Raw genomic sequence first — 517,676 nt, 5'->3', positions numbered from 1 at the left:
GTTAGTGTATCTGGTACCTCACTGTTAGTGTATCTGGTACCTCACTGTTAGTGTATCTGGTACCTCGCTGTTAGTGTATCTGGTACCTCACTGTTAGTGTATCTGGTACCTCACTGTTAGTGTATCTGGTACCTCACTGTTAGTGTATCTGGTACCTCACTGTTAGTGTATCTGGTACCTCACTGTTAGTGTATCTGGTACCTCACTGTTAGTGTATCTGGTACCTCACTGTTAGTGTATCTGGTACCTCACTGTTAGTGTATCTGGTACCTCACTGTTAGTGTATCTGGTACCTCACTGTTAGTGTATCTGGTACCTCACTGTTAGTGTATCTGGTACCTCACTGTTAGTGTATCTGGTACCTCACTGTTAGTGTATCTGGTACCTCACTGTTAGTGTATCTGGTACCTCACTGTTAGTGTATCTGGTACCTCACTGTTAGTGTATCTGGTACCTCACTGTTAGTGTATCTGGTACCTCGCTGTTAGTGTATCTGGTACCTCACTGTTAGTGTATCTGGTACCTCACTGTTAGTGTATCTGGTACCTCACTGTTAGTGTATCTGGTACCTCACTGTTAGTGTATCTGGTACCTCGCTGTTAGTGTATCTGGTACCTCGCTGTTAGTGTATCTGGTACCTCACTGTTAGTGTATCTGGTACCTCACTGTTAGTGTATCTGGTACCTCACTGTTAGTGTATCTGGTACCTCACTGTTAGTGTATCTGGTACCTCGCTGTTAGTGTATCTGGTACCTCGCTGTTAGTGTATCTGGTACCTCACTGTAGTGTATCTGGTACCTCGCTGTTAGTGTATCTGGTACCTCGCTGTTAGTGTATCTGGTACCTCGCTGTTAGTGTATCTGGTACCTCGCTGTTAGTGTAACTGGTACCTCGCTGTTAGTGTACCTGGTACCTCGCTGTTAGTGTATCTGGTACCTCGCTGTTAGTGTATCTGGTACCTCGCTGTTAGTGTATCTGGTACCTCGCTGTTAGTGTATCTGGTACCTCGCTGTTAGTGTATCTGGTACCTCGCTGTTAGTGTATCTGGTACCTCGCTGTTAGTGTATCTGGTACCTCGCTGTTAGTGTATCTGGTACCTCGCTGTTAGTGTACCTGGTACCTCGCTGTTAGTGTATCTGGTACCTCGCTGTTAGTGTATCTGGTACCTCGCTGTTAGTGTATCTGGTACCTCGCTGTTAGTGTACCTGGTACCTCGCTGTTAGTGTATCTGGTACCTCGCTGTTAGTGTATCTGGTACCTCGCTGTTAGTGTATCTGGTACCTCGCTGTTAGTGTATCTGGTACCTCGCTGTTAGTGTATCTGGTACCTCGCTGTTAGTGTATCTGGTACCTCACTGTTAGTGTATCTGGTACCTCGCTGTTAGTGTATCTGGTACCTCGCTGTTAGTGTCCCTGGTACCTCACTGTTAGTGTATCTGGTACCTCACTGTTAGTGTATCTGGTACCTCACTGTTAGTGTATCTGGTACCTCACTGTTAGTGTCTCTGATACCTCACTGTTAGTGTCACTGGTACCTCACTGTTAGTGTATCTGGCACCTCGCTGTTAGTGTATCTGGTACCTCACTGTTAGTGTATCTGGTACCTCGCTGTTAGTGTATCTGGTACCTCGCTGTTAGTGTCCCTGGTACCTCACTGTTAGTGTATCTGGTACCTCACTGTTAGTGTATCTGGTACCTCACTGTTAGTGTATCTGGTACCTCACTGTTAGTGTCTCTGATACCTCACTGTTAGTGTCACTGGTACCTCACTGTTAGTGTATCTGGCACCTCACTGTTAGTGTATCTGGTACCTCACTGTTAGTGTATCTGGTACCTCGCTGTTAGTGTATCTGGTATCTCGCTGTTAGTGTCACTGGTACCTCACTGTTAGTGTATCTGGCACCTCACTGTTAGTGTATCTGGTACCTCACTGTTAGTGTATCTGGTACCTCGCTGTTAGTGTATCTGGTATCTCGCTGTTAGTGTATCTGGTACCTCACTGTCAGTGTATCTGGTACCTCACTGTTAGTGTATCTGGTACCTCACTGTTAGTGTATCTGGTACCTCACTGTTAGTGTATCTGGTACCTCACTGTTAGTGTATCTGGTACCTCACTGTTAGTGTATCTGGGACCTCACTGTTAGTGTATCTGGTACCTCGCTGTGAGTGTCCCTGGTACCTCATTGTTAGTGTATCTGGTACCTCACTGTTAGTGTATCAGGTACCTCGCTGTTAGTGTATCTGGTACCTCACTGTTAGTGTATCTGGTACCTCACTGTTAGTGTATCTGGTACCTCGCTGTTAGTGTCCCTGGTACCTCACTGTTAGTGTATCTGGTACCTCACTGTTAGTGTATCTGGTACCTCGCTGTTAGTGTATCTGGTACCTCACTGTTAGTGTATCTGGTACCTCACTGTTAGTGTATCTGGTACCTCGCTGTTAGTGTCCCTGGTACCTCACTGTTAGTGTATCTGGTACCTCACTGTTAGTGTATCTGGTACCTCGCTGTTAGTGTATCTGGTACCTCGCTGTTAGTGTATCTGGTACCTCACTGTTAGTGTATCTGGTACCTCACTGTTAGTGTATCTGGTACCTCGCTGTTAGTATCCCTGGTACCTCACTGTTAGTGTATCTGGTACCTCACTGTTAGTGTATCTGGTACCTCGCTGTTAGTGTATCTGGTACCTCACTGTTAGTGTATCTGGTACCTCACTGTTAGTGTATCTGGTACCTCATTGTTAGTGTATCTGGTACCTCGCTGTTAGTGTATCTGGTACCTCGCTGTTAGTGTATCTGGTACCTCGCTGTTAGTGTATCTGGTACCTCACTGTTAGTGTATCTGGTACCTCACTGTTAGTGTCCCTGGTACCTCACTGTTAGTGTATCTGGTACCTCACTGTTAGTGTATCTGGTACCTCGCTGTGAGTGTCCCTGGTACCTCACAGTTAGTGTATCAGGTACCTCGCTGTTAGTGTATCTGGTACCTCACTGTTAGTGTATCTGGTACCTCACTGTTAGTGTATCTGGTACCTCGCTGTTAGTGTCCCTGGTACCTCACTGTTAGTGTATCTGGTACCTCACTGTTAGTGTATCTGGTACCTCACTGTTAGTGTATCAGGTACCTCGCTGTTAGTGTATCTGGTACCTCACTGTTAGTGTATCTGGTACCTCGCTGTTAGTGTATCTGGTACCTCACTGTTAGTGTATCTGGTACCTCACTGTTAGTGTATCTGGTACCTCACTGTTAGTGTATCTGGTACCTCACTGTTAGTGTATCTGGTACCTCGCTGTTAGTGTATCTGGTACCTCACTGTTAGTGTATCTGGTACCTCACTGTTAGTGTATCTGGTACCTCACTGTTAGTGTATCTGGTACCTCACTGTTAGTGTATCTAGTACCTCACTGTTAGTGTATCTGGTACCTCACTGTTAGTGTATCTGGTACCTCACTGTTAGTGTATCTGGTACCTCACTGTTAGTGTATCTGGTACCTCACTGTTAGTGTATCTGGTACCTCACTGTTAGTATCCCTGGTACCTCACTGTTAGTGTATCTGGTACCTCACTGTTAGTGTATCTGGTACCTCGCTGTTAGTGTATCTGGTACCTCACTGTTAGTGTATCTAGTACCTCACTGTTAGTGTATCTGGTACCTCACTGTTAGTGTATCTGGTACCTCACTGTTAGTGTATCTGGTACCTCGCTGTTAGTGTATCTGGTACCTCGCTGTTAGTGTATCTGGTACCTCACTGTTAGTGTATCTGGTACCTCACTGTTAGTGTATCTGGTACCTCACTGTTAGTGTATCTGGTACCTCACTGTTAGTGTATCTGGTACCTCGCTGTTAGTGTATCTGGTACCTCGCTGTTAGTGTATCTGGTACCTCACTGTTAGTGTATCTGATACCTCACTGTTAGTGTATCTGGTACCTCACTGTAGTGTATCTGGTACCTCACTGTTAGTGTATCTGGTACCTCGCTGTTAGTGTATCTGGTACCTCGCTGTTAGTGTATCTGGTACCTCACTGTAGTGTATCTGGTACCTCGCTGTTAGTGTATCTGGTACCTCGCTGTTAGTGTATCTGGTACCTCGCTGTTAGTGTATCTGGTACCTCGCTGTTAGTGTAACTGGTACCTCGCTGTTAGTGTACCTGGTACCTCGCTGTTAGTGTATCTGGTACCTCGCTGTTAGTGTATCTGGTACCTCGCTGTTAGTGTATCTGGTACCTCGCTGTTAGTGTATCTGGTACCTCGCTGTTAGTGTATCTGGTACCTCGCTGTTAGTGTATCTGGTACCTCGCTGTTAGTGTATCTGGTACCTCGCTGTTAGTGTATCTGGTACCTCGCTGTTAGTGTATCTGGTACCTCGCTGTTAGTGTATCTGGTACCTCGCTGTTAGTGTATCTGGTACCTCGCTGTTAGTGTACCTGGTACCTCGCTGTTAGTGTATCTGGTACCTCGCTGTTAGTGTATCTGGTACCTCGCTGTTAGTGTATCTGGTACCTCGCTGTTAGTGTATCTGGTACCTCGCTGTTAGTGTATCTGGTACCTCGCTGTTAGTGTATCTGGTACCTCTCTGTTAGTGTATCTGGTACCTCGCTGTTAGTGTATCTGGTACCTCGCTGTTAGTGTCCCTGGTACCTCACTGTTAGTGTATCTGGTACCTCACTGTTAGTGTATCTGGTACCTCACTGTTAGTGTATCTGGTACCTCACTGTTAGTGTCTCTGATACCTCACTGTTAGTGTCACTGGTACCTCACTGTTAGTGTATCTGGCACCTCGCTGTTAGTGTATCTGGTACCTCACTGTTAGTGTATCTGGTACCTCGCTGTTAGTGTATCTGGTACCTCGCTGTTAGTGTCACTGGTACCTCACTGTTAGTGTATCTGGTACCTCACTGTTAGTGTATCTGGTACCTCACTGTTAGTGTATCTGGTACCTCACTGTTAGTGTCTCTGATACCTCACTGTTAGTGTCACTGGTACCTCACTGTTAGTGTATCTGGCACCTCACTGTTAGTGTATCTGGTACCTCACTGTTAGTGTATCTGGTACCTCGCTGTTAGTGTATCTGGTATCTCGCTGTTAGTGTATCTGGTACCTCACTGTCAGTGTATCTGGTACCTCACTGTTAGTGTATCTGGTACCTCGCTGTTAGTGTATCTGGTACCTCACTGTTAGTGTATCTGGTACCTCACTGTTAGTGTATCTGGTACCTCACTGTTAGTGTATCTGGTACCTCGCTGTTAGTGTATCTGGTATCTCGCTGTTAGTGTATCTGGTACCTCACTGTCAGTGTATCTGGTACCTCACTGTTAGTGTATCTGGTACCTCACTGTTAGTGTATCTGGTACCTCACTGTTAGTGTATCTGGTACCTCACTGTTAGTGTATCTGGTACCTCACTGTTAGTGTATCTGGGACCTCACTGTTAGTGTATCTGGTACCTCGCTGTGAGTGTCCCTGGTACCTCATTGTTAGTGTATCTGGTACCTCACTGTTAGTGTATCAGGTACCTCGCTGTTAGTGTATCTGGTACCTCACTGTTAGTGTATCTGGTACCTCACTGTTAGTGTATCTGGTACCTCGCTGTTAGTGTCCCTGGTACCTCACTGTTAGTGTATCTGGTACCTCACTGTTAGTGTATCTGGTACCTCGCTGTTAGTGTATCTGGTACCTCACTGTTAGTGTATCTGGTACCTCACTGTTAGTGTATCTGGTACCTCGCTGTTAGTGTCCCTGGTACCTCACTGTTAGTGTATCTGGTACCTCACTGTTAGTGTATCTGGTACCTCGCTGTTAGTGCATCTGGTACCTCGCTGTTAGTGTATCTGGTACCTCACTGTTAGTGTATCTGGTACCTCACTGTTAGTGTATCTGGTACCTCGCTGTTAGTATCCCTGGTACCTCACTGTTAGTGTATCTGGTACCTCACTGTTAGTGTATCTGGTACCTCGCTGTTAGTTTATCTGGTACCTCACTGTTAGTGTATCTGGTACCTCACTGTTAGTGTATCTGGTACCTCATTGTTAGTGTATCTGGTACCTCGCTGTTATTGTATCTGGTACCTCGCTGTTAGTGTATCTGGTACCTCGCTGTTAGTGTATCTGGTACCTCACTGTTAGTGTATCTGGTACCTCACTGTTAGTGTCCCTGGTACCTCACTGTTAGTGTATCTGGTACCTCACTGTTAGTGTATCTGGTACCTCACTGTTAGTGTCCCTGGTACCTCACTGTTAGTGTATCTGGTACCTCGCTGTTAGTGTATCTGGTACCTCACTGTTAGTGTATCTGGTACCTCACTGTTAGTGTATCTGGTACCTCACTGTTAGTGTATCTGGTACCTCGCTGTTAGTGTATCTGGTACCTCACTGTTAGTGTATCTAGTACCTCACTGTTAGTGTATCTGGTACCTCACTGTTAGTGTATCTGGTACCTCACTGTTAGTGTATCTGGTACCTCGCTGTTAGTGTATCTGGTACCTCGCTGTTAGTGTATCTGGTACCTCGCTGTTAGTGTATCTGGAACCTCGCTGTTAGTGTATCTGGTACCTCGCTGTTAGTGTCCCTGGTACCTCGCTGTTAGTGTATCTGGTACCTCACTGTTAGTGTATCTGGTACCTCGCTGTTAGTGTATCTGGTACCTCACTGTTGGTGTCCCTGGTACCTCACTGTTAGTGTATCTGGTACCTCACTGTTGTGTATCTGGTACCTCGCTGTTAGTGTATCCGGTACCTCACTGTTAGTGTATCTGGTACCTCACTGTTAGTGTATCTGGTACCTCACTGTTAGTGTATCTGGTACCTCGCTGTTAGTGTATCTGGTATCTCGCTGTTAGTGTATCTGGTACCTCACTGTCAGTGTATCTGGTACCTCACTGTTAGTGTATCTGGTACCTCACTGTTACTGTATCTGGTACCTCACTGTTAGTGTATCTGGGACCTCACTGTTAGTGTATCTGGTACCTCGCTGTGAGTGTCCCTGGTACCTCATTGTTAGTGTATCTGGTACTTCACTGTTAGTGTATCAGGTACCTCGCTGTTAGTGTATCTGGTACCTCACTGTTAGTGTATCTGGTACCTCACTGTTAGTGAATCTGGTACCTCGCTGTTAGTGTCCCTGGTACCTCACTGTTGGTGTATCTGGTACCTCACTGTTAGTGTATCTGGTACCTCACTGTTAGTGTATCTGGTACCTCACTGTTAGTGCATCTGGTACCTCGCTGTTAGTGTATCTGGTACCTCGCTGTTAGTGTATCTGGTACCTCGCTGTTAGTGTATCTGGTACCTCACTGTTAGTGTATCTGGTACCTCGCTGTTAGTGTATCTGGTACCTCACTGTTAGTGTATCTAGTACCTCACTGTTAGTGTATCTGGTACCTCACTGTTAGTGTATCTGGTACCTCACTGTTAGTGTATCTGGTACCTCGCTGTTAGTGTATCTGGTACCTCGCTGTTAGTGTATCTGGTACCTCGCTGTTAGTGTATCTGGTACCTCACTGTTAGTGTATCTGGTACCTCACTGTTAGTGTATCTGGTACCTCATTGTTAGTGTATCTGGTACCTCACTGTTAGTGTATCTGGTACCTCGCTGTTAGTGTATCTGGTACCTCGCTGTTAGTGTATCTGGTACCTCGCTGTTAGTGTATCTGGTACCTCGCTGTTAGTGTATCTGGTACCTCGCTGTTAGTGTATCTGGTACCTCGCTGTTAGTGTATCTGGTACCTCGCTGTTAGTGTATCTGGTACCTCGCTGTTAGTGTATCTGGTACCTCACTGTTAGTGTATCTGGTACCTCACTGTTAGTGTATCTGGTACCTCGCTGTTAGTGTATCTGGTACCTCACTGTTAGTGTATCTGGTACCTCACTGTTAGTGTATCTGGTACCTCACTGTTAGTGTATCTGGTACCTCACTGTTAGTGTATCTGGTAACTCACTGTTAATGTATCTGGTACCTCACTGTTAGTGTATCTGGTACCTCACTGTTAGTGTATCTGGTACCTCGCTGTTAGTGTATCTGGTACCTCACTGTTAGTGTATCTGGTACCTCACTGTTAGTGTATCTGTTACCTCACTGTTAGTGTATCTGGTACCTCGCTGTTAGTGTATCTGGTACCTCACTGTTAGTGTATCTGGTACCTCACTGTTAGTGTATCTGGTACCTCACTGTTAGTGTATCTGGTACCTCACTGTTAGTGTCTCTGATACCTCACTGTTAGTGTCACTGGTACCTCACTGTTAGTGTATCTGGTACCTCACTGTTAGTGTATCTGGTACCTCACTGTTAGTGTATCTGGTACCTCACTGTTAGTGTATCTGGTACCTCGCTGTTAGTGTATCTGGTATCTCGCTGTTAGTGTATCTGGTACCTCACTGTCAGTGTATCTGGTACCTCACTGTTAGTGTATCTGGTACCTCACTGTTAGTGTATCTGGTACCTCACTGTTAGTGTATCTGGTACCTCACTGTCAGTGTATCTGGTACCTCACTGTTAGTGTATCTGGGACCTCACTGTTAGTGTATCTGGTACCTCGCTGTGAGTGTCCCTGGTACCTCACTGTTAGTGTATCAGGTACCTCGCTGTTAGTGTATCTGGTACCTGACTGTTAGTGTATCTGGTACCTCACTGTTAGTGTATCTGGTACCTCGCTGTTAGTGTCCCTGGTACCTCACTGTTAGTGTATCTGGTACCTCACTGTTAGTGTATCTGGTACCTCACTGTTAGTGTATCAGGTACCTCGCTGTTAGTGTATCTGGTACCTCACTGTTAGTGTATCTGGTACCTCGCTGTTAGTGTATCTGGTACCTCACTGTTAGTGTATCTGGTACCTCACTGTTAGTGTATCTGGTACCTCACTGTTAGTGTATCTGGTACCTCACTGTTAGTGTATCTGGTACCTCGCTGTTAGTGTATCTGGTACCTCACTGTTAGTGTATCTGGTACCTCACTGTTAGTGTATCTGGTACCTCACTGTTAGTGTATCTGGTACCTCACTGTTAGTGTATCTCGTACCTCACTGTTAGTGTATCTGGTACCTCACTGTTAGTGTATCTGGTACCTCGCTGTTAGTGTATCTGGTACCTCGCTGTTAGTGTATCTGGTACCTCACTGTCAGTGTATCTGGTACCTCTCTGTTAGTGTATCTGGTACCTCACTGTTAGTGTATCTGGTACCTCACTGTTAGTGTATCTGGTACCTCACTGTTAGTGTATCTGGTACCTCACTGTTAGTGTATCTGGTACCTCACTGTTAGTGTATCTGGTACCTCACTGTTAGTGTATCTGGTACCTCGCTGTTAGTGTATCTGGTATCTCGCTGTTAGTGTATCTGGTACCTCACTGTCAGTGTATCTGGTACCTCACTGTTAGTGTATCTGGTACCTCACTGTTAGTGTATCTGGTACCTCACTGTTAGTGTATCTGGTACCTCACTGTTAGTGTATCTGGTACCTCGCTGTTAGTGTATCTGGTATCTCGCTGTTAGTGTATCTGGTACCTCACTGTCAGTGTATCTGGTACCTCACTGTTAGTGTATCTGGTACCTCACTGTTAGTGTATCTGGTACCTCACTGTTAGTGTATCTGGTACCTCACTGTTAGTGTATCTGGTACCTCACTGTTAGTGTATCTGGTACCTCACTGTTAGTGTATCTGGTACCTCGCTGTTAGTGTCCCTGGTACCTCACTGTTAGTGTATCTGGTACCTCACTGTTAGTGTATCTGGTACCTCGCTGTTAGTGTATCTGGTACCTCACTGTTAGTGTATCTGGTACCTCACTGTTAGTGTATCTGGTACCTCGCTGTTAGTGTCCCTGGTACCTCACTGTTAGTGTATCTGGTACCTCACTGTTAGTGTATCTGGTACCTCGCTGTTAGTGCATCTGGTACCTCGCTGTTAGTGTATCTGGTACCTCACTGTTAGTGTATCTGGTACCTCACTGTTAGTGTATCTGGTACCTCGCTGTTAGTATCCCTGGTACCTCACTGTTAGTGTATCTGGTACCTCACTGTTAGTGTATCTGGTACCTCGCTGTTAGTGTATCTGGTACCTCACTGTTAGTGTATCTGGTACCTCACTGTTAGTGTATCTGGTACCTCATTGTTAGTGTATCTGGTACCTCGCTGTTAGTGTATCTGGTACCTCGCTGTTAGTGTATCTGGTACCTCGCTGTTAGTGTATCTGGTACCTCACTGTTAGTGTATCTGGTACCTCACTGTTAGTGTCCCTGGTACCTCACTGTTAGTGTATCTGGTACCTCACTGTTAGTGTATCTGGTACCTCACTGTTAGTGTCCCTGGTACCTCACTGTTAGTGTATCTGGTACCTCGCTGTTAGTGTATCTGGTACCTCACTGTTAGTGTATCTGGTACCTCACTGTTAGAAACATAGAAACATAGAAAATAGGTGCAGGAGCAGGCCATTCAGCCCTTCTAGCCTGCACCGCCATTCAATGAGTTCATGGCTGAACATGAAACTTCAGTACCCCCTTCCTGCTTTCTCGCCATAACCCTTGATCCCCCGAGTAGTAAGGACTTCATCTAACTCCCTTTTGAATATATTTAGTGAATTGGCCTCAACTACTTTCTGTGGTAGAGAATTCCACAGGTTCACCACTCTCTGGGTGAAGAAGTTTCTCCTCATCTCGGTCCTAAATGGCTTACCCCTTATCCTCAGACTGTGACCCCTGGTTCTGGACTTCCCCAACATTGGGAACATTCTTTCTGCATCTAACCTGTCTAAACCCGTCAGAATTTTAAACGTTTCTATGAGGTCCCCTCTCATTCTTCTGAACTCCAGTGAATACAATCCCAATTGATCCAATCTTTCTTGATAGGTCAGTCCCGCCATCCCGGGAATCAGTCTGGTGAACCTTCGCTGCACTCCCTCAATAGCAAGAATGTCCTTCCTCAAGTTAGGAGACCAAAACTGTACACAATACTCCAGGTGTGGCCTCACCAAGGCCCTGTACAACTGTAGCAACACCTCCCTGCCCCTGTATTCAAATCCCCTCGCTATGAAGGCCAACATGCCATTTGCTTTCTTAACCGCCTGCTGTACCTGCATGCCAACCTTCAATGACTGATGTACCATGACACCCAGGTCTCGTTGCACCTTCCCTTTTCCTAATCTGTCACCATTCAGATAATAGTCTGTCTCTCTGTTTTTACCACCAAAGTGGATAACCTCACATTTATCCACATTATACTTCATCTGCCATGCATTTGCCCACTCACCTAACCTATCCAAGTCACTCTGCAGCCTAATAGCATCCTCCTCGCAGCTCACACTGCCACCCAACTTAGTATCATCCGCAAATTTGGAGATACTGCATTTAATCCCCTCGTCTAAATCATTAATGTACAATGTAAACAGCTGGGGCCCCAGCACAGAACCTTGCGGCACTCCACTAGTCACTGCCTGCCATTCTGAAAAGTACCCATTTACTCCTACTCTTTGCTTCCTGTCTGACAACCAGTTCTCAATCCACGTCAGCACACTACCCCCAATCCCATGTGCTTTAACTTTGCACATTAATTTCTTGTGTGGGACCTTGTCGAAAGCCTTCTGAAAGTCCAAATATACCACATCAACTGGTTCTCCCTTGTCCACTTTACTGGAAACATCCTCAAAAAATTCCAGAAGATTTGTCAAGCATGATTTCCCTTTCACAAATCCATGCTGACTTGGACCTATCATGTCACCATTTTCCAGATGCACTGCTATGACATCCTTAATAATTGATTCCATCACTTTACCCACTACTGAGGTCAGGCTGACCGGTCTATAATTCCCTGTTTTCTCTCTCCCTCCTTTTTTAAAAAGTGGGGTTACATTGGCTACCCTCCACTCCATAGGAACTGATCCAGAGTCAATGGAATGTTGGAAAATGACTGTCAATGCATCCGCTATTTCCAGTGTTAGTGTATCTGGTACCTCACTGTTAGTGTATCTGGTACCTCGCTGTTAGTGTATCTGGTACCTCACTGTTAGTGTATCTAGTACCTCACTGTTAGTGTATCTGGTACCTCACTGTTAGTGTATCTGGTACCTCGCTGTTAGTGTATCTGGTACCTCGCTGTTAGTGTATCTGGAACCTCGCTGTTAGTGTATCTGGTACCTCGCTGTTAGTGTAACTGGTACCTCGCTGTTAGTGTACCTGGTACCTCGCTGTTAGTGTATCTGGTACCTCGCTGTTAGTGTCCCTGGTACCTCGCTGTTAGTGTATCTGGTACCTCACTGTTAGTGTATCTGGTACCTCGCTGTTAGTGTATCTGGTACCTCACTGTTGGTGTCCCTGGTACCTCACTGTTAGTGTATCTGGTACCTCACTGTTGTGTATCTGGTACCTCGCTGTTAGTGTATCCGGTACCTCACTGTTAGTGTATCTGGTACCTCACTGTTAGTGTATCTGGTACCTCACTGTTAGTGTATCTGGTACCTCGCTGTTAGTGTATCTGGTATCTCGCTGTTAGTGTATCTGGTACCTCACTGTCAGTGTATCTGGTACCTCACTGTTAGTGTATCTGGTACCTCACTGTTACTGTATCTGGTACCTCACTGTTAGTGTATCTGGGACCTCACTGTTAGTGTATCTGGTACCTCGCTGTGAGTGTCCCTGGTACCTCATTGTTAGTGTATCTGGTACTTCACTGTTAGTGTATCAGGTACCTCGCTGTTAGTGTATCTGGTACCTCACTGTTAGTGTATCTGGTACCTCACTGTTAGTGAATCTGGTACCTCGCTGTTAGTGTCCCTGGTACCTCACTGTTGGTGTATCTGGTACCTCACTGTTAGTGTATCTGGTACCTCACTGTTAGTGTATCTGGTACCTCACTGTTAGTGCATCTGGTACCTCGCTGTTAGTGTATCTGGTACCTCGCTGTTAGTGTATCTGGTACCTCACTGTTAGTGTATCTGGTACCTCACTGTTAGTGTATCTGGTACCTCGCTGTTAGTGTATCTGGTACCTCACTGTTAGTGTATCTAGTACCTCACTGTTAGTGTATCTGGTACCTCACTGTTAGTGTATCTGGTACCTCACTGTTAGTGTATCTGGTACCTCGCTGTTAGTGTATCTGGTACCTCGCTGTTAGTGTATCTGGTACCTCGCTGTTAGTGTATCTGGTACCTCACTGTTAGTGTATCTGGTACATCGCTGTTAGTGTATCTGGTACCTCATTGTTAGTGTATCTGGTACCTCACTGTTAGTGTATCTGGTACCTCGCTGTTAGTGTATCTGGTATCTCGCTGTTAGTGTATCTGGTACCTCGCTGTTAGTGTATCTGGTACCTCGCTGTTAGTGTATCTGGTACCTCGCTGTTAGTGTATCTGGTACCTCGCTGTTAGTGTATCTGGTACCTCGCTGTTAGTGTATCTGGTACCTCACTGTTAGTGTATCTGGTACCTCACTGTTAGTGTATCTGGTACCTCACTGTTAGTGTATCTGGTACCTCACTGTTAGTATATCTGGTACCTCGCTGTTAGTGTATCTGGTACCTCACTGTTAGTGTATCTGGTACCTCACTGTTAGTGTATCTGGTACCTCACTGTTAGTGTATCTGGTACCTCACTGTTAGTGTATCTGGTAACTCACTGTTAATGTATCTGGTACCTCACTGTTAGTGTATCTGGTACCTCACTGTTAGTGTATCTGGTACCTCGCTGTTAGTGTATCTGGTACCTCACTGTTAGTGTATCTGGTACCTCACTGTTAGTGTATCTGTTACCTCACTGTTAGTGTATCTGGTACCTCGCTGTTAGTGTATCTGGTACCTCACTGTTAGTGTATCTGGTACCTCACTGTTAGTGTATCTGGTACCTCACTGTTAGTGTATCTGGTACCTCACTGTTAGTGTCTCTGATACCTCACTGTTAGTGTCACTGGTACCTCACTGTTAGTGTATCTGGTACCTCACTGTTAGTGTATCTGGTACCTCACTGTTAGTGTATCTGGTACCTCACTGTTAGTGTATCTGGTACCTCGCTGTTAGTGTATCTGGTATCTCGCTGTTAGTGTATCTGGTACCTCACTGTCAGTGTATCTGGTACCTCACTGTTAGTGTATCTGGTACCTCACTGTTAGTGTATCTGGTACCTCACTGTTAGTGTATCTGGTACCTCACTGTTAGTGTATCTGGTACCTCACTGTTAGTGTATCTGGGACCTCACTGTTAGTGTATCTGGTACCTCGCTGTGAGTGTCCCTGGTACCTCACTGTTAGTGTATCAGGTACCTCGCTGTTAGTGTATCTGGTACCTGACTGTTAGTGTATCTGGTACCTCACTGTTAGTGTATCTGGTACCTCGCTGTTAGTGTCCCTGGTACCTCACTGTTAGTGTATCTGGTACCTCACTGTTAGTGTATCTGGTACCTCACTGTTAGTGTATCAGGTACCTCGCTGTTAGTGTATCTGGTACCTCACTGTTAGTGTATCTGGTACCTCGCTGTTAGTGTATCTGGTACCTCACTGTTAGTGTATCTGGTACCTCACTGTTAGTGTATCTGGTACCTCACTGTTAGTGTATCTGGTACCTCACTGTTAGTGTATCTGGTACCTCGCTGTTAGTGTATCTGGTACCTCACTGTTAGTGTATCTGGTACCTCACTGTTAGTGTATCTGGTACCTCACTGTTAGTGTATCTGGTACCTCACTGTTAGTGTATCTGGTACCTCACTGTTAGTGTATCTCGTACCTCACTGTTAGTGTATCTGGTACCTCACTGTTAGTGTATCTGGTACCTCACTGTTAGTGTATCTGGTACCTCACTGTTAGTGTATCTGGTACCTCACTGTTAGTATCCCTGGTACCTCACTGTTAGTGTATCTGGTACCTCACTGTTAGTGTATCTGGTACCTCACTGTTAGTGTATCTGGTACCTCGCTGTTAGTGTATCTGGTATCTCGCTGTTAGTGTATCTGGTACCTCACTGTCAGTGTATCTGGTACCTCACTGTTAGTGTATCTGGTACCTCACTGTTACTGTATCTGGTACCTCACTGTTAGTGTATCTGGTACTTCACTGTTAGTGTATCAGGTACCTCGCTGTTAGTGTATCTGGTACCTCACTGTTAGTGTATCTGGTACCTCACTGTTAGTGAATCTGGTACCTCGCTGTTAGTGTCCCTGGTACCTCACTGTTGGTGTATCTGGTACCTCACTGTTAGTGTATCTGGTACCTCACTGTTAGTGTATCTGGTACCTCACTGTTAGTGCATCTGGTACCTCGCTGTTAGTGTATCTGGTACCTCGCTGTTAGTGTATCTGGTACCTCAATGTTAGTGTATCTGGTACCTCACTGTTAGTGTATCTGGTACCTCACTGTTAGTGTATCTGGTACCTCGCTGTTAGTGTATCTGGTACCTCGCTGTTAGTGTATCTGGTACCTCGCTGTTAGTGTATCTGGTACCTCACTGTTAGTGTATCTGGTACCTCGCTGTTAGTGTATCTGGTACCTCATTGTTAGTGTATCTGGTACCTCACTGTTAGTGTATCTGGTACCTCGCTGTTAGTGTATCTGGTATCTCGCTGTTAGTGTATCTGGTACCTCGCTGTTAGTGTATCTGGTACCTCGCTGTTAGTGTATCTGGTACCTCGCTGTTAGTGTATCTGGTACCTCGCTGTTAGTGTATCTGGTACCTCGCTGTTAGTGTATCTGGTACCTCACTGTTAGTGTATCTGGTACCTCACTGTTAGTGTATCTGGTACCTCACTGTTAGTGTATCTGGTACCTCACTGTTAGTGTATCTGGTACCTCGCTGTTAGTGTATCTGGTACCTCACTGTTAGTGTATCTGGTACCTCACTGTTAGTGTATCTGGTACCTCACTGTTAGTGTATCTGGTACCTCACTGTTAGTGTATCTGGTAACTCACTGTTAATGTATCTGGTACCTCACTGTTAGTGTATCTGGTACCTCACTGTTAGTGTATCTGGTACCTCGCTGTTAGTGTATCTGGTACCTCACTGTTAGTGTATCTGGTACCTCACTGTTAGTGTATCTGTTACCTCACTGTTAGTGTATCTGGTACCTCGCTGTTAGTGTATCTGGTACCTCACTGTTAGTGTATCTGGTACCTCACTGTTAGTGTATCTGGTACCTCACTGTTAGTGTATCTGGTACCTCACTGTTAGTGTCTCTGATACCTCACTGTTAGTGTCACTGGTACCTCACTGTTAGTGTATCTGGTACCTCACTGTTAGTGTATCTGGTACCTCACTGTTAGTGTATCTGGTACCTCACTGTTAGTGTATCTGGTACCTCGCTGTTAGTGTATCTGGTATCTCGCTGTTAGTGTATCTGGTACCTCACTGTCAGTGTATCTGGTACCTCACTGTTAGTGTATCTGGTACCTCACTGTTAGTGTATCTGGTACCTCACTGTTAGTGTATCTGGTACCTCACTGTTAGTGTATCTGGTACCTCACTGTTAGTGTATCTGGGACCTCACTGTTAGTGTATCTGGTACCTCGCTGTGAGTGTCCCTGGTACCTCACTGTTAGTGTATCAGGTACCTCGCTGTTAGTGTATCTGGTACCTGACTGTTAGTGTATCTGGTACCTCACTGTTAGTGTATCTGGTACCTCGCTGTTAGTGTCCCTGGTACCTCACTGTTAGTGTATCTGGTACCTCACTGTTAGTGTATCTGGTACCTCACTGTTAGTGTATCAGGTACCTCGCTGTTAGTGTATCTGGTACCTCACTGTTAGTGTATCTGGTACCTCGCTGTTAGTGTATCTGGTACCTCACTGTTAGTGTATCTGGTACCTCACTGTTAGTGTATCTGGTACCTCACTGTTAGTGTATCTGGTACCTCACTGTTAGTGTATCTGGTACCTCGCTGTTAGTGTATCTGGTACCTCACTGTTAGTGTATCTGGTACCTCACTGTTAGTGTATCTGGTACCTCACTGTTAGTGTATCTGGTACCTCACTGTTAGTGTATCTGGTACCTCACTGTTAGTGTATCTCGTACCTCACTGTTAGTGTATCTGGTACCTCACTGTTAGTGTATCTGGTACCTCACTGTTAGTGTATCTGGTACCTCACTGTTAGTGTATCTGGTACCTCACTGTTAGTATCCCTGGTACCTCACTGTTAGTGTATCTGGTACCTCACTGTTAGTGTATCTGGTACCTCGCTGTTAGTGTATCTGGTACCTCACTGTTAGTGTATCTGGTACCTCACTGTTAGTGTATCTGGTACCTCACTGTTAGTGTATCTGGTACCTCACTGTTAGTGTATCTGGTACCTCGCTGTTAGTGTATCTGGTACCTCGCTGTTAGTGTATCTGGTACCTCACTGTTAGTGTATCTGGTACCTCACTGTTAGTGTATCTGGTACCTCACTGTTAGTGTATCTGGTACGTCGCTGTTAGTGTATCTGGTACCTCGCTGTTAGTGTATCTGGTACCTTACTGTTAGTGTATCTGATACCTCACTGTTAGTGTATCTGGTACCTCACTGTAGTGTATCTGGTACCTCACTGTTAGTGTATCTGGTACCTCGCTGTTAGTGTATCTGGTACCTCGCTGTTAGTGTATCTGGTACCTCACTGTAGTGTATCTGGTACCTCGCTGTTAGTGTATCTGGTACCTCGCTGTTAGTGTATCTGGTACCTCACTGTTAGTGTATCTGGTACCTCGCTGTTAGTGTAACTGGTACCTCGCTGTTAGTGTAACTGGTACCTCGCTGTTAGTGTATCTGGTACCTCGCTGTTAGTGTATCTGGTACCTCGCTGTTAGTGTATCTGGTACCTCGCTGTTAGTGTATCTGGTACCTCGCTGTTAGTGTATCTGGTACCTCGCTGTTAGTGTATCTGGTACCTCGCTGTTAGTGTATCTGGTACCTCGCTGTTAGTGTATCTGGTACCTCGCTGTTAGTGTATCTGGTAACTCGCTGTTAGTGTATCTGGTACCTCGCTGTTAGTGTATCTGGTACCTCGCTGTTAGTGTATCTGGTACCTCGCTGTTAGTGTACCTGGTACCTCGCTGTTAGTGTATCTGGTACCTCGCTGTTAGTGTATCTGGTACCTCGCTGTTAGTGTATCTGGTACCTCGCTGTTAGTGTATCTGGTACCTCGCTGTTAGTGTATCTGGTACCTCGCTGTTAGTGTATCTGGTACCTCACTGTTAGTGTATCTGGTACCTCGCTGTTAGTGTATCTGGTACCTCGCTGTTAGTGTCCCTGGTACCTCACTGTTAGTGTATCTGGTACCTCACTGTTAGTGTATCTGGTACCTCACTGTTAGTGTATCTGGTACCTCACTGTTAGTGTCTCTGATACCTCACTGTTAGTGTCACTGGTACCTCACTTTTAGTGTATCTGGCACCTCGCTGTTAGTGTATCTGGTACCTCACTGTTAGTGTATCTGGTACCTCGCTGTTAGTGTATCTGGTACCTCGCTGTTAGTGTCCCTGGTACCTCACTGTTAGTGTATCTGGTACCTCACTGTTAGTGTATCTGGTACCTCACTGTTAGTGTATCTGGTACCTCACTGTTAGTGTCTCTGATACCTCACTGTTAGTGTCACTGGTACCTCACTGTTAGTGTATCTGGCACCTCACTGTTAGTGTATCTGGTACCTCACTGTTAGTGTATCTGGTACCTCGCTGTTAGTGTATCTGGTATCTCGCTGTTAGTGTATCTGGTACCTCACTGTCAGTGTATCTGGTACCTCACTGTTAGTGTATCTGGTACCTCGCTGTTAGTGTATCTGGTACCTCACTGTTAGTGTATCTGGTACCTCACTGTTAGTGTATCTGGTACCTCACTGTTAGTGTCCCTGGTACCTCACTGTTAGTGTATCTGGTACCTCGCTGTTAGTGTCCCTGGTACCTCACTGTTAGTGTATCTGGTACCTCACTGTTAGTGTATCTGGTACCTCGCTGTTAGTGTATCTGGTACCTCACTGTTAGTGTATCTGGTACCTCACTGTTAGTGTATCTGGTACCTCACTGTTAGTGTATCTGGTACCTCACTGTTAGTGTATCTGGTACCTCACTGTTAGTGTATCTGGGACCTCACTGTTAGTGTATCTGGTACCTCGCTGTGAGTGTCCCTGGTACCTCATTGTTAGTGTATCTGGTACCTCACTGTTAGTGTATCAGGTACCTCGCTGTTAGTGTATCTGGTACCTCACTGTTAGTGTATCTGGTACCTCACTGTTAGTGTATCTGGTACCTCGCTGTTAGTGTCCCTGGTACCTCACTGTTAGTGTATCTGGTACCTCACTGTTAGTGTATCTGGTACCTCGCTGTTAGTGTATCTGGTACCTCACTGTTAGTGTATCTGGTACCTCACTGTTAGTGTATCTGGTACCTCGCTGTTAGTGTCCCTGGTACCTCACTGTTAGTGTATCTGGTACCTCACTGTTAGTGTATCTGGTACCTCGCTGTTAGTGTATCTGGTACCTCGCTGTTAGTGTATCTGGTACCTCACTGTTTGTGTATCTGGTACCTCACTGTTAGTGTATCTGGTACCTCGCTGTTAGTATCCCTGGTACCTCACTGTTAGTGTATCTGGTACCTCACTGTTAGTGTATCTGGTACCTCGCTGTTAGTGTATCTGTTACCTCACTGTTAGTGTATCTGGTACCTCACTGTTAGTGTATCTGGTACCTCATTGTTAGTGTATCTGGTACCTCGCTGTTAGTGTATCTGGTACCTCGCTGTTAGTGTATCTGGTACCTCGCTGTTAGTGTATCTGGTACCTCACTGTTAGTGTATCTGGTACCTCACTGTTAGTGTCCCTGGTACCTCACTGTTAGTGTATCTGGTACCTCACTGTTAGTGTATCTGGTACCTCACTGTTAGTGTCCCTGGTACCTCACTGTTAGTGTATCTGGTACCTCGCTGTTAGTGTATCTGGTACCTCACTGTTAGTGTATCTGGTACCTCACTGTTAGTGTATCTGGTACCTCACTGTTAGTGTATCTGGTACCTCGCTGTTAGTGTATCTGGTACCTCACTGTTAGTGTATCTAGTACCTCACTGTTAGTTTATCTGGTACCTCACTGTTAGTGTATCTGGTACCTCACTGTTAGTGTATCTGGTACCTCGCTGTTAGTGTATCTGGTACCTCGCTGTTAGTGTATCTGGTACCTCGCTGTTAGTGTATCTGGTACCTCGCTGTTAGTGTATCTGGTACCTCGCTGTTAGTGTAACTGGTACCTCGCTGTTAGTGTACCTGGTACCTCGCTGTTAGTGTATCTGGTACCTCGCTGTTAGTGTCCCTGGTACCTCGCTGTTAGTGTATCTGGTACCTCACTGTTAGTGTATCTGGTACCTCGCTGTTAGTGTATCTGGTACCTCACTGTTGGTGTCCCTGGTACCTCACTGTTAGTGTATCTGGTACCTCACTGTTGTGTATCTGGTACCTCGCTGTTAGTGTATCCGGTACCTCACTGTTAGTGTATCTGGTACCTCACTGTTAGTGTATCTGGTACCTCACTGTTAGTGTATCTGGTACCTCGCTGTTAGTGTATCTGGTATCTCGCTGTTAGTGTATCTGGTACCTCACTGTCAGTGTATCTGGTACCTCACTGTTAGTGTATCTGGTACCTCACTGTTACTGTATCTGGTACCTCACTGTTAGTGTATCTGGGACCTCACTGTTAGTGTATCTGGTACCTCGCTGTGAGTGTCCCTGGTACCTCATTGTTAGTGTATCTGGTACTTCACTGTTAGTGTATCAGGTACCTCGCTGTTAGTGTATCTGGTACCTCACTGTTAGTGTATCTGGTACCTCACTGTTAGTGAATCTGGTACCTCGCTGTTAGTGTCCCTGGTACCTCACTGTTGGTGTATCTGGTACCTCACTGTTAGTGTATCTGGTACCTCACTGTTAGTGTATCTGGTACCTCACTGTTAGTGTATCTGAAGTACCTCACTGTTAGTGTATCTGGTACCTCACTGTTAGTGTATCTGGTACCTCGCTGTTAGTGTATCTGGTACCTCACTGTTAGTGTATCTAGTACCTCACTGTTAGTGTATCTGGTACCTCACTGTTAGTGTATCTGGTACCTCACTGTTAGTGTATCTGGTACCTCCCTGTTAGTGTATCTGGTACCTCGCTGTTAGTGTATCTGGTACCTCGCTGTTAGTGTATCTGGTACCTCACTGTTAGTGTATCTGGTACCTCGCTGTTAGTGTATCTGGTACCTCATTGTTAGTGTATCTGGTACCTCACTGTTAGTGTATCTGGTACCTCGCTGTTAGTGTATCTGGTATCTCGCTGTTAGTGTATCTGGTACCTCGCTGTTAGTGTATCTGGTACCTCGCTGTTAGTGTATCTGGTACCTCGCTGTTAGTGTATCTGGTACCTCGCTGTTAGTGTATCTGGTACCTCGCTGTTAGTGTATCTGGTACCTCTCTGTTAGTGTATCTGGTACCTCGCTGTTAGTGTATCTGGTACCTCGCTGTTAGTGTATCTGGTACCTCACTGTTAGTGTATCTGGTACCTCGCTGTTAGTGTATCTGGTACCTCACTGTTAGTGTATCTGGTACCTCACTGTTAGTGTATCTGGTGCCTCACTGTTAGTGTATCTGGTACCTCACTGTTAGTGTATCTGGTACCTCACTGTTAGTGTATCTGATACCTCGCTGTTAGTGTATCTGGTACCTCGCTGTTAGTGTATCTGGTACCTCACTGTTAGTGTATCTGGTACCTCACTGTTAGTGTATCTGGTACCTCACTGTTAGTGTATCTGGTACCTCACTGTTAGTGTCTCTGATACCTCACTGTTAGTGTCACTGGTACCTCACTGTTAGTGTATCTGGTACCTCACTGTTAGTGTATCTGGTACCTCACTGTTAGTGTATCTGGTACCTCACTGTTAGTGTATCTGGTACCTCGCTGTTAGTGTATCTGGTATCTCGCTGTTAGTGTATCTGGTACCTCACTGTCAGTGTATCTGGTACCTCACTGTTAGTGTATCTGGTACCTCACTGTTAGTGTATCTGGTACCTCACTGTTAGTGTATCTGGTACCTCACTGTTAGTGTATCTGGTACCTCACTGTTAGTGTATCTGGGACCTCACTGTTAGTGTATCTGGTACCTCGCTGTGAGTGTCCCTGGTACCTCACTGTTAGTGTATCAGGTACCTCGCTGTTAGTGTATCTGGTACCTCACTGTTAGTGTATCTGGTACCTCACTGTTAGTGTATCTGGTACCTCGCTGTTAGTGTCCCTGGTACCTCACTGTTAGTGTATCTGGTACCTCACTGTTAGTGTATCTGGTACCTCACTGTTGGTGTATCAGGTACCTCGCTGTTAGTGTATCTGGTACCTCACTGTTAGTGTATCTGGTACCTCGCTGTTAGTGTATCTGGTACCTCACTGTTAGTGTATCTGGTACCTCACTGTTAGTGTATCTGGTACCTCACTGTTAGTGTATCTGGTACCTCACTGTTAGTGTATCTGGTACCTCACTGTTAGTGTATCTGGTACCTCGCTGTTAGTGTATCTGGTACCTCACTGTTAGTGTATCTGGTACCTCACTGTTAGTGTATCTGGTACCTCACTGTTAGTGTATCTGGTACCTCGCTGTTAGTGTATCTGGTACCTCACTGTTAGTGTATCTAGTACCTCACTGTTAGTGTATCTGGTACCTCACTGTTAGTGTATCTGGTACCTCGCTGTTAGTGTATCTGGTACCTCGCTGTTAGTGTATCTGGTACCTCGCTGTTAGTGTATCTGGTACCTCGCTGTTAGTGTATCTGGTACCTCACTGTTAGTGTATCTGGTACCTCACTGTTAGTGTATCTCGTACCTCACTGTTAGTGTATCTGGTACCTCACTGTTAGTGTATCTGGTACCTCACTGTTAGTGTATCTGGTACCTCACTGTTAGTGTATCTGGTACCTCGCTGTGAGTGTCCCTGGTACCTCACTGTTAGTGTATCTGGTACCTCACTGTTAGTGTCCCTGGTACCTCACTGTTAGTGTATCTGGTACCTCGCTGTTAGTGTATCTGGTACCTCACTGTTAGTGTATCTGGTACCTCACTGTTAGTGTATCTGGTACCTCACTGTTAGTGTATCTGGTACCTCGCTGTTAGTGTATCTGGTACCTCACTGTTAGTGTATCTGGTACCTCACTGTTAGTGTATCTGGTACCTCACTGTTAGTGTATCTGGTACCTCGCTGTTAGTGTATCTGGTACCTCGCTGTTAGTGTATCTGGTACCTCGCTGTTAGTGTATCTGGTACCTCGCTGTTAGTGTATCTGGTACCTCGCTGTTAGTGTAACTGGTACCTCGCTGTTAGTGTACCTGGTACCTCGCTGTTAGTGTATCTGGTACCTCGCTGTTAGTGTCCCTGGTACCTCGCTGTTAGTGTATCTGGTACCTCACTGTTAGTGTATCTGGTACCTCGCTGTTAGTGTATCTGGTACCTCACTGTTGGTGTCCCTGGTACCTCACTGTTAGTGTATCTGGTACCTCACTGTTGTGTATCTGGTACCTCGCTGTTAGTGTATCCGGTACCTCACTGTTAGTGTATCTGGTACCTCACTGTTAGTGTATCTGGTACCTCACTGTTAGTGTATCTGGTACCTCGCTGTTAGTGTATCTGGTATCTCGCTGTTAGTGTATCTGGTACCTCACTGTCAGTGTATCTGGTACCTCACTGTCAGTGTATCTGGTACCTCACTGTTAGTGTATCTGGTACCTCACTGTTACTGTATCTGGTACCTCACTGTTAGTGTATCTGGGACCTCACTGTTAGTGTATCTGGTACCTCGCTGTGAGTGTCCCTGGTACCTCATTGTTAGTGTATCTGGTACTTCACTGTTAGTGTATCAGGTACCTCGCTGTTAGTGTATCTGGTACCTCACTGTTAGTGTATCTGGTACCTCACTGTTAGTGAATCTGGTACCTCGCTGTTAGTGTCCCTGGTACCTCACTGTTGGTGTATCTGGTACCTCACTGTTAGTGTATCTGGTACCTCACTGTTAGTGTATCTGGTACCTCACTGTTAGTGTATCTGGTACCTCACTGTTAGTGTATCTGGTACCTCACTGTTAGTGTATCTGGTACCTCGCTGTTAGTGTATCTGGTACCTCACTGTTAGTGTATCTAGTACCTCACTGTTAGTGTATCTGGTACCTCACTGTTAGTGTATCTGGTACCTCACTGTTAGTGTATCTGGTACCTCCCTGTTAGTGTATCTGGTACCTCGCTGTTAGTGTATCTGGTACCTCGCTGTTAGTGTATCTGGTACCTCACTGTTAGTGTATCTGGTACCTCGCTGTTAGTGTATCTGGTACCTCATTGTTAGTGTATCTGGTACCTCACTGTTAGTGTATCTGGTACCTCGCTGTTAGTGTATCTGGTATCTCGCTGTTAGTGTATCTGGTACCTCGCTGTTAGTGTATCTGGTACCTCGCTGTTAGTGTATCTGGTACCTCGCTGTTAGTGTATCTGGTACCTCGCTGTTAGTGTATCTGGTACCTCGCTGTTAGTGTATCTGGTACCTCTCTGTTAGTGTATCTGGTACCTCGCTGTTAGTGTATCTGGTACCTCGCTGTTAGTGTATCTGGTACCTCACTGTTAGTGTATCTGGTACCTCGCTGTTAGTGTATCTGGTACCTCACTGTTAGTGTATCTGGTACCTCACTGTTAGTGTATCTGGTACCTCACTGTTAGTGTATCTGATACCTCGCTGTTAGTGTATCTGGTACCTCACTGTTAGTGTATCTGTTACCTCACTGTTAGTGTATCTGGTACCTCGCTGTTAGTGTATCTGGTACCTCACTGTTAGTGTATCTGGTACCTCACTGTTAGTGTATCTGGTACCTCACTGTTAGTGTATCTGGTACCTCACTGTTAGTGTCTCTGATACCTCACTGTTAGTGTCACTGGTACCTCACTGTTAGTGTATCTGGTACCTCACTGTTAGTGTCCCTGGTACCTCACTGTTAGTGTATCTGGTACCTCGCTGTTAGTGTATCTGGTACCTCACTGTTAGTGTATCTGGTACCTCACTGTTAGTGTATCTGGTACCTCACTGTTAGTGTATCTGGTACCTCGCTGTTAGTGTATCTGGTACCTCACTGTTAGTGTATCTAGTACCTCACTGTTAGTGTATCTGGTACCTCACTGTTAGTGTATCTGGTACCTCACTGTTAGTGTATCTGGTACCTCGCTGTTAGTGTATCTGGTACCTCGCTGTTAGTGTATCTGGTACCTCGCTGTTAGTGTATCTGGTACCTCGCTGTTAGTGTATCTGGTACCTCGCTGTTAGTGTAACTGGTACCTCGCTGTTAGTGTACCTGGTACCTCGCTGTTAGTGTATCTGGTACCTCGCTGTTAGTGTCCCTGGTACCTCGCTGTTAGTGTATCTGGTACCTCACTGTTAGTGTATCTGGTACCTCGCTGTTAGTGTATCTGGTACCTCACTGTTGGTGTCCCTGGTACCTCACTGTTAGTGTATCTGGTACCTCACTGTTGTGTATCTGGTACCTCGCTGTTAGTGTATCCGGTACCTCACTGTTAGTGTATCTGGTACCTCACTGTTAGTGTATCTGGTACCTCACTGTTAGTGTATCTGGTACCTCGCTGTTAGTGTATCTGGTATCTCGCTGTTAGTGTATCTGGTACCTCACTGTCAGTGTATCTGGTACCTCACTGTTAGTGTATCTGGTACCTCACTGTTACTGTATCTGGTACCTCACTGTTAGTGTATCTGGGACCTCACTGTTAGTGTATCTGGTACCTCGCTGTGAGTGTCCCTGGTACCTCATTGTTAGTGTATCTGGTACTTCACTGTTAGTGTATCAGGTACCTCGCTGTTAGTGTATCTGGTACCTCACTGTTAGTGTATCTGGTACCTCACTGTTAGTGAATCTGGTACCTCGCTGTTAGTGTCCCTGGTACCTCACTGTTGGTGTATCTGGTACCTCACTGTTAGTGTATCTGGTACCTCACTGTTAGTGTATCTGGTACCTCACTGTTAGTGTATCTGGTACCTCACTGTTAGTGTATCTGGTACCTCACTGTTAGTGTATCTGGTACCTCGCTGTTAGTGTATCTGGTACCTCACTGTTAGTGTATCTAGTACCTCACTGTTAGTGTATCTGGTACCTCACTGTTAGTGTATCTGGTACCTCACTGTTAGTGTATCTGGTACCTCCCAGTTAGTGTATCTGGTACCTCGCTGTTAGTGTATCTGGTACCTCGCTGTTAGTGTATCTGGTACCTCACTGTTAGTGTATCTGGTACCTCGCTGTTAGTGTATCTGGTACCTCATTGTTAGTGTATCTGGTACCTCACTGTTAGTGTATCTGGTACCTCGCTGTTAGTGTATCTGGTATCTCGCTGTTAGTGTATCTGGTACCTCGCTGTTAGTGTATCTGGTACCTCGCTGTTAGTGTATCTGGTACCTCGCTGTTAGTGTATCTGGTACCTCGCTGTTAGTGTATCTGGTACCTCTCTGTTAGTGTATCTGGTACCTCGCTGTTAGTGTATCTGGTACCTCGCTGTTAGTGTATCTGGTACCTCACTGTTAGTGTATCTGGTACCTCGCTGTTAGTGTATCTGGTACCTCACTGTTAGTGTATCTGGTACCTCACTGTTAGTGTATCTGGTACCTCACTGTTAGTGTATCTGATACCTCGCTGTTAGTGTATCTGGTACCTCACTGTTAGTGTATCTGGTACCTCACTGTTAGTGTATCTGTTACCTCACTGTTAGTGTATCTGGTACCTCGCTGTTAGTGTATCTGGTACCTCACTGTTAGTGTATCTGGTACCTCACTGTTAGTGTATCTGGTACCTCACTGTTAGTGTATCTGGTACCTCACTGTTAGTGTCTCTGATACCTCACTGTTAGTGTCACTGGTACCTCACTGTTAGTGTATCTGGTACCTCACTGTTAGTGTATCTGGTACCTCACTGTTAGTGTATCTGGTACCTCACTGTTAGTGTATCTGGTACCTCGCTGTTAGTGTATCTGGTATCTCGCTGTTAGTGTATCTGGTACCTCACTGTCAGTGTATCTGGTACCTCACTGTTAGTGTATCTGGTACCTCACTGTTAGTGTATCTGGTACCTCACTGTTAGTGTATCTGGTACCTCACTGTTAGTGTATCTGGTACCTCACTGTTAGTGTATCTGGTACCTCGCTGTGAGTGTCCCTGGTACCTCACTGTTAGTGTATCAGGTACCTCGCTGTTAGTGTATCTGGTACCTCACTGTTAGTGTATCTGGTACCTCACTGTTAGTGTATCTGGTACCTCGCTGTTAGTGTCCCTGGTAACTCACTCTTAGTGTATCTGGTACCTCACTGTTAGTGTATCTGGTACCTCACTGTTAGTGTATCAGGTACCTCGCTGTTAGTGTATCTGGTACCTCACTGTTAGTGTATCTGGTACCTCGCTGTTAGTGTATCTGGTACCTCACTGTTAGTGTATCTGGTACCTCACTGTTAGTGTATCTGGTACCTCACTGTTAGTGTATCTGGTACCTCACTGTTAGTGTATCTGGTACCTCACTGTTAGTGTATCTGGTACCTCGCTGTTAGTGTATCTGGTACCTCACTGTTAGTGTATCTGGTACCTCACTGTTAGTGTATCTGGTACCTCACTGTTAGTGTATCTGGTACCTCACTGTTAGTGTATCTGGTACCTCACTGTTAGTGTATCTAGTACCTCACTGTTAGTGTATCTGGTACCTCACTGTTAGTGTATCTTGTACCTCACTGTTAGTGTATCTGGTACCTCACTGTTAGTGTATCTGGTACCTCACTGTTAGTATCCCTGGTACCTCACTGTTAGTGTATCTGGTACCTCACTGTTAGTGTATCTGGTACCTCGCTGTTAGTGTATCTAGTACCTCACTGTTAGTGTATCTGGTACCTCACTGTTAGTGTATCTGGTACCTCACTGTTAGTATATCTGGTACCTCGCTGTTAGTGTATCTGGTACCTCGCTGTTAGTGTATCTGGTACCTCACTGTTAGTGTATCTGGTACCTCACTGTTAGTGTATCTGGTACCTCGCTGTTAGTGTATCTGGTACCTCGCTGTTAGTGTATCTGGTACCTCGCTGTTAGTGTATCTGGTACCTCACTGTTAGTGTATCTGGTACCTCACTGTTAGTGTATCTCGTACCTCACTGTTAGTGTATCTGGTACCTCACTGTTAGTGTATCTGGTACCTCACTGTTAGTGTATCTGGTACCTCACTGTTAGTGTATCTGGTACCTCGCTGTGAGTGTCCCTGGTACCTCGCTGTTAGTGTATCTGGTACCTCACTGTTAGTGTCCCTGGTACCTCACTGTTAGTGTATCTGGTACCTCGCTGTTAGTGTATCTGGTACCTCGCTGTTAGTGTATCTGGTACCTCACTGTTAGTGTATCTGGTACCTCACTGTTAGTGTATCTGGTACCTCGCTGTTAGTGTATCTGGTACCTCGCTGTTAGTGTATCTAGTACCTCACTGTTAGTGTATCTGGTACCTCACTGTTAGTGTATCTGGTACCTCACTGTTAGTGTATCTGGTACCTCGCTGTTAGTGTATCTGGTACCTCGCTGTTAGTGTATCTGGTACCTCGCTGTTAGTGTATCTGGTACCTCGCTGTTAGTGTATCTGGTACCTCGCTGTTAGTGTAACTGGTACCTCGCTGTTAGTGTACCTGGTACCTCGCTGTTAGTGTATCTGGTACCTCGCTGTTAGTGTCCCTGGTACCTCGCTGTTAGTGTATCTGGTACCTCACTGTTAGTGTATCTGGTACCTCGCTGTTAGTGTATCTGGTACCTCCCTGTTGGTGTCCCTGGTACCTCACTGTTAGTGTATCTGGTACCTCACTGTTGTGTATCTGGTACCTCGCTGTTAGTGTATCCGGTACCTCACTGTTAGTGTATCTGGTACCTCACTGTTAGTGTATCTGGTACCTCACTGTTAGTGTATCTGGTACCTCGCTGTTAGTGTATCTGGTATCTCGCTGTTAGTGTATCTGGTACCTCACTGTCAGTGTATCTGGTACCTCACTGTTAGTGTATCTGGTACCTCACTGTTACTGTATCTGGTACCTCACTGTTAGTGTATCTGGGACCTCACTGTTAGTGTATCTGGTACCTCGCTGTGAGTGTCCCTGGTACCTCATTGTTAGTGTATCTGGTACTTCACTGTTAGTGTATCAGGTACCTCGCTGTTAGTGTATCTGGTACCTCACTGTTAGTGTATCTGGTACCTCACTGTTAGTGAATCTGGTACCTCGCTGTTAGTGTCCCTGGTACCTCACTGTTGGTGTATCTGGTACCTCACTGTTAGTGTATCTGGTACCTCACTGTTAGTGTATCTGGTACCTCACTGTTAGTGTATCTGGTACCTCACTGTTAGTGTATCTGGTACCTCACTGTTAGTGTATCTGGTACCTCGCTGTTAGTGTATCTGGTACCTCACTGTTAGTGTATCTAGTACCTCACTGTTAGTGTATCTGGTACCTCACTGTTAGTGTATCTGGTACCTCACTGTTAGTGTATCTGGTACCTCCCTGTTAGTGTATCTGGTACCTCGCTGTTAGTGTATCTGGTACCTCGCTGTTAGTGTATCTGGTACCTCACTGTTAGTGTATCTGGTACCTCGCTGTTAGTGTATCTGGTACCTCATTGTTAGTGTATCTGGTACCTCACTGTTAGTGTATCTGGTACCTCGCTGTTAGTGTATCTGGTATCTCGCTGTTAGTGTATCTGGTACCTCGCTGTTAGTGTATCTGGTACCTCGCTGTTAGTGTATCTGGTACCTCGCTGTTAGTGTATCTGGTACCTCGCTGTTAGTGTATCTGGTACCTCGCTGTTAGTGTATCTGGTACCTCTCTGTTAGTGTATCTGGTACCTCGCTGTTAGTGTATCTGGTACCTCGCTGTTAGTGTATCTGGTACCTCACTGTTAGTGTATCTGGTACCTCGCTGTTAGTGTATCTGGTACCTCACTGTTAGTGTATCTGGTACCTCACTGTTAGTGTATCTGGTACCTCACTGTTAGTGTATCTGATACCTCGCTGTTAGTGTATCTGGTACCTCACTGTTAGTGTATCTGTTACCTCACTGTTAGTGTATCTGGTACCTCGCTGTTAGTGTATCTGGTACCTCACTGTTAGTGTATCTGGTACCTCACTGTTAGTGTATCTGGTACCTCACTGTTAGTGTATCTGGTACCTCACTGTTAGTGTCTCTGATACCTCACTGTTAGTGTCACTGGTACCTCACTGTTAGTGTATCTGGTACCTCACTGTTAGTGTCCCTGGTACCTCACTGTTAGTGTATCTGGTACCTCGCTGTTAGTGTATCTGGTACCTCACTGTTAGTGTATCTGGTACCTCACTGTTAGTGTATCTGGTACCTCACTGTTAGTGTATCTGGTACCTCGCTGTTAGTGTATCTGGTACCTCACTGTTAGTGTATCTAGTACCTCACTGTTAGTGTATCTGGTACCTCACTGTTAGTGTATCTGGTACCTCACTGTTAGTGTATCTGGTACCTCGCTGTTAGTGTATCTGGTACCTCGCTGTTAGTGTATCTGGTACCTCGCTGTTAGTGTATCTGGTACCTCGCTGTTAGTGTATCTGGTACCTCGCTGTTAGTGTAACTGGTACCTCGCTGTTAGTGTACCTGGTACCTCGCTGTTAGTGTATCTGGTACCTCGCTGTTAGTGTCCCTGGTACCTCGCTGTTAGTGTATCTGGTACCTCACTGTTAGTGTATCTGGTACCTCGCTGTTAGTGTATCTGGTACCTCACTGTTGGTGTCCCTGGTACCTCACTGTTAGTGTATCTGGTACCTCACTGTTGTGTATCTGGTACCTCGCTGTTAGTGTATCCGGTACCTCACTGTTAGTGTATCTGGTACCTCACTGTTAGTGTATCTGGTACCTCACTGTTAGTGTATCTGGTACCTCGCTGTTAGTGTATCTGGTATCTCGCTGTTAGTGTATCTGGTACCTCACTGTCAGTGTATCTGGTACCTCACTGTTAGTGTATCTGGTACCTCACTGTTACTGTATCTGGTACCTCACTGTTAGTGTATCTGGGACCTCACTGTTAGTGTATCTGGTACCTCGCTGTGAGTGTCCCTGGTACCTCATTGTTAGTGTATCTGGTACTTCACTGTTAGTGTATCAGGTACCTCGCTGTTAGTGTATCTGGTACCTCACTGTTAGTGTATCTGGTACCTCACTGTTAGTGAATCTGGTACCTCGCTGTTAGTGTCCCTGGTACCTCACTGTTGGTGTATCTGGTACCTCACTGTTAGTGTATCTGGTACCTCACTGTTAGTGTATCTGGTACCTCACTGTTAGTGTATCTGGTACCTCACTGTTAGTGTATCTGGTACCTCACTGTTAGTGTATCTGGTACCTCGCTGTTAGTGTATCTGGTACCTCACTGTTAGTGTATCTAGTACCTCACTGTTAGTGTATCTGGTACCTCACTGTTAGTGTATCTGGTACCTCACTGTTAGTGTATCTGGTACCTCCCAGTTAGTGTATCTGGTACCTCGCTGTTAGTGTATCTGGTACCTCGCTGTTAGTGTATCTGGTACCTCACTGTTAGTGTATCTGGTACCTCGCTGTTAGTGTATCTGGTACCTCATTGTTAGTGTATCTGGTACCTCACTGTTAGTGTATCTGGTACCTCGCTGTTAGTGTATCTGGTATCTCGCTGTTAGTGTATCTGGTACCTCGCTGTTAGTGTATCTGGTACCTCGCTGTTAGTGTATCTGGTACCTCGCTGTTAGTGTATCTGGTACCTCGCTGTTAGTGTATCTGGTACCTCTCTGTTAGTGTATCTGGTACCTCGCTGTTAGTGTATCTGGTACCTCGCTGTTAGTGTATCTGGTACCTCACTGTTAGTGTATCTGGTACCTCGCTGTTAGTGTATCTGGTACCTCACTGTTAGTGTATCTGGTACCTCACTGTTAGTGTATCTGGTACCTCACTGTTAGTGTATCTGATACCTCGCTGTTAGTGTATCTGGTACCTCACTGTTAGTGTATCTGGTACCTCACTGTTAGTGTATCTGTTACCTCACTGTTAGTGTATCTGGTACCTCGCTGTTAGTGTATCTGGTACCTCACTGTTAGTGTATCTGGTACCTCACTGTTAGTGTATCTGGTACCTCACTGTTAGTGTCTCTGATACCTCACTGTTAGTGTCACTGGTACCTCACTGTTAGTGTATCTGGTACCTCACTGTTAGTGTATCTGGTACCTCACTGTTAGTGTATCTGGTACCTCGCTGTTAGTGTATCTGGTACCTCACTGTTAGTGTATCTGGTACCTCACTGTTAGTGTATCTGGTACCTCACTGTTAGTGTATCTGGTACCTCACTGTTAGTGTATCTGGTACCTCACTGTTAGTGTATCTGGTACCTCACTGTTAGTGTATCTGGTACCTCGCTGTTAGTGTATCTGGTATCTCGCTGTTAGTGTATCTGGTACCTCACTGTCAGTGTATCTGGTACCTCACTGTTAGTGTATCTGGTACCTCACTGTTAGTGTATCTGGTACCTCACTGTTAGTGTATCTGGTACCTCACTGTTAGTGTATCTGGTACCTCACTGTTAGTGTATCTGGTACCTCGCTGTGAGTGTCCCTGGTACCTCACTGTTAGTGTATCAGGTACCTCGCTGTTAGTGTATCTGGTACCTCACTGTTAGTGTATCTGGTACCTCACTGTTAGTGTATCTGGTACCTCGCTGTTAGTGTCCCTGGTACCTCACTCTTAGTGTATCTGGTACCTCACTGTTAGTGTATCTGGTACCTCACTGTTAGTGTATCAGGTACCTCGCTGTTAGTGTATCTGGTACCTCACTGTTAGTGTATCTGGTACCTCGCTGTTAGTGTATCTGGTACCTCACTGTTAGTGTATCTGGTACCTCACTGTTAGTGTATCTGGTACCTCACTGTTAGTGTATCTGGTACCTCACTGTTAGTGTATCTGGTACCTCACTGTTAGTGTATCTGGTACCTCGCTGTTAGTGTATCTGGTACCTCACTGTTAGTGTATCTGGTACCTCACTGTTAGTGTATCTGGTACCTCACTGTTAGTGTATCTGGTACCTCACTGTTAGTGTATCTGGTACCTCACTGTTAGTGTATCTAGTACCTCACTGTTAGTGTATCTGGTACCTCACTGTTAGTGTATCTTGTACCTCACTGTTAGTGTATCTGGTACCTCACTGTTAGTGTATCTGGTACCTCACTGTTAGTATCCCTGGTACCTCACTGTTAGTGTATCTGGTACCTCACTGTTAGTGTATCTGGTACCTCGCTGTTAGTGTATCTAGTACCTCACTGTTAGTGTATCTGGTACCTCACTGTTAGTGTATCTGGTACCTCACTGTTAGTATATCTGGTACCTCGCTGTTAGTGTATCTGGTACCTCGCTGTTAGTGTATCTGGTACCTCACTGTTAGTGTATCTGGTACCTCACTGTTAGTGTATCTGGTACCTCGCTGTTAGTGTATCTGGTACCTCGCTGTTAGTGTATCTGGTACCTCACTGTTAGTGTATCTGATACCTCACTGTTAGTGTATCTGGTACCTCACTGTAGTGTATCTGGTACCTCACTGTTAGTGTATCTGGTACCTCGCTGTTAGTGTATCTGGTACCTCGCTGTTAGTGTATCTGGTACCTCACTGTAGTGTATCTGGTACCTCGCTGTTAGTGTATCTGGTACCTCGCTGTTAGTGTATCTGGTACCTCGCTGTTAGTGTATCTGGTACCTCGCTGTTAGTGTAACTGGTACCTCGCTGTTAGTGTACCTGGTACCTCGCTGTTAGTGTATCTGGTACCTCGCTGTTAGTGTATCTGGTACCTCGCTGTTAGTGTATCTGGTACCTCGCTGTTAGTGTATCTGGTACCTCGCTGTTAGTGTATCTGGTACCTCGCTGTTAGTGTATCTGGTACCTCGCTGTTAGTGTACCTGGTACCTCGCTGTTAGTGTATCTGGTACCTCGCTGTTAGTGTATCTGGTACCTCGCTGTTAGTGTATCTGGTACCTCGCTGTTAGTGTACCTGGTACCTCGCTGTTAGTGTATCTGGTACCTCGCTGTTAGTGTATCTGGTACCTCGCTGTTAGTGTATCTGGTACCTCGCTGTTAGTGTATCTGGTACCTCGCTGTTAGTGTATCTGGTACCTCGCTGTTAGTGTATCTGGTACCTCGCTGTTAGTGTATCTGGTACCTCGCTGTTAGTGTATCTGGTACCTCGCTGTTAGTGTCCCTGGTACCTCACTGTTAGTGTATCTGGTACCTCACTGTTAGTGTATCTGGTACCTCACTGTTAGTGTATCTGGTACCTCACTGTTAGTGTCTCTGATACCTCACTGTTAGTGTCACTGGTACCTCACTGTTAGTGTATCTGGCACCTCACTGTTAGTGTATCTGGTACCTCACTGTTAGTGTATCTGGTACCTCGCTGTTAGTGTATCTGGTATCTCGCTGTTAGTGTATCTGGTACCTCACTGTCAGTGTATCTGGTACCTCACTGTTAGTGTATCTGGTACCTCGCTGTTAGTGTATCTGGTACCTCACTGTTAGTGTATCTGGTACCTCACTGTTAGTGTATCTGGTACCTCACTGTTAGTGTATCTGGTACCTCGCTGTTAGTGTATCTGGTATCTCGCTGTTAGTGTATCTGGTACCTCACTGTCAGTGTATCTGGTACCTCACTGTTAGTGTATCTGGTACCTCACTGTTAGTGTATCTGGTACCTCACTGTTAGTGTATCTGGTACCTCACTGTTAGTGTATCTGGTACCTCACTGTTAGTGTATCTGGGACCTCACTGTTAGTGTATCTGGTACCTCGCTGTGAGTGTCCCTGGTACCTCATTGTTAGTGTATCTGGTACCTCACTGTTAGTGTATCAGGTACCTCGCTGTTAGTGTATCTGGTACCTCACTGTTAGTGTATCTGGTACCTCACTGTTAGTGTATCTGGTACCTCGCTGTTAGTGTCCCTGGTACCTCACTGTTAGTGTATCTGGTACCTCACTGTTAGTGTATCTGGTACCTCGCTGTTAGTGTATCTGGTACCTCACTGTTAGTGTATCTGGTACCTCACTGTTAGTGTATCTGGTACCTCGCTGTTAGTGTCCCTGGTACCTCACTGTTAGTGTATCTGGTACCTCACTGTTAGTGTATCTGGTACCTCGCTGTTAGTGTATCTGGTACCTCGCTGTTAGTGTATCTGGTACCTCACTGTTAGTGTATCTGGTACCTCACTGTTAGTGTATCTGGTACCTCGCTGTTAGTATCCCTGGTACCTCACTGTTAGTGTATCTGGTACCTCACTGTTAGTGTATCTGGTACCTCGCTGTTAGTGTATCTGGTACCTCACTGTTAGTGTATCTGGTACCTCACTGTTAGTGTATCTGGTACCTCGCTGTTAGTGTTTCTGGTACCTCACTGTTAGTGTATCTGGTACCTCACTGTTAGTGTATCTGGTATCTCACTGTTAGTATATCTGGTACCTCGCTGTTAGTGTATCTGGTACCTCGCTGTTAGTGTATCTGGTACCTCGCTGTTAGTGTATCTGGTACCTCACTGTTAGTGTATCTGGTACCTCACTGTTAGTGTCCCTGGTACCTCACTGTTAGTGTATCTGGTACCTCACTGTTAGTGTATCTGGTACCTCACTGTTAGTGTCCCTGGTACCTCACTGTTAGTGTATCTGGTACCTCGCTGTTAGTGTATCTGGTACCTCACTGTTAGTGTATCTGGTACCTCACTGTTAGTGTATCTGGTACCTCACTGTTAGTGTATCTGGTACCTCACTGTTAGTGTATCTAGTACCTCACTGTTAGTGTATCTGGTACCTCGCTGTTAGTGTATCTGGTACCTCGCTGTTAGTGTATCTGGTACCTCGCTGTTAGTGTATCTGGTACCTCACTGTTAGTGTATCTGGTACCTCACTGTTAGTGTATCTGGTACCTCACTGTTAGTGTATCTGGTACCTCACTGTTAATGTATCTGGTCCCTCACTGATGGTGTATCTGGTACCTCACTGTTAGTGTATCTGGTACCTCGCTGTTAGTGTATCTGGTACCTCACTGTTAGTGTATCTGGTACCTCACTGTTAGTGTATCTGGTACCTCGCTGTTAGTGTATCTGGTACCTCACTGTTAGTGTATCTGGTACCTCGCTGTTAGTGTATCTGGTACCTCACTGTTAGTGTATCTGGTACCTCACTGTTAATGTATCTGGTACCTCACTGTTAGTGTATCTGGTACCTCACTGTTAGTGTATCTGGTACCTCGCTGTTAGTATATCTGGTACCTCACTGTTAGTGTATCTGGTACCTCACTGTTAGTGTATCTGGTACCTCACTGTTAGTGTATCTGGTACCTCGCTGTTAGTGTATCTGGTACCTCACTGTTAGTGTATCTGGTACCTCACTGTTAGTGTATCTGGTTCATCTATTTTTATGGCTATTCTTTCTGTGAATTGTTTTAACTGTATTTCTCTCTGGGTCATTCCCAGTCCATCACCGTGCTGTCGGCTATTGATTATGTGAATGATATTGGTCCATCAAGATTCAAATGTTCGATATTGAACTCAAGCAAAGATATTGGAAGAGTCACTTTATTCCTGAATTTCAGAATCCTCGCTACACTGCACATTTGGATCAGATCAGAAGCAGGTTTTCTAAGTTTCGGGAACTTGTCACCAAATGACGACAGGTGATTGACCTGAAACAGTCACTGTGTTTCTCTCTCCTCTGATGCTGCCTGACCTGTTGATTATCTCTCGGATTTTCTAATTTTATTTCAGACGTTCATCATCCACAGTATTTTGCTGTTGTGTTCACCGAATGCTCGCCATGTTTACTTACACACAGTGCGAAGAACAAATCCTGACATATCATACAAACCTACTTAAATCACTGAAATATCTCCTATTTTCTATGTTTCTCCTATTTTCTATATTTCTATAAAGGCCATCCAGGGGTATGAGGGAAAAGCGGGGTATGGTGTTGAGATAGAGGATCAGCCTTGATCATATTGAATGGTGGTGCAGACTCGAAGGGCCGAATGGCCCACTCCTGGTCCTATTTTCTATGTTTCTATGTTTCGAATCATTCAGTTCCAGCCAGTGCCTCATTTTCCACATTCTCCAGTTCTGCATTACTGCCACTGCTTCTGATGGTTGGAACAGATTTATCAGAGTCATTTTCATTCTCACTCAATGCTCATTCGGTCAGATTTCCAGACATTTATTTGCAATCTTTGTTTTGAATTTACAATTGACTCTCATGTATGTTTGCCACAGCTCAGTGGGTCTCTCAGTGAGAATCGGAGTAATTCTCTATTGTACCCTGCTTTCATTCAGCATAAAGAATGTCAGCTGATTGTAACTGAAGTATTAATGAGAAAACAATCCTTTGATATTTTTCCATCTCATATACGATGCACAAGTTGGAAAGCAACATGTGAAAGAAAACAAGAATAACTCTTATCCATTTGTGTTCAGATACTTTACAGAAACATTGGGCAGCACTTTACCTGTGGAATAAGTCGTCCGATTTCAATGCTAAAACAAAGCATTTAGTTGGACATTCCCTGGTCAATGATAATATTTATTTTATTCAGAGTCCATTCTTTGCCATGTTATTTGGAAATTCTTACTTTCAATGAGCGACAATTTTAACAAAAAGGTGTAAAGCTCATTGTTCAATACACTTCCTGCAGCCCAGTTATCTTTCTAACTGCTGTACATTTGTATTTAATAACCTAACATCATCATATTAGCTTCATACATTTTAAGTAGAACCACCTGTAATTATTGCAAGCCAAAATTGCAGTCGATGTTTATTTCTGTTACACTCACTTTCAGTTCTAATTAGAATCCATATCCTCAGCAGGAGCAAGAATACAATGAGGGTCTCCCTCCCTCTCCCCCCATCACCGCCCCCTCCCACCAACACAGCGGCACAGAAGCGAATCCCACCGCTCTCGGTGCTGACTGATCCCGGGACATGAAGGCTTCCTGAGAGGTTCTTGACCCGTGTGTCCCTGTTACCTCGGGCAGTGTTGTTGTCTGCTGAGCTAAAGGTAGATCTATCATTTAATGTCTCATTGATCAAACATCTGTTCATTTCATGTTGTCTTTATCCCCATTTCATTTATTGATTCCTTATTATTTTTGCAATAAACCCTGCATTCATTTCCTCAGGTACGAGAATTAGATTATATCATTTCATGTCACTAATGATTTGCAGATTGCAGACCGAATCCCATCAATCTTCTGCTCTTGCTCCCAGCCTGATGTTTAATTTAACTGGTTATTTCCTTTCCTCACAGTGAACTTAGTGACGATAATGATCCTGTCCCGGGGAAAGTGTGGACTCTCCAAATGTGTCACTCGTTACCTGGTGGCCATGGCAACAGCGGATCTACTGGTGGTGATCCTGGATCTGATACTGAGGCACATTCCGATTCGTTATGAGGAACAGTTTATTTTCGTGTATTCCATCCCCCTGTGTAATATCCACGCCGTCCTGCTCTATGCAGCCACAGACTGTTCTGTCTGGTTCACCATCACTTTCACCTTCGATCGATTTGTGGCCATTTGTTGCCAGAAGCTGAAAACTAAATATAGCACCGAGAGAACGGCGGCTGTGGTTCTGGGAACAGTGACTGTGCTGAGCTGTTTAAAGAACATACCCTGGTATTTTATGTTCACAAGTAGGTATGTGCTTGGTAACAACCCCTGGTTTTGTGATCTGTATTACACTAATTATGCATCACTGGGCTGGGCAGTATTCGAAATACTTCATTATATTCTAACCCCGTGTGTCCCATTTATTCTGATCCTGCTGCTCAATGCTCTCACTGTCAGACACATTTTAATGGCCAGCAGAGCTCGCAGGAGACTCCGGGGTCACAGCAGTGGGGAGAGTCCCAGAGACCCCGAGATGGAGAGTCGCAGGAAATCCATGATTTTATTGTTTGTTATCTCGGGGAATTTCATCCTGTTATGGGCAATGTATATGGTGGTTCTTACGGTCAACCGGATTTTTTGGATTGGACATCTTGTATATATACCTATGTTAGTAACTGAACTGGGATACATGCTGCAACAGCTGAGTTGCTGTACAAACACTGGTATATACGCCGTGACACAGACTAAGTTCCGGGAGCAGTGGAAGAATGTGCTGAAATATCCCTTTGTTGTAATTGTAAAATGCATTAAACGATAAGAAGCAGCAGAGACTTTACAGCCTCAGAACTCAATGCCGCCAGATAATGGGGGGGAAATCCCGGTTGGGGGCTTCCTTCGGACAAATGCCTCCGACCGGAGGATATTTTACGTAAACCTTCGATTCCCATCCGAGACCTTCATTCCATGTGTAGCGTTAGGGAAATGGCCTTCCCCATACGTACAGTAAAGCTGGAGTCACATGGGCCTGAAGCACCAATCACGCTGCAGTATTCTCAGTGATAATAATGGCAACTCGCTTTTTCAGAGTTCCCAATATTATCAATGTGAATAAACACCTCAATATTGAAAAGCAACAGAATAAATTAAAAAACACATCACATATTTAAAATTAATTGAAATTAAAGTTTTGTTTTGTTAATATTTTGGAACATTTTTAACATGTTTCAATAAGGTTTAAAATAAATGATCCTTGGTGGAAAGGGTTTTTACTGTAAAAATATGTATTTAAGTTTATTTTTGATAGGTTTTAGAACTCTTACACTGGTAAAAGTAATGTATCGACCTGCTTTTACCTGGTTTAATAGTTTGAAGGACATTCTTGGGGCATGATTTGGGCAAATGACCCAATCTCACCCACACAAATGGTCTTCTCCCCGGGATATGGAAAATTCATATGGAGAAATCTTTGACAGATCGGAAAAGCCGGTTTCCGGGGCATGTACACTTGGGCCTGACCTGGTGAGGCCGGAATTTAAGGCCCATGTGTCCGAGCCACTCTCCCTCATGGTGAATATTATCACACTCACTCACACACTGTCTACACAGGGCTCCCTGGGCGGGGAGTGACAATCTGTCAGGATCCTCTGCAAGGTCAGCAGTGACCTGCAAAAGGATGGCACCCCCTAAAGTACCACCTAAAGTAGCTGGTCTCCCGCCTGCACTAAGGTGGCGACATCCGTTGCCTAGACAATGGGGTAGTGTTCCTCAGGACCCCTCCCTGCCTCACATATGGATGTTCTCACTCGCGCTCGGCACAGCATATACAGCTCTGGTACCCAGCACAAAGCTGGCGGCAGGATCTATTCCCATTGGCTGGTTGATGTCACTGACCTTCCCCTTCCCAGAAGTGAGGCCAGGTGAGTTACAGCGAGAGTCGAGGGCAGCAGCAGATAGAGGTTTGTTCACCAAAGCAGTGAGTGAGTGGCTAGGGGGAGCCACTCGGCCCGGCCCTGCACCAATCCCCACAACCCAGCATGGTAAGGAGGAGGTCCAACACCAGGTACGATGGCAGCTCCTGTCGGCCAGGCTTTCCATCAGTGCCACTCAACCCGGCACTGGGTAAGCAACCGACTGTACCAGTGACACTCCTCCTAATGTTTAACTGTGCTGTGGAAAATTCTGCCGTTCCTTCTGGTCCTGTAAAGTATGAAGTAGTGTGGAGAGTAGTTCAGTCTGTGGCAAGTATTCTCGAGGTGAGAATAATTTCTGATAGATAATGGATATCCTACAGGAGATATAGTGGGTATACTACAGGAGATATAGTGGGTATACTACAGGAGATATAGTGGGTATACTACAGGAGATATAGTGGGTATACTACAGGGGATATAGTGGGTATACTACAGGAGGTATAGTGGGTATACTACAGGAGATATAGTGGGTATACTACAGGAGATATAGTGGGTATACTACAGGAGATATAGTGGGTATACTACAGGAGATATAGTGGGTATACTACAGGAGATATAGTGGGTATCCTACAGGAGATATAGTGGGTATACTACAGGAGATGTAGTGGGTATACTACAGGAGATATAGTGGGTATACTACAGGAGATATAGTGGGTATACTACAGGAGATATAGTGGGTATACTACAGGAGATATAGTGGGTATACTACAGGAGATATAGTGAGTATCCTACAGGAGATATAGTGGGCATCCTAGAGGAGGTATAGTGTGTATACTACAGGAGATATAGTGAGTATCCTACAGGAGATGTAGTGGGTATCCTACAGGAGATATAGTGGGTATACTACAGGAGATATAGTGAGTATCCTACAGGAGATATAGTGGGCATCCTAGAGGAGGTATAGTGTGTATCCTACAGGAGATATAGTGGGTATCCTACAGGAGATATAGTGGGTATCCTACAGGAGATATAGTGGCTATCCTGCAGAAGATACAGTGTGAATCTGACAGGAGATATAGAGGGTATCCTACAGGAGATATAGTGGGTATACTACAGGAGATATAGTGGGCATCCTAGAGGAGGTATAGTGTGTATCCTACAGGAGATATAGTGGGTATCCTACAGGAGATATAGTGTGTATCCTACAGGAGATATAGAGGGTATCCTACAGGAGATATAGTGAGTATCCTACAGGAGATATAGTGGGTATCCTACAGGAGATATAGTGAGTATCCTACAGGAGATATAGAAGGTATCCTACAGGAGATATAGTGGGTATACTACAGGAGATATAGTGAGTATCCTACAGAAGATATAGTGGGCATCCTAGAGGAGGTATAGTGTGTATCCTACAGGAGATATAGTGGGTATCCTACAGGAGATATAGTGGGTATCCTACAGGAGATATATTGGCTATCCTGCAGAAGATACAGTGTGAATCTGACAGGAGATATAGAGGGTATCCTACAGGAGATATAGTGGGTATACTACAGGAGATATAGTGGGCATTCTAGAGGAGGTATAGTGTGTATCCTACAGGAGATATAGTGAGTATCCTACAGGAGATATAGTGAGTATCCTACAGGAGATATAGTGAGTATACTACAGGAGATATATTAAGTATCCTACAGGAGATATAGTGAGTATCCTACAGGAGATATAGTGGGTATCCTACAGGAGATATAGTGGGTATCCTACAGGAGATATAGTGGGTATCCTACAGGAGATATAGTGGGTATCCTGCAGAAGATATAGTGGGTATACTACAGGAGATATAGAGGGTATCCTGCAGAAGATATAGTGGGTATACTACAGGAGATATAGAGGGTATCCTGCAGAAGATATAGTGGGTATACTACAGGAGATATAGAGGGTATCCTGCAGAAGATACAGTGGGTATACTACAGGAGATATAGTGGCTATCCTGCAGAAGATACAGTGTGAATCTGACAGGAGATATAGAGGGTATCCTACAGGAGATATAGTGGCTATCCTGCAGAAGATACAGTGGGTATACGACAGGAGATATAGTGGGTATACTACAGGAGATATAGAGGGTATCCTACAGGAGATATAGTGGGTATACTACAGGAGATATAGTGGGTATCCTGCAGAAGATACAGTGTGAATCTGACAGGAGATATAGAGTGTATCCTACAGGATATATATTGGGTATACTACAGGAGTTATAATGGGTATCCTACAGGAGATATATTCGGTATCCAGAGGAGATATAGTGGGTATCCTACAGGAGATATAGTGGGTTTCCTACAGGAGGTATAGTGGGTATCCTACAGGAGGTATAGTGAGTATCCTACAGGAGAAATAGTAGGTATACTACAGGAGATATAGTGGGTTTCCTACAGGAGAAATAGTAGGTATACTACAGGAGATATAGTGGGTGTCCTACAGGAGATATATTCGGTATCCAGAGGAGATATAGTGAGTATCCTACAGGAGATATAGTGAGTATCCTACAGGAGATATAGTGGGTATCCTACAGGAGATATAGTAAGTATCCTACAGGAGATATAGTAAGTATCCAACAGGAGATATAGAGGGTATCCTACAGGAGATATAGTAAGTATCCTACAGGAGATATAGTGAGTATCCTACAGGAGATATAGTGAGTATCCTACAGGAGATATAGTGAGTATACTACAGGAGATATAGTAAGTATCCTACAGGAGATATAGTGAGTATCCTACAGGAGATATAGTGGGTATCCTACAGGAGATATAGTGGGTATCCTACAGGAGATATAGTGGGTATCCTACAGGAGATATAGTGGGTATCCTGCAGAAAATATAGTGGGTATACTACAGGAGATATAGAGGGTATCCTGCAGAAGATATAGTGGGTATACTACAGGAGATATAGAGGGTATCCTGCAGAAGATATAGTGGGTATACTACAGGAGATATAGAGGGTATCCTGCAGAAGATATAGTGGGTATACTACAGGAGATATAGTGGCTATCCTGCAGAAGATACAGTGGGTATACTACAGGAGATATAGTGGCTATCCTGCAGAAGATACAGTGTGAATCTGACAGGAGATATAGAGGGTATCCTACAGGAGATATAGTGGCTATCCTACAGAAGATACAGTGGGTATACGACAGGAGATATAGTGGGTATACTACAGGAGATATAGAGGGTATCCTACAGGAGATATAGTGGGTATACTACAGGAGATATAGTGGGTATCCTGCAGAAGATACAGTGTGAATCTGACAGGAGATATAGAGGGTAACCTACAGGAGATATAGTGGGTATACTACAGGAGATATAGTAAGTATCCTACAGGAGATATAGTGGGTATCCTACAGGAGATATAGTGAGTATCCTACAGGAGATATAGTGAGTATCCTACAGGAGATATAATGGGTATACTACAGGAGTTATAATGGGTATCCTACAGGAGATATATTCGGTATCCAGAGGAGATATAGTGGGTATCCTACAGGAGATATAGTGGGTTTCCTACAGGAGGTATAGTAAGTATCCTACAGGAGATATAGTAAGTATCCAACAGGAGATATAGAGGGTATCCGACAGGAGATATAGTAAGTATCCTACAGGAGATATAGTGAGTATCCTACAGGAGATATAGTGAGTATCCTACAGGAGATATAGTGGGTATCCTACAGGAGATATAGTGAGTATCCTACAGGAGATATAGTGAGTATCCAACAGGAGATATAGTGAGTATCCTACAGGAGATATAATGAGTAACTTACACGGGATATACAGGGTATCCTACAGGAGATATAGTGAGTATCCGACAGGAGGTAGAGTGGGTAATCTAAACGAGATACAGTGGGTATCCTACAGGAGGTTTAGTGCATAACCTCCAGGAGATATAGTGGGTATCCTACAGAAGGTATAGAGGGTATCCTACACTAGATGTAGTGGATATCCTACAGGAGATATCGTGCATAACCTCCAGGAGATATAGTGGGTATCCTACAGGAGAAATTGTGGGTATCCTACAGAAGGTATAGAGGGTATCCTGCGGGAGATATAGTGGGTATCCTGCAGGAGGTATAGTGGGTATCCTACAGGTGGTATAGTGGATATCCTACAGGGGATATAGTGGGTATACTACAGAAGATATAGTGGGTATCCTACAGGAGATATAGTGGGTATCCTGCAGGAGGTATAGTGAGTATCTGACAGGAGATATATTGTGTATGCTACAGGAGTTATATTGGGTATCCTACAGGAGAAATAGTAGTTATCCTACAGGAGATATAGTGGGTGTCCTACAGGAGGTATAGTGGGTATCCTACAGGAGATATCGTGGGCATACGACAGGAGATATAGTGGGTATCCTACAGGAGGTATAGTTGGTATCCTACAGGAGGTATAGTGGGAATCCTACAGGAGATATCGTGAGTATCCTACAAGTAGTACATTGCCTATCCTACAGGAGGTATATTGGGTATCCTACAGGAGATATAGTCGGTATCCTGCAGGAGATAAAATGGGTACCTACAGGCAATATAGTGGGTATCCTACAGATGATATAGTGGGTATCCAATAGGAGATAAAATGGGTATCCTACAGGAGGTATAGTGGGCATCCTAGAAGAGGTATATTGGGTATCCCACAGGAGATAAAATGGGTACCTACAGGCAATATAGTGGGTATCCTACAGAATATATAGTGGGTATCCTAGAAGAGCTATTTTGGGTATCCTACAGGAGGTATATTGGATATCCCACAGGAGAAATAGTCGATATCCTACAGGAGATATAGTGGGTATCCTACATGAGATATAGTAGGTATCCTAGAAGAGGTATTTTGATTATCCTACAGGCGAGATAGTGGGTATGTGACAGGAGATATAGTAAGTATATTGCAGGAGATATCGTGGATATCCAACAGGTGATATAGTGGGTATCCTACAGGAGATAAAATGGGTACCTACAGGCAATATAGTGGGTATCCTACAGGAGATATAGTGGGTACTCTACAGGAGATATAGTAGGTATACTACAGGAGATATAGTGGGTATCCGACAGGAGATATAGTAGGTATACTACAGGAGATATAGTGGGTATCCTACAGGTGATATAGTGGGTACCCTACACGAGATATAGTGGGTGTCCTACAGGAGATACAGTGGGTATCCTACAGGAGATACAGTGGGTATCCTAGAGGAGATATAGTGGGCATACTGCCGGAGTTATAGTGGTTATGCTACAGAAGATACAATAGGTACCCTGCAGGAGATATAGTTGGTATCTTACAGGCGATACAGTGGCTATCCTACAGGAGATATAGTGGGTATCCTACAGGAGGTATAGTGGGTATCCTACAGGAGAAATAGTGGGTATCCTACAGGAGATATAGTGGGTATCCTAGAGGAGGTATAGTGGGTATCCTAGAGGAGGTACAGTGGGTATCCTACAGGAGATATGGTGGGTATCTGAAAGAATATATAGTGGGTATCCTACAGGAGATATAGTGGGTATCCTACATTAGGTATAGAGGGTATCCTACAGGAGATATAGTGGGTATCCTACAGGAGATAGAGGGCGTATCCTACAGGAGATATAGTGGGTATCCTACAGGAAATATAGTGGGTATCCTACAGGAGATATAGTGTGCATCGTACAGGAGATATATTGGGTAAACTACAGGAGGTATAGTGGGTATACTACAGGTGATATAGTGGGTATCCTACAGGAGAAATAGTGGGTATCCTACAGGAGATATAGTGGTATCCTACAGAAGGTATAGTGGGTATACTACAGGAGATATAATAGGTATCCTACATGTGATATTGTGGATATACTACAGGAGATGTAGAGGGTATACTACATGAGGAATAGTGTGCATCCTACAGGAGGTACAGATGGTATCCTACAGGAGATATAGTGGGTATCCTACAGGTGATATAGTGGGTACCCTACACGAGATATAGTGGGTATCCTACAGGAGATGTAGTGTGCATCGTACAGGAGATATATTGGGAATACTACAGGAGGTATAGTGGGTATACTACAGGAGATATAGAGGGTATCCTAGAGGAGGTATAGTAGGTATACTACAGGATTTATAGTGGGTATCGGACAAGAGATATAATAGGTACCCTGCAGGAGATATAGTGGGTATCCTACAGGAGGTATAGTGGGTATCCTACAGGAGATGTAGTGGTATCCCAAAGGTGACATCGTGGATATACTGCAGGAGATGTAGAGGGTATACTACATGAGGTATAGTGTGCATCCTACAGGAGGAACAGATGGTACCCTACATGAGATATAGTGGGTATCCTACAGGAGATATAGTGGGTATCCTATAGGAGATATAGTGGGTATCCTACAGGAGATATAGAGGTTATGCTGCAAAAGATATATTTGGTATCCAGAGGAGGTACAGAGGGTATCCTACAGGAGATATAGTGGGTATCTTAGAGGAGATATAGTGGGTATACTACAGGAGTTATAGTGGGTATCCTACAGGAGATATAGTTGGTATCCTGCAGGAGATATAGAGGGTATCCTACAAGAGGTATATTGGGTATCCTACAGGAGGTATATTGGGTATTCTACAGGAGAAATAGTGGGTATCCTACAGGGGATATAGTGGGTAGCCTACAGGTGATATAGTGGGTATCCTAGAGGAGATATAGTGGGTATACTACAGGAGTTATTCGTGGGTTTACTACAGGAGATATTTTGGGTATCCTACAGGAGGGATAGAGGGTATTCTACCAGACACATAGTGCATATCGTACATGAAGTATACAGGGTAGCCTACAGGAGATACAGTGGGTATCCTACAGGAGATATAGTGGGCATCCTACAGGAGATATAGTGGGTATCCTACAGGAGTTATAGTGGGAATCCTACAGTAGATATATTGAGAAACCTGTAAGAGATACAGTGGGAATCCGACAAGAGATATAGTGGTTATACTACAGGAGATATAGTGGGTATCCTACAGGAGGTATAGTGGGTATCCTACATTAGGTATAGAGGGTATCCTACAGGAGATATAGTGGGTATCCTACAGGAGGTATAGTGGGTATCCTACAGCAGATAGAGTGGGTATCCTACAGGAGATATAGTGTGTATCCTACAGGAGATATAGTGGTATCCTACAGGAGATATAGTGGGTATCCTACAGGAGATATAGTGGGTATCCTACAGGAGATATAGTGGATATCCTACAGGAGATATAGTGTGCATCGTACAGGAGATATATTGGGTATACTACAGGAGGTATAGTGGGTATACTACAGGTGATATAGTGGGTATCCTACAGGAGATGTAGTGGTATCCTACAGGAGATATAGTGGGTATCCTACAGGAGGTACAGTTGGTATCCTACAGGAGATATAGTGGGTGTCCTACATGAAATATTGTGGGTATCCTACAGGTGATATAGTGGGTATGCTACAAGAGATATAGGTGGTATCCTACAGGAGCTAGAGAGATTATGCTGCAGGTGATATTTTGTATATCCAGAGGAGGCACAGACGGATCCTACAGGAGATATAGTGGGTATCCTACAGGCAATATAATGGGTATCCAACAGGAGATATAGTGGGTACACTACACGATATATTGTGGGTATCCTACAAGAGATATAGTGGGTACACTACACGATATATTGTGGGTATCCTACAGGAGATATAGTGGGTATCCTACAGGAGATATAGTGGGTATCCTACAGGAGATATAGTGGGTATCCTGCAGGAGATATAGTGGGTATACTACAGGAGATATAGTGGGTACACTACACGATATATTGTGGGTATCCTACAGGAGATATAGTGGGTATCCTGCAGGAGGTATAGAGGATATCTTACCAGAGATATAGTGGGTATCGTACAGGAAGTATACAGGGTAGACTACAGGAGATACAGTGGGTATCCGACAGGAGATATAGTGTGTATCCTACAGCAGATATAGAGGGTATCTTATTGGAGATCTCGTGTGCATCCTACAGGAGATATAGCGGGTATCCTGCAGGTGGTATAGTGCATATCGTACAGGAGATATAGTGTGTATCCTAAAGGAGATATAGTGGGAATCCTGCAGGAGATATAGTGGGTATCCTACAGGAGATATAGTGAGTATCCTACAGGAGATATAGTGGCTATACTACAGGAGATATAGTGGGTACCCTATAAGAAATGTATTGGGTATCCTACAGGAGGTATATTGGGTATCCTGCAGGAATTTCCTGGGTGTCCTACAGGAGGTTTTGTGGCTATACTACAGGGTCTATAGTGGGTATACTACAGGAGGAAAAGTGGGTATCCTACAGGAGATATAGTGGGTATCCTACAGGAGATATAGAGGGTATCCTACAAGAGGTATATTGGGTATCCTACAGGATGTATATAGGGTATCCTACAGGAGAAATAGTGCACATCATACAGGAGATATAGTGGGTATACTACAGGAGGTATAGTGGGTATACCACAGGTGATATAGTGGGTATCCTACAGGAGAAATAGTGGGTATCCTACAGGAGATATAGTGGTATCCTACAGAAGGTATAGTGGGTATACGACAGGAGATATAGTGGGTATCCTGCATGGGATTTGTGGGTATCCTACAGGAGAAATAGTGGGTATCCTACAGGAGATATAGTGGTTTCCTACAGAAGGTATAGTGGGTATACGACAGGAGATATAGTGGATACCCTGCAGGAGATATAGTGGGTATCCTACAGGAGTTATAGTGGGAATCCTACAGTAGATATATTGAGAAACCTATAAGAGATACAGTGGGAATCCGACAAGAGATATAGTGGGTATACTACAGGAGATATAGTGGGTATCCTAGAGGAGGTATAGCAGGTATTCTAGAGGAGGTATAGTGGGTATCCTACAGGAGGTACAGTGGGTATTCTACAGGAGCTATAGTGGGTATCCTACAGGAGATATAGTGGGTATCCTACAGGAGATATAGTGTGTATCCGACAGGAGGTATAGTGTGTATCCTACAGGAGATATAGTGGTATCCTACAGGATATATAGTTGGTATCCTACAGGAGATATAGTGGTATCCTACAGGATATATAGTTGGTATCCTACAGGAGATATAGTGGTATCCTACAGGAGATAGAGGGGGTATCCTACAGGAGATATAGTGTGTATCCTACAGGAGATATAGTGGTATCCTACAGGAGGTATAGTGGGTATACTACAGGTGATATAGTGGGTATCCTACAGGAGATGTAGTGGTATCCTACAGGAGATGTAGTGGTATCCTACAGGAGGTATAGTGGGTATCCTACAGGAGATGTAGTGGTATCCTACAGGAGATATAGTGCTATCCTACAGGAGGTATAGTCGGTATCCTACAGGAGATGTAGTGGTATCCTACAGGAGATATAGTGGATACACTACAGGAGATGTAGAGGGTATCCTACATGAGGTATAGTGTGCATCCTACAGGAGGTACAGAAGGTATCCTACAGGAGATATAGTGGGTATCCTACAGGAGATAGAGTGGGTATCCTATAGGAGATATAGTGGGTATCCTACAGGAGATGTAGTGGTATCCTACAGGAGGTATAGTGGGTATCCTACAGGAGATGTAGTGGTATCCTACAGGAGATATAGTGCTATCCTACAGGAGGTATAGTCGGTATCCTACAGGAGATGTAGTGGTATCCTACAGGAGATATAGTGGATACACTACAGGAGATGTAGAGGGTATCCTACATGAGGTATAGTGTGCATCCTACAGGAGGAACAGATGGTACCCTACATGAGATATAGTGGGTATCCTACAGGAGATATAGTGGGTATCCTATAGGAGATATAGTGGGTATCCTACAGGAGATATAGAGGTTATGCTGCAAAAGATATATTTGGTATCCAGAGGAGGTACAGAGGGTATCCTACAGGAGATATAGTGGGTATCTTAGAGGAGATATAGTGGGTATACTACAGGAGTTATAGTGGGTATCCTACAGGAGATATAGTTGGTATCCTGCAGGAGATATAGAGGGTATCCTACAAGAGGTATATTGGGTATCCTACAGGAGGTATATTGGGTATTCTACAGGAGAAATAGTGGGTATCCTACAGGGGATATAGTGGGTATCCTACAGGTGATATAGTGGGTATCCTAGAGGAGATATAGTGGGTATACTACAGGAGTTATTCGTGGGTTTACTACAGGAGATATTTTGGGTATCCTACAGGAGGGATAGAGGGTATTCTACCAGACACATAGTGCATATCGTACATGAAGTATACAGGGTAGCCTACAGGAGATACAGTGGGTATCCTACAGGAGATATAGTGGGCATCCTACAGGAGATATAGTGGGTATCCTACAGGAGTTATAGTGGGAATCCTACAGTAGATATATTGAGAAACCTGTAAGAGATACAGTGGGAATCCGACAAGAGATATAGTGGTTATACTACAGGAGATATAGTGGGTATCCTACAGGAGGTATAGTGGGTATCCTACATTAGGTATAGAGGGTATCCTACAGGAGATATAGTGGGTATCCTACAGGAGGTATAGTGGGTATCCTACAGCAGATAGAGTGGGTATCCTACAGGAGATATAGTGTGTATCCTACAGGAGATATAGTGGTATCCTACAGGAGATATAGTGGGTATCCTACAGGAGATATAGTGGGTATCCTACAGGAGATATAGTGGATATCCTACAGGAGATATAGTGTGCATCGTACAGGAGATATATTGGGTATACTACAGGAGGTATAGTGGGTATACTACAGGTGATATAGTGGGTATCCTACAGGAGATGTAGTGGTATCCTACAGGAGATATAGTGGGTATCCTACAGGAGGTACAGTTGGTATCCTACAGGAGATATAGTGGGTGTCCTACATGAAATATTGTGGGTATCCTACAGGTGATATAGTGGGTATGCTACAAGAGATATAGGTGGTATCCTACAGGAGCTAGAGAGATTATGCTGCAGGTGATATTTTGTATATCCAGAGGAGGCACAGACGGATCCTACAGGAGATATAGTGGGTATCCTACAGGCAATATAATGGGTATCCAACAGGAGATATAGTGGGTACACTACACGATATATTGTGGGTATCCTACAAGAGATATAGTGGGTACACTACACGATATATTGTGGGTATCCTACAGGAGATATAGTGGGTATCCTGCAGGAGGTATAGAGGATATCTTACCAGAGATATAGTGGGTATCGTACAGGAAGTATACAGGGTAGACTACAGGAGATACAGTGGGTATCCGACAGGAGATATAGTGTGTATCCTACAGCAGATATAGAGGGTATCTTATTGGAGATCTCGTGTGCATCCTACAGGAGATATAGCGGGTATCCTGCAGGTGGTATAGTGCATATCGTACAGGAGATATAGTGTGTATCCTAAAGGAGATATAGTGGGAATCCTGCAGGAGATATAGTGGGTATCCTACAGGAGATATAGTGGGTATCCTGCAGGAGATATAGTGGGTATACTACAGGAGATATAGTGGGTACACTACACGATATATTGTGGGTATCCTACAGGAGATATAGTGGGTATCCTGCAGGAGGTATAGAGGATATCTTACCAGAGATATAGTGGGTATCGTACAGGAAGTATACAGGGTAGACTACAGGAGATACAGTGGGTATCCGACAGGAGATATAGTGTGTATCCTACAGCAGATATAGAGGGTATCTTATTGGAGATCTCGTGTGCATCCTACAGGAGATATAGCGGGTATCCTGCAGGTGGTATAGTGCATATCGTACAGGAGATATAGTGTGTATCCTAAAGGAGATATAGTGGGAATCCTGCAGGAGATATAGTGGGTATCCTACAGGAGATATAGTGAGTATCCTACAGGAGATATAGTGGCTATACTACAGGAGATATAGTGGGTACCCTATAAGAAATGTATTGGGTATCCTACAGGAGGTATATTGGGTATCCTGCAGGAATTTCCTGGGTGTCCTACAGGAGGTTTTGTGGCTATACTACAGGATCTATAGTGGGTATACTACAGGAGGAAAAGTGGGTATCCTACAGGAGATATAGTGGGTATCCTACAGGAGATATAGAGGGTATCCTACAAGAGGTATATTGGGTATCCTACAGGATGTATATAGGGTATCCTACAGGAGAAATAGTGCACATCATACAGGAGATATAGTGGGTATACTACAGGAGGTATAGTGGGTATACTACAGGTGATATAGTGGGTATCCTACAGGAGAAATAGTGGGTATCCTACAGGAGATATAGTGGTATCCTACAGAAGGTATAGTGGGTATACGACAGGAGATATAGTGGGTATCCTGCAGGGGATTTGTGGGTATCCTACAGGAGAAATAGTGGGTATCCTACAGGAGATATAGTGGTTTCCTACAGAAGGTATAGTGGGTATACGACAGGAGATATAGTGGATACCCTGCAGGAGATATAGTGGGTATCCTACAGGAGTTATAGTGGGAATCCTACAGTAGATATATTGAGAAACCTATAAGAGATACAGTGGGAATCCGACAAGAGATATAGTGGGTATACTACAGGAGATATAGTGGGTATCCTAGAGGAGGTATAGCAGGTATTCTAGAGGAGGTATAGTGGGTATCCTACAGGAGGTACAGTGGGTATTCTACAGGAGCTATAGTGGGTATCCTACAGGAGATATAGTGGGTATCCTACAGGAGATATAGTGTGTATCCGACAGGAGGTATAGTGTGTATCCTACAGGAGATATAGTGGTATCCTACAGGATATATAGTTGGTATCCTACAGGAGATATAGTGGTATCCTACAGGATATATAGTTGGTATCCTACAGGAGATATAGTGGTATCCTACAGGAGATAGAGGGGGTATCCTACAGGAGATATAGTGTGTATCCTACAGGAGATATAGTGCTTTCCTACAGGAGGTATAGTGGGTATACTACAGGTGATATAGTGGGTATCCTACAGGAGATGTAGTGGTATCCTACAGGAGATGTAGTGGTATCCTACAGGAGGTATAGTGGGTATCCTACAGGAGATGTAGTGGTATCCTACAGGAGATATAGTGCTATCCTACAGGAGGTATAGTCGGTATCCTACAGGAGATGTAGTGGTATCCTACAGGAGATATAGTGGATACACTACAGGAGATGTAGAGGGTATCCTACATGAGGTATAGTGTGCATCCTACAGGAGGTACAGATGGTATCCTACAGGAGATATAGTGGGTATCCTACAGGAGATAGAGTGGGTATCCTACAGGAGATATAGTGGGTATCCTACAGGAGATATAGTGTGTATCCTACAGGAGATATAGAGGGTATCCTACAGGAGATATAGTGCGTATCCTACAGGAGATATAGTGGGTATCCTACAGGAGATATAGTGTGTATCCTACAGGAGATATAGAGGTTATGCTTCAGGAGATATTTTTGATATCCAGAGGAGGTACAGAGGGTATCCTACAGCAGATATAGTGGGTATCCTACAGGAGCTATAATGGGTATCCTACAAAAGATAGTGTGGTATACTAGAGGAGATATAGTGGGTGTCCTACATGAAATATTGTGGGTATCCTGCAGGAGATATATTGGGTAACATACAGGAGATATATGGGTATCCTACAGGTGATATAGTGGGTATGCTACAAGAGATGTAGGCGGTATCCTACAGGAGTTAGAGAGATTATGCTGCAGGTGATATTTTGTATATTCAGAGGAGGCACAGACGGATCCTACAGGAGATTTCCTGGATGTCCTACAGGAGATTTTGTGGCTATACTACAGGAGATATAGTGGGTATCCTACAGGAGGTATAGAGATTATGCTACAGTAGATATTTTGTGTATCCTACAGGAGGTATAGAGGTTATCCTACCAGAGATATAGTGGGTATCGTACAGGAAGTATACAGGGTAGCCTCCAGGAGATACAGTGAGTATCCGACAGGAGGTATCGTGTGCATCCTACAGGAGATCTAGAGGGTATCCTACAGGAGATCTAGTGTGCATCCTACAGGAGATATAGAGGATATCCTACAGGAGGTATAGTGGGTATCGTAAATGAGATATAGTGGGTATCCTACAGGAGCTATAGTGGCTATCCTACAGGAGGTATAGTGGATATCCTACAGGAGATGTAGAGGGTATCCTACAGGAGGTATAGTGGGTATCCTACAGATGATATAGAGGGTATCCTACAGGAGGTATAGTGGGTATCCTACAGGAGGTATAGTGCGTATCCTACATGTGAAATATTGAGAATCCTATAAGAGATACAGTGGGAATCCGACAAAAGATATGGTAGGTATACCACAGGAGATATAGTGGGTATCCTGCAGGATATATTGTGGGTATCCTACAGGAGATATAGTGGGTATCCTACATGAGGTATATTGGGTACCCTACAGGAGATATAGTGGGTATCCTACAGGAGATATAGTGGGTATCCTACAGGAGATATAGTGGGTATCCTACAGCAGATAGAGTCGGTATCCTACAGGAGATATGGTGTGTAACCGACAGGAGGTATAGTGTGTATCCTACAGGTGATATAGAGGGTATCCTACAGGAGGTACAGTGGGTATCCTGCAGGAGATATAGTGGATACCCTACAGGAGTGATAGTGGGTATCCTACAGGCAGAATTGTGGGTATCCTACAGGAGATATAGTGGATATCCTACAGAATATATAGTGGGTATCCGACAGGAGATATAGTAGGTATACCACAGGAGATATAGTAGGTATACCACAGGAGATATAGTGGGTATCCTACAGGATATATAGTGAGTATCGGAAAGGAGATATAGTGGGTATCCTACATGAGGTATAGAGGGTATCCTACAGGAGATATCGTGGATATCCGACAGGAGATATAGTGGGTATCCTGCAGGGGATATAGTGGGTATACTACAGGAGATATAGTGTGTATCCTACAGGAGATATAGTGGGTACCCTGCAGGAGATATAGTGGGTATCCTACAGGAGTTATAGTGGGAATCCTACAGTAGATATATTGAGAATCCTATAAGAGATACAGTGGCAATTCGACAAGAGATATAGTGGGTATACTACAGGAGATATAGTGGGTATCCTAGAGGAGGTATAGTGGGTATCCTGCAGGAGGTACAGTGGGTATTCTACAGGAGCTATAGTGGGTATCCAACAGGAGATATAGACGGTATCCTACATAAGGTATAGAGGGTATCCTACAGGAGATATAGTGGGTATCCTACAGCAGATAGAGTGGGTATCCTACAGTTGATATAGTGTGTATCCGACAGGAAGTATAGTGTGTATTCTACAGGAGATATAGAGGGTATCCTACAGGAGGAATAGTGTGCATTCTGCAGGAGTTACAGAGGGTATCCTACAAGAGGTATAGTGGGTATCCTACAGGAGGTATAGTGGGTATCCTACAGGAGATATAATAGGTACGCTGCAGGAAGTATAGTGGGTATCCTACAGGAGGTATAGTGGGTATCCTACAGGAGGTATAGTGGATATCCCAAAGGAGATATAGTGGGTATCCTACATGAGGTATATTGGGTATCCTACAGGACGTATATCGGGTATCCTACTGGAGAAATAGTGGGTATCCTACAGGAGATAAAGTGGATATCCGACAGGAGAAATAGTGGGTATACTACAGGAGATAAAGTGGATATCCGACAGGAGAAATAGTGGGTATACTACAGGAGATAAAGTGGATATCCGACAGGAGAAATAGTGGGTATACTACAGGAGTTATAGTGGGTATCCTACAGGAGATATAGTGGGTATCCTACAGGAGATAAAGTGGATATCCGACAGGAGAAATAGTGGGTATCCTACAGGCGATAAAGTGGATATCCGACAGGAGAAATAGTGGGTATCCTACAGGAGATATTGTGGGTATCCTATAGGAGGTATAGAAGTTATTCAACAGGAGATACCGTGGGTATCCGATAGGAGATATAGTGGTATCTGACAGGAGTTTTAGTGGGTATCCTACAGGAGATATAGTGGGTATCCTACAGGCAATATAGTGGGTATCCTACAGGAGATATAGTGGGTATACTACAGGAGATATAGTGGGTATACTACAGGAGATATAGTGGGTATCCTACAAGAGATATAGTGGGTATCGTACAGGAGTTATAGTGGGTATCCTACAGGAGGTATATTGGGTATACTACAGTGGAAATAGTGGCTATTCTACAGGAGATATAGTGGGTATCCTACAGGAGATATAGTGGCTATCCTACAGGAGGTATAGTGGGTGTCCAAGGAGAGATATAGTGGGTATCTTACACGAGATATAGTGTGTATACTACAGGAGTTATACTCGGTATCCTACAAGAAATATAATGGGTATCCTACAGGAGGAATAGTGGGTATCCTACAGGAGATAATTTGGGATTCTTATGAGATATACAGTGGGAATCCGACAAGAGATATAGTGGGTATACTACAGGAGAAATAGTGCGTATCCTACAGGAGATATAGTGGGTATCCGACAGGAGGTATAGTGAGTACTCGACAGGAGATATTGTGGGTATTTTACAGGAGATATAGTGGGTATCCTTCAGGAGATTTTGTGGCTATACTACAGGAGATATAGTGGGTACCCTATAAGAGATGTATTGGGTATCCTACAGGAGGTATATTGGGTATCCTGCAGGAGATTTCCTGGGTGTCCTACAGGAGATTTTGTGGCTATACTACAGGAGATATAGTGGGTACGCTACAGGATATATAGTGGGTATCCATCAGGAGATATAATGGGTATCTTAAAGGTGATATAGTGGCAATCCTACAGGAGTTATATAGCGGGTATCATGCAAGAGATGTAGTGGGTATCAAACAGGAGATATAGTGGGTAACCTACAGGAGATATAGGGGTTAACCTACAGGAGATATAGTGGGTATCATACAGGAGATATAGGGGGTATCCTACAGGAGGTATAGAGATTATGCTACAGTAGATATTTTGTGTATCCTACAGGAGGTATAGAGATTATCCCACCAGAGATATAGTGGGTATCGTACAGGAAGTATACAGGGTAGCCTCCAGGAGGTACAGTGAGTATCCGACAGGAGGTATCGTGTGCATCCTACAGGAGATCTAGAGGGTATCCTACAGGAGATCTAGTGTGCATCCTACAGGAGATATAGAGGATATCATACAGGAGGTATAGTGGGTATTGTAAAGGAGATATAGTGGGTATCCTACAGGAGATATAGTGTGTATCGTACAGGATATATAGTGTGTATCCTTTAGGAGATATAGTGGGTATCCTACAGGAGCTATAGTGGCTATCCTACAGGAGGTATAGTGGATATCCTACAGGAGATGTAGAGGGTATCCTACAGGAGGTATAGTGGGTATCCTACAGATGATATAGAGGGTATCCTACAGGAGGTATAGTGGGTATACTGCAGGAGATATAGTGGGTATCCTACAGGAGATATAGTGGGTATCCTACAGGAGATATAGTGGGTATCCTACAGGCAATATAGTGGGTATCCTACAGGAGATATAGTGGGTAAACTACAGGAGATATAGTGGGTATCCTACAAGAGATATAGTGGGTATCGTACAGGAGGTATAGTGGGTACCCTACAGGAGGTATATTGGGTATTCTACAGGGGAAATAGTGGCTATTCTACAGGAGATATAGTGCGTATTCTACAGGAGATATAGTGGCTATCCTACAGGAGATATAGTGTGTATCCTACAGGAGATATAGTGGGTATCGTACAGGAGGTATAGTGGGTATCCTACAGGAGATAATTTGGGATTCTTATGAGATATACAGTGGGAATCCGACAAGAGATATAGTGGATATACTACAGGAGATATAGTGGGTATTCTACAGGAGATATAGTGGGTATCCGACAGGAGGTATAGTGAGTACTCGACAGGAGATATTGTGGGTATTTTACAGGAGATATAGTGGGTATCCTTCAGGAGATTTTGTGGCTATACTACAGGAGATATAGTGGGTACCCTATAAGAGGTGTATTGGGTATCCTACAGGAGGTATATTGGGTATCCTGCAGGAGATTTCCTGGGTGTCCTACAGGAGATTTTGTGGCTATACTACAGGAGATATAGTGGGTACGCTACAGGATATATAGTGGGTATCCATCAGGAGATATAATGGGTATCTTAAAGGAGATATAGTGGCAATCCTACAGGAGTTATATAGCGGGTATCATGCAAGAGATATAGTGGGTATCGAACAGGAGATATAGTGGGTAACCTACAGGAGATATAGGGGTTAACCTACAGGAGATATAGTGGGTATCATACAGGAGATATAGGGGGTATCCTACAGGAGGTATAGAGATTATGCTACAGTAGATATTTTGTGTATCCTACAGGAGGTATAGTGGTTATCCTACCAGAGATATAGTGGGTATCGTACAGGAAGTATACAGGGTAGCCTCCAGGAGGTACAGTGAGTATCCGACAGGAGGTACCGTGTGCATCCTACAGGAGATCTAGAGGGTATCCTACAGGAGATCTAGTGTGCATCCTACAGGAGATATAGAGGATATCATACAGGAGGTATAGTGGGTATTGTAAAGGAGATATAGTGGGTATCCTACAGGAGCTATAGTGGCTATCCTACAGGAGGTATAGTGGATATCCTACAGGAGATGTAGAGGGTATCCTACAGGAGGTATAGTGGGTATCCTACAGATGATATAGAGGGTATCCTACAGGAGGTATATTGGGTATCCTACAGGAGATATAGTGGGTATCCTACAGGAGATATAGTGGGTATCCTACAGGCAATATAGTGGGTATCCTACAGGAGATATAGTGGGTAAACTACAGGAGATATAGTGGGTATCCTACAAGAGATATAGTGGGTATCGTACAGGAGGTATAGTGGGTATCCTACAGGAGGTATATTGGGTATTCTACAGGAGATATAGTGGCTATCCTACAGGAGATATAGTGTGTATCCTACAGGAGATATAGTGGGTGTCCAAGAAGAGATATGGTGGTTATCCTGCAGGAGATATAGTGGGTATCCTACAGGAGATATAGTGGGTATCCTACAAGAGATATAGTGGCTATCCTACAGGAGATATAGTGTGTATCGTACAGGAGGTATAGTGGGTATACTGCTGGAGATATAGTGGGTATCCTACAGGAGGTATAGTGGGTATTCGACAGGAGGTATAGTGGGTATCCTACAGGAGATATAGTGGGTATCGTACGGGAGGTATAGTGGCTATCCTACAGGAGAAATAGTGGGCATCCTACAGGAGATTTCCTGGGTGTACGATAGGAGATATAGTGGGTTTCCTACAGGAGATATAGTGGGTATCGTACAGGAGGTATAGTGGGTATCCTACAGGAGAAATAGTGGGCATCCTACAGGAGATTTCCTGGGTGTACGATAGGAGATATAGTGGGTTTCCTACAGGAGATATAGTGGGTATCCTACAGGCAATATAGTGGCTATCCTACAGGAGATATAGTTGGTATTCTACAGGAGATATAGTGGGTATCCTGCAAGAGATATAGTGGGTATCCTGCAAGAGATATAGTGGGTAACCTACAGGAGATATAGGGGGTAAACTACAGGAGATATAGGGGGTAACCTACAGGAGATATAATGGGTATCCTACAGGAGATATAGGGGGAATCCGACAGGAGCTATAGAGATTATGCTACAGTAGATATTTTGTGTATCCTACAGGAGGTATACAGGGTATCCTACAGGAGGTATAGTGTGTATCCAACAGGATGTATCATGTGTATCCTACAGGAGATATAGTGGGTATCCTACAGGAGATATAGTGTGAATCCAACAGGAGCTATCGTGGGTATCCTACAGGAGATATACTGGGTATCCTATAGGACAAAGGGTGGGTGTACTACAGAAGGTATAATGGGTATCCGACAGGACATATAATGGGTATCCTGCAGACATATAATGGGTATCCTACAGGAGATATAGTGAGTATCCTACAGGAAATATAGTGGGTGTCCAACAAGTGATATAGTAGTTATCCTGCAGGAGATATAATGTTTATGCTACAGGAGATATAGTGGGTATCCTACAGGAGTTATAGTGGGTATCCTACAGGAGATATAGTGGGTATCCTACAGGAGATATAGTGGGTATCCTACAGGAGATATAGTGAGTATCCTACAGGAAATATTGTGGGTATCCTACAGGTGGTATAGAAGTTATTCAACAGGAGGTATAGAGGGTATCCTACAGGAGATACCGTGGGTATCCGATAGGAGATATAGTGGTATCTGACAGGAGTTTTAGTGGGTATCCTACAGGAGATATAGTGGGTATCCTACAGGAGATATAGTGGGTATCCGACAGGAGGTATCGTGAGTACTCGACAGGAGATATTGTGGGTATTTTACAGGAGATATAGTGGGTATCCTTCAGGAGATTTTGTGGCTATACTACAGGAGATATAGTGGGTACCCTATAAGAGGTGTATTGGGTATCCTACAGGAGGTATATTGGGTATCCTGCAGGAGATTTCCTGGGCGTCCTACAGGAGATTTTGTGGCGATACTACAGGAGTTATAGTGGGTACGCTACAGGATATATAGTGGGTATCCATCAGGAGATATAATGGGTATCTTAAAGGAGATATAGTGGCAATCCTACAGGAGTTATATAGCGGGTATCATGCAAGAGATGTAGTGGGTATCAAACAGGAGATATAGTGGGTAACCTACAGGAGATATAGGGGTTAACCTACAGGAGATATAGTGGGTATCATACAGGAGATATAGGGGGTATCCTACAGGAGGTATAGAGATTATGCTACAGTAGATATTTTGTGTATCCTACAGGAGGTATAGAGGTTATCCTACAAGAGATGTAGTGGGTATCGTACAGGAAGTATACAGGGTAGCCTCCAGGAGGTACAGTGAGTATCCGACAGGAGGTATCGTGTGCATCCTACAGGAGATCTAGAGGGTATCCTACAGGAGATCTAGTGTGCATCCTACAGGAGATATAGAGGATATCATACAGGAGGTATAGTGGGTATTGTAAAGGAGATATAGTGGGTATCCTACAGGAGATATAGTGTGTATCGTACAGGATATATCGTGTGTATCCTTTAGGAGATATAGTGGGTATCCTACAGAAGCTATAGTGGCTATCCTACAGGAGGTATAGTGGATATCCTACAGGAGATGTAGAGGGTATCCTGTATCCTACAGGAGGTATAGTGGGTATCCTACAGATGATATAGAGGGTATCCTACAGGAGGTATAGTGGGTATACTGCAGGAGATATAGTGGGTATCCTACAGGCAATATAGTGGGTATACTACAGGAGATATAGTGGGTAAACTACAGGAGATATAGTGGGTATCCTACAAGAGATATAGTGGGTATCGTACAGGAGGTATAGTGGGTATCCTACAGGAGGTATATTGGGTATTCTACAGGGGAAATAGTGGCTATTCTACAGGAGATATAGTGGGTATTCTACAGGAGATATAGTGGCTATCCTACAGGAGATATAGTGTGTATCCTACAGGAGATATAGTGGGTGTCCAAGAAGAGATATGGTGGTTATCCTGCAGGAGATATAGTGGGTATCCTACAGGAGATATAGTGGGTATCCTACAAGAGATATAGTGGCTATCCTACAGGAGATATAGTGTGTATCGTACAGGAGGTATAGTGGGTATACTGCAGGAGATATAGTGGGTATCCTACAGGAGGTATAGTGGGTATTCGACAGGAGGTATAGTGGGTATCCTACAGGAGATATAGTGGGTATCGTACAGGAGGTATAGTGGGTATCCTACAGGAGATAATTTGGGATTCTTATGAGATAGAAACATAGAAACATAGAAAATAGCTGCAGGAGTAGGCCATTCGGCCCTTCTAGCCTGCACCGCCATTCAATGAGTTCATGGCTGAACATTCAACTTCAGTACCCCATTCCTGCTTTCTCGCCATACCCCTTGATCCCCCTAGCAGTAAGGACCTCATCTAACTCCTTTTTGAATATATTTAGTGAATTGGCCTCAACAACTTTCTGTGGTAGAGAATTCCACAGGTTCACCACTCTCTGGGTGAAGAAGTTCCTCCGCATCTCGGTCCTAAATGGCTTACCCCTTATCCTTAGACTGTGACCCCTGGTTCTGGACTTCCCCAACATTGGGAACATTCTTCCTGCATCTAACCTGTCTAACCCCGTCAGAATTTTATATGTTTCTATGAGGTCCCCTCTCATTCTTCTGAACTCCAGTGAATACAAGCCCAGTTGATCCAGTCTTTCTTGATAGGTCAGTCCCTCCATCCCGGGAATCAGTCTGGTGAACCTTCGCTGCACTCCCTCAATAGCAAGAATGTCCTTCCTCAGGTTAGGAGACCAAAACTGTACACAATACTCCAGGTGTGGCCTCACCAATGCCCTGTACAACTGTAGCAACACCTCCCTGCCCCTGTACTCAAATCCCCTTGCTATGAAGGCCAACATGCCATTTGCTTTCTTAACCGCCTGCTGCACCTGCATGCCAACCTTCAATGACTGATGTACCATGACACCCAGGTCTCTTTGCACCTCCCCTTTTCCTAATCTGTCACCATTCAGATAATAGTCTGTCTCTCTGTTTTTACCACCAAAGTGGATAACCTCACATTTATCCACATTATACTTCATCTGCCATGCATTTGCCCACTCACCTAACCTATCCAAGTCGCTCTGCAGCCTCACAGCATCCTCCTCGCAGCTCACACTGCCACCCAACTTAGTGTCATCCGCAAATTTGGAGATACTACATTTAATCCCCTCATCTAAATCATTAATGTACAGTGTAAACAGCTGGGGCCCCAGCACAGAACCTTGCGGTACCCCACTAGTCACTGCCTGCCATTCTGAAAAGTACCCATTTACTCCTACTCTTTGCTTCCTGTCTGACAACCAGTTCTCAATCCATGTCAGTACACTACCCCCAATCCCATGTGCTCTAACTTTGCACATCAATCTCTTGTGTGGGACCTTGTCGAACGCCTTCTGAAAGTCCAAATATACCACATCAACTGGTTCTCCCTTATCCACTCTACTGGAAACATCCTCAAAAAATTCCAGAAGATTTGTCAAGCATGATTTCCCTTTCACAAATCCATGCTGACTTGGACCTATCATGTCACCTCTTTCCAAATGCACTGCTATGACATCCTTAATAATTGATTCCATCATTTTACCCACTACTGAGGTCAGGCTGACCGGTCTATAATTCCCTGTTTTCTCTCTCCCTCCTTTTTTAAAAAGTGGGGTTACATTGGCTACCCTCCACTCCATAGAAACTGATCCAGAGTCAATGGAATGTTGGAAAATGACTGTCAATGCATCCGCTATTTCCAAGGCCACCTCCTTAAGTACTCTAGGATGCAATCCATCAGGCCCTGGGGATTTATCGGCCTTCAATCCCATCAATTTCCCCAACACAATTTCCCGACTAATAAAGATTTCCCTCAGTTCCCCCTCCTTACTAGACCCTCTGACCCCTTTTATATCCGGAAGGTTGTTTGTATCCTCCTTAGTGAATACCGAACCAAAGTACTTGTTCAATTGGTCCGCCATTTCTTTGTTCCCCGTTATGACTTCCCCTGATTCTGACTGCAGTGGACCTACGTTTGTCTTCACCAACCTTTTTCTCTTTACATACCTATAGAAACTTTTGCAATCCGCCTTAATGTTCCCTGCAAGCTTTTTCTCGTACTCCATTTTCCCTGTCCTAATCAAACCCTTTGTCCTCCTCTGCTGAGTTCTAAATTTCTCCCAGTCCCCAGGTTCGCTGCTATTTCTGGCCAATTTGTATGCCACTTCCTTGGCTTTAATACTATCCCTGATTTCCCTAGATAGCCACGGTTGAGCCACCTTCCCCTTTTTATTTTTACGCCAGACAGGAATGTACAATTGTTGTACTTCATCCATGCGGTCTCTAAATGTCTGCCATTGCCCATCCACAGTCAACCCCCTAAGTATCATTCGCCAATCTATCCTAGCCAATTCACGCCTCATACCTTCAAAGTTACCCTTCTTTAAGTTCTGGACCATGGTCTCTGAAATTACTGTTTCATTCTCCATCCTAATGCAGAATTCCACCATATTATGGTCACTCTTCCCCAAGGGGCCTCGCACAATGAGATTGCTAATTAATCCTCTCTCATTACACAACACCCAGTCTAAGATGGCCTCCCCCCTAGTTGGTTCCTCAACATATTGGTCTAGAAAACCATCCCTTATGCACTCCAGGAAATCCTCCTCCACCGTATTGCTTCCAGTTTGGCTAGCCCAATCTATGTGCATATTAAAGTCACCCATTATAACTGCTACACCTTTATTGCATGCACCCCTAATTTCCTGTTTAATGCCCTCCCCAACATCCCTATTACTGTTTGGAGGTCTGTACACAACTCCTACTAACGTTTTTTGCCCTTTGGTGTTCTGCAGCTCTACCCATATAGATTCCACATCATCCAAGCTAATGTCTTTCCTAACTATTGCATTAATCTCCTCTTTAACCAGCAATGCTACCCCACCTCCTTTTCCTTTTATTCTATCCTTCCTGAATGTTGAATACCCCTGAATGTTGAGTTCCCAGCCCTGATCATCCTGGAGCCACGTCTCCGTAATCCCAATCACATCATATTTGTTAACATCTATTTGCACAATTAATTCATCCACCTTATTGCGGATACTCCTTGCATTAAGACACAAAGCCTTCAGGCTTGTTTTATTAACACCCTTTGTCCTTTTAGAATTTTGCTGTACAGTGGCCCTTTTTGTTTTTTGCCTTGGGTTTCTCTGCCCTCCACTTTTCCTCATCTCCTTTCTGTCTTTTGCTTTTGTCTCCTTTTTGTTTCCCTCTGTCTCCCTGCATCGGTTCCCATCCCCCTGCCATATTAGTTTAAATCCTCCCCAACAGCACTAGCAAACACTCCCCCTAGGACATTGGTTCCAGTCCTGCCCAGGTGCAGACCGTCCGGTTTGTACTGGAGATATAGTAGGTATACCACAGGAGATATAGTGGGTATCCTACAGGATATATAGTGGATATCCGAAAGGAGATATAGTGGGTATCCTACATGAGGTATAGAGGGCATCCTACAGGAGATATAGTGGGTATCCTACAGCAGATAGAGTAGGTATCCTACAGGAGATATGGTGTGTAACCGACAGGAGGTATAGTGTGTATCCTACAGGTGATATAGAGGGTATTCTACAGGAGGTACAGTGGGTATTCTACAGGAGCTATACTGGGTAAACTACAGGAGATATTGTGGGTACCCTACAGGAGTGATAGTGGCTATCCTACAGGCAGAATTGTGGGTATCCTACAGGAGATATAGTACATATCCTACAGAATTTATAGTGGGTATCCGATAGGAGATATAGTAGGTATACCACAGGAGATATAGTAGGTATACCACAGGAGATATAGTGGGTATTCTACAGGATATATAGTGGGTATTGGAAAGGAGATATAGTGGGCATCCTACATGAGGTATAGAGGGTATCCTACAGTAGATATAGTGGGTATCCTACAGGAGATATAGTGTGTATCCTACAGGAGATATAGTGGGTATCCTACAGCAGATAGAGTCGGTACCCTACAGGAGATATGGTGTGTATCCGACAGGAGGTATAGTGGGTATCCTACAGGAGGTACAGTGGGTATTCTACAGGAGGTATAGTGGGTATCTCACAGGTTATATAGTGGGTATCTTACAGGAGAAATAGTGCGTATTCTACAGGAGATATCGTGGATATCCGACAGGAGATATAGTGGGTATCCTGCAGGGGATATAGTGGGTATACTACAGGAGATATAGTGTGTATCCTACAGGAGATATAGTGGGTATCCTACAGGAGATATAGTGGGTATCCGACAGGAGGTATAGTGAGTACTCGACAGGAGATATTGTGGGTATTTTACAGGAGATATAGTGGGTATCCTTCAGGAGATTTTGTGGCTATACTACAGGAGATATAGTGGGTACCCTATAAGAGGTGTATTGGGTATCCTACAGGAGGTATATTGGGTATCCTGCAGGAGATTTCCTGGGTGTCCTGCAGGAGATTTTGTGGCTATACTACAGGAGATATAGTGGAGACGCTACAGGATATATAGTGGGTATCCATCAGGAGATATAATGGGTATCTTAAAGGAGATATAGTGGCAATCCTACAGGAGTTATATAGCGGGTATCATGCAAGAGATGTAGTGGGTATCGAACAGGAGATATAGTGGGTAACCTACAGGAGATATAGGGGTTAACCTACAGGAGATATAGTGGGTATCATACAGGAGATATAGGGGGTATCCTACAGGAGGTATAGAGATTATGCTACAGTAGATAATTTGTGTATCCTACAGGAGGTATAGAGGTTATGCTACCAGAGATATAGTGGGTATCGTACAGGAAGTATACAGGGTAGCCTCCAGGAGGTACAGTGAGTATCCGACAGGAGGTATCGTGTGCATCCTACAGGAGATCTAGAGGGTATCCTACAGGAGATCTAGTGTGCATCCTACAGGAGATATAGAGGATATCCTACAGGAGATGTAGAGGGTATCCTACCGGAGGTATAGTGGGTATCCTACAGATGATATAGAGGGTATCCTACAGGAGGTATATTGGGTATCCTACAGGAGATATAGTGGGTATCCTACAGGCAATATAGTGGGTATCCTACAGGAGATATAGTGGGTAAACTACAGGAGATATAGTGGGTATCCTACAAGAGATATAGTGGGTATCGTACAGGAGGTATAGTGGGTATCCTACAGGAGGTATATTGGGTATTCTACAGGGGAAATAGTGGCTATTCTACAGGAGATATAGTGGGTATTCTACAGGAGATATAGTGGCTATCCTACAGGATATATAGTGTGTATCCTACAGGAGATATAGTGGGTGTCCAAGAAGAGATATGGTGGTTATCCTGCAGGAGATATAGTGGGTATCCTACAGGAGATATAGTGGGTATCCTACAAGAGATATAGTGGCTATCCTACAGGAGATATAGTGTGTATCGGACAGGAGGTATAGTGGGTATACTGCTGGAGATATAGTGGGTATCCTACAGGAGGTATAGTGGGTATTCGACAGGAGGTATAGTGGGTATCCTACAGGAGATATAGTGGGTATCGTACGGGAGGTATAGTGGGTATCCTACAGGAGGTATAGTGGGTATCCTACAGGAGAAATAGTGGTCATCCTACAGGAGATTTCCTGGGTGTACGATAGGAGATATAGTGGGTTTCCTACAGGAGATATAGTGGGTATCCTACAGGCAATATAGTGGCTATCCTACAGGAGATATAGTTGGTATTCTACAGGAGATATTGTCGGTATCCTATAGGAGGAATAGTGGGTTTCCTACAGGAGGTATAGTGGGTATCCTACAGGAGGTACAGTGCGTATCCTACATGTGAAATATTGAGAATCCTATCAGAGGTACAGTGGGAATCCGACAAAAGATATAGTGGGTATACTACAGGAGATATAGTGGGTATCCTAGAGGAGGTATAGTGGGTATCCTAGAGGAGGTATAGTGGGTATCCTACAGGAAGTACAGTGGGTATTCTACAGGAGCTATACTGGGTATCCTACAGGAGTGGTAGTGGGTACACTACAGGAGCGATAGTGGGTATCCTACAGGCAGAATTGTGGGTATCCTACAGGAGATATAGTGGATATCCTGCAGAATATATAGTGGGTATCCGACAGGAGATATAGTAGGTATACCACAGGAGATATAGTAGGTATACCACAGGAGATATAGTGGGTATCCTACAGGATATATAGTGGATATCCGAAAGGAGATATAGTGGGTATCCTACATGAGGTATAGAGGGCATCCTACAGGAGATATAGTGGGTATCCTACAGCAGATAGAGTAGGTATCCTACAGGAGATATGGTGTGTAACCGACAGGAGGTATAGTGTGTATCCTACAGGTGATATAGAGGGTATCCTACAGGAGGTACAGTGGGTATTCTACAGGAGCTATACTGGGTAAACTACAGGAGATATTGTGGGTACACTACAGGAGTGATAGTGGCTATCCTACAGGCAGAATTGTGGGTATCCTACAGGAGATATAGTACATATCCTACAGAATATATAGTGGGTATCCGAAAGGAGATATAGTAGGTATACCACAGGAGATATAGTAGGTATACCACAGGAGATATAGTGGGTATTCTACAGGATATATAGTGGGTATTGGAAAGGAGATATAGTGGGCATCCTACATGAGGTATAGAGGGTATCCTACAGTAGATATAGTGGGTATCCTACAGGAGATATAGTGTGTATCCTACAGGAGATATAGTGGGTATCCTACAGCAGATAGAGTCGGTACCCTACAGGAGATATGGTGTGTATCCGACAGGAGGTATAGTGGGTATCCTACAGGAGGTACAGTGGGTATTCTACAGGAGGTATAGTGGGTATCTCACAGGTTATATAGTGGGTATCTTACAGGAGAAATAGTGCGTATCCTACAGGAGATATCGTGGATATCCGACAGGAGATATAGTGGGTATCCTGCAGGGGATATAGTGGGTATACTACAGGAGATATAGTGTGTATCCTACAGGAGATATAGTGGGTATCCGACAGGAGGTATAGTGAGTACTCGACAGGAGATATTGTGGGTATTTTACAGGAGATATAGTGGGTATCCTTCAGGAGATTTTGTGGCTATACTACAGGAGATATAGTGGGTACCCTATAAGAGGTGTATTGGGTATCCTACAGGAGGTATATTGGGTATCCTGCAGGACATTTCCTGGGTGTCCTGCAGGAGATTTTGTGGCTATACTACAGGAGATATAGTGGGTACGCTACAGGATATATAGTGGGTATCCATCAGGAGATATAATGGGTATCTTAAAGGAGATATAGTGGCAATCCTACAGGAGTTATATAGCGGGTATCATGCAAGAGATGTAGTGGGTATCGAACAGGAGATATAGTGGGTAACCTACAGGAGATATAGGGGTTAACCTACAGGAGATATAGTGGGTATCATACAGGAGATATAGGGGGTATCCTACAGGAGGTATAGAGATTATGCTACAGTAGATATTTTGTGTATCCTACAGGAGGTATAGTGGGTATCCTACAGATGATATAGAGGGTATCCTACAGGAGGTATATTGGGTATCCTACAGGAGATATAGTGGGTATCCTACAGGCAATATATTAGGTATCCTACAGGAGATATAGTGGGTAAACTACAGGAGATATAGTGGGTATCCTACAAGAGATATAGTGGGTATCCTACAGGAGGTATATTGGGTATTCTACAGGGGAAATAGTGGCTATTCTACAGGAGATATAGTGGGTATTCTACAGGAGATATAGTGGCTATCCTACAGGAGATATAGTGTGTATCCTACAGGAGATATAGTGGGTGTCCAAGAAGAGATATGGTGGTTATCCTGCAGGAGATATAGTGGGTATCCTACAGGAGATATAGTGGGTATCCTACAAGAGATATAGTGGCTATCCTACAGGAGATATAGTGTGTATCGTACAGGAGGTATAGTGGGTATACTGCTGGAGATATAGTGGGTATCCTACAGGAGGTATAGTGGGTATTCGACAGGAGGTATAGTGGGTATCCTACAGGAGATATAGTGGGTATCGTACAGGAGGTATAGTGGGTATCCTACAGGAGAAATAGTGGGCATCCTACAGGAGATTTCCTGGGTGTACGATAGGAGATATAGTGGGTATCCTACAGGAGATATAGTGGGTATCGTACAGGAGGTATAGTGGGTATCCTACAGGAGAAATAGTGGGCATCCTACAGGAGATTTCCTGGGTGTACGATAGGAGATATAGTGGGTTTCCTACAGGAGATATAGTGGGTATCCTACAGGCAATATAGTGGTTATCCTACAGGAGATATAGTTGGTATTCTACAGGAGATATAGTGGGTATCCTGCAAGAGATATAGTGGGTATCCTGCAAGAGATATAGTGGGTAACCTACAGGAGATATAGGGGGTAACCTACAGGAGATATAGGGGGTAACCTACAGGAGATATAATGGGTATCCTACAGGAGATATAGGGGGAATCCGACAGGAGCTATAGAGATTATGCTACAGTAGATATTTTGTGTATCCTACAGGAGGTATACAGGGTATCCTACAGGAGGTATAGTGTGTATCCAACAGGATGTATCATGTGTATCCTACAGGAGATATAGTGGGTATCCTACAGGAGATATATTGTGAATCCAACAGGAGATATCGTGGGTATCCTACAGGAGATATACTGGGTATCCTATAGGACAAAGGGTGGGTGTACTACAGAAGGTATAATGGGTATCCGACAGGACATATAATGGGTATCCTGCAGACATATAATGGGTATCCTACAGGAGATATAGTGAGTATCCTACAGGAAATATAGTGGGTGTCCAACAAGTGATATAGTAGTTATCCTGCAGGAGATATAATGTTTATGCTACAGGAGATATAATGTATATCCTACAGGAGATATAGTGGTATCCTACAGGAGATAGAGAGGATATCCTACAGGAGATATAGTGGGTATCCTACAGGAGTTATAGTGGGTATCCTACAGGAGATATAGTGGGTATCCTACAGGAGATATAGTGGGTATCCTACAGGAGATATAGTGAGTATCCTACAGGAAATATTGTGGGTATCCTACAGGAGGTATAGAAGTTATTCAGCAGGAGGTATAGTGGGTATCCAACAGGAGATACCGTGGGTATCCGATAGGAGATATAGTGGTATCTGACAGGAGTTTTAGTGGGTATCCTACAGGAGATATAGTGGGTATCCTACAGGAGATATAGTGGGTATTCGACAGGAGGTATAGTGAGTACTCGACAGGAGATATTGTGGGTATTTTACAGGCGATATAGTGGGTATCCTTCAGGAGATTTTGTGGCTATACTACAGGAGATATAGTGGGTACCCTATAAGAGGTGTATTGGGTATCCTACAGGAGGTATATTGGGTATCCTGCAGGAGATTTCCTGGGTGTCCTACAGGAGATTTTGTGGCTATACTACAGGAGATATAGTGGGTACGCTACAGGATATATAGTGGGTATCCATCAGGAGATATAATGGGTATCTTAAAGGAGATATAGTGGCAATCCTACAGGAGTTATATAGCGGGTATCATGCAAGAGATGTAGTGGGTATCAAACAGGAGATATAGTGGGTAACCTACAGGAGATATAGGGGTTAACCTACAGGAGATATAGTGGGTATCATACAGGAGATATAGGGGGTATCCTACAGGAGGTATAGAGATTATGCTACAGTAGATATTTTGTGTATCCTACAGGAGGTATAGAGGTTATCCTACCAGAGATGTAATGGGTATCGTACAGGAAGTATACAGGGTAGCCTCCAGGAGGTACAGTGAGTATCCGACAGGAGGTATCGTGTGCATCCTACAGGAGATCTAGAGGGTATCCTACAGGAGATCTAGTGTGCATCCTACAGGAGATATAGAGGATATCATACAGGAGGTATAGTGGGTATTGTAAAGGAGATATAGTGGGTATCCTACAGGAGATATAGTGTGTATCGTACAGGATATATCGTGTGTATCCTTTAGGAGATATAGTGGGTATCCTACAGAAGCTATAGTGGCTATCCTACAGGAGGTATAGTGGATATCCTACAGGAGATGTAGAGGGTATCCTACAGGAAGTATAGTGGGTATCCTACAGATGATATAGAGGGTATCCTACAGAAGGTATAGTGGGTAAACTAAAGGAGATATAGTGGGTATCCTACAAGAGATATAGTGGGTATCGTACAGGAGGTATAGTGGGTATCCTACAGGAGGTATATTGGGTATTCTACAGGGGAAATAGTGGCTATTCTACAGGAGATATAGTGGGTATTCTACAGGAGATATTGTGGCTATCCTACAGGAGATATAGTGTGTATCCTACAGGAGATATAGTGGGTGTCCAAGAAGAGATATGGTGGTTATCCTGCAGGAGATATAGTGGGTATCCTACAGGAGATATAGTGGGTATCCTACAAGAGATATAGTGGCTATCCTACAGGAGATATAGTGTGTATCGTACAGGAGGTATAGTGGGTATACTGCAGGAGATATAGTGGGTATCCTACAGGAGGTATAGTGGGTATTCGACAGGAGGTATAGTGGGTATCCTACAGGAGATATAGTGGGTATCGTACAGGAGGTATAGTGGGTATCCTACAGGAGATAATTTGGGATTCTTATGAGATATACAGTGGGAATCCGACAAGAGATATAGTGGGTATACTACAGGAGATATAGTGGGTATCCTACAGGAGATATAGTGGGTATCCGACAGGAGGTATAGTGAGTACTCGACAGGAGATATTGTGGGTATTTTACAGGAGATATAGTGGGTATCCTTCAGGAGATTTTGTGGCTATACTACAGGAGATATAGTGGGTACCCTATAAGAGGTGTATTGGGTATCCTACAGGAGGTATATTGGGTATCCTGCAAGAGATTTCCTGGGTTTCCTACAGGAGATTTTGTGGCTATTCTACAGGAGATATAGTGGGTACGCTACAGGATATATAGTGGGTATCCATCAGCAGATATAATGGGTATCTTAAAGGAGATATAGTGGCAATCCTACAGGAGTTATATAGCGGGTTAAATGCAAGAGATGTAGTGGGTATCGAACAGGAGATATAGTGGGTATCATACAGGAGATATAGGGGGTATCCTACAGGAGGTATAGAGATTATGCTATAGTAGATATTTTGTGTATCCTACAGGAGGTATAGAGGTTATCCTACCAGAGATATAGTGGGTATCGTACAGGAAGTATACAGGGTAGCCTCCAGGAGGTACGGTGAGTATCCGACAGGAGGTATCGTGTGCATCCTACAGGAGATCTAGAGGGTATCCTACAGGAGATCTGGTGTGCATCCTACAGGAGATATAGAGGATATCATACAGGAGGTATAGTGGGTATTGTAAAGGAGATATAGTGGGTATCCTACAGGAGATATAGTGTGTATCGTACAGGATATATAGTGTGTATCCTTTAGGAGATATAGTGGGTATCCTACAGGAGCTATAGTGGCTATCCTACAGGAGGTATAGTGGATATCCTACAGGAGATGTAGAGGGTATCCTACAGTAGGTATAGTGGGTATCCTACAGATGATATAGAGGGTATCCTACAGGAGGTATAGTGGGTATACTGCAGGAGATATAGTGGGTATCCTACAGGAGATATAGTGGGTATCCTACAGGCAATATAGTGGGTATCCTGCAGGAGATATAGTGGGTAAACTACAGGAGATATAGTGGATATCCTACAAGAGATATAGTGTGTATCGTACAGGAGGTATTGTGGGTATACTACAGGAGGTATATTGGGTATTCTACAGGGGAAATAGTGGCTATTCTACAGGAGATATAGTGGGTATTCTACAGGAGATATAGTGGCTATCCTACAGGAGATATAGTGTGTATCCTACAGGAGGTATAGTGGGTATACTGCAGGAGATATAGTGGGTGTCCTACAGGAGGTATAGTGGGTATTCGACAGGAGGTATAGTGGGTATCCTACAGGAGATATAGTGGGTATCGTACAGGAGGTATAGTGGGTATCCTACAGGAGATATAGTGGGTGTCCAAGAAGAGATATGGTGGTTATACTGCAGGAGATATAGTGGGTATCCTACAGGAGATATAGTGGGTATCCTACAAGAGATATAGTGGCTATCCTACAGGAGATATAGTGTGTATCGTACAGGAGGTATAGTGGGTATACTGCAGGAGATATAGTGGGTATCCTACAGGAGATATAGTGGGTATCCTACAGGCAATATAGTGGCTATCCTACAGGAGATATAGTTGGTATTCTACAGGAGATATAGTGGGTATCCTGCAAGAGATATAGTGGGTATCCTGCAAGAGATATAGTGGGTAACCTACAGGAGATATAGTGTGTATCGTACAGGAGGTATAGTGGGTATACTGCAGGAGATATAGTGGGTATCCTACAGGAGGTATAGTGGGTATCCTACAGGAGATATAGTGGGTATCGTACAGGAGGTATAGTGGGTATCCTACAGGAGAAATAGTGGGCATCCTACAGGAGATTTCCTGGGTGTACGATAGGAGATATAGTGGGTTTCCTACAGGAGATATAGTGGGTATCCTACAGGCAATATAGTGGCTATCCTACAGGAGATATAGTTGGTATTCTACAGGAGATATAGTGGGTATCCTGCAAGAGATATAGTGGGTATCCTGCAAGAGATATCGTGGGTAACCTACAGGAGATATAGTGTGTATTGTACAGGAGGTATAGTGGGTATACTGCAAGAGATATAGTGGGTATCCTACTGGAGGTATAGTGGGTATTCGACAGGAGGTATAGTGGGTATCCTACAGGAGATATAGTGGGTATCGTACAGGAGGTATAGTGGGTATCCTACAGGAGAAATAATGGGCATCCTACAGGAGATTTCCTGGGTGTACGATAGGAGATATAGTGGGTTTCCTACAGGAGATATAGTGGGTATCCTACAGGCAATATAGTGGCTATCCTACAGGAGATATAGTTGGTATTCTACAGGAGATATAGTTGGTATCCTGCAAGAGATATAGTGGGTATCCTGCAAGAGATATAGTGGGTAACCTACAGGAGATATAGGGGGTAACCTACAGGAGATATAGCGGGTAACCTACAGGAGATATAATGGGTATCCTACAGGAGATATAGGGGGAATCCGACAGGAGCTATAGAGATTATGCTGCAGTAGATATTTTGTGTATCCTACAGGGGGTATACAGGGTATCCTACAGGAGGTATAGTGTGTATCCAACAGGATGTATCATGTGTATCCTACAGGAGATATAGTGGGTATCCTACAGGAGATATAGTGTGTATCCAACAGGAGATATCGTGGGTATCCTACAGGAGATATATTGGGTATCCTATAGGACAAAGGGTGGGTGTACTACAGAAGGTATAATGGGTATCCGACAGGACATATAATGGGTATCCTGCAGACATATAATGGGTATCCTACAGGAGATATAGTGAGTATCCTACAGGAAATATAGTGGGTGTCCAACAAGTGATATAGTAGTTATCCTGCAGGAGATATAATGTTTATGCTACAGGAGATATAGTGGGTATTCTACAGGAGATAAAGTCGGTATCCTGCAGCAGATATCGTGGATATTCTACAGGAGATATTGTCGGTATCCTACAGGAGGAATAGTGGGTTTCCTACAGGAGGTATAGTGCGTATCCTACATGTGAAATATTGAGAATCCTATCAGAGATACAGTGGGAATCCGACAAAAGATATAGTGGGTATACTACAGGAGATATAGTGGGTATCCTAGAGGAGGTATAGTGGGTATCCTACAGGAAGTACAGTGGGTATTCTACAGGAGCTATACTGGGTATCCTACAGGAGTGATAGTGGGTACACTACAGGAGTGATAGTGGGTATCCTACAGGCAGAATTGTGGGTATCCTACAGGAGATATAGTGGATATCCTGCAGAATATATAGTGGGTATCCGACAGGAGATATAGTAGGTATACCACAGGAGATATAGTAGGTATACCACAGGAGATATAGTGGGTATCCTACAGGATATATAGTGGATATCCGAAAGGAGATATAGTGGGTATCCTACATGAGGTATAGAGGGCATCCTACAGGAGATATAGTGGGTATCCTACAGCAGATAGAGTAGGTATCCTACAGGAGATATGGTGTGTAACCGACAGGAGGTATAGTGTGTATCCTACAGGTGATATAGAGGGTATTCTACAGGAGGTACAGTGGGTATTCTACAGGAGCTATACTGGGTAAACTACAGGAGATATTGTGGGTACCCTACAGGAGTGATAGTGGCTATCCTACAGGCAGAATTGTGGGTATCCTACAGGAGATATAGTACATATCCTACAGAATATATAGTGGGTATCCGATAGGAGATATAGTAGGTATACCACAGGAGATATAGTAGGTATACCACAGGAGATATAGTGGGTATTCTACAGGATATATAGTGGGTATTGGAAAGGAGATATAGTGGGCATCCTACATGAGGTATAGAGGGTATCCTACAGTAGATATAGTGGGTATCCTACAGGAGATATAGTGTGTATCCTACAGGAGATATAGTGGGTATCCTACAGCAGATAGAGTCGGTACCCTACAGGAGATATGGTGTGTATCCGACAGGAGGTATAGTGGGTATCCTACAGGAGGTACAGTGGGTATTCTACAGGAGGTATAGTGGGTATCTCACAGGTTATATAGTGGGTATCTTACAGGAGAAATAGTGCGTATTCTACAGGAGATATCGTGGATATCCGACAGGAGATATAGTGGGTATCCTGCAGGGGATATAGTGGGTATACTACAGGAGATATAGTGTGTATCCTACAGGAGATATAGTGGGTATCCTACAGGAGATATAGTGGGTATCCGACAGGAGGTATAGTGAGTACTCGACAGGAGATATTGTGGGTATTTTACAGGAGATATAGTGGGTATCCTTCAGGAGATTTTGTGGCTATACTACAGGAGATATAGTGGGTACCCTATAAGAGGTGTATTGGGTATCCTACAGGAGGTATATTGGGTATCCTGCAGGAGATTTCCTGGGTGTCCTGCAGGAGATTTTGTGGCTATACTACAGGAGATATAGTGGAGACGCTACAGGATATATAGTGGGTATCCATCAGGAGATATAATGGGTATCTTAAAGGAGATATAGTGGCAATCCTACAGGAGTTATATAGCGGGTATCATGCAAGAGATGTAGTGGGTATCGAACAGGAGATATAGTGGGTAACCTACAGGAGATATAGGGGTTAACCTACAGGAGATATAGTGGGTATCATACAGGAGATATAGGGGGTATCCTACAGGAGGTATAGAGATTATGCTACAGTAGATAATTTGTGTATCCTACAGGAGGTATAGAGGTTATCCTACCAGAGATATAGTGGGTATCGTACAGGAAGTATACAGGGTAGCCTCCAGGAGGTACAGTGAGTATCCGACAGGAGGTATCGTGTGCATCCTACAGGAGATCTAGAGGGTATCCTACAGGAGATCTAGTGTGCATCCTACAGGAGATATAGAGGATATCCTACAGGAGATGTAGAGGGTATCCTACCGGAGGTATAGTGGGTATCCTACAGATGATATAGAGGGTATCCTACAGGAGGTATATTGGGTATCCTACAGGAGATATAGTGGGTATCCTACAGGCAATATAGTGGGTATCCTACAGGAGATATAGTGGGTAAACTACAGGAGATATAGTGGGTATCCTACAAGAGATATAGTGGGTATCGTACAGGAGGTATAGTGGGTATCCTACAGGAGGTATATTGGGTATTCTACAGGGGAAATAGTGGCTATTCTACAGGAGATATAGTGGGTATTCTACAGGAGATATAGTGGCTATCCTACAGGATATATAGTGTGTATCCTACAGGAGATATAGTGGGTGTCCAAGAAGAGATATGGTGGTTATCCTGCAGGAGATATAGTGGGTATCCTACAGGAGATATAGTGGGTATCCTACAAGAGATATAGTGGCTATCCTACAGGAGATATAGTGTGTATCGGACAGGAGGTATAGTGGGTATACTGCTGGAGATATAGTGGGTATCCTACAGGAGGTATAGTGGGTATTCGACAGGAGGTATAGTGGGTATCCTACAGGAGATATAGTGGGTATCGTACGGGAGGTATAGTGGGTATCCTACAGGAGGTATAGTGGGTATCCTACAGGAGATATAGTAGGTATCCTACAGGAGATAAAGTGGATATCCGACAGGAGAAATAGTGGGTATACTACAGGAGTTATAGTGGGTATCTCACAGGAGATATAGTGGGTATCCTACAAGAGGTATAGTGGGTATCCTACAGGAGATACCGTGGGTATCCGATAGGAGATATAGTGGTATCTGACAGGAGTTTTAGTGGATATACTACAGGAGATGTAGAAGGTATAATACAGGAGATATAGTGGCAATCCTACAGGAGTTATATAGCGGGTATCATGCAAGAGATGTAGTGGGTATCGAACAGGAGATATAGTGGGTAACCTACAGGAGATATAGGGGTTAACCTACAGGAGATATAGTGGGTATCATACAGGAGATATAGGGGGTATCCTACAGGAGGTATAGAGATTATGCTACAGTAGATAATTTGTGTATCCTACAGGAGGTATAGAGGTTATCCTACCAGAGATATAGTGGGTATCGTACAGGAAGTATACAGGGTAGCCTCCAGGAGGTACAGTGAGTATCCGACAGGAGGTATCGTGTGCATCCTACAGGAGATCTAGAGGGTATCCTACAGGAGATCTAGTGTGCATCCTACAGGAGATATAGAGGATATCCTACAGGAGATGTAGAGGGTATCCTACCGGAGGTATAGTGGGTATCCTACAGATGATATAGAGGGTATCCTACAGGAGGTATATTGGGTATCCTACAGGAGATATAGTGGGTATCCTACAGGCAATATAGTGGGTATCCTACAGGAGATATAGTGGGTAAACTACAGGAGATATAGTGGGTATCCTACAAGAGATATAGTGGGTATCGTACAGGAGGTATAGTGGGTATCCTACAGGAGGTATATTGGGTATTCTACAGGGGAAATAGTGGCTATTCTACAGGAGATATAGTGGGTATTCTACAGGAGATATAGTGGCTATCCTACAGGATATATAGTGTGTATCCTACAGGAGATATAGTGGGTGTCCAAGAAGAGATATGGTGGTTATCCTGCAGGAGATATAGTGGGTATCCTACAGGAGATATAGTGGGTATCCTACAAGAGATATAGTGGCTATCCTACAGGAGATATAGTGTGTATCGGACAGGAGGTATAGTGGGTATACTGCTGGAGATATAGTGGGTATCCTACAGGAGGTATAGTGGGTATTCGACAGGAGGTATAGTGGGTATCCTACAGGAGATATAGTGGGTATCGTACGGGAGGTATAGTGGGTATCCTACAGGAGGTATAGTGGGTATCCTACAGGAGATATAGTAGGTATCCTACAGGAGATAAAGTGGATATCCGACAGGAGAAATAGTGGGTATACTACAGGAGTTATAGTGGGTATCTCACAGGAGATATAGTGGGTATCCTACAAGAGGTATAGTGGGTATCCTACAGGAGATACCGTGGGTATCCGATAGGAGATATAGTGGTATCTGACAGGAGTTTTAGTGGATATACTACAGGAGATGTAGAAGGTATAATACAGGAGATATAGTGGGTATCCTACAGGAGATATAGTGGGTATCGTACAAGAGGTATATTGGGTATCCTACAGGAGGTATATCGGGTATCCTACAGGAGATATAGTAGGTATCCTACAGGAGATATAGTGGGTATCCTACAGGAGATAAAGTGGATATCCGACAGGAGAAATAGTGGGTATACTACAGGAGTTATAGTGGGTATCTCACAGGAGATATAGTGGGTTTACAACAGGAGTTATAGTGGGAATTCTTCAGGAGATATAGTGTTTATCCTACAGGAGATATAGTGGGTATCCTACAGGAGATATAGTGGGTATCCTACAGGCAATATAGTGGGTAGTCTACAGGAGATATAGTGGGTATACTACAGGAGATATAGTGGGTATCCTACAGGAGATAGAGTGGGTATCCTACAGGAGATATAGTGGGTATCCTACAGGAGATATAGTGGGTATCCTGCAGGAGATATAATGGGTATACTACAGGAGATATAGTGGGTATCTTACACGAGATATAGTGTGTATACTACAGGAGTTATACGCGGTATCCTACAGGAGATATAGTGGGTATCGTACAGGAGATATAGGAGGTATCCTACAAGAAATATAATGGGTATCCTACAGGAGAGGTAGTGGGTATCCTACAGGCAATATTGTGGGTATCCTACAGGAGGAATAGTGGGTATCCTACAGGAGATATATTGGGATTCTAATGAGAGATACAGTGGGAATCCGACAAGAGATATAGTGGGTATACTACAGGAGATATAGTGGGTATGCTAGAGGAGGTATAGTGGGTATCCTAGAGGAGGTATAGTGGGTATCCTACTGGTGATATAGTGGGTATCCTACATAATATATAGTGGGTATCCGACAGGAGATATAGTGGGTATCCTACCGGCAAAATTGTGGGTATCCTCCAGGAGATATAGTGGGTATACCACAGGAGATATAGTGGTTAGCCTACAGGAGATATAGTGGGTATCCTAGAGGATATATTGTGGGTATCCAACAGGAGATATAGTGGGTATCCTACAGGCAATATAGTGGGTATTCTACAGGAGATATAGTGTGTATTGCACAGGAGATATAGTGGGCATTGTCCAGGAGATATAGAGATTATGCTACAGGAGATATATTGTGTATCCTACAGGAGGGATAGAGGGTATCCTACCAGAGATATAGTGGGTATCGTATGGGAAGTATACAGGGTAAACTACAGGAGATACAGTGGGTATCCGACAGGAGAACTAGTGTGCATCTTACAGGAGATATAGAGGGTATCCTACAGGAGCTATAGTGGGTATTGTGAAGGAGATATAGTGGGTATCCTACATGAGATATAGTGCCTATCGTACAGGAGATATAGTGTGCATCCTACAGGAGATATATTGGGTATTCTACAGGAGATATAGAGGCTATCCTACAGGTGATATAGTGGGTATGCTACAGGAGAAATAGTGGGTATCCTACAGGAGATGTAGAGGGTATCCTACAGGAGGTATAGCATGCATCCTACAGGTGATATAGAGGGTATCCTACAGGTGATATAGAGGGTATCCTACAGGAGATATAGTAGGTATCCTACAGGAGATATAGTGGGTATCCTACAGGAGATGTAGAGGGTATCCTACAGGAGGAATAGCATGCATCCTACAGGTGATATAGAGGGTATCCTACAGGTGATATAGAGGGTATCCTACAGGAGATATAGTAGGTATCCTATTGGAGATATAGTGGGTATCCGACAGGAGGTATAGTGGGTACCCTACAGGAGATATAGTGGGTATCCTACAGGAGATATAGTGGGTATCCTACAAGAGGTGTATTGGGTATCCTACAGGAGGTATATTGGGTATCCTATAGCAGATATAGTGGGTATCCTACAGGCAATATAGTGGGTAACCAACAGGCGATATAGTGGGTATCCTACAGGAGATATAGTGGGCATCCTACAGGAGATATAATGGGTATCTTACAGGAGATATAGTGGAAATCCTACAGGAGTTATATAGTGGGTATCCTGCAAGAGATGTAGTGGGTATCCTACAGGAGATACAGAGGGTAACCTACAGGAGATATAGGAGGTAAACTACAGGAGATATGGTGGGTAACCAACAGGAGATATAGTGTGCATCCTACAGGAGCTATAGAGATTATACTACAGTAGACATTTTGTGTATCCTCCAGGAGGTATAGAGGATATCCGACCAGAGATATAGTGGGTATCGTACTGGAAGTATACAGGGTAGCCTACAGGAGATACAGTGGGTATCCGACAGGAGATATAGAGGGTATTCTACAGGGGGTATAGCGGATATCATAAAGGAGATATAGTGGGTATTCTACACGAGATATAGTGCGTATTGGACAGGAGATATAGTGTGTATCCTACAGGAGATATAGTGGGTATCCTAAAGAGGTATAGTGGCTATCCTACAGGAGGTATACTGGGTATCCTACAGGAGATGTAGAGGGTATCCTACAGGAGGTGTAGTGGGTATACTACAGGAGATATAGTGAGTAGCTTACAGGAGATATAGTGGGTATCCGACAGGATGTATAGTGAGTATTCGACAGGAGATATAGTGCAGGAGATATAGTGGGTATCCTACAGGAGGTATAGTGGGTATCCTACAGGAGATATTGTGGGTATCCTACAAGAGGTGTATTGGGTATCCTACAGGAGGTATATTGGGTATCCTACAGGAGAAATAGTGGGTATCCTACAGGTGAGTTCCTGGGTGTCCTACAGGAGACATAGTGGGTATCCTACTGGAGATATAGTGGGAATCGTACAGGCAGTATAGTTGCTATCCTACATGAGATATAGTGGGTACACTACAGGATATATAGTGGGTATCCTACAGGAGATATAGAGGTACCATCCATCAGGAGATATAGTGGGTATCCTACAGGAGATATAGTGGGTATCCTACAGGAGATAGAGTGGGTATCCTACAGTTGATATAGTGGGTATCCTACAGGAGCTATAGTGGGTATCCTACAGGAGGTATAGTGGGTATCCTACAGGAGGTATAGTGGGTATCCTACAGGAGCTATAGTGGGTATCCTACAGGAGGTATAGTGGGTATCCTACAGGAGATATAATAGGTACCATGCAGGAAGTATAGTGGGTATCCTACAGGAGGTATAGTGGGTACCCTACAGTAGGTATAGTGGGTATCCCAAAGGAGATATAGTGGGTATCCTACAGGTGATATACTGGATATACTACAGGAGATGTAGAAGGTATAATACAGGAGATATAGTGGGTATCCTACAGGAGATTTAGTGGGTATCGGAGAGGAGATATAGTGGGTATCCTACAGGTGATATAGTGGATATACTACAGGAGATGTATAAGGTATAATACAGGAGATATAGTGGGTATCCTACAGGAGATATAGTGGGTATCGTACAAGAGGTATATTGGGTATCCTACAGGAGGTATATCGGATATCCTACAGGAGATATAGTAGGTATCCTACAGGAGATATAGTGGGTATCCTACAGGAGATATAGTGGGTATCCTACAGGAGATAAAGTGGATATCCGACAGGAGAAATAGTGGGTATACTACAGCAGTTATAGTGGGTATCTCACAGGAGATATAGTGGGTATCTCACAGGAGATATAGTGGGTATCCTGCAGGAGATATAGTGGGTATCCTACACGAAATATTGTGGGTAACCTACAGGAGGTATAGAAGTTATTCAACAGGAGGTATAGTGGGTATCCTACAGGAGATACCGTGGGTATCCGATAGGAGATCTAGTGGTATCTGACAGGAGATATAGTGGGTATCCTACAGGAGATATAGTGGGTATCCTACAGGAGATAGAGTGGGTATCCTACAGGAGATATAGTGGGTATCCTACAGGAGATATAGTGGGTATCTTACACGAGATATAGTGTGTATACTACAGGAGTTATACTCGGTATCCTACAGGAGATATAGTGGGTATCGTACAGGAGATATAGGAGGTATCCTACAAGAAATATAATGGGTATCCTACAGGAGAGGTAGTGCGTATCCTACAGGCAATATTGTGGGTATCCTACAGGAGGAATAGTGGGTATCCTACAGGAGATATATTGGGAATCTTATGAGAGAAACAGTGGGAATCCGACAAGAGATATAGTGGGTATACTACAGGAGATATAGTGGGTATGCTAGAGGAGGTATAGTGGGTATTCGACAGGAGATATAGTGGGTATCCTACAGGAGATATAGTGGGTATCCTACAGGAGATATAGTGGGTATCCTACATAATATATAGTGGGTATCCGACAGGTGATATAGTGGGTATCCGACAGGAGATATAGTGGGTATCCTACAGGAGATATAGTGGGTATCCTACAGGAGATATAGTGGGTATCCTACAGGAGATATAGTGGGTATCCTACAGGAGTGATAGTGGGTATCCTACAGGAGATATAGTGGGTATCCTACAGGAGTGATAGTGGGTATCCTACAGGAGATATAGTGGGTATCCTACATAATATATAGTGGGTATCCGACAGGTGATATAGTGGGTATCCGACAGGAGATATAGTGGGTATGCTACAGGCAATATAGTGGGTATCCTACAGGAGATATAGTGGGTATCCTACAGGCAATATAGTGGGTATCCTACAGGAGATATAGTGTGCATCGCACAGGAGATATAGTGGGCATTGTCCAGGAGATATAGAGATTATGCTACAGGAGATATATTGTGTATCCTACAGGAGGGATAGAGGGTATCCTACCAGAGATATATTGGGTATCGTATGGGAAGTATACAGGGTAAACTACAGGAGATACAGTGGGTATCCGACAGGAGAACTAGTGTGCATCTTACAGGAGATATAGAGGGTATCCTACAGGAGCTATAGTGGGTATTGTGAAGGAGATATAGTGGGTATCCTACATGAGATATAGTGCCTATCGTACAGGAGATATAGTGTGCATCCTACAGGAGATATATTGGGTATTCTACAGGAGATATAGAGGCTATCCTACAGGTGATATAGTGGGTATGCTACAGGAGAAATAGTGGGTATCCTACAGGAGATGTAGAGGGTATCCTACAGGAGGTATAGCATGCATCCTACAGGTGATATAGAGGGTATCCTACAGGTGATATAGAGGGTATCCTACAGGAGATATAGTAGGTATCCTACAGGAGATATAGTGGGTATCCTACAGGAGATGTAGAGGATATCCTACAGGAGGAATAGCATGCATCCTACAGGTGATATAGAGGGTATCCTACAGGTGATATAGAGGGTATCCTACAGGAGATATAGTAGGTATCCTACTGGAGATATAGTGGGTATCCGACAGGAGGTATAGTGGGTACCCTACAGGAGATATAGTGGGTATCCTACAGGAGATATAGTGGGTATCCTACAAGAGGTGTATTGGGTATCCTACAGGAGGTATATTGGGTATCCTATAGCAGATATAGTGGGTATCCTACAGGCAATATAGTGGGTAACCAACAGGCGATATAGTGGGTATCCTACAGGAGATATAGTGGGCATCCTACAGGAGATATAATGGGTATCTTACAGGAGATATAGTGGAAATCCTACAGGAGTTATATAGTGGGTATCCTGCAAGAGATGTAGTGGGTATCCTACAGGAGATACAGAGGGTAACCTACAGGAGATATAGGAGGTAAACTACAGGAGATATGGTGGGTAACCAACAGGAGATATAGTGTGCATCCTACAGGAGCTATAGAGATTATACTACAGTAGACATTTTGTGTATCCTCCAGGAGGTATAGAGGATATCCGACCAGAGATATAGTGGGTATCGTACTGGAAGTATACAGGGTAGCCTACAGGAGATACAGTGGGTATCCGACAGGAGATATAGAGGGTATTCTACAGGGGGTATAGTGGATATCATAAAGGAGATATAGTGGGTATTCTACACGAGATATAGTGCGTATTGGACAGGAGATATAGTGTGTATCCTACAGGAGATATAGTGGGTATCCTAAAGAGGTATAGTGGCTATCCTACAGGAGGTATACTGGGTATCCTACAGGAGATGTAGAGGGTATCCTACAGGAGGTGTAGTGGGTATACTACAGGAGATATAGTGAGTAGCTTACAGGAGATATAGTGGGTATCCGACAGGATGTATAGTGAGTATTCGACAGGAGATATAGTGCAGGAGATATAGTGGGTATCCTACAGGAGGTATAGTGGGTATCCTACAGGAGATATTGTGGGTATCCTACAAGAGGTGTATTGGGTATCCTACAGGAGGTATATTGGGTATCCTACAGGAGAAATAGTGGGTATCCTACAGGTGAGTTCCTGGGTGTCCTACAGGAGACATAGTGGGTATCCTACTGGAGATATATTGGGAATCGTACAGGCAGTATAGTTGCTATCCTACATGAGATATAGTGGGTACACTACAGGATATATAGTGGGTATCCTACAGGAGATATAGAGGTACCATCCATCAGTTGATATAGTGGGTATCCTACAGGAGCTATAGTGGGTATCCTACAGGAGGTATAGTGGGTATCCTACAGGAGGTATAGTGGGTATCCTACAGGAGATATAATAGGTACCATGCAGCAAGTATAGTGGGTATCCTACAGGAGGTATAGTGGGTACCCTACAGTAGGTATAGTGGGTATCCCAAAGGAGATATAGTGGGTATCCTACAGGTGATATACTGGATATACTACAGGAGATGTAGAAGGTATAATACAGGAGATATAGTGGGTATCCTACAGGAGATTTAGTGGGTATCGGAGAGGAGATATAGTGGGTATCCTACAGGTGATATAGTGGATATACTACAGGAGATGTATAAGGTATAATACAGGAGATATAGTGGGTATCCTACAGGAGATATAGTGGGTATCGTACAAGAGGTATATTGGGTATCCTACAGGAGGTATATCGGATATCCTACAGGAGATATAGTAGGTATCCTACAGGAGATATAGTGGGTATCCTACAGGAGATATAGTGGGTATCCTACAGGAGATAAAGTGGATATCCGACAGGAGAAATAGTGGGTATACTACAGGAGTTATAGTGGGTATCTCACAGGAGATATAGTGGGTATCTCACAGGAGATATAGTGGGTATCCTGCAGGAGATATAGTGGGTATACTACAGGAATTATAGTGGATATCTCACAGGAGATATAGTGGGTATCCTGCAGGAGGTATAGTGGGTATACTACAGGAGTTATAGTGGGTATCTCACAGGAGATATAGTAGGTATCCTGCAGGAGATATAGTGGGTATACTACAGGAGTTATAGTGGGTATCTCACAGGAGATATAGTGGGTATCCTGCAGGAGATATAGTGGGTATACTACAGGAGTTATAGTGGGTATCTCACAGGAGATATAGTGGGTATCCTACACGAAATATTGCGGGTAACCTACAGGAGGTATAGAAGTTATTCAACAGGAGGTATAGTGGGTATCCTACAGGAGATACCGTGGGTATCCGATAGGAGATCTAGTGGTATCTGACAGGAGATATAGTGGGTATCCTACAGGAGATATAGTGGGTATCCTACAGGAGATAGAGTGGGTATCCTACAGGAGATATAGTGGGTATCCTACAGGAGATATAGTGGGTATCTTACACGAGATATAGTGTGTATACTACAGGAGTTATACTCGGTATCCTACAGGAGATATAGTGGGTATCGTACAGGAGATATAGGAGGTATCCTACAAGAAATATAATGGGTATCCTACAGGAGAGGTAGTGAGTATCCTACAGGCAATATTGTGGGTATCCTACAGGAGGAATAGTGGGTATCCTACAGGAGATATATTGGGATTCTTATGAGAGATACAGTGGGAATCCGACAAGAGATATATTAGGTATACTACAGGAGATATAGTGGGTATGCTAGAGGAGGTATATTACGTATACTACAGGAGGTACAGTGGGTATCCTACAGGAGCTATAGTGGGTATCCTACTGGTGATATAGTGGGTATCCTACAGGAGATATAGTGGGTATCCTACAGGAGTGATAGTGGGTATCCTACCGGCAAAATTGTGGGTATCCTCCAGGAGATATAGTGGGTATCCTACATAAAATATGGTGGGTATCCGACAGGAGATATAGTGGGTATACCACAGGAGATATAGTGGTTAGCGTACAGGAGATATAGTGGGTATCCTAGAGGATATATTGTGGGTATCCGACAGGAGATATAGTGTATATCGCACAGGAGATATAGTGGGCATTGTCCAGGAGATATAGAGATTATGCTACAGGAGATATATTGTGTATCCTACAGGAGGGATAGAGGGTATCCTACCAGAGATATAGTGGGTATCGTATGGGAAGTATACAGGGTAAACTACAGGAGATACAGTGGGTATCCGACAGGAGAACTAGTGTGCATCTTACAGGAGATATAGAGGGTATCCTACAGGAGCTATAGTGGGTATCGTAAAGGAGATATAGTGGGTATCCTACAGGAGATATAGTGCCTATCGTACAGGAGATATAGTGTGCATCCTAAAGGAGATATATTGGGTATCCTACAGGAGATATAGAGGCTATCCTACAGGTGATATAGTGGGTATGCTACAGGAGAAATAGTGGGTATCCTACAGGAGATGTAGAGGGTATCCTACAGGAGGTATAGCATGCATCCTGCAGGTGATATAGAGGGTATCCTACAGGTGATATAGAGGGTATCCTACAGGAGATATAGTAGGTATCCTACTGGAGATATAGTGGGTATCCTACAGGAGATGTAGAGGGTATCCTACAGGAGGAATAGCATGCATCCTACAGGTGATATAGAGGGTATCCTACAGGTGATATAGAGGGTATCCTACAGGAGATATAGTAGGTATCCTACTGGAGATATAGTGGGTATCCGACAGGAGGTATAGTGGGTACCCTACAGGAGATATAGTGGGTATCCTACAGGAGATATAGTGGGTATCCTACAAGAGGTGTATTGGGTATCCTACAGGAGGGGTATCCTATAGGAGATATAGTGGGTATCCTACAGGCAATATAGTGGGTAACCAACAGGCGATATAGTGGGTATCCTACAGGAGATATAGTGGGCATCCTACAGGAGATATAATGGGTATCTTACAGGAGATATAGTGGAAATTCTACAGGAGTTATATAGTGGGTATCCTGCAAGAGATGTAGTGGGTATCCTACAGGAGATACAGAGGGTAACCTACAGGAGATATAGGAGGTAAACTACAGGAGATATGGTGGGTAACCAACAGGAGATATAGTGTGCATCCTACAGGAGCTATAGAGATTATGCTACAGTAGACATTTTGTGTATCCTCAAGGAGGTATAGAGGATATCCGACCAGAGATATAGTGGGTATCGTACTGGAAGTATACAGGGTAGCCTACAGGAGATACAGTGGGTATCCGACAGGAGGTATCGTGTGTTTCCGACAGGAGATATAGAGGGTATCCTACAGGGGGTATAGTGGATATCATAAAGGAGATATAGTGGGTATTCTACACGAGATATAGTGCGCATCGGACAGGAGATATAGTGTGTATCCTACAGGAGATATAGTGGGTATCCTAAAGAGGTATAGTGGCTATCCTACAGGGGGTATGCTGGGTATCCTACAGGAGATGTAGAGGATATCCTACAGGAGGTGTAGTGGGTATACTACAGGAGATATAGTGGGTATCCTACAAGAGGTGTATTGGGTATCCTACAGGAGGTATATTGGGTATCCTACAGGAGAAATATTGGGTATCCTACAGGATGTATAGTGAGTATTCGACAGGAGATATAGTGGGTATCCTGCAGGAGATATAGTGGGTATACTACAGGAGGTATAGTGGGTATCCTACAGGAGATATTGTGGGTATCCTACAAGAGGTGTATTGGGTATCCTACAGGAGGTATATTGGGTATCCTACAGGAGAAATAGTGGGTATCCTACAGGTGAGTTCCTGGGTGTCCTACAGGAGATATAGTGGGTATCCTACTGGAGATATAGTGGGAATCGTACAGGCAGTATAGTGGCTATCCTACATGAGATATAGTGGGTACACTACAGGATATATAGTGGGTATCCTACAGGAGATATAGAGGTACCATCCATCAGGAGATATAGTGGGTATCCTACAGGAGATATAGTGGGTAACCTACAGGAGATAGAGTGGGTATCCTACAGGAGATATAGTGGGTATCCTACAGGAGATAGAGTGCGTAACCTACAGGAGGTATCATGGGTATCCTACAGGAGATATAGTGTGTATCCGACAGGAGATATAGTGTGTATCCTACAGGAGATATCGAGGGAAGCCTACAGGAGGTATAGTGTGCATACTACAGGAGATGTAGAGGGTATCCTAAAGGAGGTATAGTGTTCATCCTACAGGAGATATAGAGGGTATCCTACAGGAGATATAGAGAGTATCCTACAGGAAATATACTGGGTATCCTACAGGACATAGGGTGGGTGTACTACAGAAGGTATAATGGGTATCCGACTGGACATATAATGCGTATCCTGCAGAGATATAGTGGGTATTCGACAGGAGATATAGTGGGTATCCTACAGGAGATATAGTGAGTATTCGACAGGAGATATAGTGGGTATCCTACAGGAGGTATAGTGGGTATCCTACAGGAGATATAGTGGGTATCCTACAAGAGGTGTATTGGGTATCCTACAGGAGGTATATTGGGTATCCTACAGGAGAAATAGTGGGTATCCTACAGGAGATTTCCTGGGTGTCCTACAGGAGATATAGTGGGTATCCTACAGGAGATACAGTGGGAATCCTACAGGCGGTATAGTGGATATCCTACATGAGGTATAGTGGGTACGCTACAGGATATATAATTGGTATCCTATAGGAGATATAGTAGTACCATCCATCAGGAGATATAGTGGGTATCCTACAGGAGATATAGAGCGTAACCTACAGGAGGTATCGTGGGTATCCTACAGGCCATATAATGGGTATCCTACAAGAGGTGTATTGGGTAGCCTACAGGAGGTATACAGGGTATCCTACAGGAGATATAGTGTGTATCCAACTGGAGATATAGTGTGTATCCTACAGGAGATATAGAGGGAAGCCTACAGGAGGTATAGTGTGCATACTACAGGAGATGTAGAGGGTATCCTAAAGGAGGTATAGTGTGCATCCTACAGGAGATATAGAGGGTATCCTACAGGAGATATAGAGAGTCTCCTACAGGAAATATACTGGGTATCCTACAGGACATAGGGTGGGTGTACTACTGAAGGTATAATGGGTATCCGACTGGACATATAGTTGGTATCCTACAGGAGATATCGTGTGTATTCTACAGGGGGTATAGTGGGTTTCCGACAGGAGTTATAGTGGGTATCCTACAGGAGATAAAGTCGGTGTCCTACAGCAGATATAGTGGATATCCGTCAGGAGATATAGTGGGTATCCTACAGGCAATATTGTGGGTATCCTACAGGAGATATAGTGGGTATCCTACAGGAGGTATAGTGGGTATCCTACAGGCAATATTGTGGGTATCCTACAGGAGATATAGTGGGTATCCTACAGGAGATATAGTGGGTATCCTACAGGCAATATTGTGGGTATCCTACAGGAGGTATAGTGGGTATCCTACAGGAGGTATAGTGGGTATTCTACAGGAGATATATTGAGAGTCCTATAAGAGATACAGTGGGAATCCGACAAGAGATATAATGGGTATACTACAGGAGATATAGTGGGTATCCTAGAGGAGGTATAGTGGGTATTCTCGAGGAGGTATAGTGGGTATCCTACAGGAGGTACAGTGGGTATTCTACAGGAGCTATAGTGGGTATCCTACAGGAGATATAGTGGGTACCCTACAGGGGTGATAGTGGGTATACTACAGGCAGAATTGCGGGTATCTTACAGGAGATATAGTGGGTATCTTACAGAATATATAGTGGGCATCCGACCGGAGATATAGAATGTTTACGACAGGAGATATAATAGGTATACCACAGGAGATACAGAGGGTATTCTGCAGGATATATAGTGGTTATCCTGCAGGAGATATAGTGGGTATCTTACAGGAGATATAGTGGGTATCCTACAGGAGGTATAGAGTGTATCCTACAGGAGACATAGTGGGTATCCTACAGGAGATATAAAGGGTTGCCTTCAGCAGATAAAGTGGGTATCCGACAGGAGGTATATGTGTATCCTACTGGAAATATAGAGGGTATTCTACAGGAGGTCTAGTGTGCATTCTACAGGAGATATAGAGGGTATTCTACAGGAGGTTTAGTGGGTATCGTAAAGGATTTATAGTGGGTATCCTACAGGAGATATTTGGGTATCCTATAGGAGGTATAGTGGGTGTCCTACAGGAGAAATAGTGTGTATCCTACAAGAGGTGTATTGGGTATCCTACAGGAGATATAGTGGGTATCCTACAGGAGATATAGAGGTTATGCTATAGGAGATATTTTGGGTATCCTTAGAAGGCACAGAGGGTATCCTACAGGAGGTATAGTGGGTATCCTACAGGAGATATAGTGGGTATCCTACAAGAGGTATGTTGGGTATCCTGCAGGAGGTATATTGGGTATCCTACAGGAGGTATATTGGGTATCCTACAGGAGATATAGTGGGTATCCTACAGGAGATAGAGTTGGGTAACCTACAGGAGATATAGTGGGTATCCTACAAGAGATTTAGTGGTATCCTACAGGAGATATAGTGGGTATACGACAGGAATTATAGTGGGTATCCTACAGGAGATATTGTGCATATCCTACAGGAGATACAATGGGTATCCTACAGGCAATATAGTGGGTATCTTACAGGAGATATAGTGGGTAACCTACAGGATATATTGTGAGTATCCTACAAGAGATGTATTGGGTATCCTACAGGAGATACAGAGGATAACCTACAGGAGGTCTAGTGAGCATCCTACAGGTGATATAGAGGGTAACCTACAGGAGGTATAGTGGGTATCCTACAGGAGATTTTGTGGGTATCCTACAGCTGATATAGTGGGTATCCTACAGGAAAAATAGTGGGTATCCTACAGGAGAAATAGTGGGTATCCTACAGGAGATCAAATGGGTATCCTACAGGTAATATAGTGGATATACTACAGGAGATGTAGAGGGTATCCTGCAGGAGGTATAGTGTGCATCCTACAGCAGATATAGAGGGTATCCTACAGGAGGTATAGTGGGTATAGTACAGGAGATATAGTGGGTATACTGCAGGAGATATAGTGGGTATACTACAGAGATATAGTGGGTATCCTACAGGAGGTTTTGTGGGTATCCTACAGGAGATATAGCGGGTATCCTACAGGAGATATAGTGGGTATCCTACAGGAGATATATTGGGTATCCTACAGGCAATATAGTGGGTACCCTGCAGGAGATATAGTGGGTATCCTACAGGAGATATAGAGGGTATCCTACAGGAGGTATAGTGGGTATACTGCAGGAGATATAATGGGTATACTACAGGATGTATAGTGGATATCCTACAGGAGGTATATTGGGTATCCTACAGGAGATATAGTGGTTATCCTACAGGAGATATAGTGATATCCTAGAGGAGATAAAGTAAGTATACTACAGGAGTTCTAGTGGATATCTTTCAGGAGATATAGTGGGTATCCTACAGGAGATATAGTGGGTGTCCTACAGGAGATATAGTGGGTATCCTACATGAGATATAGTGGGTGTCCTACAGGAGATATAGTGGGTGTCCTACAGGGGATATAGTGGGTACCCTACAGGAGATATAGTGGGTATCCTACAGGAGATATAATGGGTATCCTACAGGAGATATAGTGGGTATCCTACAGGAGATATAGTGGGTACCCTACAGGAGATATAGTGGACATACTACAGGAGATGCAAAGGGTATCCTACTGGAGGTATAATGTGCATCCTACAGGAGATATAGAGGGTAACCTACAGGAGGTATAGTGCGTATCTTACAGGAGATATAGTGTGTACCCTAAAGGAGATATAGTGGGTACCCTACAGGGGATATAGTGGGTATCCTGCAGGAGATATAGTGGGTATCCTACAGGAGATATAGTGGATATACTACAGGAGGTACAGCGTGTATCGTAAAGGAGATATAGTGGGTATCCTACAGGAGATATAGTGCGTATCATACAGGAGATATAGTGTGTATCCTTAAGGAGATATAGTGGGTATACTACAGGAGATATAGAGGGTATACTACAGGAGGTATAATGGGCATCATACAGCAGATATACTGCGTATCGTACAGGAGATATACTGTGTCCCCTAAAGGAGATATAGTGGGTACCCTACAGGAGATATAGTGGGTATCCTACAGGAGATATAGTGGGTATACTACAGGAGATATAGAGGGTATCCTACAGGAGATATAGAGGGTATCCTACACGTGATATAGTGGGTATCCTATTGGAGATATAGTGGGTATACTACAGGAGATATAGAGGGTATCCTACAGGTGATATAGTTGGTAGCCTACAGGAGATATAGTGGGTATACTACAGGAGATATAGTGGGTATCCTACAAGAGATATAGTGGGTATCCTACAAGAGATATAGTGGGTATCCTACAGGAGATATAGAGGGTATCCTACTGGCAATATAGTGGGTATCCTACAGGAGATATAGTGGGTATCCTACAGGAGATATAGTGGGTATCCTACAGGAGATATAGTGGGTATCCTACAAGAGATATAGTGGGTATCCTACAGGAGATATAGTTGATATCCTACAGGAGATATAGTGGGTATCCTACAGGAGATATAGAGGGTATCCTACTGGCAATATAGTGGCTATCCTACAGGAGATATAGTGGGTCTCCTACAGGAGATATAGTGGGTATCTTACAGGAGATATAGTTGATATCCTACAGGAGATATAGTGGGTAGCCTACAGGAGATAAAGTGGGTATCCTACTGGCAATATAGTGGGTATCCTACAAGAGATATAGAGGGTATCCTACTGGCAATGTGGTGGGTATCCTACAGGAAATATAGTGGGTATCCTACAGGAGATATAGCGGGTATCCTACAGGAGATATAATGGGTATCCTACAAGAGATATAGTGGGTATCCTACAGGAGATATAGTGGGTATCCTACAGGAGATATAGTGGGTATGCTACAGGAGATATAGTGGGTATCCTACTGGCAATATAGTGGGTATCCTACAGGAGATATAGTGGGTACCCCACAGGATATATAGTGGGTATCCCACAAAAGATATATTGGGTATCCTACTGGAGATATTGTGGGTATCCTACAGGAGATATAGAGGGTATCCTACAGGAGGTATAGTGGGTATACTGCAGGAGATATAGTGGGTATCCTACAGGATGTATAGTGGATATCCTACAGGAGGTATATTGGGTATCCTACAGGAGATATAGTGGTTATCCTAGAGGAGATAAAGTGAGTATACTACAGGAGTTCTAGTGGGTATCTTTCAGGAGATATAGTGGGTATCCTACATGAGATATAGTGGGTGTCCTACAGGAGATATAGTGGGTGTCCTACAGGGGATATAGTGGGTACCCTACATGAGATATAGTGGGTATCCTACATGAGATATAGTGGGTATCATACAGGAGATATAATGGGTATCCTACAGGAGATATAGTGGGTATCCTACAGGAGATATAGTGGGTATCCTACAGGAGATATAGTGGTCATACTACAGGAGATGCAAAGCGTATCCTCCTGGAGGTATAATGTGCATCCTACAGGAGATATAGAGGGTAACCTACAGGAGGTATAGTGCGTATCGTACAGGAGATATAGTGTGTACCCTAAAGGAGATATAGTGCGTACCCTACAGGAGATATAGTGGGTATCTTACAGTAGGTATAGTGGGTATCCTACTGGAGATATATTGAGTATCCTACAAGAGGTATATTCGGTATCCTACAGGGGAAATAGTGGGTATCCTACAGGAGAATTAGTGGGTATACTACAGGAGATATAGTGGATTCCTACAGGAGGTATAGTGGGTATCCTAGAGGAGATATAGTGAGTATACTACAGCAGATATAGTAGGCATCCTACCGGAGATATAGTGGGTATACTACAGGAGATATAGTGGGTATCCTACAGGAGATATAGTGGGTATCCTACAGGAGGTATAGTGGATATCCTACAGGAGGTATATTGGGTATTCTACAGGGGAAATAGTGGCTATCCTACAGGAGATATAGTGGGTATCCTACAGGAGATATAGTGGGTATCCTACAGGAGGTATAGTGGGTATCCTACATGTGATATAGTGGGTATCCTAGAGGAGATATAGTGAGTATACTACAGGAGTTATAGTGGGTATCTTACAGGAGATATAGTGGGTGTCCTTCAGGAGATATAGTGGGTATCCTACAGGAGTTATACTGGGTATCCTACAGGCAATATAGTGGGTGTCCTTCAGGAGATATAGTGGGTATCCTACAGGAGTTATACTGGGTATCCTACAGGCAATATAGTGGGTATCCTACAGGAGATATAGCGGGTACCCTACATAAGATATAATGATTATCCTACAAGTGATACAGTGGGTATCCTACAGGAAATATAGTGGGTATCCTACAATAGGTATATTGGCTATCCTACAGTAGAAATAGTGGGTGTCCTACAGGAGATATAATGGTATCCTACAAGAGATATATTGGTACCCTCGAGGAGATATAGTGGGTATACAACAGGAGTAATAGTGGGTATCTTACAGGAGATATAGTGGGTATCCTACAGGAGAGAAATTGGGTATCCTACCGGCAATATAGTGGGTATCCTACAGGAGAAATAATGGGTATACTACAGGAGATATAGTTAGTATCCTACAGCAGATGTAGTGCGTATCCTACAGGAGATATAGAGGTTATTCTCCAGAGATATCTTTGGTATCCAGAGGAGGTACAGAGGTTATCCTACAGGTGATATAGTGGGTATCCAAGAGGAGATATAGTGGGTATACTACAGGAGTTCTCGTTGGTATCTGACAGGAGATATATTGGCATTCCTACAGGAGTTATTATGGGTATGCTACAGGCAATAAAGTGGGTATCCTACAGGAGATATAGTGGGTATCCTACAGGAGGTATAGTGTGCATCCTACAGGAGATACAGAGGGTATCCTACAGGAGGTATAGTGGGTATCCTACAAGAGATATAGTGGGTATCCTACAGGAGGTATAGTGGGTATCGTAAAGGTGATATAGTGGGTATCCTGCAGGAGATATAGTGGGTATCCTACAGGAGAAATAGTGGGTAGCCTACAGGAGAAATAGTGGGTAGCCTACAGGAGATATAGTGCTATCCTACAGGAGGTATAGTGGCTATCCTACAGGAGATCTAGTGGGTATCCTACAGGAGATATAGTCGGTATCCTACAAGAGAAATAGTGGTATCCAAGAGGACATATAGTGGGTATACTATATGAGTTGTAGTGTGTATCTTACAGGAGATATAGTGGGTAACCTACAGGAGAGAAAGTGGGTATCCTACAGGCAATATCGTGGGTATCCCACAGGAGATATAAGTGGGTACCCTACTGGAGATATATTGGGTATACTACAGGAGAAATAGTGGGTATTCAGCAGGAGATATCGTGGGTATCCTACAGGAGATATAGAAGTTTTGCTACAGGCGATATCTTTGGCATCCAGAGGAGGTACAGAGGTTATCCTACAGGAGACATAGTGGGTATACTACAGGAGATGTAGAGGGTATCATACAGGAGATATATAGGGTATACTACAGGAGATATAGTAGGTATACTACAGGAGATATCGTGGCTATACCACAGGAGATATAATGGGTATCCTACAGGAGATATAGTGGGTATCCTACAGGAGATATAGTGAGTATCATACAGGAGATAAAAAGGTTATCCTACAGGAGATATAGTGGGTATCCTACAGCAGATATAGTGGGTATCCTACAGCAGATATAGTGGGTATCCTACAGGAGATATAGAGATTATGCCTTAGGAGGTATATTGGGTATGCTACAGTGGAAATAATGAGTATCCTACAGGAGATATAGTGGTTATTCTACAGGAGATATAGTAGGTATACTACAGGAGAAATATTGGGTATCCTACAGTAGATATTAAGATTATGCTACAGGAGATATTTTGGGTATCCTACAGGAGGGATAGAGGGTATTCCACCAGAGATATACTGAGTATCGTACAGGAAGTATACAGGGTACCCAACAGCAGGTATAATGTGCTTCCTAAAGGAGATACAGAGGGTATCCTACAGGAGGTCTAGTGGTCATCCTAAAGGATATAGAGAGGGTATCATACAGGAGGTGCAGCGTGTATCGTAAAGTAGATATAGTGGGTGTCCTACAGGAGATATAGTGGGTATCCTACAGGAGATATAGTGTGTATCGTACAGGAGATATAGTGTGTACCCTAAAGGAAATATAGTGGGTATCCTACAGGTGATATAGTGGGTATCCTACAGGAGATATAGTGGGTATTCTACAGGAGATATAGATGGTATCCTACAGGAGATATAGAGGGTATCCTACAGGTGATATAATGGGTATCCTACAGGAGATATAGTCGGTATCCTACAGGAGATATAGTGGGTATCCTACAGGAGATATAGTGGGTATACTACAGGAGATATAGTAGGTATACTACAGGAGAAATATTGGGTATCCTACAGGATATATAGTGGGAATACTACTGGAGATATAGAGGGTATCCTACAGGTGATATAGTGGGTATCCTACAGGAGATATAGTGGGTATACTACAGGAGATCTAGAGGGTATCCTACAGGAGATATAGAAGGTATCCTAAAGGTGATATAATGGGTATCCTACAGGAGATATAGTCGGTATCCTACAGGAGATATAGTAGGTATACTACAGGAGAAATATTAGGTATCCTACAGTTGTTATTGAGATTATGCTACAGGATATATTTTGGGTATCGTACAGGAGGGATCGATGGTATTCCACCAGAGATATCGTGAGTATCGTACTGGAAGTATACAGGGTAGCCTACAGGAGATACACTGCATACCCAACAGCAGGTATAGTGTGCTTCCTACAGGAGATACAGAGGTTATCCTACAGGAGGTCTAGTGTGCATCCTACAGAATATATAGAGGGTATCATACAGGAGGTACAGCGTGTATCGTAAAGGAGATATAGTGGGTATCCTACAGGAGATATAGTGGATATACTACAGGAGATATAGTGCGTATCATACAGGAGATATAGTGTGTATCCTAAAGGAAATATAGTGGGTATACTACAGGGGATATAGAGGGTATCCTACAGGTGATATAGTGGGTATCCTACAGGAGATGTAATGGTTATCCTACAGGAGGTATAATGGGCATCCTACAGGAGATATACTGCGTATCGTACAGGAGATATAGTGTGTACCCTAAAGGAGATATAGTGGTTACCCTACAGGAGATATAGTGGGTATCCTACAGGAGGTATAGTGGGTATACTACAGGAGATATAGAGGGTATCCTACAGGAGCTATAGAGGGTATCCTACAGGTGATATAGTGGGTATCCTATAGGAGATATAGTGGGTATACTACAGGAGATATAGAGGGTATCCTACAGGTGATATAATGGGTAGCCTACAGGAGATATAGTGGGTATCCTACAGGAGATATAGTGGATATACTACAGGAGATATAGTGCGTATCATACAGGAGATATAGTGTGTATCCTAAAGGAAATATAGTGGGTATACTACAGGGGATATAGAGGGTATCCTACAGGTGATATAGTGGGTATCCTACAGGAGATGTAATGGTTATCCTACAGGAGGTATAATGGGCATCCTACAGGAGTAATACTGCGTATCGTACAGGAGATATAGTGTGTACCCTAAAGGAGATATAGTGGTTACCCTACAGGAGATATAGTGGGTATCCTACAGGAGGTATAGTGGGTATACTACAGGAGATATAGAGGGTATCTTACAGGAGCTGTAGAGGGTATCCTACAGGTGATATAGTGGGTATCCTATAGGAGATATAGTGGGTATACTACAGGAGATATAGAGGGTATCCTACAGGAGATATTGTGCGTATCCTACAGGCAATATAGTGGTTATCCTCAAGGAGATATAGTGGGTACCCTACAGGATATACAGTGGGTATCCCACAAAAGATATATTGGTTATCCTACTGGAGATATAGTGGGTATCCTACAGGAGATATAGAGGGTATCCTACAGGAGGTATAGTGGGTATACTACAGGAGGTATAGTGGGTATACTGCAGGAGATATAGTGGGTATCCTGCAACAGATATAGTGGTATCCTAGAGGAGATATAGTGAGTATACTACAGGAGATATAGTGGGTATCTTTCAGGAGATATAGTGGGTATCCTACAGGGGATATGGTGGGTACCCTACAGGAGATATAGTGGGTGTCCTACATGAGATATAATGGGTATCCTACAGGAGATATAGTGGGTATCCTACAGGAGATATAGTGAGTATACTACAGGAGATAGAAGATATCCTACAGCAGGTCTAGAGTGCATCCTACAGGAGATATAGAGGGTATCCTACAGGAGGTATCCTGGGTATCGTAAAGGAGATGTCGTGGGTATCCTACAGGAGATATAGTGCGTATCGTACAGGATATATCGTGTGTATCCTAAAGGAGATATAGTGGGTATCCTACAGAAGAAATAGTGGGTAGCCTTCAGGAGATATAATGCTATCCTTCAGGAGGTATAGTGGCTATCCTACAGGAGATCTAGTGGGTATCCTACAGGAGGTATAGTGGGTATCCTACAGGAGATATAGTGGGTATCCTACAGGACGTATCGTGGATATCCTACAGGAGAAATTGTGGGTATCCTACAGGAGATTTTGTGGCTATACCACAGGATATATAATGGGTAACCTACAGGAGACATAGTGGGTTTCCTTCAAGAGGTATAGTGCTATCGTAGAGGAGCTATAGTGGGTATACTACTGAAGTTATAGTGGGTATCTTACAGGAGATATAGTGGGTATCCTACAGGAGAGTAAGTGGGTATCCTACAGGCAATATAGTGGGAATCTTACAGGCGATATAGTAGGTACGCTACAGGAGATATAGTGAGTATCCTACAGGTGATACAGTGGGTATCCTACAGCAGATATAGTGGGCATCCTACAGGAGATATAGTGAGTATCATACAGGAGATAAAATGGTTATCCTACAGGAGATATAGTGGGTATTCTACAGCAGATATAGTGGGTATCCTACAGGAGATATAGAGATTATGCCACACGAGGTATATTGGGTATTCTACGGCGGAAATAGTGGGTATCCTACAGGAGATATAGTGGGTATCCTACAGGCAATATAGTGGGTATCCTACAGGAGATATAGTGGGTACGCTGCAGGAGATATAGTGAGTATGCTACAGGTGATACAGTGGGTATCCTACAGGAGATATAGTGGGCATCCTACAGGAGATATAGTGAGTATCATACAGGGGATAACATGGTTATTCTACAGGTGATATAGTGGGTATCCTACTGGAGATATAGTGGGTATCCTACAGGAGATATATTGAGTATCCTACAGGAGATATAGTGGGTATCCTACAGGAGATATAGTCGGTATACTACAGGAGATATAGTAGGTATACTACAGGAGAAATAGTTGGTATCCTACAGGAGATATAGAGATTATGCTACAGGTGATATAGTGGGTATCCTACAGGAGATATAGTGGGTATCCTACAGGAGATACAGTAGGTATCCTACAGGAGATATAGTGGGTGTCCTACAGGAGATATAGTGGGTATCCTACAGGAGATATAGTGAGTATCCTACAGGAGATATAGTGGGTATCCTACAGGAGATATAGTACGTATACTACAGGAGAAATATTGGGTATCCTGCAGTAGATATTGAGATTATGCTACAGGAGATATTTTGGGTATCCTACAGGAGGGATAGAGGGTATTCCACCAGAGATTTAATGAGTATCGTACAGGAAGTATACAGGGTAGCCTACAGGAGATACACTGGGTACCCAACAGCAGGTATAGTGTGCTTCCTACAGGAGCTCTAGTGGGCATCCTACAGGCAATATAGAGGGTATCATACAGGAGGTACAGCGTGTATCGTAAAGGAGATATAGTGGGTATCCTACAGGAGATATAGTGGGTATCCTACAGGAGATATAGTGCGTATCGTACAGGAGATATAGTGTGTATCCTAAAGGAGATATAGTGGGTATACTACAGGAGATATAGAGGGTATCCTACAGGTGATATCGTGGGTATACTACAGGTGATATTGTGGATATACTACAGGAGATGTAATGGTTATCCTACAGGAGGTATAATGGGCATCCTACAGGAGATAGAGTGCGTATCGTACAGGAGATATAGTGTGTACCCTAAAGGAGATATAGTGGGTACCCTACAGGAGATATAGTGGGTATCCTGCAGGAGATATAGTGCGTATACTACTGGAGATATAGAGGGTATCCTACAGGTGATATAGTGGGTATCCTACAGGATATATAGTGGGAATACTACAGGAGATATAGAGGGTATCCTACACGAGATATAGAGGGTATCTACAGGTGATATAATGGGTATCCTACAGGAGATATAGTCAGTATCCTACAGGAGATATAGTTGGTATCCTACAGGAGATATAGTGAGTATACTACAGGAGATATAGTAGGTATACTACAGGAGAAATATTGGGTATCCTACAGTTGTTATTGAGATTATGCTACAGGATATATTTTGGGTATCCTACAGAAGGGATCGATGGTATTCCACCAGAGATATCGTGAGTATCATACAGGAAGTATACAGGGTAGCCTACAGGATATACACTGGGCACCCAACAGCAGGTATAATGTGCTTCCTACAGGAGATACAGAGGGTATCCTATAGGAGGTCTAATGTGCATTCTACAGAATATATAGATGGTATCATACAGGAGGTACAGCGTGTATCGTAAAGGAGATATAGTGGGTATCCTACAGGAGATATAGTGGATATCCTACAGGAGATATAGTGCGCATCATACAGGAGGTATAGTGGGTATCCTACAGGAGATATAGAGGGTATCCTACAGGTGATATAGTAGGTATACTACAGGTGATATTGTGGATATACTACGGGAGATGTAATGGTTATCCTACAGGAGGTATAATGGGCATCCTACAGGAGATATACTGCGTATCGTACAGGAGATATAGTGCGTATCCTAAAGGAGATATAGTGGCTACCCTACAGGAGATATAGTGGGTATCCTACAGGAGATATAGTGGGTATACTACAGGAGATATAGAGGGTATCCTACAGGAGATATAGTGGGTATACTACAGGAGATATAGTGTGTATCCTGCAGGTGATATAGTTGGTAGCCTACAGGAGATTTAGTGGGTATACTACAGGAGATATAGAGGGTATCCTACAGGAGATATAGAGGGTATCCTACAGGTGATATAGTGGATATACTACAAGAGTTATTTTGGGAAACCTACAGGAGATATAATGGGTATCCTACAGGAGATATAGTGGGTATCCCACAAAAGATACATTCGGTATCCTACTGGATATATAGTTGGTATCCTACAGGCAATATATTGGTATCCTACAGGAGATATAGTGGGTACCCACAAAAGATACATTGGGTATCCTACTGGAGATATAGTGGGTATCCTACAGGAGATATAGTGGATATCCTACAGGAGATATAGTGGGTACCCTACAGGAGATATAGTGTGTGTCCTACAGGGGATATAGTGGGTACACTACAGGAGATATAGTGGGTATCCTACAGGAGATATAGTGGGTACACTACAGGAGATATAGTGAGTGTCCTACAGGAGATATAGTGGATATCCTACAGGAGATATAGTTGGTATCCTACAGGAGATATAGTGGACAGACTACAGGAGATGCAAAGATTATCCTACTGGAGGTATAATGTGCATCCTACGGGAGATATAGAGGGTATCCTACAGGAGGTAATGTGGGTATCCTACAGGAGATATAGTGGGTATCCTACAGGTGATATAGTGGGCATCCTACAGGCAATATAATGGGTATCCTACAGGAGATATAGTGCGTATCCTAAAGGAGATATAGTGGTTACCCTCCAGGAGATATAGTGGGTATCCTACAGGAGATATAGTGGGTATACTACAGGAGATATAGAGGGTATCCTACAGGAGATATAGTGGGTATACTACAGGAGATATAGTGGGTATCCTACAGGTGATATAGTTGGTAGCCTACAGGAGATTTAGTGGGTATACTACAGGAGATATAGAGGGTATCCTACAGGAGATATAGAGGGTATCCTACAGGTGATATAGTGGATATACTACAAGAGTTATTTTGGGAAACCTACAGGAGATATAATGGGTATCCTACAGCAGATATATTGGGTATCCTACAGGCAATATATTGGTATCCTACAGGAGATATAGTGGGTATCCCACAAAAGATATATTGTGTATCCTACTGGAGATATAGTGGGTATCCTACAGGAGATATAGTGGATATCCTACAGGAGATATAGTGGGTGTCCTACAGGAGATATAGTGGGTATCCTACAGGAGATATAGTGGGTATTCTACAGGAGGTATAGTGGGTATCCTACAGGAGGTATATTGGGTATCCTACAGAAGATATAGTGGGTATCCTACAGGAGATATAGTGGTATACTAGAGGAGATATAGTGAGTATACTACAGGAGGTATAGTGGGTATCCTACAGGAGGTATATTGGGTATCCTACAGAAGATATAGTGGGTATCCTACAGGAGATATAGTGGATATCCTACAGGAGATATAGTGGGTGTCCTACAGGAGATATAGTGGTTATCCTACAGGTGATATAGTGGGTATCCTACAGGAGGTATAGTGTGCATCCTACAGGAGATAGAAGATATCCTACAGCAGGTCTAGAGTGCATCCTACAGGATATATAGAGGGTATCATACAGGATGTATAGTGGGTATCCTACAGGAGATATAGTGGGTATCCTACAGGAGATATAGTGGACATATTACAGGAGATGCAAAGGTTATCCTACTGGAGGTATAATGTGCATCCTACAGGAGATATAGTGGGTATCCTACAAGAGATATATTGGGTATCCTACAGGAGATATAGTGTGTATCCTACAGGAGGTATATTGGGTATACTACAGGAGATATAATGGGTATCCTACAGGAGATATAATGGGTATACTACAGGAGTCATTGTGGGATCCTACAGGAGGTATAGTGGGTATCCTACAGGAGGTATAGTGTGCATCCTACAGGAGATAGAAGATATCCTACAGCAGGTCTAGAGTGCATCCTACAGGATATATAGCGGGTATAATACAGGAGGTATAGAGGGTATCATACAGGAGGTATAGTGGGTATCCGACAGGAGATATAGTGCGTATCGTACAGGACATATAGTGTGTACTCTAAAGGAGATATAGTGGGTACCCTACAGGAGATATAGTGGGTATCCTACAGGAGATATAGTGGGTACCCTACAGGAGATATAGTGGGTATCCTACAGGAGATATAGTGGGTATCCTACAGGAGATATAGTGGGTATCCGACAGGAGATATACTGGACATACAACAGGAGTTGCAAAGGTTATCCTGCAGGAGGTATAATGTGCATCCTACAGGAGATATAGAGGGTATCCTACAGGAGGTATACTGGGTATCGTAAAGGAGATGTCGTGGATATCCTACAGGAGATATAGTGGGTACCCTACAGGAGATATAGTGCGTATCGTACAGGAGATATAGTGGGTACACTAAAGGAGATATAGTGGGTATCCTGCAGGTGATATAGTGGGTATCCTACAGGAGATATAATGGTTACCCTACAGGTGATATAGTGGATAAACTACAAGAGATATAGTGGGCCTCCGACAGGAGATATAGTGGGTATACTACAGGCGATATAGTGGGTATCCTACTGGCAATATAGTGGGTACCTACAGGAGATATAGTGAGTACCCTACTGGATATATAGTGGGTATCCCACAAAAGATATATTGGGTATCCTACTGGAGATATAGTGGGTATCCTACAGGAGGTATAGTGTGTATCCTACAGGAGGTATATTGGGTATCCTACAGGAGGTATAGTGGCTATCTTACAGGAGATATAGTGGGTATCCTACAAGAGATATAGTGGGTATCCTACAGGAGGTTTAGTGTCTATCCTACAGGAGGTATATTGGGTATCCTACAAGGGAAATATTGGCTATCTTACAGGAGATATAGTGGGTATCCTACAGGAGGTATAGTGGGTATCCTACAAGTGATATAGTGGATATACTACAAGAGTTATTTTGGGAAACCTACAGGAGATATAGTGGGTATCCAACAGGAGATATAGTGGGTATCCTACTGGCAATATAGTGGGTACCTACAGGAGATATAGTGAGTACCCTACTGGATATATAGTGGGTATCCCACAAAAGATATATTGGGTATCCTACTGGAGATATAGTGGGTATCCTACAGGAGAAATAGTGGGTATCCTACTGGAGATATAGTGGGTATCCTACAAGAGGTATATTTGGTATCTTACATGAGGTATGTTGGGTATCCGACAGGAGAAATAGTGGGTATACTACAGGAGATAGAGAGGGTATCCTACAGGTGATATAGTAGGTATCCTACAGGAGAAATTGTGGGTATCCTACAGGAGATATAATGGTTACCCTACAGGTGATATAGTGGATATACTACAAGAGATATAGTGGCTATCCTACAAGAGATATAGTGGATATCCTACAGGAGGTATATTGGGTATCCTACAGGGGAAATAGTGGCTATCCTACAGGAGATATAGTGGGTATCCTACAAGAGGTATATTGGGTATCCTACAGGAGATATAGTGGGTATCCTACAAGAGATATAGTGGGTATCCTACAGGAGGTATAGTGGATATCCTGCAGGAGATATAGTGGGTATCCTACAGGAGATATAGTGGGCATCCTACAGGTGATATAGTGGGTATCCTATAGGAGGTATAGTGGGCATCCTACAGGTGATATAGTGGGTATCCTAGAGGAGATATAGTGAGTATACTACAGGAGTTATAGTGGGTATCTTACAGGAGATATAGTGGGTGTCCTTCAGGAGATATAGTGGGTATCCTACAGGACTTATACGGGGTATACTACAGGCAATATAGTGGGTATCCTACAGGAGATATAGTGGGTACCCTACATGAGATATAATGATTATCCTACAGGTGATACAGTGGGTATCCTGCAGGAGATATCGTGGGTATCCTACAAGAGGTATATTGGGTATCCTACAGGAGGTATATTGGCTATCCTACAGGAGAAATAGTGGGTATCCTACAGGAGATTTAGTGGGTACTCTCCAGGAGATATAGTGAGTATTCTAAAGGTGATACAGTGGGTATTCTACAGGAGGTATAGTGGGTATCCTACAGGAGATATAGTGGGTATCCTACAGGAGATGTAGTGGGTATCCTACAGGAGATATCGAGGTTATGCTCCAGAGATATCTTTGGTATCCAGAGGAGGTACAGAGGTTAGCCTACAGGAGATATAGTGGGTATCCAAGAGGAGATATAGTGGGTATACTCCAGGAGATACAGAGGGTATCCTACAGGAGGTATAGTGTGCATCCTACAGGAGATACAGAGGGTATCCTACAGGAGGTATAGTGGGTATCCTACAGGAGATATAGTGGGTATACTGCAGGAGGTATAGTGGGTATCGTAAAGGAGATATAGTGGGTATCCTGCGGGAGATATAGTGAGTATCGTACAGGAGATATCATGTGTATCCTAAAGGAGATATAGTGGGTATCCTACAGGAGAAATAGTGGGTAGCCTACAGGAGATATAGTGCTATCCTACAGGAGGTATAGTGGCTATCCTACAGGAGATCTACTGGGTATCCTACAGGAGGTACCGTGGATATCCTACAGGAGAAATAGTGGGTATCCTACAGGAGGTATAGTGGGTATCCTACAGGAGATATAGTGGGTATACTGCAGGAGGTATAGTGGGTATCGTAAAGGAGATATAGTGGGTATCCTGCGGGAGATATAGTGAGTACCGTACAGGAGATATCATGTGTATCCTAAAGGAGATATAGTGGGTATCCTACAGGAGAAATAGTGGGTAGCCTACAGGAGATATAGTGCTATCCTACAGGAGGTATAGTGGCTATCCTACAGGAGATCTACTGGGTATCCTACAGGAGGTACCGTGGATATCCTACAGGAGAAATAGTGGGTATCCTACAGGAGATTTCGTGGCTATACAACAGGAGATATAATGGGTAACCTACAGGAGACATAGTGGGTTTCCTTCAAGAGGTATAGTGGTATCGTAGAGGAGCTATAGTGGGTATACTACTAAAGTTATAGTGGGTATCTTACAGGAGATATTGTGGGTATCCTACAGGAGAGTAAGTGGGTATCCTACAGGCAATATAGTGGGTATCCTACAGGAGATATAGTGGGTACGCTACAGGAGATATAGTGAGTATCCTACAGGTGATACAGTGGGTATCCTACAGGAGATATAGTGGGCATCCTACAGGAGATATAGTGAGTATCATACAGGAGATAAAATGGTTATCCTACAGGAGATATAGTGGGTATCCTACAGCAGATATAGTGGGTATTCTACAGGAGATATAGAGATTATGCCACAGGAGGTATATTGGGTATTCTACAGGGGAAATAGTGGGTATCCTACAGGAGATATAGTGGTTATTCTACAGGAGATATAGTGGGTATCCTACAGGAGATATAGTGGGTATCCTACAGGAGATATAGTGAGTATCCAACAGGAGATATAGTGGGTATCCTACAGGAGATATAGTGGGTTCCTACAGGAGATATAGTGGGTATCCTACAGGAGATATAGTGAGTATCCTACAGGAGATATAGTGGGTATCCTACAGGAGATATAGTAGGCATACTACAGGAGAAATATTGGGTATCCTCCAGTAGATATTGAGATTATGCTACAGGAGATATTTTGGGTATCCTACAGGAGGGATAGAGGGTATTCCACCAGAGATATAGTGAGTATCGTACAGGAAGTATACAGGGTAGCCTACAGGAGATACACTGGGTACCCAACAGCAGGTATAGTGTGCTTCCTACAGGAGATACAGAGGGTATCCTACAGGAGGTCTAGTGGGCATCCTACAGGATATATAGAGGATATCATACAGGAGGTACAGCATGTATCGTAAAGGAGATATAGTGGGTATCCTACAGGAGATATAGTGGGTATACTACAGGAGATATAGAGGGTATCCTACAGGTGATATAGTGGGTATACTACAGGTGATATTGTGGATATACTACAGGAGATGTAATGGTTATCCTACAGGAGGTATAATGGGCATCCTACAGGAGATAGAGTGCGTATCGTACAGGAGATATAGTGTGTACCCTAAAGGAGATATAGTGGGTACCCTACAGGGGATATAGTGGGTATCCTGCAGGAGATATAGTGGGTATACTACTGGAGATATAGAGGGTATCCTACAATTGATATAATGAGTATCCTACAGGAGATATAGTCAGTATCCTACAGGAGATATAGTTGGTATCCTACAGGAGATATAGTGAGTATACTACAGGAGATATAGGAGGTATACTACAGGAGAAATATTGGGTATCCTACAGTTGTTATTGAGATTATGCTACAGGATATATTTTGGGTATCCTACAGGAGGGATCAATGGTATTCCACCAGAGATATCGTGAGTATCGTACAGGAAGTATACAGGGTAGCCTACAGGAGATAAACTGGGCACACAACAGCAGGTATAGTGTGCTTCCTACAGGAGATACAGAGGGTATCCTACAGGAGGTCTAATATGCAACCTACAGAATATATAGAGGGCATCATACAGGAGGTACAGCGTGTATCGTAAAGGAGATATAGTGGGTATCCTACAGGAGATATAGTGGATATCCTACAGGAGATATAGTGGGTATCCTACAGGAGATATAGTGGGTATCCTACAGGAGATATAGTCAGTATCCCACAAAAGATATATTGGGTATCCTACAGGAGATATATTGGGTATCCTACAGGCAATATGGGTATCCTACAGGAGATATAGTGTGTACCCTACAGGATATATACTGGGTATTCCACAAAATATATTTTGGGTATCCTACTGGAGATATAGTGGGTATCCTACAGGAGATATAGAGGGTATCCTACAGGAGGTATAGTGGGTATACTACAGGAGGTATATTGGGTATCCTACAGAAGATATAGTGGTATCCTAGAGGAGATATATTGAGTATACTACAGGAGTTATAGTGGGTACCCTACAGGAGATATAGTGGGTGTCCTACAGGAGATATAGTGGGTATCCTACAGGAGTCATTGTGGGATCGTACAGGTGATATAGTGGGTATCCTACAGGAGGTATAGTGTGCATCCTACAGGAGATAGAAGATATCCTACAGCAGGTCTAGAGTGCATCCTACAGGATATATAGAGGGTATCATACAGGAGGTATAGTGGGCATCCTACAGGAGATATAGTGGACATACTACAGGAGATGCAAAGGTTATCCTACTGGAGGTATAATGTGCATCCTACAGGAGATATAGAGGGTATCCTACAGGAGGTATAGTGGGTATCACAAAGGAGATGTCATGGGTATCCTACAGGAGATATAGTGGGTATCCTACAGGAGATATAGTGAGTATACTACAGGAGTTATAGTGGGTATCTTTCAGGAGATATAGTGGGTATCCTACAGGAGATATAGTGGGTATCCTACAGGAGGTATAGTGTGCATCCTACAGGAGGTATAGTGTGCATCCTACAGGAGATAGAAGATATCCTACAGCAGGTCTAGAGAGCATCCTACAGGATATATAGAGGGTATCCTACAGGATGTATAGTGGGTATCATACAGGAGATATAGTGGGTATCCTACAGGAGATATAGTGGGTATCCGACAGGAGATATACTGGACATACTACAGGAGATGCAAAGGTCACCCTGCAGGAGGTATAAAGTGCATCCTACAGGATGTATAGTGGGTATCATACAGGAGATATAGTGGGTATCCTACAGGAGATATAGAGGGTATCCTACAGTAGATATACTGGGTATCGTAAAGGAGATGTCGTGGGCATCCTACAGCAGATATAGTGGGTATCCTACAGGAGATATAGTGCGTATCGTACAGGAGATATAGTGTGTACCCTAAAGGAGATATAGTGGGTACCCTACAGGAGATATAGTGGGTATCCTACAGTAGGTATAGTGGGTATGCTGCTGGAGATATAGTGAGTATCCTACAAGAGGTATATTGGGTATCCTACAGGAGGTTTGTTCGGTAACCTACAGGGGAAATAGTGGGTATCCTACAGGAGAAATAGTGGGTAAACTCCAGGAGATATAGTGGATTCCTACAGGAGGTATAGTGGGCATCCTACCGGAGATATAGTGAGTATACTACAGGAGACATAGTGGATTTCCTATAAGAGATATAGTGGGTATCGTACAGGAGGTATAGTGGGTATCCTACAGGAGGTATATTGGGTATCCTACTGGGGAAATAGTGGGTAGCCTACAGGAGATATAGTGGGTATCCTACAGGAGATATAGTGGGTATCCTACTGGAGGTATATTGGGTATCTTACATGAGGTATGTTGGGTATCCTACAGGAGAAATAGTGGGTATCCTACAGGAGATATATTGGGTATACTACAGGAGATAGAGAGGATATCCTGCAGGTGATATAGTGGGTATCCTACAGGAGAAATCGTGGGCATCCGATAGGAGATATAATGGTTAAGCTACAGGTGATATAGTGGGTATCCTACAGGAGGTATAGTGTGTATCCTACAGGAGGTATATTGGGTATCCTACAAGGGAAATATTGGCTATCTTACAGGAGATATAGTGGGTATCCTACAGGAGATATAATGGGTATCCTACAGGAGGTATAGTGGGTATCCTAAAGGTGATATAGTGGATATACTACAAGAGTTATTGTGGGAAACCTACAGGAGATATAGTGGGTATCCTACAGGAGATATAGTGGGTATCCTACTGGCAATATAGTGGGTACCTACAGGAGATATAGTGAGTACCCTACAGGATATATAATGGGTATCCCACAAAAGATATATTGGGTATCCTACTAGAGATATAGTGGGTATCCTACAGGAGGTATAGTGGGTATACTACAGGAGGTATAGTGGGTATACTGCAGGAGATATAGTGGGTATACTGCAGGAGGTATAGTGGTATCCTAGAGGAGATATAGTGAGTATACTACAGGAGTTATAGTGGGTATCTTTCAGGAGATATAGTGGGTGTCCTACAGGGCATATAGTGGGTATCCAACATGAGATATAGTAGGTGTCCTACAGGAGATATAGTGGGTGTCCTACAGGAGAGATAATGGGTATACTTCAGGAGGCATTGTGGGATCCTACAGGTGATATAGTGGGTATCCTACAGGAGGTATAGTGTGCATCCTACAGGAGATATAGTGGGTATCCTACAGGAGATATAGTGAGTATCCTACAGGAGATATAGTGGGTATCCTACAGGAGATATAGTAGGTATACTACAGGAGAAATATTGGTTATCCTGCAGTAGATATTGAGATTATGCTACAGGAGATATTTTGGGTATCCTACAGGAGGGATAGAGGGTATTCCACCAGAGATTTAGTGAGTATCGTACAGGAAGTATACAGGGTAACCTACAGGAGATACACTGGGTACCCAACAGCAGGTATAGTGTGCTTCCTACAGGAGATACAGAGGGTATCCTACAGGAGGTCTAGTGGGCATCCCACAGGATATATAGAGGGTATCATACAGGAGGTACAGCGTGTATCGTAAAGGAGATATAGTGGGTATCCTACAGGAGATATAGTGGGTATACTACAGGAGATATAGAGGGTATCCTACAGGTGATATAGTGGGTATACTACAGGTGATATTGTGGATATACTACAGGAGATGTAATGGTTATCCTACAGGAGGTATAATGAGCATCCTACAGGAGATAGAGTGCGTATCGTACAGGAGATATAGTGTGTACCCTAAAGGAGATATAGTGGGTACCCTACAGGGGATATAGTGGGTATCCTGCAGGAGATATAGTGGGTATACTACTGGAGATATAGAGGGTATCCTACAGGTGATATAATGGGTATCCTACAGGAGATATAGTCAGTATCCTACAGGAGATATAGTGGGTATCCTACAGGAGATATAGTGAGTATACTACAGGAGATATAGGTGGTATACTACAGGAGAAATATTGGGTATCCTACAGTTGTTATTGAGATTATGCTACAGGATATATTTTGGGTATCCTACAGGAGGGATCAATGGTATTCCACCAGAGATATCGTGAGTATCGTACTGGAAGTATACAGGGTAGCCTACAGGAGATAAACTGGGCACCCAACAGCAGGTATAGTGTGCTTCCTACAGGAGATACAGAGGGTATCCTACAGGAGGTCTAATATGCAACCTACAGAATATATAGAGGGCATCATACAGGAGGTACAGCGTGTATCGTAAAGGAGATATAGTGGGTATCCTACAGGAGATATAGTGGATATCCTACAGGAGATATAGTGGGTATCCTACAGGAGATATAGTGGGTATCCTACAGGAGATATAGTCAGTATCCCACAAAAGATATATTGGGTATCCTACTGGAGATATAGTGGGTATCCTACAGGAGATATAGTGGGTATCCCACAAAAGATATATTGGGTATCCTACAGGAGATATATTGGGTATCCTACAGGCAATATAGTGGGTATCCTACAGGAGATATAGTGGGTACCCTACAGGATATATACTGGGTATTCCACAAAAGATATATTGGGTATCCTACTGGAGATATAGTGGGTATTCTACAGGAGGTATAGTGGGTATCCTACAGGAGGTATATTGGGTATCCTACAGGAGGTATAGTGGTATCCTAGAGGAGATATATGGAGTATACTACAGGAGTTATAGTGGGTACCCTACAGGAGATATAGTGGGTGTCCTACAGGAGATATAGTGGGTATCCTACATGAGATATAGTGGGTATCCTACAGGAGATATAGTGGGTGTCCTACAGGAGTCATTGTGGGATCCTACAGGTGATATAGTGGGTATCCTACAGGAGGTATAGTGTGCATCCTACAGGAGATAGAAGATATCCTACAGCAGGTCTAGAGTGCATCCTACAGGATATATAGAGGGTATCATACAGGAGGTATAGTGGGTATCACAAAGGAGATGTCATGGGTATCCTGCAGGAGATATAGTGGGTATCCTACAGGAGATATAGTGGACATACTACAGGAGATGCAAAGGTTATCCTACTGGAGGTATAATGTGCATCCTACAGGAGATATAGAGGGTATCCTACAGGAGGTATAGTGGGTATCACAAAGGAGATGTCATGGGTATCCTACAGGAGATATAGTGGGTATCCTACAGGAGATATAGTGAGTATACTACAGGAGTTGTAGTGGGTATCTTTCAGGAGATATAGTGGGTATTCTACAGGAGATATAGTGGGTATCCTACAGGAGGTATAGTGTGCATCCTACAGGAGATAGAAGATATCCTACAGCAGGTCTAGAGTGCATCATACAGGATATATAGAGGGTATCCTACAGGATGTATAGTGGGTATCATACAGGAGGTATAGTGGGTATCCTACAGGAGATATAGTGGGTATCCGACAGGAGATATACTGGACATACTACAGGAGATGCAAAGGTCATCCTGCAGGAGGTATAATGTGCATCCTACAGGAGATATAGAGGGTATCCTACAGGAGATATACTGGGTAACGTAAAGGAGATATCGTGGGCATCCTACAGCAGATATAGTGGGTATCCTACAGGAGGTATAGTGCGTATCGTACAGGAGATATAGTGTGTACCCTAAAGGAGATATAGTGGGTACCCTACAGGAGATATAGTGGGTATCCTACAGTAGGTATATTGGGTATGCTACTGGAGATATAGTGAGTATCCTACAAGAGGTATATTGGGTATCCTACAGGAGGTTTGTTCGGTAACCTACAGGGGAAATAGTGGGTATCCTACAGGAGAAATAGTGGGTATACTACAGGAGATATAGTGGATTCCTACAGGAGGTATAGTGGGCATCCTACCGGAGATATAGTGAGTATACTACAGGAGATATAGTGGATTTCCTACAAGAGATATAGTGGGTATCGTACAGGAGGTATAGTGGGTATCCTACAGGAGGTATATTGGGTATCCTACTGGGGAAATAGTGGGTATCCTACAGGAGATATAGTGGGTATCCTACAGGAGATATAGTGGGTATCCTACTGGAGGTATATTGGGTATCTTACATGAGGTATGTTGGGTATCCTACAGGAGAAATAGTGGGTATCCTACAGGAGATATAGTGGGTATACTACAGGAGATAGAGAGGATATCCTGCAGGTGATATAGTGGGTATCCTACAGGAGAAATCGTGGGCATCCGATAGTAGATATAATGGTTACGCTACAGGTGATATAGTGGGTATCCTACAGGAGGTATAGTGTGTATCCTATAGGAGGTATATTGGGTATCCTACAAGGGAAATATTGGCTATCTTACAGGAGATATAGTGGGTATCCTACAGGAGATATAGTGGGTATCCTACAGGAGGTATAGTGGGTATCCTACAGGTGATATAGTGGATATACTACAAGAGTTATTTTGGGAAACCTACAGGAGATATAGTGGGTATCCTACAGGAGATATAGTGGGTATCCTACTGGCAATATAGTGGGTACCTACAGGAGATATAGTGAGTATCCTACAGGATATATAATGGGTATCCCACAAAAGATATATTGGGTATCCTACTAGAGATATAGTGGGTATCCTACAGGAGGTATAGTGGGTATACTACAGGAGGTATAGTGGGTATACTGCAGGAGATATAGTGGGTATACTGCAGGAGGTATAGTGGGTATCCTACAGGAGGTACATTGGGTATCCTACAGGAGATATAGTGGTATCCTAGAGGAGATATAGTGAGTATACTACAGGAGTTATAGTGGGTATCTTTCAGGAGATATAGTGGGTGTCCTACAGGGCATATAGTGGGTATCCAACATGAGATATAGTGGGTGGCCTACAGGAGATATAGTGGGTGTCCTACAGGAGAGATAATGGGTATACTTCAGGAGGCATTGTGGGATCCTACAGGTGATATAGTGGGTATCCTACAGGAGGTATAGTGTGCATCCTACAGGAGATATAGAGGGTGTCCTACAGGAGGTATAGTGGGTATTGTAAAGGAGATGTCATGGGTATCCTACAGGAGATATAGTAGGTATCCTACAGGAGATATAGTGAGTATACTACAGGAGTTATAGTGGGTATCCTTCAGGAGATATAGTGGGTATACTACAGGAGGTATAGTGGGTATCCTACAGGAGGTATATTGGGTATCCTACAGGAGGTATAGTGGGTATCCTACAGGTGGTATAGTGGGTATCCTACAGGAGGTATATTGGGTATACTACAGGAGATATTGTGGGTATCCTACAGGAGGTATAGTGTGCATCCTGCAGGAGATAGAAGATATCCTACAGACGGTCTAGAGTGCATCCTACAGGATATATAGAGGGTATCATACAGGAGGTATAGTGTGTATCCTACAGGAGATATAGTGGGTATCCTACAGGAGATATAGTGGGTATCCTACTGGAGATATAGTGAGTATCCTACAAGAGGTATATTGGGTATCCTACAGAAGATATAGTGGGTATCCTACAGGAGATATATTGCGTATCGTACAGGAGATATAGTGTGTACCCTAAAGGAGATATAGTGGGTACCCTACAGGGGATATAGTGGGTATCCTACAGGAGATATAGTGGATTCCTACAGGAGATATAGTGGGTATCCTACAGGAGATATAATGGTTACCACACGGGTGACATAGTGGATATACTACAAGAGATATAGTGGGCATCCGACAGGAGATATAGTGGGTATACTACAGGAGATATAGTGGGTATCCTACAAGAGATATAGTGGGTATCCTACAGGAGGTATAGTGGGTATCCTACAGGGGAAATAGTGGGTATCCTACAGGAGATATAGTGGGTATCCTAGAGGAGATATAGTGAGTATACTACAGGAGTTATAGTGGGTATCTTACAGGAGATATAGTGGGTGTCCTTCAGGAGATATAGTGGGTATCCTACATGAGCTATACTGGGTATCCTGCTGGCAATATAGTGGGTATCCTACAGGAGATATAGTGGGTACCCTACATGAGATAAAATGATTATGGATACAGTGGGCATCCTACAGGAGAAATAGTGGGTATCCTACAGGAGATATAGTGGGTATCCTACAGGAGATATAGTGTGTTTCCTATAGGAGATATAGTGGGTATCCTACAGGAGATATAGAGGTTATGCTACAGGAGATATTTTTGGTATCCAGAGGAGGTACAGAGTGTATCCTACAGGAGATATAGTGGGTTTACTACAGGAGTTATAGTGGTATCTTAGAGGAGATATTGTGAGTATACTACAGGAGTTGTAATGGCTATCTTACAGGAGATATAGTGGGTGTCCTACAGGAGAGATAGTGGGTATCCTACAGGAGATATAGTGGGTGTCCTACAGGAGATATAGTGGGTGTCTTACAGGAGATATAGTGGGTATCCTACAGGAGATAAAGTGGGTATCCTACAGGAAATATGGTGGGTATACTAAAGGAGATATAGTGGGTATTGCACAAGAGATATCGTGGGTATCCTACAGGAGATATAATGTGTGTCCTACAGGAGATATAGTGGATGTCCTACAGGAGGTATATTGGGTATCCTACAGGGGAATTAGTGGCTATCCTACAGGAGATATAGTGGGTAACCTACAGGAGATATAGTGGGTGTCCTTCAGGAGATATAGTGGGTATCCTACAGGATATATAGTGGGTAACCTACAGGGGATATAGTGGGTGTCCTTCAGGAGATATTGTGGGTATCCTACAGGAGATATACTGGGTATCCTACAGGCAATATAGTGGGTATCCTACAGGAGATATAGTGGGTATCCTACAAGAGATATAGTGGTATCCTAGAGGAGATATAGTGAGTATACTACAGCAATTATAGTGGGTATCTTACAGGAGATATAGTGGGTGTCCTTCAGGAGATATAGTGGGTATCCTACAGGAGATATACTGGGTATCCTACAGGCAATATAGTAGGTATCCTACAGGAGATATAGTGGGTACCCTACATGAGATATAGTGATTATCCTACAGGTGAAATAGTGGGTATCCTACAGGAGATATTGTGGGTATCCTACAGGAGATAAAGTGGGTATCCTACAGGAGATATAGTGGGTGTCCTACAAGAGATATAGTGGTATCCTAGAGGAGATATAGTTTGTATACTACATGAGTTATAGTGGGTATCTTACAGGAGATATAGTGGGTGTCCTACAGGAGATATAGTGGGTATCCTACAGGAGATATAGTGGGTGTCCTACAGGAGATATAGTGGGTATCCTACAGGAGATAAAGTGGGTATCCTACAGGAGATATAGTGGGTATACTAAAGGAGATATAGTGGGTATCCTACAGTAGGTATAGTGGGTATCATACAGGAGGTATAGTGTGCATCCTGCAGGAGATAGAAGATATCCTACAGACGGTCTAGAGTGCATCCTACAGGATATATAGAGGGTATCATACAGGAGGTATAGTGTGTATCCTACAGGAGATATAGTGGGTATCCTACAGGAGATATAGTGGGTATCCTACTGGAGATATAGTGAGTATCCTACAAGAGGTATATTGGGTATCCTACAGAAGATATAGTGGGTATCCTACAGGAGATATATTGCGTATCGTACAGGAGATATAGTGTGTACCCTAAAGGAGATATAGTGGGTACCCTACAGGGGATATAGTGGGTATCCTACAGGAGATATAGTGGATTCCTACAGGAGATATAGTGGGTATCCTACAGGAGATATAATGGTTACCACACGGGTGACATAGTGGATATACTACAAGAGATATAGTGGGCATCCGACAGGAGATATAGTGGGTATACTACAGGAGATATAGTGGGTATCCTACAAGAGATATAGTGGGTATCCTACAGGAGGTATAGTGGGTATCCTACAGGGGAAATAGTGGGTATCCTACAGGAGATATAGTGGGTATCCTAGAGGAGATATAGTGAGTATACTACAGGAGTTATAGTGGGTATCTTACAGGAGATATAGTGGGTGTCCTTCAGGAGATATAGTGGGTATCCTACATGAGCTATACTGGGTATCCTGCTGGCAATATAGTGGGTATCCTACAGGAGATATAGTGGGTACCCTACATGAGATAAAATGATTATGGATACAGTGGGCATCCTACAGGAGAAATAGTGGGTATCCTACAGGAGATATAGTGGGTATCCTACAGGAGATATAGTGTGTTTCCTATAGGAGATATAGTGGGTATCCTACAGGAGATATAGAGGTTATGCTACAGGAGATATTTTTGGTATCCAGAGGAGGTACAGAGTGTATCCTACAGGAGATATAGTGGGTTTACTACAGGAGTTATAGTGGTATCTTAGAGGAGATATCGTGAGTATACTACAGGAGTTGTAATGGCTATCTTACAGGAGATATAGTGGGTGTCCTACAGGAGAGATAGTGGGTATCCTACAGGAGATATAGTGGGTGTCCTACAGGAGATATAGTGGGTGTCTTACAGGAGATATAGTGGGTATCCTACAGGAGATAAAGTGGGTATCCTACAGGAAATATGGTGGGTATACTAAAGGAGATATAGTGGGTATTGCACAAGAGATATCGTGGGTATCCTACAGGAGATATAATGTGTGTCCTACAGGAGATATAGTGGATGTCCTACAGGAGGTATATTGGGTATCCTACAGGGGAATTAGTGGCTATCCTACAGGAGATATAGTGGGTAACCTACAGGAGATATAGTGGGTGTCCTTCAGGAGATATAGTGGGTATCCTACAGGATATATAGTGGGTAACCTACAGGGGATATAGTGGGTGTCCTTCAGGAGATATTGTGGGTATCCTACAGGAGATATACTGGGTATCCTACAGGCAATATAGTGGGTATCCTACAGGAGATATAGTGGGTATCCTACAAGAGATATAGTGGTATCCTAGAGGAGATATAGTGAGTATACTACAGCAATTATAGTGGGTATCTTACAGGAGATATAGTGGGTGTCCTTCAGGAGATATAGTGGGTATCCTACAGGAGATATACTGGGTATCCTACAGGCAATATAGTAGGTATCCTACAGGAGATATAGTGGGTACCCTACATGAGATATAGTGATTATCCTACAGGTGAAACAGTGGGTATCCTACAGGAGATATTGTGGGTATCCTACAGGAGATAAAGTGGGTATCCTACAGGAGATATAGTGGGTGTCCTACAAGAGATATAGTGGTATCCTAGAGGAGATATAGTTTGTATACTACATGAGTTATAGTGGGTATCTTACAGGAGATATAGTGGGTGTCCTACAGGAGATATAGTGGGTATCCATTAGGAGATATAGTGGGTGTCCTACAGGAGATATAGTGGGTATCCTACAGGAGATAAAGTGGGTATCCTACAGGAGATATAGTGGGTATACTAAAGGAGATATAGTGGGTATCCTACAGTAGGTATAGTGGGTATCATACAGGAGGTATATTGGGTATCCTACAGGGTAAATAGAGGCTATCCTACAGGAGATATAGTGGGTATCCTACAAGAGATATAGTGGTATCCTAGAGGAGATATAGTGAGTATACTACAGGAGTTATAGTGGGTATCATACAGGGGATATAGTGGGTGTCCTTCAGAAGGTATAGTGGGTATCCTACAGGAGATATACTGGGTATCCTACAGGCAATATAGTGACTATACTACAGGAGATATAGTGGGTACCCTACATGAGATATAGTGATTATTCTACAGGTGAAACAGTGGGTATCCTACAGGAGAAATAGTGGGTATCCTACATGTGATATAGTGGGTATCCTACAGGAGATAAAGTGGGTATCCTACAGGAGATATAGTGGGTATCCTACAGGAGATATAGTGGGTGTCCTACAAGAGATATAGTGGTATCTTAGAGTAGATATAGTGAGTATACTACAGCAATTATAGTGGGTATCTTACAGGAGATATAGTGGGTGTCCTTCAGGAGATATAGTGGGTATCCTACAGGAGATATACTGGGTATCCTACAGGCAATATAGTAGGTATCCTACAGGAGATATAGTGGGTACCCTACATGAGATATAGTGATTATCCTACAGGTGAAACAGTGGGTATCCTACAGGAGATATTGTGGGTATCCTACAGGAGATAAAGTGGGTATCCTACAGGAGATATAGTGGGTGTCCTACAAGAGATATAGTGGTATCCTAGAGGAGATATAGTTTGTATACTACATGAGTTATAGTGGGTATCTTACAGGAGATATAGTGGGTGTCCTACAGGAGATATAGTGGGTATCCTACAGGAGATATAGTGGGTGTCCTACAGGAGATATAGTGGGTATCCTACAGGAGATAAAGTGGGTATCCTACAGGAGATATAGTGGGTATACTAAAGGAGATATAGTGGGTATCCTACAGTAGGTATAGTGGGTATCATACAGGAGGTATATTGGGTATCCTATAGGGTAAATAGAGGCTATCCTACAGGAGATATAGTGGGTATCCTACAAGAGATATAGTGGTATCCTAGAGGAGATATAGTGAGTATACTACAGGAGTTATAGTGGGTATCATACAGGGGATATAGTGGGTGTCCTTCAGAAGGTATAGTGGGTATCCTACAGGAGATATACTGGGTATCCTACAGGCAATATAGTGACTATACTACAGGAGATATAGTGGGTACCCTACATGAGATATAGTGATTATTCTACAGGTGAAACAGTGGGTATCCTACAGGAGAAATAGTGGGTATCCTACATGTGATATAGTGGGTATCCTACAGGAGATAAAGTGGGTATCCTACAGGAGATATAGTGGGTATCCTACAGGAGATATAGTGGGTGTCCTACAAGAGATATAGTGGTATCTTAGAGTAGATATAGTGAGTATACTACAAAAGTTATAGTGGGTATCCTACAGGAGATATAGTGGGTACCTTACAGGAGATATAATGGGTATACTACAGGAGATGTAGAGGGTTTCCTACAGGAGATATAGTGGGTATACTACAGGAGATATAGTGGGTATCCTACAGGTGATATAGTGGGTATCCTAGAGGAGATATAATGGGTGTCCTTCAGGAGATATAGTGGGTATACTACAGGAGATGTAGAGGGTTTCCTACAGGAGATATAGTGGGTATCTTACAGGAGATATAATGGGTGTCCTTCAGGAGATATAATGGGTATACTACAGGAGATGTAGAGGGTTTCCTACAGGAGATATAGTGGGTATACTACAGGAGATATAGTGGGTATCCTACAGGAGATATACTGGGTATCCTACAGGCAATATAGTGGGTATCCTACAGGAGATATAGTGGGTACCCTACATGAGATATAATGATTATCCTACAGGTGATACAGTGGGCATCCTACAGGTGAAACAGTGGGTATCCTACAGGAGATATAGTGAGTGTCCTACAAGAGATATAGTGGTATCCTAGAGGAGATATAGTGAGTATACTACAGGAGGTATAGTGGGTATCTTACAGGAGTTATAGTGGGTGTCCTACAGGAGATATAGTGGGTATCCTACAGGAGATATAGTGGGTATCCTACAGGAGGTATATTGGGTAACTTACAGGAGATATAGTGAGTGTCCTACAGGGGAAATAGTGGCTATCCTACAGGAGATATAGTAGGTATCCTACAGGAGATATGGTGGGTGTCCTTCAGAAGATATGGTGGTTATCCTACAGGAGATATACTGGGTATCCTATAGGCAATATAGTGGGTATCCTACAGGAGATATAGTGGGTATCTTACAAGAGATATAATGGTATCCTAGAGGAGATATAGTGAGTATACTACAGGAGTTATAGTGGTTATCTTACAGGAGATATAGTGGGTGTCCTTCTGAAGATCTAGTGGGTATCCTGCAGCAGATATACAGGGTATCCTACAGGCAATATAGTGGGTATCCTACAGGAGAAATAGTGGGTATCCTACAGGAGATATAATGGGTATCCTACAGGAGATAAAGTTGGTATCCTACAGGAGATATAGTGGGTGTCCTACAAGATATATAGTGGTATCCTAGAGGAGATATAGTGAGTATACTACAGGAGTTATAATGGGTATCTTACAGGAGATATAATGGGTATACTACAGGAGATATAATGGGTATCCTACAGGAGATATAGTGGGTACACTACAGGAGATATAACGGGTATACTACAGGAGATGTAGTGGTATCCTAGAGGAGATATAGTGAGTATACTACAAAAGTTATAGTGGGTATCCTACAGGAGATAAAGTGGGTAACCTACAGGAGAAATAGTGGGTATCCTACAGGAGATATAGTGGGTATCCTACAGGAGCTATAGTGTGTTTCCTATAGGAGATATAGTGGGTATCCTACAGGAGATATAGAGGTTATGCTACAGGAGATATTTTTGGTATCCAGAGGAGGTACAGAGTGTATCCTACAGGAGGTATAGTGGGTATACTACAAGAGATATAGTGGTATCCTAGAGGATATATAGTGAGTATACTACAGGAGTTATAGTGGGTATCTTACAGGAGATATAGTGGGTATCCTACAAGAGATATAATGGTATCCTAGAGGAGATATAGTGAGTATACTACAGGAGTTATAGTGGTTATCTTACAGGAGATATAGTGGGTGTCCTTCTGAAGATCTAGTGGGTATCCTACAGCAGATATACAGGGTATCCTACAGGCAATATAGTGGGTATCCTACAGGAGAAATAGTGGGTATCCTACAGGAGATATACTGGGTATCCTATAGGCAATATAGTGGGTATCCTACAGGAGATATAGTGGGTATCCTACAAGAGATATAATGGTATCCTAGAGGAGATATAGTGAGTATACTACAGGAGTTATAGTGGTTATCTTACAGGAGATATAGTGGGTGTCCTTCTGAAGATCTAGTGGGTATCCTACAGCAGATATACAGGGTATCCTACAGGCAATATAGTGGGTATCCTACAGGAGAAATAGTGGGTATCCTACAGGAGATATAATGGGTATCCTACAGGAGATATAGTGGGTACACTACAGGAGATATAACGGGTATACTACAGGAGACGTAGTGGTATCCTAGAGGTGATATAGTGAGTATACTACAAAAGTTATAGTGGGTATCCTACAGGAGATAAAGTGGGTAACCTACAGGAGATATATTGGATGTCCTACAAGATATATAGTGGTCTCCTAGAGGAGATATAGTGAGTATACTACAGGAGTTATAATGGGTATCTTACAGGAGATATAATGGTTATACTACAGGAGATATAATGGGTATCCTACAGGAGATATAGTGGGTACACTACAGGAGATATAACGGGTATACTACAGGAGATGTAGTGGTATCCTAGAGGAGATATAGTGAGTATACTACAAAAGTTATAGTGGGTATCCAACGGGAGATATAGTGGGTATCCTACAGGAGATATAGTGGGTATCCTACAGGAGATATAGTGGGTACACTACAGGAGATATAATGGGTATACTACAGGAGATATAGTGGGTATCCTACAGGTGATATAGTGGGTATCCTAGAGGAGATATAGTGAGTATACTACAGGAGTTATAGTGGGTATCTTGCAGGAGATATAGTGGGTGTCCTTCAGGAGATATAGTGGGTATCCTACAGGGGATATAGTGAGTGTCCTACAAGAGATATAGTGGTATCCTAGAGGAGATATAGTGAGTATACTACAGGAGTTATAGTGGGTATATTACAGGAGATATAGTGGGTGTCCTACAGGAGATATAGTGGGTATCCTACAGGAGATATAGTGGGTATCCTACAGGAGATAAAGTGGGTATCCTACAGGAGATATAGTGGGTATACTAAAGGAGATATAGTGGGTATCCTACAGGAGGTATAGTGGGTATCCTACAGGAGGTATATTGGGTATCTTACAGGAGATATAGTGGGTGTCCTACAGGGGAAATAGTGGCTATCCTACAGGAGATATAGTAGGTATCCTACAGGAGATATGGTGGGTGTCCTTCAGAAGATATGGTGGGTATCCTACAGGAGATATACTGGGTATCCTATAGGCAATATAGTGGGTATCCTACAGGAGATATAGTGGGTATCCTACAAGAGATATAATGGTATCCTAGAGAAGATATAGTGAGTATACTACAGGAGTTATAGTGGTTATCTTACAGGAGATATAGTGGGTGTCCTTCTGAAGATCTAGTGGGTATCCTACAGCAGATATACAGGGTATCCTACAGTCAATATAGTGGGTATCCTACAGGAGAAATAGTGGGTATCCTACAGGAGATATAGTGGGCATCCTACAGGAGATAAAGTGGGTATCCTACAGGAGATATAGTGGGTGTCCTACAAGATATATAGTGGTATCCTAGAGGAGATATAGTGAGTATACTACAGGAGTTATAATGGGTATCGTACAGGAGATATAATGGGTATACTACAGGAGATATAATGGGTATCCTACAGGAGATATAGTGGGTACACTACAGGAGATATAACGGGTATACTACAGGAGATGTAGTGGTAACCTAGAGGAGATATAGTGAGTATACTACAAAAGTTATAGTGGGTATCCTACAGGAGATAAAGTGGGTATCCTACAGGAGATATATTGGGTGTCCTACAAGATATATAGTGGTATCCTAGAGGAGATATAGTGAGTATACTACAGGAGTTATAATGGGTATCTTACAGGAGTTATAATGGTTATACTACAGGAGATATAATGGGTATCCTACAGGAGATATAGTGGGTACACTTAAGGAGATATAACGGGTATACTACAGGAGATGTAGTGGTATCCTAGAGGAGATATAGTGAGTATACTACAAAAGTTATAGTGGGTATCCAACTGGAGATATAGTGGGTATCCTACAGGAGATATAGTGGGTATCCTACAGGAGATATAGTGGGTACACTACAGGAGATATAATGGGTATACTACAGGAGATATAGTGGGTATCCTACAGGTGATATAGTGGGTATCCTAGAGGAGATATAGTGAGTATACTACAGGAGTTATAGTGGGTATCTTGCAGGAGATATAGTGGGTGTCCTTCAGGAGATATAGTGGGTATCCTACAGGAGTTATGCTGGGTATCCAACAGGCAATATATTGGGTATCCTACAGGAGATAAAGTGGGTATCCTACAGGAGATATAGTGGGTATACTAAAGGAGATAAAGTGGTATCCCGCAAGAGATATAGTGGGTATCCTACAGGGGAAATAGTGGCTATCCTACAGGAGATATAGTGGGTATCCTACAGGAGATATAGTGTTATCTTAGAGGAGATATAGAGATTTTGCTTCAGGAGTTATAATGGGTATCGTACAGGAGATATAGTGGGTGTCCTTCAGGAGATATAGTGGGTATCCTACAGGAGATATAGTGGGTATCCTACAGGAGATATAGTGGGTATCCTACTGGAGATATAGTGGGTATTCTACAGGAGAAAAAGTGGGTATCCTACAGGAGATATAGTGGGTATCCTACAGGAGATATAGTGGGTATCCTACAGGAGATATATTTGGTATACTACAGGAGATATAGTAGGTAAACTACAGGAGAAATATTGGGTATCCTACAGTAGATATTGAGATTATGCTACAGGAGATATCTTGGGTATCCTACAGGAGGGATAGAGGGTATTCCACCAGAGGTATAGTGAGTATAGTACAGGAAGTATACAGGGTAGCCTACAGGAGATACACTGGGTATCGAACAGCAGGTATAGTGTGCTTCCTACAGGAGATACAGAGGGTATCCTACAGGAGGTCTCGTGTGCATCATACAGGATATATAGAGGGTAACATGCAGGAGGTACAGCGTGTACCGTAAAGGAGATATAGTGGGTATCCTACAGGAGATATAGTGCGTACCGTACAGGAGATATAGTCTGTATCCTAAAGGAGATATAATGGTTATACTACCGGAGATATAGAGGGTATCCTACAGATGATATAGTGGGTATCCTACATGTGATAGAGTGGGTATCCTACAGGAGATATAGTGGGTATCCTACAGGAGATATAGAGGGTATCCTACAGATGATATAGTGGGCATCCTACAGGAGATATAGAGGGTATCCTACAGGTGATATAGTGGGTATCCTACAGGAGATATAGTGGGTATCCTACAGGAGATATAGAGGGTATCCTACAGGAGATATAGAGGGTATCCTACAGGTGGTATAGTGGGTATCCTATAGGAGATATAGTGGGTATACTACAGGAGATATAATGGGTATACTACAGGAGATATAATGGGTATACTACAGGAGTTATTGTGGGATTCCTACAGGAGATATAGTGGGTATCCTACAAGAGATATAGTGGTATCGTAGAGGAGATATAGTGAGTATACTACAAAAGTTATAGTGGGTATCCTACAGGAGATATAGTGGGTATTCTACAGGAGATATAGTGGGTACCCAACAGGAGATATAATGGGTATACTACAGGAGATGTAGAGGGTTTCCTACAGGAGATATAGTGGGTATACTACAGGAGATATAGTGTGCATTGTACAGGAGATATAGAGGGTATACTACAGGAGATATAGTGGGTATCCTACAGGAGATATAGTGGGTATCCTACAGGAGATATAGTGGGTATACTACAGGAGATATAGTGTGTTTCCTATAGGAGATATAGTGGGTATCCTACAGGTGATATAGTGGGTATACTACAGGAGTTATAGTGGTATCTTAGAGGAGATATTGTGAGTATACTACAGGAGTTGTAGTGGGTATCTTACAGGAGATATAGTGGGTGTCCTACAGGAGATATAGTGGGTATCTTACAGGAGATATAGTGGGTATCCTACAGGAGATATAATGGGTGTCCTACAGGAGATATAGTGGGTATACTACAGGAGATATAGAGGGTATGCTGCAGAGGATATAGTGGGTATCCTACAGGAGATAAAGTGGGTATCCTACAGGAAGTATGGTGGGTATCCTACAGGAGATATAGTGGGTACCCTACATGAGATATAGTGATTATCCTACAGGTGAAACAGTGGATATCCTACAGGAGAAATAGTGGGTATCCTACAGGAGATAAAGTGGGTATCCTACAGGAGATATAGTGGGTGTCCTACAAGAGATATAGTGGTATCCTAGAGGAGATATAGTGAGTATACTACAGGAGGTATAGTGGGTATCTTACAGGAGGTATATTGGGTATCCTACAGGGGAAATAGAGGCTATCCTACAGGAGATATAGTGGGTATCCTACAGGAGATATAGTGGGTGTCCTTCAGGTGATATAGTGGGTATCCTACAGGAGATATTGTGGGTATCCTACAGGAGATAAAGTGAGTGTCCCACAAGAGATATAGTGGTATCCTACAGGAGATATAGTGAGTATACTACAGGAGTTATAGTGGGTATCTTACAGGAGATATAGTGGGTGTCCTTCAGAAGATATAGTGGGCATCCTACAGGAGATATACTGGGTATTCTACAGGCAATATAGTGGGTATCCTACAAGAGATATAGTGGGTATCCTACAGGAGATATAATGGGTGTCCTTCAGGAGATATAGTGGGTATCCTACAGGAGATATAGTGGGTATATTAAAGGAGAAATAGTTGGTATCCTACAGGAGATATAGTGGGTGTCCTACTGGAGATATAGTGGGTATCCTACAGGAGATATAATGGGTGTCCTTCAGGATATATAGTGGGTATCCTACAGGAGATATAGTGGGTATATTAAAGGAGAAATAGTTGGTATCCTACAGGAGGTACAGTGGGTATCCTACAGGAGATATTGTGGGTATCCTACAGGGGAAATAGTGGCTATCCTACAGGAGATATAGTGGGTATCCTACAGGAGGTACAGTGGGTATCCTACAGGAGATATTGTGGGTATCCTACAGGGGAAATAGTGGCTATCCTACAGGAGATATAGTTGGTATCCTACAGGAGATATAGTGGGTGTCCTACTGGAGATATAGTGGGTATCCTACAGGAGGTACAGTGGGTATCCTACAGGAGATATTGTGGGTATCCTACAGGGGAAATAGTGGCTATCCTACAGGAGATATAGTGGGTATCCTACAGGAGGTATAGTGAGTGTCCTACAAGAGATATAGTGGTATCCTAGAGGAGATATAGAGATTATGCTTCAGGAGTTATAGTGGGTATCTTACAGGAGATATAGTGGGTGTCCTTCAGGAGATATAGTGGGTATCCTACAGCAGGTTTAGTGGGTATCCTAGAGGAGATATAGTGAGTATACTACAGGAGTTATAGTGGGTATCCTACAGGAGGTATAGTGGGTATCCTACAGGAGGTGTATTTGGTATCCTACAGGGGAAATAGTGGCTATCCTACAGGAGATATAGTGGGTATCCTACAAGAGATATAGTGGTATCCTAGAGGAGATATAGAGATTATGCTTCAGGAGTTATAGTGGGTATCTTACAGGAGATATAGTGGGTGTCCTTCAGGAGATATAGTGGGTATCCTACAGGAGATATAGTGGGTATCCTACTGGAGATATAATGGGTATCCTGCAGGAGATATAGTGGGTATCCTATAGGAGATATAGTGGGTATCCTACGGGAGATATAGTGGGTATCCAACAGGAGATATAGTTGGTATACTACAGGAGATATAGTAGGAAAACTACAGGAGAAATATTGGGTATGCTACAGTAGATATTGAGATTATGCTACAGGAGATATCTTGGGTATCCTACAGGAGGGATAGAGGGTATTCCACCAGAGGTATAGTGAGTATCGTACAGGAAGTATACAGGGTAGCCTACAGGAAATACACTGGGTATCGAACAGCAGGTGTAGTGTGCTTCCTACAGGAGATACAGAGGGTATCCTACAGGAGGTCTAGTGTGCATCCTACAGGATATATAGAGGGTAACATGCAGGAGGTACAGCATGTACCGTAAAGGAGATATAGTGGGTATCCTACAGGAGATATAGTGCATACCGTACAGGAGATATAGTCAGTATCCTAAAGGAGATATAATGGGTATACTACAGGAGATATAGAGGGTATGCTACAGGTGATATAGTGGGTATCCTACAGGTGATATAGTGGATATACTACAGGAGATGTAATGGTTATCCTACAGGAGGTATAATGGGCATCCTACAGGAGATATAGTGCGTATCGTACAGGAGATATAGTGTGTACCCTAAAGGAGATATAGTGGGTACCCTACAGGAGATATAGTGGGTATCCTACAGGAGATATAGAGGGTATCCTACATGAGATATAGAGGGTATCCTACAGGTGATATAGTGGGTATTCTATAGGAGATATAGTGGCTATACTACAGGAGATATAGAGGGTATCCAACAGGTGATATATTTGGTAGCCTACAGGAGATATAGTGGGTAGCCTACAGGAGTTCTAGTGGGTATCTTACAGGAGATATAATGGGTATACTAGAGGAGTTATAATGGGTATACTACAGGAGTTATTGTGGGATTCCTACAGGAGATATAGTGGGTATCCTACAAGAGATATAGTGGTATCCTAGAGGAGATATAGTGAGTATACTACAAAAGTTATAGTGGGTATCCTACAGGAGATATAGTGGGTATCCTACAGGAGATATAATGGGTATACTACAGGAGATGTAGAGGGTTTCCTACAGGAGATATAGTGGTTATACTACAGGAGGTATTGTGGGATTCCTACAGGAGATATAGTGGGTATCCTACAAGAGATATAGTGGTATCCTAGAGGAGATATAGTGAGTATACTACAAAAGTTATAGTGGGTATCCTACAGGAGATATAGTGGGTATCCTACATGAGATATAATGGGTATACTACAGGAGATGTAGAGGGTTTCCTACAGGAGATATAGTGGTTATACTACAGGAGATATCGTGGGTATCCTACAGGAGATATAGTGGGTATACTACACCAGATATAATGGGTATACTACAGGGGTTAATGTGGGAATCCTACAGGAGATATAGTGGGTATCCTACAGGAGATGTAGTGGGTATCCTACAGGAGATATAGTGGGTATACTACACCAGATATAATGGGTAAAATACAGGGGTTATTGTGGGAATCCTACAGGAGATATAGTGTGCATCCGAAAGGAGATATAGTGGGTACCCTACAGGAGATATATTGGGTATACTACAGGAGATGTAGAGGGTTTCCTACAGGAGATATAGTGGGAATACTACAGGAGATATAGTGTGCATTGTACAGGAGATATAGAGGGTATACTACAGGAGATATAGTGGGTATCCTACAGGAGATATAGTGGGTATCCTACAGGAGATATAATGGGTATACTACAGGAGATGTAGAGGGTTTCCTACAGGAGATATAGTGGTTATACTACAGGAGATATCGTGGGTATCCTACAGGAGATATAGTGGGTATACTACACCAGATATAATGGGTATACTACAGGGGTTAATGTGGGAATCCTACAGGAGATATAGTGGGTATCCTACAGGAGATGTAGTGGGTATCCTACAGGAGATATAGTGGGTATACTACACCAGATATAATGGGTAAAATACAGGGGTTATTGTGGGAATCCTACAGGAGATATAGTGTGCATCCGAAAGGAGATATAGTGGGTACCCTACAGGAGATATATTGGGTATACTACAGGAGATGTAGAGGGTTTCCTACAGGAGATATAGTTGGAATACTACAGGAGATATAGTGTGCATTGTACAGGAGATATAGAGGGTATACTACAGGAGATATAGTGGGTATCCTACAGGAGATATAGTGGGTATCCTACAGGAGATATAGTGGGTATCCTACAGGAGATATAGTGAGTATCCTACAAGAGGTATATAGGTACCCTCGAGTTGATATAGGGGGTATACAACAGGAATAATAGTGGGTATCTTACCGGAGATATCGTGGGTATCGTACAGCAGAGAAATTGGGTATCCTACAGGCAATATAGTGGGTACCCTACAGGAGATATAGTGGGTATCCTACAGGAGATATAGTGGGTATCCTACAGGAGATGTAGTGGGTATCCTACAGGAGATATAGTGGGTATACTACACCAGATATAATGGGTATACTACAGGGGTTATTGTGGGAATCCTACAGGAGATATAGTGTGTACCCTAAAGGAGATATAGTGGGTACCCTACAGGAGATATAATGGGTATACTACAGGAGATGTAGAGGGTTTCCTACAGGAGATAAAGTGGTTATCCTACAGGAGATAAAGTGGTTATCCTACAGGAGATATAGTGGGTATCCTACAGGCAATATAGTCGGTATCATACAGGAGATATAGTGGGTATATTGGGTATCCGACAGGAGATATAGTGGGTATCCTACAGGAGATATAATGGGTATACTACAGGAGATGTAGAGGGTTTCCTACAGGAGATATAGTGGTTATACTACAGGAGATATTGTGGGTATCCTACAGGAGATGTAGTGGGTATACTACACCAGATATAATGGGTATACTACAGGGGTTAATGTGGGAATCCTACAGGAGATATAGTGGGTATCCTACAGGAGATGTAGTGGGTATCCTACAGGAGATATAGTGGGTATACTACACCAGATATAATGGGTATACTGCAGGGGTTATTGTGGGAATCCTACAGGAGACATAGTGTGCACCCGAAAGGAGATAAAGTGGGTACCCTACAGGAGATATATTGGGTATACTACAGGAGATGTAGAGGGTTTCCTACAGGAGATATAGTGGGAATACTACAGGAGGTATATTGGGTATTCTACAGGGGAAATAGTGTGTATTCTACAGGAGATCTAGTGGGTATCCTGCAGGAGATATAGTGGGTATCCTACAGGAGATATAGTGGGTATCCTACAGGAGATATAGTGGGTATACTACAGGAGATATAGTAGGTAAACTACAGGAGAAATATTGGGTATCCTACAGTAGATATTGAAATTATGCTACAGGTGATATCTTGGGTATCCTACTGGAGGGATAGAGGGTATTCCACCAGAGGTATAGTGAGTATCGTACTGGAAGTATACAGGGTAGCCTACAGGAGTTACACTGGGTATCCAACAGCAGGTATAGTGTGCTTCCTACAGGAGATACAGAGGGTATCCTACAGGAGATATAGTGGGTATCCTAAAGGAGATATAGTGGGTATACTACAGGTGATATAGTGTGTATCCTACAGGTGATATAGTGGATATCCGAAGGTGATATAGTGGATATACTACAGGAGATGTAATGGTTATCCTACAGGAGATATAGTGCGTATCGTACAGGAGATATAGTGTGTACCCTAAAGTAGATATAGTGGGAACCCTACAGGAGATATAGTGGGTATCCTACTGGAGATATAGTGGGTATACTACAGGAGATATAGAGGGTATCCTACTGGAGGTATAGTGGGTATCCTACAGGTAATATAGTGTGTATCTTGAGGAGATATAGTGAGTATACTACAGGAGTTATAGTGGGTATCTTACAGGAGATGTAGTGGGTGTCCTTCAGGAGATATAGTGTGTATCCTACAGGAGATATACTGGGTATCCTACAGGCAATATAGTGGGTATCCTACAGGAGATATAGTGGGTACCCTACATGAGATATAATGATTATCCTACAGGTGATACAGTGGGTATCCTACAGGAGAAATAGTGGGTATCCTACAAGAGATATAGTGGGTATCCTACAGGAGATAGAGAGGTTATGCTACAGGAGATATTTTTGGTATCCAGAGGAGGTACAGAGGGTATCGTACAGGAGATACAGTGGGTATACTACAGGAGTTATAGTGGTATCTTAGAGGAGATATAGTGAGTATACTACAGGAGTTTTAGTGGGTATCTTACAGGAGATATAGTGGGTGTCCTACAGGAGATATAGTTAGTGGGTATCCTACAGGAGATATAGTGGGTATACTAAAGGAGATATAGTGGGTATCCCACAAGAGATATAGTGGGTATCCTACAGGAGATATAGTGGGTATCCTACAGGAGGTATATTGATATCCTACAGGGGAAATAGTGGCTATCCTACATGAGATATAGTGGTTATCCTGCAGGAGATATAGTGGGTGTCCTTCAGGAGAAATAGTGGGTATCCTACAGGAGATATAGTGGGTATCCTACCGGAGATAAAGTGGGTATCCTACAGGAGATATAATGGGTGTCCTACAAGAGATATAGTGGTATCCTAGAGGAGATATAGTGAGTATACTACAGGAGTTATAGTGGGTATCTTACAGGAGATATAATGGGTATCCTACAGGAGATATAGTGGGTATCCTACAGGAGATATTGCGGGATTCCTACAGGAGATATAGTGAGTATACTACAGGAGTTATAGTGGGTATCTTACAGGAGATGTAGTGGGTGTCCTTCAGGAGATATAGTGTGTATCCTACAGGAGATATACTGGGTATCCTACAGGCAATATAGTGGGTATCCTACAGGAGATATAGTGGGTACCCTACATGAGATATAATGATTATCCTACAGTTGATACAGTGGGTATCCTACAGGAGAAATAGTGGGTATCCTACAGGAGATATAGTGGGTATACTACAGGAGTTATAGTGGATAACCTACAGGAGATATAATGGGTATACTACAGGATATATAGTGGGAATCCTACAGGAGATATAGTGTGTACCCTAAAGGAGATATAGAGGGTACACTACAGGAGATATAATGGGTATACTACAGGAGATATAATGGGTATACTACAGGAGATATAGTGCGTATCCTACAGGAGATATCGTGGGTATCCTATAGTAGGTATAGTGGGTATCTTACCGGAGATATAGTGGGTATCCTACAGCAGAGATATTGGGTATCCTACAGGCAATATAGTGGATATCCTACAGGAGATATAGTGGACATCCTACACGAGATATAGTGGGTATCTTACAGGATATATAGTGGGTACCCTACAGGAGATATAGTGGATACCCTACAGGATATATAGTGAGTATCCTACAAGAAATATATTGGTTATCCTACAGGAGATATAGAGATTATGCTACAGGAGGTATATTGGGTATTCTACAGGGGAAATAGTGTGTATCCTACAGGAGATATAGTGGGTATTCTACTGGAGATATAGTGGGTATCCTGCAGGAGATATAGCGGGTATCCTACAGGAGATATAGTGGGTATCCTACAGGAGATATAGTGGGTATACTACAGGAGATATAGTGGGTATACTACAGGAGATATAGTAGGTAAACTACAGGAGAAATATTGGGTATCCTATAGTAGGTATTGAGATTATGCTACAGGAGATATCTTGGGTATCCTACAGGAGGGATAGAGGGTATTCCACCAGAGGTATAGTGAGTGTCGTACAGGAGGTATAGAGGGTAGCCTACAGGAGATACACTGGGTATCCAACAGCAGGTCTAGTGTGCTTCCTACAGGTGATATAGTGGGTATCCTACAGGTGATATAGTGGATATACTACAGGAGATGTAATGGTTATCCTACAGGAGGTATAATGGGCATCCTACAGGAGATATAGTGCGTATCGTACAGAAGATATAGTGTGTACCCTAAAGGAGATATAGTGGGTATCCTACAGGTGATATAGTTGGTAGCCTACAGGAGATATAATGGATATCCTACAGGTGATATATTGGATATACTACAATAGTTATTTTGGGAAACCTACAGTAGATATAGTGGGTATCCTACAGGAGTCATTGTGGGATCCTACAGAAGATATAGTGGGTATCCTACAGGAGGTATAGTGTGCATCCAATAGGAGATAGAAGATATCCTACAGGAGGTCTAGTGTGCATTCTACAGGATGTATAGAGGGTATATAACAGGAGATATAATGGATATCCTACAGGTGATATAGTGGATATACTACAGGAGATGCAAAGGTTATCCTACAGGAGGTATAATGTGCATCCTACAGGAGATATAGAGGGTATCCGACAGGAGATATAGTGAGTATACTACAGGAGATATAGTGGGTATCCTACAGGAGATATAATGGGTATACTACAGGAGATATAGTGGGTATCCTACAGGAGATATAATGGGTATACTACAGGAGATATAGAGGGTATCCTACCGGAGATATAATGGGTATACTACAGGAGATATAGTGGGTATCCTACAGGAGATATAATGGGTATACTACAGGAGATATAGTGGCTATCCTACAGGAGATATAGTGGGTATCCTACAGGAGATTTTGTCGGTATACTACAGGATATATACTGGGTATCCTACAGGCAATATAGTGGGTATCCTACAGGAGATATAGTGGGTATCCTACAGGCGATATAGTGGGTACCCTACATGAGATATAATGATTATCCTACATGTGATACAGTGGGTATCCTACAGGAGATATAGTGGGTATCCTACAGGAGATAAATTGGGTATCCTACAGGAGATATAGTGGGTGTCCTACAAGAGATATAGTGGTATCCTAGAGGAGATATAGTGAGTATACTACAGGAGTTATAGTGGGTATCTTACAGATGATATAATGGGTATCCTACAGGAGATATAATGAGTATACTACAGGAGTTATTGTGGGAATCCTACAGGAGATATAATGTGTACCCTAAAGGATATATAATGGGTACCCTACAGGAGATATAGTGGGTATCCTACAGGAGATATAGTGGGTATCCTACAGGAGATATAGTGGTATCTTAGAGGATATACAGTGAGTATACTAAAGGATATATAGTGGGTACCCTACAGGAGATATAGTGGGTATCCTACAAGAGATATAGTGGTATCCTAGAGGAGATATAGTGAGTATACTACAGAAGTTATAGTGGGTATCCTACAGGAGATATAGTGGGTATCCTACAGGAGATAATGTGGGTATCCTACAGGAGATATAGTGGGTGTCCTACAAGAGATATAGTGGTATCCTAGTGGAGATATAGTGAGTATACTACAGGAGTTATAGTGGGTATCTTACAGGAGATATCGTGGGTATCCTACGTGAGATATAAAGGGTATCCTACAGGAGGTATAGTGGGTATCCTACAGGAGATATAGTGGGTATCCTACAGGAGGTATATTGGGTATCCTACAGGAAAAATAGTGGGTATCCTACAGGAGATATAGTGGGGATCCTACAGGAGATATAGTGGGTACACAACAGGAGATGAAGTGGGTATCCTACAAGAGATATAGTGGTATACTAGAGGAGAGTATAGTGGGTATACTACAGGAGTTATAGTGGGCATCTTACAGGAGATATAGTGGGTGTCCTACAGAAGATATAGTGGGTATCGTACAGTAGGTATAGTGGGTATTCTACAGGAGGTGTACCGGGTATCCTACAGGAGAAATAGTGGGTATCCTACAGGAGATATTGTGGGGATCCTACAGGAGGTATAGTGGCTATCCTACAGGAGATATAGTGGGTATCGTACATGAGGTGTATCGGGTATCCTACAGGAGAAATAGTGGGTATCCTACAGGAGATATTGTGGGGATCCTACAGGAGGTATAGTGGGTATCCGACAGGAGATATAGTGGGTATCCTACAGGAGAAATAGTGGGTATCCTACAGGAGATATAGTGTGTAACATACAGGAGATATAGTGGGTATTCTACAGGAGATATAGTGGGTGTCCTACAGGAGAAATAGTGGGTATCCTACAGGAGATATAGTGGGGATCCTACAGGAGATATAGTGGGTATACTACAGGAGATGTAGTGGGTATACTACAGGAGATGTAGTGGTATCCTACAGGAGATATAATGGGTACACAACAGGAGATGTAGTGGGTAACCTACAAGAGATATAGTTGTATCTTAGAGGAGGTATAGTGGGTATTCTACAGGAGTTATAGTGGGCATCTTACAGGAGATATAGTGGGTGTCCTACAGGAGATATAGTGAGCATCCTACAGGAGATATACTGGGTATCCTACAGGAGATATAGTGGGTATCGTACAGAAGATATAGTGGGTATCCTACAGGAGGTATAATGGGTATCCTACAGGAGATATAGTGGGTATCGTACATGAGGTATATTGGGTATCCTACAGGAGGTGTATCGGGTATCCTACAGGAGATATAGAGGTTATCCTACAGGAGATATAGTGGGTATCCTTCAGGAGGTATAATGGGTATCCTACAGGAGATATAGTGGGTATCGTACATGAGGTATATTGGGTATCCTACAGGAGGTGTATCGGGTATCCTACAGAAGATATAGAGGTTATCCTACAGGAGATATAGTGGGTATCCTACAGGAGGTATATTGGGTATCCTACAGGAGGTGTATCGGGTATCCTACAGGAGACATAGAGGTTATCCTACAGGAGATATAGTGGGTATCCTACAGGAGATATAGAGGTTATCCTACAGGAGATATAGTGGGTATCCTACAGGAGTTATAGTTGGTATCTTGCAGGAGATATAGTGGCATTCCTGCAGGAGATATAGTGGGTATTCTTCAGGAGATATAGTGGGTACCCTACAGGAGATATAGTGGGTATCCTACAGGAGATATAGTGGGTATCCTACAGGAGATATAGTGGGTATCCGACAGGAGATATAGTGGATATCCTACAGGAGATATAGTGGGTATCCTACAGGAGATATAGTGGGTATCCGACAGGAGATATCGTGGGTATCCTACAGGAGGTATAGTGGATATCCTACAGGCAATATAGTGGGTATCCTACAGGAGATATAGTGGGTAACCTACAGGAGATATAGTGGGTATCCTACAGGAGGTATAGTGGGTATCCTACAGGAGATATAATGTGTAACCTACAGGAGATATAGTGGGTATTCTACAGGAGATATAGTGGGTATCCTACAGGAGGTATAGTGGGTATCCTACAGGCAATATAGTGGGTATCCTACAGGAGATATAGTGGGTACCCTACAGGATATATAGTGGGTATCCTACAAGAGATATAGTGGGTATCCTATAAGAGATATAGTAGGTATCCTACAGGAGGTATATTGGGTATTCTACAGGAGGTATATTGGGTATCGTACAGGGGAAATAGTGGTTACCCTACAGGAGATATAGTGGGTATCCTACAGGAGGTATAGTGGGTATCCTACAGGCAATATAGTGGGTATCCTACAGGAGGTATAGTGGGTATCCTACAGGCAATATAGTGGGTATCCTACAGGAGATATAGTGGGTACCCTACAAGATATATAGTGGGTATCCTACAAGAGATATAGTGGGTATCCTACAAGAGATATAGTAGGTATCCTACAGGAGGTATATTGGGTATTCTACAGGAGGTATATTGGGTATCGTACAGGGGAAATAGTGGTTACCCTACAGGAGATATAGTGGGTATCCTACAGGAGATATTGTGGGTATCCTACAGGTGATATAGTGGGTATCCTATAGGAGATATAGAGGGTATCCTACAGGAGATATAGTGGGTATCCTACAGGAGATATAATGGGTATACTACAGGAGTTATTGTGCCATCGTACAGGAGGTATAGTATGCATCCTACAGAATATATATAGGGTATCATACACGTGTCAAAATGGGTATCCTACAGGTGATATAGTGGGTATCCTACAGGAGATATAGTGGGTATCCTGTAGGAGATATATTAGGCATCCTACAGGAGATATAGTGGGTATCCTACAGGAGATATAGTGGGTATCCTACAGGAGTTAATTTTGGAATCCTACAGGAGATATTGTGGGTATCCTACAGGAACTATAGTGGGTATCCTACAGGAGATATAGTGGGTATCCTACAGGAGTTAATTTTGGAATTCTACAGGAGATATAGTGGCTATCCTACAGGAGATATAGTGGGTATCCTATAGGCAATATAGTGGGTATCCTACAGGAGATATAGTGGGTACCCTACAGGATATATATTGGGGAGCCAACAAGAGATATAGTGGTTATCCTACAGGAGGTATGTTGTGTATCCTACAGGAGATATAGTGTGTATCCTACAGGAGGTATATTGGGTATCCTACAGGAGATATAGTGGGTATCCTACAGGAGGTATATTGGGTATCCTACAGGAGATATAGTGGGTATTCGACAGGAGATATATTGGGTATCCTACAGGTGATATAGTGGGTATCCTACATGAGATATAGTGGGTATCCTACAGGAGATATAGTGGGTATCCTACAGAAGGTATAGTGGGTGTCCTACAGGAGATAGAGTGGCTATCCTGCAGGAGATACTGTGGGTATCCTACTGGCGTTACAGTGGATATGCTACAGGATGTATAGTGGGTATCCTACATGAGATATAGTGAGTATCCTACAGGAGATATAGTGTGTATCCGACAGGAGATATAGTGGGTATCCTACAGGAGATATAGTATGTATCCTACAGGTGATATAATGAGTATCCTACAGGAGATATAGTGGGTATCTTACAGGAGATTTAGTGGGTATAATACAGGAGGTATAGTGGGTATCCTACAGGAGATATAGTGGGTAGTACAGGAGGTATAGTGGGTATCCTACAGGAGGTATAGTGGGTTTCATACAACAGATCTAGAGGGTATCCTACATGAGATAAAGTGGGTATGCTACAGAAGATATAGTGGGCATCCTATAGGAGATATAGTGGGTATTCTGCAGGAGATATAATGGGTATACTACAGGAGGTATAGTGGGCATCTTACAGGAAATATATTGGGTATACTACAGGAGATACAGAGGGTATCCCACAGGAGATATAGTGGGTATCCTACAGGAGATATAGTGGGTATCCTGCAGGAGATATAGTGGGTATATTACAGGAGATATTGTGCATATCCTACAGGAGGTATAGTGTGAATCCTACAGGAGATATAGTGGGTATCCTACACGAGATATATTGGGTCTCCTACACGAGGTATAGTGGGTATACTACAGGAGGTATAATGCGTATACTACAGGAGATATAGTGTGTATCCTACAGGAGATATAGTGGGTATCCTACAGGAGATATAGTGGGTATCCTACAGGAGATATAGTGAGTGTCCTACAGGAGATATAGTGGGTATCCTACAGGAGGTATAGTGGGTATCCTACAGGAGATATAGTGGGTATCCTACAGGAGAGATCGTGGATATCCTACAGGAGATAAAGTGGGTATCCAACAGGAGATTTATTGGGTCTCATACATGAGGTATAGTGGGTATACTACAGGAGGTATAATGCGTATCCTACAGGAGATATAGTGTGTATCCTACAGGAGATATAGTGGGTATCCTACAGGAGATATAGTTGGTATCCTACAGGAGATATAGTGAGTGTCCTACAGGAGATATAGTGGGTATCCTACTGGAGGTATAGTGGGTATCCTACCGGATATATAGTGGGTACCCTGCAGGAGATATAATGGGTATACTACAGAAGATATAATGGGTATACTACAGGAATTATTGTGGGATCCTACAGGAGTTCTAGTGTGCATCCTACAGGATATATAGAGGGTATAATACAGGAGGTACAGCGTGTTTCGTAAAGGAGATATAGTGGGTATCCTACAGGAGATATAGTGGGCATCCTATAGGAGATATAGTGGGTATCCTACAGGAGATATAGTGGGCATCCTATAGGAGGTATAGTGGGTATCCTTCAGGAGATATAGTGGGTATCCTATAGTCGATATAGTGGATATCCTACAGGAGATATAGTGGGTATCCTACAGGAGATATAGTGGGTACAATACAGGAGATATAGTGGGTATCCTACAGGAGAGATCGTGGATATCCTACTGGAGATATAGTGGGTCTCCTACATGAGGTAAAATGCATATCCTACAGGAGATATAGTGGGTATCCTACAGGAGATATAGTGGGTATCCTACAGGAGATATAATGGGTATCCTACAGGAGATATAGTGAGTGTCCTACAGGAGATATAGTGGGTATCCTACAGGAGGTATAGTGGGTATCCTACAGGAGATATAGTGGGTATCCTACAGGAGAGATCGTGGATATCCTACAGGAGATAAAGTGGGTATCCAACAGGAGATATATTGGGTCTCATACATGAGGTATAGTGGGTATACTACAGGAGGTATAATGCGTATCCTACAGGAGATATAGTGTGTATCCTACAGGAGATATAGTGGGTATCCTACAGGAGATATAGTGAGTGTCCTACAGGAGATATAGTGGGTATCCTACAGGAGGTATAGTGGGTATCCTACAGGAGATATAGTGGGTATCCTACAGGAGAGATCGTGGATATCCTACAGGAGATAAAGTGGGTATCCAACAGGAGATATATTGGGTCTCATACATGAGGTATAGTGGGTATACTACAGGAGGTATAATGCGTATCCTACAGGAGATATAGTGTGTATCCTACAGGAGATATAGTGGGTATCCTACAGGAGATATAGTTGGTATCCTACAAGAGATATAGTGGGTATCCTACAGGAGATATAGTGGGTATCTTACAGGAGATATAGTGTGTATCCTACAGGAGATATAGTGGGTATCCTACAGGAGATATGATGGGTATCCTTCAGGACATATAGTGTCTATACTACAGGAGTTATTGTGGGATCCTACAGGAGGTATAGTGTGCATCCTACAGGTGATAGAGGATATCCTACAGGAGGTCTAGTTTGCATCCTACAGGATATATAGAGGGTATCATACAGGAGGTATAGTGGGTATCCTACAGGAGATATAGTGGGTATACGACAGGAGATAGAGAGTGTATCCTACAGGTGATATAGTGGGTATCCTACAGGTGATATTGTGGGTATCCTACAGGTGATATAGTGGGTATCCTACAGGTGATATAGTGGATATACTACAGGAGATGTAAAGGTTATCCTACAGGAGGTATAATGTGCATCCTACAGGAGATATAGAGGGTATCGTAAAGAAGATATAGTGAGTATACTACAGGAGATATAGTATGTATGCTACAGGAGGTATAGTCTGTTTCCTACAGGTGATATAATGAGTATCCTACAGGAGATATAGTGGGTATCCTACAGGAGATATAGAGGATAGTACAGGAGGTATAGTGGGTATCCTACAGGAGGTATTGTGGGTATCCTACAGGAGATATAGTGGGTATCCTACTTGAGATATAGTGGGTATACTACAGGAGATATAGTGGGTATACTACAGGAGGTATAGTGGGTATCCTACAGCAGATATAGTGGGTATCCTACAGAAGATATAGTGGGTATCCTACAGGAGATATAGAGGGTATCCTACAGGAGATAAAGTGGGTATCCTACAGAAGATATAGTGGGTATCCTACAGGAGATATAGTGGGCATCCTAGAGGAGGTATAGTGGGTATCCTAGAAACATAGAAAATAGGTGCAGGAGTAGGCCATTCGGCCCTTCTAGCCTGCACCGCCATTCAATGAGTTCATGGCTGAACATTCAACTTCAGTACCCCATTCCTGCTTTCTCGCCATACCCCTTGATCCCCCTAGCAGTAAGGACCTCATCTAACTCCTTTTTGAATATATTTAGTGAATTGGCCTCAACAACTTTCTGTGGTAGAGAATTCCACAGGTTCACCACTCTCTGGGTGAAGAAGTTCCTCCGCATCTCGGTCCTAAATGGCTTACCCCTTATCCTTAGACTGTGACCCCTGGTTCTGGACTTCCCCAACATTGGGAACATTCTTCCTGCATCTAACCTGTCTAACCCCGTCAGAAATAGTGGGTATCCTACATGTGATATACCAGTTATCCAACAGGATATATCGTGGGTATCCTACAGGACATATAGTGTGTATCCGACAGGAGATATCGTGCGTATCCTACAGTACGTATAGTGGGTATCCTTCAGGAGATATAGTGGGTATCCTACGGCAGATATAGTGGGTATCCTACAGTAGATATAGAGAGTATCCTACAGGAGATATAGTGGGTATACTACAGGAGAAATAGTGGGTATCCTACAGTGGATATAGTGGGTATCCTACAGGAGATATAGTGGGTATCCTACAGTAGATATAGTGGGTATACTACAGGAGAAATATTTGGTATCCTTCAGGAGATATAGTGGGTATCCTACAGGAGAGATCGTCGATATCCTACAGGAGATAAAGTGGGTATCCAACAGGAGATATATTGGGTCTCCTACATGAGGTACAGTGGGTCTCCTACATGAGGTATAGTGGGTATACTACAGGAGATATAATGGGCGTCGTACAGCAGATATAGTGGGTCTCCTACATGAGGTATAGTGCGTATCCTATAGATGATATAGTGGGTATCCTACAGGAGATATAGTGTGTATCCTGCAGGTGATATAGAGGGTATCCTACAGGAGGTATAGTGGGTATCCTACAGGAGATATAGAGGGTATTCTACTGGAGATATAGAGGGTATCCTACAGAAGATATCGTGGGTATCCTGCAGGAGATATAGTGGGTATTCTGCAGGAGATATATTGGGTATACTACAGGAGGTATAGTGGGCATCCTACAGGAAATATATTGGGTATAATACAGGAGGTATAGTGAGTATCCTACAGGAGATATACTGGGTATCCTACAGGAGATATATTGGGTATCCTCGAGTAGGTATAGTGGGTATCCTTCCGGAGATATAATAGGTATCCTACAGGAGATATAGTGGTTATCCCACAGGTGATATACCAGTTATCCTGCAGGACAAATAGTGGGTATCCTACAGGAGATATCGTGCGTATCCTACAGTACGTTTAGTGGGTATCCTTCAGGAGATATAGTGGATATCCTACAGGAGACATAGTGGATATCCTACAGGAGATATAGTGGGTATACTACAGGAGATATAGCGGTTATCCTACAGGAGATATAGTGGGTATCCTACAGTAGATATAGTGGGTACCCTACAAGAGGTATAGTGTGAATCCTACAGGAGATATAGTGGGTATCCTACAGGGGAGATCGTGAATATCCTACAGGAGATAAAGTGGGTATCCAACAGTAGATATATTGGGCATCCTATAGGAGATATAGTGGGTATTCTACAGGAGATATAGTGGGCATCCTATCGGAGGTATAGTGGGTATCCTTCAGGAGATATAGTGGGTATCCTACAGTCGATATAGTGGATATCCTACAGGAGATATAGTGGGTATCCTACAGGAGATATAGTGGGTACACTACAGGAGATATAGTGGGTATCCTACAGGAGAGATCGTGGATATCCTACTGGAGTTATAGTGGGTCTCCTACATGAGGTATAGTGGGTATCCTACAGGAGATATAGTGGGTATCCTACAGGAGATATAGTGGGTATCCTACAGGAGATATAGTGGGTATCGTACAGGAGGTAAAATGCATATCCTACAGGAGGTATAGTGGGTATCCTACAGGAGATATAGTGGGTATCCTACAGGAGATATAGTGGGTATCTTACAGGAGATATAGTGTGTATCCTACAGGAGATATAGTGGGTATCTTACAGGAGATATAATGGGTATCCTTCAGGACATATAGTGTCTATCCTACAGGAGTTATTGTGGGATCCTACAGGAGGTATAATGTGCATCCTACAGGTGATAGAGGATATCCTACAGGAGGTCTAGTTTGCATCCTACAGGATATATAGAGGGTATCATACAGGAGGTATAGTGGGTATCCTACAGGAGATATAGTGGGTATACGACAGGTGGTATAGTGGGTATCCTACAGGTAATATAGTGGATATACTACAGGAGATGTAAAGGTTATCCTACAGGAGGTATAATGTGCATCCTACAGGAGATATAGAGGGTATCGTAAAGGAGATATAGTGAGTATACTACAGGAGATATAGTATGTATGCTACAGGAGGTATAGTGTGTTTCCTACAGGTGATATAACGAGTATCCTACAGGAGATATAGTGGGTATCCTACAGGGGATATAGAGGGTAGTACAGGAGGTATAGTGGGTATCCTACAGGAGGTATAGTGGGTATCCTACAGGAGATATAGTGGGTATTCTACTGGAGATATAGAGGGTATCCTACAGAAGATATCGTGGGTATCCTGCAGGAGATATAGTGGGTATTCTGCAGGAGATATATTGGGTATACTACAGGAGGCATAGTGGGCATCCTACAGGAAATATATTGGGTATAATACAGGAGGTATAGTGAGTATCCTACAGGAGATATACTGGGTATCCTACAGGAGATATATTGGGTATCCTCGAGTAGGTATAGTGGGTATCCTTCCGGAGATATAATAGGTATCCTACAGGAGATATAGTGGTTATCCCACAGGTGATATACCAGTTATCCTGCAGGACAAATAGTGGGTATCCTACAGGAGATATCGTGCATATCCTACAGTACGTTTAGTGGGTATCCTTCAGGAGATATAGTGGATATCCTACAGGAGATATAGTGGATATCCTACAGGAGATATAGTGGGTATACTACAGGAGATATATCGGTTATCCTACAGGAGATATAGTGGGTATCCTACAGTAGATATAGTGGGTATCCTACAAGAGGTATAGTGTGAATCCTACAGGAGATATAGTGGGTATCCTACAGGGGAGATCGTGAATATCCTACAGGAGATAAAGTGGGTATCCAACAGTAGATATATTGGGCATCCTATAGGAGATATAGTGGGTATTCTACAGGAGATATAGTGGGCATCCTATAGGAGGTATAGTGGGTATCCTTCAGCAGATATAGTGGGTATCCTACAGTCGATATAGTGGATATCCTACAGGAGATATAGTGGGTATCCTACAGGAGATATAGTGGGTACACTACAGGAGATATAGTGGGTATCCTACAGGAGAGATCGTGGATATCCTACTGGAGTTATAGTGGGTCTCCTACATGAGGTATAGTGGGTATCCTACAGGAGATATAGTGGGTATCCTACAGGAGATATAGTGGGTATCCTACAGGAGATATAGTGGGTATCGTACAGGAGGTAAAATGCATATCCTACAGGAGGTATAGTGGGTATCCTACAGGAGATATAGTGGGTATCCTACAGGAGATATAGTGGGTATCTTACAGGAGATATAGTGTGTATCCTACAGGAGATATAGTGGGTATCTTACAGGAGATATAATGGGTATCCTTCAGGACATATAGTGTCTATCCTACAGGAGTTATTGTGGGATCCTACAGGAGGTATAGTGTGCATCCTACAGGTGATAGAGGATATCCTACAGGAGGTCTAGTTTGCATCCTACAGGATATATAGAGGGTATCATACAGGAGGTATAGTGGGTATCCTACAGGAGATATAGTGGGTATACGACAGGTGGTATAGTGGGTATCCTACAGGTAATATAGTGGATATACTACAGGAGATGTAAAGGTTATCCTACAGGAGGTATAATGTGCATCCTACAGGAGATATAGAGGGTATCGTAAAGGAGATATAGTGGGTATACTACAGGAGATATAGTATGTATGCTACAGGAGGTATAGTGTGTTTCCTACAGGTGATATAATGAGTATCCTACAGGAGATATAGTGGGTATCCTACAGGAGATATGGTGGGTATACTACAGGACGTATAGTGGGTATCCTACAGGAGATATAGTGGGTATACTACAGGAGATATAGTGGGTAGTACAGGAGGTATAGTGGGTTTCCTACAGGAGGTATAGTGGGTATCCTACAGGAGATATAGAGGGTATCCTACAGCAGATATAGAGGGTATCCTACAGGAGATAAAGTGGGTATCCTACAGAAGATATAGTGGGTATCCTACAGGAGATATAGTGGGCATCCTAGAGGAGGTATAGTGGGTATCCTACAGGAGATATAGTGGATATCCTACATGTGATATACCAGTTATCCTACAGGATATATCGTGGGTATCCTACAGGACATATAGTGGGTATCCGACAGGAGATATCGTGCGTATCCTACAGTACGTATAGTGGGTATCCTTCAGGAGATATAGTGGGTATCCTACAGGAGATATAGAGATTATCCTACAGGAGATATAGTGGATATACTACAGGAGAAATAGTGGGTATCCTACAGTAGATATAGTGGGTATCCTACAGGAGAGATTGTCGATATCCTACAGGAGATAAAGTGGGTATCCAACAGGAGATATATTGGGTCTCCTACATGAGGTACAGTGGGTCTCCTACATGAGGTATAGTGGGTATACTACAGGAGATATAATGGGCATCGTACAGCTGATATAGTGGGTCTCCTACATGAGGTATAGTGCGTATCCTATAGGAGATATAGTGGGTATCCTACAGGAGATATAGTGTGTATCCTGCAGGTGATATAGAGGGTATCCTACAGGAGGTATAGTGGGTATCCTACAGGAGATATAGAGGGTATTCTACTGGAGATATAGAGGGTATCCTACAGAAAATATCGTGGGTATCCTACAGGAGATATAGTGGGTATTCTGCAGGAGATATATTGAGTATACTACAGGAGGCATAGTGGGCATCCTCCAGGAAATATATTGGGTATACTACAGGAGGTATAGTGAGTATCCTACAGGAGATATACTGGGTATCCTACAGGAGATATATTGGGTATCCTCGAGTAGGTATAGTGGGTATCCTTCCGGAGATATAATAGGTATCCTACAGGAGATATAGTGGTTATCCCACAGGTGATATACCAGTTATCCTGCAGGACAAATAGTGGGTATCCTACAGGAGATATCATGCGTATCCTACAGTACGTTTAGTGGGTATCCTACAGGAGATATAGTGGATATCCTACAGGAGATATAGTGGGTATACTACAGGAGATATAGTGGTTATCCTGCAGGAGATATAGTGGGTATCCTACAGTAGATATAGTGGGTATCCTACAAGAGGTATAGTGTGAATCCTACAGGAGATATAGTGGGTATCCTACAGGGGAGATCGTGAATATCCTACAGGAGATAAAGTGGGTATCCAACAGGAGATATATTGGGTATCCTACAGCAGATATAGTGGGTCTCCTACATGAGGTATAGTGGGTATCGTACAGGAGATATAGTGGGTATCCTACAGGTGATATAGAGGATATGCTGCAGGTGATATAGAGGGTATCCTACAGGAGGTATAGTGGGTATCCTACAGGAGATATAGAGGGTATCCTACAGGAGGTATAGTGGGTATGCTACAGGAGATATAGTGGGTATCGTACACGAGATATAGTGGGTATCCTACAGGAGATATAGTGGGTATCCTACATGTGATATAGTGGGTATCCTACAGGTGATATAGACGATATCCTGCAGGTGATATAGAGGGTATCCTACAGGAGTTATAGTGGGTATGCTACAGGAGATATAGTGGGTATCCTACAGGAGATATAGTGAGTATCCTACAGGAGATGTAGTGAGTATCCTACAGGAGATATAGTGGGTATCCTGCAGGAGATATGGAGGATATCCTGCAGGATATGTATAGGATAACCTGCAACATACATTGTCGATATCGCCTGGCGATATAATGGAAACCTAAACATTAACACCTGCATCATCTTCATTGACGCTGTGTTGTGCTGCACCTACAGGCCCGGTCCAGGACGATCAGGGCCCTGGGGCTGAGGGGAAAGCTCTGGGCAGTGGATGAGAGCTGGAATATATTTATTATTTGGTTAATTATTCCGATCTCTGGACAGTCAATGCCTTGTTGAACCTATTCAGGTGAAGCGTTGCTCATGTTTCACGTTATTGTCAGTAATGGTGACCAGGGTGGGCTGTGGAGCTTTAACCCCAGAAGCCGGGCATGAACTGGAAATGTTGATGTGAATGAGTGTCTGTCTGATTAAAGCTGAACAAGACCAGGGCGGGATGGAAGCAGGTTTTAATATTCAATTAGGCTCCAGTTCTACAAGCGCATTTGTTCCCATGGAACGTTGTTGTGGGGGCTCTTCAATGAAAAAATGGTGTTAAACCTAAGTATAACTGAGGGCACTCAAGGCTTGAGACTTGTGTGGGTTGATGTTTATACTGAGTGCATGTTAGTCCAGCTTTACTTTCTCAACACGTCCCTGCAGTTATTGGAAACAATGTTAATTCTAGTGTCTGGTTTAATACTAAGAACATTTTACAGAACTAGTCATTTGGATAATCATGTCTTTTACTTCCAAAGACAATATCCAGTCTATGTCTTTTTGAGATGAGAATTTAAATCTGCACCTGTGGTTCAGAAGGATTAGTAAGAGACGACCAGGATCGATAGGTTGAAGGTAAAGCGTGTCATTCTAACATGATGAGGAAACATGCGATGTGTGAAATCTTGCCCAGTATCTCGACACAAGTGAAGTCCCTTCTCTCCAAAACTCCCCTCCTTGACATAAATCTTGAACGCTTAACTGCGAATCAATTTAGTCTGAAGTTTACTGTTAACAAGGAACAGCAGGTGACCTGTACAATCTGAGAGAGTTACCGTGACCTTGTTAATAGTTGCTAATATATTAGTTTTGTTGCCGCCACTGCCCTGGACAATCGGCTATTAACACCGCACATGGAATGTTGCTGAACGTTTCACCCTCCATTATTGCCCCGACGAATCTCCAACAGTAGAATAGCCTGATCATGCAATGAACCCGATATTTCATAGAAACATAGAAACATAGAAAATAGGTGCAGGAGCAGGCCATTCGGCCCTTCGAGCCTGCACCACCATTCAATAAGATCATGGCTGATCATTCCCTCAGTACCCCTTTCCTGCTTTCTCTCCATACCCCCTGATCCCTTTAGCCGTAAGGGCCACATCTAACTCCCTCTTGAATATATCCAATGAACTGGCATCAACAACTCACTGCAGCAGGGAATTCCACAGGTTAACAACTCTCTGAGTGAAGAAGTTTCTCCTCATCTCAGTCCTACATGGCTTACCCCTGATCCTGAGACACAAATAACCTTCCCGATGTACAAGGGGATCGAAGGTCGGGTGAGAAGGAGGAACTGAAGGATATCCTTATCAGGCGGGAAATTGTGTTAGGGAAATTGATGGGATTTAAGGCCGATACATCCCCAGAGGATGATTTGCTTGTGGCTTCTAGCCACGGATACAGGTGCATGCAAGATTCCCTGAAACTGTTACAGCACCTATGTGAGAGAGGGCACAGAGTGTCGTTACCAAAGTTACAATTTTGTCAGACTCAAGTCCAGTACCTGGGTTTTCACATATCTCAAGGGCAGAGGCAGCTAGGACCAGAAAGAATTCAGACAATTCAAAGGGCCACTATACCAAAGACAAAGAAGGATATCTTGTCATTTTTGGGGATGGTTGGGTACTGTAGACAATGGATCCCCGATTATCGAGAATGGGATGCGGTCCTAAGATCAGCTGCCCTAAATGATGCCCCACCCAAGGTGGAGTGGACCCCAGAGAGAGAGGAGGCATTTAAACAGTTAAAGAAAGCCATTACTAATGCTCCGGCGTTGGGACTTCCGAATTATGGTAAACCTTTTCAGATGTCTGTGAATGAGAAAGAAGGATTTGCAACAGCAGTACTAACCCAAGAACATGGTGGGGGAAATAGACCAGTTGCTTATTATTCGGTTTTGCTGCCTCCAGTAGTAAGGGGAATGCCAGCATGTCTACGTGTTGTAGCTGCTACTGCGGTCATGGTGGAGAAGTCGGTATCTATTGTTTTGGACTATCCATGTACTGTCATTACAGCCCATGCTGTGTTACTTTTGAATTCAGCTGCCACACAACACTTTACAGCGTCTCGAAGAGCAGGTTATGAAGTATTACTACTGTCACACCCTAACTATACCTTTCGACGTACACCGGTAGTGAACCCAGCCACCTTTCTCCCTACTAAAGAAGTAGAGGATCCAGACCAGCATGATTGTCTGTTAACGGTGGAAATAGCCACCTTACCAAGACCAGATTTGCTCACAGAGCCCATGGACAATCCTGATCTTATTCTCTATACGGGTGGATCATCGTACAGGCCGTCGGATGATTTGTTTTTGGCAGGCTATGCTATTGTAAACCCCCACGAAACTGTTGAAGCATTTGCCCTGCCTCCCGGAACCTCGGCTCAGGCTGCTGAATTGTTTGCCCTCACTAGAGCTTGTATAATAGCTAAAGATCAAACTGCTAATATCTATACTGATTCTAGATATGCATTCGGTGTAGTCCATGATTTTGGACAACTGTGGAAAAACAGAGGCTTTATCACCTCTGGTGGAAAGCATATTAAGCACTCTCAACTGGTGCTTAATCTATTAGATGCCATTCAGTTGCCAAGTAAGGTAGCCGTTATCAAATGTGCAGCTCACACAACCGGTGAGGATGGAGTATCAGTAGGAAATAGGAGGGCTGACGAGGCAGCCAAACAGGCCGCTTCGGCACAGGCAGACTGCCTTCAAGCAGTCTCAGTCTCCCCTCCACAGGTACTTGACATCCAACAACTTAAAACAGCCCAACAACAAGTTACCATGCAGGAAGGAAGAACTTGGGAAAACCAGGGTTGTTTTCTCAAAAACGACATTTGGTATCACCCTGATGGGCGAACTGTTTGCCCTAGATCTCTATTTTTGTCCCTGTCTCACCTAGCACACGGTCAGGCTCACATGGACAAAGGAGGGATGATACATGCTATTAATGCACAGTGGTATGCACCAGGAATAACAGTAGTAATTGAGAAAGTTGCTAGAACATGCCAAATTTGTCAACAAAATAACAGAGGTAAAACACCTGCTGGATATGATCATCTACCCTAGCCAAGTATGCCCTTTGAGAATTTGTAAATTGATTTTGTCCACATGCCTCCAGTATCAGGTCTCAAGTATCTATTAGTCATAGTAGATATGTTCACAAGATGGGTAGAAGTGTACACCACTAGGAGAGACGATGCCCGAACAGTAGTAAAAATTCTATTTAAAGAAATAGTACCAAGATATGGGATACCTATGGGAATCAACAGTGACAGGGGAACACACTTCACAGGAAAAATAGTGAAAAATCTTGCAGAAGCGTTAGGGTTCCAGTGGAAGTTACATATACCATATCAACCACAGTCCTCGGGAATTGTAGAGAGAGTAAATGGGATAATAAAATCTACCCTTACCAAGGTATGTCAGGAGACTGGACTGAAGTGGCCAGATGCCTTACCATTGGTATTGTATACAATGAGAAACCAGAAAAACCGAAACACTGGTTTAACACCACATGAAGCTTTATTGGGAAGACCAATGCCTACTGGTGTAAAACCACCATTGGTGGCTGAAGAAATAGCATTAATTTGGAATGATGAAAAATCACTAAAGTATGCTCAGGCCATGTGTGAAATAGCGAGGAGTCTGCATGAACAAATAAAGCAGACACAGGTGCCCCGTCGGAAGGAAATATGCACCTTTCAGGCCTGGAGATCAAGTGTTAGTAAAAACATTAAATAAAGAATCCTTTTCCCCTAGGTGGAAAGGACCGTATCAGATAATTCTCACAACACGAACCACGCTGAAGTTGGAAAAACACCCGAACTGGGTGCATGCGACCCGCTGTAAATATTATTTCCCCGACGAAATACAGCCGAAGGAAAAGGCATTGAACCAGGACGTACTACGGTCGCCCGACTAAGGAAACAGCCATCTTCTCGCTGAAGAACTGTACCTGCTCTTGTATTAAATTAAATATTTGGATTGAAAGTACTGCCCAAAAATTCACGGACGGATGTCAGAGCTCATTTGTGTGCCAGTTTGGGCCTTTATTATTTGGGTCACTGTTACGATCGTGTGGACGTGTTGTTATTGTAACGACTTAATTCAAGAGTGGTATAGAAACAAACAAGAAAGGGAAGATGGGAAGGGACTCTTGGAAAAATTATAAATGGACGTTAGGTATACTGATCATTTTAGCGACAGGGAACTCCCGGCAGGAGGAAGAAGTCCTAAAAGAAGGAAGAGTATGGAAGGGAAATATGGTATGGGAAAGAAGTAATAGTATAAGGCAGCAAGGCAATTTTATATGCCCAGTAGGCCAAAGTTGTAAGGTAGGGAATTTTACGGCACGATGTGAAGCATGTAGAATGAAGGAAGAAAGAGGGGAGTTCCAGTTTATATTGGGGAAAGGGTATCAGTTGTTCATAGAATACCAGCCTGATGTGTGGATGAAGTGTACCGGGAGCACAGGGAAAAACAAGAGATGGGGTACATAGGAGGGCCGGACGAGAGAAAAGACTTCCTCCGTTACTCATTTACAAGTATGGTAGAAGGGCAGCGGATGTTGTGCATGAATAACACCCCGGTGAATGGAGGAGACCCATTCGTGGTAAAATGGTCAGTAAAAGAATCCGGCCACCCAGAAGACCGGGACCCGGGACATCTAAAAAGGATACTGACCACTTGCATCCCAGTGGTAAGATCCCCAGGTGTATTAAATCTAACAATACGAATTAAATATCCCCCAAAGAAAGAAGATGGTTGCCACACAACCAGTGTTAAGGTATCTTTTGAAAAAGAAAGAAACGGGATGTGTTAGAGACTTTGTTAGGTGGAGTGGGAGCAGGAATAGGAGCATTGAACTCCATGGATATCGAGACCCTACAAAATAAAATCCAGGCCGTCAGGGGACTGGTCGGGGAAGATATAAAGATCAGAAATGCCTGGGATGAAGGATTACAACAATTACAGATATCAGGTTACGTCATAAACGAAATGACCTGGGAACAGAATGAAGGGATAGAGAAGGAAATAGAGAACACCTAATGAAGGAACAACAGGGAGTAAACAAGTACACCCATTGCCTGTTTAAAGAAATGATCAGACAGCTATTAAGAGCCGAGTTAGAAAGGACAATATTATCCTTCCATGCTAACACATGGGAAAGGTTGCTGGAAATTAACAAAAGGGATAAGCTTCTTAATTTAACCATTAGCCCTCAAAAAAGATATACCAGTTGTAATTCAAAAGGATGTAACGTTACTATGGAGATAGTAAATAAGACACGAAAAGAAATTTGGTGCCAGTTCCAAGTAATGCCCCAGCTGTTTGGACAGAACTTCTGGGACCCAGAATTTAAAGGAGATTGGGTGGATGAGAAGAATATGACACATCACCAGCGGGGATGTGCGAGGTGGCCATTCGGAATGGTATGTCCCTATCAGACCACCATATACGAACCATGCTCACTGCAGCACTCCATTGGAGTATGTAAATGGGAATTAAAGCCAACAAATGACACTGATAACGGAAATAGGACAGAATGAGATCTGTGGGACAGGAAATAAACCTGTCTATCTGGATGGAATTTTGTATAAACCCCCCATTAATAAATGCGTGAGAAGAGTCTACACCCTGTATGACCCTGAAGTAAAAAGAACTTATACCTTTGGGCAATGGCAAAATGTAGAAAAATATCTGTCTATGCACAAGATTGAACCCTTACCCCCCGTAATTAATCTGACCAGACTGCACAATTTGATACGGAATGAAAAGAAAATTGAGGAAGCTCTATCAAAGCAAGGCAGAGACATCCACCAATGTAGAGTCGAAATGAGTTACAAGAAGGGGACTAGTGAGAATCGCAGATGAAGTTACCTCTTTGACAGTACACCACGGGTGGGATGTGTTTACCGGATGGTCCCCAAAAGCTACAGCAGTACTGAAGCTTGCTATACACCCCATAGTAATCGTAGGTGTGGTTATGCTTGTATTATTAATAATCCTTTGCGGAATGTGGATAAAATTAAAAAATTTAATTCGTCAAGTAATAGGCCTGCTCTCCGAAATAGAAAGAAAAGGTGTGTGCATGAAAGGAAGGTTAAGTCGCTTAGAGGAAAAGGTTGATGAAGACGATTATCTCCAAATGCGACCCTATCCTGAAGGGTATAAACCCCCTTTTGCTCAAGAAGAGAACACAGGAAATTGTGTTGATCTAAAAAATAAAAAGATCAACAAGGAGGGAATTGTGGAAGAAAGAATCTATGAATCTATGGCTTATGGAAAAGGGAAGGGTTAAATTCTGTTTTTGCTATATTTGAAGAAATAATAGGACTAGAACAACACCCACACTTTTCAGCCTTGAAACTTAGAGATGCAATTAAATGACCATCTGGTATTAAAAGGGAGTCTCCTGATATTCTGCTTATCAGACTGTGAACAGGGAGAAACTATGCAAGGACAGATAGAGTGTGTACCTCCCGAGTCGACCTTTGTACTCGCGGGACTAATGAATAAGATTCCTTTTCTATTTCTGTATTCAATTTCTGTATAAAGATAGGGACAATTTGCTTGTACAGGAGAGTTTTCTGCCTTGGTTCGGTCCAAGCAGGCTCTCCGAGATATCTCGCTTTTTTAAATAAAATTCTCTCAAAGCACGATTCTGAAAGCCTCCGCCTGAGTTAATTAACTTAGAAATTTCCTCGACAGAGGGACTGAATGGGCCCCCTCCTGTTCCTGTGTAACAGGCTCAAGGAGCTGAATGGCCCCTTCCTGTTCCTGTGTAACACACTCGAGGGGCTGATTGGGCCTCCTCCTGTTCCTGTGTAACAGGCTCGAGGAGCTGAATGGCTCCTTCCTGTTCCTGTGTAACAGGCTCGAGGGGCTGAATGGGCCTCCTCCTGTTCCTGTGTAACAGGCTCGAGGGGCTGAATGGGCCTCCTCCTGTTCCTGTGTAACAGGCTCGAGGGGCTGAATGGGCCTCCTCCTGTTCCTGTGTAACAGGCTCAAGGAGCTGAATGGCCCCTTCCTGTTCCTGTGTAACAGGCTCGAGGGGCTGAATGGGCCTCCTCCTGTTCCTGTGTAACAGGCTCGAGGAGCTGAATGGGCCTCCTCCTGTTCCTGTGTAACAGGCTCGAGGGGCTGAATGGGCCCCTTCCTGTTCCTGTGTAACAGGCTCGAGGGGCTGAATGGGCCTCCTGTTCCTGTGCGGCAGGTTAGAGGGGCTGAATGGGCCTCCTTCTGTTCCTGTGTAACAGGCTCGAGGGGTGAATGGCCTCCTCCTGTTCCTGTGTAACAGGATCGAGGGGCTGAATGGGCCCCCTCCTGTTCCTGTGTAACAGGCTCGAGGGGCTGAATGGGCCTCCTCCTGTTCCTGTGTAACAGGCTCAAGGAGCTGAATGGCCCCTTCCTGTTCCTGTGTAACAGGCTCGAGGGGCTGAATGGGCCTCCTCCTGTTCCTGTGTAACAGGCTCGAGGAGCTGAATGGGCCCCTTCCTGTTCCTGTGTAACAGGCTCGAGGGGCTGAATGGGCCTCCTGTTCCTGTGCGGCAGGTTAGAGGGGCTGAATGGGCCTCCTTCTGTTCCTGTGTAACAGGCTCGAGGGGTGAATGGCCTCCTCCTGTTCCTGTGTAACAGGATCGAGGGGCTGAATGGGCCCCCTCCTGTTCCTGTGTAACAGGCTCGAGGGGCTGAATGGGCCCCTTCCTGTTCCTGTGCGGCAGGTTAGAGGGGCTGAATGGGCCTCCTTCTGTTCCTGTGTAACAGGCTCGAGGGGATGAATGGTCTCCTCCTGTTCCTGTTTAATAGGCTCGAGGGGCTGTATGGTCTCCTCCTGTTCCTGTGTAACAGGCTCGAGGGGCTGAATGGTCTCCTCCTGTTCCTGTGTAACAGGCTCGAGGGGCTGAATGGGCCTCCTGTTCCTGTGTAACAGGCTCGAGGGGCTGAATGGGCCTCCTCCTGTTCCTGTGTAAAAGGCTCGAGAGGCTGAATGGGCCTCCTCCTGTTCCTGTGTAACAGACTCGAGGGGCTGAAGGGCCTCCTCCTGTTCCTGTGTAACAAGCTCGAGGGGCTGAATGGGCCTCCTGCTGTTCCTGTGTAACAGGCTCGAGGGGCTGAATGGCCTCCTCCTGTTCCTGTGTAACAGGCTAGAGGGGCTGAATGGGCCTCCTCCTGTTCCGGTGAAACAGGCTCGAGGGGCTGAATGGGCCTCCTCCTGTTCCTGTGTAACAGGCTCGAGGGGCTGAATGGGCCTCCTCCTGTTCCTGTGTAACAGGCTCGAGGGGCTGAATGGCCTCCTCCTGTTCCTGTGTAACACACTCGAGGGGCTGATTGGGCCTCCTCCTGTTCCTGTGCAACAGGCTCGAGGGGCTGAATGGGCCTCCTCCTGTACCTGCGGGGCAGGTTAGAGGGGCTGAATGGGCCTCCTTCTGTTCCTGGGTAACAAGCTCGAGGGGCTGAATGGTCTCCTCCTGTTCCTGTGTAACAGGCTCGAGGGGCTGAATGGCCTCCTCCTGTTCCTGTGTAAGGCTCGAGGGGCTGAATGGGCCTCCTCCTGTTCCTGTGTAACAGGCTCGAGGGGCTGAATGGGCCTCCTGTTCCTGTGCGGCAGGTTAGAGGGGCTGAATGGGCCTCCTTCTGTTCCTGTGTAACAGGCTCGAGGGGCTGAATGGCCTCCTCCTGTTTCTGTGTAACAGGCTCGAGGGGCTGAATGGGCCTCCTGTTCCTGTGTAACAGGCTCGAGGGGCTGAATGGGCCTCCTCCTGTTCCTGTGTAACAGGCTCGAGGGGCTGAATGGCCTCCTCCTGTTCCTGTGTAACAGGCTCAAGGGGCTGAATGGGCCTCCTCCTGTTCCTGTGTAACAGGCTCGAGGGGCTGAATGGCCTCCTCCTGTTCCTGTGTAACAAGCTCGAGGGGCTGAATGGGCCTCCTCCTGTTCCTGTGTAACAGGCTCGAGGAGCTGAATGGGCCCCTTCCTGTTCCTGTGTAACAGGCTCGAGGGGCTGAATGGGCCTCCTGTTCCTGTGCGGCAGGTTAGAGGGGCTGAATGGGCCTCCTTCTGTTCCTGTGTAACAGGCTCGAGGGGTGAATGGCCTCCTCCTGTTCCTGTGTAACAGGATCGAGGGGCTGAATGGGCCCCCTCCTGTTCCTGTGTAACAGGCTCGAGGGGCTGAATGGGCCCCTTCCTGTTCCTGTGCGGCAGGTTAGAGGGGCTGAATGGGCCTCCTTCTGTTCCTGTGTAACAGGCTCGAGGGGATGAATGGTCTCCTCCTGTTCCTGTTTAATAGGCTCGAGGGGCTGTATGGTCTCCTCCTGTTCCTGTGTAACAGGCTCAAGGGGCTGAATGGTCTCCTCCTGTTCCTGTGTAACAGGCTCGAGGGGCTGAATGGGCCTCCTGTTCCTGTGTAACAGGCTCGAGGGGCTGAATGGGCCTCCTCCTGTTCCTGTGTAAAAGGCTCGAGAGGCTGAATGGGCCTCCTCCTGTTCCTGTGTAACAGACTCGAGGGGCTGAAGGGCCTCCTCCTGTTCCTGTGTAACAAGCTCGAGGGGCTGAATGGGCCTCCTGCTGTTCCTGTGTAACAGGCTCGAGGGGCTGAATGGCCTCCTCCTGTTCCTGTGTAACAGGCTAGAGGGGCTGAATGGGCCTCCTCCTGTTCCGGTGAAACAGGCTCGAGGGGCTGAATGGGCCTCCTCCTGTTCCTGTGTAACAGGCTCGAGGGGCTGAATGGGCCTCCTCCTGTTCCTGTGTAACAGGCTCGAGGGGCTGAATGGCCTCCTCCTGTTCCTGTGTAACACACTCGAGGGGCTGATTGGGCCTCCTCCTGTTCCTGTGCAACAGGCTCGAGGGGCTGAATGGGCCTCCTCCTGTACCTGCGGGGCAGGTTAGAGGGGCTGAATGGGCCTCCTTCTGTTCCTGGGTAACAAGCTCGAGGGGCTGAATGGTCTCCTCCTGTTCCTGTGTAACAGGCTCGAGGGGCTGAATGGCCTCCTCCTGTTCCTGTGTAAGGCTCGAGGGGCTGAATGGGCCTCCTCCTGTTCCTGTGTAACAGGCTCGAGGGGCTGAATGGGCCTCCTGTTCCTGTGCGGCAGGTTAGAGGGGCTGAATGGGCCTCCTTCTGTTCCTGTGTAACAGGCTCGAGGGGCTGAATGGCCTCCTCCTGTTTCTGTGTAACAGGCTCGAGGGGCTGAATGGGCCTCCTGTTCCTGTGTAACAGGCTCGAGGGGCTGAATGGGCCTCCTCCTGTTCCTGTGTAACAGGCTCGAGGGGCTGAATGGCCTCCTCCTGTTCCTGTGTAACAGGCTCAAGGGGCTGAATGGGCCTCCTCCTGTTCCTGTGTAACAGGCTCGAGGGGCTGAATGGCCTCCTCCTGTTCCTGTGTAACAAGCTCGAGGGGCTGAATGGGCCTCCTCCTGTTCCTGTGTAACAGGCTCGAGGGGTGAATGGCCTCCTCCTGTTCCTGTGTAACAGGATCGAGGGGCTGAATGGGCCCCCTCCTGTTCCTGTGTAACAGGCTCGAGGGGCTGAATGGGCCCCTTCCTGTTCCTGTGCGGCAGGTTAGAGGGGCTGAATGGGCCTCCTTCTGTTCCTGTGTAACAGGCTCGAGGGTATGAATGGTCTCCTCCTGTTCCTGTTTAATAGGCTCGAGGGGCTGTATGGTCTCCTCCTGTTCCTGTGTAACAGGCTCGAGGGGCTGAATGGTCTCCTCCTGTTCCTGTGTAACAGGCTCGAGGGGCTGAATGGGCCTCCTGTTCCTGTGTAACAGGCTCGAGGGGCTGAATGGGCCTCCTCCTGTTCCTGTGTAAAAGGCTCGAGAGGCTGAATGGGCCTCCTCCTGTTCCTGGGTAACAAGCTCGAGGGGCTGAATGGGCCTCCTCCTGTTCCTGTGTAACAGGCTCGAGGGGCTGAATGGCCTCCTCCTGTTCCTGTGTAACAGGCTCGAGGGGCTGATTGGGCCTCCTCCTGTTCCTGTGCAACAGGCTCGAGGGGCTGAATGGGCCTCCTCCTGTTCCTGTGTAACAGGCTCGAGGGGCTGAATGGGCCTCCTCCTGTTCCTGTGTAACAGGCTCGAGGGGCTGAATGGCCTCCTCCTGTTCCTGTGTAACACACTCGAGGGGCTGATTGGGCCTCCTCCTGTTCCTGTGCAACAGGCTCGAGGGGCTGAATGGGCCTCCTCCTGTACCTGCGGGGCAGGTTAGAGGGGCTGAATGGGCCTCCTTCTGTTCCTGGGTAACAAGCTCGAGGGGCTGAATGGTCTCCTCCTGTTCCTGTGTAACAGGCTCGAGGGGCTGAATGGCCTCCTCCTGTTCCTGTGTAAGGCTCGAGGGGCTGAATGGGCCTCCTCCTGTTCCTGTGTAACAGGCACGAGGGGCTGAATGGGCCTCCTTCTGTTCCTGGGTAACAAGCTCGAGGGGCTGAATGGGCCTACTCCTGTTCCCAGTTCCTGTGTAACAGGCTCGAGGGGCTGAATGGCCTCCTCCTGTTCCTAATGTAAGAGGCTCGAGGGGCTGAATGGGCCTCCTCCTGTTCCTAATGTAACAGGCTCGAGGGGCTGAATGGGCCTTCTGTTTCTGTGAGTTCCCACACGTGTGGTTTTTGGCACCTACTGATCTTACAGTTGTGGAGAATAGGAATAAAAGGGTTTATCAGATGTTTCCATGTTTTCTGGTTCTTGAGTTGGTTTAATGGGGATTGGATCAGGATGATCCTGTGAAAACCCAATGTGTATTTACCTATTAGGGCCCGATAAGCTAACACGAACCTGTTGGTCAGTCACAGCTTGGTGAATGTGAAAGGGCCACACACTGCAGGTTACCGCACACTGGTGATCCAACTGTGGTCTTGGTTTCCGTTTGATTGCTGTAAGTGTATCAGGAAAGTGCAGCAATAATCAATGCGTCTGTAACTGGAGTTAATCACTGCTCCCTGAAACCATTGCAACAAACAGCGCTCTGTGAAACCAGAGTCAGCATTTGACAGAATAAACTCCCTTGGTGATTGTCGTGTATTTGCCTCATGGGATCTTTGCTGAAGAATCCATCACAACACATTGGTGTGAAGAACCAGTTGGTTTATTGAGAAAGGTTTTACAATCACACTCCACATTTGCCGGTTCACCCACCAGGCTCACAACTTTATACCTCATTGCCGATGACCCAGACCCAACTGGCTGGGGTTTTATTGAGTCTTGTGAACATCATATGATTGGCTCAGCCACTCCCAATACAACAGCTCTACAATCCCTCACAGCTACACACATTACAGTGATGGGAGACATGGGCTTCAGACAATAATAGTTTTATTTGTGTGAGAGAGAACCAACAGAGCAGAGTTTAACTCACTCCGGTGTGCGTTTGCTGACACTGCTCCACATATAATCGGCAGACATCAGCTCACCTTCTTGCTCACACCGAGGGTGGGATTTCCGTGAGTGTTCCCCCGATCTCCCACTGTTCCTCCTGTGGGCGATCGGAGTGATGAGTGATCACTGCTGGCCCTCAAGTTACCATCGAACCTTCACTGAAGTGACAGCAGGAGGTCGGGAGATCCCTGGTTATATCGGTTGTGTTATAAAGCAGGGTTTTCTGTTTATTTGTTCCTGGGATGTGGGTATCGCTGGCAAGGCCGGTATTTATTGCCCATCCCTAATTGCCCCTTGAGAAGGTGGTGGTGAGCCGCCTTCTTGAACCGCTGCAGTCCGTGTGGTGAAGGTGCTCCCACAGTGCTGTTAGGGAGGGAGTTCCAGGATTGTCACCCAGCGACGATGAAGGAACGGCCGATATATTTCCCAGTCGGGATGGTGTGTGACTGGGAGGGGAACGTGGAGGGGGTGGTGTTCCCATGGACCTGCTGCCCTTGTCCTTCTAGGTAGTAAAGGTCGCGGGTTTGGGAGGTGCTGTTGAAGAAGCCTTGGCGAGTTGCTGCAGTGCATCTTGTAGATGGTGCACACTGCAGCCAGGGGGCGCCGGTGGTGGAGGGAGTGTGAGTGTTGGAGGTGGTGGAGGGAGTGTGAGTGTTGGAGGTGGGGGAGGGAGTGTGAGTGTTGGAGGTGGGGGAGGGAGTGTGAGTGTTGGAGGTGGGGGAGGGAGTGTGAGTGTTGGAGGTGGGGGAGGGAGTGTGAGTGTTGGAGGTGGGGGAGGGAGTGTGAGTGTTGGAGGTGGGGGAGGGAGTGAGTATTGAAGGTGGTGGAGGGAGTGAGTGTTGGAGGTGGTGGAGGGAGTGAGTGTTGGAGGTGGTGGAGGGAGTGAGTGTTGGAGGTGGTGGAGGGAGTGAGTGTTGGAAGTGGTGGAGGGAGTGAGTGTTGGAGGTGGTGGAGGGAGTGAGTGTTGGAGGTGGTGGAGGGAGTGAGTGTTGGAGGTGGTGGAGGGAGTGAGTGTTGGAGGTGGTGGAGGGAGTGAGTGTTGGAGGTGGGGGAGGGAGTGAGTGTTGGAGGTGGTGGAGGGAGTGAGTGTTGGAGGTGGTAGAGGGAGTGAGTGTTGGAGGTGGGGGAGGGAGTGAGTGGTGGAGGTGGTGGAGGGAGTGAGTGTTGGAGGTGGTGGAGGGAGTGAGTGTTGGAGGTGGGGGAGGGGGTGTGGATCAAGCGACTGCTTTGTCCTGGATGGTGTTGAGCCTCGAGTGTTGGAGCTGCACCATCCAGGCAAGTGGGGAGTGTCCCATCACACTCCTGACTTGTGTCCTGTCGATGAGGAACTCCTGCTGTGATGTCCTGGAGCTGAGATGATTGGCCTCCAACAACATAAGAACATAAGAAATAGGAGCAGGAGTCGGCCATACAGCCCCCTGAGCCTGCTCCACCATTCAGTAAGATCATGGCTGACCTGATCTTGGCCTCAACTCCACTTCCCTGCCTGTTTCCCCTTTACTCCCCTATAGTTCAATAATCTGTCTATCTCCACCTTGAATAGATTCAGTGACCCAGCCTCCACAGCTCTCTGGGGCAGAGAATTCCACAGATTCGCGACCCTCTGAGTGAAGAAATTCCTCCTCATCTCCATCTTAAATGGGCGACTCTTTATTCTGAACTGTGCCCCCTAGTTCTAGATTCCCCCACGAGCGGAAACATTCTCTCTGCATCCACCTTGTCGAGCCCCCTCAGAATCTGATACGTTTCGATAAGATCACCTCTCATTCTTCTGAACTCCAATGAGTAGAGGCCCAACCTACTCAACCTTTCCTCATAAGTCAAACCCCCTCATCCCCGGAATCAACCGAGTGAACCTTCTCTGAACTGCCTCCAAACAAGTATATCCTTTCATAAAAATGGAAACCAAAACTGCACGCAGTACTCCAGGTGTGGCCTCACCAATACCCTGTATAACTGGAGCAAGACTTCCCTGCTTTTATACTCCATCCCCTTTGCAATAAAGGCCAAGATTCCATTGGCCATCCTGATCACTTGCTGTACCTGCATACTAACCTTTTGTGTTTCATGTACAAGTAACCCCCAGGTCCCGCTGTACTGCAGCATTCTGTAGTCTCTCTCTATTTAATATATTTAGCTTGTCTATTCTTCCTCCCAAAGTGGATAACCTCACATTTTCCCACATTATACTGCAACTGCCAAATGTTTGCCCACTCACTTAACCTGTCTATATCCCGTTGCAGATTCTTTATGTCCTCCTCACAACTTGCTTTTCCACCTATCTTTGTATCGTCAGCAAACATAATTACAATACATTTCATGCAAGTCATTAATATAGATGGTAAATAGTTGAGGCCCCAGCACTGATCCCTGGGGCACCCCACTAGTTACTGATTGCCAACCGGAAAATGACCCATTTATCCCGACTCTCTGTTTTCTGTTAGTTTGCCGATCCTCTATCCATGCTAATATATTACCCCCAACCCCGTGAGCTCTTGTGCAGTAACCTTTTATGTGGCACCTGAACAAATGTCTTTTGGAAATCCAAATGTACTACATTCAGGTTCCCTTTATCCACCCTGCTCATTACATCCTCAAAGAACTCGAATACATTTGTCAAACATGATTTCCCTTTTATAAGACCATGTTGACCCTGCTTGATTGTATTCTGATTTTGTAACCAGAACCACCTTCCTCTGTTCTGGGTCTGATTCCAGCCAATAGAGAACCGTTCCCTGATCCCCACTGACCAGTATTACTGGGGCTCCTTGAGGGCTCACTCGGTCAAATGCTGCCTTGATGTCAAGGGCAGTCACTCTCACCTCACCTCTGGAATTTAGCTCTTTTGTCCATGTTTGGACCGAGGCTGTAATGTTGTGTGTAAGGTTGTGTTATATAGCAGGCCACATACGAGATTATGTTGTGTAGCAAGGAATGGAGGAGAAGTGAGGGGAACAGGGGAGAGTGTTGGGGCCTCACTATTCACAGTATTTACTAACCAGTCAGATGGTGGGATACAAAGCCACATATCCAAATTTACCGGCAGTGTAGGTGGATGCATAAAATTAAACCGGGATATCGACAGATTCAGTGAATGGGCACAACTGTGGCAAATGGGGTTCAGTGTAGGCAAGTGTGAGCTCATCCACTTTGGACCTAAAAAGGATACAACAGGGTATTTCTAAATGGTGACAGGCTAAACACAGTGGGTCCAAAGAGACTTGGTCCAGGTACATGGATCATTCAAATGTCATCAACAGCTACAGAAAATACTGACACAGGCGAATGGGATGCTGGCCTTTCTATCTCGAGGACAAGAATACAGGGGTAGAGGTTATACTGCAGCTGTACAAACCCTGGTTAGACCACCCCTGGAGTACTGTGAGCAGTTCTGGGCCCACACCTGGAGCACTGTGAGCAGTTCTGGGCCCACACCTGGAGCACTGGGAGCAGTTCTGGGCCCCACACCTGGAGCACTGTGAGCAGTTCTGGGTCCCACACCTGGAGCACTGTGAGCAGTTCTGGGTCCCACACCTGGAGTACTGTGAGCAGTTCTGGGCCCCACACCTGGAGCACTGTGAGCAGTTCTGGGCCCACACCTGGAGTACTGTGAACAGTTCTGGGTCCACACCTGGAGCACTGTGAGCAGTTCTGGGCCCACACCTGGAGCACTGTGAGCAGTTCTGGGCCCACACCTGGAGTACTGTGTGCAGTTCTGGGCCCACACCTGGAGCACTGTGAGCAGTTCTGGGCCCACACCTGGAGCACTGTGAGCAGTTCTGGGCCCCACACCTGGAGCACTGTGAGCAGTTCTGGGCCCACACCTGGAGCACTGTGAGCAGTTCTGGGCCCACACCTGGAGCACTGTGAGCAGTTCTGGGCCTACACCTGGAGCACTGTGAGCAGTTCTGGGCCCACACCTGGAGCACTGTGGGCAGTTCTGGGCCCTACACCTGGAGCACTGTGAGCAGTTCTGGGCCCACACCTGGAGTACTGTGAGCAGTTCTGGGCCCACACCTGGAGCACTGTGGGCAGTTCTGGGCCCACACCTGGAGCACTGTGGGCAGTTCTGGGCCCACACCTGGAGCACTGTGGGCAGTTCTGGGCCCACACCTGGAGTACTGTGAGCAGTTCTGGGCCCACACCTGGAGCACTGTGAGCAGTTCTGGGCCCACACCTGGAGTACTGTGAGCAGTTCTGGGCCCTACACCTGGAGCACTGTGAGCAGTTCTGGGTCCACACCTGGAGCACTGTGAGCAGTTCTGGGCCCCACACCTGGAGTACTGTGAGCAGTTCTGGGCCCCACACCTGGAGCACTGTGAGCAGTTCCCGGCCCCACACCTGGAGCACTGTGAGCAGTTCTGGGCCCACACCTGGAGTACTGTGGGCAGTTCTCGGCCCACACCTGGAGCACTGTGAGCAGTTCTGGGCCCACACCTGGAGTACTGTGAGCAGTTCTGGGCCCACACCTGGAGCACTGTGAGCAGTTCTGGGACCACACCTGGAGTACTGTGAGCAGTTCTGGGCCCACACCTGGAGCACTGTGAGCAGTTCTGGGCCCACACCTGGAGTACTGTGAGCAGTTCTGGGTCCACACCTGGAGCACTGTGAGCAGTTCTGGGCCCACACCTGGAGTACTGTGAGCAGTTCTGGGCCCACACCTGGAGCACTGTGAGCAGTTCTGGGCCCACACCTGGAGTACTGTGAGCAGTTCTGGGCCCACACCTGGAGCACTGTGAGCAGTTCTGGGCCCACACCTGGAGCACTGTGAGCAGTTCTGGGCCCACACCTGGAGTACTGTGAGCAGTTCTGGGCCCACACCTGGAGCACTGTGAGCAGTTCTGGGCCCACACCTGGAGCACTGTGAGCAGTTCTGGGCCCCACACCTGGAGCACTGTGAGCAGTTCTGGCCCCACACCTGGAGCACTGTGGGCAGTTCTGGGCCCACACCTGGAGTACTGTGAGCAGTTCTGGGCCCACACCTGGAGTACTGTGAGCAGTTCTGGGCCCTACACCTGGAGCACTGTGAGCAGTTCTGGGTCCACACCTGGAGTACTGTGAGCAGTTCTGGGCCCACACCTGGAGCACTGTGAGCAGTTCTGGGCCCCACACCTGGAGCACTGTGAGCAGTTCTGGCCCCACACCTGGAGCACTGTGGGCAGTTCTGGGCCCACACCTGGAGCACTGTGGGCAGTTCTGGGTCCACACCTGGAGTACTGTGAGCAGTTCTGGGCCCACACCTGGAGCACTGTGAGCAGTTCTGGGCCCCACACCTGGAGCACTGTGAGCAGTTCTGGCCCCACACCTGGAGCACTGTGGGCAGTTCTGGGCCCACACCTGGAGCACTGTGAGCAGTTCTGGCCCCACACCTGGAGCACTGTGAGCAGTTCTGGGTCCACACCTGGAGCACTGTGAGCAGTTCTGGGTCCACACCTGGAGCACTGTGAGCAGTTCTGGGCCCACACCTGGAACACTGTGGGCAGTTCTGGGCCCCACACCTGGAGCACTGTGAGCAGTTCTGGGTCCACACCTGGAGCACTGTGGGCAGTTCTGGGCCCACACCTTAGGGAGGATATATTGGTTTTGGAGGGAGTACAGCGTAGGTTTACCAGAATGATACCTGGACACCAAGGGTTAAGTCACGAGGAGAGATTACACACACTAGGGATGTATTCCCTGGGATTTAGATGGTTCAGGGGTGATCTGATGGAAGTTTTCAGGATATTTAGGGCAACAGATCGGGTCGATGGAGAGACTGTATCTGCTGGTTGGGGATTCTTGGTCCAGGGGACACGGTCTAAACATTAGGCCCAGATCTTCCAGGAGTGAAGTTAGGAAACAGTCCGACACACAGGGTGGGAGAGGTTTGGGACTCTCCTCCACAAAACGGCAATTGATGTGAGATCCATCCATGTTAACCGGAGATTGGTCGCTCGAAGGGATATGGGGCAAAGGCCGTTATTTGGAGTTAGTTCACAGATTATCCGATCTCAGTGAACAGGCTCGAGGGGCTTCTATGTGAGGAGAGGGGAGGGGAGGGGGTTTGGAGCAGAGAATGGGAACAAGGAGAAGACGGGAACAAGGAGGGGATGAGGACAATGAGGGAGAGGGAGGGGACAGGAGATGAGTAGAGGGGAGGAGGACGGGAGAAAAGGAGAGTGGAGGGAGGGGAAGGGATTCGGAGGGGAGGGGAGATAAAGAGGGTGTTGGGAGAAGGAGAGAGAGGGGAGGTATTTGAGGTTGATGTCCATGTTGAAGACTTACTCTATTGCCCCAAGGACAGCCTGGAAGGAATGTTTCACACGGCATTAAATTCTCTCTCCAGTTGTCCACTTGTCGAGGCCAGTGAGTGTCTCACTGACGTCCCAAAGCTTTTGAGCTAAGGCTTGGTCTTGTGCTGTTGGACAGGGCAGAGCGAGGGAGCAGTCACTGTCAATGTACTTCCCACTGATACCTTCCATTTCCTTGGACACTGCACAGTAGATGGGGCTCACCGCTCCTTCCGCTGCAGACTGCAACACAGACAATTACACAACATCAAACCAAACATCCAGGATCAACTTGCTCAAACATTCTCCTCAATTCAGAATAACGCAGCGAACGGAGAGGGGTACGGGGAACGGAGAGGGGTACGGGGAACGGAGAGGGGTCAGGGAACGGAGAGGGGTACGGGGAACGGAGAGGGGTCAGGGAACGGAGAGGGGTACGGGGAACGGAGAGGGGTCAGGGAACGGAGAGGGGTACGGGGAACGGAGAGGGGTCAGGGAACGGAGAGGGGTACGGGGAACGGAGAGGGGTACGGGGAACGGAGAGGGGTCAGGGAACGGAGAGGGGTCAGGGAACGGAGAGGGGTACGGGGAACGGAGAGGGGTACGGGGAACGGAGAGGGGTACGGGGAACGGAGAGGGGTCAGGGAACGGAGAGGGGTCAGGGAACGGAGAGGGGTCAGGGAACGGAGAGGGGTACGGGGAACGGAGAGGGGTACGGGGAACGGAGAGGGGTCAGGGAACGGAGAGGGGTACGGGGAACGGAGAGGGGTCAGGGAACGGAGAGGGGTACGGGGAACGGAGAGGGGTACGGGGAACGGAGAGGGGTCAGGGAACGGAGAGGGGTCAGGGAACGGAGAGGTCAGGGAACGGAGAGGGGTACGGGGAACGGAGAGGGGTACGGGGAACGGAGAGGGGTACGGGGAACGGAGAGGTCAGGGAACGGAGAGGGGTACGGGGAACGGAGAGGGGTACGGGGAACGGAGAGGGGTACGGGGAACGGAGAGGGGTCAGGGAACGGAGAGGGGTCAGGGAACGGAGAGGTCAGGGAACGGAGAGGGGTACGGGGAACGGAGAGGGGTACGGGGAACGGAGAGGGGTACGGGGAACGGAGAGGTCAGGGAACGGAGAGGGGTACGGGGAACGGAGAGGGGTACGGGGAACGGAGAGGGGTACGGGGAACGGAGAGGGGTACGGGGAACGGAGAGGGGTCAGGGAACGGAGAGGGGTACGGGGAACGGAGAGGGGTCAGGGAACGGAGAGGGGTACGGGGAACGGAGAGGGGTACGGGGAACGGAGAGGGGTCAGGGAACGGAGAGGGGTCAGGGAACGGAGAGGTCAGGGAACGGAGAGGGGTACGGGGAACGGAGAGGGGTACGGGGAACGGAGAGGGGTACGGGGAACGGAGAGGTCAGGGAACGGAGAGGGGTACGGGGAACGGAGAGGGGTACGGGGAACGGAGAGGGGTACGGGGAACGGAGAGGGGTCAGGGAACGGAGAGGGGTCAGGGAACGGAGAGGTCAGGGAACGGAGAGGGGTACGGGGAACGGAGAGGGGTACGGGGAACGGAGAGGGGTACGGGGAACGGAGAGGTCAGGGAACGGAGAGGGGTACGGGGAACGGAGAGGGGTACGGGGAACGGAGAGGGGTACGGGGAACGGAGAGGTCAGGGAACGGAGAGGGGTACGGGGAACGGAGAGGGGTACGGGGAACGGAGAGGGGTCAGGGAACGGAGAGGGGTCAGGGAACGGAGAGGGGTACGGGGAACGGAGAGGGGTCAGGGAACGGAGAGGGGTCAGTGAACGGAGAGGGGTACGGGGAACGGAGAGGGGTACGGGGAACGGAGAGGGGTACGGGGAACGGAGAGGGGTACGGGGAACGGAGAGGGGTACGGGGAACGGAGAGGGGTCAGGGAACGGAGAGGGGTCAGTGAACGGAGAGGGGTACGGGGAACGGAGAGGGGTACGGGGAACGGAGAGGGGTACGGGAACGGAGAGGGGTACGGGGAACGGAGAGGGGTACGGGAACGGAGAGGGGTACGGGGAACGGAGAGGGGTACGGGGAACGGAGAGGGGTACGGGGAACGGAGAGGGGTACGGGGAACGGAGAGGGGTACGGGGAACGGAGAGGGGTACGGGGAACGGAGAGGGGTACGGGGAACGGAGAGGGGTACGGGAACGGAGAGGTGTACGGGGAACGGAGAGGGGTCAGGGAACGGAGAGGGGTACGGGGAACGGAGAGGGGTACGGGGAACGGAGAGGTCATGGAACGGAGAGGGGTACGGGGAACGGAGAGGGGTACGGGGAACGGAGAGGGGTACGGGGAACGGAGAGGGGTCGGGGAACGGAGAGGGGTACGGGGAACGGAGAGGGGTACGGGGAACGGAGAGGGGTACGGGGAACGGAGAGGGGTACGGGGAACGGAGAGGGGTACGGGGAACGGAGAGGGGTACGGGGAACGGAGAGGGGTACGGGGAACGGAGAGGGGTCAGGGAACGGAGAGGGGTACGGGGAACGGAGAGGGGTACGGGGAACGGAGAGGGGTACGGGGAACGGAGAGGGGTACGGGGAACGGAGAGGGGTACGGGGAACGGAGAGGGGTACGGGGAACGGAGAGGGGTACGGGGAACGGAGAGGGGTACGGGGAACGGAGAGGGGTACGGGGAACGGAGAGGGGTCAGGGAACGGAGAGGGGTACGGGGAACGGAGAGGGGTACGGGGAACGGAGAGGGGTACGGGGAACGGAGAGGGGTACGGGGAACGGAGAGGGGTACGGGGAACGGAGAGGGGTCAGGGAACGGAGAGGGGTACGGGGAACGGAGAGGGGTACGGGGAACGGAGAGGGGTACGGGGAACGGAGAGGGGTACGGGGAACGGAGAGGGGTACGGGGAACGGAGAGGGGTACGGGGAACGGAGAGGGGTCAGGGAACGGAGAGGGGTACGGGGAACGGAGAGGGGTCAGGGAACGGAGAGGGGTACGGGGAACGGAGAGGGGTACGGGGAACGGAGAGGGGTACGGGGAACGGAGAGGGGTACGGGGAACGGAGAGGGGTACGGGGAACGGAGAGGGGTACGGGGAACGGAGAGGGGTACGGGGAACGGAGAGGGGTCAGGGAACGGAGAGGGGTACGGGGAACGGAGAGGGGTACGGGGAACGGAGAGGGGTACGGGGAACGGAGAGGGGTACGGGGAACGGAGAGGGGTACGGGGAACGGAGAGGGGTACGGGGAACGGAGAGGGGTACGGGGAACGGAGAGGGGTACGGGGAACGGAGAGGGGTACGGGGAACGGAGAGGGGTACGGGGAACGGAGAGGGGTCAGGGAACGGAGAGGGGTACGGGGAACGGAGAGGGGTACGGGGAACGGAGAGGGGTACGGGGAACGGAGAGGGGTACGGGGAACGGAGAGGGGTACGGGGAACGGAGAGGGGTCAGGGAACGGAGAGGGGTACGGGGAACGGAGAGGGGTACGGGGAACGGAGAGGGGTACGGGGAACGGAGAGGGGTACGGGGAACGGAGAGGGGTACGGGGAACGGAGAGGGGTCAGGGAACGGAGAGGGGTACGGGGAACGGAGAGGGGTCAGGGAACGGAGAGGGGTACGGGGAACGGAGAGGGGTACGGGGAACGGAGAGGGGTACGGGGAACGGAGAGGGGTACGGGGAACGGAGAGGGGTACGGGGAACGGAGAGGGGTCAGGGAACGGAGAGGGGTACGGGGAGTGGAGAGGGCTACGGGGAACGGAGAGGGGTACGGGGAACGGAGAGGGGTACGGGGAACGGAGAGGGGTACGGGGAACGGAGAGGGGTACGGGGAACGGAGAGGGGTACGGGGAACGGAGAGGGGTACGGGGAACGGAGAGGGGTACGGGGAACGGAGAGGGGTACGGGGAGCGGAGAGGTCAGGGAACGGAGAGGGGTACGGGGAACGGAGAGGGGTCAGTGAACGGAGAGGGGTACGGGGAGTGGAGAGGGCTACGGGGAACGGAGAGGGGTACGGGGAACGGAGAGGGGTACGGGGAAAGGAGAGGGGTCAGGGAACGGAGAGGGGTACGGGGAACGGAGAGGGGTACGGGGAACGGAGAGGGGTACAGGGAACGGAGAGGGGTACGGGGAACGGAGAGGGGTCAGGGAACGGAGAGGGGTACGGGGAACGGAGAGGGGTACGGGGAACGGAGAGGGGTACGGGGAACGGAGAGGGGTACGGGGAACGGAGAGGGGTACGGGGAACGGAGAGGGGTCAGGGAACGGAGAGGGGTACGGGGAACGGAGAGGGGTACGGGGAACGGAGAGGGGTACGGGGAACGGAGAGGGGTACGGGGAACGGAGAGGGGTCAGGGAACGGAGAGGGGTACGGGGAACGGAGAGGGGTACGGGGAACGGAGAGGGGTACGGGGAACGGAGAGGGGTACGGGGAACGGAGAGGGGTACGGGGAACGGAGAGGGGTACGGGGAACGGAGAGGGGTCAGGGAACGGAGAGGGGTACGGGGAACGGAGAGGGGTCAGGGAACGGAGAGGGGTACGGGGAACGGAGAGGGGTACGGGGAACGGAGAGGGGTACGGGGAACGGAGAGGGGTACGGGGAACGGAGAGGGGTACGGGGAACGGAGAGGGGTCAGGGAACGGAGAGGGGTACGGGGAGTGGAGAGGGCTACGGGGAACGGAGAGGGGTACGGGGAACGGAGAGGGGTACGGGGAACGGAGAGGGGTACGGGGAACGGAGAGGGGTACGGGGAACGGAGAGGGGTACGGGGAACGGAGAGGGGTACGGGGAACGGAGAGGGGTACGGGGAACGGAGAGGGGTACGGGGAACGGAGAGGGGTACGGGGAGCGGAGAGGTCAGGGAACGGAGAGGGGTACGGGGAACGGAGAGGGGTCAGTGAACGGAGAGGGGTACGGGGAGTGGAGAGGGCTACGGGGAACGGAGAGGGGTACGGGGAACGGAGAGGGGTACGGGGAAAGGAGAGGGGTCAGGGAACGGAGAGGGGTACGGGGAACGGAGAGGGGTACGGGGAACGGAGAGGGGTACAGGGAACGGAGAGGGGTACGGGGAACGGAGAGGGGTCAGGGAACGGAGAGGGGTACGGGGAACGGAGAGGGGTACGGGGAACGGAGAGGGGTCAGGGAACGGAGAGGGGTACGGGGAACGGAGAGGGGTACGGGGAACGGAGAGGGGTACGGGGAACGGAGAGGGGTACGGGGAACGGAGAGGGGTACGGGGAACGGAGAGGGGTCAGGGAACGGAGAGGGGTACGGGGAACGGAGAGGGGTACAGGGAACGGAGAGGGGTACGGGGAACGGAGAGGGGTACGGGGAACGGAGAGGGGTCAGGGAACGGAGAGGGGTACGGGGAACGGAGAGGGGTACGGGGAACGGAGAGGGGTACGGGGAACGGAGAGGGGTACAGGGAACGGAGAGGGGTACGGGAACGGAGAGGGGTACGGGGAACGGAGAGGGGTACGGGGAACGGAGAGGGGTACGGGGAACGGAGAGGGGTACGGGGAACGGAGAGGGGTCAGGGAACGGAGAGGGGTCAGGGAACGGAGAGGGGTACGGGGAACGGAGAGGGGTACGGGGAACGGAGAGGGGTACGGGGAACGGAGAGGGGTACGGGGAACGGAGAGGGGTACGGGGAACGGAGAGGGGTACGGGGAACGGAGAGGGGTACGGGGAACGGAGAGGGGTCAGGGAACGGAGAGGGGTACGGGGAACGGAGAGGGGTCAGGGAACGGAGAGGGGTACGGGGAACGGAGAGGGGTCAGGGAACGGAGAGGGGTATGGGGAACGGAGAGGGGTACGGGGAACGGAGAGGGGTACGGGGAACGGAGAGGGGTACGGGGAACGGAGAGGGGTACGGGAACGGAGAGGGGTCAGGGAACGGAGAGGGGTACGGGGAACGGAGAGGGGTACGGGGAACGGAGAGGGGTTCGGGGTACGGAGAGGTGTACGGGGAACGGAGAGGGGTACGGGGAACGGAGAGGGGTTCGGGGAACGGAGAGGGGTACGGGGAACGGAGAGGGGTACGGGGAACGGAGAGGGGTACGGGGAACGGAGAGGGGTACGGGGAACGGAGAGGGGTACGGGGAACGGAGAGGGGTACGGGGAACGGAGAGGGGTACGGGGAACGGAGAGGGGTACGGGTAAAATGAAAGAGATTTAAGACCATGAATAGAATCTCGGAGCAAAGTTCTGTTCATCCTCCGAATTGGTCAGGAATGCAAACCAGGGATTTTGGGGTATGGAACAACAGGAGGAAGAGATGGCATTGCCTGCTGCAGAGAGTACTGAGCAACACTATAAAAGACCAAAGACAGAGTCAATGTGGTTTGAGATCTAAGATGAAAAGGGGTTTGTTAAATTGGTTCGGGGTTATATTACACACGGCTCACTCCGGGAGGGAAATGGAAAAGGAATTCTGTAAACAGAACAGGGAGAGGAGTAGGTCTATGGTAGATGCAGATTTAATACAGACTCATTGATTGGACAGGGTTTAATTACAGTCAGTGAATCATCAGACACGGAGTGAGTCATCAGACACGGAGTGAGTCATCAGACACGGAGTGAGTCATCAGACACGGAGTGAGTCATCAGACACAGAGTGAGTCATCAGACACGGAGTGAATCATCAGACACGGAGTGAGTCATCAGACACGGAGTGAATCATCAGACACGGAGTGAGTCATCAGACACGGAGTGAATCATCAGACACGGAGTGAATCATCAGACACGGAGTGAATCATCAGACACAGAGTGAGTCATCAGACATGGAGTGAGTCATCAGACACGGAGTGAGTCATCAGACACGGAGTGAATCATCAGACACGGAGTGAATCATCAGACACGGAGTGAGTCATCAGACACGGAGTGAGTCATCAGACACGGAGTGAGTCATCAGACACGGAGTGAATCATCAGACACGGAGTGAATCATCAGACACAGAGTGAGTCATCAGACACGGAGTGAGTCATCAGACACGGAGTGAGTCATCAGACACGGAGTGAATCATCAGACACGGAGTGAATCATCAGACACAGAGTGAGTCATCAGACACAGAGTAAGTCATCAGACACAGAGTGAGTCATCAGACACAGAGTGAGTCATCAGACACGGAGTGAGTCATCAGACACAGAGTGAATCATCAGACACAGAGTGAGTCATCAGACACAGAGTGAGTCATCAGACACAGAGTGAGTCATCAGACACAGAGTGAGTCATCAGACACGGAGTGAATCATCAGACACGGAGTGAGTCATCAGACACGGAGTGAGTCATCAGACACGGAGTGAATCATCAGACACGGAGTGAATCATCAGACACGGAGTGAGTCATCAGACACGGAGTGAATCATCAGACACGGAGTGAGTCATCAGACACGGAGTGCGTCATCGGACACGGCGTGAATCATCAGACACGGAGTGAGTCATCAGACACGGAGTGAGTCATCAGACACGGAGTGAGTCATCAGACACAGAGTGAATCATCAGACACAGAGTGAGTCATCAGACACGGAGTGAGTCATCAGACACGGAGTGAATCATCAGACACGGAGTGAGTCATCAGACACGGAGTGAATCATCAGACACGGAGTGAGTCATCAGACACGGAGTGAATCATCAGACACGGAGTGAATCATCAGACACAGAGTGAGTCATCAGACACGGAGTGAATCATCAGACACAGAGTGAATCATCAGACACAGAGTGAATCATCAGACACGGAGTGAATCATCAGACACAGAGTGAATCATCAGACACGGAGTGAATCATCAGACACGGAGTGAATCATCAGACACGGAGTGAATCATCAGACACAGAGTGAGTCATCAGACACAGAGTGAGTCATCAGACACAGAGTGAGTCATCAGACACAGAGTGAGTTATCAGACACGGAGTGAATCATCAGACACAGAGTGAGTCATCAGACACGGAGTGAGTCATCAGAACTCAGTGAATCAGCGGGCACTGGGTGAATGAGCGGGCACTGGGTGAATGAGCGGGCACTGGGTGAATGAGCGGGCACTGGGTGAATCAGCGGGCACTGGGTGAATGAGCGGGCACTCGGTGAATGAGCGGGCACTGGGTGAATGAGCGGGCACTGGGTGAATGAGCGGGCACTCGGTGAATGAGCGGGCACTGGGTGAATGAGCGGGCACTGGGTGAATGAGCGGGCACTGGGTGAATCAGCGGGCACTGGGTGAATGAGCGGGCACTGGGTGAATGAGCGGGCACTGGGTGAATGAGCGGGCACTGGGTGAATGAGCGGGCACTGGGTGAATGAGCGGGCACTCGATGAATGAGCGGGCACTGGGTGAATCAGCGGGCACTCGGTGAATGAGCGGGCACTGGGTGAATGAGCGGGCACTCGGTGAATGAGCGGGCACTGGGTGAATCAGCGGGCACTCGATGAATGAGCGGGCACTGGGTGAATCAGCGGGCACTCGGTGAATGAGCGGGCACTCGATGAATGAGCGGGCACTCGGTGAATGAGCGGGCACTGGGTGAATGAGCGGGCACTGGGTGAATGAGCGGGCACTGGGTGAATGAGCGGGCACTGGGTGAATGAGCGGGCACTCGGTGAATGAGCGGGCACTGGGTGAATGAGCGGGCACTCGATGAATGAGCGGGCACTGGGTGAATGAGCGGGCACTGGGTGAATGAGCGGGCACTCGATGAATGAGCGGGCACTCGATGAATGAGCGGGCACTCGGTGAATGAGCGGGCACTCGGTGAATGAGCGGGCACTGGGTGAATGAGCGGGCACTGGGTGAATGAGCGGGCACTGGGTGAATGAGCGGGCACTCGGTGAATGAGCGGGCACTGGGTGAATGAGCGGGCACTGGGTGAATGAGCGGGCACTCGATGAATGAGCGGGCACTCGGTGAATGAGCGGGCACTCGATGAATGAGCGGGCACTCGGTGAATGAGCGGGCACTGGGTGAATGAGCGGGCACTGGGTGAATGAGCGGGCACTCGGTGAATGAGCGGGCACTGGGTGAATGAGCGGGCACTGGGTGTTGCCCTGGGCATGGAGTGCCAGAGTAGGTGGGTGTGTGACTGGTGCGTGACGTGGGCACTGACCTTTAAGAAGAAGATGCCAATCAGGTTGAAGATGACTCGGAAGCAGAGGTTGTAGTTCCTCAACACATCGGTGATCACCACTCCTGGGTGAACAGCATTCACCGTCACTCCTGCCCCTGCACACAAAACATTTTGGACACAATTTCAGCAGGAGGCTGAATTCCAAACACAACTCCCTATTTCTAAACAACCCCTCCCCGTGGATTGTAATCCTGCTGTTCAGGAAAGAATGGAGAGAGAAAACAGGGAACTGCAGGCCAGTTAGCCTGATATCAGTGCTGGGGAAATGTGGGAATCTATTATTAGGATGTGGTCACGGCACTTGGAAAATCACAGAGTCCATGCAGTGTTATGAAAGGAACATTGTGTTTCTATTAGTTTTATATAAATACAAGTTGTACAATATAGTTTTGAGGATGTAACTGACAGTGGATGTAGTAAATTTGAATTTTGAAAAAGTATTCGATAAGGAGCCACATACGAGGTTGAGACACAAGATTAGGGCTCAGTGTTGGGGTAATATATTCGCATGGACAGAGGATTGGTTAACGGACAGAAAACATGAGAGTTTGAATAAATGGTTATCCAAAATCGTCTGTCAAAATCGCTCGCTATTCCAGAATCATTCTGAAATGGAAAGCTGACTGTGACAAAGGTAAACTACCCATCCTCGTCCTCCTGGACCTGTCTGCAGCCTTTGACACAGTGACCTCTCCATCCTCCTCCAACACCTCTCCACCATGGTCCAGCTGGGTGGGACTGCACTCGCCTGGTTCCATCCTCCAACACCTCTCCACCATGGTCCAGCTGGGTGGGACTGCACTCGCCTGGTTCCATCCTCCTCCAACACCTCTCCACCATGGTCCAGCTGGGTGGGACTGCACTCGCCTGGTTCCATCCTCCTCCAACACCTCTCCACCATGGTCCAGCTCGGTGAGACTGCACTCGCCTGGTTCCATCCTCCTCCAACACCTCTCCACCATGGTCCAGCTGGGTGGGACTGCACTCGCCTGGTTCCATCCTCCAACACCTCTCCACCATGGTCCAGCTGGGTGAGACTGCACTCCCCTGGTTCCATCCTCCTCCAACACCTCTCCACCATGGTCCAGCTGGGTGGGACTGCACTCCCCTGGTTCCATTCTTATCCATCTAATCGTAGCCCGAGAATCTCCAGCAACAGCTTCTCTTCCCGCCCCCCCATCGTTACCTCTGGTGTCCCCCCAGGATCTATCCATGGCCCCTCCTATTCCTCATCGACATGTTGCCCCTCGGTGACATCATCCGGAAACACAGCCTCAGTTTCCACATGTACTCTGAGACACCCAGCTCTACCTCTCCCCCACTTCTCTCAACCCCTCCTCGCTCTCGAACTTGTCACACGGCTTGTCCCACATCCAGTACTGGAGGGTCGTCACTCTCTCAATTGTCGCACTGTCCCACATCCAGTACTGGAGGGTCGTCGCTCTCTCAATTGTCGCACTGTCCCACATCCAGTACTGGAGGGTCGTCGCTCTCTCAATTGTCGCACTGTCCCACATCCAGTACTGGAGGGTCGTCGCTCTCTCAATTGTCGCACTGTCTGTCCCACATCCAGTACTGGAGGAGTGGAAATAAATGTCGATTCTTCGGTTTTTGCTGAGTTAGGTTCGGTTGGTCGTTTCGCTGGTTGTGGTGGCCCAGGTTGTCAATTTGGTTGCTGACAACCTTCCATTTCATGGGCCTCGTGCTCGGTCGGTCCTTGATGATTTCTTGTAGTTTCCTTCACTGCTCCATTTCTTCACTCCCCAGCTCTGGCTGCTTGTGTCTGTCTGTGTTCCAGTCTGTGTCCTGCTGTTCGAGTCTGTGTCCTGCTTTCTGTGTTCTGTTCCTTGGTAAAACTGGGAATAGATATACCCACCAAAGGCTTCCTTATCTCCCACCAAATCTCGCCCAGCTAACTGAAACTTGATTAAATGGTTTTAATCTGGCGTTAATAGGCTTTTCGAAGTTGATGAGCTCTCCATTGTGCTCGTCTGGCCTGAGCCAGGTATTTCTATGCCTGTTGAAAAAGTGTTGGAATATGTATGTGGCATTGTTTAAATGCTAATGTTTGCAAGGGGCAAGTTTCGAGGGTATACAGTTCCCAGACAATTTGATTAGTTCCAATGTCCAAACTGGCCCTTTAGATATTGACCCCACCCCTTTTCTTGCAGACCCAACATACACCTTTTAAAAATCCCAAATTCGATTAAAGTTCGTAGTTTCTTCCATGTGCACTTTAGGATTTCAAACTTTCTGGTAGATAGTTCCAAATTAAATTCCCTTTCCTATGAGTCCAAACACTGGGAGGGGGGTCTCCATGAATGCACCCCCTTTTATTCCCTGCAGGCCTCGTCTGCCCCTTTAAAATTCATTTGTGTCCCAAAGTTTTCCTTCCATTTTAAAAGTCCAGAAAGGGATTCTTCTCCTCTGCAGGGGAAAGGTACCTGGAATGTTTGTGGGATAGTGGTAAATTCTACATCCCCCCAACAGTACCCAAAGCAGTGTATCTGTTTTGCAGGGGGATGACCACAGGGGACCCCTGCACTACCTTCCTTGCACTACTCTTCCTGCTGGTCTTCCATTCCCTATCTGGCTGTGGACCCTTCACCTGCGGTAAGACCAACTCGCTACACGTGCTACTCACGTCATTCTCAGCATCTCCAGAGTGAATCCACCCTCAGCTCCAACTCCACAACGTGGTCTGTCAGGAGCTGGAGGCGGATACACTTCCCGCACACGTAGTCGACAGACACACCAGAAGTGTCCCTGAGTTCCCACATGGTACAGGAGGAGCATATCACGTGACCGAGCTCTCCTGCCATGACTTAACCCTTAGATACACTTAAATTGGCAACAACACTGTTAGAGGTTACTTGCTGTTATAGAAGAGAAAAAAGAAAAGCAACTCACCAATCACCAGCCAATCACTTGCCCCCTTGGCTGTGATGTCACCTTTCTGTTTCTTTATACTTCCTTTTTGCCTTCTCCCTGTAGCTGCACAAGTCACGCCTCTCACTGACACTGGGCCATTTATAGGCCGATCCGACACCACGCACTCCCGCCTCTCAGACTCATTGACAGGTGTTGATGGCCCCATTACTGGCTGCATTGTCCCTTGCGATGGCATGAATCGCTGTTCAGCTTGCCATTGTCTCTGTTGAATTCTCCCTTTGGGTTCGACTACATGCTCGGGCATGTCCGATTGCCCCTGTCTGCCTGGAGAACTGTGTGCCGCGTTAACAATGTTGACTCCCTGTCCATTTGCTGCATTTAAACCAAGATTTTTGTCATACATCATTCTGGTCTCTTCCTCCCCTGAGATAAATGTCTGGGCCATCAAAGCCGTCGTTTCCAGGGTCAAGTCTTTGGTCTCAATCAGTTTCCTGAAAACCCCAGCGTGCCTGATGCCCTCAATAAAAAAGTCTGGCAGCATCTCCGCTCTGCAGCATCTGTGAACTTACATAGGCTCACCAGTCGCCGGAGGTCTGCCACGAAGTCTGGAACACTTTGCCCTTCTCACCGCCGGTGTGTGTAAAACCGGTGTCTCACCATGTGCATGCTGCTCGCCGGTTTAAAGTGTTCCCCGATCAACTTACTGAGCTCTTCGAACGTCTTGTCCACCGGCTTCTCTGGCGCTAGAAGGTCCTTCATCAGGGAGTACGTTCTGGATCCACAAACCGTCAGGAGATGAGCCCTGCGTTTGTCGGCCGAATCCTGTCCCAACCATTCCTTAGTGACTAAACTTTGCTGTAGTCTCTCAATAAAGTCTCCCAATTATCACCAACACAGTACCTCTCGTCTGTGCTTCTAGTGGCCATGCTCATGTGGTTTAAATCCCAGTTTCTCATCACCAATGATACGTCCTTACTATACAGTATAAATGCACACGAGGCCCATACTTGAGAGAAGGTCACTCTGTGACCAGTTACTTTTATTAGCCAGCACTGAAGTGATGAAGGTGGGTGGAGCTTCCCTTTTTATACTGGAAAGTCCAGGTTAGGAGTGTCTCCCACAAGTTCACCACCTAGTGGTCAGTGTTCTCACGGTGTACAACTTAGGTCAGTTTATACATGGGTTACAATGACAGTTGAATACATGACAGTAACAGAGACTGAAATTCCCGTATTGGACTGTTCAGCCACCAAAGAAGTAATTCTAAGAGTGGAAGCAAGTCTTCCTCGATTCCGAGGGACTGCCCATGATGATGATGATGATGGTGCTCGCTGACCTACATTGGCTCCCGGTTAAGCAATGCCTCGATTTCAAAATTCTCATCCTTGTTTTCAAATCCCTCCATGGCCTCACCCCTCCCTATCTCTGTAATCTCCTCCAGCCCCACAACCCCCTGCCCCCCCTCCCCGCCTGAGATGTCTGCACTCCTCTGATTCTGCCCCCTTGACCATCCCTGATTATAATCGCTCCACCATCGGTGGCCGTGCCTTCTGTTTCCTGGGCCCCAAGATCTGGAACTCCCTCCCTAAACCTCTCCGCCTCTCTACCTCTCTCTCCTCCTTTAAGATGCTCCTTAAAACCTCCCTCCGACCAAGCATTTGGTCATCTGTCGTAATTTCGCCTTATGTGGCTCGGTGTCAAATCCTTTGTCTCATAACACTCTTGTGAAGCGCCTTCCAACGTTTTACTATGTTAAAGGCGCTGTATAATTACAAGGTGTTGTTGTTGGTTCTTTTTGGGGTGACAGATTGTAACTAGTGAGGTTCCACAGGGATCAGTGCTGGGGCCTCAACTATTTACAATCTATATCAGTGCCTTCGATGAAGGGACCGACTGTAATGTATCCAAGTTTGCCGACGATACAAAGCTCGGTGGGACAGTGAGCGACACCCGTATCCCAGGAACAAATTGTTTTTAAAGCTTTGTGGAGGACACAAAGAGGCTGCAAAGGGATTTAGACAGGTTAAGTAAGTGGGCAGTCAGGGGGCAGATAGAGAATAATGTGGGGAAATGTGAGGTGATTCACTTTGGAGAGAGTTAGGTACCCGCCTACAGGAAACACAGAGTTAGGTATCCTCGTACAGGAAACACAGAGTTCTGTATCCTCGTACAGGTAACACAGAGAGTTAGTTATCCTCGTACAGGAAACACAGAGTTAGGTATCCTCGTACAGGAAACACAGAGTTCTGTATCCTCGTACAGGTAACACAGAGAGTTAGTTATCCTCGTACAGGAAACACAGAGTTAGGTATCCTCGTACAGGAAACACAGAGTTAGGTATCCTCGTACAGTAACCACAGAGTTAGGTATCCTCGCACAGGAAACACAGAGTTAGGTATCCTCGTACAGGAAACACAGAGTTAGGTATCCTCGTACAGGAAACACAGAGTTAGGTATCCTCGTACAGGAAACACAGAGTTAGGTATCCTCGTACAGGAAACACAGAGAGTTAGATATCCTCGTACAGGAAACACAGAGTTAGGTATCCTCGTACAGGAAACACAGAGTTAGGTATCCTCGTACAGGAATCACAGAGTTAGGTATCCTCGTACAGTAACCACAGAGTTAGGTATCCTCGTACAGGAAACACAGAGAGTTAGGTATCCTTGTACAGGAAACACGGAGTTAGGTATCCTCGTACAGGAAACACAGAGAGTTAGGTATCCGCGTACAGGAAACACAGAGAGTTAGGGATCCGCGTACAGGAAACACAGAGTTAAGTATCCGCGTACAGGTAACACAGAGAGTTAGGTATCCTCGTACAGGAAACACAGAGAGTTAGGGATCCTCATACAGGAAACACAGAGTTAGATATCCTCGTACAGGAAACACAGAGTTAGGTATACTCGGACAGAAAACATAGAGTTAGGTATCCTCATACAGGAAAAACAGAGAGTTAGGTATCCTTATACAGTAAACACAGAGTTAGGTATCCTCGTACAGGAAACACAGAGTTAGTTATCCTCGTACAGGAAGCGCAGAGTTAGGTATCCTCGTAAGTGATACACAGAGTTAGGTATCCTCGTACAGGAAACACAGAGTTAGGTATCTCGTACAGGAAAAACAGAGTTAGGTATCCTCACACAGGAACACATAGAGTTAGGTATCCTCGTACAGGAAACACAGAGTTAGGTATCTCGGACAGTAAACACAGAGTTCGGTATCCTCGTACAGGAAACACAGAGAGTTAGGTATCCTCGTACAGGAAACACAGAGTTAGTTATCCTCGTACAGGAAACACAGAGTTAGGCATCCTCGTACAGGAAACACTGAGTTAGGTATCCTCATACAGGAAGCACAGAGTTAGGTATCCTCATACAGGAAACACAGAGTAAGGTATCCTCGTAATGGAAACACAGAGTTAGGTATCCTCGTACAGGAAACACAGAGAGTTAGGTATCCGCGTACAGGAAACATAGAGTTAAGTATCCGCGTACAGGAAACACAGAGTTAGGTATCCGCGTACAGGTAACACAGAGTTAGGTATCCTCATACAGGAAACACAGAGAGTTAGGTATCCTCGTACAGGAAACACAGAGTTAGGTATCCTCGTACAGGAAACACAGAGTTAGGTATCCGCGTACAGGTAACACAGAGTTAGGTATCCTCATACAGGAAACACAGAGAGTTAGGTATCCTCGTACAGGAAACACAGAGAGTTAAGTATCCTCATACAGGAAACACAGAGTTAGATATCCTCGTACAGGAAACATAGAGTTAGGTATCGTCGTACAGGAAACACAGAGAGTTAGGTATCCTCGTACAGGAAACACAGAGTTAGGTATCCTCGTACAGGAAACACAGAGTTAGGTATCCTCGTACAGGAAACACAGAGATTTAGGTATCCTCAGACAGGAAACACAGAGAGTTAGGTATCCTCATACAGTAAACACAGAGTTAGGTATCCTAGTACATGAAACACAGAGTTAGGTATCCTCGTACAGGAAACACAGAGTTAGGTATCCTCGTAATGGAATCACAGAGTTAGGTATCCTCGTACAGGAAACACAGAGTTAGGTATCCTCGTACCGGAAAAATAGAGTTAGGTATCCTCGTACAGGAAACACAGTGAGGTATCCTCAAACAGATAACACAGAGTTAGGTATCCTCATATAGGAAACACCGAGTTAGGTATCCTCGTACAGGAAACACAGAGTTAGGTATCCTCGTACAGGAAACACAGAGTTAGGTATCCTCGTACAGGAAACACAGAGATAAGTATCCGCGTACAGGAAACACCGAGTTCGTTATCCTCGTACAGGAAACACAGAGTTAGGATCCTCGTACAGGAAACACAGAGTTAGGTATCCTCGTACAGGAAACACAGAGTTATGTATCCTCGTACAGGTAACACAGAGAGTTAGGTATCCTCGTACAGGAAACACAGAGTTAGGTATCCTCGTACAGGAAACACAGAGTTAGGTATCCTCATACAGGAAACATAGAGTTAGTTATCCTCGTACAGGAAACACAGAGTTAGTTATCATCGTACAGGAAACACAGAGTTAGGTATCGTCGTACAGGAAACACAGAGTTCTGTATCCTCGTACAGGAAACACAGAGTTAGGTATCCTCGTACAGGAAACACAGGGTTAGGTATCCTCGTACAGGAAACACAGAGTTAGGTATCCTCGTACAGGAAACACAGAGTTAGGTATCCTCGTACAGGAAACACAAAGTTAGGTATCCTCGTACAGGAAACACAGAGTTCTGTATCCTCGTACAGGTAACACAGAGAGTTAGTTATCCTCGTACAGGAAACACAGAGTTCGGTATCCTCGTACAGGAAACACAGAGTTAGGTATCCTCGTACAGAATCCACAGAGATAGGCATCCTCGCACAGGAAACACAGAGTTAGGTATCCTCGTACAGGAAACACAGAGTTAGGTATCCTCGTACAGGAAACACAGAGTTAGGTATCCTCATACAGGAAACATAGAGTTAGGTATCCTCGTACAGGAAACACAGAGTTCTGTGTCCTCGTACAGGTAACACAGAGAGTTAGTTATCCTCGTACAGGAAACACAGAGTTCGGTATCCTCGTACAGGAAACACAGAGTTAGGTATCCTCGTACAGGAAACACAGAGTTAGATATCCTCATACAGAATCCACAGAGTTAGGTATCCTCGCACAGGAAACACAGAGTTAGGTATCCTCGTACAGTAACCACAGATTTAGGTATCCTCGAACTGGAAACACAGAGAGTTACGTATCCTCGTACAGAAAACACAGAGTTAGGTATCCTCGTACAGGAAACACAGAGTTAGGTATCCTCGTAATGGAAACACAGAGTTAGTTATCCTCGTACAGGAAACACAGAGAGTTAGGTATCCTCGTACAGGAAACACAGAGTTAGGTATCCTCATACATGAAACACAGAGTTAGGTATCCTCGTACAGGAAACACAGAGTTAGGTACCCTCGTACAGGAAACATAGAGTTAGTTATCCTCGCACAGGAAACACAGAGTTAGTTATCCTCGTACAGGAAACACAGAGTTAGGTATTGTCGTACAGGAAACACAGAGTTCTGCATCCTCGTACAGGTAACACAGAGAGTTAGGTATCCTCGTACAGGAAACACAGAGTTAGGTATCCTCGTACAGGAAACACAGAGTTAGGTATCCTCGTACAGGAAACACAGAGTTAGGTATCCTCGTACAGTAAGCACAGAGTTAGGTATCCTCGTACAGGAAACACAGAGAGTTAGGTATCCTCGTACAGGAAAGACAGAGTTAGGTATCCTCGTACAGTAACCACAGAGTTAGGTATCCTCGTACAGGAAACACAGAGTTCTGTATCCTCGTACAGGAAACACAGAGAGTTAGGTATCCTCGTACAGGAAACACAGAGTTAGGTATCCTCGTACAGGAAACACAGAGTTAGGTATCCTTGTACAGGAAAGACAGAGTTAGGTATCCTCGTACAGTAACCACAGAGTTAGGTATCCTCGTACAGGAAACACAGAGAGTTAGGTATCCTCGTACAGTAAAAACAGAGTTAGGTATCCTCGTACAGGAAACACAGAGTTAGGTATCCTCGTACAGTAACCACAGATTTAGGTATCCTCATACAGGAAACACAGAGTTAGGTATCCACGTAATGGAAACACAGAGTTAGTTATCCTCGTATAGGAAACACAGAGTTAGGTATCCTCGTACAGGAAACACAGAGTTAGGTAACCTCGTACAGGAAAAACAGAGTTAGGTATCCTCGTACAGAATCCACAGAGTTAGGTATCCTCATACAGGAAACATAGAGTTAGTTATCCTCGTACAGGAAACACAGAGTTATTTATCCTCGTACAGGAAACACAGAGTTAGGTATCCTCGTACAGGAAAAACAGAGTTAGGTATCCTCGTACAGAATCCACAGAGTTAGGTATCCTCGCACAGGAAACACAGAGTTAGGTATCCTCGTACAGTAACCACTGAGTTAGGTATCCTCGTACAGGAAACACAGAGAGTTAGGTATCCTCGTACAGAAAACACAGAGTTAGGTATCCTCGTACAGGAAACACATAGTTAGGTATCCTCGTACAGGAAACACAGAGTTAGGTACCCTCGTACAGGAAACATAGAGTTAGTTATCCTCGCACAGGAAACACAGAGTTAGTTATCCTCGTACAGGAAACACAGAGTTAGGTATTGTCGTACAGGAAACACAGAGTTCTGCATCCTCGTACAGGTAACACAGAGAGTTAGGTATCCTCGTACAGGAAACACAGAGTTAGGTATCCTCGTACAGGAAACACAGAGTTAGGTATCCTCGTACAGGAAACACAGAGTTAGGTATCCTCGCACAGTAACCACAGAGTTAGGTATCCTCGTACAGGAAACACAGAGAGTTAGGTATCCTCGTACAGAAAACACAGAGTTAGGTATCCTCGTACAAGAAACACAGAGTTAGGTATCCTCGTACAGGAAACACAGAGTTCTGTATCCTCGTACAGGTAACACAGAGAGTTAGGTATCCTCGTACAGGAAACACAGAGTTAGGTATCCTCGTACAGGAAACACAGAGTTAGGTATCCTCGTACAGGAAAGACAGAGTTAGGTATCCTCGTACAGTAACCACAGAGTTAGGTATCCTCGTACAGGAAACACAGAGAGTTAGGTATCCTCGTACAGTAAAAACAGAGTTAGGTATCCTCGTACAGGAAACACAGAGTTAGGTATCCTCGTACAGTAACCACAGATTTAGGTATCCTCGTACAGGAAACACAGAGTTAGGTATCCACGTAATGGAAACACAGAGTTAGTTATCCTCGTACAGGAAACACAGAGAGTTAGGTATCCTCGTACAGGAAACACAGAGTTAGGAACCTCGTACAGGAAACACAGAGTTAGGTATCCACGTAATGGAAACACAGAGTGTTAGGTATCCTCGTACAGGAAAAACAGAGTTAGGTATCCTCGTACAGAATCCACAGAGTTAGGTATCCTCGCACAGGAAACACAGAGTTAGGTATCCTCGTACAGGAAACACAGAGTTAGGTACCCTCGTACAGGAAACACAGAGTTAGTTATCCTCGTACAGGAAACACAGAGTTAGGTATCCTCGTACAGGAAACACAGAGTTAGTTATCCTCGTACAGGAAACACAGAGTTATTTATCCTCGTACAGGTAACACAGAGTGTTAGGTATCCTCGTACAGGAAACACAGAGTTAGGTATCCTCGTACAGGAAAAACAGAGTTAGGTATCCTCGTACAGAATCCACAGAGTTAGGTATCCTCGCACAGGAAACACAGAGTTAGGTATCCTCGTACAGGAAACACAGAGTTAGGTATCCTCGTACAGGAAACACAGAGTTAGGTACCCTCGTACAGGAAACATAGAGTTAGTTATCCTCGCACAGGAAACACAGAGTTAGTTATCCTCGTACAGGAAACACAGAGTTAGGTATTGTCGTACAGGAAACACAGAGTTCTGCATCCTCGTACAGGTAACACAGAGAGTTAGGTATCCTCGTACAGGAAACACAGAGTTAGGTATCCTCGTACAGGAAACACAGAGTTAGGTATCCTCGTACAGGAAACACAGAGTTAGGTATCCTCGTACAGTAACCACAGAGTAAGGTATCCTCGTACAGGAAACACAGAGAGTTAGGTATCCTCGTACAGAAAACACAGAGTTCGGTATCCTCGTACAAGAAACACAGAGTTAGGTATCCTCGTACAGGAAACACAGAGTTAGGTATCCTCGTACAGGTAACACAGAGAGTTAGGTATCCTCGTACAGGAAACACAGAGTTAGGTATCCTCGTACAGGAAACACAGAGTTAGGTATCCTCGTACAGGAAAGACAGAGTTAGGTATCCTCGTACAGTAACCACAGAGTTAGGTATCCTCGTACAGGAAACACAGAGTTAGGTATCCTCGTACAGTAACCACAGATTTAGGTATCCTCGTACAGGAAACACAGAGAGTTAGGAACCTCGTACAGGAAACACAGAGTTAGGTATCCTCGTACAGGAAACACAGAGTTAGGTATCCTCGTACAGAATCCACAGAGTTAGGTATCCTCGCACAGGAAACACAGAGTTAGGTATCCTCGTACAGGAAACACAGAGTTAGGTACCCTCGTACAGGAAGCACAGAGTTAGTTATCCACGTAATGGAAACACAGAGTTAGTTATCCTTGTACAGGAAACACAGAGAGTTAGGTATCCTCGTACAGGAAACACAGAGTTAGTTATACTCGTACAGGAAACACAGAGTTAGGTATCGTCGTACAGGAAACACAGAGTTAGGTATCCTCGTACAGGAAACACAGAGTTAGGTATCCTCGTACAGGAAAAACAGAGTTAGGTATCCTCGTACAGGAAACACAGATTTAGGTATCCTCATACAGGAAATACAGAGTTAGGTATCCTCGTACAGAATCCACAGAGTTAGGTATCCTCGCACGGGAAACACAGAGTTAGGTATCCTCGTACAGTAAACACAGAGTTAGTTATCCTCGTACAGGAAACACAGAGAGTTAGGTATCCTCGTACAGTAACCACAGAGTTAGGTATCCTCGTACAGGAAACACAGAGTTAGTTATCCTCGTACAGGAAACACAGAGTTAGGTACCCTCGTACAGGAAACACAGAGTTAGGTATCCTCGTACAGGAAACACAGAGTTAGGTATCCGCGTACAGGAAATACAGAGTTAGGTATCCTCGTGCAGGAAACACAGAGTTAGGTATCCTCGTACAGGTAACACAGAGAGTTAGGTATCCTCGTACAGAATCCACAGAGTTAGGTATCCTCGCACAGGAAGCACAGAGTTAGGTATCCTCGTACAGGAAACACAGAGTTAGGTATCCTCGTACAGTAACCACAGAGTTAGGTATCATCGTACAGAAAACACAGAGAGTTAGGTATCCTCGTACAGTAAAAACAGAGTTAGGTATCCTCGTACAGGAAACACAGAGTTAGGTATCCTCGTACAGTAACCACAGAGTTAGGTATCCTCGTACAGGAAACACAGAGAGTTAGGTATCCTCGTACAGTAAAAACAGAGTTAGGTATCCTCGTACAGGAAACACAGAGTTAGGTATCCTCGTACAGTAACCACAGATTTAGGTATCCTCGTACAGCAAAAACAGAGTTAGGTATCCTCGTACAGGAAACACAGAGTTAGTTATCCTCGTACATGAAACACAGAGAGTTAGGTATCCTCGTACAGAAAACACAGAGTTAGGTATCATCATACAGGAAACATAGAGTTAGTTATCCTCGTACAGGAAACACAGAGTTAGTTATCATCGTACAGGAAACACAGAGTTAGGTATCGTCGTACAGGAAACACAGAGTTAGGTATCGTCGTACAGGAAACACAGAGTTATGTATCCTCGTACAGGTAACACAGAGAGTTAGGTATCCTCGTACAGGAAACACAGAGTTAGGTATCCTCGTACAGGAAACACAGAGTTAGGTATCCTCGTACAGGAAACACAGATTTAGGTATCCTCGTACAGGAAACACAGAGTTAGGTATCCTCGTACAGAATCCACAGAGTTAGGTATCCTCGTACAGGAAACACAGAGTTAGGTATCCTCGTACAGGAAACACAGAGTTAGGTATCCTCGCACGGGAAACACAGAGTTAGGTATCCTCGTACAGTAACCACAGAGTTAGGTATCCTCGTACAGGAAACACAGAGTTAGGTATCCTCGTACAGGAAACATAGAGTTAGGTACCCTCGTACAGGAAACACAGAGGTAGGTATCCTCGTACAGGAAACACAGAGTTAGGTATCCGCGTACAGGAAACACAGAGTTAGGTATCCTCGTACAGGAAACACAGAGTTAGGTATCCTCGTACAGGAAACACAGAGTTAGGTATCCTCGTACAGGAAACACAGAGTTAGGTATCCTCGTACAGGAAACGCAGAGTTAGGTATCCTCGTACAGGAAAGACAGAGTTAGGTATCCTCGTACAGTAACCACAGAGTTAGGTATCATCGTACAGGAAACACAGAGAGTTAGGTATTCTCGTACAGTAAAAACAGAGTTAGGTATCCTCGTACAGGAAACACAGAGTTAGGTATCCTCGTACAGTAACCACAGAGTTAGGTATCCTCGTACAGGAAACACAGAGAGTTAGGTATCCTCGTACAGTAAAAACAGAGTTAGGTATCCTCGTACAGGAAACACAGAGTTAGGTATCCTCGTACAGTAACCACAGATTTAGGTATCCTCGTACAGCAAAAACAGAGTTAGGTATCCTCGTACAGGAAACACAGAGTTAGTTATCCACGTAATGGAAACACAGAGTTAGTTATCCTTGTACAGGAAACACAGAGAGTTAGGTATCCTCGTACAGGAAACACAGAGTTAGTTATCCTCGTACAGGAAACACAGAGAGTTAGGTATCCTCGTACAGGAAACACAGAGAGTTAGGTATCCTCATACAGGAAACATAGAGTTAGTTATCCTCGTACAGGAAACACAGAGTTAGTTATCCTCGTACAGGAAACACAGAGTTAGGTATCGTCGTACAGGAAACACAGAGTTATGTATCCTCGTACAGGTAACACAGAGAGTTAGGTATCCTCGTTCAGGAAACACAGAGTTAGGTATCCTCGCACGGGAAACACAGAGTTAGGTATCCTCGTACAGTAAACACAGAGTTAGGTATCCACGTACAGTAACCACAGAGTTAGGTATCCTCGTACAGGAAACACAGAGAGTTAGGTATCCTCATACAGGAAACACAGAGTTAGGTATCCTCGTACAGGAAACACAGAGTTAGTTATCCTCGTACAGGAAACACAGAGTTAGGTATCCTCGTACAGGAAACACAGTGTTAGGTATCCGCGTACAGGAAATACAGAGTTAGGTATCCTCGTACAGGAAACACAGAGTTAGGTATCCTCGTACAGAAAACACAGAGTTAGGTATCCTCGTACAATAACCACAGAGTTAGGTATCCTCAGACAGGAAACACAAAGTTAGGTATTCTCGTACAGAATCCACAGAGTTAGGTATCCTCGCACAGGAACCACAGAGTTAGGTATCCTCGTACAGTAAGCACAGAGTTAGGTATCCTCGTACAGGAAACACAGAGAGTTAGGTATCCTCGTACAGAAAACACAGAGTTAGGTATCCTCGTACAGGAAACACAGAGTTAGGTATCCTCGTACAGGAAACACAGAGAGTTAGGTATCCTCGTACAGTAAAAACAGAGTTAGGTATCCTCGTACAGGAAACACAGAGTTAGGTATCCTCGTACAGTAACCACAGATTTAGGTATCCTCGTACAGGAAACACAGAGTTAGGTATCCTCGTACAGGAAACACCGAGTTAGGTATCCTCGTTCAGGAAACACAGAGTTAGGTATCCTCGTACAGGAAACACAGAGTTAGGTATCCTCGTACAGGAAAAACAGAGTTAGGTATCCTCGTACAGAATCCACAGAGTTAGGTATCCTCGCACAGGAAACACAGAGTTAGGTATCCTCGTACAGGAAACACAGAGTTAGGTATCCTCGTACAGGAAACACAGAGTTAGGTACCCTCGTACAGGAAACACAGAGTTAGTTATCCTCGTACAGGAAACACAGAGTTAGTTATCCACGTAATGGAAACACAGAGTTAGTTATCCTTGTACAGGAAACACAGAGAGTTAGGTATCCTCGTACAGGAAACACAGAGTTAGTTATACTCGTACAGGAAACACAGAGTTAGGTATCGTCGTACAGGAAATACAGAGTTAGGTATCCTCGTACAGAATCCACAGAGTTAGGTATCCTCGCACAGGAAACACAGAGTTAGGTATCCTCGTACAGAATCCACAGAGTTAGGTATCCTCGCACAGGAAACACAGAGTTAGGTATCCTCGTACAGTAACCACAGAGTTTGGTATCCTCATACAGGAAACACAGAGAGTTAGGTATCCTCGTACAGGAAACACAGAGTTAGGTATCCTCGTACAGGAAACACAGAGTTAGGTATCCTCGTACAGGAAACACAGAGTTAGGTACCCTCGTACAGGAAACATAGAGTTAGTTATCCTCGTACAGGAAACACAGAGTTAGGTATTGTCGTACAGGAAACACAGAGTTCTGTATCCTCGTACAGGTAACACAGAGAGTTAGGTATCCTCGTACAGGAAACACAGAGTTAGGTATCCTCGTACAGGAAACACAGAGTTAGGTATCCTCGTACAGGAAAGACAGAGTTAGGTATCCTCGTACAGTAACCACAGAGTTAGGTATCATCGTACAGGAAACACAGAGAGTTAGGTATCCTCGTACAGGAAACACAGAGTTAGGTATCCTCGTACAGGAAACACAGAGTTAGGTATCCTCGTACAGTAAAAACAGAGTTAGGTATCCTCGTACAGGAAACACAGAGTTAGGTATCCTCGTACAGTAACCACAGATTTAGGTATCCTCGTACAGCAAAAACAGAGTTAGGTATCCTCGTACAGGAAACACAGAGTTAGTTATCCTCGTACAGGAAACACAGAGAGTTAGGTATCCTCGTACAGGAAACACAGAGTTAGGTATCCTCATACAGGAAACATAGAGTTAGTTATCCTCGTACAGGAAACACAGAGTTAGGTATCCTCATACAGGAAACATAGAGTTAGTTATCCTCGTACAGGAAACACAGAGTTAGGTATCGTCGTACAGGAAACACAGAGTTATGTATCCACGTACAGGTAACACAGAGTTAGGTATCCTCGTACAGGAAACACAGAGTTAGGTATCCTCGTACAGGAAACACAGATTTAGGTATCCTCGTACAGGAAACACAGAGTTAGGTATCCTCGTACAGGAAACACAGAGTTAGGTATCCTCGTACAGGAAACACAGAGTTAGGTATCCTCGTACAGGAAACACAGATTTAGGTATCCTCGTACAGGAAACACAGAGTTAGGTATCCTCGTACAGAATCCACAGAGTTAGGTATCCTCGCACGGGAAACACAGAGTTAGGTATCCTCGTACAGTAACCACAGAGTTAGGTATCCTCGTACAGGAAACACAGAGTTAGGTACCCTCGTACAGGAAACACAGAGGTAGGTATCCTCGTACAGGAAACACAGAGTTAGGTATCCGCGTACAGGAAATACAGAGTTAGGTATCCTCGTACAGGAAACACAGAGTTAGGTATCCTCGTACAGAATCCACAGAGTTAGGTATCCTCGCACAGGAAACACAGAGTTAGGTATCCTCGTACAGGAAACACAGAGTTAGGTATCCTCGTACAGGAAACACAGAGTTAGGTACCCTCGTACAGGAAACATAGAGTTAGTTCTCCTCGCACAGGAAACACAGAGTTAGTTATCCTCGTACAGGAAACAGAGTTAGGTATTGTCGTACAGGAAACACAGAGTTCTGTATCCTCGTACAGGTAACACAGAGAGTTAGGTATCCTCGTACAGGAAACACAGAGTTAGGTATCCTCGTACAGGAAACGCAGAGTTAGGTATCCTCGTACAGGAAAGACAGAGTTAGGTATCCTCGTACAGTAACCACAGAGTTAGGTATCATCGTACAGGAAACACAGAGAGTTAGGTATCCTCGTACAGTAAAAACAGAGTTAGGTATCCTCGCACAGGAACCACAGAGTTAGGTATCCTCGTACAGTAACCACAGAGTTAGGTATCCTCGTACAGGAAACACAGAGAGTTAGGTATCCTCGTACAGTAAAAACAGAGTTAGGTATCCTCGTACAGGAAACACAGAGTTAGGTATCCTCGTACAGTAACCACAGATTTAGGTATCCTCGTACAGGAAACACAGAGAGTTAGGTATCCTCGTACAGGAAACACAGAGTTAGGTATCCTCATACAGGAAACATAGAGTTAGTTATCCTCGTACAGGAAACACAGAGTTAGGTATCCTCGTACAGGAAACACAGAGTTAGTTATCCTCGTACAGGAAACACAGAGTTAGGTATCGTCGTACAGGAAACACAGAGAGTTAGGTATCCTCGTACAGGAAACACAGAGTTAGTTATCCTCGTACAGGAAACACAGAGTTAGGTATCCTCGTACAGGAAACACAGAGAGTTAGGTATCCTCGTACAGGAAACACAGAGTTAGGTATCCTCATACAGGAAACATAGAGTTAGTTATCCTCGTACAGGAAACACAGAGTTAGTTATCCTCGTACAGGTAACACAGAGAGTTAGGTATCCTCGTACAGGAAACACAGAGTTAGGTATCCTCGTACAGGAAACACAGAGTTAGTTATCCTCGTACAGGAAACACAGAGTTAGGTATCGTCGTACAGGAAACACAGAGTTATGTATCCTCGTACAGGTAACACAGAGAGTTAGGTATCCTCGTACAGGAAACACAGAGTTAGGTATCCTCGTACAGGAAACACAGAGTTAGGTATCCTCGTACAGTAAACACAGAGTTAGGTATCCTCGTACAGTAACCACAGAGAGTTAGGTATCCTCGTTCAGGAAACACAGAGTTAGGTATCCTCGTACAGTAAACACAGAGTTAGGTATCCACGTACAGTAACCACAGAGTTAGGTATCCTCGTACAGGAAACACAGAGAGTTAGGTATCCTCGTACAGGAAACACAGAGTTAGGTATCCTCGTACAGGAAACATAGAGTTAGTTATCCTCGTACAGGAAACACAGAGTTAGGTATCCACGTACAGTAACCACAGAGTTAGGTATCCTCGTACAGGAAACACAGAGAGTTAGGTATCCTCGTACAGGAAACACAGAGTTAGGTATCCTCGTACAGGAAACACAGAGTTAGGTATCCTCGTACAGGAACCACAGAGTTAGGTATCCTCGTACAGTAACCACAGAGTTAGGTATCCTCGTACAGGAAACACAAAGTTAGGTATTCTCGTACAGAATCCACAGAGTTAGGTATCCTCGTACAGTAACCACAGAGTTAGGTATCCTCGTACAGGAAACACAGAGAGTTAGGTATCCTCGTACAGAAAACAGAGTTAGGTATCCTCGTACAGGAAACACAGAGTTAGGTATCCTCGTACAGGAAACACAGAGTTTGTTATCATCGTACAGGAAACACAGAGTTAGGTATCCTCGTACAGTAACCACAGAGTTAGGTATCCTCGTACAGGAAACACAGAGAGTTAGGTATCCTCGTACAGGAAACACAGAGTTAGGTATCCTCGTACAGGAAACACAGAGTTAGTTATCCTCGCATAGGAAACACAGAGTTAGGTATCCTCGTACAGGAAACACAGAGTTAGGTATCCTCGTACAGGAAACACAGAGTTAGGTATCCTCGTACAGGAAACACAGAGTTAGGTATCCTCGTACAGGAAACACAGAGTTAGGTATCCTCGTACAGAAAACACAGAGTTAGGTATCCTCGTACAGTAACCACAGAGTTAGGTATCCTCGCACAGGAACCACAGAGTTAGGTATCCTCGTACAGTAACCACAGAGTTAGGTATCCTCGTACAGGAAACACAGAGTTAGGTATCCTCGTACAGTAACCACAGAGTTAGGTATCCTCGCACAGGAACCACAGAGTTAGGTATCCTCGTACAGTAACCACAGAGATTTAGGTATCCTCGTACAGGAAACACAGAGTTTGTTATCATCGTACAGGAAACACAGAGTTAGGTATCGTCGTACAGGAAAGACAGAGTTCTGTATCCTCGTACAGTAACCACAGAGTTAGGTATCCTCGCACAGGAACCACAGAGTTAGGTATCCTCGTACAGTAACCACAGAGTTAGGTATCCTCGTACAGGAAACACAGAGTTAGGTATCCTCGTACAGGAAATACAGAGTTAGGTATCCTCGTACAGGAAACACAGAGTTAGGTATCCTCGGACAGTAACCACAGAGTTAGGTATCCTCGCACAGGAAACACAGAGTTAGGTATCCTCGTACAGGAAACACAGAGTTAGGTATCCTCGTACAGGAAACACAGAGTTAGGTATCCTCGTACAGGAAACACAGAGTTAGGTATCCTCGTACAGGAAACACAGAGAGTTAGGTATCCTCGTACAGAAAACACAGAGTTAGGTATCCTCGTAGAGGAAACACAGAGTTAGGTATCCTCATACAGGAAACACAGAGTTAGGTATCCTCGTACAGGAAACACAGAGTTAGGTATCCTCGTACAGGAATCACAGAGTTAGGTATCCTCGTACAGGAAACACAGAGTTAGGTATCCTCGTACAGTAACCACAGAGTTAGGTATCCTCGTACAGGAAACACAGAGAGTTAGATATCCTCGTACAGGAAACACAGAGTTAGGTATCCTCGTACAGGAAACACAGAGTTAGGTATCCTCGTACAGTAACCACAGAGTTAGGTATCCTCGTACAGGAAACACAGAGAGTTAGATATCCTCGTACAGGAAACACAGAGTTAGGTATCCTCGTACAGGAAACACAGAGTTAGGTATCCTTGTACAGGAAAGACAGAGTTAGGTATCCTCGTACAGGAAACACAGAGTTAGGTATCCTCGTACAGGAATCACAGAGTTAGGTATCCTCGTACAGTAACCACAGAGTTAGGTATCCTCGTACAGGAAACACAGAGAGTTAGGTATCCTTGTACAGGAAACACGGAGTTAGGTATCCTCGTACAGGAAACACAGAGAGTTAGGTATCCGCGTACAGGAAACACAGAGAGTTAGGTATCCGCGTACAGGAAACACAGAGTTAAGTGTCCGCGTACAGGTAACACAGAGAGTTAGGGATCCTCGTACAGGAAACACAGAGTTAGATATCCTCGTACAGGAAACACAGAGTTAGGTATACTCGTACAGGAAACATAGAGTTAGGTATCCTCATACAGGAAAAACAGAGAGTTAGATATCCTCATACAGTAAACACAGAGTTAGGTATCCTCGTACAGGAAACAGAGAGTTAGTTATCCTCGTACAGGAAACACAGAGTTAGGTATCCTCGTACAGGAAGCGCAGAGTTAGGTATCCTCGTAAGTGATACACAGAGTTAGGTATCCTCGTACAGGAAACACAGAGTTAGGTATCCTCATACAGGAAACACATAGAGTTAGGTATCCTCGTACAGGAAACACAGAGTTAGGTATCTCGGACAGTAAACACAGAGTTCGGTATCCTCGTACAGGAAACACAGAGAGTTAGGTATCCTCGTACAGGAAACACAGAGTTAGGTATCCTCATACAGGAAACACAGAGTTAGTTATCCTCGTACAGGAAACACAGAGTTAGTTATCCTCGTACAGGAAACACAGAGTTAGGCATCCTCGTACAGGAAACACTGAGTTAGGTATCCTCATACAGGAAGCACAGAGTTAGGTATCCTCATACAGGAAACACAGAGTAAGGTATCCTCGTAATGGAAACACAGAGTTAGGTATCCTCGTACAGGAAACACAGAGAGTTAGGTATCCGCGTACAGGAAACACAGAGTTAAGTATCCGCGTACAGGAAACACAGATTTAGGTATCCGCGTACAGGTAACACAGAGTTAGGTATCCTCATACAGGAAACACAGAGAGTTAGGTATCCTCGTACAGGAAACACAGAGAGTTAAGTATCCTCATACAGGAAACACAGAGTTAGATATCCTCGTACAGGAAACACAGAGTTAGGTATCCTCGTACAGGAAACATAGAGTTAGGTATCCTCATACAGGAAACACAGAGAGTTAGGTATCCTCATACAGTAAACACAGAGTAGGTATCCTCGTACAGGAAACACAGAGTTAGGTATCCTCGTACAGGAAACACAGAGTTAGGTATCCTCGTACAGGAAACACAGAGTTAGGTATCCTCGTACAGGAAACACAGAGTTAGGTATCCTCATATAGGAAACACCGAGTTAGGTATCCTCGTACAGGAAACACAGAGTTAGGTATCCTCGTACAGGAAACACAGAGTTAGGTATCCTCGTACAGGAAACACAGAGATAAGTATCCGCGTACAGGAAACACCGAGTTAGTTATCCTCGTACAGGAAACACAGAGTTAGGATCCTCGTACAGGAAACACAGAGTAAGGTATCCTCGTACAGGAAACACAGAGATTTAGGTATCCTCGTACAGGAAACACAGAGTTAGGTATCCTCGTACAGGAAACACAGAGTTAGGTATCATCGTACAGGAAACACAGAGTGAGGTATCATCAAACAGGAAACACAGATTTAGGTATCCTCGTAAGTGATACACAGAGTTAGGTATCCTCGTACAGGAAACACAGAGTTAGGTATCTCGTACAGGAAAAACAGAGTTAGATATCCTCATACAGGAAACACATAGAGTTAGGTATCCTCGTACAGGAAACACAGAGTTAGGTATCTCGGACAGTAAACACAGAGTTCGGTATCCTCGTACAGGAAACACAGAGAGTTAGGTATCCGCGTACAGGAAACACAGAGTTAGTTATCCTCGTACAGGAAACACAGAGTTAGGATCCTCGTACAGGAAACACAGAGTTAGGTATCCTCGTACAGGAAACACAGAGATTTAGGTATCCTCGTACAGGAAACACAGAGTTAGGTATCCTCGTACAGGAAACACAGAGTTAGGTATCATCATACAGGAAACACAGAGTGAGGTATCATCAAACAGGAAACACAGAGTTAGGTATCCTCATAGGAAACACCGAGTTAGGTATCCTCGTACAGGAAACACAGAGTTAGGTATCCTCGTACAGGAAACACAGAGAGTTAGGTATCCTCGTACAGGAAACACAGAGAGTTAGGTATCCTCGTTGAGGAAACAGAGAGTTCGGTATCCTCGTACAGGAAATACAGAGTTAGGTATCCACGTACAGGAAACACAGAGTTAGGTATCCTCGTACAGGAAACACAGAGTTAGGTATCCTCGTACAGGAAACACAGAGTTAGGTATCCCCGTACAGGAAACACAGAGAGTTAGGTATCCTCGTACAGGAAACACAGAGTTAGGTATCCTCGTACAGGAAACACAGAGTTAGGTATCCTCATACAGGAAACATGGAGTTAGGTATCGTCGTACAGGAAACACAGAGTTCTGTATCCTCGTACAGGTAACACAGAGAGTTAGGTGTCCTCATACAGGAAACACAGGGTTAGGAACCTCGTACAGGAAACACAGAGTTAGGTATCCACGTAATGGAAACACAGAGTGTTAGGTATCCTCGTTCAGGAAACACAGAGTTAGGTATCCTCGTACAGGAAACACAGAGTTAGGTATCCTCGTACAGGAAAAACAGAGTTAGGTATCCTCGTACAGAATCCACAGAGTTAGGTATCCTCGCACAGGAAACACAGAGTTAGGTATCCTCGTACAGGAAACACAGAGTTAGGTATCCTCGTACAGGAAACACAGGGTTAGGTATCCTCGTACAGGAAACACAGAGAGTTAGGTATCCTCGTACAGGAAACACAGAGTTAGTTATCCTCGTACAGGAAACACAGAGTTAGTTATCCTCGTACAGGAAACACAGAGTTAGGTACCCTCGTACAGGAAACACAGAGTTAGTTATCCTCGTACAGGAAACACAGAGTTAGTTATCCACGTAATGGAAACACAGAGTTAGTTATCCTTGTACAGGAAACACAGAGAGTTAGGTATCCTCGTACAGGAAACACAGAGAGTTAGGTATCCTCGTTCAGGAAACACAGAGTTAGGTATCCTCGTACAGGAAACACAGAGTTAGGTATCCTCGTACAGGAAAAACAGAGTTAGGTATCCTCGTACAGGAAACACAGATTTAGGTATCCTCGTACAGGAAATACAGAGTTAGGTATCCTCGTACAGAATCCACAGAGTTAGGTATCCTCGTACAGGAAACACAGAGTTAGGTATCCTCGTACAGGAAACACAGAGTTAGGTACCCTCGTACAGGAAACACAGAGTTAGTTATCCTCGTACAGGAAACACAGAGTTAGTTATCCTTGTACAGGAAACACAGAGAGTTAGGTATCCTCGTACAGGAAACACAGAGTTAGTTATACTCGTACAGGAAACACAGAGTTAGGTATCGTCGTACAGGAAACACAGAGTTAGGTATCCTCGTACAGGAAACACAGAGAGTTAGGTATCCTCGTTCAGGAAACACAGAGTTAGTTATCCTCGTACAGGAAACACAGAGTTAGGTATCCTCATACAGGAAACATAGAGTTAGTTATCCTCGTACAGGAAACACAGAGTTAGTTATCCTCGTACAGGAAACACAGAGTTAGGTATCGTCGTACAGGAAACACAGAGTTATGTATCCTCGCACGGGAAACACAGAGTTAGGTATCCTCGTACAGTAAACACAGAGTTAGGTATCCGCGTACAGGTAACACAGAGTTAGGTATCCTCGTACAGGAAACACAGAGAGTTAGGTATCCTCGTACAGGAAACACAGAGTTAGGTATCCTCGTACAGGAAACACAGAGTTAGTTATCCTCGTACAGGAAACACAGAGTTAGGTACCCTCGTACAGGAAACACAGAGTTAGGTATCCTCGTACAGTAACCACAGAGTTAGGTATCCTCGTACAGGAAACACAAAGTTAGGTATTCTCGTACAGAATCCACAGAGTTAGGTATCCTCGCACAGGAACCACAGAGTTAGGTATCCTCGTACAGTAACCACAGAGTTAGGTATCCTCGTACAGGAAACACAGAGAGTTAGGTATCCTCGTACAGAAAACACAGAGTTAGGTATCCTCGTACAGGAAACACAGAGTTAGGTATCCTCGTACAGGAAACACAGAGTTAGGTATCCTCGTACAGGAAACACAGAGTTAGGTATCGTCGTACAGGAAACACAGAGTTAGGTATCCTCGTACAGGAAACACAGAGTTAGGTATACTCGCACAGGAACCACAGAGTTAGGTAGCCTCGTACAGTAACCACAGAGTTAGGTATCCTCGTACAGGAAACACAAAGTTAGGTATTCTCGTACAGAATCCACAGAGTTAGGTATCCTCGTACAGTAACCACAGAGTTAGGTATCCTCGTACAGGAAACACAGAGAGTTAGGTATCCTCGTACAGAAAACAGAGTTAGGTATCCTCGTACAGGAAACACAGAGTTAGGTATCCTCGTACAGGAAACACAGAGTTTGTTATCATCGTACAGGAAACACAGAGTTAGGTATCCTCGTACAGTAACCACAGAGTTAGGTATCCTCGTACAGGAAACACAGAGAGTTAGGTATCCTCGTACAGGAAACACAGAGTTAGGTATCCTCGTACAGGAAACACAGAGTTAGTTATCCTCGCATAGGAAACACAGAGTTAGGTATCCTCGTACAGGAAACACAGAGTTAGGTATCCTCGTACAGGAAACACAGAGTTAGGTATCCTCGTACAGGAAACACAGAGTTAGGTATCCTCGTACAGGAAACACAGAGTTAGGTATCCTCGTACAGAAAACACAGAGTTAGGTATCCTCGTACAGTAACCACAGAGTTAGGTATCCTCGCACAGGAACCACAGAGTTAGGTATCCTCGTACAGTAACCACAGAGTTAGGTATCCTCGTACAGGAAACACAGAGTTAGGTATCCTCGTACAGTAACCACAGAGTTAGGTATCCTCGCACAGGAACCACAGAGTTAGGTATCCTCGTACAGTAACCACAGAGATTTAGGTATCCTCGTACAGGAAACACAGAGTTTGTTATCATCGTACAGGAAACACAGAGTTAGGTATCGTCGTACAGGAAAGACAGAGTTCTGTATCCTCGTACAGTAACCACAGAGTTAGGTATCCTCGCACAGGAACCACAGAGTTAGGTATCCTCGTACAGTAACCACAGAGTTAGGTATCCTCGTACAGGAAACACAGAGTTAGGTATCCTCGTACAGGAAACACAGAGTTAGGTATCCTCGTACAGGAAACACAGAGTTAGGTATCCTCGGACAGTAACCACAGAGTTAGGTATCCTCGCACAGGAAACACAGAGTTAGGTATCCTCGTACAGGAAACACAGAGTTAGGTATCCTCGTACAGGAAACACAGAGAGTTAGGTATCCTCGTACAGAAAACACAGAGTTAGGTATCCTCGTAGAGGAAACACAGAGTTAGGTATCCTCATACAGGAAACACAGAGTTAGGTATCCTCGTACAGGAAACACAGAGTTAGGTATCCTCGTACAGGAATCACAGAGTTAGGTATCCTCGTACAGGAAACACAGAGTTAGGTATCCTCGTACAGTAACCACAGAGTTAGGTATCCTCGTACAGGAAACACAGAGAGTTAGATATCCTCGTACAGGAAACACAGAGTTAGGTATCCTCGTACAGGAAACACAGAGTTAGGTATCCTCGTACAGTAACCACAGAGTTAGGTATCCTCGTACAGGAAACACAGAGAGTTAGATATCCTCGTACAGGAAACACAGAGTTAGGTATCCTCGTACAGGAAACACAGAGTTAGGTATCCTTGTACAGGAAAGACAGAGTTAGGTATCCTCGTACAGGAAACACAGAGTTAGGTATCCTCGTACAGGAATCACAGAGTTAGGTATCCTCGTACAGTAACCACAGAGTTAGGTATCCTCGTACAGGAAACACAGAGAGTTAGGTATCCTTGTACAGGAAACACGGAGTTAGGTATCCTCGTACAGGAAACACAGAGAGTTAGGTATCCGCGTACAGGAAACACAGAGAGTTAGGTATCCGCGTACAGGAAACACAGAGTTAAGTATCCGCGTACAGGTAACACAGAGAGTTAGGGATCCTCGTACAGGAAACACAGAGTTAGATATCCTCGTACAGGAAACACAGAGTTAGGTATACTCGTACAGGAAACATAGAGTTAGGTATCCTCATACAGGAAAAACAGAGTTAGATATCCTCATACAGGAAACACATAGAGTTAGGTATCCTCGTACAGGAAACACAGAGTTAGGTATCTCGGACAGTAAACACAGAGTTCGGTATCCTCGTACAGGAAACACAGAGAGTTAGGTATCCTCGTACAGGAAACACAGAGTTAGGTATCCTCATACAGGAAACACAGAGTTAGTTATCCTCGTACAGGAAACACAGAGTTAGTTATCCTCGTACAGGAAACACAGAGTTAGGCATCCTCGTACAGGAAACACTGAGTTAGGTATCCTCATACAGGAAGCACAGAGTTAGGTATCCTCATACAGGAAACACAGAGTAAGGTATCCTCGTAATGGAAACACAGAGTTAGGTATCCTCGTACAGGAAACACAGAGAGTTAGGTATCCGCGTACAGGAAACACAGAGTTAAGTATCCGCGTACAGGAAACACAGAGTTAGGTATCCGCGTACAGGTAACACAGAGTTAGGTATCCTCATACAGGAAACACAGAGAGTTAGGTATCCTCGTACAGGAAACACAGAGAGTTAAGTATCCTCATACAGGAAACACAGAGTTAGATATCCTCGTACAGGAAACACAGAGTTAGGTATCCTCGTACAGGAAACATAGAGTTAGGTATCCTCATACAGGAAACACAGAGAGTTAGGTATCCTCATACAGTAAACACAGAGTTAGGTATCCTCGTACAGGAAACACAGAGTTAGGTATCCTCGTACAGGAAACACAGAGTTAGGTATCCTCGTACAGGAAACACAGAGTTAGGTATCCTCGTACAGGAAACACAGAGTTAGGTATCCTCATATAGGAAACACCGAGTTAGGTATCCTCGTACAGGAAACACAGAGTTAGGTATCCTCGTACAGGAAACACAGAGTTAGGTATCCTCGTACAGGAAACACAGAGATAAGTATCCGCGTACAGGAAACACCGAGTTAGTTATCCTCGTACAGGAAACACAGAGTTAGGATCCTCGTACAGGAAACACAGAGTTAGGTATCCTCGTACAGGAAACACAGAGATTTAGGTATCCTCGTACAGGAAACACAGAGTTAGGTATCATCGTACAGGAAACACAGAGTGAGGTATCATCAAACAGGAAACACAGATTTAGGTATCCTCGTAAGTGATACACAGAGTTAGGTATCCTCGTACAGGAAACACAGAGTTAGGTATCTCGGACAGTAAACACAGAGTTCGGTATCCTCGTACAGGAAACACAGAGAGTTAGTTATCCTCGTACAGGAAACACAGAGTTAGGTATCCTCATACAGGAAACACCGAGTTAGTTATCCTCGTACAGGAAACACAGAGTTAGGATCCTCGTACAGGAAACACAGAGTTAGGTATCCTCGTACAGGAAACACAGAGATTTAGGTATCCTCGTACAGGAAACACAGAGTTAGGTATCCTCGTACAGGAAACACAGAGTTAGGTATCATCGTACAGGAAACACAGAGTGAGGTATCATCAAACAGGAAACACAGAGTTAGGTATCCTCATAGGAAACACCGAGTTAGGTATCCTCGTACAGGAAACACAGAGTTAGGTATCCTCGTACAGGAAACACAGAGAGTTAGGTATCCTCGTACAGGAAACACAGAGAGTTAGGTATCCTCGTTGAGGAAACAGAGAGTTCGGTGTCCTCGTACAGGAAATACAGAGTTAGGTATCCGCGTACAGGAAACACAGAGTTAGGTATCCTCGTACAGGAAACACAGAGTTAGGTATCCTCGTACAGGAAACACAGAGTTAGGTATCCTCGTACAGGAAACACAGAGAGTTAGGTATCCTCGTACAGGAAACACAGAGTTAGGTATCCTCGTAATGGAAACACAGAGTTAGTTATCCTTGTACAGGAAACACAGAGAGTTAGGTATCCTCGTACAGGAAACACAGAGTTAGGTATCCTCATACAGGAAACATGGAGTTAGGTATCGTCGTACAGGAAACACAGAGTTCTGTATCCTCGTACAGGTAACACAGAGAGTTAGGTGTCCTCATACAGGAAACACAGAGTTAGGTATCCTCGTACAGGAAACACAGAGTTAGGTATCCTCGTACAGGAAACACAGAGTTTGGTATCCTCGTACAGGAAACACAGGGTTAGGTATCCTCGGACAGGAAACACAGAGTTAGGTATCCTCGTACAGGAAACACAGAGTTAGGCATCCTCGTACAGGAAACACAGAGTTAGGTATCCTCGTACAGAATCCACAGAGTTAGGTATCCTCGTACAGGAAACACAGAGTTAGGTATCCTCGTACAGGAATCACAGAGTTAGGTATCCTCGTACAGTAACCACAGAGTTAGGTATCCTCGTACAGGAAACACAGAGTTAGATATCCTCCTACAGGAATCACAGAGTTAGGCAGCCTCGTACAGGAAACACTGAGTTGGGTATCCTCATACAGGAAGCACAGAGTTAGGTATCCTCATACAGGAAACACAGAGTAAGGTATCCTCGTAATGGAAACACAGAGTTAGGTATCCTCGTACAGGAAACACAGAGTTAAGTATCCGCGTACAGGAAATACAGAGTTAGGTATCCGCGTACAGGTAACACAGAGTTAGGTATCCTCGTACAGGAAACACAGAGTTAGGTATCCTCGTACAGGAAACACAGAGTTAGGTATCCTCGTACAGGAAACACAGAGAGTTAGGTATCCTCGTACAGGAAACACAGAGAGTTAAGTATCCTCATACAGGAAACACAGAGTTAGATATCCTCGTACAGGAAACACAGAGTTAGGTATCCTCGTACAGGAAACACAGAGTTAGGTATCCTCGTACAGGAAACACAGAGTTAGGTATCCTCGTACAGGAAACACAGAGTTAGGTATCCTCGTACAGGAAACACAGAGATTTAGGTATCCTCAGACAGGAAACACAGAGAGTTAGGTATCCTCATACAGTAAACACAGAGTTAGGTATCCTCGTACAGGAAACACAGAGTTAGGTATCCTCGTACAGGAAACACAGAGTTAGGTATCCTCGTAATGGAAACACAGAGTTAGGTATCCTCGTACAGGAAACACAGAGTTAGGTATCCTCGTACCGGAAAAATAGAGTTAGGTATCCTCGTACAGGAAACACAGTGAGGTATCCTCAAACAGATAACACAGAGTTAGGTATCCTCATATAGGAAACACCGAGTTAGGTATCCTCGTACAGGAAACACAGAGTTAGGTATCCTCGTACAGGAAACACAGAGTTAGGTATCCTCGTACAGGAAACACAGAGATAAGTATCCGCGTACAGGAAACACCGAGTTAGTTATCCTCGTACAGGAAACACAGAATTAGGATCCTCGTACAGGAAACACCGAGTTAGGTATCATCGTACAGGAAACACAGAGTTAGGTATCCTCGTACAGGAAACACAGAGAGTTAGGTATCCTCGTACAGGAAACACAGAGAGTTAGGTATCGTCGTAGAGGAAACAGAGAGTTAGGTATCCTCGTACAGGAAATACAGAGTTAGGTATCCGCGTACAGGAAACACAGAGTTAGGTATCCTCGTACAGGAATCACAGAGTTAGGTATCCTCGTACAGGAAACACAGAGTTAGGTATCCTCGTACAGGAAACACAGAGAGTTAGGTATCCTCGTACAGGAAACACAGAGTTAGGTATCCTCGTAATGGAAACACAGAGTTAGTTATCCTTGTACAGGAAACACAGAGAGTTAGGTATCCTCGTACAGGAAACACAGAGTTAGGTATCCTCATACAGGAAACATAGAGTTAGTTATCCTCGTACAGGAAACACAGAGTTAGTTATCCTCGTACAGGAAACACAGAGTTAGGTATCGTCGTACAGGAAACACAGAGTTAGGTATCCTCGCACAGGAAACACAGAGTTAGTTATCCTCGTACAGGAAACACAGAGTTAGGTATCCTCATACAGGAAACACAGAGTTAGGTATCCTCATACAGGAAACATAGAGTTAGGTATCCTGGTACAGGAAACACAGAGTTCTGTATCCTCGTACAGCTAACACAGAGAGTTAGTTATCCTCGTACAGGAAACACAGAGAGTTAGGTATCCTTGTACAGAAAACACAGAGTTAGGTATCCTCGTAGAGGAAACACAGAGTTAGGTATCCTCGTACAGGAAACACAGAGTTAGGTATCCTCATACAGGAAACACAGAGTTAGGTATCCTCGTACAGGAAACACAGAGTTAGGTATCCTCGTACAGGAATCACAGAGTTCTGTATCCTCGTACAGGAAACACAGAGTTAGGTATCCTCGTACAGTAACCACAGAGTTAGGTATCCTCGTACAGGAAACACAGAGAGTTAGATATCCTCGTACAGGAAACACAGAGTTAGGTATCCTCGTACAGGAAACACAGAGTTAGGTATCCTCGTACAGGAATCACAGAGTTAGGTATCCTCGTGCAGGAAACACAGAGTTAGGTATCCTCGTACAGGAAACACAGAGTTAGGTATCCTTGTACAGGAAAGACAGAGTTAGGTATCCTCGTACAGGAAACACAGAGTTAGGTATCCTTGTACAGGAATCACAGAGTTAGGTATCCTCGTACAGTAACCACAGAGTTAGGTATCCTCGTACAGGAAACACAGAGAGTTAGGTATCCTTGTACAGGAAACACGGAGTTAGGTATCCTCGTACAGGAAACACAGAGTTAGGTATCCTCGTACAGGAAACACAGAGTTAGGTATCCTCGTACAGAATCCACAGAGTTAGGTATCCTCGTACAGAAAACACAGAGTTAGGTATCCTCGTACAGGAAACACAGAGTTAGATATCCTCCTACAGGAATCACAGAGTTAGGTATCCTCGTACCGGAATCACAGAGTTAGGTATCCTCGTACAGTAACCACAGAGTTAGGTATCCTCATACAGGAAACACAGAGTTAGGTATCCTCGTACAGGAAACACAGAGTGAGGTATCATCAAACAGGAAACACAGAGTTAGGTATCCTCATAGGAAACACCGAGTTAGGTATCCTCGTACAGGAAACACAGAGTTAGGTATCCTCGTACAGGAAACACAGAGAGTTAGGTATCCTCGTACAGGAAACACAGAGAGTTAGGTATCCTCGTAGAGGAAACAGAGAGTTAGATATCCTCGTACAGGAAATACAGAGTTAGGTATCCGCGTACAGGAAACACAGAGTTAGGTATCCTCGTACAGGAAACACAGAGTTAGGTATCCTCGTACAGGAAACACAGAGTTAGGTATCCTCGTACAGGAAACACAGAGAGTTAGGTATCCTCGTACAGGAAACACAGAGTTAGGTATCCTCGTAATGGAAACACAGAGTTAGTTATCCTTGTACAGGAAACACAGAGAGTTAGGTATCCTCGTACAGGAAACACAGAGTTAGGTATCCTCATACAGGAAACATAGAGTTAGTTATCCTCGTACAGGAAACACAGAGTTAGTTATCCTCGTACAGGAAACACAGAGTTAGTTATCCTCGTACAGGAAACACAGAGTTAGGTATCCTCGTACAGGTAACACAGAGAGTTAGGTATCCTCGTACAGGAAACACAGAGTTAGGTATCCTCGTACAGGAAACACAGAGTTAGGTATCCTCATATAGGAAACATAGAGCTAGTTATCCTCGTACAGGAAACACAGAGAGAGTTAGGTATCCTCGTACCGGAAAAATAGAGTTAGGTATCCTCGTACAGGAAACACAGTGAGGTATCCTCAAACAGATAACACAGAGTTAGGTATCCTCATATAGGAAACACCGAGTTAGGTATCCTCGTACAGGAAACACAGAGTTAGGTATCCTCGTACAGGAAACACAGAGATAAGTATCCGCGTACAGGAAACACCGAGTTAGTTATCCTCGTACAGGAAACACAGAGTTAGGATCCTCGTACAGGAAACACAGAGTTAGGTATCCTCGTACAGGAAACACAGAGAGTTAGGTATCATCGTACAGGAAACACAGAGTGAGGTATCATCAAACAGGAAACACAGAGTTAGGTATCCTCATAGGAAACACAGAGTTAGGTATCCTAGTACAGGAAACACAGAGTTAGGTATCCTCGTACAGGAAACACAGAGTTAGGTATCCTCGTACAGGAAACACAGAGATAAGTATCCGCGTACAGGAAACACCGAGTTAGTTATCCTCGTACAGGAAACACAGAGTTAGGATCCTCGTACAGGAAACACAGAGTTAGGTATCCTCGTACAGGAAACACAGAGATTTAGGTATCCTCGTACAGGAAACACAGAGTTAGGTACCCTCGTACAGGAAACACAGAGTTAGTTATCCTTGTACAGGAAACACAGAGAGTTAGGTATCCTCGTACAGGAAACACAGAGTTAGGTATCCTCATGCAGGAAACATAGAGTTAGTTATCCTCGTACAGGAAACACAGAGTTAGTTATCCTCGTACAGGAAACACAGAGTTAGGTATCGTCGTACAGGAAACACAGAGTTATGTATCCTCGTACAGGTAACACAGAGAGTTAGGTATCCTCGTACAGGAAACAGAGTTAGGTATCCTCGTACAGGAAACACAGAGTTAGGTATCCTCATACAGGAAACATAGAGTTAGTTATCCTCGTACAGGAAACACAGAGTTAGTTATCATCGTACAGGAAACACAGAGTTAGGTATCGTCGTACAGGAAACACAGAGTTCTGTATCCTCGTACAGGTAACACAGAGAGTTAGGTATCCTCATACAGGAAACACAGAGTTAGGTATCCTCGTACAGGAAACACAGGGTTAGGTATCCTTGTACAGGAAACACAGAGTTAGGTATCCTCGTACAGGAAACACAGAGTTAGGTATCCTCGTACAGAATCCACAGAGTTAGGTATCCTCGTACAGGAAACACAGAGTTAGGTATCCTCATACAGGAAACATAGAGTTAGGTATCCTCGTACAGGAAACACAGAGTTAGGTATCCTCGTACAGAATCCACAGAGTTAGGTATCCTCATACAGGAAACATAGAGTTAGGTATCCTCGTACAGGAAACACAGAGTTCTGTATCCTCGTACAGGTAACACAGAGAGTTAGTTATCCTCGTACAGAAAACACAGAGTTAGGTATCCTCGTAGAGGAAACACAGAGTTAGGTATCCTCGTACAGGAAACACAGAGTTAGGTATCCTCATACAGGAAACACAGAGTTAGGTATCCTCGTACAGGAAACACAGAGTTAGGTATCCTCGTACAGGAATCACAGAGTTAGGTATCCTCGTACAGGAAACACAGAGTTAGGTATCCTCGTACAGTAACCACAGATTTAGGTATCCTCGTACAGGAAACACAGAGAGTTAGATATCCTCGTACAGGAAACACAGAGTTAGGTATCCTCGTACAGGAAACACAGAGTTAGGTATCCTCGTACAGGAATCACAGAGTTAGGTATCCTCGTACAGGAAACACAGAGTTAGGTATCCTCGTACAGGAAACACAGAGTTAGGTATCCTTGTACAGGAAAGACAGAGTTAGGTATCCTCGTACAGGAAACACAGAGTTAGGTATCCTCGTACAGGAATCACAGAGTTAGGTATCCTCGTACAGTAACCACAGAGTTAGGTATCCTCGTACAGGAAACACAGAGAGTTAGGTATCCTTGTACAGGAAACACGGAGTTAGGTATCCTCGTACAGGAAAAACAGAGTTAGGTATCCTCGTACAGAAAACACAGAATTAGGTATCCTCGTACAGGAAACACAGAGTTAGATATCCTCCTACAGGAATCACAGAGTTAGGTATCCTCGTACCGGAATCACAGAGTTAGGTATCCTCGTACAGTAACCACAGAGTTAGGTATCCTCGTACAGGAAACACAGAGAGTTAGGTATCCTCGTACAGGAAACACAGAGTTAGGTATCCTCGTACAGGAAACACAGAGTTAGGTATCCTCGTACAGTAAACACAGAGTTAGGTATCCTCGTACAGGAAACACAGAGTTAGGTATCCTTGTACAGGAAAGACAGAGTTAGGTATCCTCGTACAGGAAACACAGAGTTAGGTATCCTCGTACAGGAATCACAGAGTTAGGTATCCTCGTACAGTAACCACAGAGTTAGGTATCCTCGTACAGGAAACACAGAGAGTTAGGTATCCTTGTACAGGAAACACGGAGTTAGGTATCCTCGTACAGGAAACACAGAGAGTTAGGTATCCGCGTACAGGAAACACAGAGAGTTAGGTATCCGCGTACAGGAAACACAGAGTTAAGTATCCGCGTACAGGAAACACAGAGAGTTAGGTATCCTCGTACAGGAAACACAGAGAGTTAGGGATCCTCATACAGGAAACACAGAGTTAAGTATCCGCGTACAGGAAACACAGAGAGTTAGATATCCTCATACAGGAAACACAGAGTTAGGTATACTCGTACAGGAAACATAGAGTTAGGTATCCTCATACAGGAAAAACAGAGAGTTAGGTATCCTCATACAGTAAACACAGAGTTAGGTATCCTCGTACAGGAAGACAGAGTTAGGTATCCTCGTACAGGAAACACAGAGATTTAGGTATCGTCAGACAGGAAACACAGAGATTTAGGTATCCTCATACAGTAAACACAGAGTTAGGTATCCTCGTACAGGAAACACAGAGTTAGGTATCCTCGTACAGGAAGACAGAGTTAGGTATCCTCAAACAGATAACACAGAGTTAGGTATCCTTATATAGGAAACACCGAGTTAGGTATCCTCGTAAGTGATACACAGAGTTAGGTATCCTCGTACAGGAAACACAGAGTTAGGTATCCTCGCACAGGAAACACAGAGAGTTAGGTATCCTCGTAGAGGAAACAGAGAGTTAGGTATCCTCGTACAGGAAACACAGAGTTAGGTATCCTCGTACAGGAAACACAGAGTTAGGTATCATCGTACAGGAAACACAGAGTGAGCTATCATCAAACAGGAAACACAGAGTTAGGTATCCTCATAGGAAACACAGAGATTTAGGTATCGTCAGACAGGAAACACAGAGATTTAGGTATCCTCATACAGTAAACACAGAGTTAGGTATCCTCGTACAGGAAACACAGAGTTAGGTATCCTCGTACAGGAAGACAGAGTTAGGTATCCTCGTACAGGAAACACAGAGTTAGGTATCCTCGTACAGGAAGCGCAGAGTTAGGTATCCTCGTAAGTGATACACAGAGTTAGGTATCCTCGTACAGGAAACACAGAGTTAGGTATCTCGTACAGGAAAAACAGAGTTAGGTATCCTCGTACAGGAAACACAGAGTTAGGTATCCTCATACAGGAAACACAGAGTTAGGTATCCTCGTACAGGAAACACAGAGTTAGGTATCCTCGTACAGGAATCACAGAGTTCTGTATCCTCGTACAGGAAACACAGAGTTAGGTATCCTCGTACAGTAACCACAGAGTTAGGTATCCTCGTACAGGAAACACAGAGAGTTAGATATCCTCGTACAGGAAACACAGAGTTAGGTATCCTCGTACAGGAAACACAGAGTTAGGTATCCTCGTACAGGAATCACAGAGTTAGGTATCCTCGTGCAGGAAACACAGAGTTAGGTATCCTCGTACAGGAAACACAGAGTTAGGTATCCTTGTACAGGAAAGACAGAGTTAGGTATCCTCGTACAGGAAACACAGAGTTAGGTATCCTTGTACAGGAATCACAGAGTTAGGTATCCTCGTACAGTAACCACAGAGTTAGGTATCCTCGTACAGGAAACACAGAGAGTTAGGTATCCTTGTACAGGAAACACGGAGTTAGGTATCCTCGTACAGGAAACACAGAGTTAGGTATCCTCGTACAGGAAACACAGAGTTAGGTATCCTCGTACAGAATCCACAGAGTTAGGTATCCTCGTACAGAAAACACAGAGTTAGGTATCCTCGTACAGGAAACACAGAGTTAGATATCCTCCTACAGGAATCACAGAGTTAGGTATCCTCGTACAGTAACCACAGAGTTAGGTATCCTCGTACAGGAAACACAGAGTTAGGTATCCTCATAGGAAACACCGAGTTAGGTATCCTCGTACAGGAAACACAGAGTTAGGTATCCTCGTACAGGAAACACAGAGAGTTAGGTATCCTCGTACAGGAAACACAGAGAGTTAGGTATCCTCGTAGAGGAAACAGAGAGTTAGGTATCCTCGTACAGGAAATACAGAGTTAGGTATCCGCGTACAGGAAACACAGAGTTAGGTATCCTCGTACAGGAAACACAGAGTTAGGTATCCTCGTACAGGAAACACAGAGTTAGGTATCCTCGTACAGGAAACACAGAGAGTTAGGTATCCTCGTACAGGAAACACAGAGTTAGGTATCCTCGTAATGGAAACACAGAGTTAGTTATCCTTGTACAGGAAACACAGAGAGTTAGGTATCCTCGTACAGGAAACACAGAGTTAGGTATCCTCATACAGGAAACATAGAGTTAGTTATCCTCGTACAGGAAACACAGAGTTAGTTATCCTCGTACAGGAAACACAGAGTTAGGTATCGTCGTACAGGAAACACAGAGTTAGGTATCCTCGCACAGGAAACACAGAGTTAGGTATCCTCGTACAGGAAACACAGAGAGTTAGGTATCCTCGTACAGGAAACACAGAGTTAGGTATCCTCATACAGGAAACACAGAGTTAGGTATCCTCATACAGGAAACATAGAGTTAGGTATCCTGGTACAGGAAACACAGAGAGTTAGGTATCCGCGTACAGGAAACACAGAGTTAGGTATCCTCATATAGGAAACATAGAGTTAGTTATCCTCGTACAGGAAACACAGAGAGAGTTAGGTATCCTCGTACCGGAAAAATAGAGTTAGGTATCCTCGTACAGGAAACACAGTGAGGTATCCTCAAACAGATAACACAGAGTTAGGTATCCTCATATAGGAAACACCGAGTTAGGTATCCTCGTACAGGAAACACAGAGTTAGGTATCCTCGTACAGGAAACACAGAGTTAGGTATCCTCGTACAGGAAACACAGAGATAAGTATCCGCGTACAGGAAACACCGAGTTAGTTATCCTCGTACAGGAAACACAGAGTTAGGATCCTCGTACAGGAAACACAGAGTTAGGTATCCTCGTACAGGAAACACAGAGATTTAGGTATCCTCGTACAGGAAACACAGAGTTAGGTATCCTCGTACAGGAAACACAGAGTTAGGTATCATCGTACAGGAAACACAGAGTGAGGTATCATCAAACAGGAAACACAGAGTTAGGTATCCTCATAGGAAACACAGAGTTAGGTATCCTAGTACAGGAAACACAGAGTTAGGTATCCTCGTACAGGAAACACAGAGTTAGGTATCCTCGTACAGGAAACACAGAGATAAGTATCCGCGTACAGGAAACACCGAGTTAGTTATCCTCGTACAGGAAACACAGAGTTAGGATCCTCGTACAGGAAACACAGAGTTAGGTATCCTCGTACAGGAAACACAGAGATTTAGGTATCCTCGTACAGGAAACACAGAGTTAGGTATCCTCGTACAGGAAACACCGAGTTAGTTATCCTTGTACAGGAAACACAGAGAGTTAGGTATCCTCGTACAGGAAACACAGAGTTAGGTATCCTCATGCAGGAAACATAGAGTTAGTTATCCTCGTACAGGAAACACAGAGTTAGTTATCCTCGTACAGGAAACACAGAGTTAGGTATCGTCGTACAGGAAACACAGAGTTATGTATCCTCGTACAGGTAACACAGAGAGTTAGGTATCCTCGTACAGGAAACAGAGTTAGGTATCCTCGTACAGGAAACACAGAGTTAGGTATCCTCATACAGGAAACATAGAGTTAGTTATCCTCGTACAGGAAACACAGAGTTAGTTATCATCGTACAGGAAACACAGAGTTAGGTATCGTCGTACAGGAAACACAGAGTTCTGTATCCTCGTACAGGTAACACAGAGAGTTAGGTATCCTCATACAGGAAACACAGAGTTAGGTATCCTCGTACAGGAAACACAGGGTTAGGTATCCTTGTACAGGAAACACAGAGTTAGGTATCCTCGTACAGGAAACACAGAGTTAGGTATCCTCGTACAGAATCCACAGAGTTAGGTATCCTCGTACAGGAAACACAGAGTTAGGTATCCTCATACAGGAAACATAGAGTTAGGTATCCTCGTACAGGAAACACAGAGTTAGGTATCCTCGTACAGAATCCACAGAGTTAGGTATCCTCATACAGGAAACATAGAGTTAGGTATCCTCGTACAGGAAACACAGAGTTCTGTATCCTCGTACAGGTAACACAGAGAGTTAGTTATCCTCGTACAGAAAACACAGAGTTAGGTATCCTCGTAGAGGAAACACAGAGTTAGGTATCCTCGTACAGGAAACACAGAGTTAGGTATCCTCATACAGGAAACACAGAGTTAGGTATCCTCGTACAGGAAACACAGAGTTAGGTATCCTCGTACAGGAATCACAGAGTTAGGTATCCTCGTACAGGAAACACAGAGTTAGGTATCCTCGTACAGTAACCACAGATTTAGGTATCCTCGTACAGGAAACACAGAGAGTTAGATATCCTCGTACAGGAAACACAGAGTTAGGTATCCTCGTACAGGAAACACAGAGTTAGGTATCCTCGTACAGGAATCACAGAGTTAGGTATCCTCGTACAGGAAACACAGAGTTAGGTATCCTCGTACAGGAAACACAGAGTTAGGTATCCTTGTACAGGAAAGACAGAGTTAGGTATCCTCGTACAGGAAACACAGAGTTAGGTATCCTCGTACAGGAATCACAGAGTTAGGTATCCTCGTACAGTAACCACAGAGTTAGGTATCCTCGTACAGGAAACACAGAGAGTTAGGTATCCTTGTACAGGAAACACGGAGTTAGGTATCCTCGTACAGGAAACACAGAGTTAGGTATCCTCGTACAGAAAACACAGAATTAGGTATCCTCGTACAGGAAACACAGAGTTAGATATCCTCCTACAGGAATCACAGAGTTAGGTATCCTCGTACCGGAATCACAGAGTTAGGTATCCTCGTACAGTAACCACAGAGTTAGGTATCCTCGTACAGGAAACACAGAGAGTTAGGTATCCTCGTACAGGAAACACAGAGTTAGGTATCCTCGTACAGGAAACACAGAGTTAGGTATCCTCGTACAGTAAACACAGAGTTAGGTATCCTCGTACAGGAAACACAGAGTTAGGTATCCTTGTACAGGAAAGACAGAGTTAGGTATCCTCGTACAGGAAACACAGAGTTAGGTATCCTCGTACAGGAATCACAGAGTTAGGTATCCTCGTACAGTAACCACAGAGTTAGGTATCCTCGTACAGGAAACACAGAGAGTTAGGTATCCTTGTACAGGAAACACGGAGTTAGGTATCCTCGTACAGGAAACACAGAGAGTTAGGTATCCGCGTACAGGAAACACAGAGAGTTAGGTATCCGCGTACAGGAAACACAGAGTTAAGTATCCGCGTACAGGAAACACAGAGAGTTAGGTATCCTCGTACAGGAAACACAGAGAGTTAGGGATCCTCATACAGGAAACACAGAGTTAAGTATCCGCGTACAGGAAACACAGAGAGTTAGATATCCTCATACAGGAAACACAGAGTTAGGTATACTCGTACAGGAAACATAGAGTTAGGTATCCTCATACAGGAAAAACAGAGAGTTAGGTATCCTCATACAGTAAACACAGAGTTAGGTATCCTCGTACAGGAAGACAGAGTTAGGTATCCTCGTACAGGAAACACAGAGATTTAGGTATCGTCAGACAGGAAACACAGAGATTTAGGTATCCTCATACAGTAAACACAGAGTTAGGTATCCTCGTACAGGAAACACAGAGTTAGGTATCCTCGTACAGGAAGACAGAGTTAGGTATCCTCAAACAGATAACACAGAGTTAGGTATCCTTATATAGGAAACACCGAGTTAGGTATCCTCGTAAGTGATACACAGAGTTAGGTATCCTCGTACAGGAAACACAGAGTTAGGTATCCTCGCACAGGAAACACAGAGAGTTAGGTATCCTCGTAGAGGAAACAGAGAGTTAGGTATCCTCGTACAGGAAACACAGAGTTAGGTATCCTCGTACAGGAAACACAGAGTTAGGTATCATCGTACAGGAAACACAGAGTGAGCTATCATCAAAGAGGAAACACAGAGTTAGGTATCCTCATAGGAAACACAGAGATTTAGGTATCGTCAGACAGGAAACACAGAGATTTAGGTATCCTCATACAGTAAACACAGAGTTAGGTATCCTCGTACAGGAAACACAGAGTTAGGTATCCTCGTACAGGAAGACAGAGTTAGGTATCCTCATACAGGAAGCGCAGAGTTAGGTATCCTCGTAAGTGATACACAGAGTTAGGTATCCTCGTACAGGAAACACAGAGTTAGGTATCTCGTACAGGAAAAACAGAGTTAGGTATCCTCATACAGGAAACACATAGAGTTAGGTATCCTCGTACAGGAAACACAGAGTTAGGTATCTCGGACAGTAAACACAGAGTTAGGTATCCTCGTACCGGAATCACAGAGTTAGGTATCCTCGTACAGTAACCACAGAGTTAGGTATCCTCGTACAGGAAACACAGAGAGTTAGGTATCCTTGTACAGGAAACACGGAGTTAGGTATCCTCGTACAGGAAACACAGAGTTAGGTATCCTCGTACAGAAAACACAGAATTAGGTATCCTCGTACAGGAAACACAGAGTTAGATATCCTCCTACAGGAATCACAGAGTTAGGTATCCTCGTACCGGAATCACAGAGTTAGGTATCCTCGTACAGTAACCACAGAGTTAGGTATCCTCGTACAGGAAACACAGAGAGTTAGGTATCCTCGTACAGGAAACACAGAGTTAGGTATCCTCGTACAGGAAACACAGAGTTAGGTATCCTCGTACAGTAAACACAGAGTTAGGTATCCTCGTACAGGAAACACAGAGTTAGGTATCCTTGTACAGGAAAGACAGAGTTAGGTATCCTCGTACAGGAAACACAGAGTTAGGTATCCTCGTACAGGAATCACAGAGTTAGGTATCCTCGTACAGTAACCACAGAGTTAGGTATCCTCGTACAGGAAACACAGAGAGTTAGGTATCCTTGTACAGGAAACACGGAGTTAGGTATCCTCGTACAGGAAACACAGAGAGTTAGGTATCCGCGTACAGGAAACACAGAGAGTTAGGTATCCGCGTACAGGAAACACAGAGTTAAGTATCCGCGTACAGGAAACACAGAGAGTTAGGTATCCTCGTACAGGAAACACAGAGAGTTAGGGATCCTCATACAGGAAACACAGAGTTAAGTATCCGCGTACAGGAAACACAGAGAGTTAGATATCCTCATACAGGAAACACAGAGTTAGGTATACTCGTACAGGAAACATAGAGTTAGGTATCCTCATACAGGAAAAACAGAGAGTTAGGTATCCTCATACAGTAAACACAGAGTTAGGTATCCTCGTACAGGAAGACAGAGTTAGGTATCCTCGTACAGGAAACACAGAGATTTAGGTATCGTCAGACAGGAAACACAGAGATTTAGGTATCCTCATACAGTAAACACAGAGTTAGGTATCCTCGTACAGGAAACACAGAGTTAGGTATCCTCGTACAGGAAGACAGAGTTAGGTATCCTCAAACAGATAACACAGAGTTAGGTATCCTTATATAGGAAACACCGAGTTAGGTATCCTCGTAAGTGATACACAGAGTTAGGTATCCTCGTACAGGAAACACAGAGTTAGGTATCCTCGCACAGGAAACACAGAGAGTTAGGTATCCTCGTAGAGGAAACAGAGAGTTAGGTATCCTCGTACAGGAAACACAGAGTTAGGTATCCTCGTACAGGAAACACAGAGTTAGGTATCATCGTACAGGAAACACAGAGTGAGCTATCATCAAACAGGAAACACAGAGTTAGGTATCCTCATAGGAAACACAGAGATTTAGGTATCGTCAGACAGGAAACACAGAGATTTAGGTATCCTCATACAGTAAACACAGAGTTAGGTATCCTCGTACAGGAAACACAGAGTTAGGTATCCTCGTACAGGAAGACAGAGTTAGGTATCCTCGTACAGGAAACACAGAGTTAGGTATCCTCGTACAGGAAGCGCAGAGTTAGGTATCCTCGTAAGTGATACACAGAGTTAGGTATCCTCGTACAGGAAACACAGAGTTAGGTATCTCGTACAGGAAAAACAGAGTTAGGTATCCTCATACAGGAAACACATAGAGTTAGGTATCCTCGTACAGGAAACACAGAGTTAGGTATCTCGGACAGTAAACACAGAGTTCGGTATCCTCGTACAGGAAACACAGAGAGTTAGGTATCCTCGTACAGGAAACACAGAGTTAGTTATCCTCGTACAGGAAACACAGAGTTAGGCATCCTCGTACAGGAAACACTGAGTTAGGTATCCTCATACAGGAAGCACAGAGTTAGGTATCCTCGTAATGGAAACACAGAGTTAGGTATCCTCGTACAGGAAACACAGAGAGTTAGGTATCCGCGTACAGGAAACACAGAGTTAAGTATCCGCGTACAGGAAACACAGAGTTAGGTATCCGCGTACAGGTAACACAGAGTTAGATATCCTCGTACAGGAAACACAGAGTTAGGTATCCTCGTACAGGAAAAATAGAGTTAGGTATCCTCATACAGGAAACACAGAGAGTTAGGTATCCTCATACAGTAAACACAGAGTTAGGTATCCTCGTACAGGAAACACAGAGTTAGGTATCCTCGTACAGGAAACACAGAGTTAGGTATCCTCGTACAGGAATCACAGAGTTAGGTATCCTCGTACAGTAACCACAGAGTTAGGTATCCTCGTACAGGAAACACAGAGAGTTAGGTATCCTTGTACAGGAAACACAGAGTTAGGTATCCTCGTACAGGAATCACAGAGTTAGGTATCCTCGTGCAGAATCCACAGAGTTAGGTATCCTCGTACAGGAAACACAGAGAGTTAGGTATCCTCGTACAGAAAACACAGAGTTAGGTATCCTCGTACAGGAAACACAGAGTTAGATATCCTCCTACAGGAATCACAGAGTCAGGTATCCTCGTACAGGAAACACGGAGAGTTAGGTATCCTCGTACAGGAAACACAGAGTTAGATATCCTCGTACAGTAAACACAGAGTTAGGTATCCTCGTACAGGAAACACAGAGTTAGGTATCCTCGTACAGGAAACACAGAGTTAGGTATCCTCGTACAGGAAACACAGAGTTAGGTATCCTCGTAAAGGAAACACAGAGATTTAGGTATCCTCAGACAGGAAACACAGAGTTAGGTATCCTCGTACCGGAAAAATAGAGTTAGGTATCCTCGTACAGGAAACACAGAGTTAGGTATCCTCGTACAGGAAACACAGAGTTAGGTATCCTCGCACAGGAAACACAGAGAGTTAGGTATCCTCGTAGAGGAAACAGAGAGTTAGGTATCCTCGTACAGGAAACACAGAGTTAGGTATCCTCGTACAGGAAACACAGAGTTAGGTATCATCGTACAGGAAACACAGAGTGAGGTATCATCAAACAGGAAACACAGAGTTAGGTATCCTCATAGGAAACACCGAGTTAGGTATCCTCGTACAGGAAACACAGAGTTAGGTATCCTCGTAGAGGAAACAGAGAGTTAGGTATCCTCGTACAGGAAATACAGAGTTAGGTATCCGCGTACAGGAAACACAGAGTTAGGTATCCTCGTACAGGAAACACAGAGTTAGGTATCCTCGTACAGGAAACACAGAGTTAGGTATCCTCGTACAGGAAACACAGAGATTTAGGTATCCTCATACAGGAAACACAGAGTTAGGTATCCTCGTAATGGAAACACAGAGTTAGTTATCCTTGTACAGGAAACACAGAGAGTTAGGTATCCTCGTACAGGAAACACAGAGTTAGTTATCCTCGTACAGGAAACACAGAGTTAGTTATCCTCGTACAGGAAACACAGAGTTAGGTATCGTCGTACAGGAAACACAGAGTTATGTATCCTCGTACAGGTAACACAGAGAGTTAGGTATCCTCGTACAGAAACACAGAGTTAGGTATCCTCGTACAGGTAACACAGAGAGTTAGGTATCCTCGTACAGAAACACAGAGTTAGGTATCCTCGTACAGGAAACACAGAGTTAGGTATCCTCATACAGGAAACATAGAGTTAGTTATCCTCGTACAGGAAACACAGAGTTAGTTATCATCGTACAGGAAACACAGAGTTAGGTATCGTCGTACAGGAAACACAGAGTTCTGTATCCTCGTACAGGTAACACAGAGAGTTAGGTATCCTCATACAGGAAACACAGAGTTAGGTATCCTCGTACAGGAAACACAGAGAGTTAGGTATCCTCGTACAGAAAACACAGAGTTAGGTATCCTCGTACAGGAAACACAGAGTTAGATATCCTCCTACAGGAATCACAGAGTTAGGCAGCCTCGTACAGGAAACACGGAGAGTTAGGTATCCTCGTACAGGAAACACAGAGAGTTAAGTATCCTCATACAGGAAACACAGAGTTAGATATCCTCGTACAGGAAACACAGAGTTAGGTATCCTCGTACAGGAAAAATAGAGTTAGGTATCCTCATACAGGAAACACAGAGAGTTAGGTATCCTCATACAGTAAACACAGAGTTAGGTATCCTCGTACAGGAAACACAGTGTTAGGTATCCTCGTACAGGAAACACAGAGTTAGGTATCCTCGTACAGGAAACACAGAGTTAGGTATCCTCGTAAAGGAAACACAGAGATTTAGGTATCCTCAGACAGGAAACACAGAGTTAGGTATCCTCGTACCGGAAAAATAGAGTTAGGTATCCTCGTACAGGAAACACAGTGAGGTATCCTCAAACAGATAACACAGAGTTAGGTATCCTTATATAGGAAACACCGAGTTAGGTATCCTCGTACAGGAAACACAGAGTTAGGTATCCTCGTACAGGAAACACAGAGTTAGGTATCCTCGCACAGGAAACACAGAGAGTTAGGTATCCTCGTAGAGGAAACAGAGAGTTAGGTATCCTCGTACAGGAAACACAGAGTTAGGTATCCTCGTACAGGAAACACAGAGTTAGGTATCATCGTACAGGAAACACAGAGTGAGGTATCATCAAACAGGAAACACAGAGTTAGGTATCCTCATAGGAAACACCGAGTTAGGTATCCTCGTACAGGAAACACAGAGTTAGGTATCCTCGTACAGGAAACACAGAGTTAGGTATCCTCGTACAGGAAACACAGAGAGTTAGGTATCCTCGTAGAGGAAACAGAGAGTTAGGTATCCTCGTACAGGAAATACAGAGTTAGGTATCCGCGTACAGGAAACACAGAGTTAGGTATCCTCGTACAGGAAACACAGAGTTAGGTATCCTCGTACAGGAAACACAGAGTTAGGTATCCTCGTACAGGAAACACAGAGATTTAGGTATCCTCATACAGGAAACACAGAGTTAGGTATCCTCGTAATGGAAACACAGAGTTAGTTATCCTTGTACAGGAAACACAGAGAGTTAGGTATCCTCGTACAGGAAACACAGAGTTAGGTATCCTCATACAGGAAACATAGAGTTAGTTATCCTCGTACAGGAAACACAGAGTTAGGTATCCTCGTACAGGAAACACAGAGTTAGGTATCCTCATACAGGAAACATAGAGTTAGTTATCCTCGTACAGGAAACACAGAGTTAGTTATCATCGTACAGGAAACACAGAGTTAGGTATCGTCGTACAGGAAACACAGAGTTCTGTATCCTCGTACAGGTAACACAGAGAGTTAGGTATCCTCATACAGGAAACACAGAGTTAGGTATCCTCGTACAGGAAACACAGAGTTAGGTATCCTCGTACAGGAAACACAGAGTTAGGTATCCTCGTACAGGAAACACAGGGTTAGGTATCCTCGTACAGGAAACACAGAGTTAGGTATCCTCGTACAGGAAACACAGAGTTAGGTATCCTCGTACAGGAAACACAGAGTTAGGTATCCTCGTACAGAATCCACAGAGTTAGGAATCCTCGTACAGGAAACACAGAGTTAGGTATCCTCGTACAGGAATCACAGAGTTAGGTATCCTCGTACAGTAACCACAGAGTTAGGTATCCTCGTACAGGAAACACAGAGAGTTAGGTATCCTTGTACAGGAAACACGGAGTTAGGTATCCTCGTACAGGAAACACAGAGTTAGGTATCCTCGTACAGGAAACACAGAGTTAGGTATCCTCGTACAGAATCCACAGAGTTAGGTATCCTCGTACAGGAAACACAGAGTTAGGTATCCTCGTACAGGAAACACAGAGTTAGGTATCCTCGTACAGGAAACACAGAGAGTTAGGTATCCTCGTACAGAAAACACAGAGTTAGGTATCCTCGTACAGGAAACACAGAGTTAGATATCCTCCTACAGGAATCACAGAGTTAGGCAGCCTCGTACAGGAAACACTGAGTTGGGTATCCTCATACAGGAAGCACAGAGTTAGGTATCCTCATACAGGAAACACAGAGTAAGGTATCCTCGTAATGGAAACACAGAGTTAGGTATCCTCGTACAGGAAACACAGAGTTAGGTATCCTCGTACAGGAAACACAGAGAGTTAAGTATCCTCATACAGGAAACACAGAGTTAGGTATCCTCATACAGTAAACACAGAGTTAGGTATCCTCGTACAGGAAACACAGAGTTAGGTATCCTCGTACCGGAAAAATAGAGTTAGGTATCCTCGTACAGGAAACACAGTGAGGTATCCTCAAACAGATAACACAGAGTTAGGTATCCTCATATAGGAAACACCGAGTTAAGTATCCTCGTACAGGAAACACAGAGTTAGGTATCCTCGTACAGGAAACAGAGAGTTAGGTATCCTCGTACAGGAAACACAGAGATAAGTATCCGCGTACAGGAAACACCGAGTTAGTTATCCTCGTACAGGAAACACAGAGTTAGGATCCTCGTACAGGAAACACAGAGTTAGGTATCCTCGTACAGGAAACACAGAGATTTAGGTATCCTCGTACAGGAAACACAGAGTTAGGTATCCTCGTACAGGAAACACAGAGTTAGGTATCATCGTACAGGAAACACAGAGTGAGGTATCATCAAACAGGAAACACAGAGTTAGGTATCCTCATAGGAAACACCGAGTTAGATATCCGCGTACAGGAAACACAGAGTTAGGTATCCTCATACAGTAAACACAGAGTTAGGTATCCTCGTACAGGAAACACAGAGTTAGGTATCCTCGTACAGGAAACACAGAGTTAGGTATCCTCGTACAGGAAACACAGAGTTAGGTATCCTCGTACAGGAAACACAGAGTTAGGTATCCTCGTACAGGAAACACAGAGTTAGGTATCCTCGTACAGGAAACACAGAGTTAGGTATCCTCGTACAGAATCCACAGAGTTAGGAATCCTCGTACAGGAAACACAGAGTTAGGTATCCTCGTACAGGAATCACAGAGTTAGGTATCCTCGTACAGTAACCACAGAGTTAGGTATCCTCGTACAGGAAACACAGAGAGTTAGGTATCCTTGTACAGGAAACACAGAGTTAGGTATCCTCGTACAGGAATCACAGAGTTAGGTATCCTCGTGCAGAATCCACAGAGTTAGGTATCCTCGTACAGGAAACACAGAGAGTTAGGTATCCTCGTACAGAAAACACAGAGTTAGGTATCCTCGTACAGGAAACACAGAGTTAGATATCCTCCTACAGGAATCACAGAGTCAGGTATCCTCGTACAGGAAACACGGAGAGTTAGGTATCCTCGTACAGGAAACACAGAGTTAGATATCCTCGTACAGTAAACACAGAGTTAGGTATCCTCGTACAGGAAACACAGAGTTAGGTATCCTCGTACAGGAAACACAGAGTTAGGTATCCTCGTACAGGAAACACAGAGTTAGGTATCCTCGTAAAGGAAACACAGAGATTTAGGTATCCTCAGACAGGAAACACAGAGTTAGGTATCCTCGTACCGGAAAAATAGAGTTAGGTATCCTCGTACAGGAAACACAGTGAGGTATCCTCAAACAGATAACACAGAGTTAGGTATCCTTATATAGGAAACACCGAGTTAGGTATCCTCGTACAGGAAACACAGAGTTAGGTATCCTCGTACAGGAAACACAGAGTTAGGTATCCTCGCACAGGAAACACAGAGAGTTAGGTATCCTCGTAGAGGAAACAGAGAGTTAGGTATCCTCGTACAGGAAACACAGAGTTAGGTATCCTCGTACAGGAAACACAGAGTTAGGTATCATCGTACAGGAAACACAGAGTGAGGTATCATCAAACAGGAAACACAGAGTTAGGTATCCTCATAGGAAACACCGAGTTAGGTATCCTCGTACAGGAAACACAGAGTTAGGTATCCTCGTAGAGGAAACAGAGAGTTAGGTATCCTCGTACAGGAAATACAGAGTTAGGTATCCGCGTACAGGAAACACAGAGTTAGGTATCCTCGTACAGGAAACACAGAGTTAGGTATCCTCGTACAGGAAACACAGAGTTAGGTATCCTCGTACAGGAAACACAGAGATTTAGGTATCCTCATACAGGAAACACAGAGTTAGGTATCCTCGTAATGGAAACACAGAGTTAGTTATCCTTGTACAGGAAACACAGAGAGTTAGGTATCCTCGTACAGGAAACACAGAGTTAGTTATCCTCGTACAGGAAACACAGAGTTAGTTATCCTCGTACAGGAAACACAGAGTTAGGTATCGTCGTACAGGAAACACAGAGTTATGTATCCTCGTACAGGAAACACAGAGTTAGGTATCCTCGTACAGGTAACACAGAGAGTTAGGTATCCTCAGACAGGAAACACAGAGTTAGGTATCCTCGTACAGGAAACACAGAGAGTTAGGTATCCTCGTACAGAAAACACAGAGTTAGGTATCCTCGTACAGGAAACACAGAGTTAGATATCCTCCTACAGGAATCACAGAGTTAGGCAGCCTCGTACAGGAAACACGGAGAGTTAGGTATCCTCGTACAGGAAACACAGAGAGTTAAGTATCCTCATACAGGAAACACAGAGTTAGATATCCTCGTACAGGAAACACAGAGTTAGGTATCCTCGTACAGGAAAAATAGAGTTAGGTATCCTCATACAGGAAACACAGAGAGTTAGGTATCCTCATACAGTAAACACAGAGTTAGGTATCCTCGTACAGGAAACACAGTGTTAGGTATCCTCGTACAGGAAACACAGAGTTAGGTATCCTCGTACAGGAAACACAGAGTTAGGTATCCTCGTAAAGGAAACACAGAGATTTAGGTATCCTCAGACAGGAAACACAGAGTTAGGTATCCTCGTACCGGAAAAATAGAGTTAGGTATCCTCGTACAGGAAACACAATGAGGTATCCTCAAACAGATAACACAGAGTTAGGTATCCTTATATAGGAAACACCGAGTTAGGTATCCTCGTACAGGAAACACAGAGTTAGGTATCCTCGTACAGGAAACACAGAGTTAGGTATCCTCGCACAGGAAACACAGAGAGTTAGGTATCCTCGTAGAGGAAACAGAGAGTTAGGTATCCTCGTACAGGAAACACAGAGTTAGGTATCCTCGTACAGGAAACACAGAGTTAGGTATCATCGTACAGGAAACACAGAGTGAGGTATCATCAAACAGGAAACACAGAGTTAGGTATCCTCATAGGAAACACCGAGTTAGGTATCCTCGTACAGGAAACACAGAGTTAGGTATCCTCGTACAGGAAACACAGAGTTAGGTATCCTCGTACAGGAAACACAGAGAGTTAGGTATCCTCGTAGAGGAAACAGAGAGTTAGGTATCCTCGTACAGGAAATACAGAGTTAGGTATCCGCGTACAGGAAACACAGAGTTAGGTATCCTCGTACAGGAAACACAGAGTTAGGTATCCTCGTACAGGAAACACAGAGTTAGGTATCCTCGTACAGGAAACACAGAGATTTAGGTATCCTCATACAGGAAACACAGAGTTAGGTATCCTCGTAATGGAAACACAGAGTTAGTTATCCTTGTACAGGAAACACAGAGAGTTAGGTATCCTCGTACAGGAAACACAGAGTTAGTTATCCTCGTACAGGAAACACAGAGTTAGTTATCCTCGTACAGGAAACACAGAGTTAGGTATCGTCGTACAGGAAACACAGAGTTATGTATCCTCGTACAGGAAACACAGAGTTAGGTATCCTCGTACAGGAAACACAGAGTTAGGTATCCTCATACAGGAAACATAGAGTTAGTTATCCTCGTACAGGAAACACAGAGTTAGTTATCATCGTACAGGAAACACAGAGTTAGGTATCGTCGTACAGGAAACACAGAGTTCTGTATCCTCGTACAGGTAACACAGAGAGTTAGGTATCCTCATACAGGAAACACAGAGTTAGGTATCCTCGTACAGGAAACACAGAGTTAGGTATCCTCGTACAGGAAACACAGAGAGTTAAGTATCCTCATACAGGAAACACAGAGTTAGGTATCCTCGTACAGGAAACACAGAGTTAGGTATCCTCATACAGTAAACACAGAGTTAGGTATCCTCGTACAGGAAACACAGAGTTAGGTATCCTCGTACCGGAAAAATAGAGTTAGGTATCCTCGTACAGGAAACACAGTGAGGTATCCTCAAACAGATAACACAGAGTTAGGTATCCTCATATAGGAAACACCGAGTTAAGTATCCTCGTACAGGAAACACAGAGTTAGGTATCCTCGTACAGGAAACAGAGAGTTAGGTATCCTCGTACAGGAAACACAGAGATAAGTATCCGCGTACAGGAAACACCGAGTTAGTTATCCTCGTACAGGAAACACAGAGTTAGGATCCTCGTACAGGAAACACAGAGTTAGGTATCCTCGTACAGGAAACACAGAGATTTAGGTATCCTCGTACAGGAAACACAGAGTTAGGTATCCTCGTACAGGAAACACAGAGTTAGGTATCATCGTACAGGAAACACAGAGTGAGGTATCATCAAACAGGAAACACAGAGTTAGGTATCCTCATTGGAAACACCGAGTTAGATATCCGCGTACAGGAGACACAGAGTTAGGTATCCTCATACAGTAAACACAGAGTTAGGTATCCTCGTACAGGAAACACAGAGTTAGGTATCCTCGTACAGGAAACACAGAGTTAGGTATCCTCGTACAGGAAACACAGAGTTAGGTATCCTCGTACAGGAAACACAGAGTTAGGTATCCTCGTACAGGAAACACAGAGTTAGGTATCCTCGTACAGGAAACACAGAGTTAGGTATCCTCGTACAGAATCCACAGAGTTAGGAATCCTCGTACAGGAAACACAGAGTTAGGTATCCTCGTACAGGAATCACAGAGTTAGGTATCCTCGTACAGTAACCACAGAGTTAGGTATCCTCGTACAGGAAAAACAGAGAGTTAGGTATCCTTGTACAGGAAACACAGAGTTAGGTATCCTCGTACAGGAATCACAGAGTTAGGTATCCTCGTGCAGAATCCACAGAGTTAGGTATCCTCGTACAGGAAACACAGAGAGTTAGGTATCCTCGTACAGAAAACACAGAGTTAGGTATCCTCGTACAGGAAACACAGAGTTAGATATCCTCCTACAGGAATCACAGAGTCAGGTATCCTCGTACAGGAAACACGGAGAGTTAGGTATCCTCGTACAGGAAACACAGAGTTAGATATCCTCGTACAGTAAACACAGAGTTAGGTATCCTCGTACAGGAAACACAGAGTTAGGTATCCTCGTACAGGAAACACAGAGTTAGGTATCCTCGTACAGGAAACACAGAGTTAGGTATCCTCGTAAAGGAAACACAGAGATTTAGGTATCCTCAGACAGGAAACACAGAGTTAGGTATCCTCGTACCGGAAAAATAGAGTTAGGTATCCTCGTACAGGAAACACAGTGAGGTATCCTCAAACAGATAACACAGAGTTAGGTATCCTTATATAGGAAACACCGAGTTAGGTATCCTCGTACAGGAAACACAGAGTTAGGTATCCTCGTACAGGAAACACAGAGTTAGGTATCCTCGCACAGGAAACACAGAGAGTTAGGTATCCTCGTAGAGGAAACAGAGAGTTAGGTATCCTCGTACAGGAAACACAGAGTTAGGTATCCTCGTACAGGAAACACAGAGTTAGGTATCATCGTACAGGAAACACAGAGTGAGGTATCATCAAACAGGAAACACAGAGTTAGGTATCCTCATAGGAAACACCGAGTTAGGTATCCTCGTACAGGAAACACAGAGTTAGGTATCCTCGTAGAGGAAACAGAGAGTTAGGTATCCTCGTACAGGAAATACAGAGTTAGGTATCCGCGTACAGGAAACACAGAGTTAGGTATCCTCGTACAGGAAACACAGAGTTAGGTATCCTCGTACAGGAAACACAGAGTTAGGTATCCTCGTACAGGAAACACAGAGATTTAGGTATCCTCATACAGGAAACACAGAGTTAGGTATCCTCGTAATGGAAACACAGAGTTAGTTATCCTTGTACAGGAAACACAGAGAGTTAGGTATCCTCGTACAGGAAACACAGAGTTAGTTATCCTCGTACAGGAAACACAGAGTTAGTTATCCTCGTACAGGAAACACAGAGTTAGGTATCGTCGTACAGGAAACACAGAGTTATGTATCCTCGTACAGGAAACACAGAGTTAGGTATCCTCGTACAGGTAACACAGAGAGTTAGGTATCCTCGTACAGAAACACAGAGTTAGGTATCCTCGTACAGGAAACACAGAGTTAGGTATCCTCATACAGGAAACATAGAGTTAGTTATCCTCGTACAGGAAACACAGAGTTAGTTATCATCGTACAGGAAACACAGAGTTAGGTATCGTCGTACAGGAAACACAGAGTTCTGTATCCTCGTACAGGTAACACAGAGAGTTAGGTATCCTCAGACAGGAAACACAGAGTTAGGTATCCTCGTACAGGAAACACAGAGAGTTAGGTATCCTCGTACAGAAAACACAGAGTTAGGTATCCTCGTACAGGAAACACAGAGTTAGATATCCTCCTACAGGAATCACAGAGTTAGGCAGCCTCGTACAGGAAACACGGAGAGTTAGGTATCCTCGTACAGGAAACACAGAGAGTTAAGTATCCTCATACAGGAAACACAGAGTTAGATATCCTCGTACAGGAAACACAGAGTTAGGTATCCTCGTACAGGAAAAATAGAGTTAGGTATCCTCATACAGGAAACACAGAGAGTTAGGTATCCTCATACAGTAAACACAGAGTTAGGTATCCTCGTACAGGAAACACAGTGTTAGGTATCCTCGTACAGGAAACACAGAGTTAGGTATCCTCGTACAGGAAACACAGAGTTAGGTATCCTCGTAAAGGAAACACAGAGATTTAGGTATCCTCAGACAGGAAACACAGAGTTAGGTATCCTCGTACCGGAAAAATAGAGTTAGGTATCCTCGTACAGGAAACACAGTGAGGTATCCTCAAACAGATAACACAGAGTTAGGTATCCTTATATAGGAAACACCGAGTTAGGTATCCTCGTACAGGAAACACAGAGTTAGGTATCCTCGTACAGGAAACACAGAGTTAGGTATCCTCGCACAGGAAACACAGAGAGTTAGGTATCCTCGTAGAGGAAACAGAGAGTTAGGTATCCTCGTACAGGAAACACAGAGTTAGGTATCCTCGTACAGGAAACACAGAGTTAGGTATCATCGTACAGGAAACACAGAGTGAGGTATCATCAAACAGGAAACACAGAGTTAGGTATCCTCATAGGAAACACCGAGTTAGGTATCCTCGTACAGGAAACACAGAGTTAGGTATCCTCGTACAGGAAACACAGAGTTAGGTATCCTCGTACAGGAAACACAGAGAGTTAGGTATCCTCGTAGAGGAAACAGAGAGTTAGGTATCCTCGTACAGGAAATACAGAGTTAGGTATCCGCGTACAGGAAACACAGAGTTAGGTATCCTCGTACAGGAAACACAGAGTTAGGTATCCTCGTACAGGAAACACAGAGTTAGGTATCCTCGTACAGGAAACACAGAGATTTAGGTATCCTCATACAGGAAACACAGAGTTAGGTATCCTCGTAATGGAAACACAGAGTTAGTTATCCTTGTACAGGAAACACAGAGAGTTAGGTATCCTCGTACAGGAAACACAGAGTTAGTTATCCTCGTACAGGAAACACAGAGTTAGTTATCCTCGTACAGGAAACACAGAGTTAGGTATCGTCGTACAGGAAACACAGAGTTATGTATCCTCGTACAGGAAACACAGAGTTAGGTATCCTCATACAGGAAACATAGAGTTAGTTATCCTCGTACAGGAAACACAGAGTTAGTTATCATCGTACAGGAAACACAGAGTTAGGTATCGTCGTACAGGAAACACAGAGTTCTGTATCCTCGTACAGGTAACACAGAGAGTTAGGTATCCTCATACAGGAAACACAGAGTTAGGTATCCTCGTACAGGAAACACAGAGTTAGGTATCCTCGTACAGGAAACACAGAGTTAGGTATCCTCGTACAGGAAACACAGGGTTAGGTATCCTCGTACAGGAAACACAGAGTTAGGTATCCTCGTACAGGAAACACAGAGTTAGGTATCCTCGTACAGGAAACACAGAGTTAGGTATCCTCGTACAGAATCCACAGAGTTAGGAATCCTCGTACAGGAAACACAGAGTTAGGTATCCTCGTACAGGAATCACAGAGTTAGGTATCCTCGTACAGTAACCACAGAGTTAGGTATCCTCGTACAGGAAACACAGAGAGTTAGGTATCCTTGTACAGGAAACACGGAGTTAGGTACCCTCGTACAGGAAACACAGAGTTAGGTATCCTCGTACAGGAAACACAGAGTTAGGTATCCTCGTACAGAATCCACAGAGTTAGGTATCCTCGTACAGGAAACACAGAGAGTTAGGTATCCTCGTACAGAAAACACAGAGTTAGGTATCCTCGTACAGGAAACACAGAGTTAGATATCCTCCTACAGGAATCACAGAGTTAGGCAGCCTCGTACAGGAAACACAGAGTTAGGTATCCTCATACAGTAAACACAGAGTTAGGTATCCTCGTACAGGAAACACAGAGTTAGGTATCCTCGTACCGGAAAAATAGAGTTAGGTATCCTCGTACAGGAAACACAGTGAGGTATCCTCAAACAGATAACACAGAGTTAGGTATCCTCATATAGGAAACACCGAGTTAAGTATCCTCGTACAGGAAACACAGAGTTAGGTATCCTCGTACAGGAAACAGAGAGTTAGGTATCCTCGTACAGGAAACACAGAGATAAGTATCCGCGTACAGGAAACACCGAGTTAGTTATCCTCGTACAGGAAACACAGAGTTAGGATCCTCGTACAGGAAACACAGAGTTAGGTATCCTCGTACAGGAAACACAGAGATTTAGGTATCCTCGTACAGGAAACACAGAGTTAGGTATCCTCGTACAGGAAACACAGAGTTAGGTATCATCGTACAGGAAACACAGAGTGAGGTATCATCAAACAGGAAACACAGAGTTAGGTATCCTCATAGGAAACACCGAGTTAGATATCCTCGTACAGGAAACACAGAGTTAGGTATCCTCGTACAGGAAACACAGAGTTAGGTATCCTCGTACAGGAAACACAGAGTTAGGTATCCTCGTACAGGAAACACAGAGATAAGTATCCGCGTACAGGAAACACCGAGTTAGTTATCCTCGTACAGGAAACACAGAGTTAGGATCCTCGTACAGGAAACACAGAGTTAGGTATCCTCGTACAGGAAACACAGAGATTTAGGTATCCTCGTACAGGAAACACAGAGTTAGGTATCCTCGTACAGGAAACACCGAGTTAGGTATCATCGTACAGGAAACACAGAGTTAGGTATCCTCGTACAGGAAACACAGAGAGTTAGGTATCCTCGTACAGGAAACACAGAGAGTTAGGTATCCGCGTACAGGAAACACAGAGTTAAGTATCCGCGTACAGGTAACACAGAGTTAGGTATCCTCGTACAGGAAACACAGAGAGTTAGGTATCGTCGTAGAGGAAACACAGAGAGTTAGGTATCCGCGTACAGGAAACACAGAGAGTTAGGTATCCGCGTACAGGAAACACAGAGTTAAGTATCCGCGTACAGGTAACACAGAGTTAGGTATCCTCGTACAGGAAACACAGAGTTAGGTATCCTCGTACAGGAAACACAGAGAGTTAGGTATCCGCGTACAGGAAACACAGAGAGTTAGGTATCCGCGTACAGGAAACACAGAGTTAAGTATCCGCGTACAGGTAACACAGAGAGTTAGGTATCCTCGTACAGGAAACACAGAGAGTTAGGTATCCTCATACAGGAAACACAGAGAGTTAGGGATCCTCATACAGGAAACACAGAGTTAGATATCCTCGTACAGGAAACACAGAGTTAGGTATACTCGTACAGGAAACATAGAGTTAGGTATCCTCATACAGGAAAAACAGAGAGTTAGGTATCCTCATACAGTAAACACAGAGTTAGGTATCCTCGTACAGGAAGACAGAGTTAGGTATCCTCGTACAGGAAACACAGAGATTTAGGTATCCTCAGACAGGAAACACAGAGAGTTAGGTATCCTCATACAGTAAACACAGAGTTAGGTATCCTCGTACAGGAAACACAGAGTTAGTTATCCTCGTACAGGAAACACAGAGTTAGGTATCCTCGTACAGGAAGCGCAGAGTTAGGTATCCTCGTAAGTGATACACAGAGTTAGGTATCCTCGTACAGGTAACACAGAGTTAGGTATCTCGTACAGGAAAAACAGAGCTAGGTATCTCGTACAGGAAACACAGAGTTAGGTATCTCGGACAGTAAACACAGAGTTCGGCATCCTCGTACAGGAAACACAGAGAGTTAGGTATCCTCGTACAGGAAACACAGAGTTAGGTATCTCGGACAGTAAACACAGAGTTCGGCATCCTCGTACAGGAAACACAGAGTTCGGCATCCTCGTACAGGAAACACAGAGAGTTAGGTATCCTCGTACAGGAAACACTGAGTTAGGTATCCTCATACAGGAAGCACAGAGTTAGGTATCCTCATACAGGAAACACAGAGTAAGGTATCCTCGTAATGGAAACACAGAGTTAGGTATCCTTGTACAGGAAACACAGAGAGTTAGGTATCCGCGTACAGGAAACACAGAGTTAAGTAACCGCGTACAGGAAACACAGAGTTAGGTATCCGCGTGCAGGTAACACAGAGTTAGGTATCCTCATACAGGAAACACAGAGAGTTAGGTATCCTCGTACAGGAAACACAGAGAGTTAAGTATCCTCATACAGGAAACACAGAGTTAGATATCCTCGTACAGGAAACACAAAGTTAGATATCCTCGTACAGGAAGACAGAGTTAGGTATCCTCGTACAGGAAACACAGAGATTTAGGTATCCTCAGACAGGAAACACAGAGAGTTAGGTATCCTCATACAGTAAACACAGAGTTAGGTATCCTCGTACAGGAAACACAGAGTTAGGTATCCTCGTACAGGAAACACAGAGTTATGTATCCTCGTAATGGAAACACAGAGTTAGGTATCCTCGTACAGGAAACACAGAGTTAGGTATCCTCGTACCGGAAAAAGAGAGTTAGGTATCCTCGTACAGGAAACACAGTGAGGTATCCTCAAACAGATAACACAGAGTTAGGTATCCTCATATAGGAAACACCGAGTTAGGTATCCGCGTACAGGAAACACCGAGTTAGTTATCCTCGTACAGGAAACACAGAGTTAGGATCCTCGTACAGGAAACACAGAGTTAGTTATCCTCGTACAGGAAACACAGAGTTAGGTATCGTCGTACAGGAAACACAGAGTTATGTATCCTCGTACAGGTAACACAGAGAGTTAGGTATCCTCGTACAGGAAACACAGAGTTAGGTATCCTCGTACAGGAAACACAGAGTTAGGTATCCTCATACAGGAAACATAGAGTTAGTTATCCTCGTACAGGAAACACAGAGTTAGTTATCATCGTACAGGAAACACAGAGTTAGGTATCGTCGTACAGAATCCACAGAGTTAGGTATCCTCGTACAGGAAACACAGAGTTAGGTATCCTCGCACAGGAAACACAGAGTTAGGTATCCTCGTACAGGAAACACAGAGAGTTAGGTATCCTCGTACAGGAAACACAGAGTTAGGTATCCTCATACAGGAAACACAGAGTTAGGTATCCTCATACAGGAAACATAGTGTTCGGTATCCTCGTACAGTAAACACAGAGTTCTGTATCCTCGTACAGGCAACACAGAGAGTTAGTTATCCTCATACAGGAAACACAGAGAGTTAGGTAGCCTTGTACAGAAAACACAGAGTTAGGTATCCTCGTAGAGGAAACACAGAGTTAGGTATCCTCGTACAGGAAACACAGAGTTAGGTATCCTCATACAGGAAACACAGAGTTAGGTATCCTCGTACAGGAATCACAGAGTTAGGTATCCTCGTACAGGAAACACAGAGTTAGGTATCCTCGTACAGTAACCACAGAGTTAGGTATCCTCGTACAGGAAACACAGAGTTAGGTATCCTCGTACAGGAAACACAGAGTTAGGTATCCTTGTACAGGAAAGACAGAGTTAGGTATCCTCGTACAGGAAACACAGAGTTAGGTATCCTCGTACAGGAATCACAGAGTTAGGTATCCTCGTACAGTAACCACAGAGTTAGGTATCCTCGTACAGGAAACACAGAGAGTTAGGTATCCTTGTACAGGAAACACGGAGTTAGGTATCCTCGTACAGGAAACACAGAGTTAGGTATCCTCGTACAGGAAACACAGAGTTAGGTATCCTCGTACAGAATCCACAGAGTTAGGTATCCTCGTACAGGAAACACAGAGAGTTAGGTATCCTCGTACAGAAAACACAGAGTTAGGTATCCTCGTACAGGAAACACAGAGTTAGATATCCTCCTACAGGAATCACAGAGTTAGGTATCCTCGTACCGGAATCACAGAGTTAGGTATCCTCGTACAGTAACCACAGAGTTAGGTATCCTCGTACAGGAAACACAGAGAGTTAGGTATCCTCGTACAGGAAACACAGAGTTCGGTATCCTCGTACAGGAAACACAGAGTTAGGTATCCTCGTACAGGAAACACAGAGTTAGGTATCCTCGTACAGAATCCACAGAGTTAGGTATCCTCGCACAGGAAACACAGAGTTAGGTATCCTCGTACAGTAACCACAGAGTTTGGTATCCTCATACAGGAAACACAGAGAGTTAGGTATCCTCGTACAGGAAACACAGAGTTAGGTATCCTCGTACAGGAAACACAGAGTTAGGTATCCTCGTACAGGAAACACAGAGTTAGGTATACTCGTACAGTACACACAGAGAGTTAGGTATCCTCGTACACGAAACACTGAGTTAGGTATCTCGGACAGTAAACACAGAGTTAGGCATCCTCGTACAGGAAACACTGAGTTAGGTATCCTCATACAGGAAACACAGAGTTAGGTATCCTCGTACAGGAAACACAGAGTAAGGTATCCTCGTAATGGAAACACAGAGTTAAGTATTCTCGAACAGGAAACACAGAGAGTTAGGTATCCGCGTACAGGAAACACAGAGTTAGGTATCCTCGTACAGGAAACACAGAGTTAGGTATCCTCGTACAGGAAACACAGAGTTAGGTATCCTCGTACAGGAAACACAGAGAGTTAGGTATCCTCGTACACGAAACACTGAGTTAAGTATCCGCGTACAGGAAACACAGAGAGTTAGGTATCCGCGTACAGGAAACACAGAGTTAAGTATCCGCGTACAGGTAACACAGAGTTAGGTATCCTCGTACAGGAAACACAGAGAGTTAGGTATCCTCGTACAGGAAACACAGAGAGTTAGGGATCCTCATACAGGAAACACAGAGTTAGATATCCTCGTACAGGAAACACAGAGAGTTAGGTATCCGCGTACAGGAAACACAGAGTTAAGTATCCGCGTACAGGAAACACAGAGTTAGGTATACTCGTACAGGAAACATAGAGTTAGGTATCCTCATACAGGAAAAACAGAGAGTTAGGTATCCTCATACAGTAAACACAGTGTTAGGTATCCTCGTACAGGAAGACAGAGTTAGGTATCCTCGTACAGGAAACACAGAGATTTAGGTATCCTCAGACAGGAAACACAGAGAGTTAGGTATCCTCATACAGTAAACACAGTGTCAGGTATCCTCGTACAGGAAACACAGATTTAGGTATCCTCGTACAGGAAACACAGAGTTAGGTATCCTCGTACAGAATCCACAGAGATAGGCATCCTCGCAAAGGAAACACAGAGTTAGGTATCCTCGTACAGGAAACACAGAGTTAGGTATCCTCGTACAGGAAACACAGAGTTAGGTATCCTCATACAGGAAACATAGAGTTAGGTATCCTCGTACAGGAAACACAGAGTTAGGTATCCTCATACAGGAAACATAGAGTTAGGTATCCTCGTACAGGAAACACAGAGTTCTGTGTCCTCGTACAGGTAACACAGAGAGTTAGTTATCCTCGTACAGGAAACACAGAGTTCGGTATCCTCGTACAGGAAACACAGAGTTAGGTATCCTCGTACAGGAAACACAGAGTTAGGTATCCTCGTACAGAATCCACAGAGTTAGGTATCCTCGCACAGGAAACACAGAGTTAGGTATCCTCGTACAGTAACCACAGATTTAGGTATCCTCGAACTGGAAACACAGAGAGTTACGTATCCTCGTACAGAAAACACAGAGTTAGGTATCCTCGTACAGGAAACACAGAGTTAGGTATCCTCGTACAGGAAACACAGAGAGTTAGGTATCCTCGTACAGGAAACACAGAGTGTTAGGTATCCTCGTTCAGGAAACACAGAGTTAGGTATCCTCGTACAGGAAACACAGAGTTCTGTATCCTCGTACAGGTAACACAGAGAGTTAGGTATCCTCGTACAGGAAACACAGAGTTAGGTATCCTCGTAATGGAAACACAGAGTTAGGTATCCTCGTACAGGAAACACAGAGTTAGGTATCCTCGTACCGGAAAAAGAGAGTTAGGTATCCTCGTACAGGAAACACAGTGAGGTATCCTCAAACAGATAACACAGAGTTAGGTATCCTCATATAGGAAACACCGAGTTAGGTATCCGCGTACAGGAAACACCGAGTTAGTTATCCTCGTACAGGAAACACAGAGTTAGGATCCTCGTACAGGAAACACAGAGTTAGTTATCCTCGTACAGGAAACACAGAGTTAGGTATCGTCGTACAGGAAACACAGAGTTATGTATCCTCGTACAGGTAACACAGAGAGTTAGGTATCCTCATACAGGAAACATAGAGTTCGGTATCCTCGTACAGGAAACACAGAGTTCTGTATCCTCGTACAGGCAACACAGAGAGTTAGTTATCCTCGTACAGGAAACACAGAGAGTTAGGTAGCCTTGTACAGAAAACACAGAGTTAGGTATCCTCGTACAGGAAACACAGAGTTAGGTATCCTCATACAGGAAACACAGAGTTAGGTATCCTCGTACAGGAAACACAGAGTTAGGTATCCTCGTACAGGAATCACAGAGTTAGGTATCCTCGTACAGGAAACACAGAGTTAGGTATCCTCGTACAGTAACCACAGAGTTAGGTATCCTCGTACAGGAAACACAGAGTTAGGTATCCTCGTACAGGAAACACAGAGTTAGGTATCCTTGTACAGGAAAGACAGAGTTAGGTATCCTCGTACAGGAAACACAGAGTTAGGTATCCTCGTACAGGAATCACAGAGTTAGGTATCCTCGTACAGTAACCACAGAGTTAGGTATCCTCGTACAGGAAACACAGAGAGTTAGGTATCCTTGTACAGGAAACACGGAGTTAGGTATCCTCGTACAGGAAACACAGAGTTAGGTATCCTCGTACAGGAAACACAGAGGTAGGTATCCTCGTACAGAATCCACAGAGTTAGGTATCCTCGTACAGGAAACACAGAGAGTTAGGTATCCTCGTACAGAAAACACAGAGTTAGGTATCCTCGTACAGGAAACACAGAGTTAGATATCCTCCTACAGGAATCACAGAGTTAGGTATCCTCGTACCGGAATCACAGAGTTAGGTATCCTCGTACAGTAACCACAGAGTTAGGTATCCTCGTACAGGAAACACAGAGAGTTAGGTATCCTCGTACAGGAAACACAGAGTTCGGTATCCTCGTACAGGAAACACAGAGTTAGGTATCCTCGTACAGGAAACACAGAGTTAGGTATCCTCGTACAGAATCCACAGAGTTAGGTATCCTCGCACAGGAAACACAGAGTTAGGTATCCTCGTACAGTAACCACAGAGTTTGGTATCCTCATACAGGAAACACAGAGAGTTAGGTATCCTCGTACAGGAAACACAGAGTTAGGTATCCTCGTACAGGAAACACAGAGTTAGGTATCCTCGTACAGGAAACACAGAGTTAGGTATACTCGTACAGTACACACAGAGAGTTAGGTATCCTCGTACACGAAACACTGAGTTAGGTATCTCGGACAGTAAACACAGAGTTAGGCATCCTCGTACAGGAAACACTGAGTTAGGTATCCTCATACAGGAAACACAGAGTTAGGTATCCTCGTACAGGAAACACAGAGTTAGGTATCCTCGTACAGGAAACACAGAGTTAGGTATCCTCGTACAGAATCCACAGAGTTAGGTATCCTCGCACAGGAAACACAGAGTTAGGTATCCTCGTACAGTAACCACAGATTTAGGTATCCTCGAACTGGAAACACAGAGAGTTACGTATCCTCGTACAGAAAACACAGAGTTAGGTATCCTCGTACAGGAAACACAGAGTTAGGTATCCTCGTACAGGAAACACAGAGAGTTAGGTATCCTCGTACAGGAAACACAGAGTGTTAGGTATCCTCGTTCAGGAAACACAGAGTTAGGTATCCTCGTACAGGAAACACAGAGTTAGGTACCCTCGTACAGGAAACATAGAGTTAGTTATCCTCGCACAGGAAACACAGAGTTAGTTATCCTCGTACAGGAAACACAGAGTTAGGTATTGTCGTACAGGAAACACAGAGTTCTGTATCCTCGTACAGGTAACACAGAGAGTTAGGTATCCTCGTACAGGAAACACAGAGTTAGGTATCCTCGTACAGGAAACACAGAGTTAGGTATCCTCGTACAGGAAACACAGAGTTATGTATCCTCGTAATGGAAACACAGAGTTAGGTATCCTCGTACAGGAAACACAGAGTTAGGTATCCTCGTACCGGAAAAAGAGAGTTAGGTATCCTCGTACAGGAAACACAGTGAGGTATCCTCAAACAGATAACACAGAGTTAGGTATCCTCATATAGGAAACACCGAGTTAGGTATCCGCGTACAGGAAACACCGAGTTAGTTATCCTCGTACAGGAAACACAGAGTTAGGATCCTCGTACAGGAAACACAGAGTTAGTTATCCTCGTACAGGAAACACAGAGTTAGGTATCGTCGTACAGGAAACACAGAGTTATGTATCCTCGTACAGGTAACACAGAGAGTTAGGTATCCTCATACAGGAAACATAGAGTTCGGTATCCTCGTACAGGAAACACAGAGTTCTGTATCCTCGTACAGGCAACACAGAGAGTTAGTTATCCTCGTACAGGAAACACAGAGAGTTAGGTAGCCTTGTACAGAAAACACAGAGTTAGGTATCCTCGTACAGGAAACACAGAGTTAGGTATCCTCATACAGGAAACACAGAGTTAGGTATCCTCGTACAGGAAACACAGAGTTAGGTATCCTCGTACAGGAAACACAGAGAGTTAGGTATCCTCGTTCAGGAAACACAGAGTTAGGTATCCTCGTACAGGAAACACAGAGTTAGGTACCCTCGTACAGGAAACATAGAGTTAGTTATCCTCGCACAGGAAACACAGAGTTAGTTATCCTCGTACAGGAAACACAGAGTTAGGTATTGTCGTACAGGAAACACAGAGTTCTGTATCCTCGTACAGGTAACACAGAGAGTTAGGTATCCTCATACAGGAAACACAGAGTTAGGTATCCTCGTACAGGAAACACAGAGTTAGGTATCCTCGTACAGGAAACACAGAGTTAGGTATCCTCGTACAGGAAACACAGAGAGTTAGGTATCCTCGTACACGAAACACTGAGTTAAGTATCCGCGTACAGGAAACACAGAGAGTTAGGTATCCGCGTACAGGAAACACAGAGTTAAGTATCCGCGTACAGGAAACACAGAGTTAGGTATCCTCGTACAGGAAACACAGAGAGTTAGGTATCCTCGTACAGGAAACACAGAGAGTTAGGGATCCTCATACAGGAAACACAGAGTTAGATATCCTCGTACAGGAAACACAGAGTTAGGTATACTCGTACAGGAAACATAGAGTTAGGTATCCTCGTACAGGAAACACAGAGAGTTAGGGATCCTCATACAGTAAACACAGTGTTAGGTATCCTCGTACAGGAAGACAGAGTTAGGTATCCTCGTACAGGAAACACAGAGATTTAGGTATCCTCAGACAGGAAACACAGAGAGTTAGGTATCCTCATACAGTAAACACAGTGTTAGGTATCCTCGTACAGGAAACACAGATTTAGGTATCCTCGTACAGGAAACACAGAGTTAGGTATCCTCGTACAGAATCCACAGAGATAGGCATCCTCGCAAAGGAAACACAGAGTTAGGTATCCTCGTACAGGAAACACAGAGTTAGGTATCCTCGTACAGGAAACACAGAGTTAGGTATCCTCATACAGGAAACATAGAGTTAGGTATCCTCGTACAGGAAACACAGAGTTCTGTGTCCTCGTACAGGTAACACAGAGAGTTAGTTATCCTCGTACAGGAAACACAGAGTTCGGTATCCTCGTACAGGAAACACAGAGTTAGGTATCCTCGTACAGAATCCACAGAGTTAGGTATCCTCGCACAGGAAACACAGAGTTAGGTATCCTCGTACAGGAAACACAGAGTTAGGTATCCTCGTACAGGAAACACAGAGTTAGGTATCCTCGTACAGAATCCACAGAGTTAGGTATCCTCGCACAGGAAACACAGAGTTAGTTATCCTCGTACAGTAACCACAGATTTAGGTATCCTCGAACTGGAAACACAGAGAGTTACGTATCCTCGTACAGAAAACACAGAGTTAGGTATCCTCGTACAGGAAACACAGAGTTAGGTATCCTCGTAATGGAAACACAGAGTTAGTTATCCTCGTACAGGAAACACAGAGAGTTAGGTATCCTCGTACAGGAAACACAGAGTTAGGTATCCTCATACAGGAAACATAGAGTTAGTTATCCTCGTACAGGAAACACAGAGTTAGTTATCCTCGTACAGGAAACACAGAGTTATTTATCCTCGTACAGGTAACACAGAGTGTTAGGTATCCTCGTTGAGGAAACACAGAGTTAGGTATCCTCGTACAGGAAACACAGAGTTAGGTATCCTCGTACAGGAAAAACAGAGTTAGGTATCCTCGTACAGAATCCACAGAGTTAGGTATCCTCGTACAGGAAACACAGAGAGTTAGGTATCCTCGTACAGAAAACACAGAGTTAGGTATCCTCGTACAGGAAACACAGAGTTAGGTACCCTCGTACAGGAAACATAGAGTTAGTTATCCTCGTACAGGAAACACAGAGTTCGGTATTGTCGTACAGGAAACACAGAGTTCTGCATCCTCGTACAGGTAACACAGAGAGTTAGGTATCCTCGTACAGGAAACACAGAGTTAGGTATCCTCGTACAGGAAACACAGAGTTAGGTATCCTCGTACAGGAAACACAGAGTTAGGTATCCTCGTACAGTAACCACAGAGATAGGTATCCTCGTACAGGAAACACAGAGAGATAGGTATCCTCGTACAGAAAACACAGAGTTAGGTATCCTCGTACAAGAAACACAGAGTTAGGTATCCTCGTACAGGAAACACAGAGTTAGGTATCCTCGTACAGGAAACACAGAGTTAGTTATCCTCGTACAGGAAACACAGGGTTAGGTATCCTCGTACAGGAAACACAGAGTTAGGTATCGTCGTACAGGAAACACAGAGTTATGTATTCTCGTACAGGTAACACAGAGTGTTAGGTATCCTCGTTCAGGAAACACAGAGTTAGGTATCCTCGTACAGGAAACACAGAGTTAGGTACCCTCGTACAGGAAACATAGAGTTAGTTATCCTCGCACAGGAAACACAGAGTTAGTTATCCTCGTACAGGAAACACAGAGTTAGGTATTGTCGTACAGGAAACACAGAGTTCTGTATCCTCGTACAGGTAACACAGAGAGTTAGGTATCCTCATACAGGAAACACAGAGTTAGGTATCCTCGTACAGTAACCACAGATTTAGGTATCCTCGTACAGGAAACACAGAGTTAGGTATCCTCGTACAGGAAACACAGAGTTAGGTATCCTCATACAGGAAACACAGAGTTAGGTATCCTCGTACAGGAAACACAGAGTTCGGTATCCTCGTACAGGAAACACAGAGTTAGGTACCCTCGTACAGGAAACACAGAGTTAGTTATCCTCGTACAGGAAACACAGAGTTAGTTATCCACGTAATGGAAACACAGAGTTAGTTATACTTGTACAGGAAACACAGAGAGTTAGGTATCCTCGTACAGGAAGCACAGAGTTAGGTATGCTCGTACAGGAAACACAGACTGTTAGGTATCCTCGTACAGGAATCACAGAGTTAGGTATCCTCGTACAGAAAACACAGAGTTAGGTATCCTCGTACAGGAAACACAGAGTTAGATATCCTCCTACAGGAATCACAGAGTTAGGTATCCTCGTACCGGAATCACAGAGTTAGGTATCCTCGTACAGTAACCACAGAGTTTGGTATCCTCATACAGGAAACACAGAGAGTTAGGTATCCTCGTACAGGAAACACAGAGTTAGGTATCCTCGTACAGGAAACACAGAGTTAGGTATCCTCGTACAGTACACACAGAGAGTTAGGTATCCTCGTACACGAAACACTGAGTTAGGTATCTCGGACAGTAAACACAGAGTTAGGCATCCTCGTACAGGAAACACTGAGTTAGGTATACTCATACAGGAAACACAGAGTTAGGTATCCTCGTACAGGAAACACAGAGTAAGGTATCCTCGTAATGGAAACACAGAGTTAAGTATCCTCGAACAGGAAACACAGAGAGTTAGGTATCCGCGTACAGGAAACACAGAGTTAGGTATCCTCGTACAGGAAACACAGAGTTAGGTATCCTCGTACAGGAAACACAGAGAGTTAGGTATCCGCGTACAGGAAACACAGAGAGTTAGGTATCCGCGTACAGGAAACACAGAGTTAAGTATCCGCGTACAGGTAACACAGAGTTAGGTATCCTCGTACAGGAAACACAGAGAGTTAGGTATCCTCGTACAGGAAACACAGAGAGTTAGGGATCCTCATACAGGAAACACAGAGTTAGATATCCTCGTACAGGAAACACAGAGTTAGGTATACTCGTACAGGAAACATAGAGTTAGGTATCCTCATACAGGAAAAACAGAGAGTTAGGTATCCTCATACAGTAAACACAGAGTTAGGTATCCTCGTACAGGAAGACAGAGTTAGGTATCCTCGTACAGGAAACACAGAGATTTAGGTATCCTCAGACAGGAAACACAGAGAGTTAGGTATCCTCATACAGTAAACACAGAGTTAGGTATCCTCGTACAGGAAACACAGAGTTAGTTATCCTCGTACAGGAAACACAGAGTTAGGTATCCTCGTACAGGAAGCGCAGAGTTAGGTATCCTCGTAAGTGATACACAGAGTTAGGTATCCTCGTACAGGTAACACAGAGTTAGGTATCTCGTACAGGAAAAACAGAGCTAGGTATCCTCGTACAGGAAACACAGAGTTAGGTATCTCGGACAGTAAACACAGAGTTCGGCATCCTCGTACAGGAAACACAGAGAGTTAGGTATCCTCGTACAGGAAACACAGAGTTAGGTATCTCGGACAGTAAACACAGAGTTCGGCATCCTCGTACAGGAAACACAGAGAGTTAGGTATCCTCGTACAGGAAACACAGAGTTAGGTATCCTCATACAGGAAACACAGAGTTAGTTATCCTCGTACAGGAAACACAGAGTTAGTTATCATCGTGCAGGAAACACAGAGTTAGGCATCCTCGTACAGGAAACACTGAGTTAGGTATCCTCATACAGGAAGCACAGAGTTAGGTATCCTCATACAGGAAACACAGAGTAAGGTATCCTCGTAATGGAAACACAGAGTTAGGTATCCTTGTACAGGAAACACAGAGAGTTAGGTATCCGCGTACAGGAAACACAGAGTTAAGTAACCGCGTACAGGAAACACAGAGTTAGGTATCCGCGTACAGGTAACACAGAGTTAGGTATCCTCATACAGGAAACACAGAGAGTTAGGTATCCTCGTACAGGAAACACAGAGAGTTAAGTATCCTCATACAGGAAACACAGAGTTAGATATCCTCGTACAGGAAACACAAAGTTAGGTATCCTCGTACAGGAAACACAGAGTTAGGTATCCTCGTACAGGAAACACAGAGATTTAGGTATCCTCAGACAGGAAACACAGAGAGTTAGGTATCCTCATACAGTAAACACAGAGTTAGGTATCCTCGTACAGGAAACACAGAGTTAGGTATCCTCGTACAGGAAACACAGAGTTATGTATCCTCGTAATGGAAACACAGAGTTAGGTATCCTCGTACAGGAAACACAGAGTTAGGTATCCTCGTACCGGAAAAAGAGAGTTAGGTATCCTCGTACAGGAAACACAGTGAGGTATCCTCAAACAGATAACACAGAGTTAGGTATCCTCATATAGGAAACACCGAGTTAGGTATCCGCGTACAGGAAACACCGAGTTAGTTATCCTCGTACAGGAAACACAGAGTTAGGATCCTCGTACAGGAAACACAGAGTTAGGTATCGTCGTACAGGAAACACAGAGTTATGTATCCTCGTACAGGTAACACAGAGAGTTAGGTATCCTCGTACAGGAAACACAGAGTTAGGTATCCTCATACAGGAAACATAGAGTTAGTTATCCTCGTACAGGAAACACAGAGTTAGTTATCATCGTACAGGAAACACAGAGTTAGGTATCCTCGTACAGGAAACACAGAGTTAGGTATCCTCGTACAGAATCCACAGAGTTAGGTATCCTCGTACAGGAAACACAGAGAGTTAGGTATCCTCGCACAGGAAACACAGAGTTAGGTATCCTCGTACAGGAAACACAGAGAGTTAGGTATCCTCGTACAGGAAACACAGAGTTAGGTATCCTCATACAGGAAACACAGAGTTAGGTATCCTCATACAGGAAACATAGAGTTCGGTATCCTCGTACAGGAAACACAGAGTTCTGTATCCTCGTACAGGCAACACAGAGAGTTAGTTATCCTCGTACAGGAAACACAGAGAGTTAGGTAGCCTTGTACAGAAAACACAGAGTTAGGTATCCTCGTAGAGGAAACACAGAGTTAGGTATCCTCGTACAGGAAACACAGAGTTAGGTATCCTCATACAGGAAACACAGAGTTAGGTATCCTCGTACAGGAAACACAGAGTTAGGTATCCTCGTACAGGAATCACAGAGTTAGGTATCCTCGTACAGGAAACACAGAGTTAGGTATCCGCGTACAGTAACCACAGAGTTAGGTATCCTCGTACAGGAAACACAGAGTTAGTTATCCTCGTACAGCAAACACAGAGTTAGGTATCCTTGTACAGGAAAGACAGAGTTAGGTATCCTCGTACAGGAAACACAGAGTTAGGTATCCTCGTACAGGAATCACAGAGTTAGGTATCCTCGTACAGTAACCACAGAGTTAGGTATCCTCGTACAGGAAACACAGAGAGTTAGGTATCCTTGTACAGGAAACACGGAGTTAGGTATCCTCGTACAGGAAACACAGAGTTAGGTATCCTCGTACAGGAAACACAGAGTTAGGTATCCTCGTACAGAATCCACAGAGTTAGGTATCCTCGTACAGGAAACACAGAGAGTTAGGTATCCTCGTACAGGAAACACAGAGTTAGATATCCTCCTACAGGAATCACAGAGTTAGGTATCCTCGTACCGGAATCACAGAGTTAGGTATCCTCGTACAGTAACCACAGAGTTAGGTATCCTCGTACAGGAAACACAGAGAGTTAGGTATCCTCGTACAGGAAACACAGAGTTAGGTATCCTCGTACAGGAAACACAGAGTTAGGTATCCTCGTACAGGAAACACAGAGTTAGGTATCCTCGTACAGAATCCACAGAGTTAGGTATCCTCGCACAGGAAACACAGAGTTAGGTATCCTCGTACAGTAACCACAGAGTTAGGTATCCTCGTACAGGAAACACAGAGAGTTAGGTATCCTCGTACAGGAAACACAGAGTTAGGTATCTCGGACAGTAAACACAGAGTTAGGCATCCTCGTACAGGAAACACTGAGTTAGGTATCCTCATACAGGAAACACAGAGTTAGGTATCCTCGTACAGGAAACACAGAGTAAGGTATCCTCGTAATGGAAACACAGAGTTAAGTATTCTCGAACAGGAAACACAGAGAGTTAGGTATCCGCGTACAGGAAACACAGAGTTAGGTATCCTCGTACAGGAAACACAGAGTTAGGTATCCTCGTACAGGAAACACAGAGAGTTAGGTATCCTCGTACACGAAACACTGAGTTAAGTATCCGCGTACAGGAAACACAGAGAGTTAGGTATCCGCGTACAGGAAACACAGAGTTAAGTATCCGCGTACAGGTAACACAGAGTTAGGTATCCTCGTACAGGAAACACAGAGAGTTAGGTATCCTCGTACAGGAAACACAGAGAGTTAGGGATCCTCATACAGGAAACACAGAGTTAGATATCCTCGTACAGGAAACACAGAGTTAGGTATACTCGTACAGGAAACACAGAGATTTAGGTATCCTCGTACAGGAAACACAGAGTTAGGTATCCTCGTACAGAATCCACAGAGATAGGCATCCTCGCAAAGGAAACACAGAGTTAGGTATCCTCGTACAGGAAACACAGAGTTAGGTATCCTCGTACAGGAAACACAGAGTTAGGTATCCTCATACAGGAAACATAGAGTTAGGTATCCTCGTACAGGAAACACAGAGTTCTGTGTCCTCGTACAGGTAACACAGAGAGTTAGTTATCCTCGTACAGGAAACACAGAGTTCGGTATCCTCGTACAGGAAACACAGAGTTAGGTATCCTCGTACAGGAAACACAGAGTTAGGTATCCTCGTACAGAATCCACAGAGTTAGGTATCCTCGCACAGGAAACACAGAGTTAGGTATCCTCGTACAGTAACCACAGATTTAGGTATCCTCGAACTGGAAACACAGAGAGTTACGTATCCTCGTACAGAAAACACAGAGTTAGGTATCCTCGTACAGGAAACACAGAGTTAGGTATCCTCGTAATGGAAACACAGAGTTAGTTATCCTCGTACAGGAAACACAGAGAGTTAGGTATCCTCGTACAGGAAACACAGAGTTAGGTATCCTCATACAGGAAACATAGAGTTAGGTATCCTCGTACAGGAAACACAGAGTTAGGTATCCTCGTACAGGAAAAACAGAGTTAGGTATCCTCGTACAGAATCCACAGAGTTAGGTATCCTCGCACAGGAAACACAGAGTTAGGTATCCTCTTACAGTAACCACAGAGTTAGGTATCCTCGTACAGGAAACACAGAGAGTTAGGTATCCTCGTACAGAAAACACAGAGTTAGGTATCCTCGTACAGGAAACACAGAGTTAGGTACCCTCGTACAGGAAACATAGAGTTAGTTATCCTCGCACAGGAAACACAGAGTTAGTTATCCTCGTACAGGAAACACAGAGTTCGGTATTGTCGTACAGGAAACACAGAGTTCTGCATCCTCGTACAGGTAACACAGAGAGTTAGGTATCCTCGTACAGGAAACACAGAGTTAGGTATCCTCGTACAGGAAACACAGAGTTAGGTATCCTCGTACAGGAAACACAGAGTTAGGTATCCTCGTACAGTAACCACAGAGTTAGGTATCCTCGTACAGGAAACACAGAGAGTTAGGTATCCTCGTACAGAAAACACAGAGTTAGGTATCCTCGTACAAGAAACACAGAGTTAGGTATCCTCGTACAGGAAACACAGAGTTAGGAACCTCGTACAGTAACCACAGATTTAGGTATCCTCGTACAGGAAACACAGAGAGTTAGGTATCCTCGTACAGGAAACACAGAGTTAGGTATCCACGTAATGGAAACACAGAGTTAGTTATCCTCGTACAGGAAACACAGAGAGTTAGGTATCCTCGTACAGGAAACACAGAGTTAGGTATCGTCGTACAGGAAACACAGAGTTCTGTATCCTCGTACAGGTAACACAGAGTGTTAGGTATCCTCGTACAGGAAACATAGAGTTAGTTATCCTCGCACAGGAAACACAGAGTTAGTTATCCTCGTACAGGAAACACAGAGTTAGGTATTGTCGTACAGGAAACACAGAGTTCTGTATCCTCGTACAGGTAACACAGAGAGTTAGGTATCCTCGTACAGGAAACACAGAGTTAGGTATCCTCGTACAGGAAACACAGAGTTAGGTATCCTCGTACAGGAAAGACAGAGTTAGGTATCCTCGTATAGTAACCAAAGAGTTAGGTATCCTCGTACAGGAAACACAGAGAGTTAGGTATCCTCGTACAGTAAAAACAGAGTTAGGTATCCTCGTACAGGAAACACAGAGTTAGGTATCCTCGTACAGTAACCACAGATTTAGGTATCCTCGTACAGGAAACACAGAGTTAGGTATCCTCGTACAGGAAACACAGAGTTAGGTATCCACGTAATGGAAACACAGAGTGTTAGGTATCCTCGTTCAGGAAACACAGAGTTAGGTATCCTCGTACAGGAAACACAGAGTTAGGTATCCTCGTACAGGAAAAACAGAGTTAGGTATCCTCGTACAGAATCCACAGAGTTAGGTATTCTCGCACAGGAAACACAGAGTTAGGTATCCTCGTACAGGAAACACAGAGTTAGGTATCCTCGTACAGTAACCACAGAGTTAGGTATCCTCGTACAGGAAACACAGAGTTAGGTATCCTCATACAGGAAACACAGAGTTAGGTATCCTCGTACAGGAAACACAGAGTTCGGTATCCTCGTACAGGAAACACAGAGTTAGGTATCCTCGTACAGGAAACACAGAGTTAGGTATCCTCGTACAGGAAACACAGAGTTAGTTATCCACGTAATGGAAACACAGAGTTAGTTATACTTGTACAGGAAACACAGAGAGTTAGGTATCCTCGTACAGGAAGCACAGAGTTAGGTATGCTCGTACAGGAAACACAGACTGTTAGGTATCCTCGTACAGAAAACACAGAGTTAGGTATCCTCGTACAGGAAACACAGAGTTAGGTATCCTCGTAATGGAAACACAGAGTTAGTTATCCTCGTACAGGAAACACAGAGAGTTAGGTATCGTCGTACAGGAAACATAGAGTTAGTTATCCTCCTACAGGAAACACAGAGTTAGTTATCCTCGTACAGGAAACATAGAGTTAGTTATCCTCGTACAGGAAACACAGAGTTAGGTATCCTCGTACAGGAAAAACAGAGTTAGGTATCCTCGTACAGGAAACACAGAGTTAGGTATCCTCGTACAGGAAACACAGAGTTAGGTATCCTCGCACAGGAAACACAGAGTTAGGTATCCTCGTACAGGAAACACAGAGTTAGGTATCCTCGTACAGGAAACACAGAGTTCGGTATCCTCGTACAGAATCCACAGAGTTAGGTATCCTCGCACAGGAAACACAGAGTTAGGTATCCTCGTACAGGAAACACAGAGTTAGGTATCCTCGTACAGGAAACACAGAGTTAGGTATCCTCGTACAGGAAACACAGAGTTAGGTATCCTCGTACAGGAAACACAGAGTTAGGTATCCTCGTACAGGAAACACAGAGTTAGGTACCCTCGTACAGGAAACATAGAGTTAGTTATCCTCGCACAGGAAACACAGAGTTAGTTATCCTCGTACAGGAAACACAGAGTTAGGTATTGTCGTACAGGAAACACAGAGTTCTGTATCCTCGTACAGGTAACACAGAGAGTTAGGTATCCTCGTACAGGAAACACAGAGTTAGGTATCCTCGTACAGGAAACACAGAGTTAGGTATCCTCGTACAGGAAAGACAGAGTTAGGTATCCTCGTACAGGAAACACAGAGTTAGGTATCCTCGTACAGGAAAGACAGAGTTAGGTATCCTCGTACAGTAACCACAGAGTTAGGTATCATCGTACAGGAAACACAGAGAGTTAGGTATCCTCGTACAGTAAAAACAGAGTTAGGTATCCTCGTACAGGAAACACAGAGTTAGGTATCCTCGTACAGTAACCACAGAGTTAGGTATCCTCTTACAGGAAACACAGAGAGTTAGGTATCCTCGTACAGTAACCACAGAGTTAGGTATCCTCTTACAGGAAACACAGAGAGTTAGGTATCCTCGTACAGGAAACACTGATTTAGGTATCCTCGTACAGCAAAAACAGAGTTAGGTATCCTCGTACAGGAAACACAGAGTTAGTTATCCACGTAATGGAAACACAGAGTTAGTTATCCTCGTACAGGAAACACAGAGTTAGGTATCCTCGTACAGGAAACACAGAGTTAGGTATCCTCGTACAGGAAAAACAGAGTTAGGTATCCTCGTACAGGAAACACAGATTTAGGTATCCTCGTACAGGAAACACAGAGTTAGGTATCCTCGTACAGAATCCACAGAGTTAGGTATCCTCGCACGGGAAACACAGAGTTAGGTATCCTCGTACAGTAAACACGGAGTTAGGTATCCTCGTACAGTAACCACAGAGTTAGGTATCCTCGTACAGGAAACACAGAGTTAGGTATCCTCGTACAGGAAACACAGATTTAGGTACCCTCGTACAGGAAACACAGAGTTAGGTATCCTCGTACAGGAAACACAGAGTTAGGTATCCTCGTACAGGAAACACAGAGTTAGGTATCCGCGTACAGGAAATACAGAGTTAGGTATCCTCGTACAGGAAACACAGAGTTAGGTATCCTCGTACAGAATCCACAGAGTTAGGTATTGTCGTACAGGAAACACAGAGTTCTGTATCCTCGTACAGGTAACACAGAGAGTTAGGTATCCTCGTACAGGAAACACAGAGTTAGGTATACTCGTACAGGAAACATAGAGTTAGGTATCCTCATACAGGAAAAACAGAGAGTTAGGTATCCTCATACAGTAAACACAGAGTTAGGTATCCTCGTACAGGAAGACAGAGTTAGGTATCCTCGTACAGGAAACACAGAGATTTAGGTATCCTCAGACAGGAAACACAGAGAGTTAGGTATCCTCATACAGTAAACACAGAGTTAGGTATCCTCGTACAGGAAACACAGAGTTAGTTATCCTCGTACAGGAAACACAGAGTTAGGTATCCTCGTACAGGAAGCGCAGAGTTAGGTATCCTCGTAAGTGATACACAGAGTTAGGTATCCTCGTACAGGTAACACAGAGTTAGGTATCTCGTACAGGAAAAACAGAGCTAGGTATCCTCGTACAGGAAACACAGAGTTAGGTATCTCGGACAGTAAACACAGAGTTCGGCATCCTCGTACAGGAAACACAGAGAGTTAGGTATCCTCGTACAGGAAACACAGAGTTAGGTATCTCGGACAGTAAACACAGAGTTCGGCATCCTCGTACAGGAAACACAGAGAGTTAGGTATCCTCGTACAGGAAACACAGAGTTAGGTATCCTCATACAGGAAACACAGAGTTAGTTATCCTCGTACAGGAAACACAGAGTTAGGTATCCTCGTAATGGAAACACAGAGTTAGGTATCCTCGTACAGGAAGCACAGAGTTAGGTATCCTCATACAGGAAACACAGAGTAAGGTATCCTCGTAATGGAAACACAGAGTTAGGTATCCTTGTACAGGAAACACAGAGAGTTAGGTATCCGCGTACAGGAAACACAGAGTTAAGTAACCGCGTACAGGAAACACAGAGTTAGGTATCCGCGTACAGGTAACACAGAGTTAGGTATCCTCATACAGGAAACACAGAGAGTTAGGTATCCTCGTACAGGAAACACAGAGAGTTAAGTATCCTCATACAGGAAACACAGAGTTAGATATCCTCGTACAGGAAACACAAAGTTAGGTATCCTCGTACAGGAAACACAGAGTTAGGTATCCTCGTACAGGAAACACAGAGATTTAGGTATCCTCAGACAGGAAACACAGAGAGTTAGGTATCCTCATACAGTAAACACAGAGTTAGGTATCCTCGTACAGGAAACACAGAGTTAGGTATCCTCGTACAGGAAACACAGAGTTATGTATCCTCGTAATGGAAACACAGAGTTAGGTATCCTCGTACAGGAAACACAGAGTTAGGTATCCTCGTACCGGAAAAAGAGAGTTAGGTATCCTCGTACAGGAAACACAGTGAGGTATCCTCAAACAGATAACACAGAGTTAGGTATCCTTGTACAGGAAACACAGAGAGTTAGGTATCCGCGTACAGGAAACACAGAGTTAAGTAACCGCGTACAGGAAACACAGAGTTAGGTATCCGCGTACAGGTAACACAGAGTTAGGTATCCTCATACAGGAAACACAGAGAGTTAGGTATCCTCGTACAGGAAACACAGAGAGTTAAGTATCCTCATACAGGAAACACAGAGTTAGATATCCTCGTACAGGAAACACAAAGTTAGGTATCCTCGTACAGGAAACACAGAGTTAGGTATCCTCGTACAGGAAACACAGAGATTTAGGTATCCTCAGACAGGAAACACAGAGAGTTAGGTATCCTCATACAGTAAACACAGAGTTAGGTATCCTCGTACAGGAAACACAGAGTTAGGTATCCTCGTACAGGAAACACAGAGTTATGTATCCTCGTAATGGAAACACAGAGTTAGGTATCCTCGTACAGGAAACACAGAGTTAGGTATCCTCGTACCGGAAAAAGAGAGTTAGGTATCCTCGTACAGGAAACACAGTGAGGTATCCTCAAACAGATAACACAGAGTTAGGTATCCTCATATAGGAAACACCGAGTTAGGTATCCGCGTACAGGAAACACCGACTTAGTTATCCTCGTACAGGAAACACAGAGTTAGGATCCTCGTACAGGAAACACAGAGTTAGTTATCCTCGTACAGGAAACACAGAGTTAGGTATCGTCGTACAGGAAACACAGAGTTATGTATCCTCGTACAGGTAACACAGAGAGTTAGGTATCCTCGTACAGGAAACACAGAGTTAGGTATCCTCATACAGGAAACATAGAGTTAGTTATCCTCGTACAGGAAACACAGAGTTAGTTATCATCGTACAGGAAACACAGAGTTAGGTATCCTCGTACAGGAAACACAGAGTTAGGTATCCTCATACAGGAAACACAGAGTTAGGTATCCTCATACAGGAAACACAGAGTTAGGTATCCTCGTACAGGAAACACAGAGTTAGGTATCCTCGTACAGGAATCACAGAGTTAGGTATCCTCGTACAGGAAACACAGAGTTAGGTATCCTCGTACAGTAACCACAGAGTTAGGTATCCTCGTACAGGAAACACAGAGTTAGGTATCCTCGTACAGGAATCACAGAGTTAGGTATCCTCGTACAGTAACCACAGAGTTAGGTATCCTCGTACAGGAAACACAGAGAGTTAGGTATCCTTGTACAGGAAACACGGAGTTAGGTATCCTCGTACAGGAAACACAGAGTTAGGTATCCTCGTACAGGAAACACAGAGTTAGGTATCCTCGTACAGAATCCACAGAGTTAGGTATCCTCGTACAGGAAACACAGAGAGTTAGGTATCCTCGTACAGAAAACACAGAGTTAGGTATCCTCGTACAGGAAACACAGAGTTAGATATCCTCCTACAGGAATCACAGAGTTAGGTATCCTCGTACCGGAATCACAGAGTTAGGTATCCTCGTACAGTAACCACAGAGTTAGGTATCCTCGTACAGGAAACACAGAGAGTTAGGTATCCTCGTACAGGAAACACAGAGTTAGGTATCCTCGTACAGGAAACACAGAGTTAGGTATCCTCGTACAGGAAACACAGAGTTAGGTATCCTCGTACAGAATCCACAGAGTTAGGTATCCTCGCACAGGAAACACAGAGTTAGGTATCCTCGTACAGTAACCACAGAGTTTGGTATCCTCATACAGGAAACACAGAGAGTTAGGTATCCTCGTACAGGAAACACAGAGTTAGGTATCCTCGTACAGGAAACACAGAGTTAGGTATCCTCGTACAGGAAACACAGAGTTAGGTATACTCGTACAGTACACACAGAGAGTTAGGTATCCTCGTACACGAAACACTGAGTTAGGTATCTCGGACAGTAAACACAGAGTTAGGCATCCTCGTACAGGAAACACTGAGTTAGGTATCCTCGTACAGGAAACACAGAGTAAGGTATCCTCGTAATGGAAACACAGAGTTAAGTATTCTCGAACAGGAAACACAGAGAGTTAGGTATCCGCGTACAGGAAACACAGAGTTAGGTATCCTCGTACAGGAAACACAGAGTAAGGTATCCTCGTAATGGAAACACAGAGTTAAGTATTCTCGAACAGGAAACACAGAGAGTTAGGTATCCGCGTACAGGAAACACAGAGTTAGGTATCCTCGTACAGGAAACACAGAGTTAGGTATCCTCGTACAGGAAACACAGAGTTAGGTATCCTCGTACAGGAAACACAGAGAGTTAGGTATCCTCGTACACGAAACACTGAGTTAAGTATCCGCGTACAGGAAACACAGAGAGTTAGGTATCCGCGTACAGGAAACACAGAGTTAAGTATCCGCGTACAGGTAACACAGAGTTAGGTATCCTCGTACAGGAAACACAGAGAGTTAGGTATCCTCGTACAGGAAACACAGAGAGTTAGGGATCCTCATACAGGAAACACAGAGTTAGATATCCTCGTACAGGAAACACAGAGTTAGGTATACTCGTACAGGAAACATAGAGTTAGGTATCCTCATACAGGAAAAACAGAGAGTTAGGTATCCTCATACAGTAAACACAGTGTTAGGTATCCTCGTACAGGAAGACAGAGTTAGGTATCCTCGTACAGGAAACACAGAGATTTAGGTATCCTCAGACAGGAAACACAGAGAGTTAGGTATCCTCATACAGTAAACACAGTGTTAGCTATCCTCGTACAGGAAACACAGATTTAGGTATCCTCGTACAGTAAACACAGAGTTAGGTATCCTCGTACAGAATCCACAGAGATAGGCATCCTCGCAAAGGAAACACAGAGTTAGGTATCCTCGTACAGGAAACACAGAGTTAGGTATCCTCGTACAGGAAACACAGAGTTAGGTATCCTCATACAGGAAACATAGAGTTAGGTATCCTCGTACAGGAAACACAGAGTTCTGTGTCCTCGTACAGGTAACACAGAGAGTTAGTTATCCTCGTACAGGAAACACAGAGTTCGGTATCCTCGTACAGGAAACACAGAGTTAGGTATCCTCGTACAGGAAACACAGAGTTAGGTATCCTCGTAATGGAAACACAGAGTTAGTTATCCTCGTACAGGAAACACAGAGAGTTAGGTATCCTCGTACAGGAAACACAGAGTTAGGTATCCTTGTAATGGAAACACAGAGTTAGTTATCCTCGTACAGGAAACACAGAGTTAGGTATCCTCGTACAGAATCCACAGAGTTAGGTATCCTCGCACAGGAAACACAGAGTTAGGTATCCTCTTACAGTAACCACAGAGTTAGGTATCCTCGTACAGGAAACACAGAGAGTTTGGTATCCTCGTACAGAAAACACAGAGTTAGGTATCCTCGTACAGGAAACACAGAGTTAGGTACCCTCGTACAGGAAACATAGAGTTAGTTATCCTCGCACAGGAAACACAGAGTTAGTTATCCTCGTACAGGAAACACAGAGTTCGGTATTGTCGTACAGGAAACACAGAGTTCTGCATCCTCGTACAGGTAACACAGAGAGTTAGGTATCCTCGTACAGGAAACACAGAGTTAGGTATCCTCGTACAGGAAACACAGAGTTAGGTATCCTCGTACAGGAAACACAGAGTTAGTTATCCTCGTACAGTAACCACAGAGATAGGTATCCTCGTACAGGAAACACAGAGAGTTAGGTATCCTCGTACAGAAAACACAGAGTTAGGTATCCTCGTACAAGAAACACAGAGTTAGGTATCCTCGTACAGGAAACACAGAGTTAGGTATCCTCGTACAGGAAACACAGAGTTAGGTATCCTCGTACAGGAAACACAGAGTTAGGTATCCTCGTACAGGAAACACAGAGAGTTAGGTATCCTCGTACAGGAAACACAGAGAGTTAGGTATCCTCGTACAGAAAACACAGAGTTAGGTATCCTCGTACAAGAAACACAGAGTTAGGTATCCTCGTACATGAAACACAGAGTTAGGTATCCACGTAATGGAAACACAGAGTTAGTTATCCTCGTACAGGAAACACAGAGAGTTAGGTATCCTCGTACAGGAAACACAGAGTTAGGTATCGTCGTACAGGAAACACAGAGTTATGTATTCTCGTACAGGTAACACAGAGTGTTAGGTATCCTCGTACAGGAAACACAGAGTTAGGTACCCTCGTACAGGAAACACAGAGTTAGTTATCCTCGTACAGGAAACACAGAGTTAGGTATTGTCGTACAGGAAACACAGAGTTCTGTATCCTCGTACAGGTAACACAGAGAGTTAGGTATCCTCGTACAGGAAACACAGAGTTAGGTATCCTCGTACAGGAAACACAGAGTTAGGTATCCTCGTACAGGAAAGACAGAGTTAGGTATCCTCGTATAGTAACCAAAGAGTTAGGTATCCTCGTACAGGAAACACAGAGAGTTAGGTATCCTCGTACAGTAAAAACAGAGTTAGGTATCCTCGTACAGGAAACACAGAGTTAGGTATCCTCGTACAGTAACCACAGATTTAGGTATCCTCGTACAGGAAACACAGAGTTAGGTATCCTCGTACAGGAAACACAGAGTTAGGTATCCTCGTACAGGAAAAACAGAGTTAGGTATCCTCGTACAGAATCCACAGAGTTAGGTATTCTCGCACAGGAAACACAGAGTTAGGTATCCTCGTACAGGAAACACAGAGTTAGGTATCCTCGTACAGGAAACACAGAGTTAGGTATCCTCGTACAGGAAACACAGAGTTCGGTATCCTCGTACAGGAAACACAGAGTTAGGTATCCTCGTACAGGAAACACAGAGTTAGTTATCCTCGTACAGGAAACACAGACTGTTAGGTATCCTCGTACAGAAAACACAGAGTTAGGTATCCTCGTACAGAAAACACAGAGTTAGGTATCCTCGTACAGGAAACACAGAGTTAGGTATCCACGTAATGGAAACACAGAGTTAGGTATCCTCGTACAGGAAACACAGAGAGTTAGGTATCCTCGTACAGGAAACACAGAGTTAGTTATCCTCGTACAGGAAACACAGAGTTAGGTATCGTCGTACAGGAAACACAGAGTTATGTATCCTCGTAAAGGTAACACAGAGAGTTAGGTATCCTCGTTCAGGAAACACAGAGTTAGGTATCCTCGTACAGGAAACACAGAGTTAGTTATCCTCGTACAGGAAAAACAGAGTTAGGTATCCTCGTACAGGAAACACAGATTTAGGTATCCTCGTACAGGAAACACAGAGTTAGGTATCCTCGTACAGGAAAAACAGAGTTAGGTATCCTCGTACAGGAAACACAGATTTAGGTATCCTCGTACAGGAAATACAGAGTTAGGTATCCTCGTACAGGAAAAACAGAGTTAGGTATCCTCGTACAGGAAACACAGATTTAGGTATCCTCGTACAGGAAATACAGAGTTAGGTATCCTCGTACAGGAAAAACAGAGTTAGGTATCCTCGTACAGGAAACACAGATTTAGGTATCCTCGTACAGGAAATACAGAGTTAGGTATCCTCGTACAGAATCCACAGAGTTAGGTATCCTCGCACAGTAAACACAGAGTTAGGTATCCTCGTACAGTAACCACAGAGTTAGGTATCCTCATACAGGAAACACAGAGTTAGTTATCCTCGTACAGGAAACACAGAGTTAGGTACCCTCGTACAGGAAACACAGAGTTCGGTATCCTCGTACAGAATCCACAGAGTTAGGTATCCTCGCACAGGAAACACAGAGTTAGGTATCCTCGTACAGGAAACACAGAGTTAGGTATCCTCGTACAGGAAACACAGAGTTAGGTATCCTCGTACAGGAAACACAGAGTTAGGTATCCTCGTACAGGAAACACAGAGTTAGGTATCCTCGTACAGGAAACACAGAGTTAGGTACCCTCGTACAGGAAACATAGAGTTAGTTATCCTCGCACAGGAAACACAGAGTTAGTTATCCTCGTACAGGAAACACAGAGTTAGGTATTGTCGTACAGGAAACACAGAGTTCTGTATCCTCGTACAGGTAACACAGAGAGTTAGGTATCCTCGTACAGGAAACACAGAGTTAGGTATCCTCGTACAGGAAACACAGAGTTAGGTATCCTCGTACAGGAAAGACAGAGTTAGGTATCCTCGTACAGTAACCACAGAGTTAGGTATCATCGTACAGGAAACACAGAGAGTTAGGTATCCTCGTACAGTAAAAACAGAGTTAGGTATCCTCGTACAGGAAACACAGAGTTAGGTATCCTCGTACAGGAAACACAGAGAGTTAGGTATCCTCGTACAGTAAAAACAGAGTTAGGTATCCTCGTACAGGAAACACAGAGTTAGGTATCCTCGTACAGGAAACACAGAGTTAGTTATCCACGTAATGGAAACACAGAGTTAGTTATCCTTGTACAGGAAACACAGAGTTAGTTATCCTCGTACAGGAAACACAGAGTTAGGTATCCACGTAATGGAAACACAGAGTTAGTTATCCTCGTACAGGAAACACAGAGAGTTAGGTATCCTCATACAGGAAACATAGAGTTAGTTATCCTCGTACAGGAAACACAGAGTTAGGTATCCACGTAATGGAAACACAGAGTTAGTTATCCTCGTACAGGAAACACAGAGTTAGGTATCGTCGTACAGGAAACACAGAGTTATGTATCCTCGTACAGGTAACACAGAGAGTTAGGTATCCTCGTTCAGGAAACACAGAGTTAGGTATCCTCGTACAGGAAACACAGAGTTAGTTATCCTCGTACAGGAAACACAGAGTTAGGTATCCTCGTACAGGAAAAACAGAGTTAGGTATCCTCGTACAGGAAACACAGATTTAGGTATCCTCGTACAGGAAACACAGAGTTAGGTATCCTCGTACAGAATCCACAGAGTTAGGTATCCTCGCACGGGAAACACAGAGTTAGGTATCCTCGTACAGTAAACACAGAGTTAGGTATCCTCGTACAGTAACCACAGAGTTAGGTATCCTCGTACAGGAAACACAGAGTTAGGTATCCTCGTACAGGAAACACAGATTTAGGTACCCTCGTACAGGAAACACAGAGTTAGGTATCCTCGTACAGGAAACACAGAGTTAGGTATCCGCGTACAGGAAATACAGAGTTAGGTATCCTCGTACAGGAAACACAGAGTTAGGTATCCTCGTACAGAATCCACAGAGTTAGGTATTGTCGTACAGGAAACACAGAGTTCTGTATCCTCGTACAGGTAACACAGAGAGTTAGGTATCCTCGTACAGGAAACACAGAGTTAGGTATCCTCGTACAGGAAACACAGAGAGTTAGGTATCCTCGTACAGTAAAAACAGAGTTAGGTATCCTCGTACAGGAAACACAGAGTTAGGTATCCTCGTACAGTAAACACAGAGTTAGGTATCCTCGTACAGGAAACACAGAGAGTTAGGTATCCTCGTACAGTAAAAACAGAGTTCGGTATCCTCGTACAGGAAACACAGAGTTAGTTATCCACGTAATGGAAACACAGAGTTAGTTATCCTTGTACAGGAAACACAGAGAGTTAGGTATCCTCGTACAGGAAACACAGAGTTAGGTATGCTCGTACAGGAAACACAGAGTGTTAGGTATCCTCGTACAGAAAACACAGAGTTAGGTATCCTCGTACAGGAAACACAGAGTTAGGTATCCACGTAATGGAAACACAGAGTTAGTTATCCTCGTACAGGAAACACAGAGAGTTAGGTATCCTCGTACAGGAAACACAGAGTGAGGTATCCTCGTACAGGAAAAACAGAGTTAGGTATCCTCGTACAGGAAACACAGATTTAGGTATCCTCGTACAGGAAACACAGAGTTAGGTATCCTCGTACAGAATCCACAGAGTTAGGTATCCTCGCACGGGAAACACAGAGTTAGGTATCCTCGTACAGGAAACACAGAGTTAGGTATCCTCGTACAGGAAACACAGAGAGTTAGGTATCCTCGTACAGGAAACACAGAGAGTTAGGTATCCTCGTACAGAAAACACAGAGTTAGGTATCCTCGTACAGGAAACACAGAGTTAGGTATCCTCGTACAGGAAACACAGAGAGTTAGGTATCCTCGTACAGGAAACACAGAGAGTTAGGTATCCTCGTACAGGAAACACAGAGAGTTAGGTATCCTCGTACAGGAAACACAGAGAGTTAGGTATCCTCGTACAGGAAACACAGAGTTAGGTATCGTCGTACAGGAAACACAGAGTTATGTATTCTCGTACAGGTAACACAGAGTGTTAGGTATCCTCGTTCAGGAAACACAGAGTTAGGTATCCTCGTACAGGAAACATAGAGTTAGTTATCCTCGCACAGGAAACACAGAGTTAGGTATCCTCGTACAGGAAACACAGAGTTAGGTATCCTCGTACAGGAAAGACAGAGTTAGGTATCCTCGTATAGTAACCAAAGAGTTAGGTATCCTCGTACAGGAAACACAGAGAGTTAGGTATCCTCGTACAGTAAAAACAGAGTTAGGTATCCTCGTACAGGAAACACAGAGTTAGGTATCCTCGTACAGTAACCACAGGTTTAGGTATCCTCGTACAGGAAACACAGAGTTAGGTATCCTCGTACAGGAAACACAGAGTTAGGTATCCACGTAATGGAAACACAGAGTTAGTTATCCTCGTACAGGAAACACAGAGAGTTAGGTATCCTCGTACAGGAAACACAGAGTTAGGTATCCACGTAATGGAAACACAGAGTGTTAGGTATCCTCGTTCAGGAAACACAGAGTTAGGTATCCTCGTACAGGAAACACAGAGTTAGGTATCCTCGTACAGGAAACACAGAGTTAGGTATCCTCGTACAGAATCCACAGAGTTAGGTATCCTCGTACAGGAAACACAGAGTTAGGTATCCTCGCACAGGAAACACAGAGTTAGGTATCCTCGTACAGGAAACACAGAGTTAGGTATCCTCGTACAGGAAACACAGAGTTAGGTATCCTCGTACAGGAAACACAGAGTTAGGTATCCGCGTACAGGAAACACAGAGTTAGGTATCCTCGTACAGGAAACACAGAGTTAGGTATCCTCGTACAGGAAACACAGAGTTAGGTATCCTCGTACAGGAAACACAGAGTTAGGTATCCTCGTAGAGGAAACACAGAGTTAGGTATCCTCGTACAGGAAACACAGAGTTAGGTATCCTCATACAGGAAACACAGAGTTAGGTATTCTCGTACAGGAAACACAGAGTTAGGTATCCTCGTACAGGAATCACAGAGTTAGGTATCCTTGTACAGGAAACACAGAGTTAGGTATCCTCGTACAGTAACCACAGAGTTAGGTATCCTCGTACAGTAAACACAGAGTTAGGATCCTCGTACAGGAAACACAGAGTTAGGTATCCTCGTACAGGAAACACAGAGTTAGGTATCCTCGTACAGGAAACACAGAGTTAGGTACCCTCGTACAGGAAACACAGAGTTAGTTATCCTCGTACAGGAAACACAGAGTTAGTTATCCACGTAATGGAAACACAGAGTTAGGTATGCTCGTACAGGAAACACAGACTGTTAGGTATCCTCGTACAGGAAACACAGAGTTAGGTATCCTCGTACAGGAAACACAGAGTTAGGTATCCTCGTACAGGAAACACAGAGTTAGGTATCCGCGTACAGGAAACACAGAGTTAGGTATCCTCGTACAGGAAACACAGAGTTAGGTATCCTCGTACAGGAAACACAGAGTTAGGTATCCTCGTACAGTAAACACAGAGTTAGGTATCCTCGTACAGTAACCACAGAGTTAGGTATCCTCATACAGGAAACACAGAGTTAGTTATCCTCGTACAGGAAACACAGAGTTAGGTATCCTCGTACAGGAAACACAGAGTTAGGTATTGTCGTACAGGAAACACAGAGTTAGGTATCCTCGTACAGGAAACACAGAGTTAGGTATTGTCGTACAGGAAACACAGAGTTAGGTATCCTCGTACAGTAAACACAGAGTTAGGTATCCTCGTACAGTAACCACAGAGTTAGGTATCCTCATACAGGAAACACAGAGTTAGTTATCCTCGTACAGGAAACACAGAGTTAGGTATCCTCGTACAGGAAACACAGAGTTAGGTATTGTCGTACAGGAAACACAGAGTTAGGTATCCTCGTACAGTAAACACAGAGTTAGGTATCCTCGTACAGTAACCACAGAGTTAGGTATCCTCATACAGGAAACACAGAGTTAGTTATCCTCGTACAGGAAACACAGAGTTAGGTATCCTCGTACAGGAAACACAGAGTTAGGTATTGTCGTACAGGAAAAACAGAGTTAGGTATCCTCGTACAGGAAACACAGAGTTCGGTATCCTCGTACAGAATCCACAGAGTTAGGTATCCTCGCACAGGAAACAGAGTTAGGTATCCTCGTACAGGAAACACAGAGTTAGGTATCCTCGTACAGGAAACACAGAGTTAGGTACCCTCGTACAGGAAACATAGAGTTAGTTATCCTCGCACAGGAAACACAGAGTTAGGTATCCTCGTACAGGAAACACAGAGAGTTAGGTATCCTCGTACAGGAAACACAGAGTTAGGTATTGTCGTACAGGAAACACAGAGTTCTGTATCCTCGTACAGGTAACACAGAGAGTTAGGTATTCTCGTACAGGAAACACAGAGTTAGGTATCCTCGTACAGGAAACACAGAGTTAGGTATCCTCGTACAGGAAAGACAGAGTTAGGTATCCTCGTACAGTAACCACAGAGTTAGGTATCATCGTACAGGAAACACAGAGAGTTAGGTATCCTCGTACAGTAAAAACAGAGTTAGGTATCCTCGTACAGGAAACACAGAGTTAGGTATCCTCGTACAGTAACCACAGAGTTAGGTATCCTCGTACAGGAAACACAGAGTTAGGTATCCTCGTACAGTAACCACTGATTTAGGTATCCTCGTACAGCAAAAACAGAGTTAGGTATCCTCGTACAGGAAACACAGAGTTAGTTATCCACGTAATGGAAACACAGAGTTCGTTATCCTTGTACAGGAAACACAGAGAGTTAGGTATCCTCGTACAGGAAACACAGAGTTAGGTATGCTCGTACAGGAAACACAGAGTGTTAGGTATCCTCGTACAGAAAACACAGAGTTAGGTATCCTCGTACAGGAAACACAGAGTTATGTATCCACGTAATGGAAACACAGAGTTAGTTATCCTCGTACAGGAAACACAGAGAGTTAGGTATCCTCGTACAGGAAACACAGAGTTAGGTATCCTCATACAGGAAACATAGAGTTAGTTATCCTCGTACAGGAAACACAGAGTTAGGTATCCTCGTACAGGAAACACAGATTTAGGTATCCTCGTACAGGAAACACAGAGTTAGGTATCCTCGTACAGAATCCACAGAGTTAGGTATCCTCGCACGGGAAACACAGAGTTAGGTATCCTCGTACAGTAAACACAGAGTTAGGTATCCTCGTACAGTAACCACAGAGTTAGGTATCCTCGTACAGGAAACACAGAGTTAGGTATCCTCGTACAGGAAACACAGAGTTAGGTACCCTCGTACAGGAAACACAGAGTTAGGTATCCTCGTACAGGAAACACAGAGTTAGGTATCCGCGTACAGGAAATACAGAGTTAGGTATCCTCGTACAGGAAACACAGAGTTAGGTATCCTCGTACAGAATCCACAGAGTTAGGTATTGTCGTACAGGAAACACAGAGTTCTGTATCCTCGTACAGGTAACACAGAGAGTTAGGTATCCTCGTACAGGAAACACAGAGTTAGGTATCCTCGTACAGGAAACACAGAGAGTTAGGTATCCTCGTACAGTAAAAACAGAGTTAGGTATCCTCGTACAGGAAACACAGAGTTAGGTATCCTCGTACAGTAAACACAGAGTTAGGTATCCTCGTACAGGAAACACAGAGAGTTAGGTATCCTCGTACAGGAAACACAGAGTTAGGTATCCTCGTACAGGAAACACAGAGTTAGTTATCCACGTAATGGAAACACAGAGTTAGTTATCCTTGTACAGGAAACACAGAGAGTTAGGTATCCTCGTACAGGAAACACAGAGTTAGGTATGCTCGTACAGGAAACACAGAGTGTTAGGTATCCTCGTACAGAAAACACAGAGTTAGGTATCCTCGTACAGGAAACACAGAGTTAGGTATCCACGTAATGGAAACACAGAGTTAGTTATCCTCGTACAGGAAACACAGAGAGTTAGGTATCCTCGTACAGGAAACACAGAGTGAGGTATCCTCGTACAGGAAAAACAGAGTTAGGTATCCTCGTACAGGAAACACAGATTTAGGTATCCTCGTACAGGAAACACAGAGTTAGGTATCCTCGTACAGAATCCACAGAGTTAGGTATCCTCGCACGGGAAACACAGAGTTAGGTATCCTCGTACAGTAAACACAGAGTTAGGTATCCTCGTACAGTAACCACAGAGTTAGGTATCCTCGTACAGGAAACACAGAGAGTTAGGTATCCTCGTACAGAAAACACAGAGTTAGGTATCCTCGTACAGGAAACACAGAGTTAGGTATCCTCGTATAGGAAACACAGAGTTAGTTATCCTCGTAGAGGAAACACAGAGTTAGGTACCCTCGTACAGGAAACACAGAGTTAGGTATCCTCGTACAGGAAACACAGAGTTAGGTATCCGCGTACAGGAAATACAGAGTTAGGTATCCTCGTACAGGAAACACAGAGTTAGGTATCCTCGTACAGTAACCACAGAGTTAGGTATCCTCGTACAGGAAACACAAAGTTCGGTATTCTCGTACAGAATCCACGGAGTTAGGTATCCTCGCACAGGAACCACAGAGTTAGGTATCCTCGTACAGTAACCACAGAGTTAGGTATCCTCGAACAGGAAACACAGAGAGTTAGGTATCCTCGTACAGAAAACACAGAGTTAGGTATCCTCGTACAGGAAACACAGAGTTAGGTATCCTCGTACAGGAAACACAGAGTTAGGTATCCTCGTACAAGAAACACAGAGTTAGGTATCCTCGTACAGGAAACACAGAGTTAGTTATCCTCGTAATGGAAACACAGAGTTAGGTATCGTCGTACAGGAAACACAGAGTTAGGTATCCTCGTACAGGAAACACAGAGTTAGGTATCGTCGTACAGGAAACACAGAGTTAGGTATCCTCGTACAGAAAACACAGAGTTAGGTATCCTCGTACAGGAAACACAGAGTTAGGTACACTCGCACAGGAACCACAGAGTTAGGTATCCTCGTACAGGAAACACAGAGTTAGGTATCGTCGTACAGGAAACACAGAGTTAGGTATCCTCGTACAGTAACCACAGAGTTAGGTATCTTCGTACAGGAAACACAAAGTTAGGTATTCTCGTACAGAATGCACAGAGTTAGGTATCCTCGCACAGGAACCACAGAGTTAGGTATCCTCGTACAGTAACCACAGAGTTAGGTATCCTCGTACAGGAAACACGGAGTTTGGTATCCTCGTACAGGAAACACAGAGAGTTAGGTATCCTCGTACAGAAAACACAGAGTTAGGTATCCTCGTACAGGAAACACAGAGTTAGGTATCCTCGTACAGGAAAGACAGAGTTAGGTATCCTCGTACAGTAACCACATAGTTTGTTATCATCGTACAGGAAACACAGAGTTAGGTATCGTCGTACAGGAAACACAGAGTTCTGTATCCTCGTACAGGTAACACAGAGAGTTAGGTATCCTCATGCAGGAAACACAGAGTTAGGTATCCTCGTACAGGAAACACAGAGTTAGGTATCCTCGTACAGGAAACACAGGGTTAGGTATCCTCGTACAGGAAACACAGAGTTAGGTATCCTCGTAAAGGAAACACAGAGTTAGGTATCCTCGTACAGAATCCACAGAGTTAGGTATCGTCGTACAGGAAACACAGAGTTAGGTATCCTCGTACAGGTAACACAGAGAGTTAGGTATCCTCGTACAGGAAACACAGAGTTAGGTATCCTCGTACAGGAAACACAGAGTTAGTTATCCTCGTACAGGAAACACAGAGTTAGTTATCCTCGTACAGGAAACACAGAGTTGGTATCCTCGTACAGGAAATACAGAGTTAGATATCCTCGTACAGAATCCACAGAGTTAGGTATCCTCGTACAGGAAACAAAGAGTTAGGTATCCTCGCACAGGAAACAGAGAGTTCGGTATCCTCGCACAGGAAACACAGAGTTAGTTATCCTCGTACAGGAAACACAGAGAGTTAGGTATCCTCGTACAGAAAACACAGAGTTAGTTATCCTCGTACAGGAAACACAGAGTTAGTTATCCTCGTACAGGAAACACAGAGTTAGGTATCCTCGTACAGAAATAGAGAGTTAGGTATCCTCGTACAGAATCCACAGAGTTAGGTATCCTCGTACAGAAAACACAGAGTTTGGTATCCTCGTACAGGAAACACAGAGTTAGGTATCCTCATACAGGAAACACAGAGTTAGGTATCCACATACAGGAAATACAGAGTTAGGTATCCTCGTACAGGAAACACAGAGTTAGGTATCCTCGTACAGAATCCAGAGAGTTAGGTATACTCGCACAGGAACCACAAAGTTAGGTATTCTCGTACAGAATCCACAGAGTTAGGTATCCTCGCACAGGAACCACAGAGTTAGGTATCCTCGTACAGTAACCACAGAGTTAGGTATCCTCGTACAGGAAACACAGAGAGTTAGGTATCCTCGTACAGGTAACACAGAGAGTTAGGTATCCTCGTACAGGAAACACAGAGTTAGGTATCCTCGTACAGGAAACACAGAGTTAGTTATCCTCGTACAGGAAACACAGAGTTGGTATCCTCGTACAGGAAATACAGAGTTAGATATCCTCGTACAGAATCCACAGAGTTAGGTATCCTCGTACAGGAAACAAAGAGTTAGGTATCCTCGCACAGGAAACAGAGAGTTCGGTATCCTCGCACAGGAAACACAGAGTTAGTTATCCTCGTACAGGAAACACAGAGTTAGTTATCCTCGTACAGGAAACACAGAGAGTTAGGTATCCTCGTACAGAAAACACAGAGTTAGTTATCCTCGTACAGGAAACACAGAGTTAGTTATCCTCGTACAGGAAACACAGAGTTAGGTATCCTCGTACAGAAATAGAGAGTTAGGTATCCTCGTACAGAATCCACAGAGTTAGGTATCCTCGTACAGAAAACACAGAGTTTGGTATCCTCGTACAGGAAACACAGAGTTAGGTATCCTCATACAGGAAACACAGAGTTAGGTATCCACATACAGGAAATACAGAGTTAGGTATCCTCGTACAGGAAACACAGAGTTAGGTATCCTCGTACAGAATCCAGAGAGTTAGGTATACTCGCACAGGAACCACAAAGTTAGGTATTCTCGTACAGAATCCACAGAGTTAGGTATCCTCGCACAGGAACCACAGAGTTAGGTATCCTCGTACAGTAACCACAGAGTTAGGTATCCTCGTACAGGAAACACAGAGAGTTAGGTATCCTCGTACAGAAAACACAGTTAGGTATCCTCGTACAGGAAACACAGAGTTAGGTATCCTCGTACAGGAAAGACAGAGTTAGGTATCCTCGTACAGTAACCACAGAGTTAGGTATCCTCATACAGGAAACATAGAGTTAGTTATCCTCGTACAAAACACAGAGTTAGTTATCATCATACAGGTAACACAGAGAGTTAGGTATCCTCATACAGGAAACACAGAGTTAGGTATCCTCGTACAGGAAACACAGAGTTAGGTATCCTCGTACAGGAAACACAGGGTTAGGTATCCTCGTACAGGAAACACAGAGTTAGGTATCCTCGTAAAGGAAACACAGAGTTAGGTATCCTCGTACAGAATCCACGGAGTTAGGTATCCTCGTACAGGAAACACAGAGAGTTAGGTATCCTCGTACAGGAAACACAGAGTTAGGTATCCTCGTACAGGAAACACAGAGTTAGGTATCCTCGTACAGAAAACACAGAGTTAGGTATCCTCGTAATAGAAACACAGAGTTAGTTATCCTCGTACAGGAAATACAGAGTTAGGTATCCTCGTACAGAATCCACAGAGTTAGGTATCCTCGCACAGGAAACACAGAGTTAGGTATCCTCGTACAGTAACCACAGATTTAGGTATCCTCGTACAGGAAACACAGAGAGTTAGGTATCCTCGTACAGAAAACACAGAGTTAGTTATCCTCGTACAGGAAACACAGAGTTAGTTATCCTCGTACAGGAAACACAGAGTTGGTATCCTCGTACAGGAAATACAGAGTTAGATATCCTCGTACAGAATCCACAGAGTTAGGTATCCTCGCACAGGAAACAGAGAGTTCGGTATCCTCGTACAGGAAACACAGAGAGTTAGGTATCCTCGTACAGAAAACACAGAGTTAGTTATCCTCGTACAGGAAACACAGAGTTAGTTATCCTCGTACAGGAAACACAGAGTTAGGTATCCTCGTACAGAAATAGAGAGTTAGGTATCCTCGTACAGAAAACACAGAGTTTGGTATCCTCGTACAGGAAACACAGAGTTAGGTATCCTCGTACAGGAAACACAGAGTTAGGTATCCGCGTACAGGAAATACAGAGTTAGGTATCCTCGTACAGGAAACACAGAGTTAGGTATCCACATACAGGAAATACAGAGTTAGGTATCCTCGTACAGGAAACACAGAGTTAGGTATCCTCGTACAGAATCCAGAGAGTTAGGTATACTCGCACAGGAACCACAAAGTTAGGTATTCTCGTACAGAATCCACAGAGTTAGGTATCCTCGCACAGGAACCACAGAGTTAGGTATCCTCGTACAGTAACCACAGAGTTAGGTATCCTCGTACAGGAAACACAGAGAGTTAGGTATCCTCGTACAGAAAACACAGAGTTAGGTATCCTCGTACAGGAAACACAGAGTTAGGTATCCTCGTACAGGAAAGACAGAGTTAGGTATCCTCGTACAGTAACCACAGAGTTAGGTATCCTCATACAGGAAACATAGAGTTAGTTATCCTCGTACAAAACACAGAGTTAGTTATCATCATACAGGTAACACAGAGAGTTAGGTATCCTCATACAGGAAACACAGAGTTAGGTATCCTCGTACAGGAAACACAGAGTTAGGTATCCTCGTACAGGAAACACAGAGTTAGGTATCCTCGTAAAGGAAACACAGAGTTAGGTATCCTCGTACAGAATCCACGGAGTTAGGTATCCTCGTACAGGAAACACAGAGAGTTAGGTATCCTCGTACAGGAAACACAGAGTTAGGTATCCTCGCACAGGAAACACAGAGTTAGGTATCCTCGTACAGAAAACACAGAGTTAGGTATCCTCGTACAGAAAACACAGAGTTAGGTATCCTCGTAATAGAAACACAGAGTTAGTTATCCTCGTACAGGAAATACAGAGTTAGGTATCCTCGTACAGAATCCACAGAGTTAGGTATCCTCGCACAGGAAACACAGAGTTAGGTATCCTCGTACAGTAACCACAGATTTAGGTATCCGCGTACAGGAAACACAGAGAGTTAGGTATCCTCGTACAGGAAACACAGAGTTAGGAATCCTCGTAATGGAAACACAGAGTTAGTTATCCTCGTACAGGAAACACAGAGAGTTAGGTATCCTCGTACAGGAAACACAGAGTTAGGTATCCTCATACAGGAAACATAGAGTTAGTTATCCTCGTACAGGAAACACAGAGTTAGGTATCGTCGTACAGGAAACACAGAGTTATGTATCCTCGTACAGGTAACACAGAGAGTTAGGTATCCTCGTACAGGAAACACAGAGTTAGTTATCCTCGTACAGGAAACACAGAGTTAGGTATCCTCGTACAGGAAACACAGAGTTAGGTATCCGCGTACAGGAAACACAGAGTTAGGTACCCTCGTACAGGAAACATAGAGTTAGTTATCCTCGTACAGGAAACACAGAGTTAGTTATACTCGTACAGGAAACACAGAGTTAGATATCGTCGTAGAGGAAACACAGAGTTCTGTATCCTCGTACAGGTAACACAGAGAGTTAGGTATCCTCGTACAGAAAAGACAGAGTTAATATCCTCGTACAGTAACCACAGAGTTAGGTATCCTCGTACAGGAAACACAGAGAGTTAGGTATCCTTGTACAGGAAACACAGAGTTAGCTATCCTCATACAGGAAACACAGAGTTTGTTATCCTCGTACAGGAAACACAGAGTTAGTTATCCTCGTACAGGAAACACAGAGTTAGGTATCGTCGTACAGGAAACACAGAGTTATGTATCCTCGTACAGGTAACACAGAGAGTTAGGTATCCTCGTTCAGGAAACACAGAGTTAGGTATCCTCGTACAGGAAACACAGAGTTAGGTATCCTCGTACAGGAAAAACAGAGTTAGGTATCCTCGTACAGGAAACTCAGAGTTAGGTATCCTCGTACATGAAACACAGAGTTAGGTATCCTCGTACAGAATCCACAGAGTTAGGTATCCTCGCACAGGAAACACAGAGTTTGGTATCCTCGTACAGTAACCACAGAGTTAGGTATCCTCGTACAGGAAACACAGAGAGTTAGGTACCCTCGTACAGAAAACACAGAGTTAGGTATCCTCGTACAGGAAACACAGAATTAGGTATCCTCGTACAGGAAACACAGAGTTAGGTATCCTCGTACAGGAAACACGGAGTTAGGTATCCTCGTACAGGAAACACAGAGTTAGGTACCCTCGTACAGGAAACACAGAGTTAGGAATCCTCGTACAGGAAACACACAGTTAGGTATCCGCGTACAGGAAATACAGAGTTAGGTATCCTCGTACAGGAAACACAGAGTTAGGTATCCTCGTACAGAAAACACAGAGTTAGGTATCCTCGTACAGGAAACACAGAGTTAGGTATCCTCGTACAGGAAACACGGAGTTAGGTATCCTCGTACAGGAAACACAGAGTTAGGTACCCTCGTACAGGAAACACAGAGTTAGGTATCCTCGTACAGGAAACACAGAGTTAGGTATCCTCGTACAGGAGAGACAGAGTTAGGTATCCTCGTACAGGAAACACAGAGTTAGGTATCCTCGTACAGGAAACACAGAGTTAGGTATCCTCGTACAGGAGAGACAGAGTTAGGTATCCTCGTACAGGAAACACAGAGTTAGGTATCCTCGTACAGGAAACACAGAGTTAGGCATCCTTGTACAGGAAACACAGAATTAGGTATCCTCGTACAGGAAACACAGAGTTAGGTATCCTCGTACAGGAAACACGGAGTTAGGTACCCTCGTACAGGAAACACAGAGAGTTAGGTATCCTCGTACAGGAAACACAGAGTTGGTATCCTCGTACAGGAAACATAGAGAGTTAGGTATCCTCGTACAGAAAACACAGAGTTAGGTATCCTCGTACAGGAAACACAGAGTTAGGTATCCTCGTACAGGAAACACAGAGTTAGGTATCCTCGTACAGGAAACACAGAGTTAGGTGTCCTCGTACAGGAAACACAGAGTTAGGTATCCTCGTACAGAAAACACAGAGTTAGGTATCCTTGTACAGGAAACACAGAGTTAGGTATCCTCGTACAGGAAACACAGAGAGTTAGGTAGCCTCGTACAGAATCCACAGAGTTAGGTATCCTCGTACAGGAAACACAGAGTTAGGTATCCTCGTACAGGAAACACAGAGTTAGGTATCCTCGTACAGGAATCACAGAGTTAGGTATCCTCGTACAGGAAACACAGAGTTAGGTATCCTCGTACAGGAAACACAGAGTTAGGTATCCTTGTACAGGAAAGACAGAGTTAGGTATCCTCGTACAGGAAACACAGAGTTAGGTATCCTCGTACAGGAAACACAGAGTTAGGTATCCTCGTACAGAATCCACAGAGTTAGGTATCCTCGCACAGGAAACACAGAGTTAGGTATCCTCGTACAGTAACCACAGAGTTTGGTATCCTCATACAGGAAACACAGAGAGTGAGGTATCCTCGTACAAGAAACACAGAGTTAGGTATCCTCGTACAGGAAATACAGAGTTAGGTATCCTCGTACAGGAAACACAGAGTTAGGTATCCTCGTACAGTACACACAGAGAGTTAGGTATCCTCGTACACGAAACACTGAGTTAGGTATCTCGGACAGTAAACACAGAGTCAGGCATCCTCGTACAGGAAACACTGAGTTAGGTATCCTCATACAGGAAACACAGAGTTAGGTATCCTCGTACAGGAAACACAGAGTAAGGTATCCTCGTACAGGAAACACAGAGTTAGGTATCCTCGTACAGGAAACACAGAGAGTTAGGTATCCGCGTACAGGAAACACAGAGAGTTAGATATCCTCGTACAGGAAACACAGAGTTAGGTATACTCGTACAGGAAACATAGAGTTAGGTATCCTCATACAGGAAACACAGAGAGTTAGGTATCCTGATACAGTAAACACAGAGTTAGGTATCCTCGTACAGGAAAGACAGAGTTAGGTATCCTCGTACAGGAAACACAGAGATTTAGGTATCCTCGTACAGGAAACACAGAGTTAGTTATCCTCGTACAGGAAACATAGAGTTAGTTATCCTCGTACAGGAAACACAGAGTTAGTTATCCTCGTAGAGGAAACACAGAGTTAGGTATCCTCGTACAGGAAGCGCAGAGTTAGGTATCCTCGTACAGGAAACACAGAGTTAGGTATCTCGTACAGGAAACACAGAGTTAGGTATCCTCATACAGGAAACACATAGAGTTAGGTATCCTCGTACAGGAAACAAATAGTTAGGTATCTCGGACAGTAAACACAGAGTTCGGTATCTCGTACAGGAAACACAGAGTTAGGTATCCTCATACAGGAAACACAGAGAGTTAGGTATCCTCGTACAGGAAACACAGAGTTAGGTATCTCGTACAGGAAACACAGAGTTAGGTATCCTCATACAGGAAACACAGAGAGTTAGGTATCCTCGTACAGGAAACAAATAGTTAGGTATCCTCGTACAGGAAACACAGAGTTAGGTATCTCGTACAGGAAACACAGAGTTAGGTATCCTCATACAGGAAACACAGAGAGTTAGGTATCCTCGTACAGGAAACACAGAGAGTTAGGTATCCTCGTACAGGAAACACAGAGTTAGGTATCCTCATACAGGAAACACAGAGTTAGTTATCCTCGTACAGGAAACACAGAGTTAGTTATCCTCGTACAGGAAACACAGAGTTAGGCATCCTCGTACAGGAAACACTGAGTTAGGTATCCTCATACAGGAAGCACAGAGTTAGGTATCCTCATACAGGAAACACAGAGTAAGGTATCCTCGTAATGGAAACACAGAGTTAGGTATCCTCGTACAGGAAACACAGAGAGTTAGGTATCCGCGTACAGGAAACACAGAGTTAAGTATCCGCGTACAGGAAACACAGAGTTAGGTATCCGCGTACAGGTAACACAGAGTTAGGTATCCTCGTACAGGAAACACAGAGAGTTAGGTATCCTCGTACAGGAAACACAGAGAGTTAGGTATCCTCATACAGGAAACACAGAGTTAGGTATCCTCATACAGTAAACACAGAGTTAGGTATCCTCGTACAGGAAACACAGAGTTAGGTATCCTCGTACAGGAAACACAGAGTTAGGTATCCTCGTAATGGAAACACAGAGTTAGGTATCCTCGTACAGGAAACACAGAGTTAGGTATCCTCGTACCGGAAAAATAGAGTTAGGTATCCTCGTACAGGAAACACAGAGTGAGGTATCCTCAAACAGATAACACAGAGTTAGGTATCCTCATATAGGAAACACCGAGTTAGGTATCCGCGTACAGGAAACACCGAGTTAGTTATCCTCGTACAGGAAACACAGAGTTTGGATCCTCGTACAGGAAACACAGAGTTAGGTATCCTCGTACAGGGAACACAGAGATTTAGGTATCCTCGTACAGGAAACACAGAGTTAGGTATCCTCGTACAGGAAACACAGAGTTAGGTATCCTCGTACAGGAAACACAGAGTGAGGTATCATCAAACAGGAAACACAGAGTTAGGTATCCTCATAGGAAACACCGAGTTAGGTATCCTCGTACAGGAAACACAGAGAGTTAGGTATCCTCGTAGAGGAAACAGAGAGTGAGGTATCCTCGTACAGGAAATACAGAGTTAGGTATCCGCGTACAGGAAACACAGAGTTAGGTATCCTCGTACAGGAAACACAGAGTTAGGTATCCTCGTACAGGAAACACAGAGTTAGGTATCCTCGTAGAGGAAACAGAGAGTTAGGTATCCTCGTACAGGAAATACAGAGTTAGGTATCCTCATACAGGAAACATAGAGTTAGTTATCCTCGTACAGGAAACACAGAGTTAGTTATCCTCGTACAGGAAACACAGAGTTAGGTATCGTCGTAAAGGAAACACAGAGTTTGGTATCCTCGTACAGAATCCACAGAGTTAGGTATCCTCGTACAGGATTCACAGAGTTAGGTATCCTCGTACAGTAACCACAGAGTTAGGTATCCTCGTACAGGAAACACAAGAGAGTTAGGTATCCTCGTACAGGAAACACAGAGTTAGGTATCCTCGTACAGGAATCACAGAGTTAGGTATCCTCGTACAGGAAACACAGAGTTAGGTATCCTCGTACAGGAAACACAGAGTTAGGTATCCTTGTACAGGAAAGACAGAGTTAGGTATCCTCGTACAGGAAACACAGAGTTAGGTATCCTCGTACAGGAAACACAGAGTTAGGTATCCTCGTACAGAATCCACAGAGTTAGGTATCCTCGTACAGGAAACACAGAGTTAGGTATCCTCGTACAGGAAACACAGAGTTAGGTATCCTCGTACAGGAAACATAGAGTTAGGTATCCTCATAGAGGAAACACAGAGAGTTAGGTATCCTCATACAGTAAACACAGAGTTAGGTATCCTCGTACAGGAAAGACAGAGTTAGGTATCCTCGTACAGGAAACACAGAGAGTTAGGTATCCTCGTACAGGAAACACAGAGTTAGTTATCCTCGTACAGGAAACACAGAGTTAGGTATCCTCGTACAGGAAACACAGAGTTAGTTATCCTCGTACAGGAAACACAGAGTTAGGTATCCTCGTACAGGAAACACAGAGTTAGGTATCCTTGTAAGTGATACACAGAGTTAGGTATCCTCGTACAGGAAACACAGAGTTAGGTATCTCGTACAGGAAACACAGAGTTAGGTATCCTGATACAGGAAACACATAGAGTTAGGTATCCTCGTACAGGAAACACAGAGAGTTAGGTATCCTCGTACAGGAAACACAGAGTTAGGTATCCTCATACAGGAAACACAGAGTTAGTTATCCTCGTACAGGAAACACAGAGTTAGTTATCCTCGTACAGGAAACACAGAGTTAGGCATCCTCGTACAGGAAACACTGAGTTAGGTATCCTCATACAGGAAGCACAGAGTTAGGTATCCTCATACAGGAAGCACAGAGTTAGGTATCCTCATACAGGAAACACAGAGTAAGGTATCCTCGTAATGGAAACACAGAGTTAGGTATCCTCGTACAGGAAACACAGAGAGTTAGGTATCCTCATACAGGAAACACAGAGTTAGATATCCTCGTACAGGAAACACAGAGTTAGGTATCCTCGTACAGGAAACACAGAGTTAGGTATCCTCGTACAGTAACCACAGAGTTAGGTATCCTCGTACAGGAAACACAGAGAGTTAGGTATCCTCGTACAGGAAACACAGAGTTAGGTATCCTCATACAGGAAACACAGAGAGTTAGGTATCCTCGTACAGGAAACACAGAGAGTTAGGTATCCTCATACAGGAAACACAGAGTTAGATATCCTCATACAGGAAACACAGAGTTAGGTATCCTCGTACAGGAAATACAGAGTTATGTATCCTCGTACAGGTAACACAGAGAGTTAGGTATCCTCGTACAGGAAACACAGAGTTAGGTATCCTTGTACAGGAATGACAGAGTTCGGTATCCTCGTACAGGAAACACAGAGAGTTAGGGATCCTCATACAGGAAACACAGAGTTAGATATCCTCGTACAGGAAACACAGAGTTAGGTATACTCGTACAGGAAACATAGAGTTAGGTATCCTCATACAGGAAACACAGAGAGTTAGGTATCCTCATACAGTAAACACAGAGTTAGGTATCCTCGTACAGGAAAGACAGAGTTAGGTATCCTCGTACAGTAACCACAGAGTTCGGTATCCTCGTACAGGAAACACAGAGAGTTAGGTATCCTCGTACAGGAAACACAGAGAGTTAGGTATCCTCGTACAGGAAACACAGAGTTAGGTATCCTCATACAGGAAACACAGAGTTAGTTATCCTCGTACAGGAAACACAGAGTTAGTTATCCTCGTACAGGAAACACAGAGTTAGGCATCCTCGTACAGGAAACACTGAGTTAGGTATCCTCATACAGGAAGCACAGAGTTAGGTATCCTCATACAGGAAACACAGAGTAAGGTATCCTCGTAATGGAAACACAGAGTTAGGTATCCTCGTACAGGAAACACAGAGAGTTAGGTATCCGCGTACAGGAAACACAGAGTTAAGTATCCGCGTACAGGAAACACAGAGTTAGGTATCCGCGTACAGGTAACACAGAGTTAGGTATCCTCGTACAGGAAACACAGAGTTAGGTATCCTCGCACAGGAAACACAGAGTTAGGTATCCTCATACAGGAAACACAGAGAGTTAGGTATCCTCGTACAGGAAACACAGAGAGTTAGGTATCCTCATACAGGAAACACAGAGTTAGATATCCTCGTACAGGAAACACAGAGTTTGGTATCCTCGTACAGGAAACATAGAGTTAGGTATCCTCGTACAGGAAAAATAGAGTTAGGTATTGTGGAAATGTATTTTTATCTAAGCTGATACCATACGGTATTTGTGTGCCTTTTGATTAAAATGGAGTCCTGGCCCTTCCAGAACTTTCTGCATTTTAGCAGCCAGCTTATTTTAAACAGCTAAACCTGCTGTTAGATGACTGATGGTTATCAGACAGCTAGGAGACAAGTCATGCTGAGACAAGTAACCCCCATGGTGCTCTCCTATTGTCTACACTACAGGAGTTCCATGTCACCCCACCCTTATCTTCCAGCTATTATCTCTTTCCTTTACCTCATCCATTTGAAGCAAACAGATAAACTGACCAGGAAATTGGATAATCCTGATACAATACAAGACAGGTGATAGCCCATTACCTATGACTCATGGAGTAATGGCCGTTTGGCTTTCTGATAACCATAACAAAGTGAAATATCTTGACACCATGTCAGGACCAGGATATAGTAATTAACTCTTTATCTGTATTCACTGACTGTGAGACAGAGCAATACACAGGGAGAGGCCAGAACTTGGGTTTTACTGTATAAATATCTTGTGAAGCTGTACCATTTCGGAGGTGTTCACTTAGCCCTTGACTGAGTGTGACCTACCCCTTGCGAGCAAGTAAATTAAAACGGAAACTTCCATCGGAGCTGTAAGTGTCGGAGTCATTCTTTTCTGAGGTCGCGATTTCGACAGTATCCGCGTACAGGACACACCGAGTTAATTATCCTCATACAGGAAACACAGAGTTTGGATCCTCGTACAGGAAACACAGAGTTAGGTATCCTCGTACAGGAAACACAGAGTTAGTTATCCTCGTACAGGAAACACAGAGATAAGTATCCGCGTACAGGAAACACAGAGTTAGTTATCCTCGTACAGGAAACACAGAGTTAGGATCCTCGTACAGGAAACACAGAGTTAGGTATCCTCGTACAGGAAACACAGAGATTTAGGTATCCTCGTACAGGAAACACAGAGTTAGTTATCCTCGTACAGGAAACACAGAGTTAGGTATCCTCGTACAGGAAACACAGAGTGAGGTATCATCAAACAGGAAACACAGAGTTAGGTATCCTCATAGGAAACACCGAGTTAGGTATCCTCGTACAGGAAACACAGAGTTAGGTATCCTTGTACAGGAAACACAGAGAGTTAGGTATCCTCGTACAGGAAACACAGAGAGTTAGGTATCCTCGTAGAGGAAACACAGAGTTAGGTATCCTCGTACAGGAAACACAGAGTTAGGTATCCTCGTACAGGAAACACAGAGTTCTGTATCCTCGTACAGGTAACACAGAGAGTTAGGTATCCTCATACAGGAAACAGAGAGTTAGGTATCCTCGTACAGGAAACACAGAGTTAGGTATCCTCGTACAGGAAACACAGAGTTAGGTATCCTCGTACAGGAAACACAGGGTTAGGTATCCTCGTACAGGAAACACAGAGTTAGGTATCCTCGTACAGGAAACACAGAGTTAGGTATCCTCGTACAGGAAACACAGAGTTAGGTATCCTCGTACAGGAAACACAGAGTTAGGTATCCTCGTACAGGAAACACAGAGTTAGGTATCCTCGTACAGAATCCACAGAGTTAGGTATCCTCGTACAGGAAACACAGAGAGTTAGGTATCCTCGTACAGGAAACACAGAGTTAGGTATCCTCGTACAGGAAACACAGAGTTAGGTATCCTCATACAGGAAACATAGAGTTAGGTATCCTCGTACAGGAAACACAGAGTTCTGTATCCTCGTACAGGTAACACAGAGAGTTAGTTATCCTCGTACAGGAAATACAGAGTTCGGTATCCTCGTACAGGAAACACAGAGTTAGGTATCCTCGTACAGGAAACACAGAATTAGGTATCCTCGTACAGGAAACTCACAGAGTTAGGTATCCTCGTACAGGAAACACAGAGGTAGGTATCCTCGTACAGGAAACACAGAGTTAGGTATCCTCGTACAGGAAACACAGAGTTAGGTATCCTCATACAGGAAACATAGAGTTAGGTATACTCGTACAGGAAACACAGAGTTCTGTATCCTCGTACAGGTAACACAGAGAGTTAGTTATCCTCGTACAGGAAACACAGAGTTAGGTATCCTCGTACAGGAAACATAGAGTTAGGTATCCTCATACAGGAAACACAGAGTTAGGTATCGTCGTACAGGAAACACAGAGTTCTGTATCCTCGTACAGGTAACACAGAGAGTTAGGTATCCTCGTACAGGAAACACAGAGTTAGGTATCCTCGTACAGGAAACACAGAGATTTAGGTATCCTCAGACAGGAAACACAGAGAGTTAGGTATCCTCATACAGTAAACACAGAGTTAGGTATCCTCGTACAGGAAACACAGAGTTAGGTATCCTCGTACAGGAAACACAGAGTTAGGTATCCTCGTAATGGAAACACAGAGTTAGGTATCCTCGTACAGGAAACACAGAGTTAGGTATCCTCGTACCGGAAAAATAGAGTTAGGTATCCTCGTACAGGAAACACAGAGTGAGGTATCCTCAAATAGATAACACAGAGTTAGCTATCCTCATATAGGAAACACCGAGTTAGGTATCCTCGTACAGGAAACACCGAGTTCGGTATCCTCGTACAGGAAACACAGAGATTTAGGTATCCTCGTACAGGAAACACAGAGTTAGGTATCATCGTACAGGAAACACAGAGTGAGGTATCATCAAACAGGAAACACAGAGTTAGGTATCCTCATAGGAAACACCGAGTTAGGTATCCTCGTACAGGAAACACAGAGTTAGGTATCCTCATACAGGAAACACAGAGTTAGGTATCCTCGTACAGGAAACACAGAGATAAGTATCCGCGTACAGGAAACACAGAGTTAGTTATCCTCGTACAGGAAACACAGAGTTAGGATCCTCGTACAGGAAACACAGAGTTAGGTATCCTCGTACAGGAAACACAGAGATTTAGGTATCCTCGTACAGGAAACACAGAGTTAGGTATCCTCGTAAGGAAACACAGAGTTAGGTATCATCGTACAGGAAACACAGAGTGAGGTATCATCAAACAGGAAACACAGAGTTAGGTATCCTCATAGGAAACACCGAGTTAGGTATCCTCGTACAGGAAACACAGAGTTAGGTATCCTCGTACAGGAAACACAGAGAGTTAGGTATCCTCGTACAGGAAACACAGAGAGTTAGGTATCCTCGTAGAGGAAACAGAGAGTTAGGTATCCTCGTACAGGAAATACAGAGTTAGGTATCCGCCTACAGGAAACACAGAGTTAGGTATCCTCGTACAGGAAACACAGAGTTAGGTATCCTCGTACAGGAAACACAGAGTTAGGTATCCTCGTACAGGAAACACAGAGTTAGGTATCCTCGTACAGGAAACACAGAGTTAGGTATCCTCGTAATGGAAACACAGAGTTAGTTATCCTTGTACAGGAAACACAGAGAGTTAGGTATCCTCGTACAGGAAACACAGAGTTAGGTATCCTCATACAGGAAACATAGAGTTAGTTATCCTCGTACAGGAAACACAGAGTTAGTTATCCTCGTACAGGAAACACAGAGTTAGGTATCCTCGTACAGGAAACACAGAGTTAGGTATCCTCGTACAGGAAACACAGAGTTCGGTATCCTCGTACAGGAAACACAGAGTTAGGTATCCTCGTACAGGAAACACAGAATTAGGTATCCTCGTACAGGAAACTCAGAGTTAGGTATCCTCGTACAGGAAACACAGAGGTAGGTATCCTCGTACAGGAAACACAGAGGTAGGTATCCTCGTACAGGAAACTCACAGAGTTAGGTATCCTCGTACAGGAAACACAGAGTTAGGTATCCTCGTACAGGAAACACAGAGATTTAGGAATCCTCGTACAGGAAACACAGAGTTAGGTATCCTCGTACAGGAAACACAGAGTTAGGTATCATCGTACAGGAAACACAGAGTGAGGTATCATCAAACAGGAAACACAGAGTTAGGTATCCTCATAGGAAACACCGAGTTAGGTATCCTCGTACAGGAAACACAGAGTTAGGTATCCTCGTACAGGAAACACAGAGAGTTAGGTATCCTCGTAGAGGAAACAGAGAGTTAGGTATCCTCGTACAGGAAATACAGAGTTAGGTATCCGCGTACAGGAAACACAGAGTTAGGTATCCTCGTACAGGAAACACAGAGTTAGGTATCCTCGTACAGGAAACACAGAGTTAGGTATCCTCGTACAGGAAACACAGAGTTAGGTATCCTCGTAATGGAAACACAGAGTTAGTTATCCGCGTACAGGAAACACAGAGTTAGGTATCGTCGTACAGGAAACACAGAGTTAGTTATCCTCGTACAGGTAACACAGAGAGTTAGGTATCCTCGTACAGGAAACACAGAGTTAGGTATCCTCGTACAGGAAACACAGAGTTAGGTATCCTCGTACAGGAAACACAGAGTTCTGTATCCTCGTACAGGTAACACAGAGAGTTAGGTATCCTCATACAGGAAACACAGAGTTAGGTATCCTCGTACAGGAAACACAGAGTTAGGTATCCTCGTACAGGAAACACAGAGTTAGGTATCCTCGTACAGGAAACACAGAGTTCTGTATCCTCGTACAGGTAACACAGAGAGTTAGGTATCCTCATACAGGAAACACAGAGTTAGGTATCCTCGTACAGGAAACACAGAGTTAGGTATCCTCGTACAGGAAACACAGAGTTAGGTATCCTCGTACAGGAAACACAGAGTTAGGTATCCTCGTACAGGAAACACAGAGTTAGGTATCCTCGTACAGGAAACACAGAGTTAGGTATCCTCGTACAGGAAACACAGAGTTAGGTATCCTCGTACAGAATCCACAGAGTTAGGTATCATCGTACAGGAAACACAGAGAGTTAGGTATCCTCGTACAGGAAACACAGAGTTAGGTATCCTCGTACAGGAAACACAGAGTTAGGTATCCTCGTACAGGAAACACAGAGTTAGGTATCCTCGTACAGGAAACACAGAGTTAGGTATCCTCGTACAGAATCCACAGAGTTAGGTATCATCGTACAGGAAACACAGAGTTAGATATCCTCGCACAGGAAACACAGAGTTAGGTATCCTCGTACAGGAAACACAGAGAGTTAGGTATCCTCGTACTGGAAGCACAGAGTTAGGTATCCTTGTAATGGAAACACAGAGAGTTAGGTATCCTCGTACAGGAAACACAGAGTTAGGTATCCTCGTACAGGAAACACAAAGTAAGGTATCCTCATACAGGAAACATAGAGTTAGTTATCCTCGTACAGAAAACAGAGTTAGTTATCATCGTACAGGAAACACAGAGTTAGGTATCGTCGTACAGGAAACACAGAGTTCTGTATCCTCGTACAGGTAACACAGAGAGTTAGGTATCCTCATACAGGAAACACAGAGTTAGGTATCCTCGTACAGGAAACACAGAGTTAGGTATCCTCGTACAGGAAACACAGGGTTAGGTATCCTCGTACAGGAAACACAGAGTTAGGTATCCTCGTACAGGAAACACAGAGTTAGGTATCCTCGTACAGGAAACACAAAGTTAGGTATCCTCGTACAGGAAACACAGAGTTAGGTATCCTCGTACAGGAAACACAGAGTTAGGTATCCTCGTACAGAATCCACAGAGTTAGGTATCCTCGTACAGGAAACACAGAGAGTTAGGTATCCTCGCACAGGAAACACAGAGTTAGGTATCCTCGTACAGGAAACACAGCAGTTAGGTATCCTCGTACAGGAAACATAGAGTTAGGTATCCTCGTACAGGAAACACAGAGTTCGGTATCCTCGTACAGGAAACACAGAGTTAGGTATCCTCGTACAGGAAACACAGAATTAGGTATCCTCGTACAGGAAACTCAGAGTTAGGTATCCTCGTACAGGAAACACAGAGGTAGGTATCCTCGTACAGGAAACACAGAGGTAGGTATCCTCGTACAGGAAACTCACAGAGTTAGGTATCCTCGTACAGGAAACACAGAGTTAGGTATCCTCGTACAGGAAACACAGAGATTTAGGAATCCTCGTACAGGAAACACAGAGTTAGGTATCCTCGTACAGGAAACACAGAGTTAGGTATCATCGTACAGGAAACACAGAGTGAGGTATCATCAAACAGGAAACACAGAGTTAGGTATCCTCATAGGAAACACCGAGTTAGGTATCCTCGTACAGGAAACACAGAGTTAGGTATCCTCGTACAGGAAACACAGAGAGTTAGGTATCCTCGTACAGGAAACACAGAGAGTTAGGTATCCTCGTAGAGGAAACAGAGAGTTAGGTATCCTCGTACAGGAAATACAGAGTTAGGTATCCGCGTACAGGAAACACAGAGTTAGGTATCCTCGTACAGGAAACACAGAGTTAGTTATCCTCGTACAGGAAACACAGAGTTAGGTATCCTCGTACAGGAAACACAGAGTTAGGTATCCTCGTACAGGAAACACAGAGTTAGGTATCCTCGTAATGGAAACACAGAGTTAGTTATCCGCGTACAGGAAACACAGAGTTAGGTATCCTCATACAGGAAACACAGAGTTAGGTATCGTCGTACAGGAAACACAGAGTTAGTTATCCTCGTACAGGTAACACAGAGAGTTAGGTATCCTCGTACAGGAAACACAGAGTTAGGTATCCTCGTACAGGAAACACAGAGTTAGGTATCCTCATACAGGAAACATAGAGTTAGTTATCCTCGTACAGGAAACACAGAGTTAGTTATCATCATACAGGAAACACAGAGTTAGGTATCGTCGTACAGGAAACACAGAGTTCTGTATCCTCGTACAGGTAACACAGAGAGTTAGGTATCCTCATACAGGAAACACAGAGTTAGGTATCCTCGTACAGGAAACACAGAGTTAGGTATCCTCGTACAGGAAACACAGAGTTAGGTATCCTCGTACAGGAAACACAGAGTTAGGTATCCTCGTACAGGAAACACAGAGTTAGGTATCCTCGTACAGAATCCACAGAGTTAGGTATCATCGTACAGGAAACACAGAGAGTTAGGTATCCTCGCACAGGAAACACAGAGTTAGGTATCCTCGTACAGGAAAGACAGAGTTAGGTATCCTCGTACAGGAAACACAGAGTTAGGTATCCTCGTACAGGAAACACAGAGTTAGGTATCCTCGTACAGGAAACACAGAGTTAGGTATCCTCGTACAGGAAACACAGAGTTAGGTATCCTCGTACAGAATCCACAGAGTTAGGTATCATCGTACAGGAAACACAGAGTTAGATATCCTCGCACAGGAAACACAGAGTTAGGTATCCTCGTACAGGAAACACAGAGAGTTAGGTATCCTCGTACTGGAAGCACAGAGTTAGGTATCCTTGTAATGGAAACACAGAGAGTTAGGTATCCTCGTACAGGAAACACAGAGTTAGGTATCCTCGTACAGGAAACACAAAGTAAGGTATCCTCATACAGGAAACATAGAGTTAGTTATCCTCGTACAGAAAACAGAGTTAGTTATCATCGTACAGGAAACACAGAGTTAGGTATCGTCGTACAGGAAACACAGAGTTCTGTATCCTCGTACAGGTAACACAGAGAGTTAGGTATCCTCATACAGGAAACACAGAGTTAGGTATCCTCGTACAGGAAACACAGAGTTAGGTATCCTCGTACAGGAAACACAGGGTTAGGTATCCTCGTACAGGAAACACAGAGTTAGGTATCCTCGTACAGGAAACACAGAGTTAGGTATCCTCGTACAGGAAACACAAAGTTAGGTATCCTCGTACAGGAAACACAGAGTTAGGTATCCTCGTACAGGAAACACAGAGTTAGGTATCCTCGTACAGAATCCACAGAGTTAGGTATCCTCGTACAGGAAACACAGAGAGTTAGGTATCCTCGCACAGGAAACACAGAGTTCTGTATCCTCGTACAGGTAACACAGAGAGTTAGTTATCCTCGTACAGGAAACACAGAGTTCGGTATCCTCGTAGAGGAAACACAGAATTAGGTATCCTCGTACAGGAAACTCACAGAGTTAGGTATCCTCGTACAGGAAACACAGAGGTAGGTATCCTCGTACAGGAAACACAGAATTAGGTATCCTCATACAGGAAACACAGAGTTAGGTATCCTCGTACAGGAAACACAGAGTTAGGTATCCTCGTACAGGAAACACAGAGTTAGTTATCCTCGTACAGGAAACACAGGGTTAGGTATCCTCGTACAGGAAACACAGAGTTAGGTATCCTCGTACAGGAAACACAGAGTTAGGTATCCTCGTACAGGAAACACAGAGTTAGGTATCCTCGTACAGGAAACACAGAGTTAGGTATCCTCGTACAGGAAACACAGAATTAGGTATCCTCGTACAGGAAACTCACAGAGTTAGGTATCCTCGTACAGGAAACACAGAGGTAGGTATCCTCGTACAGGAAACACAGAATTAGGTATCCTCGTACAGGAAACTCACAGAGTTAGGTATCCTCGTACAGGAAACACAGAGTTAGGTATCCTCGTACAGTAACCACAGATTTAGGTATCCTCGTACAGGAAACACAGAGAGTTAGGTATCCTCGTACAGAAAACACAGAGTTAGGTATGCTCGTACAGGAAACACAGAGTTAGGTATCCTCGTACAGAATCCACAGTTAGGTATCCTCGTACAGGAAACACAGAGAGTTAGGTATCCTCGCACAGGAAACACAGAGTTAGGTATCCTCGTACAGGAAACACAGAGAGTTAGGTATCCTCGTACAGGAAACACAGAGTTAGGTATCCTCGTACAGGAAACACAGAGTTAGGTATCCTCATACAGGAAACATAGAGTTAGGTGTCCTCGTACAGGAAACACAGAGTTCTGTATCCTCGTACAGGTAACACAGAGAGTTAGTTATCCTCGTACAGGAAACACAGAATTAGGTATCCTCGTACAGGAAACTCACAGAGTTAGGTATCCTCGTACAGGAAACACAGAGGTAGGTATCCTCGTACAGGAAACACAGAATTAGGTATCCTCGTACAGGAAACTCACAGAGTTAGGTATCCTCGTACAGGAAACACAGAGTTAGGTATCCTCGTACAGGAAACACAGAGATTTAGGTATCCTCGTACAGGAAACACAGAGTTAGGTATCCTCGTACAGGAAACACAGAGTTAGGTATCCTCGTACAGGAACACAGAGTTAGGTATCATCGTACAGGAAACACAGAGTGAGGTATCATCAAACAGGAAAAACAGAGTTAGGTATCCTCATAGGAAACACCGAGTTAGGTATCCTCGTACAGGAAACACAGAGTTAGATATCCTCGTAATGGAAACACAGAGAGTTAGTTATCATCGTACAGGAAACACAGAGTTAGGTATCTTCATACAGGAAACATAGAGTTAGGTATCCTCGTACAGGAAACACAGAGTTCTGTATCCTCGTACAGGTAACACAGAGAGTTAGTTATCCTCGTACAGGAAACACAGAGTTCGGTATCCTCGTACAGGAAACACAGAGTTAGGTATCCTCGTAGAGGAAACACAGAGTTAGGTATCCTCGTACAGGAAACTCACAGAGTTAGGTATCCTCGTACAGGAAACACAGAGGTAGGTATCCTCATACAGGAAACACAGAGTTAGGTATCCTCGTACAGGAAACACAGAGTTAGGTATCCTCGTACTGGAAACTCACAGAGTTAGGTATCCTCGTACAGGAAACACAGAATTAGGTATCCTCATACAGGAAACACAGAGTTAGGTATCCTCGTACAGGAAACACAGAGTTAGGTATCCTCGTACAGGAAACACAGAGTTAGTTATCCTCGTACAGGAAACACAGAGTTAGGTATCCTCGTACAGGAAACACAGAATTAGGTATCCTCGTACAGGAAACTCACAGAGTTAGGTATCCTCGTACAGGAAACACAGAGGTAGGTATCCTCGTACAGGAAACACAGAATTAGGTATCCTCGTACAGGAAACTCACAGAGTTAGGTATCCTCGTACAGGAAACACAGAGTTAGGTATCCTCGTACAGTAACCACAGATTTAGGTATCCTCGTACAGGAAACACAGAGAGTTAGGTATCCTCGTACAGAAAACACAGAGTTAGGTATGCTCGTACAGGAAACACAGAGTTAGGTATCCTCGTACAGAATCCACAGTTAGGTATCCTCGTACAGGTAACACAGAGTTAGGTATCCTCGTACAGGAAACACAGAGAGTTAGGTATCCTCGCACAGGAAACACAGAGTTAGGTATCCTCGTACAGGAAACACAGAGAGTTAGGTATCCTCGCACAGGAAACACAGAGTTAGGTATCCTCGTACAGGAAACACAGAGAGTTAGGTATCCTCGTACAGGAAACACAGAGTTAGGTATCCTCGTACAGGAAACACAGAGTTAGGTATCCTCATACAGGAAACATAGAGTTAGGTGTCCTCGTACAGGAAACACAGAGTTCTGTATCCTCGTACAGGTAACACAGAGAGTTAGTTATCCTCGTACAGGAAACACAGAATTAGGTATCCTCGTACAGGAAACTCACAGAGTTAGGTATCCTCGTACAGGAAACACAGAGGTAGGTATCCTCGTACAGGAAACACAGAATTAGGTATCCTCGTACAGGAAACTCACAGAGTTAGGTATCCTCGTACAGGAAACACAGAGTTAGGTATCCTCGTACAGGAAACACAGAGATTTAGGTATCCTCGTACAGGAAACACAGAGTTAGGTACCCTCGTACAGGAACACAGAGTTAGGTATCATCGTACAGGAAACACAGAGTGAGGTATCATCAAACAGGAAAAACAGAGTTAGGTATCCTCATAGGAAACACCGAGTTAGGTATCCTCGTACAGGAAACACAGAGTTAGATATCCTCGTAATGGAAACACAGAGAGTTAGGTATCCTCGTACAGGAAACATAGAGTTAGTTATCCTCGTACAGAAAACACAGAGTTAGTTATCATCGTACAGGAAACACAGAGTTAGGTATCTTCATACAGGAAACACAGAGTTAGGTATCCTCATACAGGAAACATAGAGTTAGGTATCCTCGTACAGGAAACACAGAGTTCTGTATCCTCGTACAGGTAACACAGAGAGTTAGTTATCCTCGTACAGGAAACACAGAGTTCGGTATCCTCGTACAGGAAACACAGAGTTAGGTATCCTCGTAGAGGAAACACAGAATTAGGTATCCTCGTACAGGAAACTCACAGAGTTAGGTATCCTCGTACAGGAAACACAGAGGTAGGTATCCTCATACAGGAAACACAGAATTAGGTATCCTCATACAGGAAACACAGAGTTAGGTATCCTCGTACAGGAAACACAGAGTTAGGTATCCTCGTACAGGAAACACAGAGTTAGTTATCCTCGTACAGGAAACACAGGGTTAGGTATCCTCGTACAGGAAACACAGAGTTAGGTATCCTCGTACAGGAAACTCACAGAGTTAGGTATCCTCGTACAGGAAACACAGAGGTAGGTATCCTCGTACAGGAAACTCACAGAGTTAGGTATCCTCGTACAGGAAACACAGAGTTAGGTATCCTCGTACAGAAAACACAGAGTTAGGTATGCTCGTACAGGAAACACAGAGTTAGGTATCCTCGTACAGAATCCACAGTTAGGTATCCTCGTACAGGAAACACAGAGAGTTAGGTATCCTCGCACAGGAAACACAGAGTTAGGTATCCTCGTACAGGAAACACAGAGAGTTAGGTATCCTCGTACAGGAAACACAGAGTTAGGTATCCTCGTACAGGAAACACAGAGTTAGGTATCCTCATACAGGAAACATAGAGTTAGGTGTCCTCGTACAGGAAACACAGAGTTCTGTATCCTCGTACAGGTAACACAGAGAGTTAGTTATCCTCGTACAGGAAACACAGAATTAGGTATCCTCGTACAGGAAACACAGAGTTAGGTATCCTCGTACAGGAAACACAGAGATTTCGGTATCCTCGTACAGGAAACACAGAATTAGGTATCCTCGTACAGGAACACAGAGTTAGGTATCATCGTACAGGAAACACAGAGTGAGGTATCATCAAACAGGAAAAACAGAGTTAGGTATCCTCATAGGAAACACCGAGTTAGGTATCCTCGTACAGGAAACACAGAGTTAGATATCCTCGTAATGGAAACACAGAGAGTTAGGTATCCTCGTACAGGAAACATAGAGTTAGTTATCCTCGTACAGAAAACACAGAGTTAGTTATCATCGTACAGGAAACACAGAGTTAGGTATCTTCATACAGGAAACACAGAGTTAGGTATCCTCGTACAGGAAACACAGAGTTAGGTATCCTCGTACAGGAAACACAGAGTTAGGTATCCTCGTACAGGAAACACAGGGTTAGGTATCCTCGTACAGGAAACACAGAGTTAGGTATCCTCGTACAGGAAACACAGAGTTAGGTATCCTCGTACAGGAAACACAGAGTTAGGTATCCTCGTACAGGAAACACAGAGTTAGGTATCCTCGTACAGGAAACACAGAGTTAGGTATCCTCGTACAGAATCCACAGAGTTAGGTATCCTCGTACAGGAAACACAGAGAGTTAGGTATCCTCGCACAGGAAACACAGAGTTAGGTATCCTCGTACAGGAAACACAGAGAGTTAGGTATCCTCGTACAGGAAACACAGAGTTAGGTATCCTCGTACAGGAAACACAGAGTTAGTTATCCTCGTACAGGAAACACAGAGTTCGGTATCCTCGTACAGGAAACACAGAGTTAGGTATCCTCGTAGAGGAAACACAGAATTAGGTATCCTCGTACAGGAAACTCACAGAGTTAGGTATCCTCGTACAGGAAACACAGAGGTAGGTATCCTCGTACAGGAAACACAGAATTAGGTATCCTCGTACAGGAAACTCACAGAGTTAGGTATCCTCGTACAGGAAACACAGAGTTAGGTATCCTCGTAATGGAAACACAGAGTTAGGTATCCTCGTACAGTAACCACAGATTTAGGTATCCTCGTACAGGAAACACAGAGAGTTAGGTATCCTCGTACAGAAAACACAGAGTTAGGTATCCTCGTACAGGAAACACAGAGTTAGGTATCCTCGTAATGGAAACACAGAGTTAGTTATCCTCGTACAGGAAACACAGAGAGTTAGGTATCCTCGTACAGGAAACACAGAGTTAGGTATCCTCGTACAGGAAACACAGAGTTAGGTATCCTCGTAATGGAAACACAGAGTTAGTTATCCTCGTACAGGAAACACAGAGAGTTAGGTATCCTCGTACAGGAAACATAGAGTTAGTTATCCTCGTACAGGAAAAACAGAGTTAGGTATCCTCGTACAGGAAACACAGAGTTAGGTATCCTCGTACAGGAAAAACAGAGTTAGGTATCCTCGTACAGAATCCACAGAGTTAGGTATCCTCGCACAGGAAGCACAGAGTTAGGTATCCTCATACAGGAAACACAGAGTAAGGTATCCTCGTAATGGAAACACAGAGTTAGGTATCCTCGTACAGGAAACACAGAGTTAGGTATCCTCGTAATGGAAACACAGAGTTAGGTATCCTCGTACAGGAAACACAGAGAGTTAGGTATCCGCGTACAGGAAACACAGAGTTAGGTATCCGCGTACAGGTAACACAGCGTTAGGTATCCTCCAACAGATAACACAGAGTTAGGTATCCTCATATAGGAAACACCGAGTTAGGTATCCTCGTACAGGAAACACAGAGTTCTGTATCCGCGTACAGGAAACACCGAGTTAGTTATCCTCGTACAGGAAACACAGAGATAGGATCCTCGTACAGGAAACACAGAGTTAGGTATCCTCGTACAGGAAACACAGAGAGTTAGGTATCCTCGTACAGGAAACACAGAGTTAGGTATCCTCGTAATGGAAACAGAGAGTTAGGTATCCTCGTACAGGAGACACAGAGTTAGGTATCCTCGTAATGGAAACACAGAGTTAGTTATCCTTGTACAGGAAACACAGAGAGTTAGGTATCCTCGTACAGGAAACACAGAATTAGGTATCCTCATACAGGAAACATAGAGTTAGTTATCCTCGTACAGGAAACACAGAGTTAGTTATCCTCGTACAGGAAACACAGAGTTAGGTATCGTCGTACAGGAAACACAGAGTTATGCATCCTCGTACAGGTAACACAGAGAGTTAGGTATCCTCGTACAGGAAACACAGAATTAGGTATCCTCATACAGGAAACATAGAGTTAGGTATCCTCGTACAGAATCCACAGAGTTAGGTATCATCGTACAGGAAACACAGAGAGTTAGGTATCCTCGTACAGGAAACACAGAGTTAGGTATCCTCGTACAGGAAACACAGGGTTAGGTATCCTCGTACAGGAAACCACAGAGTTAGGTATCCTTGTACAGGAAACACAGAGTTAGGTATCCTCGTACAGGAAACACAGAGTTAGGTATCCTCGTACAGGAAACACAGAGTTAGGTATCCTCGTACAGGAAACATAGAGTTAGGTATCCTCGTACAGAATCCACAGAGTTAGGTATCCTCGTACAGGAAACACAGAGAGTTAGGTATCCTCGCACAGGAAACACAGAGTTAGGTATCCTCGTACAGGAAACACAGAGAGTTAGGTATCCTCGTACAGGAAACACAGAGTTAGGTATCCTCGTACAGGAAACACAGAGTTAGGTATCCTCATACAGGAAACATAGAGTTAGGTATCCTCGTACAGGAAACACAGAGTTCTGTATCCTCGTACAGGTAACACAGAGAGTTAGTTATCCTCGTACAGGAAACACAGAGTTCGGTATCCTCGTACAGGAAACACAGAGTTAGGTATCCTCATACAGGAAACACAGAGTTAGGTATCCTCGTACAGGAAACACAGAGATAAGTATCCGCGTACAGGAAACACCGAGTTAGTTATCCTCGTACAGGAAACACAGAGTTTGGATCCTCGTACAGGAAACACAGAGTTAGGTATCCTCGTACAGGGAACACAGAGATTTAGGTATCCTCGTACAGGAAACACAGAGTTAGGTATCCTCGTACAGGAAACACAGAGTTAGGTATCCTCGTACAGGAAACACAGAGTGAGGTATCATCAAACAGGAAACACAGAGTTAGGTATCCTCATAGGAAACACCGAGTTAGGTATCCTCGTACAGGAAACACAGAGAGTTAGGTATCCTCGTACAGGAAACACAGAGTTAGGTATCCTCGTAGAAGAAACACAGAGTTAGGTATCCTCGTAGAGGAAACAGAGAGTGAGGTATCCTCGTACAGGAAATACAGAGTTAGGTATCCGCGTACAGGAAACACAGAGTTAGGTATCCTCGTAGAAGAAACACAGAATTAGGTATCCTCGTACAGGAAACTCACAGAGTTAGGTATCCTCGTACAGGAAACACAGAGGTAGGTATCCTCGTACAGGAAACACAGAATTAGGTATCCTCATACAGGAAACACAGAGTTAGGTATCCTCGTACAGGAAACACAGAGTTAGGTATCCTCGTACAGGAAACACAGAGTTAGTTATCCTCGTACAGGAAACACAGGGTTAGGTATCCTCGTACAGGAAACACAGAGTTAGGTATCCTCGTACAGGAAACACAGAGTTAGGTATCCTCGTACAGGAAACACAGAGTTAGGTATCCTCGTACAGGAAACAGAGAGTTAGGTATCCTCGTACAGGAAACACAGAATTAGGTATCCTCGTACAGGAAACTCACAGAGTTAGGTATCCTCGTACAGGAAACACAGAGGTAGGTATCCTCGTACAGGAAACACAGAATTAGGTATCCTCGTACAGGAAACTCACAGAGTTAGGTATCCTCGTACAGGAAACACAGAGTTAGGTATCCTCGTACAGTAACCACAGATTTAGGTATCCTCGTACAGGAAACACAGAGAGTTAGGTATCCTCGTACAGAAAACACAGAGTTAGGTATGCTCGTACAGGAAACACAGAGTTAGGTATCCTCGTACAGAATCCACAGTTAGGTATCCTCGTACAGGAAACACAGAGAGTTAGGTATCCTCGCACAGGAAACACAGAGTTAGGTATCCTCGTACAGGAAACACAGAGAGTTAGGTATCCTCGTACAGGAAACACAGAGTTAGGTATCCTCGTACAGGAAACACAGAGTTAGGTATCCTCATACAGGAAACATAGAGTTAGGTGTCCTCGTACAGGAAACACAGAGTTCTGTATCCTCGTACAGGTAACACAGAGAGTTAGTTATCCTCGTACAGGAAACACAGAATTAGGTATCCTCGTACAGGAAACTCACAGAGTTAGGTATCCTCGTACAGGAAACACAGAGGTAGGTATCCTCGTACAGGAAACACAGAGATTTAGGTATCCTCGTACAGGAAACACAGAGTTAGGTACCCTCGTACAGGAACACAGAGTTAGGTATCATCGTACAGGAAACACAGAGTGAGGTATCATCAAACAGGAAAAACAGAGTTAGGTATCCTCATAGGAAACACCGAGTTAGGTATCCTCGTACAGGAAACACAGAGTTAGATATCCTCGTAATGGAAACACAGAGAGTTAGGTATCCTCGTACAGGAAACACAGAGTTAGGTATCTTCATACAGGAAACACAGAGTTAGGTATCCTCGTACAGGAAACACAGAGTTAGGTATCCTCGTACAGGAAACACAGAGTTAGGTATCCTCGTACAGGAAACACAGGGTTAGGTATCCTCGTACAGGAAACACAGAGTTAGGTATCCTCGTACAGGAAACACAGAGTTAGGTATCCTCGTACAGGAAACACAGAGTTAGGTATCCTCGTACAGGAAACACAGAGTTAGGTATCCTCGTACAGGAAACACAGAGTTAGGTATCCTCGTACAGAATCCACAGAGTTAGGTATCCTCGTACAGGAAACACAGAGAGTTAGGTATCCTCGCACAGGAAACACAGAGTTAGGTATCCTCGTACAGGAAACACAGAGAGTTAGGTATCCTCATACAGGAAACACAGAGTTAGGTATCCTCGTACAGGAAACACAGAGTTAGTTATCCTCGTACAGGAAACACAGAGTTAGGTATCCTCGTACAGGAAACACAGAGTTAGGTATCCTCGTAGAGGAAACACAGAATTAGGTATCCTCGTACATGAAACTCACAGAGTTAGGTATCCTCGTACAGGAAACACAGAGTTAGGTATCCTCGTAATGGAAACACAGAGTTAGGTATCCTCGTACAGAAAACACAGAGTTAGGTATCCTCGTACAGGAAACACAGAGTTAGGTATCCTCGTACAGGAAAAACAGAGTTAGGTATCCTCGTACAGGAAAAACAGAGTTAGGTATCCTCGTACAGGAAACATAGAGTTAGTTATCCTCGTACAGGAAACACAGAGTTAGTTAACCTCGTACAGGAAACACAGAGTTAGGTATCGTCGTACAGGAAACACAGAGAGTTAGGTATCCTCGTACAGGAAACACAGTTAGGTATCCTCGTACAGGAAACATAGAGTTAGTTATCCTCGTACAGGAAACACAGAGTTAGGTATCGTCGTACAGGAAACACAGAGTTAGGTATCCTCGTACAGGAAAAACAGAGTTAGGTATCCTCGTACAGAATCCACAGAGTTAGGTATCCTCGCACAGGAAGCACAGAGTTAGGTATCCTCATACAGGAAACACAGAGTAAGGTATCCTCGTAATGGAAACACAGAGAGTTAGGTATCCTCGTACAGGAAACACAGAGAGTTAGGTATCCTCATACAGGAAAGACAGAGTAAGGTATCCTCGTAATGGAAACACAGAGTTAGGTAACCTCGTACAGGAAACACAGAGTTAGGTATCCTCGTAATGGAAACACAGAGTTAGGTATCCTCGGACAGGAAACACAGAGTTAGGTATCCTCGTACCGGAAAAATAGAGTTAGGTATCCTCGTACAGGAAACACAGAGTGAGGTATCCTCAAACAGATAACACAGAGTTAGGTATCCTCATATAGGAAACACCGAGTTAGGTATCCTCGTACAGGAAACACAGAGATAAGTATCCGCGTACAGGAAACACCGAGTTAGTTATCCTCGTACAGGAAACACAGAGATAGGATCCTCGTACAGGAAACACAGAGTTAGGTATCCTCGTAATGGAAACACAGAGTTAGTTATCCTTGTACAGGAAACACAGAGAGTTAGGTATCCTCGTACAGGAAACACAGAGTTAGGTATCCTCATACAGGAAACATAGAGTTAGTTATCCTCGTACAGGAAACACAGAGTTAGTTATCCTCGTACAGGAAACACAGAGTTAGGTATCGTCGTACAGGAAACACAGAGTTCTGTATCCTCATACAGGTAACACAGAGAGTTAGGTATCCTCATACAGGAAACACAGAGTTAGGTATCCTCGTACAGGAAACACAGAGTTAGGTATCCTCGTACAGGAAACACAGGGTTAGGTATCCTCGTACAGGAAACACAGAGTTAGGTATCCTCATACAGGAAACACAGGGTTAGTTATCCTCGTACAGGAAACACAGAGTTAGGTATCCTCGTACAGGAAACACAGGGTTAGTTATCCTCGTACAGGAAACACAGAGTTAGGTATCGTCGTACAGGAAACACAGAGTTCTGTATCCTCATACAGGTAACACAGAGAGTTAGGTATCCTCATACAGGAAACACAGAGTTAGGTATCCTCGTACAGGAAACACAGAGTTAGGTATCCTCGTAGAGGAAACACAGAATTAGGTATCCTCGTACAGGAAACTCACAGAGTTAGGTATCCTCGTACAGGAAACACAGAGGTAGGTATCCTCGTACAGGAAACACAGAATTAGGTATCCTCGTACAGGAAACTCACAGAGTTAGGTATCCTCGTACAGGAAACACAGAGTTAGGTATCCTCGTAATGGAAACACAGAGTTAGGTATCCTCGTACAGTAACCACAGATTTAGGTATCCTCGTACAGGAAACACAGAGAGTTAGGTATCCTCGTACAGAAAACACAGAGTTAGGTATCCTCGTACAGGAAACACAGAGTTAGGTATCCTCGTAATGGAAACACACAGTTAGGTATCCTCGTACAGGAAAAACAGAGTTAGGTATCCTCGTACAGGAAAAACAGAGTTAGGTATCCTCGTACAGGAAACATAGAGTTAGTTATCCTCGTACAGGAAACACAGAGTTAGTTAACCTCGTACAGGAAACACAGAGTGAGGTATCCTCGTACAGGAAACACAGAGTTAGGTATCCTCGTACAGGAAACACAGAGTTAGTTATCCTTGTACAGGAAACACAGAGAGTTAGGTATCCTCGTACAGGAAACACAGAGTTAGGTATCCTCATACAGGAAACATAGAGTTAGTTATCCTCGTACAGGAAACACAGAGTTAGTTATCCTCGTACAGGAAACACAGAGTTAGGTATCGTCGTACAGGAAACACAGAGTTCTGTATCCTCGTACAGGTAACACAGAGAGTTAGGTATCCTCATACAGGAAACACAGAGTTAGGTATCCTCGTACAGGAAACACAGAGTTAGGTATCCTCGTACAGGAAACACAGGGTTAGGTATCCTCGTACAGGAAACACAGAGTTAGGTATCCTCGTACAGGAAACACAGAGTTAGGTATCCTCGTACAGGAAACACAGAGTTAGGTATCCTCGTACAGGAAACACAGAGTTAGTTATCCTCGTACAGGAAACACAGAGTTAGATATCCTCATGCAGAATCCACAGAGTTAGGTATCCTCGTACAGGAAACACAGAGAGTTAGGTATCCTCGCACAGGAAACACAGAGTTAGGTATCCTCGTACAGAAAACACATGGAATTAGGTATCCTCGTACAGGAAACACAGAGTTAGGTATCCTCGTACAGGAAACACAGAGTTAGGTATCCTCGTAATGGAAACACAGAGTTCGTTATCCTCGTACAGGAAATACAGAGTTAGGTATCCTCGTACAGAATCCACAGAGTTAGGTATCCTCACACAGGAAACACAGAGTTAGGTATCCTCGTAATGGAAACACAGAGTTAGTTATCCTCGTACAGGAAACACAGAGAGTTAGGTATCTCGTACAGGAAACACAGAGTTAGGTATCCTCGTAATGGAAACACAGAGTTAGTTATCCTCGTACAGGAAACACAGAGAGTTAGGTATCCTCGTACAGGAAACACAGAGTTAGGTATCGTCGTACAGGAAACACAGAGTTAGGTATCGTCGTACAGGAAACACAGAGTTAGGTATCGTCGTACAGGAAACACAGAGTTAGGTATCGTCGTACAGGAAACACAGAGTTAGGTATCGTCGTACAGGAAACACAGAGTTAGGTATCCTCGTACAGGAAACACAGAGTTAGGTATCCTCGTACAGGAAACACAGAATTAGGTATCCTCGTACAGAATCCACAGAGTTAGGTATCCTCGTACAGGAAACACAGAGTTAGGTATCCTCGTACAGTAACCACAGATTTAGGTATCCTCGTACAGGAAACACAGAGAGTTAGGTATCCTCGTGCAGAAAACACAGAGTTAGGTATCCTCGTACAGGAAACACAGAGTTAGTTATCCTCGTACAGGAAACACAGAGAGTTAGGTATCCTCGTACAGGAAACACAGAGTTAGGTATCCTCATAAAGGAAACATAGAGTTAGGTATCCTCGTACAGAAAACACAGAGTTAGGTATCCTCGTACAGGAAACACAGAGTTAGGTATCCTCGTAATGGAAACACAGAGTTAGTTATCCTCGTACAGGAAACACAGAGAGTTAGGTATCCTCGTACAGGAAACACAGAGTTAGGTATCCTCATACAGGAAACACAGAGTTAGGTATCCTCGTACAGGAAACACAGAGTTAGGTATCCTCGTACAGGAAACACAGAGTGTTCGGTATCCTCGTTCAGGAAACACAGAGTTAGGTATCCTCATACAGGAAACACAGAGTTAGGTATCCTCGTAATGGAAACACAGAGTTAGGTATCCTCGTACAGGAAACACAGAGTTAGGTATCCTCGTTCAGGAAACACAGAGTTAGGTATCCTCGTACAGGAAACACAGAGTTAGGTATCCTCGTACAGGAAACACAGAGTTAGGTATCCTCGTAATGGAAACACAGAGTTAGGTATCCTCGTACAGGAAACACAGAGTTAGGTATCCTCGTACCGGAAAAATAGAGTTAGGTATCCTCGTACAGGAAACACAGAGTTAGGTATCCTCGTACAGGAAACACAGAGTTAGGTATCCTCGTACAGGAAACACAGAGTTAGGTATCCTCGTACAGGAAACACAGAGAGTTAGGTATCCTCGTACAGGAAACACAGAGTTAGGTATCCTCGTAATGGAAACACAGAGTTAGTTATCCTTGTACAGGAAACACAGAGAGTTAGGTATCCTCGTACAGGAAACATAGAGTTAGTTATCCTCGTACAGGAAACACAGAGTTAGGTATCCTCATACAGGAAACATAGAGTTAGTTATCCTCGTACAGGAAACACAGAGTTAGTTATCCTCGTACAGGAAACACAGAGTTAGGTATCGTCGTACAGGAAACACAGAGTTATGTATCCTCGTACAGGTAACACAGAGAGTTAGCTATCCTCATACAGGAAACACAGAGTTAGGTATCCTCGTACAGGAAACACAGAGTTAGGTATCCTCGTACAGGAAATACAGAGTTAGGTATCCTCGTACAGGAAACACAGAGTTAGGTATCCTCGTACAGGAAACACAGAGTTAGGTATCCTCGTACAGAAACACAGAGTTAGGTATCCTCGTCGAGAATCCAGAGAGTTAGGTATCCTCGTACAGGAAACACAGAGAGTTAGGTATCCTCGTACAGGAAACACAGAGTTAGGTATCCTCGTACAGGAAACACAGAGTTAGGTATCCTCGTACAGGAAACACAGAGTTAGGTATCCTCGTACAGGAAAAACAGAGTTAGGTATCCTCGTACAGGAAACACAGAGTTAGGTATCCTCGTACAGGAAAAACAGAGTTAGGTATCCTCGTACAGAATCCACAGAGTTAGGTATCCTCGCACAGGAAGCACAGAGTTAGGTATCCTCATACAGGAAACACAGAGTAAGGTATCCTCGTAATGGAAACACAGAGTTAGGTATCCTCGTACAGGAAACACAGAGAGTTAGGTATCCGCGTACAGGAAACACAGAGTTAAGTATCCGCGTACAGGAAACACAGAGTTAGGTATCCGCGTACAGGTAACACAGAGTTAGGTATCCTCATACAGGAAACACAGAGAGTTAGGTATCCTCGTACAGGAAACACAGAGAGTTAGGTATCCTCATACAGGAAACACAGAGTTAGGTATCCTCGTACAGGAAACACAGAGTTAGGTATCCTCGTACAGGAAACACAGAGTTAGGTATCCTCGTAATGGAAACACAGAGTTAGATATCCTCGTACAGGAAACACAGAGTTAGGTATCCTCGTACCGGAAAAATAGAGTTAGGTATCCTCGTACAGGAAACACAGAGTGAGGTATCCTCAAACAGATAACACAGAGTTAGGTATCCTCATATAGGAAACACCGAGTTAGGTATCCTCGTACAGGAAACACAGAGTTAGGTATCCTCGTACAGGAAACACAGAGATAAGTATCCGCGTACAGGAAACACCGAGTTAGTTATCCTCGTACAGGAAACACAGAGTTAGGTATCGTCGTACAGGAAACACAGAGTTATGTATCCTCGTACAGGTCACACAGAGAGTTAGGTATCCTCGTACAGGAAACACAGAGTTAGGTATCCTCGTACAGGAAACACAGAGTTAGGTATCCTCGTAAAGGAAACACAGAGTTAGGTATCCTCGTACAGGAAACACAGGGTTAGGTATCCTCGTACAGGAAACACAGAGTTAGGTATCCTCGTACAGGAAACACAGAGTTAGGTATCCTCGTACAGGAAATACAGAGTTAGGTATCCTCGTACAGAATCCACAGAGTTAGGTATCCTCGCACAGGAAACACAGAGTTAGGTATCCTCGTAATGGAAACACAGAATTCGTTATCCTCGTACAGGAAATACAGAGTTAGGTATCCTCGTACAGAATCCACAGAGTTAGGTATCCTCGCACAGGAAACACAGAGTTAGGTATCCTCGTACAGTAACCACAGATTTAGGTATCCTCGTACAGGAAACACAGAGAGTTAGGTATCCTCGTACAGAAAACACAGAGTTAGGTATCCTCGTACAGGAAACACAGAGTTAGGTATCCTCGTAATGGAAACACAGAGTTAGTTATCCTCGTACAGGAAACACAGAGAGTTAGGTATCCTCGTACAGGAAACACAGAGTTAGGTATCCTCGTAATGGAAACACAGAGTTAGTTATCCTCGTACAGGAAACACAGAGAGTTAGGTATCCTCGTACAGGAAACACAGAGAGTTAGGTATCCTCGTACAGGAAACACAGAGTTAGGTATCCTCGTACAGGAAACACAGAGTTAGGTATCGTCGTACAGGAAACACAGAGTTAGGTATCCTCGTACAGGAAACACAGAGTTAGGTATCTTCGTACAGGAAACACAGAGTTAGGTATCCTCGTACAGGAAACACAGAGTTAGTTATCCTCGTACAGGTAACACGGAGTGTTCGGTATCCTCGTACAGGAAACAGAGAGTTAGGTATCCTCGTACAGGAAACACAGAGTTAGGTATCCTCGTACAGGAAAAACAGAGTGAGGTATCCTCGTACAGAATCCACAGAGTTAGGTATCCTCGCACAGGAAGCACAGAGTTCGGTATCCTCATACAGGAAACACAGAGTAAGGTATCCTCGTAATGGAAACACAGAGAGTTAGGTATCCGCGTACAGGAAACACAGAGAGTTAGGTATCCTCGTACAGAATCCACAGAGTTAGGTATCCTCGCACAGGAAGCACAGAGTTCGGTATCCTCATACAGGAAACACAGAGAGTTAGGTATCCTCATACAGTAAACACAGAGTTAGGTATCCTCGTACAGGAAACACAGAGTTAGGTATCCTCGTAATGGAAACACAGAGTTACGTATCCTCGTACAGGAAACACAGAGTTAGGTATCCTCGTACCGGAAACACAGAGTTAGGTATCCTCGTACAGGAAACACAGAGTTAGGTATCCTCGTACAGGAAACACAGAGTTAGGTATCCTCGTACAGGAAACACAGAGTTAGGTATCCTCGTAATGGAAACACAGAGAGTTAAGTATCCGCGTGCAGGAAACACAGAGTTAGGTATCCGCGTAAAGGTAACACAGAGTTAGGTATCCTCATACAGGAAACACAGAGTTAGATATCCTCGTACAGGAAACACAGAGTTAGGTATCCTCGTACAGGAAACATAGAGTTAGGTATCCTCATACAGGAAACACAGAGAGTTAGGTATCCTCGTACAGGAAACACAGAGTTAGATATCCTCATACAGTAAACACAGAGTTAGGTATCCTCGTACAGGAAACACAGAGTTAGGTATCCTCGTAATGGAAACACAGAGTTAGGTATCCTCGTACAGGAAACACAGAGTTAGGTATCCTCGTACCGGAAAAATAGAGTTAGGTATCCTCGTACAGGAAACACAGAGTGAGGTATCCTCAAACAGATAACACAGAGTTAGGTATCCTCATACAGGAACCACGGGGTTAGGTATCCTCGTACAGGAAACACAGAGTTAGGTATCCTCGTACAGGAAACACAGAGATAAGTATCCGCGTACAGGAAACACCGAGTTAGTTATCCTCGTACAGGAAACACAGAGTTAGGATCCTCGTACAGGAAACACAGAGTTAGGTATCCTCGTACAGGAAACACAGAGAGTTAGGTCTCCTCGTACAGGAAACACAGAGTTACGTATCCTCGTAATGGAAACACAGAGTTAGTTATCCTCGTACAGGAAACACAGAGTTAGTTATCATCGTACAGGAAACACAGAGTTAGGTATCGTCGTACAGGAAACACAAAGTTCTGTATCCTCGTACAGGTAACACAGAGAGTTAGGTATCCTCATACAGGAAACACAGAGTTAGGTATCCTCGTACAGGAAACACAGAGTTAGGTATCCTCGTACAGGAAACACAGAGTTAGGTATCCTCGTACAGGAAACACAGGGTTAGGTATCCTCGTACAGGAAACACAGGGTTAGGTATCCTCGTACAGGAAACACAGAGTTAGGTATCCTCGTACAGGAAACACAGAGTTAGGTATCCTCGTACAGGAAACACAGATGTAGGTATCCTCGTCCAGAATCCACAGAGTTAGGTATCCTCGTACAGGAAACACAGAGAGTTAGGTATCCTCGCACAGGAAACACAGAGTTAGGTATCCTCGTACAGGAAACACAGAGAGTTAGGTATCCTCGTACAGGAAACACAGAGTTAGGTATCCTCGTACAGGAAACACAGAGTTAGGTATCCTCATACAGGAAACATAGAGATAGGTATCCTCGTACAGGAAACACAGAGTTCTGTATCCTCATACAGGTAACACAGAGAGTTAGTTATCCTCGTACAGGAAACACAGAGTTCGGTATCCTCGTACAGGAAACACAGAGTTAGGTATCCTCGTACAGGAAACACAGAGTTAGGTATCCTCGTACAGGAAACACAGAATTAGGTATCCTCGTACAGGAAACTCACAGAGTTAGGTATCCTCGTACAGGAAACACAGAGTTAGGTATCCTCGTAATGGAAACACAGAGTTAGTTATCCTCGTACAGGAAATACAGAGTTAGGTATCCTCGTACAGAATCCACAGAGTTAGGTATCCTCGCACAGGAAACACAAAATTAGGTATCCTCGTACAGGAAACACAGATTTAGGTATCCTCGTACAGGAAACACAGAGAGTTAGGTATCCTCGTACAGGAAACACAGAGTTAGGTATCCTCGTACAGGAAACACAGAGTTAGGTATCCTCGTACAGGAAACACAGAGTTAGGTATCCTCGTACAGTAACCACAGATTTAGGTATCCTCGTACAGGAAACACAGAGAGTTAGGTATCCTCGTACAGAAAACACTGAGTTAGGTATCCTCGTACAGGAAACACAGAGTTAGTTATCCTCTTACAGGAAACACAGAGAGTTAGGTATCCTCGTACAGGAAACACAGAGTTAGGTATCCTCATACAGGAAACACAGAGTTAGGTATCCTCGTTCAGGAAACACAGAGTTAGGTATCCTCGTACAGGAAACACAGAGTGAGGTATCGTCAAACAGATAACACAGAGTTAGGTATCCTCATATAGGAAACACCAAGTTACGTATCCTCGTACAGGAAACACAGAGTTAGGTATCCTCGTACAGGAAACACAGAGTTAGGTATCCTCGTACAGGAAACACAGAGATAAGTATCCGCGTACAGGAAACACCGAGTTAGTTATCCTCGTACAGGAAACACAGAGTTAGGATCCTCGTACAGGAAACACAGAGAGTTAGGTATCCTCGCACAGGAAACACAGAATTAGGTATCCTCGTACAGGAAACACAGAGAGTTAGGTATCCTCGTACAGGAAACACAGAGAGTTAGGTATCCTCGTACAGGAAACACAGAGTTAGGTAACCTCATACAGTAAACACAGAGTTAGGTATCCTCGTACAGGAAACACAGAGTTACGTATCCTCGTACAGGAAACACAGAGTTAGGTATCCTCGTACAGGAAACACAGAGTTAGGTATCCTCATACAGGAAACACAGAGAGTTAGGTATCCTCGTACAGGAAACACAGAGAGTTAGGTATCCTCATACAGGAAACACAGAGTTAGATATCCTCGTACAGATAACACAGAGTTAGGTATCCTCGTACAGGAAACATAGAGTTAGGTATCCTCATACAGGAAACACAGAGAGTTAGGTATCCTCATACAGTAAACACAGAGTTAGGTATCCTCATACAGGAAACACAGAGAGTTAGGTATCCTCATACAGTAAACATAGAGTTAGGTATCCTCATACAGGAAACACAGAGAGTTAGATATCCTCGTACAGGAAACACAGAGTTAGGTATCCTCGTACCGGAAAAATAGAGTTAGGTATCCTCGTACAGGAAACACAGAGTGAGGTATCCTCAAACAGATAACACAGAGTTAGGTATCCTCATATAGGAAACAGAGTTAGGTATCCTCGTACAGGAAACACAGAGATAAGTATCCGCGTACAGGAAACACCGAGTTAGTTATCCTCGTACAGGAAACACAGAGTTAGGATCCTCGTACAGGAAACACAGAGTTAGGTATCCTCGTACAGGAAACACAGAGAGTTAGGTATCCTCGTACAGGAAACACAGAGTTAGGTATCCTCGTAATGGAAACACAGAGTTAGTTATCCTTGTGCAGGAAACACAGAGAGTTAGGTATCCTCGTACACGAAACACAGAGTTAGGTATCCTCATACAGGAAACATAGAGTTAGTTATCCTCGTACAGGAAACACAGAGTTAGTTATCCTTGTACAGGAAACACAGAGTTAGGTATCGTCGTACAGGAAACACAGAGTTATGTATCCTCGTACAGGAAACATAGAGTTAGGTATCCTCGTACAGGAAACACAGAGTTAGGTATCCTCGTACAGGAAACACAGAGTTAGGTATCCTCGTACAGGAAACACAGAGTTAGGTATCCTCGTACAGGAAACACAGGGTTAGGTATCCTCGTACAGGAAACACAGAGTTAGGTATCCTCGTACAGGAAACACAGAGTTAGGTATCCTCGTACAGGAAACACAGAGTTAGGTATCCTCGTACAGGAAACACAGAGTTAGGTATCCTCGTACAGAATCCACAGAGTTAGGTATCCTCGTACAGGAAACACAGAGAGTTAGGTATCCTCGCACAGGAAACACAGAATTAGGTATCCTCGTACAGGAAACACAGAGAGTTAGGTATCCTCGTACAGGAAACACAGAGTTAGGTATCCTCGTACAGGAAACACAGAGTTAGGTAACCTCATACAGTAAACACAGAGTTAGGTATCCTCGTACAGGAAACACAGAGTTACGTATCCTCGTACAGGAAACACAGAGTTAGGTATCCTCGTACAGGAAACACAGAGTTAGGTATCCTCGTACAGGAAACACAGAGATTTAGGTATCCTCAGACAGGAAACACAGAGAGTTAGGTATCCTCATACAGTAAACACAGAGTTAGGTATACTCGTACAGGAAACAGAGTTAGGTATCCTCGTACAGGAAACACAGAGTTAGGTATCCTCGTAATGGAAACACAGAGTTAGGTATCCTCGTACAGGAAACACAGAGTTAGGTATCCTCGTACAGGAAACACAGAGTTAGGTATCCTCGTACAGGAAACACAGAGTTAGGTATCCTCATACAGGAAACATAGAGTTAGGTATCCTCGTACAGGAAACACAGAGTTCTGTATCCTCGTACAGGTAACACAGAGAGTTAGTTATCCTCGTACAGGAAACACAGAGTTCGGTATCCTCGTACAGGAAACACAGAGTTAGGTATCCTCGTACAGGAAACACAGAGTTAGGTATCCTCGTACAGGAAACACAGAACTAGGTATCCTCGTACAGGAAACTCACAGAGTTAGGTATCCTCGTACAGGAAACACAGAGTTAGGTATCCTCGTAATGGAAACACAGAGTTAGGTATCCTCGTACAGGAAATACAGAGTTATGTATCCTCGTACAGAATCCACAGAGTTAGGTATCCTCGCACAGGAAACACAGAGTTAGGTATCCTCGTACAGTAACCACAGATTTAGGTATCCTCGTACAGGAAACACAGAGAGTTAGGTATCCTCGTACAGAAAACACAGAGTTAGGTATCCTCGTACAGGAAACACAGAGTTAGGTATCCTCGTACAGGAAAAACAGAGTTAGGTATCCTCGTACAGAATCCACAGAGTTAGGTATCCTCATACAGGAAAAACAGAGTTAGGTATCCTCGTACAGAATCCACAGAGTTAGGTATCCTCGTAATGGAAACACAGAGTTAGGTATCCTCGTACAGGAAACACAGAGTAAGGTATCCTCGTAATGGAAACACAGAGTTAGGTATCCTCGTACAGAATCCACAGAGTTAGGTATCCTCGTAATGGAAACATAGAGTTAGGTATCCTCGTACAGGAAACACAGAGTAAGGTATCCTCACACCGGAAAAATAGAGTTAGGTATCCTCGTACAGGAAACACAGAGTGAGGTATCCTCAAACAGATAACACAGAGTTAGGTATCCTCATATAGGAAACACCGAGTTAGGTATCCTCGTACAGGAAACACAGAGTTAGGTATCCTCGTACAGGAAACACCGAGTTAGTTATCCTCGTACAGGAAACACAGAGTTAGGATCATCGTACAGGAAACACAGAGTTAGGTATCCTCGTACAGGAAACACCGAGTTAGTTATCCTCGTACAGGAAACACAGAGTTAGGATCATCGTACAGGAAACACCGAGTTAGTTATCCTCGTACAGGAAACACAGAGTTAGGATCATCGTACAGGAAACACAGAGTTAGTTATCCTCGTACAGGAAACACAGAGTTAGGTATCCTCGTAATGGAAACACAGAGTTAGTTATCCTTGTACAGGAAACACAGAGAGTTAGGTATCCTCGTACAGGAAACACAGAGTTAGGTATCCTCATACAGGAAACATAGAGTTAGTTATCCTCGTACAGGAAACACAGAGTTAGTTATCCTCGTACAGGAAACACAGAGTTAGGTATCGTCGTACAGGAAACACAGAGTTAGGTATCCTCGTACAGGTAACACAGAGAGTTAGGTATCCTCGTACAGGAAACACAGAGTTAGGTATCCTCGTACAGGAAACACAGAGTTAGGTATCCTCATACAGGAAACATAGAGTTAGTTATCCTCGTACAGGAAACACAGAGTTAGGTATCGTCGTACAGGAAACACAGAGTTCTGTATCCTCGTACAGATAACACAGAGAGTTCGGTATCCTCATACAGGAAACACAGAGTTAGGTATCCTCGTACAGGAAACACAGAGTTAGGTATCCTCGTACAGGAAACACAGAGTTAGGTATCCTCGTACAGGAAACACAGGGTTAGGTATCCTCGTACAGGAAACACAGAGTTAGGTATCCGCGTACAGGTAACACAGAGTTCGGTATCCTCATACAGGAAACACAGAGAGTTAGGTATCCTCGTACAGGAAACACAGAGATTTAGGTATCCTCATACAGGAAACACAGAGTTAGATATCCTCGTACAGGAAACATAGAGTTAGGTATCCTCATACAGGAAACACAGAGAGTTAGGTATCCTCATACAGTAAACACAGAGTTAGGTATCCTCGTACAGGAAACACAGAGTTAGGTATCCTCGTACAGGAAACACAGAGTTAGGTATCCTCGTACAGGAAACACAGAGTTAGGTATCCTCGTACAGGAAACACAGAGATTTAGGTATCCTCAGACAGGAAACACAGAGAGTTAGGTATCCTCATATAATAAACACAGAGTTAGGTATCCTCGTACAGGAAACACAGAGTTAGGTATCCTCGTACAGGAAACACAGAGTTAGGTATCCTCGTAATGGAAACACAGAGTTAGGTATCCTCGTACAGGAAACACAGAGTTAGGTATCCTCGTACCGGAAAAATAGAGTTAGGTATCCTCGTACAGGAAACACAGAGTGAGGTATCCTCAAACAGATAACACCGAGTTAGGTATCCTCCTACAGGAAACACAGAGTTAGGTATCCTCGTACAGGAAACACAGAGTTAGGTATCCTCGTACAGGAAACACAGAGATAAGTATCCGCGTACAGGAAACACAGAGTGAGGTATCCTCAAACAGATAACACCGAGTTAGGTATCCTCGTACAGGAAACACAGAGTTAGGTATCCTCGTACAGGAAACACAGAGTTAGGTATCCTCGTACAGGAAACACAGAGATAAGTATCCGCGTACAGGAAACACAGAGTTAGTTATCCTCGTACAGGAAACACAGAGTTAGGATCCTCGTACAGGAAACACAGAGAGTTAGGTATCCTCGTACAGGAAACACAGAGTTAGGTATCCTCGTACAGGAAACACAGATTTAGGTATCCTCATACAGGAAACATAGAGTTAGTTATCCTCGTACAGGAAACACAGAGTTAGGTATCCTCGTACAGGAAACACAGAGTTAGTTATCCTCGTACAGGAAACACAGAGATAAGTATCCGCGTACAGGAAACACAGAGTTAGTTATCCTCGTACAGGAAACACAGAGTTAGAATCCTCGTACAGGAAACACAGAGAGTTAGGTATCCTCGTACAGGAAACACAGAGTTAGGTATCCTCGTACAGGAAACACAGATTTAGGTATCCTCATACAGGAAACATAGAGTTAGTTATCCTCGTACAGGAAACACAGAGTTAGGTATCGTCGTACAGGAAACACAGAGTTATGTATCCTCGTACAGGTAACACAGAGAGTTAGGTATCCTCGTACAGGAAACATAGAGTTAGTTATCCTCGTACAGGAAACACAGAGTTAGTTATCATCGTACAGGAAACACAGAGTTAGGTATCCTCATACAGGAAACACAGAGTTAGGTATCCTCGTACAGGAAACACAGGGTTAGGTATCCTCGTACAGGAAACACAGAGTTAGGTATCCTCGTACAGGAAAAACAGAGTTAGGTATCCTCGTACAGAATCCACAGAGTTAGGTATCCTCGTAATGGAAACACAGAGTTAGGTATCCTCGTACAGGAAACACAGAGTAAGGTATCCTCGTAATGGAAACACAGAGTTAGGTATCCTCGTACAGAATCCACAGAGTTAGGTATCCTCGTAATGGAAACATAGAGTTAGGTATCCTCGTACAGGAAACACAGAGTAAGGTATCCTCACACCGGAAAAATAGAGTTAGGTATCCTCGTACAGGAAACACAGAGTGAGGTATCCTCAAACAGATAACACAGAGTTAGGTATCCTCATATAGGAAACACCGAGTTAGGTATCCTCGTACAGGAAACACAGAGTTAGGTATCCTCGTACAGGAAACACCGAGTTAGTTATCCTCGTACAGGAAACACAGAGTTAGGATCATCGTACAGGAAACACAGAGTTAGGTATCCTCGTACAGGAAACACAGAGAGTTAGGTATCCTCGTACAGGAAACACAGAGTTAGGTATCCTCATACAGGAAACATAGAGTTAGTTATCCTCGTACAGGAAACACAGAGTTAGGTATCCTCGTAATGGAAACACAGAGTTAGTTATCCTTGTACAGGAAACACAGAGAGTTAGGTATCCTCGTACAGGAAACACAGAGTTAGGTATCCTCATACAGGAAACATAGAGTTAGTTATCCTCGTACAGGAAACACAGAGTTAGTTATCCTCGTACAGGAAACACAGAGTTAGGTATCGTCGTACAGGAAACACAGAGTTAGGTATCCTCGTACAGGAAACACAGAGTTAGGTATCCTCATACAGGAAACATAGAGTTAGTTATCCTCGTACAGGAAACACAGAGTTAGGTATCGTCGTACAGGAAACACAGAGTTCTGTATCCTCGTACAGATAACACAGAGAGTTCGGTATCCTCATACAGGAAACACAGAGTTAGGTATCCTCGTACAGGAAACACAGAGTTAGGTATCCTCATACAGGAAACACAGAGAGTTAGGTATCCTCGTACAGGAAACACAGAGATTTAGGTATCCTCATACAGGAAACACAGAGTTAGATATCCTCGTACAGGAAACATAGAGTTAGGTATCCTCATACAGGAAACACAGAGAGTTAGGTATCCTCATACAGTAAACACAGAGTTAGGTATCCTCGTACAGGAAACACAGAGTTAGGTATCCTCGTACAGGAAACACAGAGTTAGGTATCCTCGTACAGGAAACACAGAGATTTAGGTATCCTCAGACAGGAAACACAGAGAGTTAGGTATCCTCATATAATAAACACAGAGTTAGGTATCCTCGTACAGGAAACACAGAGTTAGGTATCCTCGTACAGGAAACACAGAGTTAGGTATCCTCGTAATGGAAACACAGAGTTAGGTATCCTCGTACAGGAAACACAGAGTTAGGTATCCTCGTACCGGAAAAATAGAGTTAGGTATCCTCGTACAGGAAACACAGAGTGAGGTATCCTCAAACAGATAACACCGAGTTAGGTATCCTCCTACAGGAAACACAGAGTTAGGTATCCTCGTACAGGAAACACAGAGTTAGGTATCCTCGTACAAATAACACAGAGAGTTCGGTATCCTCATACAGGAAACACAGAGTTAGGTATCCTCGTACAGGAAACACAGGGTTAGGTATCCTCGTACAGGAAACACAGAGTTAGGTATCCGCGTACAGGTAACACAGAGTTCGGTATCCTCATACAGGAAACACAGAGAGTTAGGTATCCTCGTACAGGAAACACAGAGATTTAGGTATCCTCATACAGGAAACACAGAGTTAGATATCCTCGTACAGGAAACATAGAGTTAGGTATCCTCATACAGGAAACACAGAGAGTTAGGTATCCTCATACAGTAAACACAGAGTTAGGTATCCTCGTACAGGAAACACAGAGTTAGGTATCCTCGTACAGGAAACACAGAGTTAGGTATCCTCGTACAGGAAACACAGAGATTTAGGTATCCTCAGACAGGAAACACAGAGAGTTAGGTATCCTCATATAATAAACACAGAGTTAGGTATCCTCGTACAGGAAACACAGAGTTAGGTATCCTCGTACAGGAAACACAGAGTTAGGTATCCTCGTAATGGAAACACAGAGTTAGGTATCCTCGTACAGGAAACACAGAGTTAGGTATCCTCGTACCGGAAAAATAGAGTTAGGTATCCTCGTACAGGAAACACAGAGTGAGGTATCCTCAAACAGATAACACCGAGTTAGGTATCCTCCTACAGGAAACACAGAGTTAGGTATCCTCGTACAGGAAACACAGAGTTAGGTATCCTCGTACAGGAAACACAGAGATAAGTATCCGCGTACAGGAAACACAGAGTGAGGTATCCTCAAACAGATAACACCGAGTTAGGTATCCTCGTACAGGAAACACAGAGTTAGGTATCCTCGTACAGGAAACACAGAGTTAGGTATCCTCGTACAGGAAACACAGAGATAAGTATCCGCGTACAGGAAACACAGAGTTAGGTATCCTCGTACAGGAAACACAGAGTTAGGTATCCTCATACAGGAAACACAGAGAGTTAGGTATCCTCATACAGTAAACACAGAGTTAGGTATCCTCGTACAGGAAACACAGAGTTAGGTATCCTCGTACAGGAAACACAGAGTTAGGTATCCTCGTACAGGAAACACAGAGATTTAGGTATCCTCAGACAGGAAACACAGAGAGTTAGGTATCCTCATATAATAAACACAGAGTTAGGTATCCTCGTACAGGAAACACAGAGTTAGGTATCCTCGTACAGGAAACACAGAGTTAGGTATCCTCGTAATGGAAACACAGAGTTAGGTATCTTCGTACAGGAAACACAGAGTGAGGTATCCTCAAACAGATAACACCGAGTTAGGTATCCTCCTACAGGAAACACAGAGTTAGGTATCCTCGTACAGGAAACACAGAGTTAGGTATCCTCGTACAGGAAACACAGAGTTAGGATCCTCGTACAGGAAACACAGAGAGTTAGGTATCCTCGTACAGGAAACACAGAGTTAGGTATCCTCGTACAGGAAACACAGATTTAGGTATCCTCATACAGGAAACATAGAGTTAGTTATCCTCGTACAGGAAACACAGAGTTAGGTATCCTCGTACAGGAAACACAGAGTTAGGTATCCTCGTACAGGAAACACAGAGATAAGTATCCGCGTACAGGAAACACAGAGTTAGTTATCCTCGTACAGGAAACACAGAGTTAGAATCCTCGTACAGGAAACACAGAGAGTTAGGTATCCTCGTACAGGAAACACAGAGTTAGGTATCCTCGTACAGGAAACACAGATTTAGGTATCCTCATACAGGAAACATAGAGTTAGTTATCCTCGTACAGGAAACACAGAGTTAGGTATCGTCGTACAGGAAACACAGAGTTATGTATCCTCGTACAGGTAACACAGAGAGTTAGGTATCCTCGTACAGGAAACATAGAGTTAGTTATCCTCGTACAGGAAACACAGAGTTAGTTATCATCGTACAGGAAACACAGAGTTAGGTATCCTCATACAGGAAACACAGAGTTAGGTATCCTCGTACAGGAAACACAGGGTTAGGTATCCTCGTACAGGAAACACAGAGTTAGGTATCCTCGTACAGGAAACACAGAGTTAGGTATCCTCGTACATGAAACACAGAGATAGGTATCCTCGTACAGGAAACACAGAGTTAGGTATCCTCGTACAGAATCCACAGAGTTAGGTATCCTCGTACAGGAAACACAGAGAGTTAGGTATCCTCGCACAGGAAACACAGAGTTAGGTATCCTCGTACACGAAACACAGAGAGTTAGGTATCCTCGTACAGGAAACACAGAGTTAGGTATCCTCGTACAGGAAACACAGAGTTAGGTATCCTCATACAGGAAACATAGAGTTAGGTATCCTCGTACAGGAAAAACAGAGTTCTGTATCCTCGTACAGGTAACACAGAGAGTTAGTTATCCTCGTACAGGAAACACAGAGTTAGTTATCATCGTACAGGAAACACAGAGTTAGGTATCCTCGTACAGGAAACACAGAGTTAGTTATCCTCGTACAGGAAACACAGAGTTAGGTATCCTCGTACAGGAAACACAGAGTTAGGTATCCTCGTACAGGAAACACAGAGTTAGGTATCCTCGTACAGGAAACACAGAGTTAGGTATCCTCGTACAGGAAACACAGAGTTAGGTATCCTCGTGCAGGAAAAACAGAGTTAGGTATCCTCGTACAGAATCCACAGAGTTAGGTATCCTCGCACAGGAAGCACAGAGTTAGGTATCCTCGTGCAGGAAAAACAGAGTTAGGTATCCTCGTACAGAATCCACAGAGTTAGGTATCCTCGTACAGGAAACACAGAGTTAGGTATCCTCGTACAGGAAACATAGAGTTAGGTATCCTCATACAGGAAACACAGAGAGTTAGGTATCCTCATACAGTAAACACAGAGTTAGGTATCCTCGTACAGGAAACACAGAGTTAGGTATCCTCGTACAGGAAACACAGAGTTAGGTATCCTCGTACAGGAAACACAGAGTTAGGTATCCTCGTACAGGAAACACAGAGATTTAGGTATCCTCAGACAGGAAACACAGAGAGTTAGGTATCCTCATACAGTAAACACAGAGTTAGGTATCCTCGTACAGGAAACACAGAGTTAGGTATCCTCGTACAGGAAACACAGAGTTAGGTATCCTCGTAATGGAAACACAGAGTTAGGTATCCTCGTACAGGAAACACAGAGTTAGGTATCCTCGTACCGGAAAAATAGAGTTAGGTATCCTCGTACAGGAAACACAGAGTGAGGTATCCTCAAACAGATAACACCGAGTTAGGTATCCTCCTACAGGAAACACAGAGTTAGGTATCCTCGTACAGGAAACACAGAGTTAGGTATCCTCGTACAGGAAACACAGAGATAAGTATCCGCGTACAGGAAACACAGAGTGAGGTATCCTCAAACAGATAACACCGAGTTAGGTATCCTCGTACAGGAAACACAGAGTTAGGTATCCTCGTACAGGAAACACAGAGTTAGGTATCCTCGTACAGGAAACACAGAGATAAGTATCCGCGTACAGGAAACACAGAGTTAGTTATCCTCGTACAGGAAACACAGAGTTAGGATCCTCGTACAGGAAACACAGAGAGTTAGGTATCCTCGTACAGGAAACACAGAGTTAGGTATCCTCGTACAGGAAACACAGATTTAGGTATCCTCATACAGGAAACATAGAGTTAGTTATCCTCGTACAGGAAACACAGAGTTAGGTATCCTCGTACAGGAAACAGAGAGTTAGGTATCCTCGTACAGGAAACACAGAGATAAGTATCCGCGTACAGGAAACACAGAGTTAGTTATCCTCGTACAGGAAACACAGAGTTAGAATCCTCGTACAGGAAACACAGAGAGTTAGGTATCCTCGTACAGGAAACACAGAGTTAGGTATCCTCGTACAGGAAACACAGAGTTATGTATCCTCGTACAGGTAACACAGAGAGTTAGGTATCCTCGTACAGGAAACATAGAGTTAGTTATCCTCGTACAGGAAACACAGAGTTAGTTATCATCGTACAGGAAACACAGAGTTAGGTATCCTCATACAGGAAACACAGAGTTAGGTATCCTCGTACAGGAAACACAGGGTTAGGTATCCTCGTACAGGAAACACAGAGTTAGGTATCCTCGTACAGGAAACACAGAGTTAGGTATCCTCGTACAGGAAACACAGAGATAGGTATCCTCGTACAGGAAACACAGAGTTAGGTATCCTCGTACAGAATCCACAGAGTTAGGTATCCTCGTACAGGAAACACAGAGAGTTAGGTATCCTCGCACAGGAAACACAGAGTTAGGTATCCTCGTACACGAAACACAGAGAGTTAGGTATCCTCGTACAGGAAACACAGAGTTAGGTATCCTCGTACAGGAAACACAGAGTTAGGTATCCTCATACAGGAAACATAGCGTTAGGTATCCTCGTACAGGAAACACAGAGTTATGTATCCTCGTACAGGTAACACAGAGAGTTAGCTATCCTCATACAGGAAACACAGAGTTAGGTATCCTCGTACAGGAAACACAGAGAGTTAGGTATCCTCGTACAGGAAACACAGAGAGTTAGGTATCCTCGTACAGGAAACACAGAGTTAGGTATCCTCGTACAGGAAACACAGAGTTAGGTATCCTCGTACAGGAAACACAGAGTTAGGTATCCTCGTACAGGAAAAACAGAGTTAGGTATCCTCGTACAGGAAACACAGAGTTAGGTATCCTCGTACAGGAAAAACAGAGTTAGGTATCCTCGTACAGAATCCACAGAGTTAGGTATCCTCGCACAGGAAGCACAGAGTTAGGTATCCTCATACAGGAAACACAGAGTAAGGTATCCTCGTAATGGAAACACAGAGTTAGGTATCCTCGTACAGGAAACACAGAGAGTTAGGTATCCGCGTACAGGAAACACAGAGTTAAGTATCCGCGTACAGGAAACACAGAGTTAGGTATCCGCGTACAGGTAACACAGAGTTAGGTATCCTCATACAGGAAACACAGAGAGTTAGGTATCCTCGTACAGGAAACACAGAGAGTTAGGTATCCTCATACAGGAAACACAGAGTTAGGTATCCTCGTACAGGAAACACAGAGTTAGGTATCCTCGTACAGGAAACACAGAGTTAGGTATCCTCGTAATGGAAACACAGAGTTAGATATCCTCGTACAGGAAACACAGAGTTAGGTATCCTCGTACCGGAAAAATAGAGTTAGGTATCCTCGTACAGGAAACACAGAGTGAGGTATCCTCAAACAGATAACACAGAGTTAGGTATCCTCATATAGGAAACACCGAGTTAGGTATCCTCGTACAGGAAACACAGAGTTAGGTATCCTCGTACAGGAAACACAGAGATAAGTATCCGCGTACAGGAAACACCGAGTTAGTTATCCTCGTACAGGAAACACAGAGTTAGGTATCGTCGTACAGGAAACACAGAGTTATGTATCCTCGTACAGGTCACACAGAGAGTTAGGTATCCTCGTACAGGAAACACAGAGTTAGGTATCCTCGTACAGGAAACACAGAGTTAGGTATCCTCGTAAAGGAAACACAGAGTTAGGTATCCTCGTACAGGAAACACAGGGTTAGGTATCCTCGTACAGGAAACACAGAGTTAGGTATCCTCGTACAGGAAACACAGAGTTAGGTATCCTCGTACAGGAAACACAGAGTTAGGTATCCTCGTACAGGAAACACAGAGTTAGGTATCCTCGTACAGGAAACACAGAGTTAGGTATCCTCGTAATGGAAACACAGAGTTAGGTATCCTCGTAATGGAAACACAGAATTCGTTATCCTCGTACAGGAAATACAGAGTTAGGTATCCTCGTACAGAATCCACAGAGTTAGGTATCCTCGCACAGGAAACACAGAGTTAGGTATCCTCGTACAGTAACCACAGATTTAGGTATCCTCGTACAGGAAACACAGAGAGTTAGGTATCCTCGTACAGAAAACACAGAGTTAGGTATCCTCGTACAGGAAACACAGAGTTAGGTATCCTCGTAATGGAAACACAGAGTTAGTTATCCTCGTACAGGAAACACAGAGAGTTAGGTATCCTCGTACAGGAAACACAGAGTTAGGTATCCTCGTAATGGAAACACAGAGTTAGTTATCCTCGTACAGGAAACACAGAGAGTTAGGTATCCTCGTACAGGAAACACAGAGAGTTAGGTATCCTCGTACAGGAAACACAGAGTTAGGTATCCTCGTACAGGAAACACAGAGTTAGGTATCGTCGTACAGGAAACACAGAGTTAGGTATCCTCGTACAGGAAACACAGAGTTAGGTATCCTCGTACAGGAAACACAGAGTTAGGTATCCTCGTACAGGTAACACGGAGTGTTCGGTATCCTCGTACAGGAAACAGAGAGTTAGGTATCCTCGTACAGGAAACACAGAGTTAGGTATCCTCGTACAGGAAAAACAGAGTGAGGTATCCTCGTACAGAATCCACAGAGTTAGGTATCCTCGCACAGGAAGCACAGAGTTCGGTATCCTCATACAGGAAACACAGAGTAAGGTATCCTCGTAATGGAAACACAGAGAGTTAGGTATCCGCGTACAGGAAACACAGAGAGTTAGGTATCCTCGTACAGAATCCACAGAGTTAGGTATCCTCGCACAGGAAGCACAGAGTTCGGTATCCTCATACAGGAAACACAGAGAGTTAGGTATCCTCATACAGTAAACACAGAGTTAGGTATCCTCGTACAGGAAACACAGAGTTAGGTATCCTCGTAATGGAAACACAGAGTTACGTATCCTCGTACAGGAAACACAGAGTTAGGTATCCTCGTACCGGAAACACAGAGTTAGGTATCCTCGTACAGGAAACACAGAGTTAGGTATCCTCGTACAGGAAACACAGAGTTAGGTATCCTCGTACAGGAAACACAGAGTTAGGTATCCTCGTAATGGAAACACAGAGAGTTAAGTATCCGCGTGCAGGAAACACAGAGTTAGGTATCCGCGTAAAGGTAACACAGAGTTAGGTATCCTCATACAGGAAACACAGAGTTAGATATCCTCGTACAGGAAACACAGAGTTAGGTATCCTCGTACAGGAAACATAGAGTTAGGTATCCTCATACAGGAAACACAGAGAGTTAGGTATCCTCGTACAGGAAACACAGAGTTAGATATCCTCATACAGTAAACACAGAGTTAGGTATCCTCGTACAGGAAACACAGAGTTAGGTATCCTCGTAATGGAAACACAGAGTTAGGTATCCTCGTACAGGAAACACAGAGTTAGGTATCCTCGTACCGGAAAAATAGAGTTAGGTATCCTCGTACAGGAAACACAGAGTGAGGTATCCTCAAACAGATAACACAGAGTTAGGTATCCTCATACAGGAACCACGGGGTTAGGTATCCTCGTACAGGAAACACAGAGTTAGGTATCCTCGTACAGGAAACACAGAGATAAGTATCCGCGTACAGGAAACACCGAGTTAGTTATCCTCGTACAGGAAACACAGAGTTAGGATCCTCGTACAGGAAACACAGAGTTAGGTATCCTCGTACAGGAAACACAGAGAGTTAGGTATCCTCGTACAGGAAACACAGAGTTACGTATCCTCGTAATGGAAACACAGAGTTAGTTATCCTCGTACAGGAAACACAGAGTTAGGATCCTCGTACAGGAAACACAGAGTTAGGTATCCTCGTACAGGAAACACAGAGAGTTAGGTATCCTCGTACAGGAAACACAGAGTTACGTATCCTCGTAATGGAAACACAGAGTTAGTTATCCTCGTACAGGAAACACAGAGTTAGTTATCATCGTACAGGAAACACAGAGTTAGGTATCGTCGTACAGGAAACACAAAGTTCTGTATCCTCGTACAGGTAACACAGAGAGTTAGGTATCCTCATACAGGAAACACAGAGTTAGGTATCCTCGTACAGGAAACACAGAGTTAGGTATCCTCGTACAGGAAACACAGAGTTAGGTATCCTCGTACAGGAAACACAGGGTTAGGTATCCTCGTACAGGAAACACAGAGTTAGGTATCCTCGTACAGGAAACACAGAGTTAGGTATCCTCGTACAGGAAACACAGAGTTAGGTATCCTCGTACAGGAAACACAGATGTAGGTATCCTCGTCCAGAATCCACAGAGTTAGGTATCCTCGTACAGGAAACACAGAGAGTTAGGTATCCTCGCACAGGAAACACAGAGTTAGGTATCCTCGTACAGGAAACACAGAGAGTTAGGTATCCTCGTACAGGAAACACAGAGTTAGGTATCCTCGTACAGGAAACACAGAGTTAGGTATCCTCATACAGGAAACATAGAGATAGGTATCCTCGTACAGGAAACACAGAGTTCTGTATCCTCATACAGGTAACACAGAGAGTTAGTTATCCTCGTACAGGAAACACAGAGTTCGGTATCCTCGTACAGGAAACACAGAGTTAGGTATCCTCGTACAGGAAACACAGAGTTAGGTATCCTCGTACAGGAAACACAGAATTAGGTATCCTCGTACAGGAAACACAGAGTTAGGTATCCTCGTACAGGAAACACAGAGTTAGGTATCCTCCTACAGGAAACACAGAATTAGGTATCCTCGTACAGGAAACTCACAGAGTTAGGTATCCTCGTACAGGAAACAAAGAGTTAGGTATCCTCGTAATGGAAACACAGAGTTAGTTATCCTCGTACAGGAAATACAGAGTTAGGTATCCTCGTACAGAATCCACAGAGTTAGGTATCCTCGCACAGGAAACACAGAATTAGGTATCCTCGTACAGGAAACACAGATTTAGGTATCCTCGTACAGGAAACACAGAGAGTTAGGTATCCTCGTACAGGAAACACAGAGTTAGGTATCCTCGTACAGGAAACACAGAGTTAGGTATCCTCGTACAGGAAACACAGAGTTAGGTATCCTCGTACAGTAACCACAGATTTAGGTATCCTCGTACAGGAAACACAGAGAGTTAGGTATCCTCGTACAGAAAACACTGAGTTAGGTATCCTCGTACAGGAAACACAGAGTTAGTTATCCTCTTACAGGAAACACAGAGAGTTAGGTATCCTCGTACAGGAAACACAGAGTTAGGTATCCTCATACAGGAAACACAGAGTTAGGTATCCTCGTACAGGAAACATAGAGTTAGGTATCCTCGTACAGGAAACACAGAGTTAGGTATCCTCGTTCAGGAAACACAGAGTTAGGTATCCTCGTACAGGAAACACAGAGTGAGGTATCGTCAAACAGATAACACAGAGTTAGGTATCCTCATATAGGAAACACCAAGTTACGTATCCTCGTACAGGAAACACAGAGTTAGGTATCCTCGTACAGGAAACACAGAGTTAGGTATCCTCGTACAGGAAACACAGAGATAAGTATCCGCGTACAGGAAACACCGAGTTAGTTATCCTCGTACAGGAAACACAGAGTTAGGATCCTCGTACAGGAAACACAGAGAGTTAGGTATCCTCGCACAGGAAACACAGAATTAGGTATCCTCGTACAGGAAACACAGAGAGTTAGGTATCCTCGTACAGGAAACACAGAGAGTTAGGTATCCTCGTACAGGAAACACAGAGTTAGGTAACCTCATACAGTAAACACAGAGTTAGGTATCCTCGTACAGGAAACACAGAGTTACGTATCCTCGTACAGGAAACACAGAGTTAGGTATCCTCGTACAGGAAACACAGAGTTAGGTATCCTCATACAGGAAACACAGAGAGTTAGGTATCCTCGTACAGGAAACACAGAGAGTTAGGTATCCTCATACAGGAAACACAGAGTTAGATATCCTCGTACAGATAACACAGAGTTAGGTATCCTCGTACAGGAAACATAGAGTTAGGTATCCTCATACAGGAAACACAGAGAGTTAGGTATCCTCATACAGTAAACACAGAGTTAGGTATCCTCATACAGGAAACACAGAGAGTTAGGTATCCTCATACAGTAAACATAGAGTTAGGTATCCTCATACAGGAAACACAGAGAGTTAGATATCCTCGTACAGGAAACACAGAGTTAGGTATCCTCGTACCGGAAAAATAGAGTTAGGTATCCTCGTACAGGAAACACAGAGTGAGGTATCCTCAAACAGATAACACAGAGTTAGGTATCCTCATATAGGAAACAGAGTTAGGTATCCTCGTACAGGAAACACAGAGATAAGTATCCGCGTACAGGAAACACCGAGTTAGTTATCCTCGTACAGGAAACACAGAGTTAGGATCCTCGTACAGGAAACACAGAGTTAGGTATCCTCGTACAGGAAACACAGAGAGTTAGGTATCCTCGTACAGGAAACACAGAGTTAGGTATCCTCGTAATGGAAACACAGAGTTAGTTATCCTTGTGCAGGAAACACAGAGAGTTAGGTATCCTCGTACACGAAACACAGAGTTAGGTATCCTCATACAGGAAACATAGAGTTAGTTATCCTCGTACAGGAAACACAGAGTTAGTTATCCTCGTACAGGAAACACAGAGTTATGTATCCTCGTACAGGAAACATAGAGTTAGGTATCCTCGTACAGGAAACACAGAGTTAGGTATCCTCGTACAGGAAACACAGAGTTAGGTATCCTCGTACAGGAAACACAGAGTTAGGTATCCTCGTACAGGAAACACAGGGTTAGGTATCCTCGTACAGGAAACACAGAGTTAGGTATCCTCGTACAGGAAACACAGAGTTAGGTATCCTCGTACAGGAAACACAGAGTTAGGTATCCTCGTACAGGAAACACAGAGTTAGGTATCCTCGTACAGAATCCACAGAGTTAGGTATCCTCGTACAGGAAACACAGAGAGTTAGGTATCCTCGCACAGGAAACACAGAATTAGGTATCCTCGTACAGGAAACACAGAGAGTTAGGTATCCTCGTACAGGAAACACAGAGTTAGGTATCCTCGTACAGGAAACACAGAGTTAGGTAACCTCATACAGTAAACACAGAGTTAGGTATCCTCGTACAGGAAACACAGAGTTACGTATCCTCGTACAGGAAACACAGAGTTAGGTATCCTCGTACAGGAAACACAGAGTTAGGTATCCTCGTACAGGAAACACAGAGATTTAGGTATCCTCAGACAGGAAACACAGAGAGTTAGGTATCCTCATACAGTAAACACAGAGTTAGGTATACTCGTACAGGAAACAGAGTTAGGTATCCTCGTACAGGAAACACAGAGTTAGGTATCCTCGTAATGGAAACACAGAGTTAGGTATCCTCGTACAGGAAACACAGAGTTAGGTATCCTCGTACAGGAAACACAGAGTTAGGTATCCTCGTACAGGAAACACAGAGTTAGGTATCCTCATACAGGAAACATAGAGTTAGGTATCCTCGTACAGGAAACACAGAGTTCTGTATCCTCGTACAGGTAACACAGAGAGTTAGTTATCCTCGTACAGGAAACACAGAGTTCGGTATCCTCGTACAGGAAACACAGAGTTAGGTATCCTCGTACAGGAAACACAGAGTTAGGTATCCTCGTACAGGAAACACAGAACTAGGTATCCTCGTACAGGAAACTCACAGAGTTAGGTATCCTCGTACAGGAAACACAGAGTTAGGTATCCTCGTAATGGAAACACAGAGTTAGGTATCCTCGTACAGGAAATACAGAGTTATGTATCCTCGTACAGAATCCACAGAGTTAGGTATCCTCGCACAGGAAACACAGAGTTAGGTATCCTCGTACAGTAACCACAGATTTAGGTATCCTCGTACAGGAAACACAGAGAGTTAGGTATCCTCGTACAGAAAACACAGAGTTAGGTATCCTCGTACAGGAAACACAGAGTTAGGTATCCTCGTACAGGAAAAACAGAGTTAGGTATCCTCGTACAGAATCCACAGAGTTAGGTATCCTCATACAGGAAAAACAGAGTTAGGTATCCTCGTACAGAATCCACAGAGTTAGGTATCCTCGTAATGGAAACACAGAGTTAGGTATCCTCGTACAGGAAACACAGAGTAAGGTATCCTCGTAATGGAAACACAGAGTTAGGTATCCTCGTACAGAATCCACAGAGTTAGGTATCCTCGTAATGGAAACATAGAGTTAGGTATCCTCGTACAGGAAACACAGAGTAAGGTATCCTCACACCGGAAAAATAGAGTTAGGTATCCTCGTACAGGAAACACAGAGTGAGGTATCCTCAAACAGATAACACAGAGTTAGGTATCCTCATATAGGAAACACCGAGTTAGGTATCCTCGTACAGGAAACACAGAGTTAGGTATCCTCGTACAGGAAACACCGAGTTAGTTATCCTCGTACAGGAAACACAGAGTTAGGATCATCGTACAGGAAACACAGAGTTAGGTATCCTCGTACAGGAAACACCGAGTTAGTTATCCTCGTACAGGAAACACAGAGTTAGGATCATCGTACAGGAAACACCGAGTTAGTTATCCTCGTACAGGAAACACAGAGTTAGGATCATCGTACAGGAAACACAGAGTTAGTTATCCTCGTAATGGAAACACAGAGTTAGTTATCCTTGTACAGGAAACACAGAGAGTTAGGTATCCTCGTACAGGAAACACAGAGTTAGGTATCCTCGTACAGGAAACACAGAGTTAGGTATCCTCATACAGGAAACATAGAGTTAGTTATCCTCGTACAGGAAACACAGAGTTAGTTATCCTCGTACAGGAAACACAGAGTTAGGTATCGTCGTACAGGAAACACAGAGTTCTGTATCCTCGTACAGATAACACAGAGAGTTCGGTATCCTCATACAGGAAACACAGAGTTAGGTATCCTCGTACAGGAAACACAGAGTTAGGTATCCTCGTACAGGAAACACAGAGTTAGGTATCCTCGTACAGGAAACACAGGGTTAGGTATCCTCGTACAGGAAACACAGAGTTAGGTATCCGCGTACAGGTAACACAGAGTTCGGTATCCTCATACAGGAAACACAGAAAGTTAGGTATCCTCGTACAGGAAACACAGAGATTTAGGTATCCTCATACAGGAAACACAGAGTTAGATATCCTCGTACAGGAAACATAGAGTTAGGTATCCTCATACAGGAAACACAGAGAGTTAGGTATCCTCATACAGTAAACACAGAGTTAGGTATCCTCGTACAGGAAACACAGAGTTAGGTATCCTCGTACAGGAAACACAGAGTTAGGTATCCTCGTACAGGAAACACAGAGTTAGGTATCCTCGTACAGGAAACACAGAGATTTAGGTATCCTCAGACAGGAAACACAGAGAGTTAGGTATCCTCATATAATAAACACAGAGTTAGGTATCCTCGTACAGGAAACACAGAGTTAGGTATCCTCGTACAGGAAACACAGAGTTAGGTATCCTCGTAATGGAAACACAGAGTTAGGTATCCTCGTACAGGAAACACAGAGTTAGGTATCCTCGTACCGGAAAAATAGAGTTAGGTATCCTCGTACAGGAAACACAGAGTGAGGTATCCTCAAACAGATAACACCGAGTTAGGTATCCTCCTACAGGAAACACAGAGTTAGGTATCCTCGTACAGGAAACACAGAGTTAGGTATCCTCGTACAGGAAACACAGAGATAAGTATCCGCGTACAGGAAACACAGAGTGAGGTATCCTCAAACAGATAACACCGAGTTAGGTATCCTCGTACAGGAAACACAGAGTTAGGTATCCTCGTACAGGAAACACAGAGTTAGGTATCCTCGTACAGGAAACACAGAGATAAGTATCCGCGTACAGGAAACACAGAGTTAGTTATCCTCGTACAGGAAACACAGAGTTAGGATCCTCGTACAGGAAACACAGAGAGTTAGGTATCCTCGTACAGGAAACACAGAGTTAGGTATCCTCGTACAGGAAACACAGATTTAGGTATCCTCATACAGGAAACATAGAGTTAGTTATCCTCGTACAGGAAACACAGAGTTAGGTATCCTCGTACAGGAAACACAGAGTTAGTTATCCTCGTACAGGAAACACAGAGATAAGTATCCGCGTACAGGAAACACAGAGTTAGTTATCCTCGTACAGGAAACACAGAGTTAGAATCCTCGTACAGGAAACACAGAGAGTTAGGTATCCTCGTACAGGAAACACAGAGTTAGGTATCCTCGTACAGGAAACACAGATTTAGGTATCCTCATACAGGAAACATAGAGTTAGTTATCCTCGTACAGGAAACACAGAGTTAGGTATCGTCGTACAGGAAACACAGAGTTATGTATCCTCGTACAGGTAACACAGAGAGTTAGGTATCCTCGTACAGGAAACATAGAGTTAGTTATCCTCGTACAGGAAACACAGAGTTAGTTATCATCGTACAGGAAACACAGAGTTAGGTATCCTCATACAGGAAACACAGAGTTAGGTATCCTCGTACAGGAAACACAGGGTTAGGTATCCTCGTACAGGAAACACAGAGTTAGGTATCCTCGTACAGGAAAAACAGAGTTAGGTATCCTCGTACAGAATCCACAGAGTTAGGTATCCTCGTAATTGAAACACAGAGTTAGGTATCCTCGTACAGGAAACACAGAGTAAGGTATCCTCGTAATGGAAACATAGAGTTAGGTATCCTCGTACAGGAAACACAGAGTAAGGTATCCTCACACCGGAAAAATAGAGTTAGGTATCCTCGTACAGGAAACACAGAGTGAGGTATCCTCAAACAGATAACACAGAGTTAGGTATCCTCATACAGGAAACACCGAGTTAGTTATCCTCGTACAGGAAACACAGAGTTAGGTATCCTCGTACAGGAAACACCGAGTTAGGTATCCTCATATAGGAAACACCGAGTTAGGTATCCTCGTACAGGAAACACAGAGTTAGGTATCCTCGTACAGGAAACACCGAGTTAGTTATCCTCGTACAGGAAACACAGAGTTAGGATCATCGTACAGGAAACACAGAGTTAGGTATCCTCGTACAGGAAACACAGAGAGTTAGGTATCCTCGTACAGGAAACACAGAGTTAGGTATCCTCATACAGGAAACATAGAGTTAGTTATCCTCGTACAGGAAACACAGAGTTAGGTATCCTCGTAATGGAAACACAGAGTTAGTTATCCTTGTACAGGAAACACAGAGAGTTAGGTATCCTCGTACAGGAAACACAGAGTTAGGTATCCTCATACAGGAAACATAGAGTTAGTTATCCTCGTACAGGAAACACAGAGTTAGTTATCCTCGTACAGGAAACACAGAGTTAGGTATCGTCGTACAGGAAACACAGAGTTAGGTATCCTCGTACAGGAAACACAGAGTTAGGTATCCTCATACAGGAAACATAGAGTTAGTTATCCTCGTACAGGAAACACAGAGTTAGGTATCGTCGTACAGGAAACACAGAGTTCTGTATCCTCGTACAGATAACACAGAGAGTTCGGTATCCTCATACAGGAAACACAGAGTTAGGTATCCTCGTACAGGAAACACAGAGTTAGGTATCCTCATACAGGAAACACAGAGAGTTAGGTATCCTCGTACAGGAAACACAGAGATTTAGGTATCCTCATACAGGAAACACAGAGTTAGATATCCTCGTACAGGAAACATAGAGTTAGGTATCCTCATACAGGAAACACAGAGAGTTAGGTATCCTCATACAGTAAACACAGAGTTAGGTATCCTCGTACAGGAAACACAGAGTTAGGTATCCTCGTACAGGAAACACAGAGTTAGGTATCCTCGTACAGGAAACACAGAGATTTAGGTATCCTCAGACAGGAAACACAGAGAGTTAGGTATCCTCATATAATAAACACAGAGTTAGGTATCCTCGTACAGGAAACACAGAGTTAGGTATCCTCGTACAGGAAACACAGAGTTAGGTATCCTCGTAATGGAAACACAGAGTTAGGTATCCTCGTACAGGAAACACAGAGTTAGGTATCCTCGTACCGGAAAAATAGAGTTAGGTATCCTCGTACAGGAAACACAGAGTGAGGTATCCTCAAACAGATAACACCGAGTTAGGTATCCTCCTACAGGAAACACAGAGTTAGGTATCCTCGTACAGGAAACACAGAGTTAGGTATCCTCGTACAAATAACACAGAGAGTTCGGTATCCTCATACAGGAAACACAGAGTTAGGTATCCTCGTACAGGAAACACAGGGTTAGGTATCCTCGTACAGGAAACACAGAGTTAGGTATCCGCGTACAGGTAACACAGAGTTCGGTATCCTCATACAGGAAACACAGAGAGTTAGGTATCCTCGTACAGGAAACACAGAGATTTAGGTATCCTCATACAGGAAACACAGAGTTAGATATCCTCGTACAGGAAACATAGAGTTAGGTATCCTCATACAGGAAACACAGAGAGTTAGGTATCCTCATACAGTAAACACAGAGTTAGGTATCCTCGTACAGGAAACACAGAGTTAGGTATCCTCGTACAGGAAACACAGAGTTAGGTATCCTCGTACAGGAAACACAGAGATTTAGGTATCCTCAGACAGGAAACACAGAGAGTTAGGTATCCTCATATAATAAACACAGAGTTAGGTATCCTCGTACAGGAAACACAGAGTTAGGTATCCTCGTACAGGAAACACAGAGTTAGGTATCCTCGTAATGGAAACACAGAGTTAGGTATCCTCGTACAGGAAACACAGAGTTAGGTATCCTCGTACCGGAAAAATAGAGTTAGGTATCCTCGTACAGGAAACACAGAGTGAGGTATCCTCAAACAGATAACACCGAGTTAGGTATCCTCCTACAGGAAACACAGAGTTAGGTATCCTCGTACAGGAAACACAGAGTTAGGTATCCTCGTACAGGAAACACAGAGATAAGTATCCGCGTACAGGAAACACAGAGTGAGGTATCCTCAAACAGATAACACCGAGTTAGGTATCCTCGTACAGGAAACACAGAGTTAGGTATCCTCGTACAGGAAACACAGAGTTAGGTATCCTCGTACAGGAAACACAGAGATAAGTATCCGCGTACAGGAAACACAGAGTTAGGTATCCTCGTACAGGAAACACAGAGTTAGGTATCCTCATACAGGAAACACAGAGAGTTAGGTATCCTCATACAGTAAACACAGAGTTAGGTATCCTCGTACAGGAAACACAGAGTTAGGTATCCTCGTACAGGAAACACAGAGTTAGGTATCCTCGTACAGGAAACACAGAGATTTAGGTATCCTCAGACAGGAAACACAGAGAGTTAGGTATCCTCATATAATAAACACAGAGTTAGGTATCCTCGTACAGGAAACACAGAGTTAGGTATCCTCGTACAGGAAACACAGAGTTAGGTATCCTCGTAATGGAAACACAGAGTTAGGTATCCTCGTACAGGAAACACAGAGTGAGGTATCCTCAAACAGATAACACCGAGTTAGGTATCCTCCTACAGGAAACACAGAGTTAGGTATCCTCGTACAGGAAACACAGAGTTAGGTATCCTCGTACAGGAAACACAGAGATAAGTATCCGCGTACAGGAAACACAGAGTGAGGTATCCTCAAACAGATAACACCGAGTTAGGTATCCTCGTACAGGAAACACAGAGTTAGGTATCCTCGTACAGGAAACACAGAGTTAGGTATCCTCGTACAGGAAACACAGAGATAAGTATCCGCGTACAGGAAACACAGAGTTAGGTATCCTCGTACAGGAAACACAGAGTTAGGTATCCTCGTACAGGAAACACAGAGTTAGGATCCTCGTACAGGAAACACAGAGAGTTAGGTATCCTCGTACAGGAAACACAGAGTTAGGTATCCTCGTACAGGAAACACAGATTTAGGTATCCTCATACAGGAAACATAGAGTTAGTTATCCTCGTACAGGAAACACAGAGTTAGGTATCCTCGTACAGGAAACACAGAGTTAGGTATCCTCGTACAGGAAACACAGAGATAAGTATCCGCGTACAGGAAACACAGAGTTAGTTATCCTCGTACAGGAAACATAGAGTTAGGTATCCTCGTACAGGAAACACAGAGTTAGAATCCTCGTACAGGAAACACAGAGAGTTAGGTATCCTCGTACAGGAAACACAGAGTTAGGTATCCTCGTACAGGAAACACAGATTTAGGTATCCTCATACAGGAAACATAGAGTTAGTTATCCTCGTACAGGAAACACAGAGTTAGGTATCGTCGTACAGGAAACACAGAGTTATGTATCCTCGTACAGGTAACACAGAGAGTTAGGTATCCTCGTACAGGAAACATAGAGTTAGTTATCCTCGTACAGGAAACACAGAGTTAGTTATCATCGTACAGGAAACACAGAGTTAGGTATCCTCATACAGGAAACACAGAGTTAGGTATCCTCGTACAGGAAACACAGGGTTAGGTATCCTCGTACAGGAAACACAGAGTTAGGTATCCTCGTACAGGAAACACAGAGTTAGGTATCCTCGTACATGAAACACAGAGATAGGTATCCTCGTACAGGAAACACAGAGTTAGGTATCCTCGTACAGAATCCACAGAGTTAGGTATCCTCGTACAGGAAACACAGAGAGTTAGGTATCCTCGCACAGGAAACACAGAGTTAGGTATCCTCGTACACGAAACACAGAGAGTTAGGTATCCTCGTACAGGAAACACAGAGTTAGGTATCCTCGTACAGGAAACACAGAGTTAGGTATCCTCATACAGGAAACATAGAGTTAGGTATCCTCGTACAGGAAACACAGAGTTCTGTATCCTCGTACAGGTAACACAGAGAGTTAGTTATCCTCGTACAGGAAACACAGAGTTAGTTATCATCGTACAGGAAACACAGAGTTAGGTATCCTCGTACAGGAAACACAGAGTTAGTTATCCTCGTACAGGAAACACAGAGTTAGGTATCCTCGTACAGGAAACACAGAGTTAGGTATCCTCGTACAGGAAACACAGAGTTAGGTATCCTCGTACAGGAAACACAGAGTTAGGTATCCTCGTACAGGAAACACAGAGTTAGGTATCCTCGTGCAGGAAAAACAGAGTTAGGTATCCTCGTACAGAATCCACAGAGTTAGGTATCCTCGCACAGGAAGCACAGAGTTAGGTATCCTCATACAGGAAACACAGAGTAAGGTATCCTCGTAATGGAAACACAGAGTTAGGTATCCTCGTACAGGAAACACAGAGAGTTAGGTATCCGCGTACAGGAAACACAGAGTTAAGTATCCGCGTACAGGAAACACAGAGTTAGGTATCCTCGTACAGGAAACACAGAGTTAGGTATCCTCGTACAGGAAACATAGAGTTAGGTATCCTCATACAGGAAACACAGAGAGTTAGGTATCCTCATACAGTAAACACAGAGTTAGGTATCCTCGTACAGGAAACACAGAGTTAGGTATCCTCGTACAGGAAACACAGAGTTAGGTATCCTCGTACAGGAAACACAGAGTTAGGTATCCTCGTACAGGAAACACAGAGATTTAGGTATCCTCAGACAGGAAACACAGAGAGTTAGGTATCCTCATACAGTAAACACAGAGTTAGGTATCCTCGTACAGGAAACACAGAGTTAGGTATCCTCGTACAGGAAACACAGAGTTAGGTATCCTCGTAATGGAAACACAGAGTTAGGTATCCTCGTACAGGAAACACAGAGTTAGGTATCCTCGTACCGGAAAAATAGAGTTAGGTATCCTCGTACAGGAAACACAGAGTGAGGTATCCTCAAACAGATAACACCGAGTTAGGTATCCTCCTACAGGAAACACAGAGTTAGGTATCCTCGTACAGGAAACACAGAGTTAGGTATCCTCGTACAGGAAACACAGAGATAAGTATCCGCGTACAGGAAACACAGAGTGAGGTATCCTCAAACAGATAACACCGAGTTAGGTATCCTCGTACAGGAAACACAGAGTTAGGTATCCTCGTACAGGAAACACAGAGTTAGGTATCCTCGTACAGGAAACACAGAGATAAGTATCCGCGTACAGGAAACACAGAGTTAGTTATCCTCGTACAGGAAACACAGAGTTAGGATCCTCGTACAGGAAACACAGAGAGTTAGGTATCCTCGTACAGGAAACACAGAGTTAGGTATCCTCGTACAGGAAACACAGATTTAGGTATCCTCATACAGGAAACATAGAGTTAGTTATCCTCGTACAGGAAACACAGAGTTAGGTATCCTCGTACAGGAAACAGAGAGTTAGGTATCCTCGTACAGGAAACACAGAGATAAGTATCCGCGTACAGGAAACACAGAGTTAGTTATCCTCGTACAGGAAACACAGAGTTAGAATCCTCGTACAGGAAACACAGAGAGTTAGGTATCCTCGTACAGGAAACACAGAGTTAGGTATCCTCGTACAGGAAACACAGAGTTAGGTATCCTCGTACAGGAAACACAGAGTTATGTATCCTCGTACAGGTAACACAGAGAGTTAGGTATCCTCGTACAGGAAACATAGAGTTAGTTATCCTCGTACAGGAAACACAGAGTTAGTTATCATCGTACAGGAAACACAGAGTTAGGTATCCTCATACAGGAAACACAGAGTTAGGTATCCTCGTACAGGAAACACAGGGTTAGGTATCCTCGTACAGGAAACACAGAGTTAGGTATCCTCGTACAGGAAACACAGAGTTAGGTATCCTCGTACAGGAAACACAGAGATAGGTATCCTCGTACAGGAAACACAGAGTTAGGTATCCTCGTACAGAATCCACAGAGTTAGGTATCCTCGTACAGGAAACACAGAGAGTTAGGTATCCTCGTACAGGAAACACAGAGTTAGGTATCCTCGTACAGGAAACACAGAGTTAGGTATCCTCATACAGGAAACATAGAGTTAGGTATCCTCGTACAGGAAACACAGAGTTCTGTATCCTCGTACAGGTAACACAGAGAGTTAGTTATCCTCGTACAGGAAACACAGAGTTAGTTATCATCGTACAGGAAACACAGAGTTAGGTATCCTCGTACAGGAAACACAGAGTTAGTTATCCTCGTACAGGAAACACAGAGTTAGGTATCCTCGTACAGGAAACACAGAGTTAGGTATCCTCGTACAGGAAACACAGAGTTAGGTATCCTCGTACAGGAAACACAGAGTTAGGTATCCTCGTGCAGGAAAAACAGAGTTAGGTATCCTCGTACAGAATCCACAGAGTTAGGTATCCTCGCACAGGAAGCACAGAGTTAGGTATCCTCGTACAGGAAACACAGAGTAAGGTATCCTCGTAATGGAAACACAGAGTTAGGTATCCTCGTACAGGAAACACAGAGAGTTAGGTATCCGCGTACAGGAAACACAGAGTTAAGTATCCGCGTACAGGAAACACAGAGTTAGGTATCCGCGTACAGGTAACACAGAGTTAGGTATCCTCATACAGGAAACACAGAGAGTTAGGTATCCTCGTACAGGAAACACAGAGAGTTAGGTATCCTCATACAGGAAACACAGAGTTAGATATCCTCGTACAGGAAACACAGAGTTAGGTATCCTCGTACAGGAAACATAGAGTTAGGTATCCTCATACAGGAAACACAGAGAGTTAGGTATCCTCATACAGTAAACACAGAGTTAGGTATCCTCGTACAGGAAACACAGAGTTAGGTATCCTCGTACAGGAAACACAGAGTTAGGTATCCTCGTACAGGAAACACAGAGTTAGGTATCCTCGTACAGGAAACACAGAGATTTAGGTATCCTCAGACAGGAAACACAGAGAGTTAGGTATCCTCATACAGTAAACACAGAGTTAGGTATCCTCGTACAGGAAACACAGAGTTAGGTATCCTCGTACAGGAAACACAGAGTTAGGTATCCTCGTAATGGAAACACAGAGTTAGGTATCCTCGTACAGGAAACACAGAGTTAGGTATCCTCGTACCGGAAAAATAGAGTTAGGTATCCTCGTACAGGAAACACAGAGTGAGGTATCCTCAAACAGATAACACCGAGTTAGGTATCCTCCTACAGGAAACACAGAGTTAGGTATCCTCGTACAGGAAACACAGAGTTAGGTATCCTCGTACAGGAAACACAGAGATAAGTATCCGCGTACAGGAAACACAGAGTGAGGTATCCTCAAACAGATAACACCGAGTTAGGTATCCTCGTACAGGAAACACAGAGTTAGGTATCCTCGTACAGGAAACACAGAGTTAGGTATCCTCGTACAGGAAACACAGAGATAAGTCTCCGCGTACAGGAAACACAGAGTTAGTTATCCTCGTACAGGAAACACAGAGTTAGGATCCTCGTACAGGAAACACAGAGAGTTAGGTATCCTCGTACAGGAAACACAGAGTTAGGTATCCTCGTACAGGAAACACAGATTTAGGTATCCTCATACAGGAAACATAGAGTTAGTTATCCTCGTACAGGAAACACAGAGTTAGGTATCCTCGTACAGGAAACAGAGAGTTAGGTATCCTCGTACAGGAAACACAGAGATAAGTATCCGCGTACAGGAAACACAGAGTTAGTTATCCTCGTACAGGAAACACAGAGTTAGGATCCTCGTACAGGAAACACAGAGAGTTAGGTATCCTCGTACAGGAAACACAGAGTTAGGTATCCTCGTACAGGAAACACAGATTTAGGTATCCTCATACAGGAAACATAGAGTTAGTTATCCTCGTACAGGAAACACAGAGTTATGTATCCTCGTACAGGTAACACAGAGAGTTAGGTATCCTCATACAGGAAACACAGAGGTAGGTATCCTCGTACAGGAAACACAGAGTTAGTTATCATCGTACAGGAAACACAGAGTTAGTTATCATCGTACAGGAAACACAGAGTTAGGTATCCTCGTACAGGAAACACAGGGTTAGGTATCCTCATACAGGAAACACAGAGTTAGGTATCCTCGTACAGGAAACACAGGGTTAGGTATCCTCGTACAGGAAACACAGAGTTAGTTATCATCGTACAGGAAACACAGAGTTAGGTATCCTCATACAGGAAACATAGAGTTAGTTATCCTCGTACAGGAAACACAGAGTTAGTTATCATCGTACAGGAAACACAGAGTTCGGTATCCTCATACAGGAAACACAGAGTTAGGTATCCTCGTACAGGAAACACAGGGTTAGGTATCCTCGTACAGGAAACACAGAGTTAGGTATCCTCGTACAGGAAACACAGAGATAGGTATCCTCGTACAGGAAACACAGAGTTAGGTATCCTCCTACAGATTCCACAGAGTTAGGTATCCTCGTACAGGAAACACAGAGAGTTAGGTATCCTCGCACAGGAAACACAGAGTTAGGTATCCTCGTACACGAAACACAGAGAGTTAGGTATCCTCGTACAGGAAACACAGAGTTCTGTATCCTCGTACAGGTAACACAGAGAGTTAGTTATCCTCGTACAGGAAACACAGAGTTCGGTATCCTCGTACAGGAAACACAGAGTTAGGTATCCTCGTACAGGAAACACAGAGTTAGTTATCCTCGTACAGGAAACACAGAGTTCTGTATCCTCGTATAGGTAACACAGAGAGTTAGTTATCCTCGTACAGGAAACACAGAGTTCGGTATCCTCGTACAGGAAACACAGAGTTAGTTATCCTTGTACAGGAAACACAGAGTTAGTTATCCTCGTACAGGAAACACAGAGTTAGGTATCGTCGTACAGGAAACACAGAGTTAGTTATCCTCGTACAGGAAACACAGAGATTTAGGTATCCTCGTACAGGAAACACAGAGTTAGGTATCGTCGTACAGGAAACACAGAGTTAGGTATCCTCGTACAGGAAACACAGAGTTAGGTATCCTCGCACAGGAAACACAGAGTTAGTTATCCTCGTACAGGAAACACAGAGTTAGGTATCCTCGTACAGGAAACACAGAGTTAGGTATCCTCGTACAGGAAACATAGAGTTAGGTATCCTCGTACAGGAAACACAGAGTTAGGTATCCTCGTACAGGAAACATAGAGTTAGGTATCCTCGTACAGGAAACACAGAGTTAGGTATCCTCGTACAGGAAACATAGAGTTAGGTATCCTCGTAATGGAAACACAGAGTTAGTTATCCTCGTACAGGAAATACAGAGAGTTAGGTATCCTCGTACAGGAAATACAGAGTTAGGTATCCTCATACAGGAAACACAGAGAGTTAGGTATCCTCGTACAGGAAACACAGAGTTAGGTATCCTCATACAGGAAACATAGAGTTAGTTATCCTCGTACAGGAAACACAGAGTTAGGTATCCTCGTACAGGAAACACAGAGTTAGGTATCCTCATACAGGAAACATAGAGTTAGTTATCCTCGTACAGGAAACACAGAGTTCGGTATCCTCGTACAGGAAACACAGAGAGTTAGGTATCCTCGTACAGGAAACACAGAGTTAGGTATCCTCATACAGGAAACATAGAGTTAGTTATCCTCGTACAGGAAACACAGAGTTAGGTATCCTCATACAGGAAACATAGAGTTAGTTATCCTCGTACAGGAAACACAGAGTTAGTTATCCTCGTACAGGAAACACAGAGTTAGGTATCGTCGTACAGGAAACACAGAGTTAGGTATCCTCGTACAGGAAACATAGAGTTAGTTATCCTCGTACACGAAACACTGAGTTTGGTATCCTCGTACAGAATCCACAGAGAGTTAGTTGTCCTCGTACACGAAACACTGAGTTAGGTATCCTCGTACAGGAAACACAGAGTTAGGTAGCCTCGTGCAGGAAACACAGAGTTAGGTATCCTCGTACACGAAACACTGAGTTTGGTATCCTCGTACAGGAAACACAGAGTTAGTTATCCTCGTACAGGAAACACAGAGTTAGGTATCCTCGTACAGGAAACACAAAGTTAGGTATCCTCGTACAGGAAACACAAAGTTAGGTATCCTCGTACAGGAAACACAGAGTTAGGTATCCTCGTACAGGAAACACAGATTTAGGTATCCTCGTAATGGAAACACAGAGTTAGGTATCCTCGTACACGGAACACAGAGAGTTAGGTATCCTCGTACAGGAAACACAGAGTTAGGTATCCTCATACAGGAAACACAGAGTTAGGTATCATCGTACAGGAAACGCAGAGTTAGTTATCCTCGTACACGGAACACAGAGAGTTAGGTATCCTCGTACAGGAAACACAGAGTTAGGTATCATCGTACAGGAAACACAGAGTTAGGTATCCTCGTACACGGAACACAGAGAGTTAGGTATCCTCGTACAGGAAACACAGAGTTAGGTATCCTCGTACACGGAACACAGAGAGTTAGGTATCCTCGTACAGGAAACACAGAGTTAGGTATCCTTGTAATGGAAACACAGAGTAAGCTATCCTCGGAATGGAAACACAGAGTTAGGTATCCTCGTACAGGAAACACAGAGTTAGGTATCCTCATATACGAAACACAGAGTTAGGCATCCTCGTACAGGAAACACTGAGTTAGGTATCCTCATACAGGAAACACAGAGTTAGGTATCCTCGTACAGGAAACACAGTGTTAGGTATCCTCGTACAGGAAACACAGAGTTAGGTATCCTCGTACAGGAAACACAGAGTTAGTTATCCTCGTACAGGAAACACAGAGTTAGTTATCCTCGTACAGGAAACACAGAGTTAGGTATCATCGTACAGGAAACACAGAGTTAGGTATCCTCGTACAGGAAACACAGAGTTAGGTATCCTCGTACAGGAAACACAGAGTTAGGTATCCTCGTACAGGAAACACAGAGTTAGGTATCCGCGTACAGGAAACACAGAGTTAGGTATCCTCGTACAGGAAACACAGAGCGTTAGGTATCCTCTTACAGGAAACACAGAGAGTTAGGTATCCTCATACAGGAAACACAGAGTTAGGTATCCTCATATACGAAACACAGAGTTAGGTATCCTCGTACAGGAAACACAGAGTTAGGTATCCTCGTACAGGAAACACAGAGTTAGTTATCCTCGTACAGGAAGCACAGAGTTAGGTATCCTCGTACAGGAAACACAGAGTTAGGTATCCTCGTACAGAAAAACAGAGTTAGGTATCCTCGTACAGAAAAACAGAGTTAGGTATCCTCATACAGGAAACACAGAGTTAGGTATCCTCGTACAGGAAACACAGAGTTAGGTATCCTCGTACAGGAAACACAGAGTTAGGTATCCTCGTAATGGAAACACAGAGTTAGGTATCCTCGTACAGGAAACACAGAGTTAGTTATCCTCGTACAGGAAACACAGAGTTATGTATCATCGTACAGGAAACACAGAGTTAGGTATCCTCGTACAGGAAACACAGAGTTAGTTATCCTCGTACAGGAAACACAGAGTTAGGTATCCTCGTACAGAAAAACAGAGTTAGTTATCCTCGTACAGGAAACACAGAGTTAGTTATCCTCGTACAGGAAACACAGAGTTAGGTATCCTCGTACAGGAAACACAGAGTTAGTTATCCTCGTACAGGAAACACAGAGTTAGGTATCCTCGTACAGGAAACACAGAGTTAGTTATCCTCGTACAGGAAACACAGAGTTAGGTATCCTCGTACAGAAAAACAGAGTTAGGTATCCTCGTACAGAAAAACAGAGTTAGGTATCCTCGTACAGTAAACACAGAGTTAGGTATCCTCGTACAGGAAACACAGAGTTAGTTATCCTCGTACAGGAAACACAGAGTTAGGTATCCTCGTACAGTAAACACAGAGTTAGGTATCCTCGTACAGGAAACACAGAGGTAGGTATCCTCGTTCAGGAAACACAGAGTTCGGTATCCTCATACAGGAAACACAGAGTTAGGTATCCTCGTACAGGAAACACAGAGTTAGGTATCCTCGTTCAGGAAACACAGAGTTCGGTATCCTCATACAGGAAACACAGAGTTAGGCATCCTCGTAATGGAAACACAGAGTTAGTTATCCTCGTACAGGGAACACAGAGAGTTAGGTATCCTCGTACAGGAAACACAGAGTTAGGTATCCTCGTACAGGAAACACAGAGTTAGGTATCCTCGTACAGGAAACACAGAGAGTTTGGTATCCTCGTACGGAAACACAGAGTTAAGTATCCGCGTACAGGAAACACAGAGTTAGGTATCCGCGTACAGGTAACACAGAGTTATGTATCCTCGTACAGGAAACACAGAGTTAGGTATCCTCGCAATGGAAACACAGAGTTAGGTATCCTCGTACAGGAAACACAGAGATAAGTATCCTCGTACAGGAAACACAGAGATAAGTATCCGCGTACAGGAAACACAGAGTTAGGATCCTCGTACAGGAAACACAGAGAGTTAGGTATCCTCGTACAGGAAACACAGAGTTAGGTATCCTCGTACAGGAAACACAGATTTAGGTATCCTCATACAGGAAACATAGAGTTAGTTATCCTCGTACAGGAAACACAGAGTTATGTATCCTCGTACAGGTAACACAGAGAGTTAGGTATCCTCGTACAGGAAACACAGAGTTAGGTATCCTCGTACAGGAAACACAGAGTTAGGTATCCTCATACAGGAAACACAGAGGTAGGTATCCTCGTACAGGAAACACAGAGTTAGTTATCATCGTACAGGAAACACAGAGTTAGTTATCATCGTACAGGAAACACAGAGTTAGGTATCCTCGTACAGGAAACACAGGGTTAGGTATCCTCATACAGGAAACACAGAGTTAGGTATCCTCGTACAGGAAACACAGGGTTAGGTATCCTCGTACAGGAAACACAGAGTTAGTTATCATCGTACAGGAAACACAGAGTTAGGTATCCTCATACAGGAAACATAGAGTTAGTTATCCTCGTACAGGAAACACAGAGTTAGTTATCATCGTACAGGAAACACAGAGTTCGGTATCCTCATACAGGAAACACAGAGTTAGGTATCCTCGTACAGGAAACACAGGGTTAGGTATCCTCGTACAGGAAACACAGAGTTAGGTATCCTCGTACAGGAAACACAGAGATAGGTATCCTCGTACAGGAAACACAGAGTTAGGTATCCTCCTACAGATTCCACAGAGTTAGGTATCCTCGTACAGGAAACACAGAGAGTTAGGTATCCTCGCACAGGAAACACAGAGTTAGGTATCCTCGTACACGAAACACAGAGAGTTAGGTATCCTCGTACAGGAAACACAGAGTTCTGTATCCTCGTACAGGTAACACAGAGAGTTAGTTATCCTCGTACAGGAAACACAGAGTTCGGTATCCTCGTACAGGAAACACAGAGTTAGGTATCCTCGTACAGGAAACACAGAGTTAGTTATCCTCGTACAGGAAACACAGAGTTCTGTATCCTCGTATAGGTAACACAGAGAGTTAGTTATCCTCGTACAGGAAACACAGAGTTCGGTATCCTCGTACAGGAAACACAGAGTTAGTTATCCTTGTACAGGAAACACAGAGTTAGTTATCCTCGTACAGGAAACACAGAGTTAGGTATCGTCGTACAGGAAACACAGAGTTAGTTATCCTCGTACAGGAAACACAGAGTTAGGTATCGTCGTACAGGAAACACAGAGTTAGGTATCCTCGTACAGGAAACACAGAGTTAGGTATCCTCGCACAGGAAACACAGAGTTAGTTATCCTCGTACAGGAAACACAGAGTTAGGTATCCTCGTACAGGAAACACAGAGTTAGGTATCCTCGTACAGGAAACATAGAGTTAGGTATCCTCGTACAGGAAACACAGAGTTAGGTATCCTCGTACAGGAAACATAGAGTTAGGTATCCTCGTACAGGAAACACAGAGTTAGGTATCCTCGTACAGGAAACACAGAGTTAGTTATCCTCGTACAGGAAACACAGAGTTAGTTATCCTCGTACAGGAAACACAGAGTTAGGTATCATCGTACAGGAAACACAGAGTTAGGTATCCTCGTACAGGAAACACAGAGTTAGGTATCCTCGTACAGGAAACACAGAGTTAGGTATCCTCGTACAGGAAACACAGAGTTAGGTATCCGCGTACAGGAAACACAGAGTTAGGTATCCGCGTACAGGAAACACAGAGTTAGGTATCCGCGTACAGGAAACACAGAGCGTTAGGTATCCTCTTACAGGAAACACAGAGAGTTAGGTATCCTCATACAGGAAACACAGAGTTAGGTATCCTCGTACAGGAAACACAGAGTTAGGTATCCTCGTACAGGAAACACAGAGTTAGGTATCCTCGTACAGGAAACACAGAGTTAGGTATCCGCGTACAGGAAACACAGAGTTAGGTATCCGCGTACAGGAAACACAGAGCGTTAGGTATCCTCTTACAGGAAACACAGAGAGTTAGGTATCCTCATACAGGAAACACAGAGTTAGGTATCCTCGTACAGGAAACACAGAGTTAGGTATCCTCATACAGGAAACATAGAGTTAGTTATCCTCGTACAGGAAACACAGAGTTCGGTATCCTAGTACAGGAAACACAGAGTTAGGTATCCTCATACAGGAAACATAGAGTTAGTTATCCTCGTACAGGAAACACAGAGTTAGTTATCCTCGTACAGGAAACACAGAGTTAGGTATCGTCGTACAGGAAACACAGAGTTAGGTATCCTCGTACAGGAAACATAGAGTTAGGTATCCTCGTACAGAATCCACAGAGAGTTAGTTGTCCTCGTACACGAAACACTGAGTTAGGTATCCTCGTACAGGAAACACAGAGTTAGGTATCCTCATACAGGAAGCGCAGAGTTAGGTAGCCTCGTGCAGGAAACACAGAGTTAGGTATCCTCGTACACGAAACACTGAGTTTGGTATCCTCGTACAGGAAACACAGAGTTAGGTATCCTCGTACAGGAAACACAAAGTTAGGTATCCTCGTACAGGAAACACAAAGTTAGGTATCCTCGTACAGGAAACACAGAGTTAGGTATCCTCGTACAGGAAACACAGATTTAGGTATCCTCGTAATGGAAACACAGAGTTAGGTATCCTCGTACACGGAACACAGAGAGTTAGGTATCCTCGTACAGGAAACACAGAGTTAGGTATCCTCATACAGGAAACACAGAGTTACTTATCCTCGTACAGGAAACGCAGAGTTAGTTATCCTCGTACAGGAAACACAGAGTTAGGTATCATCGTACAGGAAACACAGAGTTAGGTATCCTCGTACAGGAAACACAGAGTTAGGTATCCTCGCACAGGAAACACAGAGTTAGGTATCCTTGTAATGGAAACACAGAGTAAGCTATCCTCGTAATGGAAACACAGAGTTAGGTATCCTCGTACAGGAAACACAGAGTTAGGTATCCTCATACAGGAAACACAGAGTTAGGTATCCTCATATACGAAACACAGAGTTAGGCATCCTCGTACAGGAAACACTGAGTTAGGTATCCTCATACAGGAAACACAGAGTTAGGTATCCTCATATACGAAACACAGAGTTAGGCATCCTCGTACAGGAAACACTGAGTTAGGTATCCTCATACAGGAAACACAGAGTTAGGTATCCTCGTACAGGAAACACAGAGTTAGGTATCCTCATACAGGAAACACAGAGTTAGGTATCCTCATATACGAAACACAGAGTTAGGCATCCTCGTACAGGAAACACAGAGTTAGGTATCCTCGTACAGGAAACACAGTGTTAGGTATCCTCGTACAGGAAACACAGAGTTAGGTATCCTCGTACAGGAAACACAGAGTTAGTTATCCTCGTACAGGAAACACAGAGTTAGTTATCCTCGTACAGGAAACACAGAGTTAGGTATCATCGTACAGGAAACACAGAGTTAGGTATCCTCGTACAGGAAACACAGAGTTAGGTATCCTCGTACAGGAAACACAGAGTTAGGTATCCTCGTACAGGAAACACAGAGTTAGGTATCCGCGTACAGGAAACACAGAGTTAGGTATCCTCGTACAGGAAACACAGAGCGTTAGGTATCCTCTTACAGGAAACACAGAGAGTTAGGTATCCTCATACAGGAAACACAGAGTTAGGTATCCTCATATACGAAACACAGAGTTAGGTATCCTCGTACAGGAAACACAGAGTTAGGTATCCTCGTACAGGAAACACAGAGTTAGGTATCCTCGTACAGGAAACACAGAGTTAGTTATCCTCGTACAGGAAACACAGAGTTAGGTATCCTCGTACAGGAAACACAGAGTTAGGTATCCTCGTACAGGAAACACAGAGTTAGTTATCCTCGTACAGGAAACACAGAGTTAGGTATCCTCGTACAGAAAAACAGAGTTAGGTATCCTCGTACAGAAAAACAGAGTTAGGTATCCTCATACAGTAAACACAGAGTTAGGTATCCTCGTACAGGAAACACAGAGTTAGGTATCCTCGTACAGGAAACACAGAGTTAGTTATCCTCGTACAGGAAACACAGAGTTAGGTATCCTCGTAATGGAAACACAGAGTTAGGTATCCTCGTACAGGAAACACAGAGTTAGGTATCCTCGTACAGGAAACACAGAGTTAGTTATCCTCGTACAGGAAACACAGAGTTATGTATCATCGTACAGGAAACACAGAGTTAGGTATCCTCGTACAGGAAACACAGAGTTAGTTATCCTCGTACAGGAAACACAGAGTTAGTTATCCTCGTACAGGAAACACAGAGTTAGGTATCCTCGTACAGGAAACACAGAGTTAGTTATCCTCGTACAGGAAACACAGAGTTATGTATCATCGTACAGGAAACACAGAGTTAGGTATCCTCGTACAGGAAACACAGAGTTAGTTATCCTCGTACAGGAAACACAGAGTTAGTTATCCTCGTACAGGAAACACAGAGAGTTAGTTATCCTCGTACAGGAAACACAGAGTTAGGTATCCTCGTACAGGAAACACAGGGTTAGGTATCCTCGTACAGGAAACACAGAGTTAGTTATCCTCGTACAGGAAACACAGAGTTAGGTATCCTCGTACAGGAAACACAGAGTTAGGTATCCTCGTACAGGAAACACAGAGTTAGGTATCCTCGCACAGGAAACACAGAGTTAGGTATCCTCGTACAGAAAAACAGAGTTAGGTATCCTCATACAGTAAACACAGAGTTAGGTATCCTCGTACAGGAAACACAGAGTTAGGTATCCTCGTACAGGAAACACAGAGTTAGTTATCCTCGTACAGGAAACACAGAGTTAGGTATCGTCGTACAGGAAACACAGAGTTAGTTATCCTCGTAATGGAAACACAGAGTTAGGTATCATCGTACAGGAAACACAGAGTTCGGTATCCTCATACAGGAAACACCGAGTTAGGTATCCTCGTAATGGAAACACAGAGTTAGGTATCCTCGTACAGGGAACACAGAGAGTTAGGTATCCTCGTACAGGAAACACAGAGTTAGGTATCCTCGTACAGGAAACACAGAGAGTTTGGTATCCTCGTACGGAAACACAGAGTTAAGTATCCGCGTACAGGAAACACAGAGTTAGGTATCCGCGTACAGGTAACACAGAGTTATGTATCCTCGTACAGGAAACACAGAGTTAGGTATCCTCGTACAGGAAACACAGAGTTAGGTATCCTCGTACAGGAAACACAGAGTTAGTTATCCTCGTACAGGAAACACAGAGTTAGGTATCCTCGTAATGGAAACACAGAGTTAGGTATCCTCGTACAGGGAACACAGAGAGTTAGGTATCCTCGCAATGGAAACACAGAGTTAGGTATCCTCGTACAGGAAACCCAGAGTTCGGTATCCTCGTAATGGAAACACAGAGTTAGGTATCCTCGTACAGGGAACACAGAGAGTTAGGTATCCTCGTACAGGAAACACAGAGTTAGTTATCCTCGTACAGGAAACACAGAGTTATGTATCATCGTACAGGAAACACAGAGTTAGGTATCCTCGTACGGAAACACAGAGTTAAGTATCCGCGTACAGGAAACACAGAGTTAGGTATCCGCGTACAGGTAACACAGAGTTATGTATCATCGTACAGGAAACACAGAGTTAGGTATCCTCGTACAGGAAACACAGAGTTAGGTATCCTCGTACAGGAAACACAGAGTTAGGTATCCTCGTACAGGAAACACAGAGTTAGTTATCCTCGTACGGGAAACACAGAGTTAGGCATCCTCGTACAGGAATCACTGAGTTAGGTATCCTCATACAGGAAGCACAGAGTTAGGTATCCTCGTACAGGAAACACAGAGAGTTAGGTATCCTCTTACAGGAAACACAGAGTTAAGTATCCGCGTACAGGAAACACAGAGTTAGGTATCCTCGTACAGGAAACATAGAGTTAGGTATCCGCGTACAGGAAACACAGAGTTAGGTATCCTCGTACAGGAAACACAGAGAGTTAGGGATCCTCGTACAGGAAACACAGAGTTAGGTATCCTCGTACAGGAAACACAGAGTTAGATATCCTCGTACAGGAAACACAGAGTTAGGTATCCTCGTACAGGAAAAACAGAGTTAGGTATCCTCGTACAGGTAACACAGAGTTAGGTATCCTCATACAGGAAAAACAGAGTTAGGTATCCTCATACAGGAAACACAGAGTTTGGTATCCTCGTAATGGAAAGACAGAGTTAGGTATCCTCGTACAGGAAACACAGAGAGTTAGGTATCCTCGTACAGGAAACACAGAGTTTGGTATCCTCATAGAGGAAATACAGAGTTAGGTATCCTCGTACAGGAAACACAGAGTTTGATATCCTCATACAGGAAACACAGAGTTAGGTATCCTCGTACAGGAAACACAGAGTTAGGTATCCTCGTACAGGAAACACAGAGTTAGGTATCCTCGTACAGGAAACACAGAGAGTTAGTTGTCCTCGTACACGAAACACTGAGTTAGGTATCCTCGTACAGGAAACACAGAGTTAGGTATCCTCATACAGGAAGCGCAGAGTTAGGTAGCCTCGTGCAGGAAACACAGAGTTAGGTATCCTCGTACACGAAACACAGAGTTTGGTATCCTCGTACAGGAAACACAGAGTTAGGTATCCTCGTACAGGAAACACAAAGTTAGGTATCCTCGTACAGGAAACACAAAGTTAGGTATCCTCGTACAGGAAACACAGAGTTAGGTATCCTCGTACAGGAAACACAGAGTTAGGTATCCTCGTAATGGAAACACAGAGTTAGGTATCCTCGTACACGGAACACAGAGAGTTAGGTATCATCGTACAGGAAACACAGAGTTAGGTATCCTCGTACAGGAAACACAGAGTTAGGTATCCTCGTACAGGAAACACAGAGTTAGGTATGCTTGTAATGGAAACACAGAGTTAGGTATCCTCGTACAGGAAACACAGAGTTAGGTATCCTCGTACAGGAAACACAGATTTAGGTATCCTCATACAGGAAACATAGAGTTAGTTATCCTCGTACAGGAAACACAGAGTTATGTATCCTCGTACAGGTAACACAGAGAGTTAGTTATCCGCGTACAGGAAACACAGAGAGTTAGGTATCCTCGTACAGGAAACACAGAGTTAGGTATCCTCGTACAGGAAACACAGAGTTAGGTATCCTCATACAGGAAACACAGAGGTAGGTATCCTCGTACAGGAAACACAGAGTTAGTTATCATCGTACAGGAAACACAGAGTTAGTTATCATCGTACAGGAAACACAGAGTTAGGTATCCTCGTACAGGAAACACAGGGTTAGGTATCCTCATACAGGAAACACAGAGTTAGGTATCCTCGTACAGGAAACACAGGGTTAGGTATCCTCGTACAGGAAACACAGAGTTAGTTATCATCGTACAGGAAACACAGAGTTCGGTATCCTCATACAGGAAACACAGAGTTAGGTATCCTCGTACAGGAAACACAGGGTTAGGTATCCTCGTACAGGAAACACAGAGTTAGGTATCCTCGTACAGGAAACACAGAGATAGGTATCCTCGTACAGGAAACACAGAGTTAGGTATCCTCCTACAGATTCCACAGAGTTAGGTATCCTCGTACAGGAAACACAGAGAGTTAGGTATCCTCGCACAGGAAACACAGAGTTAGGTATCCTCGTACACGAAACACAGAGAGTTAGGTATCCTCGTACAGGAAACACAGAGTTCTGTATCCTCGTACAGGTAACACAGAGAGTTAGTTATCCTCGTACAGGAAACACAGAGTTCGGTATCCTCGTACAGGAAACACAGAGTTAGGTATCCTCGTACAGGAAACACAGAGTTAGTTATCCTCGTACAGGAAACACAGAGTTCTGTATCCTCGTATAGGTAACACAGAGAGTTAGTTATCCTCGTACAGGAAACACAGAGTTCGGTATCCTCGTACAGGAAACACAGAGTTAGTTATCCTTGTACAGGAAACACAGAGTTAGTTATCCTCGTACAGGAAACACAGAGTTAGGTATCGTCGTACAGGAAACACAGAGTTAGTTATCCTCGTACAGGAAACACAGAGTTAGGTATCGTCGTACAGGAAACACAGAGTTAGGTATCCTCGCACAGGAAACACAGAGTTAGTTATCCTCGTACAGGAAACACAGAGTTAGGTATCCTCGTACAGGAAACACAGAGTTAGGTATCCTCGTACAGGAAACATAGAGTTAGGTATCCTCGTACAGGAAACACAGAGTTAGGTATCCTCGTACAGGAAACATAGAGTTAGGTATCCTCGTACAGGAAACACAGAGTTAGGTATCCTCGTACAGGAAACATAGAGTTAGGTATCCTCGTAATGGAAACACAGAGTTAGTTATCCTCGTACAGGAAATACAGAGAGTTAGGTATCCTCGTACAGGAAATACAGAGTTAGGTATCCTCATACAGGAAACACAGAGAGTTAGGTATCCTCGTACAGGAAACACAGAGTTAGGTATCCTCATACAGGAAACATAGAGTTAGTTATCCTCGTACAGGAAACACAGAGTTAGGTATCCTCGTACAGGAAACACAGAGTTAGGTATCCTCATACAGGAAACATAGAGTTAGTTATCCTCGTACAGGAAACACAGAGTTCGGTATCCTAGTACAGGAAACACAGAGTTAGGTATCCTCATACAGGAAACATAGAGTTAGTTATCCTCGTACAGGAAACACAGAGTTAGTTATCCTCGTACAGGAAACACAGAGTTAGGTATCCTCGTACAGGAAACACAGAGTTAGGTATCCTCGTACAGGAAACACAGAGTTAGTTATCCTCGTACAGGAAACACAGAGTTAGGTATCCTCGTACAGGAAACACAGAGTTAGGTATCCTCGTACAGAATCCACAGAGAGTTAGTTGTCCTCGTACACGAAACACTGAGTTAGGTATCCTCGTACAGGAAACACAGAGTTAGGTATCCTCATACAGGAAACATAGAGTTAGTTATCCTCGTTCAGGAAACACAGAGTTAGGTATCCTCGTACAGAATCCACAGAGAGTTAGTTGTCCTCGTACACGAAACACTGAGTTAGGTATCCTCATACAGGAAGCGCAGAGTTAGGTAGCCTCGTGCAGGAAACACAGAGTTAGGTATCCTCGTACACGAAACACTGAGTTTGGTATCCTCGTACAGGAAACACAGAGTTAGGTATCCTCGTACAGGAAACACAAAGTTAGGTATCCTCGTACAGGAAACACAAAGTTAGGTATCCTCGTACAGGAAACACAGAGTTAGGTATCCTCGTACAGGAAACACAGAGTTAGGTATCCTCGTAATGGAAACACAGAGTTAGGTATCCTCGTACACGGAACACAGAGAGTTAGGTATCCTCGTACAGGAAACACAGAGTTAGGTATCCTCATACAGGAAACACAGAGTTACTTATCCTCGTACAGGAAACGCAGAGTTAGTTATCCTCGTACAGGAAACACAGAGTTAGGTATCATCGTACAGGAAACACAGAGTTAGGTATCCTCGTACAGGAAACACAGAGTTAGGTATCCTCGCACAGGAAACACAGAGTTAGGTATCCTTGTAATGGAAACACAGAGTAAGCTATCCTCGTAATGGAAACACAGAGTTAGGTATCCTCGTACAGGAAACACAGAGTTAGGTATCCTCATACAGGAAACACAGAGTTAGGTATCCTCATATACGAAACACAGAGTTAGGCATCCTCGTACAGGAAACACTGAGTTAGGTATCCTCGTACAGGAAACACAGAGTTAGGTATCCTCGTACAGGAAACACAGTGTTAGGTATCCTCGTACAGGAAACACAGAGTTAGGTATCCTCGTACAGGAAACACAGAGTTAGTTATCCTCGTACAGGAAACACAGAGTTAGTTATCCTCGTACAGGAAACACAGAGTTAGGTATCCTCATACAGGAAACACAGAGTTAGGTATCCTCATATACGAAACACAGAGTTAGGTATCCTCGTACAGGAAACACAGAGTTAGGTATCCTCGTACAGGAAACACAGAGTTAGGTATCCTCGTACAGGAAACACAGAGTTAGTTATCCTCGTACAGGAAACACAGAGTTAGGTATCCTCGTACAGGAAACACAGAGTTAGGTATCCTCGTACAGGAAACACAGAGTTAGTTATCCTCGTACAGGAAACACAGAGTTAGGTATCCTCGTACAGAAAAACAGAGTTAGGTATCCTCGTACAGAAAAACAGAGTTAGGTATCCTCATACAGTAAACACAGAGTTAGGTATCCTCGTACAGGAAACACAGAGTTAGGTATCCTCGTAATGGAAACACAGAGTTAGGTATCCTCGTACAGGAAACACAGAGTTAGGTATCCTCGTACAGGAAACACAGAGTTAGTTATCCTCGTACAGGAAACACAGAGTTATGTATCATCGTACAGGAAACACAGAGAGTTAGGTATCCTCGTACAGGAAACACAGAGTTAGGTATCCTCGTACAGGAAACACAGAGTTAGTTATCCTCGTACAGGAAACACAGAGTTAGGTATCCTCGTACAGGAAACACAGAGTTAGTTATCCTCGTACAGGAAACACAGAGTTAGGTATCCTCGTACAGGAAACACAGAGTTAGGTATCCTCGTACAGGAAACACAGAGTTAGTTATCCTCGTACAGGAAACACAGAGTTAGGTATCCTCGTACAGAAAAACAGAGTTAGGTATCCTCGTACAGAAAAACAGAGTTAGGTATCCTCGTACAGAAAAACAGAGTTAGGTATCCTCATACAGTAAACACAGAGTTAGGTATCCTCGTACAGGAAACACAGAGTTAGGTATCCTCGTACAGGAAACACAGAGTTAGTTATCCTCGTACAGGAAACACAGAGTTAGGTATCCTCGTACAGGGAACACAGAGAGTTAGGTATCCTCGTAATGGAAACACAGAGTTAGGTATCCTCGTACAGGAAACACAGAGTTAGGTATCCTCGTACAGGAAACACAGAGTTAGGTATCCTCGTACAGGAAACACAGAGTTAGGTATCCTCGTACAGGAAACACAGAGTTAGTTATCCTCGTACAGGAAACACAGAGTTAGGTATCCTCGTACAGGAAACACAGAGTTAGGTATCCTCGTACAGGAAACACAGAGTTAGTTATCCTCGTACAGGAAACACAGAGTTAGGTATCCTCGTACAGGAAACACAGAGTTAGTTATCCTCGTACAGGAAGCACAGAGTTAGGTATCCTCATACAGGAAACACAGAGTTAGGCATCCTCGTAATGGAAACACAGAGTTAGGTATCCTCATACAGGAAACACAGAGAGTTTGGTATCCTCGTACGGAAACACAGAGTTAAGTATCCGCGTACAGGAAACACAGAGTTAGGTATCCGCGTACAGGTAACACAGAGTTATGTATCCTCGTACAGGAAACACAGAGTTAGGTATCCTCGCAATGGAAACACAGAGTTAGGTATCCTCGTACAGGAAACCCAGAGTTCGGTATCCTCGTAATGGAAACACAGAGTTAGGTATCCTCGTACAGGGAACACAGAGAGTTAGGTATCCTCGTACAGGAAACACAGAGTTAGTTATCCTCGTACAGGAAACACAGAGTTATGTATCATCGTACAGGAAACACAGAGTTAGGTATCCTCGTACGGAAACACAGAGTTAAGTATCCGCGTACAGGAAACACAGAGTTAGGTATCCGCGTACAGGTAACACAGAGTTATGTATCATCGTACAGGAAACACAGAGTTCGGTATCCTCGTACAGGAAACACAGAGTTAGGTATCCTCGTACAGGAAACACAGAGTTAGGTATCCTCGTACAGGAAACACAGAGTTAGTTATCCTCGTACGGGAAACACAGAGTTAGGCATCCTCGTACAGGAATCACTGAGTTAGGTATCCTCATACAGGAAGCACAGAGTTAGGTATCCTCGTACAGGAAACACAGAGAGTTAGGTATCCTCTTACAGGAAACACAGAGTTAAGTATCCGCGTACAGGAAACACAGAGTTAGGTATCCTCGTACAGGAAACATAGAGTTAGGTATCCGCGTACAGGAAACACAGAGTTAGGTATCCTCGTACAGGAAACACAGAGAGTTAGGGATCCTCGTACAGGAAACACAGAGTTAGGTATCCTCGTACAGGAAACACAGAGTTAGATATCCTCGTACAGGAAACACAGAGTTAGGTATCCTCGTACAGGAAAAACAGAGTTAGGTATCCTCGTACAGGTAACACAGAGTTAGGTATCCTCATACAGGAAAAACAGAGTTAGGTATCCTCATACAGGAAACACAGAGTTTGGTATCCTCGTAATGGAAAGACAGAGTTAGGTATCCTCGTACAGGAAACACAGAGAGTTAGGTATCCTCGTACAGGAAACACAGAGTTTGGTATCCTCATAGAGGAAATACAGAGTTAGGTATCCTCGTACAGGAAACACAGAGTTTGATATCCTCATAGAGGAAATACAGAGTTAGGTATCCTCGTACAGGAAACACAGAGTTTGATATCCTCATACAGGAAACACAGAGTTAGGTATCCTCGTACAGGAAACACAGAGTTAGGTATCCTCGTACAGGAAACACAGAGTTAGGCATCCTCGTACAGGAATCACTGAGTTAGGTATCCTCATACAGGAAACACAGAGTTAGGTATCCTCGTACAGGAAACACAGAGAGTTTGGTATCCTCGTACAGGGAACACAGAGAGTTAGGTATCCTCGTACAGGAAACACAGAGTTAGTTATCCTCGTACAGGAAACACAGAGTTAGTTATCCTCGTACAGGAAACACAGAGTTATGTATCATCGTACAGGAAACACAGAGTTAGGTATCCTCGTACGGAAACACAGAGTTAAGTATCCGCGTACAGGAAACACAGAGTTAGGTATCCGCGTACAGGTAACACAGAGTTATGTATCATCGTACAGGAAACACAGAGTTAGGTATCCTCGTACAGGAAACACAGAGTTAGGTATCCTCGTACAGGAAACACAGAGTTAGGTATCCTCGTACAGGAAACACAGAGTTAGTTATCCTCGTACGGGAAACACAGAGTTAGGCATCCTCGTACAGGAATCACTGAGTTAGGTATCCTCATACAGGAAGCACAGAGTTAGGTATCCTCGTACAGGAAACACAGAGAGTTAGGTATCCTCTTACAGGAAACACAGAGTTAAGTATCCGCGTACAGGAAACACAGAGTTAGGTATCCTCGTACAGGAAACATAGAGTTAGGTATCCGCGTACAGGAAACACAGAGTTAGGTATCCTCGTACAGGAAACACAGAGAGTTAGGGATCCTCGTACAGGAAACACAGAGTTAGGTATCCTCGTACAGGAAACACAGAGTTAGATATCCTCGTACAGGAAACACAGAGTTAGGTATCCTCGTACAGGAAAAACAGAGTTAGGTATCCTCGTACAGGTAACACAGAGTTAGGTATCCTCATACAGGAAAAACAGAGTTAGGTATCCTCATACAGGAAACACAGAGTTTGGTATCCTCGTAATGGAAAGACAGAGTTAGGTATCCTCGTACAGGAAACACAGAGAGTTAGGTATCCTCGTACAGGAAACACAGAGTTTGGTATCCTCATAGAGGAAATACAGAGTTAGGTATCCTCGTACAGGAAACACAGAGTTTGATATCCTCATAGAGGAAATACAGAGTTAGGTATCCTCGTACAGGAAACACAGAGTTTGATATCCTCATACAGGAAACACAGAGTTAGGTATCCTCGTACAGGAAACACAGAGTTAGGTATCCTCGTACAGGAAACACAGAGTTAGGTATCCTCGTACAGGAAACACAGAGAGTTAGTTGTCCTCGTACACGAAACACTGAGTTAGGTATCCTCGTACAGGAAACACAGAGTTAGGTATCCTCATACAGGAAGCGCAGAGTTAGGTAGCCTCGTGCAGGAAACACAGAGTTAGGTATCCTCGTACACGAAACACAGAGTTTGGTATCCTCGTACAGGAAACACAGAGTTAGGTATCCTCGTACAGGAAACACAAAGTTAGGTATCCTCGTACAGGAAACACAAAGTTAGGTATCCTCGTACAGGAAACACAGAGTTAGGTATCCTCGTACAGGAAACACAGAGTTAGGTATCCTCGTAATGGAAACACAGAGTTAGGTATCCTCGAACACGGAACACAGAGAGTTAGGTATCATCGTACAGGAAACACAGAGTTAGGTATCCTCGTACAGGAAACACAGAGTTAGGTATCCTCGTACAGGAAACACAGAGTTAGGTATCCTCGTACAGGAAACACAGAGTTAGGTATCCTCGTAATGCAAACACAGAGTTAGGTATCCTCGTACACGGAACACAGAGAGTTAGGTATCATCGTACAGGAAACACAGAGTTAGGTATCCTCGTACAGGAAACACAGAGTTAGGTATGCTTGTAATGGAAACACAGAGTTAGGTATCCTCGTACAGGAAACACAGAGTTAGGTATCCGCGTACAGGAAACACAGAGTTAGGTATCCTCATATACGAAACACAGAGTTAGGCATCCTCGTACAGGAAACACTGAGTTAGGTATCCTCATAAAGGAAGCGCAGAGTTAGGTATCCTCGTACAGGAAACACAGAGTTAGTTATCCTCGTACAGGAAACACAGAGTTAGGTATCCTCGTACAGAAAAACAGAGTTAGGTATCCTCGTACAGGAAACACAGAGTTAGGTATCCTCATACAGGAAAAACAGAGTTAGGTATCCTCGTACAGGAAACACAGAGTTAGGTATCCTCATACAGGAAACACAGAGTTAGGTATCCTCATACAGGAAACACAGAGTTAGGTATCCTCGTACACGAAACACAGAGTTAGGTATCCTCGTACAGGAAACACAGAGTTAGGTATCCTCGTAATGGAAACACAGAGTTAGGTATCCTCGTACAGGGAACACAGAGAGTTAGGTATCCTCGTACAGGAAACACAGAGTTAGTTATCCTCGTACAGGAAACACAGAGTTAGTTATCCTCGTACAGGAAACACAGAGTTATGTATCATCGTACAGGAAACACAGAGTTAGGTATCCTCGTACACGAAACACAGAGTTAGGTATCCTCGTACAGGAAACACAGAGTTAGGTATCCTCGTACACGAAACACAGAGTTAGGTATCCTCGTACAGGAAACACAGAGTTAGGTATCCTCGTAATGGAAACACAGAGTTAGGTATCCTCGTACAGGGAACACAGAGAGTTAGGTATCCTCGTACAGGAAACACAGAGTTAGTTATCCTCGTACAGGAAACACAGAGTTAGTTATCCTCGTACAGGAAACACAGAGTTATGTATCATCGTACAGGAAACACAGAGTTAGGCATCCTCGTAATGGAAACACAGAGTTAGGTATCCTCGTACAGTAACCACAGAGTTAGGTATCCTCGTACTAGGAAACACAGAGAGTTAGGTATCCTCGTACAGGAAACACAGAGTTAGTTATCCTCGTACAGGAAACACAGAGTTAGGTATCCTCGTACAGGAAACACAGAGTTAGTTATCCTCGTACAGGAAACACAGAGTTAGGCATCCTCGTACAGGAATCACTGAGTTAGGTATCCTCATACAGGAAACACAGAGTTAGGTATCCTCGTACAGGAAACACAGAGAGTTAGGTATCCTCGTACGGAAACACAGAGTTAAGTATCCGCGTACAGGAAACACAGAGTTAGGTATCCGCGTACAGGTAACACAGAGTTATGTATCCTCGTACAGGAAACATAGAGTTAGGTATCCGCGTACAGGAAACACAGAGTTAGGTATCCTCGCAATGGAAACACAGAGTTAGGTATCCTCGTACAGGAAACACAGAGTTAGGTATCCTCGTACAGGAAACACAGAGTTAAGTATCCTCGTACAGGAAACACAGAGTTAGGTATCCTCGTACAGGAAACACAGAGTTAGGTATCCTCGTACAGGAAACACAGAGTTAGTTATCCTCGTACAGGAAACACAGAGTTTTGTATCATCGTACAGGAAACACAGAGTGAGGTATCCTCAAACAGGAAACACAGAGTTAGTTATCCTCGTACAGGAAACACAGAGTTAGGTATCCTCGTACAGAAAACACAGAGTTAGGTATCCTCGTACAGGAAACACAGAGTTAGCTATCCTCGTACAGGAAACAGAGAGTTAGGTATCCTCGTACAGGAAAGAAAGAGTTAGGTATCCTCATACAGGAAACACAGAGTTAGGTATCCTCGTACAGGAAACACAGAGTTGGGTATCCTCGTACAGGAAACACAGAGTTAGGTATCCTCGTACAGGAAACAGAGTTAGGTATCCGCGTACAGGAAACACAGAATTAGGTATCCGCGTACAGGAAACACAGAGTTAGGTATCCGCGTACAGGAAACATAGAGTTAGGTATCCGCGTACAGGAAACACAGAGTTAGGTATCCTCGTACAGTAAACACAGAGAGTTAGCACGCAGTTACAGCAAGCAATAGGGAAGGCAAATGGCATATTAGAAACATAGAAACATAGAAAATAGGAGCAGGAGTAGGCCATTCGGCCCTTCGAGCCTGCACCACCATTCAATATGATCATGGCTGATCATTCCCTCAGTACCCCTTTCCTGCTTTCTCTCCATACCCCTTGATCCCTTTTGCCGTATGGACCATATCTAACTCCCTCTTGAATATATCCAATGAACTGATATCAACAACTCTCTGCAGCAGGGAATTCCACAGGTTAACAACTCTCTGACTGAAGAAGTTTCTCCTCATCTCAGTCCTAAATGGCCTACCTCTTATCCTTAGACTGTGTCCCCTGGTTCTGGACTTCCCCAACATCGGGAACATTCTTCCTGCATTTAACCTGTCCCGTCCCGTCAGAATCTTATATGTTTCTATGAGATCTCCTCTCATCCTTCTAAACTGCAGTGTATAAAGGCCCAGTTGATCTAGTCTCTCCTTATATGTCAGTCCTGCCACCCCGGGAATCAGTCTGGTGAACCTTCGCTGCACTCCCTCAATAGCAAGAATGTCCTTCCTCAGATTAGGAGACCAAAACTGAACACAATATTCCAGGTGAGGCCTCACCAAGGCCCTGTACAACTGCAGTAAGACCTCCCTGCTCCTGTACTCAAATGCCCTCGCTATGAAGACCAACATACCATTTGCCTTCTTCACCACCTGCTGTATCTGCATGCCAACTTTCAATGACTGATGTACCATGACACCCAGGTCTCGTTGCACCTCCCCTTTTCCTAATCTGTCACCATTCAGATAATATTCTGTCTTCTTGTTTTTGCTCCCAAAGTGGATAACCTCACATTTATCCACATTATACTGCATCTGCCACACATTTGCCCACTCACCTAACCTGTCCAAGTCACCCTGCAGCCTCTTAGCATCCTCCTCACAGCTCACACCGCCACCCAACTTAGTGTCATCTGCAAACTTGGAGATATTGCACTCAATTCCCTCATCCAAATCATTAATGTATATTGTAAATAGCTGGGGTCCCAGCACTGAGCCCTGCGGCACTCCACTAGTCACTGCCTGCCATTCTGAAAAGAACCTGTTTATCCCAACTCTCTGCTTCCTGTCTGCCAACCAGTTCTCTATCCACGTCAGTATATTACCCCCAATACCATGTACTTTGATTTTGCACACCAATCTCTTGTGTGGGACCTTGTCAAAAGCCTTTTGAAAGTCCAAATACACCACATCCACTGGTTCTCCCTTGTCCACTCTACTAGTTACATCCTCATAAAATTCCAGAAGATTTGTCAAGCATGATTTCCCTTTCATAAATCCATGCTGACTTGGTCTGATCCTGTCACTGCTTTCCAAATGCGTTGCTATTTCATCTTTAGTGATTGATTCCAACATTTTCCCCATTATTGATGTCAGGCTAACCGGTCTATAATCACCCACTTTCTCTCTCCGTCCTTTTTTAAAAAGTGGTTTTACATTAGCTACCCTCCAGTCCATAGGAACTGATCCAGAGTCGATAGACTGTTGGAAAATGATCACCAATGCATCCACTATTTCTAGGGCCACTTCCTTAAGTACTCTGGGATGCAGACTATCAGGCCCCGGGGATTTATCAGCCTTCAGTCTCATCAATTTCCCTAACATAATTTCCTGCCTAATAAGAATATCTTTCAGTTCCTCCTTCTCACTCGACCCACTGTCCCCTAGTACATCCGGAAGGTTATTTGTGTCTTCCTTCGTGAAGACAGAACCAAAGTATGTGTTCAATATGTCTGCCATTTCCTTGTTCCCCATTATAAATTCACCTGAATCTGACTGCAAGGGACCTACATTTGTCTTCACTAATCTTTTTCTCTTCACATATCTATAGAAGCTTTTGCAGTCAGTTTTTATGTTCCCGGCAAGCTTCCTCTTATACTCTATTTTCCCCCTCTTAATGAAACCCTTTGTCCTCCTCTGCGGAATTCTACATTTCTCCCAGTCCTCAGGTTTGCTGCTTTTTCTGGCCAATTTATATGCCTCTTCCTTGGATTTAACACTATCTTTAATTTCCCTTGTTAGCCACGGTTGAGCCACCTTCCCCGTTTTATTTTTACTCCAGACAGGGATGTACAATTGCTGAAGTTCATCTCTGTGATTTTTAATTGCAAAGGGGGCTGGAGTATAAGAGTAAGGTGTCTTGCTGCAATTATATCGGACATTGGTGAGAGCATACCTGGCTTACCGCGTACAGTTTTGGTCTCCTTACCTAAGGAAGGATATACTTGCCTTAGAGGCGGCGCAATGAGGGTTAACCAGACTGATTCCTGGGGTGAGAGGGTTGTCCTATAAGGAGAGATTGTGTAGATTTGGCCTATATTCTTTGGAGTTTAGAAGAATCAGAGGTGATCACAATGAAACGTATCAAATTCTTAGAGGGCTTGACACAATAGATGCAGGGAGGATGTTTCCCCGGGCTGGAGAGTCTAGAACCAGGGCTCACAGTCTCAGGATAAGGGCTCGCCCATTTAGGACTGAGATGAGGAGAAATGTCTTCACTCAGAGGGTGGTGAATCTTTGGAATTCTCTGCCCCAGAGGGCTGTGGAAGCTCAGTCTTTGAGTACATTCAATACTAAAGGAATCAAGGGATCATCATCATCACAGGCAGTCCCTCGGGATCGAGGAGGACTTGCTTCCACTCCCAAAGTGAGTTCTCCGGTGGCTGAACAGTCCGATACGAGAGCCACAGACCCTGTTACAGGTGGGACAGACATTGGTCGAGGGAAGGGGTGGGCGGGGCTGGTTTGCCGCGCGCTCCTTCCGCTGCCTGCGCCTGACCCCTTCATGCTCTTTGCGTTGAGACTCGAAGAACTCAGCGCCCTCCCGGATGGACTTTCTCCACCTCGGGCGGTCTGCGGCCAGGGTCTCCCAGGTGTCAGTGGTGATGTCACACTTTAGCAGGGAGGCTTTGAGGGTGTCCTTATAACGTTTCCAGTGTCCTCCTTTGGCTCGTTTACCATGACGGAGCTCCACATAAAGCATTTGCTTTGGGAGTCTCGTATCTGGCCTGCGAACTATGTGGCCTGCCCAGCGAAGCTGATCGAGTGTGGTCAGTGCTTCAATGCTGGGGATGTTGGCCTGGTCGAGGACACTGATGTTGGTGCACCTGTCCTCCCAGGGGATTTGCAGGATCTTGCGGAGATATCGTTGGTGATATATCTCCAGCGACTTGAGGTGCCTTCTATACATCGTCCATGTCTCTGGGCCATACAGGAGGGTGGGTATTACTACAGCCCTGTAGACCATGAGCTGGGGGTGAGGTACCTACTGTACATGGTCCATGCCTCAGATCCATACAGGAGGGTGGGTATTACTACAGCCCTGTAGACCATGAGCTGGGGGTGAGGTGTCTACTGTACATGGTCCATGTCTCTGGGCCATACAGGAGGGTGGGTATTACTACAGCCCTGTAGACCATGAGCTGGGGGTGAGGTACCTTCTGTACATGGTCCATGCCTCAGATCCATACAGGAGGGTGGGTATTACTACAGCCCTGTAGACCATGAGCTGGGGGTGAGGTACCTACTGTACATGGTCCATGTCTCTGGGCCATACAGGAGGGTGGGTATTACTACAGCCCTGTAGACCATGAGCTGGGGGTGAGGTGTCTACTGTACATGGTCCATGTCTCTGGGTCATACAGGAGGGTGGGTATTACTACAGCCCTGTAGGCCATGAGCTGGGGGTGAGGTACCTTCTGTACATGGTCCATGCCTCAGATCCATACAGGAGGGTGGGTATTACTACAGCCCTGTAGACCATGAGCTTGGTGGTAGATTTGGGGGCCTGGTCTTCAAACACTCTTTTCCTCAGACGGCCGAAGGCTGCACTGGCGCACTAGAGGCGATGCTGAATCTCATCGTCAATGTCTGCCTTTGTTGATATGGGGACAGGACAGGAAAGTGGAGTTGAGGTCAAAGATCAGCCATGATCTTATTGAATGGCGGAGCAGGCTCGAGGGGCCGAATGACTCCTGATCCTACTTCTTATGCACTTAACCAGATTTTGCAAATCATTATACCCCTCGTACATGCACAGTATTGAGTGTCAGAGTGAACACTGAGCCCACTCCCCGGTCCCTACCTGTGCGGCACAGTTGATTGGACAGCTCCAGTGTGAACAGGACATTCATTAGTTTGGTGTTGTTGTACATCACTTCTCCCCTGGAGCTCGGCAGATTCTGGCCTCTCATCTGCCTGAAGTCTATCTTCCCCTTTCTGTGATTCATCGAAGACACATTCACAATCCGTGCATTCTGTGACCTCTTCAGCAAATCTGGAAATGACACGACATTGTGACGGAACAACATGGAATGACACAGAATCAGTGTTCCCGCTGATTATTTCTGTGGCCACACAGCCCCTTTAACAGACAGTGCAGCCATTTCAACGTGTCGTGCATGAGCAGAAGGTCCCATGGCGGGAACCCCAGACACCTGCACAGCACAGCGTGAATGTGTCATAGTGTCCTGCCCAGAGAGAGACCATTTGGCCCATTCTATACCTCATGCTCCACCCCAGCCTTCCCCACTGTACTTTATCTCACCCCATCAACATGCAACCAGAGAAATTTACAGCACGGAAGGAGGCCATTCGGCCCATCGTGTCCGTGCCGGCCAACCAAGAGCTACCCAGCCTAATCCCACTTCCCAGCTCTCGGTCCGTAGCCCTGTGGGTTACAGCACTTCAGGAGCACATCCAGGTACTGTTTAAATGTGGTGAGGGTTTCTGCCTCTACCACCCTTTCAGGCCGTGAGTTCCAGACCCCCACCACCCTCTGGGTGAAGACATTGCCCCTCAAATCCCCTCTAAACCTCCCACCAGTTACTGTGATTCATCGAAGACACATTCACAATCCGTGCATTCTGTGAGCTCTTCAGCAAATCTGGACAAATCGGGTGCAGGACATTCTGAAAAGGGAGGGTGGAACAGCCAGTTGTCGTGGTGCACATTGGTACCAACGATATAAGTAAAAAAAGGGATGAGGTCCTACGAGACGAATTTAAGGAGCTAGGAGCTAAATTAAAAAGTAGGACCTCAAAAGTAGTAATCTCGGGATTGCTACCAGTGCCACGTGCTAGTCAGAGTAGGAATCACAGGATAGCTCAGATGAATACGTGGCTTGAGCAGTGGTGCAGCAGGGAGGGATTCAAATTCCTGGGACATTGGAACCGGTTCTGGGGGAGGTGGGACCAGTACAAACCGGACGGTCTGCACCTGGGCAGGACCGGAACCAATGTCCTAGGGGGAGTGTTTGCTAGTGCTGTTGGGGAGGAGTTAAACTAATATGGCAGGGGGATGGGAACCAATGCAGGGAGACAGAGGGAAACAAAATGGAGACAGAAGCAAAAGACAGAAAGGAGATGAGGAAAAGTGGAGGGCAGAGAAACCCAAGGCAAAAAACAAAAAGGGCCACTGTACAGCAAAATTCTAAAGGGTCAAAGTGTAATAAAAAGGCAAGCATGAAAGCTCGGTGCCTCAATGCGAGGAGTATTCGGAACCCAGGAGAGGGCTCTGAGCTAGTTAGAATGGGTGAGAGCTCAGATGAACAGGACCCCAAGAAAGAATGCAAAAGGCAGGAGGCAACAGAGCAGAGTAGCACTGGGGTAAGTGTAAACCACAAGGTGACAGGAAGGGACAATATGTATAAATATAAAGGGGCTGCAGGAGGGGTCAAAACTAAAAATCATGGTTTAAAAACTCGGATTAAAATACTCTACCTAAACACACGCAGCATTCGAAATAAAGTAAATGAGTTGACGGCACAAATCATTACAAATGGGTATGATTTGGTGGCCATTACAGAAACGTGGTTGCAGGGTGGCTAAGACTGGGAATTAAACATACAGGGATATCTGACGATTCGGAAAGATAGACAAGAAGGGAAAGGAGGTGGGGTAGCTCTGTTAATAAAGGATGATATCAGGGCAGTTGTGAGAGATGATATTGGCTCTAATGAACAAAATGTTGAATCATTGTGGGTGGAGATTAGAGATAGTAAGGGGAAAAAGTCACTGGTGGGCGTAGTTTATAGGCCCCAAATAATAACTTCACGGTGGGGCGGGCAATAATCAAGGGAATAATGGAGGCATGTGAAAAAGGAATGGCAGTAATCATGGGGGATTTTAACCTACATATCGATTGGTCAAATCAAATCGCACGGAGTAGCCTTGAGGAGGAATTCATAGAATGCATACGGGATTGTTTCTTAGAACAGTATGTTACAGAACCTACAAGGGAGCAAGCTATCTTAGATCTGGTCCTGTGTAATGAGACAGGAAAAATAAACAATCTCCTCGTAAAAGATCCTTTCGGAATGAGTGATCACAGTATGGTTGAATTTGTAATACAGATTGAGGGTGAGGAAGTAGTGTCTCAAATGAGCGTACTATGCTTAAACAAAGGGGACTACAGTGGGATGAGGGCAGAGTTGGCTAAGTCGACTGGAAACACAGACTAAACGGTGGCACAATTGAGGAACAGTGGAGGACTTTTAAGGAGCTCTTTCATAGTGCTCAACAAAAATATATTCCAGTGAAAAAGAAGGGCAGTAAGAGAAGGGATAACCAGCCGTGGATAACCAAGGAAATAAAGGAGAGTATCAAATTAAAAACCAATGCGTATAAGGTGGCCAAGATTAGTGGGAAACTGGAAGATTGGGAAAATTTTAAACGACAGCAAAGAATGACTAAGAAAGCAATAAAAAAAGGAAAGATAAATTACGAAAGTAAACTTGCGCAAAACATAAAAACAGATAGCAAAAGCCATTACAGATATATAAAACGGAAGAGAGTGACTAAAGTAAATGTTGGTCCCTTAGAAGATGAGAAGGGGGATCTAATAATGGGAAATGTGGAAATGGCTGAGACCTTAAACAATTATTTTGCTTCGGTCTTCACAGTGGAAGACACACAAACCATGCCAAAATTTGCAGGCCACAGGAATGTGGGAAGGGAGGACCTTGAGACAATCACTATCTCTAGGGGGGTAGTGCTGGATAGGCTAATGGGACTGAAGGTAGACAAGTCCCCTGGTCCGGATGAAATGCATCCCAGGGTATTAAAAGAGATGGCGGAAGTTATAGCAGATGCATTCGTTATAATCTACCAAAATTCTGAACTCTGGGGAGGTACCAGCGGATTAGAAAGCAGCTAATGTAACGCCTCTGTTTAAAAAAGGGGGCAGACAAAAGGCAGGTAACTATAGGCCGATTAGTTTAACATCTGTAGTGGGGAAAATGCTTGAAACTATCATTATGGAAGAAATAGCGGGACATCTAGATAGGAATAGTGCAATCAAGCAGACGCAACATGGATTCATGAAGGGGAAATCATGTTTAACTAATTTACTGGAATTCTTTGAGGATATAACGAGCATGGTGGATAGAGGTGTACCGATGGATGTGGTGTATTTAGATTTCCAAAAGGCATTCGATAAGGTGCCACACAAAAGGTTACTGCAGAAGATAAAGGTACGCGGAGTCAGAGGAAATGTATTAGCATGGATCGAGAATTGGCTGGCTAACAGAAAGCAGAGAGTCGGGATAAATGGGTCCTTTTCGGGTTGGAAATCGGTGGTTAGTGGTGTGCCACAGGGATCGGTGCTGGGACCACAACTGTTTACAATATACATAGATGACCTGGAAGAGGGGACAGAGTGTAGTGTAACAAAATTTGCAGATGACACTAAGATTAGAGGGAAAGCGGGTTGTGTAGAGGACACAGAGAGGCTGCAAAGAGATTTGGATAGGTTAAGTGAATGGGCTAAGGTTTGGCAGATGGAATACAATGTCGGAAAGTGTGAGGTCATCCACCTTGGGGAAAAAACAGTAAAAGGGAATATTATTTGAATGGGGATAAATTACAACATGCTGCGGTGCAGAGGGACCTGGGGTCCTTGTGCATGAATCCCAAAAAGTTAGTTTGCAGGTTCAGCAGGTAATCAGGAAGGCGAATGGAATGTTGGCCTTCATTGCGAGAGGGATGGAGTACAAAAGCAGGGAGGTCCTGCTGCAACTGTATAGGGTATTGGTGAGGCCGCACCTGGAGTACTGCGTGCAGTTTTGGTCACCTTACTTAAGGAAGGATATACTAGCTTTGGAGGGGGTACAGAGACGATTCACTAGGCTGATTCCGGAGATGAGGGGGTTACCTTATGATGATAGATTGAGTAGACTGGGTCTTTACTCGTTGGAGTTCAGAAGGATGAGGGGTGATCTTATAGAAACATTTAAAATAATGAAAGGGATAGACAAGATAGAGGCAGAGAGGTTGTTTCCACTGGTCGGGGAGACTAGAACTAAGGGGCACAGCCTCAAAATACGGAGGAGCCAATTTAAAACCGATTTGAGAAGGAATTTCTTCTCCCAGAGGGTTGTGAATCTGTGGAATTCTCTGCCCAAGGAAGCAGTTGAGGCTAGCTCATTGAATGTATTCAAGTCACAGATAGATAGATTTTTAACCAATGAGGGAATTAAGGGTTATGGGGAGCAGGCGGGTAAGTGGAGCTGAGTCCACGGCCAGATCAGCCATGATCTTGTTGAATGGCGGAGCAGGCTCGAGGGGCTAGATGGCCTACTCCTGTTCCTAATTCTTATGTTCTTATGTTCTTAAATCTATGTCCCTATCCAATCTTTCCTCATAGCTAAAATTCTCCAGTCCAGGCAACATCTTCATAAATCTCCTCTGTACCCTCTCCAGTACAATCACATCTTTCCTGTAATGTGGTGACCAGAACCACACACAGTACTCCAGCTGTGGCCTAACTAGTGTTATTATACAGTTCACGCATAACCTCCCAGCTCTTGTATTCCATGCCTCGGCTAATAAAGGCAAGTATTCCGTACGCCTTTTTAACCACTTTATCTCCCTGGCCTGCTACCTCCAGGGATCTGTGGACCTGCACTCCAAGGTCCCTCTGGTCCTCTACACTTCTCAGTGTCCTACTATTTATTGTGTATTCCCTTGCCTTGTTATCCCTCCCCAAATGCATTACCTCACACTTCTCCAGATTGAATTCCATTTACCGCTGTTCTGCCCACCTGACCAGTTCATCGATATCTTCCTGCAGTCTACAGCTTTCTTCATCATTATCAACCACACGGCCAATTTTAGTATCATCTGCAAACGTCTTAATCATACCCCCAACATACAAGTCTAAATCATTGATATATACCACAAAAAGCAAGAGATCCAGCACTGAGCCCTGCGGAACCCCACTGGATACATCCTTCCAGTCACAAAAACACTCATCGACCATTACCCTTTGCTTCCTGCCTCTGAGACAATTTTGGATCCAACTTGTCACTTTGCCCTGGATCCCATGGGCTTTAAGTTTTGTGACCAGTCGGCCATGTGGGACCTTATCAAAAGCCTTGTTAAAGTCTATATACACTACATCATACACACTGCCATCATCGACCCTCCTGGTTACCTCCTCAAAAAATTCCATCAAGTTAGTCAGACACGACCTTCCCTTAACAAATCCGTGCTGACTGTCCTTGATTACTCTTTCTAAATGTAGATTTATCCTGTCCCTCAGGAATTTTTCCAACAATTTTCCCACCACCGAGTTTAGGCTGACTGGCCTGTAATTACTCAGACTATCCCTTTCTCCCTTCTTAAACCAAGGTACTACATTAGCAGTCCTCACCACACCTGTAACCAGAGAGGATTGGAAAATGATGGTCAGAGCCTCTGCTATTTCCTCTCTAGCTTCTCCAAACAGCTTGGGATACATTTCATCTGGGCCTGGGGATTTATCCACTTTCAAAGCTGCTAAACCCTTCCTCTCTCACTATGCTTATTTCATCTAATATTTCACACTCCTCCTCCCTGATTGCAATGTCTGCATCAACCCTCTCTTTTGTGAAAACAGATACAAACTATTCATTATGAATCATTCCCATGTTTTCCCCCTCCACACATATGTTACCCTCATGGTCTCCAATAGGCCCTACACTTTCTCTAGTTATCCTCTTGCTCTTAATGTATTTATAAAACATCTTTGGCAAGTAAAATCAAGGAAAACCCAAAGTGTTTTCATACCCTCGCCTTGCTTTGCTCATTTCCTTTTTAATTACAGCTCCGGACTTCCCACACTCCTCTCGGGTTTGTGCTGTATTGAGTTCTCAGTATCTGTCATAAACCTCCCTTTTTTTCTTTAACCCACTCTGTATGTCTCTAGATTTGTAACATACCCCTCTATTGCTTTCTCCCTCGTAGATTCCCCTTAAATGCATGTAATTAATTTGCCACAACCCCTCCACGTGGAACTCGATCGGAACTGTAGCAGAGTGTTTCTGTAAGTGGCCTAGTGATCCCGAGGTCGGCATTAATGATGCGAGGAACATGAGCTCAAATCCCATCACGGCAACTGAGCAATTTCAACTCACCTAATTAAATAAATCTCAATTAAATAGCTAATATCAGTAACGGTGACCATGGAACTATCGGGTGGTTCACTGATGTTCTTCAGGGAGGGAAATCTGCCACCCTTACCCAGTCTGGCCGATACGTGACTCCAGACCCACAGCAATGGCCCAGCGAGACACTCTGTTGTCTCAAGGGCAACAAATGCTGGCCTTGCAAGAAGGAATAATAAACAAAAGAGTTCCACCTTCGCAGTACCCTCTGGGTAAAGAGATTTCTCCTGAATTCCCCATTTGACTTTTTAGTGACTGTCTTATGTTTATGGCCACTTGTTCTGGTCTCTCCCACAACTGGGACACGCTCTGTCTGTCTACTCCATCAAAGCCTTTTATAATCTGGTCAACTCTCAGATTTCTCTTTCCTGGAGAAAAGTGCCCCAGCCTATTCAATCTGTCCTGATTGATAGAGCTTCTCACTTCTGGTATGGTCCTTATAAATGGTGTCTGCATCCTCCCAGTGCCTCCACACCTTGTTATAAAATGGAGACCAGAACTGGTGACAGCAATCTGAGGGGGGTCTAACCGAGGTTGGTTACACGTTGAACAGAATGTCTCTGCTTTCCAGTTATGCCCCTGTGGACCAGGGCCCAGTCTGGGCCTGCTCTGTGTGTCCTGATGGAGCTGTATTGTCAGCAATGCTGAGCCAATCACTCACCCAGCAGCAGCATTGTCAGGAGGAATGGCCCCAGGTGGTTGGTGGCAAGGGTCAGTTCCAAACCCTCCGAGGTGATCATGGGCTTCAAACCTGAGAGAGAAGACATGGCTGTATTCAATCCAGATCCCCGACAATTGTCCATCACACAGTCCCCAACATCCCGCCCTGCTGTAAACACACTGCCGATATTTTCATCCCCGCTTTCAGGCTGGGAACAGGGCAGGATCAGACCGGGAGTGGGACTGAGTCTGGGATCAGACCGGGAGTGGGACTGAGTCTGGGATCAGACCGGGAGTGGGACTGACTCCGGGATCAGACCGGGAGTGGGACTGAGTCTGGGATCAGACCGGGAGTGGGACTGACTCCGGGATCAGACCGGGAGTGGGACTGAGTCTGGGATCAGACCGGGAGTGGGACTGAGTCCGGGATCAGACCGGGAGTGGGACTGAGTCTGGGATCAGACCGGGAGTAGGACTGAGTCTGGGATCAGACCGGGAGTGGAACTGAGTCCAAGATCAGACCGGGAGTGGGACTGACTCCGGGATCAGACCAGGAGTGAGACTGAGTCTGGGATCAGACCGGGAGTGGGACTGACTCCGGGATCAGACCGGGAGTGAGACTGAGTCTGGGATCAGACCGGGAGTGGGACTGAGTCTGGGATCAGACCGGGAGTAGGACTGAGTCCGGGATCAGACCAGGAGTGAGATTGACTCCGGGATCAGACCGGGAGTGGGACTGACTCCGGGATCAGACTGGGAATGGGACTGAGTCTGAGATCAGACCGGGAGTGGGACTGAGTGTCCAGGATGAGACCGGGAGTGGGACTGAATCCGGGATCAGACTGGGAGTGGGACTGAGTGTTCAGGATCAGACTGGGAGTGGGACTGACTCCGGGATCAGACCGGGAGTGGGACTGAGTCCGGGATCAGACCGGGAGTGGGACTGACACCGGGATCAGAATGGGAGTGGGACTGAGTCCGGGATCAGACTGGGAGTGGGACTGACTCTGGGATCAGACCGGGAGTGGGACTGAGTCTGGGATCAGACCAGGAGTGGGACTGAGTCTGGGATCAGACTGAGAGTTAGGATTAGACTTGGATCAGACGGGGTTCAGACTGACTCCAGGATCAGACCGGGAGTGGGACTGACACCGGGATCAGACTGGGAGTGGGACTGAGTCCGGGATCAGACTGCGAGTGAAACTGACTCCGAGATCAGTTAGAGTCCGGGATCAGACTAGGATCAGACCGAGATTCCGGAATCAGACTAAGATCAGACTGAGAGTCTGGGATCAGACTGGGAGTGGGCCTGAGATTACACAATCAGATTGGGATCAGACTGAGAGTCCAGGATCAGACTGGGAGTGGGACTGAGAGTCCGGGATCAGACTGGGAGTGGGACTGAGAGTCCGGGATCGGACTGGGAGTGGGACTGAGATTACACGATCAGATTGGGACAGACTGAGAGTCCGGGATCAGACTGGGATCAGACTGAGAGTCCGGGATCAGACTGGGACCAGACTGAGAATCCGGGATCAGACTGAGAGTCCGGGATCAGACTGGGTGTGGGACTGAGTGTCCGGGATTGGACTGCGATCAGACTGAAGGTCTGGGATCAGACTGGGACAGGGACTGAGAGTCCGGGATCAGACTGGGAGTGGGACTCAGTTTCCGGGAGCAACCTGGGATCAGACTGAGAGTCCAGGATCAGACTTGGATCAGACTGAGAGTTCGGGATCAGACTGAGAGTCCGGAATCTCACTGGGATCAGACTGAGAATCCAGGATCAGACTGGGATCAGACTGATAGTCCGGGATCAGCCTCAGAGTCTGGGATCAGACAGGGATCAGACTGTGAGACCGGGATCAGACTGGGATCAGACTGAGAGTGCGGGATCAGACTGGGATCAGACTGAGGGACCGGGATCAGACTGGGATCAGACTGAGAGTCCGGGATCAAACTAGGATCAGACTGAGAGTCCGATGATCAGACTCGAAGGGGATCTGGGAGTCCGGGATCAGATTGGGATCAGACTGAGAGATCGGGATCAAACTGGGATCAGACTGAGAGTCCGGGATCAGACTGGGATCAGACGGAGGGACCGGTATCAGACTGGGAGTCCGGGATCAGACTGAGAGTCCGGGATCAGACTGGGATCAGACTGAGGGATCGGTATCAGACTTGGATCAGACTGAGAGTCCGATGATCAGACTCGGAGGGGATCTGAGAGTCCGGGATCAGATTGGGATCAGACTGAGAGATCGGGATCAAACTGGGATCAGACTGAGAGTCCGGGATCAGACAGGGATCAGACTGAGAGTCCGCGATCAGACTAGGATCAGACTGAGAGTCCGGGATCAGACTGGGATCAGACTGAGGGACCGTTATCAGACTGGGATCAGACTGAGAGTCCGGGATCAGACTGGGATCAGACTGAGGGATCGGTATCAGATTTGTATCTGACTGAGGGACTGGGATCAGTCTGAGAGTCCGGGATCAGACTGGGATCAGGGTGGGAGGGGGTCTGAGAGTCCAGGATCAGACTGTGATCAGACTGAGAGTCCGCGATCAAACTAGGATCAGACTGAGAGTCTGGGATGAAACTGGGACCAGACTGAGAATCCGGGATCAGACTGGGACCAGACTGAGAGTCCGGGATCAGACTGGGATCAGACTGAGAGTCCGGGATCAGACTGGGATCAGACTGAGAGTCCGGGATCAAACTGGGATCAGACTGAGTGTCTGGGATCAGACTGGGATCAGACCGAGAGTCCGGGATCAGACTGGGAGTGGAACTGAGAGTCCAGGATCAGTCAGGGATTAGACTGAGTGTCCGGGATCAGACTGGGATCAGACTGAGAGTCTGGGATCTGACTAGGATCAGACTGAGATTTCTTTGATCAGACTGAGAGTCCGGGATCAGATTGGGATCGGACTGGGGACTGATAGTCCGGGATCAGGCTGGGATCAGATTGAGAGATCGGGGTCAGACTGGGATCAGACTGAGAGATCGGGATCAGATTGGGATCGGGGCTGAGAGTCCGGGATCAGACTGGGAGTGGGACTGAGAGTCCGGGATCAGTGTGGGAGTGCGACTGAGTATCCTTGGTCAGATTGGGATCAGACTGAAAGTCCGGGATCAGACTGGGATCGGGACTGAGAGAACGGGATCAGACTGGGATCAGATTGAGAGATCGGGGTCAGACTGGGATCAGACTGAGAGATCGGGATCAGATTGGGATCGGGACTGAGAGTCCGGGATCAGACTGGGAGTGGGACTGAGAGTCCGGGATCAGTGTGGGAGTGGGACTGAGTATCCTTGGTCAGATTGGGATCAGACTGAGAGTCCGGGATCAGACTGGGATCGGGACTGAGAGAACGGGATCAGACTGGGATCAGACTGAGAGTCCGGGATCAGACTGGGAACAGACTGAAGGACCGGTATCAGACTGAGAGTCCGGGATCAGACTTGGATCAGACTGAGGGACCGGGATCAGACTGGGATCAGACTGAGAGTCCGGGATCAGACTGAGATCAAATTGAGAGTCCGGGATCAAACTGGGATCGGGACTGATAGTCTGGGATCAGACTGGGAGTGGGGCTGAGATTCCGGGATCAGAGTGGCAGTGGGACTGAGAGTTCGGTTTCAGACTGGGAGTGAGAGAGTCCGGGATCGGACTGGGATCAGACTGAAGGTCTGGGATTAGACTGGGAGTGGGATCAGACTGGGACAGGGACTGAGAGTCTGGGCTCAGACTGGGAGTGGGACTCAGTTTCCGGGAGCAACCTGGGATCAGACTGAGAGTCCAGGATTAGACTGAGTGTCCAGTATCAGAGTGGGAGTGGGACTGAGAGTCCGGGATCAGATTGGGATCGGGACTGAGAGTCCTGGATCAAACTGGAATCAGACTGAGAGTCCGGGATCAGACTGGGATCAGACTGAGGGACCGGGATCAGACTGGGAGTCAGGGATCAGACTGGGATCAGGGTGGGAGGGGGTCTGAGAGTCCGGGATCAGACTGGGATCAGACTGAGAGTCCGCGATGAGACTAGGATCAGACTGAGAGTCCGGGATCAGACTGGGATCAGACTGAAGGAGCGGTATCAGACTGGGATCAGACTGAGGGATCGGTATCAGACTTGGATCAGACTGAGAGTCCGATGATCAGACTCGGAGGGGATCTGAGAGTCCGGGATCAGATTGGGATCAGACTGAGAGATCGGGATCAAACTGGGATCAGACTGAGAGTCCGGGATCAGACTGGGATCAGACTGAGAGTCCGGGATCAGACTGGGATCAGACTGAGGGATCGGTATCAGATTTGTATCTGACTGAGGGACTGGGATCAGTCTGAGAGTCCGGGATCAGACTGGGATCAGGGTGGGAGGGGGTCTGAGAGTCCGGGATCAGACTGGGATCAGACTGAGAGTCCGCGATCAAACTAGGATCAGACTGAGAGTCCGGGATGAAACTGGGACCAGACTGAGAATCCGGGATCAGACTGGGACCAGACTGAGAGTCCGGGATCAGACTGGGATCAGACTGAGAGTCCGCGATCAAACTAGGATCAGACTGAGAGTCCAGGATGAAACTGGGACCAGACTGAGAATCCGGGATCAGACTGGGACCAGACTGAGAGTCCGGGATCAGACTGGGATCAGACTGAGAGTCCGGGATCAGACTGGGATCAGACTGAGAGTCCGGGATCAGACTGGGATCAGACTGAGAGTCCGGGATCAAACTGGGATCAGACTGAGTGTCTGGGATCAGACTGGGATCAGACAGAGAGTCCGGGATCAGACTGGGAGTGGAACTGAGAGTCCAGGATCAGTCAGGGATTAGACTAAGTGTCCGGGATCAGACTGGGATCAGACTGAGAGTCTGGGATCTGACTGGGATCAGACTGAGATTTCTTTGATCAGACTGAGAGTCCGGGATCAGATTGGGATCGGACTGGGGACTGATAGTCCGGGATCAGGCTGGGAGTGGGACTGAGAGTCCTGGATCAGTGTGGGAGTGGGACTGAGTATCCTTGGTCAGATTGGGATCAGACTGAAAGTCCGGGATCAGATTGGGATCGGGACTGAGAGAACGGGTTCAGACTGGGATCAGATTGAGAGATCGGGGTCAGACTGGGATCAGACTGAGAGATCGGGATCAGATTGGGATCGGGACTGAGAGTCCGGGATCAGACTGGGAGTGGGACTGAGAGTCCGGGATCAGTGTGGGAGTGGGACTGAGTATCCTTGGTCAGATTGGGATCAGACTGAAAGTCCGGGATCAGACTGGGATCGGGACTGAGAGAACGGGATCAGACTGGGATCAGACTGAAGGTCTGGGATTAGACTGGGAGTGGGATGAGACTGGGACAGGGACTGAGAGTCTGGGCTCAGACTGGGAGTGGGACTCAGTTTCCGGGAGCAACCTGGGATCAGACTGAGAGTCCAGGATTAGACTGAGTGTCCAGTATCAGAGTGGGAGTGGGACTGAGAGTCCGGGATCAGATTGGGATCGGGACTGAGAGTCCTGGATCAAACTGGAATCAGACTGAGAGTCCGGGATCAGACTGGGATCAGACTGAGGGACCGGGATCAGACTGGGCGTCCGGGATCAGACTGGGATCAGGGTGGGAGGGGGTCTGAGAGTCCGGGATCAGACTGGGATCAGACTGAGAGATCGGGGTCAGACTGGGATCAGACTGAGAGATCGGGATCAGATTGGGATCGGGACTGAGAGTCCGGGATCAGACTGGGAGTGGGACTGAGAGTCCGGGATCAGTGTGGGAGTGGGACTGAGTATCCTTGGTCAGATTGGGATCAGACTGAGAGTCCGGGATCAGACTGGGATCGGGACTGAGAGAACGGGATCAGACTGGGATCAGACTGAGAGTCCGGGATCAGACTGGGAACAGACTGAGAGTCCGGGATCAGACTTGGATCAGACTGAGGGACCGGGATCAGACTGGGATCAGACTGAGAGTCCGGGATCAGACTGAGATCAAATTGAGAGTCCGGGATCAAACTGGGATCGGGACTGATAGTCTGGGATCAGACTGGGAGTGGGTCTGAGATTCCGGGATCAGAGTGGCAGTGGGACTGAGAGTTCGGTTTCAGACTGGGAGTGAGAGAGTCCGGGATCGGACTGGGATCAGACTGAAGGTCTGGGATTAGACTGGGAGTGGGATCAGACTGGGACAGGGACTGAGAGTCTGGGCTCAGACTGGGAGTGGGACTCAGTTTCCGGGAGCAACCTGGGATCAGACTGAGAGTCCAGGATTAGACTGAGTGTCCAGTATCAGAGTGGGAGTGGGACTGAGAGTCCGGGATCAGATTGGGATCGGGACTGAGAGTCCTGGATCAAACTGGAATCAGACTGAGAGTCCGGGATCAGACTGGGATCAGACTGAGGGACCGGGATCAGACTGGGAGTCCGGGATCAGACTGGGATCAGGGTAGGAGGGGGTCTGAGAGTCCGGGATCAGACTGGGATCAGACTGAGAGTCCGCGATGAGACTAGGATCAGACTGAGAGTCCGGGATCAGACTGGGATCAGACTGAAGGAGCGGTATCAGACTGGGATCAGACTGAGGGATCGGTATCAGATTTGGATCAGACTGAGAGTCCGATGATCAGACTCGGAGGGGATCTGAGTGTCCGGGATCAGATTGGGATCAGACTGAGAGATCGGGATCAAACTGGGATCAGACTGAGAGTCCGGGATCAGACTGGGATCAGACTGAGAGTCCGCGATCAGACTAGGATCAGACTGAGAGTCCGGGATCAGACTGGGATCAGACTGAGGGACCGTTATCAGAGTGGGATCAGACTGAGAGTCCGGGATCAGACTGGGATCAGACTGAGGGATCGGTATCAGATTTGTATCTGACTGAGGAACTGGGATCAGTCTGAGAGTCCGGGATCAGATTGGGATCATGGTGGGAGGGGGTCTGAGAGTCCGGGATCAGACTGGGATCAGACTGAGAGACCGTGATCAAACTAGGATCAGACTGAGAGTCCGGGATGAAACTGGGACCAGACTGAGAATCCAGGATCAGACTGGGACCAGACTGAGAGTCCGGGATCAGACTGGGATCAGACTGAGAGTCCGCGATCAAACTAGGATCAGACTGAGAGTCCAGGATGAAACTGGGACCAGACTGAGAATCCGGGATCAGACTGGGATCAGACTGAGAGTCCGGGATCAGACTGGGATCAGACTGAGAGTCCGGGATCAAACTGGGATCAGACTGAGAGTCCGGGATCAAACTGGGATCAGACTGAGTGTCTGGGATCAGACTGGGATCAGACCGAGAGTCCGGGATCAGACTGGGAGTGGAACTGAGAGTCCAGGATCAGTCAGGGATTAGACTGAGTGTCCGGGATCAGACTGGGATCAGACTGAGAGTCTGGGATCTGACTGGGATCAGACTGAGATTTCTTTGATCAGACTGAGAGTCCGGGATCAGATTGGGATCGGACTGGGGACTGATAGTCCGGGATCAGGCTGGGATCAGATTGAGAGATCGGGGTCAGACTGGGATCAGACTGAGAGTCCGGGATCAGACTGGGAGTGGGACTGAGAGTCCGGGATCAGTGTGGGAGTGGGACTGAGTATCCTTGGTCAGATTGGGATCAGACTGAAAGTCCGGGATCAGACTGAGATCGGGACTGAGAGAACGGGATCAGACTGGGATCAGATTGAGAGATCGGGGTCAGACTGGGATCAGACTGAGAGATCGGGATAAGATTGGGATCGGGACTGAGAGTCCGGGATCAGACTGGGAGTGGGACTGAGAGTCCGGGATCAGTGTGGAAGTGGGACTGAGTATCCTTGGTCAGATTGGGATCAGACTGAGAGTCCGGGATCAGACTGGGATCGGGACTGAGAGAACGGGATCAGACTGGGATCAGACTGAGAGTCCGGGATCAGACTGGGAACAGACTGAAGGACCGGTATCAGACTGAGAGTCCGGGATCAGACTTGGATCAGACTGAGGGACCGGGATCAGACTGGGATCAGACTGAGAGTCCGGGATCAGACTGAGATCAAATTGAGAGTCCGGGATCAAACTGGGATCGGGACTGATAGTCTGGGATCAGACTGGGAGTGGGGCTGAGATTCCGGGATCAGAGTGGCAGTGGGACTGAGAGTTCGGTTTCAGACTGGGAGTGAGAGAGTCCAGAATCGGACTGGGATCAGACTGAAGGTCTGGGATTAGACTGGGAGTGGGATCAGACTGGGACAGGGACTGAGAGTCTGGGCTCAGACTGGGAGTGGGACTCAGTTTCCGGGAGCAACCTGGGATCAGACTGAGAGTCCAGGATTAGACTGAGTGTCCAGTATCAGAGTGGGAGTGGGACTGAGAGTCCGGGATCAGATTGGGATCGGGACTGAGAGTCCTGGATCAAACTGGAATCAGACTGAGAGTCCGGGATCAGACTGGGATCAGACTGAGGGACCGGGATCAGACTGGGTGTCCGGGATCAGACTGGGATCAGGGTGGGAGGGGGTCTGAGAGTCCGGGATCAGACTGGGATCAGACTGAGAGTCCGCGATGAGACTAGGATCAGACTGAGAGTCCGGGATCAGACTGGGATCAGACTGAAGGAGCGGTATCAGACTGGGATCAGACTGAGGGATCGGTATCAGACTTGGATCAGACTGAGAGTCCGATGATCAGACTCGGAGGGGATCTGAGAGTCCGGGATCAGATTGGGATCAGACTGAGAGATCGGGATCAAACTGGGAACAGACTGAGAGTCCGGGATCAGACTGGGATCAGACTGAGAGTCCGCGATCAGACTAGGATCAGACTGAGAGTCCGGGATCAGACTGGGATCAGACTGAGGGACCGTTATCAGACTGGGATCAGACTGAGAGTCCGGGATCAGACTGGGATCGGGACTGAGAGAACGGGATCAGACTGGGATCAGACTGAGAGTCCGGGATCAGACTGGGAACAGACTGAAGGACCGGTATCAGACTGAGAGTCCGGGATCAGACTTGGATCAGACTGAGGGACCGGGATCAGACTGGGATCAGACTGAGAGTCCGGGATCAGACTGAGATCAAATTGAGAGTCCGGGATCAAACTGGGATCGGGACTGATAGTCTGGGATCAGACTGGGAGTGGGGCTGAGATTCCGGGATCAGAGTGGCAGTGGGACTGAGAGTTCGGTTTCAGACTGGGAGTGAGAGAGTCCAGAATCGGACTGGGGATCAGACTGAAGGTCTGGGATTAGACTGGGAGTGGGATCAGACTGGGACAGGGACTGAGAGTCTGGGCTCAGACTGGGAGTGGGACTCAGTTTCCGGGAGCAACCTGGGATCAGACTGAGAGTCCAGGATTAGACTGAGTGTCCAGTATCAGAGTGGGAGTGGGACTGAGAGTCTGGGATCAGATTGGGATCGGGACTGAGAGTCCTGGATCAAACTGGAATCAGACTGAGAGTCCGGGATCAGACTGGGATCAGACTGAGGGACCGGGATCAGACTGGGTGTCCGGGATCAGACTGGGATCAGGGTGGGAGGGGGTCTGAGAGTCCGGGATCAGACTGGGATCAGACTGAGAGTCCGCGATGAGACTAGGATCAGACTGAGAGTCCGGGATCAGACTGGGATCAGACTGAAGGAGCGGTATCAGACTGGGATCAGACTGAGGGATCGGTATCAGACTTGGATCAGACTGAGAGTCCGATGATCAGACTCGGAGGGGATCTGAGAGTCCGGGATCAGATTGGGATCAGACTGAGAGATCGGGATCAAACTGGGAACAGACTGAGAGTCCGGGATCAGACTGGGATCAGACTGAGAGTCCGCGATCAGACTAGGATCAGACTGAGAGTCCGGGATCAGACTGGGATCAGACTGAGGGACCGTTATCAGACTGGGATCAGACTGAGAGTCCGGGATCAGACTGGGATCAGACTGAGGGATCGGTATCAGATTTGTATCTGACTGAGGGACTGGGATCAGTCTGAGAGTCCGGGATCAGACTGGGATCAGGGTGGGAGGGGGTCTGAGAGTCCGGGATCAGACTGGGATCAGACTGAGAGTCCGCGATCAAACTAGGATCAGACTGAGAGTCCGGGATGAAACTGGGACCAGACTGAGAATCCGGGATCAGACTGGGACCAGACTGAGAGTCCGGGATCAGACTGGGATCAGACTGAGAGTCCGCGATCAAACTAGGATCAGACTGAGAGTCCAGGATGAAACTGGGACCAGACTGAGAATCCGGGATCAGACTGGGACCAGACTGAGAGTCCGGGATCAGACTGGGATCAGACTGAGAGTCCGGGATCAGACTGGGATCAGACTGAGAGTCCGGGATCAGACTGGGATCAGACTGAGAGTCCGGGATCAGACTGGGATCAGACCGAGAGTCCGGGATCAGACTGGGAGTGGAACTGAGAGTCCAGGATCAGTCAGGGATTAGACTGAGTGTCCGGGATCAGACTGGGATCAGACTGAGAGTCTGGGATCTGACTGGGATCAGACTGAGATTTCTTTGATCAGACTGAGAGTCCGGGATCAGATTGGGATCGGACTGGGGACTGATAGTCCGGGATCAGGCTGGGATCAGATTGAGAGATCGGGGTCAGACTGGGATCAGACTGAGAGATCGGGATCAGATTGGGATCGGGGCTGAGAGTCCGGGATCAGACTGGGAGTGGGACTGAGAGTCCGGGATCAGTGTGGGCGTGGGACTGAGTATCCTTGGTCAGATTGGGATCAGACTGAAAGTCCGGGATCAGACTGGGATCGGGACTGAGAGAACGGGATCAGACTGGGATCAGATTGAGAGATCGGGGTCAGACTGGGATCAGACTGAGAGATCGGGATCAGATTGGGATCGGGACTGAGAGTCCGGGATCAGACTGGGAGTGGGACTGAGAGTCCGGGATCAGTGTGGGAGTGGGACTGAGTATCCTTGGTCAGATTGGGATCAGACTGAGAGTCCGGGATCAGACTGGGATCGGGACTGAGAGAACGGGATCAGACTGGGTTCAGACTGAGAGTCCGGGATCAGACTGGGAACAGACTGAAGGACCGGTATCAGACTGAGAGTCCGGGATCAGACTTGGATCAGACTGAGGGACCGGGATCAGACTGAGAGTCCGGGATCAGACTGAGATCAAATTGAGAGTCCGGGATCAAACTGGGATCGGGACTGATAGTCTGGGATCAGACTGGGAGTGGGGCTGAGACTCCGGGATCAGAGTGGCAGTGGGACTGAGAGTTCGGTTTCAGACTGGGAGTGAGAGAGTCCGGGATCGGACTGGGATCAGACTGAAGGTCTGGGATTAGACTGGGAGTGGGATCAGACTGGGACAGGGACTGAGAGTCTGGGCTCAGACTGGGAGTGGGACTCAGTTTCCGGGAGCAACCTGGGATCAGACTGAGAGTCCAGGATTAGACTGAGTGTCCAGTATCAGAGTGGGAGTGGGACTGAGAGTCCGGGATCAGACTGGGATCAGACTGAGAGTCCGCGATGAGACTAGGATCAGACTGAGAGTCCGGGATCAGACTGGGATCAGACTGAAGGACCGGTATCAGACTGGGATCAGACTGAGAATCTGGGATCAGACTGAGAGTCCGGGATCAGACTGGGATCAGACTGAAGGATCGGTTTCAGACTGGCATCTGACTGAGGGACTGGGATCAGACTGAGTTACCGGGATCAGACTTGGATCAGGGTGGGAGGGGATCTGAGAGTCTGGGATCAGACTGGGATCAGACTGAGAGTCCACGATCAGACTAGGATGAGACTGAGAGTCCGGGATCAAACTAGAATCAGACTGAGGGACCGGGATCAGACTGGGATCAGACTGAGTGTCCAATATCAGACTGGGAGTGGGACTGAGTGTCTGGGATCAGACTGGGATCAAATTGAGAGTCCGGGATCAAACTGGGATCGGGACTGAGAGTCCAGGATCAAACTGGGATCGGGACTGAGAGTCCAGGATCAGACTGGGAGTGGGGCTGAGATTCCGGGATCAGACTGGGAGTGGGACTGAGAGTCCGGGATCAGAATGGGATCGGGACTGAGAGACCGGGATCAGACTGAGAGTCCGGCATCAGACTGGGATCGGGACTGAGAATCTTGGGTCAGATTGGGATCAAACTGAGAGTCCGGGATCGGACTGGGAGTGGGACTGAGAGTCCAAGATCAGACTGGGAGTGGGACTGAGAGTCCGGGATCAGACTGGGAGTGGGACTGAGAGTCCGGGATCAGACTGGGATCAGACTGAGAGTCCGCGATCAAACTAGGATCAGACTGAGAGTCCGGGATGAAACTGGGACCAGACTGAGAGTCCGGGATCAGACTGGGATCAGACAGAGTCCGGGATCAGACTGGGATCAGACTGAGAATCCTGGATCAGACTGGGACCAGACTGAGAGTCCGGGATCAGACTGGGATCAGACTGAGAGTCCGGGATCAGTCTGGGATCAGACTGAGTGTCTGGAATCAGACTGGGATCAGACCGAGATTCTGGGATCAGACTGGGAGTGGAACTGAGAGTCCAGGATCAGTCAGGGATCAGACTGAGACCAGACTGAGAATCCGGGATCAGACTGGGACCAGACTGAGAATCCGGGATCAGACTGGAACCAGACTGAGAGTCCGGGATCAGACTGAGAGTCCGCGATGAGACAAGGATCAGACTGAGAATCCGGGATCAGACAGGGACCAGACTGAAGGACCGGTATCAGACTGGGATCAGACTGAGAATCTGGGATCAGACTGAGAGTCCGGGATCAGACTGGGATCAGACTGAGGGATCGGTTTCAGACTGGCATCTGACTGAGGGACTGGGATCAGACTGAGAGTCCGGGATCAGACTGGGATCAGACTGAGGGACCGGGATCAGACTGAGAGTCCAGGATCAGACTGGGATCAGGGTGGGAGGGGGTCTGAGAGTCCGGGATCAGACTGGGATCAGACTGAGAGTCCGGGATCAGACTGGGATCAGACTGAAGGACCGGTATCAGACTGGGATCAGACCGAGAGTCCGGGATCAGACTGGGAGTGGAACTGAGAGTCCAGGATCAGTCAGGGATCAGACTGAGTGTCCGGGATCAGACTGGGATCAGACTGAGAGTCTGTGATCAGATTGGGAGTGGGACTTAGTGTCCAGTATCAGACTGGGAGTGGGACTGAGTGTCCGGGATCAGACTGGGATCAAATTGAGAGTCTGGGATCAGACTGGGATCGGGACTGAGAGTTCGGGATCAGACTGGGATCAAACTGAGTGTCCAGTATCAGACTGGGATCAGATTGCGAGTCCGCGATCAGACTGGGATCGGGACTGAGAGTCCGGGATCAGACTGGGAGTGGGACTGAGAGTCCGGGCTCAGACTGGGAGTGGGACTGAGTATCCTTGGTCAGATTGGGATCAGACTGAGAGTCCGGGATCAGACTGGGATCTGGACTGAGAGAACGGGATCAGACTGGGATCAGACTGAGAGTCCGGGATCAGACTGGGAACAGATTGAGAGTCCTGGATCAGACTGGGATTGGACTGAGAGTTCGGGATCAGACTGGGATCAGACTGAGAGTTCAGTATCAGACTGAGAGTTGAGGATCAGACTGGGATCAGACTGAGTGTCTGTGATCAGACTGGGAGTGGGACTGAGTGTCCAGTATCAGACTGGGAGTGGAACTGAGTGTCCGGGATCAGACTGGGATCAAATTGAGAGTCTGGGATCAGACTGGGATCGGGACTGAGAGTTCGGGATCAGACTGGGATCAAACTGAGTGTCCAGTATCAGACTGGGATCAGATTGAGAGTCCGCGATCAGACTGGGATCGGGACTGAGAGTCCGGGATCAGACTGGGAGTGGGACTGAGAGTCCGGGATCAGACTGGGAGTGGGACTGAGAGTCCGGGATCGGACTGGGATTGGGACTGAGATTACACGATCAGGTTGGGATCAGACTGAGAGTCCGCGATGAGACTAGGATCAGACTGAGAGTCCGGGATCAGACTGGGATCAGACTGAAGGACCAGTATCAGACTGGGATCAGATTGAGAATCTGGGATCAGACTGAGAGTCTGGGATCAGACTGGGAGTGGGACTGAGGGATCGGTTTCAGACTGGCATCTGACTGAGGGACTGGGATCAGACTGAGAGTCCGGGATCAGACTGGGATCAGACTGAGAATCCGGGATCGGACTGGGAGTGGGACTGAGATTACACGATCAGATTGGGATCAGTCTGAGAGTCCGGGATCAGACTGGGATCAGGGTGGGAGGGGGTCTGAGAGTCCGGGATCAGACTGGGATCAGACTGAGAGTCCGCGATCAAACTAGGATCAGACTGAGAGTCCGGGATGAAACTGGGACCAGACTGAGAATCCGGGATCAGACTGGGACCAGACTGAGAGTCCGGGATCAGACTGGGATCAGACTGAGAGTCCGCGATCAAACTAGGATCAGACTGAGAGTCCGGGATGAAACTGGGACCAGACTGAGAATCCGGGATCAGACTGGGACCAGACTGAGAGTCCGGGATCAGACTGGGATCAGACTGAGAGTCCGGGATCAAACTGGGATCAGACTGAGTGTCTGGGATCAGACTGGGATCAGACCGAGAGTCCGGGATCAGACTGGGAGTGGAACTGAGAGTCCAGGATCAGTCAGGGATCAGACTGAGAGTCCGGGATCAGACTGAGAGTCTGGGTTCAGACTGGGATCAGACTGAGAGTCTGGGTTCTGACTGGGATCAGACTGAGATTTCTTTGATCAGACTGAGAGTCCGGGATCAGATTGGGATCGGACTGGGGACTGATAGTCCGGGATCAGGCTGGGATCAGATTGAGAGATCGGGGTCAGACTGGGATCAGACTGAGAGATCGGGATCAGATTGGGATCGGGACTGAGAGTCCGGGATCAGACTGGGAGTGGGACTGAGAGTCCGGGATCAGTGTGGGAGTGGAACTGAGTATCCTTGGTCAGATTGGGATCAGACTGAAAGTACGGGGTCAGACTGGGATCGGGACTGAGAGAACGGGATCAGATTGAGAGATCGGGGTCAGACTGGGATCAGACTGAGAGATCGGGATCAGATTGGGATCGGGACTGAGAGTCCGGGATCAGACTGGGAGTGGGACTGAGAGTCCGGGATCAGTGTGGGAGTGGGACTGAGTATCCTTGGTCAGATTGGGATCAGACTGAGAGTCCGGGATCAGACTGGCATCGGGACTGAGAGAACGGGATCAGACTGGGATCAGACTGAGAGTCCGGGATCAGACTGGGATCAGACTGAGAGTCCGCGATCAGACTAGGATCAGACTGAGAGTCCGGGATCAAACTGGAATCAGACTGAGGGACCGGGATCAGACTGGGATCAGATTGAGAGTACGGGATCAGACTGAGATCAAATTGAGAGTCCGGGATCAAACTGGGATCGGGACTGAGAGTCCAGGATCAGACTGGGAGTGGGGCTGAGATTCCGGGATCAGACTGGGAGTGGGACTGAGAGTCCGGCATCAGACTGGGATCGGGACTGAGGGATCGGTTTCAGACTGGCATCTGACTGAGGGACTGGGATCAGACTGAGAGTCCGGGATCAGACTGGGATCAGACTGAGGGACCGGGATCAGACTGAGAGTCCGGGATCAGACTGGGATCAGGGTGGGAGGGGGTCTGAGAGTCCGGGATCAGACTGGGATCAGACTGAGAGTCCGCGATGAGACTAGGATCAGATTGAGAGTCCGGGATCAGACTGGGATCATACTGAAGGACCAGTATCAGACTGAGAATCTGGGATCAGACTGAGAGTCCGGGATCAGACTGGGATCAGGGTGGGAGGGGGTCTGAGAGTCCGGGATCAGACTGGGATCAGACTGAGAGTCCGCGATGAGACTAGGATCAGACTGAGAGTCCGGGATCAGACTGGGATCAGACTGAAGGACCAGTATCAGACTGAGAATCTGGGATCAGACTGAGAGTCCGGGATCAGACTGGGATCAGACTGAGGGACCGGGATCAGACTGAGAGTCCGGGATCAGACTGGGATCAGGGTGGGAGGGGGTCTGAGAGTCCGGGATCAGACTGGGATCAGACTGAGAGTCCGCGATGAGACTAGGATCAGACTGAGGGATCGGTTTCAGACTGGCATCTGACTGAGGGACTGGGATCAGACTGAGAGTCCGGGATCAGACTGGGATCAGACTGAGGGACCGGGATCAGACTGAGAGTCCGGGATCAGACTGGGATCAGGGTGGGAGGGGGTCTGAGAGTCCGGGATCAGACTGGGATCAGACTGAGAGTCCGCGATGAGACTAGGATCAGACTGAGAGTCCGGGATCAGACTGGGATCAGACTGAGAATCTGGGATCAGACTGAGAGTCCGGGATCAGACTGGGATCAGACTGAGGGATCGGTTTCAGACTGGCATCTGACTGAGGGACTGGGATCAGACTGAGAGTCCGGGATCAGACTTGGATCAGGGTGGGAGGGGATCTGAGAGTCTGGGATCAGACTGGGATCAGACTGAGAGTCCGCGATCAGACTAGGATCAGACTGAGAGTCCAGGATCAAACTAGAATCAGACTGAGGGACCGGGATCAGACTGGGATCAGACTGAGTGTCCAGTATCAGACTGGGAGTGGGACTGAGTGTCTGGGATCAGACTGGGATCAAATTGAGAGTCCGGGATCAAACTGGGATCGGGACTGAGAGTCCAGGATCAGACTGGGAGTGGGGCTGAGATTCCGGGATCAGACTGGGAGTGGGACTGAGAGCCCGGGATCAGAATGGGATCGGGACTGAGAGACCGGGATCAGATTTGGATCAAACTGAGAGTCCGGGATCGGACTGGGAGTGGGACTGAGAGTCCAGGATCAGACTGGGAGTGGGACTGAGAGTCCGGGATCAGACTGGGAGTGGAACTGAGAGTCCAGGATCAGTCAGGGATCAGACTGAGAGTCCGGGATCAGACTGAGAGTCTGGGTTCAGACTGGGATCAGACTGAGAGTCTGGGTTCTGACTGGGATCAGACTGAGATTTCTTTGATCAGACTGAGAGTCCGGGATCAGATTGGGATCGGACTGGGGACTGATAGTCCGGGATCAGGCTGGGATCAGATTGAGAGATCGGGGTCAGACTGGGATCAGACTGAGAGATCGGGATCAGATTGGGATCGGGACTGAGAGTCCGGGATCAGACTGGGAGTGGGACTGAGAGTCCGGGATCAGTGTGGGAGTGGAACTGAGTATCCTTGGTCAGATTGGGATCAGACTGAAAGTACGGGGTCAGACTGGGATCGGGACTGAGAGAACGGGATCAGATTGAGAGATCGGGGTCAGACTGGGATCAGACTGAGAGATCGGGATCAGATTGGGATCGGGACTGAGAGTCCGGGATCAGACTGGGAGTGGGACTGAGAGTCCGGGATCAGTGTGGGAGTGGGACTGAGTATCCTTGGTCAGATTGGGATCAGACTGAGAGTCCGGGATCAGACTGGCATCGGGACTGAGAGAACGGGATCAGACTGGGATCAGACTGAGAGTCCGGGATCAGACTGGGATCAGACTGAGAGTCCGCGATCAGACTAGGATCAGACTGAGAGTCCGGGATCAAACTGGAATCAGACTGAGGGACCGGGATCAGACTGGGATCAGATTGAGAGTACGGGATCAGACTGAGATCAAATTGAGAGTCCGGGATCAAACTGGGATCGGGACTGAGAGTCCAGGATCAGACTGGGAGTGGGGCTGAGATTCCGGGATCAGACTGGGAGTGGGACTGAGAGTCCGGCATCAGACTGGGATCGGGACTGAGGGATCGGTTTCAGACTGGCATCTGACTGAGGGACTGGGATCAGACTGAGAGTCCGGGATCAGACTGGGATCAGACTGAGGGACCGGGATCAGACTGAGAGTCCGGGATCAGACTGGGATCAGGGTGGGAGGGGGTCTGAGAGTCCGGGATCAGACTGGGATCAGACTGAGAGTCCGCGATGAGACTAGGATCAGATTGAGAGTCCGGGATCAGACTGGGATCATACTGAAGGACCAGTATCAGACTGAGAATCTGGGATCAGACTGAGAGTCCGGGATCAGACTGGGATCAGGGTGGGAGGGGGTCTGAGAGTCCGGGATCAGACTGGGATCAGACTGAGAGTCCGCGATGAGACTAGGATCAGACTGAGAGTCCGGGATCAGACTGGGATCAGACTGAAGGACCAGTATCAGACTGAGAATCTGGGATCAGACTGAGAGTCCGGGATCAGACTGGGATCAGACTGAGGGACCGGGATCAGACTGAGAGTCCGGGATCAGACTGGGATCAGGGTGGGAGGGGGTCTGAGAGTCCGGGATCAGACTGGGATCAGACTGAGAGTCCGCGATGAGACTAGGATCAGACTGAGGGATCGGTTTCAGACTGGCATCTGACTGAGGGACTGGGATCAGACTGAGAGTCCGGGATCAGACTGGGATCAGACTGAGGGACCGGGATCAGACTGAGAGTCCGGGATCAGACTGGGATCAGGGTGGGAGGGGGTCTGAGAGTCCGGGATCAGACTGGGATCAGACTGAGAGTCCGCGATGAGACTAGGATCAGACTGAGAGTCCGGGATCAGACTGGGATCAGACTGAGAATCTGGGATCAGACTGAGAGTCCGGGATCAGACTGGGATCAGACTGAGGGATCGGTTTCAGACTGGCATCTGACTGAGGGACTGGGATCAGACTGAGAGTCCGGGATCAGACTTGGATCAGGGTGGGAGGGGATCTGAGAGTCTGGGATCAGACTGGGATCAGACTGAGAGTCCGCGATCAGACTAGGATCAGACTGAGAGTCCAGGATCAAACTAGAATCAGACTGAGGGACCGGGATCAGACTGGGATCAGACTGAGTGTCCAGTATCAGACTGGGAGTGGGACTGAGTGTCTGGGATCAGACTGGGATCAAATTGAGAGTCCGGGATCAAACTGGGATCGGGACTGAGAGTCCAGGATCAGACTGGGAGTGGGGCTGAGATTCCGGGATCAGACTGGGAGTGGGACTGAGAGCCCGGGATCAGAATGGGATCGGGACTGAGAGACCGGGATCAGATTTGGATCAAACTGAGAGTCCGGGATCGGACTGGGAGTGGGACTGAGAGTCCAGGATCAGACTGGGAGTGGGACTGAGAGTCCGGGATCAGACTGGGAGTGGGACTGAGAGTCCGGGATCAGACTGGGATCAGACTGAGAGTCCGCGATCAAACTAGGATCAGACTGAGAGTCCGGGATGAAACTGGGACCAGACTGAGAGTCCGGGATCAGACTGGGATCAGAAAGAGTCCGGGATCAGACTGGGACCAGACTGAGAGTCCGGGATCAGACTGGGACCAGACTGAGAGTCCGGGATCAGACTGGGATCAGACTGAGAGTCCGGGATCAGGCTGGGATCAGACTGAGAGTCCGGGATCTAACTGGGATCAGACTGAGAGTCCGCGATGAGACTAGTATCAGACTGAGAGTCCGGGATCAGACTGGGATCAGACTGAAGGACCGGTATCAGACTGAGAATCTGGGATCAGACTGAGAGTCCGGGATCAGACTGGGATCAGACTGAGGGATCGGTTTCAGACTGGCATCTGACTGAGGGACTGGGATCAGACTGAGAGTCCGGGATCAGACTTGGATCAGGGTGGGAGGGGATCTGAGAGTCTGGGATCAGACTGGGATCAGACTGAGAGTCCAGGATCAAACTAGAATCAGACTGAGGGACCGGGATCAGACTGAGTGTCCAGTATCAGACTGGGAGTGGGACTGAGTGTCTGGGATCAGACTGGGATCAAATTGAGAGTCCGGGATCAAACTGGGATCTGGACTGAGAGTCCAGGATCAGACTGGGAGTGGGGCTGAGATTCCGGGATCAGACTGGGAGTGGGACTGAGAGTCCGGGATCAGAATGGGATCGGGACTGAGAGACCGGGATCAGACTTAGAGTCCGGCATCAGACTGGGATCGGGACTGAGAATCTTGGGTCAGATTGGGATCAAACTGAGAGTCCGGGATCGGACTGGGAGTGGGACTGAGAGTCCAGGATCAGACTGGGAGTGGGACTGAGAGTCCGGGATCAGACTGGGAGTGGGACTGAGAGTCCGGGATCAGACTGGGATCAGACTGAGAGTCCGCGATCAAACTAGGATCAGACTGAGAGTCCGGGATGAAACTGGGACCAGACTGAGAGTCCGGGATCAGACTGGGATCAGGGTGGGAGGGGGTCTGAGAGTCCGGGATCAGACTGGGATCAGACTGAGAGTCCGCGATCAAACTAGGATCAGACTGAGAGTCCGGGATGAAACTGGGACCAGACTGAGAATCCGGGATCAGACTGGGACCAGACTGAGAGTCCGGGATCAGACTGGGATCAGACTGAGAGTCCGCGATCAAACTAGGATCAGACTGAGAGTCCGGGATGAAACTGGGACCAGACTGAGAATCCGGGATCAGACTGGGACCAGACTGAGAGTCCGGGATCAGACTGGGATCAGACTGAGAGTCCGGGATCAAACTGGGATCAGACTGAGTGTCTGGGATCAGACTGGGATCAGACCGAGAGTCCGGGATCAGACTGGGAGTGGAACTGAGAGTCCAGGATCAGTCAGGGATCAGACTGAGAGTCTGGGTTCTGACTGGGATCAGACTGAGATTTCTTTGATCAGACTGAGAGTCCGGGATCAGATTGGGATCGGACTGGGGACTGATAGTCCGGGATCAGGCTGGGATCAGATTGAGAGATCGGGGTCAGACTGGGATCAGACTGAGAGATCGGGATCAGATTGGGATCGGGACTGAGAGTCCGGGATCAGACTGGGAGTGGGACTGAGAGTCCGGGATCAGTGTGGGAGTGGAACTGAGTATCCTTGGTCAGATTGGGATCAGACTGAAAGTACGGGGTCAGACTGGGATCGGGACTGAGAGAACGGGATCAGATTGAGAGATCGGGGTCAGACTGGGATCAGACTGAGAGATCGGGATCAGATTGGGATCGGGACTGAGAGTCCGGGATCAGACTGGGAGTGGGACTGAGAGTCCGGGATCAGTGTGGGAGTGGGACTGAGTATCCTTGGTCAGATTGGGATCAGACTGAGAGTCCGGGATCAGACTGGCATCGGGACTGAGAGAACGGGATCAGACTGGGATCAGACTGAGAGTCCGGGATCAGACTGGGATCAGACTGAGAGTCCGCGATCAGACTAGGATCAGACTGAGAGTCCGGGATCAAACTGGAATCAGACTGAGGGACCGGGATCAGACTGGGATCAGATTGAGAGTACGGGATCAGACTGAGATCAAATTGAGAGTCCGGGATCAAACTGGGATCGGGACTGAGAGTCCAGGATCAGACTGGGAGTGGGGCTGAGATTCCGGGATCAGACTGGGAGTGGGACTGAGAGTCCGGCATCAGACTGGGATCGGGACTGAGGGATCGGTTTCAGACTGGCATCTGACTGAGGGACTGGGATCAGACTGAGAGTCCGGGATCAGACTGGGATCAGACTGAGGGACCGGGATCAGACTGAGAGTCCGGGATCAGACTGGGATCAGGGTGGGAGGGGGTCTGAGAGTCCGGGATCAGACTGGGATCAGACTGAGAGTCCGCGATGAGACTAGGATCAGATTGAGAGTCCGGGATCAGACTGGGATCATACTGAAGGACCAGTATCAGACTGAGAATCTGGGATCAGACTGAGAGTCCGGGATCAGACTGGGATCAGGGTGGGAGGGGGTCTGAGAGTCCGGGATCAGACTGGGATCAGACTGAGAGTCCGCGATGAGACTAGGATCAGACTGAGAGTCCGGGATCAGACTGGGATCAGACTGAAGGACCAGTATCAGACTGAGAATCTGGGATCAGACTAAGAGTCCGGGATCAGACTGGGATCAGACTGAGGGACCGGGATCAGACTGAGAGTCCGGGATCAGACTGGGATCAGGGTGGGAGGGGGTCTGAGAGTCCGGGATCAGACTGGGATCAGACTGAGAGTCCGCGATGAGACTAGGATCAGACTGAGGGATCGGTTTCAGACTGGCATCTGACTGAGGGACTGGGATCAGACTGAGAGTCCGGGATCAGACTGGGATCAGACTGAGGGACCGGGATCAGACTGAGAGTCCGGGATCAGACTGGGATCAGGGTGGGAGGGGGTCTGAGAGTCCGGGATCAGACTGGGATCAGACTGAGAGTCCGCGATGAGACTAGGACGAGACTGAGATTCCGGGATCAGACTGGGATCAGACTGAGAATCTGGGATCAGACTGAGAGTCCGGGATCAGACTGGGATCAGACTGAGGGATCGGTTTCAGACTGGCATCTGACTGAGGGACTGGGATCAGACTGAGAGTCCGGGATCAGACTTGGATCAGGGTGGGAGGGGATCTGAGAGTCTGGGATCAGACTGGGATCAGACTGAGAGTCCAGGATCAAACTAGAATCAGACTGAGGGACCGGGATCAGACTGAGTGTCCAGTATCAGACTGGGAGTGGGACTGAGTGTCTGGGATCAGACTGGGATCAAATTGAGAGTCCGGGATCAAACTGGGATCTGGACTGAGAGTCCAGGATCAGACTGGGAGTGGGGCTGAGATTCCGGGATCAGACTGGGAGTGGGACTGAGAGTCCGGGATCAGAATGGGATCGGGACTGAGAGACCGGGATCAGACTTAGAGTCCGGCATCAGACTGGGATCGGGACTGAGAATCTTGGGTCAGATTGGGATCAAACTGAGAGTCCGGGATCGGACTGGGAGTGGGACTGAGAGTCCAGGATCAGACTGGGAGTGGGACTGAGAGTCCGGGATCAGACTGGGAGTGGGACTGAGAGTCCGGGATCAGACTGGGATCAGACTGAGAGTCCGCGATCAAACTAGGATCAGACTGAGAGTCCGGGATGAAACTGGGACCAGACTGAGAGTCCGGGATCAGACTGGGATCAGGGTGGGAGGGGGTCAGACTGGGATCAGACTGAGAATCCTGGATCAGACTGGGACCAGACTGAGAGTCCGGGATCAGACTGGGATCAGACTGAGAGTCCGGGATCAGACTGGGATCAGACTGAGAGTCTGGGATCAGACTGGGAGTGGAACTGAGAGTCCAGGATCAGTCAGGGATCAGACTGAGACGAGACTGAGAATCCGGGATCAGACTGGGACCAGACTGAGAATCCGGGATCAGACTGGAACCAGACTGAGAGTCCGGGATCAGACTGAGAGTCCGCGATGAGACTAGGATCAGACTGAAGGACCGGTATCAGACTGGGATCAGACTGAGAATCTGGGATCAGACTGAGAGTCCGGGATCAGACTGGGATCAGACTGAAGGACCGGTATCAGACTGGGATCAGACTGAGAATCTGGGATCAGACTGAGAGTCCGGGATCAGACTGGGATCAGACTGAGGAATCGATTTCAGACTGGCATCTGACTGAGGGACTGGGATCAGACTGAGAGTCCGGGATCAGACTGGGATCACTCTGAGGGACCGGGATCAGACTGAGAGTCCAGGATCAGACTGGGAGTGGAACTGAGAGTCCAGGATCAGTCAGGGATCAGACTGAGTGTCCGGGATCAGACTGGGATCAGACTGAGAGTCTGTGATCAGATTGGGAGTGGGACTTAGTGTCCAGTATCAGACTGGGAGTGGGACTGAGTGTCCAGGATCAGACTGGGATCAAATTGAGAGTCTGGGATCAGACTGGGATCGGGACTGAGAGTTCGGGATCAGACTGTGATCAAACTGAGTGTCCAGTATCAGACTGGGATCAGATTGCGAGTCCGCGATCAGACTGGGATCGGGACTGAGAGTCCGGGATCAGTCTGGGAGTGGGACTGAGAGTCCGGGCTCAGACTGGGAGTGGGACTGAGTATCCTTGGTCAGATTGGGATCAGACTGAGAGTCCGGGATCAGACTGGGATCTGGACTGAGAGAACGGGATCAGACTGGGATCAGACTGAGAGTCCGGGATCAGACTGGGAACAGACTGAGAGTCCTGGATCAGACTGGGATTGGACTGAGAGTTCAGGATCAGACTGAGAGTTCAGGATCAGACTGGGATCAGACTGAGTGTCTGTGATCAGATTGGGAGTGGGACTTAGTGTCCAGTATCAGACTGGGAGTGGAACTGAGTGTCCGGGATCAGACTGGGATCAAATTGAGAGTCTGGGATCAGACTGGGATCGGGACTGAGAGTCCGGGATCGGACTGGGAGTGGGACTGAGATTACACGATCAGGTTGGGATCAGACTGAGATTCCGCGATGAGACTAGGATCAGACTGAGAGTCCGGGATCAGACTGGGATCAGACTGAAGGACCGGTATCAGACTGGGATCAGATTGAGAATGTGGGATCAGACTGAGAGTCCGGGATCAGACTGGGAGTGGGACTGAGGGATCGGTTTCAGACTGGCATCTGACTGAGGGACTGGGATCAGACTGAGGGACCGGGATCAGACTGAGAGTCCGGGATCAGACTGGGAACAGACTGAGAGTCCTGGATCAGACTGGGATTGGACTGAGAGTTCAGGATCAGACTGAGAGTTCAGGATCAGACTGGGATCAGACTGAGTGTCTGTGATCAGATTGGGAGTGGGACTTAGTGTCCAGTATCAGACTGGGAGTGGAACTGAGTGTCCGGGATCAGACTGGGATCAAATTGAGAGTCTGGGATCAGACTGGGATCGGAACTGAGAGTCCGGGATCGGACTGGGAGTGGGACTGAGATTACACGATCAGGTTGGGATCAGACTGAGATTCCGCGATGAGACTAGGATCAGACTGAGAGTCCGGGATCAGACTGGGATCAGACTGAAGGACCGGTATCAGACTGGGATCAGATTGAGAATGTGGGATCAGACTGAGAGTCCGGGATCAGACTGGGAGTGGGACTGAGGGATCGGTTTCAGACTGGCATCTGACTGAGGGACTGGGATCAGACTGAGAGTCCGGGATCAGATTGGGATCAGACTGAGGGAACGCGATCAGACTGAGAGTCCGGGATCAGACTGGGAACAGACTGAGAGTCCTGGATCAGACTGGGATTGGACTGAGAGTTCGGGATCAGACTGGGATCAGACTGAGAGTTCAGTATCAGACTGGGATCAGACTGAGAGTCTGTGATCAGACTGGGAGTGGGACTGAGTGTCCGGGATCAGACTGGAATCAAATTGAGAGTCTGGGATCAGACTGGGATCGGGACTGAGAGTTCGGGATCAGACTGGGATCAAACCGAGCGTCCAGTATCAGACTGGGATCAGATTGAGAGTCCGCGATCAGACTGGGATCGGGACTGAGAGTCCGGGATCAGACTGGGAGTGGGACTGAGAGTCCGGGATCAGACTGCGAGTGGGACTGAGATTACACGATCAGATTGGGATCAGTCTGAGAGTCCGGGATCAGACTGGGATCAGACTGAGGAACCGGGATCAGACTGGGAGTCCAGGATCAGACTGGGATCAGGGTGGGAGGGGGTCTGAGAGTCCGGTATCAGACTGGGATCAGACTGAGAGTCCGCGATCAAACTAGGATCAGACTGAGAGTCCGGGATGAAACTGGGACCAGACTGAGAATCCGGGATCAGACTGGGACCAGACTGAGAGTCCGGGATCAGACTGGGATCAGACTGAGAGTTCGCGATCAAACTAGGATCAGACTGAGAGTCCGGGATGAAACTGGGACCAGACTGAGAATCCGGGATCAGACTGGGACCAAACTGAGAGTCCGGGATCAGACTGGGATCAGACTGAGAGTCCGGGATCAAACTGGGATCAGACTGAGTGTCTGGGATCAGACTGGGATCAGACCGAGAGTCCGGGATCAGACTGGGAGTGGAACTGAGAGTCCAGGATCAGTCAGGGATCAGACTGAGAGTCCGGGATCAGACTGGGATCAGACTGAGAGTCTGGGATCTGACTGGGATCAGACTGAGATTTCTTTGATCAGACTGAGAGTCCGGGATCAGATTGGGATCGGACTGGGGACTGATAGTCCGGGATCAGGCTGGGATCAGATTGAGAGATCGGGGTCAGACTGGGATCAGACTGAGAGATCGGGATCAGATTGGGATCGGGACTGAGAGTCCGGGATCAGACTGGGAGTGGGACTGAGAGTCCGGGATCAGTGTGGGAGTGGGACTGAGTATCCTTGGTCAGATTGGGATCAGACTGAAAGTCCGGGATCAGACTGGGATCGGGACTGAGAGAACGGGATCAGACTGGGATCAGATTGAGAGATCAGGGTCAGACTGGGATCAGACTGAGAGATCGGGATCAGATTGGGATCGGGACTGAGAGTCCGGGATCAGACTGGGAGTGGGACTGAGAGTCCTGGATCAGTGTAGGAGTGGGACTGAGTATCCTTGGTCAGATTGGGATCAGACTGAGAGTCCGGGATCAGACTGGAATCGGGACTGAGAGAACGGGATCAGACTGGGATCAGACTGAGAGTCCGGGATCAGACTGGGATCAGACTGAGAGTCCGGGATCAGACTGGGAACAGACTGAAGGACCGGTATCAGACTGAGAGTCCGCGATCAGACTAGGATCAGACTGAGAGTCCGGGATCAAACTGGAATCAGACTGAGGGACCGTGATCAGACTGGGATCAGACTGAGAGTCCGGGATCAGACTTGGATCAGACTGAGGGACCGGGATCAGACTGGGATCAGACTGAGAGTCCGGGATCAGACTTGGATCAGACTGAGGGACCGGGATCAGACTGGGATCAGACTGAGAGTCCGGGATCAGACTGAGATCAAATTGAGAGTCCGGGATCAAACTGGGATCGGGACTGAGAGTCCAGGATCAGACTGGGAGTGGGGCTGAGATTCCGGGATCAGAGTGGCAGTGGGACTGAGAGTCCGGGATCAGACTGGGACCAGACTGAGAATCCGGGATCAGACTGGAACCAGACTGAGAGTCCGGGATCAGACTGAGAGTCCGCGATGAGACTAGGATCAGACTGAAGGACCGGTATCAGACTGGGATCAGACTGAGAATCTGGGATCAGACTGAGAGTCCGGGATCAGACTGGGATCAGACTGAAGGACCGGTATCAGACTGGGATCAGACTGAGAATCTGGGATCAGACTGAGAGTCCGGGATCAGACTGGGATCAGACTGAGGAATCGATTTCAGACTGGCATCTGACTGAGGGACTGGGATCAGACTGAGAGTCCGGGATCAGACTGGGATCACTCTGAGGGACCGGGATCAGACTGAGAGTCCAGGATCAGACTGGGAGTGGAACTGAGAGTCCAGGATCAGTCAGGGATCAGACTGAGTGTCCGGGATCAGACTGAGAGTCTGTGATCAGATTGGGAGTGGGACTTAGTGTCCAGTATCAGACTGGGAGTGGGACTGAGTGTCCAGGATCAGACTGGGATCAAATTGAGAGTCTGGGATCAGACTGGGATCGGGACTGAGAGTTCGGGATCAGACTGTGATCAAACTGAGTGTCCAGTATCAGACTGGGATCAGATTGCGAGTCCGCGATCAGACTGGGATCGGGACTGAGAGTCCGGGATCAGTCTGGGAGTGGGACTGAGAGTCCGGGCTCAGACTGGGAGTGGGACTGAGTATCCTTGGTCAGATTGGGATCAGACTGAGAGTCCGGGATCAGACTGGGATCTGGACTGAGAGAACGGGATCAGACTGGGATCAGACTGAGAGTCCGGGATCAGACTGGGAACAGACTGAGAGTCCTGGATCAGACTGGGATTGGACTGAGAGTTCAGGATCAGACTGAGAGTTCAGGATCAGACTGGGATCAGACTGAGTGTCTGTGATCAGATTGGGAGTGGGACTTAGTGTCCAGTATCAGACTGGGAGTGGAACTGAGTGTCCGGGATCAGACTGGGATCAAATTGAGAGTCTGGGATCAGACTGGGATCGGGACTGAGAGTCCGGGATCGGACTGGGAGTGGGACTGAGATTACACGATCAGGTTGGGATCAGACTGAGATTCCGCGATGAGACTAGGATCAGACTGAGAGTCCGGGATCAGACTGGGATCAGACTGAAGGACCGGTATCAGACTGGGATCAGATTGAGAATGTGGGATCAGACTGAGAGTCCGGGATCAGACTGGGAGTGGGACTGAGGGATCGGTTTCAGACTGGCATCTGACTGAGGGACTGGGATCAGACTGAGGGACCGGGATCAGACTGAGAGTCCGGGATCAGACTGGGAACAGACTGAGAGTCCTGGATCAGACTGGGATTGGACTGAGAGTTCAGGATCAGACTGAGAGTTCAGGATCAGACTGGGATCAGACTGAGTGTCTGTGATCAGATTGGGAGTGGGACTTAGTGTCCAGTATCAGACTGGGAGTGGAACTGAGTGTCCGGGATCAGACTGGGATCAAATTGAGAGTCTGGGATCAGACTGGGATCGGAACTGAGAGTCCGGGATCGGACTGGGAGTGGGACTGAGATTACACGATCAGGTTGGGATCAGACTGAGATTCCGCGATGAGACTAGGATCAGACTGAGAGTCCGGGATCAGACTGGGATCAGACTGAAGGACCGGTATCAGACTGGGATCAGATTGAGAATGTGGGATCAGACTGAGAGTCCGGGATCAGACTGGGAGTGGGACTGAGGGATCGGTTTCAGACTGGCATCTGACTGAGGGACTGGGATCAGACTGAGAGTCCGGGATCAGATTGGGATCAGACTGAGGGAACGCGATCAGACTGAGAGTCCGGGATCAGACTGGGAACAGACTGAGAGTCCTGGATCAGACTGGGATTGGACTGAGAGTTCGGGATCAGACTGGGATCAGACTGAGAGTTCAGTATCAGACTGGGATCAGACTGAGAGTCTGTGATCAGACTGGGAGTGGGACTGAGTGTCCGGGATCAGACTGGAATCAAATTGAGAGTCTGGGATCAGACTGGGATCGGGACTGAGAGTTCGGGATCAGACTGGGATCAAACCGAGCGTCCAGTATCAGACTGGGATCAGATTGAGAGTCCGCGATCAGACTGGGATCGGGACTGAGAGTCCGGGATCAGACTGGGAGTGGGACTGAGAGTCCGGGATCAGACTGCGAGTGGGACTGAGATTACACGATCAGATTGGGATCAGTCTGAGAGTCCGGGATCAGACTGGGATCAGACTGAGGAACCGGGATCAGACTGGGAGTCCAGGATCAGACTGGGATCAGGGTGGGAGGGGGTCTGAGAGTCCGGTATCAGACTGGGATCAGACTGAGAGTCCGCGATCAAACTAGGATCAGACTGAGAGTCCGGGATGAAACTGGGACCAGACTGAGAATCCGGGATCAGACTGGGACCAGACTGAGAGTCCGGGATCAGACTGGGATCAGACTGAGAGTTCGCGATCAAACTAGGATCAGACTGAGAGTCCGGGATGAAACTGGGACCAGACTGAGAATCCGGGATCAGACTGGGACCAAACTGAGAGTCCGGGATCAGACTGGGATCAGACTGAGAGTCCGGGATCAAACTGGGATCAGACTGAGTGTCTGGGATCAGACTGGGATCAGACCGAGAGTCCGGGATCAGACTGGGAGTGGAACTGAGAGTCCAGGATCAGTCAGGGATCAGACTGAGAGTCCGGGATCAGACTGGGATCAGACTGAGAGTCTGGGATCTGACTGGGATCAGACTGAGATTTCTTTGATCAGACTGAGAGTCCGGGATCAGATTGGGATCGGACTGGGGACTGATAGTCCGGGATCAGGCTGGGATCAGATTGAGAGATCGGGGTCAGACTGGGATCAGACTGAGAGATCGGGATCAGATTGGGATCGGGACTGAGAGTCCGGGATCAGACTGGGAGTGGGACTGAGAGTCCGGGATCAGTGTGGGAGTGGGACTGAGTATCCTTGGTCAGATTGGGATCAGACTGAAAGTCCGGGATCAGACTGGGATCGGGACTGAGAGAACGGGATCAGACTGGGATCAGATTGAGAGATCAGGGTCAGACTGGGATCAGACTGAGAGATCGGGATCAGATTGGGATCGGGACTGAGAGTCCGGGATCAGACTGGGAGTGGGACTGAGAGTCCTGGATCAGTGTAGGAGTGGGACTGAGTATCCTTGGTCAGATTGGGATCAGACTGAGAGTCCGGGATCAGACTGGAATCGGGACTGAGAGAACGGGATCAGACTGGGATCAGACTGAGAGTCCGGGATCAGACTGGGATCAGACTGAGAGTCCGGGATCAGACTGGGAACAGACTGAAGGACCGGTATCAGACTGAGAGTCCGCGATCAGACTAGGATCAGACTGAGAGTCCGGGATCAAACTGGAATCAGACTGAGGGACCGTGATCAGACTGGGATCAGACTGAGAGTCCGGGATCAGACTTGGATCAGACTGAGGGACCGGGATCAGACTGGGATCAGACTGAGAGTCCGGGATCAGACTTGGATCAGACTGAGGGACCGGGATCAGACTGGGATCAGACTGAGAGTCCGGGATCAGACTGAGATCAAGTTGAGAGTCCGGGATCAAACTGGGATCGGGACTGAGAGTCCAGCATCAGACTGGGAGTGGGGCTGAGATTCCGGGATCAGAGTGGCAGTGGGACTGAGAGTCCGGGATCAGACTGGGAGTGAGAGAGTCCGGGATCGGACTGGGATCAGACTGAAGGTCTGGGATTAGACTGGGAGTGGGATCAGACTGGGACAGGGACTGAGAGTCTGGGCTCAGACTGGGAGTGGGACTCAGTTTCCGGGAGCAACCTGGGATCAGACTGAGAGTCCAGGATTAGACTGAGTGTCCAGTATCAGAGTGGGAGTGGGACTGAGAGTCCGGGATCAGACTGGGATCGGGACTGAGAGTCCTGGATCAAACTGGAATCAGACTGAGAGTCCGGGATTTGACTGGGATCAGACTGAGGGACCGGGATCAGACTGGGATCAGACTGAGAGTCCGGGATCAGACTGGGATCAGACTGAGAGTCCGGGATCAAACTGGGATCAGACTGAGTGTCTGGGATCAGACTGGGATCAGACCGAGAGTCCGGGATCAGACTGGGAGTGGAACTGAGAGTCCAGGATCAGTCAGGGATCAGACTGAGAGTCCGGGATCAGACTGGGATCAGACTGAGAGTCTGGGATCTGACTGGGATCAGACTGAGATTTCTTTGATCAGACTGAGAGTCCGGGATCAGATTGGGATCGGACTGGGGACTGATAGTCCGGGATCAGGCTGGGATCAGATTGAGAGATCGGGATCAGACTGGGATCAGACTGAGAGATCGGGATCAGATTGGGATCGGGACTGAGAGTCCGGGATCAGACTGGGAGTGGGACTGAGAGTCCGGGATCAGTGTGGGAGTGGGACTGAGTATCCTTGGTCAGATTGGTATCAGACTGAAAGTCCGGGATCAGACTGGGATCGGGACTGAGAGAACGGGATCAGACTGGGATCAGATTGAGAGATCAGGGTCAGACTGGGATCAGACTGAGAGATCGGGATCAGATTGGGATCGGGACTGAGAGTCCGGGATCAGACTGGGAGTGGGACTGAGTCCTGGATCAGTGTAGGAGTGGGACTGAGTATCCTTGGTCAGATTGGGATCAGACTGAGAGTCCGGGATCAGACTGGAATCGGGACTGAGAGAACGGGATCAGACTGGGATCAGACTGAGAGTCCGGGATCAGACTGGGATCAGACTGAGAGTCCGGGATCAGACTGGGAACAGACTGAAGGACCGGTATCAGACTGAGAGTCCGCGATCAGACTAGGATCAGACTGAGAGTCCGGGATCAAACTGGAATCAGACTGAGGGACCGTGATCAGACTGGGATCAGACTGAGAGTCCGGGATCAGACTTGGATCAGACTGAGGGACCGGGATCAGACTGGGATCAGACTGAGAGTCCGGGATCAGACTTGGATCAGACTGAGGGACCGGGATCAGACTGGGATCAGACTGAGAGTCCGGGATCAGACTGAGATCAAATTGAGAGTCCGGGATCAAACTGGGATCGGGACTGAGAGTCCAGGATCAGACTGGGAGTGGGGCTGAGATTCCGGGATCAGAGTGGCAGTGGGACTGAGAGTCCGGGATCAGACTGGGAGTGAGAGAGTCCGGGATCGGACTGGGATCAGACTGAAGGTCTGGGATTAGACTGGGAGTGGGATCAGACTGGGACAGGGACTGAGAGTCTGGGCTCAGACTGGGAGTGGGACTCAGTTTCCGGGAGCAACCTGGGATCAGACTGAGAGTCCAGGATTAGACTGAGTGTCCAGTATCAGAGTGGGAGTGGGACTGAGAGTCCGGGATCAGACTGGGATCGGGACTGAGAGTCCTGGATCAAACTGGAATCAGACTGAGAGTCCGGGATCAGACTGGGATCAGACTGAGAGTCCGGGATCAGACTGGGATCAGACTGAGAGTCCACGATGAGACTAGGATCAGACTGAGAGTCCGGGATCAGACTGGGATCAGACTGAGAGTCCGGGATCAGACTGGGATCAGACTGAGAGTCCGCGATGAGACTAGGATCAGACTGAGAGTCCGGGATCAGACTGGGATCAGACTGAGAGTCCGGGATCAGACTTGGATCAGGGTGGGAGGGGATCTGAGAGTCTGGGATCAGACTGGGATCAGACTGAGAGTCCGGGAGCAACCTGGGATCAGATTGAGAGTCCGGGACCAGACTGGGATCAGACTGAGAGTCCGGGATCAGACTGGGATCAGACCGAGAGTCCGGGATCAGACTGGGATCAGACTGAGAGACCGGGATTAGACTGCGATCAGACTGAGAGTCCGGGATCAGACTGGGATCAGAGTGAGAGACCGGGATCAGACTGCGATCAGACCGAGAGTCCGGGATCAGACTGGGATCAGACTGAGAGACCAGGATCAGACTGGGATCAGAGTTAGCGACCGGGATCAGACTGCGATCAGACTGAGAGTCCGGGATCAGACTGGGATCAGACTGAGAGTCCGGGATCAGACTGGGATCAGACTGAGAGTCCGGGATCAGACTGGGATCAGACTGAGAGTCCGGGATCAGACTGAGATCAGACAGAGCCCGATGATCAGACACAGAGAGGGTCTGAGAGTCCGGGATCAGAGTGGGATCAGACTGAGAGTCCGGGATCAGACTGGGATCAGGGTGGGATGGGGTCTGAGAGTCCGGGATCAGACTGGGATCAGACTGAGAGAACGCGATCAGACTAGGATCAGACTGAGAGTCCGGGATGAGACTGGGACCAGCCAGAGTCCGGGATGAGACTGGGACCGGACTGAGTATCTGGGATCAGACTGGGAGGGGGTCTGAGAGTCCGGGATCAGACTGGGAGGGGGTCTGAGAGTCGGGATCAGACTGGGAGGAGGAGTGAGAGTCTGGGATAAGGCTGGGATCAGACTGAGAGTTCAGGATCAGACTGGGCTCAGTCTGAGAGTTCGGGATCAGATTGGGATCGGACTGAGAGTCGGGGAATAGATTGGGTTCTGACTGGGGACTGATAGTCCGGGATCAGACTGGTATCAGCCTGAGAGTCCAGGAACAGATTGGGATCAGACTGAGAGTCGGAGATCAGATTGGGATCAGACTGAGAGTCCGGGTTCAGACTGGGATCAGACTGAGAGGCCGAGATCAGACTGGGATCAGACTGAGGGTCCAGGATCAGGCTGGGATCAGACTGAGAGTCCGGGATCAGACTGGGATCACACTGAGAGTCCGGGTTCAGACTGGGATCAGACTGAGAGTCCGCGATCAAACTAGGATCAGACTGAGAGTCCGGGATGAAACTGGGACCAGACTGAGAATCCGGGATCAGACTGGGACCAGACTGAGAGTCCGGGATCAGACTGGGATCAGACTGAGAGTTCGCGATCAAACTAGGATCAGACTGAGAGTCCGGGATGAAACTGGGACCAGACTGAGAATCCGGGATCAGACTGGGACCAAACTGAGAGTCCGGGATCAGACTGGGATCAGACTGAGAGTCCGGGATCAAACTGGGATCAGACTGAGTGTCTGGGATCAGACTGGGATCAGACCGAGAGTCCGGGATCAGACTGGGAGTGGAACTGAGAGTCCAGGATCAGTCAGGGATCAGACTGAGAGTCCGGGATCAGACTGGGATCAGACTGAGAGTCTGGGATCTGACTGGGATCAGACTGAGATTTCTTTGATCAGACTGAGAGTCCGGGATCAGATTGGGATCGGACTGGGGACTGATAGTCCGGGATCAGGCTGGGATCAGATTGAGAGATCGGGGTCAGACTGGGATCAGACTGAGAGATCGGGATCAGATTGGGATCGGGACTGAGAGTCCGGGATCAGACTGGGAGTGGGACTGAGAGTCCGGGATCAGTGTGGGAGTGGGACTGAGTATCCTTGGTCAGATTGGGATCAGACTGAAAGTCCGGGATCAGACTGGGATCGGGACTGAGAGAACGGGATCAGACTGGGATCAGATTGAGAGATCAGGGTCAGACTGGGATCAGACTGAGAGATCGGGATCAGATTGGGATCGGGACTGAGAGTCCGGGATCAGACTGGGAGTGGGACTGAGAGTCCTGGATCAGTGTAGGAGTGGGACTGAGTATCCTTGGTCAGATTGGGATCAGACTGAGAGTCCGGGATCAGACTGGAATCGGGACTGAGAGAACGGGATCAGACTGGGATCAGACTGAGAGTCCGGGATCAGACTGGGATCAGACTGAGAGTCCGGGATCAGACTGGGAACAGACTGAAGGACCGGTATCAGACTGAGAGTCCGCGATCAGACTAGGATCAGACTGAGAGTCCGGGATCAAACTGGAATCAGACTGAGGGACCGTGATCAGACTGGGATCAGACTGAGAGTCCGGGATCAGACTTGGATCAGACTGAGGGACCGGGATCAGACTGGGATCAGACTGAGAGTCCGGGATCAGACTTGGATCAGACTGAGGGACCGGGATCAGACTGGGATCAGACTGAGAGTCCGGGATCAGACTGAGATCAAGTTGAGAGTCCGGGATCAAACTGGGATCGGGACTGAGAGTCCAGCATCAGACTGGGAGTGGGGCTGAGATTCCGGGATCAGAGTGGCAGTGGGACTGAGAGTCCGGGATCAGACTGGGAGTGAGAGAGTCCGGGATCGGACTGGGATCAGACTGAAGGTCTGGGATTAGACTGGGAGTGGGATCAGACTGGGACAGGGACTGAGAGTCTGGGCTCAGACTGGGAGTGGGACTCAGTTTCCGGGAGCAACCTGGGATCAGACTGAGAGTCCAGGATTAGACTGAGTGTCCAGTATCAGAGTGGGAGTGGGACTGAGAGTCCGGGATCAGACTGGGATCGGGACTGAGAGTCCTGGATCAAACTGGAATCAGACTGAGAGTCCGGGATTTGACTGGGATCAGACTGAGGGACCGGGATCAGACTGGGATCAGACTGAGAGTCCGGGATCAGACTGGGATCAGACTGAGAGTCCGGGATCAAACTGGGATCAGACTGAGTGTCTGGGATCAGACTGGGATCAGACCGAGAGTCCGGGATCAGACTGGGAGTGGAACTGAGAGTCCAGGATCAGTCAGGGATCAGACTGAGAGTCCGGGATCAGACTGGGATCAGACTGAGAGTCTGGGATCTGACTGGGATCAGACTGAGATTTCTTTGATCAGACTGAGAGTCCGGGATCAGATTGGGATCGGACTGGGGACTGATAGTCCGGGATCAGGCTGGGATCAGATTGAGAGATCGGGATCAGACTGGGATCAGACTGAGAGATCGGGATCAGATTGGGATCGGGACTGAGAGTCCGGGATCAGACTGGGAGTGGGACTGAGAGTCCGGGATCAGTGTGGGAGTGGGACTGAGTATCCTTGGTCAGATTGGTATCAGACTGAAAGTCCGGGATCAGACTGGGATCGGGACTGAGAGAACGGGATCAGACTGGGATCAGATTGAGAGATCAGGGTCAGACTGGGATCAGACTGAGAGATCGGGATCAGATTGGGATCGGGACTGAGAGTCCGGGATCAGACTGGGAGTGGGACTGAGTCCTGGATCAGTGTAGGAGTGGGACTGAGTATCCTTGGTCAGATTGGGATCAGACTGAGAGTCCGGGATCAGACTGGAATCGGGACTGAGAGAACGGGATCAGACTGGGATCAGACTGAGAGTCCGGGATCAGACTGGGATCAGACTGAGAGTCCGGGATCAGACTGGGAACAGACTGAAGGACCGGTATCAGACTGAGAGTCCGCGATCAGACTAGGATCAGACTGAGAGTCCGGGATCAAACTGGAATCAGACTGAGGGACCGTGATCAGACTGGGATCAGACTGAGAGTCCGGGATCAGACTTGGATCAGACTGAGGGACCGGGATCAGACTGGGATCAGACTGAGAGTCCGGGATCAGACTTGGATCAGACTGAGGGACCGGGATCAGACTGGGATCAGACTGAGAGTCCGGGATCAGACTGAGATCAAATTGAGAGTCCGGGATCAAACTGGGATCGGGACTGAGAGTCCAGGATCAGACTGGGAGTGGGGCTGAGATTCCGGGATCAGAGTGGCAGTGGGACTGAGAGTCCGGGATCAGACTGGGAGTGAGAGAGTCCGGGATCGGACTGGGATCAGACTGAAGGTCTGGGATTAGACTGGGAGTGGGATCAGACTGGGACAGGGACTGAGAGTCTGGGCTCAGACTGGGAGTGGGACTCAGTTTCCGGGAGCAACCTGGGATCAGACTGAGAGTCCAGGATTAGACTGAGTGTCCAGTATCAGAGTGGGAGTGGGACTGAGAGTCCGGGATCAGACTGGGATCGGGACTGAGAGTCCTGGATCAAACTGGAATCAGACTGAGAGTCCGGGATCAGACTGGGATCAGACTGAGAGTCCGGGATCAGACTGGGATCAGACTGAGAGTCCACGATGAGACTAGGATCAGACTGAGAGTCCGGGATCAGACTGGGATCAGACTGAGAGTCCGGGATCAGACTGGGATCAGACTGAGAGTCCGCGATGAGACTAGGATCAGACTGAGAGTCCGGGATCAGACTGGGATCAGACTGAGAGTCCGGGATCAGACTTGGATCAGGGTGGGAGGGGATCTGAGAGTCTGGGATCAGACTGGGATCAGACTGAGAGTCCGGGAGCAACCTGGGATCAGATTGAGAGTCCGGGACCAGACTGGGATCAGACTGAGAGTCCGGGATCAGACTGGGATCAGACCGAGAGTCCGGGATCAGACTGGGATCAGACTGAGAGACCGGGATTAGACTGCGATCAGACTGAGAGTCCGGGATCAGACTGGGATCAGAGTGAGAGACCGGGATCAGACTGCGATCAGACCGAGAGTCCGGGATCAGACTGGGATCAGACTGAGAGACCAGGATCAGACTGGGATCAGAGTTAGCGACCGGGATCAGACTGCGATCAGACTGAGAGTCCGGGATCAGACTGGGATCAGACTGAGAGTCCGGGATCAGACTGGGATCAGACTGAGAGTCCGGGATCAGACTGGGATCAGACTGAGAGTCCGGGATCAGACTGAGATCAGACAGAGCCCGATGATCAGACACAGAGAGGGTCTGAGAGTCCGGGATCAGAGTGGGATCAGACTGAGAGTCCGGGATCAGACTGGGATCAGGGTGGGATGGGGTCTGAGAGTCCGGGATCAGACTGGGATCAGACTGAGAGAACGCGATCAGACTAGGATCAGACTGAGAGTCCGGGATGAGACTGGGACCAGCCAGAGTCCGGGATGAGACTGGGACCGGACTGAGTATCTGGGATCAGACTGGGAGGGGGTCTGAGAGTCCGGGATCAGACTGGGAGGGGGTCTGAGAGTCGGGATCAGACTGGGAGGAGGAGTGAGAGTCTGGGATAAGGCTGGGATCAGACTGAGAGTTCAGGATCAGACTGGGCTCAGTCTGAGAGTTCGGGATCAGATTGGGATCGGACTGAGAGTCGGGGAATAGATTGGGTTCTGACTGGGGACTGATAGTCCGGGATCAGACTGGTATCAGCCTGAGAGTCCAGGAACAGATTGGGATCAGACTGAGAGTCGGAGATCAGATTGGGATCAGACTGAGAGTCCGGGTTCAGACTGGGATCAGACTGAGAGGCCGAGATCAGACTGGGATCAGACTGAGGGTCCAGGATCAGGCTGGGATCAGACTGAGAGTCCGGGATCAGACTGGGATCACACTGAGAGTCCGGGTTCAGACTGGGATCAGACTGAGAGGCCGGGATCAGACTGGCATCGGACTGATATTACGGGATCAGGTTCGGATAAGACTGAGAGTCCGGGATCAGATTGGGATCAGACCGAGAGTCCGGGATCAGACTGGGAGTGGGACTGAGCGTCCGGGATCAGACTGGGATCAAACTGAGAGTCAGGGATCAGACTGAGAGTCTGGGATCAGATTGGGATCGGACTGAGAGTCGGGGAATAGATTGGGTTCTGACTGGGGACTGATAGTCCAGGATCAGAATGGGATCAGCCTGAGAGTCCAGGAACAGATTGGGATCAGACTGTGAGTCCGGGATCAGAGCCGGATCAGACTGAGAGACTGGGATCAGCCTGGGATCAGACTGAGAGTCGGATCAGATTGGGAGTGGGACTGAGATTACATGATCAGATTGGGATCAGACTGAGAGTCTGCGATCAGACTGAGAGTCCAGGATAGACTGGGATCAGACTGAGAGTCCGGGATCGGACTGGGAGTGGGACTGAGATTACACAATCAGATTGGGATCAGACTGAGAGTCTGGGATCAGACTGAGAGTCCAGGATAGACTGGGATCAGACTGAGAGTCCGGGATCAGACTGGGATCAGACTGAGAGTCTGGGATCAGACTGGGATCAGACTGAGAGTCTGGGATCAGACTGGGATCAGACTAAGAGTCCGGGATAAGACTGGGTGTGGGACTGAGTGTCCGGGATCAGACTGGGACCAGACTGAGAGTCCGGGATCAGACGGATCATCCAGGATCAGACCAGGAGTGGGACTGAGAGTTCGGGTTCAGACTGGGAGTGAGAGAGTCCGGGATTGGACTGGGATCAGACTGAGAGTCCGGGATCAAATGGGATCAGACTGAGAGTCCGGGATCAGACTGGGTGTGGGACTGAGAGTCCGGGATCAGACTGAGAGTCCGGGATCAGACTGGGACCGGACTAAGAGTCGGGATCAAACTGGGATCAGACTGAGAGTCCGCGATCAGACTAGGATCAGACTGAGAGTCCGGGATCAAACTGGGATCAGACTGAGAGTCCGCGATCAGACTAGGATCAGACTGAGAGTCCGGGATGAGACTTGGGACCAGACTGAGAATCCGAGATCAGACTGGGACCAGACTGAGAGTCTGGGATCAGACTGGGAGGGGGTCTGAGTGTCCAGGTTCAGACTGGGATCAGACCGAGAGTCCGGGATCAGACTGGGAGTGGAACAGAGAGTCCAGGATAATCTGGGATCAGACTGAGTGTCCGGGATCAGTCTGGGATCAGACTGAGTGTCCTTGGTCAGATTGGGATCAGACTGAGAGTGCGGGATCAGACTGGGATCGGGACTGAGAGTACGGGATCAGACTGGGATCAGACTGAGAGTCCTGGATCAGACTGGGATCAGACTGAGTGTCTGGGATCAAACTGGGATCAGACTGAGAGTCCGGGATCAGACTGGGATCAAACTGAGTGTCTGGGATCAGATTGGGAGTGGGACTTAGTGTCGAGTATCAGACTGGGATCAGATTGAGAGTCCGCGATCAGACTGGGATCGGGACTGTGAGTCCGGGATCAGACTGGGATCTCACTGAGAATCTGGGATCAGAGTTGGATCTCACTGAGAATCTGTGGTCAGACTGGGATCAAACTGAGAGTCCGGGATCGGTCTGGCATCGGGACTGAGAGTCTAGGATCAGACTGGGAATGGGAGGGAGTCCGGGATCAGACCGAGAGTCCGGGATCAGACTGGGAGTGGGACTGAGAGTCCGGGATCAGACTGGGATCATACTAAGGGCCCGGGATCAGACTGGGATCACACTGAGAGTCCAGGTTCATACTGGGATCAGACCGAGAGTCCGGGATCAAACTGGGATCAGACTGAGAGTCCGGGATCAGACTGGGATCAGTTTGGGAGGGGTCTGACAGTCCGGGATCAGACTGGGATCAGACTGAGAGTCCGCGATCAGACTAGGATCAGACTGAGAGTCCGGGATGAGACTTGGGACCAGACTGAGAGTCTGGGATCAGACTGCGAGGGGGTCTGAGAGTCCGGGATCAGACTGGGATCAGACTGAGAGTCCGGGATCAAACTGGGATCAGACTGAGTGTCCAGGTTCAGACTGGGATCAGACCGAGAGTCCGGGATCAGACTGGGAGTGGAACTGAGAGTCCAGGATAAGTCTGGGATCAGACTGAGTGTCCTTGGTCGGATTGGGATCAGACTGAGAGTCCGGGATCAGACTGGGATCAGACTGAGTGTCGAGTATCAGACTGGGATCAGATTGTGAGTCCGGGATCAGACTGGGATCGGGACTGAGAGTCTGGGATCAGACTGTGATTGAGACGGAGTCCGGGATCAGACCGAGAGTCCTGGATCAAACTGGGATAAGACTGAGAGTCCAGGATCAGACTGGGATCAGTTTGGGAGGGGTCTGACAGTCCGGGATCAGACTGGGATCAGACTGAGAGTCCGCGATCAGACTAGGATCAGACTGAGAGTCCGGGATGAGACTTGGGACCAGACTGAGAGTCTGGGATCAGACTGGGAGGGGGTCTGAGAGTCTGGGATCAGAGTTGGATCTCACTGAGAATCTGGGGTCAGACTGGGATCAAACTGAGAGTCCGGGATCGGTCTGGCATCGGGACTGAGACTCTAGGATCAGACTGGGAGTGGGACTGAGTCCGGGATCAGACCGAGAGTCCGGGATCAGACTGTGATTGGGACTGAGTCCGGGATCAGACCGAGAGTCCGGGATCAGACTGGGAGTGGGAGGGAGTCCGGGATCAGACCGAGAGTCCGGGATCAGACTGTGATTGGGACTGAGTCCGGGATCAGACCGAGAGTCCGGGATCAGACTGGGAGTGGGACTGAGAGTCCGGGATCAGACTGGGATCATACTAAGGGCCCGGGATCAGACTGGGATCACACTGAGAGTCCAGGTTCATACTGGGATCAGACCGAGAGTCCAGGTTCATACTGGGATCAGACCGAGAGTCCGGGATCAAACTGGGATCAGACTGAGAGTCCAGGATCAGACTTGGGACCAGACTGAGCGTCTGGGATCAGACTGGGAGGGGGTCTGAGAGTCCGGGATCAGACTGGGATCAGACTGAGAGTCCGGGATCAAACTGGGATCAGACTGAGTGTCCAGGTTCAGACTGGGATCAGACCGAGAGTCCGGGATCAGACTGGGAGTGGAACTGAGAGTCCAGGATAAGTCTGGGATCAGACTGAGTGTCCGGGATCAGTCCGGGATCAGACTGAGTGTCCGGGATCAGTCTGGGATCGGGACTGAGAGTACGGGATCAGACTGGGATCAGACTGAGAGTCCGGGATCAGACTGGGATCAGACTGAGTGTCGAATATCAGACTGGGATCAGACTGAGAGTCCGCGATCAGACTGGGATCGGGACTGTGAGTCCGGGATCAGACTGGGATCGGGGCTGAGAGTCTGGGATCAGACTGGGATCTCACTGAGAATCTGGGGTCAGACTGGGATCAAACTGAGAGTCCGGGATCGGTCTGGCATCGGGACTAAGAGTCTAGGATCAGACTGGGAGTGGGACTGAGTCCGGGATCAGACCGAGAGTCCGGGATCAGACTGTGATTGGGACTGAGAGTCCGGGATCAGACTGGGATTGAGACTGAGTCCGGGATCAGACCGAGAGTCCGGGATCAGACTGTGATTGAGACTGAGTCCGGGATCAGACCGAGAGTCCTGGATCAGACTGGGAGTGGGACTGAGAGTCCGCGATCAGACTGGGATCGGGACTGTGAGTCCGGGATCAGACTGGGATCTCACTGAAAATCTGGGATCAGAGTTGGATCTCACTGAGAATCTGTGGTCAGACTGGGATCGGGACTGTGAGTCCGGGATCGGTCTGGCATCGGGACTGAGAGTCTAGGATCAGACTGGGAGTGGGAGGGAGTCCGGGATCAGACCGAGAGTCCGGGATCAGACTGGGAGTGGGACTGAGAGTCCGGGATCAGACTGGGATCATACTAAGGGCCCGGGATCAGACTGGGATCACACTGAGAGTCCAGGTTCATACTGGGATCAGACCGAGAGTCCGGGATCAAACTGGGATCAGACTGAGAGTCCAGGATCAGACTGGGATCAGTTTGGGAGGGGTCTGACAGGCCGGGATCAGACTGGGATCAGACTGAGAGTCAGCGATCAGACTAGGATCAGACTGAGAGTCCGGGATGAGACTTGGGACCAGACTGAGAGTCTGGGATCAGACTGGGAGGGGGTCTGAGAGTCCGGGATCAGACTGGGATCGGGACTGAGAGTCTGGGATCAGAGTTGGATCTCACTGAGAATCTGGGGTCAGACTGGGATCAAACTGAGAGTCCGGGATCGGTCTGGCATCGGGACTGAGAGTCTAGGATCAGACTGGGAGTGGGACTGAGTCCGGGATCAGACCGAGAGTCCGGGATCAGACTGTGATTGGGACTGAGTCCGGGATCAGACCGAGAGTCCGGGATCAGACTGGGAGTGGGAGGGAGTCCGGGATTAGACCGAGAGTCCGGGATCAGACTGTGATTGGGACTGAGTCCGGGATCAGACCGAGAGTCCGGGATCAGACTGGGAGTGGGACTGAGAGTCCGGGATCAGACTGGGATCATACTAAGGGCCCGGGATCAGACTGGGATCACACTGAGAGTCCAGGTTCATACTGGGATCAGACCGAGAGTCCAGGTTCATGCTGGGATCAGACCGAGAGTCCGGGATCAAACTGGGATCAGACTGAGAGTCCAGGATCAGACTGGGATCAGTTTGGGAGGGGTCTGACAGTCCGGGATCAGACTGGGATCAGACTGAGAGTCCGCGATCAGACTAGGATCAGACTGAGAGTCCGGGATGAGACTTGGGACCAGACTGAGAGTCTGGGATCAGACTGGGAGGGGGTCTGAGAGTCCGGGATCAGACTGGGATCAGACTGAGAGTCCGGGATCAAACTGGGATCACACTGAGAGTCCAGGTTCATACTGGGATCAGACCGAGTGTCCAGGTTCAGACTGGGATCAGACCGAGAGTCCGGGATCAGGCTGGGAGTGGAACTGAGAGTCCACGATAAGTCTGGGATCAGACTGAGTGTCCAGGATCAGTCTGGGATCAGACTGAGTGTCCGGGATCAGTCTGGGATCAGACTGAGTGTCCGGGATCAGTCTGAGTGTCCTTGGTCGGATTGGGATCAGACTGAGAGTGCGGGATCAGACTGGGATCGGGACTGAGAGTACGGGATCAGACTGGGATCAGACTGAGAGTCCAGGATCAGACTGGGATCAGACTGAGTGTCGAGTATCAGACTGGGATCAGACTGAGAGTCCGCGATCAGACTGGGATCGGGACTGTGAGTCCGGGATCAGACTGGGATCGGGACTGAGAGTCTGGGATCAGAGTTGGATCTCACTGAGAATCTGGGGTCAGACTGGGATCAAACTGAGAGTCCGGGATCGGTCTTGCATCGGGACTGAGAGTCTAGGATCAGACTGGGAGTGGGACTGAGTCCGGGATCAGACCGAGAGTCCGGGATCAGACTGTGATTGGGACTGAGAGTCCGGGATCAGACTGGGATTGAGACTGAGTCCGGGATCAGACCGAGAGTCCGGGATCAGACTGTGATTGAGACTGAGTCCGGGATCAGACCGAGAGTCCTGGATCAGACTGGGAGTGGGACTGAGAGTCCGGGATCAGACTGGTATCAGACTGAGAGTCCGGGATCAGACTGGGATCAGACTAAGGGCCCGGGATCAGACTGGGATCACACTGAGAGTCCAGGTTCATACTGGGATCAGACCGAGAGTCCGGGATCAGTCTGGGAGTGGAACTGAGAGTCCGGGATCAGACTGAGTGTCCGGGATGAGTCTGGCATCAGACTGAGAGTCTGGGATCTGACTGGGATCAGACTGAGATTTCTTTGATCAGACTGAGAGTCCGGGATCAGATTGGGATTTGACTGGGGACTGATAGTCCGGGATCAGGCTGGGATCAGATTGAGAGATCGGGATCAGACTGGGATCAGACTGAGAGATCGGGATCAGATTGGGATCGGACTGAGAGTCCAGAATCAAACTACGTTCACTGTGAGAGTCTGGGATCAGAGTGGGAGTGGGACTGAGTGTCCTTGGTCAGACTGGGATCGGGACTGAGAGTCCGGGATCAGACTGGGATCAGACTGAGTGTCTGGGATCGGTATGGCATAGGGACTGAGAGTCCGGGATCGGACTGGGAGTGGGACTTAGATTACACGATCAGACTGGGATCAGACTGAGAGTCCAGGATCAGACTGGGATCAGACTGAGAGTCCGGGATGAGACTGGGACCAGACTGAGAATCTGGGATCAGACTGGGAAGGGGTCTGAGAGTCCGGGATCAGACTGGGAGGAGGACTGAGAGTCTGGGATCAGACTAAGAGTTCAGGATCAGACTGGGCTCAGTCTGAGAGTCCAGGAACAGATTGGGATCAGACTGAGAGTTGGAGATCAGATTGGGATCAGACTGAGAGTCCGGGAACAGACTGGGATCAGACTGAGAGGCCGGGATCAGACTGGGATCAGACTGAGAGGCCGGGATCAGACTGGGATCACACTGAGAGTCCGGGTTCAGACTGGGATCAGACTGAGAGTCGGGAGCAAACTGGGTTCAGACTGAGAATCTGGGATCAGACTGGGAGTGGGACTGAGAGTCTGGAATCAGACTGGGATCAGACTGAGAGTTGGAGATCAGATTGGGATCAGACTGAGAGTCCGGGAACAGACTGGGATCAGACTGAGAGGCCGGGATCAGACTGGGATCAGACTGAGGGTCCAGGATCAGACTGGGATCACACTGAGAGTCCGGGTTCAGACTGGGATCAGACTGAGAGTCGGGAGCAAACTGGGTTCAGACTGAGAGTCTGGGATCAGACTGGGAGTGGGACTGAGAGTCTGGAATCAGACTGGGATCAGACTGAGAGTCCGCGATTAGACTGGGATCAGACTGAGAGTCCGGGTCAGATTGGGATCAGGGCTGATAATCTGGGATCAGACTGGTATCAGACTGAGAGTGCGAGATCAGACTCAGAGTCCGGGATCAGACTGGGATCAGACTGAGAGTCCGGGCTCAGGCTGGCATCGGACTGATATTACGGGATCAGGTTCGGATAAGACTGAGAGTCCGGGATCAGATTGGGATCAGACCGAGAGTCCGGGATCAGACTGGGAGTGGGACTGAGCGTCCGGGATCAGACTGGGAGTGGGACTGAGCGTCCGGGATCAGACTGGGAGTGGGACTGAGAATCTGGAATCAGACTGAGAGTCTGGGATCGGACTGAGAGTCCGGGCTCAGACTGGGATCAGACTGAGAGTCCGGGCTCAAACTGGGATCAGACTGAGTGTGCAGAATCAGACTGGGATCAGACTGAGAGTCCGGGCTCAGACTGGGATCAGACTGAGTGTGCAGAATCAGACTGGGATCAGACTGAGTGTACAGAATCAGACTGGGATTAGACTGAATGTGCAGAATCAGACTGGGATTAGACTGAGTGTCCGGGCTCAGACTGGGATCAAACTGAGTGTACAGAATCAGACTGGGATCAGACTGAGAGTCCGGGATCAGACTGGGATCAGACTGAGAGTCCGGGATCAGACTGGGATCAGACTGAGAATCCGGGATCAGACTGGATCAGACTGAGAGAAGGGATCAGACTGAGAATCCGGGATCAGACTGGATCAGACTGAGAGTCCGGGTTCAGACTGGGAACAGACTCTGAGGGGTGACTGAGAGTCCGGGATCAAAATGGGTTCAGACTGAGAGTCCGGGATCAAACTGGGTTCAGACTGAGAGTCCGGGATCAAACTGGGTTCAGACTGAGAGTCCGGGATCAAGCTAGGATCAGACTCAGAGTCTGGGATCAGACTGGGAGTGGGACTGAGTGTCTGGAATCAGACTGGGATCAAACTGAGAGTCCGGGATCAGACTGGGATCAGACTGAGAGGTCGGGTTCAGACTGAGAGTCCGCGATCAGACTGGGAGTGAGACTGAGAGTCCGGGATCAGACTGGGATCAGACTGAGAGGTCGGGTTCAGACTGGGATCAGGGCTGATAATATGGGATCAGACTGAGAGTCCGCGATCAGACTGGGAGTGAGACTGAGAGTCCGGGATCAGACTGCGAGACCGAGATCGGGCTGGGATCAGACAGAGAGTCCCGGATCAGGTTGGGATCAGACTGAGAGTCCGGGATCAGACTGGGAGTGAGACTGAGAGGCCGGGATCAGACTGAGAGTCCGGGATCAGACTGGGATCAGACTGAGTGTACAGAATCAGACTGGGATCAGACTGAGAGTCCGGTCTCAGACTGGCATCGGACTGATATTCCGGGATCAGGTTCGGATAAGACTGAAAGTCCGGGATCAGACTGGGATTGGGACTGAGAGTCTGGGATCAGATTGGGATCAGACTGAGAGTCTGGGATCAGACTGGGAGTGGGCCTGAGAATCTGGAATCAGACTGGGATCAGACTGAGATTCTGGGAAAAGACTGGGATCAGACTGAGATTCTGGGAAAAGACTGGGATCAGACTGAGATTCTGGGAAAAGACTGGGATCAGGCTGGCATTCTGGGATCAGACTGAGAGTCTGGTGTAGGGGAGGATGAAAACCCCCTCATTTTACCCAGAAGGAAAGGGGCTGTGGGATCGGTCTGTGCTGTGAATTGAAACCGATGGAAGGGAAACTTTGGGACACAAATGGAGACCCCTCCCCCCCAGTGTTTGGACTCATAGGAAAGGGAATTTAATTTGGAACTATCTACCAGAAAGTTTGAAATCCTAAAGTGCACATGGAAGAAACTACGAACTTTAATCGAATTTGGGATTTTTTTTAAAGGTCTGCAAGAAAAGGGGTGGAGTCAATATCAAAAGGGCCAGTTTGGACATTGGAACTAATCAAATTGTCTGGGAACTGTATACCCTCGAAACTTGCCCCTTGAAAACATTAGCATTTAAACAATGCCACATACATATTCCAACACCTTTTTCATCAGGCATAGAAATATCTGGCTCAGGCCAGACTAGCACAATGGCTACAGGAGGCCAATGCAATCAACACCCACTCAAACCTTGAGTAGGTTAAGATCAGTGGGAAAAAAACCTAAAAACCTCAAACTGCTGCATTTTTCAAAATCAAAAGTCCACCAATGAGAAGAATTGACTTCAGCAGGAGAGGCGGACTGGATAATCTGGCTATAAAAAAGGGGTTTCTGACGTAGTGGTATAGAGGAGTGATGATTTTTCCTGCCCTCGTGATCCAACAACTACAACCACAGGCCTCTCGACACTGAAGGAAAACCAGTGTCCGAAGACACCGAAGATAGAAGAAACAAACCACCAGACTGCGGAAGGCACAGTAGTGAGTATAACCTCTGGTCCCCAGAACTCCCAACTCAGTTAGGCCAGGAAAGGTGGGAGGTTGGGCATTGTACTGCTAAACTGGTGTAAAGATATTCGTTGTGTCCGTTTAGTGGGATTTAGGGGGATTGTTTGTTGGTGTATTGCTGTTTGTTGAGTTACACCTTGCCAAATAAATTGGAAGCATAAAGTTCCTCTTGGAATCACCTTGTCTCAGTTCTATTGTATTACATCTCCTGATCGTGAGTCTTATGTCAGAACCGTGTAAGGGAAGCTAGGAGCACCTCGAAAACGCTCAACTGTGTGTCACAGGCTCGGGAAGAAGGGGTTAGGAGTGTTTGACACTCACAGGTGCCTCACAGGCCAGGCATAAGCTGTGGACACAGTCTCTCCAGGGGTGCTCTTGCAGCACTCAGCGTACCTCACAGGCCAGGCATAAGCTGTGAGGACAGAAGGCCAGAGAGAGACACCCAAGGCACAACAACCCTGTGAAAACCCCTGACACCGGGATCAGACTGAGAGTCCGGGATCAGACTGGGATCAGACTGAGAGTGCGGGATCTGACTGGGATCAGACTGAGAGTCCGGGCTCAGACTGGGATCAGACTGAGTGTGCAGAATCAGACTGGGATCAGACTGAGAGTCCGGGCTCAGACTGGGATCAGACTGAGTGTACAGAATCAGACTGGGATTAGACTGAGAGTCCGGGATCAGACTGAGATCAGACTGAGAGTCCGGGATCAGACTGGGATCAGACTGAGAGTCCGGGCTCAGACTGGGATCAGACTTAGTGTACAGAATCAGACTGGGATTAGACTGAGAGTCCGGGCTCAGACTGAGATCAGACTGAGAGTCCGGGATCAGACTGGGATCAGACTGAGAGTCCGGGCTCAGACTGAGATCAGACTGAGAGTCCGCGATTAGACTGGGATCAGACTTAGTGTACAGAATCAGACTGGGATTAGACTGAGAGTCCGGGATCAGACTGGGATCAGACTTAGTGTACAGAATCAGACTGGGATTAGACTGAGAGTCCGGGCTCAGACTGGGATCAGACTGAGTGTACAGAATCAGACTGGGATTAGACTGAGAGTCCGGGATCAGACTGGGATCAGACTTAGTGTACAGAATCAGACTGGGATCAGACTGAGAGTCCGGGCTCAGACTGAGATCAGACTGAGAGTCCGGGCTCAGACTGGGATCAGGCTGAGTGTACATAATCAGACTGGGATCAGACTGAGTGTCCGGGATCAGACTGAGAATCCGGGATCAGACTGGATCAGACTGAGAGTCCGGGATCAGACTGAGAATCCGGGATCAGACTGGATCAGACTGAGAGTCCGGGTTCAGACTGGGAACAGACTCTGAGGGGTGACTGAGAGTCCGGGATCAAACTGGGTTCAGACTGAGAGTCCGGGATCAAACTGGGTTCAGACTGAGAGTCCGGGATCAAACTGGGTTCAGACTGAGAGTCCGGGATCAAGCTAGGATCAGACTGAGAGTCTGGGATCAGACTCGGAGTGGGACTGAGTGTCTGGAATCAGACTGGGATCAAACTGAGAGTCCGGGTTCAGACTGGGATCAGGGCTGATAATATGGGATCAGACTGAGAGTCCGGGATCAGACTGGGAGTGGGACTGAGAGTCCGGAATCAGACTGGGATCAGACTGAGAGTCCGCGATTAGACTGGGATCAGACTGAGAGGCCGGGATCAGACTGGCATCGGACTGATATTACGGGATCAGGTTCGGATAAGACTGAGAGTCCGGGATCAGATTGGGATCAGACCGAGAGTCCGGGATCAGACTGGGAGTGGGACTGAGCGTCCGGGATCAGACTGGGATCAAACTGAGAGTCAGGGATCAGACTGAGAGTCTGGGATCAGATTGGGATCGGACTGAGAGTCGGGGAATAGATTGGGTTCTGACTGGGGACTGATAGTCCAGGATCAGAATGGGATCAGCCTGAGAGTCCAGGAACAGATTGGGATCAGACTGTGAGTCCGGGATCAGAGTCGGATCAGACTGAGAGACTGGGATCAGCCTGGGATCAGACTGAGATTCGGATCAGATTGGGAGTGGGACTGAGATTACATGATCAGATTGGGATCAGACTGAGAGTCTGGGATCAGACTGAGAGTCCAGGATAGACTGGGATCAGACTGAGAGTCCGGGATCAGACTGGGATCAGACTGAGAGTCCGGGATCAGACTGGGATCAGACTGAGAGTCCGGGATCAGACTGGGATCAGACTAAGAGTCCGGGATAAGACTGGGTGTGGGACTGAGTGTCCGGGATCAGACTGGGACCAGACTGAGAGTCCGGGATCAGACGGATCGTCCAGGATCAGACCAGGAGTGGGACTGAGAGTTCGGGTTCAGACTGGGAGTGAGAGAGTCCGGGATTGGACTGGGATCAGACTGAGTGTCCGGGATCAAATGGGATCAGACTGAGAGTCCGGGATCAGACTGGGTGTGGGGCTGAGAGTCCGGGATCAGACTGAGAGTCCGGGATCAGACTGGGACCGGACTAAGAGTCGGGATCAGACTGGGATCAGACTGAGAGTCCGCGATCAGTCTAGGATTAGACTCAGAGTCCGGGATCAAACTGGGATCAGACTGAGAGTCCGCGATCAGACTAGGATCAGACTGAGAGTCCGGGATGAGACTTGGGACCAGACTGAGAATCCGGGATCAGACTGGGACCAGACTGAGAGTCTGGGATCAGACTGGGAGGGGGTCTGAGAGTCCGGGATCAGACTGGGATCAGACTGAGAGTCCGGGATCAAACTGGGATCAGACTGAGTGTCCAGGTTCAGACTGGGATCAGACCGAGAGTCCGGGATCAGACTGGGAGTGGAACTGAGAGTCCAGGATAATCTGGGATCAGACTGAGTGTCCGGGATCAGTCTGGGATCAGACTGAGTGTCCTTGGTCAGATTGGGATCAGACTGAGAGTGTGGGATCAGACTGGGATCAGACTGAGTGTCTGGGATCAAACTGGGATCAGACTGAGAGTCCGGGATCAGACTGGGATCAAACTGAGTGTCTGGGATCAGATTGGGAGTGGGACTTAGTGTCGAGTATCAGACTGGGATCAGATTGAGAGTCCGCGATCAGACTGGGATCGGGACTGTGAGTCCGGGATCAGACTGGGATCTCACTGAGAATCTGGGATCAGAGTTGGATCTCACTGAGAATCTGTGGTCAGACTGGGATCAAACTGAGAGTCCGGGATCGGTCTGGCATCGGGACTGAGAGTCTAGGATCAGACTGGGAGTGGGAGGGAGTCCGGAATCAGACCGAGAGTCCGGGATCAGACTGGGAGTGGGACTGAGAGTCCGGGATCAGACTGGGATCATACTAAGGGCCCGGGATCAGACTGGGATCACACTGAGAATCCAGGTTCATACTGGGATCAGACCGAGAGTCCGGGATCAAACTGGGATCAGACTGAGAGTCCAGGATCAGATTGGGATCAGTTTGGGAGGGGTCTGACAGTCCGGGATCAGACTGGGATCAGACTGAGAGTCCGCGATCAGACTAGGATCAGACTGAGAGTCCGGGATGAGACTTGGGACCAGACTGAGAGTCAGGGATCAGACTGGGAGAGGGTCTGAGAGTCCGGGATCAGACTGGGATCAGACTGAGAGTCCGGGATCAAACTGGGATCAGACTGAGTGTCCAGGTTCAGACTGGGATCAGACCGAGAGTCCGGGATCAGACTGGGAGTGGAACTGAGAGTCCAGGATAAGTCTGGGATCAGACTGAGTGTCCTTGGTCGGATTGGGATCAGACTGAGAGTGCGGGATCAGACTGGGATCGGGACTGAGAGTACGGGATCAGACTGGGATCAGACTGAGAGTCCGGGATCAGACTGGGATCAGACTGAGTGTCGAGTATCAGACTGGGATCTCACTGAGAATCTGGGGTCAGACTGGGATCAAACTGAGAGTCCGGGATCGGTCTGGCATCGGGACTGAGAGTCTAGGATCAGACTGGGAGTGGGACTGAGTCCGGGATCAGACCGAGAGTCCGGGATCAGACTGTGATTGAGACTGAATCCGGGATCAGACCGAGAGTCCTGGATCAGACTGGGAGTGGGACTGAGAGTCCGGGATCAGACTGGAATCAGACTGAGAGTCCGGGATCAGACTGGGATCAGACTAAGGGCCCGGGATCAGACTGGGATCACACTGAGAGTCCAGATTCATACTGGGATCAGACCGAGAGTCCGGGATCAGTCTGGGAGTGGAACTGAGAGTCCGGGATCAGACTGAGTGTCCGGGATGAGTCTGGCATCAGACTGAGAGTCTGGGATCTGACTGGGATCAGACTGAGATTTCTTTGATCAGACTGAGAGTCCGGGATCAGATTGGGATTTGACTGGGGACTGATAGTCCGGGATCAGGCTGGGATCAGATTGAGAGATCGGGATCAGACTGAGAGATCGGGATCAGATTGGGATCGGACTGAGAGTCCAGAATCAAACTACGTTCACTGTGAGAGTCTGGGATCAGAGTGGGAGTGGGACTGAGTGTCCTTGGTCAGACTGGGATCGGGACTGAGAGTCCGGGATCAGACTGGGATCAGACTGAGTGTCTGGGATCGGTATGGCATAGGGACTGATAGTCCGGGATCGGACTGGGAGTGGGACTGAGATTACACGATCAGACTGGGATCAGACTGAGAGTCCAGGATCAGACTGGGATCAGACTGAGAGTCCGGGATGAGACTGGGACCAGACTGAGAATCTGGGATCAGACTGGGAGGGGGTCTGAGAGTCCGGGATCAGACTGGGAGGAGGACTGAGAGTCTGGGATCAGACTAAGAGTTCAGGATCAGACTGGGCTCAGTCTGAGAGTCCAGGAACAGATTGGGATCAGACTGAGAGTTGGAGATCAGATTGGGATCAGACTGAGAGTCCGGGAACAGACTGGGATCAGACTGAGAGGCCGGGATCAGACTGGGATCAGACTGAGGGTCCAGGATCAGACTGGGATCACACTGAGAGTCCGGGTTCAGACTGGGATCAGACTGAGAGTCGGGAGCAAACTGGGTTCAGACTGAGAGTCTGGGATCAGACTGGGAGTGGGACTGAGAGTCTGGAATCAGACTGGGATCAGACTGAGAGTTGGAGATCAGATTGGGATCAGACTGAGAGTCCGGGAACAGACTGGGATCAGACTGAGAGGCCGGGATCAGACTGAGGGTCCAGGATCAGACTGGGATCACACTGAGAGTCCGGGTTCAGACTGGGATCAGACTGAGAGTCGGGAGCAAACTGGGTTCAGACTGAGAGTCTGGGATCAGACTGGGAGTGGGACTGAGAGTCTGGAATCAGACTGGGATCAGACTGAGAGTCCGCGATTAGACTGGGATCAGACTGAGAGTCCGGGTCAGATTGGGATCAGGGCTGATAATCTGGGATCAGACTGGTATCAGACTGAGAGTGCGAGATCAGACTCAGAGTCCGGGATCAGACTGGGATCAGACTGAGAGTCCGGGCTCAGGCTGGCATCGGACTGATATTACGGGATCAGGTTCGGATAAGACTGAGAGTCCGGGATCAGATTGGGATCAGACCGAGAGTCCGGGATCAGACTGGGAGTGGGACTGAGCGTCCCTGATCAGACTGGGAGTGGGACTGAGCGTCCGGGATCAGACTGGGAGTGGGACTGAGAATCTGGAATCAGACTGAGAGTCTGGGATCAGACTGAGAGTCCGGGCTCAGACTGGGATCAGACTGAGAGTCCGGGCTCAGACTGGGATCAGACTGAGTGTGCAGAATCAGACTGGGATCAGACTGAGAGTCCGGGCTCAGACTGGGATCAGACTGAGTGTGCAGAATCAGACTGGGATCAGACTGAGTGTACAGAATCAGACTGGGATTAGACTGAGAGTCCGGGCTCAGACTGGGATCAGACTGAGTGTACAGAATCAGACTGGGATCAGACTGAGAGTCCGGGATCAGACTGGGATCAGACTGAGTGTACATAATCAGACTGGGATCAGACTGAGAGTCCGGGATCAGACTGGGATCAGACTGAGAATCCGGGATCAGACTGGATCAGACTGAGAGTCCGGGATCAGACTGAGAATCCGGGATCAGACTGGATCAGACTGAGAGTCCGGGTTCAGATTGGGAACAGACTCTGAGGAGTGACTGAGAGTCCGGGATCAAACTGGGTTCAGACTGAGAGTCCGGGATCAAACTGGGTTCAGACTGAGAGTCCGGGATCAAACTGGGTTCAGACTGAGAGTCCGGGATCAAGCCAGGATCAGACTCAGAGTCTGGGATCAGAATGGGAGTGGGACTGAGTGTCTGGAATCAGACTGGGATCAAACTGAGAGTCCGGGATCAGACTGGGATCAGACTGAGAGGTCGGGTTCAGACTGGGATCAGGGCTGATAATATGGGATCAGACTGAGAGTCCGCGATCAGACTGGGAGTGAGACTGAGAGTCCGGGATCAGACTGCGAGACCGAGATCGGGCTGGGATCAGACTGAGAGTCCCGGATCAGGCTGGGATCAGACTGAGAGTCCGGGATCAGACTGGGAGTGAGACTGAGAGTCCCGGATCAGGCTGGGATCAGACTGAGAGTCCGGGATCAGACTGGGATCAGACTGAGTGTACAGAATCAGACTGGGATCAGACTGAGAGTCCGGGATCAGACTGGGATCAGACTGAGTGTACAGAATCAGACTGGGATCAGACTGAGAGTCCGGTCTCAGACTGGCATCGGACTGATATTCCGGGATCAGGTTCGGATAAGACTGAAAGTCCGGGATCAGACTGGGATTGGGACTGAGACTCTGGGATCAGATTGGGATCAGACTGAGAGTCCGGGATCAGACTGGGATCAGACTGAGAATCCGAGATCAGACTGGATCAGACTGAGAGTCCGGGATCAGACTGAGAATCCGGGATCAGACTGGATCAGACTGAGAGTCCGGGTTCAGACTGGGAACAGACTCTGAGGGGTGACTGATAGTCCGGGATCAAACTGGGTTCAGACTGAGAGTCCGGGATCAAACTGGGTTCAGACTGAGAGTCCGGGATCAAACTGGGTTCAGACTGAGAGTCCGGGATCTGACTGGGATCAGACTGAGAGTCCGGGCTCAGACTGGGATCAGACTGAGAGTCCGGGCTCAGACTGGGATCAGGCTGAGTGTACAGAATCAGACTGAGATCAGACTGAGAGTCCGGGCTCAGACTGGGATCAGACTGAGAGTCCGGGCTCAGACTGGGATCAAACTGAGTGTACAGAATCAGACTGGGATCAGACTGAGAGTGCAGAATCAGACTGGGATCAGACTGAGAGTCCGGGCTCAGACTGGGATCAGACTGAGTGTACAGAATCAGACTGGGATTAGACTGAGAGTCCGGGATCAGACTGAGATCAGACTTAGTGTACAGAATCAGACTGAGATCAGACTGAGAGTCCGCGATTAGACTGGGATCAGACTTAGTGTACAGAATCAGACTGGGATTAGACTGAGAGTCCGGGATCAGACTGGGATCAGACTTAGTGTACAGAATCAGACTGGGATCAGACTGAGAGTCCGGGCTCAGACTGAGATCAGACTGAGAGTCCGGGCTCAGACTGGGATCAGACTGAGTGTACATAATCAGACTGGGATCAGACTGAGTGTCCGGGATCAGACTGAGAATCCGGGATCAGACTGGATCAGACTGAGAGTCCGGGTTCAGACTGGGAACAGACTCTGAGGGGTGACTGAGAGTCCGGGATCAAACTGGGTTCAGACTGAGAGTCCGGGATCAAACTGGGTTCAGACTGAGAGTCCGGGATCAAGCTAGGATCAGACTGGGAGTGGGACTGAGTGTCTGGAATCAGACTGGGATCAAACTGAGAGTCCGGGATCAGACTGGGATCAGACTGAGAGGTCGGGTTCAGATTGGGATCAGGGCTGATAATATGGGATCAGACTGAGAGTCCGCGATCAGACTGGGAGTGAGACTGAGAGGCCGGGATCAGACTGGGAGTGAGACTGAGAGTCCGGGATCAGACTGCGAGACCGAGATCGGGCTGGGATCAGACAGAGAGTCCGGGATCAGGCTGGGATCAGACTGAGAGTCCGGGATCAGACTGGGAGTGAGACTGAGAGTCCGGGTTCAGACTGGGATCAGACTGAGAGCTGGGAGCAAACTGGGAGTGGGACTGAGAGTCTGGAATCAGACTGGGATCAGACTGAGAGTCCGCGATTAGACTGGGATCAGACTGAGAGGCCGGGATCAGACTGGCATCGGACTGATATTACGGGATCAGGTTTGGATAAGACTGAGAGTCCGGGATCAGATTGGGATCAGACCGAGAGTCCGGGATCAGACTGGGAGTGGGACTGAGCGTCCGGGATCAGACTGGGATCAAACTGAGAGTCAGGTATCAGACTGAGAGTCTGGGATCAGATTGGGATCGGACTGAGAGTCGGGGAATAGATTGGGTTCTGACTGGGGACTGATAGTCCAGGATCAGAATGGGATCAGCCTGAGAGTCCAGGAACAGATTGGGATCAGACTGTGAGTCCGGGATCAGAGTCGGATCAGACTGAGAGACTGTGATCAGCCTGGGATCAGACTGAGAGTCGGATCAGATTGGGAGTGGGACTGAGATTACATGATCAGATTGGGATCAGACTGAGATTCTGGGATCAGACTGAGAGTCCAGGATAGACTGGGATCAGACTGAGAGTCCGGGATCGGACTGGGAGTGGGACTGAGATTACACGATCAGATTGGGATCAGACTGAGAGTCTGGGATCAGACTGAGAGTCCAGGATAGACTGGGATCAGACTGAGAGTCCGGGATCAGACTGGGATCAGACTGAGAGTCCGGGATCAAACTGGGATCAGACTGAGTGTCCAGGTTCAGACTGGGATCAGACCGAGAGTCCGGGATCAGACTGGGAGTGGAACTGAGAGTCCAGGATAATCTGGGATCAGACTGAGTGTCCGGGATCAGTCTGGGATCAGACTGAGTGTCCTTGGTCAGATTGGGATCAGACTGAGAGTGTGGGATCAGACTGGGATCAGACTGAGTGTCTGGGATCAAACTGGGATCAGACTGAGAGTCCGGGATCAGACTGGGATCAAACTGAGTGTCTGGGATCAGATTGGGAGTGGGACTTAGTGTCGAGTATCAGACTGGGATCAGATTGAGAGTCCGCGATCAGACTGGGATCGGGACTGTGAGTCCGGGATCAGACTGGGATCTCACTGAGAATCTGGGATCAGAGTTGGATCTCACTGAGAATCTGTGGTCAGACTGGGATCAAACTGAGAGTCCGGGATCGGTCTGGCATCGGGACTGAGAGTCTAGGATCAGACTGGGAGTGGGACGGAGTCCGGGATCAGACCGAGAGTCCGGGATCAGACTGGGAGTGGGACTGAGAGTCCGGGATCAGACTGGGATCATACTAAGGGCCCGGGATCAGACTGGGATCACACTGAGAGTCCAGGTTCATACTGGGATCAGACCGAGAGTCCGGGATCAAACTGGGATCAGACTGAGAGTCCAGGATCAGACTGGGATCAGTTTGGGAGGGGTCTGACAGTCCGGGATCAGACTGGGATCAGACTGAGAGTCCGCGATCAGACTAGGATCAGACTGAGAGTCCGGGATGAGACTTGGGACCAGACTGAGAGTCTGGGATCAGACTGGGAGGGGGTCTGAGAGTCCGGGATCAGACTGGGATCAGACTGAGAGTCCGGGATCAAACTGGGATCAGACTGAGTGTCCAGGTTCAGACTGGGATCAGACCGAGAGTCCGGGATCAGACTGGGAGTGGAACTGAGAGTCCAGGATAAGTCTGGGATCAGACTGAGTGTCCTTGGTCGGATTAGGATCAGACTGAGAGTCCGGGATCAGACTGGGATCAGACTGAGTGTCGAGTATCAGACTGGAATCAGATTGTGAGTCCGGGATCAGACTGGGATCGGGACTGAGAGTCTGGGATCAGAGTTGGATCTCACTGAGAATCTGGGGTCAGACTGGGATCAAACTGAGAGTCCGGGATCGGTCTGGCATCGGGACTGAGAGTCTAGGATCAGACTGGGAGTGGGACTGAGTCCGGGATCAGACCGAGAGTCCGGGATCAGACTGTGATTGAGACTGAGTCCGGGATCAGACCGAGAGTCCTGGATCAGACTGGGAGTGGGACTGAGAGTCCGGGATCAGACTGGAATCAGACTGAGAGTCCGGGATCAGACTGGGATCAGACTAAGGGCCCGGGATCAGACTGGGATCACACTGAGAGTCCAGATTCATACTGGGATCAGACCGAGAGTCCGGGATCAGTCTGGGAGTGGAACTGAGAGTCCGGGATCAGACTGAGTGTCCGGGATGAGTCTGGCATCAGACTGAGAGTCTGGGATCTGACTGGGATCAGACTGAGATTTCTTTGATCAGACTGAGAGTCCGGGATCAGATTGGGATTTGACTGGGGACTGATAGTCCGGGATCAGGCTGGGATCAGATTGAGAGATCGGGATCAGACTGAGAGATCGGGATCAGATTGGGATCGGACTGAGAGTCCAGAATCAAACTACGTTCACTGTGAGAGTCTGGGATCAGAGTGGGAGTGGGACTGAGTGTCCTTGGTCAGACTGGGATCGGGACTGAGAGTCCGGGATCAGACTGGGATCAGACTGAGTGTCTGGGATCGGTATGGCATAGGGACTGAGAGTCCGGGATCGGACTGGGATTGGGACTGAGATTACACGATCAGACTGGGATCAGACTGAGAGTCCAGGATCAGACTGGGATCAGACTGAGAGTCCGGGATGAGACTGGGACCAGACTGAGAATCTGGGATCAGACTGGGAGGGGGTCTGAGAGTCCGGGATCAGACTGGGAGGAGGACTGAGAGTCTGGGATCAGACTAAGAGTTCAGGATCAGACTGGGCTCAGTCTGAGAGTCCAGGAACAGATTGGGATCAGACTGAGAGTTGGAGATCAGATTGGGATCAGACTGAGAGTCCGGGAACAGACTGGGATCAGACTGAGAGGCCGGGATCAGACTGGGATCAGACTGAGGGTCCAGGATCAGACTGGGATCACACTGAGAGTCCGGGTTCAGACTGGGATCAGACTGAGAGTCGGGAGCAAACTGGGTTCAGACTGAGAGTCTGGGATCAGACTGGGAGTGGGACTGAGAGTCTGGAATCAGACTGGGATCAGACTGAGAGTTGGAGATCAGATTGGGATCAGACTGAGAGTCCGGGAACAGACTGGGATCAGACTGAGAGGCCGGGATCAGACTGGGATCAGACTGAGGGTCCAGGATCAGACTGGGATCACACTGAGAGTCCGGGTTCAGACTGGGATCAGACTGAGAGTCGGGAGCAAACTGGGTTCAGACTGAGAGTCTGGGATCAGACTGGGAGTGGGACTGAGAGTCTGGAATCAGACTGGGATCAGACTGAGAGTCCGCGATTAGACTGGGATCAGACTGAGAGTCCGGGTCAGATTGGGATCAGGGCTGATAATCTGGGATCAGACTGGTATCAGACTGAGAGTGCGAGATCAGACTCAGAGTCCGGGATCAGACTGGGATCAGACTGAGAGTCCGGGCTCAGGCTGGCATCGGACTGATATTACGGGATCAGGTTCGGATAAGACTGAGAGTCCGGGATCAGATTGGGATCAGACCGAGAGTCCGGGATCAGACTGGGAGTGGGACTGAGCGTCCGGGATCAGACTGGCAGTGGGACTGAGCGTCCGGGATCAGACTGGGAGTGGGACTGAGAATCTGGAATCAGACTGAGAGTCTGGGATCAGACTGAGAGTCCGGGCTCAGACTGGGATCAGACTGAGAGTCCGGGCTCAGACTGGGATCAGACTGAGTGTGCAGAATCAGACTGGGATCAGACTGAGAGTCCGGGCTCAGACTGGGATCAGACTGAGTGTGCAGAATCAGACTGGGATCAGACTGAAAGTCCGGGCTCAGACTGGGATCAGACTGAGTGTGCAGAATCAGACTGGGATCAGACTGAGTGTACAGAATCAGACTGGGATTAGACTGAATGTGCAGAATCAGACTGGGATTAGACTGAGAGTCCGGGCTCAGACTGGGATCAGACTGAGTGTACAGAATCAGACTGGGATCAGACTGAGAGTCCGGAATCAGACTGGGATTAGACTGAGAGTCCGGGCTCAGACTGGGATCAGACTGAGTGTACAGAATCAGACTGGGATCAGACTGAGAGTCCGGGATCAGACTGGGATCAGACTGAGTGTACATAATCAGACTGGGATCAGACTGAGAGTCCGGGATCAGACTGGGATCAGACTGAGAATCCGGGATCAGACTGGATCAGACTGAGAGTCCGGGATCAGACTGAGAATCCGGGATCAGACTGGATCAGACTGAGTGTACAGAATCAGACTGGGATCAGACTGAGAGTCCGGAATCAGACTGGGATTAGACTGAGAGTCCGGGCTCAGACTGGGATCAGACTGAGTGTACAGAATCAGACTGGGATCAGACTGAGAGTCCGGGATCAGACTGGGATCAGACTGAGTGTACATAATCAGACTGGGATCAGACTGAGAGTCCGGGATCAGACTGGGATCAGACTGAGAATCCGGGATCAGACTGGATCAGACTGAGAGTCCGGGATCAGACTGAGAATCCGGGATCAGACTGGATCAGACTGAGAGTCCGGGCTCAGGCTGGCATCGGACTGATATTACGGGATCAGGTTCGGATAAGACTGAGAGTCCGGGATCAGATTGGGATCAGACCGAGAGTCCGGGATCAGACTGGGAGTGGGACTGAGCGTCCGGGATCAGACTGGCAGTGGGACTGAGCGTCCGGGATCAGACTGGGAGTGGGACTGAGAATCTGGAATCAGACTGAGAGTCTGGGATCAGACTGAGAGTCCGGGCTCAGACTGGGATCAGACTGAGAGTCCGGGCTCAGACTGGGATCAGACTGAGTGTGCAGAATCAGACTGGGATCAGACTGAGAGTCCGGGCTCAGACTGGGATCAGACTGAGTGTGCAGAATCAGACTGGGATCAGACTGAAAGTCCGGGCTCAGACTGGGATCAGACTGAGTGTGCAGAATCAGACTGGGATCAGACTGAGTGTACAGAATCAGACTGGGATTAGACTGAATGTGCAGAATCAGACTGGGATTAGACTGAGAGTCCGGGCTCAGACTGGGATCAGACTGAGTGTACAGAATCAGACTGGGATCAGACTGAGAGTCCGGAATCAGACTGGGATTAGACTGAGAGTCCGGGCTCAGACTGGGATCAGACTGAGTGTACAGAATCAGACTGGGATCAGACTGAGAGTCCGGGATCAGACTGGGATCAGACTGAGTGTACATAATCAGACTGGGATCAGACTGAGAGTCCGGGATCAGACTGGGATCAGACTGAGAATCCGGGATCAGACTGGATCAGACTGAGAGTCCGGGATCAGACTGAGAATCCGGGATCAGACTGGATCAGACTGAGAGTCCGGGTTCAGACTGGGAACAGACTCTGAGGAGTGACTGAGAGTCCGGGATCAAACTGGGTTCAGACTGAGAGTCCGGGATCAAACTGGGTTCAGACTGAGAGTCCGGGATCAAACTGGGTTCAGACTGAGAGTCCGGGATCTGACTGGGATCAGACTGAGAGGCCGGGATCAGACTGAGAGTCCGGGATCAGACTGGGATCAGACTGAGTGTACAGAATCAGACTGGGATCAGACTGAGAGTCCGGTCTCAGACTGGCATCGGACTGATATTCCGGGATCAGGTTCGGATAAGACTGAAAGTCCGGGATCAGACTGGGATTGGGACTGAGAGTCTGGGATCAGATTGGGATCAGACTGAGAGTCCGGGATTAGACTGGGATCAGACTGAGAATCCGGATCAGACTGGATCAGACTGAGAGTCCGGGATCAGACTGAGAATCCGGGATCAGACTGGATCAGACTGAGAGTCCGGGTTCAGACTGGGAACAGACTCTGAGGGGTGACTGAGAGTCCGGGATCAAACTGGGTTCAGACTGAGAGTCCGGGATCAAACTGGGTTCAGACTGAGAGTCCGGGATCAAACTGGGTTCAGACTGAGAGTCCGGGATCTGACTGGGATCAGACTGAGAGTCCGGGCTCAGACTGGGATCAGACTGAGAGTCCGGGCTCAGACTGGGATCAGGCTGAGTGTACAGAATCAGACTGAGATCAGACTGAGAGTCCGGGCTCAGACTGGGATCAGACTGAGAGTCCGGGCTCAGACTGGGATCAAACTGAGTGTACAGAATCAGACTGGGATCAGACTGAGTGTACAGAATCAGACTGGGATCAGACTGAGAGTCCGGGCTCAGACTGGGATCAGACTGAGTGTACAGAATCAGACTGGGATCAGACTGAGAGTCCGGGCTCAGACTGGGAGCAGACTGAGTGTACAGAATCAGACTGGGATTAGACTGAGAGTCCGGGATCAGACTGGGATCAGACTGAGTGTACAGAATCAGACTGGGATCAGACTGAGAGTCCGGGCTCAGACTGGGATCAGACTGAGTGTACAGAATCAGACTGGGATCAGACTGAGTGTCCGGGCTCAGACTGGGATCAGACTGAGTGTACAGAATCAGACTGGGATTAGACTGAGAGTCCGGGATCAGACTGAGATCAGACTTAGTGTACAGAATCAGACTGAGATCAGACTGAGAGTCCGCGATTAGACTGGGATCAGACTTAGTGTACAGAATCAGACTGGGATTAGACTGAGAGTCCGGGATCAGACTGGGATCAGACTTAGTGTACAGAATCAGACTGGGATCAGACTGAGAGTCCGGGCTCAGACTGAGATCAGACTGAGAGTCCGGGCTCAGACTGGGATCAGACTGAGTGTACATAATCAGACTGGGATCAGACTGAGAGTCCGGGCTCAGACTGAGATCAGACTGAGTGTACATAATCAGACTGGGATCAGACTGAGTGTCCGGGATCAGACTGAGAATCCGGGATCAGACTGGATCAGACTGAGAGTCCGGGATCAGACTGAGAATCCGGGATCAGACTGGATCAGACTGAGAGTCCGGGTTCAGACTGGGAACAGACTCTGAGGGGTGACTGAGAGTCCGGGATCAAACTGGGTTCAGACTGAGAGTCCGGGATCAAACTGGGAGTGAGACTGAGAGTCCGGGATCAAGCTAGGATCAGACTGAGAGTCTGGGATCAGACTGGGAGTGGGACTGAGTGTCTGGAATCAGACTGAGAGTCCGCGATCAGACTGGGAGTGAGACTGAGAGTCCGGGATCAGACTGCGAGACCGAGATCGGGCTGGGATCAGACAGAGAGTCCCGGATCAGGCTGGGATCAGACTGAGAGTCCGGGATCAGACTGGGAGTGAGACTGAGAGTCCAGGTTCAGACTGGGATCAGACTGAGAGCTGGGAGCAAACTGGGAGTGGGACTGAGAGTCTGGAATCAGACTGGGATCAGACTGAGAGTCCGCGATTAGACTGGGATCAGACTGGCATCGGACTGATATTACGGGATCAGGTTCGGATAAGACTGAGAGTCCGGGATCAGATTGGGATCAGACCGAGAGTCCGGGATCAGACTGGGAGCGGGACTGAGCGTCCGGGATCAGACTGGGATCAAACTGAGAGTCAGGGATCAGACTGAGAGTCTGGGATCAGATTGGGATCGGACTGAGAGTCGGGGAATAGATTGGGTTCTGACTGGGGACTGATAGTCCAGGATCAGAATGGGATCAGCCTGAGAGTCCAGGAACAGATTGGGATCAGACTGTGAGTCCGGGATCAGAGTCGGATCAGACTGAGAGACTGGGATCAGCCTGGGATCAGACTGAGAGTCGGATCAGATTGGGAGTGGGACTGAGATTACATGATCAGATTGGGATCAGACTGAGATTCTGGGATCAGACTGAGAGTCCAGGATAGACTGGGATCAGACTGAGAGTCCGGGATCGGACTGGGAGTGGGACTGAGATTACACGATCAGATTGGGATCAGACTGAGAGTCTGGGATCAGACTGAGAGTCCAGGATAGACTGGGATCAGACTGAGAGTCCGGGATCAGACTGGGATCAGACTGAGAGTCCGGGATCAAACTGGGATCAGACTGAGTGTCCAGGTTCAGACTGGGATCAGACCGAGAGTCCGGGATCAGACTGGGAGTGGAACTGAGAGTCCAGGATAATCTGGGATCAGACTGAGTGTCCGGGATCAGTCTGGGATCAGACTGAGTGTCCTTGGTCAGATTGGGATCAGACTGAGAGTGTGGGATCAGACTGGGATCAGACTGAGTGTCTGGGATCAAACTGGGATCAGACTGAGAGTCCGGGATCAGACTGGGATCAAACTGAGTGTCTGGGATCAGATTGGGAGTGGGACTTAGTGTCGAGTATCAGACTGGGATCAGATTGAGAGTCCGCGATCAGACTGGGATCGGGACTGTGAGTCCGGGATCAGACTGGGATCTCACTGAGAATCTGGGATCAGAGTTGGATCTCACTGAGAATCTGTGGTCAGACTGGGATCAAACTGAGAGTCCGGGATCGGTCTGGCATCGGGACTGAGAGTCTAGGATCAGACTGGGAGTGGGAGGGAGTCCGGGATCAGACCGAGAGTCCGGGATCAGACTGGGAGTGGGACTGAGAGTCCGGGATCAGACTGGGATCATACTAAGGGCCCGGGATCAGACTGGGATCACACTGAGAGTCCAGGTTCATACTGGGATCAGACCGAGAGTCCGGGATCAAACTGGGATCAGACTGAGAGTCCAGGATCAGACTGGGATCAGTTTGGGAGGGGTCTGACAGTCCGGGATCAGACTGGGATCAGACTGAGAGTCCGCGATCAGACTAGGATCAGACTGAGAGTCCTAGATGAGACTTGGGACCAGACTGAGAGTCTGGGATCAGACTGGGAGGGGGTCTGAGAGTCCTGGATCAGACTGGGATCAGACTGAATGTCCAGGTTCAGACTGGGATCAGACCGAGAGTCCGGGATCAGACTGGGAGTGGAACTGAGAGTCCAGGATAAGTCTGGGATCAGACTGAGTGTCCTTGGTCGGATTAGGATCAGACTGAGAGTGCGGGATCAGACTGGGATCGGGACTGAGAGTCCGGGATCAGACTGGGATCAGACTGAGTGTCAAGTATCAGACTGGGATCAGATTGTGAGTCCGGGATCAGACTGGGATCGGGACTGAGAGTCTGGGATCAGAGTTGGATCTCACTGAGAATCTGGGGTCAGACTGGGATCAAACTGAGAGTCCGGGATCGGTCTGGCATCGGGACTGAGAGTCTAGGATCAGACTGGGAGTGGGACTGAGTCCGGGATCAGACCGAGAGTCCGGGATCAGACTGTGATTGAGACTGAGTCCGGGATCAGACCGAGAGTCCTGGATCAGACTGGGAGTGGGACTGAGAGTCCGGGATCAGACTGGAATCAGACTGAGAGTCCGGGATCAGACTGGGATCAGACTAAGGGCCCGGGATCAGACTGGGATCACACTGAGAGTCCAGATTCATACTGGGATCAGACCGAGAGTCCGGGATCAGTCTGGGAGTGGAACTGAGAGTCCGGGATCAGACTGAGTGTCCGGGATGAGTCTGGCATCAGACTGAGAGTCTGGGATCTGACTGGGATCAGACTGAGATTTCTTTGATCAGACTGAGAGTCCGGGATCAGATTGGGATTTGACTGGGGACTGATAGTCCGGGATCAGGCTGGGATCAGATTGAGAGATCAGGATCAGACTGAGAGATCGGGATCAGATTGGGATCGGACTGAGAGTCCAGAATCAAACTACGTTCACTGTGAGAGTCTGGGATCAGAGTGGGAGTGGGACTGAGTGTCCTTGGTCAGACTGGGATCGGGACTGAGAGTCCGGGATCAGACTGGGATCAGACTGAGTGTCTGGGATCGGTATGGCATAGGGACTGAGAGTCCGGGATCGGACTGGGATTGGGACTGAGATTACACGATCAGACTGGGATCAGACTGAGAGTCCAGGATCAGACTGGGATCAGACTGAGAGTCCGGGATGAGACTGGGACCAGACTGAGAATCTGGGATCAGACTGGGAGGGGGTCTGAGAGTCCGGGATCAGACTGGGAGGAGGACTGAGAGTCTGGGATCAGACTAAGAGTTCAGGATCAGACTGGGCTCAGTCTGAGAGTCCAGGAACAGATTGGGATCAGACTGAGAGTTGGAGATCAGATTGGGATCAGACTGAGAGTCCGGGAACAGACTGGGATCAGACTGAGAGGCCGGGATCAGACTGGGATCAGACTGAGGGTCCAGGATCAGACTGGGATCACACTGAGAGTCCGGGTTCAGACTGGGATCAGACTGAGAGTCGGGAGCAAACTGGGTTCAGACTGAGAGTCTGGGATCAGACTGGGAGTGGGACTGAGAGTCTGGAATCAGACTGGGATCAGACTGAGAGTTGGAGATCAGATTGGGATCAGACTGAGAGTCCGGGAACAGACTGGGATCAGACTGAGAGGCCGGGATCAGACTGGGATCAGACTGAGGGTCCAGGATCAGACTGGGATCACACTGAGAGTCCGGGTTCAGACTGGGATCAGACTGAGAGTCGGGAGCAAACTGGGTTCAGACTGAGAGTCTGGGATCAGACTGGGAGTGGGACTGAGAGTCTGGAATCAGACTGGGATCAGACTGAGAGTCCGCGATTAGACTGGGATCAGACTGAGAGTCCGGGTCGGATTGGGATCAGGGCTGATAATCTGGGATCAGACTGAGAGTGCGAGATCAGACTCAGAGTCCGGGATCAGACTGGGATCAGACTGAGAGTCCGGGCTCAGGCTGGCATCGGACTGATATTACGGGATCAGGTTCGGATAAGACTGAGAGTCCGGGATCAGATTGGGATCAGACCGAGAGTCCGGGATCAGACTGGGAGTGGGACTGAGCGTCCGGGATCAGACTGGGAGTGGGACTGAGAATCTGGAATCAGACTGAGAGTCTGGGATCAGACTGAGAGTCCGGGCTCAGACTGGGATCAGACTGAGAGTCCGGGCTCAGACTGGGATTAGACTGAATGTGCAGAATCAGACTGGGATTAGACTGAGAGTCCGGGCTCAGACTGGGATCAGACTGAGTGTACAGAATCAGACTGGGATCAGACTGAGAGTCCGGGATCAGACTGGGATCAGACTGAGTGTACATAATCAGACTGGGATCAGACTGAGAGTCCGGGATCAGACTGGGATCAGACTGAGAATCCGGGATCAGACTGGATCAGACTGAGAGTCCGGGATCAGACTGAGAATCCGGGATCAGACTGGATCAGACTGAGAGTCCGGGTTCAGATTGGGAACAGACTCTGAGGAGTGACTGAGAGTCCGGGATCAAACTGGGTTCAGACTGAGAGTCCGGGATCAAACTGGGTTCAGACTGAGAGTCCGGGATCAAACTGGGTTCAGACTGAGAGTCCGGGATCAAGCTAGGATCAGACTCAGAGTCTGGGATCAGACTGGGAGTGGGACTGAGTGTCTGGAATCAGACTGGGATCAAACTGAGAGTCCGGGATCAGACTGGGATCAGACTGAGAGGTCGGGTTCAGACTGGGATCAGGGCTGATAATATGGGATCAGACTGAGAGTCCGCGATCAGACTGGGAGTGAGACTGAGAGTCCGGGATCAGACTGCGAGACCGAGATCGGGCTGGGATCAGACTGAGAGTCCCGGATCAGGCTGGGATCAGACTGAGAGTCCGGGATCAGACTGGGAGTGAGACTGAGAGGCCGGGATCAGACTGAGAGTCCGGGATCAGACTGGGATCAGACTGAGTGTACAGAATCAGACTGGGATCAGACTGAGAGTCCGGTCTCAGACTGGCATCGGACTGATATTCCGGGATCAGGTTCGGATAAGACTGAAAGTCCGGGATCAGACTGGGATTGGGACTGAGAGTCTGGGATCAGATTGGGATCAGACTGAGAGTCCGGGATCAGACTGGGATCAGACTGAGAATCCGGGATCAGACTGGATCAGACTGAGAGTCCGGGATCAGACTGAGAATCCGGGATCAGACTGGATCAGACTGAGAGTCCGGGTTCAGACTGGGAACAGACTCTGAGGGGTGACTGAGAATCCGGGATCAAACTGGGTTCAGACTGAGAGTCCGGGATCAAACTGGGTTCAGACTGAGAGTCCGGGATCAAACTGGGTTCAGACTGAGAGTCCGGGATCTGACTGGGATCAGACTGAGAGTCCGGGCTCAGACTGGGATCAGACTGAGAGTCCGGGCTCAGACTGGGATCAGACTGAGTGTACAGAATCAGACTGAGATCAGACTGAGAGTCCGGGCTCAGACTGGGTTCAGACTGAGAGTCCGGGCTCAGACTGGGATCAAACTGAGTGTACAGAATCAAACTGGGTTCAGACTGAGAGTCCCGGCTCAGACTGGGATCAGACTGAGAATCCGGGATCAGACTGGGTTCAGACTGAGAGTCCGGGATCAAGCTAGGATCAGACTCAGAGTCTGGGATCAGACTGGGAGTGGGACTGAGTGTCTGGAATCAGACTGGGATCAAACTGAGAGTCCGGGATCAGACTGGGATCAGACTGAGAGGTCGGGTTCAGACTGGGATCAGGGCTGATAATATGGGATCAGACTGAGAGTCTGCGATCAGACTGGGAGTGAGACTGAGAGTCCGGGATCAGACTGGGAGTGAGACTGAGAGGCCGGGATCAGACTGAGAGTCCGGGATCAGACTGGGATCAGACTGAGTGTACAGAATCAGACTGGGATCAGACTGAGAGTCCGGTCTCAGACTGGCATCGGACTGATATTCCGGGATCAGGTTCGGATAAGACTGAAAGTCCGTGATCAGACTGGGATTGGGACTGAGAGTCTGGGATCAGATTGGGATCAGACTGAGAGTACGGGATCAGACTGGGATCAGACTGAGAATCCGGGATCAGACTGGATCAGACTGAGAGTCCGGGATCAGACTGAGAATCCGGGATCAGACTGGATCAGACTGAGAGTCCGGGTTCAGACTGGGAACAGACTCTGAGGGGTGACTGAGAGTCCGGGATCAAACTGGGTTCAGACTGAGAGTCCGGGATCAAACTGGGTTCAGACTGAGAGTCCGGGATCAAACTGGGTTCAGACTGAGAGTCCGGGATCAAACTGGGTTCAGACTGAGAGTCCGGGATCTGACTGGGATCAGACTGAGAGTCCGGGCTCAGACTGGGATCAGACTGAGAGTCCGGGCTCAGACTGGGATCAGACTGAGTGTACAGAATCAGACTGAGATCAGACTGAGAGTCCGGGCTCAGACTGGGATCAGACTGAGTGTACAGAATCAGACTGGGATCAGACTGAGAGTCCGGGCTCAGACTGGGATCAAACTGAGTGTACAGAATCAGACTGGGATCAGACTGAGAGTCCGGGCTCAGACTGGGATCAGACTGAGTGTACAGAATCAGACTGAGATCAGACTGAGAGTCCGGGCTCAGACTGGGATCAGACTGAGTGGACAGAATCAGACTGGGATCAGACTGAGAGTCCGGGCTCAGACTGGGATCAGACTGAGTGTACAGAATCAGACTGAGATCAGACTGAGAGTCCGGGCTCAGACTGGGATCAGACTGAGTGTACAGAATCAGACTGGGATCAGACTGAGAGTCTGGGCTCAGACTGGGATCAAACTGAGTGTACAGAATCAGACTGGGATCAGACTGAGTGTGCAGAATCAGACTGGGATCAGACTGAGAGTCCGGGCTCAGACTGGGATCAGTCTGAGTGTACAGAATCAGACTGGGATTAGACTTAGTGTACAGAATCAGACTGGGATCAGACTGAGTGTCCGGGATCAGACTGAGAATCCGGGATCAGACTGGATCAGACTGAGAGTCCGGGATCAGACTGAGAATCCGGGATCAGACTGGATCAGACTGAGAGTCCGGGCTCAGACTGGGATCAGACTGAGAGTCCGGGCTCAGACTGAGATCAGACTGAGAGTCCGGGCTCAGACTGGGATCAGACTGAGTGTACATAATCAGACTGGGATCAGACTGAGTGTCCGGGATCAGACTGAGAATCCGGGATCAGACTGGATCAGACTGAGAGTCCGGGATCAGACTGAGAATCCGGGATCAGACTGGATCAGACTGAGAGTCTGGGTTCAGACTGGGAACAGACTCTGAGGGGTGACTGAGAGTCCGGGATCAAACTGGGTTCAGACTGAGAGTCCGGGATCAAACTGGGTTCAGACTGAGATTCCGGGATCAAGCTAGGATCATACTGAGAGTCTGGGATCAGACTGGGAGTGGGACTGAGTGTCTGGAATCAGACTGGGAACAAACTGAGAGTCCGGGTTCAGACTGGGATCAGGGCTGATAATATGGGATCAGACTGAGAGTCCGCGATCAGACTGGGAGTGAGACTGAGAGTCCGGGATCAGACTGCGAGACCGAGATCAGGCTGGGATCAGACTGAGAGTCCCGGATCAGGCTGGGATCAGACTGAGAGTCCGGGATCAGACTGGGAGTGAGACTGAGAGTCCGGGTTCAGACTGGGATCAGACTGAGAGCTGGGAGCAAACTGGGAGTGGGACTGAGAGTCTGGAATCAGACTGGGATCAGACTGAGAGTCCGCGATTAGACTGGGATCAGACTGAGAGGCCGGGATCAGACTGGCATCGGACTGATATTACGGGATCAGGTTCGGATAAGACTGAGAGTCCGGGATCAGATTGGGATCAGACCGAGAGTCCGGGATCAGACTGGGAGTGGGACTGAGCGTCCGGGATCAGACTGGGATCAAACTGAGAGTCAGGGATCAGACTGAGAGTCTGGGATCAGATTGGGATCGGACTGAGAGTCGGGGAATAGATTGGGTTCTGACTGGGGACTGATAGTCCAGGATCAGAATGGGATCAGCCTGAGAGTCCAGGAACAGATTGGGATCAGACTGTGAGTCCGGGATCAGAGTCGGATCAGACTGAGAGACTGGGATCAGCCTGGGATCAGACTGAGAGTCGGATCAGATTGGGAGTGGGACTGAGATTACATGATCAGATTGGGATCAGACTGAGATTCTGGGATCAGACTGAGAGTCCAGGATAGACTGGGATCAGACTGAGAGTCCGGGATCGGACTGGGAGTGGAACTGAGATTACACGATCAGATTGGGATCAGACTGAGAGTCTGGGATCAGACTGAGAGTCCAGGATAGACTGGGATCAGACTGAGAGTCCGGGATCAGACTGGGATCAGACTGAGAGTCCGGGATCAAACTGGGATCAGACTGAGTGTCCAGGATAGACTGGGATCAGACTGAGAGTCCGGGATCAGACTGGGATCAGACTGAGAGTCCGGGATCAGACTGGGATCAGACTGAGAGTCCGGGATAAGACTGGGTGTGGGACTGAGTGTCCGGGATCAGACTGGGACCAGACTGAGAGTCCAGGATCAGATGGATCGTCCAGGATCAGATCAGGAGTGGGACTGAGAGTTCGGGTTCAGACTGGGAGTGAGAGAGTCCGGGATTGGACTGGGATCAGACTGAGTGTCCGGGATCAAATGGGATCAGACTGAGAGTCCGGGATCAGACTGGGTGTGGGACTGAGAGTCCGGGATCAGACTGAGAGTCCGGGATCAGACTGGACCGGACTAAGAGTCGGGATCAGACTGGGATCAGACTGAGAGTCCGCGATCAGACTAGGATCAGACTGAGAGTCCGGGATGAGACTTGGGACCAGACTGAGAATCCGGGATCAGACTGGGACCAGACTGAGAGTCTGGGATCAGACTGGGAGGGGGTCTGAGAGTCCGGGATCAGACTGAGAGTCCGGGATCAAACTGGGATCAGACTAAGTGTCCAGGTTCAGACTGGGATCAGACCGAGAGTCCGGGATCAGACTGGGAGTGGAACTGAGAGTCCAGGATAATCTGGGATTAGACTGAGAGTCTGGGATCAGACTGAGAGTCCAGGATAGACTGGGATCAGACTGAGAGTCCGGGATCAGACTGGGAGTGGAACTGAGAGTCCAGGATAATCTGGGATCAGACTGAGTGTCCGGGATCAGTCTGGGATCAGACTGAGTGTCCTTGGTCAGATTGGGATCAGACTGAGAGTGTGGGATCAGACTGGGATCAGACTGAGTGTCTGGGATCAAACTGGGATCAGACTGAGAGTCCGGGATCAGACTGGGATCAAACTGAGTGTCTGGGATCAGATTGGGAGTGGGACTTAGTGTCGAGTATCAGACTGGGATCAGATTGAGAGTCCGCGATCAGACTGGGATCGGGACTGTGAGTCCGGGATCAGACTGGGATCTCACTGAGAATCTGGGATCAGAGTTGGATCTCACTGAGAATCTGTGGTCAGACTGGGATCAAACTGAGAGTCCGGGATCGGTCTGGCATCGGGACTGAGAGTCTAGGATCAGACTGGGAGTGGGAGGGAGTCCGGGATCAGACCGAGAGTCCGGGATCAGACTGGGAGTGGGACTGAGAATCCGGGATCAGACTGGGATCATACTAAGGGCCCGGGATCAGACTGGGATCACACTGAGAGTCCAGGTTCATACTGGGATCAGACCGAGAGTCCGGGATCAAACTGGGATCAGACTGAGAGTCCAGGATCAGACTGGGATCAGTTTGGGAGGGGTCTGACAGTCCGGGATCAGACTGGGATCAGACTGAGAGTCCGCGATCAGACTAGGATCAGACTAAGAGTCCGGGATGAGAATTGGGACCAGACTGAGAGTCTGGGATCAGACTGGGAGGGGGTCTGAGAGTCCGGGATCAGACTGGGATCAGACTAAGAGTCCGGGATAAGACTGGGTGTGGGACTGAGTGTCCGGGATCAGACTGGGACCAGACTGAGAGTCCGGGATCAGACGGATCGTCCAGGATCAGACCAGGAGTGGGACTGAGAGTTCGGGTTCAGACTGGGAGTGAGAGAGTCCGGGATTGGACTGGGATCAGACTGAGTGTCCGGGATCAAATGGGATCAGACTGAGAGTCCGGGATCAGACTGGGTGTGGGACTGAGAGTCCGGGATCAGACTGAGAGTCCGGGATCAGACTGGGACCGGACTAAGAGTCGGGATCAGACTGGGATCAGACTGAGAGTCCGCGATCAGACTAGGATCAGACAGAGAGTCCGGGATGAGACTTGGGACCAGACTGAGAATCCGGGATCAGACTGGGACCAGACTGAGAGTCTGGGATCAGACTGGGATCAGACTGAGAGTCCGCGATTAGACTAGGATCAGACTGAGAGTCCGGGATGAGACTTGGGACCAGACTGAGAATCCGGGATCAGACTGGGACCAGACTGAGAGTCTGGGATCAGACTGGGAGGGGGTCTGAGAGTCCGGGATCAGATTGAGAGTCCGGGATCAAACTGGGATCAGACTAAGTGTCCAGGTTCAGACTGGGATCAGACCGAGAGTCCGGGATCAGACTGGGAGTGGAACTGAGAGTCCAGGATAATCTGGGATTAGACTGAGAGTCTGGGATCAGACTGAGAGTCCAGGATAGACTGGGATCAGACTGAGAGTCCGGGATCAGACTGGGATCAGACTGAGAGTCTGGGATCAAACTGGGATCAGACTGAGTGTCCAGGTTCAGACTGGGATCAGACCGAGAGTCCGGGATCAGACTGGGAGTGGAACTGAGAGTCCAGGATAATCTGGGATCAGACTGAGTGTCCGGGATCAGTCTGGGATCAGACTGAGTGTCCTTGGTCAGATTGGGATCTGACTGAGAGTGTGGGATCAGACTGGGATCAGACTGAGTGTCTGGGATCAAACTGGGATCAGACTCAGAGTGCGGGATCAGACTGGGATCAGACTGAGAGTCCGGGCTCAGGCTGGCATCGGACTGATATTACGGGATCAGGTTCGGATAAGACTGAGAGTCCGGGATCAGATTGGCATCAGACCGAGAGTCCGGGATCAGACTGGGAGTGGGACTGAGCGTCCGGGATCAGACTGGGAGTGGGACTGAGCGTCCGGGATCAGACTGGGAGTGGGACTGAGAATCTGGAATCAGACTGAGAGTCTGGGATCAGACTGAGAGTCCGGGCTCAGACTGGGATCAGACTGAGAGTCCGGGCTCAGACTGGGATCAGACTGAGTGTGCAGAATCAGACTGGGATCAGACTGAGAGTCCGGGCTCAGACTGGGATCAGACTGAGTGTGCAGAATCAGACTGGGATCAGACTGAGTGTACAGAATCAGACTGGGATTAGACTGAATGTGCAGAATCAGACTGGGATTAGACTGAGAGTCCGGGCTCAGACTGGGATCAGACTGAGTGTACAGAATCAGACTGGGATCAGACTGAGAGTCCGGGATCAGACTGGGATCAGACTGAGTGTACATAATCAGACTGGGATCAGACTGAGAGTCCGGGATCAGACTGGGATCAGACTGAGAATCCGGGATCAGACTGGATCAGACTGAGAGTCCGGGATCAGACTGAGAATCCGGGATCAGACTGGATCAGACTGAGAGTCCGGGTTCAGATTGGGAACAGACTCTGAGGAGTGACTGAGAGTCCGGGATCAAACTGGGTTCAGACTGAGAGTCCGGGATCAAACTGGGTTCAGACTGAGAGTCCGGGATCAAACTGGGTTCAGACTGAGAGTCCGGGATCAAGCTAGGATCAGACTCAGAGTCTGGGATCAGACTGGAAGTGGGACTGAGTGTCTGGAATCAGACTGGGATCAAACTGAGAGTCCGGGATCAGACTGGGATCAGACTGAGAGGTCGGGTTCAGACTGGGATCAGGGCTGATAATATGGGATCAGACTGAGAGTCCGCGATCAGACTGGGAGTGAGACTGAGAGTCCGGGATCAGACTGCGAGACCGAGATCGGGCTGGGATCAGACTGAGAGTCCCGGATCAGGCTGGGATCAGACTGAGAGTCCGGGATCAGACTGGGAGTGAGACTGAGAGGCCGGGATCAGACTGAGAGTCCGGGATCAGACTGGGATCAGACTGAGTGTACAGAATCAGACTGGGATCAGACTGAGAGTCCGGTCTCAGACTGGCATCGGACTGATATTCCGGGATCAGGTTCGGATAAGACTGAAAGTCCGGGATCAGACTGGGATTGGGACTGAGAGTCTGGGATCAGATTGGGATCAGACTGAGAGTCCGGGATCAGACTGGGATCAGACTGAGAATCCGGGATCAGACTGGATCAGACTGAGAGTCCGGGATCAGACTGAGAATCCGGGATCAGACTGGATCAGACTGAGAGTCCGGGTTCAGACTGGGAACAGACTCTGAGGGGTGACTGAGAGTCCGGGATCAAACTGGGTTCAGACTGAGAGTCCGGGATCAAACTGGGTTCAGACTGAGAGTCCGGGATCAAACTGGGTTCAGACTGAGAGTCCGGGATCTGACTGGGATCAGACTGAGAGTCCGGGCTCAGACTGGGATCAGACTGAGAGTCCGGGCTCAGACTGGGATCAGACTGAGTGTACAGAATCAGACTGAGATCAGACTGAGAGTCCGGGCTCAGACTGGGATCAAACTGAGTGTACAGAATCAAACTGGGTTCAGACTGAGAGTCCGGGCTCAGACTGGGATCAGACTGAGAATCCGGGATCAGACTGGGTTCAGACTGAGAGTCCGGGATCAAGCTAGGATCAGACTCAGAGTCTGGGATCAGACTGGGAGTGGGACTGAGTGTCTGGAATCAGGCTGGGATCAAACTGAGAGTCCGGGATCAGACTGGGATCAGACTGAGAGGTCGGGTTCAGACTGGGATCAGGGCTGATAATATGGGATCAGACTGAGAGTCCGCGATCAGACTGGGAGTGAGACTGAGAGTCCGGGATCAGACTGGGAGTGAGACTGAGAGGCCGGGATCAGACTGAGAGTCCGGGATCAGACTGGGATCAGACTGAGTGTACAGAATCAGACTGGGATCAGACTGAGAGTCCGGTCTCAGACTGGCATCGGACTGATATTCCGGGATCAGGTTCTGATAAGACTGAAAGTCCGTGATCAGACTGGGATTGGGACTGAGAGTCTGGGATCAGATTGGGATCAGACTGAGTGTACATAATCAGACTGGGATCAGACTGAGTGTCCGGGATCAGACTGAGAATCCGGGATCAGACTGGATCAGACTGAGAGTCCGGGATCAGACTGAGAATCCGGGATCAGACTGGATCAGACTGAGAGTCTGGGTTCAGACTGGGAACAGACTCTGAGGGGTGACTGAGAGTCCGGGATCAAACTGGGTTCAGACTGAGAGTCCGGGATCAAACTGGGTTCAGACTGAGAGTCCGGGATCAAGCTAGGATCAGACTGAGAGTCTGGGATCAGACTGGGAGTGGGACTGAGTGTCTGGAATCAGACTGGGATCAAACTTAGAGTCCGGGTTCAGACTGGGATCAGGGCTGATAATATGGGATCAGACTGAGAGTCCGCGATCAGACTGGGAGTGAGACTGAGAGTCCGGGATCAGACTGCGAGACCGAGATCAGGCTGGGATCAGACTGAGAGTCCCGGATCAGGCTGGGATCAGACTGAGAGTCCGGGATCAGACTGGGAGTGAGACTGAGAGTCCGGGTTCAGACTGGGATCAGACTGAGAGCTGGGAGCAAACTGGGAGTGGGACTGAGAGTCTGGAATCAGACTGGGATCAGACTGAGAGTCCGCGATTAGACTGGGATCAGACTGAGAGGCCGGGATCAGTCTGGCATCGGACTGATATTACGGGATCAGGTTCGGATAAGACTGAGAGTCCGGGATCAGATTGGGATCAGACCGAGAGTCCGGGATCAGACTGGGAGTGGGACTGAGCGTCCGGGATCAGACTGGGATCAAACTGAGAGTCAGGGATCAGACTGAGAGTCTGGGATCAGATTGGGATCGGACTGAGAGTCGGGGAATAGATTGGGTTCTGACTGGGGACTGATAGTCCAGGATCAGAATGGGATCAGCCTGAGAGTCCAGGAACAGATTGGGATCAGACTGTGAGTCCGGGATCAGAGTCGGATCAGACTGAGAGACTGGGATCAGCCTGGGATCAGACTGAGAGTCGGATCAGATTGGGAGTGGGACTGAGATTACATGATCAGATTGGGATCAGACTGAGATTCTGGGATCAGACTGAGAGTCCAGGATAGACTGGGATCAGACTGAGAGTCCGGGATCGGACTGGGAGTGGAACTGAGATTACACGATCAGATTGGGATCAGACTGAGAGTCTGGGATCAGACTGAGAGTCCAGGATAGACTGGGATCAGACTGAGAGTCCGGGATCAGACTGGGATCAGACTGAGAGTCCGGGATCAAACTGGGATCAGACTGAGTGTCCAGGATAGACTGGGATCAGACTGAGAGTCCGGGATCAGACTGGGATCAGACTGAGAGTCCGGGATCAGACTGGGATCAGACTGAGAGTCCGGGATCAGACTGGGATCAGACTAAGAGTCCGGGATAAGACTGGGTGTGGGACTGAGTGTCCGGGATCAGACTGGGACCAGACTGAGAGTCCGGGATCAGACGGATCGTCCAGGATCAGATCAGGAGTGGGACTGAGAGTTCGGGTTCAGACTGGGAGTGAGAGAGTCCGGGATTGGACTGGGATCAGACTGAGTGTCCGGGATCAAATGGGATCAGACTGAGAGTCCGGGATCAGACTGGGTGTGGGACTGAGAGTCCGGGATCAGACTGAGAGTCCGGGATCAGACTGGGACCGGACTAAGAGTCGGGATCAGACTGGGATCAGACTGAGAGTCCGCGATCAGACTAGGATCAGACTGAGAGTCCGGGATGAGACTTGGGACCAGACTGAGAATCCGGGATCAGACTGGGACCAGACTGAGAGTCTGGGATCAGACTGGGAGGGGGTCTGAGAGTCCGGGATCAGACTGAGAGTCCGGGATCAAACTGGGATCAGACTAAGTGTCCAGGTTCAGACTGGGATCAGACCGAGAGTCCGGGATCAGACTGGGAGTGGAACTGAGAGTCCAGGATAATCTGGGATTAGACTGAGAGTCTGGGATCAGACTGAGAGTCCAGGATAGACTGGGATCAGACTGAGAGTCCGGGATCAGACTGGGAGTGGAACTGAGAGTCCAGGATAATCTGGGATCAGACTGAGTGTCCGGGATCAGTCTGGGATCAGACTGAGTGTCCTTGGTCAGATTGGGATCAGACTGAGAGTGTGGGATCAGACTGGGATCAGACTGAGTGTCTGGGATCAAACTGGGATCAGACTGAGAGTCCGGGATCAGACTGGGATCAAACTGAGTGTCTGGGATCAGATTGGGAGTGGGACTTAGTGTCGAGTATCAGACTGGGATCAGATTGAGAGTCCGCGATCAGACTGGGATCGGGACTGTGAGTCCGGGATCAGACTGGGATCTCACTGAGAATCTGGGATCAGAGTTGGATCTCACTGAGAATCTGTGGTCAGACTGGGATCAAACTGAGAGTCCGGGATCGGTCTGGCATCGGGACTGAGAGTCTAGGATCAGACTGGGAGTGGGAGGGAGTCCGGGATCAGACCGAGAGTCCGGGATCAGACTGGGAGTGGGACTGAGAGTCCGGGATCAGACTGGGATCATACTAAGGGCCCGGGATCAGACTGGGATCACACTGAGAGTCCAGGTTCATACTGGGATCAGACCGAGAGTCCGGGATCAAACTGGGATCAGACTGAGAGTCCAGGATCAGACTGGGATCAGTTTGGGAGGGGTCTGACAGTCCGGGATCAGACTGGGATCAGACTGAGAGTCCGCGATCAGACTAGGATCAGACTGAGAGTCCGGGATGAGACTTGGGACCAGACTGAGAGTCTGGGATCAGACTGGGAGGGGGTCTGAGAGTCCAGGATCAGACTGGGATCAGTTTGGGAGGGGTCTGACAGTCCGGGATCAGACTGGGATCAGACTGAGAGTCCGCGATCAGACTAGGATCAGACTGAGAGTCCGGGATGAGACTTGGGACCAGACTGAGAGTCTGGGATCAGACTGGGAGGGGGTCTGAGAGTCCGGGATCAGACTGGGATCAGACTAAGAGTCCGGGATAAGACTGGGTGTGGAACTGAGTGTCCGGGATCAGACTGGGACCAGACTGAGAGTCCGGGATCAGACGGATCGTCCAGGATCAGACCAGGAGTGGGACTGAGAGTTCGGGTTCAGACTGGGAGTGAGAGAGTCCGGGATTGGACTGGGATCAGACTGAGTGTCCGGGATCAAATGGGATCAGACTGAGAGTCCGGGATCAGACTGGGTGTGGGACTGAGAGTCCGGGATCAGACTGAGAGTCCGGGATCAGACTGGGACCGGACTAAGAGTCGGGATCAGACTGGGATCAGACTGAGAGTCCGCGATTAGACTAGGATCAGACTGAGAGTCCGGGATGAGACTTGGGACCAGACTGAGAATCCGGGATCAGACTGGGACCAGACTGAGAGTCTGGGATCAGACTGGGAGGGGGTCTGAGAGTCCGGGATCAGATTGAGAGTCCGGGATCAAACTGGGATCAGACTAAGTGTCCAGGTTCAGACTGGGATCAGACCGAGAGTCCGGGATCAGACTGGGAGTGGAACTGAGAGTCCAGGATAATCTGGGATTAGACTGAGAGTCTGGGATCAGACTGAGAGTCCAGGATAGACTGGGATCAGACTGAGAGTCCGGGATCAGACTGGGATCAGACTGAGAGTCTGGGATCAAACTGGGAACAGACTGAGTGTCCAGGTTCAGACTGGGATCAGACCGAGAGTCCGGGATCAGACTGGGAGTGGAACTGAGAGTCCAGGATAATCTGGGATCAGACTGAGTGTCCGGGATCAGTCTGGGATCAGACTGAGTGTCCTTGGTCAGATTGGGATCAGACTGAGAGTGTGGGATCAGACTGGGATCAGACTGAGTGTCTGGGATCAAACTGGGATCAGACTGAGAGTCCGGGATCAGACTGGGATCAAACTGAGTGTCTGGGATCAGATTGGGAGTGGGACTTAGTGTCGAGTATCAGACTGGGATCAGATTGAGAGTCCGCGATCAGACTGGGATCGGGACTGTGAGTCCGGGATCAGACTGGGATCTCACTGAGAATCTGGGATCAGAGTTGGATCTCACTGAGAATCTGTGGTCAGACTGGGATCAAACTGAGAGTCCGGGATCGGTCTGGCATCGGGACTGAGAGTCTAGGATCAGACTGGGAGTGGGAGGGAGTCCGGGATCAGACCGAGAGTCCGGGATCAGACTGGGAGTGGGACTGAGAGTCCGGGATCAGACTGGGATCATACTAAGGGCCCGGGATCAGACTGGGATCACACTGAGAGTCCAGGTTCATACTGGGATCAGACCGAGAGTCCGGGATCAAACTGGGATCAGACTGAGAGTCCAGGATCAGACTGGGATCAGTTTGGGAGGGGTCTGACAGTCCGGGATCAGACTGGGATCAGACTGAGAGTCCGCGATCAGACTAGGATCAGACTGAGAGTCCGGGATGAGACTTGGGACCAGACTGAGAGTCTGGGATCAGACTGGGAGGGGGTCTGAGAGTCCGGGATCAGACTGGGATCAGACTGAGAGTCCGGGATCAAACTGGGATCAGACTGAGTGTCCAGGTTCAGACTGGGATCAGACCGAGAGTCCGGGATCAGACTGGGAGTGGAACTGAGAGTCCAGGATAAGTCTGGGATCAGACTGAGTGTCCTTGGTCGGATTGGGATCAGACTGAGAGTGCGGGATCAGACTGGGATCGGGACTGAGAGACCAGGATCAGACTGGGATCAGACTGAGAGTCCGGGATCAGACTGGGATCAGACTGAGTGTCGAGTATCAGACTGGGATCAGATTGTGAGTCCGGGATCAGACTGGGATCGGGACTGAGAGTCTGGGATCAGAGTTGGATCTCACTGAGAATCTGGGGTCAGACTGGGATCAAACTGAGAGTCCGGGATCGGTCTGGCATCGGGACTGAGAGTCTAGGATCAGACTGGGAGTGGGACTGAGTCCGGGATCAGACCGAGAGTCCGGGATCAGACTGTGATTGAGACTGAGTCCGGGATCAGACCGAGAGTCCTGGATCAGACTGGGAGTGGGACTGAGAGTCCGGGATCAGACTGGAATCAGACTGAGAGTCCGGGATCAGACTGGGATCAGACTAAGGGCCCGGGATCAGACTGGGATCACACTGAGAGTCCAGATTCATACTGGGATCAGACCGAGAGTCCGGGATCAGTCTGGGAGTGGAACTGAGAGTCCGGGATCAGACTGAGTGTCCGGGATGAGTCTGGCATCAGACTGAGAGTCTGGGATCTGACTGGGATCAGACTGAGATTTCTTTGATCAGACTGAGAGTCCGGGATCAGATTGGGATTTGACTGGGGACTGATAGTCCGGGATCAGGCTGGGATCAGATTGAGAGATCGGGATCAGACTGAGAGATCGGGATCAGATTGGGATCGGACTGAGAGTCCAGAATCAAACTACGTTCACTGTGAGAGTCTGGGATCAGAGTGGGAGTGGGACTGAGTGTCCTTGGTCAGACTGGGATCGGGACTGAGAGTCCGGGATCAGACTGGGATCAGACTGAGTGTCTGGGATCGGTATGGCATAGGGACTGAGAGTCCGGGATCGGACTGGGATTGGGACTGAGATTACACGATCAGACTGGGATCAGACTGAGAGTCCAGGATCAGACTGGGATCAGACTGAGAGTCCGGGATGAGACTGGGACCAGACTGAGAATCTGGGATCAGACTGGGAGGGGGTCTGAGAGTCCGGGATCAGACTGGGAGGAGGACTGAGAGTCTGGGATCAGACTAAGAGTTCAGGATCAGACTGGGCTCAGTCTGAGAGTCCAGGAACAGATTGGGATCAGACTGAGAGTTGGAGATCAGATTGGGATCAGACTGAGAGTCCGGGAACAGACTGGGATCAGACTGAGAGGCCGGGATCAGACTGGGATCAGACTGAGAGTCCGGGATCAAACTGGGATCAGACTGAGTGTCCAGGATAGACTGGGATCAGACTGAGAGTCCGGGATCAGACTGGGATCAGACTGAGAGTCCGGGATCAGACTGGGATCAGACTGAGAGTCCGGGATCAGACTGGGATCAGACTAAGAGTCCGGGATAAGACTGGGTGTGGGACTGAGTGTCCGGGATCAGACTGGGACCAGACTGAGAGTCCGGGATCAGACGGATCGTCCAGGATCAGATCAGGAGTGGGACTGAGAGTTCGGGTTCAGACTGGGAGTGAGAGAGTCCGGGATTGGACTGGGATCAGACTGAGTGTCCGGGATCAAATGGGATCAGACTGAGAGTCCGGGATCAGACTGGGACCGGACTAAGAGTCGGGATCAGACTGGGATCAGACTGAGAGTCCGCGATCAGACTAGGATCAGACTGAGAGTCCGGGATGAGACTTGGGACCAGACTGAGAATCCGGGATCAGACTGGGACCAGACTGAGAGTCTGGGATCAGACTGGGAGGGGGTCTGAGAGTCTGGGATCAGACTGGGAGGGGGTCTGAGAGTCCGGGATCAGACTGAGAGTCCGGGATCAAACTGGGATCAGACTAAGTGTCCAGGTTCAGACTGGGATCAGACCGAGAGTCCGGGATCAGACTGGGAGTGGAACTGAGAGTCCAGGATAATCTGGGATTAGACTGAGAGTCTGGGATCAGACTGAGAGTCCAGGATAGACTGGGATCAGACTGAGAGTCCGGGATCAGACTGGGACCGGACTAAGAGTCGGGATCAGACTGGGATCAGACTGAGAGTCCGCGATCAGACTAGGATCAGACTGAGAGTCCGGGATGAGACTTGGGACCAGACTGAGAATCCGGGATCAGACTGGGACCAGACTGAGAGTCTGGGATCAGACTGGGAGGGGGTCTGAGAGTCTGGGATCAGACTGGGAGGGGGTCTGAGAGTCCGGGATCAGACTGAGAGTCCGGGATCAAACTGGGATCAGACTAAGTGTCCAGGTTCAGACTGGGATCAGACCGAGAGTCCGGGATCAGACTGGGAGTGGAACTGAGAGTCCAGGATAATCTGGGATTAGACTGAGAGTCTGGGATCAGACTGAGAGTCCAGGATAGACTGGGATCAGACTGAGAGTCCGGGATCAGACTGGGAGTGGAACTGAGAGTCCAGGATAATCTGGGATCAGACTGAGTGTCCGGGATCAGTCTGGGATCAGACTGAGTGTCCTTGGTCAGATTGGGATCAGACTGAGAGTGTGGGATCAGACTGGGATCAGACTGAGTGTCTGGGATCAAACTGGGATCAGACTGAGAGTCCGGGATCAGACTGGGATCAAACTGAGTGTCTGGGATCAGATTGGGAGTGGGACTTAGTGTCGAGTATCAGACTGGGATCAGATTGAGAGTCCGCGATCAGACTGGGATCGGGACTGTGAGTCCGGGATCAGACTGGGATCTCACTGAGAATCTGGGATCAGAGTTGGATCTCACTGAGAATCTGTGGTCAGACTGGGATCAAACTGAGAGTCCGGGATCGGTCTGGCATCGGGACTGAGAGTCTAGGATCAGACTGGGAGTGGGAGGGAGTCCGGGATCAGACCGAGAGTCCGGGATCAGACTGGGAGTGGGACTGAGAGTCCGGGATCAGACTGGGATCATACTAAGGGCCCGGGATCAGACTGGGATCACACTGAGAGTCCAGGTTCATACTGGGATCAGGCCGAGAGTCCGGGATCAAACTGGGATCAGACTGAGAGTCCAGGATCAGACTGGGATCAGTTTGGGAGGGGTCTGACAGTCCGGGATCAGACTGGGATCAGACTGAGAGTCCGCGATCAGACTAGGATCAGACTGAGAGTCCGGGATGAGACTTGGGACCAGACTGAGAGTCTGGGATCAGACTGGGAGGGGGTCTGAGAGTCCAGGATCAGACTGGGATCAGTTTGGGAGGGGTCTGACAGTCCGGGATCAGACTGGGATCAGACTGAGAGTCCGCGATCAGACTAGGATCAGACTGAGAGTCCGGGATGAGACTTGGGACCAGACTGAGAGTCTGGGATCAGACTGGGAGGGGGTCTGAGAGTCCGGGATCAGACTGGGATCAGACTAAGAGTCCGGGATAAGACTGGGTGTGGAACTGAGTGTCCGGGATCAGACTGGGACCAGACTGAGAGTCCGGGATCAGACGGATCGTCCAGGATCAGACCAGGAGTGGGACTGAGAGTTCGGGTTCAGACTGGGAGTGAGAGAGTCCGGGATTGGACTGGGATCAGACTGAGTGTCCGGGATCAAATGGGATCAGACTGAGAGTCCGGGATCAGACTGGGTGTGGGACTGAGAGTCCGGGATCAGACTGAGAGTCCGGGATCAGACTGGGACCGGACTAAGAGTCGGGATCAGACTGGGATCAGACTGAGAGTCCGCGATTAGACTAGGATCAGACTGAGAGTCCGGGATGAGACTTGGGACCAGACTGAGAATCCGGGATCAGACTGGGACCAGACTGAGAGTCTGGGATCAGACTGGGAGGGGGTCTGAGAGTCCGGGATCAGATTGAGAGTCCGGGATCAAACTGGGATCAGACTAAGTGTCCAGGTTCAGACTGGGATCAGACCGAGAGTCCGGGATCAGACTGGGAGTGGAACTGAGAGTCCAGGATAATCTGGGATTAGACTGAGAGTCTGGGATCAGACTGAGAGTCCAGGATAGACTGGGATCAGACTGAGAGTCCGGGATCAGACTGGGATCAGACTGAGAGTCTGGGATCAAACTGGGAACAGACTGAGTGTCCAGGTTCAGACTGGGATCAGACCGAGAGTCCGGGATCAGACTGGGAGTGGAACTGAGAGTCCAGGATAATCTGGGATCAGACTGAGTGTCCGGGATCAGTCTGGGATCAGACTGAGTGTCCTTGGTCAGATTGGGATCAGACTGAGAGTGTGGGATCAGACTGGGATCAGACTGAGTGTCTGGGATCAAACTGGGATCAGACTGAGAGTCCGGGATCAGACTGGGATCAAACTGAGTGTCTGGGATCAGATTGGGAGTGGGACTTAGTGTCGAGTATCAGACTGGGATCAGATTGAGAGTCCGCGATCAGACTGGGATCGGGACTGTGAGTCCGGGATCAGACTGGGATCTCACTGAGAATCTGGGATCAGAGTTGGATCTCACTGAGAATCTGTGGTCAGACTGGGATCAAACTGAGAGTCCGGGATCGGTCTGGCATCGGGACTGAGAGTCTAGGATCAGACTGGGAGTGGGAGGGAGTCCGGGATCAGACCGAGAGTCCGGGATCAGACTGGGAGTGGGACTGAGAGTCCGGGATCAGACTGGGATCATACTAAGGGCCCGGGATCAGACTGGGATCACACTGAGAGTCCAGGTTCATACTGGGATCAGACCGAGAGTCCGGGATCAAACTGGGATCAGACTGAGAGTCCAGGATCAGACTGGGATCAGTTTGGGAGGGGTCTGACAGTCCGGGATCAGACTGGGATCAGACTGAGAGTCCGCGATCAGACTAGGATCAGACTGAGAGTCCGGGATGAGACTTGGGACCAGACTGAGAGTCTGGGATCAGACTGGGAGGGGGTCTGAGAGTCCGGGATCAGACTGGGATCAGACTGAGAGTCCGGGATCAAACTGGGATCAGACTGAGTGTCCAGGTTCAGACTGGGATCAGACCGAGAGTCCGGGATCAGACTGGGAGTGGAACTGAGAGTCCAGGATAAGTCTGGGATCAGACTTAGTGTCCTTGGTCGGATTGGGATCAGACTGAGAGTGCGAGATCAGACTGGGATCGGGACTGAGAGACCAGGATCAGACTGGGATCAGACTGAGAGTCCGGGATCAGACTGGGATCAGACTGAGTGTCGAGTATCAGACTGGGATCAGATTGTGAGTCCGGGATCAGACTGGGATCGGGACTGAGAGTCTGGGATCAGAGTTGGATCTCACTGAGAATCTGGGGTCAGACTGGGATCAAACTGAGAGTCCGGGATCGGTCTGGCATCGGGACTGAGAGTCTAGGATCAGACTGGGAGTGGGACTGAGTCCGGGATCAGACCGAGAGTCCGGGATCAGACTGTGATTGAGACTGAGTCCGGGATCAGACCGAGAGTCCTGGATCAGACTGGGAGTGGGACTGAGAGTCCGGGATCAGACTGGAATCAGACTGAGAGTCCGGGATCAGACTGGGATCAGACTAAGGGCCCGGAATCAGACTGGGATCACACTGAGAGTCCAGATTCATACTGGGATCAGACCGAGAGTCCGGGATCAGTCTGGGAGTGGAACTGAGAGTCCGGGATCAGACTGAGTGTCCGGGATGAGTCTGGCATCAGACTGAGAGTCTGGGATCTGACTGGGATCAGACTGAGATTTCTTTGATCAGACTGAGAGTCCGGGATCAGATTGGGATTTGACTGGGGACTGATAGTCCGGGATCAGGCTGGGATCAGATTGAGAGATCGGGATCAGACTGGGATCAGACTGAGAGATCGGGATCAGATTGGAATCGGACTGAGAGTCCAGAATCAAACTACGTTCACTGTGAGAGTCTGGGATCAGAGTGGGAGTGGGACTGAGTGTCCTTGGTCAGACTGGGATCGGGACTGAGAGTCCGGGATCAGACTGGGATCAGACTGAGTGTCTGGGATCGGTATGGCATAGGGACTGAGAGTCCGGGATCGGACTGGGAGTGGGACTGAGATTACACGATCAGACTGGGATCAGACTGAGAGTCCAGGATCAGACTGGGATCAGACTGAGAGTCCGGGATGAGACTGGGACCAGACTGAGAATCTGGGATCAGACTGGGAGGGGGTCTGAGAGTCCGGGATCAGACTGGGAGGAGGACTGAGAGTCTGGGATCAGACTAAGAGTTCAGGATCAGACTGGGCTCAGTCTGAGAGTCCAGGAACAGATTGGGCTCAGACTGAGAGTTGGAGATCAGATTGGGATCAGACTGAGAGTCCGGGAACAGACTGGGATCAGACTGAGAGGCCGGGATCAGACTGGGATCAGACTGAGGGTCCAGGATCAGACTGGGATCACACTGAGAGTCCGGGTTCAGACTGGGATCAGACTGAGAGTCGGGAGCAAACTGGGTTCAGACTGAGAGTCTGGGATCAGACTGGGAGTGGGACTGAGAGTCTGGAATCAGACTGGGATCAGACTGAGAGTTGGAGATCAGATTGGGATCAGACTGAGAGTCCGGGAACAGACTGGGATCAGACTGAGAGGCCGGGATCAGACTGGGATCAGACTGAGGGTCCAGGATCAGACTGGGATCACACTGAGAGTCCGGGTTCAGACTGGGATCAGACTGAGAGTCGGGAGCAAACTGGGTTCAGACTGAGAGTCTGGGATCAGACTGGGAGTGGGACTGAGAGTCTGGAATCAGACTGGGATCAGACTGAGAGTCTGCGATTAGACTGGGATCAGACTGAGAGTCAGGGTCAGATTGGGATCAGGGCTGATAATCTGGGATCAGACTGGTATCAGACTGAGAGTGCGAGATCAGACTCAGAGTCCGGGATCAGACTGGGATCAGACTGAGAGTCCGGGCTCAGGCTGGCATCGGACTGATATTACGGGATCAGGTTCAGATAAGACTGAGAGTCCGGGATCAGATTGGGATCAGACTGAGAGTCCGGGATCAGACTGGGAGTGGGACTGAGCGTCTGGGATCAGACTGGGAGTGGGACTGAGCGTCCGGGATCAGACTGGGAGTGGGACTGAGAATCTGGAATCAGACTAAGAGTCTGGGATCAGACTGAGAGTCCGGGCTCAGACTGGGATCAGACTGAGAGTCCGGGCTCAGACTGGGATCAGACTGAGTGTGCAGAATCAGACTGGGATCAGACTGAGAGTCCGGGCTCAGACTGGGATCAGACTGAGTGTGCAGAATCAGACTGGGATCAGACTGAGTGTACAGAATCAGACTGGGATTAGACTGAATGTGCAGAATCAGACTGGGATTAGACTGAGAGTCCGGGCTCAGACTGGGATCAGACTGATTGTACAGAATCAGACTGGGATCAGACTGAGAGTCCGGGATCAGACTGAGTGTACATAATCAGACTGGGATCAGACTGAGAGTCCGGGATCAGACTGGGATCAGACTGAGAATCCGGGATCAGACTGGATCAGACTGAGAGTCCGGGATCAGACTGAGAATCCGGGATCAGACTGGATCAGACTGAGAGTCCGGGTTCAGACTGGGAACAGACTCTGAGGAGTGACTGAGAGTCCGGGATCAAACTGGGTTCAGACTGAGAGTCCGGGATCAAACTGGGTTCAGACTGAGAGTCCGGGATCAAACTGGGTTCAGACTGAGAGTCCGGGATCAAACTGGGTTCAGACTGAGAGTCCGGGATCAAACTGGGTTCAGACTGAGAGTCCGGGATCAGACTGGGAGTGGGACTGAGTGTCTGGAATCAGACTGGGATCAAACTGAGTGTCTGGAATCAGACTGGGATCAAACTGAGAGTCCGGGATCAGACTGGGATCAGACTGAGAGTCCGCGATCAGACTGGGAGTGAGACTGAGAGGCCGGGATCAGACTGAGAGTCCGGGATCAGACTGGGATCAGACTGAGTGTACAGAATCAGACTGGGATCAGACTGAGAGTCCGGGATCAGACTGAGAGTCCCGGATCAGGCTGGGATCAGACTGAGAGTCCGGGATCAGACTGGGAGTGAGACTGAGAGTCCGGGTTCAGACTGGGATCAGACTGAGAGCTGGGAGCAAACTGGGAGTGGGACTGAGAGTCTGGAATCAGACTGGAATCAGACTGTGAGTCCGCGATTAGACTGGGATCAGACTGAGAGGCCGGGATCAGACTGGCATCGGACTGATATTACGGGATCAGGTTCGGATAAGACTGAGAGTCCGGGATCAGATTGGGATCAGACCGAGAGTCCGGGATCAGACTGGGAGCGGGACTGAGCGTCCGGGATCAGACTGGGATCAAACTGAGAGTCAGGGATCAGACTGAGAGTCTGGGATCAGATTGGGATCGGACTGAGAGTCGGGGAATAGATTGGGTTCTGACTGGGAACTGATAGTCCAGGATCAGAATGGGATCAGCCTGAGAGTCCAGGAACAGATTGGGATCAGACTGTGAGTCCGGGATCAGAGTCGGATCAGACTGAGAGACTGGGATCAGCCTGGGATCAGACTGAGAGTCGGATCAGATTGGGAGTGGGACTGAGATTACATGATCAGATTGGGATCAGACTGAGATTCTGGGATCAGACTGAGAGTCCAGGATAGACTGGGATCAGACTGAGAGTCCGGGATCGGACTGGGAGTGGGACTGAGATTACACGATCAGATTGGGATCAGACTGAGAGTCTGGGATCAGACTGAGAGTCCAGGATAGACTGGGATCAGACTGAGAGTCCGGGATCAGACTGGGATCAGACTGAGAGTCCGGGATCAAACTGGGATCAGACTGAGTGTCCAGGTTCAGACTGGGATCAGACCGAGAGTCCGGGATCAGACTGGGAGTGGAACTGAGAGTCCAGGATAATCTGGGATCAGACTGAGTGTCCGGGATCAGTCTGGGATCAGACTGAGTGTCCTTGGTCAGATTGGGATCAGACTGAGAGTGTGGGATCAGACTGGGATCAGACTGAGTGTCTGGGATCAAACTGGGATCAGACTGAGAGTCCGGGATCAGACTGGGATCAAACTGAGTGTCTGGGATCAGATTGGGAGTGGGACTTAGTGTCGAGTATCAGACTGGGATCAGATTGAGAGTCCGCGATCAGACTGGGATCGGGACTGTGAGTCCGGGATCAGACTGGGATCTCACTGAGAATCTGGGATCAGAGTTGGATCTCACTGAGAATCTGTGGTCAGACTGGGATCAAACTGAGAGTCCGGGATCGGTCTGGCATCGGGACTGAGAGTCTAGGATCAGACTGGGAGTGGGAGGGAGTCCGGGATCAGACCGAGAGTCCGGGATCAGACTGGGAGTGGGACTGAGAGTCCGGGATCAGACTGGGATCATACTAAGGGCCCGGGATCAGACTGGGATCACACTGAGAGTCCAGGTTCATACTGGGATCAGACCGAGAGTCCGGGATCAAACTGGGATCAGACTGAGAGTCCAGGATCAGACTGGGATCAGTTTGGGAGGGGTCTGACAGTCCGGGATCAGACTGGGATCAGACTGAGAGTCCGCGATCAGACTAGGTTCAGACTGAGAGTCCGGGATGAGACTTGGGACCAGACTGAGAGTCTGGGATCAGACTGGGAGGGGGTCTGAGAGTCCGGGATCAGACTGGGATCAGACTGAGAGTCCGGGATCAGACTGGGATCAGACTGAGAGTCCGGGATCAAACTGGGATCAGACTGAGTGTCCGGGTTCAGACTGGGATCAGACCGAGAGTCCGGGATCAGACTGGGAGTGGAACTGAGAGTCCAGGATAAGTCTGGGATCAGACTGTGTCCTTGGTCGGATTGGGATCAGACTGAGAGTGCGGGATCAGACTGGGATCGGGACTGAGAGTACGGGATCAGACTGGGATCAGACTGAGAGTCCGGGATCAGACTGGGATCAGACTGAGTGTCTGGGATCGGTATGGCATAGGGACTGAGAGTCCGGGATCGGACTGGGAGTGGGACTGAGATTACACGATCAGACTGGGATCAGACTGAGAGTCCAGGATCAGACTGGGATCAGACTGAGAGTCCGGGATGAGACTGGGACCAGACTGAGAATCTGGGATCAGACTGGGAGGGGGTCTGAGAGTCCGGGATCAGACTGGGAGGAGGACTGAGAGTCTGGGATCAGACTAAGAGTTCAGGATCAGACTGGGCTCAGTCTGAGAGTCCAGGAACAGATTGGGATCAGACTGAGAGTTGGAGATCAGATTGGGATCAGACTGAGAGTCCGGGAACAGACTGGGATCAGACTGAGAGGCCGGGATCAGACTGGGATCAGACTGAGGGTCCAGGATCAGACTGGGATCACACTGAGAGTCCGGGTTCAGACTGGGATCAGACTGAGAGTCGGGAGCAAACTGGGTTCAGACTGAGAGTCTGGGATCAGACTGGGAGTGGGACTGAGAGTCTGGAATCAGACTGGGATCAGACTGAGAGTCCGCGATTAGACTGGGATCAGACTGAGAGTCAGGGTCAGATTGGGATCAGGGCTGATAATCTGGGATCAGACTGGTATCAGACTGAGAGTGCGAGATCAGACTCAGAGTCCGGGATCAGACTGGGATCAGACTGAGAGTCCGGGCTCAGGCTGGCATCGGACTGATATTACGGGATCAAGTTCGGATAAGACTGAGAGTCCGGGATCAGATTGGGATCAGACCGAGAGTCCGGGATCAGACTGGGAGTGGGACTGAGCGTCCGGGATCAGACTGGCAGTGGGACTGAGCGTCCGGGATCAGACTGGGAGTGGGACTGAGAATCTGGAATCAGACTGAGAGTCTGGGATCAGACTGAGAGTCCGGGCTCAGACTGGGATCAGACTGAGAGTCCGGGCTCAGACTGGGATCAGACTGAGTGTGCAGAATCAGACTGGGATCAGACTGAGAGTCCGGGCTCAGACTGGGATCAGACTGAGTGTGCAGAATCAGACTGGGATCAGACTGAGTGTACAGAATCAGACTGGGATCAGACTGAGAGTCCGGGATCAGACTGGGATCAGACTGAGTGTACAGAATCAGACTGGGATCAGACTGAGAGTCCGGGATCAGACTGGGATCAGACTGAGTGTACATAATCAGACTGGGATCAGACTGAGAGTCCGGGATCAGACTGGGATCAGACTGAGAATCCGGGATCAGACTGGATCAGACTGAGAGTCCGGGATCAGACTGAGAATCCGGGATCAGACTGGATCAGACTGAGAGTCCGGGTTCAGACTGGGAACAGACTCTGAGGAGTGACTGAGAGTCCGGGATCAAACTGGGTTCAGACTGAGAGTCCGGGATCAAACTGGGTTCAGACTGAGAGTCCGGGATCAAACTGGGTTCAGACTGAGAGTCCGGGATCAAGCTAGGATCAGACTCAGAGTCTGGGATCAGACTGGGAGTGGGACTGAGTGTCTGGAATCAGACTGGGATCAAACTGAGAGTCCGGGATCAGACTGGGAGTGGGACTGAGAGTCCGGGATCAGACTGCGAGACCGAGATCAGACTGAGAGTCCCGGATCAGGCTGGGATCAGACTGAGAGTCCGGGATCAGACTGAGAGTCCCGGATCAGGCTGGGATCAGACTGAGAGTCCGGGATCAGACTGGGAGTGAGACTGAGAGGCCGGGATCAGACTGAGAGTCCGGGATCAGACTGGGATCAGACTGAGTGTACAGAATCAGACTGGGATCAGACTGAGAGTCCGGGATCAGACTGGGATCAGACTGAGTGTACAGAATCAGACTGGGATCAGACTGAGAGTCCGGTCTCAGACTGGCATCGGACTGATATTCCGGGATCAGGTTCGGATAAGACTGAGAGGCCGGGATCAGACTGAGAGTCCGGGATCAGACTGGGATCAGACTGAGTGTACAGAATCAGACTGGGATCAGACTGAGAGTCCGGTCTCAGACTGGCATCGGACTGATATTCCGGGATCAGGTTCGGATAAGACTGAAAGTCCGGGATCAGACTGGGATTGGGACTGAGAGTCTGGGATCAGATTGGGATCAGACTGAGAGTCTGGGATCAGACTGGGAGTGGGACTGAGAGTCTGGAATCAGACTGGGATCAGACTGAGAGTCCGCGATTAGACTGGGATCAGACTGAGAGTCCGGGTCAGATTGGGATCAGGGCTGATAATCTGGGATCAGACTGGTATCAGACTGAGAGTGCGAGATCAGACTCAGAGTCCGGGATCAGACTGGGATCAGACTGAGAGTCCGGGCTCAGGCTGGCATCGGACTGATATTACGGGATCAGGTTCAGATAAGACTGAGAGTCCGGGATCAGATTGGGATCAGACTGAGAGTCCGGGATCAGACTGGGAGTGGGACTGAGCGTCCGGGATCAGACTGGGAGTGGGACTGAGCGTCCGGGATCAGACTGGGAGTGGGACTGAGAATCTGGAATCAGACTAAGAGTCTGGGATCAGACTGAGAGTCCGGGCTCAGACTGGGATCAGACTGAGAGTCCGGGCTCAGACTGGGATCAGACTGAGTGTGCAGAATCAGACTGGGATCAGACTGAGAGTACAGAATCAGACTGGGATTAGACTGAATGTGCAGAATCAGACTGGGATTAGACTGAGAGTCCGGGCTCAGACTGGGATCAGACTGATTGTACAGAATCAGACTGGGATCAGACTGAGAGTCCGGGATCAGACTGGGATCAGACTGAGTGTACATAATCAGACTGGGATCAGACTGAGAGTCCGGGATCAGACTGGGATCAGACTGAGAATCCGGGATCAGACTGGATCAGACTGAGAGTCCGGGATCAGACTGAGAATCCGGGATCAGACTGGATCAGACTGAGAGTCCGGGTTCAGACTGCGAACAGACTCTGAGGAGTGACTGAGAGTCCGGGATCAAACTGGGTTCAGACTGAGAGTCCGGGATCAAACTGGGTTCAGACTGAGAGTCCGGGATCAAACTGGGTTCAGACTGAGAGTCCGGGATCAAACTGGGTTCAGACTGAGAGTCCGGGATCAGACTGGGAGTGGGACTGAGTGTCTGGAATCAGACTGGGATCAAACTGAGAGTCCGGGATCAGACTGGGATCAGACTGAGAGGTCGGGTTCAGACTGGGATCGGGGCTGATAATATGGGATCAGACTGAGAGTCCGCGATCAGACTGGGAGTGAGACTGAGAGGCCGGGATCAGACTGAGAGTCCGGGATCAGACTGGGATCAGACTGAGTGTACAGAATCAGACTGGGATCAGACTGAGAGTCCGGGATCAGACTGAGAGTCCCGGATCAGGCTGGGATCAGACAGAGTCCGGGATCAGACTGGGAGTGAGACTGAGAGTCCGGGATCAGACTGGGATCAGACTTAGAGCTGGGAGCAAACTGGGAGTGGGACTGAGAGTCTGGAATCAGACTGGAATCAGACTGAGAGTCCGCGATTAGACTGGGATCAGACTGAGAGGCCGGGATCAGACTGGCATCGGACTGATATTACGGGATCAGGTTCGGATAAGACTGAGAGTCCGGGATCAGATTGGGATCAGACCGAGAGTCCGGGATCAGACTGGGAGCGGGACTGAGCGTCCGGGATCAGACTGGGATCAAACTGAGAGTCAGGGATCAGACTGAGAGTCTGGGATCAGATTGGGATCGGACTGAGAGTCGGGGAATAGATTGGGTTCTGACTGGGAACTGATAGTCCAGGATCAGAATGGGATCAGCCTGAGAGTCCAGGAACAGATTGGGATCAGACTGTGAGTCCGGGATCAGAGTCGGATCAGACTGAGAGACTGGGATCAGCCTGGGATCAGACTGAGAGTCGGATCAGATTGGGAGTGGGACTGAGATTACATGATCAGATTGGGATCAGACTGAGATTCTGGGATCAGACTGAGAGTCCAGGATAGACTGGGATCAGACTGAGAGTCCGGGATCGGACTGGGAGTGGGACTGAGATTACACGATCAGATTGGGATCAGACTGAGAGTCTGGGATCAGACTGAGAGTCCAGGATAGACTGGGATCAGACTGAGAGTCCGGGATCAGACTGGGATCAGACTGAGAGTCCGGGATCAAACTGGGATCAGACTGAGTGTCCAGGTTCAGACTGGGATCAGACCGAGAGTCCGGGATCAGACTGGGAGTGGAACTGAGAGTCCAGGATAATCTGGGATCAGACTGAGTGTCCGGGATCAGTCTGGGATCAGACTGAGTGTCCTTGGTCAGATTGGCATCAGACTGAGAGTGTGGGATCAGACTGGGATCAGACTGAGTGTCTGGGATCAAACTGGGATCAGACTGAGAGTCCGGGATCAGACTGGGATCAAACTGAGTGTCTGGGATCAGATTGGGAGTGGGACTTAGTGTCGAGTATCAGACTGGGATCAGATTGAGAGTCCGCGATCAGACTGGGATCGGGACTGTGAGTCCGGGATCAGACTGGGATCTCACTGAGAATCTGGGATCAGAGTTGGATCTCACTGAGAATCTGTGGTCAGACTGGGATCAAACTGAGAGTCCGGGATCGGTCTGGCATCGGGACTGAGAGTCTAGGATCAGACTGGGAGTGGGAGGGAGTCCGGGATCAGACCGAGAGTCCGGGATCAGACTGGGAGTGGGACTGAGAGTCCGGGATCAGACTGGGATCATACTAAGGGCCCGGGATCAGACTGGGATCACACTGAGAGTCCAGGTTCATACTGGGATCAGACCGAGAGTCCGGGATCAAACTGGGATCAGACTGAGAGTCCAGGATCAGACTGGGATCAGTTTGGGAGGGGTCTGACAGTCCGGGATCAGACTGGGATCAGACTGAGAGTCCGCGATCAGACTAGGATCAGACTGAGAGTCCGGGATGAGACTTGGGACCAGACTGAGAGTCTGGGATCAGACTGGGAGGGGGTCTGAGAGTCCGGGATCAGACTGGGATCAGACTGAGAGTCCGGGATCAAACTGGGATCAGACTGAGTGTCCGGGTTCAGACTGGGATCAGACCGAGAGTCCGGGATCAGACTGGGAGTGGAACTGAGAGTCCAGGATAAGTCTGGGATCAGACTGTGTCCTTGGTCGGATTGGGATCAGACTGAGAGTGCGGGATCAGACTGGGATCGGGACTGAGAGTACGGGATCAGACTGGGATCAGACTGAGAGTCCGGGATCAGACTGGGATCAGACTGAGTGTCTGGGATCGGTATGGCATAGGGACTGAGAGTCCGGGATCGGACTGGGAGTGGGACTGAGATTACACGATCAGACTGGGATCAGACTGAGAGTCCAGGATCAGACTGGGATCAGACTGAGAGTCCGGGATGAGACTGGGACCAGACTGAGAATCTGGGATCAGACTGGGAGGGGGTCTGAGAGTCCGGGATCAGACTGGGAGGAGGACTGAGAGTCTGGGATCAGACTAAGAGTTCAGGATCAGACTGGGCTCAGTCTGAGAGTCCAGGAACAGATTGGGATCAGACTGAGAGTTGGAGATCAGATTGGGATCAGACTGAGAGTCCGGGAACAGACTGGGATCAGACTGAGAGGCCGGGATCAGACTGGGATCAGACTGAGGGTCCAGGATCAGACTGGGATCACACTGAGAGTCCGGGTTCAGACTGGGATCAGACTGAGAGTCGGGAGCAAACTGGGTTCAGACTGAGAGTCTGGGATCAGACTGGGAGTGGGACTGAGAGTCTGGAATCAGACTGGGATCAGACTGAGAGTTGGAGATCAGATTGGGATCAGACTGAGAGTCCGGGAACAGACTGGGATCAGACTGAGAGGCCGGGATCAGACTGGGATCAGACTGAGGGTCCAGGATCAGACTGGAATCACACTGAGAGTCCGGGTTCAGACTGGGATCAGACTGAGAGTCGGGAGCAAACTGGGTTCAGACTGAGAGTCTGGGATCAGACTGGGAGTGGGACTGAGAGTCTGGAATCAGACTGGGATCAGACTGAGAGTCCGTGATTAGACTGGGATCAGACTGAGAGTCAGGGTCAGATTGGGATCAGGGCTGATAATCTGGGATCAGACTGGTATCAGACTGAGAGTGCGAGATCAGACTCAGAGTCCGGGATCAGACTGGGATCAGACTGAGAGTCCGGGCTCAGGCTGGCATCGGACTGATATTACGGGATCAGGTTCGGATAAGACTGAGAGTCCGGGATCAGATTGGGATCAGACCGAGAGTCCGGGATCAGACTGGGAGTGGGACTGAGCGTCCGGGATCAGACTGGCAGTGGGACTGAGCGTCCGGGATCAGACTGGGAGTGGGACTGAGAATCTGGAATCAGACTGAGAGTCTGGGATCAGACTGAGAGTCCGGGCTCAGACTGGGATCAGACTGAGAGTCCGGGCTCAGACTGGGATCAGACTGAGTGTGCAGAATCAGACTGGGATCAGACTGAGAGTCCGGGCTCAGACTGGGATCAGACTGAGTGTGCAGAATCAGACTGGGATCAGACTGAGTGTACAGAATCAGACTGGGATCAGACTGAGTGTACAGAATCAGACTGGGATTAGACTGAATGTGCAGAATCAGACTGGGATTAGACTGAGAGTCCGGGCTCAGACTGGGATCAGACTGAGAGTCCGGGCTCAGACTGGGATCAGACTGAGAGTCCGGGCTCAGACTGGGATCAGACTGAGTGTACAGAATCAGACTGGGATCAGACTGAGAGTCCGGGATCAGACTGGGATCAGACTGAGTGTACATAATCAGACTGGGATCAGACTGAGAGTCCGGGATCAGACTGGGATCAGACTGAGAATCCGGGATCAGACTGGATCAGACTGAGAGTCCGGGATCAGACTGAGAATCCGGGATCAGACTGGATCAGACTGAGAGTCCGGGTTCAGACTGGGAACAGACTCTGAGGAGTGACTGAGAGTCCGGGATCAAACTGGGTTCAGACTGAGAGTCCGGGATCAAACTGGGTTCAGACTGAGAGTCCGGGATCAAACTGGGTTCAGACTGAGAGTCCGGGATCAAGCTAGGATCAGACTCAGAGTCTGGGATCAGACTGGGAGTGGGACTGAGTGTCTGGAATCAGACTGGGATCAAACTGAGAGTCCGGGATCAGACTGGGAGTGGGACTGAGAGTCCGGGATCAGACTGCGAGACCGAGATCGGGCTGGGATCAGACTGAGAGTCCGGGATCAGACTGAGAGTCCCGGATCAGGCTGGGATCAGACTGAGAGTCCGGGATCAGACTGAGAGTCCCGGATCAGGCTGGGATCAGACTGAGAGTCCGGGATCAGACTGGGAGTGAGACTGAGAGGCCGGGATCAGACTGAGAGTCCGGGATCAGACTGGGATCAGACTGAGTGTACAGAATCAGACTGGGATCAGACTGAGAGTCCGGGATCAGACTGGGATCAGACTGAGTGTACAGAATCAGACTGGGATCAGACTGAGAGTCCGGTCTCAGACTGGCATCGGACTGATATTCCGGGATCAGGTTCGGATAAGACTGAGAGGCCGGGATCAGACTGAGAGTCCGGGATCAGACTGGGATCAGACTGAGTGTACAGAATCAGACTGGGATCAGACTGAGAGTCCGGTCTCAGACTGGCATCGGACTGATATTCCGGGATCAGGTTCGGATAAGACTGAAAGTCCGGGATCAGACTGGGATTGGGACTGAGAGTCTGGGATCAGATTGGGATCAGACTGAGAGTCTGGGATCAGACTGGGAGTGGGCCTGAGAATCTGGAATCAGACTGGGATCAGACTGAGATTCTGGGAAAAGACTGGGATCAGACTGAGATTCTTTGAAAAGACTGGGATCAGACTGAGATTCTGGGAAAAGACTGGGATCAGGCTGGGATTCTGGGATCAGACTGAGAGTCTGGTGTAGGGGAGGATGAAAACCCCCTCATTTTACCCAGAAGGAAAGGGGCTGTGGGATCGGTCTGTGCTGTGAATTGAAACCGATGGAAGGGAAACTTTGGGACACAAATGGAGACCCATCCCCCCCAGTGTTTGGACTCATAGGAAAGGGAATTTAATTTGGAACTATCTACCAGAAAGTTTGAAATCCTAAAGTGCACATGGAAGAAACTACGAACTTTAATCGAATTTGGGATTTTTTAAAAGGTCTGCAAGAAAAGGGGTGGGGTCAATATCAAAAGGGCCAGTTTGGACATTGGAACTAATCAAATTGTCTGGGAACTGTATACCCTCGAAACTTGCCCCTTGAAAACATTAGCATTTAAACAATGCCACATACATATTCCAACACCTTTTTCATCAGGCATAGAAATATCTGGCTCAGGCCAGACTAGCACAATGGCTACAGGAGGCCAATGCAATCAACACCCACTCAAACCTTGAGTAGGTTAAGATCAGTGGGAAAAAAACTAAAAACCTCAAACTGCTGCATTTTTCAAAATCAAAAGTCCACCAATGAGAAGAATTGACTTCAGCAGGAGAGGCGGACTGGATAATCTGGCTATAAAAAAGGGGTTTCTGACGTAGTGGTATAGAGGAGTGATGATTTTCCCTGTCCTGGTGATTCAACAACCACAACCACAGGCCTCTCGACACTGAAGGAAAACCAGTGTCCGAAGACACCGAAGATAGAAGAAACAAACCGCCAGACTGCGGAAGGCACAGTAGTGAGTATAACCTCTGGTCCCCAGATCTCCCAACTCAGTTAGGCCAGGAAAGGTGGGAGGTTGGGCATTGTACTGCTAAACTGGTGTAAAGATATTCGTTGTGTCCGTTTAGTGGGATTTAGGGGGATTGTTTTGTTGGTGTATTGCTGTTTGTTGAGTTACACCTTGCCAAATAAATTGGAAGCATAAAGTTCCTCTTGGAATCACCTTGTCTCAGTTCTATTGTATTACATCTCCTGATCGTGAGTCTTATGTCAGAACCGTGTAAGGGAAGCTAGGAGCGCCTCGAAAACGCTCAACTGTGTGTCACAGGCTCGGGAAGAAGGGGTTAGGAGTGTTTGACACTCACAGGTGCCTCACAGGCCAGGCATAAGCTGTGGGGACAGTCTCTCCAGGGGTGCTCTTGCAGCACTCAGCGTACCTCACAGGCCAGGCATAAGCTGTGAGGACAGAAGCCCAGAGAGAGACACCCAAGGCACAACAACCCTGTGAAAACCCCTGACACCGGGATCAGACTGAGAGTCCGGGATCAGACTGGGATCAGACTGAGAGTGCGGGATCTGACTGGGATCAGACTGAGAGTCCGGGCTCAGACTGGGATCAGACTGAGAGTCCGGGCTCAGACTGGGATCAAACTGAGTTTACAGAATCAGACTGGGATCAGACTGAGTGTGCAGAATCAGACTGGGATCAGACTGAGAGTCCGCGATTAGACTGGGATCAGACTTAGTGTACAGAATCAGACTGGGATTAGACTGAGAGTCCGGGATCAGACTGAGATCAGACTGAGAGTCCGGGCTCAGACTGGTATCAGACTGAGTGTACATAATCAGACTGAGTGTCCGGGATCAGACTGAGAATCCGGGATCAGACTGGATCAGACTGAGAGTCCGGGATCAGACTGAGAATCCGGGATCAGACTGAGAGTCCGGGTTCAGACTGGGAACAGACTCTGAGGGGTGACTGAGAGTCCGGGATCAAACTGGGTTCAGACTGAGAGTCCGGGATCAAACTGGGTTCAGACTGAGAGTCCGGGATCAAACTGGGTTCAGACTGAGAGTCCAGGATCAAACTGGGTTCAGACTGAGAGTCCGGGATCAAGCTAGGATCAGACTCAGAGTCTGGGATCAGACTGGGAGTGGGACTGAGTGTCTGGAATCAGACTGGGATCAATCTGAGAGTCCGGGATCAGACTGGGATCAGACTGAGAGGTCGGGTTCAGACTGGGATCAGGGCTGATAATATGGGATCAGACTGAGAGTCCGGGATCAGACTGGGAGTGAGACTGAGAGGCCAGGATCAGACTGAGAGTCTGGGATCAGGCTGGGATCAGACTGAGAGTCCGGGATCAGACTGGGAGTGAGACTGAGAGGCCAGGATCAGACTGAGAGTCCGGGATCAGACTGGGATCAGACTGATATTCCGGGATCAGACTGAGATCAGACTGAGTGTACAGAATCAGACTGGGATCAGACTGAGAGTCCGGGATCAGACTGGCATCGGACTGATATTCCGGGATCAGGTTCGGATAAGACTGAAAGTCCGGGATCAGACTGGGATTGGGACTGAGAGTCTGGGATCAGATTGGGATCAGACCGAGAGTCCAGGATCAGACTGGGAGTGGGACTGAGAATCTGGAATCAGACTGGGATCAGACTGAGATTCTGGGAAAAGACTGGGATCAGACTGAGATTCTGGGAAAAGACTGGGATCAGGCTGGGATTCTGGGATCAGACTGAGAGTCTGGTGTAGGGGAGGATGAAAACCCCCTCATTTTACCCAGAAGGAAAGGGGCTGTGGGATCGGTCTGTGCTGTGAATTGAAACCGATGGAAGGGAAACTTTGGGACACAAATGGAGACCCCTCCCCCCCAGTGTTTGGACTCATAGGAAAGGGAATTTAATTTGGAACTATCTACCAGAAAGTTTGAAATCCTAAAGTGCACATGGAAGAAACTACGAACTTTAATCGAATTTGGGATTTTTTAAAGGTCTGCAAGAAAAGGGGTGGGGTCAATATCAAAAGGGCCAGTTTGGACATTGGAACTAATCAAATTGTCTGGGAACTGTATACCCTCGAAACTTGCCCCTTGAAAACATTAGCATTTAAACAATGCCACATACATATTCCAACACCTTTTTCATCAGGCATAGAAATATCTGGCTCAGGCCAGACTAGCACAATGGCTACAGGAGGCCAATGCAATCAACACCCACTCAAACCTTGAGTAGGTTAAGATCAGTGGGAAAAAAACCTAAAAACCTCAAACTGCTGCATTTTTCAAAATCAAAAGTCCACCAATGAGAAGAATTGACTTCAGCAGGAGAGGCGGACTGGATAATCTGGCTATAAAAAAGGGGTTTCTGACGTAGTGGTATAGAGGAGTGATGATTTTTCCTGCCCTCGTGATCCAACAACTACAACCACAGGCCTCTCGACACTGAAGGAAAACCAGTGTCCGAAGACACCGAAGATAGATGAAACAAACCGCCAGACTGCGGAAGGCACAGTAGTGAGTATAAACTCTGGTCCCCAGAACTCCCAACTCAGTTAGGCCAGGAAAGGTGGGAGGTTGGGCATTGTACTGCTAAACTGGTGTAAAGATATTCGTTGTGTCCGTTTAGTGGGATTTAGGGGGATTGTTTGTTGGTGTATTGCTGTTTGTTGAGTTACACCTTGCCAAATAAATTGGAAGCATAAAGTTCCTCGGAATCACCTTGTCTCAGTTCTATTGTATTACATCTCCTGATCGTGAGTCTTATGTCAGAACCGTGTAAGGGAAGCTAGGAGCGCCTCGAAAACGCTCAACTGTGTGTCACAGGCTCGGGAAGAAGGGGTTAGGAGTGTTTGACACTCACAGGTGCCTCACAGGCCAGGCATAAGCTGTGGACACAGTCTCTCCAGGGGTGCTCTTGCAGCACTCAGCGTACCTCACAGGCCAGGCATAAGCTGTGAGGACAGAAGCCCAGAGAGAGACACCCAAGGCACAACAACCCTGTGAAAACCCCTGACACCGGGATCAGACTGAGAGTGCAGGATCTGACTGGGATCAGACTGAGAGTCCGGGCTCAGACTGGGATCAGACTGAGAGTCCGGGCTCAGACTGGGATCAGACTGAGAGTGCGGGATCTTCCTGGGATCAGACTGAGAGTCCGGGATCAGACTGGGATCAGACTGAGAGTGCGTGATCAGACTGAGAGTCCGGGCTCAGACTGGGATCAGACTGAGAGTCCGGGCTCAGACTGGGATCAGACTGAGAGTCCGGGCTCAGACTGGGATCAGACTGAGTGTCCGGGCTCAGACTGGGATCAGACTGAGAGTCCGGGCTCAGACTGGGATCAGACTGAGAGTGCGGGATCTTACTGGGATCAGACTGAGAGTCCGGGCTCAGACTGGTATCAGACTGAGAGTCCGGGCTCAGACTGGGATCAGACTGAGTGTACAGAATCAGACTGGGATCAGACTGAGAGTCCGGGCTCAGACTGGGATCAGACTGAGTGTGCAGAATCAGACTGGGATCAGACTGAGTGTACAGAATCAGACTGGGATCAGACTGAGTGTACAGAATCAGACTGGGATTAGACTGAATGTGCAGAATCAGACTGGGATTAGACTGAGAGTCCGGGCTCAGACTGGGATCAGACTGAGAGTCCGGGCTCAGACTGGGATCAGACTGAGAGTCCGGGCTCAGACTGGGATCAGACTGAGTGTACAGAATCAGACTGGGATCAGACTGAGAGTCCGGGATCAGACTGGGATCAGACTGAGTGTACATAATCAGACTGGGATCAGACTGAGAGTCCGGGATCAGACTGGGATCAGACTGAGAATCCGGGATCAGACTGGATCAGACTGAGAGTCCGGGATCAGACTGAGAATCCGGGATCAGACTGGATCAGACTGAGAGTCCGGGTTCAGACTGGGAACAGACTCTGAGGAGTGACTGAGAGTCCGGGATCAAACTGGGTTCAGACTGAGAGTCCGGGATCAAACTGGGTTCAGACTGAGAGTCCGGGATCAAACTGGGTTCAGACTGAGAGTCCGGGATCAAGCTAGGATCAGACTCAGAGTCTGGGATCAGACTGGGAGTGGGACTGAGTGTCTGGAATCAGACTGGGATCAAACTGAGAGTCCGGGATCAGACTGGGAGTGGGACTGAGAGTCCGGGATCAGACTGCGAGACCGAGATCGGGCTGGGATCAGACTGAGAGTCCGGGATCAGACTGAGAGTCCCGGATCAGGCTGGGATCAGACTGAGAGTCCGGGATCAGACTGAGAGTCCCGGATCAGGCTGGGATCAGACTGAGAGTCCGGGATCAGACTGGGAGTGAGACTGAGAGGCCGGGATCAGACTGAGAGTCCGGGATCAGACTGGGATCAGACTGAGTGTACAGAATCAGACTGGGATCAGACTGAGAGTCCGGGATCAGACTGGGATCAGACTGAGTGTACAGAATCAGACTGGGATCAGACTGAGAGTCCGGTCTCAGACTGGCATCGGACTGATATTCCGGGATCAGGTTCGGATAAGACTGAGAGGCCGGGATCAGACTGAGAGTCCGGGATCAGACTGGGATCAGACTGAGTGTACAGAATCAGACTGGGATCAGACTGAGAGTCCGGTCTCAGACTGGCATCGGACTGATATTCCGGGATCAGGTTCGGATAAGACTGAAAGTCCGGGATCAGACTGGGATTGGGACTGAGAGTCTGGGATCAGATTGGGATCAGACTGAGAGTCTGGGATCAGACTGGGAGTGGGCCTGAGAATCTGGAATCAGACTGGGATCAGACTGAGATTCTGGGAAAAGACTGGGATCAGACTGAGATTCTTTGAAAAGACTGGGATCAGACTGAGATTCTGGGAAAAGACTGGGATCAGGCTGGGATTCTGGGATCAGACTGAGAGTCTGGTGTAGGGGAGGATGAAAACCCCCTCATTTTACCCAGAAGGAAAGGGGCTGTGGGATCGGTCTGTGCTGTGAATTGAAACCGATGGAAGGGAAACTTTGGGACACAAATGGAGACCCCTCCCCCCCAGTGTTTGGACTCATAGGAAAGGGAATTTAATTTGGAACTATCTACCAGAAAGTTTGAAATCCTAAAGTGCACATGGAAGAAACTACGAACTTTAATCGAATTTGGGATTTTTTAAAAGGTCTGCAAGAAAAGGGGTGGAGTCAATATCAAAAGGGCCAGTTTGGACATTGGAACTAATCAAATTGTCTGGGAACTGTATACCCTCGAAACTTGCCCCTTGAAAACATTAGCATTTAAACAATGCCACATACATATTCCAACACCTTTTTCATCAGGCATAGAAATATCTGGCTCAGGCCAGACTAGCACAATGGCTACAGGAGGCCAATGCAATCAACACCCACTCAAACCTTGAGTAGGTTAACATCAGTGGGGAAAAAACTAAAAACCTCAAACTGCTGCATTTTTCAAAATCAAAAGTCCACCAATGAGAAGAATTGACTTCAGCAGGAGAGGCGGACTGGATAATCTGGCTATAAAAAAGGGGTTTCTGACGTAGTGGTATAGAGGAGTGATGATTTTTCCTGCCCTCGTGATCCAACAACTACAACCACAGGCCTCTCGACACTGAAGGAAAACCAGTGTCCGAAGACACCGAAGATAGAAGAAACAAACCACCAGACTGCGGAAGGCACAGTAGTGAGTATAACCTCTGGTCCCCAGATCTCCCAACTCAGTTAGGCCAGGAAAGGTGGGAGGTTGGGCATTGTACTGCTAAACTGGTGTAAAGATATTCGTTGTGTCCGTTTAGTGGGATTTAGGGGGATTGTTTGTTGGTGTATTGCTGTTTGTTGAGTTACACCTTGCCAAATAAATTGGAAGCATAAAGTTCCTCTTGGAATCACCTTGTCTCAGTTCTATTGTATTACATCTCCTGATCGTGAGTCTTATGTCAGAACCGTGTAAGGGAAGCTAGGAGCGCCTCGAAAATGCTCAACTGTGTGTCACAGGCTCGGGAAGAAGGGGTTAGGAGTGTTTGACACTCACAGGTGCCTCACAGGCCAGGCATAAGCTGTGGACACAGTCTCTCCAGGGGTGCTCTTGCAGCACTCAGCGTACCTCACAGGCCAGGCATAAGCTGTGAGGACAGAAGCCCAGAGAGAGACACCCAAGGCACAACAACCCTGTGAAAACCCCTGACACCGGGATCAGACTGAGAGTGCAGGATCTGACTGGGATCAGACTGAGAGTCCGGGCTCAGACTGGGATCAGACTGAGAGTCCGGGCTCAGACTGGGATCAGACTGAGAGTGCGGGATCTTCCTGGGATCAGACTGAGAGTCCGGGATCAGACTGGGATCAGACTGAGAGTGCGTGATCAGACTGAGAGTCCGGGCTCAGACTGGGATCAGACTGAGAGTCCGGGCTCAGACTGGGATCAGACTGAGAGTCCGGGCTCAGACTGGGATCAGACTGAGAGTCCGGGCTCAGACTGAGTGTACAGAATCAGACTGAGATCAGACTGAGAGTCCGGGCTCAGACTGGGATCAGACTGAGAGTCCGGGCTCAGACTGGGATCAGACTGAGTGTCCGGGCTCAGACTGGGATCAGACTGAGAGTCCGGGCTCAGACTGGGATCAGACTGAGAGTGCGGGATCTTACTGGGATCAGACTGAGAGTCCGGGCTCAGACTGGTATCAGACTGAGTGTACAGAATCAGACTGGGATCAGACTGAGTGTGCAGAATCAGACTGGGATCAGACTGAGAGTCCGTGCTCAGACTGAGATCAGACTGAGTGTACAGAATCAGACTGGGATCAGACTGAGAGTCCGGGCTCAGACTGAGATCAGACTGAGAGTGCAGAATCAGACTGGGATCAGACTGAGAGTCCGGGCTGAGACTGAGATCAGACTGAGTGTACAGAATCAGACTGGGATCAGACTGAGAGTCCGGGCTCAGACTTGGATCAGACTGAGTGTACATAATCAGACTGGGATCAGACTGAGAGTCCGGGCTCAGACTTGGATCAGACTGAGAGTCCGGGCTCAGACTGGGATCAGACTGAGTGTACATAATCAGACTGGGATCAGACTGAGAGTCCGGGCTCAGACTTGGATCAGACTGAGTGTACATAATCAGACTGGGATCAGACTGAGAGTCCGGGATCAGACTGCGATCAGACTGATCCACAGCCAGCTGGGGAATGAAAGACCAGCAGGAAGAGAAGTGCAAGGAAGGTAGTGCAGGGGTCCCCTGCGGTCAACCCCTTGCAAAACAGATACACTGCTTTGAGTACTGTTGAGGGGGATGACTCATCAGGGGAGGGCAGCAGCAGCCAAGTTCATGGCACCGTGGCTGGCTCTGCTGAACAGGAGGGCAGGAAAAAGAGTGGGAGAGTGTTGGAGCGGATTTTTGGACATATACTTGATTGTATACGGGACCAAACATTTGTTTTATTTTCCCCTTTAATGAATTTTGTAAGGAACAATACCGATGCATTAGCTTTTTTGAAAAAAACAGTTGAACTTCAAGGTATGCTGGCCTTGAGTTGTGGAGATAGGAAAGTGAGATAATGAACACTGGAGAGTTAAGTGCTGGGTATGTTTGTTTATACCGGTGCCAAAAGCCTGCACTTGTTTATACTGCCCTGTCACAATGCAGGATGGGTTATATCAAAAGCCTAGCCTTCGATATTAAAAGCTTTGTAGTGCTAAAGCATGTGTTGTAAAGTGCCGTAATTTGTAAGATAAAAGAACTTCACTGCAGATACCAATTTGAGAAGATGGTTCAAAGACAGGGGTCTTTAACACTTCTCCCAAAGCTTTGTCTCCGATTTAATAAACCTCTCTTTATATATTATACAGTCTCGGAAATATTTTTCCACAACAAAATAGCGTCACGACAGGATACTGTCCGATCAGACGTGATCACTTAAGACAGTGTCTGGAATCTGGTGTTAGAGACTGAAAAGAGAGGTGTCCGGGCACGACGGGATAGTGTATAAGATATGAGTAAGTAGATAGCGGGAAGAGGCTGACTAACCATTTTGAGTTGTGCCTTTAGTAAATAAGGTTGGTGCGGAAAGGAACTGATCACTCCAACCTAGAGCCGAAAACTCCGGTGGTCAGGAAACACGCTAGCTTTGTTGCGAAGACAAAGGGTCTCCACAGAGTAGTCGTGGCCGTGAGTATTCCAGAAACAAAGGGAAACGTCCGAGACTGGCGAACATGGAAGGTAAGGAAGGGAATGTAAAACGCGGGCTGCCCGGGTCATTAATTAATTCCTATCATTAATTGTAACTTGTGTAATTACGTAATGCCATAAAAAAGCTGATAGTGACTATCTTAAGTGACATATGGATCCAGACATAAGCTTTGTTGAATGAAGAGAGACTTTTGTGAGTGTCTATTTTGAATGAAGAGAGTACTCGAGTGATTTTGACTGTGGAATGAATGAAAGCCTGTTTGGGAAGGTGTGGAGTTGCCTTCCTGTTTTAGCTCCACCCACTCTTTCCAAACAGAGTGAAATGTTTTTTTTTAACCCTTCATCGTGTTGTCCTGTATGTGGGAAGTTTAAGAAACTGTGAACCTTATGGTATTACATTTTAAGTTAGAAACGAAGGTGTGGATATATTCGGATGATAAGTTACGGAGCTAGGAAATGCACAAAGGATAGGTTTGTTGAGTAAAAGATAAAAATACATGGTCCCGGTAGTAAAAAAAAAAAAGAATTTGACACGCTCACTTACTTGTCGAAAGAAAACATGCAATTGGGTTGAAAGACATAAATTTAGTCCAGGAATGAGATGAAGAATGCCTTTTAAAACACTCCCATTTTCTTTTATGTAAAACCTTGACACGAAAGCTTCTAGCTCAGTAAAAAAAAAGAGTTTTAAATTTAGAAATACCTTCAGGGATCAGGTCAAACTCCTGGGCGAGTGGTGAGCTATCTGTGAAGGTGTAAAAGGGACTTTTGAAAAAGGCTAAAACAGTAAGCTTTAGCAGTTTAGAAAATTGTAAAAACAATATGCCAGCTGATGGGCATAAAACAAAAATTCCACATCCCCTAGCACCCGCAGAGTTCTGGGATGGGAGAGCGCATGAACCGTATCCTGAAGAACGCCCTGGCAAAGGCCATGCACATGTCAGGAAAAACGTGGACCGAAGTATTACCCATTATATTGATGAAGATAAGAGCCGCGACAAACTGGACAACCGGATTAACTCCTTATGAACTAATGACAGGAAGGGCGATGCAATTACCAGAGAACATCATAACAGGGGGGGCGATGTAGGCCCATTAAAAGACAAAATAAAACGGTATGTTTTGGAACTAAGTACTCAATTAAAAGGGATGCGTAAATTAGTTAGGGACAATCAGGAAGAAAGAGACGCAGAAACAGAGCTTACAAAGCTCCCTGAAGTCCCGTTGGCGGGAAGTCGCGTTATGGTAAGGGTCCTCCCGGGAAAACCGGGGTTTGCCCCAAAAATGGACAGGACCGTATGAGGTTATAATCAGCAGGGACACTTGTGCCTGCATCGATGTTAAAGGGAACAGACAATGGAAGCATCGGACCCAGCTTAAGGTTTTTGAACCAGCCGTTTAGCACACGTATTAGTTGTTGTTGTTTGTCTATTTACAGATTGACAGCGAGAGATTCTTCAAGCAAGCCATACGGCCATTTTGCCTTTGACTATTTGTTAATTATAGAGGAATAAGATGAAACTATACATTGCGATTGGTGCGATTATCATAGTTCATGTTAGGTCCGGCCTGCTAGCTAGACCGAAACGAGAGTTACACGTGAATACCTTTTTGTACATGTCTTGTGTTTATGCGCAAAATGAGAACTTTTCCAGTTGCTGGGTATGTTCGCACATCCCATACATAGCAAAGGAGACATCCCTTTGAGGTCAATCTCCCTTAACATCTCGGAAGTAGCGGAGTGGGTAATGCGACAAAACGGTACAGGGAAAGTAAATGATACTTGGAACCAGAGTGGGGATAAAGAAACGTGGAGATCGTGGGGGGGTTACCTTTTGGATGCATTTGACGGATGGTACCAGCCAGAATACAACAGGTCGGTACGACCCCGTTCCTGGTTTTGACCAACACCTCAGGAGTTGGAAGGCCCACCGCTGACATTTGTTTCACTAGAGACCTGACTGGTGAGGAAACAGGTTTTGTAGCAGGATATAGCAATTGTACGCAGTACTTTAACCTCACCAGGTGGAACATAATAGCCAGCGAAACAACAAACCAGGGGTTCTTTGAAATCGAGGGTTTGAAGAATCAGACAAGTAGCCAGGACTGGGACCCTGAGATTAGGTGGCGACGGGGGCTGAGAGAGAGATTGGGATCGAATCTAACAGCATACAGTGGCACTTATTTTGTGTGCGGGCACAAGGCCTACCCCTGGTTGCCTCAGAACTGGAGGGGATCCTGTTATTTGGGATATGTGGTCCCTTTTGTCAGGTGGGTACGTACTCTAGCAGAAGTACAGACACCAGGTCGACTAAGACGAGCTCTTACCCCGGTAGAGAGGCTATTTGGGGTCATGATGCTCCCATTAGGGATAGGACGCACCATGGATGAATTACGTAACCTAGAGAGGGTACTGGAACAGATAGTTAATGACACTGCTGAAGCAATAGAGGGTATAACGGCTGAAATGGTAGCCATACGCACAATGGTACTCCAGAACCGAATGGGCCGAGATTATATACTAGCACAAAGTGGGGGCACATGTGCCTTAATTGGAGCTGAATGTTGCACTTACATTCCCGATAATTCAGAAAACAACCAACCTCGCTGATCACATAAGAAGGGAGGTAAAGAGGTTATCCACGCCAGTAGGAGGATCTGGCTGGTTTGACTGGCTGTTAGGGGAATCCTGGGGTCCTATCTAATGCATGGAGTAATTATTCTGGTTGTAATAATAATTACTTGCTGTCTGATTATCGGGTGTTTAATATCTGCTGTAAAGTTATGATGGCCCGACTGATGCCAGTAGCCAGTGTAATCACCGAAGAAGAAGCACACCTGATGGAAATACCTGAAGACACCAAGGATGAAGAAACAGACGACAATGACACCGACCACTATCTTTGAAGGGTAGCCTAGAGCTACAGGCAAGGTGGACATACGGAACATCAGGGAAGTAACATACCCCAAAGGACGAATATATGCTACTATCATTGTGGTCATCGGGATTTCGTGAACATCCTCCAGGACCAAAAGGAGGAATATTGTTGGAGCGGATTTTTGGACATATACTTGACTAGTATGGGACCAAACATTTGTTTTATTTTCCCCTTTAATGAATTTTGTAAGGAACAATACTGATGCATTATGCTTTATATAAAAAAACAGTTAAACTTCAAGGTATGCTGGCCTTGAGTTTTGGAGATAGGAAAGTGAGATAATGAACACTGGAGAGTTATGTGCTGGGTATGTTTGTTTATACCGGTGCCAAAAGCCTGCACTTATTTATACTGCCCTGTCACAATGCAGGATGGTTAATATCAAAAGCTTAGCCTTCAATAGTAAAAGCTTTGTAGTGCTAAAGCATGTGTTGTAAACATAGAAACATAGAAACATAGAAAATAGGTGCAGGAGTAGGCCATTCGGCCCTTCTAGCCTGCACCGCCATTCAATGAGTTCATGGCTGAACATTCAACTTCAGTACCCCATTCCTGCTTTCTCGCCATACCCCTTGATCCCCCTAGTAGTAAGGACCTCATCTAACTCCTTTTTGAATATATTTAGTGAATTGGCCTCAACAACTTTCTGTGGTAGAGAATTCCACAGGTTCACCACTCTCTGGGTGAAGAAGTTCCTCCGCATCTCGGTCCTAAATGGCTTACCCCTTATCCTTAGACTGTGACCTCTGGTTCTGGACTTCCCCAACATTGGGAACATTCTTCCTGCATCTAACCTGTCTAACCCCGTCAGAATTTTAAATGTTTCTATGAGGTGATGTAATTTGTAAGATAAAAGAACTTCACTGCAGATACCAATTTGAGAAGATGGTTCAAAGGCAGGAGTCTTTAACACTTCTCCCAAAGCTTTGTCTCCGATTTAATAAACCTCTCTTTATATATATTATACAGTCTCGGAAATATTTTTCCACAACGGAGAGCGATAGTGATAGGGGATTCGATTGTAAGGGGAATAGATAGGCGTTTCTGCGGCTGCAACCGAGACTCCAGGATGGTATGTTGCCTCCCTGGTGCAAGGGTCAAGGATGTCTCAGAGCAGGTGCAGGACATTCTGAAAAGGGAGGGTGAACAGCCAGTTGTCGTGGTGCACATTGGTACCAACGATATAGGTAAAAAAAAGGGATGAGGTCCTACGAGACGAATTTAAGGAGCTAGGAGCTAAATTAAAAAGTAGGACTTCAAAAGTAGTAATCTCGGGATTGCTACCAGTGCCACGTGCTAGTCAGAGTAGGAATCGCAGGATAGCTCAGATGAATACGTGGCTTGAGCAGTGGTGCAGCAGGGAGGGATTCAAATTCCTGGGGCATTGGAACTGGTTCTGGGGAAGGTGGGACCAGTACAAACCAGACAGTCTGCACCTGGGCAGGACCAGAACCAATGTCCGAGGGGGAGTGTTTGCTAGTGCTGTTGGGGAGGAGTTAAACTAATATGGCAGGGGGATGGGAACCAATGCAGGGAAACAGAGGGAAACAAAAAGGAGACAAAAGCAAAAGACAGAAAGGAGATGAGTAAAAGTGGAGGGCAGAGAAACCCAAGGCAAAAAACAAAAAGGGCCACTGAATATAAAGGGGCTGCAGGAGGGATCAAAACTAAAAATCATAGTTTAAAAACTAGGATTAAAACACTCTACCTAAACACACGCAGCATTCGAAATAAAGTAAATGAGTTGACGGCACAAATTATTACAAATGGGTATGATTTGGTGGCCATTACAGAAACGTGGTTGCAGGGTAGCCAAGACTGGGAATTAAACATACAGGGGTATCTGACGATTCAGAAAGATAGACAAGAAGGGAAAGGAGGTGGGGTAGCTCTGTTAATAAAGGATGATATCAGGGCAGTTGTGAGAGACGATATTGGCTCTAAGGAACAAAATGTTGAATCATTGTGGGTGGAGATTAGAGATAGTAAGGGGAAAAAGTCACTGGGCGTAGTTTATAGGCCCCAATAATAACTTCACGGTGGGGCGGGCAATAATCAAGGGAATAATGGAGGCATGTGAAAAAGGAATAGCAGTAATCATGGGGGATTTTAACCTACATATCGATTGGTCAAATCAAATCGCACGGAGCCTGGAGAAGGAATTCATAGAATGCATACGGGATTGTTTCTTAGAACAGTATGTTACAGAACCTACAAGGGAGCAAGCTATCTTAGATCTGGTCCTGTGTAATGAAGCAGGAATAATAAACGATCTCCTAGTAAAAGATCCTTTCGGAATGAGTGATCACAGTATGGTTGAATTTGTAATACAGATTGAGGGTGAGGAAGTAGTGTCTCAAACTAGCGTACTATGCTTAAACAAAGGGGACTACAGTGGGATGAGGGGAGAGTTGGCTAAAGTAGACTGGAAACACAGACTAAACGGTGGCACAATTGAGGAACAGTGGAGGACTTTTAAGGAGCTCTTTCATAGTGCTCAACAAAAATATATTCCAGTGAAAAAGAAGGGCGGTAAGAGAAGGGATAACCAGCCGTGGATAACCAAGGAAATAAAGGAGAGTATCAAATTAAAAACCAATGCGTATAAGGTGGCCAAGGTTAGTGGGAAACTAGAAGATTGGGAACATTTTAAACAACAGCAAAGAATGACTAAGAAAGCAATAAAGAAAGGAAAGATAGATTACGAAGGTAAACATGCACAAAACATAAAAACAAATAGTAAAAGCTTTTACCGATATATAAAATGGAAAAGAGTGACTAAAGTAAATGTTGGTCCCTTAGAAGATGAGAAGGGGGATTTAATAATGGGAAATGTGGAAATGGCTGAGACCTTAAACAATTATTTTGCTTCGGTCTTCACAGTGGAAGACACACAAACCATGCCAAAAATTGCTGGTCACAGGAATGTGGGAAGGGAGGACCTTGAGACAATCACTATCACTAGGGAGGTAGTGCTGGACAGGCTAATGGGTCTCAAGGTAGACAAGTCCCCTGGTCCTGATGAAATGCATCCCAGGGTATTAAAAGAGATGGCAGAAGTTATAGCAGATGCATTCGTTATAATCTACCAAAATTCTCTGGACTCTGGGGAGGTACCAGCGGATTGGAAAGCAGCTAATGTAACGCCTCTGTTTAAAAAAGGGGGCAGGCAAAAGACAGGTAACTATAGGCCAGTTAGTTTAACATTTGTAGTGGGGAAAATGCTTGAAACTATCATTAAGGAAGAAATAGTGGGACATCTAGATAGGAATAGTGCAATCAAGCAGACGCAACATGGATTCATGAAAGGGAAATTATGTTTAACTAATTTACTGGAATTCTTTGAGGATATACCGAGCATGGTGGATAGAGGTGTACCGATGGATGTGGTGTATTTAGATTTCCAAAAGGCATTCGATAAGGTGCCACACAAAAGGTTACTGCAGAAGATAAAGGTACGCGGAGTCAGAGGAAATGTATTAGCATGGATAGAGAATTGGCTGGCGAACAGAAAGCAGAGAGTCGGGATAAATGGGTCCTTTTCGGGTTGGAAATCGGTGGTTAGTGGTGTGCCACAGGGATCGGTGCTGGGACCACAACTGTTTACAATATACACAGATGACCTGGAGGAGGGGACAGAGTGTAGTGTAACAAAATTTGCAGATGACACAAAGATTAGTGGGAAAGCGGGTTGTGTAGAGGACACAGAGAGGCTGCAAAGAGATTTGGATAGGTTAATCGAATGGGCTAAGGTTTGGCAGATGGAATACAATGTCGGAAAGTGTGAGGTCATCCACCTTGGGAAAATAAACAGTAAAAGGGAATATTATTTGAATGGGGAGAAATTACAACATGCTGCGGTGCAGAGGGACCTGGGGGTCCTTGTGCAGGAATCCCAAAAAGTTAGTTTGCAGGTGCAGCAGGTAATCAGGAAGGCGAATGGAATGTTGGCCTTCATTGCGAGAGGGATGGAGTACAAAAGCAGGGAGGTCCTGCTGCAACTGTACAGGGTATTGGTGAGGCCGCACCTGGAGTACTGCGTGCAGTTTTGGTCACCTTACTTAAGGAAGGATATACTAGCTTTGGAGGGGGTACAGAGACGATTCACTAGGCTGATTCCGGAGATGAGGGGGTTACCTTATGATGATAGATTGAGTAGACTGGGTCTTTACTCGTTGGAGTTCAGAAGGATGAGGGGTGATCTTATACAAACATTTAAAATAATGAAAGGGATAGACAAGATAGAGGCGGAGAGGTTGTTTCCACTGGTCGGGGAGACTAGAACTAGGGGGCACAGCCTCAAAATACGGAGGAGCCAATTTAAAACCGAGTTGAGAAGGAATTTCTTCTCCCAGAGGGTTGTGAATCTGTGGAATTCTCTGCCCAAGGAAGCAGTTGAGGCTAGCTCATTGAATGTATTCAAGTCACAGATAGATAGATTTTTAAGCAATAAGGGAATTAAGGGTTACGGGGAGAGGGCGGGTAAGTGGAGCTGAGTCCACGGCCAGATCAGCCATGATCTTGTTGAATGGCGGAGCAGGCTCGAGGGGCTAGATGGCCTACTCCTGTTCCTAATTCTTATGTTCTTATGTTCTATGTTCTGAGAGTCCGGGATCAGACTGGGATCAGACTGGGATCAGACTGAGAATGCGGGATCAGACTGGGATCAGACTGATAGTCCGGGATCAGATTGGGATCAGACTGAGAGTCCGGGATCAGACTGGGATCAGACTGAGAGTCCGGGATCAGACTGGGATCAGACTGAGAGTCCGGGATCAGGCTGGGATCAGACTGAGAGTCCGGGATCAGACTGGGATCAGACTGGGATAAGACTGAGAGTCCGGGATCAGACTGGGATCAGCGCGGAGACACCTTACAATATGATAGCTTGATGCGGGTTTTTGACCATGAGTGGTCCCTGGGCAATGTGACACACTCAGTTCGAGGCCAGTGTCAGGGCTGTCCTGGGACAGCTTGGCCCGTGGACCGGTGAGCTGGGGTACACAGGTCTCCAACACTGCAGCCCAGATGTTCTCAGGGCCCTGAGCCATCGCCATGTCCAGTGCACTCAGCCACCTCTCAACATCACCTTGAGTGAATCGAATTGGATGGACGCTGACATCTGGGATGGAGGGGACCTGGGAAGGTGAGCAGTAGGTTCACCCACTCAGCCTGGTCTCCGGTGCCCATGTGCCGGGTTCCGACGTGTTTGAGTTATTGATAGAATCATACAATGATACAGCACCAAAGGAGGCCATTCTGCCCGTCCTGTCTGTGCCAGCTCTTTGAAAGAATGATCCAATTAGTCCCACTCCCTCTGCCATTTCCCCATCAAAGTTATTTTCAGCAACATAGCCCATTCCCTTTTCAAAGTTTTTGTTGAAGCTCCCCTTCCCGGCCACATTCCAGAGATTATTGCAGCAATTTCCAGGAGAATGCTTTCCAACCTGTTCACCTGTTCTGTTACTGAGAATAGACAGTAAAAACATTGAAATGTTGATTTGATGAGCTGGTGACACGCGATATTAACTGATGATTCTCCTGAATATATAGTGCACGGATCTCCCTGCAGGAAGACAGGTGATACTGCTCTTTACATTCACTTATTTTGCATTGAAAATGTTCGGTAATTAATTTCTATTTTCTCAGTATTATTATAAGCAATGCTATTAAATCGCTTTTGATGAACGTTCCCTCAGTTCGCTAAGTCCCCTGCATGAATGTCGGAATCATGTCTTACACTCAGCTTCTCCTCCTGCAAGGAGCACATCAATTGTCAACTGTTTTATTTATTAAATATATTTCTATCCAAACACTGCTGTCTCATTTGTCTGGGCTCCAAATGTTGAACCACAGAACATTGCCAAAGGCTGGGAAATGAAGTAAACTTGTCACAAAGCAATCCCTCCTGGAGTGCCAGGGGTCCCAGACCCTTCCCCACTTTCCCTTTGTCCCCGGGTTCGACATTATTCTACCCTCAGGACCATCACATTACCGAAAGTGGCTGCATTATTTACAAGGATATCCAGCCGTTTCTCCTCCGCCTTAATCCGCTTGCTGAACTCCCGCACCGATTCCATGGAGCTGGTGTCCAGAAGACGCAGGTGAACCTTACTGTTCCCTGACTTGAGCCGGATCTCTCGCTCCGCTCTCTGGCCTCGCTCCAAATTCCGGCAGGCCAAGATCACACGGGCATTTCTCTGGGCAAAGTCCAGGGCAATGGACCTCCCGATCCCTGGACACAGAAACAAGGTTCATCACAATGAAGCTTCACAATACAGCGGGACGTGAACCCACCGCCTTCTGACTCAGGACTGGTGCAAACATTAGTAAAGTGACGACACTTCAATAAGTACTTCATTGACTGTAAAGTGCTTCGGGAGGATGTGATAGGCGCGATATAAAGGAAATCTTTCTTTAGTATGAAATCTGACAGCTCAGAAAGTCAATCCGTCCAACCTGTCTGTGCTGGCTATTTAAACAGCAGTCGTGATCAGTACAGACCCGCCTTTCTCTCCTGACTGTCCCCGTCCTCCAGTACCTGTACATTCCCCGTCCTCCAGTACCTGTACATTCCCCGTCCTCCAGTACCTGTACATTCCCCACCCTCCAGTACCTGTACATTCCCCACCCTCCAGTACCTGTACATTCCCCACCCTCCAGTACCTGTACATTCCCCACCCTCCAGTACCTGTACATTCCCCACCCTCCAGTACCTGTACATTCCCCACCCTCCAGTACCTGTACATTCCCCACCCTCCAGTACCTGTACATTCCCCGTCCTCCAGTACCTGTACATTCCCCACCCTCCAGTACCTGTACATTCCCCACCCTCCAGTACCTGTACATTCCCCACCCTCCAGTACCTGTACATTCCCCACCCTCCAGTACCTGTACATTCCCGGTTCTCCAGTACCTGTACATTCCCCGTCCTCCAGTACCTGTACATTCCCCGTCCTCCAGTACCTGTACATTCCCCGCCCTCCAGTACCTGTACATTCCCCACCCTCCAGTATCTGTACATTCCCCGCCCTCCAGTACCTGTACATTCCCCACCCTCCAGTACCTGTACATTCCCCGCCCTCCAGTACCTGTACATTCCCCACCCTCCAGTATCTGTACATTCCCCGTCCTCCAGTACCTGTACATTCCCCGTCCTCCAGTACCTGTACATTCCCCGTCCTCCAGTACCTGTACATTCCCCGTCCTCCAGTACCTGTACATTCCCCACCCTCCAGTACCTGTACATTCCCCGCCCTCCAGTACCTGTACATTCCCCACCCTCCAGTATCTGTACATTCCCCGTCCTCCAGTACCTGTACATTCCCCGTCCTCCAGTACCTGTACATTCCCCGTCCTCCAGTACCTGTACATTCCCCGTCCTCCAGTACCTGTACATTCCCCACCCTCCAGTACCTGGACATTCCCCACCCTCCAGTACCTGTACATTCCTCACCCTCCAGTACCTGTACATTCCTCACCCTCCAGTACCTGTACATTCCCCATCCTCCAGTACCTGTACATTCCTCACCCTCCAGTACCTGTACATTCCCCACCCTCCAGTACCTGTACATTCCCCGTCCTCCAGTACGTGTACATTCCCCATCCTCCAGTACCTGTACATTCCTCACCCTCCAGTACCTGTACATTCCTCACCCTCCAGTACCTGTACATTCCCCGTCCTCCAGTACCTGTACATTCCCCGTCCTCCAGTACCTGTACATTCCCCACCCTCCAGTACCTGTACATTCCCCACCCTCCAGTACCTGTACATTCCTCACCCTCCAGTACCTGTACATTCCCCACTATCCAGTACCTGTACATTCCCCGTCCTCCAGTACCTGTACATTCCCCACCCTCCAGTACCTGGACATTCCCCACCCTCCAGTACCTGTACATTCCCCACCCTCCAGTACCTGTACATTCCTCACCCTCCAGTACCTGTACATTCCTCACCCTCCAGTACCTGTACATTCCCCGTCCTCCAGTACCTGTACATTCCCCGTCCTCCAGTATCTGTACATTCCTCACCCTCCAGTACCTGTACATTCCCCGTCCTCCAGTACCTGTACATTCCTCACCCTCCAGTACCTGTACATTCCCCACCCTCCAGTACCTGTACATTCCCCGTCCTCCAGTACCTGTACATTCCCCACCCTCCAGTACCTGTACATTCCCCACCCTCCAGTACCTGTACATTCCCCGTCCTCCAGTATCTGTACATTCCCCACCCTCCAGTACCTGTACATTCCCCACCCTCCAGTACCTGTACATTCCCCACCCTCCAGTACCTGTACATTCCCCACCCTCCAGTACCTGTACATTCCCCGTCCTCCAGTACCTGTACATTCCTCACCCTCCAGTACCTGTACATTACCCGCCCTCCTGTACCTGTACATTCCCCGTCCTCCAGTACCTGTACATTCCCCACCCTCCAGTACCTGTACATTCCCCGTCCTCCAGTACCTGTACATTCCCCGCCCTCCAGTACCTGTACATTCCCCACCCTCCAGTACCTGTACATTCCCCGTCCTCCAGTATCTGTACATTCCCCACCCTCCAGTACCTGTACATTCCCCACCCTCCAGTACCTGTACATTCCCCACCCTCCAGTACCTGTACATTCCCCGTCCTCCAGTACCTGTACATTCCCCACCCTCCAGTACCTGGACATTCCCCACCCTCCAGTACCTGTACATTCCTCACCCTCCAGTACCTGTACATTCCCCGTCCTCCAGTACCTGTACATTCCCCACCCTCCAGTACCTGTACATTCCCCACCCTCCAGTACCTGTACATTCCCCACCCTCCAGTACCTGTACATTCCCCACCCTCCAGTACCTGTACATTCCCCACCCTCCAGTACCTGTACATTCCCCACCCTCCAGTACCTGTACATTCCCCACTCTCCAGTACCTGTACATTCCCCACCCTCCAATACCTGTACATTCCCCATCCTCCAGTACCTGTACATTCCCCGTCCTCCAGTACCTGTACATTACCCGCCCTCCAGTACCTGTACATTCCTCACCCTCCAGTACCTGTACATTCCCCACCCTCCAGTACCTGTACATTCCCAACTCTCCAGTACCTGTACATTCCTCACCCTCCAGTACCTGTACATTCCCCACCCTCCAGTACCTGTACATTCCCCGCCCTCCAGTACCTGTACATTCCTCACCCTCCAGTACCTGTACATTCCCCGCCCTCCAGTACCTGTACATTCCTCACCCTCCAGTACCTGTACATTCCCCGCCCTCCAGTACCTGTACATTCCTCACCCTCCAGTACCTGTACATTCCCCACCCTCCAGTACCTGTACATTCCCCACCCTCCAGTACCTGTACATTCCCCGTCCTCCAGTACCTGTACATTCCTCACCCTCCAGTACCTGTACATTCCTCACCCTCCAGTACCTGTATATTCCCCACCCTCCAGTACCTGTACATTCACCACCCTCCAGTACCTGTACATTCCCCACCCTCCAGTACCTGTACATTCCTCACCCTCCAGTACATGTACATTCCCCACCCTCCAGTACCTGTACATTCCCGGTTCTCCAGTACCTGTACATTCCCCACCCTCCAGTACCTGTACATTCCCGGTTCTCCAGTACCTGTACATTCCCCACCCTCCAGTACCTGTACATTCCCCAGCCTCCAGTACCTGTACATTCCTCACCCTCCAGTACCTGTACATTCCCCGTCCTCCAGTACCTGTACATTCCTCACCCTCCAGTACCTGTACATTCCCCACCCTCCAGTACCTGTACATTCCCCACCCTCCAGTACCTGTACATTCCTCACCCTCCAGTACCTGTACATTCCCCACCCTCCAGTACCTGTACATTCCCCATCCTCCAGTACCTGTACATTCCCCACCCTCCAGTACCTGTACATTCCCCGTCCTCCAGTACCTGTACATTCCTCACCCTCCAGTACCTGTACATTCCTCACCCTCCAGTACCTGTATATTCCCCACCCTCCAGTACCTGTACATTCACCACCCTCCAGTACCTGTACATTCCCCACCCTCCAGTACCTGTACATTCCTCACCCTCCAGTACCTGTACATTCCCCACCCTCCAGTACCTGTACATTCCCCACCCTCCAGTACCTGTACATTCCCGGTTCTCCAGTACCTGTACATTCCCCATCCTCCAGTACCTGTACATTCCCCACCCTCCAGTACCTGTACATTCCCCACCCTCCAGTACCTGTACATTCCCCACCCTCCAGTACCTGTACATTCCCCACCCTCCAGTACCTGTACATTCCCCACCCTCCAGTACCTGTACATTCCCCACTCTCCAGTACCTGTACATTCCCCACCCTCCAGTACCTGTACATTCCCCACCCTCCAGTACCTGTACATTCCCCACCCTCCAGTACCTGTACATTCCCCACCCTCCAGTACCTGTACATTCCCCGTCCTCCAGTACCTGTACATTCCCCACCCTCCAGTACCTGTACATTCCCCACCCTCCAGTACCTGTACATTCCCCACCCTCCAGTACCTGTACATTCCCGGTTCTCCAGTACCTGTACATTCCCCATCCTCCAGTACCTGTACATTCCCGGTTCTCCAGTACCTGTACATTCCCCATCCTCCAGTACTTGTACATTCCCCACCCTCCAGTACCTGTACATTCCTCACCCTCCAGTACCTGTACATTCCCCGTCCTCCAGTACCTGTACATTCCTCACCCTCCAGTACCTGTACATTCCCCACCCTCCAGTACCTGTACATTCCCCACCCTCCAGTACCTGTACATTCCCCACCCTCCAGTACCTGTACATTCCCCACTCTCCAGTACCTGTACATTCCCCACCCTCCAGTACCTGTACATTCCCCACCCTCCAGTACCTGTACATTCCCCACTCTCCAGTACCTGTACATTCCCCACCCTCCAGTACCTGTACATTCCCCACTCTCCAGTACCTGTACATTCCCCACCCTCCAGTACCTGTACATTCCCCGCCCTCCAGTACCTGTACATTCCCCACTCTCCAGTACCTGTACATTCCCCACCCTCCAGTACCTGTACATTCCCCACTCTCCAGTACCTGTACATTCCCCACCCTCCAGTACCTGTACATTCCCCACCCTCCAGTACCTGTACATTCCCCACCCTCCAGTACCTGTACATTCCTCACCCTCCAGTACCTGTACATTCCCCACCCTCCAGTACCTGTACATTCCTCACCCTCCAGTACCTGTACATTCCTCACCCTCCAGTACCTGTATATTCCCCACCCTCCAGTACCTGTACATTCACCACCCTCCAGTACCTGTACATTCCCCACCCTCCAGTACCTGTACATTCCTCACCCTCCAGTACATGTACATTCCCCACCCTCCAGTACCTGTACATTCCCGGTTCTCCAGTACCTGTACATTCCCCACCCTCCAGTACCTGTACATTCCCGGTTCTCCAGTACCTGTACATTCCCCACCCTCCAGTACCTGTACATTCCCCACCCTCCAGTACCTGTACATTCCTCACCCTCCAGTACCTGTACATTCCCCGTCCTCCAGTACCTGTACATTCCTCACCCTCCAGTACCTGTACATTCCTCACCCTCCAGTACCTGTACATTCCCCACCCTCCTGTACCTGTACATTCCCCATCCTCCAGTACCTGTACATTCCCCACCCTCCAGTACCTGTACATTCCTCACCCTCCAGTACCTGTACATTCCCCACCCTCCTGTACCTGTACATTCCCCATCCTCCAGTACCTGTACATTCCTCACCCTCCAGTACCTGTACATTCCTCACCCTCCAGTACCTGTATATTCCCCACCCTCCAGTACCTGTACATTCACCACCCTCCAGTACCTGTACATTCCCCACCCTCCAGTACCTGTACATTCCTCACCCTCCAGTACCTGTACATTCCTCACCCTCCAGTACCTGTACATTCCCCACCCTCCAGTACATGTACATTCCCCACCCTCCAGTACCTGTACATTCCCCACCCTCCAGTACCTGTACATTCCCCGTCCTCCAGTACCTGTACATTCCCCACCCTCCAGTACCTGTACATTCCCGGTTCTCCAGTACCTGTACATTCCCCATCCTCCAGTACCTGTACATTCCCCACCCTCCAGTACTTGTACATTCCCCACCCTCCAGTACCTGTACATTCCTCACCCTCCAGTACCTGTACATTCCCCGTCCTCCAGTACCTGTACATTCCTCACCCTCCAGTACCTGTACATTCCCCACCCTCCAGTACCTGTACATTCCTCACCCTCCAGTACCTGTACATTCCCCACCCTCCAGTACCTGTACATTCCTCACCCTCCAGTACCTGTACATTCCCCACCCTCCAGTACCTGTACATTCCCCACCCTCCAGTACCTGTACATTCCTCACCCTCCAGTACCTGTACATTCCCCATCCTCCAGTACCTGTACATTCCCCACCCTCCAGTACCTGTACATTCCTCACCCTCCAGTACCTGTACATTCCCCACCCTCCAGTACCTGTACATTCCCCGCCCTCCAGTACCTGTACATTCCTCACCCTCCAGTACCTGTACATTCCCCATCCTCCAGTACCTGTACATTCCCCACCCTCCAGTACCTGTACATTCCCCATCCTCCAGTACCTGTACATTCCCCACCCTCCAGTACGTGTACATTCCCCACCCTCCAGTACCTGTACATTCCTCACCCTCCAGTACCTGTACATTCCCCATCCTCCAGTACCTGTACATTCCCCACCCTCCAGTACCTGTACATTCCCCACCCTCCAGTACCTGTACATTCCTCACCCTCCAGTACCTGTACATTCCCCACCCTCCAGTACCTGTACATTCCCCACCCTCCAGTACCTGTACATTCCTCACCCTCCAGTACCTGTACATTCCCCACCCTCCAGTACCTGTACATTCCCCGTCCTCCAGTACCTGTACATTCCCCGCCCTCCAGTACCTGTACATTCCTCACCCTCCAGTACCTGTACATTCCTCACCCTCCAGTACCTGTACATTCCCCACCCTCCAGTACCTGTACATTCCCCACCCTCCAGTACCTGTACATTCCCCACCCTCCAGTACCTGTACATTCCCCACCCTCCAGTACCTGTACATTCCCCACCCTCCAGTACCTGTACATTCCCCTCCCTCCAGTACCTGTACATTCCCCACCCTCCAGTACCTGTACATTCCCCGCCCTCCAGTACATGTACATTCCCCATCCTCCAGTACATGTACATTCCTCACCCTCCAGTACCTGTACATTCCCCGCCCTCCAGTACCTGTACATTCCCCACCCTCCAGTACCTGTACATTCCCCACCCTCCAGTACCTGTACATTCCTCACCCTCCAGTACCTGTACATTCTCCACCCTCCAGTACCTGTACATTCCCCACCCTCCAGTACCTGTACATTCCTCACCCTCCAGTATCTGTACATTCCCCGTCCTCCAGTACCTGTACATTCCCCACCCTCCAGTACCTGTACATTCTCCACCCTCCAGTACCTGTACATTCCCCACCCTCCTGTACCTGTACATTCCCCACTCTCCAGTACCTGTACATTCCTCACCCTCCAGTACCTGCACATTCCCCACCCTCCAGTAGTTGTACATTCCCCACCCTCCAGTACCTGTACATTCCTCACCCTCCAGTACCTGTACATTCCCCACCCTCCAGTACCTGTACATTCCCCACCCTCCAGTACCTGTACATTCCCCACCCTCCAGTACCTGTACATTCACCACCCTCCAGTACCTGTACATTCCCCACCCTCCAGTACCTGTACATTCCCCACCCTCCAGTACCTGTGCATTCCCCGTCCTCCAGTACCTGTACATTCCCCGCCCTCCAGTACCTGTACATTCCTCACCCTCCAGTACCTGTACATTCCCCACCCTCCAGTACCTGTACATTCCCCACCCTCCAGTACCTGTACATTCCCCACCCTCCAGTACCTGTACATTCCCCGCCCTCCAGTACCTGTACATTCCTCATCCTCCAGTACCTGTACATTCCCCACCCTCCAGTACCTGTACATTCACCACCCTCCAGTACCTGTACATTCCCGGTTCTCCAGTACCTGTACATTCCCCACCCTCCAGTACCTGTACATTCCCGGTTCTCCAGTACCTGTACATTCCCCACCCTCCAGTACCTGTACATTCCCCACCCTCCAGTACCTGTACATTCCCGGTTCTCCAGTACCTGTACATTCCCCACCCTCCAGTACCTGTACATTCCTCACCCTCCAGTACCTGTACATTCCCCACCCTCCAGTACCTGTACATTCCTCACCCTCCAGTATCTGTACATTCCCCACCCTCCAGTACCTGTACATTCCCCACCCTCCAGTACCTGTACATTCCCCACCCTCCAGTATCTGTACATTCCCCACCCTCCAGTACCTGTACATTCCTCACCCTCCAGTATCTGTACATTCCCCACCCTCCATGACCTGGACATTCCCCACCCTCCAGTACCTGTACATTCCCCGTCCTCCAGTACCTGTACATTCCCCGCCCTCCTGTACCTGTACATTCCCCACCCTCCAGTACCTGGACATTCCTCACCCTCCAGTACCTGTACATTCCCCACCCTCCAGTACCTGTACATTCCCGGTTCTCCAGTACCTGTACATTCAGCACCCTCCAGTACCTGTACATTCCCCGCCCTCCAGTACCTGTACATTCAGCACCCTCCAGTACCTGTACATTCCCCGCCCTCCAGTACCTGTACATTCAGCACCCTCCTGTACCTGTACATTCCCCGCCCTCCAGTACCTGTACATTCAGCACCCTCCAGTACCTGTACATTCCCGGTTCTCCAGTACCTGTACATTCCTCACCCTCCAGTACCTGTACATTCCTCACCCTCCATTATCTGTGCATTCCTCACCCTCCATTATCTGTACATTCCTCACCCTCCATTATCTGTACATTCACCACCCTCCAGTACCTGTACATTCCCGGTTCTCCAGTCCCTGTACATTCCTCACCCTCCAGTCCCTGTACATTCCTCACCCTCCAGTACCTGTACATTCCCCACCCTCCAGTACCTGTACATTCCTCACCCTCCAGTACCTGTACATTCCTCACCCTCCAGTACCTGTACATTCTCCACCCTCCAGTACCTGTACATTCCCGGTTCTCCAGTACCTGTACATTCCCCACCCTCCAGTACCTGTACATTCCCCGCCCTCCTGTACCTGTACATTCCCCACCCTCGAGTACCTGTACATTCCCCACCCTCCAGTACCTGTACATTCCCCACCCTCCAGTACCTGTGCATTCCCCACCCTCCAGTATCTGTACATTCCCCACCCTCCAGTACCTGGACATTCCCCACCCTTCAGTACCTGTACATTCCCCACCCTCCAGTACCTGTACATTCCTCACCCTCCAGTACCTGTACATTCCCCGTCCTCCAGTACCTGTACATTCCCGGTTCTCCAGTACCTGTACATTCCCCACCCTCCAGTACCTGTACATTCCCCGCCCTCCTGTACCTGTACATTCCCCACCCTCCAGTACCTGTACATTCCCCACCCTCCAGTACCTGTACATTCCCCACCCTCCAGTACCTGTACATTCCCCACCCTCCAGTATCTGTACATTCCCCACCCTCCAGTACCTGTACATTCCCCACCCTCCAGTACCTGTACATTCCTCACCCTCCAGTACCTGTACATTCCCCACCCTCCAGTACCTGTACATTCCTCACCCTCCAGTACCTGTACATTCCCCACCCTCCAGTACCTGTACATTCCCCACCCTCCAGTACCTGTACATTCCTCACCCTCCAGTACCTGTACATTCCACGTCCTCCAGTACCTGTACATTCCTCACCCTCCAGTACCTGTACATTCCCCACCCTCCAGTACCTGTACATTCCTCACCCTCCAGTACCTGTACATTCCCCGTCCTGCAGTACCTGTACATTCCCCGCCCTCCAGTACCTGTACATTCCCCACCCTCCAGTACCTGTACATTCCTCACCCTCCAGTACCTGTACATTCCCCACCCTCCAGTACCTGTACATTCCTCACCCTCCAGTACCTGTACATTCCCCACCCTCCAGTACCTGTACATTCCTCACCCTCCAGTACCTGTACATTCCCCACCCTCCAGTACCTGTACATTCCCCACCCTCCAGTACCTGTACATTCCTCACCCTCCAGTACCTGTACATTCCCCATCCTCCAGTACCTGTACATTCCCCATCCTCCAGTACCTGTACATTCCCCGCCCTCCAGTACCTGTACATTCCTCACCCTCCAGTACCTGTACATTCCCCACCCTCCAGTACCTGTACATTCCCCATCCTCCAGTACCTGTACATTCCCCACCCTCCAGTACGTGTACATTCCCCACCCTCCAGTACCTGTACATTCCTCACCCTCCAGTACCTGTACATTCCCCATCCTCCAGTACCTGTACATTCCCCACCCTCCAGTACCTGTACATTCCCCACCCTCCAGTACCTGTACATTCCTCACCCTCCAGTACCTGTACATTCCCCACCCTCCAGTACCTGTACATTCCCCACCCTCCAGTACCTGTACATTCCTCACCCTCCAGTACCTGTACATTCCCCACCCTCCAGTACCTGTACATTCCCCGTCCTCCAGTACCTGTACATTCCCCGCCCTCCAGTACCTGTACATTCCTCACCCTCCAGTACCTGTACATTCCTCACCCTCCAGTACCTGTACATTCCCCACCCTCCAGTACCTGTACATTCCCCACCCTCCAGTACCTGTACATTCCCCGTCCTCCAGTACCTGTACATTCCCCGTCCTCCAGTACCTGTACATTCCCCACCCTCCAGTACCTGTACATTCCCCGCCCTCCAGTACCTGTACATTCCCCATCCTCCAGTACATGTACATTCCTCACCCTCCAGTACCTGTACATTCCCCACTCTCCAGTACCTGTACATTCCTCACCCTCCAGTACCTGTACATTCCCCACCCTCCAGTAGTTGTACATTCCCCACCCTCCTGTACCTGTACATTCCCCACCCTCCAGTACCTGTACATTCCCCACCCTCCAGTACCTGTACATTCCCCACCCTCCAGTACCTGTACATTCCTCACCCTCCAGTACCTGTGCATTCCCCGTCCTCCAGTACCTGTACATTCCCCGCCCTCCAGTTCCTGTACATTCCTCACCCTCCAGTACCTGTACATTCCCCACCCTCCAGTACCTGTACATTCCCCACCCTCCAGTACCTGTACATTCCCCACCCTCCAGTACCTGTACATTCCCCACCCTCCAGTATCTGTACATTCCCCACCCTCCAGTACCTGTACATTCCTCACCCTCCAGTACCTGTACATTCCCCACCCTCCAGTACCTGTACATTCACCACCCTCCAGTACCTGTACATTCCCGGTTCTCCAGTACCTGTACATTCCCGGTTCTCCAGTACCTGTACATTCCCCACCCTCCAGTACCTGTACATTCCCGGTTCTCCAGTACCTGTACATTCCCCACCCTCCAGTACCTGTACATTCCCCACCCTCCAGTACCTGTACATTCCCCACCCTCCAGTACCTGTACATTCCTCACCCTCCAGTACCTGTACATTCCTCACCCTCCAGTACCTGTACATTCCCCACCCTCCAGTACCTGTACATTCCCCACCCTCCAGTATCTGTACATTCCCCACCCTCCAGTACCTGTACATTCCTCACCCTCCAGTACCTGTACATTCCCCACCCTCCAGTACCTGGACATTCCCCACCCTCCAGTACCTGTACATTCCCCGCCCTCCTGTACCTGTACATTCCCCACCCTCCAGTACCTGTACATTCCCCACCCTCCAGTACCTGTACATTCCCCGTCCTCCAGTACCTGTACATTCCTCACCCTCCAGTACCTGGACATTCCTCACCCTCCAGTACCTGTACATTCCCCACCCTCCAGTACCTGTACATTCCCCGCCCTCCAGTACCTGTACATTCAGCACCCTCCAGTACCTGTACATTCCCGGTTCTCCAGTACCTGTACATTCCTCACCCTCCAGTACCTGTACATTCCTCACCCTCCATTATCTGTGCATTCCTCACCCTCCATTATCTGTACATTCCTCACCCTCCATTATCTGTACATTCACCACCCTCCAGTACCTGTACATTCCCGGTTCTCCAGTCCCTGTACATTCCTCACCCTCCAGTACCTGTACATTCCTCACCCTCCAGTACCTGTACATTCCCCACCCTCCAGTACCTGTACATTCCTCACCCTCCAGTACCTGTACATTCCTCACCCTCCAGTACCTGTACATTCCCCACCCTCCAGTACCTGTACATTCCCGGTTCTCCAGTACCTGTACATTCCCCGCCCTCCAGTACCTGTACATTCCCCGCCCTCCTGTACCTGTACATTCCCCACCCTCCAGTACCTGTACATTCCCCACCCTCCAGTACCTGTACATTCCCCACCCTCCAGTACCTGTGCATTCCCCACCCTCCAGTATCTGTACATTCCCCACCCTCCAGTACCTGGACATTCCCCACCCTCCAGTACCTGTACATTCCCCACCCTCCAGTACCTGTACATTCCTCACCCTCCAGTACCTGTACATTCCCCGTCCTCCAGTACCTGTACATTCCCGGTTCTCCAGTACCTGTACATTCCCCACCCTCCAGTACCTGTACATTCACCACCCTCCAGTACCTGTACATTCCCGGTTCTCCAGTACCTGTACATTCCCCACCCTCCAGTACCTGTACATTCCCCACCCTCCAGTACCTGTACATTCACCACCCTCCAGTACCTGTACATTCCCCACCCTCCAGTACCTGTACATTCCCCACCCTCCAGTACCTGTACATTCCCCACCCTCCAGTACCTGTACATTCCCCGTCCTCCAGTACCTGTACATTCCCCACCCTCCAGTACCTGTACATTCCCGGTTCTCCAGTACCTGTACATTCCTCACCCTCCAGTACCTGTACATTCCCCACCCTCCAGTACCTGTACATTCCTCACCCTCCAGTACCTGTACATTCCCCACCCTCCAGTATCTGTACATTCCCCACCCTCCAGTACCTGTACATTCCCCACCCTCCAGTACCTGTACATTCCCCACCCTCCAGTACCTGTACATTCCCCACCCTCCAGTACCTGTACATTCCTCACCCTCCAGTACCTGTACATTCCCCACCCTCCAGTACCTGTACATTCCTCACCCTCCAGTACCTGTACATTCCCCACCCTCCAGTACCTGTACATTCCCGGTTCTCCAGTACCTGTACATTCCTCACCCTCCAGTACCTGTACATTCCTCACCCTCCATTATCTGTGCATTCCTCACCCTCCATTATCTGTACATTCCTCACCCTCCATTATCTGTGCATTCCTCACCCTCCATTATCTGTACATTCCTCACCCTCCATTATCTGTACATTCACCACCCTCCAGTACCTGTACATTTCTCACCCTCCAGTACCTGTACATTCCCCACCCTCCAGTACCTGTACATTCCTCACCCTCCAGTCCCTGTACATTCCCGGTTCTCCAGTCCCTGTACATTCACCACCCTCCAGTACCTGTACATTCCCCACCCTCCAGTCCCTGTACATTCCCGGTTCTCCAGTCCCTGTACATTCCCCACCCTCCAGTACCTGTACATTCACCACCCTCCAGTACCTGTACATTCCCCACCCTCCAGTCCCTGTACATTCCCGGTTCTCCAGTCCCTGTACATTCCCCACCCTCCAGTCCCTGTACATTCCCCACCCTCCAGTACCTGTACATTCCCCACCCTCCAGTACCTGTACATTCCTCACCCTCCAGTACCTGTACATTCCCCACCCTCCAGTACCTGTACATTCCCCACCCTCCAGTACCTGTACATTCACCACCCTCCAGTACCTGTACATTCCCCACCCTCCAGTCCCTGTACATTCCCGGTTCTCCAGTCCCTGTACATTCCCCACCCTCCAGTCCCTGTACATTCCCCACCCTCCAGTACCTGTACATTCCCCACCCTCCAGTACCTGTACATTCACCACCCTCCAGTACCTGTACATTCCCCACCCTCCAGTCCCTGTACATTCCCGGTTCTCCAGTCCCTGTACATTCCCCACCCTCCAGTCCCTGTACATTCCCGGTTCTCCAGTCCCTGTACATTCCCCACCCTCCAGTACCTGTACATTCCCCACCCTCCAGTACCTGTACATTCACCACCCTCCAGTACCTGTACATTCCCCACCCTCCAGTCCCTGTACATTCCCGGTTCTCCAGTCCCTGTACATTCCTCACCCTCCAGTACCTGTACATTCCTCACCCTCCAGTACCTGTACATTCCTCACCCTCCAGTACCTGTACATTCCCCACCCTCCAGTACCTGTACATTCCCCGTCCTCCAGTACCTGTACATTCCCCACCCTCCAGTACCTGTACATTCCCCACCCTCCAGTACCTGTACATTCCCGGTTCTCCAGTCCCTGTACATTCCCCACCCTCCAGTACCTGTACATTCCCGGTTCTCCAGTACCTGTACATTCCCCACCCTCCAGTACCTGTACATTCCCGGTTCTCCAGTCCCTGTACATTCCCGGTTCTCCAGTCTCTGTCCAATTCCCTTTACAGTTATTTACAGAATCAGCTCCCAGCACTTTTTCAGGAAATACGTTGCAGGTTCTGAGAACTCTCCGAGTGAGAAGAATGATCCTCATATACCCTCCCGATCTTTTTCCAACGATTTAAAATCCATGACCTCTCGTTATTGACGCACTCGATCTGGAAAACCTTTTTCTGGTTACCGCTTCACCTTCTCTGTTCCAAGTAGAACAGGCCAAACTTTTGCAGCCTCTGCTTCTCCCTGAAATCCCTCAGCCCTTGTACAAGGGAGCGGTAACATGGTAACTCTGTAACCCGACTGCTGACCCAGCGGCTTGGCCGATAAATCCCACCACGGCAGCTGGGGAATTTAAATTCAGTTCATTAAATAACTCTGGGATAAAAAGCAAGTGCCATTAATGGTGACCATGACATGGCCAGGTTGGTGTAAAGCCCATGTGGAAATGTGCTGCCTTTGCCTGGTCTGTCTGTGACTGGAGACCAATGTGGGACACTGTTAACTGACCGAGTTGTCTCACCAGCAGCTTCTTGAGGACAATTCGGGATGGCCAACAAATGCCTGGCCATCCCACGAATGAATAAAAGAAATCCCTGATAAACCTCCTGCACCATTGCAAAGGCCTTTGAATGTTATATTATAATGAATTTGTGCAGCTTCGGGCTTGTTGGCCAGTAACTGATCCAACAGATCGGATTTTGGACAAGGCTGGGCAGGGACACCTCAGGCACGTTCAAGCGGTCAATGGAAACTTAAATTCCATGTCAGCCTGTCTCCAAACCCTGCGCACATTCTGTTGTGTTTAATACCAGGCATTTGAAGGTTTTTTACTGAAGGGAGATTATTGCCTCTGCTTTTCATCCAATATAGTCATGGGATCCTTAACAGCCACCTGAAACTGCGACAGGTCCTCGGTTTCATGTCTCATCCGAAAGGCAGTACCTGTGCCAGTGCAGCACTCCCTCGGCACTGCACTGAAGGGTCAGCCTGGATTGTGGGCTGAAGTCTGAGAGAGGGGCTTGAGCCTGTCACCTTCTGATTGGCAGGGAGAGGGAGTGTTACTAACTGAGCCAAGCTGCTGCAGACACTTACCTGTGTTAGCGCCAGTGACAATGGCCGTTTTCCCGGTTAGATCCACGGGACACTCTCTCGGTCTCCACCATCCTCTCATTTGCAACCTGACAACGAGATACAGGACAACTGAAACTATGAGCCAAGCTGGGTGGGAGGCGAGTGAAATGATCCCGGAGGTGAGGAGGGACAGCTCCATGATGGCAGGATTCTATCAACTGATGCACCGAGTGCAGAGTCTAACTGGTTTCACCGCAGTGAATGCTTTTGCATGTACGAGTTTAACCGGTAACTTATGTCCTTCAGAATCTTTTGTTGGCTCTCAAACTATCAATTACAAACTGCAAAAAAAGTTTAGATTTGTTAAAGGGGCAATGACACAGAGATGGGAATCATGCCCAGAGTTTTGTGATCTATCCTTGGCCCCTCCTATTTCTTATCTACATGTTGCCCCTTGACAATATCATCTGAAAACACAGCCTCAGTTTCCACATGTACACTAACACCCAGCTCTACCTCACCCCACTTCTCTCAACCCCTCCTCACTCTCTAAATTGTCAGACTGCTTGTCCCACATCCAGTACTGGATGAGCAGGAATGTTATCCAATTAAATATTGGGGAAACCGTGGCCATTGTTTTCAGTCCCCGCCGCAAACTCCGTTCCCCAGACACCGACTCCATCCCTCTCCCCAACCTCTGTCTGAGGCTGAACCTCACTGTTCACAGCCTCGATGTCATATCTGACCCTGAAATGAGCTTCCAGCCACATATCCACAGCATAACTAAACCCGCTTATTTCCACCTCCGTCTCCACCCCTTGCCCCAGCTCTTCTACTGCTGAAACCCTCACCCTTGCATTTGTTACCTCCAGACTTGACTATTCCAATGCACTCCTGGCTGGCCTCCCACATTCTACCCCACGTAAACTTGAGGTCATCCAAAACTCGGCAGCCCGTGTCCTAACACGCACCACGTCCCGCTCACCCATCACCCCCTGTGCTCACTGACCCCGTGTCCTAACTCACACCCAGTCCCATTCACCCATCACCCCCTGTGCTCACTGACCCCGTGTCCTAACTCACACCCAGTCCCACTCACCCATCACCCCCTGTGCTCACTGACCCCGTGTCCTAACTCACACCCAGTCCCACTCACCCATCACCCCCTGTGCTCACTGCCCCCATGTCCTAACTCGCACCCAGTCCCACTCACCCATCACCCCCTGTGCTCACTGACCCCGTGTCCTAACTCACACCCAGTCCCACTCACCCATCACCCCCTGTGCTCACTGCCCCATGTCCTAACTCACACCCAGTCCCACTCACCCATCACCCACTGTGCTCACTGCCCTGTGTCCTAACTCACACCCAGTCCCACTCACCCATCACCCACTGTGCTCACTGCCCCCGTGTCCTAACTCACACCCAGTCCCACTCACCCATCACCCCCTGTGCTCACTGCCCCGTGTCCTAACTCACTAAGTCCCACTCACCCATCACCCCCTGTGCTCACTGCCCTGTGTCCTAACTCACACCCAGTCCCACTCACCCATCACCCTCTGTGCTCACTGACCCCGTGTCCTAACTCACACCCAGTCCCACTCACCCATCACCCCCTGTGCTCACTGCCCCATGTCCTAACACGCACCACGTCCCGCTCACCCATCACCCCCTGTGCTCACTGACCCCGTGTCCTAACTCACACCGAGTCCCACTCACCCATCACCCCATGTGCTCACTGACCCCGTGTCCTAACTCACACCCAGTCCCACTCACCCATCACCCCCTGTGCTCACTGCCCCGTGTCCTAACTTGCACCCAGTCCCGCTCACCCATCGCCCCCTGTGCTCACTGCCCCGTGTCCTAACTCACACCCAGTCCCACTCACCCATCACCCCCTGTGCTCACTGCCCCGTGTCCTAACTCACACCCAGTCCCACTCACCCATCACCCCCTGTGCTCACTGACCCCGTGTCCTAACACGCACCACGTCCCACTCACCCATCGCCCCCTGTGCTCACTGTCCCCGTGTCCTAACACGCACCACGTCCCCGTGTCCTAACACGCACCACGTCCCACTCACCCATCACCCCCTGTGCCCCGTGTCCTAACTCACACCACGTCCCGCTCACCCATCACCCCCTGTGTCCCGTGTCCTAACTCACACCACGTCCCGCTCACCCATCACCCCCTGTGCTCACTGCCCCGTGTCCTAACACGCACCACGTCCCGCTCACCCATCACCCCCTGTGCTCACTGACCCCGTGTCCTAACTCACACCCAGTCCCACTCACCCATCACCCCCTGTGCCCCGTGTCCTAACACGCACCCAGTCCCACTCACCCATCACCCCCTGTGCTCACTGACCCCGTGTCCCAAGTCACACCCAGTCCCACTCACCCATCACCCCCTGTGCTCACTGACCCCGTGTCCTAACTCACACCCAGTCCCACTCACCCATCACCCCCTGTGCTCACTGACCCCGTGTCCTAACTTGCACCCAGTCCCACTCACCCATCACCCCCTGTGCTCACTGCCCCGTGTCCTAACTCACACCCAGTCCCACTCACCCATCACCCCCTGTGCTCACTGCTCCGTGTCCTAACTCACACCCAGTCCCACTCACCCATCACCCCCTGTGCTCACTGACCCCGTGTCCTAACACGCACCACGTCCCGCTCACCCATCACCCCCTGTGCTCACTGCCCCGTGTCCTAACTCACACCCAGTCCCACTCACCCATCACCCCCTGTGCTCACTGCCCCCGTGTCCTAACTCACACCCAGTCCCACTCACCCATCACCCCCTGTGCTCACTGCCCCGTGTCCTAACTCACACCCAGTCCCGCTCACCCATCGCCCCCTGTGCTCACTGACCCCGTGTCCTAACTCACACCCAGTCCCGCTCACCCATCGCCCCCTGTGCTCACTGCCCCCGTGTCCTAACTCACACCCAGTCCCACTCACCCATCACCCCCTGTGCTCACTGCCCCGTGTCCTAACTCACACCCAGTCCCGCTCACCCATCGCCCCCTGTGCTCACTGACCCCATGTCCTAACTCACACCCAGTCCCGCTCACCCATCACCCCCTGTGCTCACTGCCCCGTGTCCTAACTCACTAAGTCCCACTCACCCATCACCCCCTGTGCTCACTGACCCCGTGTCCTAACTCACACCCAGTCCCACTCACCCATCACCCCCTGTGCTCACTGACCCCGTGTCCTAACTCACACCCAGTCCCACTCACCCATCGCCCCCTGTGCTCACTGCTCCGTGTCCTAACTCACACCCAGTCCCACTCACCCATCACCCCCTGTGCTCACTGCCCCGTGTCCTAACTCACACCCAGTCCCACTCACCCATCACCCCCTGTGCTCGCTGACCCCGTGTCCTAACTCACACCCAGTCCCACTCACCCATCACCCCCTGTGCTCACTGACCCCGTGTCCTAACTCACACCCAGTCCCACTCACCCATCACCCCCTGTGCTCACTGACCCCGTGTCCTAACTTGCACCCAGTCCCACTCACCCATCACCCCCTGTGCTCACTGCCCCGTGTCCTAACTCACACCCAGTCCCACTCACCCATCACCCCCTGTGCTCACTGACCCCGTGTCCTAACTCACACCCAGTCCCACTCACCCATCACCCCCTGTGCTCACTGACCCCGTGTCCTAACTCACACCCAGTCCCACTCACCCATCGCCCCCTGTGCTCACTGCTCCGTGTCCTAACTCACACCCAGTCCCACTCACCCATCACCCTCTGTGCTCACTGCTCCGTGTCCTAACTCACACCCAGTCCCACTCACCCATCACCCCCTGTGCTCACTGCTCCGTGTCCTAACACGCACCCAGTCCCACTCACCCATCACCCCCTGTGCTCACTGACCCCGTGTTCTAATCACACCCAGTCCCACTCACCCATCACCCCCTGTGCTCACTGCCCCGTGTCCTAACTCACACCGAGTCCCACTCACCCATCACCCTCTGTGCTCACTGCCCCGTGTCCTAACACGCACCCAGTCCCACTCACCCATCACCCCCTGTGCTCACTGACCCCGTGTTCTAATCACACCCAGTCCCACTCACCCATCACCCCCTGTGCTCACTGCCCCGTGTCCTAACTCACACCGAGTCCCACTCACCCATCACCCTCTGTGCTCACTGCCCCGTGTCCTAACACGCACCCAGTCCCACTCACCCATCACCCCCTGTGCTCACTGACCCGTGTCCTAACTTACACCCAGTCCCACTCACCCATCACCTCCTGTTCTCACTGCCCCGTGTCCTAACTCACACCAAGTCCCACTCACCCATCACCCCCTGTGCCCCGTGTCCTAACACGCACCCAGTCCCGCTCAACCATCACCCCCTGTGCTCACTGCCCCATGTCCTAACACGCACCCAGTCCCACTCACCCATCACCCCGGAGCTCGCTGCCCTCAATTGGCTCCTGGTTAAACAACACCTTGATTTCAAAATTCTGATCCTTGTTTACAAATCCCTCCATGGCCTCGCGCCCCTCCCCTCCCTATCTCTGTAATCTCCTCCAGCCCCACAACCCCCCGAGATGTCTGCACTCCTCTAATTCTGCCATCTTCAGCATCCCTGATTATAATCGCTCAACCATTGGTGGCCTTCTGTTGCCTGGGCCCCAAGCTCTGGAACTCCCTCCCTAAATCTCTCTGCCTTTCTACCTCTCTTTCCTCCTTTAAGACGCTCCTTAAAACCCACCTCTGACCAAGCCTTTGGTCACCTGCTGTAATTTCGTTTTATGTCGCTCGGTGTCAAATTTATTTGTTTTGTCTTGAAACGCTCCTGTGAAGCACCTTGAGACATTTTACTACGTTAAAGGTGCTATATAACTACAAGTTGTTGTTGTTTTCACAGATAATCACCTGACCTATTGTTGTCCCGTCTGCAAATCAATGAATAGCAATATCCCAACATGAAGCCCTGGGGAACAGCAGCATTTACGTCCCTCCAGTCACATAAACATCCATTAACCATTACTCTCTGTTTTCACTGCTTGACCCAACTACCGAGCCTCTCTCCCTGTTTTTTGATTTGTTCGTGGGATGTGGGCGTCGCTAGCAACGTCAGCATTTATTGAAGGACACGCGTATTTGGACTGCAAAGAATGGCCACCATGCTCCACCCTTTGTCTATGATTGGTCCCCGTGGAGGATAAGCCACATCCCCTGAAGTTTCACAGGAATGTATCACTGGAACCGCCCATCCCAAGGTCTCACTGACTCTGCAAATTATAACCCCATCCACTTTGACTTCCTGAAGCGATAGAGGACAGAGCTCCCCAGAATTCAGCAAAGGCCAGCCAAAATGCCTTACCCCAGTCCGTGCATCCTCCCCCAGCCAAAATGCCTTACCCCAGTCCGTGCATCCTCCCCCAGCCAAAATGCCTTACCCCAGTCCCTGCATCCTCCCCCAGCCGAAGTGCCTTACCCCAGTCCGTGCATCCTCCCCCAGCCAAAATGCCTTACCCCAGTCCGTGCATCCTCCCCCAGCCGAAGTGCCTTACCCCAGTCCGTGCATCCTCCCCCAGCCAAAATGCCTTACCCCAGTCCCTGCATCCTCCCCCAGCCGAAGTGCCTTACCCCAGTCCCTGCATCCTCCCCCAGCCGAAGTGCCTTACCCCAGTCCGTGCATCCTCCGCCCCCCTCTGTAACATAGACGGGGCATTGTGTACGGATTGTTAACAAGTTTATTGGGTATGAAGTGAATAGTGACAGTGTCCACTCCAACGATGTTCCTAACTTAAAAAGCGAAATAAAAATATAGGACCTCAAAAATAGTAATCTCGGGATTGCTACCAGTGCCACGTGCTAGTCAGAGTAGGAATCGCAGGATAGCTCAGATGAATACGTGGCTTGAGGAGTGGTGCAGCAGGGAGGGATTCAAATTCCTGGGACATTGGAACCGGTTCTGGGGGAGGTGGGACCAGTACAAACCGGTCGGTCTGCACCTGGGCAGGACCAGAACCATTGTCCTAGGGGGAGTGTTTGCGAGTGCTGTTGGGGAGGAGTTAAACTAATATGGCAGGGGGATGGGAACCTATGCAGGGAGATAGAGGGGAATAAAATGGAGGCAGAAGCAAAAGATAGAAAGAAGAATAGTAAAAGTGGAGGGCAGAGAAACCCAAGGCAAGAAACAAAAAGGGCCACATTACAGCAAAATTCTAAAGGGGCAAAGTGTGTTAAAAAGACAAGCCTGAAGGCTCTCTGCCTCAATGTGAGGAGTATTCGGAATAAGGTGGATGAATTAACTGCGCAGACAGCAGTTAATGGATACGATGGAATTGGCATCACGGAGACATAGCTCCAGGGTGACCAAGGCTGGGAACTCAACATCCAGGGGTATTCAACATTTAGGAAGGATAGACAGAAAGGAAAAGGAGGTGGGGTGGCGTTGCTGGTTAAAGAGGAAATTAATGCAATAGTAAGGAAGGACATTAGCCTGGATGATGTGGAATCGGTATGGGTGGAGCTACGGAATACCAAGGGGCAGAAAACGCTAGTGGGAGTTGTGTACAGACCACCAAACAGTAGCAGTAAGGTTGGGGACAGCATCAAACAAGAAATTAGGGATGTGTGCAATAAAGGTACAGCAGTTATTATGGGCGACTTTAATCTACATAGTGATTCGGCTAACCAAACTGGTAGCAATGCGGTGGAGGAGGATTTCCTGGAGTGTATTAGGGATGGTTTTCTAGACCAATATGTCGAGGAACCAACTAGAGGGCTGGCCATCCTAGACTGGGTGATGTGTAATGAGAGAGGATTAATTAGCAATCTTGTTGTGCGAGGCCCCTTGGGGAAGAGTGACCATAATATGGTAGGATTCTTTATTAAGATGGAGAGTGACACAGTTAATTCAGAAACTAGGGTCCTGAACTTAAGGAAAGGTAACTTCGATGGTTTGAGGCGTGAATTGGCTAGAATAGACTGGCAAATGATACTTAAAGGGTTGACGGTGGATAGGCAATGGCAAACATTTAAAGATCACATGGATGAACTTTAGCAATTGTACATCCCTGTCTGGAGTAAAAATAAAATGGGGAAGGTGGCTCAACCGTCGCTAACAAGGGAAATTAAGGATAGTGTTAAATCCAAGGAAGAGGCATATAAATTGGCCAGAAAAAGCAACAAACCTGAGGACTGGGAGAAATTTAGAATTCAGCAGAGGAGGACAAAGGGTTTAATTAGGAGGGGGGAAATAGAGTATGAGAGGAAGCTTGCCGGGAACATAAAAACTGACTGCAAAAGCTTCTATAGATATGTGAAGAGAAAAAGATTAGTGAAGACAAATGTAGGTCCCTTGCAGTCGGATTCAGGTGAATTTATAATGGGGAACAAAGAAATGGCCGACCAACTGAACAAATACTTCGGTTCTGTCTTCACGAAGGAAGATACAAATAACCTTCCGATTGTACTAGGGGACCGAGAGTCTAGTGAGAAGGAGGAACTGAAGGATATCCTTATTAGGCGGGAAATTGTGTTAGGGAAATTGATGGGATTGAAGGCCAATAAATCCCCGGGGCCTGATAGTCTGCATCCCAGAGTACTTAAGGAAGTGGTCCTAGAAATAGTGGATGCATTGGTGATCATTTTCCAACAGTCTATCGACTCTGGATCAGTTCCTATGGACTGGAGGGTAGCTAATGTAACACCACTTTTTAAAAAAGGAGGGAGAGAGAAAACAAGTAATTATAGACCGGTGAGCCTGACATCAGTGGTGGGGAAAATGTTGGAATCAATTATTTAGGATGAAATAGCAGCGCATTTGGAAAGCAGTGACAGGATCGGTCCAAGTCAGCATGGGTTTATGAAAGGGAAATCATGCTTGACAAATCTGGAATTTTTTGAGGATGTAACTAGTAGAGTGGACAAGGGAGAACCAGTGGATGTGGTGTATTTGGACTTTCAAAAGGCTTTTGACAAGGTCCCGTACAAGAGATTGGTGTGCAAAATCAAAGCACATGGCATTGGGGGTAATGTTCTGACGTGGATAGAGAACTGGTTGGCAGACAGGAAGCAGAGAGTTGGGATAAACGGGTCCTTTTCAGAATGGCAGGCAGTGACTAGTGGGGTGCCGCAGGGCTCAGTGCTGGGACCCCAGCTATTTACAATATACATTAATGATTTAGATGAAGGAATTGAGTGTAATATCTCCAAGTGTGCAGATGACACTAAGTTGGGTGGCGGTGTGAGCTGTGAGGAGGACACTAAGAGGCTGCAGGGTGACTTGGACAGGTTAAGTGAGTGGGCAAATACATGGCAGATGCAGTATAATGTGGATAAATGTGAGGTTATCTATTTTGTGGGCAAAAACACGAAGGCAGAATATTATCTGAATGGTGACAGATTAGGAAAAGGGGAGGTGCAACGAGACCTGGGTGTCATGGTACATCAGTCATTGAAGGTTGGCATGCAGGTACAGCAGGCGGTGAAGAAGGCAAATGGTATATTGGCTTTCATAGTGAGAGGATTTGAGTATAGGAGCAGGGAGGTCTTACTGCAGTTGGACAGGGCCTTGGTGAGGCCTCACCTGGAATATTGTGTTCAGTTTTGGTCTAATCTGAGGAAGGACATTCTTGCTATTGAGGGAGTGCAGCGAAGGTTCACCAGACTGATTCCAGGGATGGCTGGACTGACATATGAGGAGAGACTGGATCGACTGGGCCTTTATACACTGGAGTTTAGGAGGATGAGAGGGGATCTCATAGAAACGTATAAGATTCTGACGGGATTGGACAGGTTAGATGCAGGAAGAATGTTCCCGATGTTGGGGAAGTCCAGAACCAGAGGACACAGTCTAAGGATAAGAGGTAGGCCATTTAGGACTGAGATGAGGAGAAACTTCTTCACTCAGAGAGTTGTTAACCTGTGGAATTCCCTGCCGCAGAGAGTTGTTGATACCAGTTCATTGGATATATTCAAGAGGGAGTTAGATATGGCCCTTACGACTAAAGGGATCAAGGGGTATGGAGAGAAAGCAGGAAGGGGTACTGAGGGAATGATCAGCCATGATCTTATTGAATGGTGGTGCAGGCTCGAAGGGCCGAATGGCCTACTCCTGCACCTATTTTCTATGTTGCTATGTTTGTAGGTGGTTGGAAGAACATGATCCGACTTCCTCCCACCCGTGTCTCCCACTCTCCCCCCCCACCCCGCCAGCCTCTCTCTCTCCCCCCATTCTCTCTCTCTCTACCCCCGCAACCTGTACCTCTTTTCAGCCTCTCTCTCTCCTCCCTCCCAGTCTCTCTCTCTCTCCCCCAGCCCCGTCTCTCTCCCAGCCCCATCTCCCTCTCTCTCTCCCTTCCCCCAGTCTCTTTCTCTCCCGCACACCCCCCCAGACTCCCTCTCTCTCTCGTTTCCCCAGTCTCTCTCTTGCCCCCTGATATGTCCTTACTACACAGTATAAATACACACGAGGCCCATGCTTAAGAGAAGGTCAGTCTGTGACCTGTCCTTTATTCCTTAGCACTCAAGTGATGAAGGTGGGTGGAGCTTCCCCTTTTATATCTGAAGGTCCAGGTTAGGAGTGTCTCCCACCTAGTGGTCAGTGTTCTCACGGTGTACAACTTAGGTCAGTTTATACATGGGTTACAATGCTGGTTGAATACATGACATCACCTCCCCCCCCCAAAGTCTTATTGGGATCACAGGTTGATTCTCTCTGGTGGTTTACGCTCCCTTGTAGAGCGCCTGAGTTTGGGGCTCCGGTTGTTGGGTGCTGGCCTGAGTGTCTGCTGTCTGCGGTGCCTCAGGCCTGTCCGGACTGCCCACAGTGACTGGGCTCTCCTCCCTTTGGTTCCGGTGTTCGGTCACCTGTGGTGGAGTGAACTCTACATCGTGTTCTTCCTCTGCTTCTTCTATGGGGTTGCTGAACCTCCTTTTTGTTTGATCCACATGTTTGCGGCAGATTTGTCCATTGGTAAGTTTAACTACCAGAATCCTATTTCCCTCTTTGGCAATCACAGTGCCTGCGAGCCATTTGGGCCCTGCAGCGTAGTTGAGGACAAAAACAGGATCATTTACATCAATACATCGCGCCCTCGCATTCCTGTCATGGTAGTCACATTGTGGCTGGTGTCTGCTCTCAACAATTTCTTTCATGGTGGGGTGTATAAGGGATAATCGGGTTTTGAGCGTCCTTTTCATTAGTAGCTCTGCGGGTGGAACCCCTGTGAGTGAGTGTGGTCGGGATCTATTGGCCAACAGGAGGCGTGATAAGCGGGTTTGTAGGGTACCCCCTTGGAATCTGAGCATCCTCTGTTTGATTATCTGCACTGCTCGTTCTGCCTGGCCGTTTGAGGCCGGCTTGAACGGTGCCGTTCTGACATGGTTAATTCCATTGCCTGCCATGAAGTCCTGGAATTCGGTGCTTGTGAAGCACGGGCCATTGTCGCTGACCAAGATGTCCGGTAGACCGTGGGCGGCGAACATTGCCTGTAGACTTTCTACCGTGGCAGAGCATGTGCTTGAATTGAGAATGTCACACTCGCTCCATTTGGAGTAGGCGTCTACTACAACCAAAAACATTTTCCCCATGAAAGGACCTGCGTAGTCCACATGGATGCATGACCAAGGCTTGGCGGGCCATGGCCAGGGGCTAAGGGGGGCTTCCCTGGGCGCATGGCCCAGCTGGGCACACGTGTTGCACCTGCGAACACAAAGTTCCAGATCTGCGTCTATCCCTGGCCACCAAACGTGTGACCTGGCAAACGCCTTCATCGTGACAATGCCCGGGTGCCCATTGTGGAGTTCTCTGATGAACACCTCTCTGCCCATCTGGGGCATGACTACGCGGTTTCCCCACAGTAGGCAATCGGCCTGAATCGAGAGTTCATCCCTGCGCCTGTGAAATGGTTTGAATTCCTCAGGGCATGCCCTGTACGTGGCTGCCCAGTCCCCATTCAGGACACATTTCTTGACTAGAGACAATAGCGGGTCTCTATTTGTCCAGACTTTAATCTGACGGGCTGTCACGGGTGAGCCTTCGCTTCCGAAAGCTTCAACAGCCATGACCATCTCAGCACCATGCTCGGTAGCCCCCTCAGTGGTGGCTAGTGGGAGCCTGCTGAGTGCATCGGCACAGTTTTCGGTGCCCGGTCTGTGCCGAATTGTGTAGTCATAGGCGGCTAACGTAAGTGCCCACCTCTGTATGTGGGCCGATGCGTTTGCATTTATAGCCTTGTTGTCGGCCAAAAGGGACGTTAGGGGTTTGTGATCTGTCTCCAGCTCAAATTTCCTGCCAAACAGGTACTGGTGCATTTTCTTTATCACATATACACATGCGAGCGCCTCCTTTTCTACCATCCCGTAGCCCCTTTCTGCCTGGGACAGACTTCTGGAGGCATAAGCTACCGGCTGTAACTGACCCTTGGCATTGACATGCTGCAACACACACCCGACCCCATAGGACGACGCATCGCACGTTAAAACAAGTTTCTTACATGGGTCATATAGCATTAACAGATTGTTGGAACATAACAAATTGCGTGCTCTATTAAAAGCCCTTTCCTGGCTGTCCCCCCAGACCCATTCGCGACCTTTGCGTAGGAGCACGTGTAGCGGCTCTAGCAGCGTGCTCAATTTGGGAAGAAAGTTACCAAAATAGTTCAGGAGCCCCAGGAATGAACGCAGCTCCGTCGTGTTACGGGGTCTGGGTGCTCTCTGGATCGCTTCCGTCTTGGACGCAGTAGGTCTGATCCCGTCTGCTGCTACCCTCATCCCCAGGAATTCTACCTCTGGAGCTAGGAAGATGCACTTCACCTTTTTCAGTCGCAGCCCTACCCGGTCCAGTCTGCGTAGCACCTCCTCCAGGTTGTGGTGGTGTTCTTCAGTATCGTAACCCGTGATGAGGATGTTGTCCTGAAAAACCACCGTCCCTGGAATCGACTTGAGGAGGCTTTCCATATTTTGTTGAAAGATCGCGGCGGCCGAGCGAATCCCGAACGGACATCTGTTGTACTCAAACAACCCCTTGTGTGTCGTGATGGTGGTCAGCTTCTTCGACTCACTCGCCAGCTCCTGGGACATGTAAGCTGAGGTCAGGTCACCGGATAGCGTCGCAAAGAGGTCCTCCGCTCTCGGTAGCGGGTACTGGTCTTGGAGTGACACCCGATTGATGGTGGCCTTGTAATCGCCACATATCCTGACCGACCCATCCACCTTGAGCACCGGCACAATCGGGCTCGCCCAGTCACTGAATTCGACTGGCGAGATGATGCCTTCCCTCAGCAGGCGGTCCAATTCGCATTCTATCTTTTCCCGCATCACGTACGGCACCGCTCTGGCCTTGTGGTGTACTGGCCTGGCGTCCGGGTTTATGTGAATCACTACCTTGGCCCCCATGAAAGTGCCAATGCCGGGTTGAAATAATGAGTCAAATTTGTCCAGGACCTGTGAGCATGATACTCGCTCCACAGAGGAAATTGCATTGACGTCGTCCTATTTCCAGTTCATGACAGCAAGCCAACTCCTCCCCAGTAGTGCGGGACCATCCCCTGGGACAATCCAGAGTGGCAACCTGTTCTCCGAATCTTTGTGGGTCACGACTACCGTGGCGCTGCCTAGCACTGGAATGATCTGCTTTGTGTAAGTCCGTAGCTGTGCGTCAATCGGCGATAATTTTGGCCTCCTGGCCTTGGACGCCCACAACTTGTCGAACTGTTTGATACTCATCAGGGACTGGCTGGAAGTCTCTCTCTCTCTCCCTCAACCCCCGCTGTGTCTCTCTCCCCCTCCCCCGCCATCTCTCTCTCTCCCCCCTCCCCCGCAGTCTCTCTCTCTCTCCCCCCTCAGACTCTCTCTCTCTCTCTCTCCGCCCCAGACTCTCTCTCTCCCCCCCTCAGACTCTCTCTTTCTCTCCCCCCACCGCAGTCTCTCTCTTCCCCCCCCAGTCTCTCTCTCCCCCCCTCGCAGTCTCTCTCCGCCCCCCCAGTCTCTCTCTCTCTCCCCCTGTCTCTCTCTCTCTCTCTCCCCCCCAGTCTCTCTCTCTCTCTCCCCCCCCAAAGTCTCTCTCTCTCCCCCCCACAGTCTTTCTCTCCACCCCCCCCAGTCTCTCTCTCCCCCCCCAGTCTCTCTCTCTTCCCCCAGCCTCTCCCTCCCCCTCCTCAGTCTCTCTCTCCCCCCCACTGTATCTCTCTCTCCCCTTACCCTCAGTCTCTCTCTCTCCCCGGTCTCTCTCTCCCCCTCCCAGCCTCTCTCTCTCTCCCCCCCAGACTCTCTCTCCCCCTCCCCCCTCACCCCCAGTCTCTCTCTCCCCCCTCCCTCCCCCCCAGTCTCTCTCTCCCCCTCCCCCCCAGTCTCTCTCTCCCCCTACCCCCCAGTCTCTCTCTTCCCCCTCCACCCCCAGTCTCTCTCTCCCCCCTCCCCCTCCAGTCTCTCTCTCCCCCTACCCCCCAGTCTCTCTCTCTCCCCCCCCCAGTCTCTCTCTCCCCCTACCCCCCAGACTCTCTCTCCCCCCTCCCCCCCCAGACTCTCTCTCCCCACTCCCCCCCAGTCTCTCTCTCCCCCCCTCGCAGTCTCTCTCTCCCCCTACCCCCCAGTCTCTCTCTCTCCCCCCGCCAGTCTCTCTCTCCCCCTACCCCCCAGTCTCTCTCTCTCCCCCCCCCAGTCTCTCTCTCCCCCTACCCCCCAGTCTCTCTCTCTCCCCCCGCCAGTCTCTCTCTCCCCCTACCCCCAGTCTCTCTCTCTCCCCCGCCAGTCTCTCTCTCTCCCCCCCCCAGTCTCTCTCTCTCCCCCCCCCAGTCTCTCTCTCTCCCCCCGCAGTCTCTCTCTCCCCCCCGCAGTCTCTCTCTCCCCCCCCCAGTCTCTCTCTTCCTCCCCCAGTCACTCTCTCCCCGCCCCCGCAGTCTCTCCCTCCCCCCCCCAGTCTCTCTTTCTCCGCCCCCAGTCTCTCTCTCTCTCCCCACCGCAGTCTCTCTCTCTCCCCCCCAGTCTCTCTCTCTCTCTCCCCACCGCAGTCTCTCTCTCTCCCCCGCAGTCTCTCTCTCTCCCCCAGTCTCTCTCCCCCCGCCCTGTCTCTCTCTCTCCCCCCGCCCAGTCTCTCTCTCTCTCTCACTCTCCCCCTGTCTCTCTCCCTCTCTCTCCCCCCCAGTCTCTCTTTCTCCCCCCCGCAGTCTCTCTCTCTCCCCCCAGTCTCTCTCTCTCCCCCCAGCCCTCCTCTCTCCCCCAGTCTCTCTTTCTCTCTCCCCCGCCGCAGTCTCTCTCTCTCCCCCCCCCCCAGTCTCTCTCTCTCCGCCCCCCCAATCTCTCTCTCTCTCCCCCCCGTCTCTCTCTCTCTCTCCCCCCCAGTCTCTCTCTCTCCGCCCCCCCAGTCTCTCTCTCTCCCCCCCCCCCAGTCTCTCTCTCTCTCCCCCTGTCTCTCTCTCACTCTCCCCCCCCCAGTCTCTCTCTCTCTCCCCCTGTCTCTCTCTCACTCTCTCCCCCCCAGTCTCTCTCTTTCTCTCCCCCCCCCAGTCTCTCTCTCTCCCCCCCCCCCAGTCTCTCTCTCTCTCCCCCTGTCTCTCTCTCACTCTCTCCCCCCCAGTCTCTCTCTCTCCCCCCGTCTCTCTCTCTCTCTCCCCCCCAGTCTCTCTCTCTCCGCCCCCCCCCCAGTCTCTCTCTCCCCCCCCCCCCAGTCTCTCTCTCTCCGCCCCCCCGAGTCTCTCTCTCTCCGCCCCCCGAGTCTCTCTCTCTCCGCCCCCCAGTCTCTCTCTCTCTCCCCCTGTCTCTCTCTCACTCTCTCCCCCCCAGTCTCTCTCTTTCTCTCCCCCCCCAAAGTCTGTCTCTCTCCCCCCCACAGTCTCTCTCGCTCTCTCCCCCCCAGTCTCTCTCTCTCTCTCTCTCCCCCACAGTCTCTCTCTCCACCCCCCGCAGTCTCTCTCTCCCCCCCAGTCTCTCTCTCTTCCCCAGTCTCTCTCTCCCCCCCCAGTCTCTCTCTCTTCCCCAGTCTCTCTCTCCACCCCCAGTCTCTCTCTCTCTCCCCGCCAGTCTCTCTCTCTCTCTCCCCCCCCCCACAGTCTCTCTCTCTCTCTCCCCCACAGTCTCTCTCTCCACCCCCCGCAGTCTCTCTCTCCCCCCCAGTCTCTCTCTCTTCCCCAGTCTCTCTCTCCCCCCCCAGTCTCTCTCTCTTCCCCAGTCTCTCTCTCCCCCCCCAGTCTCTCTCTCTTCCCCAGTCTCTCTCTCCCCCCCAGTCTCTCTCTCTTCCCCAGTCTCTCTCTCCCCCCCCAGTCTCTCTCTCTTCCCCAGTCTCTCTCTCCCCCCCAGTCTCTCTCTCTCTCCCGCCAGTCTCTCTCTCTCTCTCCCCCCCCCCACAGTCTCTCTCTCTCTCCCCCGCAGTCTTTCTCTCTCCCCCCCGCAAGACTCTCTCTCTCTCCCCCGAGTCTCGCACTCTCTCTGTCTCTCTTCCCCCCAAGTCTCTTGCTCTCTCCCCCCCCTCACAGTCTCTCGCTCTCTTCCCCCAATCTCTCCCCCCCAATCTCTCTACCCCCACAAGTCTCTCGCTCTCTCCCCCAACCTCTATCTTCCCCCAGCCTCTCCCTCCCCCGCCCCAGTCTCTCTCTCCCCCAGTCTCTCTCTCTCTCCCCCTCCCAGTCTCTCTCTCTCTCCCCCTCCCCCCCCAGACTCTCTCTCCCCACTCCCCCACAGTCTCCCTCTCCCCCCTCCCCCCCAGTCTCTTTCTCCCCCCTCCCCCCCAGTCTCTCTCTCCCCCCGCACACCCCCAGTCTCTCTCTCTCCCCCTACCCCCAGTCTCTCTCTCTCCCCCTACCCCCAGTCTCTCTCTCTCTCCCCCCTCCCCCCCCAGACTCTCTCTCCCCACTCCCCCACAGTCTCCCTCCTCCCCCCTCCCCCCCAGTCTCTTTCTCCCCCCTCCCCCCCAGTCTCTCTCTCCCCCGCACACCCCCAGTCTCTCTCTCTCCCCCTACCCCCAGTCTCTCTCTCCCCCTCCCCCCCCAGTCTCTCTCTCCCCCGCACACCCCCAGTCTCTCTCTCTCCCCCCCCGCACACCCCCAGTCTCTCTCTCTCCCCCCTACCCCCAGTCTCTCTCTCTTCTCCCCCCTCCCCCCCAGTCTCTCTCTCCCCACTCCCCCACAGTCTCTCTCTCCCCCTCCCCCCCCAGTCTCTCTCTCCCCCCTCCCCCCCAGACTCTCTCTCCCCACTCCCCCACAGTCTCTCTCTCCCCCTCCCCCCCCAGTCTCTCTCTCCCCCGCACACCCCCAGTCTCTCTCTCTCCCCCCTCCCCCCCCAGACTCTCTCTCCCCACTCCCCCACAGTCTCTCTCTCCCCCTCCCCCCCCAGTCTCTCTCTCCCCCCGCACACCCCCAGTCTCTCTCTCTCCCCCTACCCCCAGTCTCTCTCTCTCCCCCTACCCCCAGTCTCTCTCTCTCTCCCCCCTCCCTCCCCAGACTCTCTCTCCCCACTCCCCCACAGTCTCCCTCTCCCCCCTCCCCCCCAGTCTCTCTCTCCCCCTCCCCCCCCAGTCTCTCTCTCCCCCGCACACCCCCAGTCTCTCTCTCTCCCCCTACCCCCAGTCTCTCTCTCCCCCTCCCCCCCCAGTCTCTCTCTCCCCCGCACACCCCCAGTCTCTCTCTCTCCCCCTACCCCCAGTCTCTCTCTCTCCCCCTACCCCCAGTCTCTCTCTCTCTCCCCCCTCCCCCCCAGACTCTCTCTCCCCACTCCCCCACAGTCTCCCTCTCCCCCCTCCCCCCCAGTCTCTCTCTCCCCCCTCCCCCCAGTCTCTCTCTCCCCCTCCCCCCAGTCTCTCTCTCCCCGTCCCCCCCAGTCTCTTTCTCTCTCCCCCCCCCTCCCAGCCTCTCTCGCCCCTCCTCCATCTCTCTCTCTCTCCCTCCCCCCCGCGTCTCTCTCTCTCTCCCCCTACCCCCAGTCTCTCTCTCCCCTCCCCCCCAGTCTCTCTCTCCCCCCTCCCCCCAGTCTCTCTCCCCTCCCCCCAGTCCCCCCAGTCTCTCTCCCCCGCACACCCCCAGCCTCTCCCTCTCCCCTGTTTGTCTCTCACGCCCCATGCCCCAGCTTCTCCCTCCCCGCGCCTCTCTCTATCTCTCCCCGCCCCGCCCCTCCCCCAGGCTCTCTCTCTCCCTACCCACCCCCTCCCCCCGCCCCTCCCCCAGGCTCTGTCTCTCCCCACCCTCCCCCTCCCCCCACCCCCCCCCCCCCCCCCCGCCACCAGCCTCTCGCTCTTAGGCCCAGGCCAGCCGGGGGCAGGGGTGGGGGGAGGAGTCGGAACCTCAGGTCCTGCTTCTCGACACGAGGTGCATGAAATCATTGGGTCTGGGAAGAGGGTGGAGTTGATGGGGCGGGGCTTGTCGCCTGTCAGTGCATGTTTATGGACCCGCTGCAGTCCGTGTGGTGAAGGTGCTCCCACAGTGCTGTTAGGGAGGGAGTTCCAGGATTGTGACCCAGCGACGATGAAGGAACGGCCGATATATTTCCCAGTCAGGGATGGTGTGTGACTGGGAGGGGAACGTGGAGGTGGTGGTGTTCCCACGCGCCTGCTGCCCTTGTCCTTCTCGGTGGTAGAGGTCGTGGGTTTGGGAGGTGCTGCTGAATAAGCCTTGGCGAGTTGCTGCAGTGCATCTTGTAGATGGTGCACACTGCAGCCAGGGGGCGCCGGTGGGGGAGGGAGTGAGTGTTGAAGGTGGTGGAGGGAGTGAGTGTTGGAGGTGGTGGAGGGAGTGAGTGTTGGAGGTGAGGGATGGAGTGAGTGTTGAAGGTGGTGGAGGGAGTGAGTGTTTGAAGGTGGTGGAGGGAGTGAGTGTTGGAGGTGGTGGAGGGAGTGAGTGTTGGAGGTGGTGGAGGGAGTGAGTGTTGGAGGTGGTGGAGGGAGTGAGTGTTGAAGGTGGTGGAGGGAGTGAGTGTTGGAGGTGGTGGAGGGAGTGAGTGTTGGAGGTGGTGGAGGGAGTGAGTGTTGGAGGTGGTGGAGGGGAGTGAGTGTTGGAGGTGGTGGAGGGAGTGAGTGTTGGAGGTGGTGGAGGGAGTGAGTGTTGGAGGTGGTGGAGGGAGTGAGTGTTGAAGGTGGTGGAGGGAGTGAGTGTTGGAGGTGGTGGAGGGAGTGAGTGTTGGAGGTGGTGGAGGGAGTGAGTGTTGGAGGTGGAGGAGGGAGTGAGTGTTGGAAGGTGGTGGAGGGAGTGAGTGTTGGAGGTGGTGGAGGGAGTGAGTGTTGGAGGTGGTGGAGGGAGTGAGTGTTGGAGGTGGTGGAGGGAGTGAGTGTTGGAGGTGGTGGAGGGAGTGAGTGTTGGAGGTGGTGGAGGGAGTGAGTGTTGGAGGTGGTGGAGGGAGTGAGTGTTGAAGGTGGGTGGAGGGAGTGAGTGTTGAGGTGGTGGAGGGAGTGAGTGTGGGAGGTGGTGGAGGGAGTGAGTGTTGGAGGTGGTGGAGGGAGTGAGTGTTGGAGGTGGTGGAGGGAGTGAGTGTTGGAGGGGTGGAGGGAGTGAGTGTTGGAGGTGGTGGAGGGAGTGAGTGTTGAAGGTGGTGGAGGGAGTGAGTGTTGGAGGTGGTGGAGGGAGTGAGTGTTGGAGGTGGTGGAGGGAGTGAGTGTTGGAGGTGGTGGAGGGAGTGAGTGTTGGAGGTGGTGGAGGGAGTGAGTGTTGGAGGTGGTGGAGGGAGTGAGTGTTGGAGGTGGTGGAGGAGGGAGGTGAGTGGTTGAAGGGTGGTGGAGGGTGTGAGTGTTGGAGGTTGGGTGGATGGGAGTGAGGTTGAGTGTTGGAGGTGGTGGAGGGAGTGAGTGTTGGAGGTGGTGGAGGGAGTGAGTGTTGGAGGTGGTGGAGGGAGTGAGTGTTGAAGGTGGTGGAGGGAGTGAGTGTTGGAGGTGGTGGAGGGAGTGAGTGTTGGAGGTGGTGGAGGGAGTGAGTGTTGGAGGTGGTGGAGGGAGTGAGTGTTGGAGGTGGTGGAGGGAGTGAGTGTTGGAGGTGGTGGAGGGAGTGAGTGTTGGAGGTGGTGGAGGGAGTGAGTGTTGGAGGTGGTGGAGGGAGTGAGTGTTGGAGGTGGTGGAGGGAGTGAGTGTTGGAGGTGGTGGAGGGAGTGAGTGTTGGAGGTGGTGGAGGGAGTGAGTGTTGGAGGTGGTGGAGGGAGTGAGTGTTGGAGGTGGTGGAGGGAGTGAGTGTTGAAGGTGGTGGAGGGAGTGAGTGTTGGAGGTGGTGGAGGGAGTGAGTGTTGGAGGTGGTGGAGGGAGTGAGTGTTGGAGGTGGTGGAGGGAGTGAGTGTTGGAGGTGGTGGAGGGAGTGAGTGTTGGAGGTGGTGGAGGGAGTGAGTGTTGGAGGTGGTGGGGGAGGGAGGGTGGAGTGAGTGTTGGAGGTGGTGGAGGGAGTGAGGTGGGAGGTGGTGGAGGGAGTGGTGTGGAGGTGGTGGAGGGAGTGAGTGTTGGAGGTGGTGGAGGGAGTGAGTGTTGGAGGTGGTGGAGGGAGTGAGTGTTGGAGGTGGTGGAGGGAGTGAGTGTTGAGAGGTGGTGGAGGGAGTGAGTGTTGGAGGTGGTGGAGGGAGTGAGTGTTGGAGGTGGTGGAGGGAGTGAGTGTTGGAGGTGGTGGAGGGAGTGAGTGTTGGAGGTGGTGGAGGGGGAGAGTGTTGGAGGTGGTGGAGGGAGTGAGTGTTGGAGGTGGTGGAGGGAGTGAGTGTTGGAGGTGGTGGAGGGAGTGAGTGTGAAGGTGGTGGAGGGAGTGAGTGTTGGAGGTGGTGGAGGGAGTGAGTGTTGGAGGTGGTGGAGGGAGTGAGTGTGGAGGGGTGGAGGGAGTGGAGTGTTGGAGGTGGTGGAGGGAGTGAGTGTTGGAGGTGGTGGAGGGAGTGAGTGTTGGAGGTGGTGGAGGGAGTGAGTGGTGGGTGGTGGAGGGAGTGAGTGTTGGAGGTGGTGGAGGGAGTGAGTGTGTTGGTGGGGGGGTGGAGGGGTGGGGGGGTGGTGTGGGAGGGAGTGAGTGTGGAGGTGGGAGGGCTGGAGGTGGTGGAGGGGCCCGT

At 47.3% G+C, this 517,676-nt stretch overlaps 2 protein-coding genes across 2 annotated transcripts; one reads left to right on the top strand and one right to left on the bottom strand.

The window, feature by feature from the left end:
- Window positions 1–38,285: 38,285 nt before the first annotated feature.
- LOC139250037 (probable G-protein coupled receptor 139) lies at window positions 38,286–153,149 on the top strand (the record flags this gene model as incomplete). The annotated part of the gene is made up of 2 exons (XM_070872600.1): window positions 38,286–39,149; window positions 153,060–153,149. Coding segments are annotated over 2 exons (954 nt in total), but the record flags the coding sequence as incomplete, so codon positions are not given.
- Window positions 153,150–167,967: 14,818 nt separating this feature from the next.
- LOC139250036 (retinol dehydrogenase 11) lies at window positions 167,968–497,908 on the bottom strand. The gene is made up of 6 exons (XM_070872599.1): window positions 497,731–497,908; window positions 482,059–482,298; window positions 366,191–366,280; window positions 359,191–359,382; window positions 177,002–177,111; window positions 167,968–168,171 (listed from the first exon to the last, which is right to left on the bottom strand). Exons 1-6 carry the CDS (start codon window positions 497,906–497,908, stop codon window positions 167,968–167,970), a joined length of 1,014 nt encoding a protein of 337 aa, XP_070728700.1.
- Between the last annotated feature and the right edge of the window lie 19,768 nt (window positions 497,909–517,676).

Source organism: Pristiophorus japonicus, unplaced genomic scaffold (genome assembly GCF_044704955.1).
Source record: "Pristiophorus japonicus isolate sPriJap1 unplaced genomic scaffold, sPriJap1.hap1 HAP1_SCAFFOLD_338, whole genome shotgun sequence".
Taxonomy (NCBI): domain Eukaryota; kingdom Metazoa; phylum Chordata; class Chondrichthyes; family Pristiophoridae; genus Pristiophorus; species Pristiophorus japonicus.
This window is presented reverse-complemented; position numbering and strand designations above follow the sequence as displayed.

Coding starts and splice junctions, on each gene's coding strand:
- LOC139250036 (XM_070872599.1), bottom strand. CDS start 497,908: ATGGAGCTGTCCCTCCTCACCTCCGGGATCATTTCACTCGCCTCCCAC. Junction 366,281..482,058: donor AAATAATGCAGCCACTTTCG/GTAATGTGATGG, acceptor CTTCTCTCTCAG/GTTTGAAGCCCATGATCACC. Junction 168,172..177,001: donor TTGGCATCTTCTTCTTAAAG/GTCAGTGCCCAC, acceptor TCTGTGTTGCAG/TCTGCAGCGGAAGGAGCGGT.